This window comes from Neolamprologus brichardi, chromosome 7 (assembly GCF_056152115.1).
Source record: "Neolamprologus brichardi isolate AB-2024 chromosome 7, ASM5615211v1, whole genome shotgun sequence".
NCBI classification, from domain to species: domain Eukaryota; kingdom Metazoa; phylum Chordata; class Actinopteri; order Cichliformes; family Cichlidae; genus Neolamprologus; species Neolamprologus brichardi.
In genome coordinates this window covers 56,348,597-56,925,312 of record NC_142110.1, presented here as the reverse complement: position 1 = coordinate 56,925,312, position 576,716 = coordinate 56,348,597, and the positions used below count along the sequence as shown (strand labels likewise).

The following is a 576,716-nucleotide window of genomic DNA, read 5'->3' as shown; positions in this document are numbered from 1 at the left end:
GTGTAACCCCAACCTTTTCCTACATTGCACCCAGATTCTGAGCGAGTCATACAACAAAGGATTACGTTTATGGGTGTATAGTTCTAATGGGAGAGCTGAACTCAACAACGCTGATAGGCAAATTTTGCCACAATTGGATGACTCAATTTGGAGCCAAGCTGGAGTCTCTGTAGTAAAATTACTCATCCAGTACAGCATATTTCGAATATTTGCTGCCCAATAATAAGACTGAAAGTTCGGCAAGGCTAATCCACCCATTGGTCTAGTCCTCTGCATGAAATCTTTGCGAATTCGTGGACTTTTGCCATTCCAAATAAATGCAGAGATATGCTTATTCAGTGTTATAAAATACTTATTGGGTAAGTAGCATGGGATACATTGAAATAAATAAAGGAACTTGGGTAGTATGTTCATTTTGATAGAATTGATGCGGCCAATTAATGACAGTGGTAAATTGTTCCATCTCTGAAGATCTGTCTCAGTATTCTTAAGCAGCGGGACAAAGTTTCTTTCATAAAGACCTTTGTATGAGTGGGTAACCTTAACCCCCAGATAGGTCACATACCCTGATTTAACGTTAAATTGAAAATCTGAAAATGAAATCTTCCTGGCTATAGAGTTGACACAGAGAAGTTCACTTTTATGTAGGTTCAACTTGTAACCCGAAATATTACCAAAACATTCAAGAATGGCAAGAGCACGGGGAAGAGAGCATAAAGGCTCTGACATATACAGCAGGAGGTCGTCAGCATATAAGGATATTTTGTGCTCCTGGTCACCTCTGAAGATGCCCTTAATGCAACTGTTAGCCCGCAGTTTAATCGCCAATGGTTCAATTGATAATGCAAAAAGAAGAGGGGATAAGGGACAACCTTGTCTCGTACCACGGAGAAGTGGGAAATAAGAAGAGAATAACGAATTTGTTCTAACACGTGCCATAGGTGAGGAGTAAAGTAACCGAATCCATGAAATGAAATTAGGGCCGAATCCAAATTTATGTAGAGTATAAAACAGATAATCCCACTCCACCCGGTCAAATGCCTTCTCAGCATCGAGTAATAAGGCAATTTCAGGGGTCGTAGTTGACTTGGTGTGTAATATGTTTAAAAACCTGCGCAGGTTGAAAAAACCATGCCTACCCTTCACAAAACCTGTCTGATCTGGAGAAACTAACAATGGTAGATATTGCTCTAGCCTGAGAGCAAGTGATTTTGACAGAATTTTTAAATCTACATTTAAGAGTGATATAGGACGATATGATGAACACTCTGATGGATCCTTATTTGGCTTCAATAGGAGTGAGATGGTTGCTTGTCGAAGCGTTAGGGGAAGACATTTTGAAACCAATGACTCAATGAACATGTCCCGTAATAGAGGTGATAAACTGTCTTTAAAGGTCTTGAAAAATTCAACCGGATACCCATCCGGACCCGGGGATTTGCCATTCTGCATTGAGCTAATCGCCAATTTAATTTCTTCCACTGTAATTTGCTCTTCCAATTGGTCTCTGAATGCCGAGGTCAAAGTCGGAACTGTCATTCCATCAAAAAAAGCCTCAAACAATTCAGGCGCGTTTAAAGATTCAGAATCATAGAGACTGGAATAGAATATTCTGAAACTCTCATTTATTTTTTGTGGAGTAGTGGTGACATGTCCAGATTTAGTCCTAATTTCAGGGATTATACGAGTTGCTTCTGATTTACGAAGCTGATGTGCTAAAATTTTAGATGCTTTTTCTCCGTGCTCATACCATCTTCCTCTAGATTTAAGAATCATAGACTCTGACTGCCGGGTTGAGATTAAATTAAATTCAGTTTGTAACGTTAGTCTTTGTTTATACAGTTCTGGAGAGGGGGTTGTAGAGTGTTGCTCATCCAATTGCGAAATAAGGTGTATCAATTCAGAAAGACGTTTCTTTTTCTGTTTTCTAGTATATGAACAGTATGATATAATATGGCCCCGTAAGAATGCTTTTAAGCTTTCCCAAATCGTACTATAGGCCATGCCAGGCGTAATGTTTGTTCTTAAAAAGACATCAATTTGTTTGGAAAGATATTCCACAAACTCCTTATCTGACAAAGAAAGAGGATTGAGTCTCCAGGAGTACACAAAGGGTTCATCCGGGAAGCTGAGTTCCAAAACAAGTGGACTGTGATCAGATATTACTATGCTACTGTATTTACAAGTCTTGATATTGGGAAGCAATTTTTTGTCAACAAAAAAGTAGTCTATACGAGAATACGTTTGATGCACTGCAGAAAAAAAGGAATATTGTTTAGTGGAGGGGTAGAGAAATCGCCACGCATCAACAGCCCCATAGGTTTGTAAATATGACTGTAACACTAATGAGGATTTAGGGAGTGGAAGTCTTTTATCTGAGGAGCGATCTAGTACTGGATCCATAACAGTATTCATGTCCCCTCCAAGGATCAATTGGTGTGTATTGATCTGTGGAAGGGAATTAAGAAAGTCATTGAAAAAAGTTGAGTCATTCCAATTCGGAGCATATACGTTTGCTAAAATAAGTGAAGTATTAAACAGGGACCCTGTCACCACTACATAGCGACCATTTGGGTCAGCTATTGTGTGAGAGACTATAAATGGAGTATTCTTATTAATCAAAATTGCTGCACCTCTGGCTTTACCATTGAATTTGGAATGAAAAATTTGTCCAACCCAATTTCGTCTTAATCTGGCATGATCTGTATTCTTAAGGTGTGTTTCTTGAAGAAACGCTACATGTACTTTAAGATAAAGAAGATGAGAGAGTACCTTATTTCGTTTCACTGGGTGGTTCAATCCCTTCACATTCCAACTAATAAAGTTAACATGGCAGCCATTACTCACAGCAGTTGAAGTGTCATCAACAGAAGTCATCACCATATAAGTACATGATGAAAAAGGTGGTTCCAAACGCAAATACCAATTCTATCATGGGTGTACACTGAAATGTTGTTGTTAACAATAATCTGAGCAAATAATATACAACAAAAAAAAAAAAAAAAACAACAGAAGGAAAAAAGAATAGATAAGTCCCTCCCACCCACCTCCCCGTGTTCAGTGTTGTCCCCAAACGACACACACCAATTTCCCAAAGCTCCCCTGCTTCTATTAAGAGTCCCATTCACCTTATTCATAACCACAGCCCCACATAAGCAGAAACATCTGAACTATGAATCACACATGTAGTCCAAAATATATTCAAATTAGAAAGTCACAAAGTCCAACATAATAGAGTAAAATAATTAAGAGAAGGAAAGAGAAAAACTCCCACGTCAAATTTACCTGTAACCGAAAAACGGACCTGTTTCACTTCTCATCAAAGCTGACCCCGGAGTCCCTTTTAAGTAACAAGTACTGGAATATAGTTAACCTCCCAGGAAACAAGGGCAAGCTCACCAACATCTGAGATTTCTAAATGAACATCGAACATGAAACTAAGCTAAACCAGAGATCGTCCGTTTATTGATTGACAAAAATATAGTCACGATGGTATGAAAGTCCCGGTGGTTCTTATGAAATGTCATTCGGGAGACGACTCAAACTTGGAGTCAATGAAATCTTTCACTGCTTTAGGAGAGTCGAATACCTGTGTTTCTCCATTAAACGAGATCCGAAGCCGGGCAGGATAAAGAAGGCCGTAGCGAACTCCGTCTTTTTTCCGTAGTAGTCCCTTTACCTCGCTGAAAGCAGCCCGGCGTCTGGCCAGGTCGGCGCTGTAGTCAGGAAAGATGAATATCTGCTTCCCTTGAAACTCCAGCCGGCCTTTCTGTCTGGCTAAGCGCTGTATCCGCTCCTTCTCCTGGTAGTAATGAATGCGAACAATGAACGGCCGCGGTCGCCCTCCCTCCGTGGGCAGCGCAACCGCCGCCCGGTGAGCTCTGTCCAGGATCGGAGCCTGCTCCAAACCGCCGGGACCACCCAGTACAACGTGCAACAGATCAGCCACAAATTTAGTGGGATTCCCTTGTTCGGCTCCCTCCGGCACTCCTAATATACGCAAGTTGCATCGTCTTCCCCGATTCTCCAAGTCGTCCGTTTTCAGCAGCAACTTCTTGTATTGGTTACTCAGATCTGCGAAACATGTCTCCATAACTTCCAGCCGCTTGTCCAGATTATTCAAGCCTTCTTCGTGTTCGCCCAACTTCTCAGTACATTCGTCAAGAGCGGTTTGGATGGGCGAAATGGCTCGTTTAATTTCGTCCCGTAGGTTGTCATTTTCCTCTTGAATCACTTCTTTGACAATGTCGCGGAAAGCTAGCAGTGTCGCTGGATCAACGGTAGTTTTGCTAGCGGTCTCTGAGCAGCTAGCCTGCGCTCCTTTAGCAGAATGCTTGGGAGGCATTTCACTTCGAGACAAGCCAAAAAGACGGAAAGAAAAACAGCTAAAACAATGCTGACTTTCTTAATAGAGCTTAAGAAATCTCTGAATTGGGCCACAATAGGTGAACCATAAAGTAATTTAACAGATAAATGGGAGCTCGTGGTTTGCGCGTCTACTCCATAACACGCCCCCTAGCGGACCAACAAATTCACACTTTATGGTCATCTTCGCTCCATCTGAGCCTCCACCCTTTCTTCAAAGGATGGCAGTTATACCATAAAAGAAAACACAATATGAGATCATATACAGAAGTGAAACGGTTTTCGTTGTCCATCTGCAAAAGAAAACTTTAACCTTAGTTACATCAAGCTGCTCTTTCATAAGAACCTGTTGTTTAGATAAGGAAGTCTTTCAGTGTGTGATATATTTTCCACTTTATCATTAAATTCATCAACCCATGTTTCCAAAATTATTAACGGTTTCTGTAAAAGACCCTCAATGAAATGTGATGAACCCAAAATCCTACCTTCACGGTGTCAAACAATGTGTCAAAGTTGAGTACACATGTCAAAAGAACTCACAACTGTTGTTACTATGTTTACTCAGACAATGAAGGCCTAAGGAACTGATCAGGAAGTGACATGCTAGAAAATCAATCTACCTATCCTACAAAATGCACACAAGTTGCTATAAACTTGCATGCTATAATTACTCGAATCACTTTTACTCATGCTCAGGACTCTAACAGAGTTTGTGATGTTTGGAGAGTTTTGTAAATGCATATCATTTATAAAATGATTATTAACGTCACACCAACGACCTCCTTAACTTAAAAACATACTAAGCTTTCCAGGGAAACTGATTGGCTGTTTAAGCAGGTGTTATCTGCATTCATTCGCTGATCTCTCTTGGGTGGCACAGAGTCTGCCCTGCAGTCGTTGAGTTGGAGCTTGGCACGCCCTTGTTGGAGGAGGGCGCTCTTTTCACCCCTCACCCTCTCAGTCCAATGCAGCTTTATGGTTATTGCTGTGGTTCTGGAATCGTCTCATGATGACTAGTAGGGATGCCTGGGCTGTCAGCTCTGCTATGAATGGTCCCTGATTCTCGTTGGGTCTCTGAAGACTTCTGATCAGCACCCAGACTCAGTCAGGAGATTCCACCCTTGGGATGATTTCTTCCAGCAATACTCTGGCACCTGTATCTCTTTACTAGGAGGAAAAACTTCTAACCATTTGGAAAACATGTCAACCATCATAATAATAATAATAGTGGATTGCATTTATATAGCGCTTTGAGGGTCTCGAAAAGCGCTATATAAATACCACTATTCATTCCCTCTCACATTCACACACTGGTGGAGGCAGCTACAGTTGTAGCCATAGCTGCCCTGGGGCAGACTGACAGAAGCGAGGCTTCAAACCACATTTTCCTTTCAGTTCAGTGAAGTTTACTTATAGAACATCAAAACCTTATCTGAACATGGACTTAACCCCCCTGTAGAGGTTTTAATACCTGTACATGAACTGTTAATCCCATAAATCACAGTAAAAAGATCATGAAAAAACTCATGGAAAACATAGAAAGCATTGTTTCATGTTAAACCTAGAATCCCTCCTTTTGACACATGGTCCCTCCCATGAGTCAACTCATCAGAACTAGGAGAATAACAAAAAGGAAAAGGTTAGTTACACAAATTCTTAGACAACATCAGGGCTTCTCCTCCGGAGTAATTTCGCTTCAGCCCTGTAAACCCTGTGTTAAAGACTAAAATCAGCATTAATGTCATGTTAAGTGGGTCTAACTCTTGGCTCTGCCTGGAGCCTGCATCCACACCACAATTACCTAGAAACCAAAATCAGTGAGTAAATACAAACTTCACACTTGCAAACAACCGTAGGGTCATAGGAGCAATAAGGCATCCCACATCACAGACACAAGTGTGCCATGTGCAGTTTATGTCCCCAGATTATTAAAAACACTATTGTTGCCATAATTTACCCAAATCATGAATCACCCCATGTGTTTAATCAAAACTACCGTAACCAGTGACTTTTCTTAAGTAATGTCACTCACGTGCTTTCACACTATGAGCTCAACAGTAAGATGTTCTGCAATCACTGCACAACCTTTCACTTATGTCTGTCTGTGTCTGTGCCGAATCCTCCACAAGCAGTCTTTGAGAGAAAAAAACATTAGTAAAACATATGAAGCATCCTGGAGGTTGTTCCTGGATCAACAGATTCCAGAGGTGCTGCAAAAAGATCATAAAGTTAACACTCTGCTGTAAAAGAGGTAATACTGGTTTCAAACACAGTATGTTTGACACTGTATTCACATTTTCTCCAACATTTTCTCAACAACATAGTGTAATTGCATAACCAACATATAACCTGCAATCACAGTTGCCTTCACACATAAACCCAGTAATCCTGTGAGAAAAAAAAATAATCAGTTGTGTGTCCTACTATAAATCACAGAATCAGATCACATGATGAACTCTCTGCTGTAGAAAAGAGCATGTAAATGTTAGCGCCAAGCAGGTGTATACACACTTTCTCACAGTGACCTCTGCATTTGGCAATACTAGGTTATAATAACACTCCGCTGGTAAATTCACAGACACAGAAAGTGGCATTTAAAAGGTTAAATCAGCACACAACCTAGGATGTTGCTGTCATCTTTCGACTCCTTTAAAAACAGAGAAACACACATACATCCACCCTGTCGTCATGTAGAGGTGCAACCTCACTACTTTTAGCATTTATCCACCTCAAATAAATCTATGGTCAGAGCTTTGTGACTTCCTGCACATGGCGGGCCCAATTCATGCATTCAACGGACCCGTCTGTGTTTTGATTAAAATTTTGTTTCCTAATGAAGTCAGCACTGGGTGGGTGAAAGCCGTTAATCAGAGCATAGCTTAACTGCTGCTGATGTGGGCTGGCCTTCTCTGCACGCTCTTCAAGGCCGCTATGTTTTCTGCCAACTTCTAACATTTGACATTTTCCAACAATACAGTGTGTTACCATAACCAACAAGCAGCCAGCAAAAACAGTTTCTTTCACACGAAATCAGTAAAACAAAAAAGTAGCAGCGTAAGGGTTAAGTTTGCAAGGCCCACCCACACTCATGTAAACCTGCAGTCTCTCCTCCTCTGGTCTCTGTCATCCTTCTGCTTCTGCAAAAACAAGCAAACAAAAACACATACATCCACCCTTTTTCACTGTTTGGGTGGATTAGGCATCAGAAGTGACTAATCCTAAAATAGTTACTGTCTTCTCAATTTCAAGTCAGTCACATTTAGTCCACATCATCAGTCCAGCCACAGTCCTCTGCATTTGCATTTATACCAATCACATGCATTCATCTAGTCACATGCATTCATAACGATCATTGCTGATAGTGGAAAACCGCGCACAAATTTAAATATCCACTGACAGCAATATTTTGTCATTCCAAAAACAAAAACAATTCTCATTGCTTTGAAATGGATTGAATCGCTACAATCCTTTTAAACACAGGATTTACCATCTAATATGGTCAGCGTCCTATGTAGGTGAATTTTCTCAGAATCCAATTGTAATCTAGAGAAGCTCACCTTATATTTGCTCTCAATTAAAGTATTTTATAGTGCTTTTGCCCCCCATCTTGCAGGCCTGCTTTTAAATCATCAACACACAAAATATCACCCCCAGAGGGATGATACCTGGCAGGTTTTTTTTTTTCCTAAGTGCACTGTTACAAAAAAAAAACATATTAGGCCTGGTTCCAGACATGTCTAAGTGTAAAAAAAAAAACACAAAAAAAACCCCAGTCTTTCTCTTAGGTTTAGGTTGTTTTCCTTTTTTTTAACTGGCAGAATCAGCCTGGTACTAAAACAAAAACCCCAAAATCTACCGGAAAAATCACAGGAAAAGTTTTGCCTTCAGGTGAAATAACAGGCTGTAGGGGTTAGAACCTGCCATGCAGTGCTGCAGTCACTGCTTCTGGCTTTAATTAATAACTGATGCTTACACCTTTGTTCATTTTCCCCACATCATATTTACTGGTTGCCCACAAGTGCTCCAGAATATCACACAATTGTGGAAAGTCTGGGGCCAACCAACATAGTTCCACTTGCTAAACACAAACTTTTTTATTAGTAGCTGCACAGTTCAAACAACACTAATGTTCACCATTAAAAGCTTCCTAAACACTTCATATCAATGTTTTATCACTGGAATGTGGATTTCTTCCCCCCTTTTTTTCCCCAAACATAAAACGTGTAACATGCTGTCAGGTATTTCACAAAACAGGTTTGTTCTCATGTAATCAGATCTGGGTGCAAGCTTCACCCATACATCAGAAACAGGAAAACAATTTCAACCCTCTGCCACATCTTATTCACTTGTTTTATAATCCAGTCATCCTTCCCTGATCTAGTAACAATAAACTAATTTGCATATCAGCTAAAAACTCACTAAGCTGACAGGACAACAGAAATGCATGTTCAAAATATTATCATAAAAGAGAATTTCCTTCATACAGTAAATTACTTGTGCTACACCAATCAAGCAGAAAACATCACACAATTTACTATATTAACAACTAAATTTATTGTCTGATCACTGGTCGGTCAAACCAGAATCTTTTTTTTTTCCACAAACGTTAAACTGTTGTCCTGCAACCTAGAGGGTTAACTGTCAGCAGTGGATACACTCAGCATTTGATAACAAGTGTCTGTGAAATTTGCACAATTTTAACACTGACGACAGATAACAAACTGATCTTCATTGCATGTGTGTGTGTTAGTAGGCAGGTTTAATGGATGTGTGTGCAGTGGAGCTGCAGATTCAGCAGGGCATGTCCTTAAAGCTGCCTTTCCTTCACATTTCTCTGTTTATGTGTGTTTATGTGTGTTTATGTGCGTTTTATTTTTACCTTTGTTGCGATCCTACGGACTCTTTATCAACCTCCACAAGACAGCCGGCCACAGTTTTCCAACCCAATTTTCATGTGTTCTCACATTAGCAACAACAGACTTCATTTTTCCTCCATGCTCTCTTCTCCCCACTTCTCACAGCTTCTGTCTCTCTCCCACATCTGCAGCAGTTCACAGTTGTGGCGTGTCAGGGACCCAGTGGGCCGTTCTTCTTCAGCTTTGCCTTTTGTCTTTCACTCTTTTAAGTCTCTTCCTTTGCCATTTCAGCTCCCAGTATAGCAAACGTGAAACTCAGACAGTCTTCTCAAGTCCATTCACACACAGTGATGTCGCTGGTGTACCTCCGAGCTTGTGATTGGGAGCGCATACTTCCATCCATCCATGGTATTTGTACATGCTGCTGAACCCTTTAAGGTTTAGGGCAGTGTTGCTCTGTGTTCACATTGTTGAGTCTTGAAGTCGACGCAGTTGCTCTGGAACTGCATTTTCTCTTCAGGGAAAGATTGATTGTCCTCGAAGCTTGTTCTTCATCGTAAGATGTACATGGAGTGAAGCTGTGTAATATTCAGCCAAAACACAGGCTGGGTGTGGTTCCAATTATGTTAATCTATCATTTTGCTCCGGCCGCTGTGCTTGTGGAGGACATTGATCCAGTTCCGTAGCCACCTGTACAAACACACTAAAACGTTTATTTAATATAATTTTCATCACTGCTTATTAACACTTTCCCTCTCTTATTCTTCTATCCACATTTTAACACATCTCTTTCCATCACTCTCGGTTATACACACACCCACAGCACTTCTCTCACACACACACCCACAGCACTTCTCTCACACACACACACACCCACAGCACTTCTCTCACACACACACTTTACTGCATTCCTCAGTTTCTACACACTTCATACTGTACGTATTCTTTCCCATATTTCTGAAAGAGAAAACAAATCATGCAATCAAATCCTGGATTTGCCCGGACCACCCGGAGGTGGACGTACTGCTGACATCAGCTTTGTGGACAAGCGTGTTCACCGTCCAGCCTTTTCCTTATGGTGCAAAAGTGTCAAACACCATAAACTAAGGACAGAGTCCTTCCCACAACAGTCCTGAAATTAGGTGTCGTATTCCTGAGGTTTCCCTCCCAGTGGTCCATCCAAAACAAAAACAAAAAAAACAAAAGGAAAAAGAAAACAACAAAAGCAACAACAACTTAAAAAAAAAACTACAAACAAACAAAAAAAAAAAACTTATTCCTGTCAACATCTTTCTCTTACACAACACATACTTCACCCATTTGGAGTTTTCACCCAGACCACCTCCAGGGACACAACCTCCCCACGGCTCCTGTAGCCGCTTTGCTGAGCTCAGCACCCATTGCAGCCGGGCGTCCCCTCTGCAGCCTTTGCTTCGGTACAAAGTGCTAAAAACCATAAACCCAAGGACAGGAGAGTCCTTCCCAAGGACAGAAAAGTCCTTCCCACGACAATCCATAATTTAGGCGTCGTTTTTTTGAGGTTTTCCCTTTTTGTGGTCCGCTTGAAAACTCCCCCCAAATCAAAACAGCTCACCGTTGCAGATTCTTTTCCCATTTCTTTCCTCATAGTTCGTTAAATTCCTGCATGTGTGAGTCACTGAAGGCCTCTAGCGGTTCCCCCTTTTTTGAAAACAAAAGAACGGTGGGACTGGGAAAATTTTCCCCCAGGATGGCCAGTCAACGCATACCTGCGATTCAGCGAAACTCAAGTGAGGAATCCTGTTCGTGACGCCAAATTGTTATGGAAATGTTAACAATAACCTGCAACACACTCAGTGAGCTTGATTTGAAGTGAGTTTAATAAACACATTGCAATGTGGAGAGAGCATCCCAGTGAAACACCAGGACCATCTCTGAATTGTGGCCACCGCCCTTACATCTTATATACAGAGAAACAGACAAAGAACATTCCTCAAACTCTTACATGTTGGCTCATTGGGGGGGGGGGGGGGGGGGGGGGGCTATACCTCCTCCCTCACCGAGAGAATTATGGCCTTGTTTTCTGCTTAGCTACCTCCCTCACCTAAGTATTTACATCCCTGATAAGCAGAAGGAGCCTCACTATCTGTTTAACGTCTCTCATTACAATGGCCTCACTGTGTTAACTTTCCACATGCATGTAAAGTAGTGACAGGAGTGCTCTTACTATAGTAAAGTGAGAAAGTGATATTACTATAACTAATGTGATATGATTAAATATGCGATTAATACATGAGAAAAGAAATCTGCCACCACAACTTACAGCTATTTATATGAAGTTGTACAAAAACGCTTTATTTCGTCAAGACAGTGCGTTTCCTACGATTACATGCATTTGGATGGGGGAATTTGGCCGAAACAAAGTATAGGTTTTCATTATGTGAATAACTTGAAAATCTTAGCTCAAACAGCTTCAAAACATGTTTGCCCAGCACGGGGATCTTGAATTCTATAAGAGAATGCCACAAATATGTGTGTATGCTTCTTCTATCAAGACTTACAGCTATTTATATGAAGTTGTACAAAAAACGCTTTATTTCGTCAAGACAGTGCGTTTCCTACGATTACATGCATTTGAATGGGGGAATTCGGCCGAAACAAAGTATAGGTTTTCATTATGTGAATAACTTGAAAATCTTAGCTCAAACAGCTTCAAAACCTGTTTGCCCAGCACGGCGATGGATATTGAAATCTATAAGATAATGCCGTAAATATATATGTCTGAGTCGTCTATCAAAACTTACAGCTATTTATATGAAGTTGTAACAAAAACGCTTTATTTCATCAAGACAGTGCGTTTCCTACGATTACATAAATTTGAATGGGGGAATTCGCCCGAAACAAAGTATAGGTTTTCATTATGTGAATAACTTGAAAATCTTAGCTCAAACAGCTTGAAAACCTGTTTGCCCAGCACGGGGATGAATATTGAATTCTAAAAGATAACGCCGTAAATATGTGTGTCTGAGTCTTTTATCAAAACTTACAGCTATTTATATGAAGTTGTACAAAAACGCTTTATTTCGTCAAGACAGTGCGTTTCCTACGATTACATGCATTTGAATGGGGGAATTCGCCCGAAACAAAGTATAGGTTTTCATTATGTGAATAACTTGAAAATCTTAGCTCAAACAGCTTCAAAACCTGTTTGCCCAGCACGGGGATGGATATTGAATTCTAAAAGATAACGCCGTAAATATGTGTGTCTGAGTCGTCTATCAAGTCTTACAGCTATTTATATGAAGTTGTACAAAAACACTTTATTTCGTCAAGACAGTGCGTTTCCTACGATTACATGCATTTGAATGGGGGAATTTGGCCGAAACAAAGTATAGGTTTTCATTATGTGAATAACTTGAAAATCTTAGCTCAAACAGCTTCAAAACATGTTTGCCCAGCACGGGGATCTTGAATTCTATAAGAGAATGCCACAAATATGTGTGTCTGCTTCTTCTATCAAGACTTACAGCTATTTATATGAAGTTGTACAAAAAACGCTTTATTTCGTCAAGACAGTGCGTTTCCTACGATTACATGCATTTGAATGGGGGAATTCGCCAGAAACAAAGTATAGGTTTTCATTATGTGAATAACTTGAAAATCTTAGCTCAAACAGCTTCAAAACCTGTTTGCCCAGCACGGGGATGGATATTGAATTCTAAAAGATAATGCCGTAAATATGTGTGTCTGAGTCGTCTATCAAGTCTTACAGCTATTTATATGAAGTTGTACAAAAACGCTTTATTTCGTCAAGACAGTGCGTTTCCTACGATTACATGCATTTGAATGGGGGAATTCGGCCGAAACAAAGTATAGGTTTTCATTATGTGAATAACTTGAAAATCTTAGCTCAAACAGCTTCAAAACCTGTTTGCCCAGCACGGCGATGGATATTGAAATCTATAAGATAACGCCGTAAATATATGTGTCTGAGTCGTCTATCAAGACTTACAGCTATTTATATGAAGTTGTACAAAAACGCTTTATTTCGTCAAGACAGTGCGTTTCCTACGATTACATAAATTTGAATGCGTGAATTCGCCCGAAACAAAGTATAGGTTTTCATTATGTGAATAACTTGAAAATCTTAGCTCAAATAGCTTCAAAACCTGTTTGCCCAGCACGGGGATCTTGAATTGTATAAGATAACGCCGTAAATATGTGTGTATGCTTCTTCTATCAAGACTTACAGCTATTTATATGAAGCTGTACAAAAAACGCTTTATTTCGTCAAGACAGTGCGTTTCCTACGATTACATGCATTTGAATGGGGGAATTCGCCAGAAACAAAGTATAGGTTTTCATTATGTGATAACTTGAAAATCTTGGCTCAAACAGCTTCAAAACTTGTTTGCCCAGCACGGGGATCTTGAATTGTATAAGAGAAAGCCGTAAATATGTGTGTATGCTTCTTCTATCAAGACTTACAGCTATTTATATAAAGTTGTACAAAAACGCTTTATTTCGTCAAGACAGTGCGTTTCCTACGAGTACATGCATTTGAATGGGGGGATTCGGCCGAAACAAAGTATAGGTTTTCATTATGTGAATAACTTGAAAATCTTAGCTCAAACAGCTTCAAAACCTGTTTGCCCAGCACGGGGATCTTGAATTGTATAAGAGAAACCCACAAATATGTGTGTCTGAGTCTTCTATCAAAACTTACAGCTATTTATATGAAGTTGTACAAAAACGCTTTATTTCGTCAAGACAGTGCGTTTACATGCATTTGAATGGGGGAATTCGCCCGAAACAAAGTATAGGTTTTCATTATGTGAATAACTTGAAAATCTTAGCTCAAACAGCTTCAAAACCTGTTTGCCCAGCACGGGGATGGATAGTCAATTGTATAAGATAACGCCGTAAATATGTGTGTCTGAGTCGCCTATCAAAACTTACAGCTATTTATATGAAGTTGTACAAAAACGCTTTATTTCGTCAAGACAGTGCGTTTCCTACGATTACATGCATTTGAATGGGGGAATTCACCCGAAACAAAGTATAGGTTTTCATTATGTGAATAACTTGAAAATCTTAGCTCAAACAGCTTCAAAACCTGTTTGCCCGGCACGGGGATCTTGAATTGTATAAGAGAAAGCCACAAATATGTGTGTATGCTTCTTCTATCAAGTCTTACACTATTTATATGAAGTTGTACAAAAACGCTTTATTTCGTCAAGACAGTGCGTTTCCTACGATTACATGCATTTGAATGGGGCAATTCGGCCGAAACAAAGTATAGGTTTTCATTATGTGAATAACTTGAAAATCTTAGCTCAAACAGCTTCAAAACCTGTTTGCCCAGCACGGGGATCTTGAATTGTATAAGATAACGCCGTAAATATGTGTGTATGCTTCTTCTATCAAAACTTACAGCTATTTATATGAAGTTGTACAAAAACGCTTTATTTCGTCAAGACAGTGCGTTTCCTACGATTACATGCATTTGAATGGGGGAATTCGCACGAAACAAAGTATAGGTTTTCATTATGTGAATAACTTGAAAATCTTAGCGCAAACACCTTCAAAACCTGTTTGACCAGCACGGGGATCTTGAATTGTATAAGAGAAAGCCACAAATATGTGTGTATGCTTCTTCTATCAAGTCTTACACTATTTATATGAAGTTGTACACTGAAAAAAAGGGATTGGCCAGCTCTTGGATTTACGTAAGCATCTTGCGTGTATTTAACACAATTGCCTCATGCTTTAAAGTTAGGTGTAACTATATAGTGTAGAAACTACATGATATGCAGAGAGGGTAGATTAAATTGTTCATATCATGTTCAAGTGAAATAAGTCAATAATATAGCAATGTTAAATCCCGCGACACTGCACGGGATTTCAGTCTCGCACTCTTTTTTTGGTATACCAAAAAAAGTAAATTGGGTGGTTGTCACATTAAAAAAGTCTACCTTGTAATTTGAACACAATAATTTCATGTTTCTATGAACGTAATTAAATCATGTAGGATTTGCATGGAATTCAAAAACTTAATTTGTTCTTGCTGAGGTGACATGATACAATCTAGTAAGAGTGGTTAGTTGCTGAACTCATGAAATTCACAAGATCGCACAAGATTTCAAACTGCAGGAAAATCAGTGGAGTTATAAGAGGCAGAGAACTACACACACACACCACGTGCATGCTATTGCTATTTATTGTGGATTAACCTGTCAAGGATAAAAACAAAAAATTTCTGCATCAAACACAGGAAATCATAGTTTTCCTGTGTTTCCTAGATTTTTGGCATGGTGGTTGGTGCTGTTGCTCCACAGTAAGAAGGTCCTGGGTTCAAATCCACACTCTGGCTAGTTTGCAGTGGTTTCTCTCTGGGTATTCTGGTTTCCTCCCACAGTTAAAAGTCATGCAGCTATTAGAGCTAGGTTAATTGATGATTCTAAATTATCTGTGAATGTAAGTGTAAATGGTTGTTTGTTTCTATGTGATAGACTGGTGAGCTGTCCAGGGTGTACCCTGCCTCGTAACCTATCACTTCAGGGTTATTTCCCAGCCCTCCTGCAACCCGGAGGATGGTAGTCATTGTAAATCCATTCACTTTTTATGGTAACCAGGATCTAGACTTTGTTGAACATTATGTAATATGAAGACAACATGTAGTATTTAAGTGACCAAGTAGTATTGGGGTAAAAGTTATTGAATAGTGTTGAAATAAAAGGACAAAATTGTGAAGGATTAAAATATTCCAAGAGTTACACTTACTTCATCTGAACATGTTTCAATCGCGTTTTAGAAACACAAAATGCACAGGTTTATTGAATATGAAAAAGTTGTGTTGATTTAACTCAGTTGTTTAAGTTTCTGCCAAAGCAAAACATTTGTGTGCAACAAATGTCCACTATTGAATCAAGTAAATCCAACATGGCCTTTTTTCAGTGTACAAAAACGCTTTATTTCGTCAAGACAGTGCGTTTCCTAAGATTACATGCATTTGAATGGGGGAATTCGCCCGAAACAAAGTATAGGTTTTCATTATGTGAATAACTTGAAAATCTTAGCTCAAACAGCTTCAAAACCTGTTTGCCCAGCACGGGGATGAATATTGAATTGTATAAGAGAAAGCCGTAAATATGTGTGTCTGAGTCTTCTATCAAAACTTACAGCTATTTATATGAAGTTGTACAAAAACGCTTTATTTCGTCAAGACAGTGCGTTTCATACGATTACATGCATTTGAATGGGGGAATTCGCCCGAAACAAAGTATAGGTCTTTATTATGTGAATAACTTGAAAATCTTATCTCAAAAAGCTTCAAAACCTGTTTGCCCACCACGGGGATTGATATTGAATTCTAAAAGATAACGCCGTAAATATGTGTGTCTGAGACTTCTCTCAAAACTTACAGCTATTTATATGAAGTTGTACAAAAACGCTTTATTTCGTCAAGACAGTGCGTTTCCTACGATTACATGCATTTGAATGGGGGAATTCGGCCGAAACAAAGTATAGGTTTTCATTAAGTGAATAACTTGAAAATCTTAGCTCAAACAGCTTGAAAACCTGTTTGCCCAGCACGGGGATGAATATTGAATTGTATAAGAGAAAGCCGTAAATATGTGTGTCTGAGTCTTCTATCAAAACTTACAGCTATTTATATGAAGTTGTACAAAAACACTTTATTTCGTCAAGACAGTGCGTTTCCTACGATTACATTCATTTGAATGGGGGAATTCGCCAGAAACAAAGTATAGGTTTTCATTATGTGAATAACTTGAAAATCTTAGCTCAAACAGCTTCAAAACCTGTTTGCCCAGCACGGGGATGGATATTGAATTCTAAAAGATAATGCCGTAAATATGTGTGTCTGAGTCGTCTATCAAGTCTTACAGCTATTTATATGAAGTTGTACAAAAACGCTTTATTTCGTCAAGACAGTGCGTTTCCTACGATTACATGCATTTGAATGGGGGAATTCGGCCGAAACAAAGTATAGGTTTTCATTAAGTGAATAACTTGAAAATCTTAGCTCAAACAGCTTCAAAACCTGTTTGCCCAGCACGAGGATCTTGAATTGTATAAGAGAAAGCCACAAATATGTGGTGTATGCTTCTTCTATCAAGACTTACAGCTATTTATATGAAGTTGTACAAAAACGCTTTATTTCGTCAAGACAGTGGGTTTCGTACGATTACATGCATTTGAATGGGGCAATTCGGCCGAAACAAAGTATAGGTTTTCATTATGTGAATAACTTGAAAATCTTAGCTCAAACAGCTTCAAAACCTGTTTGCCCAGCACGGGGATGGATATTGAATTCTAAAAGATAACGCCGTGAATATGTGTGTCTGAGTCTTTTATCAAAACTTACAGCTATTTATATGAAGTTGTACAAAAACACTTTATTTCGTCAAGACAGTGCGTTTCCTACGATTACATGCATTTGAATGGGGGAATTCGCCCGAAACAAAGTATAGGTTTTCATTATGTGAATAACTTGAAAATCTTAGCGCAAACAGCTTCAAAACCTGTTTGCCCAGCACGGGGATCTTGAATTATATAAGAGAAAGCCACAAATATGTGTGTCTGAGTCTTCTATCAAAAGTTACAGCTATTTATATGAAGTTGTAAAAAAAAAGCTTTACTTCGTCAAGACAAGCTTTTCTTACGATTACATGCATTTGAATGCGCAACTCGACCGAAACAAAGTCTAGGTTTTCATTATGTGAATACCTTGACAATCTTAACTCAAGGAGCTGCAAAACATGTTTGCCCAGCACGGGGATATTGAATTCTAAAAAATAAAGCCATAAATATGTGTGTCTGAGTCTTCTATCAAAACTTACAGCTTTTTATATGACGTTGTACAAAAACGATTTATTTCGTTACGACAGTACGTTTCTTACATATACATGCATTTGAATGGGGAGTTCGCCCGAAACAAAGTATAGGTGTTCATTATGTGAATACCTTGACAATCTTAACTCAAAGAGCTGCAAAACCTGTTTGCCCAGCACGGGGATATTGAATTCTATAAGATAAAGCCATAAATATGTGTGTCTGAGTCTTCTATCAAAACTCGCACCTATTTATATGAAGTTGTACAAAAAAGGCTTATTTCGTCACGACAGTGCGTTTCTTACATATACATGCATTTGAATGGGACACTCGCCCGAAACAAAGTATAGGTTTTCATTATGTGAATACCTTGACAATCTTAACTCAAAGAGCTGCAAAACCTGTTTGCCCAGCACGGGGACATTGAATTCTAAAAAATAAAGCCATAAATATGTGTGTCTGAGTCTTCTATCAAAAGTTACAGCTATTTATATGAAGTTGTAAAAAAAAAAGCTTTACTTCGTCAAGACAAGCTTTTCTTACGATTACATGCATTTGAATGGGACACTCGCCCGAAACAAAGTATAGGTGTTCATTATGTGAATACCTTGACAATCTTAACTCAAAGAGCTGCAAAACCTGTTTGCCCAGCACGGGGATATTGAATTCTATAAGATAAAGATATGAATATGTGTGTCTGAGTCTTCTATCAAAACTTACAGCTTTTTATATGAAGTTGTAAAAAAAAGCTTTACTTCGTCAAGACAAGCTTTTCTTACGATTACATGCATTTGAATGGGACACTCGCCCGAAACAAAGTATAGGTGTTCATTATGTGAATACCTTGATAATCTTAACTCAAAGAGCTGCAAAACCTGTTTGCCCAGCACGGGGATATTGAATTCTATAAGATAAAGCCATGAATATGTGTGTCTGAGTCTTCTATCAAAACTTACAGCTTTTTATATGAAGTTGTACAAAAACGATTTATTTCGTCACGACAGTGCGTTTCTTACATATACATGCATTTGAATGGGACACTCGCCCGAAACAAAGTATAGGTTTTCATTATGTGAATAACTTGAAAATCTTCACTCAAAAAGCTGCAAAACCTATTTGCTCAGCACGGGGATATTGAATTGTATAAGATAAAGCCATAAATATGTGTGTCTGAGTCTTCTATCAAAACTTACAGCGTTTTATATGACGTTGCAAAAAAACGATTTATTTCGTCAAGACAGTGCGTTTCTAACATATACATGCATTTGAATGCGCAACTCGCCCGAAACAAAGTATAGGTTTTCATTATGTGAATACCTTGAAAATCTTCACTCAAAAAGCTGCAAAACCTGTTTGCCCAGCACGGGGATATATTCAATTCTTTAAGATAAAGCCATAAATATGTGTGTCTGAGTCTTCTATCAAAACTTACAGCTTTTTATATGATGTTGTACAAAAACGATTTATTTCGTCACGACTGTACGTTTCTTACATATACATGCATTTGAATGGGACACTCGCCCGAAACAAAGTATAGGTTTTCATTATGTGAATACCTTGATAATCCTAACTCAAAAAACTGCAAAACCTGTTTGCCCAGCACGGGGATATTGAATTCTATAAGATAAAGCCATAAATATGTGTGTCTGAGTCTTCTATCAAAACTTAAAGCGTTTTATATGACGTTGCAAAAAAACGATTTATTTCGTCAAGACAGTGCGTTTCTAACATATACATGCATTTGAATGCGCAACTCGCCCGAAACAAAGTATAGGTTTTCATTATGTGAATACCTTGAAAATCTTCACTCAAAAAGCTGCAAAACCTGTTTGCCCAGCACGGGGATATATTCAATTCTTTAAGATAAAGCCATAAATATGTGTGTCTGAGTCTTCTATCAAAACTTACAGCTTTTTATATGACGTTGTACAAAAACGATTTATTTCGTCACGACAGTGCGTTTCTTACATATACATGCATTTGAATGGGACACTCGCCCGAAACAAAGTATAGGTTTTCATTATGTGAATAACTTGAAAATCTTCACTCAAAAAGCTGCAAAACCTATTTGCTCAGCACGGGGATATTGAATTGTATAAGATAAAGCCATAAATATGTGTGTCTGAGTATTCTATCAAAACTTACAGCTTTTTATATGAAGTTGTACAAAAACGATTTATTTCGTCACGACTGTACGTTTCTTACATATACATGCATTTGAATGGGACACTCGCCCGAAACAAAGTATAGGTTTTCATTATGTGAATACCTTGAAAATCTTCACTCAAAAAGCTGCAAAACCTGTTTGCCCAGCACGGGGATATATTCAATTCTTTAAGATAAAGCCATAAATATGTGTGTCTGAGTCTCTATCAAAACTTAGAGCTTTTTAAATGACGTTGTACAAAAACGATTTATTTCGTCACGACAGTGCGTTTCTCACATATACATGCATTTGAATGGGGAATTCGCCCGAAACAAAGTATAGGTTTTCATTATGTGAATAACTTGACAATCTTAACTCAAAGAGCTGCAAAACCTGTTTGCCCAGCACGGGGATATTGAATTCTATAAGATAAAGCCATAAATATGTGTGTCTGAGTCTTCTATCAAAACTTGCAGCTATTTATATGAAGTTGTACAAAAAAGGCTTATTTCGTCACGACAGTGCGTTTCTTACATATACATGCATTTGAATGGGACACTCGCCCGAAACAAAGTATAGGTTTTCATTATGTGAATACCTTGAAAATCTTAACTCAAAGAGCTGCAAAACCTGTTTGCCCAGCACGGGGATATTGAATTCTATAAGATAAATCCATAAATATGTGTGTCTGAGTCTTCTATCAAAACTTACAGCTTTTTATATGAAGTTGTAAAAAAAAGCTTTACTTCGTCAAGACAAGCTTTTCTTACGATTACATGCATTTGAATGGGACACTCGCCCGAAACAAAGTATAGGTGTTCATTATGTGAATACCTTTACAATCTTAACTCAAAGAGCTGCAAAACCTGTTTGCCCAGCACGGGGATATTGAATTCTATAAGATAAAGCCATGAATATGTGTGTCTGAGTCTTCTATCAAAACTTACAGCTTTTTATATGAAGTTGTACAAAAACGATTTATTTCGTCACGACAGTGCGTTTCTTACATATACATGCATTTGAATGGGACACTCGCCCGAAACAAAGTATAGGTTTTCATTATGTGAATAACTTGAAAATCTTCACTCAAAAAGCTGCAAAACCTATTTGCTCAGCACGGGGATATTGAATTGTATAAGATAAAGCCATAAATATGTGTGTCTGAGTCTTCTATCAAAACTTACAGCTTTTTATATGACGTTGTACAAAAACGATTTATTTCGTCACGACTGTACGTTTCTTACATATACATGCATTTGAATGGGACACTCGCCCGAAACAAAGTATAGGTTTTCATTATGTGAATACCTTGATAATCCTAACTCAAAAAACTGCAAAACCTGTTTGCCCAGCACGGGGATATTGAATTCTATAAGATAAAGCCATAAATATGTGTGTCTGAATCTTCTATCAAAACTTACAGCGTTTTATATGACGTTGCAAAAAAACGATTTATTTCGTCAAGACAGTGCGTTTCTAACATATACATGCATTTGAATGCGCAACTCGCCCGAAACAAAGTATAGGTTTTCATTATGTGAATACCTTGAAAATCTTCACTCAAAAAGCTGCAAAACCTGTTTGCCCAGCACGGGGATATATTCAATTCTTTAAGATAAAGCCATAAATATGTGTGTCTGAGTCTCTATCAAAACTTAGAGCTTTTTAAATGACGTTGTACAAAAACGATTTATTTCGTCACGACAGTGCGTTTCTAACATATACATGCATTTGAATGGGGAATTCGCCCGAAACAAAGTATAGGTTTTCATTATGTGAATAACTTGACAATCTTAACTCAAAGAGTTGCAAAACCTGTTTGCCCAGCACGGGGATATTGAATTCTATAAGATAAAGCCATAAATATGTGTGTCTGAGTCTTCTATCAAAACTTACAGCTTTTTATATGAAGTTGTACAAAAAAGCTTTACTTCGTAATGACAAGCTTTTCTTACAATTACATGCATTTGAATGGGACACTCGCCCGAAACGAAGTATAGGTTTTCATTATGTGAATACCTTGACAATCTTAACTCAAAGAGCTGCAAAACCTGTTTGCCCAGCATAGGGATATTGAATTCTATAAGATAAAGCCATAAATATGTGTGTCTGAGTCTTCTATCAAAAGTTACAGCTTTTTATATGAAGTTGTACAAAAAAGCTTTATTTCGTCAAGACAGTGCGTTTCTTACGATTACATGCATTTGAATGGGCAATTCGCCCGAAACAAAGTATAGGTTTTCATTATGTGAATACCTTGACAATCTTAACTCAAAGAGCTGCAAAACCTGTTTGCCCAGCACGGGGATATTGAATTCTAAAAAATAAAGCCATAAATATGTGTGTCTGAGTCTTCTATCAAGACTTACAGCTATTTATATGAAGTTGTAAAAAAAAAGCTTTACTTCGTCAAGACAGTGCGTTTCTTACGATTACATCCATTTGAATGGGGGAATTCGCCCGAAACAAAGTATAGGTTTTCATTATGTGAATAACTTGAAAATCTTAACTCAAAAAGCTGCAAAACCTGTTTGCCCAGCACGGGGATATATTCAATTCTATAAGATAAAGCCATAAATATGTGTTTCTGACAGTGTTGGGTAAGTTACTTTAAAATAGTAACTTAGTTACATTACTAGTTACTTCTATCAAAAGTAATTCAGTTACTTCAAGTTACTCGTTACTTTCAAAGTAACTAGTTACTAGGGAAAGTAACTTTGGTTTTACTCAGAATTCTCTTGTTAATGTGTTGCTTCCACAACTTTGCCAGTCTTCTAGCTTGCTTACTTGCCACAAGTGCACTGTGCCACCTACCAATAGAAAGGAAAAGATAATGTGCATATTTCCACGAGAGAAATCCCACGCCTGGACCGTCATTGACTGCTGCCACGATTCTAGCCTACGTCACAGCGTCATGTGCGCCTTTTACATCCAACACAAAAACTGCAGTCGTGGTGCTTTGATTGTACTCAGAACTCGGAAATTCTGCCTTCTGAATAGGAAGATGTAGGCAACACCAGACTGCAGATGAGCTGCATACAGGGCTGGACTGGGACAAAAAATCGGCCCAGGCATTTTGACTAGAGACTGGCCCACCATTATAGGAAAAATCATAAAGCCTTTGAATGAAAACAAACGCTGTTGTGACAGTGATGTTCACTGTCTTGATGGTATATATGCATCAATCTATCAATCCTTTGTTGTAAGATTCAGATAATTATTTTTTAACAGCTAGACATTTTAAATGAGAATAAGAAAGAAAAGTATTTCCTTGTGCCCCCCTCTCCCTGTTAATGCCCTACCTGGCCCCCCTGGCAAAACTTTGCTAGATCCGCCCCTGCACAGTTACCAGCTGTCAGCTACCTAAAAAAGGATCCTGGGGTTATCTGTCTCTCAGAAACAGTTCATAACTTCCCTTCAAGTCATTTATGTCACCTAAAAGGTAAGCCTGTTTCTCCATCACCTGTTCAGCTCTGATGATTCAGTAAGGACATCTCCTGGTTTCATCTTCATGTTTCCCTCTCACCAGATAAACAAACCGACATCATGACCAGCAGCTTTTTTGCAGCTGTGGCTCCAGCAAACATCAGCTGATACTAGAAATTAATATTAAATAAATTCTAACAACAGCTGATCAAGCTTAAACGTGCTGCTGTTGTTTAACGCGACATCGGCTGGTTTCCTGTTTCTGGCGCAAAGTGGGCGATAAACAAACAAGAGAGCCGATCAGCTGATCATTGTTCAGTTTTCATGATTGAAGTAGAAACGGGAGAGGGAGGGGAAGAATGAGAGAAGAAGAGGCAGCTGTGCAGCAAAGACACAGAATAACTCCAGCTTTGTGTCTTTTTCATTGTAGCTGAAGTCCGGGACAAACTGTTCCTTTTCACCTCAATACGAAACGCGTAATATTTTCTCTGAATACCAGATCGGACGGTTGGCAACTCTAATAACTTATGAACAAAATAAAGTTCAACATCAGTAACATCATAGCACCCACCCAGCTGTATAGAAACTCCGTCATGCTAGCTAGTACGCAGTACGGAAAAAGTCAGAATAACGAAAATAAACTCCACCTAAACTTGGTTTATATCTGACCCAGATAGACTGCAGGTCATAACTTCTTACCTGAAGTTCAGTTCACACTTGGACCGGCGGCCGCCTCGGGTCTCTCTTTTCTTTCTGCGTCCCCTTTCCCTCATCCACCTGCTGGCCTCCACCACTTGCTAATGTTATTGAATCTGTGGAAGCTCCGCGATAGCCACCACACGAAGTAACGAGTAACGACCCTATCTAAATCCCAGTAGCGACTAACGCGTTCCTGATTTTGGCATAATAACTAGTTACCGTGCTCGTTACCACAATAATAACGTAGTTACTGTAACGCGTTACTTAATAACGCGTTAGTCCCAACACTGGTGTCTGAGTCTTCTATCAAAACTTACAGCTTTTTATACGACGTTGTACAAAAACGATTTATTTCGTCACGACAGTGCGTTTCTTACATATACATGCATTTGAATGGGCAACTCGCCCGAAACAAAGTATAGGTTTTCATTATGTGAATAACTTGAAAATCTTCACTCAAAAAGCTGCAAAACCTGTTTGCCCAGCACGGGGATATTAAATTGTATAAGATAAAGCAATAAATATGTGTGTCTGAGTCTTCTATCAAACCTTACAGCTATTTATATGAAGTTGTAAAAAAAAGCTTTACTTCGTCAAGACAAGCTTTTCTTACGATTACATGCATTTGAATGGGACAGTCGCCCGAAACAAAGTATAGGTTTTCATCCATCCATCCATCCATCCATCCATCTTCATCCGCTTTATCCGGGGCCGGGTCGCGGGGGCAGCAGCCTAAGCAAAGAGGCCCAGACCTCCCTCTCCCCAGCCACCTCCTCCAGCTCATCCGGGGGAACACCAAGGCGTTCCCAGGCCAGCCGAGAGATATAATCTCTCCAGCGTGTCCTGGGTCTGCCCCGGGGCCTCCTCCCGGTGGGACATACCTGGAACACCTCACCCAGGAGGCGCCCAGGGGGCATCCTTACCAGATGCCCAAACCACCTCAACTGGCTCCTTTCGATGTGGAGCAGCAGCGGCTCTACTCTGAGCCCCTCCCGGATGGCCGAACTTCTCACCCTATCTCTAAGGGAGATGCCAGCCACCCTTCGGAGGAAGCTCATTTCCGCCGCTTGTATCCGCGATCTCGTCCTTTCGGTCACTACCCACAGCTCGTGGCCATAGGTGAGGGTAGGGACGTAGATCGACCGGTAAATTGAGAGCTTCGCTTTTACACTCAGCTCCCTCTTCACCACGACGGACCGGTGTAGCGTCTGCATTACTGCAGCTGCAGCCCCAATCCGTCTGTCGATCTCCGGCTCCCTTCTCCCATCACTCGCGAACAAGACCCCGAGATACTTGAACTCCTCCACTTGGGGCAGGACCTCATCCCCGACCCGGAGTGGGCACTCCACCCTTTTCCGGCTGAGAACCATGGCCTCAGATTTGGAGGTGCTGATCCTCATTCCCGCTGCTTCACACTCGGCTGCGAACCGCTCCAGTGCGAGCTGGAGGCCCTCACCCGATGAAGCCAACAGAACCACATCATCCGCAAAAATCAGAGATGAGATCCTGAGGCCACCAAAGCGAAAGCCCTCCGCCACTTGGCTGCGCCTAGAAATCCTGTCCATAAAAATTATGAACAGAACCGGTGACAAAGGGCAGCCCTGGCGGAGCCCATCACCCACCGGGAACGAGTCCGACTTATTGCCGGCAATGCGAACCAAGCTCTTGCAACGGTTGTATAGGGATCGAATGGCCCGTAGCAATGGGCCAGACACCCCATACTCCCGCAACACCTCCCACAGGACACCCCGAGGGACACGGTCGAATGCCTTCTCCAAGTCCACAAAACACATGTAGACTGGTTGGGCAAACTCCCATGCACCCTCAAGTATCCTCGAGAGGATGAAGAGCTGGTCCAGTGTTCCGCGACCAGGACGAAAACCGCATTGTTCCTCCTGCATCAGAGGTTCGACTAGCGGACGAACTCTCCTTTCCAGCACCCTGGCATAGACTTTCCCGGGGAGGCTGAGGAGTGTGATCCCCCTGTAGTTGGAACACACCCTCCGGTCCCCCTTCTTAAAGATGGGGACCACCACCCCGGTCTGCCAATCCACGGGTACTGCCCCTGATCTCCACGCAACATTGCAGAGGCGTGTCAGCCAGGACAGCCCTACAACGTCCAGAGCCTTCAGGAACTCGGGGCGGACCTCATCAACACCAGGGGCTCTGCCACCAAGGAGTTGTTTAACTGCCTCAGTGACCTCGCCCCCAGAAATTGGCGGGTCATTCCCCTCATCCCCAGACTCTGCTTCCTCCTTGGAAGACACGTCAGTGGGATTAAGGAGGTCCTCGAAGTATTCCTTCCACCGCCTGACAATTTTCTCAGTCGACGTCAGCAGCGCTCCACCAGCACTATACACAGTGCAGGTAGAGCACCGCTTTCCCCTCCTGAGACGCCTGACGGTTTGCCAGAACCTCTTCGAGGCAGTCCGAAAGTCTTTTTCCATGGCCTCTCCGAACTCCTCCCACACCCGAGTTTTTGCTTCAGCCACTGCCCGAGCCGCATTCCGCTTGGCCTGTCGATACCTGTCGGCTGCCTCCGGAGTCCCACAGGCTAACCAAGCCCGATAGGACTCCTTCTTCAGCCTGGTGGCTCCCTTCACCTCTGGTGTCCACCATTTGGTTCGGGGATTACCACCACGACAGGCACCAACCACCCTGCGGCCGCAGCTCAATGCAGCAGCTTCGGCAATGGAGGCGCTGAACATGGTCCATTCGGACTCAATGTCCCCCGCCTCCCTCGGAATGCTGTTGAAGCTCTGCCGGAGGTGTGCGTTGAAGATCTCGCAGACTGGGGCCTCTGCTAGTCGTTCCCAGCACACCCTCACTACGCGTTTAGGTGCACCAGGTCTGTCCAGCGTCCTCCCCCGCCACCTGATCCAACTCACCACCAGGTGGTGATCAGTTGACAGCTCAGCCCCTCTCTTTACCCGAGTGTCCAGAACATATGGTCGCAGGTCTGGTGATACGATTACAAAATCGATCATCGACCTACGGCCTAGAGCGTCCTGGTGCCACGTGCACTTATGGACACTCTTATGTTCGAACAAGGTGTTCGTTATGGCCAAACTGTGATTAGCACAGAAGTCCAATAACAAAGCACCGCTCGGGTTCAGATCAGGGAGGCCGTTCCTCCCAATCACGCCCCTCCAGGTCTCGCTGTCGTTACCCACGTGAGCATTGAAGTCTCCCAGCAGGACAACAGAGTCTCCAGGTGGAGCACCTTCCAGCACCCCCCCCAGGGACTCTAAGAAGGCTGGGTACTCCGAACTGCCACTCGGCGCATAAGTGCAGATGACAGTCAGGACCCGTTCCCCGACCCTAAGGCGCAGGGAACAAACCCTCTCGTCCACCGGGAAAAACCCCAACGTACCGGCAGCAAGCCGAGGGGATATTAGAATACCCACCCCAGCCCGCCGCCTCTCACCAGGGGCAACTCCAGACTGAGACACAGTCCAGCCCCTCTCCAGGAGACTGGTTCCAGAGCCCAAGCCGTGCGTAGAGGTGAGCCCGACTATATCTAGCCGGTACCTCTCAACCTCACGCACTAACTCAGGCTCCTTCCCCACCAGAGAGGTGACATTCCATGTCCCTATTGCCAGTCTTGGCAGCCGGGGGTCAGTCCGCCAGGGCCTCCGCTCCTGGCCGCCACCCGGCACACAATGCACCCGACCCCTATGGCGCCTCCTGCGGGTGGTGGGCCTGCGGGAGGATGGGCCCATGTCTCCTCTTCGGGCTGTGCCCGGCCGGGCCCCATGGACTAAGGCCCGGCCACCAGACGCTCGCCCTCGGGCACCCTCCCCGGGCCTGGCTCCAGGGCGGGGCCCCGGTAACCCTATCCCGGGCAGGGTAAACTGTTCCCTCTGTGTTTTTTTCATAGGGGTCTTCTGAATCGCTCTTTGTCTGGTCCCTCACCCAGGACCAATTTGCCATGGGAGACCCTACCAGGGGGCAAAAGCCCCCAGACAACATAGCCCCTGGGATCCCTGGGACACACAAACCCCTCCACCACGATAAGGTTGCGATTCACGGAGGAGAGGTTTTCATTATGTGAATACCTTGACAATCTTCACTCAAAAAGCTGCAAAACATGTTTGCCCAGCACGGGGATATATTCAATTCTTTAAGATAAAGCCATAAATATGTGTGTCTGAGTCTTCTATCAAAACTTACAGCTTAATATATATGAAGTTGTAAAAAAAAGCTTTATTTCGTCAAGAAAGTTCGTTTCTTACGATTACATGCATTTGAATGGGACACTCGCTCGAAACAAAGTATAGGTTTTCATTATGTGAATACCTTGACAATCTTAACTGAAGGAGCTGCAAAACCTGTTTGCCCAGCACGGGGATATTGAATTCTATAAGATAAAGCCATAAATATGTGTGTCTGAGTCTTCTATCAAAACTTACAGCTATTTATATGAAGTTGTAAAAAAAAGCTTTACTTCGTCAAGACAAGCTTTTCGTACAATTACATGCATTTGAATGGGACACTCGCCCGAAACAAAGTATAGGTTTTCATTATGTGAATAACTTGAAAATCTTCACTCAAAAAGCTGCAAAACCTGTTTGCCCAGCACGGGGATATTGAATTCTAAAAAATAAAGCCATAAATATGTGTGTCTGAGTCTTCTATCAAAACTTACAGCTATTTATATGAAGTTGTAAAAAAAAGCTTTACTTCGTCAAGACAGTGCGTTTCTTACGATTACATGCAAATCACATTGTTTAAGTATAGAAAAAAAAATACTAAAATTAAACAATATCACTTTGTGCTTCTTATTATTCCAACTGTTGTAAGGAGTCTGCTTAAGTTTCTTCAGATAGGTCAAAGGTCAGTGCCGTTGGCTTTATGGTCTTCCAACTCTTCCTTCTTGCTTGTCTTCATTCAGTGGTTGCCAGGCTCACATAACCTATAAAACGAATGTTATCTGATGCCTTCAAACACTATTATTTTAAGGAAAGTTTGATTTTCCAAAATATGTTTGGTATTTATCCCTGACCACTTTTTTTTACTGTTTGTTTTGTCTGCTATGATTGTTTGTTTTTTATTTTTTTGGTTTTAAACTTTTCTTCTTTCTTTTTTTTTCACCTCAGAAAAAAATGAAAAAAGGAGTAGAGAAAATATAAAAGGCAAAAGGGGTAAAAGAAATAAACATTAACAATGAAAAGTGACAAAAAGTATGTAAAAGAATGAAATGAAAAAGAAAACAAGGATAAAAAAAAAGAAAGAAAACAAAACAAGGAATAGTTTAAAAAAAAAAAGAGCCAATCTAGGAGAAAGGAAACATGTCAATGAAATAAGACCTAGAGGAACACAAAAAATAATAATTAATGATACACTGACAGTCTGATTCTGGTGAAATGTTGACATTTATTCTGACAATAATAAGTTTCCACACATTAGCAGAAAAAAAACGGATGCTCATCTAAACAATGCACTAAACAACTGAACAACTAAATATATATTGCATAAAGTTATTTTTATGTCAAGTATTACTACAGTTGTGATTCTACCATGGGAAGGAGAAATGGCTTTTTAGGTATAATCATCATCTGCATCAGTAAGCCAAGAGGATTGTTTTGATACAAAGATTAATAATAATGTTAATATGAGGAATGCTTCCAAACAGGGTTTTGCAGACATGTTGCACACATGTATTCTGACACATGCTATCAGACAGACAGAATAGTAGTAACCAATGGGTCATGGTCCAGCCTGTGTGCTGTATTTAAGCATTTAATACTACAAGTGGGGGAAAAAAATGTAAAAACAAACAAATAGTGCAGGAAAAATAAAGACAAAGACAAGAAAAAGAAAACAAGAGATGGGGAAATAAAGAATTAAAGTAATAAGAAATGATAGAGTGGCGTAAAGCTAAGTAGGAAAGAAAAATGAAAGAAAAAGGGATCGGAATGAAAAATTAAAAATGGAGAGAAACATGGAAAAATTTGGAAGAAGGGTAAAGAGCAAAGTAAAAGGATGTAGTAAAAAGAAACTGAAAAAGTAGGAAAAATTTATTTCTTGGTTAAGTTTGTGGGCCTATTTTAGGTCTATTCACTACAACACTTGTGCTTTTATTTCCAGTGTTCTCTAACCTGGAACTCCTTTCTGGTGTAGCAGCTGATTCAAATTTGGCTCCTCTTGAGTAATAAAATAGGCCACAGATGTTAAGCACTGTGTTTCAGTGTACAGGGAATTTCACATTTGGACTACCTGGTTTTGCCACCTTTTTGGATCCATTCCAAGAGTTTATAAAAATTTCAGTGAAACCAAAGATACATTATTTGCTCTTTTCCTCTTGGAAAAATATTGCTGCCACCAAATTGTTCGGGCTCTATTCATTGCATTTAATGTACTAGCACCATGGTCCCTCAAGTAATGACAACCTATAACCACTATAAAGGAAAATCTTGTTTTTTTGCTCATTAACACTGTAAGTCAAGATAAGATAAGGTTCACTTTTCTTTTTTTTTTGTCTGAGTTGTGCCTCAAGCAAGCAAGAAAAGACGCACAGTCCTGCACAATAAACGCTGCATGAAAGTCTTTTAATATTGCTCATATTCGCGTATGTTAATGTAACTATTTTGCTCATACAAAATAAGTTTTGTATTTTGATTGTGAGTAACATATGCCATGCACATTCCAGCTGCAACACTTGCTCTCTTTATGTGTTATTTAACAGTAATTACTTGTACTAACGTGAGCTGTTTTGCAGATTAAGTAAGTGCTACTTGAATGTATAACCTCGCAGAACTTTCTACTGTGTGCATCTGCTCTAGACAAATAGAGATACAATGACAACTAGTGGTAAATTAGTGGAAACAAAAGGCTCAACCAGAACCAAAGTTTAGTGTAAAAATGCCTCCATACAATAGATATGACATATAAAGACTTGCATGAAAAGGTGTAACCATCAAAGTAGCACAGTTAAAAGTTTGTCACACATAACTCTACACATACATCACAGAAAACCGCCTGTGCTGATGTGATTCTACAGCAAATAATCTACAGTACAAGCTACAGCATAAGTATGTCTGATTCTCTAAACACCTTTACATTTCTAAAGACTACTGTTAGGTTAAATGTTGATTGACTGCTGCATTCATTTTGGATGAATTTAAAAACATCTACATTTTTCAGAGTATTTTAATGTCTTACATTTGAGCTTTAATCTCTTGACTGTAGGCAGGTGAAGCTGCAGAAATACTGTACTCAATAAAGTGCATCAAAATGGGTAACAGCATAGGAACAAAATGAAAACAGCTGCTTTTTACAAACACTGTAAAGATGGCTCCCTTTTAGGCCAAGTTTCTCTAATGTGACCCTTAAGTTAGTGTTTGCACAGTAACAAGTAACAGCATCAAGAAAATACTTAAAGGGCGTTTCAGATACCTGTTTAGTAAACGACACACATCATTTTTCAGTCTTGTGTAAGTAATTACATGAGAATGAGATGATTTAGCATTAAAGTGCATCATTTTTGCCAAACTCTGAGGAGCAGAGTAGTGTTCGAGACTGCCACCTCATTCAGTTTTATAAAAACACAGCATTGCTCGTTTGTTCTGGATGCACAGTGGAAGGCTGGCAGATAATCTTCAGTATGGAATCTGGTTTTGGTAATACTGCAGCATGTCGTATGTCTTGCTCCTGTTAAAATGAAGTTAACAAATATTTATTAGAAGGAACAATGTTAAGGGAAAAAGGTGTTTATATATTTTTATTATTAACTATGGGTGTGTTAATAAAGTTCTTTAATATCCCAAAATGACACTATACAATATTTGACCAATTTTGGCAATGGGCTTATACATTTGTCTTCTGTAACAACTGCAGCACAAATTAAGTAATGCAAGTATTTTGTCACCTGCTACTGAGGAAACAGCTTTGGATGACTTTGATGATGAATGCTGCCGCTTCTTTTTCACTCATTTGTGGATTAAAACGTCCTCTGACAAAAAACAAAAGAAAAAACAATCAATGTGAACACATTTTGGGTGGAAATAACAGTTTCACAGTCCAGTGGCACTGGAAGTGTGCCTTACATGCTGCACTCATTGTTTTTTTTAACTCCAGGTGGCTGCGCTTTGTTTGTCTTCCTTTTTTGACACCTACAGAATAGCTGTCAAAACACATATTACCAAATATTTATTTCTATACTAGTTTTTATAGTGCTCTAGTCTCAGATAAATTGGCAGGATTTTACTGCATGGGAGATTTTTGACATAATATTGACTACATACAATATAACTCACCATAGAAGCAAAAACACTCGGGTGTCACACTGTTGAACTTACTTGAGAAGTTTTATGGTTTGTCCTCTGAAACATGGGAGTCCAGTGTCCAGCATAAGGGTCACTAGAGAAACTACTGCATCCATGTATGGGCTGTTTGACCAGAGAAAACACAACATAAACTTACAATACCGACAACTTCTTCGCCACTACTTTCTTCACAGATGAATCCCATGTAGCACAAAAATTAATTGACAGAAACCTTTAAACAACCATGAAAGCCTTTTTGTTTTCTAAAAAAGTACTCGAGACACTTGTTTGTTTGTTTGTTTTTTTCAGCTTCATACCGTACAGCCAGATATCCTCTGACACACATCTCCATGAACCATTTAAAAGGTGTGGCCTCCATCTTGCCTCCCATGATCATCACCATCTCATCTGTCAGCTTGATGTCTGGCTCCCAGCCCAGGTTACCTCCAGGAGAGCTCTCAAACATGAAGCCAAAATCTGCAAACAAATTATGCCAAACCTTCACCATTACTCTGTAAAATTGATGAAACTACTCTCTGGTGTGTACAATCTTGTTTTAAAACATTGTGCCCAGATTTGAGTAATAATTAATAAAGGTTAATAATGATCATATTTACTGAAACAATAATAACTACTGTCCATATAGTGTGGACATTCAAGAAGCTTACAGTTGGAAAAAAAAAAAATCATAAAATAATAATAGTTAAAAAAGGAAACCCATATCAAACCCATACACCCCACCTATGTGAATGAGGTGGCCCTTGCTGTCCAGCATGATGTTGCCATTGTGTCTGTCTTTGATTTGCAGCAGGAACAGCAAAAGGCTGTAAGCGGCCATACTTCGGATGAAGTTGTAACGAGCCTGCAGAAAGAACATACACGTGATAATGAGGTATAATTATGCTCATTTCCCACCACATTCAAAAATCTCTCAGATGACAGTTCAGTCCATGTTCCCCAAAGCATTCACACAAGGATCATGGATATGCCTTTTTTTTCATGTCAGGAACTCATTATTAATTTTATACACATCTAATACATTCTCACAAGGAACATCATAAAGAGTAAAGAGTGGCAGGTGTCAGATTTTACTAGTGTTTCAGTACAGTTTTAGATAAGCAGGTTAAGTTTGTCTATTAAGAGAAGTGACTGTTAAGAAAGCTTCACAACAAAATTCTTTTTCAGTTAGGTCTTTTGTATGGCTGGTTACACTCAACTATAGCTTGATAAGTAGTTAGTTTAGTTTGTCTCATAAGATGGCTCCTGTGTCACGCTAAGAGATAAGAGAGTCTTATATCTCTGCTGTGACCACACAAACAATGTATGTGATTTCTCTCGCTTAAACCCCAATGTTGTGTGTTGAAAACTGCTTTGTGCTACTATTGGTCCACACATGCTGGTCACTGTTACTGAACTGATGTTTAGGAGTCTTAGCAGACTAAGCTAGCAATATACACCTTGCTTAAAATGGCAGACAGCAAACCACCAACCACAATGTGTCCCTGTGATTACTAAATTTCAGATTAAGACACTCATGATACATGTCTGTAGCCATATGGCTATTCCACTTTTACTTTGAAAAGACTTTTTGGCAGGCTATCCTACTAGGCTAGCCTGTCATACTAGAACCAACTATGAATCCTTCTGAACTATTAATAATTCCTCATTATGAAATATGCAAAACTGATTTGAACAGTCCCATAATTTAAGCTCCATACCTTCTGGAAGGCGAGGGTGGATTCATCACCATACTGATTCCGGAAGTAATCATACATCCCAAAGTCAGTCTGTCTACCAAGCTGGTCCCTGGATTTACAATCTGGGATGCACTCAATCACACCACACTGAGGAAGAGAAGATGTGATGATGTGTGACGTTTATCAGAATATCCTCCATTATTATCCCAAATCAGCTACAGAAGATTACAGGAAAAGTAACTTTGTGGCAGATGCACAAAATGTCAAGTCGACAATTTTCTCTGATGTACATTAGTTTGTAAAACATACACCATGTTAAGGGTCACTTTCCAACATGGTCTGTCTTTAGAATAACAACAACAACAACAAAACTGGATATGCTCATTTACAGTATTAAAAAAATAATGTGGAAGCTTACTGGCATTTGTTTTACATTTAAAGATGATATTTTATACAAAATTAATGTTTTCATTGTTTTAGAGTACAATTACAAAATATGTAATATGACGATACCATTGTTTTTTCTTTATGTGTATCTGAACACTGTACTGGTTTACAGTGATGTCAAACCAGGACAGGTATGCACAGCTGGAACAGCATTATATTTATTTTTACTGAGTAACTAGAAGAGTTGTTCTAGCATGTTTCAGTTTGTCAAGATGCTGCTGACCTGCACAAACACTGAAACAATAGGGGGATGTAGATGTGTCAGAATGAATTTTACATGGTATTTTAAGCTGTAAATAAAATAAAACATTTTGGGGACAATGCAATTTGAATTAGAGCTACATAGAGCTGTATTCCATTCCTATAGTGTCCTATTTAGATTGTTTTATTATTTTTATAAATAAAATGAAGAAAAATCTTTAAAAAAAAACATTAAATTTTTAATACTTAGTACTGAAGTAAATGGGGAAAGGAGATGAAAGCAGAAGAGATAATAGAGAAAAGAACCATACCCCTGGTGCAGTAGCCACCACTCTGTAAGGGAAGACGAACAGATCCAGGCCGACCAGCTGGAAGATATTCTTAAAAAGCCCTATGATCTGCAGTGCAAGCATATCCTGGAGAAAGGAGAAAAACACAAAGGGAAATTAGTCTGAGTATGAAGTATGAAGTGTCAGACATTGATCAGACAGTCACAGAAAAATGTTGTACCTGTCTGCAGTCATCTCCCACTTTGAAGATGGCTGCCTGCCAGCAAACCTTCTTTGACCCATCTGGATTCTCCTCTCCATCTTCCAGAGAGTCTGATGGGCAGCGGAGACCCTCCCTCTCTAGTTCACTCACTCCGCAGCGCTTCACCTTGAACTTGGCCAGATAGGGAGCCTTGGCAGCACTGCAAACATAGAAAACACACATACTCCCATAAGTTACAGTCATACTTATCATTGAAACTACTCTATGAAACACAAATAAAGACCCAACATTACCTCTGCATAGGTGTTCCAGACTTGTAATCAATGTCCAATACTATGGCTTCAGGATTACTAGGCAGGTAACAACCTAGAAAACAGCAAGACAAAATACAAACATAAGACTCAAACTCTGAAAGGACAGAAGGGCCTGAAGCACAATGATTAATTCACAGCTTCTGCCTTTGCAAGCAGACTAACATTTCAGCACTGCTGTGTGTTTGTCAGAGTAAACAGAGCAGTGTTGTAACCTTAAATCTGTTTGCAAAATTAAAGGGTGTAAATTAAACACTTTAATCTGTCCCTTCAAAGCTTGCTCTCCTAAGAAGCACACTATACAGGCAGGAAGAAATGCCTGACCTTATAAGAATACACCTTTATTTTACAACACAAAGGGCTTAAGCAATGTTTTAATATCACAACACAGGCATGTGTTTGTCTGTATGGACAAAAGGTATTATATATTGGCCAAGTGGTTGGAAACAAAACAAACTGATTCTGTGAAGTGAAGATACATTTGACATTTGACACAATGAAAGAACATTATGTCAGTCTTTAAGGGACAGTCTGTAAATAAATAGCTGCAGGATCCTTATTCAGACCGATACAATATGACTAAGAGCTAGCAAATACATTTATTCATCTTCATATTGATATATTTTCTTATTTTGTGCTCGGTACAAGCTCTGTGTACAGAGTTTCACGTTATAATGTATTATAATGAATGTAAAGTACTGGTGGATGCTCATAATAAACATGACCAAAGTCAGTTTTTCTACTCTCTATATGATGTCATTTTGAGCACCCCACCCTGTTTATACAATGTGATGTTAAAATATTTAGATTAAAACTGTTTTCACAGAAGATTTAACTGAAGTTTACAGTTTACAGAGTCAAATAGGCACCCATATTTACTCTCAGACAGTTCCTTACCTGGCTGCACTTTGATATCGGACAGAGCTTTGAGGCAAGCTCTCTTTCTCTCCTCGCCCTTTGGAACTGGCCTGGGGAAAAACGCAAGCAGCAAACACAGCAGAATTTAAACTTCTCTGTGGTTGTGGCACATACATGACCCTGACGAATAGCAGAATACTAGCTAACAGACTTACTTGATAATAGCAGAAACGTTGGTGATTTTGTTGAAGAAGTCAAACTCTCTCTGGTAGAAATCTTTGGCAGGACCTGACAGTGAACCTGTGATCTCCTCAACCATCTGCTCCAACAGCTCCCCAATGTCAGCTATGCAGAAACATTCAATTTTAATTTTAAGTTTTTCTACTCTACTTGAGAACGCTCTTTATACAGCGTGTCTTATTCACACACACACACACACACACACAGACACACACACACACACACACACACACTTTTTTCTATGTCTAAGCTCTCTCTCTCTATATATATATATTTCACACAGATTCACATTTTGAGAAACACAGTAGGGGCAACTCATGTATCATGCCCAAGTATACTTTAGTATGCAGACTGGAGCAACAATCAACTTTAATGGTAATTAATAGATTACCTGCTCTGCCTTCTGAGCTACAGCCACCCAAAGCTGGTATTTAGCATTGTGACCAATATCTAAAACAAGCTGGACATAACACAGTATTAGATTTGACTGGTTACATGGTTGATGTGGTTTGTCTCATGGGTTGTGGCCTTACAGAACACATGACTGGACTTTTCAATAGTGGGTATGGTGTACAGCACCTATGTCGATAGACATAACTGGTAAGAACTGCAGAGCTGATCTTGAATAGTGCGGTAAAGAATTAACTTGGTAGCTTGGTCTAGTAGCTTTGGTGTAGAACTCCTTTAATGTACTTTTAATAGGTGCGAACATTATTGTAGTTTGGTTCCCTATTTGGTAATGTCTTGGACATTATGGTTAGTGTGGCTTGTGATTCTAGTTCTTCAGATCTGGAGCAACCCTTTGATTTCTTTTTTCCCCCCGCTATTATGAGGTTTAAGAATTTTTCCTGATAAAACCTATTTGCAAGAACAGATTTGCAACCTGGGGGAGATACCACTTGCACTCTTCTATATGGCAGTTACACTATTAGAAATCTCCAGCTTGGCCATGCCATATTACTATATCTAGCATTTTTACTAGCGTTTTCTTTTTTCCTCCTTGAATTTGATTCAGGTTACTCATGTTGCTGGCTAGAGGAATTGGATTTGGTAAGGGTGTTGGTATCAGCTGGCTTGATGGGTCAGCTGGCCATTTTATTAAATGGGATATGTTTTAATGTTGCGTTATTGTTAATAAATTATGATTTTTTTTTTTTAGATTAATTTCCAATGTCAAGGTGGAACACTGATTTTTTAAGAATGGGGGTGTAAAGCCCCTCTCACTCTCAAGAAAGTCCTGGTCTGCTGTTACTGATGACTGGCATGGGAGGATCGCCAGCTAATGCAGCTCACCTCAGGCTATAAAAGTTGGCCCCGAAGAACTGTTAAGTCTGTCTCTTCCAATCCATCTTGCATCAATACATTGGTTATCTTTGTTTTCTTGGTTAGGTTATGTTGAATAGATTGTCCTTTATTTAAGTAAACTTTTTGTGTGAACTCTTTCTTGGTTACCCACTTTGAGTCAATTCATGATAATAGAATATGTCACTTATTTCTTATTAAACTTATTCTGCCTTTACTTTTTTTATGGCCACCTTTTATCTATTACTTATTTCTCAAAAAGCTTAAATTGGACTTAACTAGGTTAACTTTGTACGAGACAGTTGAAGGAGCTTGAAGAGCTGAATAGAAACAGTTTCATGTTTTACTCTGAAAAAGTATTTTTACTGAGTGTGTTCATGTAGGTTTTAATATAACCGGAAGTTAGGGTGAAACTAAATGTTTTTCATTCTTTTCTTTCTTTGTTACTCAGACTAACTAACGCAATTTGATAAGTCTCTACTCACGGTCTTTTTGGTGGCCCTCTTCATCCATAAAGATGTTGGTCTTCATGTTCCAGATGAACTGGTGGGCAAGAAGCTGAGACTTCTGGGCTGCCCACAGGATATATTCTCTCACGTAACCCATCTAAGCGAGACAGAGAATAGACAAAGCTTATATTGGTATTATTATTATAGTTAATTATATCTCTCTCCTTTGCACAAATATCTGTTGATAAACTCATAGTTTAAGCTCCCACAATTAATGATCTTTCTTTTTTTTTGGAAGGGAATATGATGAACTTCTTGTAGAAGGAAAAATAATCTCCCAAGTTATCACAGAGTAGAGCATGGAATTTTTAGTCATGAAATCAGTAAAGGTGGAATTGTTAATATTACCTTGTCATAACGCAGAGCCTGAACAATCTGAGGAATGTAGAATAAGATGGCATCCTAGAAGGAACAATGAAGAACTATTAAGAAAGATTTGTTTTTATGAAGTTGTATCCTCCATCTTGGTGCTGTGACATTGTTAAAGGAGGAACAAAGTCCTCTCTACTAAATATTCCACAGTCAACCGCTTGTGGTATCAAAACAAAGTGGAAGTGAGTGGGAATGACAACAAATTGGTCAGCCACGTAAAATCACAGATTAGGGTCAGCAGATGGTGAGGCCCATAGCGCGGAGAAGTCGGCTTTCTGCTGAGTCAATCGCTACAGACGCCCAAACTTCCCATGGCTTTCAGATTAGCTCAAGAACAGTGCACAGAGAGATTGGAAGAATGCGAGCCAATGCAAAGAATGCCACGACTGGAATCTAGAGGAGTGAGGATGTGTTTTCTGGAGTGACGAGTCATGCTTCTCTTTCTGGCAATATGATTGACGAGTCTGCCAAGAGAACAGTATCGGTATTTGTCTGACTGCACTGTGCCAAGTGTAAAGTTTGGTGGAAGCGGGATCATGGTCTGGGGCTGCTTTTAAGGAGCTGGGCTCGGCCCCTTAGTTAATATGAAAGGAATTGTTAATGCTTCAGCATGCCAAGACATTGTGGACAATTTCATGCTCCCAATTTTGTGGAAACAGTTTGGGGATGACCCCCTCCTGTTCCAACATGACCACTGCAAAAAGCAAGGTCCAGAAAGACTTTTATGAGCAAATTTGGTGTGGCAGAACTTGACTGGCCAGAACAGAGTCCTGACCTCAACCTGAACACCTTTGAGATGAATTAGAGCGGAGACTGTGAGCCAGGCCTTCTTGTCCAACATCAGTGTTTGACCTAACAAACGTGCTTCTGGAAGAATGGTCAAATATTCCCATAAACACACTGAAATCTTGTGGAAAGCCTTACCAAAATAGATGAATTTGTTATAGCTGCAGAGGGCCAACATCATATTAAAACCTATGGATTAAGAATGGGACATCACTAAAACTCCTATGAATGTGACAGCAGACGAGCAAATACTTTTGGCAATATAGTGTACCCGATAATTACTAAGCAATTCTTGGCGCAAATCCACATTGCTTTGTACAGGAGAGCTGGCAGTTTAAAGAAGACATTTTAATGTCTAATCCTTTCAAAAAGTTCAGCACATTAATGAAAGCAGCTTGAGTCAATGCCATGCTGAGCCCAAAAAACCAAAAACAAATCTTGACCTACTGGAGGAAAAGAGCGTAGCACTTTAACCCCATACTGAGCAGTAAGGGGATGAGGAGGGTACATGCTGCTGAAGTAGGACAGACCAGTGGGCGGGTCAGCCGGAGCCCAACACAAGATGTGGCTCAACTCAGGGGAGTCAGCATCAATAGTGTGCCATGTCACCAGGAACTAAAGAAGGATAATTATATAACATTCAGTCACATTAAACATATAAGATTTCCAAAATCAAGCTTTACAAGAACACCTGATCTCACCTTGACAGCCTCAGGCACATCACTGACTGCACCGGGGTCCAGTCTCACAAGTCTGGTCACTTCAGCAACAATGGCGTCATTCTTAAATCTGGAAAATAAGACATTTAAAATGAAAATCTACACTCTAGTACAAGAAGGATAGTCACACCTTTACATTAAGCACTGGTTTCTTCTTAGTCAGAATTTCGACTATTGTTTTTCCTACAAGCAGCAGACCACAAGGAGGGATGTTGTGTCTTGACCTTTTTTAGTGGCAACATTGTTTTCAAAGCTTATGTAGGGTGAGTCAAGTGATAGGCTGTTAGGTTTAATGTACGTGTTGTAGGTTGCCATTTAAAAAGCTACACAATGCCATTTAGAAAGCTAGAATGCTTCTGTTTGCTATCTAGGTAACCTACGCATATGACTACGTGCATGACATTGATGACGGGAACAAGCAGCCTTGAGAAGAACAGATTCTACCAACAACAATCTGGGAGAGCTGCACTTCCATCATATAACCACACACAATGTATAATCATGCTTGCACAGCACAATCACACTTTGTAACCAGTTATAGTCAAAGGAGCTTGCAAAGAAAAGCGTCTGGACTTCTTTAAGTTGCTTGAAGACGTTTCACCTCTCATCCGAGAAACTTCTTCAGTTCTAAGGTCAAATGGTGGGGAGTCCCAGATTTAAACCTAGTGGGAGTATCCCCCCAAAAGAGGGACAAAAGGACCCCCTGATGATCCTCTAATCGCCTGAGCCAAGGTGTGAGTGAAGCCAAGGAATTCGCATGATAAGGTGGGGCCAGGTTTCACAAAGAGCTCACCCGAAACCCTGGCTGATTGGGACCCACACCCAGTTTCACACCTTGGCTCAGGCGATTAGAGGATCATCAGGGGGTCCTTTTGTCCCTCTGTGGGACAAAAGGACCCACTAGGTTTAAATCTGGGACTCCCCACCATTTGACCTTAGAACTGAAGAAGCTTCTCGGATGAGAGGTGAAACGTCTTCAAGCAACTTAAAGAAGTCCAGACGCTTTTCTTTGCAAGCTCCTTTGACTACAATGACCTGGATGACTGAGAACCTTCACAGACAACCAGTTATAGTAATTTCTCATAGGTAATACAGCAACAAGCTTTATGAATATCCACGTGTGTAACCAATAAAAACAACCTGCAGGGGGAAAGCAAGTTGAAGGGGTTTGGAGACAACTGCTTCCTTCTCGCGAGTGAAAACTTGAGCTCTGTGTGACCTCGTTCCTGAGTGAGTTTCTGTTTATCCAGCAGTATCAGGGGTAAAACTCTGACATAGGCCTTTAAGATGATTTGATTTATCTTATGCACAAAATGGACAGTTGGCCCTGATGACCCAGAACAGTGCTCTCATGTATTTAGTTAATGGGAAATTAAATGGCAAAAGCGGTTTAATACTCATTTAAACAAAGAGGCATTTACGTCTGTTATTAGAGATCGTTCTTAGAGATTGGCCACCTTGTTGGTAATTGCATAGCCAGGTATGGAGCGATACTCCAGGCCAGGTTGACGTGGTCCTTCCACTGTTTCTCTGTCAGGCTGATGTATTTGGACCTCCAGTTGGCGATGCTCGTCTCCACTGACTGCTCTGTGGCAATGGCCAGCTCTTGTGTGGAGAGGGGGTTGTACCACGTTGTCAACCGTTCAATCTCACTAGCCTGGGTACACAAACCAGAGGTCAAGAGCATTAAGAAGGTTTTATCATGAACAGGCATCTTAAGTGCAGTCAAAACACTCATATTACTCACCAGTAATGCCAGCAACAGAGTCCTGCGTTTCATGTAGTATTTGTGAAGCTGCGTTCCTCTGTTACTTTTTTTGGATGTGCCTAGAAAAAGAAAAGGTACAAAAAGTCAGTCCATAAGTCCTTTATGGACTGACTTTTTGTACCTTAATGTCTCACAGACATTTCCCATCTGTGTTCGTCTCTTTGATTTGGAAAAGGTGATGGCTTGGATATTTCACCAGTTCAAAGTCTAGAGCAGTGCAGTCCAAATGACTGCAAGAGTTTTTGCTATATCAAAGATGCTTTTAATGTCCATATTTTCATTTTACATTTTATGATGCCACCCAGACCGAAAGGAAATGTCAGTCACACTCTTAAAACAAATGATATGACATTGTGATATGACACAATTTAGCAACATTTAAACTATATTTGATTATTGAAGGAAGTGCTATTATCAGTTTCGAAAGGCTCTTGTACTGTCTGAAACACTGAACCTAGGTTCTACCTGATTTTTTGGACGTGGTGGACATGCCACTCGACAGCGGGTACGTATTGATCCATCCCTGGCCAGTCTGTTGGGTGCGGGAGCTGGAATCCATGTTGCCCCTTAGATCAGCAGCATTCATCACTGACAGGCTGTTCAAAGATGCATCCTGATTATCTGTTCAAATGCAAACAGAATCAGTGTGGCCATGAACGCAGTGGGTTACTCTCAGCACATCTACATCTGTGCTTTATTAAACTTATACAAGAGCGTTCCTTACACATAAAACATTAAAAATTCTAAACAGTCACAAACAATATGAGGGAGTTGTTGAAGAACGAGATGAACCATGTCACTTAGCCCTCTGCTGATGTCATGATCATGTATTTGAAATCGAGGGACTCCGGAGTAAATGTAGGTAGCCGGTGCACTGATACTGGATCGGATGCAAGTAATCTGAGCCAGAATTTGCACTGAGGACCTGAAGAGGTATGCTCTGTATGAGTATGAGACAATGTCTTTTGTCAAGGTCTTTGGGTATGAAAAGGAAGGAAATTTCTTGGTTGGAAAAAAAAATTTCTTTTTCAATTTATGATTTCTTTAAAAGTGATCACTGGGGGGGGGGGCAGACTGGTGGGCTGATATGATGAGTAGTCATGCATGTTGACGCAGCTGACAAATTTGTGCTTTTCCTCACAGCTTCTAAATATTTAAGACAAAAACTGACTTAAATTTTATGGATCACAAAGTAGAGGAAATGAGTAAAGAAAAAGTAGAAAAACTGAGCATATGAGAGGAACCAAAATAAGAACGTTTAGGGAAAAGAGAAAAGAAAAGTAAATTAAATCAATATCAAAGATGCATATATCAGGAGGACTGTGAGGAAAAGCAATCTCAAATTTGACCCACGTAAAAGCATGCTCCTGCTGCAATGCAGTCGAAGCTCCACTGCTTTAGGCTTACTTAAGATAGATATTGGAGAAGTGCTGGACACGATAAGCGATCCAAATATCCCAGCAGAGAGCGTGCTCGGGGCTGGGGTAGTACCAAGCTCACCAGGTGGGACCAAATGAGATGCTGCCAGGTACTTCTTGTCAGACAGGATGCTGGCGTAGAAACGGATTATGATGCTGATGTCCTCACGGAGACGCTTGTCACCCTGGGTGGGGAACTTTGGAGCCACACTAGAAAGACAAAAACATTAAATGTCTCACTAGGGTTAGATTAGGGCTAATACTACCTAAATCCTGAGTTAGGGTTAGGGCTAACCCTAAGGCTATCTTGGCTCTAAAGGTTGGAATGCTGGTTAACTTACTTCTTTGGTCCTGATTAAAAGAGCTCAACAAGTTAAAGACAGCGAGAATGACAGAGACCTGACTTTCATTCCAAAATGGTTCAATTTTTTCCCCTTTTCATGCAGCACTTTTTTAAGTTTTACATTTTTTTGTGATTGATTAACTGCCTTGCCAGTTGTTGGATGAATTGTCACTAGTTTATAGTTTATTTATAAGTTTTTACTTTACAAAGTAATAATATATAGGATGGTTTAAAATTTTTCAATGTAAATGTAATTACAAACAATAACAGAATACAAATAAACAAAAGCTAGGAGGTTGGGTGAAAGATTGAAGACAGACATGCTAAAGTTAGCATGCTAATCAGCTAGCACTGAAAAATGTTAACTTGTTGTAAGCCTAGATTTGATTGAAGAAGAGCAAGCATCTGAGTCTGACTACCTGAAATAATCAAAGGCAGTAGAGTAGATCTTCTCCCGGAGCACATTTCTTACAGTTGCATTGGTGACGACGTCAGAGTGGAGCAAAGCCAGACCAAGAGTGAGCAGCCTAGAGCACAGAGAAAGATGGTTTTCATAGTGCAAAGAGATTTTGTATAAGCACACCATAAATACTATGTAAACACTGTGACTGGTATATACCTGAAGCGAGGTCCAATGGCAGCTACATGGCGGTTGAGGCTACTCTTAGCCCCACCAACATCTAGAGACAGAGAGCGCTGCATCAAACTGCCAAAGATTTCCACTTGATCTGCACTGGAGTATTTTGCGATCTCAAATCTCTGGACCAGAAACTAGTTGAACAGGGAGACACAGAACAAGGCGAGAATTTAAAAAGAATTGACTAACAAGATAACACATAAATAACTCAAGCAGATTGGCAGTTATCCAACCTCTATCCAGACATGGTGAGGGGTGACATTTGGAGGGCAGGGGATGGGCTGGCTTTCCTCTGAGGCAGCGAGAGGATCAGCCTCCACCTGAGCATCCGAGAACAAGCCCATCTTCAGCTCCACAGTCATCTGCCATGCTCCTGCCATCTCTCGCATGAACTAAGCAGGCATACAGGATATTGACACTATGTATGCAATTTAAGTATACCGACAAGAGAGAGAGGTTTTTGTTTGTTTGAGTATATGTACCGGTACTTCCACTCCTATACGTGCCGCCAGCAGCCACTCCCAACAAGCAATTGCTGTTTCCATACCATGTTCTGTAAACATCTTGAGTGGAGACCAGCACAGGTGGTGCAGGAGCTGAGGATCACAATCTACAGGCAATTCAGGAGAGAAAATGCCACCCCCCCCCCAAAAAAAAGAGAGAGACATGAATTTGATACCAACATCATCACTTGTGCCTGCAAAATACCAAAGTAAATCATAAAGGAAAATAACCTTTGGTGCTAATGAGCAAGGCAGTCAGTTTGAACATGGCCTCAGTGAAAGCCTCAGGCTGTGCAGAGTCTAATGCTTCTCCCAACTGTTTAATCATCAGTCGGCCCAAATCAGACTGTCCCCGGACTGCCTGGGCAAAGTGGATCATACCTGATACCTACAAATGAAAGAGAACATTTATGAGTATGAAAAATATATCTAATGAACAGATGTTATGTTTCCAAAATCTGCCTGCATCGTATTCTGGTTTCACTCTGGCACCGTTATAAGCCCTTCAAGATTTCAGCATTCACCAAACAAAATTTCAGAAGGATCTGGGTTTCTTTCAACCAAAATAATGTGGCCATGATCACTAACGCAATAGCTAACGCAGTCCAACTTTTCCTCCTTTGATTACATTACAGAGATTTCTGGACCATTAGATCAGGTACTGGTCCATTAGAAGTAGCCATTATCCACAGTGTGATCAACAATGGCCACCGACTACTCAACTAGATTTTGGAACCTCCAGGATCAAAAATTAAGCCAACACATAAATGCCAAAAAACAGCCTCCAGATCTGTCTAGTAGTATTGCTTGTGATGTTAATTATACTAACAACTTACCCAATGAATTAAACTCCAGTATTTTACTGGCACGTTACTTTGTTGTAGTTACTCTAAGTATATGTTCCTGTGTTGTGCACTCATAACTGAGGCTGTTAGCATTAGCTGATCATTTCTCAGGCCACCCTTTTCATGACAATATCACCCCTTCGCACTTGGGGGGGAAATCTACCACAGGTGGAGGATGGACTCAATCTGGGTGACTACTGTCTTATGTAGTTTGGGACTTTGCTGAATGTTGGAGTAGGTGTAGTTTTTCCTTTGCTGTGGAGTCAGGTGGGCCACCATGGGCTGCATGGAGCTTGGTGGTGCTGCTGCCATGGATGGGATCTGATGGGCCTAAACCTCCCTGTCCTTGGTAGATTTCGGGGAACAGGGGTGCCTATGGGAGTTAGCAGTTGGTACCCCAAAGTACCTCCTCTCTGGCTTCAGGGAGGGAGTACTTTGGCCACCCCGATCCTTTCCTCCCCATCCCTAATGGCTTCTCTCCTCCCACTTCATCACACCAACACACATGCAGGGCCTTGGGGAGCATCACTGAGGTTCAGGTTTCTCTCCCTCTCCCTCTGTTAACTTTCTCCCCAACTTCTCTTTCTTTTTTTTCTCCATCCCCCAGTCTTTTAGTGAACATGGGTTGTAATATTTATTGTGACTTTACCTCTCCAGCGTATCTGTTCCTGAGATTGAGGGAGGCCATGAAGTTTGAGTAGTCCTTTTTCACACAGGCTGGCCTCTCAGTTAGTTGAGTGGACTAAAGGAGAAAGTGACAAAGAAGTGCCTAATAAACCAAACTGTTACTATAAGCATAAACTGTTACTAATAAAAAACAGTCATAACTCATTTGTGCTCAACGTGACATGACAGTTACCAGAACAAAAGTTTATCTGTCAAGTGTGAATACCGTACTGAATAACTTGTTGCAGATTTGCTAACCCTATTGTGTAAACCAGAGCACTTTTATTTTTAGGTCATATTTTATGACCTACTGACATCTTAATGTAATAAAACAGATTTAACGATTCACATGCATAGTTGTTCAGTTAAAGACAAACAAAAGCAACAGAGTTATTACACACAGCAATGTTACCTTTACAATGACAGAAGAAGGTTTATTTGATGAAGGTTTTTAAATCACATTTCTGCACTAAGATCAGTCCATAAGGAAAACTTAAATGGCAAAACTGTCCCAAAATCACTAATAATGTACTCTGATAATTAATATATTAATATATCTAAGAAAACAAAGCTATTCAGAACCTTGTTGTGTTATCTGCAACAGATAACAAAAGCTGATATAAGGAGTCAAACTTGCAGTATTGCAGCCTTCATTTCTATCTGTACATGTTTCTGCAGAAAAATCATTGTAAATACATTTTAATATTAAAAGATAACCAGAATAAATAAAAACAATTGAGTTTTTAAATAATGACTTCATGAGTTCATAAAAACTATGTTCTGTATTTCTATCCAAAACTAAAATTTGTTTTATCTGTAACATGTTAGTATGAAAATGATGCACAAAGAAAATCAGGCTGGGGGAAAATATTTTTTGGAGCACTGTATGTATGCCCTCCTTATGATAGGATTATGTACTGGTGTGTGGGACTGTTATCTCAGGTTTACATGGCTGACTGATAGTTATTTATTTCAGGTGATGTTATGGAGTAACTCAAAGGTAATGTAACAAGTAGTGTAGAGTAGTGTAGTAGTAGTGTTGTAAAGGCTCACCTTTCAGAACACTCACTTCACCAGATGCACCTTGTTTCTTTTCCTCACCTTTGATTGGGTGTGGTGCTTTCCCTTAATTGCACTCACCTGTCACTCGTTATATAAGGACTGCACTCACCTACAGCTCACTCTTTCTTCACTCCCACATGGGGTGGCAGCTGAGGTGAGTTTCTGTTTGAGTTTCCTGAGTTTATGTATTATTTTGAGTTACTAAGTTACTTAAATCACACTTTATTTCCTTTCAGAGATAGCAGTCCGTGTGTCTTTCCTTCAATTCATTCAATAAAACGAAAAACCCTGCAAGTGATTACTGACTGTTCATTCTCATTCTGACCGGATGAGCCCATGATGGTAACAGTCTCCAACCTCCTCTGAACCTTCCTCCAAAACAAGTAGAGACATTACTACTAAAATAACAAAACATGTAACTTTTTTTTAGTAGCAACCCCAACACTTGAATTTGTAAAAATGATGAGTGTATGACCCACCCCGAGTGTGGTGCTCTGCCTGTTGTAACCAGCAAAGTGCAGGATGCTTTCTGTGGCCATGGCTAGGCCTGTGTGCTGGGAGAGGCCTGATACCCAGTTCTGATGTTTGTTTAGATACTCCTGAAAAGACCAGGTAAAGCACAGTGGTTTAAAGTATGTTTAAGGCAACATGTGGAGTTTTGCATGTTACAGATTAGAATGTTTAAAAATAAATGTTACCTGTAGGTGGGATTTGGTCACAGATGGAGCCCACTTCATAGCCTCTTTAAGAATTTCTCCACAGCGTGCTGCAAAATCCTTCACTATGCTCTAGAACCAAAGAGACAATAGGTATTTTATATATGAGGAAAAAAATCTACTACATAGACAATGCATTACAAAAATCTATTATCTAATAGTGCTTGCTCATAGGGGGTCATATGATTGTTGGGGTTTTCTGTATCTATTATTGTAGGATCTACTGTACAATATAAAGCGCCTTGAGGCGACTGTTGTTGTGATTTGGCGCTATATAAATAAAATTGAATTGAATTAATACATATATAGGGGAAAGAACTGAAAAACACAAAAATCATAAGTAAAGCAACATTACCTCTCTGGCTTCATACGTGTCTGGGACAGTGATTCTGTATGGTGTATCTGGGATGTCATAATAAGGCTGGTCTTTATGAATGTCCTGCAATAGATCCAAATTATACAGCATAAGTCATGGTATACAAATGCAGTATAACAGTCTTAATGATCATCACATACTGCACTGAGTGAGAGGGAAAGAGTCTGCAGAATGTCCAACATAGTCTTCAGCACACGGCCACTCCACAACAAGTGGGGGAAACTGAGTAGAGAGAAAATACAGTCAATTAAGAACCTGCTTTTGTACAGTTAATGTGACTCTGGGTGATATTTTAAGTAAATTAACATGTGCATCAAGTCATGCTCACGTTTCAGCCAAGCCAGACAAGTATTTGTCAGCCACTCTACGGATCCTTTTGTGGATGTGGTTGAAGTTCACCAGGAGGAACTGAGCGTGGCGTTCAAGCTCCTCCTCGTGGGCTTTGGTTTTTGGCTAAAAGTGTGACATTATGTAATTTTATTGTAGAATATTTTTAAGATTGTCATTAAAATAGTTTACAGTGATATACATGACATAAAACTGAGAAAAGCAGTAAATCCTCACATTTGAGAGCTGGAAATTCACTTTCACCGAATTGCTTCTGTAAATCATGTAAAGCAACTCTATTGGAGTCCAAAAATAAAATCTAAAACTAAAATTAGTATATCAGGATTTCTTTAAGACTACAATTGGGAACCTTTCTAAGTGTAGTTTATGTGTACAGTAGGTCATTTATTTTTGATTTGTTTCTCCCTGTAGAGCAAAGTCAGGAATATTGAAAAGAAAAACTGAATCAGTTTGACTGCAGTCTATACACAATCTGGTTGGGTGCTTGTCTATTAACTGCAGTGTTTTTCTATTAACTGTAGTGTTTTTCTATTAACTGTGTGTTCTATTTGAGATGAGTGACTAATATTGATTTAACTGGGTCCTGTCTACTTTTGTTCCACAACCAACATGTTTTTAAATGTTATATGATAATCTTCCAGTGCTCCTGCAGTAGTTTTTGGATCTGATGCTTATGACTTCAGCTTTGCTTAATGTTATCTAACTGTTACAAAACATTTGATTTACAACTGAGTCTCGTGATGGACCTTTAGTGTATGTATGGGGTTATGAATAGCACACCTAAAACACCCAAATTGTTAAATCTGTTCAGTTTATCTTCTGTTTTGGTTAAGGGTAAGAACCCTGTCTTATGGGGGAGAGTGTGACGGCTGCATGGCTGGTGTTGGCTTCCTGTGTCTATCTATTCCAGGTAATTGGTGGGTGGCGCTGACCCAGTTTAGGACGCAGCACACCTGAGCAGATGGTGCTGAGGAAAATCAGTCCTGTGGGCTGACTCTTCTCTACTCATATCCTATCCCCTTGTTTGCTGACTGGTAGAGCACTCTCTTTTGTTTTTGCATGCACAAACTCACTCATACATTTTCCCTGCAATCAGACACTGCATATATACTGAAAACCAGTATTTGCTTTTTTATTTAAATAAATCATTTAACAGCAACCTAATGCTATGTATGATTGCCCTTTTTTGACACATTCTCTTGAGTCAGGTCATGACAAATAATATGTATTTAACCAAAGAACACATTGAATAATAAAGTAAAGATATAAATCCACTTAAGATATACTTTGACTTCTATCATCTTACTTACTTTTTCAGCCATCATTTGCAGGAAGACCTCAAAAACCTTGTCGCTAACAGCAATCACACACTGCATCATACCTGAAAACATTTGAATGTGCAGAATAAATGATTACCAGTAAATTGGTATTTTTCAATGATTTTTTTTTTTTTAGTTGTTCTTACCAGATTTATCCTTCTGTATTGCTCTGTCCTCAAAGTATCGAAACATAACCTGAAAGCGGTCCAAGTCCAGAGAATGCAGCATCCTAACAGATGTGAGAAAAACAAACCAGAATAAAGGTTAGATATATATACTAGTCAAGGTAGTGAGTCTTATTTGTCTAGTACAAACTGGAGAAGAGTTATATAAAAAATAAATAAATCTCACGCTGGCTTACCTCATATACTCCAATCTGTAAACAGACAGCAAATATGTGGACATGGCAAAGTCCAGCTTGTTGATGAGAGCAGCCACCTCTGGAGGAGGATCCAGCAGGTTGATGATGGTACTGCGTAGATCATTCAGCTCTGCCTGGAATTCAACAATCAATCAAAAACTAGTGCCAGCAGGTAAACTACAAAATATCTGGGTGTTTGTCTGCATGTGGGCATTCTCATACCGGAGTGACAGTATCATTCTTCAGGGCAGAGTTGTACTGCAGCTCTGAGCGTAAAGGTTCTCCACTGGGAAACGTGAGCAATGGTGATTTGGTTGCTATCTCACAAACCCCTTCATACCACTCCTCTGGCCACAAACCTAAACATTTCAACAGCAGCAAATTTAGGATTTACATCTTTAAAATGAATGGTGTCATGTGAGTAAATGTCCAAATGGTTAATCTCATCCACATATTACTGTATTTTTCATAGCTTCCTTACTAACTCACTAACAAATATACCACCCAATGTCTGTTAGAAAAAAGAAAAAAAATTAGAAATATAAAAACTTTGACTCCTTGGAAACAAAATGTGGTTTGAATCATATCTAGCTAGCACGGTTAAATTTGTTCATGTAAATAGGGTGTCTTCTTCATTGTGGAGTTCCCCAGGGTGCTATGCTGGGACCCGTTCTATATACGTTATATATTCTTCCCTAAAGCTGTATTTTCAGAAGGCATAGCATATATTTTCATTACTATGCAGATGAAACTCAGCTTTATCCATCCATCCATTTTCTTCCACTTATCCGGGGCTGGGTCACGGGGGCAGCAGCCCAAGCAGAGAAGCCCAGACCTCCCTCTCCCCAGCCACCTCCTCCAGCTTATCCGGGGGAACACCAAGGCGTTCCCAGGCCAGCCGAGAGATATAATCTCTCCGGTGTGTCCTGGGTCTGCCCCGGGGCCTCCTCCCGGTGGGACATGCCCGGAAAACCTCACCCAGGAGGTGCCCTGGGGAAATCCTTGTCAAATGCCAGAACCACCTCAAATGGCTCCTTTCGATGTGGAGGAGCACCAGCTCTACTCTGAGCCCCTCCCGAATGGCCGAACGTCTCACCCCATCTCTAAGGGAGAGGCCAGCCACCCTTCGGAGGAAGCCCATTTCCACCGCTTGTATTCGCGATCTCGTTCTTTCGGTCACTACCCACAGCTCATGACCATAGGTGAGGGTAGGGGCGTAGATCGACCGGTAAATTGAGAGCTTCGCTTTTACACTCAGCTCTCTCTTCACCACAACAGACCGGTACAGCAGCCGCTGCACCAATCCGTCTGTCGATCTCCCGCTCCCTTCTCCCATCACTCGTGAACAAGACCCCGAGATACTTAAACTCCTCCACTTGGGGCAGGGTCTTGTCCCTGACCCGGAGTGGGCACTCCACCCTTTTCTGGCTTTATCCATCTAATAAATTCCATCTATCCAAAGCAAAAATGACACACACAAAATTAGTTTAACTGCAGAAATGTCTTAAAGACATAAACCTGAAATTCAGATGAAACAAAAAAGGTTGCTGTACTTGGCCCTAAAAACCTTTGAAAAATGGTGTCTCTCCAGATACTTACTTCGGATAATATTAACTTGGCCTCCAGTAACACTGTGAGGAATCTTCACGTAATTTTTGATTAGGATAATTCTTAATAAATAAATAATAAATATTTTGGACTGCTTCCTGGCATTTGCATTGTATCTCTAAAATTCAAAACATCCTGTCACAGAGTGATGGTGATTTACTAGTTTATGTATTTACTATTTCTAGGATGGACAATTGTAATTCATTATTATCAGTTTGTTTTAAAGGCTCCCTGAAAAGCATTTAATGGATCCAGACTGCTGCAGCGAGAGTAGTGAAAGGGACAAGAAAGAGAGAGCCTATTTATCCCATTTGTTATCTTTGCTGGCTCCTTGTTAATCCAGAATCAAATTAAAAATCCTCCTCCTCATATACAGGCCTTGATATACTACCTTTTCACTGCAATAGAGCACTAGGGTATCCTAGGGTATTTAAAAGTAAAATAAGAGGCAGAGACCTCAGCTCTCTATGGAACCAGCTTACAGTTTAGATATGGCAGACAGAAATCTTCTCTAGTTTTAAGTACTGTATATGCTTTAAAAATAAAAAGGGAACGTTTTAAGCTTATAGTTAGGGCTGGATCAGGTGAGTCTGAACATTCCCTTAGTTATGCTACAAAATGCCTAGGCTACTAGCGGGTTCCCATTATGCAACAAGTGTTTCTTCTTCACTCACAGCTTTTCATTGTCTATGTGTATATAAACCACTTTGTGGAAGACAGCCAGAGTTCAATAGTAACTAATGATTAAATCTAGTGTGTCCTTTGTCCTATTTCTTTCCCCTCATCCCCAACTGTTCACAGCAGATGGCTGCCAATCCCTGAGCCTGGTTCTGCTGGAGGTTTCTTCCTGTTAAAAGGGAGTTTTCCATCCCACTGTTACCAAGTGCTTGCTCATAGAGGGTTGTCCGATTGTTCCGGCTTTCTCTCCATTATTGCAGGCTCTTTCCTTTACAATATAAAGTGCCTTGAGATGGGACAATCACCGCACCACTAGCACTGTTGCTTCACAGCAAGAAGGTCCTGTTTGATTCCACCTATCCTGGCCGGGGCCTTTCTGTGTGGAGTGTGCATGTTCCCTGTATTTGTGTGAGTTCTCTCCGGGTACTTCGGCTTCCTCCCACAGTCCAAAGACATGCAGTTAGTGGGGTTAGGTTAATTGGTAATTCTAAATTTCCCATTGGTATGAATGTGAATGTCCCTGGCCCTGACAAGGATAAACGGAAGAAAATGGATGAATGGATAAATAAAAATGAAATTAAATATATAAAGAATAAGGGGTGGATTAAGACTTTTGCACAGTACTACATTTAATCCTAAAAAGAAGCTACAGATATATGAATTCATTAAGGCTTTTATAATAAATTAAAGATAATGGTGATTCCAGGAATAAAAAAATGTTTGCTTGAAAATTTTCCCACAAATTCCCACTGCATTTCCTAATTTAAAACAGACTGATATGATGAGACTACTAAAATAAATGGGAGACAAAATAGTAAAACTGACATTTTACGGGACAAAGGATGTAAAACAGAAATAGAGCTACAAAAATTTCAGTTTGCTTTACTGTGATAAGACAAACTAAATTTTGATATTTCTGATATTTTTGTACACAACACAACAGAAAACAGAAATAAACAACTCCTACCTGAACCCTCCACAGCAAATCCCATGACTACGGAGTAGAGCCAGAAGTCTCTAAAGAGCTTCTGCAGGCGTGGCTTTGCCTCCTTGATTGGTGGTAGCCTCTTTGTCAGCTAAAAACAGAAGAAGAGGATAACAGACCTTTTAAAAGTGCTAGGTTTACACTGACTCTGAATTATCAAAGATTATATGATGAAAATACACAAATCACTTACCACTGCAATGACTGGAATAAGGACTCCAAGATTTCCAGCACTGCTTGATGCCTGGAGGTACAGAGCTCAATTAGCCACTTGAAAATAGACTACCACTTTATTTAATTAATGAGTTAACTTAGGGCTGCTCAATGAATCTAATTTTAATCACGATTACGATCTGGGCTTTCAACGATCATTAAAAATGACTGAGCCGATTATTAGGACCTCCCTTATGCTTTACTCTCGCGCTGCTCCGTGTGATAAATCGAGCGCACCTCTCTGCATTTCGAACACACGTCACAACAATTAAGAGGACCAGAGGGAAGCTCGGAAAGCTAAGCAGAAGTTATTTGGAGAGGAGAGTGACTGCCGTTGGTTGAAAAGAGAGGTAAAAAAAAAAAAAAACTTCAGTGGTGTGGAAACATTATGGGTTCGCGGAGTCAGACGTGGATCAAGTAGACACAGTGTGTAAACTTTGCTACAGTGTCGTAGCTGCACCACAGAGCAACACTGCAAAGTTCACTAAACATAGATGTTTACATTTTTCATTTATTTCTTATATTGCAAACATTTGCACTGTTATCAGTATTTGAACACTATTTTATATTATTTTTTAAAGTCATTATTCAATACATTGTTATTGTTAACCCTTTAAAGCCGGTCAGAGCAGCATGCTCCTTTTTGTGTAACTATTTTTAAATCCCTGTAGAACCTGAACCATGTAAGCTAGCGCAATAATTTTTTTTGCATATGAAACCAGAGGAGTTGTACTTACATCTTATGCCATCAGCTTGATCTAGGTCACGGTTTCCTTCCACATAAAGCTTTGCAAAGATTGCATAAAAAGCGCTTGCAGGAACAAAAACATAATATTCCAGAAACACGCTTTGCCGATCCGATCAGCTGTTTCTAACACTTCCCACATTGAAACAGATGTCAGCGCGAACTATCGCATGTCTGCCATTTCCTGCCCGAAACCAGAAGTGACGTCATTTTCGCGGAAAATGTAGTTTTTTACTTGTAGGCCTTAAAAGCCCATACTGGTGTTTTTATAAGTCATGTTTGACTTTATGCTTTTCTGAATAGTTTCTGGGATGCTTAGAACTCGAATTGCACTGCTGGAAATAGTTTATTTTGATGCGCATGCTGTTTTCTTTACAAATTTGCATCATAGGATTGTTTTTTTGTTTTTCCTGCAGTATATAAAAATTGCTGTATCTCCAAAATAAAACTATGAAGACACTCAAAATAAATTTCCTGTTGTTGTAAACTATTTTTTGCAACTTTTTTGTATTTAAAGTTTTGAGGGATAAACCTCTTAAATTTCTCCAAGTAGAAATATATGTAAAAAACAAAAACGATTTTAAATTTTTTTGTAGTTTATTGCACTTTTTTGCAATTAATGTAGTTACTATGGATTTAACGCATACATATTAGTAAAATATGGGCTATAACAGTTGTATTGATGTATAGCAACTGGAAATGCTCCCACAAATGGCACTACAACATGTAAAAAAAATAATATAAGCTCTGGCGGACTTGGTTCTATAGTAGGTCTTAAAGGGTTAAATAAATATCGTCAAATAATCGAGATCTCAATTTCAGTGAAAATAATCGTGATGATCATTTTTGCCATAATCGAGCAGCCCTAAGTTAACTACATTAAATATTTTCTACACAAGCAAAAGTTTCAGTGTTTAACAAATTTATTAAACACCCTAGCATAAAAACAAACAAGAAACCTGTAAATTCCCATGCTAATAAAAATATTAAAATTTGAAAAATTTAATTTATGGAGCACTGTATAAACTATAAAGTCAGGGGGTTGGGATCTGAAGGAAACTAAATACAGTGTGACTTAACAGCTACTATATGCATCACCTATGTTTCCTGGCTCTAGCTACAGGAAAACTGTAAAAATCTGAATCATTTCCCAATTATAGTATGCTGTTATCTTATGAAAGCAGATTGCCAAGAAAATGAAGCAAAGCCATTTAAGGTAAAACTTCCTCTTGCATGTGTTGACTTCACTTGACTTGTTTGACCTTATACCTAACTACCCTATGTTGTTTTTAGTTCCACTTGTGTTGTTTTTCCTTCCCATTATACTGGAATGTGCAATGTGAGTGTGTGCCATACCTTCAGAGCTGGGCCCTTGTCTGAGGCCCTTTCACTGGCTCTCTTGCCCTCTAAACCCAGCTGAACAAAGAGTTCTAGCAGGTTGACTAGCAGCTCGTCAACCATATGCTCAGCCTGAAGGTTTGCTGCTATGTTACCCAGTGCATTTATAACAGCCAAGGAACAGTGTCTGCAGAAAGAGGAAGGAGCATTTATGTACGAGATAAGCAGTAGCACATGCGTTTCTGTAACAGCAGGGTATGGTTCACATTCAGGCTCCCATAAGAGAATTGATACAGTTTTTGCTTGCTGATGCTCAAGATGGAGAAAAAAACGAAAGAAAACTCAGCTGCATTGAAGCTTAAAATAAACATTTGAATGCTAACACAGGACTGTAGAGCAAGTGGCCAACACTTGCAGTGAAATGACAATAGTAAAGAAAAAAACATGACACCAATGTGAACAAGCAAAACCATAACACCAGGGGAAAAAAATGCCGTTTTAAGACTAAAATTCCTCATCTGCCCTATAAGGTGATTCTTACCTGTATCCGTGATCTTTGTAATCTTTGGTAGAGTAAACCATGGAGCTTGCCTTGACACTGATCTGCTGGAATAAATTCCAAACTTCCTGGTAGATGTATTGCTAAAGTGGAAGAAAAAGAGAAAAAAACCCACAAAGTTCCCCTTCAAAAATAAAGATTGCACTTTAAAAAGGTTAGATTTGGGTCTAATATCACTGCATATGTTGTCATATACTGTCCTTCCTCTGAAAAAGAAAGCATACCACAGAAGCTTGATTCCCTTGTATAACTCACAATTGTGCGTAAGTATTAAAAGGAACTGCACTGCAGTGGTTTAAATCATAGAGATTCCTATGATTCCAATTTCTTAATATAATTAGGAAGCCTTCTTCACATGCAAAAGTTAGTAATGGAGTTCCACAGGGTTCTGTGCTGGGAACCAAATCTGTTAACATCATACATGCTTCCCTTGGGCATTATTATTGTAAGACACTGCTATGCAGATGATACCCTAGTTTTGTTTAGCCATGTCTTACCCTACAATATAAAGTGCCTTGAAGCAACTGCTGTTATGAATTGGCACTTCATAAATAAAGTTGCATTCAATTGAATTACTCTAGAAGCTTGAAGTTCTAAGACACATGAAGTTTGAATATAAACACTCACATTCCCTGTGATGACCATACAGCCAAGTTGGTCTATGATGAGGACATCAAGCTGGGAGGGAGGCTGGCAGAACTTCTGCTGCAGAATCTGAAGGATGGGCTCCATTACTCGGGGGGTGTCCCGTAAGGCCACAGCAATGTGACCCAAAGCCCTGATTGTGTGGTCTGGAATCAAGTGAGCATCCCTGTGGGGCAATATCTTGGTTATTTTAACTTCACAAGTCAAGAGCAGAGTATAATTTCGGTGAGAGGCTTACTTGTCATTTTCCTGATAGATATAAAGACGATTAGACAGACTGGCGAGAAAAGCTTCAACAATGACATTATCCATAGTCAGGCCAGCTTTAAGGCACCTGAGAGCAGAAGGAAAGACTGGGAGTGAAGGCTTTGTTGACAATGACATGTACACGCAAGTGGGATGGGTTTCGTTCAGCAATGCCTTATATTAAGGGGAAGCACGTTGTACACCTGTGTGGATTCACAGTGGACATTTATCATTGTTGTGTTTTTTTTTTGTTTTTTTTTAACTCAATTTTTATTATAATTTACAACATTGTCAATGTTCACAAGTAGGACAGTTACAGGAACCGCAATACAGAAATGTAGATTAAAATAAGAACTGCAATTAGGAAGCACAAAACAAAACTGGAAAGCAAAACAAAACCCAAGCAAGCAAACAAACAAACAGACAAAAACAAGAAGAAAACAAAACAAAAACTTTATGTAATAGTAAATAACATGTAACAAATCTAGCCATTAATGAACAAAACGAAACAGACCTATGCTAAATTACTGAAATAGTAAAGCATGTATGGGTCGCCAACGCTCAGTAAACAATTCTCTCTGAATCCGCAGAGCATATGTTATTTCCTCCATCTGATAAATTTCTCTTACTTTATCAATCCACATATTATATGAAGGTGGGTCAAGATTCAGCCATTTAATAGTGATACACTTTAGTGCTGCTGTAAGCAAGATTCTTAAAATATACTTTTTATTGTTTCCCGCAAAACCATTTGGTATTACTCCTAAAATGGCTAGCTGTTGGTCTTTTGTTAATGGTTGCTGGAAAACTGTATTGAGAACTTTAAATATGTCATTCCAAAATGAGCAGAGTTTTGGGCATGACCAGAATATATGTGAGTGGGTTCCTAAATAAGTACCACAATTTCGCCAGCAGGTGTCAGGATTTGTAGGCTTCATTTTGGCCATTATCTCCGGGGTTCTAAAATATCTCATGACCACCTTCCATTTAAATTCTCTCCACAGCCCAGAATTAGTCACAAGATGGGCTTCACCGAACACCTCTTCCCAGGTGTCCTCCGAGATTTGAGTGCCAGTCTCAGCTTCCCACCTTGCCTTAATATCCAAAGTTGCATTTGTATTGAAACTCAGAAATGCGTTATAGAAATTACCGATTAATTTCGGGGAGGAATTACTTTGAAATATTTTTAGAAATATTTCCTCAATGGATGAGGGCTCCAAAACTTGCCTCCATTCTTTATGTTTTGTCAAAAAGCTTCTTAGCTGCAGAAATCTAAAAAAGTCAGAAGAAGGAAGCCAAAACTGACCTCTCAACTGTTCAAATGAGCTCAGGTGCCCATTCCTCACAACATGACACAGTTTATGAAGCCCACTATTTGACCATGCTTTGAAGCCAGAGTCTTCCACAATAGGAGAAAAACCCTGCAGGGAGGAGAGGCTTGATAAAATTGAAATTTCTTTTGGAAGACCAAATGATTGTTTGATTCTACGCCAAATCTTTAGTGTGACCCTCGTCCATTTCCCCATATGCAAATTTTTAATTGAAATGTTAGAAAAAAGCAGGGATTCCAATGATCTTTCAACACATTGTCTTCTCAATGTTTAGCCACTGAGTTTCAGACAAATCCCGCACCCATACAGTCAGGGGTCTCATCTGAGCTGCCCAGAAATAATATTTCAGATTTGGAACAGCCAATCCCCCCTGCAGTTTTGACAGTTTTAATGTTTGGAACTTGATCCTTGGGCGTTTGCCTTGCCATATAAATTTGGAAAAAAGTTTATCTAAATTATCAAATGTAGAGTTGGGAATATTAATAGGCAGCATTTGGAAAAGGTATAGAAGTCTTGGCAATACATTCATACGTATACTCTCGATCCGACCCAAGAAAGACAGAGGCAGGACTGTCCATCTCTCTAAATCTTTTTTTATTTTTGCAACTATAACTTCATAATTTACTTTAAACAAGTCTGATAATGAGTGAGGAATCTGAATTCCTAAATACTTGATACCTTCGTTTGGCCATTTAAAGCCACATCGCTCCTTGAATGTTTGTGAAATGTTTCCTCCTAAATCCATTGCCAATGTTTTGTCAATATTAACTTTGTAACCAGAGAGGTAACCGTATGTACCAATAATTTCTTTTAAATGAGGTACACTGACTGCAGGATTTGAAATATATAAAAGTACATCGTCTGCATAGATGGACAATTTATGCTGTTCTCCATTAATTGAAAGGCCCTGAATTCCATGTTCATCTCTAATCAACTGCGCCAGAGGCTCAATACTTATATCGAACAGCAGGGGCGATAGTGGGCATCCTTGTCTACACCCACGTTCCAGTGGAAATCTGGCTGATATTGTTCCATTTACCCGTACAGCCGCCATTGGGTTGGAATAAAGAATCTGTATCCACTTAATTAAGTTTGGCCCAAATTTGAATCTTTCGAGTGTATGGCCCAAGTACTGCCAGGAAACCCTGTCGAACGCTTTTTGCGCATCAAGAGACAGAATCATTGTTTCTTCTTGTTTGGTCTTGTACAAGGACATTAAGTTCAACAATCTACGAACATTGTCCCCATAGTGCCTTCCTGCAATGAACCCTGTTTGATCTGGATTTATAACCTGTGTAATAATTTTACTAACTCTTTTGGCTAAAATCGTGGTGAGAATGCGCAAATCAGTATTAAGTAATGAGATTGGCCTGTATGATTGACAATTTGTGGGGTCCTTGCCCTCTTTATGGATTACGACAATTGTAGCATCATTCCAGGACGGCGCCATAGTCCCAGTCTCCAGAGCGCAGTGGTAAGCTTTCAGTAATAAGGGTGCGACTTTGTCCTTAAGTTTTTTATAGAATTCATTAATAAAACCATCAGGGCCAGGACTTTTTTTAGTTTTAAGGTTTGAAATCACCTGTATAATTTCTTGTTCTCGAATTGGTTCATCTAACTCCTTTGCTACAGATTCTGGCAGTGTTTTTAAATTGATCTTTTCTAAGAAATCAGATAGTGTATTGTCATTTTTACATGTATCTGAATTTTTATATAATGACTCGAAAAAATTGGCAAAGCAACTTGCAATTTGATTTGGTTTAGTAATTAGGGTTTGATCTGACTTCAACTTTTGGACCATATTACAAGTTTGCTGTTTCCTGAGTCTTATTGCCAGCAATCTACTAGCCCTACTGCCCTGTTCATAGTACTTTTGTTTAATGAATCTTAAATTGCCCTCAATTTTCTCGTTTATTAAACTATCAAGCTCACTACGTAACATTTTAAGATCGGAAAGCAAATTGGCTGTCTGTGCTTTTTTGTGTTGTTGCTCTAGGTATTTTATTTTGGCCTCCAATTCACGCCGCCTAGCCTCTTTTCTTTTTTTCCTGGCACTTGCAAATGATATTATGCGACCTCTAATGTATGCCTTGGCACAATCCCAGAGAGTTAAAGGCGATATCTCCAGAGTTGTGTTCAACTCCAAGTAAGTATTTAGTTCAGTATGTATGAACTCACAAAACTGGCTATCATTTAGGAGTGAGGCATTTAATCGCCAAAGTTTTAGTTTTGGTGTCAATCCTAAGTCCCATGAGAGTGATAACGGTGCATGGTCAGACAGTGTAATTGGTAAGATTTCAATATTGTCAATTCTATGCTCTTCTGTTTTAGAAGTAAAAAAGAAATCTATCCTGGAATAGGATGCATGTCTATGCGAGTAAAAAGTATAATCTCTGACTCTAGGAAACCTATTTCTCCAAACATCAATTAGTCCCAGTTCAGTTGTTAAATGTTTTAGAGCTTTGCTCATTTGCGATGCATGGCTTTTAGAACTTGGTTGTTTATCCAAATAAGGTGACAAGACACAATTAAAATCCCCTCCTAGCAATAAAACACCAGAACACTTTTGAAGTACTAGATTAGAAATTGTATGTATGAAATTTGGCTCATCCTCATTAGGGGCATAGATATTAATGAGGGAAACCAGTACTCCATCAATAGAGCCGTTGACCATAATGTACCTTCCATGTGGGTCTCTATATGTAGTGAGTGGGGTGAAGTTTATCTGTCTGTGTACTAGGATAGCCACACCTCTTCTCCTGCCAGACTTGTGAGACGAATAAAACACTTGTTGTGCCCATGACCTTTTTTGCTTGTCATGCTCAATATCAGATAAATGTGTCTCCTGCAAAAAAGCTATATGACAATTGAAACTTTTTAACTGGCCTAGAATTTTTTTCCTTTTAATGGGGCTGTGGAGGCCATTGACATTATAGCTTATGACTTTAAGCAAATCTATCTTGACTGTTTAGGGTTAAGTTTGAACGATATCTGGGAGGTACAAATAATTTTAAACTCCATAATGACCCAAAGTTTTGCTTAGCATAGGGCAATACAAAAAGAACCATCAAACCAACAAACCAGAAACTAATATATAAACTACATTGTACAAGTTTTTTACCCATCAAAAGATCCCCGGGAGAACAAGGGACCTGAACAAGGGTAACAACAGCAGGACAGAAAGTCAAAGGGACCCCGAGTGCAGCTAACTCAAGTTTGGATGTCTTCATATGGAATGAGGAACTGAAGTTCGGGGAAAATTGCTGGGCGAGCAGTCTCAGTACCACTAATAAATCTCAGTACTGTCTGCTAAAACAATATTGGAACTCAGGCCCTGCACAACGTAGTAACGACCAGGCACAGTGATGTAGCTTACTGACATAGAAAACTCTGAGTTACCTTCCACCTTGGGACAGAAGATAAGACAGTTATAGATCACCATCTGCTGGAGAGAGTATATTTTCCTTGACATAATCCATGGCTTTGGCAGCATCCACAAACTCCTTTTCAACGTTGTTGTAAGAGACACGGAATCTGGCAGGGTAGAGGATGCCAAAGCGGACTCCCGGTCTATCGTGGAGTATCTTCCTCACGTCAGTGAAAGCCGCCCTGGCTTTCGCCACGCTGGCCGTGTAGTCGGGGAATATTGCGATTGGGTTTCCTTTGAAGTGTAGTTTTCCTCTGCGCGCTCTCCTGAGGATGTCCGCCGCGTCTCCTTCGCTGTTTAATTTAGCAATGATAGGGCGTGGAATATCCCCGGGTCTCCGTTGAGTCAGGCTACGATGAGATCTTTCCACACGGACTTCTCTGTCAAGCTGAAACACCTCTTTGAGGAGCGCAGAGACCGCCGCCGGAGAGCTGGAACCCTGAGTTTCAGTCACACCGATAATTCGGATGTTTCCCCTTCTCATACGTCCCTCGAGGTCTTCACATTTGTGTTTAAGGTCTTTCACCTCTTTTGTGAGGGACTCCATCGTGTCTTGTACGGCCACCATTTCGTCAGACCAATTCGACAGACCCGCTTCGACAGATTTTACGTTAGCTCTCACCTGGTCCAGCTCGGCTCGAATAGCGGTTGTGTTGCTATTGATTTCTGCCTTCACGTCTTGGATATCCCTTTTCAACGAGTCAAAGCTGTCAGCCAGAGCAGACCTGACTTCCTGCTGGATGATGGCGGCGATATCTTGTCGCAAGGAGGCAAGAATATCCGTCTTGAGGTCTGCCACATCCATTTTAGCTATCGGTGCCGACTTCGATGTTTGGCTAGCGGTGTTGTCACAACTTTTGCCCGCGGCTGCACTGGTCTTAGCTGTCGACGAAGCCTCGTATTTGTATTTCTGCAGATTTGCCGCCATAAAAGCGACTTTCTTGGATTTATATCCGTAGGAACTTTGTTTAAAAGTTTAAGATTGTCTTTACACTGCAAATTTCTTGTAGCTTAACAAGATTTATTGTCTTAAATTTAGCCAGATTATCTTGTCCATCTTGTTTTGAACATTACAAACTAGTTTCCAGTCTCATGTGTTAGATGATTAGACTTGTTTTAAGTATATATTCCTTTTTTTTCTTATTTAGTCTGTAAATCTAAAAATGAACCATTTCACCTTTATTTCAAGCAAAAATAGCTTTTAGATAGAGTGTAAAACAAAAAATTATCTTAAAATAAGAAACATTCACCTTTTTCCTTGAAATAAGAAAGTCAATCATTGGAAGGTATATTTAGACCTGAGACGTGTCACAGATGTATTTGTTACCATGTAAAATAAGCCACTTTACTCTAACAGCATAATGTATAGCATCTTCAATCACCAAAAACTCCATATTAGCAACCTCTGATACAGGACCTAGTCCTTTCTCATTTACAAATATTGGATGCTCAGTTCCTGCTTCACTTTGACAACACTCCAGCAGCTGATTGTGGTTTACAAGAGACTTGCACACATTCTTAAAGTTTAATTTGGCTGACCATTGTTTTTTAAAAAAAACTGCGTTTAGACTCTATTTCATACACGTATGACAAATTACAGGTCCCAGGGCAATAATCTGAGAGGGAAGATGCAGCATGTAATCTTCTATCATTTTTTTAGTTTGGACACAGTTTGTAAAGACACAACTGGGGCAAAAAGTATTTTAACAATTTCAATTAAATCCAAAATAAATTTGATAAAAGAATGGCAAAATCTTGATCAATATAAGCATTTGTCCAGGGGATTGTTTTAATCTGTTGTCACTTGAAGCTAAAGTAGCATTAAATTTTTTTTTTATGAATTATAGAACATTTTTTGAGACATTTTATTAAATTCGATGAATTTATATTCCAAAATCTCTTTTTCCCAAAGTCTGTTTTTGTTTCATAATGGGGTTTTTCATAATGGTGTATTTATTTGAGGTCATTTAACAACTGAATTTCTTATTCAGGCAATCAGGGTGGGACCTGAACGCTCATTGGCTGCTGCTTAAACAGGTGCTTAAAATTAAAGTGTCTCAAAATGTTTCTATTATTACAAAAAAGAATCGTAGTGAAATAAATATTTAATAAAATATTATAAAAATACACAATGTAAAATAAAAATTAAATGACACGTTTTAACACTTTGGTGTTCCATAGTCTAGTTCATATTAAAAAGTTAAATAATGTATTAGCACTAGATTAGGTTCCTGTATTCCTCCGTACAACCATCCCACATATCACACAAAAGTCTGGACTACTGCTATGAATTGTATTAATATGGCTCAAAAGAGACTTTACTGTTAAGGCAACAAAAACAAAACAAATCCCACACCTCCAACACGCCATCTTGTTTGGGGAAAAGACCTGAAAGAAGTTCTTGGCGGGCAGAGTAGTAGAGGTCAATACCAAGTTTGAAGGGGTGGTTTATACCAAGTCTGCATTTAACTTGTGTAGTAATGTAATTGTAAAGACGACTACAACAGTCATAGTAATTGATGGGTTATTTGTAGGGGTGGGTTTTTATAATCGATTTATCGATTAAAATCGATTCTGGCTTGGATTACGTAAAATCGATTCATTAAAATCCTGAATCGATTTTTTAATATAAATTTATTTTGCCCGAAATGCCAGAATCTCAGGTGAAATCTCACAAAATTTCAACAACCACCAAACAGCTAAAACAGTAAATGAGAGCAGGAACACGGATTCTGCACAAAGACTTAAACACACAGCGCAGCCCGCGGATCAGAATCAGTTAGATGTCGAATTTCTCACAGTTTGGGCTGAAAGCCGACAGCCCCCTGATTCTGATCTGTCGGCGGGTCCGCGCTTTGTGTTCACGCCCTTTATGCGCTGATTCTAAAGCTGTTAGTTTGATGTCTCTCCAAACAATATTGACCGAACCAGCAGCAAAAGAGGATCCAAACTATGCTTCACAAAAACATCGTCAAGTATTCACTCTTACTTTCTCTCTCTCTCTCTCTCTCTCTCTCTCTCTCTCTCTCTCTCTCTCTCATTCGCTTGCTTGTTACCTACTTCCGAAAAGAAAACCTAATTTCTGCCGTTCAATGCTGAACAAATTTAAACTTTTTAAAATTATGCAAAATGCAAAATGCTTAGCCGTGTCTCTAATAAAACCGCTGTAACTTCAGAGGTAATGTTCATGTGTTGATTAATGGTTTTCTTTCGTTTTTGATGTACTGCAGAATATTTTTATAAAATCCAGGCCAGGAAAAATCACCTTCATGTGTTTCTGTGTTTTATCTTCAGCTACTTTGACACAAAGGCATCTGCTGTGACCTCACACCTCTGTTAAAGTCTTGCGTGTGTCAGCTTCCTTTTTATAGATACAAAAATATGTAAACGTACTAATCAGAATTATAATATTTCTGACTGTCAAAATTTCCCATATTCAAATCGAAGTGAATCGAATCGAATCGAATTAAATCGAATCGTGGATCGAATCGATTCTGGACCTTGTGAATCGGAATTGAATCGATTCTAAAAATCAGTGACGATACCCAGCCCTAGTTATTTGTTAAAATTAGTTTTTCGAATGCAGGTTCATTATGCATGTTATGTTCACGTTTTACAAGCTTTACACAGACGAAAATGTGTAACACTACCTCCCCCCTGGCTGCCCTCAAGTGGCTCTGTCCATTATCTCACTGTTTGAATCGGAGGACACGAGGGAGCAGGTTCGGACTGGATTCTGTTGAGGTAATTAACTTTTGCTTACAAACATTTCGGGTTCTTTTAGCTTTGACTTACTGTAGTAACATCAGTCGTGGTCAAATATTAAGTTTTACCGAGGCAGTATTATCAGTTCACTACCAATGGGTAGTTAGCCAAAACTGCTAGCCAGCTAGCAAGCTTAGTTCATTCAGTATGCTGAATTGTTAGCATGCAGTGATAGTTTAAAATTATTAATGGTGCTAGTTAGGTAAATTTAGCTTCGTGTTCAATATACTTAACATAGCTATATGACAAAAGAACTACAGTTGATATCCGCCTTTGCAAAAGTCCGTTTTGTGTTTCCCACCCACGGAAAATAAAAAGCTGCGGTGTTTTTTTTTCCTTCTTAAGCCGCGTGCTCTCTGTCTGCACTGTGCTTGGTGTGTTTGTGTGTGCAACTTGGGAGGACCGATACTGGTTTGAGACAAATCTCGCAATCGGGCTCATAACTTTACAATGCTGTTTTTTGTTATGGAAAAAGACAGGGGTGTTGGACAGATCTATATTTAACTTAAATGAGGATTTACTTAAGTCATCAAGAGTTAACTGTTTTATGACCAAAATTACATTTAACCAACATGAGTTTATTCAAATTTTATTATTTTACTATTTTTTGCAAGTCCAGTTTGGGTAATGAAATTAAAGATAACACAAGGGAATAAAAATAATGCACATTTATGAAAGACATCTTTACCTATAGATTTACTTTAAGCCTCATTTCCGACAGATTATGATTAATCATATAAACTTGTAAGTTGGAGAAGATGTGAACTTGCTTCCAATTATTTATGTTGTAAACTATTAATATCAATCAGGTCACTTTAACCTTGCTGAACCGAGGTAACATTTTTTCTTATGGATGAAGTGGCCTAATCTGAGCTGTGGTCATTTGTTGAATGATTTGACAAGCAGTTGGGCACTATTAGTTTTAGTTTGAAAACTAGTTTGGAATAGCCTTGTCATAAATTTTAAGTAAGCAATTTTATAAGACTTAACCATTGAATTAACACAGGCTCTACTTGGTCTGTCTTTTGCACCTTATCCATGTGTCTGATTGCATAGACTTTGGATCCATGGCAGGTGGTGTCTTGACTCAGTTTTTCTTTTTGACCCAAACATATGTTTTTCTTTCCTCAGGGAAAAGTTCTGACAAAAGCTACACCAGTAAATCATGGAGGGTTTGGATGATTGCAGCCTTTCGGTTCTAAATGGTAGGCCAAGCATATGCATATTTATGCAAATTAATGTCTAAATGAATTTTGTGTTGCACACACTGACAGTGATCGTACATAGAATCAGTTTTATGTTGTCAGATCAATAAAATATTTAAATTACATTTAAATGTATTTGACAAAATGACAATTTGGAATTGTTGTACAACTTTTACATTTCTGAAAGTTACTGACTTTTATTTACAGCTGCAGACATAGATGAGGTCTTGCTCCACACCCTCAGTAGGGACGATTTAAGGGACCTGCTTCCAGGGCCTGAAAATTTTATGAGGAGGAAACAGTTGTGGGCAAGTTTTGCCGCTTTTGATTTAAAAACACTTAGCACGACACATTTTGTTTAGGACTCCTGTAATATAACTATTTTCGTTTTCTTATTTAGGATGAGACTAAAGAAAAGGCGTCTCATGGACATCTCACCATGTGACCAGGGAGAAGATTATGATGCAGATTCAAGTGGTGGATCAAACATGCTTTTGCCACCAAGGAGCAGTTCTGGTGACAACAGTTGTAAGTGAAAGATTACAATTATGGCAATAATATTGAATATTGAACTGAAATTTGATTTAGTTCTTTCTTTCCTGTTCTGTTCATAGCCCTGTTCAGGACACTACCAACTTTCTTCCCATCACAAGTTGCACCACCCAAGAAGATGGGACATGCCAGTGAAGCACTGATTGATGTCCTTCAGGTCTGTGTTTCTTCATATTTGTTATCAAATAATGCCCATAAAGCCTTCACTTTAACAGTTTATTTGGCATATGGCCTTTTTATCCATGCCAAGTCCTCCAACAATGTAGTTTATATTTGGAAAAGGTGTGCAGAAATCTGAAATGGCACAAACACTGAGATAAAAAAAATTTCAATAAAAATAATAAAGAAAATCATAAAGAAATTAAAAACAAAATGGAAATAATTACATATTTAACTATCACAGGTGCAGTATCTTTGTCATTTCCTAAAGTGTGTAAAGACATAATCCTAACGGTGATGAGGCAGAATTTATTACATTTTTCAATGGCATGAATAAATATATATATATATATATATATTTTTATTTTTTTTCTATACAGTATTTGTCAATCTAAAGAAAAATAACATTAATATGGTCTGTAGCACATCTGATCTATGGTTGTCATCATTCATGTATCACCCGAAGGGTGCACCCCAAAGGGATCAATAAAGTGAAGTCTAAGTCTAATACATACTTGAACTACCCTGATAGCTTTGGAGTTTCTCCGTACATTGTACAATTTTTGTCTTTGTTTTTCTTTTGCCAACAGAAGATCCAGCGTCAGCCCCGTTCTGCTCTTTGAAGGGTCCCGCTGTCTTATTGCAGTTGGAACCACTCTCATCACCACATTTGACCACAGATGACCTTGGAGAAGGTTTGCTGTATCTTATGGCATACTACTACACCCTGCATCTCACCTATCCTAAATGTGTGGCAACGCTTCTGTCTGTCATTTAGACTGAAGTGTTAAAGGACAAAATCCATGAGCAAGACACCACAGGCTCATACAAAAAAGTCATGGCAGGCTGTAGGAATGTTTATTGAAACGTAGAGCTGTTTGAGCAAGATGTAACTTAGGTCTGTGTTGGAAGGTTTGGGCCTGATAGCTTTGAAGTTGCAATTTACACTTGAATTCTTTTTTTTTTATTCTTATTAATGTAATACAAAGTACTTTTTTCTTTAAACACATCTGTTCTGCAAATTGTGTTTAAAATTGCAAATGCTCTTTTTATTACATTTTATATGTTGAGTAGCTAACTGGTTTAGCACTTCTAAAAGGAACACAAAATAACAATGTTACACTTACAATGTGTCTTTAAATTTTTGTGTACTATGATTCACTGAAATATTTGTTACTGTTTGGAGAGTTTGTTTCCAATAAAGGTCATGTACACAGTATACTTTGCCTGCTTTAATTTGGCTTTATCTTTCTTATTTTGAGAATTCTTATCAAGTGTAATTATCTTACTGCACTGGCAGATTATTTCACTGAATTTAAGAAGATTTAGACTACAATCTATTATTTTTTAACTTATTTTAAGATCTTTAAAATGATTTAATGTACTAGTTTTTAGATTATTTGCCTTGATTTGTTCCTTAGAATAAGTGTTTTATGCCTATTTTCAGATTTAATTTCTTCAACATTTTGCTTAGAACAAGTGGTTAAATCTTATTTTAGGTTTCAATTGCCATGATTGGTTGCTTGGAATAAGTGTGTAAGGCTTATTTTAAGATTTAACTATCTAATTGTTCCCTAGAATAAGTGGTTAAAGCTTATTTTAAGTTTCAATGTTCTGATTTGTTGCCTGGAATAAGTGTAAAATACTTATTTTTAGCTTTATTTAAATCTGGATATTGTTCTTATTTCAAGAAATCTTAATAAGAAAAAAACACTTACCCCACTGGCAGATAATTTCACTTGTTTTAAGCAAAACTTCACCAAAAATAAGTGTATTTATCTAGTATTAAGGAGGTGGGTTTTTGCAGTGTAAAAGCAGATTGGTAACTTAAGTGCCTATTTTTGATGCAAATTAAGCTGGAATGTGCAGAGGCTCTGAAGTAAGCGTGTTCACTCCATCGCGCTCGCTAGCGCCCCCCCCCCCCCCCCCCCTCCCCCCTTTATCATTGTTTTTAAACACACTTTCATCTCTTTGTATGTTATAACTTCAGAGTTTTCCACAGCTTGCTGACAGACCAACAACAGCACAAGCAAAAATAGCCCACATACTGGTCTTGATGCATGCTCAATCATCCAGAATCAACTTTTAGAGAGCACACATACTGGTTATAACACATATTTTTAGCACTACCCACATTTAACAAAAGAGATGCTCTCTGCAGATAGACAAGGAGTCTGCAGGTTCTGTGGTATGCCGATGCACTACAACTGCTGAACCATTATTTCTCCTTCATAAAAACTCTGTGGGAGTAAATTGGATCTTAAACGGTTCTTTTTATGAAGACTTCTGTGAACCTGTTATTTATACTGTTTTCTTGCAAACTGGAAAATGGAAAGCTCCAGTGCCTAATGTACCTGTGGGGGAACTCACCTGCAGATGTTATCAATGGAGATGTCCCGAAGCTGCTCATACATGGAGGGCTGGCTCTTCTTGTTCGAATGGGTGCTGAGTGTTGACTGGGAATGTTCATTGGTCACATGAATCTTTATTTCACTACCACCTTAAACAAAATCATAATCTTGTAAGAACACATTAAACTGGAAGGAACACGGTTGGCTGGCTGTTAGTGGTGGAGCATGAGTTACCTGGGGTGTACTGGCTGTGATATTTGTACAACTTCACCAAAACAGGAGAGGGCACCACCAAGAAGTCTCTCAGGGATGTGGTAACAGAATGGGCCACCACTGGAAAGCGTTCACACAGACGACCCAACCCCTGAACACAAAAAGTATTTCTAAATGTGCATTTGTAATAATAATATTTGCATTCCTCCTCATTCCTCCTTTACAGCTATTTACTGTGAAGAAAGCAGGAGAAACATTCCAACAGGACAGCCACACTAGATGTTACTTTAAAGCTTTTAATTTCTGATTTGATACAATCTGTGATTACCTAAAGCATCAGTGATAACCCAGAAAATCAAGTACCACTAGGTTTCAGAAATTTGTCATCAACACCAAACTACTGATCGTTATAGCTCTAATGTGAGCATCCTAGCCCGATTTCAGCATTGTCAAAATTCTCCTGCTATATCTCAGAAGTATAAACCATACTGATTGGCTTGAAAAAAAAGAAAAGAAAAGAAAGACAGCACTAATCTGTCAAAGAGAAACAAAATCTTAACAGGACACAACACTTTTCTACTCCTGCTCCCACATCATTTTCTTCCCTCTCTGGTAGTTCTTTACCTGTAAGCAGCAAATGAGTAGGGGCATGTGAGCAATGATGACTTTACTGGATGTCTTTGATTGCAGTTTCTCTGAGAGTTTGGTGCAAAGATTCTCAGCTCCTGGCAAACAAACAAAAAAAGGTTTACAATGAAGATTACCGAGACTGATTACTCACTGTTGGACTAAGATACAGGAAGCAAGACTTACCCTGCTCCTCAGTAACAGCCCACACCATGAGGTCCACACAGGCGGCATTAGCCTGACAGCGCAGTTTGAGTGGGCTCAGTTCACTCTGGAGGTACTCAACATCATGAAGAATCCTTTGCAGCTCTGACTGGCTGCTGCTAAACTGCTCCAGTACAAAGTCATGAACCTCCTTCACATAGTCTGTCTGAAGTTCTGACAGAAAACAAATTATGTTTGTATTATTATTATTATTATTATAGAGATATTAAGGAAGGAGAAATTGTGATTTTGTTATTGAATAATATAAAAAGCACTTATTGTAAAATCCAGTGTTAAAAAAATACTTAATTTTAACAACTCCAAAATCAGCTAAAGCTATCACCAGAACATAATGAAAAGTCTCCTATTTTCGAAAGCAGCAGTACTTTCATCTAACTCCATTTTGAACCATGTTACGGTCGCTGACCTTTAGTGGCTCTCCCTCTGTGAGAGAGTTTTCTTTTCTCCTTTTCCTGTGTTACAGGTCTGCCAGTGAGCAAATCATCCAGATTGTGCTGTGAGCTAGAGTGGTTTGGGCAGCAGGCTTTAGTGTGTGTGTGTGTGAGAGAGAGAGAGAACTTAAACTCTGTGTAACTTTGGTTTTCTTTCTTTTATTGTGAGCTAAGGTGTAAATGGTAAATGGTAAATGGACTGGTTCTTATATAGCGCTTTTCTACTCTTTCTGAGCACTCAAAGCGCTGTACACAACTTGTACATTCACCCATTCACACCCATTCGCACAAGCACATTTTTCTAAGTGCTTTCTAAGTAACATTCACACACATTCATACTCCGATGGATGCATCGGAGAGCAATTTGGGGTTAGTATCTTGCCCAAGGATATTTGGCATGCAGACTGGGGAAGCCAGGGATCGAACCACCAACCTTCCGATCAGTAGATGACCTGCTCTACCACCTGAGCTACAGCCACTCTGCCTTTACTGTGTTAATTGGTTCATCATACTTACTTCAGTAGTTTTCTGCAATAAATCATGTTTAATGACATCTATTTTCCAGTAATTTTTCTTTTTCACTTTGTGTTACCCCCCACCCCCACCCCAGTCAACAGTTTGTTTTTAAGTGGGGCGTAACATAAGTGGGGGCTCGTCCGGGATTAATTTTAAATATGGCAGTTTAGCCTGGGTGATTTTATAGCTCGTCCATTATAGCTAGACCAGCTTGATGCATGTAGGAAGGAGGATTTATGTGCTGTTGCCGCGCATTATGAAATCTCTGTGGCTAAGTCCATGAAGAAAAGCGAGTTAAAGGCTCTTGTTGTCAGTGGGTTGGTTGGTAAAGGTGTGTTCCCTTTAGACGTGGACTCTAAGGATGCCGTGACAGTCCTCGAAACCTCTGATCAGCCTGAGGTTTGTGCTGAGGAGGGGGCGGGGACACCTACTGTGGTCAAACCAGGTGGGATAAAGCCACCGGCCTCTCTTCCACGGTTTGAGCCCTTCTCTGTCGAATCCAGTAATCCCAGTGTTGGTGCACGCTTAAAGGTATGTTTGGCTCGTCTTGAACTTGAAGCCAAAGAAAGAGAATGTAAGGATGAGCTTGAGTTCAAGCTAAAGTGTTGGCAGCTAGAAGCTAAGATATCTGTTAGGTTGCGTCAGCTGGAGTTGCAAGCTAACAAATTGTCTCCTGAGCCTTCTGTTCCACCTTCAGTGAAGGATGAAGATAACATTAGTAATCCTTCCGATAATTCTCCCCCTGCTCCTGCACCTCCAACATTTGATGTAGGAAAAAATATTGCCCTGGTTCCACTATTCAGGGAGACTGAGGTGGAGGCCTATTTTAATGCATTTGAGCGCATTGCTGTGGCTTTACATTGGCCCAAGGAGGTTTGGTCCCTTTTGCTTCAGTGCAAATTAATTGGTAAAGCACAGGAAGTATGCGCAGCTCTCACTATTGAGGACAGTCTTGTGTATGACAATGTCAAAAGTGCTATACTCAAAGCCTATGAGTTGGTGCCTGAAGCTTACAGGCAGCGTTTCAGGACCCTGAGGAAATCCACTGCTCAAACATTTCTTGAGTTCGCAAGGGAAAAAGGGATACTATTTGATAGGTGGTGTCAAGTTTCAGAGTTTAACGCACTGTGTGAACTGCTATTGTTGGAGGAATTCAAAAACTGTGTTCCTGAGCGTACAGTGCTGTACCTGAATGAACAAAAAGTTGCCACTTTGCAAGAGGCAGCTGTCCTGGCAGAAGAATTCGCTTTGACGCACAAAAGCGTGTTTGTGGGTAAATCTGAATCACCCTATCATGAACAAATGAAAAAGGATACAAAGCCACACCCTCAACAACCTAGGGGTTCCTCGGGTTCCAAGTCTGATAGACAGTGTTTTTACTGTAACAAAGTGGGGCATATAGTTTCTGAGTGTCTGGCTCTTAAACGTAAACAGGTGCCCCATCAATTAAAACAAGCTAAAGGGGTTGGCCTAGTCAAGTCGCTAAACTCCCCTTCTCATGTGACCACGAGTGAACCTGATAAGTGTTTTAAACCCTTCATTTTTGATGGTTTTGTCTCCTTAACAGGGTTTTCTGGAGATCAGAAGCTTGTGAGAATACTGAGGGACACAGGTGGCTCACAATCATTTCTGTTGGCCGATGACTCATCACTGACTTACCAGTCAGTGATGAGTCATCCTGTAACACAAGTACAATAGTGCAAGGTATTGGGATAGCCTATATACCGGCACCGTTACATTGTGTTCATGTGCAGTCAAAGTAAGCCTCTGGTTTCTTCAAGGTTGCGATGAGAAACTCATTTCCTATTCAGGGTGTTGAGTTTATAATGGGAAATGATATTGCTGGGGACAAGGTACTCCCTGTTCCTGAAGTGGTGGATAAACCCAGATGTATCCCAGAAGAGGATGAGCTGTTGAAATCCCACCCTGATGTGTTTTCTATCAGTGTTCTTACCAGGTCGCAAGCTCGCAAGCTGGAGGAAGTGAACTTAAGTGAGACTGTTCTTGGATCTGTTCTAACTGAGGACAGAGAGCCGGCTGCTAGCCCTTCTAAATCAGAACTCGATGAACAGGGTCTGACTACGCTGTCTGAGGTTCTTCCTTTGCTAGTCTCACGTGAGTGTTTGAGCCATGCTCAGGAAAAGGACGAATCACTTGCTAAGTGTTTTAAAGAGGTAAGCGAGATAATAAACAATAAAAAGGCACACAGTCTCACTACTCACCAATGCACAGCCTCCTCCCTCCAACTCTTCCATAGACTCTAATGTTAAAATGGCTCAGAAAGCTCATTTGAAAATCAGAAGTACAGGCTGTCTTTACACTGTCACCACGTCCATATAATAAACTCCACAGGCATGAAAACTGAGAATTCAGTAGACTAGACATTGCTGCCGCTCACGGTGAAAGAATTTTGTCAATACGACATGTACTTTTCATTTGTTTCGGGTTGATGTTTCTGTTCATTTTAAGCAGCAGAAGTGAGGTACATGTCTGTGTGCGTGTGTATGGAGCTATTGGGTGCAGTCACTATAGCAACCAGGCTCACACCTGCCTGCTTAATGAGCTCTCTCTCACTCTGCCAAGATTCATCTTAAACACTATAATTTACATTTAAAACATTTTCAGCTATTTTCCAACTTCTTCTGTGTAAACGTCAGGTTTTAGCAGTTCAGCGCTTTTGTTTTCAGGTTAGAAATTCTGGTTTTTTCATCTCATTCAAAATTTTTAACTTAAATTCAGCAATTAATTCATTTCAGTGCATACATTCAAATTCAAGCATTCACACTGCAGTTTCTTCAGAAAATGCACTTTCTAGTGATTAATATAATATTGGCCATATTATATTTACATTACCAAAGTGAGATGACTTTAGTCTCATGAACAACATTAGCTAATTGTTATTTACTAGCTAATCTTAAATGACTGTTCAGTACAGAAATGAAGCCCAACAATCATGTTTTACAGTCCTGTGGTCTCAGCCTCAGATACTTATCAAATCACACAAAGCTCATGTAGAAACAAATGTACAAAATATGTTCTCCTTCATTTCTGTCAAACAAAGCTGTATGAAACGTTTCCAGCTGTTAGTATCATGATTGCTAGGCAACCTGGGCAGCGCGACGGAGACTAGACCATCCCATCTCACAAGCCTACAAGCCCCGCACTTCCGGCCGCAGCGATCTTTGAGTACGCGGCCCTTGAGGACCATTAAGGCTGCGTACTTTAAGGCTGCAGACCCTGAATTGGGAAACAGTCCCTGAATTGGGATACAGCCATACATACATGTTTTGGTTCGTTCCGTTGTCTTTTTTCCTATTTCCGTTGTGTTGTGTGTGCTTTTGCAGCATTTTTCTTTTTGCAGCGTTTTTCTTTTTGCAGCATTTTTCTTTTTGCAAGTGTTTTTCTTTTTGCAGCATTTTTCTTTTTGCAGCATTTTTCTTTTTGCAAGTGTTTTCTGAAGTTGCAGTCCGTTTGGCCTCTCAGGGCCACCGTAGAAATACTATGCCTTAGTAGTAATACTATAACACAACAGATATACTGAGATGTTGCAGACATGTTTTAGCACAAATAAAGTGATTCGGTATAAATACTATGGTTTGGCACATATACTATATTCTGCACATATAGTATAACATAACAGAACTTCTACGACTTAGTAGTAATACTATCACATAGCAGAAATATTATGATTTGGCACAAATACCATGATATGGCAGAAATACTATGACTTTGTACAAATACGATGCTTTGGTAAAAATACTATGTTTTGGTTCGAATACTATGATTTGCAACAAATACTACGATTTGACACAGGCACTATGATTTAGTACAAATACTACAAATTGGCAGAAATACTGTGACTTACTAGTAATACTGTAACATAACAGATATACTGTGATTTTGCAGACATAGTATGTTTTTGCAGATATATTACGAGTTCGCTCAAATACTATGAAATTGCAGTAATACTATGATTTTGAAGGAATACTATGATTTGGCAGAAATACTATGCCTTGGTAGTAATACTATAACATAACAGATATACTATGATTTTGCATACATTCTATGTTTTTGCACAAATACTACAATAAGGCAGAAATGCTATGTTTTAGTAGAAATACTATGATTTGATATAAATACTATGATTTGGCACATATACTATATTCAGCAGATATACTATAGCATAACAGAAATTCTATGACTTAGTAGTAATACTATAACATAACAGAAATATTAATTGAGCGTAAATACTCTAATTTGGCAGAAATACCATGATTTGGCACAAATACTATGATTTGTCAGAAATACTGCGTTTTACCACAACTTCTGAGATTTGATTGAAATACTATGATTTAGAAGAAATACTATGAATCCATACAAATACAATGCTTTGGCACAAATACTATGATTTGGCACAAATACTATGATTTAGTACAAATACTATGATTGGGCAGAAATACTATGTTTCAGTACAAATACTATGATTTGGCAGGAATACTCTGATTTAGCAGAAATACTATGTTTTAACATACATACTATCTTTTGGCAGAAATTTCTGGTAAAAGGTACTATTTCTGCTTTTTAGCAGAAATGCTGTAATTTGGCATAAATACTATGATTTGGCACATAATCTATATTCAGCACATATACTATAACATAACAGAAATTCCTTCACTTAGTAGTAATACTATAACATAACAGAAATATTATGATTTGGCCCCAAAACCATGATTTTGCACAAATACCATGATTTGGCAAAAATACTATGATTTAGCAGAAGTACTAAGATGTAGTAGAAGTACTTTGATTTAGCAGAAATAGTATGATTTAGCAGAAGTACTAAGATGTAGTAGAAGTACTTTGATTTAGCAGAAATACTATGATTGAGGAGTAATACTTTAACATAGGAGAAATATTGATACACACACACACATACACAGTGGGTAAAGTGAACAGAGGCTGTTAAGAGTGTGGGCTTGGTATATCTAGGTCAGTTAAATTAGCTGCACCTGCTGTAATCAGCCCTTACACACACAGACACAGAGAGAGATATGAGTTTTCTTCAGTGTATTTCTGACATTCAGGATTCCCCTCGAACAAATGGCTATAATTTCCTAACCGTAGGGACTAGAACGGTCATTCAGACACTGTTTTGTTCAGAAGAGATGGGGAAATCTTCAGATCTTCATAAATCAGAGATAAAATATAAATTATTAAAGATATATGACTTGTAATACACTGCAACTGAGTAGAGGAGAAGCAAAAACTGCCTTGACTTGCCCTCAAACAACGTTTTGTAACTCTAAATCTATATGGAGCATCAAAATCATTCTTTTACTGTAAGAAACAGCAGGCTTTGGTGAACACTCATGGAAATTTTCATGGCTCTGTTGAAATCCATCAAAAAGATATGACGAGAGAAAAAAAGTGCCTCATTTCCAGAGTTTGAAATCTGAAGAAATCTGAGCGAGAGGCAAATTTCCTACCCTCAAACAAGTGTAACTCATCTCAGAACGGTAATAGGTGATAAAAAACTTCTTGAATTGTGAGCATCAGGAGTGTCTGAAGATATATTGGCACAAGCCTCATGTCTTAACTTTGCTTTGTTAAGGAGATATGACAATTTGAAAATGCATGTCATTAGAGAAATCCAGCGGTAATTTTGAACAAACTCTCCATTGACTGTCTATGGAGAGTTTTGAGACTTTGTGTTGCTCTGAGGAGATCTGCAAAAAATCTGTAACTCCCACAACAATGATAGTAACATTTTCTGAAAGACAGCAAAGATACCTAAGTTTTGATGTATAATTTTTTGGGGATTGAGTGACAATTGAGAGAGTAGCAAGAAGTTGTTCGGACATGAAGAGAAAATTCACAAAGTTCCACTGTCCACTCTGAGTTAATTGCATAGCAACCATAACAACGCATGTATTTTCTGAAAAATCACAATTTTGCAACTGAAAACTTAAAGAGGGATAAGATTAAAACAGTAGAAGATCTGAAAAAGCTGAATCATACAGGAATAGTCCAATAAGTTGAGAACATTTTAAAGTTTGAATGGAGTTTCGAGGTGAAAGTATGAGGAAGTAGTTAAGTTTCAAAAACATGCAAGTTTTAGCAAAATTGTGGAAGTTTCCCATTAATTTCAATGGGACAAATTAAAGGAAAAAAGTGTAATATTTTAAAAAGTATAATAGTAATAAACACCAAAAGTCATAGCTGGAATTAGCAGAAAGAGCAGAACAGTTCAGAGTTTGAACTGAGAAAATCGGCTGAAAACTGAGGAAGTAGTTAAGTGCCGAAAAACGTACGGAAGCAACTTGAAGATGAAGAAAAGACTAGAAAAATTTGCATTTCCTGCGAAAATGCTGTGTGGATGCCTTAACACTGAAGATGTCTGCTGAAAAAAGATGAAAAAGTTGAAAAGTTGCAAAAAGTTGTATGGCGGTGAAGAAACTGAAAATACTGCTAAAAACAGGTGAAGAAGCAGAAATTTTTTGCTGAAAAGTGGTGAAAAGCAAAAAATTCTACTGAAAGGGGTAAAGACGGAGACATTTTTGCTGAAAAGTGGTGAAAAAAAAACATTGCCCTGAGCAGGATTTGAACCTGGCCTTCCTGGTCTCAAGGCAGCTATTCATCTCATTGAGCCAAAGTCATTCTCACTAAGAAGAAGTGGAGAGACTGACAATTCTGCTGAAATGGGCAGAAGCGGCTGAGAATTGTACTGATAAGAGGTGAAAAGGCTGAAAACTTTGCAGAAAAGAGGTGAATCAGCAGAATTTCTGCTGAAAAGCGGTAAAGACACAGAAAGTTGGACTGAAAAGAGATGAATCAGCAGAATTTCTGCTCAAAATAGCTTTTTCTGACAACAGCTGAGATTTGTGCTGATAAGAGGTGAAAAAGCTCAAAATTTTGCAGAAGAGGTGAATAAGCAGAATTTGTGCTGAAAAGAGGTGAAAATTCTGAAAATTCTGCTGAAAAGAGGTCAATCAGCAGAATTTCTGCTGAAAAGAGGTGAATGAGCAGAAATCTGCTGAAAAGAGGTCAATGAGCAGAATTTCTGCTGAAAATATTTTTTTCTGAAAACAGCAGAAAAAACTGAAAATTTTGCTGAAAAGTGGTGAAAAAGCTGAAATTTGTGTTGAAAAGAGTTAAAAAAAAAAGTTTAACTGTTAACTGAAAGAAATGTTGCCATAAGCGGGATTTGAACCCAGGCCTCCCAGTCTGAGAACGGCTGCTCATCTCACTGAGCTAAAACACAGCTCAACCCGGCAAGCAAAATCAGTGACCACCATTGATAATGTGTTCCATTCATTTCAATGGTCAAAAGTCATAACACACATTAGCAGAAATAGCAGAATTTTTTAAAGTTTGAACATAGTATTTATACAAAAACATAGTCTTTCTTCTAAATCATAATATTCGAACCAATTGATAGTATTTCTGCCAAATCACAGTATTTCTGGTAAATCACAGTTTTTGTGCCAAATCACAGTGTTTCTACCAAATCATAGCATTTGTGACAAATCATAGTATTTAGCTAAATCTGTGCTAAAACACAGTATTTGTGCTAAAACATAATATTTCTGCTAAAACTTAGTATTTATACTAAATAATATTTTTTCTGCCAAATCATAGCATTTGTGCTGAAACATAGAAAATTCTGCCAAATAATAGTATTTGAACTATATCATACAATTTGTGCTAAAACATTATTTATGATTGACGATTTAGCAGAAACACTGAGACTTGGTAGAAATACTTTGATTTACGTGAAATACTTTGACTTAGCAGAAGTACTACAATCTAGCAAAAAGTACTACAGCATAGTAGAAATTCTATCATTGAGCAGAATTACAAGGATTTAGAAAAAATACTATCATTTGGCACAAATACTATGTTTTAGCACAAACACTATGATTTGACTTAAGAACCTTTATTGTGCAGTTACAGTAGGATTTGGAAGAATTACTATGATTTGGCAGATATACTATGTTTTAGCACAAATACTATGATTTGGCTCAAATACTATGATTTAGCAGTAATACTATGTTTTGGTACAAATGCTATGCTTTGGCAGAAATACTAAACTTTGGCACAAATACTATAATTCAGTACAAGTACTATAGGATTACAAAAATACTATGATTTAGCAGAAATGCAATGTTTTTGCAGAAACACTGTAATTTTGCTCAAATACTATGAAATAGCAGTAATAGTATCATTTGGCAGAAATACTACGTTTTAGCACAAATACTCTAACAAAGCAGAAATACTATGACTTAGTAGTAATACTATAACATAACAGATATACTATGATTTTGCGGACACACTATGTTTTTGCACATATACTACGATTTCCTCCAAATACTATGAAATTGCAGGAATTCTATGATTTGGCAGAAATACTACGTTTTAGCACAAGTACTATAACAAAGCAGAAATACTATGACTTAGTAGTAATACTATAACATAACAGTTATACTATGATTTTGCAGACAAACTGTTTTTGCACAAATACTATGATATGGCAGAAATACTATGTTTTAGCACAAATACTGTGATTTGGTATAAATACTATGATTTGGCACATATATTATATTCCGCAGATACACTATAACATAACAGAAATTCTATGACTTAGTAGTAATACTATAACATAACAGAATTATTAATTGGGCACAAATACTATAATTTGGTACAAATACCATGATTTGGCAAAAATACCATGATTCGGCACAAAGACCATGATTCGGCACAAATACGATGATATGGCAGAAATGATATGATTGGGTACAAATACTATGATTTGGCAGAAATACTGCTTTTTAGCACAACTACTTAGATTTGATTAAAATACTATGATTTAGAAGAAATACTATGACTTTGTAGAAATATGATGCTTTGGGACAAATACTATGTTTTGGTTCAAATACTATGATTTGCAACAAATACTACAAATTGGCAGAAATACTGTGACTTAGTAGTAATACTATAACATAACAGATATACTGTGATTTTGCAGACATAGTATGTTTTTGCACATATACTACGATTTCGCTCAAATACTATAAAATTGCAGTAATACTATGATTTTGAAGGAATACTATTATTTGGCAGAAATACTATGCCTTAGTAGTAATACTATAACATAACAGATATACTATGGTTTTGCAGACATACTATGTTTTTGCACAAATACCATGATTTGGCATAAATACTATGATTTGGCAATAATACTGCGTTTTAACACAACTACTGAGATTTGATTGAAATACTATGATTTAGAAGAAATACTATGACTCCATACAAATACGATGCTTTGCCACAAATACTATGATTTGGCACAAGTACTATGTTCCAGTACAAATACTATGATTTGGCAGGAATACTCTGTTTTAGCAGAAATACTATGTTTTAACATAAATACTATTTTTTGGCAGAAATTTCTGCTAAAAGGTACTAATATCTGCTTTTTGGTAAAAATACTGTAATTTGGCATAAATACTATGATTTGGGATAAATACTATGATTTGGCATATATACTATATTCAGCACATATACTATAACATAACAGAAATATTATGATTTGGCCCCAAAACCATGATTTTGCACAAATACCATGATTTGGCAAAAATACTATGATTTAGCAGAAGTACTAAGATGTAGTAGAAGTACTTTGCTTTAGCAGAAATACTATGATTGAGGAGTAATACTTTAACATAGGAGAAATACTGATACACACACATACACAGAGGGTAAAGTGAACAGGGGCTGTTAAGAGTGTGGGCTTGGTATATCTAGGTCAGTTAAATTAGCTGCACCTGCTGTAATCAGCCCTTACACACACAGACACAGAGAGAGATATGAGTTTTCTTCAGTGTATTTCTGACATTCAGGATTCCCCTCAAACACATGGCCATAATTTCCTAACCGTAGGGGCTAGAACGGTCATTCAGACATCGTTTTGTTCAGAAGAGATGGGGGAATCTTCGGGTCTTCATAAATCAGAGATAAAATATAAATTATCAAAGATATATGACTTGTAATACACTGTAACTGAGTAGAGGCGAAGCAAAAACTGCCTTGACTTGCCCTAAAACAACGTTTTGTAACTCTAAATCTATATGGAGCATCAAAATCATTCTTTCACCGTAAGAAACAGCAGGCTTTGGTGAACAGTCATGGAAATTTTCAGGTCTCTCTGGAAATCCATTAAAAAGATATGACAAGAGAAAAAAGTGGTTCATTTCCAGAGTTTGAAAGCTGAAGAAATCTGAGCGAGGGAGGAATTTCCTACCCTCGAACAAGTGTAACTCATCTCAGAACGGTAATAGGTGATAAAAAACTTCTTGAATTATGAGCATCAGGAGTGTCTGAAGATATATTGGCACAAGCCTCAACTTTGCTTCGTTAGGAGATATGACAATTTGAAAATGCCTCTCATTAGAGAAATCCAGCGGTGATTTTGAACAAACTCTCCATTGAGTTTCTATGGAGAGTTTTCAGACTTTGTGTTACTCTGAGGAGATTTGCAAAAAATATATAAGTCCCACAATAATGATAGACATTTGATAGACATGACAGACATTTTCTGAAAGCCAGCAAAGATACCTACGTTTTGATGTATAATTTGTGGGGATTGAGTGGAAATTGAGCGAGTAGCAAGAAGTTGTTCAGACATGAAGAGAAAATTCAGAACAGACCAGTGCTCACTCTGAGTTAATTGCATGGCAACCATAACAACGCATGTGTTTTCTGAAAAATCACAATTTTGCAACTGAAAACTTAAAGAGGGATAAGATTAAAACGGTAGAAGATGTGAAAAAGCTGAATCATACATAAATAGTCCAATAAGTTGAGAACATTTTAAAGTTTGAATGGTTGTTCTACGTGAAAGTATGAGGAAGTCGTTAAGTTTCAAAAACAAGCAAGTTTTAGCAGAATTGTGGAAGTTTTCCATTCATTTCAATGGGACAAATTAAAGGAAAAAAGTGTAATATTTTAAAAAGTATAATAGTAATAAACACCAAAAGTCATAGCTGGAATTAGCAGAAAGAGCAGAACAGTTCAGAGTTTGAACTGAGAAAATCGGCTGAAAACTGAGGAAGTAGTTAAGTGCCGAAAAACGTACGGAAGCAACTTGAAGATGAAGAAAAGATAAAGAACTAGAAAAAATTTGCATTTCCTGCGAAAATGCTGTGTGGATGCCTTAATGCTGAAGATGTCTACTGAAAAAAGCTGAAAAAGTTGAAACGTTGCAAAAAGTTGTATGGCAGTGAAGAAAGTGAAAATTCAGCTGAAAACAGGTGAAGAAGCAGAAATTATTTGCTGAAAAGTGGTGAAAAGCAAAAATTTCTACTGAAAGGGGTAAAGACATGCCCTAAGCAGGATTCAAACCTGGCCCTTCTGGTCTCAAAGCTGCTACTCATCTCACTGAGCCAAACTCATTCTCACAAAGAAGAGGTGGAGAGACTGACAATTCTGTTGAAATGAGCAGAAGCTGCTGAGAATTGTGCTGAGAAGAGGTGAAAAGGCTGAAAATTTTGCTGAAAAGAGTTGAATTAGCAGAATTTCTGCAGAAAAGATGGAAAGAAGCAGAAAATTGCGCTGAAAAGAGGTGAATGAGCAGAATTCTGCTGACAAGAGGTTTTTGCTGAAAACAGCTGAAAAAGCTGGGATTTGTGCTGAAAAGTGGTGAAAAAATTTAAAATTCTGCTGAAAAGAGTTCAATCAGCAGAATTTCTGCTGAAAAGAGTTCAATCAGCAGAATTCTGCTGAAAAGAGGTTTTTGCTGAAAAGAGCTGAAAAAGCTGGGATTTGTGCTGAAAAGTGATTAAAAAATTTTAAATTCTGCTGAAAAAAGTTCAATCAGCAGAATTTCTGCTGAAAAGAGGTAAAGAAGCAAAAAGTTGCGCTGAAAAGAGATGAATCAGCAGAATTTCTGCTCAAAAGAGTTTTTTCTGAAAACAGATGAGATTTGTGCTGATAAGAGGTGAAAAGGCTGAAAATTTTGCTGAAAAGAGTTGAATGAGCAGAATTTCTGCTGAAAAGAGTTAAAAAAGTTTAACTGTTAACTGAAAGAAATGTTGCCATAAGCGGGATTTGAACCCCGGCCTCCCAGTCTGAGAACGGATGCTCATCTCACTGAGCTAAAACACAGCTCATCCCGGCAAGGAAAATCAGTGAGGCCACTGTTAATGTGGCAGAAATGGGCAAAAAATATTGCAAAAAAAAATTCAATATCTCAAAAAGTATAGAAGTTATGAGCACCAAAAGTCATAGCAGGAAAGAGCAGAAAGAGCAGAATTTTTTTAAATTTGAACGGTGAAAATAGCATGAAAACTGAGGGAGTAGTTAAGGTCCAAAAAACGGAAAAAACGGAAGCAACTTGAAGAATAACTAGAAAAATTTGCATTTCCTGCGAAAATGCTGTGTGGATGCCTTAACGCTGAAGATGTCTGCAGAAAAAAGCGAAAAAAAAGTGTTGCACTGAGTAGGATTCAAACCTGGCCCTTTCGGTCTCAAGGCGGCTAGTCATCTCACTGAGCCAAACTTATTCTCAGAAAGAAGAGGTGGTGAGACTGACAATTCTGTTGAAATGAGCAGAAGCTGCTGAGAATTGTGCTGAGAAGAGGTGAAAAGGCTGAAAACCTTGCAGAAAAGAGGTGAATGAGCAGAATTTCTGCTGAAAAGATGGAAAGAAGCAGAAAGTTGCACTGAAAAGAGGTGAATGAGCAGAACTTCTGCAGAAAAGATGGAAAGAAGCAGAAAGTTGCACTGAAAAGAGATGAATCAGCAGAATTTCTGCTAAAAAGAGATGAATCAACAGAATTTCTGCTCAAAAGAGTTTTTTCTGAAAACAGCTGAGATTTGTGCTGATAAGAGGTGAAAAGGCTGAAAATTTTGCTGAAAAGAGTTGAATGAGCAGAATTTCTGCTCAAAAGAGTTTTTTCTGAAAACAGCTGAGATTTGTGCTGAAAAGAGGTTAAAATTCTGCTGAAAAGAGTTTAATCAGCAGAATTTCTGCTGAAAAAAGCTGAATGAGCAGAATTCTGCTAAAAAGAGGTTTTTGCTGAAAACAGCTGAAAAAGCTGGGATTTGTGCTGATAAGAGGTGAAAAGTCTGAAAACTTTACAGAAAAGAGGTGAATCAGAAGAATTTCTGCTGAAAAGAGGTAAAGAAGCAGATTGTTGCGCTGAAAAGCGGTGAATCAGAAGAATTTCTGCTCAAAAGAGATGAATCAGCAGAATTTGTGCTCAAAAGAGTTTTTTCTGAAAACAGCTGAGATTTGTGCTGATAAGAGGTGAAAAGGCTGAAAATTTTGCTGAAAAGAGTTGAATGAGCAGAGTTTCTGCAGAAAAGATCGAAAGAAGCAGAAAATTGCGCTGAAAAGAGGTGAATGAGCAGAATTTCTGCTGAAAAGAGGTGAATGAGTAGAATTCTGCTGACAAGAGGTTTTTGCTGAAAACAGCTGAAAAAGCTGAGATTTGTGCTGATAAGAGGTGAAAAGGCTTAAAATTTTGCTGAAAAGAGGTGAATCAGAAGAATTTCTGCTCAAAAGAGTTTTTTCTGAAAACAGCTGAGATTTGTGCTGATAAGATCTGAAAAGGCTGAAAAATTTGCAGAAGAAGTGAATAAGCAGAATTTGGGCTGAAAAGATGGAAAGAAGCAGAACATTGCACTTAAAAGAGGTGAATGAGCAGAATTTCTTCTGAAAAGAGTTTTTTCTGAAAACAGCTGAGATTTGTGCTGATAAGAGGTGAAAAGGCTGAAAATTTTGCAGAAGAGGTGAATAAGCAGAATTTGGGCTGAAAAGATGGAGAGAAGCAGAACATTGCGCTTAAAAGAGGTGAATGAGCAGAATTTCTTCTGAAAAGAGTTTTTTCTGAAAACAGCTGAGATTTGTGCTGATAAGAGGTGAAAAGGCTGAAAATTTTGCTGAAAAGAGGTGAATCAGAAGAATTTCTGCTGAAAAGAGGTGAATTCTGCTGAAAAGAGGTGAATGAGCAGAATTTCTGCTGAAAAGAGGTGAATGAGCAGAATTCTGCTGAAAAAAGTTTTTTGCTGAAAACAGCGGAAAAAGGTGGAATTTGTGCTGAAAAGTGGTGAAAAAATTTAAAATTCTGCTGAAAAGAGTTCAATAAGCAGAATTTCTGCTCAAAAGAGTTGAATGAGCAGAATTTCTGCTCAAAAGAGTTGAATGAGCAGAATTTCTGCTCAAAAGAGTTTTTTCTGAAAACAGCTGAGATTTGTGCTGATAGGAGGTGAAAATGCTGAACCAATCAGAGGTACTTCTTCTGTCTGCTTTATCAGGCTGTGTACTTGTATGTATTTCTGCCATGGAGCGTTAACAAGAATCTGAGGTCCATATTAGGAAAGCTGCCAAAATCATAAAACTTTGCAGAATTGTAACAAATGATCAATATGAATTACTGGTCTGTGATAGTGTACTAATTTGAAGTGAAAAAAACATGTGGATAAGGTGGAATTGAACACACGACCTTTGGGCTTCAAACCCGTGTCATTACCAACTGCGCCACTGGCAAAGAGAGCGGGCGGCTGGAAAACAGGCTGATGAGCAGTCAGAATTAGATCGCGGTGAGAGGCGAAAAACGCCGTTCTTTGGAGTTACAAAACGTCGTGTAACTCAAAAACTAGGTGGACTAGAAACATAATTCTTGTACTGGGTGAATCAGCGGACTTTGGTGAACTTTGACTGCGATTTACATAGCTCTTTGTACTTCCGTCGCTGAGATATGACGAGAGAAGAAACGGCTTCATTTTTGGAGTTTGAAAACTGAGAGGAGGACAGATTTCCACTCCTCAAACAAACGTAATTCATGGCTCAACGGTAAGATGACTGTAACAACTGCTTCGACCGTGAGTGTCAGCAGTGTCTGAAGATGAATTGGCACAAGCCTAATGTTTTAACTTTGCATCGTTAAGGAGATATGACGATTTGAAAATGCCTTCAGTTTCAGTATTTTAGCTCTGAGTTTCACAACCTCCCCATAGACTTTGAATGGGGAGTTTTTAGACTTCGTGTCACTTCGAGGCAAATTGTGAAAAAACCGTAACTCGCACGATAATTATAGTGACACTGTCTTAAAGCCAGCAAAAATACCTACGTTTTGATGTATAATTTGTGGGGGATGAGTGGAAATTGAGCGAGTAGCAAGAAGTTGTTCAGACATGAAGAGAAAATTCAGAACGCACCAGCTCTCATTCTGAGTTAATTGCATAGCAACCATAACAACACATATATTTTCTGAAAAATCACAAAGCTGCAACTGAAAACTTAAAGAGGCATTAAATGAAAACGGTAACAGATATGAAAAAGCTGAATCACACACGAAAAGCCCAATCATTTGAGAACATTTTAAAGTTTGAATGGAGTTTCTAGGTGAAAGTATGAGGAAGTAGTTAAGTTTCAAAAACAAGCAAGCTTTAGCAGAATTGTGGAAGTTTTCCATTCATTTCAATGGGACAAAAAAAAGGAAAAAAGTGTAATATTTTAAAAAGTATAATAGTAATAAACACCAAAAGATATAGCTGGAATTAGCAGAAAGAGCAGAACAGTTTAGAGTTTGAACGGAGAAAATCGGCTGAAAACTGAGGGAGTAGTTAAGTGCCGAAAAACGTGGAGCAACTATAAGAATAAAGTTTAAAGAGAAACAGGAACTCAATAGTGTGGATTCCTTTGAGGGCATCCACACAATAATAAAGAATAAAGAGAAACAGGATTTATTTATTGTGTGGATGCCCTCATAGGGCATCCACACAATAAAGAGAAACAGGAACTCAATAGTGTGGATTCCTTTGAGGGCATCCACACAATAATAAAGAATAAAGAGAAACAGGATTTATTTATTGTGTGGATGCCCTCATAGGGCATCCACACAATAAAGAGAAACAGGAACTCAATAGTGTGAATGCCTACAGCATCTGTATTTTGTCTCCCTTCTATGTTTGGTGAAGAAAAAGCAAGTTGCATTGACTCACCGCATCATCTTGTGGTTTGTTACGCCCCACTTAAACACTCACTTGTGTGAATGCCTACAGCATTCACACAATAAATCCGAGAAATAGTAATAAGTGTGCCTCTTGGCATAGGCACACTTAATTATTGTTGAGGGGCCCAGACAGGACTCTGCACGCACACACACATTTAAAAAAAAAAAAAATTTAAAAGTTGCCTCAACAAAAGGGCACTTTGGGCACCCATCAGGAAAGGGGCGGGTCCTCAAGCCCCTCTAGACCCCCCCCCCCCCCCCCCCCCCCCCCCCCCCCCCCTCTGCACGTGCCTGGTGGCTGATGCACTGTCAACACTTCGTTTTTAAGTGGGGCGTAACAAACCACAAGATGATGCGGTGAGTCAATGCAACTTGCTTTTTCTTCACCAAACATAGAAGGGAGACAAAATACAGATACTAATGTGAAAGAATCAATGGGCATTCTTGAGAGCTTTACAAGGAAGCTAATGTGTAAGTTGTAATAACTGCAGTTCCTCTAGGTGGCACTTAAGGCTGTAGTTTATGAGGCCCACATTGGCCCTATGTACTAAGAGTGTTAAACTGGACCTCTTCACTTTGTGTGTATGATTCAGGCAGCTTTTAGAGTATTTTAATCAAAAACTCAAAAGTTAGCTTTGTAATACAAATTTCAGAAAAACAAAATCTATATATGCAACTGACCTAATTTTAGCTCAATTAGCTGTTTATTACTCTGTTATCTGGGGGATCTCAGATCCATCTACTTTTCTGCACATTTTCTGCAATTAATAGGTAGGGTTTTCATGACACTAAAATTTCAAACACTATACCAATAACCAGTAATATACTCAATACCATTTTCAAGATCACAGTAGATTTAAAAAAAAAATCACAAAATTAAAAGACAATTTTAAAAATAAAAGTTAGAATATTACTGGTTCTCATTCTTGTAATCAGTTACAGTCCTGTTTATCGCCTGTAATTCTGGCACCATATTTTTATTCCTGATCAAAGTGTGCAATTGAGAATGCAGACCACCACTGTTTCTGTAGTTTCTGGTTAACTTTTCTCTTCTTCAAATAAGGACACAGCACTTTTTAGATACAAATAGCAGAATCACCTTGTTAATTTACCACTGCCTGAAGGTGTTGAACGTATTAGTTAGATTTTGTTAAGGGTAATTATAAAAACTACCTTTAATGAAAGGATCTATTACAGATTACCTTACCTTTCATATTATAAAGAGTGTCTCTCAGCATTTTAAATATGGCTACATAAAGAGGATCACTGAAGGTTTTGTAGTAGAGATGAAGACCAGGATTCACCTGCAAAGAAAGCAACAGAAATTTACAAATAAAGCGTAACATGAAAAGTAAAGTCAAGAGAAATCTGAGTGGACTTGAGAGGCATACCACTTGAAGTTCTGCCAAGGTGTCATCCAGTGATTTTAAAAATGACTCGGAGACAAACTGTTGAACCTGTTCAAAAGAAGTAATACAATGTTCACCTTGCATGCATGTACAAAACCAAACTCTGAGTGTGGTTACTGCTGACCATGTGAAGGAGTTGTCTGAGCATATCTAGAGGGACATGAAACTCTCCAGTGCTGCTTCCAGTAAAAAGAGGGGACACAGAGAAGCTGGAGCTTATGGTGGAGAAGTAGTAGTCAGGGTCCACTGCACTGCCATCGGGGAGGTAAGAACCTTAACATAGAGGGAAGAATAAATTATGTACCGTAAAAATGTCTATTCTGTTTGCGGTAAAAAACAAAACAACTTCTGAAAGCATGAAATACTGCACCCAAAAAGAGGTGTCACCCTGATCTGAAATTACCTTCAAAGTACTGTGCAGAGGGATCAGCAGGCGAGTTGGGTGTCAGACCTGCTCTCTCTGGACTGGCCTGAAAACAAAATCAGGATTTCATTTTATTTTTTATTTATTTATTTATTTTTAATAAACACATGTTGTTAGTTTTGCCTTCTTGCCTGTTTCATTTTATTACCTGCTGTGACACACTGGACACAGAGGAGCCTTTGCGTTTCAGAGAGTCTCCCTGACAAACTGTGAGCAAGGAGCTTGGTAGGATTGAACGGAAGTCATTGAAGGACCGTCGCCGGACAGTATCGCTATCATCATTTGTGGACAGCAAGGGAGCAACTGGTCGAGGAAACAGCTTGGATAGTAACGGCTCGTCAGTGTTGCTGTATCGGCCAAATGCTCTTGCAACACCAAGCAAGGTGGGCACAGTGTACCTACATAGGTATTCTGTACAAGAAAAAGAATAATACAAGAATACGTACAAGAATATTGTGGATGTTATTTAGCACTGGAATGATCTATAGCAGCACTTAACGGAAGAACGAGGTCTCTGTTGGTACCTTTGTCATGAGCTTCTGGATTTTTGCAGATATCTTGCAGGACCTGCATGATGTCCATAACTACTTCCAGGATCTGATAACATAATCATTTAAATAATATTTATTAATATTTAAACCATTTTGATTTTTACTCTTCTGAAGCAACAAATAACTTCCAGGAATTGCCAGCACACGTGTTAACCAATTGGGGAATATTTGTTTTCTTCCCTAGTGACCGGTGGTTGTCAAATGGTTGCTGACCAGTCTCTAGGCCTGTGTGAATGAGAGCTTAATGTATTTAAAAATCTGAGTACACATGAGATAAACAGCATCTATACCCATGTATATATAGACTCATTACCACACACCTGCCCTCGTAAGGTTTCATCACATTGGGCGACATCCGACAACAATGTCACAAGACAAAAGCTGAAGTTCTCTGCCACAGGAAGGGTATCTGCAACAGAAATAAAAAATGACTAAACAGCACCTATAAAATGAAAAGAAATGACAGGATAAAGTACATGTAAGACTGTTACCCACCCCTTCCTTTGCGTTCCGAGCTTTCTTCAATCCACTGAACTTTAGGGAGTCCTTTAAGCAGCCCAAGAAGGTAGGGAACAATAGCATCTTTGTGCTGAAATACGTGTATTCCAGAGTATAAGAAAATTAACATCCTTAAATTAATACAAGTACAAAAGTACGACAATGAGGAGAGGAAACCAGGTACGATATTTACCTGCAGGTTTGACTCGACTAGAAAAATGCCAAGTGCAATCACAGCATCTCTCCTCCTTTCATCTAGCTGGAAGATTCCTCTGAAGTCCACTGGACACATGCATTGTAGCTTCTGAACCTGTGGGAGGACAATGTGGGTAGATGAAGAGGAGTTGTAAACATTTCTCAACTTTAGGAAGCTATTAAATATAACAATATTTTAAATATAGAGAAATTTCTTGCCTACCGGGTTTAAAACAGGCACTTTGTTGTCCCATTAATGATTTTGACTATCTAAATGGGCCTCAGGATTTGAATCCAATTAAAAGTCCAGTTGAAAACCTGCCTGTGGCATTAATTAGCCCCATGATTGAGAGTTCAGTGAGGGATTAACCACCATTTAAACAGAGAGCAGGGCCACTACTTCCTGTTTGTTTTCCATGAGAGGAGAGAGAGGATATTTTAAATGATTAAAGCCCACAAAGGGGATGTTGTGGAAACTTCACATAAAACATTCCACTAAAAACTATTTGATTTCAAAGCCAAAGACCAAATCAATCATCCAGGTAAGATGATTGATTTGCTTATTAAAACTAAATAATATCTCAATAAGCTTGAGACAAAACACTAATAAATGAAAGAGAGGGAAATGAGTATTCAGCAGGTTATTACAAACTGCCGCTGTCTTTTTGGCTTAGACACCATTGAAATGTTTCATTAAATGTGACTTTTGAAAAATGTCAAAGAAAAGATAAGCAGAAATTAGATTAATAGGACATTTCCATTTTACAAACTGATTCTGAAATTAAACAAAAAAACCACAGGCCATTCTAACATCCACTGAAAGTAACTCAGTAACTCAGACAACAAGCAAGAAGTATAATAATAATTTATTATTCATTAATATTTTTAATCTTCAGAAAGAGTTAAAAATCCCCACTCAAAGATGGCTTTTAAGTAGAGTCCCTCCTCTACAGACACGGTCTCCAATACCAGATGTAGTTCTTGGCTAAAATTCTTTCATCAGAACAATGACTAATAAATAAATTTTGTTTATCAGACAACCCCTTAAACATCCTACATCTCTAAAGATAATTAATACGATCACATACAGATTTATAGAGCAGGTTACTGCAGACAGAAAAACAGCAAAATAAAGTCCACAAACTGACACACACTTCTTACACAATGACACAATGGGCTGACGGGTCATTATATTACTGCAGCCACGGCTCTTTATCAAGGAGTGTACTTCCTGTTTAGCATTTCCCCCTTCTGATACTCAGTAAATGTATTTTCTAATCAGTTCAGCCTCTGCATTCTTGTAGAATTTTACAATACATTCAGCTGCTTAATCTCTGATCACAAATCCTAACGATTCAACTGAGTAACACTGGCTCATCCAGAAGAGAATTGGCTGTACAATTTAGGTTTCTCAACTACATTCAGTGTCACATTTTCAAGACTGATCCACTGTAATAAAACAATTTCAAATCAGTGTTTGTTAAAATCATGCCATTCAAACAAAACCACTTTTTGCTAGTTGGCATCTGCAGTAGGTTTTGGAACTAGATGGACTCGTGTGAAATTGACAACCTTAAGGTCATAATTTGTTCCCTCTTTGTGTACCTCTCGTCTTGTTCCTCTTAAATTGAGAGAACAGGGAAGTTGCCCCTCTTTCCTGTCATGAACAGATTAACCTGTTTGAGGATCTTGTTACCCATCAACTACACTAAAAATATCACCACAGATGACAGCTTTATCCTACTCCAAAAGGGGACTCAGAATCGAGCTAGTACTCCTATAGTGAAACTCCACCTTACCATATATTCTGTTACCTTCTTCCAGCAATATTAACACTATATTTCTCAGCTAAAACTTCTGCATGTGACTATGGATTAAAATATTACTTCAGCCCTCATCACTGAAATGTTTGGGAACAGGATCAGAATTTATTGGTCTCACAGTTTCTCTCCCTGACATAAGACCTGGACACACTGAATACAGCAGAAGTGAGACAAACTGAATACACTTGTTGTGTGAGCCATGTTGGATTTGGTAACATTACACAACATTGGACAATGAACTTAAAGTATGCTGACACTGTATTAGAGCAACTGATATGCCAAGTCAGAGTGTGTCTTGATTTTTTTGTCAACCATTCATTATCACTGTAGTGTACAACAACAAGGAGGTAAATACTACATCATTCAAAGCTGAAAATATGCAATAAAACTCTTTCTGAAAGTGCAATTGAAAAAATAACTCATGACACGTGAACAGTTATAAGCAGATATGAATACAACTGTCACTATAAATTTTGGCTTTCACAAAACTTTGAAAACCACAAGGCTAAAGCTATGACTACCAATTATGAACTTATTAACCTTTCCCATTAAATACAAGAAAACAAAAAGCTGATAATGATTTGAGCTAAAGTACAATTTTGTCTTGGTCTTAGTTTACTTAATTATTTACAATATGCTTACTGTACTAAACACACACACACACACTATACAACAGCAAATAAGATGTTGCTGACCAACAGTGGCTAATATATAATTCATATCTTGATCTGTGTGTCTATTTTGATGGTAAAGAGTTTAAAAGCAGTCATTTTTACATAACTGTCTTTGTGTTTTCCTGCCACAAATAAATAACAATACACACTACACAAACAAACAAATACATAAATACATTTAAAAACAAATTCATTTTGAAGTCAGCCAAATAAACAGCTCATTGTAACAGCTCCAAAATATTTAGGTGACTGGACAAATCTTGATTGCGCCATACATATTTTATTTCTTTATACATCGTATAAATTACAGATAAGTAACGCTTTTTAACATATTTTCATAACACTTGTATTTATCCCTCACCTTTCCTGACAACATTGACTACACATGTTGGTCCATTCAAAGAATGTTCGGACCACAATGATTAAAGATCTGGTGGCACCATATTTGGTAATGACCCTCAAACTAAAAGTTTAGAATACTGTATAAATGTATAACTGTACATACAGCGGGTGTTCGACTGAATCAGGACACAAAAAGGGTTTGCTTTCCTGTGCCAACATGTACGGATGAAAAGTAAGGATCTAATTGTTCACATGAGGGGAAAAGTTTGGTTTTTTAAAAAAAGGAAAACTACAAGCTAAAAACAGCTAACGTTAGCCGACATTAGCAAGGTACCAGTGATGCTATGTCGCGCCCCTTAATCCTGAAATAACTCTATAATTTATATATTGACAAAACAGTCATGTTTAGAGTCTATTCTGATTCATAACACAGACCACACTGGTAGAAAAGCGGTCTGTGACGGGCCTTACTGTCAAAGACTATTTAGGCTATTAGCTGGTCACCGGTAGGTCGCTAGTCTAACTGAAGCTTTACCTTGTCTATCGGTGCCTGCCGGTGAGCTGCCAGCGACCTTGCCAAAGACAGGACGGTGGTGAAATAAAATCCTCTGCTTCCGCCTCCATTGAGAGACATGTTAACTACCCTTGGAAGAACTACAAACACACAAGCATCTTCTTTCAAGCGTCTCTCAACGAGTAGCTAGTGAATACCAATGACTGTCATTGGGCTGTACTGACAGCTACGGCAGGCGTAAGGTCCAAGAAGGGCAAATCGACAATATGCCAAAAAATAATCCACCATGGGTTCCGTGGGATTTTGGATCTTATCTCAGCAGTCACAGGGCAAGTGGCAAGGTATGCCCACGACAGATTGCCATTCAGGCCTTGTAAGACACTCTAAAGCCCCATAATACCTAGGTTATACCTACTTGAATACAGGATTTTTAAGAGAGTTGATTATTTCTGATTGTTTGCATTTATTATGAAGCCACATCAGAAGTTTGATAGCCTTAACCTATGGTTCCCAAATGGTATGCCTAGGGACTTTGTGTCAGCCTTACATTTTTGCTGCAATATACATAATGAATATAAAAGCATTTTATCACATTCTGTCAATGATAGCTAATGTCTGTTTGGTGACTGTTAGCAAAGAAGAGAACATTTGTGCACAGAAAACCACAAATTACCACCAGTACTACACACAACAGTAAGTAATCACAAAAAATTAATATAGTACAACACAGATAGCACTATTATTATTAACCCTACACATTCAAAGAATACAATGCTTATTCTGACAAAAAGTTAGGAGAAATTTGGATGACGGATTGAAAGAAAAAAAGACCATACCAACAGTCTGATCCATGTTTATTTCTGAGCATTCATATTAGAATTAAGAAGATCGAAGGCACAATACCAGCTTTTAACTCCTGGGTAATTCATTCATTCATTTATATATATATATATATATATATATATATATATATATATATATATATATATATAAATATAAAAATGCATATAATATTCACCTGTTAACAAGAAAACTCCAGAAATATTTAAAAATTTCTGACAAAGTGTGACGCTCCTGCAGGTCTGGTTAAACAGGAGGCTGAAAAAGGCAACATGTGGTAAACATTGTGTCTCCTCCACAAAGACATAAGATAAGCCAACTAATTTAAAGGCATTGCATGTAAACAACCAGACTCCATGTCTAGAACTCCAGTTAATAGCATGGCATTATATTTTCAAGCAGCAGTTGGCACATTGGGTCATCAGTTGATTAAAAAAAGAAAAGGCAACTAATATTACACAGTTAAGAATAAAAAAAAAACTGCAATTAAAAGTTAATGACAAAGGAATGAGATGGAAGGCACTATTAACACCATTTCTCAATGCATGAAAAAAAAAACCTAACAGTTCGAAGGATAATAGAAGACATGAACTTATTAGACACTGACTGGAACAGAGCAGTATGTGTAAATTATTCTAGTCTTTAGTGACAAGATTAAATAATCATTCTTATTTGCAAAACACCACAAAATGAATTATACAGCACGTAGGCACTTTTAGTGACATTAGTGAGTTAACTGATTTAAAACATCTCTGCAACTTAATAGTGAACCCTCTTTACCCACAAACACTTTCTTTATGGAAATGTGCATTTCTAAACAATGTGAACATGTGTATTATCATTTAAAGAAATGCTGCATCTTCCACAACTGGCTACTCTGTAATCTTGACTTCAGCCATGCAGTTCTTAATGTACCTGCAGCTTTTGGAGCATTTCACATCCTCACAATGGTTTCTAACCTCTCTGACAACTTGCATATAAAAGGGGTTTACATTTTTGATTCAATAAATTTGAGTCAACTCCCCATAATTTTAACCTATAGTTTATATATTACATTAGGTAAGTAAGTGGTTTGTCTTTGATTCAGTACGTACAAACTTTAGTTCCTTGTTTGTGTTGAGAGCGCTCTCAGTTCTCTGATTGAGCAGGGTGAAATAATGTTCTGTGGAATTTTTAAAAAAGAGCATCTGTAAGCAGTGATTCTGCTAGATAATAGTTCCAACTACTGTTTGCTGGGCTATAAATAAATCAAGAACATACCAATCCCTTTCTTTCTTTCTTTCTGAAAAATCACTTGGAGGTAGATATTTGAACCTAGAAACAGGATTTAAGGAGATTGGCCTGTCATGACAGTCCTGCTTATTTAGCGCCACTTGATTTCAGTCCGTCTTCCAAACCAAGTTCAGGAGCTTCACAACTTCCTCGTAGATAATGAAGACTATTGCGACATCCATACACACCCGACCCAGCCGAGGCACAGTACCTTTGTAGAACCTAATGAAGTAACAGACAGTGAATGTTACATTAGGCAACCATGATATCAGAGTTTCACAATACTACAGGGTCAATAAAAATAATTTTAAAAAGTTAGTGGCAATAACGCTATAAGCCAAATTTAGTCATTTCTGACCAAAAATATCTATATGAAGCCGTAGATCATAGGTGACAGAGCCTATAAGTATAAATTCAACTTAACTAAAGTTTTAAATATTTAAATGTATAATATGTTGCTACTCTGCAGTAAATTATTTTTATTTTTGTATTCATTTATTCATTCCCTAGTTTTTGTTATATTTATGAAATTACAGAACTGTAATGAAGTAATGACAATGTAAGGCACTTGCAATTATACAGTGCTTTTCTAGTCCTACTAACCACTCAAAGCACGTCAGACTATAACTCACATTTAACCATACAACAGTTTATTCAATATACTTTGCACACTTCATCTACCTCACACCCAATGTCCAGTCACAAGTTGACCTAACATTAAACTGTGGGAGGAAGCCAGAGCTATATTTTTATTATTTTTTATTTTTATTTTTTACACCTGATGATGTGACCCTAAATGAATTAGTCTCTCCTGGGGATCTTTTGCTTGTTAGACAAATGTGTAAACTGCTACATTATTGAGCCACTACGGGGAAGACCGGAGTACAGAGGAGAAACCCCCGCAGGCACAACAGAGTGAACATGCAGACTCGACCCAGAAAGAGCCCAACCAGTGTTTGAACCGGTCCCGTGACGTTACAGTGCTAACAACTCCACTACTGTGCTGCTGACTACTTTTTTAAAGAACAGTTATGAAGTGGAGGATAAAATATCAATTAGCAGCTGTAGACCTAGTCTGAAACAGAGCACCTATAAAGCTATACAGACAAGCCATACAAAGTTTCCCTGTGAATCAAACTAAAGCAACTTTGACATTAACGATAACGCCTTGAAAAAATGGTCAAAATGAAGATAAACAGATGAGTTTTCAGTTTGTGTTCCTCTGGTTATCCAAATCTTACATCATTCTGATTCTGAATTGTCTGTAGATGTGCTGTGAGCTTAAATACACCTGTGTTTTTATTATTCCTCCAATGAACAGGCTTAATCTCAGTCTATAGTATAAAGTGGGTTAATGGATAGATGGATAAGTCACCACACACATAGGATTCCCTTCCTGAAACATCCCCCAAGGGATGTATGTGTCCTACCAGGCTTGAACCAGGTACGTTAGGCAGATGTGTAAACCACTACACTATGCAGTCATTAACTAAATGACATGATGTTCTCACCAATATAAATGTGGTAACTGACAGTTTAACAGTTCAAACAAGGCCAGATCCAACAGTGAGAATAAATAGATATACATTTAAAACCTTTAAATCATTTTTTTCTCAAAAACTATATCAACCAGGCACATGAACTTACGCCAGTGGTCCCTCATGCTTCAGGATCTTGACCGCACAGTCTACTGTGCTTTTGTACTTGTGCGCTTCAAGGCCCTGTTGGAAAATGTGCATATATACATGTTAGTTGGAAAGCTAAGGGATAAACTAGGAAAACTGGAAATATGTTAAGGTACTGACCTGCATTCTTGTCTTAATGACATCCAGGGGAGTGTTTCCGAAGACACTGGCAGCCCCGGCAATAGCTCCAAACAGTCCAGTTATCAAAGGGTTAATGGCTTTGTTGGGGTCATCACCTAGGCGTCAGAAAAAAAAAAAAAAGAAACAAAAAAAGTTTTTTGTTTTTTTTTTACTGCATTTTTATTTGCATCAAGTGGTTGCAAATGTATTGACTCCCTTACCTTTGTACCAGTTTCTTAGTGAAGTCATGACATAAAAGCGGATGGCCTGGTTTGAGCCTTGTTTTAGGACAGTGGCTGTTAACCCTTGATAAGTCCCCTTTAGCCCTAAAAGTGCAACAGTAAAATAATCACTTTTTCATGACAACCTTCATTACAGCTTTCATATTTATCACCTAAAATGAATTCATGAACTTCTCAGAAGTCATAAGGAGGATAATTATCTAAATAACACATGTGTATAAATGGTAGGAACAACAGGTGGCAGTATAATGCAACTGAAGCCCTTCTTACCTTGGGATCTAATAATCTCCCTCACCCCATGGAAAAATCCCCTGTACTTTGGATTTGCTGATGTCTGATCGTGGATGAATTTGACCTGCAAGGACAAAGCTGAATTAACTATTAAGTGACTGCAGTATCCCATAACTTTAATTTTCCAATTGTGTTCGCAGCAGGAATATTAGTTTTGTGTTTTTATTGTGTTTATATTTTTTATTTTGATGCTTGAAGTTTTTAACCGTATAAAAGGTTTATGTTTGATTCCATTTTAGTTTATTAGTTTCCATTTTAGTATATGATATCTTACTTCACCCTGACTCATTCTTACTGTATTTCGTTGCGCTGTACTTCAGATCAATATGAGAACCATGAAAAAAAAATGGTGTCATTCCAAAGATTTAACATATAACCTATAAAATCAAATTTACTGCATTTTATGTGTACTCTCTGGGGAGATGATTAAGTGTGAAAGCTTTCATTCTACCTGTTAATGCTTTCAGTGGAATCTTAACCAGAGGAAAATGATCCAATTTAGAGTTCAGCTGTGGGTTCGACAGCCTGTTTACTGAAAATTTAATACATGTAGCAAGTTATGGTACGAAATGGAAAATGCACCTATAATTAACATTACCATTATGCACCACTGTCAGTTTTGTCGATGTTTTTTGTGAATGCATCACTCTGATCCCTTGGTCAAGTGTATTTATTGCTAATAGAGCTAATTAAGGGAGCACTGAAGCACTTTTTCTCAGCATTTAGAGAAATCAGCTAGCCTTTCTTGTGGCTGCCACACAGGTATTTCTAGGTCATTTAACTTAGTTTGGAACCTGTCTAAAGAAACTTTATCAATGTTAGGCTGACAAATGTACCTACCCTGGCAAAGGCTAAAACTAAGAACATTTCCTCTATATTGTTATTTTATGTTACTGTAATACCATGCCAAGATTCATATACCACACAAGTAAGTTTACTTACTCCACTAAAAGCTACCTTTGGCTCCTCCCTTATTCACAAGGGACTGCACCAATGGGTTGTTCCATTTATTTGATTTGATTTGATTTGATTTGATTTGATTTGATAGAAACACCAGATATCCTTCCTGATGTAAGCCCAGAGAGATTTGTATCTCCACCACACGTAATAAAAAATATTTGAATTGAAAGACACAACATGATGTGTTTAATTTATTTTTTTTTTACCTTAATTGTTTCCATAGGACAGACTACAACCACAGCCTCTGCCACTCCAGCTCCAAGGCCACAGAAAAATCCTTGCTTGCTGTCTAGTTTGCCGCTCTCATCACGCATCTTATTACCGAGGAACTCAAACATCCCAAATCTGTAGAAGTGAGAGAATTTTTTTAAACAAACTCAGAGATACATTTCATCTCACTTAGAAGCCATTAATAGTAACAACTTTCGGGCTTTCCTATTGTGAATTGCACTAACTAATGAATTAACATTTGGCCTTTCTTACTACAACCATGGCATGTACTAGGAAACTCCTGAAGAAGCTTCAGAAGAATATAGATTAGGTCTGGATGAGAAAAAATCCTGGCAAATCATCAATCATTATTCACAAGTGACAATCAAAACTAAGAACAAATAAAAAAATAAGCAATTACCTTTATTTACTCATATGGCTATAAATTTTAAATCAACTGATCAAATATTCAGTTAATCATAAAGCAAATACAAATCAATGACAAATCTTTTGATAATATCGTGTGATATTATCAATAATAAACATTTTTATTTTGAGTTTTGATGGCATGATGTTATTTCTACACTGTAAAACAAAGTGAAAACCCCTGAAAAAAATACTGAAGTTAAGTTGGAAAAAAGTTGCTGTAAAGTTAATATGACTGTGCACATTCCAAAACATGTTTAGTGTGCTCATTTGCTTTTTGTTTGTGGCGCTGCAGTACCTGACAGCTGCTTTAGGTATAGAGCCATAGACCAGCGAGCTTAGACCTCTGTAAAGACCCCTCACACCATGACCTTTCACTGTCTGCTTCACACAGTCAACTGCAGAGGGAAGGAAACAGGATAAATGACAAGAGAAAAAGCAAAAGGAAGCAGCTTTTAAAAAGAAATTTACTTTGATCCACTGGTATCAAAGATCAGTTGTGCATATGCACAGTTATAAAAAAAAACTCTAACTGTTAACAGATAAGACTGAATTTGATGGAAACAACAAAGTCCTTTGTACCGAGGTTTGTACTGTGTACTGAGTTTCAGTACGCAAGCACGATTTGTGCCAAAGTTCATGAGCAAAGATCAATTTACTACACAAACACTATTTGCTAATGTCTGCGCACTCACAATGCTTGTTATTCCAGGTGTGTAAGTCAGGAGAGCTGTGCAAACAGCCGAAAAGATTGCGACAACTTCAAATCAACATAAATGATTAAACAATTAATGATTAACACCCAGTACAGCTGATCCTTAACTGTTTCAAGTAGCCATTAAACAAATACGTTTTTACATCATTGGAAATTCTGCATTGAGCTGAGTCGCGGTATCTTCATGCAAACAACTTTAAATGTGTTTATTACAGTGTTGGTGTTATTTGCTTGTTCTGGTTTTTCATTTTCAAACGCATTTTCTGTATTGTCTACTGTATGTGTCGAGCAATAATTTAAAGATGATGTTTTGTTGTGTTTTTTCTCACCCATCTGAGCCATTATAAGGCCCAGTCCAGAATGCCCATTATCACTGTTTTGTCAATGAGTTGAACTTTTATCTATTATTATTCCATGTTTAACATCCTTTTCAGCTATTTAGATCAGCATGTGCAGCTTTGATTCTCCCCCAGATCCAACAGGAGTCAACTGCCATAAGTACAAAGCCTGATTACTAGGGGGTCAACTGTCTTGTGAAACTGGCAGAGCAAAGTTCAAAGGACAGAAACGGTAACTTGGCCCACCTCCTCCACATTGTCTGCTTGTAAGGGTCGCCCACAGTCATTCAGATCTAGATTAGCCACCTAATGTCAATAACTGCGCATACACAGCTCCTAACCTGACCTGAGAATTGCAATTTTGTATTTTAATAAGTAAAGAAATCCTGAAAGTATTATTCATTCAGATTTTTTCCTTCAACAGTATCTATCATTTCTGTTTAAATAATTAATCTTTGAGAATAGATGGAGAGATTCAGAAAGATTTCTATGGTAGTTAGATAAGAATACTGATACCAGTTTTATCTCTGTGAAGTTACAGATACTCTGCTAAACTGATATCCATATTACCGATGCTCTGAAGCCACTATAACAACACATAAGTTCTATTAAAAATGTTAACTCTACATCAGCACTGTACTTTATGTAATATAAAGTACTGAAGCATCATAAGGTATGGTAAATATGTTTTTTTTAAAAAATTGTGATATCATCAAAAGTGCTAGAACTAAATAAAAAAAGAAAAAGACAACATTAAACAAGGACTCACCAATGCCTTTGTATTTAGGAGGATTGGCCTTTTCATCTAGCTGCAGTTGTGTTTTAACATATTCTGTTGGGAAGGTGATGCAGATCTCTATGCCTCCTGCAATCCCACCTAAAGAACGGGCAAGAAGGAGGGGGAAAAAAGAAAATGCTGGTTTCAAAAGAGTCAAAACGAGCTATTTAAAGGACTAAAATATTTATTTTTGCAGCTCACACAAAATAAAATGCAATAAATTTAAAAAAAAAATCAAATAAATAAAATACACACAAGATGCAAGCCATGTGACCATTTAAAAGAAGCTCAAAGGAATACAGATAAAAACCTTGGTGTGGTTAGGTGTGAAGGATATTTGATACGGTTTGTAGAATAAAAGCAAGTGTGAAAAAAGTTGCTTTTCAAAAATGTTAGTGAGGTGCACATTAGCATTCACCACATCTACACGGCACTGTTTCACAGATGCCTGCTATACAGTTATTCATGTACAACTGCAGACTAGCTCCACCTTAAAAGCCTGGTTGCTACAGATCTGCAGTTGAACAGCTAACAAGCATCTTGCAGCTGATTGGCTCAGCTGTTTTTTCAGTTGTTTTCTGACTACAGATACTCCCCTTGGCCCATCTCCAACTCAAGGGGGTGTGTAGTCTCCATACACATTAATGTGCAGCAGGATGGATTCAGCAAGGTGACAGCGGCCCAGTTCCTCGACTACCCAGAAGGGACAAGTTTAAATTACAAGTAGTAAACTGTCAAAGCATTAAGAACTGTAAAAAGTGGGGTAAAAAAGGGGAAAAGCTAGACAAAATATAGGTTTTTTTGGCCAGTGTGCTTCTGGGCTCAATGTGTTGAGAGTATCTGGCAATAACGGGGAAAACTAAGAACTCAGTGGATGAAAATAACGGCTTTAATGTGCTTTTTCACTCATGTTTACTTTTGGATTCATTCACAATACAAAGTTCAGTTCTGTGTTGTTGTGTAACATGCATTCTTTCAAACAAATGTCATGCAGAAAAATCCAACACAGCAATGGTTCTAGCTCACACGCAAACAAGCAAGCGGGGCTGTTTGTGAAAAAAACAACAACCCCTTAATTACAGTCTGACTAACCACTGTCTTCACAACAACATCAATCATGGTAGCATTTTGGCTACCAGCTCATTACATAAACGGCGCCATTTATGACACACCCAGGCATAATTCTGTCTAAATAGAAAAAACAAACAAACAAAAAAAAAAACAGTCCGCATCAAGACGCAGCTGAGTAGTACCTGCAGCTCGTTCCCCATATTGAAGCTGGAAAAAGATACAGAACTGGTTTATTAAGTCCAGCATGTACAGACATGCCGAGCAGGAATTCTGAAACTATTTTTTTCCTTTTTAAAATTACTTGCAACAATAACAAAAATGATTTCTATAAAGAGAAGGCACGTGGTTCCTTAGGAAACATTAAAACAGCAATATTTAGTAGTATCTTTTGAAAATGTTACAGTAGGAAGGAATGTAAAACAGACCCAAGATATAAAAGGTTATTAACAGTATGACCTGTACTTTTTCAGAAAAAAAAAATCATACATAAGTATTTAATTTACATTTACTTTTTTTTTTTTTACTTTATACTAGCAGGATAAGAGCGCATATTGTGCCAGTAAACTTATGAGGTAATAGCAGCATATAGTAATTCTAATATCTTTGAACAAGCCAGGCTAATTGCTTCATCTTAATGCTGTGTTAACCAGTGAGTGACATAAAAGTGGCCATGTACATCTTTTACATAGTCTGTGACATCACATGGTGTGTGGATAATCTCCCATTCACACTTGCTAAACACTATCAAAGTGAATAAGAACTTCAACTTTCCCATGAAAGCTATATGAAAGCTGTATGTTTGTAAAAATGCAGTGAGTCAAACTGTCAAACTACACCTTTAAAAAAAAGAAAAAAAAGTAGAAGATGGCATTTCAGTGCCAACAGAAAAATGGGATTTCTTGGCAAAAATGCCTCAACAATAAGCTCCATCTATGTACATCACATATATACTGGGTTATTAATAGTGTGTTTTACAGTACTTTTGATACAGCCAGATTATTCCCATTATACAAAGTTGGATATATAAAGTCCTCTTCTAGTGTGCTTCTAGTCAACAAGTGGTCATTTCTGCCAGGATTCAATGAGAGAGAGCAGGAGCAGGGGAACCATATTTGTGGGCCTCTGAGGACACCATACACAGCCAGCACATCAGCAGAAAACACCCACTGAACTGCTGACTGTGACACAGAGAAAAATCACATGGACATGTGCAGCTTTATCTTTGAACTTTTATAACAAGTTTCACAAAAATGGATTAAAGCTGGACCTAAAAGCAAAGTTCAACAGAAAGCTCCACTTGACATTTATAATCTAGGACCAAGCTTAATTGATATCTGGCATACAACCAGATCCTAATGTTAAAAAATAAGCTTAGTAAAACTGGAGCATGTGTGTGCATGCTAACAATGTTGCAATGTTGACTGTCCTGTACACACTGTGCCGTGCAAAATATGTGTATGTCACTGACTGACCAGTGAAACCTGCAGGACACCAGAGTTCATTTCACTCAGCTGTCTGAATGCTAGAGTCTACAAGTCCCAGATCATACCAGCTCCTCTGGCCCCAAGCTGAGGAGCTGGGTTTGTCACAGCAGGCTGCAGTGCTCTGTGCAGGCAGGTAAGTATTTTGTACCACAGCAGACTCACATAGACCTTCTGTTCATGTCTTAGAGGCCATAATTATCCCTCTTTTTAGAAATACTTTAAATTTTGTTCTTACCACATCAGAGTTTGCTTGCTGTAATTATTGCTCCTATTCAGACTGAATCCTGGTTTAATGTTGAACTCTGACATTTTTTAAGACACTTGAAAACTTAAGATATGTTTATCTACCCGCTATTTCCTGATTATGGTGTTCACAGATAAGCCTGCTGCAGTCGACTATAAAGGGTGGACTGCTAACGTCTCAAAATAACCATGCTGTACATGTACAACAGTATAATACTTAGCAAAATAGTAAGACGTGTGCGAAACCCCCTTTCCTGGACCCTGGGTCATAAAGAGGCAGACTTATTTTAAGTTTATCATTTACCAAATTGGTAAATGTTTTGGCTGAACAGACCAAATCTTCCAAATGTCAGGTTTTCTACAACAAAAAGAGAAACAAGCAAACACTTTAGCCTGAAAAGATATGAAAAAAGAAGATAATAATAGTGATAACACAGAGGCTGAGCAGCAGATGTTTGCCGGAGACACTAGGAAGTGATTACTGCCATGCTCTGATCCCACCTGCAATTAAAGGCTCACTGTTGAAACTTCGAAACAAGTTGCAGGGCGGCCTCTGCTCTGTCCCACATCAACTTTCTTACCTGCTAAAATGGCCTTGCCGGGATCGGTAAGTTTGGCTTTCCCCGCGGGAGCTGCAGCAGCCAAACACTGGGGTCTGTGAAACGGGCTGACAAATGTGTTTTGTCCAGACATGACTGTGGTACTCCGGCCTAACTTTCTTTTTGAAGTTAATCCGGACCTCCTCTATCGCCGCAAACCCAGCCAGCTGTGAGTCCTGGTGCAGTCTGGGTGTTCAGTGCAGCGGCGGCGGAAAAAATAAAAAGGCGAGCAGGCGGTGCTGAACATTGGACTTTTGATGCTGGCTAAGAGTGCATGTCTGTGTACTTTTTACAGGGAACTTCCCTCCGTGCCATACAGAGGTAGGCAGCGTCGACTCAGTATTTATTCAGGGCGGGGCAGGACGTGTCACTTTCCCCCCCAATACCTCAAAACGCCATATTTGTCACAAACATTTAAGGAGGACCGGCCTCATTAAGCGACCTACTTGACACGCCTCTAGAGGGCGCCGTTTCTCTTCTTTTCATTCTTCTGTGCGGCGATTAACCTCGTACAATTGGACTTATTTCCGCCACCTGCTGGGCTGGAGTGAGTGTACGGTACAGGACTTTATTCTGCAATATTGCAAAAACAGAGTTTGTACAAGTTCTAAAGTCAATATTTCATATGACTACCTTTATTCTTAACACGGGCTGAACTTTCTTATTCCTTGTTTCCCTTTGTCAAGACAGTCACCTTGCCACTGAGACCATTTCTGATGAGGAGTCAGGAACAGCATATGGATAAACTGTAGGGTTAAATTCACCTCTTAGTTCCTGTGTCCTGTGCAAATCTTTTTCCTTTTTCAGATTACTTTGAAAATCTGCTGTTGATTTTTTTTTAAATGGTTCCTAAGTCACTTAACAAACAAACAAACAAAACGTGTGTGAAAACGGTAAGGTACAAGGACTTGACTGAAAATGACAAGCAGCCAGTGTCCAGTGAAACACTCTAAATGATGGAGAACTATTTCACAGGACCACTTTAAAAATTACAATAAGGTAACTTCTTGAAAGTAAAATATGATGAAATATGCAGTGGCTCAAGACCTCCGCACAGAGCTCTAGCTTAACCATTAATTTTCCTGTAACTTATCTAACATCACATTAACTGAAGTTGGATAAAGTTAAACTTTGATTTGTATTAATGTTTAACCCTGTACCCATTTCTTCAAGAGGCTTTGCCTTTTCCCAGATGCCATTTGGGGACAGAGAGAGATTGAAGTCCTCCCAGTTTCTCATCACATCTGAGGGTAAAAGGTCTTAATATCCAGCCTTTTATGTTAAAAGTGATGCAGAGTGCTGCAAGAGACTTTTTCTATATGTGCTTTTGAAAAATATAGTAAATCATCTTTATTCTTAATCAAAGATATAATAAAAGCATAAGCCTGATTAATTTGCTGAATGAGAAATGCAGTTTGAGTAATTAAAACTGTTCTAATGTCTGGATTATGTAGACATGATCCAGTTTGGACTTTGGAAAATAATGGTTCTAATGACAGGCCTCTGTCACACTGAGAGTCTGACTTTGGTGTGAGTGAGTGAGTGAGGGAGGGAGGGAGCAAAGTTGAAGAGCCACTGATCTAAAAGAATATCTGATTTTAACATGACTGATTTGATAAAAGAAATTGTACTGAGTATAGTGTGATCAATAAACACTGAGTTTGAAGTGAGAGAAAGTATTCCTTTGTATTTGAATTAAAAAGGGATTTGCTAAAAATGGATGTACATATGAGATTAAGCTAATTGAAATAAAATTACATAAACCGAATGAAACATGAAGTGAAGTGTATTTATATTTGATTGAATGTTCATATGTAATAGAAATTTCAACACAAAGAATAACAAAGCAAAGAAGAAAATATAATTAAGTGATTTTAAAGTTTAAACTTTGCTTTAAATCATGCATGTGGAAAAGTCAGAGAGAGGATGATAAGGTGTGACTGGACACCGGGTGATTAGTAGTCAACAACAGTATATGGATGTCAGATTGGGTGAGGCCAGATGTCATCTCAGAAAATGTGATGTCCAGAAAGAGAAGGGATGACCGGGTATAAAAATCTTGTGCAGATGAGATGAAGATTTCTGCCCTTTGTAAGATGTTCACGGCCGAAAAGTGCTGCAGAGACGCCAGAGGATTTAACAGCTGCCCAAACTATTAACCTGCAAATTGGTCTTGTATTTTTTGCCTTTTCCTCTGCTCATTTTTGCGGTGTTATATTATAGAATCAAGAGGACTTCACAGAGCACAGGGATAAGCACAACTTCAGATCTGGATGTGCCTGTTCTCTCCAACTTTTCTCCTCACAAAGATCAGACAAAAGTTAGCATTAGCTCAGAGTAGGTTCATTAGATAAGTATAATTCAGATGATTTGATTCCCCTTTGATTTGTTCCTGCTAAATTGTTCTAATAAAAAAAAATCTAAGGAGTGGACATTCCCTTTTTAACCCTTTGTGAAACAGTAAAGGTTAAAACCTGAGTATTAATCTCCATTAGTATAAATAGCTCGTACAGGTTACTCCAGCCCTTTAAAAGTAACTGACCCCTGGAGCTTAGTTTTCCAACCTGTTATATTTAACACAGTTAGTTACCAAGTGCACTAATCTACAGGGCAGTTGTCGGAATTGGTGTGGCTGGTAAGATACTGACCGGGCATGTAAAACTACTCAGAGTCTGGTTTTTAAATTGTGGAGGCAGGGTAGACACCTGGATGACTTTTGAGGCAATTAGAACTGAGCGAGTCCCCTCAACCATCTGCCCCATTTAAGCTCTGTATTGCCGACTGGGTAATACTCATAGGATCAGAGATTAGGATTAGTTAGAGAGCGGATCCAGACTTCCTGTATTGGAGTGCTGGTCCCAGAGATAGACAAATGTTCTTTTGAGTGTTTAAATAAAAGTTGCATTGTCTCACTATACCAGTAGAATTGGTCATCTATCAAACTGAAGGTTGATGGGTCAGTTCCCCAGCTACTCCAGTCTATATGTCGAAATGTCCTTAAGGAAACCACTAAATCCCAAGTTGCCATCTATCGGAATGTGCATTGTCACGGATTCAAATATTGGGGATGGATACAAGAGGAAAACCAAAATAACAACACTGGTCCGGCCGGGTTGAGTCAAACGATGATTTAATGAATACACGCGTGGGAGATGGACACCATACAGCAGACAGCATCAGATCTCAAAATGGTGGAGCATTGATCAAACTCTTATAGCCTCTAGTGGCCCCCACCTAATCATAAAAGCCTAAACATTCACATTCTTTCTCTCACACAGCGCCTAAGCTACGACCTTGGCTCCCTGTTTATCTGCTCCTGCTGAGATGGGGCAGAAAACCTCTCCAGTATGTTCTGTTCTCTTCTAATCAGACAAATAAGGCGATGACTTTCTGCGAACAGTATTTCTTATAACTCAGCAGTATAATGCATCATAAAACAATATCATTCATTCACAATAAATCAGCAGTCTAATGTAATGCAAATCAGTTTAACAAATGTAATAGTTATCACCTTCTTCTAATTCAGGAGAATAATGCAAACTAAAACTACATAATAATTCACAATCTTTAATTAGGGGTCTAACATGGCATAAAATAATATTATAATCCCACAGCATGAAGATTAGACAAAGTGCTTAGGTATAGAGAAAAATCCTTGAATGAATGTCTGATGTCTGCTTGGGTGACTGAGGCTTATAGGAAAATATGCTTTGAGTGCTCAGTTTAAGCAGAAGGGTTCTATAGAAATAGCATTTAAAATCCATTAAAAAGTGGTATTACATGAGTTCAATTTCGACTGCCATTTCTTCAACACCAAAACTCCCAGTGGTTCTTTCCTCACAATCTCTTTACAAGCTGATATATCAGGGTAATTCAGTTTTATTTCAGATAACAGCACATAAAAGAAAATGATGAGAATATATGTCCAAAAGCACAAGAACTGTATGACGACTGATGTTTCCACATTCATTGTCTTCCATACTTAACAACAGGATATTGAAGATGGGGCTGCCAGTAAGGAAGAAATGATAAGTCATTTCTCCACTCTTATACCTCTTTGTGTTCACCACAGCTATTTTCATTCTTTTTCCAGAATCCACTACCATCTGCCCTGCATTTCTCTCTTTAACACCAGCCCTACCCAACCCATCCTCATCACATGTCTTCCGTTCACATACATTTCCATTCCATCCAAGTCTGTTCCAGTCACCAACCTATCTATCCTTGGGATACTCTGAACCATTTCGTCTAACTTACTAAATTCCTCTTTCTCTTCTTTCTCTTCCAACCTCTGGGATATATGGATTGACAACATTTTACATCACCCCTTTGATTTCGGGAGACAGACACTATCTCTACTTTTAAGATTAGGCTTAAAACTTTCCTTTTTGCTAAAGCATATAGTTAGGGCTGGACCAGGTGACCCTGAATCCTCCCTTAGTTATGCTGCAATAGATGTAGGCTGCCGGGGGATTCCCATGATGCATTGCGTTTTTCCTTTCCAGTCACCTTTCTCACTCACTATGTATTAATAGACTTCTCTGCATTGAATCATATCTGTTATTAATCTCTGTCTGTCTTCCACAGCATGTCTTTTATCCTGTCTTCCTTCTCTCACCCCAACCGGTCGCAGCAGATGGCCGCCCCTCCCTGAGCCTGGTTCTGCCGGAGGTTTCTTCCTGTTAAAAGGGAGTTTTTCCTTCCCACTGTCGCCAAAGTGCTTGCTCATAGGGGGTCATATGATTGTTGGGCTTTTCTCTGTATCTATGAAGCGCATTGAGGCGACTTTTGTTGTGATTTGGTGCTATATAAATAAAATTGAATTGAATTGAATTGAATTTCCAGCTTCAAACTCATGCCTCATGCCTTCTCTTCCTTCAAAACTACCTCTGCTCCATTTCTCTTCCCAGGTGGAAGGGAAGGCCTTGCTTCCTTTCTGCCACGTCTCCTGGACACACAGTGTATCTATCTACAGTAAGATACAGTAAATATGACTGACAGTCTGAAAGCTGCATTAATGTCCCAAGACTAAGCGTCCACGAATAAGGCACGTTGTTGATATATCCGCCTCTGTGTTCTAATAAACGTTTATTGCCTCCCATTAACAGTGTCTTTGATATATCTCTTGCTCTTATAATACCTCTTTGTTCGCTTCTAGTCGATAGCGCGCATGCGCCATGATAGATCTCCTTCATTGTGCCCTGTCCCCGTGGCATTTTCAAGCTAGGTTAGCTGTCAATTCACTCCACCGCATCACGGCAGGGACGCTCCGGGCTGTGCAGACTCCTTTTGCAAATACCTTTGCTGCATCGGTAACAGTGCTGATAAATGTTAAACACGTCGCTGATCTTTATAACCCCTGCGTAGCTATTTATATTTGCTGTTGCTTCTTTGAGAATTGTGCGTTTATCTCCAAGGTTAGATGTCCAGCTAGCATGTTGTAACGGTATAGCTAACGGTATCTGTTATGTAATGATGTTTAGCTTTGCAGTGCACAGTTAAATCCTTTGGTTCATTGGTTTCTAGAGCTCCATTGCAGCGACACAGAACGGTCAAGCTAGGCACGGATTTAGCAGCCGTACCAGTGGGGTTTCTGTTTAGCTGGATATAAAAGTGTGCGTACGTGTGTGTGTTTGGGAAAGGAGTAGGGTGTCACTAATATGCTCGCAACTATCATATTCTTTTGCTTGTTAGTGTGTCAGTGCAGCTTAGACAGCAACCAGCTAACTGACTGTCAAACCCCCTACACGCCTTCCTCCCGGCCATCTGCTATCCTTTGTCCCAACTAAGAGATGCAGCACTGAACGTTTGCGATGAGCAGAACGAGCTGTTGTTTAGCATTGGTCACTTGGGAACTTATCTATACCAGCTGCTTGTACACATAAAGTAATAGTCCGATTATAACGCCAGTATATTCAGTAGAGAAAGAAACACGGAGCCCCCGTTTTGTATGCTACCCCACATTGAGTTTTTTGTTCTTCATACAGCAATCGTAGCCGGTTCATGAGTTAGCGCGCGTGTACAAATATATGGAAATGTGGCTTTATCTTATTTACCAAATTATTTTGCACATGTCTCGTTTAGAGCTCCGTGTGAGTCTATTTAGAGTTACATCAGTCATCAGTACAGTAGCGCTAGTTTCTCATTTCCTTGCTCTTACTGTGAGTGCATATCTTGTCCCACACACACACACCCAAACGTGTGTGCAGTGGTTTCCTATAATATAATATAATATAATATAATATAATATAATAACAACATAGTAGGTAGGTAGGGTAGGTTAACATAAGTGCAGTAATAACAGCAGATGTTTCATCAAATATAATGAGAGTAAGAGAGAGCCAGAGGTAGAACCTGATAATTACAGTACTGCTGTCAGAACTAAAGTCAACTCGCTTTACCACAGTATATGATTTAGTAGAAGACCATTACAAATACGCAAGAAAGAGCTCTTGGCGTACAGTAGCTAGAGGGAATTGCCTACAAACTGCTGCCACTTTGCTGTTTGCACCCTGCATACTAATTATCAAAGGTTTACTCACTTTAACACTTTGTAATCATCAATGGCATGCATCTCACAACAACCAAAATGCAGCAGAACTTGATTCATGTTCACTGTGGCAACTGTTTAAATTCTTATTTTTCCTGGAAACTGGTTTGAATCCAAGTGGACATGTTAGTTGTGGTTTTAACATTGGCGTAGCTTCTATTAGGTTGACACTGTGTAAAACACAGCTTAGCTTTGTTATTTGGTCCTGTATTGCGCTGTAGATGTTCATGTACAAGTTATGGTTCATTCTTATATTGTCTGTCAAAGCTCTTGAGATCACGAGAAAAAAGAGATACAGAACAGAGCAGTTAACCCAGGTGTTAGTGCAGCTTGTGAATCCCATGTGAAATCACTGTAGCTCTCCAGGTCATAACCGCTGACTGGTGGTGTATTAAACACAGAACAGCATAGAGTTGAACCTAATGGATTAGGCATTGTAACAGTTTTCTGCTTGAGGTTTTTTGGACCTTCCTGACTCAGTGCATTGCTTGGTGGCTCTTCTTGCTTAACCAAAGTACACCAGTTTCTGCCTGAATACTGTTGTTTGCTTAAAAGGAGTCTATCAAAGAACAGCTTGTTCGCTTCTGCTGGATGTCAATAGGTAACCCGACTGTTTAATCAGGTACAGGCAGTTATTGCATTCAGTAGGTACACGGGAGTCCATCCTAACAAAATGGGGACTTCAGCAAAAAACCTCAAACGTCAGCAACTTTCAAAAAGGTTCTGGTGACTGTAGAGACAGTGAAGAATGAAGTACAATGAAAATCATTATCATGTTCAAGAACCCAGTTTGAGAATGGCTTGTGATCTTGATGGAACCTGTTTCCAGTCCTTGGCTGACAGGCAGTCTTCTGCTGCTGCAACTCATGTGCTTCATGGTTCAACATGCATACCTTAGTTGTGATGAGTGGTTATTTGAGTTACTGTTGCATTCCTGTCAGCTTTAAGCAGTCTGACCATTGTGCTCTGACTTCTTGCATCAAGGCATTTTCATGGAGAACTGCTGCTCACTGGATAGTTTCTCTGTTTCGGACATGCTCTGCAAACATTCTCTGTTCTCAGTTTAAACTTTAGCAGGTCATGACCACGTTTATACCCATGCCTTAATGCAGTAGCCTTGTTATTGGCTGATTAGATATTTTTGTTAAAAAGCAGCTGAATATGTATATCTAGTGAAGTAACCTGTGACTATATACAAAAACCACTGAGACTTTAACTTTTGTTAAGTGCTCATAAAGTATGAGCACTTAACTGAGCAGTATAACCAATTGATGAACAACATGGATGGTCATACCCTGTTTCTAAAGATGAGTTTTTACTGCTAAGCCTTTAAACACTTGTGTAGAATAAAGATATTGTGAAGTTTCAAATTTGACAAAAGAAACATCTGCCTTTATTTTCTCCAGCACAATGGCTGTCCCTCCAGCATACTCAGACCTGGGCAAGGCTGCCAAAGATATATTCAGCAAGGGATATGGTGAGCACTGTTTTAAGCTTAGGAGTAAATTATTAACTGTGGGGAATTCCTAAAGTACAACTTACTCTGTGTGCTTCTTATCCACACTACACATTTAATAAATACACTGATGTGAACAAAACTAAAAGTCTGGATATAATTTCAGACATTAGATACTCATTTTTTGAAAGTTGAAATTACAGTTTTGTACATATAAGGTACATGTTTGTTTTTTGAAGGAGATACCAGTATGTACAAAAAATATATAATTTATGTATGAATTCATGGAGTATATAAATCGTATAAATCTAACAACAGACAAGAGTCTCTAAAGAACTGTCAGAGCAGCACCTCGAATGTGGTGAAACACTTGAGAATGAGCAGATGTAACTGGTAAGCAGTGATTGAATTTTAAAAAACAAAAGAAATCAACTTGTCTTTTAGTAAATAAATTGGGTGCCCGCCAGCATACCTGGACAGCCTGTCCAAGTAAAGTCTGTGTAGGAAACCACAAAGGAAGGTTTACAAGCTCGTCTGTTGCTCGTTTAACATTTTAAAATGATGTTACAGCTAGTCTGACCACAACGTGGCTTAGTCTTTACAATTAATAAACCACCTTTGTGGAGGAAATCTATCTAAAAATGTTAAATTATGCCTTTTTAAACCTTCCTGTCTCTGATTTGTCTTGCACATAATAACTATTAACTCATATTTTGTAATCAATCAGGCTTTGGTGTTGTGAAGCTGGACCTCAAGACCAAATCACAAAGCGGAGTGGTGAGAACACTTTTTTCTTTTCATGTTCTTTCTTTATTCTTCACTTTTCCTTTGCCTTTTCATGCCAATCTCTAACCTCCAAATCCTGCTGCACAGGTACCCTCTTATGCTCAATGCCTTATTTAATTACAGTAACTGGACTCCTGCTGTGACTCGGAGCTGAAAGGGATTTAAAGCTGTTTTCACACATGAACTATACCTCTGAACTCTTTAGACATTACCCAGCAGAGCTGCCTGCACGAAGGCAGAAGTCCAGACAGACTGGTCATTAAATCTCTGTGTGGCAATTTGATAGGTGGTTGTTTAGAGAATTCATAACAAGTGACTGAATGTCATATACTGTCTGTGCTGCTTCCTTCAGGTGACCCTCACCTTAACCAAACAGAGTTATTTCCATTAGTGAGAACACGTCTGTTGAGTTCATGTGTAAAAACATCTCAGGTGGACGAATGGCGCTGATGTCGACCTGCTTGGCTTAATGTGCTCTCTGTTCTTGAGAAACATGACAGACCTGCAGGTGTGCATTTGTGGCTTGTCTGTCTCTCTGGTCACCTTTCCTAACCCCTGCTCTGTCTCCACGCTGCTGCCCTGGACTGCTCGCTCTCTAATGTAGATGGTAAGATCGGTGTCAGAGCTGACTGCTCTGTCTGTCTGTGTAACTCAGAACAAGTTTCCGTGGATTTCTGTTCTGTTAACTTACCTAAACCTTTGTTCAATTACAAGTCATTTTTTCAGTTGTTATTGTGGTTAAATTGTTTTTTGTCTTTATAATATTCATAAAGCATGAAAAAATGATTTTCTCTCTCTTCACACTCATTTATACTATTTCCATTTCTTTATGGAGATTGTCTTTACTTTGGGTTGTACTCCTTTACATTATTTTTGCAATATTATACCTGACCAAACAGTATGTTGTATGGTTGATAAAATGCCAGAAAATGGAGAAGAATATTATTAAGCTATTATATTAATTTCAGGCTCAATATTTAAATTTTTTGTGCTACCTTTACTGCTCAAAATAGTCCTGTATTTATGTTTTACTTGGTCTTTATTTCACTGGTGGAAATGAGACATTTTAGCTTCTCTCCTTTTTTAGCCACTGATTGGTTACATTTTGAACAGAAAAGGTTTGAACAGTGGGTGGGTGGGGCTTCGGTGCTCATCACTAGTGCTGTGTGCCTGAGAATACCATGTGAGGGACATCATGCTTAGCCAAGAGTTAAAAAAAACCTTCTGAAAACGAGTGTTTAGAGCAGTCAGGGTGCTGACTAATGAGGACTGGTAAACAACCAGTCCTCATTATTTGAAACTTTGAACATGTTCAGTGGTAAATGTCTTTTTACTCAAGCGTCATTCACACTTTTTTCTGTATCCAAGCCCTTTGTCTAACATTTGCGCATACACTCCCACTTCAGCGGATGCATCAGAGGCAACTCGGTGTTAAGTATATTTCCCAAGGATACTTTGAGAATAAATTGGGCGGGAATCAAGGCACCGATCTTCCTTTACCTCCTGAGTCACAGCCACCCCCAAACAGCCATCATTGTAATAAGATATGTATGAGAGAAAACATACAAGAAGAGACTTGGAGGAATTTAAAAACGGGAAGAAAGCAAAAAGATGCATTGGGTGGCAGGGCTGCACTACACTTTTATCTAGCTAGCTATTTAAAAAAAAAATCTGAATGGCATTGTTTCATTATTCTGTCAACAGACCCCTTTACTCTAGAGCAAAATAGCTCAGTAACTTTGATTGTCGTGTTCTGTATTATAGGATGAATCGAATGACTTGACACTGATCAGTTTGCAGTTACCCAGGTTACCCAGGGAAATGACTAGGGCTGTTCCTGGTCAGTTAATAGGTAATTGATGAGGCCCTTAGTCACACAATCTTTCTTAAATGCCATAAAATGTCACCTGAGTGTGTTAAAGATGGAAGCAGCGTCTGTGTTTGTTTGGTAGCTTCAGTAATGGTGACTAAGCTTTTAGAACATTTTAACTTGGACATTAGGGCTGTTCGATATAACGATATATATCGGATGACGATATAAAAACGTCTATCGTTTCATTTTACGCTATCGTTTGTTTCGTGGTGTCGCAAAATAAACTGTTTATGGCAATATTTTTTCATCGTTTTGATGGTCACTGTAGTGGCTATATTAATTTCTTAAAGTTCTTTCTTTCGCTTATATTTAATATAACCACACTACGGACGGACAAGCGCCTGTTTTTATGCGTTGTGGTTAGCAACAACGATGGTAACAGCATCGCGTGTCCGCTTGTTTATGTTCCACATAAACCTTTTACAATAAAGCTCAAGATCCTTTTGAGACTTTTCAAAATAAACTGAATCACGTGAAAGAGCAGATTATTTACGGATGAGAAGTTAAAAAAAAGACGCCAGGTGCTAAAAAATAAACCTTAGACTCAAACGTTAGAACAGGCTTTTCCCCGCAGCACGCCGTGTAGTAAATACTCACAAAGAAAACGGCGGCTGTTACAACTTATGTCTAAAAATGTATCGTTTCATGCATCGGTTAAAACACTCGACTCCAGGTACACGACGCCCAGCTGAAAACACTTCCCGCAAGTCGAGCTGCCTGAGAGTCACAGAATTTACAGAAAATGTTACATTTTTGTGATTTATATCGTTATCAGACGATAGAATTCTTATATCGGGATATGAGATTTTGGTCATATCGCACAGCCCTATTGGACATCATGTGCTATGAAGGCCTTTATGTCACAACATGATGCATGTATTAGTCAGTCTCTAATACAGCTGCATTGACTTTTCTTATATTTATGTCTGAATTGAGATTTGCTTAAGGACCATCTCTTTGGACTCACAGAAGTACAATCACAGAAACTGTGCTGCCGTTGTCTCAGTTCGTTGACAGATTTTCACACGGAGATATGTTGTTGATTCATATACATATGTTGTTTTGCGATGCATACATAGTGTGTGGTGATGGCTTATCTGATCATTACCTCAGGTTTTTTTTCTGCTTTGACATGTAAGATGAAATTAGTTATCGTTAGCACACACTGAAAGACTTGTCGATACAAAAATCATCAGCAGGGCACCACTTTAAATGTACTTTGTAATAAATAATTTATCTAGAGAAAAGCCCTGATTGTAATTTAAATCAAATACAATTTGCTTTGAAAATAAAATTTGAAATAAAAAACAAAACAAAAACAATGCCACATGTTGCATTACTTTTTAACAGATTACAGATTTCTGTACAATGCTACCTTAAGTACTTTGGAACACTATCTAACTCGTATTACCTTTCAGATATTATTTTACTGGCAATGATGTTGGCAAGCTAGATACCGTTAGCTAGCTAGCTGTAATTTGGTTGTCCTGTATAAATCTGTGATTGTTAGCTCAGAGGGTTAGCTTATAAAATACATTGAAAAGTGCCAGCTAAATTCAGGCTCAAGATATGGATTAATTAGCTGACCTTACCTACTGTTATAAAGTACTTTTTTTTTATTGGTGGTTCAATCTCTGCCTTCTCCAGTCTGCCAAAGTATCATTGGGCAAAGTACTGAATCCCAAGTTGGTTTGTGATGCATCCATCACATGAAAGAATTGGATCAATGTTACACAGAAAGCACTTAGGTATAGAAAAAAGTGCCTGTATGAATATAGGTTAAAGAGGCATGTTGTATAAGAGCCAGTCCATTTAATATTGTTTACATTTGCTACAGCATTCATGTGTGGTAGCTGTATATATATCTCTATTCTATACATATCCGGTAACATTTAGAGGGATCTTAAATGGAATCTAAAATCATCTTGGCATCCGGTAACATTTTTGACGATATTGTGATTTTAGTGACACAAGGCTAAAAGCCAATTCTGGGACATGTCTGAACCATGCTGTGTTGAATTTGGTGGAATCTTCATTGTTGACTTGAATGGGTGTGATCGGAACTAGAATACATTTCTGCCGGTAGGACTGATGTTGATATGCCAGTACAGAAAAATGTCTTATTAACATTGGGAGGTGGATTTGTGTTTTTCTAATGACTTGGCACTGTTCTTACTCATTTCACTATGCATAAAAGCAGTCTAATCTTATTTTAATAAATGCAAGTGAGGGCAACAGCTAGGGCTGGGTATCGTCACTGATTTCTAGGATCGATTCGATTCTGATTCACAAGGTCCCGAATCGATTCGATCCACGATTCGATTAAATTCAATTTGATTCAATTCGATTAGATTTGAATCTGGGAAATTTTGACAGTCAGAAATATTATAATTCAGATCAGTAAATTTACATATTTTTGTATCTATAAAAAGGAAGCTGACACACGCAAGACTTTATCAAAGGTGTGAGCGTCACAGCAGAGGCCTTTGTGTCAAAGTAGCTGAAGATAAAACACAGAAAAACATGAAGGTTTTCCTGGCCTGGATTTTATAAAAATATTCTGCAGTATATCAAAAACGAAAGAAAACCATTAATCAACACATGAACGTTCCTCTGACGTTACAGCGGTTTTATTAGAGACATGGCTAAGCGTTTTGCATTTTGCATAATTTTAAAAAGTTTAAATTTGTTCAGTATTGAACAGCAGAAATTAGGTTTTCTTTTCGGAAGTATGTAAACGGGAAAAAAACAGCGGCCGACAGCGCTGTAAACAACGGTAGACTTGTGCGTAACAAGCGAGCGAATAATGCAGAAAACAGTACAGAGAGAGAGAGAGGGAGAGAGAGAGCTGTGCATGAAGTGTGATTTTATTGTGGTGGAAGCAAAACAGAAAAAGTCAGAGGGAATACATGACGATGTTTATGTGAAGCGTAGTTTGGATCTTCTTTTGCTGCTGGTTCGTTCAATATTGTTTGGAGAGACATCAAACTAACAGCTTTGGAATCAGCGCAAAAATGGCGTAAACACAAAGTGCGGACCCGCCGACAGATCAGAATCAGCGAGCTGTCGGCTTTCAGCCCCGACCGTGTCCGTGCCGTCAGGTGAGAAAGTCACATCTCACTGATTCTGATCTGCGGGTCCCGCTGTGTGTTTACGTCTTTGTGCAGAATCCGTGTTCCTGCTCTCATTTACTGTCTTAGCTGTTTGGTGGTTGTTGAAATTTTGTGAGATTTCCCCTGAGATTCTGTCATTTCGGGCAAAATAAATTTATATTAAAAAATCGATTCAGGATTTTAATGAATTGATTTCACGTTATCCAAGCCAGAATCGATTTTAATCGATGAATCGATTATTAAAACCCACCCCTAGCAACAGCCACTGTCTGAAAATTACATTGCATTCTTACATATATTTTTCAAGGTTCTCTTTTTTCCTTTGTTTTTAACCATGCACTCTTGTTTAAAATACAGTGTTCTAGTGCTTATTATCAGTGGCAGTTTAGATAATCACTTTGTTGTAATCATCATGTTTATCATTGTTTTTGTGTTCACTTTCTGTTTGTCTTCTGCCTCATTAGTGTCTTGCATGCATTCATCTGTGAGACTGTCTTATTATGTCAGTGTATCTGTATTGTTTAATATGTAGAGTACATGCTGATGATTATCCCTGTATTTTTGACATGCCTAATTATATTTGGTCTCAGTTCCTTTTTCCATTTTGATATCCAACAATTCAACAATCTGCGCAACAATACTTTGCATTCCACACTCATGCTTTGTGCTGATTGGTCCTTCACCAGGAGTTCAACACATCTGGCTCCAGTAACACAGATACAGGGAAGGCCTCAGGGAGCCTTGAGACCAAGTACAAGATGAAGGAGCTAGGCCTGAGCGTCAACCAGAAGTGGAACACAGATAACACCCTGGGTACTGAAGTCACTGTGGAGGACCAGGTGTGTGTTTGTGGTTAAGAAACTGATTTAATTGTTTAAATGTTCCTAAAAAAAACTATTGACTCCAAGTTTTACTTTACCTATAGCTGGCTCAAGGACTGAAAGTTGGCTTGGATACATCTTTTGTACCAAACACAGGGTGAGACTCAATTTATTAGTTTGTGTGACTTATACTGTGTTATGTAATCAGTATTAACTTTGGGTCAATCCTGGATAAACAGAGTGCTGACTCTTTTTTCCACTCTTGCCTTGTTAATAATTAGCTGCAGGCTTTAAACTTCTTTTAGCCTCAAATTCAGTCCTCCTTTTTAAACCTTTAACTACCGATATAGTAAAAGCTGTACACTTAGTTTACTAATATTTTCCAAATCTGATAGAACAATTGAACAACAGATAAGAGAAGTTTTTATCCAGCTGACCTCACTCCCTCTTTACATGTTATTGTGTGCTGACAAAAGATGGACACACATAGAGGTTCCTATAATTATTAGTAACATCTAACAACTACACCTCGAATATATTCAAATTTGAAAGTTCTTCTGCGTACTTCAATGCCTCTAAAAATTAATGTTGTTATTCTTACTTATTGTATCCACGTTGATGTATAGTAATGAACCGCTACAGAGTCTCAAAGAATAAGCTGATTTCTCAGTGTCGTATATTTCCTTTAACTTATTGGCCACTCTGTTTCTCTTGGCATGTCCTTATCAAAGCATTCCCTCTCTACTAATATATTTTTGACTTTCCTGCTCAGTCTGTGTCAGAATCTAATTAGAATTGTGTTTACAGTAATAACAGAACATGTCAGCTTATGCAAAAGTGTGGCTCATTCATGTGGTTTAAATAGTGTTTTAACAGCAGTGGAGCTGTGTGATCTGAGAATTCAGTACATCATATTGTTTCCAGATAAATTGGAATTTATTGTTGTCATTGGTTTTGGTATTTTAATGGCTCATCACTGTGATTAACCAACTTTTCAGCAAGAAGAGTGGCAAGCTCAAGACTGGCTACAAGCGTGACTATATGAATATTGGCTGCGATGTTGACTTTGAGGGTCCCATTATCCACGCTTCTGCTGTGTTGGGCTATGAAGGCTGGCTGGCAGGCTATCAGATGGCCTTTGATATGGCCAAATCCAAACTGGCTCAGAACAACTTTGCACTCGGATACAGGGCCGGGGACTTCCAGCTTCACACCAATGTGTGAGTGATTTTACATACGTACATAAACAGTTTGTAAAGATGCTTTGTTGCTTTTCAAATTATGGGCATCACATATCTAACTTCTGTTGCTGTAGACAAAGCTCTGCACAAAAACCTGCTGGGTGGAAGCATATTGGGCTTGATTTGTTTCTACCCCTCTACCCTTCTACCCCAAAAGCAACTACCCCACAGGATTTGTGTCTCCTCCCATCTCGAACCAGACTTTTCTCATGGAAATGTTCACTTGGAACTGATTTGAATTTAGTGGCAAATTGTCCCAGTGACCTAAAACACATTTTTGGGCATCAGTAACTAATTTCATTATGGGTTGTCATAAGTTGAATACAAAGAGGGATGAATTTATAATGTGGAGACTGGTCTGCAGGATAGACTTCTGTTTGCTTAAGTAAATAAATGTCTGTTCTCTCTCAGTAATGACGGGACTGAGTTTGGCGGCTCCATCTACCAAAAGGTAAATGACGAGCTGGAGACAGCGGTTACTCTGGCCTGGACAGCTGGCAGCAACAACACTCGTTTCGGCATTGCTGCCAAATACAAGCTGGACAAAGATGCCTCTCTGTCTGTGAGGACTGACTCTTCACATTCACATGCACTGTTGCTGAAGCATATTCTCACAAACCGTTGTGCTGTTGTGTCTGACGCCCTGTCATGTTTCCCCTACAGGCCAAAGTGAACAATGCCAGTCTGATCGGAATAGGCTACACCCAGAGCCTTCGACCAGGTGGGTTACCTTCCTCAACTGTGCCATTGGCACCCAGCAAAATACTTTCCCAACCTACACAGGAAGATCTTGGTTGTTTAAAAATACAACCCCATTTCCAAAAAAATTGATATTTTTCAATTAAATTCAATTTTATTTATGTCGCACCATTTACAACAACAGTTGCCTCAAGGCGCTTTTATATTGTAAGGTAAAGACCATAAAATACAATGGTATATAATATGTAAATCCATGACTTGCAAATCTCACAAACTGAATTTTTATTCAGAATAGAAAGTAAAAAAAAATCACTTGTTTAAACTAAGTTTAAATAAAAATTCTAAGAAAAAAAAAAAGGTCATAATGAATTTGATGGCAGTAACACAGTAGTGCGTTAATATCTGGATAATGAGGAAACCAGTTGCTGGACATTTGCGAGGGGAATGTTTTCATATTCTTGTTGCATATATGATTCTAAGTAAACAACAGTTTGTGATGCACCAAATATTTTTAGTTGGTTTAAGGCAGGGGTGTCAAACTCAAATACACAGTGGGCCAAAATTCAAAACTGGAACAAAGTCGCGGGCTAACATTGATATTTATTGAAAAAAAATCTTCCTCTTGATATAAGAATGAATCTTTTCTTATGGACTCAAACACGTTTTGCTGAAAAACTGAATATGGAACAAGCAAAGCTTAGTACTAAACAATATATATATTAGCTGTATAATACCAGTAGGCCAGCTCTAATAGTAATTTGGTATGGCTTCTATGGTTTAAGGCCTAGACTGCAGACAGGCCAGTTAAGCAGCTGGAATCTTCAAATATGAAGCCATGTTCCTGTAACATATACAGTATAGAGTTTAGCACTGTCTCAACCATGAACGCTCTTCCCTGTAAAAGATCTTGTCTGTTTACTAAAACCATATAACTTTCCCTATTAATGGTGCATTTTAGATCCTGAGATATTCAAAGTCTTCACAATTATATATTACATCTTAACGTAAAATTAAAGTACATTATTCTAAAAATTTTCTGAATATCAACTTTTTTTTCCCGCAGACTCAAATATCTCCCTATCTTTACTTCTTAGAAACTCTAGCTCTCTGAAATGCTCTCTTTATACCCATACCCCCATACTCATGTTATTGACCTGTTGCTCTTGTCCCAGCTATTTTGAAATGTATGGCTGCCACCAAATTAAAAGCTAATAGTTTTCATGAAATAGTAAAATGTAAACATTTAAACATTTGAAATGTTTGTGTTTTTTTTAATGTTCTAGTGTGAATAAAATATGAGTTTATGATGTTTGAAAGTCATTGCACTTTGTTTTATTTACATGTTACACAGCAAAACAACTTTTTTGGTTGTACAAAATGTTTTTATTTTAACCCGTTTCAGTCGATCAAAAATTTGAAGCTTGTGAGGGCAACCTTGACTAAGAAATTCAGGAGTTAATATCTTGATCAGGCAAGAAGGGGCAAACCATGTGCTTTCAAATTTACACCACACACTTATACAGGATAGTTAGGATAGGATAGACGCACTGATACTCGTGCCCCCATGTCAACTTTTTTGAACAGGTCTAAAATTGAAAGTGTATCTACAACGTTATGACTGTGTCTGTGCAGGTGTTAAGGTCACCCTCTCAGCTCTCATTGATGGCAAGAACTTCAACGCCGGCGGACACAAAGTCGGCATGGGCTTCGAGGTTGAGGCGTAAACACAAAACCTACCAATAAAGAAGAAGAAGCCCACTTCAGCACTTAGTTTTCGGCACCCTCCTATCACGATAACTTGTCTCCTTCTCTTGTCTCTGGACTCTCCCTCACACACCCCTCCCTTGTTCATACTTCTGATGAGCATTTCTGACAGTAATAGTCAAGTCTTAGCATTATGCTTAAAAAGTTGTGAGGCTGATCCTGAAACTGGCGGTGCATAGTTGTGGAGAATTGTTTTTATGGCGTTTGAAATAACTATTTATTTCCCTGTAGGTCTTGAATGAAGTAGTTGTTGGTGTAGCTCATTTAAAGCTTCAGTACTGAGTTATTACTGCATTCCTAAAAGCATGTCAAATGAAGGGTTGGATGCAGAGCTTAAAGCTTATTTGCTTGGTTAAAAAAGGTGTAGAGTGTCTCTCGTCTCTTTATTTTTGTATCCATTTGAACGGTTTTGGCTTTTTTTGCTGCAATCCAAGGACTATTTAATCCATGTCATTGTTTTCATACAACACATATCATTAAATATTGAAGTAGTGGTGGAAGACCGATTTCTGGAATGACGACATGAAAGATGTTAGATCTATTCTTGCACATGTCTCAAAATGCTCTTTTAGCCCTTTGTGACTTCTGTTTTTGGTAGGTGAAATCAACATAATGGAATCTTCTGGTAGCTCTTTGGGTTTTTTTTTTTTTTTTTTTTTTTTTACATTTCTGCAGTGTTGTTTTCATCTATCTGTCTCAGCTCAGCGGTCACAATGAAAGTGAGGCTATTTTGCTTCTGTATCTCAGAGGCACCAGGCATCTTAACTTGACTGCCAGCTGTTTCCTCTTGTTGCTCGGGGACCTCACTCGTTGCTGTCAGTGATCGCGTCTTCAAAACTATCTCCACTCTTAAGCTCTGTATACTAAAGTACAGGTGCTTGTCCTCCAAGTAATTCCAGTTGAAACGCTTGAGGAGTGTTGTGTCCCCACATCTGTCCTGTTACTTTGGTTGGAAATCCTGCATCAGAATGTGTTTCTTTTTCATCTTATGTTGTCATTATTATTATTATTATTATGAGACTTTCTTTTTCTTTGTCACATAGACACAGTACCTCAAGAGAACTCTAATAATAAAAAAATGGGAAAACAGCACCTATTAATGAATTTAATTATTTGTCTCAATTAATGCCTTCAGTATTTAGTATTACATTGCTCTTACAGTGCAGTGGTGCCCAGGCTTCTGTAGCTGTAGCTGAGCATGTTGACTTTTACTATCTTGGGATTTTAAAGATCTAAATAACAAGTGAAGATTGGATCTAACTGAAATGTAGCAGTCATTTTCTTTGCCATTACATACCCAAATAGAGAAGCTTGTAACCTGACAGCCAGGCCTTATTGCTAAACTGAGCTAGCTAGTTTGTGCCACTAGCTTCATAACAAATGTTATGTGCTATCCTTTGTGCCATGTCTGTTGAGAAGAAAACAGATTTCTTAAAGTATAAAAACATTCTTTTAAAGTTGCACTTGCATCAAGAAGAATAGTGTTGGTGTTTAAAGTGGTGAATTCTGCACATAAAGTTGATATCAGTTGGACTGAACGATACCTTAAACAATATGGTCATTTCCACCCAGGTACTAGCAAGTTCTTGTACTTTAATAAAGTACCTTTACATGATTCACAGTTTACTTGTGCTGGGCTTTGGTGGAGCCCCTCAATTCTTCCACTGTCTGGAACAAGAGGTTTTTAGCTCCTTCCCATTCAAAGTTGTCTTCCTTCCTTAAAAAGGAACCCATACCAATTCTAATTAACATCAGAAGTAAGAAGAGCAGGAAAAAAACAGAAAGAGCATTTAGAGCACTACATTGATGTCATTTTATGCAAATACATTTAGTATGATCATCCTCCAATGTAACTGTGGGTGTGTATTATATATAGAGAATTTATATATAGTATAAGTAAAATAAAAATAATGAAAATAAATAAAATATTAATATATAAAAGAAAATAAGGAAAAATATAATGGGTCCAATTTAACATATATGGTGATGCCCATCTGTGCTGTCTTTGTTTGGATGACCCTACCAGAGACCAGACTTCAAATATATTGATTGCCTTCAAAGACACTTTGCTACCATGTGCTCTTGCACTGTCTTGCATTATCTGTCACACATCCTGTGAACATCCTGTAATAGGTATTAGTAACGTTTGCATTATGAACTTCCTCCTTCATAAATGAGTGAATATTAATTTTACACAGCTCCAGTGCATGTTATTATCCTTATCCAAGAGATTTCTCAATACCACAAAAGACCATTAGTAAGATGTATATCCTTCACTTGTTTTTCTTTATTAGCATTCATGACTAGATAGATAGAGCTGCTTTTATAATGCCCCACATATAAAAATCAATTAAAAGAATTCACCATGAGTGTAACAGACACTGACTGATACTCAATCTGTAGGCAAGGGACAGCACCTAGAGCCTGATTTAAAGCACAGTCCAATAACTGGGGGTTTCGACCACAGCCCAGGCCTGATTTATGTATACAGAAGAACAGTCAGTGGGATTTATCCTCCCAGATTCTTTTGTGTCTGCTCCAAATGTCAAGGTGGTCAAACCAGAAACTCTTAGCAGTGTCTGAATGTCTGAACATACCTTTGTGCCAGTTCATTAAGTGTTTGGATTGGTTTAATTAGACAGTTACATTTTACTTACTGGTAGTGCTAGGTGAACTGGAGTTACTGAAATATCCTCTGTGAACCAGCACTGTACTGATGTCTAGGTTTAAAAAAAATCAGTTTAGGTGTTCTCCTTTTTCTATGCAGCTATTCAGAGGTATTTGGGAGATACAACAACAGGGAACTTAAATAATCTTTTATTAATGTACACTGGGTGAACCCACCCTTCAGGGACTGCCTGCCGCATTTTTAGTGTTCACCAAATTTATTCCTTGTTTTCCCCAACAAAGTTTAATATCCCCACCTTTTTGTGTGTGAATTTTTTTTTTATTACATTCTTACAAAACCACTCTTAAAAGCGTTGGCTTTGAATTGTGTTATTCAAGTTTCATAATTGTAAATTCACTCCCTTTTCTTCATGTTTAAAAGAATGCAAACAAGAGCATGTCACAGCAGGTTGACTTTAGCCACCACTTGCTTGCAGCCTGTCTGGGAATATTCGTGCCCCCCTACTGCAGGGTAGTATTCAATCTCCCCCGCAAGCCGCTCTATGTTAGCATGATCCGGGTAGAATCCCTCTCGAGTAATTTCGTCCAGGAAGCACTCCATTACGTGACCTTTCTCCAAAAGACTGAGAGGTAAGATATCAGCCTCTGTCCAAAGCGGGTGAAGCTCTTCCAGCATGCTACGTAAAATGGGAGTCAGCTCTTTTACCAGATTGCTATGACGACCTGATGCTGTCATCGCCATGGAAATACTCGAAGAGTTGTGCAGCATATGTTTGGTGATGTGTGCATGACCCAGGTTGCTTAGAAACAGGTAAATAGCATTCAGGTATTCATTGGACTGGTTGGAGGACACGAGCTGCAACAGCGTGTCTAGGATCTCGTGGTGCATGTGCTCTGCTTCGTCGAAGATGAAGAGCGGAATTTTCTCCTCCTCCTCAGCTCGTTCCACCATCTCCGAGATCAGAGCTGAGAGGTCACTGGCACACTGCAGGGCGTTCGCCTCCTGGGGGCAGTGGTGGAGCACATAGTACTGCAGCACAAGCGTGTCACCCACCACGGAGCGGAAATGTCCGGCCAGTAGGCGTCCCAGGTGGCTCTTACCTACCCCGGTCGGGCCGTGCAGGGATACCACCAGAGGCTTGTTGTGGACGTAGGTAGACAGGTAGTCTTTCAGGTGGGACAGCAGGCTCTCCACAGCTCCCTGCTGCCCAAACACTTCCCTCCTCAGTGTCTTCTCTAATCCCTCCAGGTCATATCTAAGAACGTGGTCATCCAGGTTCTCTATGGCGTTGTAGACCTGAAAGAAACAAACCACAGCTATTAAGAATATAGCCGAGTGCAGGGGCATTTCCAGGATTCATTAAAAAGGGATGCACTCCTTGGACCAAGAACACTGAAAACAAAGAATTATTTTAGACTCATCTGCAGTCCTTGAACCTTTATATAGACAGTATTACATATAAAGTGAAACTTCAGAAGGTTTTAAAAAGAAGAACAATTCTGTACTTAAATAAATGTAGAATATAATGCTAATAAACTTGTTGAATTTCAATCATTAAACTTCCAGATATGTCAGAATATACAGTTTTTTTAAAAAAACATCTTCTTATTGAAAACAAAAGAAAAACCTCAATTTCCTGGTGTGTTACACAGTTTATTGTGCTAGATCAATTCATATATTAGCAATTCAAATTTTGCCAAAGATAGAACACATTCTCACTGCTTTGTTGGGGAAGAAATAACTGACACGTTTACAGACGCATGCGTTATGAAGTGTTATGAAGTGAAAGTAGGGGTGCCTGTTGCTCAGGAGGCAAAGCACATCATCTGCTTAACAGAAGACTATAGTTGTTCAAGATTGATTATCTTGCCCAAGGATACTGAATCCAAAGTTGCTCCTGATGTATTCATCAGTGTGAATCTTTAGATAGGAATGCATGTGTGAATGACAGTTGTTCTACTTTGAGTGTTCAAGCAGAAAAGTTCTGCGTAGCAGATGCTAACATCATAAATCCAATTTAATTAATAGTATACAGAATTATTTAATTTTGAAATTAAACTGTTAATAATAATATTTCTGCACTAAGTAAAGTATTAAATATGCAGGGTGATTAGATAGTGAGGTGTGTGGCTATGTCCTCGAAGCAGCATATAGTAGTCTTGCAGAGCAATGTTTGTGTAGCTGGTACACAAGAAGGGACCATATTTCTTACAGTTTTTAAACCTCAATTTCACTCCACCAAATATGTGTTTTTTATAGAGTATCCAAATTTCAGCAAGCATACTACTGTATAAATACTACATTCACAGGACTATATGGCGTCCTGTGAAAATGTTCTTTTTGGCATGACTGTATATATATATCTTTAGAAATATATAAATATACTGATATACAGATTATCTCCTTGGAGTTATATGGCAAACAGCTGAGAGTGATTTCCGCCCAGCTTCTCACTTTGGCAAACTAGAACAGGAAATACACTTGGACCAGTTTTAAATATTTACATTTGAAATGGCAAAATAAACCATAAACAAAGCTGCAAGATACACGTGACAATAAAGCAGCTCGGTGACGGCTGGATTAACCAATCTCTGCTGAACAGTGCCTCAAGGTTCCTCAAAGATGAACACACCTTAGACTGATTCATGGCATGTTGTATTTCTCGTCTGAATGAATTAGGACATGACTGAGCAAGTAGAAAGTCTATATTTAATCATACACATGAGCTGAAGATAGCACAAATTTCCCGCCCTCCCTATTTATACTGTAGCTGGCGACAAAAGAAGCAGACTAGCAAGAGATGAGTCATAATAATGGAAGCTATTCATTCATTCGTTCAATGTTTTTGTAAATCAAATTCTTAATGGCACCAGAAAAAAGTCAGAGGAGCACAATAGAGAAGCATTCCACCACTTGATAGCAGCTTAGTTGGAAAATGTGTTGTTATTCATTTACCTGGAGAAAGACGATGGCAAAGAGCAGATACAGGCAATATTTGGCTCGGCTGCGGTCCTGCTTTGGTGCAGCCCTTCGTCTCCCTCCTTCGGGAAACAACACCCGTTTCTTCTTTCTCCTCTTCTTCTTCTGTGGGATGCTGGATGATGGAGAGGAGAAGGCAGTGGGGGTGATTCCATCAAAGGTGAAGATTTTGGGGCTGGTTCGTCCTGGGGCGCCCATGAGGGGACACTGGCCCCCCAGGGCCATCTCTTGACGTCGTTTCTTCATCGCTTGGTACTTCTGTTTGATACGTATAACGGCGCGCAGAGTGGAGGAGATGTTGGAGAGACTGGGGGCCGGACTGCCTCTCCCATTCTCATTTTTCTCTTCTTCCATCTCCGTGTCTCCCTCAAGCTCTTCATCCATCTCTCCCTCGAATTCTCCCTCTGTTTGAGAGGCAGAGAGGCTGCTGTCTCGGTCACTCATCTGCAGAGAGGAAATAAAGGACTTTGAAGAAACTACACCAGTGCATCTTAAAAAGTTCACACATAAATGAAACTATTTCAAACCTTGTTATCTTTAAATGTTCATGATCGTGGCTTAAAGTTCATAAAAATCTGAAACCCAGTATCTTGAAGTAGTTTAGTACTTTAGACTTTCGTCATTTGAATGTATTACTATTCAAATGGTCTAATTTAATACATACAACCACAGTTGGAGAAGTCCGCTGGGTTGAAAGTTGTCCAAATGGCAATCATGGACACCCTGCACAAGGAGGATAAGCCCCAGATTGTTATTGCTAAAAGATTGGCTGTTTGCACAGTGCTGTACTGAAACATAATAATGGAAAGTCATCTGGAAGAGAAAGGTGTGGCAAATTTGCATAAGCAACAGGGATGACTACAGTTTTGAGAAAAGTGTCAAGAAAACTTGATTCAAGAACTTGGGAGAAGTTCACATGCACTGAGACTTGTGTAAGCGCATCAAGAGACACTGCACACAGTCAGCTTCAGCAAAGATGCCGGAGTTGTTGCATTCCTCATAACAAGCACTTCTGAACCAAAGACTACATCAAAAGTCTTAGCTGAGCTGAGGAGAGAAAGAACTGGACTGTTGAGCAGTAGTCCAAAGTCTTCCACGTAGGTCAAAGTAAACTTTGCATTTTGGGATAACTTAGATTCTGGAGGAAGAGTGGAAAAGCACAGATTCAAGGTGTTTGAAGTTTAGTGTGAAGTTTCCACAGTCTGTGATAATCTGAGGAACCATCCATTTGCTGGTGTTGCTGATGATTGGTCCACTGTGTTTTACCAAATACAAATGTAATGCAGCCATCTACCAGAAGACTTGAGAGCACTTTGTGCTGCTGAAAAGCTGTATGGAGTAACCGGTTTTACTTTTCTGACAGGACTCAGCACGTGCCCACGGTACCAAAACTACTACTAATGGTTTGCTGACCATGACCAGTAAAAGCTCTGCAGCAGAGGAGCCCACAACCAAGTGCTGAGTGTATAACTGAACATATTTTTCAGATATTCAACTTTGCTATGTTATAAATCTTTTCTTTGATTGCTTTTTGGCAATGTGTAACCTATGTATAGGATATGTGAACGTTTCAGCTTATTTTCTGTGGTTTGAACAAAAATAAAAACATGTTACATTTTTATGCACCAGTGCAATATGATAGAATCAGCATTGAGAAATCCAGTTTTGGGGAAAACTCATTTTCCCTAATCTTAATTTTGATTCCAGTCCCTATGATGCAAGACATCAACTTCCTCCAAAGTTTCCTTTAATAGTGGTTTTGAAGGCTTTAGTCTTCTTATTTACCTGAAAAGGGGGTTAATGTATCTTACTCATCATGGTCACATAGGAACAGGAAACGAAACGGATGATGTAAAAAAAAAAATCAATTTTTTTCCACCAACAAGGTGATTTTTATCAGCCAAAAACTTATATCTGTCAGATATTCTCGCATACGTTAGCATGGTTTGCAGTGTGTCGTGAAAAATTTGAGGAAACGGAACAAGCAGAGGACAAAAGAAGAAGTGGCAGGCCTTCAAAACTATCGATTGCAGATGAATGGTATCTGAAAGTCATGTCCTTACGAAATAGGAAAAACTCCAGCAAAGACCTGACACAAGACCTGAGAGATGCATCTGGCCTTTCAGTTGATCCATCTACTGTTTGCTGAAGCCTCATTAGAAATGCTCTCAGTGGTGGCTGTCACTTAGAAACTGGAAAAAAAATGGCTGAGATATAATAAAATTACACAAGAACTGGAAACTGGAAATTAATGGCAACACTGACTCTGTAGATATCGTCGATATGCGTGGAGGTGGAAGAGTGAGTATCTACGGGCATCTATAAAACTTGGTGGTGGCTCTGACATATTTTGGGGCTACATTTCACCCAGTGTGTTGGGGATCTTGTCACAATTTATGAAATTATAAATGCAGAAAAATACCATCAGATCTTGATCCACTATACAATACTATCTGGGAAGCATCTGACTGGCAACAGTTTTGTTTTTCAGCTGAATAATGATCTCAGACACACTGCTATTGCATTCAACGTATACCTTGATAGCTTGAATACCATTAGTATTAGTATTAGTCTTGGATTGGTCAAGAGCGCAATCCTTAATATTATTAAAGCAGACTACTTAACCTCCCTGGCGTCCACATATGTGGACATCACATTTTGGGTTATTTAGACCAAAATGCTTTTAAACAAATATCCTCATATGTGGCTCTTATTTTTCTTAAAAATAAAATTAAGGTAAAAAATAAATAAATCTGGTAATTCTTTGTTTTTACATTCATCGGGCCCCAATATGCCCAAATATCAAAGAGAAATTAAAAATGCATGCTGTGGAAGAGTTCGGGTCGTAGAAGGTTAAAGTAATTACGAGAAGGCTTGCTTAAGAGAATTCAAGCTGTGTTGAAGCATAAAGGTGGTCAATTAAAATACTGACTTCGACTTTCAAGCTCAATAGAATTGCACAACTTTTTTTCTCCTTATATACTGCATTTCCATGGATGTTTGCAAGTTTCAGTTTGCTTCTATTTCTCATTTTCATAAAGAAATGAAGACTTTTGCATTTATTGGGGAAATATCTGTCTTTAAGCAGCCATGCTCTATTATGTTACCCTGTCAAATAAGAACTGTGTACTGAAAATTTATTGAACAGCAATGCTAAATGTGCACTGTATTAATGTCAGCTTATTTACTAGATGAAATACACATTATTTGCTTCTTTGCTAAGTTAGTGTATTCTAACTTTATCGTCATTTTCGGTATCTCTATGGTTGTTTTGTATCCCTTGGTATAAGTTTTGCATGAGACATAGATGACAAAATTGATACCAGTATCATATGGGTTTGGAACTTTCCCCCCAAGAGCCAATTAGCATAAACTTAGCATGAAATGACTGGAAACAGGGGGAAGCTAGGCTGCTACATATACAGTAGACTATTTTATCTCACCTGACAGTAGAAGCAGTGGATTTTTAGACACAGCAAGATAATCTACTGGCACTCGCTAATCTATTGTAACTTTTGGAAATAACACACAAGTGTTGGAATATTGCCATGTTTTAATTATATATACAGTATATCTTTATTTTTAGTGTTCATGAAAAAGAAAGGACTTTCTTAGCATCCAAATAAGAAGAGCTCAACATATACACCCAGTCCTCCTTTCTCTTAAAAAAAAACTTTGCTCAGTTTAATTAAGATCCTCCCAAGCTTCTAACAGTAATCCAACGCTGATATTAGATACTGAAGTGGTGGACGTCAGAAGACATTAACAATACAGCTGCTCCTATGTTTTGAAGCATACTGGAACTCACAGCTGCATGAAATTTGCACGTGAGGAAATGAATTCTGAGAACAGCAGGGTGGCAAAAATGGCAAGGAAGAGAGTTCAAATGTGAGAGATAGCTGCAGATATAACAGTGAAGAAAAAAAAAAAAAAGGATGACACATGCAGCTTCAGTGGCTGTTAAAAATGTAGCCAGCATTTCCGGTAGGGTTAGAAGGTAAAGATCACTGTTCCTTTTGATGTTTAGTATGCTACATTTTTATTGAATTTAAATAATCTATTTAATATTTTAGGCTGATTTTTTGTATTTTATTCATTTATTTATGGGTTTGTTTTGGGGGTTTTTTCACAGAGCTGTTTTGTTTAAATAAATCACTTTGGAAATGTTGTTCCACAAAGAGTGAAGTGAACCCTCTACTAGAACTTTCTATGGCAAACCAAAACGCAAACAAGTGAGTGCAACCTTCACAGGAATCTTAAACTTCATAAGTTCTGCAAACTCATGCGCTTGAGGTTCTGAAGTAGGCTGTGGTTACAAGCTTGCATTTGTAACCGTTTTTGGTCATCAAAGGCTGTCAGGTTGACCCTCTGATCGTGTACTTATAGCGCACAGGCTATAGGAAAGGAGGAACTATAAGTGAGTTACACCCAGAAGAGCTCAAGACAGCAGACAAGTGCCACATATAAATTAACACAATCATACTACAGGACAGAAAATAACTTCTGCTAAAAGTTTTTGGTGCCAGCATTAATGTCAATGAGAACTGAGCAGAGCACATGAACAATGATTGGAATCTGAGTTGGCTCATTTCTGAAAAAGTTATAATACCCCTGTGTCCAAGCCTCTTTTACTTCAGCATAAAAGAATTCAGGACAGCATGTGAGGGTAGAAAGACTGTATCTGTGCTCTTTGATATCTCTTTCTAGTCTTCTCCACATGCAGATACCTGAAAGATACGGCATACCAGAGATTTTATTGCTCATGAAGTTGACTGTACAAAAATCTCTTTGTAGTGAGCAGTTCTTTCTTGTTTCGTGTGTGTTTTGGCCGTGGAAAGTTGAGCAAATATACACAAATGAGCCTCACGCAGAAAGTTAGTATCCTTCTAAAACCTTTTTCTTTGTCACTCATTTTACATACACAACAGTTGATTCACCAAGCTGCACACTCTGCTTGCAAAGCTGTTAGGCAAAACAAGGAGAGGGGATTTTAAGTGGCAGAAGAAGAAAACGTTTTTTTACTTACCTTTATACGTGTCTAAAGCATCTAAAAATAAAAAAAAGAATTTTAGTGCAAGTCTACTTCATAGCTCAGCACAGCGGTGAGAGCAGAGAAAACATCCATACAGTCAACAGCTCAACTCAGGAAGAGCGTTTCCCTTTGACTATCTTACCTCGAAATCCTGTTCTCGGCCATATGCTGGCTCCTCCTCTGGCTTCCTCTTTTATTCTCGCATTCTTCTGTCCAGCTGCAGCTCAGGCTTTTTCACAGTTAGCTATCAGCTTTCACACGTGGTTAGAAAACAGCTCAAATGTACCCCAAGTACTTTCATTCCCACGATTAAAATGATATCTTAGGTGACACACATATCTTTTTAACTGCTGGTAATCAAGTCAACAAACAATGCGTTCAGAATTTGTTGACGTGGTTTTGGTTTCTTCTTGGCTATGCCAGTAATGAGATACGGGAAATGTCAATCATCTCACGAGAACCCACAGGCTTTGTTTCTCATTAGCATTTCTCACGGTGCACTTATTTGTATATTCAGTGGTGCAAAAGATCTCATATACTTGATGTAAGGAAGATTTCAGGGGGCTTGTTTTCCTTAAATTTAGACCACACATTCAAGTCAATTCAATTTTATTTATATAGCGCTAAATCACAACAGCTGCCACAAGGTGTAAGGTAAAGACCCTATAATAACATAGAGAAAACCCCAATAATCGTTGCATTTATTTCCTCTCTATATGATTGTAAATGTTGTTTAGGGAAATATTTGGGGACATTTAGGGCTGCTGGAAACTGTGACCAGCTTGTTCCTGATTTGAAGATTTTTCCTCAAGGATTAATCAATAACTTGAAATGTGTGAACCTTGTAGTTCCACTGGCTGATGAAACATTAGAGGCCATACTTGGGGATATAAATAGAAAAATAAAAGGTGTGGAAAATGTTTGCATGCAGTATCATTTGCCTGTGACTACAGTTGTTACTAAACACAGGCACAGGATTGAATTGTCATCAGGAGGGAGGTATAGAGTGTGACAAATGACATGTTCCTAAAACTTGTCTTGGAGTGTAGAGAGAAATGCATGCCAATTACCAGGTAGATGGTGTGTCTACGAAGACCAAGCTTTTTAATCTGTCAGTTTGTCTGTGTTTTCCAACTATGTACACAGTTTACTTTCAACAGGCTGCTGGTAATAAACTGTGAATGTAGTAGACTGCAGAAGGATTAGTTAGATATGACTGCATCTTCCTTGTGGTAGATCTGACAGTCTGCACTTTAACATCACAGCTGCGTAGTATGTCATTTCAACAAAGATGCATCTGTTTCAGCTTCACACACTTTTTACCCCAAAACAAGAAAAACTTCAGAAAATGTTCTATTGAAAGTGGCGGCACAGTTTTAGTGTTAACAACAAAAAACTGAACACTTTCATGGCAAAAAAACAAACAAACAACAAAACCCCAGCATGAACTGATGTTTTCAGGAGCATGACTTGCCGTATTTTGTTTTTAAATGAAAGCTTCTATGGCTGAAAAAAACAGCTCTTTATCTCCTCTCTCAAAGCAGTCGCTACAGGTACATTCCAGCTTTTCTCTTGATGATCACTGTGGAAAAACATCTTTTCATTTAACTTTCGAGAGCGATACTATACTCATGTCTACAAACAACAGTAACCAGCAAGCTCGGTTCCTGTTGGCCGTCACTGGCTATATGTGTGAAATATCTTGTCAGACAACGGAGTCACAGTTAGCATCTCAAATAACTGACAGCAAGTCTCATATTTCTGAAATTATTAAACTGTTCCTTTTAGAGGGCTGTAAACAATATTTTGCATATGTCTGTGAAGGTTCTCAGTCATCCAGGTCATTGTAGTCAAAGGAGCTTGCAAAGAAAAGCGTCTGGACTTCTTTAAGTTACTTGAAGACGTTTCACCTCTCATCCGAGAAGCTTCTTCAGTTCTAAGGTCAAATGGTCAGACTCCCCACCATTTGACCTGAATATTTTGCATAGAAATGATCTTTTGAGTGGCTGTTTATATATATTAAAATAAAAAATAAAAAAAATCAATGTGTGCTTTCTGCACCAGTTTTTAATTAAGGCCTTAGGGATTCATCTAAAACTTTATTGTGAACATTTTGCAAGGGAAAAAAAATCTTAGTATTCAAGGAGGGAGCTGAGTCACTTATTTCATCATCTAGGTTATGACACCATGTTCAGGATTGTAACTGCAAAGGTCACAGTTGCTTCTGGCGTTTTTCTGGTATGGTATTGTATGTAACACATAACCAGGGTACAACTAATGTACCCTGGTTATTTTAATCATTTCTCGGAATATCTTAATGTTTATATGGCATAATAATACAGATATTATCATAATGTCTTAGAGCCAAATGTCAATGTCATCAAATGGCACAATATTTGCAATTTAATATCATCTTTCAATGGAGGAATAATAGAATAGCAGCCAGTAATATTAAGAGTTTTAAAGGGTAAATAAAAAAAATCGTATTAGAATGTAGTTTTAGAGTCAAAAACTACAGTCTTGGGAATATTATGGGAGAAATTCTGAGAAAGATTTCCAGGAAATTAGCTGGAAAATAAGGGATACTGGGATTGATGGAAGGAGCAGTAAATCATGATCCACATAGTTTCAATAAATCGTTAGCAAACATACACAATCCTTTGAACTACTTCCTGGTAATGCTGTAGAATCCTCTGAGGTACACAAGTTGTACTAGTGGTTGGGAATCACTAACCTAGATGGTGAAAACATGGCAAAACATGCTTCCTGCTCCTCATACAAAAATACTGTGCATTCTGTGAATACTGACTCCTGTCCCAATACAATGCACTGCTGAAAAAGGCATTTTCTCCTCCATGTTCTCTGACGAGTGTTTCTACTTAAAGTGGAGGAACAAAAAGAGAAACAAAAAAAACATTGGAACATAACAGATGAAACAGCAGAGTCTAAAGAAATGAAGGAAAAACTCAGAAAATGTGGACATAAATTTCCTTGATTCTATTCTCACTTGTAAAAGAACCATCTTTGCATTTTAAAATAATAAAAAGATCACGCAGTGTTTGAAAAGAAGTACTATAATACGGTACTACCTGGGCACAGATGAAATATTTCTGATCAAATAAATATAAATTGTGATCAAAATATATACTCTTAAGTTTTGGAAAGAGAAGAGGGCATTTAGATCACACTGAAGTTTTGAGTGACTGAGCGATCCTCTCTTATGCTCTTCTTGTAGGAGCCAGGAGTTATGCTAGGAAAATGTGCAGGTAAATATTATCAACATTTACTCCTTCTTCCTGCCTTTACCCTATTGAGAATTACAATAATGCAGATACACATTGAATAAAGGGCTGGTGCTCAGTCACAAACATGTCCACAGTGAGAAGCAGCAACACAGTTTCTAGCATGTTCCAGTTGAGTTTAGGCCATGCCTACTTCCTCTTCCTGCCTCGGCCTCTTCTGCCCCTGCCAGAGGAGGGGCCTGCTCCCGCCGAACCCAGAGCGCCGTCAGATGGGCTGGCTGGGATGTTGATCTGTCCCTCTTGAATTTCGCTGCGAGCCTCTGGTGGAAGATGTTCAATCTGCTGCTGGGTCTCCAGATAAAACATCACGTCTCTCAGCTGTTCCTGCAGTTCTGCTATTGTTCCATCTTTACGATCTTCTATAAAAGAAGCCAACGAGCAACAAACAGTGAACAGGAACTTCTGGTGTTTTCATACAGACAAGCTGGTTGGTATATTATTGATCCCATTCAGCTGTCCTAAGTCAACTCCACAGTCTTGGAAGTGATACTAATATTTGATTAGAATGCTGTCACACTTATGTCACTGTGGATTAAGTTTTTCTGTTCCTAACCCAGATTATTGATTTCTGCATATCAACTGCTAATAAATGAAGCTGCACCACAATTACTCTAAACAAAGAAAAGACTGCTATACGTCTGCCAAAAACAGATTACTGTGTTAACATAATAGTGGCTGCACTGTTTGCAAAAACCTGAAAGAGCAGTTCAGTTACTAAAGTTTACAGAAGATAAGAAGATGCCATTTCTGGGTCAGTTCTCTTTTTCTCTTATATTTAATATAACCACACTACGGACGGACAAGCGACTGTTTTTATGCGTTGTGGTTAGCAACAACGACGGTAACAGCATCGCGTGTACGCTTGTTTATGTTCCACATAAACCTTTCACAATAAAGCTCAAGATTCTGTTGAGACTTTTCAAAGTAAACTGAATCACGTGAAAGAGCAGATTATTTACGGATGAGAAGTAAAAAAGAGCCGCCAGGTGCTAAAAAATAAACCTTAGACTCAAACGTTAGAACAGGCTTTTCCCCGCAGCACGCCGTGTAATAAATACTCACAAAGAAAACTGCGGCTGTTACAACCTATGTCTAAAAATGTATAGTTTCATGCATCGGTTAAAACACTCGACTCCAGCTACATGATGCGCAGCTGGAAACACTTCCCGCAATACGAGCTGCCCGAGATTCACAGAATTTACAGAAAATGTTAAATTCTTATATCGGGATATCAGACTTTGGTCATATCACACAGCCTTTGCAGGAGGACTGTGATAATCTCAATTCGATCCCAGTCAGTTCTAACAGGAAAGAACATGTATGTCTGCGGTTCAGGAGGCAGAGCAGGTTATTAACTATAACTTTGTGGTTCACCCCCCAGTCAGCATTCCAAAGTATTTCATCAAGCATCCCCGGGCAAGAGGCTGAACCTTGAGCTTACCCCCAATACATCCTTTGGAGTCTGAGTGTCTATGAGTATGCTTAGGTGAATTGAAAAAAAAAAACCAACCAAACCAGACACACATGCACGCACGCACACACACAAATGGCTGTGTGACATTGGGTAAATGAAGCTTGTAGTAAAAAGTGCCTGAAGTAGCAAACTGCTATGCAAGTCCAGTCCATTTAGAATATAACATTCTGTTAAAGAGTCAAAACTCTGACATTTTTACTATATTTTTTTCTACATTAACACACAGCACATGCCCAGGAGGATATTTGTTTAAATAATCTTGATCCTCACAACTGTGTGTGCCAGGAAAAATACAGGTATGGTGAAACTGTAAACCTAAAATTTCCATTCAAACCTCTGACCTGATACTTAACTTGCCTCAGGCAAAGCAGTGATGAAAGCCGCCTTGTGTTGAGTCCAGAGCAAATGGTGCTCTGATAGTAATACACTACAAAGTAGGTGTCAATAAATGACTTACACTGCAGATTTTAATCATAAGTAAAGAAGATTTTAATAATCTGAAAATATAGACGGAAGCTGGTTTGAAAGCAGAGAGACTGCTTACAAAATTTATGAATAAGTGTTTGACTCTGTCCATCTGCATTAAAAACACTTCTTTGGTGTATGTGGTTCCTGTCTGCTTGCAGAATGACTGTACTCAGCCACAGGCTAAGCAATTTGTTAATGATTTGCAAATATTCCTGTGCAAAGAGGAACTAGTTTCTCACTACAGCCCTGAAATAAAAATAACCCATGCTGTTTCATGGTCAAAGGTCCTTTTTTCATTTTGAGTATTTACATATTCTAAGCAACCAGCAGCCAATCATTGGAAAAGGTCCTGTTACTCATTCTTCTCTAGCACCAACCCGTTGCTCTAGATTCTTGACTACTTTCATCAGTTTCTGTTTAAAGCAATAGGTGATGCAATAGTGAACTAGCAGGCTTGAAGTCAAAATATCTAAAAGAATCCTTTCTGTACTCTGGCCACCAGTGTTGTACCAATTGCCTTTACCTCATGCATTTGGAGCACATACACACTAAAAATAAAAATATACAAATGAAAACTAACAAGAAGTGTACAAAGAATTCAGGTTCACTTCATTTGTAGCCGGTGCTTTTTAATGCCAATTAAAGAAAACCTTGAAAAAGTCTAAATTAAATTCTTCTATCAGCATCTGTGCACATGCTGTGCCAAATTGAACATGCTACACTTTCCTGTTGGTATATGTTACTCTGAACATAGGGTATCACAATGGTTTTAAAACTAAAAAATACAAATCACACATTAATCATGGAAATATTGCACTGTATTGTTCACTCTGAGGCTTCTTTCATTTGTGAATTTGGCAGGCTGACAAAATAATACGTCCAGCACTTGAAGCGTTTGTGTTTTTTCCTCTCAGTTGAAGCATCAACATCCTCAGAAGTTCCATTTTTTGCTGTGCTTCGACAACTTGATATCACCACTGTGATAAAACTGTTTATACCAGCATGCTACAGTTTTCAACCCATTGAGTTAATACAGAACATCAATATTGAGTACTACTACATGACTTATTGGTCTCTCTTTACATACCGCTTTCTTTTGCTTTGCGTTCCTCCTCTGCCAGCTGTACCTGCAGCTGTGCCTGATTGGCTCTCAGACAGCGGTTCATCTCCTGCTCCTCCGTCAGCTCTTGGCTCAGCTTCACCACTCGACTGTTCAACTGAGTGCATCTGAAAGTAGAAATGCAGCAGTGCTGCATGTTGTCAGGTTCCATACAAAAACAAGCCCTATAGATCATTTGGTCTAAAGCAGCGGTCCCCAACCTTTTTTGCGCCACGGACCGGTTTATGCCCGACAATATTTTCATGGACCGGCCTTTAAGGTGTCGCAGATAAATACAACAAAATAAAACTAGTACCGGTACCGAAAAAAAGAAAATTTATTCATAACACACGTGAAAAGACCAAGGAAAACCGAGTAAACGATAAAAACGATAACAAAATAACGCTGAAAACCGATAAAAACCCTGAAAACTATACATTTCACACCTGAGCCTCAACTCTCCCGGCCCGGTACCAAACGACTCACGGACCGATACCGGTCCGAGGCCTGGGGGTTGGAGACCGCTGGTCTAAAGTCTGGGTGTCTGATTGGGTTTAACTAAACTAAGAAGTTGTAATGTAAATAAAGCTTTTAACAGCAGAAACTTTGGCTTGTTATAGCAGGAAAAGCAATGTCACTATCAATTTGAGCCTGCATCATAGAAGTGACACACACAATACCTGGTTGACCATGCAGCAACAAAGATTTACTGCTCCACTGCACATTTTGCAAGCCACAATGACAACTCTTCAAATAAGGCATTTAATCCTATTTCCTCTGTAGTTCCAGCTTTTTAAAAAAAAAAAAAAAAAAAAAAAAAAAAAAAGCACAAAAATGCTTTAGTAACCTGTTGTGCATCCTGCCATTTCCTGGAAACACCCACTTGAATCTCCTAGAGTTCTGGGAAAAGTAGCTGGGAGTTGTTGGGATCCTGAGTAAGTGCTTGTTAGGGCATTTTCTGCTTTCAAACAATCGTTTGCTAAGGAAATGAGGAATTTTCCCACCTCAAGACTACATATTGAGAGCCTTGGTTGAATTGTTTTATCTTCTTTGGGGATATAACTTTATCTCCTCCACTAAATAATTTTTAGAGTTTTAGTTTGCGTTATACACTCAAGTCTATAGTGCAACCACACTGTCCAATTGGTTCATAAAAAAGATCACAGATACCAACAACTACTGGGACCACTGAGCACACAATATAAAAAAGTAACCGAACACCTACTTTTTCTCTATGCTCTGTTTGTCTTTGGTCATTTCTCCTAACCGTCGCTCTAGGTTATCACAGCGCTCCAATGTCTCCTTAAATTTCGCTTTCATGTTGTTTATCTGAAATATGTACAAAAAGATAGAGGTTAGAAAAAGGCAGCTGGGACAAAGGACCTGTGTTTTGCATTTCCACAAGAGGGCGATAGATAAATCAAGATGGACAGGCACTAGTCAAGAGGACTAAGCCGGGACTGGGGTCCTATACTACTGCACATGTGCTGCTTAGCAAACCAATCCACTCTAAACTGCTAAGAAATGTACATTTTATAAGTGAATAAGTAATACGTTATATTAGTGTCTGTGGCAATTGTTCATTGTATTTGGGGCAGCTAGTGAGTCCTTTGCTCTCAGCAGTTCTCCTATGAGTAGATATAAGCCAATACTGTTCAAGATGTTGCCAGCAAGCTAACATGATGTAACACAGTCTAACTTACAAGTGTTTACCTTTGTGTTTGCTATGAATTGTTCATTTGTGATTATTAGTTCAGATGTTGTATAAAGCACTTTGAGTGCTCCAGGAGAGTAGAAAAGCGCTAAATAAGAATCAGTCCATTTACCATACCATCCATATGTATCAGTAAATTGAGTGGAATCTAGAGCACGACTTCTATGCCTCAGTTTGGTTCTTCTAAACTTTACAGCCTGATATAAGTCAATATTCATTAAGGGATTGCAAAACTTGTGTTGCATTTGTCCATAAGTACCTCTTCAGCTGTCTCCTTCTCCAGATGAACAATCTTATTCTCCCAGTAAATCCTTTGAGACTCGAGCTGACTTGTCAGCAGGTATGAGTACTGCAGACAGAGAGAACTCATTTAGAACATTTTGATGTCGATTGCCGTTACAAAACAACAACAGCAGATGCTCACCTCTAGCTGGAGTGCATCAATTTTCTCTGCCTGGCAGGTGTCTCCCTCACACTCATACTGCACCATCTTCCCGTCAGTCTTACTGGCCACAAGCCGATGTACATAGTTATCTACAATACCAGCAATAGCCTTAGTCAGGTATTATATTTTCCAAAACACATTTCAAAAGACATCAAATAAAATCATTACAGACTATTCTGTCATTTTTACACTTTGCCTTCCTGTTTTTGGCTTCACTGTCTCTCTAGTTACTACAGGGCAGAACTGTTTGCTATCAGGACTTCATAAAAGCTGATAATGGGTCTGGCTCCGACTTATTTAGGTATTCTTCTGCCCCCTATGGGGAGAAAACTGATTATAGCAGCAAATTATTCTGGTAATTTACAGCCACCCTCCTTAAAGAGAAACTATTCTGCTCATTTTCAGCTTCATACTTTTTGTTTTTGGAGTCTACCAACAACTTTGCCTGGTTTGCGGTTCAAAATAATCTTTGTATAACTTTGTATAAGGTGTTTTATCTCTTCTCCCTTAAAACCAGCTTTCTGGTGATAGGTTTGCCCTTGTAAACAGAAGTTTTGAAGATATAGCACATGAGGTTAGGCTTCTGTGATCGAGATGGCCATATTAGAGCTATTCTTTCTCTATAACATAGAGAGAAAGAACATACATTTAGCAACTGAAAAGCAGTCTAAAGGCTGAGCCCAATATTGAACTCCAGTACAGTATATGAGCATCAACTGCTGTAACAGTATAAGTACAACAGAAAATAAGAAAAAGCAGAACATGCATCATTTTAACAGCAGCATGCACAAAATCCAGTACCTCCTGCGTAGTCCCAGACTCGGTGATTGGTGAGCTGCATAGCGTAGGTATGCTGTGTTTCTTCAAAGTGCTTGTAGGCATGGCGGCTAACGTAGCGACCACATCCAATATGACCGCAGATCAAGCATATCCACAGATTCTATGAAGAAAGATTCAATGAGGGACAAAAAAAAAAAAGAAGGTTAAAAGCAAAAAGCAAGAAGATCAAGTGATTATCTTCTATTACACCACTGTGGGAGAGTGATACAGCTTACCTCCTGCACTCCACATTCAAAGCATTTGTTCTCTTCAACTGGTTCTGGTGTTTGACAGTACCTACATACAGGACACCTGAAAACAACACACATTCGGCTTTGTCACAAGCATGCAGTTGTCTTTTGTAAATCAGGAGAATGCATGTAAAGAGCAGGACAAAAACAACACATGGAACAAAACGACAAAGCCTGGAGAAATATCCAGTGGAGTGAATATCAGGTGAATGCATTTAAACTACATCAGAGAAACTATCACACATGATTGACTTAAAGCTGGCAGATAAGAACAGATCTTTTCACATACTTTGTTAAAGTAGGTCAGAAATAGGTTTTATTGTCTAATATCAAGTGTTTTAAATTGAGTAAGCAAAAATTAGCTAACTACCAAGTTGAAACTGATGTAGTAAATACAGGGGAACTTGTATGTGCATTCAACTCACGAGGCATCTTCCCAGCGCTGAAGACACTGGCTGTGGAAGCTGTGGTTGCACAGAGTGGTGAGGATGCCATTAACAGACTCGTCCATTCTCTCCAGGCACACGGTGCACTTGGGCAACTCAGTCAGCTCCATCACTGGAAGACTGGCTCCCTGAGGAGAGGGAGCAGGAAGGAAGGAGGTTGATGATAAGAGCCAAGAAATCACTTTAAAAAAATTCTGGGTTTTAATACTGAAACAACAGAGAAGGACTGATTTAAACTGACTTATATTCGTTCTGGCTGCACACGATGTAAAGGGTGTAAACAGCAAACACCAATAGGTGAGATGATATAATGTTATTTTTGTGCCTCTATTCTGAGTGCACGTAAAAAAAAAATTGCAAGCGCAAATGTTGCATTTTGAGGGAAGAAAAGTTTAATTTGAGCAAACATAATTCATTGCTGCATGCAAGAAATGTATTTCAGTGTTTGCTATTATCCATATACACACACACAATAACGGCCCCTCTCGCTCAGTTGTTGATATTTGCTCTTGCTCAGATCTCTGCTCTGTGTGCTGACAGACATCTGTGGACCTGCTCTCAGTGTGTCGTTCCCACTCTCAACATCCCTGCTCCCTGCACGCTCAATTCTTTCTGTAAACCATTACAAGTGTGCCACAAAACCAACCAATCACAGACTTGGATGCAAAAATTCTGATTGGAGACCAAAAGAGCCAATCAGCTCGCTAGCTACTGCATTCCGGACACACGGTCCAGAACGTAGCTAAATCCATTTTCGGTTAGTATGCTTAATTATTATATTTTAAAATATATAATTTTTTTTTTTTTTTTTTTTTTTTTTTGCTGGTTTTAATCTAGTTTAAACTAAATCACTCCACTGGATTTAGCTACATTCTGGACCGTGTTTCCGGAATGCAGTGGCTAGTGCACAGAGAGGAAAAGCGACCCACTGAGAGCAGGTCCACAGATGTCTGTCAGCACACAAAGCAGAGACCTGAGCAAGAGCAAATCCAACAACTGAGCAAGAGGGACTGTTATTGTGTGCGTGTATATGGATAAGAGCAAACACTGAAATACTTTTCTTCACTCAAAATTATTTTCTCCTCAAAATGCAACATTTGCGCTTGCAATTTTTTTTTTTTACATGTGCTCAGAATAGAGGCACAAAAATACCACCATAAGATGACAAAAGCACCTTTATTAAAGCAGAATGAGTAATATAAAATGCCAAAAAGGGGTTATATTTAAATGCAGTTCTTAAAAACTGTTGCAGTTTAGAGGGAAAAAAATCAGTATAAGTTATGGTCAATGTTATATTAAAACATTTTTGGCATACTGCCTGCTGTAAGCCAGCTGTTTCACTCCAGACACCACTGACAGAAAAAAGTAAGTAATTGTAAAGCAATTCTATCTCCCAAAACACAGGACCTAATTAAAAAACACAAAACAAACCAAACCAATACACAGTTTTTGTTAATTCAACATAGTCAACAGTCAACAGAGTCGTTGACTATAAAAAAAAAAAAAGAGTGACACCAAACTTTTTTTTTGTTTTTGTTCCCACCAATGCACTTGTAACATTAACTGATGTGTATTTCTAATATTCTCAGATAAATATCCTCTAATAACTTCACAAACACCACCCACCTGCTGCAGACTGAATAATGTGTAAAAGCTAAAAACCAAAAATCACTCACTTCTTCAGACTTGATGACCTCTGCTCGCTCCACATAGACCAGCTGGCACACTGCTTCCTCTATAGAGTTGAACTGGCGGCCATTGCATGCTGTGTAAAAACTGTCTGCGTCTGCCTACAAATAAGAGAGCAGGAAACGTATTGTATTTGGAACAGTTATATACAGTTAATTGTATTAAAGCAGCAGTTAATACTCTGTCATCTCTAAGCATGAAACTCTCAGAACTCTGAATTGATCAAAATCCCAAGGTCTATTGCCAAAAAACTGTGAGAATAAAATATAACTGTAAAAATCAATATTACTATAGTTGAGAAACAAAACTAAAACATTTTGCAATATGGCAGCATTTGTTTATGTTACAGAGAGGCTGAAAACCCTGAACTGCCTAAACCTCACATCAAGTACCAACAATTATCACTATTCATTGAATTTTTTGATGCAGGCTTACAAAAACATACACCAACATCCTTCAAACTTCACTTGCGGAGGGAAAAGTGAAGGAGATGATACCTGTGTGCAGAATTTAATGAGAACCATGTATTGGTTAGGGGTAGAGTCCCGTATGATCTTCATGTGCTCCATGACATCATTAAAAGGAGCCATGAGCTTCATAAGGTCATGGCTGGTCATGGTCGCTGGGACGGTGATGATGCACACCATAGCGCTGCGTCTGACATCTTCAGTCAGTGATGTCATTTTGCTGCAATAAAGAGCAGGGGGAGAAAAAGCAAACAACAATTGTGACTAAAACGTCAATGTTAGCTTGAAATGGTGGAAGTGAAATGACGAAATTGTATCATTACATGCAGTTTGAGGTGGACTCTGGAGTTCGATAAAGAAAGCATCAGACTTTTATCAGCTGCAATTTAGCCGACAATGATCTGGTAAAAACTGCCCAAATACAGATCCCTACTGTTCACCTCATCACAACTGTCATAAACACACCAGATGAGACTCACTTGGTCTTGTAGAGGTGCATGATACCGTGAATGATCTCCACTGACGGGTTCCCGCTGAAGAAAGAGATCTGGTCCGGGAGCTGCTTGGAGGGTGAGTCCGGAGCTGTGCCTGTCGTAAACCTCCTATCCTCTGCACCCTCCTGACTGTCTACACCAGTCTTTGCATCCTGAATTTCACTGTTCCGCTCCTCATGTCCACCTGTGTCTGGAAGAGAAATTCAGCAATTTAGATTATATATATTTTTAATGTGTATGAACAGACAAAACCAAACTTGAATTGGCTTACTTTCATTCCTGCTTACAAGAATTAAAAAACAGGTAGAATAGACATGCAGGTCTATTCTATGCCTAAATACGCCAAATGTTCTAATTATTTAAAATGGCTTTAAAATTCGTTGCTTCCTCAGCTCACATCTCTCGGAAGGAATGAAGTAAGATGTGAGTAGAGGCAAAAAGAGAAACTGAGGCTCTACAAACTAAGAAATGAGAGGACAAGAAAGAGGATGAATATGTATAAATGGCACATTTTATTTATGGAGGCCAAAGGTGACTTAAATTACTTTGAACATGGCATGGTTGTTGGTGCCAGAAGGACTGGTATGAGTATTTTAGAAACTGATAATCTACTGGGATTTTCCAGCACATCCATCTCCACAGGCTACAATTCAGACAGACTGACCAAAGCCAAACAGTTAGGTGGATGTGAAAAATGTTGTCTGCTCTGATGAGTCTAGTTTTCTTCTGCAAAATCTGCCTGGTAAGGTGAGAATTTCAGGTATAAAACATGAAAGTATGGATCCTGGCTTGCATCAATGGTTCAGACTGGTGGCAGAATAATACTGTGGGGGACAGTTTCTTGGGACATTTAGAGTCAAGAGCCTCTTAGTATCAACTGATCATCGTTTTAACACCACAGCTGCTGATCTGAGTATTGCTGCTGACTATTTTCAATCCTCTGATGGCTGCTTCCAGCAGGGAAAATGACCTTCACAGACACCACATCTCAATCCAATAAAACAGCGGTCCCCAACCACCAGTCCGTGAGTCATTTGGTACCGGGCCGCGAGAGTTGAGGTTCAGCTGTGAAATTTACGGTTTTCAGGGTTTTTAAATGGTAAATGGACTGATTCTTATATAGCGCTTTTCTACTCTCCCGGAGTACTCAAAGCGCTCTATACAACATGCCACATTCACCCAGTCACACCCATTCTCACAAGCACTTTATCTATACTTCGTGCTTTTTTCTAACTACATTCACACACATTCATACTCCGATGGACGCATCGGAGAGCAACTTGGGGTTAGTATCTTGCCCAAGGATACTTGGCATGCAGACTGGAGGAGCCTGGGATCGAACCTCCAACCTTCCGATCAGTAGGTGACCTGCTCTACCTCCTGAGCTACAGCCACCCCCAATTTTTATTTTTTTATTGTTACCTTGGTTTCCCTGGGTCTTTTCCCGTGTTGTAGTTGTGTCTTATTTTGAAAGAAATATTTCTGCATTACCATAGTGACCAAAGAGCATTAAGGGGCAGAGAGGAGGATGTTACTCTCAATGTTGTTGGCGCATTTCAGGAGGACACAGCTAATTAAGTTACACAATTACACAGTGAATTTGCATTTATTATTATTATTATATTTATAAAATACCACAGTTTGTCTTGGTCGTATCATTTTATTTTGTTGTATTTATCCGCAACGCCAAATGTTCTAATTATTTAAAATGGCTGTGAAACGTCTGTGAAAATATTTTCTGACATTAAACCGGTCCGTGGCGCAAAAAAGGACGGGGACCGCTGCAATACAATATATTTGGGATGTTGTGGAACGGGAGATATGTGTCACGAAAGCGTAGCTAGCAAATCAATAGATTATAGACCAAAAACTGAGTAACATTTCCAGCACCTAGTTAGCCCCGTGCAATGAAGAATTAAGGCATGTCTGGATGCAAAAGGGGCCTGACATAGTAGGTGTAAACCTAACAAAATAGACAGAAAGTATTGTGTTTTATACATGATACACAGTCACCTGATGACCACATATGGAAAAGAGAGTGTATTTTACACTTTCATTTTCTTCCCTGCTATTTCTTACCTGCCTGGCTTTTCAGAAAGATTATTTACTAACATTACAAACGTTGACATTAATAGTTATTAAGATGTTGAATTAGGTTCAGTGTGGTAAAAACACTGAACCTGTCCCCAAAGGACAGTAAAGTCTGGCACTCAGAGCTGACCTTTTATGCTTTTCATATTTTATGTCATATATAGGTACACTTAAACATCAGGAAAATTCTTACTTGGGCTGGGCTCAAAGGTCTCTATCACCATGTCCCCCATGGCTCTGCTGCCGATGTGCTGGTGCAGCACAGCTGATCTTTCCAGGTCGGTTTTTCCACTCAGACTGTGTTTGGCTAAACCCAGAGCTTTCTCCTGCAGCTCCTCCTCTGACATGCCTTCAACTGCACACGAGAGGAACACAGTCAGGCATTAGCTATAATGAAGCAATTCGTTAGTTTGAAATTACCTTGTGAAAACAGTAAAACGACTAACAGTGGACAAATGGGTCTTCACGCCTACTGTTGGTTAGCTGTTTAACTTTCAGCAGATATTTGAAAATTAAGAGAATAAAACTCACCAGCGCAGTACTGGAAACCTTGTGGAAAAGGTGACTGGTCGGCTAACTCCAGACGAATAACGACCAGCGACACACTCATGTGTTATAACTGGGGATGCCACTTAACACAGAACAAAACAAGCCGCTGACAGCTGAGCTAAAACAGCTAGCACGTAGGGCTAACTGGATGACTGGCAAGATATTCAGTTCGTGTCTAATTACAGTAAGCAGACAAATACAGCAGAAGCAAAGAGCTTTCAGTTTAGCTTTAAAACTTCCATTTTATGCACAGTTTTTTCTTTCTTTTCCGACATAAAAACACAAATCAGATTTGTTTTGAATGCTAATACAAGCTAGCTGTGTCGAACCACTTCCCCTTCTTCTTCGTCTTCTTCAGCTTTTTCTTCTTTAATTTGAGTAAGGCAGAGTAGACGCTACAGCGGTGCATTACTGCCCTCTGCTGTTTATTTTTTTTATTCTTGTTCCTTTTTCCGTGTGATGTGACAGAAAAAGATACTAAGAACAGATGGAGGCAGATTATTTTGCTGAGGCGACCCCTAAAGAGAGCAGCAAAAAGAAGAAAAAGATGATGACGACGACTTTAACAGGAAAAGGTGTTTTTCCTTGTATTGCAAGGCAAAATGTCCCACATTATTTCTCCCTTTGTCGTAGCACATTGACATTTTTACGACTGACTCACTCATGACTGAAGTGCATTCTCATTATAGAGCAGTCTTTTATTTCCTTACAAGAAACCTTTGACAAGTAAACACATATGCTGGTCTTCAGATAAAACCTGACTCAGAACCTCCTTAGTGACTTCTGAATAATATATATGCCCGCCAAAATAGAAATATTCAATTTTACCTTGAAATGTTCTTAATATCTTCCACCAACCAAAAGGCCCCCAAAATTTCCATCATCTTCATTTTAAATACTGATAGCTGATATGGAGTTCAAATGCCACGTTCTCTGTCTCCACACTCTCGGATGTTTATCATCATCTTATTTTGGCTGCTCCCTTTAAGGTGTCACCACAGTGGGTTTTCTACCTTCTCTCCAGTTTTGTTCACCATCTTGTGTCATACAAACTTTTCCATTACACTCTTCGTCCTGGGTTTGAGGTCCTTTGCATGAGTGGTTCTTATAATTTGTTTAAAAATTATTTTCTGTTCCCAGTGTTTCATCCAAGCTGACTGTTGCCTGTGTATAGGAGAACTTCATGATTTGGGTTTAATCACCATGGACTGACTGACTAACTAAATAACATCAATTTTCTGTACTTGTATTTTGAGCTTATTTCCAAAGTTTCAGTTCATTGTGTCTGAAATAAGCTGGTGTAGCTCCCCTCCTTTTAAAGCTAACTTCTTCTGGTTGGCTGGTCCTGTTAAACAGCATCTGTGGAGATATCTGTAGGACTACAATTTAGAAAAGTTGTCCAAATCTAAAGCAGACTTTTACTTTTCCTAGTGTTGATAATGACAAAAACATAAAATACAGCAAAATCCTCACATTTACCTTGTTTTATTTTAAAAAAGCTTTGACATTCCAGTGTTTCTGTTTTCCATTTTCTAACAAAAGAGGGTGGCAAGATGACACTCCAGATTGTCAACCATTATTCTCAACACATGTAATCAGATCACAGACACCTTCTGTCCAGTCACTCAAACAGATGGGCTCGACTCTTTAAAGAAAAAAAAAAGAAAGAAAAAAAAAAGGCATTTATTAGCAGATGTGTATGCCACTGAATGCATATTCAGGACTAACAGGAAGGGGAAGAGTTTGTCATTTACTCACATATTCACATTGCTGTGCCAAATTCTTACAACAGTATAAATAAAACTGCACACAACCTGCAGTGCCATCAGTGCCCCTTGGTATTTGTAAACTATGCCTCCATTTGCTTCTTTCCTCCACCTCCTGTTTACTGATGACAGCACAAGATGCTAATTTTGCACAAATTGGGAAGATGCAGCAGCTGATGACACCATTTTGGTTCACGAGTCTTTTAGTAGGGGGAGGAAGGAAGATGAGGGAATAAAGCGGGAATGACAAAACTGTTAACACAGGACAAATCTCATAGCATCTACTGCACCTGCTTTTAAAAACACACTAAAGTCCTGGCTCACACACAGTACTTCAAAAAAAGGCTGCCTCAGCTATTTACAATTAGGTCCAATGTCTGCCTGTGAAACACACCTGAGACAGAAGAGTTGTCCCAGGACAGTTACTATGAAGCTGCATATTGGCTGGACATATAATCTGGTCTAGTATGAACATGAGTGTCAGTATATCCAGTCTAGTCACAGCCTCCTTTGCATTTATCTTTATAACTGTCACTTTTTCTTTTTCCTTCAGCAACGCAAATTCAAGCAGTTGCATATTCGCAGCCTCAACAGAAAGCATGTTTTTGGTGAACATTCATGTTATGATAGTCATAGATGGTCTCTTAAATAATTCTAATCATTCCTGTCTCTAAAAGTTCTGAAGCCTGATTTCTTCTTTGTGCTGGAACAACCTGATTCCACAAGACCGTGTTTACAAGCACCGCTTCCACTAATGGTGCCACTAGTATTAAAAAAACAAACAAACAAACAAACAAACAAAAAAGAGCAGCAGACAATAACCTCCCCAAAAAAGAAAAAACCCCAACCCTGGTTATCTAACTCATTCCAACATTGCTCTTTGTAATACTGCAACTACAGAGGTGGTTCCACTTTTAGTGCTAAAGCCACATACACGCACACAGGGTACACGAAGCAAAGGAATTCTTTTTTTTTTTAAATGACGATGACAATAATTTGTGTATGGGGAAACATCAGTCTGAAGGCTTCCTGCAGGCGGTCAGGCGTCCAAAGAGTTACAAAGAGTTCATTGCAAAATTGTGCCCATTTGCTCTCCAATGTGCTGGAAAAGCAATCCTTCAACTGCGTTTTTATTTTTTTGGAAGTCACCAGAAAATAATAAAGTCAAAAATAATAAAAAAGGAAACATAACTGACCAACACACATAGTGGTTTATTGTGTCTTATATTCTCATTTAGTTACGGAGTTGTGGTTGTTGCTCTTTATTATGTACAATAATTTATTAGATTAGCTGTTGTAAAACTGCGTATTCAGTAATCTCATATATATATATATATATATATATATATATATATATATATATATATATATTATATAAAAATGAGGAATATATATATTCCTCATTTTTACTTAGAACTGTTGTATAAATTCATGAATTTAATTACAAGCTTATGTGCTATAACAGTTGCAAATGTTCCAGAGGTGTGTGTTGAAAGAAAAAGAAAAAAAACATCAAAAACTCACAAACGCCAAGTGAGAATTTCAAGGTCAGAAATGACTGAGAACATGGGAGGCCCAGGAACTTTCATCATCAGTGAAGAGGGAAGGATTTGTAGGATAGCTGGTGGGCTGACAGTAGATGGTGGTGTGGGGCATTTAGGGGTGATGGTTGAGGGCGAGTTATTCTGGACATGCGTGATGGCGTTCATATCTTGAGGTTCTTTATAGTTTCTGTTCTCTTCTTGAGCAGATCTCCCACCTCCTGTAGGGAGCGGAGGTAACTGCACTGCACCTTATCCGTAGCAGCTTTCGTAAACGACACTTCCTCCTGAAACACATGAAAGAGGAGGTGAAACCTCACAGCCGGGCGGGAGATACTACAGTTAAACTTTGGATTTGAGGCTTAAAAGATTTAAGATCTGTAATATCCAAACCCTGTTATGTCTTTCTGCAAATTAAGGTATAAATTCAATCCTAATAGAAAATATCTAATGATTAGTAGTTTCAGGCAAGAAGGTCCTGGGTTTGAATCCACCATATGGGCGGGGCCTTTCTGTGTGTGTCGTTTCTGTCCGGGTATTCCGGCTTCCACCCATGGTCTTCTAAATTGCCCATAGGTATGAATGTGAGTGAATGATTATCTGTGTTAGCCCTGTGACAAACTGACAAACTATCCTTCCTCTCGTCATATGGCAGCTGGGACAGGCTGGAGATTTTGTCAGCTACCAAACCTGTGTTTGTTTCTATTTAAAAAACAAAAACAGAACAAAAACATATTTTTCTCTGCACTAACCTGTGTGTATCCTTCCAAAGTTAAAGTGGACAATTTAAGTGATGTCATGGCAGTCTCTTGGCCCTTTATATGCTCCATGGCCTGTGTCAGCAGGTCTTGCAAATTCCCTGTCAGCTCCTGGAAGCCACACATCACCACTGGCTGGAAAAGAAAAGACACAACAACAGTGTTCAGGGCAAGTAGGTGGACAGCAGAGTATTGTTTATGAGTCCATATGCAGATACAGTACACCTAAAAATGGAAGGAGTGAAAGGGGCAACTGTACCAGAGCTGTGTTTGCATCCTTTTTCTTCTTTTTCTTTTTCTGTAAACTAGTCTTCAGTGGTCGAAGGATCTTGGCACAGTAACTAGCCATCCACAGAACTATGCACACGGTCTGAGCAAAATAAAGTGGTGTATATTATAGACAGCATGAGATTTGGTAGAAAACAAGTTGTAAACTGCGTGTGTAGAAACTCAGATGTTTCACCTCAACAAAGAAGACTAGGTTTTCTAATAAGGACGGCTGGGTTTTTAATTTGCCTTCTTTCATTTCCAATAAATCTCCTTTGCATTTATTCAGGATTTCTGTGGACAGAGGAGGAAAACATGAAGCATCCCAGATGTGCAATAATGTTTATTTTTGATAAAGAAAACCATCTAGTGACTCACCTTGAAGCTGAACTACTATTGATTTGAAACCGTTACAGATCTGTGTCTGAAGCTCGGATGACCCATCTAGGAGGGTAAATAAGGAGGAGTGGAGAGAAGAAAATCATCAGGCTAAATCCAATTAGTTTGTTAGTCTTCATGTTACCATTGTCTCTTCTTACCAAGTCCAGCCGTCTCGAGCTCATGTAGGTGGACAGACAACTGCAGGGCTGCAGCCTGACACTGACAGCTTCCACTGGACAAAGCTAGGACCAGACGGGTCGAGGGTGGTCCCAGGAATGGATACTGGAATAACAACATCACCATTACAGCAAAGCACTCCAGTCCGCGCAAATGTACAGCAAACGTCATGTGAAAATATGGATGACGTAGAGATTTGGTCGAAACTCTCATCTGACCACTTGGTGTTGGTGTAAATTAGGTTAATTCCAGTTACCCTGTGCAACATGGATCCAAAACATTTGGGGAGGATGTTAAAATTGATACATGACAATAATTAAAAGATCATAAGGTGTATTCCTGATCAAAGAGTTTCCGTTTAAGATCGTTTTACTGCTGACTGGGACACGGTGAGCACACCATCACCACACACACTAACCAGCTGGAGGAGATTTCTTGTTGAAATATTGTGCCTTTGTATTGTTTGATTCTTGAATCTAAAAATAAACTGTTAGTTGCCCAACAGTCACGATTTTAAAACTCAAATCGGACAACTCTAGACTAATGCACTGGCTCCTTTCTGGAGAACAGAATTCATTTTGTGCAATCAGTGATGCATTTTCTGGGCAAACGTGTGGACTAAGAAACAGACAGCTGAGATTCAGACTTTTATGTGTCTAAAAGAAAAATCCTTCAAATTCGTTAGAATGCATATGCCATCACCTTTCATGTTTAAAAACAATAAATAAATAAAATAATCACTCTTTGCCTTCTCTTTCATGTATTGCTGTGAAGTGAGCCTTTGTATATGGGACAAAGGAGTCAGTGAGGTTGACTTCAACTCAAATGTATTTGTGTAGTATAAAATAATACAGTCGCCTCAAGGCACTTTATACTAAACGGTAAAGACGCTACAATAACAGAGACTTGCTTGTTTGTGTGCACCTGTATGTGTTTTTCTGCCATCTGAGCTGCTGTCTGTAGAGTCTGGTTCAGCTGGGAGAGCAGGCTGCTGAGAATTGAGGTCTTGTCTCCCACTCCGTTCTCATTAGATATCTCAGAGTTTTGCTGTGAGGGCATATGTGCCAACGCAGCCAATGAGGCGAGGAGGCGAAGTGTTAGAGAACGTATTCTGAGCCACATGGACTCTTCCTCTAGAGACTGACGTCTGTGTTCATCTGTTAGCTGTCTGTAAACAAAAGAGTAGCACAGGGTTGGATTGGAGACTGTGAGTGAGTACCAGCATCTCTGTAACCAAACCCCCCCCCAAAAAAGGACTATACCTGTCTTTAGGATCCCAGCACGTAAAAACAGTTAGGTCTCTGTTGTCCCTCATACTATCCCAGGGGATGTCATCCTCTTCGGCAGACAAAGACATGGCCTTCACACTCTCTTCCAGACTCAAGACACTGCAAAACAGAAAAATACAACATCACAATCAACTATAGATAGAAATCCACAAGTTGATGTAAATTATTGTGAATATTCTTACATATCAGCCTCAAGGAAGAGGTCGAGCAGCATCCTCTCAGTGCGGACCTGGGCAAAGTGCAGCGACTGGTTTAACCTGTTTCTGAGAGCAATGAACTCTGGGATTTTCTCAAACGCTCCATACTTATATGCCTGGATGATATACTCTGAGGTCTGGTGGAAAGAAGACAGAGGCAAAGGAGAGATAAATAAGGAAGGTAACGTAAGAGCAGGAGATCCAGTAAAAGTCTCTGCAGTTAAATCACAAAGAGGGATAGACTTACATCTTTCTGGTTCGAGTGGAAAAACCTGAGGGAGAAATTACAGGACTGGGAGGCTGCAGCAAACTGACCCAGTGACTCAGCATAGCGCGTTAACAGAAAACTGCAAAAATTAAAAAGATGTTTTTAATTAAAGTATCTGAGTCAAAGCTCAGATCATTTCCTTGGGGATTAATAAGGTATTCTGATTCTGATGAGGGCAAGGACACATTCATCCAAAGTACAAAATTAGTCCGAACATTCTTTTAATAATGGATTGGATTTATATAGCGCTTTTCAAGGCACCCAAAGCGCTTTACAATTCCACTATTCATTCACTCTCACATTCGCACACTGGTGGAGGCAAGCTACGGTTGTAGCCACAGCTGCCCTGGGGCAGACTGACAGAAGCGAGGCTGCCATATCGCGCCATCGGCCCCTCTGGCCAACAGTAGGCGGTAGGGTAAAATGTCTTGCCCAAGGACACAACGACCAGGACAGAGAACCCGGGGATTGAACCAGCGACCTTCCGGTTACAGATACGCTTCCCAACCCCCTGAGCCACGGTCGCCCATTTTACTCCAAATTAGGGCTGCCACAAACGATTATTTTGATAGTCGACTAGTCACCGATTATTTTTGCAATTAGTCGACTAATCAGATCATGCATCCATTGGACGTAAAACGTACAACTTATTGCACCAGCATGTATCTGCTCTTATATAACCATCATTAGCTTACAGCTTTAAGTGTTTAAGGTATGTGCTAACTAAAAATAAAAACAAGATGATAGTTCATTAAAATTTAATGAAATTTGCAGATTGTTTCGGTGGAGTTTAATAAACTCAGCCGTCTGCTCCTTGCTATCTAAAATATAACAGGACACCGGATTATATTCTCGAGCATCTCACACTTCTGATAATCAGCCGTCTGCTTGACGTTTATTCAGCTGTCTAAAAACTATAACTTTAATCTCAGCCAAACAGATTTACTCAGGAACAAATAAAATACTGAAAAAAGCCAAACAATAACATTTTTAAGTTATCTAAGTGACTTATATATCATGTTTAACCTGAGTAGCGAAAGACGGGGGTGGGTTTGAAAACGATTTGCCGGGAGTCCGGTGTTCTCACCGGCTCTAGTGAGCCTTGAACCCCGGCTAGTTATCGAGCTGGTGGGTAACAGACGTCTCCGAAAACGTCGGCGCGCTTTTGAAAATATGTGGTGTCTTGATAAACTGAACAGATATTTGAGGTTTACACAGCTACATTCTCGCCTGAAAATATGTTAAACATTTATTTTGTGACCCAGAAAGAATAATAAGAGTGATATTAAAACGAACTAGATGCCACCATTGTTGGAAACTGAGCAGGAATTCCGGGATAGGTCGGGCCACGAAGTATACACCCGACCCATCCTTCAAATCTGGGGAAATGAAGGGTGCATTTGTCGGCCGCATTTGTCAGAGTCTTCGAATTTGGACAGTCTTTGTCGTGTCGCTGTAACGTAATCGGCCTACAAATGCGGGCACAGGGGGATACGGGTCCTGAATTTGGACACAGCTACGATACCGGACACAGCTTCTTCTTCTTTGGGGATTTAACGGCAGCTGGCATCCTTGTACATGCAGTGCTGTCATCTTCTGTTTCAGTCCGTTATTACACTCTTAAATCCTACTTATTCCTACGTCTTTTGGGATCTTACAAAGCTTCAAACGACGTGTCGACTATTAAATTAGTCGTCGACGATTTTGATAGTCAACGTAGTTGTGACTAGTCGACTAATCGTGGCAGCCCAACTCCAACTTTACATTTGATTCAATTGATTCATTTTTATTTTATATAAAATTGAATTGAAGTCAGTTTCCTAACTTAAGGAATACTATAGCTGTAATGTTGCAAACGATTGAAGCAACTACCAATTAAAGTGAAGTATGCTGCTGACCGACATATGACATGGTAGCAGACATGTTAGATAGATAGATAGAACCAGAGCCTAGAACACCAAGGAGCGACCAACCATCGGCAACAAAGTGTTGTGTGACGAGAAATCTGCTTTCTTTCCATGTTTCACCAAAGAAACATGTTCTGTACTGACCCTATGGTGTCATGCTGTACATGCTTGGCATCCAGGCTTGAGTAAAGGTCCACTACAGGCTCAAACGCTCCCAGTCGACAGTACAGGAGCAGTAACAGCAGCTTGAACTGGGCGTTGGAAGGACTGTGAGATAGTCCCTCCTGGAGGAGACCCAAACACTGCCACATCATGTCCTCATCTCCTACAGGCATACAGATACACACATTTAGACACATCACATTACTGAGAGACAGGAAGTTCTGCACTGAAAAAGAAAAACTCACCAGTCTCTGTCCATAAGTCAATGTATACATGAGCGACCATGAGACAATACATATCAGAAAACTGCAGCTCCGTCTTTAGAGTGTTCTTTCCTGTTGAACAGAGAGACCAAGAAGTCAGAACAAACAAAAACATGCACAAGGAACACAACAAAAATCTTTAAAAGTGTTCAGTTCTTGTACAGTAAAGTCACCCTACCCTACAATTCTTAGAATGTTGACTGCAAACGTCCAACAAAGTCTCCTTTATATCTTAAAAAACATGCCAAATATGACCAAGAAAAGTATGCTTGTCTGTAAAAATGAAAATGAAAAAATGAAGCCAATACCCAAGTGGTACACGTTGTATATGAAAGACAGACAAAGCCACCGTGATGTCACCTACCGGTTAGTGAAGACCTACTATCTGAAACTTCAAGCTGAGCATTTTTACCTTCACCTTATTAGCTAACCGTAAACTGAGGGACACTATCTGCTCATTGGCTAACAGCTTATCAATCATAGCAAAGCATACCCTGTGTTTATCGTCCCTTTTTATTCAAATTGGGACTATAACTTACAAAATGGCCTTTAGTTTGTACTCAATATTGGTCACTGAGACCACAAAGTCATTAGGCAATTGTTGCATACGTGTCTATATATTTGGATGTCTTATTGCAAACATCACAGGAGCTCCCTCTTGCTAATTAGAAAGAATACATGTTTGCTTTGGCTATTAGATGGACTGTTAGCAGTCCATCTAATAGCCACTTTGGGTTGGCTTAAAAAGAAAAAAACCAAACCAAAACAAAAAAACCCAACATCTTAAAATGTCTCATTTTAGTAAAGTAATACAGATAATTAGCAGATGCACCTGTGGTATCAATTTGAAACTCCTGAAGCTCGTTTCATTCTCAAGTTACTGCATTCATAAACTTAAATGTCCACATTGCCCGCCCACCTTGGCCTTTTACGGCTGTGGAGTAACAAAACATGACAGCAGCTTAAAAAAACAAACAAACAAAAAAACCCAAACATCTGACACTTAAAAATTTTAAGTCCGTAAACCAATAGATGACATAACGTTACCAATGTCTTTATATTTTACAGTCTATGTCATGCATAACTGCAGTTTTATAACTTTATTGAACACACAAAAATGTATGAAAGCACTTTTTTATTCCTGGGATTTCTGAGAAAGAAGCCCTATTAGTAATCAACTATCGGCATGTTCAACTGGACGCTGCTGTTATCAGAAGAAATGTGCCAGCAAACAAGGAAGGCATTCACACTTTGCTGTTGACAACATCACATATCTGTCTGGCTCCACGACAAGATTTCACACCTCTTGGCTGTGGAAAATCTGATGATCCTGAAGGAATGTCAATCTTATGGGTCTAAGAGTGAATAAAAATGTTGCTCTCACCAAACTTAAGCCCATGATGATAGTGAGCCTTAAGCTCTGTGATAAGATGAAGTTTGCCATCCACGTCGAGGGAATGATGCAGCCCTAGTGCGCGGCTCAGCTGACACACACACAAATGCCTCTGCAGCGCTTTGGTGTCCTCTGGAAAAGCAAATCCTTCCTCTTCCTGGTTGCCCAGTGGAACTGCCTCACTAAGATGATTAATGAACTAAAAAGAATTCAAAGACAGAAATGTGTTTCACGACCACGCTTTTCATTCTGCAAGAGGCAGTTCCACAGTTCTGCTTTAACTTTCTCTCACCTGAACGTGCTGCTCAGGAGACAGCAGGTGTAGGTATATTTTTAGGTCAGTGATGCAGCAGGGCTTGTCTCCAAACTTGTTGAAGAATTGCACCATTAACTCTAAAGGCTCACCTATTTATGGCCAACCAACAGACTGTCAGACTGAGGCAACAGGACATACATAAATACATGCTTATTCAGTATATGTGTGTGTATGTGTTTTACCTAGCAGGCTTTCCTCAGGACAGCCTCTTTCTCTCAGTCTGTGCATTAATTCAAGACGAGCCAAGTAAGGCCCTCTGAGTGAGCGGGACTCTTTGCTGTCCTCCCCCTTAATCCTCTCCTCCACGAACCTCACCACCTCAACCACAGTGTGATGTACTGAACCCTCTGAACAGCTACAGGATGGACAGAAAAAAACAACTTCAGAGTGGACAAGATATAATATTATGAGAAATAAGAGATAAATTGGACATATATAATATTATATAATGTGTAATTTGTAAAAAAATATCCTCTATGAAGTTTGGAGAACAGCACAGCAGACGGTCATAGACACAAGGGGTTCCACATCTTGTTTGTCTTGCTGAAGGATGTGTGTATTTTTTAAATTAATAATTCATTTAATAATTGGCTTGGCTTTCAGCAACTAGTAGGGATTTTTAAGGTTAAATAGGAGGAATACCTTAGTGAAGGGACTTTTAACCACAAGGTTGGGCGATTGGACGAATATATCGACGATAGGCTCAGCTTTCCGTTGATCGTTTTTACAAGAGTGATTTATTTATTTATTTATTTGCACATGGGTAAGTTTGCTGATAATGTTGGTTGAAGCTAAGAGAAGCAGCTGCGAACAGATGCACCCTCCTCAGAGTGCACTCAAATGCAGCGATTCATTTACTCCAGCTCACAACAGACAGAAAGAAAGGCAGTAGCCTATGTTCAGAAAAACACAAAAATATTTTATTTAAATAAAAAAAACACAATGGTGGGGAGGGGATCAAAGAGAAACTGGCTTCTTTTTTCCACGATAACAGTGTTTACAGGCTGTTCCAGTGTTTATCTGTCTTACACACTCGATCAAACAACAAAAATTAAAAAGTTAAAAATCAAAATGTCTCTTTCATAACATAAAAAAAACAAAAAACAACCTCCAACGTAATGTTAAGTCTTTTGTGCGATTTGGCGCATCTCAAATATATAAATGAACAATCCAAAAAGTAGCTATATTAATACTGAAACAAACAAGAAAAGAAAGTAAATTATTAAATATTAAATTAAATATTCCTTCCAAACCAGACTTACAAGTTCTAAACGCGCAAATCAGTCCGTGCATGATTATACTGCTCCTCCCATCAAAAAGTCAGCGCATGCGCAAATATATTCCGTCCAATAATCGTTGGTTATTGGACGGACGATTTTTGGTTGGAAAACCGAATTGCCCAACCTTATTTAACCATCATGTGTGGGTTTTGTTAAAGTAAGGGAACAGATGCAGAGTTCACACAGATGGAAATCTTTATGCATTCAAACTCAAACACCTGTGTACTCACTGTTCGCCTTCTTCTGGCGGGCTCCACGACTGATCCACCAAGTGAAAGAGAGAGTCAAAGTAAGCCGGGTAGAACTGCCAATCATCAGGACTGCAAAGAAACACATTTTTTTGGTTGTTGTTGTTGGCTGATATCTGTACTCCATCAGAAGTGATGTGCATCGACTGATGTCATGTTCTGATCAGTTATTGGTCTTGGACAGCTTGTGCACTGTTAAGATAAAAGCTCACTCACTTTTTAAGCAGCAGTTTGTGGGCCAAAGCGTTGCACTCTGGCCAGCGTTGCAGTCGCTTGTACAGCATCATACATTTGTTTTCTCTGCTCTGCAGCTCACTGGTCAGCTTCTCTGTGCAAAAATACAAGTATTAGCTGAAGAAGAATTTCAGAATGCACAGCATCAGATTTATAAGCCATGCGTGCCACATTACTTCAAACTATCCCTGTTATTTTATTGAGAATGCTGTTTAACACTTTATGTACTCACTACAGCTTACTTTAGATATAAATAACTTTTACTTCTTCCTGCCAAACATGACTGATACTATTTCAAAGTGTTAATGTCACATGGTCAATTTAAGAAAGTGTGTGTGTTTGTGAGTGTGTGTGGGGATCTACCTACCCCCAAGTGGGCCCCGGATCACTTCAAGGGCCTCTACACATTTCCCCAAGCGTTCTAGGATCATAAAATACAGTTGCACCTACAGAACACAAAAGTTAAAGTGAAAAAGTAAGGACTGTGCAATATTCTAACATTTGTATTTTCATCTTAAACATGTGTAATGAGCAGTTAACACTAAAGTGCAGAATTCAGGGGGTTTTTTTCTGGCAACTAATATGCCATGGGTTTCATTCACTAAAAGTCTTTTTAATGCCAACATGACTACTGTAACTTAAAATATAAGACTCTCTCAACTGTTAATGAAAATCCAAAGGAAATTCTGAATTTTAAAAAACAAGTTGAGTAACTGGGATTTTGCCAGAATCCTGCTGTCCATTTAAGTTGGTTTCCCATTGTCATAACACTGAAGTCATAAAGCCAACATACTCACCTCTGCTTCTGCTTCAATCTTTTCCTCCTTGACCATTTTTTCCACCATGCGTTCAGCCAGAGGCAGGAACATGGTCTGAGCCAACTTTTCATCTTGGGCTGAGATTGCCTTAGAAACAAGCACACAGTACTTATACTGTCTGTTACCAATCATTCTAATATTTCAGCACTCATGTTATAAAAGCTTTCCTGTACCTGCATCACAAGACTCATGACCGACCAAAAGTAATAGGGATTCTTCGGGACAATTTTATACAAGGCCATTCCTGCCTGTAAATAGGAGGATGTAGCCATTAATACATTAATTCTGCTTCTAAATCAATTGAATTCATTTTCAGGGGAGCCCATAAACCTGCTTGTTGCTCATATGTGCTCTTTTTGAGCTGTCTCACCTGCTGCATCTTTTTGTATTCTCCCACACGAGCGTACGCCATGAAGAGGTGAGAGTGATACTCCTCGCTTAGAGGAACCTTCTTCACTGCAGCCTCATACAGCTTGGTGACCAACTCAGCTGTGGACAACACACACATATTCAATATTCAGTCATCCAATGTTAATACCAGCTTTCATGTGTGCGCATATATACTCACGACGATGCATCTCTCTGTACAGTATAGTCAGAGCCTGAAGCGAGTTGTCATCAGTGGGCTCGAGAGTGGCCACTTCCTGGGCTAAAGTGAAAGCTTCATCCTGCTTTCCAGTCCTCTGAAGGCCAATCGCCTTCAGGACCTGGAGGAAGCAGAAAAGACTGAGTTATAAAACTGAATGAGAAGGAAAAGGCAAAAAAAAAGAAAAAGATAAACATTACAGATTTCATTGGCACGAATAAAATGGCAAGCCATTGCAGAGGTTTTCAGTTAGAGCTAGAAGCACAATGGCAACCCAAACAAAGGTTTTCAACAAGACAGTTCCAAAGACAAGGATGCACTAAGAACCGAAAACCTTCTGATGTCAAAAACATTTTAATAAACAAATTAAATTTCTGCTGTCTTGATCATTTTAGAGCTCCACCTGTAACACTGCAGCAGTGGCCCACCTGTAGTTCAGTGTACAGTGTGCCTTAAGCATGAATTTACAGTATTGCAATGATACTCTGCCACTTTGGCTGATGATTGGCTGATTGCTTGCAGTCGGGGAATGGCCCATCTGACTGCAGAGAGCTCTTTCATTGATGGAGGCAGGGTAATATAAGTGATTGTGATACAGCTTCAACTCCAGGATGAAACCTGGAAATTCTCCCAGCTTCTGGCTTCACTTGGGAATTGGATCAACCCAGAATGAGACTCTTCCTTTTCTTTTTTAAGAAACATCAGGACCTTCTCATGATTGCCTGATGCTGACTTCATTTTTTTTTTCCACGGTGAGTTTTCAACTAAAAAGCAAAGCGTTTAGTGTTTATATATGTTATCTGAATTTCCTGTTGTTTTTTTGCAGCGGTGTGAAATGGCTTTAACTGTTACATTGCTACAGGCTGCAAAAAAATAGCGAATGCCAACATCTTTATGCTTTTGTTGTTTTAGAAAATAATTTTGAGATGAGACTGTGATTATGACTTGATACCATTGTCACACCTTGGACATACAGAAGTCGTTTGATCATATAAAAACACACACACACACACACACACACACACACACACACACACACACACACACACACACACGAGCTCTGGAGAAAAACAATGCTGAGGGACAACAATGTGGAAACTTGATGGGCTGACCCAACACACAAATACTGGATGTGTGTTACTGTGTGTCCAAGCGGACTTCAAAAAGAATATAACAAGAATAAACGCTCGGCCGTCGGGTCTCCTGCCTTCTGTGTAACCAACAGAGTATTACTGAGGAGTTAGAACCAACAGAGTCTCGTGGACTAAGGATGTAGACTTGCTACATCCTTAGCAATCTTATTTTTATTGAATGAGCCACATTGCTCCTATTGGCTGCCTTTCTCTGTCACTCACAGACCTCTTGCTGAAAGGGGCGAGTGCAGTAGCATTTAAAGCTACAGAAAAATCAAAGGATTGATTTTAAGTGTGCCATATTTTCCAAACAACACGGTAATAACGACGGCCCGCTAGCATGCTCTACCAAAAATGGTGCTTTGTTGTGTATCTGACGGACGAAAGCTAAACCAGTTCCACACCACTGAAGTTGCAACATTTTTACAAACCAATTCTGGTTCATCCATTTCATTTAACGATCCGCTTTCGCTCTTCTCATTCTGCGTCACCGCCATGTGCGTATGTAAACATAGGCACTGCGCATGCGCGTTTTACCCATATTCTATCGCGATATTTCATTTTCCTATCGTTCACCGGTATTACCGTGAACGGTATGATATAGCCCAGCCCTAGTATTTAGTGCTGAAACTTGTAATATACATTCTGGGAACAGGGAATAACAATAACACATATCCCGAAGTGTTAAGATATGGGACCTTAACTTTAAAAACAAGATGGGAGAAAAAGTAACAAGAAACAATATAAATTTGGCCAACGGTAGAGATTTTGACTATACCGCTCTATCGCGAGTTGATGACGCATGGTGTTGATGACGTCATCAAGCTGCGCCTGTTTTGGTTGAAAGCATTGCAGCAGCTGCAAACAACATCATCTGCAAATTATGCCAGGCGACAGTAATGGCAAAGAGTCGAAGCACTTTTGGAATATGGGGAAAGCCAAAAACTGCGCTTCCTCCACTTCCGTACCATTAATTCATTAATGCTGAATTCTCTCGCAGCTGCAGCAGTTGTTGCAGTATATTAATGACTAACCTCATATTGTGGATGGATTATCTCAGTTGTTCTCCTAACTGAAGTTTGGTCCGTTTATAGCATCCTACCATGCAATTGCATTTGTCCCTAACCACCAGAAACCCTCACGTTAACTTTTATCGAGTAGAAAAAAGTTTGCGTTCATCCTTCAGCTTCACTGTGCTAATGTTATGCTAACGTAGCTGTTTTGCTAGCGATCAAGTAGCACATCATTATATACGAGCTAGTCCCTAGTAACCCTACAAATGTCACTGCTGTTTAGTTTTCTGTCTTCATTTATGTTGGAAGTGACAGCAGAGCTGTACGTTTTAAGTTTTTCAGAAAACTCAGTCAGAACATGCTATATCATGTTTAGGTGGAAACTAGCGAGCTAACTTCCTGCTAACTTCTAACTCCGTTGAATTTCATAAATTCTGTTTTCATGGATGTCTGGATGTTAAACTTAATTGTTACACCTGGTAAAGCAGCAACACTGATCATTTTATTAAAGATAAAAAAATTTAGACTGTTGTTAACTGTCAGTGATGCCGCAGTGTTCGTTTGACTTTGGGACCTGAAGCTGACAGAGTTTTGGACCCAGATTACTCCGCAAGGCCCTCGAGTACAGCAGCCGTAATGCTCCGACAATCCATCAAGCGGTGCGCCTTCATAGCTTACTAAAGTCGTACTAAAGACAGATTTCTGCGCACACTGTCGATTTTTGAGAAAATTAAAGGATTTTAAGTGTGCCTTATAGTGTGTAAAATACGTTCTACAGAAGAAAAGAAATATATCGCGATATATATCGTTACCGCACATGCTTCAAATTATACCGTGATATGGATAGTAGACCATATCGCCCAGCCCTAGATCAAACCAGTAAAACAGTTTATTTTGGTGATCTGCAGCGGAGATGAAAGTCAACTTCAAATTTTCAAACTGTTGGACATCTAAAGTGTTACCAGAGTGAGAGTTAGCCGAGTTAGCTGAGAGAGTTAGCTATCATTGTGGGACTGAAAATCCAGAGTGTCTATAAGCCCAAGATTAGTAAACTCAGTTTTTACTAACACCGGGATTATACTTTCTACATCCTTGAATTTCATTAGACGGCAAGTGTGAGTGTCCACATTAATGTTTTTTGTGACTGTGCAGACTGCTCCGAGAATTTACATTACAAATATACATTCACTCTAGACCGGGGGCTTCAAAAAAGCATAACAAGTATGACTACTCAGCTATCAGGTTTCCAGCAGGCTTTGTCTGCAAATAAGTATAATGGAGGCCCAAATCTGCCTTTTGGACCATGCCCACTTTATTAAGAAGAGAAAAAAAGGGGACAAACTGAACAGCGGTTTGGGAAAATGCCACAGCCCTACTCCTGAGACATGCTGAACTGACAAGGGTACCTCTGATCTGTTGTCCAGACGTTATTTTAATTCTGTGACTTTAAGACAGCTGTCCAGTCCTGCTGCAAATCTCTAATAGTGTGCATGAATATTCTGCTTTACAGGTGCTAGATGTGCATGAATCCACTGGATTATTGCAACACCTGTAACTAGCACTGAAATTCAAGCCTGAGCAAAACCTTGATGCGTCCCTCTTCATATTTTGGGACTTCAAATAATGTGATTATTAGAGCAGATGAGCACTGACACTAAAATTTTATAAAATGTACTGTTTTTTAATACATAAGCTCCACTGACCTACAGACCTGTACAGGTTCCTTGCAACAGTGGAGGAACCCTCACAGAACACCAACAGAGCTCAACACTTTCAGCATGAACAGTCATTTAGTCACCCACCTTGGCACAGTGCAGGTCCTTATGTTTCTTCAGCAGTTTATCTGCCTGCTGTATCGCCATTTTGTTATTGCCATTGTCAAGGTAATCTGGGAAGCACAAGAACAACATTGCTTTTATTTGATATTTATTTGGGGGATTGACAAAGTAATTCAGAAACTATTTTGGTTTTGGATTCATTTTTTTCCTGTTTTCTAAGCAAAAACATCAGAGTGGGCCCGGCTTATCAGGGTTCGTGTTGCAGAGCAGGATAGTATTTTCAAGGGTTTGGAACGCTGTTTAAACAAAATTTGAAATTTTACCATATTAATCTGGGCTACAGATGCTTTCACGTCTAACTGACCTGTAAAAATGATCCACAGATAATGAAAATAACTGCCAGTAAATCTTTCATTATAATTAAATACAGCTTATCTTAGTGAATGGTTAAAGTATGCGGCTTCAGACATAGATAAGAGATACCTCAGTACAGCTGAGTGCCAAAATTAACCGTTCCAGACAGCAGTGTGATTATGTCAAGTCTATTCTCTCGGTTTAAACTGTCATCACAGGAGGGAAAAGTTGCCAAATCCTACAGAAACCAGGGGAAACCTGAGGTGTACTTAAGACCCGGTATTGATCAAGTTTCAGCTCTAAGTTGCAGTGAAACTGTAATAACTGCATTACAGTTTAAGCTTCACTCCCAAAGTAACACGGGGGGGGCAAAAATCCCCCGCGCGCACACGCACGCAGACATGTATACACACATAAAACAACGCGTATTTTCGGTTTGTAGACTTGAAATACTGTTTTATTTTCCATCAGTGCAAAACTAGCAGTAAAAGAAATTAAAACAGCTTCAACTGGTGTGAACTGTTTTAATTTCCCCTCACGGAACAACACCAAATAGTCCATTATTTACGTTATTCATCAGCACTGTTACTGAAAGGTCCGCGAGCTGACAGCTAGCTAGCTAGCAAGCATTACATCTCAACCGCTAGAGTTAGCTTGAAGCATTGTCCTTAAACTACTATGAACCTAAATTTAGCTGGGAGTTAACAGTGGAACCTTCAGTCTGCTACAAAACAACTAAAGCGTCACAGTGGCATTAATCGCAAAGGAAATGTATGTCAGACAGAGGAAGCCAACTTGCATCAACGAACAACTTTTCTTTTTCTCAACCTGCAGCATGTGCAGGAGCTTATTGATTGACTGCAGCTTAGCTGACACACTAGCAAGCTAAGCTACGCTGTTAAATAGCGCCCATTAGCTAGAGGAGAAAGCACTTCGACTTTGAGAACGAGTCAAGCCGAACGACAAATAATGTCCACATGTTTCATTGCAACAACACCACCGAGAATCTCTATAGATTTAAAAGGGACAGGCTGTTTCATTCAGAGACCCGACACTGGAGATGTGTTCTACCCCGGCTTGGTTGAAAACCGGGTAAGGTGCACTGTCATTGGGCGCTGCGGGCAGCAGAGTCCGTGGCTGCAGCTGGAGGGGCCGCATTGCTGCCCCACGACTCCAGCAGCCTCTAGTTTAAACATATTCCCCAGGACAGGCCACAGCTGTGTTTACCGAACCTCCACACACAAAGAAATGTGTAACTTTTCATTGAAAACTTACCGTATATAGGTCTGAGCCTCCTGTCGTTTGGATCTTGCACATGGCCTCTCGCCGCCATGGTGTAGTTTACCTGCTGAGTAGATGTTCACGCATGCGTATTCGAAGCGACCTCAGGAAAGACTAAAGGATTTTATTTCTCGCTGAAAACGCAAAAGTATTGTACATTATTGTCAGGATGAAACCTGTCTCAAGTTTTGACTTTAAACCTATAATAATACAATATGCAAAACAGACAGCTTGCTAACGATTAAAAATTTATTTCATAACCAAGGAAAGTAGTTTTAGAATAGTTCGTGTATTTGTGGCAGATTAAATGTTTCGCTATCCAGATAGATAAAAAAGAATTGTAAATATTGTTTAGCTGTGTTTATCACCTAATAAGTAAAAAAACAACAACAACAGTTAGGCTGTGACTCAAAACAAAGCTAATTCGGGGCCACAAATTGTAGTAAGACTGGCTATTTTACTAATAATTCAGATTTAGTCAAAGCCCGGCTTTTAAGATTTTAGATCATAATTACAAGTTAAAAACTGAAACGTATTCAATCAAAGCTCAAAGTTAACAGATACAAAGCATAAAAGCAAAGCCAGCCTTTTTTACTATAGTTTTTGTAAGATTACAGGATGACCCTTGTCATTTTATATATTTTAAATTATTTAAAATATATAAAATATAAGCTGAATACTCAAGAACAGAGTAAAATAAAACCATATTCTTATTTCAGCCGCTAGGGGTCGCCCCCATAGATCATCTGTCTCTTTTTTTCCCTTTTTTTTTCTTTTTTTAAATTGAAATAAATTTTCATATACAAAACAAGTCAAGGAAACAGACCAGAATTGTAACAATTTGCATTATAAAGATGGTGAAGCAAGTCATAACTTTACAGGGAGAAAATAAAAGTTTCTAGGGTAAAGTAATAAGGAACATAGACCTTTTGACACAGGCAGGAAAATTAGAATAGCAAGTATTTTGTGATTTTACAGTATAGTACAGCAGTTTTTTATTCATATTTGAAATAAGCTTAAGTGACTTAAAATATTGACAAAAGTAATCCAAAAAGACGGTAAACATAGGAGAGGCATTCTTCCACTTTCATAAATGAATGAAAAACTTACATAGCACTATTACAAAATTGACAACATCTGAGATTTCAGAATCCAGCATGTCTAAGAACATCCTTAGATGTGAAGGAAGGTATATTGGAAATGGAGTGAAACCCAACAGTGTATTTCAAACCAAAAAGCATTAACATACTGACAAGTGAAAAATAGATGCTCTAGTGTTTCTGGATCGGAAGAACAGAAAGCACAAGAGTCGGCCTCAAAATTAAACCTTTTATACAGGAGTTCTCCAACTGGATAAATGCCGGATATGATTCTGAAGTGTGTTTCTTTCATTTTAGGCGCAAGTGGGTATTTTAGGTAAAAAGAAAATGACTTTTCTTTCAACATGCTATCAAGATCATGTCTGACATTGACATTGTAGTTGTAGAATACTATTTGCTTAAAGGTATTAGAGATTAACTTATTATTAAATTGTTTGTCCTTTATTGAGGTATTACCTATCGTCAGTGAAGGTAAGCACGTTCTTATTAGTGAATACTTTAAAGTATTTACGATAAGATTTAACAACAGTGTGGGTAGTGCTTTACAAACCTTATTATAATTATTAAATGAAATGTCTATTTTATACTTATCAATAAATTCTTCATAAGATAGCAAGTTTCCGTTTTTATCAAGCAGATCAACAACAAAACATACAGCGCTATCATACCAGTCTGATTTAAATAAGGACTTCTTATTGATGACTATAACCCTATTATTCCACAACACAGAATTGTGAGGTGAAAAATTGTGGGTTAAAATTAGTTTCCCAAAATTCAAAGCTTGCTTATAGAAACTAGACAACTTAAGAGGAATCTTAGATATTTCATAATCACATCTGAGCAGAAAATCGAACCCCCCGACCTTATTAAAGAGTTTGGAATATGGTACCACATAGATTGAGGATAGGAAATGATCATCTGTCTCTCTACTACCCTTTCATCACCTTCTGTCATACCAAACTTCCGCATTTCCTTCTTCACTACGTCATCTATGAATCTTCTCTGTTGTCTTCCTCTTTCCCTCCTTGGCAGCTTCATCTTTTTTGTTTGTATATTTAGTTTTTTCTTGTTTTTCCACCAAGCAGTCACATACTGTAACATTCGGGCATCAATTTAACACAATAACATAAACTCATCCCAAAAGGTTGATTCTGATCATCCGGACGTAGCGTTTTCAGTGGGAGAAACGTTTCGTCACTCATCCTACTGACTTCTTCAGTCTCCGCTGACTGCAGTTTTCCCCAACCTTATAAACAGTACATTTGCACAATAACTGAACCTAGCCGCATAAAAGAACAACGGACTGTCAGGTCAGTTCCTTGATCATTAATATGCAGATTGTCATGACCATTGATCAACCACCACTGATCAATGGCCATGAGTACCATTCACAGAGAGTTGGGGAATGGCTGCACTGTAAGATGGTGAAAGATGTACCCTTAGTCCCCTACTCGATTTGGAGATGGTCTTTCCCTTTTCACGTAAATGGCCTCCCTGAATCCCTGCTCAAACCAGTGTTCCTCCCTGTCCAGGATGTGTACATCCTCATCATTGAAAGTGTCCACTGGCCTGTAGGTGTAAATAGACTGCGGAGTCCTGGCCTGGCAAGTTAGCTCTTCTTCTCTTCTCTTGTTTGGTTTGGTATGAATTATGGCAATCCTCCTGGCACTTAAGAGCGTACACTACATTACTATGTTTGTGTCGGAGGACCCAATCCTTAGGGTGGACCAATTTTTGGCGCATCGTGTTTTGGGGTTTAAAAGCCACGGAGATGTGGTGTTTAGAAAAAATGTGTCTCAACTGTTCCAATACTCCTACCACATACAGGATCACTAAGGGTTTTCACTTAGGCAGCAGCTGTCATTCTCTCCTGGATAAGCTGGAGCTAGGTGTCTTCCTAGCTTTGACCAATGGCCATTTGGGATAACCACATTTACTCAGGGCCTTCTTGACGTGATGTTCTTCTGCTTCCCTGGCTGCAGTGTCTGTGGGGATGGTTTTCGCTGTATGTTATAGCATCATAGCATCCTGATGACACCCAGCTTTGTGTTCCAGTGGATGGATGAGAGTCAAACCTTAAATATGCGTAGGTTTACGGTACACATCAGCTTTTAAATGTCCCCCATTGCTGATGGAAATCTCACAGTCTAAGACGACTAACCTGCCACTTTTCATATCCTCCCTGGTGAATCTGATGTGTTGGTCGACTGAGTTAACTCTTTAGTGTTCCAGTCAACCATTTGGTAGAGCACATTTTCAGGCCCTGTATATAACTGAGGCTGTAGGAGCCATATGAGTTGTTCCTTTTTTGACTAAGTGGGTTGGTTTAAATGGACTCACTGTATTGGTGCACGGGTGTGGGGCGTGTCTCATGGGTGTGGTAGATGATAAATGTGGTTGCACTCACCTGTTCACAGCACCTGATGTTGATGAGCAGAAAGGTAGGGTGAGCATGAGGCAAAACTTTCTGTTGAGCGCAGCTTGAATTATTTTGATGTATTTTAACTGGAACTTGATGTTTTTTGTATATTTGTGCACTAATTGATGCCATAGGCCAAATTGTAAGTTGGCATTGTAATTAGTGCAGTTATTGGTGAGTTGCAGTTATTTGTTTGTGCAATCTGTGCATTTGTTTAATAGTTAATCCCATGTGCTGATTTATATATTGGACAGTTGCATGTGGAATAAAAGGAGCAAATGGTACAGAAGTGTATTTTATGCGTTTATTGTTGCGCGTCATCTGTGTCCTCATGTTTAGCCTGCCGCGGCCATAGGTTGGAGGAGCCGCAACAACTTGTCAACAGAAAAGTTTGTAGGTTTTATTGGATTATTTATATATAGATGAGTTTTATTAGTGAGAGTTTTATAGTTTGCTGTTGCCTTTGTCCACCCAGCTTTTAGATTAAGCCTTTGGCTACACAAAACAGATTTCTTTCAGGAGTCTTGTTCCCCTGTTAGGTTTCAGCAGTACAGCTGCGCTAGGCGTTGTACTGATTTACTTTCTAGTTATTGTGCATCAGGCGGCTGAAGCCATTGGCTTGGGAGTACCGCCGCAGTTTGTGTTTAAGACAGTTTGTCTTCCTCACAGCTGACGGTATGGAGGTACATAAATACCCACCGCTAGTATGTACGGAAGACTAGGTTGAGTTAGTTAGGTTTAATAGGCAGATAGTGGGGGATATTGCTCCTGTTAATTGTGTGTGTCCAAGGTTTATTGAAGGGAATGTCATCAAGTTGTGTTGGAATGAAGCTGTGTGGCATAGGTGCAGTTCAGCGTTTGGATTTTGTAACGTTTTGAAGAAAAATGGAGACACACCAATTAATACAATGTGGTGATGTGGATGGAAAGAAAAGACAGCCGAAACCGACTGCTAAGGCTTTGGAGAATCAGATTGAAAGGCTTCAAACAGAACGTCACACTAAGATTAATAAAATTAAAAATGTCATAAAGGTTATTAAAGAATTAAAGCAATCTGAAGATAATGTTTCCACTGTTCAGGCTCAGTTAGAGAATTTGTCTGTGTTGCTTAATGAGACAACTCATCTGCATGAAACCTTGCTTCCTTTGCTTCCTCAAGAAGAGCAAGAAAAACAAACTGCTTGGTTTATAAGTGTGCGGGCACATAATACTGAGTTTATGGAAGAGATAAAGAAATGGCTTCATGATGCAAAGGGAAACCCTCAGAGTAGAAATCTGGTGTCTGAGCTTGATTTGCCACATTTAAATCCACCTGGTGTTGATTCCTCTGATGTATTACCTGCTGGAAAGGGTTCTGGTGCTTCTAGGCACACCGGGAATGTTGGTAAAGGTGCTGCGATAGATGATGTTAATCCAAGTGATAGCATCTCTAATGTTGGAAACAAAAATTGTAGGAAAAGTAAATGATCACTCAGTAGCTCAATGGTTTCATCTGCCTTGTCAGCATGCATAATGGCAGAGGCTGACATGGCTGCCCTTCTTGTTCGACAGGTTGTTGAAAGAAAAGCATGCTTTGGAAGAACAAGAAATACAGCTTAAGAAAAGAAAGGAGCTGCTTGACTTAGAAACGGAAATAGCAGCTTCAGCAGCAAAGGTGAATGTTTTAAAAGCTTCTGAAATGTCCCGAGTCTCAAGTGCTGTTAATGGTGAATCTGATGGAATGAATTTGTATTTAGAACGAGAGCAGGGGCGTTTAGGCGTTTTAAATCCTAATGCTCCGACGTTCAAACCTGTGTTACCAGAGCGACCATATCAGGGTGTTAATGAAAGTGATCATCAAGCGCATGTATTGGATGTGAGGCCCAAGGTTAAAAATATTTCTCAGCCTAAGGTCGTTTCGTTGCAACAGTCAAAGACGAAGTTACATCAAGTATTTCCAGGTGCAGTTTCGACTCCTCGGATGATGTCGCAGTCTCACGCACAATCAAAACATCTTACACATACAGCGCAAGGTAGTGAGGGTCATGATCATCTAGTCAGTTTTGAAGAAACAAAATGAAATTACAACTTTATTGGCTGAGCAGCAGTCTCTGTTTTTGCTACCAAGGCGTGACATTCAGTTATTTGATGGTGATCCTTTCCAATATCAAACATTTATGAGAGCTTTTGAGCACATGGTGGAGAGTCAAGCTCACAGTGCTAAGGATTGTTTATATTTTCTCGAGCAATACACTAGAGGCCATCCAAGAGAAATGGTCAGAAGCTGTCAGTATATGCCTGCTGAGTATGGATATGCTAAAGCTAAATCTTTGCTCCAGGAGAACTTTGGCAATTCGCTGAAAATTGCTGCTGCCTACATTGAAAGGGTCAGTAAATGGCCACCTATAAAATCTGATGATGTGAAGGCTTTGCAGGAATATGGGTTTTTAGTAAGGCAATGTTGTAATGCAATGGGAGACGTTGAGTCCTTGCATGAGTTGGATGTCTCTGCTAATATGCAAGCAGTTATAAAAAAGTTGCCTTATAAGCTCAGGGATAAGTGGAGGAATGTTGTGTGCGATCTGCAGGAGAGGTTTCAACGTAAAGTGTTTTTTTGCAATGTTGAGTTTGTCAAAAGGCAAGTTAAGATCGCAAGTGACCCATTGTTTGGAGATATACAGGATCCTCCGACAGCCATCCGAAAAGAGGCGAGGAATGGTAAGTCTCAGTTTTACCCTAAGGCTAAGAGGAGTAGTGCATCAATCAGGGACATCAAGAAGGCCTACAGAAAGCTGGCTTTGCAGTTTCACCACGACAGAAACCAAGACGACCCGCAAGCCCTGGACAAGTTCGCAGACTTGGGGCAGCCTATGAGGTCCTCTCAGATAAGGAGAAAAGGAAACAGTATGACATGTATGGAGAGTGCGGGCTCAAAGAGGGTCACCACAGCTTTCACAGCGATATCTTCTCCAGCTTCTTTGGTGACTTTGGGTTCATATTTGGTGGCAACCGACAGCAACGGGACAGGAATATTACCAGAGGAAATGACATAATACTGGACCAGGAGGTTACACTGGAAGAAGTGTGCTCTGTGAACTTTGTGGGTGGTGAACGTGAGTTGAAAGAGGCAGTGGAAGGATGGAATCGGGCACAGATTCATGAGATGCTGTTGCAAACGGGCATAAAGTGGATTTTTAATCCTCCTGCTGGTTCCCATCATGGCGGTGTTTGGGAATGTCTCATAAGGTCTGTCAGGAAGGTGTTAAATTCCATTTTGAAAGTGCAGAATTTGGACGAAGAAGGCCTTTGTACAGTTCTTTGTGAGGCAGAGGCTATTGTGAACAGTAGACCAATAACCAAAGCCTCTACTGATCCTAATGATTTGGAGGCCTTGACTCCTAACCATCTGTTGCTGCTTAAGACCAAGCCATTGATACCACCAGGAGTGTTTCAGAAGGGGGACGTATGTGGACGATGTCGATGGAGGCAAGTACAGTACATGTCTGACCTGTTCTGGAAGCGCTGGGTTAAGGAGTACCTGCCCCAGCTTCAAGAGCGTCAGAAGTGGCAGAGAATCGGACGGAACTTCATTCCTGGGGATGGGGTTATCGTTGTCGATGATTCTGCACCTCGTAACTCTTGGGTGACTGGAAGGATTGTGGAAGCAATTTCTGACGATAAAGGACTTGTATGTCAGGTTCGTGTTAAAACACGACTGGTTGTTTGGACAGGCCGATCACTAAAGTGTGTCTTCTACAGGAAGCAGAAGAGTCATAAAGATTGACTTTTTCAAATGTCTATTTGTATTAATGTATATTTGTTTATTTTGAATTAAAATTGTATCTTTGAATGTTTGATAAAGGATAGATCATGTTTCTCAATATGTCTCCTACATGGTAAGTATGATGTAATTATTGCTCTAAAATAATTAGGGGCCGGTATGTAGGAGCCATATGAGTTGTTCCCTTTTTGACTAAGTGGGTTGGTTTAAATGGACTCACTGTATTGGTGCACGGGTGTGGGGCATGTCTCATGGGTGTGGTAGATGATAAATGTGGTTGCACTCACCTGTTCACAGCACCTGATGTTGATGAGCAGAAAGGTAGGGTGAGCATGAGGCAAAACTTTCTGTTGAGCGCAGCTTGAATTATTTTGATGTATTTTAACTGGAACTTGATGGTTTTTGTATATTTGTGCACTAATTGATGCCATAGGCCAAATTGTAAGTTGGCATTGTAATTAGTGCAGTTATTGGTGAGTTGCAGTTATTTGTTTGTGCAATCTGTGCATTTGTTTAATAGTTAATCCCATGTGCTGATTTATATATTAGACAGTTTCATGTGGAATAAAAGGAGCAAATGGTACAGAAGTGTATTTTATGCGTTTATTGTTGCGCGTCATCTGTGTCCTCATGTTTAGCCTGCCGCGGCCATAGGTTGGAGGAGCCACAACAGAGGCTTTCACTGAAATTGACCTACCTTGTTGAGTCTTTTCTACCAATTGGTTTACATCTGTAATGCCAAAAAAATCCACCAGAAGGCACTGTGAATGGACACTGTTGCCTCTTCTTATACCTCTCCCAACCAGGAAGTCAGAAACAAAAAACCATCCAACATATTTTGAGTGTTTTTGATTAAACTAAGGTAGGAAGATATAATTTTTTGATATATGATAGTGTTAGAGGACTTACTAAACAGATGTGTCAGTTGACTTGGTCAACCAAACGGCTGATTTGTCCCTTTATGGTGCTAATGCTAACATAACCCACATGTTATTAAAATTGATTATTTGCCATAAAAACAGACCACTAGACCCATTTTGTTTGTCCATTGCTATTGATAAATCACATTAAGTGTTAGCACAGCAAGAATGTGCTGAAATAATTTCCTCAGTAAGTCATTTTTGTAACTTTCTGAGTTAATATTAGTAAATATTGTAAAAATCAAGAATAACACGTGGAAATCACAAATATCGCAACTGATTACATTTTAACCAAATTATAGTAGCTGGTAAATTAATATTACTAAGCATATTGAACAAGTACTATATGGACGCTAAACAATTATATGGTTAAAAATCACATGGTCCTGTGGCATGATACTCATGATACCATCCACCTTCAACCACAGTGTGTTTGAGGTCATGGTTTCATATGAAGCCACAAGGGCTGGCACTAACCACCAATATATTGCCAACAAACCAGATGAGTGGGGCTTTAAATTGTTCTGCCAAGCAAGTTCATCTGGCATCATCCATGACTTGCTGCTGTATAAAGGGGGATCTACATTCTTCAATGCTCCCCTGAGTGAAAAGGAACAGAAGCTACCTCTAAGGGGCCAAAGTTGTAAAAAAACACTATGCAAACCCATAAAAGAACCTCAGCTCTTCACAAGTTTCTGCTTGCACACCTCCTTGGGTGTCAGATGCATTGGTACTGTATGACCAAACTGCACCGGTAGAGCTCCCCTGATGGCAGACAAAGACCTGATGAAGGAGGGCCATGGAGCCTGTTATTACAGGTCTGATGAAGGTCTGAGTGCAATGAAATGTGTCAACCTCCTAAAGAATGCCTGTGGGTTCATGCTTCTTTCATTGGTCAAACGGTGGAGCAAAGAGTCCAATGCAAAGATCACCATTCCATACCCATCACTCATCACTGTATATAATTAGCATATGGGAGGAATTAATCTTTCTGATATGCTATTACACCTGTATAAGACAAGTTAAGGAGATGGCATATTCCACTTTTCGGGTACATCTTTGACTTGAATACCTGGTCTACAAGAGGGTGTATAGGAATTTCTTTCACTTAGGTATTAATCACGTTATTGTAATGCCTTGGTGCCACTGGATTTTAACATGTCTGACACTCATACTTAAGACAGATGGTAGGGGGTGTAGTAAGGATGTTGGGGGAAACAGGAACTCCAGAGGACCAGTCTTTTGTCTCTCGAGGACTCTGGGAAGTAGCAAGGGAGTGTGAACCTTAAGGTGTGAAACAGCTGTGTACTGCCTTTGAACCTGGAGAAGGTATTTAACTGAGAGCCATGCTAGGCTCAGTGAGACTCTCCTGACCGTCTGTCCCGCGGTCATGCAGGGACTTCATCAAGCTTGGTTGTCTGTTCTTTGTGTGCGTTGATTAAAGAATGTTAGCTACCGCTCACCGCTCGTCTGCAGGCTTTATTTAAGTGGAAAACTTCCACAACAAAATGGCGACGAGGATGGGATGGTCTGTGTGGTCGCTGAACAATGGTTCCGTGGACGGGCTGATCACCCCTGAGGGAAAAGGTACCTTTGTCCTACCAGCTGTGGAAGCAAAGGAAATGGAGGAGTCACGGAGCCGTGTGTTTCAGTCACCACCGAGACCATTTTGAGGGGATCTCTGCAGATGGGTGAGTTGTAGCTAACTTGTATACAGTCATGGAGAGTTTTTCGTCTGGCCGAGGGGGGGAACGCTGGCTGACTCCGGAGTTTGTGTCTCCGGAGGAAAAATCCTGTTGGTTTGAGGCCCCAGGCTTGTGTTGGGTACGGTCCATCACAAGGACATTGGCTCGAGTGCGCTGTTGGGGAGAAGCTGGCCCAGACCTGTGTTCAGTCCAAGTACGTCACAGGGACAGCGACTCGGGTACACTGTCAGGGAAAATCCTGGCGGTTTGAGGCCCCAGGCTTGTGTTGGGTACGGTCCATCACAAGGACATTGGCTCGAGTGCGCTGTTGGGGAGAAGCCGACCCAGACCTGTGTTCAGTCCAAGTACGTCACAGGGACAGCGGTTCGGGTACACTGTCGGAGTCCATTTCTGCGTACTACAGTGCGCAGAGTGGCGGTGTTTGTTCCTTGGTCCGTAGAAGGCAAGGAACCTCATGGGGGACGCCTCGTGTAGTAATGAGAAGCTGGATCCAGTAAAGCGGCAGGCCTTCCACCAGGCGGCCAGAGACAAAACTCAATGCGTGACTGTATGGTAAGAATTGGGTAAATGTGTGGTGTGTAAGATTGCAGAGAATGGTTGTGTGGAAAAAGTTGAGGTGTGTGTGTGTGTGTGTGTTTATTTAAAAAACAAACAAACAAAAAAACAGTGAAAAATGGGGTTAAAAATGTTGAAAATGGGGAATAAAAACAAGGGGGAAAAAAAGAGAGGAGCTGCACCTTCACTGTGTGTGAATGGACTTTGAAAAGACTGCTTGAGTTGGACATTTGCCACTTGCCAAAAATGGCAAAATGAGACAGTGGAAAACACAGGACAAAGCTGAAAGACAACTGACTCTCACTGGACTACTGCAAGGGGGAGAGATGAGATGAGACCACAGTCGAAGAAGAAGGGGACAACATGGAGGAAGGCTGTTGTAGTGTGGGAATGAAATTTGGGTTTAGGAAACTGGGAAGGAAAAAACGACTGCCTTGCGTGGAGAATTGAAAAGTGTCTGGAGCACCGCAAAGAGGAGAGGTACACAAAAATTACACAAACAGAAAAATGCATTAATCCTACTAACACATACACACATGCAATGAAGCTCATGAAGACCAAATAGCATTTTAAGCATGCATTTCTGTTACCGTCACCTTGTCCGGTTCACTTAGTAGGTTAAGAAGTGATACATAGACTAGTGAACTGGTATTATTTTTGGGGAAGGATGATTGAATCATTGCAGGGGTGAGCAGAATGCTGCGGGGGGGGGGGGGTCAAATGAGTGGAGACTAATATATTCTTGAGTTTCTTGTTTCTGATGTGTGGGGGAGGTCTTATCATGACACACATCTGGGTACATGGGGGAAAACAAAACTCATTATCTGATAGAATATTGCTGTTGTGTGAGGTGTGTGACTGGTGGATGAAGGTTTTGGAGATTTACTGATGCATTTTCTTTTGGAACCACTTTGAACCTGCCAATTAGTTTTGTTTTTTCATCATTCTAAGAGAGTACGCTTAGACAACTTCTAAAAAGAGGCCTTCATATTTTTGGATTTTAACAATGCACTGAGATTTTTTTGTTTGGCAATTTTCTCTTTTTCAAGCAGGCCTGCAAGATTGGAATTGAAAGCGCTACACAACATGTTGAACAATCGCAAGTGAGTTTCTCCAAAATTAAAATGGGCTCGGGAGAAAGCCACTTATTTGGGACAATCAGAAAACAAGTCCCTGTCAAAAAGGATTCAGCGAGGTAATCCAGTCTAAATTCTTTTTTTTCCTTTTTTGAAATGACGTCATTGCTGGCAGTAGAAACTTATTGCGTCACGAGAGGTTCTACTGTCAGCAAATAAAAAATGGGGACTGACTGTGGGGACTGACTATGCAAGATTGCACCTCCACCCAGAGTGACAAAAGGGTGGATGTATGTATGTTTCTTTTTACAGGAGCAGAAAGATGACAGCAACATTCTGGGTTGCATGGGCTTTTGGGCCATGCTGACTTAACCTTTTAATTGCCACTTTCTGTGTCTTTGTGAATTTACCAGCGGTGTGTTATTCATGACCTTGTATTGTTTACAGTACAGAGGTCACATTGAGAAAGTGTTCATACAGATGTGCTGCGCTAACATCTATATCACTTTTTCCACAGCAAAGGGTTAATCATATGATCTAATCACATGATTTACAGCAGGACACACCACTGGCTAATGTTTTTTCTTACAACAGGGCCTGGAGTGAAGCTACTCTAGGGGAGAAGCCCTGGGAATTTTTAAGAGACAATGCATAACTTTATTGTGCATGTCCAATTGTGATAAGCTGACATGGGGCAAAAGAGGGTTTTCCGGGGAAATTTTCATTTTTAAATTGCAGGAACCGTGACATGAGGGATATGGAAGGATTGACTGAGGCGCAGATGCAGACCATGACTGGGAGAGAACGCTTCAAGAGGACCATTGAGGAGCAGGAACCATCTCCAGGACAACTGACAAACGACAGTGGGCTGCACCACTGGGCTTCCAAAGGATTATCACGAGGAGATTTTGAACAGCAAAATCTTAAAATAAAATGAAAGAGTTTTGCCGTTGACATTGAGGAAGACAACTAAGGTGTACGACGTGCTCTGCCTTAAATCTACAGCCGCAGAAATCGAGGGATGGAGAGAGCGTGCCAAGTTCCAAAAGTGACAGCGCAAGGAAGATCAGCGTTGGAATTATGACTCTGTAAACGGCACAGACACCAGGAGCCATAACTGTGACAGAGAATGACCACCTAATGCTGTTTCACTTTGTACTTTGACACTCTGGAGAAGACCTTTCCTCTGTATCATTGTTGTTTCCATTTGCATGTGAGAGCTTAGATTGTGGGGAAGATTAAAGATGAACAAAGGGTGGTGGGAGAACAGAACAGAACAGTGAAGTGAGGATACACAGTGTGAAACTCCTTTAAGTGTACAATAATGTTGATGTGATATACAGAATATCAGGAAAGAAATTCTGGTATTAATGTGATTCTTGATTTAAGAATCAAAGGGTGGGATTGTATAGGAATTTCTTTCACTTAATTAATCACGTTATTGTAATGCCTTGGTGCCACTGGATTTTAACATGTCTGACACTCATACTTAAGACAGATGGTAGGGGGTGTAGTAAGGATGTTGCGGGAAACAGGAACTCCAGAGGACCAGTCTTTTGTCTCTTCGAGGACTCTGGGAAGTAGCAAGGGAGTGTGAACCTTAAGGTGTGAAACAGCTGTGTACTGCCTTTGTTCCTGGAGAAGGTATTTAACTGAGAGCCATGCTAGGCTCAGTGAGACTCTCCTGACCGTCTGTCCCGCGGTCATGCAGGGACTTCATCAAGCTTGGTTGTCTGTTCTTTGTGTGCGTTGATTAAAGAATGTTAGCTACCGCTCACCGCTCGTCTGCAGGCTTTATTTAAGTGGAAAACTTCCACAACAAGGGACTGCGCCCTACTGGACCAGAAACCGATGGCTCTCAAAAGGTTTCCACCTGGCGGTGTCTGAACCAAGTTAACAAGCCAGCATCTAGAGTTGGACAACCATGATCCAGCTCTCCAAGACCACAGAATAAATGCTACACCCTAAGACCCCAATGACCAAAATCACAAGCAGATGTGCTGGATTTGCACTTATTTTATTTTATTTTTTTAAAAACAAAACTGATTTTGCACAGTACCATTAAATCAGAAGTGGCCTGTATGGCCAGTATTTTGTGCTGCAGCACATTTTTCACATTTGCAGATGAAAAAACTATGTATTTTGTTTTTTGATATATTATTATTGTCATTCCAACCATGTGCAGTGGTGTAGTACACAGTGAAACGAGATAACGTTCCTCTAATACCATGGTGCTACATATGACATATAACACACAATCAACATAGGACTACATAAAGTGAAATGTGCAAAGCTTGCAAAAATTGCAGACAAAACAAGACAATGCTACACCAGTGAGAACTACCTCCAACGCTTCAGTGACTGGAACACAAGTGAAGAGAGATGTAACATCATATGAGACTATTGTTCACCTGTCTCCACTTGACATCTCTAACCTTCTCAACAAAATCCAAGGTGTTCTGGATATGGTGTTCAAAGTTGCCTACCAACGGGTTGAGGATCGGAGCCAGAAACTTTGAGATGTTAGAGGTGACGGAGTCAATCATACAGACAATTGGTCTTAAAGGTACACCCTGTTTATGTATCTTTGGTTAACCATACAGACCATAGATTCCCCTGGGTATAGCCTGTAGTATTAGGTCCAGTCAGTAGCATTGTCTTCTTCTAACTGCTTCAGACAGTCTATCACCTTCTTCCTGTAACCAATTCCTGGGTCTCATTTCAGGGGCCCATAAGTATTTTGACATGACAGTAAGCATTTTTTAAAAATGATAAAACAGTTGACAGATTTGTACTTTTTTTTTTTTTTTTGCCTGTCTTGTTAGGATCTTTAGCCATCAGAATTGTTGTCTGAAGGCCAAGAAAGATGCTAAGTGGATTTACTTTACCAAGTGGATCATCATGGCCTTGCCATATTGGTCCATTTTATTGACCTTTATTATAATTATGTATTTATTTGATTTTCGATTGTTACAGACGGGACAGACATAACTGGGGGATAGGACAGGGAGAAAGAATGAAAGAGAGGGAGAGAAGAAAAATAGAGGGGAGAAGAGATGGTGAGAAAAGGGGGGGGGGGGGGGGGGAAGAAAAAAAAGAAAAACAAACAAAACACCTGGATCACCTGTATGGAGATAAATAAAAAAAAAAAACAGAAGAGAAAACAAACAAAAAAGAGCAACATAATAAATACAACACCATCACAATAGACTAGCTAACAGTAGATACTAAATATTAAATATTATTGTGCAGCAATAACAGCGCACAATGTGCTTTGAGGTAGCAGCCAAGTAAGGTGTAGTTTGTGTCTGTGAACACCCGTGTGTACACCTGTGTGGATCAGCACGATTATATTCAAAAGGTTTCTCCATGTAACGATCTGCTAGCGAGTGTGGGGAGCCATAGTCCCGTCCCCCAGAGCATGAAGCAGGACGAGATCCAGGCCCCAGACATCCAGAGGCCGCAGAGTACGAGGACCCAAGGAGGACCACCAAAGGGGCAACTGTGCCACCCTCCTGGGAAGAGAGGGCCAGAGGGGGTTGCAGTGACGTGCCCGCGGGCTCTGCCGGCAGCCAGCTGTGCCAGAGATTACGGAGCCTCAGACCCAGAGGCAAGAGGCCTGAGGGCACCCCACCCCCCCGGAAGGGGCCCAGACTCGAGCCACCAGGAGTGAGTTGGTACATACATGAGCAACCCAGACACCAAGAACCACCAACACACCAACGTTTGAGGGCATCAGCCACCGGCAGGGAGTGTGGTGAGATAGGCCTCCATACCTCGGAGAGCCTGAGATGTTCCCAGAGAGGTGGAGTCTAAGACCCAACCTGACACAGATGAACAGGCGCACGCAGACACAAACGTGCCTTCCCACCCCCATATACACAAACAAATACTCGGCACTCACCCGACGAGGAGACAGACACAAATATACACTGTACACACATTCACACTCCCCAAACATACTCTATATCCCAGGTCCTGCCCCCAGAGGGGTAAACCGTACTTAGACCCAGGAGATGTAACCCTTCTCTCTGGGGTGGAGGCAAGCAGACTGCCTTCTTATCTGCAGTAGCAGGGAGGCCCCACATCCCGGACCCCAATCTGATGGCCAGCACCTCCTCCCAGCCCCCAGCCCCGACGGTTAACAGAACGGGGGTGAGTGAAGACCCCAAACCTCCCTCCGCCCGCTCATATGTAGTGTTGCTGTGTGCTGTTCTAAAGTGCATTTAAAACACAGGAGGGCATGGTGCTTCATGCCAGAGAGCAGCACGGCTCCTCCCGAAAACCCTCAGTGTCTATATGCATTTAAAATTGAGGGTAGGGCACCAGCGCCAGAGGTGGGTTTGAATACACAGAGCATCCTCTGGACGCTGTATAACGTGCCCACCCCCAAGGTCTTATATGTATGTGTTATGAGAGTATGAGTAATGTGGATGTCTAGGTTGCGGAATAAAATTGAGGCACAGGTGGCCAGAAGGGGACAGAAGGGGAGTGCCTCCCATACACCCTGGTGACACACCTGCACCCCAAGCCCTGCGTGTGTGGGTGTGGTGGAGCAGGAAGAGGGAGGCAGCTGAGGATGGGGAAGGAAGAAAGGGAGGGGCAAGCAGCCCTCCCTGGGGACAGCTCCCCTGCTGACCCCAGTAGGCACCCCCACATTCTGGAACCCACCAGGGCAAGAGGGCCCAGGCCCATCCGGACCGGGGCCCACAGCAGCAGCACCGCCCAGCCCCACAGAGTCAGGGACAGCCCACCCGACCCATCATCCAATCATTTCCCAGACTACACAAGACAATAGACACCCAATTGAGTTCATTCTCCACCCAATTGAGTTCATTCTCCACCTCTCCTATATCTCTCCCCCACCTGCAGAGTGAGCTCCTGTAGAGAGGAGACCACCTGCAAAGATATAACAGCCTCCCCACCAGTTAGAGAGCCCTCCAGTTGGGCCGATGCACCAGAGGTCCCCCGCACTGGGGCTGAGCCACCATGCACCCACCCGCCCACAACCCCGGCGACACAACAACCAGGACCCAAGGCCCAGCCAGAGCCCCAGCTCTGGGGGGTTAAGTTAAAAAAATTGCACCACGTAATTCAGCTTCACTGGGATTAAATTTCTTTTTTACTATGGATTTCATTTGTTGATATTCCAAAAATCTTTTCTTGTCGATTCCATATTGTATAACTAGTCTGTCAAATGAAATAAAGTCTGTTCCTTCCAATATATATTCCAAGTATTTGATTCCTTTATAACTCCAATATGGCAAGTTGATCATATTATTGTTTTGTAATATGTCCGGATTGTTCCAGATAGGTGTACGTTTGCATGGGATTAATGAAGACTCTGTTATTTTTAGAAACTCCCACCATGCTGTCAGAGAAGAGCTGATGTTGATGCTTTTAAAGCATTCATGTCATTTGATGTTTGAGCTGATAAATGGTAGGTCTGAAATTTCTAGATTATATAGTGCCTGTTCTACAGCTATCCAGGATTCATCTAAGAAGGTGTGTTTTAACCAGTGTGGGGACTAACGCGTTATTAAGTAACGCGTTACAGTAACTACGTTATTATTGTGGAACGCGTTAGTCGTTACTGGGATTTAGATAGGGTCGTTACTCGTTACTTCGTGTGGTGGCTATCGCAGAGCTTCCACCGATTCAGTAACATTAGCAAGTGGTGGAGGCAGCAGGTGGATGAGAGAAAGGGGAGGCAGGAGGAGGAGCAGAGACCCGAGGCAGCCGCTGGTCCGAGTGTCAGGTGAACTGAACTTCAGGTAAGAAGTTATGACCTGCAGTCTATCTGAGTCAGATATAAACCAAGTTTAGGTGGAGTTTATTTTCGTTGTGCTGACTTTTTACTGTCAGTTACAATAACTCATACTGCGACTCGACTTTTTCATACTGCGTACTAGCTAGCATGACGGAGTTTCTATACAGCTGGATGGGTGCTATGAAGATGTTGAACTTTATTTTGTTCATAAGGTTAATTATTAGAGTTTCCAACCGTCCCGTAAAAAACAGAATCGTCTCGTATTCAGAGAAAATATTGCGCGTTTGGTATTGAGGTGAAAAGACACAGTTTGTCCCGGACTTCAGCTGCAATGAAAAAGACACAAAGCTGGAGTTATTCTGTGTCTTTGCTGCACAGCTGCCTCTTCTTCTCTCATTCTCTCCCCTCCCTGTCCTGTTTCTACTTCAATCATGAAACTGATCAACGATCAGCTGATCGGCTGTTCTCTCTTGTTTGTTTATCGCCCACTTTGCGCCAGAAGGAAACCAGCTGATGTCGCGTTAAACAACAGCAGCACGTTAAAGCTTGATCAGCTGTTGTTAGAATTTATTTAATATTAATTTCTAGTATCAGCTGATGTTTGCTGGAGCCACAGCTGCAAAAAAGCTGCTGGTCATGATGTTGGTTTGGTTATCTGGTGAGAGGGAAACATGAAGATGAAACCAGGGGATGTCCTTACTGAATCATCAGAGCTGAACCGGTGATGGAGAAACAGGTTTACCTTTTAGGTGACATGAATGAGTTGAAAGGAAGTTATGAACTGTTTCTAAGAGACAAATAACACCAGGATCCTTTTTCTATGTAGCTGACAGCTGGTAACTGTGCAGGGGCGGGTCTAGCAAAGTGTTGCCAGGGGGGCAGGTAGGGCATTAACAGGGAGAGGGGGGCACAAAGAAATACTTTTCTTTGTTATGTCATTTAAAATGTCTCGCTTTTAAAAAATAATTATCTGAATCTTACAACAAACGATTGATAGATTGATACATATATACCATCAAAACAGTGTAGGGGAGACCGGGGATAGTTGTAACGTGGGTCAGTTGTAACACTTCCAATTTCTCCAATCAGGGCTAAGTTTCAAATGATGTGACTCATCCTGTGCATGCCCAATTCAGTTCTTCTATCACATGTGAAAAATCAGCACATTTTGTCAAACACAGACAATTTAACACGAAAAAAAGTAATTTGTATGCCAAAAAGTAAGTTTTTCTACTTTATTTCAATTTCTAATAGCATTATCTGCTTTGCAGTTAAACTCATCAAACTTAAATTATGTTATTTGTATGTCTATGGGGATATATTCTGTGTAGGTCTTTAGTGCTAATGTTTTAGCCGTTGGCTGTAATGTTAGCTAGTTCATGGCTATAGGAGTCTGGGTCAGTTGTAACAATAATGCAGACGTTACAACTTACCACACTATTACTTTAACTTATATTAAACAAGTTGGGGCAACGACATCAGCAGAGAGAGGTTCACTGGTCACCTTTGTATATGCGGTTAATGCCATTGGCAACACAATTCCTCCACTGTTTGTGTTCCCACACATACATTATGCAGACCACTGTGTCAGAGATGGACCAGTAGGAAGTATTGGTAGTGGAAATAAGTCAGGATGCGTGCAAGAAACAGATTTCCTCATCTTTCTGAAGCACTTTGCAAACCACACCAAGGAAAGCCATGATAAAAAGTAATGGAATTGCGATGCTGGTGAACAACTACATTTTTTCAGCTTCATTGTTATGTTCAAAATTGGTGCAAAAGTTGTAGGTTATAATGCCCACTGAGCCAATGAGGCCAAACTCAAGGAAGACCAACCAAAATGAATGAAATATTCAGTTGCAGAAAATTCCATAATTTGCCTTTTTTGGGGGGTTGGAATATGTTCAAAAGCTAGATTTTTGCAGTCTGTCAAACACACACATAGCTACATAAATGGCTCTAAGTGCATTCATGTGTTGAATAAACAAAGATTACATGTTAATGTTTTGTTAGTACCCTTATTTCATTGTGTTACATTTCACCCCAGGATATGTTACAACTAACCCAGACTATGGGGTTAATTGTAACATTTCACTCTTTGTGTTTGAGGCCATATCATGCAATGGGTAATTGTGCTGCAGAGAAAATAGCTGCACTATTTAATAGCAGAGACATGTAAATACTTTGCATTACATTTTAAATCCACTACCTTAAAAGAGCTCTAATTTACAGACAGAAATGTCAAAAATGTTACAACTATCCCTGGTCTCCCCTACATCACTGTCACAACAGCGTTTGTTTTCATTCAAAGGCTTTATGATTTTTCCTATAGTGGCAGGCCAGTCTCTAGTCAAAATGCCCGGGACGATTTTTTGTCCCAGTCCAGCCCGGTATGCAGCTCATCTGCAGTCTGGTGTTGCCTACATCTTCCTACTCGGAAGTCAGAATTTCCAAGTTCCGAGTACAATCAAAAGCATCACACTGCAGTTTTTGTGTTGGATGTAAAAAGCGCATGTGATGCTGTGACGTAGGCTAGAATCATGGCCGCGGTCAACGACGGTCCAGGCGTGGGATTTCTCTTGTGGAAATATGCACATTATTATTATTTTTTCTATTGGTAGGTGGCACAGTGCACTTGTTGCAAGTAAGCAAGCTAGAAGACTGGCAAAGTTATGGAAGCAACACATTTACAAGAGAATTCTGAGTAAAACCAAAGTTACTTTCCCTAGTAACCAGAGATGGGCAGTAACGCGTTACTTGTAACGCGTTACTGTAATCCGATTACTTTTTTCAAGTAACGAGTAAAGTAAGGGATTACTATTGCAAAAACGGTAATTAGATTACCGTTACTTTCCGTAGGAACGCTGCGTTACTGCGTTACTAAAACCATGATTTTCTTGCGAGAATGTCTCATGACAGTGACGTAAGCGAGTGTGATGTTCGTGACAACAGCTGTGTGCAGATCAACAATGGATCATATATCGAGTGCGGGAGAGAGTATGAGCGTGCAGCGTTTAAAGCGTGGAAGTACTGACCTTATTTTGAGTTTGATTCCGTAAAAAGTGACAAAAACATTAGTGTCCGCTGTGCCTGGGAAGAAAACTTCTTTTTACAGTGGAAAAAAACCCCCCCTAAACTTCCAAGCAAGCACCAAGTAGCTATGTCGTAATGAGAAACTCACAGAGAAACTGCGGTATCCTTCCACTGACCGCTGCGGCACACCTGCACCAGGATAAACCTCCGCCTACTCTACTCCTGCTTTACAGGTGAAAATAGAGCAAAAGGACCGCTAGTCTTTGACTTTATTTATTTTCTGCTGTGTTTAAGAATGGTGCATATAATTAAAATTTTGCTTCATGCATAAAGTTAAAAGATTAAAACTAACAAAACAAGTTTTAAAAAAAGACTTTTCCATTTGATTACATTTTGTATGATGGATTATGTAGAAAAAGTAGAATTGGGCTGAAAGATCTATGCTTTATCACCTATTCAGGTTGTAAATCATGTTTTTAAAAAGTAACTAAGTAACTAAGTAATTAAGTAATTAATTACTTTTGAAAATAAGTAATCAGTAAAGTAACGGGATTACTTTTTTGGAGAAGTAATCAGTAATTAATTACTGATTACTTTTTTCAAGTAACTTGACCAACACTGCTAGTAACTAGTTACTTTGAAAGTAATGAGTAACTTGAAGTAACGGAGTTACTTTTGATAGAAGTAACTAGTAATGTAACTAAGTTACTAATTTAAAGTAACTTACCCAACACTGGTTTTAACCATCTAGAGATGAACTGAATCCTGTTGGCTAAAAAGTAGTGATTAAAGTTAGGCAGTGAAGGGGAAAGTGGGCATCCCTGCCTGGTGCCCCTTAGGAGACAGAAGCTGGAGGATGTTTGGTCATTTGTTTTGACACAAGCTGTTGGGGAGTTATATAATATTTTTAACCAGCTTACGAAAGAGTTTCCAAAACCAAATTTGTGTAAAGTTGCAAATAGAAATTTCCAGTTAACTCAAACGCCTTTTCTGCATCAAGAGACAATATTATGATTTCAATATTTTTACTGCATGAGTAGTCTATTAAATTAAGGAATCTACGTGTATTTGTTGATGAGTGCCTACCTTTTATGAAACCAGTTTGGTCAGGATGAATTAAAAGGGGGGTTATTTTCTCTAATCTCTTTGAGAGAGCTTTGCAGATTATTTTAAGCTCTACATTAATAAGGGATATTGGATGATAGCTTGCAGGAAATACAGTGTCTTTGCCTGGTTTTAGTAAGAGACTAATATTTGCAGAATTTATATTTGGTGGTAGTCTGCCATTTTCTTTGATTTCCAACAAAGTTCTGTAAAAAACTGGTGCTAGAATCGTCCAGAATTCTTTGTAAAATTCTGCTGGAAAGCCGTCTGGACCTGGAGCCTTATTATTGGGCATACTTATCAGGGCTTCCTGGAGTTCACCTGGCATCAGTGGTGAATCCAGTGCCATTGCTTGGGTGTGTAATTTTGGAAGAGTTACATTGTCGAGAATTTGATCAATTTTGTTTTTAGATGAGTTTATTTGTGGTGTATATAAAATTTCATAGAAATCCCTAAAAATTTTGTTTATTTTTTTAAGGTCATATATTGTATTCCCAGATAAACCTTTAACAGCACATATGGTTGTTTTTTCTTTAGTGATTATTGTCAGGATTTGTTACCGTGTTCAGAATTTTGCAGGAAGTCTTTGTACTAAGAATTTATTCTTTTTTATTAACATTTTCATTTAATTCTAGTTTTTTTTTGCGTATTTTGTTCATTTCATTTCTTGATCGTGGTGTGACACATAGGCTTTTTCTAAGGATTTGATGTTTTTTTTCTAGTTCCTGAACATTTGTTTTCTTCTTATGTGATGAGAAAGAAATAATTTTACCTCTCATCACAGCTTTCCCTGCTTCCCAGAGGACAGATGCTGATGTTCCAGGAATGCCATTATAGCCTAAATATAGAGTCCATTCTTTTTTAAAGTATATGTGTCAATGGAAAATTGTACTTAGTAGTCAGTATAATCTTTAATGATATAAGTTTGTATATGGTAGAATACTGCATGTAATCATTTGTGTTTAGAAGTATGTAGTTGGTCTCATCCTAGGAAGTCTGTAACATTCCAGGGTGTTCTGGCATTCACCCCCACATCCTAGGAGCATGGGAAAAGGTCGTACCTTGTTTTATTGTTTTACGGTAGGATTAACGTAGTTATATCTGTCTTAGTCTAAGTGCTTTTGGTTTGATGAACTGCTGGACTTTCCAGACCAGCAGTTTTAGGGAAGTCTTTATGGGGTCACACTCTCAGTGTCTGAGATGTCACTCAGCAGTGAGCTGCTGACTAGGAGATAATCCAGACGGGAGTAGGAGTGATCAACATGCGAGAAAAAAAGTATATTCCTGACTGTTGCGGTGAAGGGAGCGCCAAGCATCGCAAAGACCAAAGTCGCTCATATACTGTTTGATCATATTTGTGGACTGCCAATTGTGCTGAGTTCCTGCTGTATTGAGCCTATCCATTTCTTCATTTAGCCCCAGGTTGAGGTCACCCCCAAGAACAATTGTGCAATCTAGGTGTTCGGAGAGTGTACTAAAAAATCCGTGGAAGAATGAGGGGTCATCAACATTTGGACCATATATACTTGCAATACATAGCTTTTGGTTAAGTATAGATAGTTTAACGATTATGAATCTGCCCTCTGGATCTATAACTATGTTGAATATTGTGAAATTAATATTTTTATGTATTAAAATTGCTACTCCTCTTTGTCCAGAATTATAACAGGCTGAAAACACATTAGGAAACTCGGGTGTTTTAAGTTCATTCAAACCTGTCACAGGCCTGTGAGTCTCTTGTAATAACAGATTTGTAACAGATTTATACTTAACGCAATGGAAACTCTAGGCTCCTCACCACATGTGCTAAATAAAGAGGCAATTTTAAAGCAAGGCTTTGAATGGCTACTTGCAGCAAATAAAAGGAGACTTCCATTAAATAATAATAATTAAAAAAAAGCTTTTAACATAAGGTTGGTCATCTGTGCATTTACATTAAACATCTATGAGATGATACAGACAGAATGCTGAGGTTGTCGTCTCAGAAATCAGAAAGAGGCTATGACACTCACTGGTCCTTGGCCTCCTTCCTTCCGCTTAGCCTAGTCTCAGGGTGCTGGATTTGGGGTGAAACCCTCCATGCACGAATTGCACAAATCACTAGTGACTACTAGTAAATGGCAGTTATGTCAGGAACTCCCATTTACTATCCATTATCTATATTTACAATCCACATTTTGTGTTATAACTCTGCCAAATGATATATGCATGAAGCATATATATATATTAACGTCAAAGTTTATGTTGGCTTTTGGCCCACAGCAGCAAACACTAACTATTATTTAAGACTATGATCATGTTTAATATAAGCATTCATCATTGAATGGAGAAAGGATTCAGACGCCTTTTTCATTTTGTACAATTCTAAATTGGTGAACTTGCCAGTTTAGTCTAACAAAATGAAAAAAAAACAACCCTGAATTCTTTGCACTAAATCGTGGCAATACATCTTATTTAAGTATTTATAAGATGTCTTGATCATACACCATAGCAACTGTGACATCACCTTATTGTTAATGGCTGGAGGTGGATTCCATATGGTAGAAACTTGTAAATGACAAGTTAGCCCTGCCCTCAACCTTGCTTTATCATCCTTTTTGACTCTAATGGGAACCAGAATTTACAAAATAAACAGTAAAACTTTAAACCAGCAACTGAGATCATAAATTGATCAGAAAAGTTTTTAAGGAGGTGATACAATCCAGCACCAGAAAGGCTGTTTTCTGATAGATTTTATTCTACTGGACTGTTTTTTAATCAGTTACTCCCTGTAGGCCATTTCAGGTGTTTATGTTCTGGACTGGCTTACCCTTTTCAGCTCAACAATTTCCATCTTATCTTAAAGTCTATGATCTTGATTGGCCAACTGAATTGATTAGATATGCAAAATCTATTGTATGGCAAGCTTAAAAAAGCATAATAAAAGGGAATATCATCCCCACAAATAAACACACAAATGATTCATAAACAGGACTGATTTGCTTATTTTTTTTGAAATTTATTAGATATTTTGTTATGTTCCATTGTCTAGACCTTCTGTCACAGCTTGGACGCTGCGGGAAAAAAGAACTAATTTTTATTACATTCACTACTAATTCCCCTGAATTTTGCCTTATCAGAAAAGAAAAGACTGAATACACTGTGAATCTTTGTCTTTCAAAAACAAACAAAAAGAAAACATAGAGAAAAAAAAACCAGTAGATTTTGCAGATGCTTTTTCATGATTACAATAAAGAAAACAGTATTTTTGACTCCGTCTGTTCCCTAAGCTTCTATCCCTCCCCTCACAGTCATACCTGGCATCACTGGTAATGCTACAAAAGGCGACTCCCGTCATCAAACTCAGGCTTTTCACTCCTCGTCATATAATTCAGAGGTCAAGCTGAATGTAGCTGGATTTTGGGAGAGGCCACTTCCTTCTTGTGTGATGCAATTCAAGAGTCTCTTAAAAGCATCAAGAAATCAAACCGAGAGAAAAAATCTAAAGAAAAAAAAAAAGAGCATGCAAATTAGCTGTTTTGTTAAGCCTACCCTCGTACTGGTGATATAACAGGTCCATGTCATGCTTGTACAGGTGTGAAACATGTCAGTGCTCCTGGAGTTATTAACATCCTGTAAAATCTATCCCTTTATCTGTGTAGCTGTACATTCATAAGCATGGATGAGGTACAGTTCAACACGTGAACAGTTTGCTGTGCTTTAGCAGCATGCTATCCACAAAGCTGTTATGTGCTCCACTGACATTCCAACTTCCTTAGAGTTACTTGTAGCAGTACAGTATTAAATGATAAACCTGACAATGCTGATGAGCGCTTTATCTGTAAAATCGGGCCTTTTATAAAGTACACTTAAAGGCTCTCTTTTACCTGTTAAACAGAAACCCACAGAGATAGGTTCTATCAAAACCTACAAATTCTGAGACACACACACACACACACACACACACACACACACACACAACTGATCAAAAGCCTTAACCAAACTAGTCATTATCATAAAAAACATCCTAAATATTTTACATTGAGCCTGACCTGATCTGTGTTAACTTCAATATATATATAAAAAAACTCAGCTCGTGCTGTGATACACTGCTCTAACCTCAAGTCCATGCAGCCAGAAAAAAAGGTTTGTGACAGAGGAAAGTGACCAACCCATTTTCTAGATGAGGCTCTGACTAGCTCACTGCAAGAGTCAAATTTGCAGTGCGACCTCATACTATACTACTTTCTTGTAGTTAGTTAACTTAGGTGAAAAGCTTTAAAAAAAAAAAAGTAATTGTGTGTGTGGGTGGACAAACAAAAAAACTAAGCTAATCCACATCTGTAACAAACATGGCAGATCTGCCTGGACCCATTTGTTCTGTCAGTAGAGTGGAAACAGTAGTTTGAGAAAGATATTTAAAAAAAAAAAGAAAAAAAAAAAAGAAAAAGAAAACTAACTTGATTCATGCACGCAGCAGTGCAGACTCTCATCCTTATTTAAATCTAAAACAGAAAATTTTAAAAAAAGAAGCTTTTGGGGAGGTTTGACAGTCCTCCAGTTAAAGCCCTAGCCAAGGAGAAAGGCCATGCAGCGACAGCATGAGGCAAAGTTCAAGAGGCTGCTGGTGGTGTGAGAGCACTCAGAAGCCTTGATCTTATGCTGAATGTTAACCATCTCAGTCCCCAGACTGACAGTTTTAAGAGTGAAGGCAGTTAAAAACACAAACAAGCACACAGATGCGCACGCCAACACAGAGGTGTAAAGTACATACTCTCGTGGAGGGTACTGACTTGCCCTCTAAACAACACACACAACACGCACAGTGGCTGTAGACATGCAGCGACAGTTTAAAAGTGAGGAGTTGCTGTTGTCCACATGCACTTGTGTCGAAGAAAGGGGTGAGCAAAAATAAATTACCCATCATGCATGAGCATTATCTTTGCTTTTAAACCATAAAAAATAGGCATGGATCTGCCTGAGAATTCAAAATAAAGAAAAAAAGCCAGACATAGTGGGCCAGTGGAACAAGGGCAGAGAATCGAGAAAAACCTTTTACCAGGACAAGTATATTGACAATACTGAGGGGAGAGACGAGGTTTAAAGTAGAGACAGACAGTTATAATACAAGGAGAACGTCGGGAATTCAATTGTCTGATACCTGCTTCAATCATCTCATAGAAATTTGTGTGGGAACGTGTAGCTAAAAACATTCTAATGAATTTAAAAGGCTTGACTTTGTGAGTCACCATTTACACACCTGGATAAAAACAAAGCCCATTGGAATAATCAACTAACAATTACATATCAGGCAATTTACGATCTGTGCAAAGTTTTTTTTTTTCTTTTTATATGAATGCAAAACCTTTTTTTTTTTTTGTTCTTTTTTGATTTTTTTTGTTTTGTTTTGTTTTTTCTTCTCTGAGTGAACAGGAGGCTTGTGACTGGGGGTAGGATCTGTACAGTACTGTTAACCAATCATTTCAAACCCCCCAATGAATCATGTGAGACAGGAAGCGAAGAGGCGACAATCAGGGCCATTTCCTCAGCGTGGTGGACATGTCTCTGATGACATCATCGTGACAGGGTTTGGTTGATTTGCCTCATTGCTCATGAGCAGCACTGGTGCCTCGAATCTGACCTGTTTTACGCAGCTGAATGAAAAAGAAAAGGCAGTAGTCAGCTTGTGTGTTAAATGTGTGGAAAAAGTCAAGTGATGCTTAAACTGTTTTTTTTAAACAACTTTTTTTTTTTTTTTTAAACACAGATAACATTAAAAATGAACATTTTGCCCCACTTTAGTTCACATATTTTAGTTCAATGTACACAAACTGGACCTAAATGAGAGGCAGAAAACTGACATATGGCTAAGCCAAACACAAAAGAATTCTCTTTGCCAAACTGTTGATGTTTAAGTCTGTTAGTAAAGAGCAATGTGCATGCAGCCGACTTCCAAAAATCAAAGAAAACAAAAACAACAATAAGCATCACAAACACAAAACATGAGGAGGAAAAATGAAAGTGCCTGACGTGAAGGTGTGGGAGCTGAAAGAAAATCTTAAAATGTGAGCGAAAATGACAAACAGTAGCAGGCAGGAGGGGGAAAATGAAAATGATCACAATCCTATTCCTTATCTTATCATTGAAGGTTTTTACATACAATGTTTAAAATGTATTGGTCATATCACTTGGGCTGGTGAGAGAGCAGAGACGAGTGAGATATTGAGAAGAATCTCTGTCTTACATGAATTTGTTGTAAACCCTGTTTTACTTATAACTTTCACTTATTACCTTTCGTTATCCCCATCCACAGAGGTTCAAATTATATTGCATTACATTAAGAGACATAACTACTTGTATAGTAGGTGTGTCAATTTCAACAGAAATATGTCTTAAAAATACATCCCACCCACTAACACATTACAGAATATGCCAAATAATTAGATTAAAGTGTTTAAAATATGAATATTTGATTAAAAAAGATTAAATTCAATTCAATCTGAAAAATTGCCTAAGAGAGGACCGTAAATCTGTCTTTGTGGAGTTGGCTTGTGAACTCTGCCATCATTACCACGCGGTTGCTGTTAAATTATTTCAGACCTAAATAGACTCCCATTAGGTCTAAGCATTTGAGAGTTTTATTTTGAAGAAAAAACTACAACCATTAAGCTAGCTAATATGTAATTAGGCTGCTGTTATTAAGTGTCATAAAACATAAAATTACTGAATAGAAGAAAAACCCTCAAACATTATTAATATGTTTTGCCTTTTTTCAGCTGACAGCAGCCTACTTATATTCCACAATTACAACATGCTCTGTCTCTGCGAGGGACATATCCATGGTACCTGGTATAGCTGGCTTTACCAGGTAGGTGGATATGTCCCTCAGAGGTACCTACTGCCCCTGGTAGTGCTGCTGAATATAATTAAGAATCCTCATCGACAGCCTTAATGCTCATTCTAGTTTTGATTGGCATGAATACAAAAAAATAATAAAGCACTGAAATCCACACATTTAAAGAAATAAAAATAAAAATAGGAAATAAAGGAGATAAAGGGATAAAAGGAGAGGAAGGTCAGAATGAAAAAAATGACACTGGGATATAAAGTGTAAGAGACAAGAGAACACTGGATGGTTCCAGATATAGGTTAAAAACAGCAGGACGACAGCAGCCTGAAGCCATGGAGTGGAGACTGATCCATGCAGTGTAACCATCACTCATGATGAAACTTACTCAGCCTGCCTCTAGTGTCAGACCTACAGCAACGGGGTTCTACTCATCTGTGGCACAGGTGCCTCGAACATCTCCTTTCTGACGCATCTAATGTGAAATTCAGGAGCAAAAGGGTTAAATCGCGAACATGAATCATGTTGTGTCCTCTCCAACAGCCCGGTCAATTATTTCAAACCATTACCACAGATTTCCAAACATTTCTAAATATGAAGACAACTGTATGTAATTTCAACTTTAAACTACCCAGAGACAAGGACAGTTATTTCAGATTGGATTCTGTTTGAGTTGATTACCTCCTCAAGCTCTTTTTGAGTCTCCTCTTCCATCCGCCTGATGTCCTCCATGGTCAAACCCACCCATTTGTCAATCCAACAGAACAACTGGCGGTGGAAGTTGGTGAAAATACGCTTTTCTTGCTGTGGAAAACAGACAGAAATTTAAATGAAAAAAAGAATACCATAAAGGTTTTACAGCAGCTGAAATAAAGACAGATTTTCCAAAACACAGAAGTGCTTTAGTGACCAACAGCAAGAAAGATTTGTTTCCTTCATGTCTTTATGTCACATTCATCACACTTGTGTAAAACACAAGCCACACTCAACTCTAGCATGCAAAGACAGGACATAAATTGAAAAGCTTATCATGACAATAAAAACACTAAAAAAGTTAAATGTTTTTTTTTTAAATAAAAAAAAAAGAAAGTAGTGTACCTCAGTGACCTTAAAATACTTAAAGACTGTCTGTCCCGTTTGTAAAATAAAATAAATTCATAATTATAATAAAGGTCAATCAAATGGACCAATATGGCAAGGCCATGATGATCCACTTGGTAAAATAAATCCGCTTGTTGTCTTAAGGCCAAGAAAGATTTCTTGGCCTTAAGACAACAATTCTGATGGCTAAAGATCCAAACGGGACAAAAAAACAAAAAAACAACTTAAAGACTATATAAGACTTCTCCTTTATCTGATGAGAGAGGAGAGCATATGTTACCCTGTGGATGAAGTTTTCCACTTTGGTCTGCAGACCCCACCATTTGAACTTGACAGTGACCAGTTTGTATGCACACATGTAAGGACAATCTGCCTTCAGCTCACTCTGCAAAGAGCACACAGGAAAAGCATAAATAAAGACAGGATTAGGATTAAGAAAGCAAAGGACAAAAATGAGCAAGATTCTGTGTCCATGTCTGGTACCTTCCATTCAGGGCCTAAAGGTCCTCTGTCTGTTTTGGCTGAGTGAAAAAGCGCAGGGTCTTCTTCTGGCTTATAGTCCTGCAGGACAGTCAAAGAAAAAGAAATCTTTAAATGTTGCAGAACATCAACTTGTCTGCTGCAGGAGCACAGAGAAGTCAGTAACTTCCCTCGTGAGTTTGTAATTGTCAACACTAATTCAAGATCCCGGCACAATTCTTTGAAGACTGCAGATACTACACAGACTAGAGCCCAACGATTTTTCGGACCAATGTGATATTTGGCGATTAAAAATCTGATATCCCTGAAATGACTTCTTTACCCTCTACCAAACGTTGCTAGCTGGTTGTTCTGTTTGTGGTGTCCCAAATGTGTTGTCAACAAAGAAGATGCAGAGTCCCCTCTAGTGGATAAACTATGGAATATCAACACTGAGTATTAAAGGGTGCTGTTCCTGTCTCTTTTTTACATTTTTAATTTTCATTTCTTGGTCATAAATCCAGACACAAATATATCAGTTAAACTGCCAATATAGGCCGCTATATCACCCTGCCAATATATCAACACTGACGAAGAGCAACAATCTCTCTCTCTCTCTCTGTTACATGCCCTAAATCTTGCTGTCTCAGTCACACTGAATCCAGCCTACCCTTTCAGCAGAGTTCAGGATGGCCTGTAACACTGAAGAAGAGCAAGAACGTATCTCTGTTACATGCCCTAAATCCTGAGCTCAAGGTTTACTGTGCTGTTTTAATCCATCAGCTTTGTTGGGAAAGTGTGGCGAATAGCTGGAGCAGATGGACATTTAGATTAAGCCTTGACCTCCACACTGATCCACTTAAGTCATTACTTTACAGGAGTCAGTATAAGAAACACTGGGACAATCGAGACCCACCTCAATGACAATGCCTTAATACCACCTTTAAAATTTTAAGGAACATTTTAAGCTGGACATACACTGTGTGATTTTTTCAGTTCTACAAGTTGTGCCTCCATCGCTTGTGTCCAGATCACACGCTGCACTGCCGTGCTGCTCCGTCTTTTCACTTTCATTTCTGTGTTTGCGCGTGCGCAGTGTGAGAGGCTGCGGTGACACCCTCACGACAGCCAACAAGATTTCAAACAGGTTTGATTTTCTTACGACCAAGCGATTGATGATCGGGAGCTGGTCGTGAGGTGTTAATCGCTTCCTGTTACCTCACGTATACTACACGATGCACGACACACAATGAAGGAGAAACTCGGGCCGATCCCCAAAACGGTCGCACGACCGAAAAATCGGCTCATAATGAGCCAAAAAATAAAAATTAAATAAAATAAAAAATATTGCACAGTATATGCCCAGCATTACATTGACAGATCTTTCTGAATAAAATGCTCTGTGCTGCACTACAGAGTAAATGACTGCCTTAATAGATTTGGTAAAAATTAGCTGCTGACATCCCTTATTCCCTTATACAGTGACATTCACAGCAAACAGTGCTGACACAAAAGACATTTGGTCAGAGAGCAAGCAGGGTGACAGATACTCAAAAGGATGTGTGATTATAAAATTTGTCAATCAACTGCTTATTAAATTATCCATAAAAAAGGTATCTTTTGTAATTAGCCTATGCAAATTTATACTCAAACTGCCACCACCAGGGGGTCTATTTAACCAATGCGATACTTGAAATGTGTCCAGATCTGTAAAGCAGGTAGTAGAGTAGTAGTAGAGTAGAAAGGGCACGTTCACTGTCGCTCTACTCCAGGGACTACTCGTCTGCCTGTGGTGAGCTCTGCTGTCAGATGGAAGCAGCGTACAAAGTATCTTCTACAACCAGTTTGTGGGCCACTCTTGTTGTGTTGTGAGGCTCGTGTTGTTGTTGATCCATAAGCGAGCCGCAAAGGAGATCAAAGCTATAGCATACAAAGAGCTGAAGTGAAACAGTGTGTTAAAAATGATGAAAAGTGTTACTGCAACCTCTGTCCTTGCTTTTCATGCTTTATGTTTCTTTTCCTCCAGTTCTGCTGTTCCCAGAGAACTATCACTCCCTGCTCTATTGCAGTCCACTTGTCAGCCAATCAACATTTGTCTGTCGCATATGCCATCTGCTTCTAGTGATGCAGAGTCAGGATCTTGGAGCCCCTGTGTCCAACTGAAAAGTGTATGCAGAGGAACACATTTGCGGGACTATTAACTCCACTTTATGCTGTTCTTAGCACCAACTGTTTCCTGAGAGGCTTTGACTTTTGCCTTTCCGCCGTTGTATATAAGACTGTGCTCTTTTCTTCGTTAAATAAAGGACCATTATTTAATTAAAAACAGGTGTTACTGGTATTCAAAGTATAGCTAAGTATTCCAGCTAACCATAGTAATATTTACAAACAATAGAAAATATTCATATTTTTAAACACTTCACTAAATTCCAAAGTGAAAATCTGTAGCACATTAACAAATTCCTCACTGTATTTTCTTTAAATCACTCCTTTACATGTCTGACAAATGGCTGCGCCAGCACTGCTTACTCTGATTGTAGGCTTGGTGTAGGCTCAGACCGCATCACACTATGCTGTAACACGTAAAAGTGTCAAACAGCAGTAGAGCTTTATGTTTGTAGTGTGGTTGATAATATAGTATTCATTTAGCTATCATACAGCTGTCATAAATAATTATTATTGGTGTAACAAAATGTAATTTATACAAGTAAACTATCAGCAGAAAACAGATAGGCACAAAAAGAACAGCAATGTGTGAAAACAACCTGTGTATCTTTTCACGATGCTTTGAACATAATTTGACTCTTCTCCTGCACAAAATGAATCAAGCGAGCACAATTTACTCCAAATCAGACATGTTATCAGATAACAGATGACAGAGCAAAAACAAGATATTTTGGCACTTATTCTTTCAGTTGTTTTCAGTGCTAGTGACAGAGGTTAGTGTGTATGCGGGAATGAATATAAAACCATATGCTTGACTGTGTTTTTGCACTTTTGGACATATAAACTTGTCTTTAATGTGTGGTTTTATTCAATTAAATTCAAGTTATTTATAAAGTGCCAATTCACAACAGTGGTTGTCTCCAGGTGTTCAAACTGTAAAGCACTTTCTCAAATGTTATTACTATTGTTATTATTCAAGTTTATGAAAATATAATGGCAAAATGCAACAATCCTGTAAGTAGGGCTGGGCCATATTATATCGATCACGGTAATACCGGTATAATGTTTGGCAATGATAAGAAAATGAAATATCGCGATAGAATATGGATAAAACACGTATGCGCAGAGCCTTTGTTTTCGTACACACATGGTGGAAAAAGCATGATGGCGACGGAGACTGAGAAGTGCAAAAGCAAATCGTTGAATGAAACAGATGAAACAGAATTGGTTTGTAAAAATGGTGCAACTTCAGTGGTGTGGAACTGGTTTGGTTTTTGTCCGGTGCTCAAAAATCTGTTAAAAAAATGTTTTAGTGTGACTTTGGTAAGCTGTGAAGCTGCACTGCTTGATGGATTGTCGGAGCATTACGGCTACCGTAGTGAGGAGCCTCGCGGAGTGATACGAACTGTACTTCAAGATAATATTATCGTATTGTGTGTGTATAAGTAAATTGTGTGAGTAAAGTTGGACTTATCTGACTGTTTTTTACTGCAGTTTCATGTTCCAAACCACCTCTTTTTAACTTTTGTGGATATTATACATGGTTATGCTCAGGATATGTCAGCCCATTTCCACTGGAAATGCCTTTTGGTTAAACTGTCAGCAAGGAATTTGCATTTCCACTGTTAAATTTTTATATAGCTTTAATGCATATAAAAACAGCTTCTTGTTTAAGTGAAAATAAATTGATGGGGGTTTTTTTTGCACTAATAAAGTTGTGGAGTTGTAAAGTATTTTGTCTTGCATCAATTATATCGTCAAGTTATATCGTTATCGCAAATTTTCAAATATATATCTCGTCATAAACTTTTTTGGTCATATTGCCCTGCCCTACCTGTAAGTAAGGACATCCTGCACAAAGTCATTTATCTGGTGAGCTGATCATCACAACACAGAGCATTTGATAATCAAATTAATGTTATCATGGTGATCCAGCCAGGTAAAAAGAGAACCACCTTTGTGACACTAAAAAGTTTGGTACCTGGCAAACCAACTAATCTATCTTCATAGTACAGCCCTCAGGTAATATAGTCCTGTTTGTGCTCTTGGTGATCCTTACATTTGATTTTGTTGTAGACATAGACAGGCTAAAGAATTTATTTTTGCAGTGAAGTGAAACTGAGTATTGATGGACACCTAATGGACCTACTCTTCTGTGATGGGTCCCTTTCAGATATCCTTTGAAAGCAAGCAGCATTCAAACTATGCAGAGTCTATCACTCTGTTGCCTTCTCTCAAAGGTCCATACACGAAAGCATCTCATAGCCCCTGTGTAGGTTAAATTCCCACAGTTCTACTTTCTGTGGAGGTGGAGAGCACATGGACAATAATGTGAAAAAAAAAACAGCCTTAAGGCTGAAAACAAATTAATTCAAAGCTTTGTAAATTAGATATGGACTGGTACTGCTTTTATACTCAAAGATTTGTAAGAACACTCAAAGAGCTTTTTACAAGTCTCACTCACCCAATCACACACACATCCATATAAGTGATTTTTATTCTTTACTCAAGCACTCTTCTAACATGTACAAACAGTCACACTAAAATGGATACATACAGGCAAACTCTGAATTCAGCATCTTGCCCAAAGATACTTTGACATGCAGACTAGAGTAGCCAGGGATCAAGCCCCTAACCTTCTGACCCACTCAAACTCCTGAGGCACAGCTGCTTTACCTGCATAAGCAACTGTAAATACATAATTTTCTAGTTAAAAAAACAAAACAAAACAAAAAAAACCCATAAAGCCCTCACTTTTTTTTTTAGAAATGTGTTCCAGCAAAAATATTGTCCTGTATTCAGGTCTATTAAACTTTTTTTTTTTTAAACTTCTTAATGTGTGGCTTATAGGAGGTCTTCATTAAACATCATCCATAATCAAGACTCACCCCTGGGGCCACTTCTTCTTTGTTTGCAATATCTATGGGTACAACTTCGACAGTCCTCCACGTCTGCTCATCCAGTTCATGGACCTGCATAAAGAAAACAAAGTGGAAACATTTCAGTGCAAAACAGTGAGAAAAAGCATTTGTTTTTCATTCAAATTTGTTGAGTCTAAATCAAATCACATGCAAATTCAGAACTGCCGTCTAAACTCTAACTTGGACCCTTCTATCATGCAAGTGTATGACAGAAAGATTTATCAACATAAGGCTGCCCAGCCTGTGTTTTGTGGCTTTTAAATAGGAGCCTGTATCTCAACATAGGGACATAAAAAGCATGGACATTTCTCAGGTGTCTAAACATTTACTTCAACCCGCACTATCCAGCATTTCTCAATATTATATAGATTTTCCTTCCCCCTCTCATTTGACAGAGTTTCAATGCACTGCTGGGATACCCCCAGCATTCCTTTTCACTTACATTTTCTACTGTTCCCATGTCAGGTTTGTGCCAGGTCTCGATCTTAATCATGAAGTCATCCTTCATGTACTCATTCTGAAAAGTAGGAGACAAATAACATTCTTTATATGTTGAAGTGAAGCAATGACAAGCTGCCACTCAGAAGTCAGGCAGGTCCCCTACACTGACAGCTACAGCTGATCTTGGCTGGTACCAACAACACTATGAATGGAAGGTTGTGAGACGTAAAACCTGCAGCTAAATCCAATTAACCAATCAGACTAAAGCAACACTGGGGATGCTATACCACTCAGCTCTGGTCTATTTTTAATATTAGTAACACTAGTTAACTTGCCAGTAATGTAAAGCAATACTGGGCTCTGAACTTCAAACATCAAAAGGACAGAGAAACAAATATCAAGGAACAGAGAGTGGATCAAATATTTGTGGCATACGCTGATGAGCATCTGTTGCATACATAAAGTAATATCTGTTTACTTTATGCAAATGCAAACTGGCCTTATAAAAAATAAACAAATATGTCAATGAAAATTGTAGATTATGTTTTATGTTAAAGGATTTGAAGCAGGTAGTGGAAGATGTCACATCAAACTCAACTTTGTGGAAGTTTCCTGGCATAAAAATGAGCTGTGATCATCTAACTTGGTGTTAAACCCATCCTGTCCTAGAGGACATGGAATGGCTAATGGGTGGATTTTCTGGCGGGACTAGGCCTTTAACAACAACAAAAAAAAAACCCCAAAAAGAGGTAATGAGTAACTCACCGTCACAACTGCAGAGTAAAAAGGAAAAGAGGAAAAAAAAGAGCATCAGTATCAAATAATTAACAAAAAACTGTACATTTTTAGTATTATTTGAACAAATGCATTTATAAAATGCCTATTTCTGTAGTGGCTAAGTGCACTATCAAAACTATTAAATAATAACAAGTCTAAGTTTCTTCTGTGCAAACAATTTATTTGCCAAGTATTTTGTAGTAAATAATAGAGGAATACGAGGCTCTTGTTCTATGGATCTCTAAAATTTCCCTGTCTCGGACTGCAGCTGGTAGTCCTTCTTCCTCAGCCTCGATGAGTTGGTCATAGCAGCGCATGAATCAGCCTTCCACCTGCTGCAAGTTCTGGTTAGAGTGATTTTCCCACTTGCAGTGGATCTCTGAATCAAAAAGGTCTACTGTTGTCAGCTGCAGTCCAGGATGGTGGAAATACTGGGGAAAACATCTGAATCATACAGAGGACCGCCACAATTGCAGCCTGGCTGGCAAGCCAGCTGGTAGGGAAACATGAGATAGGAAGGGCTGTGGGTAACTGGTCACTAGCATCTACTAGTGAATCAATTGCATATTTCCTCACAGACAAATTACTCGCCATAATTTTATCATTAATGCAATCCAAATAACACAAGCACACTAACGAAAGCACACGGGTATGAACTGACTTCTGCGTGTACTTACTAGTGCGACAGTATGGGTAGGCATTCCAAGCCTTTTCGTGAAAAACTAATGCTCCTTCTGGTGCAATCATCTTCACGTAACCCGGGACTTTACTGTTATGAAAGAGAAAATTAGACAATCCTTATACTTTCCAACTTGTGTCTTTCAAAGGCCATAAAACATTGTAACAGGGAGCCGACTGCGCTCTTTAAAACTAATAATAACTCTGTAAATGGCTATTATCTGAAATATTTAATCAATTCTCATGCTGTACATGTCTAGAGCTCTTACCCAAACCCATTTCCCTTAATCACATAATCACAAAGACCATACAATATACAGACAGTGGACAAAATAAGTTTAAACACCTGACATAAAGCCTGAACCTTTATGCACATTTTATCTATTTTTAGTTGAGGGACTAGACTTTTCATTTAAACTAAGGGAAAAAAAACCAGTCCCCTAAATGCATCACTTGCAGCGCAAAAGTAATTAACACATATACATCTAGTCTTAGACTGTTATAGTGATATAAAATTGTAACTTTTTGACCAGCTCTCACGTTCCCTTTCAGTCGATTCACTTGGTACAACACATAAGTATTGGATATCACACCCTCACGTGTCCTGGCTGTAGAAGCCTTTATTCACGCCTTTAAGGCAGATGACGTGTGATGACACACGCACGGCCCCACCTGCACATATAGCCGCTGTCATCACAGTCATCCCTCAGTTCTTACGTTCTTACTTCACCTCGCTGAGAACACCTCTACTGAGTTGGGTTAGCTAGCTGCTGTTAGTTAGCGCCGTTGTCTGCCAACTTGAACTTAGCTTAACTGCCCCTGTTGGTGTTAGCCGCCAGTGCGCAGTTGGTGCGTAGGCTGTCCGCAGAGCGCTAATTTCGAGTTTTTCCTGTGCAGCGTTTGGCTTTGCGGTTTGGAATAGACGCCAAACCGAAGCGAGCAAAGCAGAAATCTTCTGTTCGCCCCTGTCCTCAGGGGTGTGGTTTCTCTTTGCACAAAAGCGACCAGCACGATGCCTGCCCTGTCTGCCTGGCGATTGTCAACGCTAGGAGACCGTTGATGGAGCCCGAAGCCTGTGGGTTTTGTTGACGCTCGACCCCGGAAAGACAGGTGACGTTTGTGGAAAAAGTGCTGGGAGGGACGGCTGTCGCACAGCATGACCTTTTCCTTTTCAAGTCTGGAGCCCTGGCTTCATCCGAATCCGAAGACGAGGATTATCCAGTCGATGTCCCCGCAATTAGCTGGGCTGACCACATGGAATACGGTGATGGGTTAGCTGATGACGAGCTGGAACCATGCAGGAGTGCTGATGGGCTTCAGCCTGGGTTGAAGCCCACCAGCGCTCCCCAGGAAGACGATGACGTGCTGGACATCGGCCTGGACATCCATGGTTTGTCGGAGGATGAGCAGGAGTGTTCACTGTCGTCCCAATGTGCCGCCGCTGCTGCGCCGCTCGGGCACGATGACACCTCTCTTTTTCCCCCTGTTTCGCCGTGCTTCTGAGAAAGGGCAATTGGACTGGCCCTCTCCTCCGACAGCTCAGAAGCCGTTCAATTGGCAGGCTTTTTCCTCCCCCCAGAGCCCGCAACGACCAAAACCCGCCTTCCCATGTTCCCAGACTTTGTCTGCCAGCTAACGGCATCATGGGACAAACCTCTGTCTACCTGCGTGTGATGACAGGTAGACAGAGGTTTGTCCCACTGTGCTCGGCTATGGACAGTGCATGGAGGGCGACGGCACCAAGGAGACTGGCTTAGCTAACCCACCCCCTATGGAGCTGTCACCATGCTCCAGACGTACCAGGCGATGTGCCTGGTTCCTGATGACAGCACCGCTGGCACCTCTTCTTAACGAGGTCAGAGTTGCCATGGATTACATCCTCCGCACTGTGCAGTGCTCTCCCTGGGCAGAGGGATGGCATCGACAGTAGTGGCGCAGAGGCACCTGTGGCTGACCCTCTCTGACGTCCCGGATAGGGACAGAGCTGTATATCTGGACGCACCAGTGTCTGCGGCTAGGTTATTTGGACATTCACTTGAAGCCATTCAGGCTAGACTCGACTGAAGCAGACAGAAGCTCTGCGCAACATCATCCCCAGACGTTAGGCGAAGTCCAAGCCCGCAGCTAGCTCTCACAGGCCTGCCGCTCCTCTGCCGACTGGCCAGAGACCGGCGCCCACTGCTGTAGTGGGTGTGCCGCCAGCGGGGGCACATCCTCCAGCCCAAGCTCCACGCCAGTTGGCCTGGAGCAAAGGCCCACCCTCGGATCCCCGGCGGGACCCGACGCCCAGGAGGAAGAAGCCTCAGCCCTCCTAGCTGTGGTTTCGAGGGGTCTAGCGGCAGGAAGACGCTGCTCTTACCCCTCTGTTGCCACCCAAGAGGTACCACTTAAGTTCTGTTCAGGTTGTCAGCCCCAGAAGGCGCTGCACTTTCCTAACACTGTCTCCCAAGCACAACCCCCTGCACACAAAATGCCTCAAGTTGTAAATGTTCAGGTGACCACATCAAGTGTTCCAGCTGTTTTTCATTGTTGTGCCCCAGGAAAGGTGCCTCCAACAAAATGTATGAATGTACATGTTCCCATATTACAATCAATAAAGAGTGTTGTTTATTCTCAAACAATCACAAATGCTCAGCCTGCAGGCAGAATGAGCCAGGTCAGCCAGCTGGCTGCTCACTTGCCTCAGTGGTGGGCTTGCGCCCCTCTCCATGAGTGCTGCGAACCGTTGCCATGGGTTACCGGTTGTAGTTCCGGGTCAAGCCGCCTCTTTCCCGGAGAGTCGTAAACACGACTGTCGGCACCGAAGCGGCCATGATACTTAGAGAGGAAATAAAGTTGTATTGCAGAAAAGAGCAAGACGAGTGGTCCCTACTTTGGAGACAGACAAAGGTTGGTACAGCCGTTATTTTGTTGTTCTGAAAAAAGGGGGAGGGCTTTGGCCCATCCTCAACCTGCAAGTCTTGAACACGTATCTACGAACGTACAAGTTCAAGATGCTAACACTCAGACAGCTCTTGAGTGCAGTTGGCCCAGGAAATTGGTTTGCAAGAATCGATCTAACAGATGCTTATTTTCATGTGGCTATACACCCAAAACACAGGCAGTTTCTGGGGTTTGCATTCGAGGACCTAGCCCTACAAATACCTGGTGCTGTCGTTCGGGCTGTCACTCGCTCCTCGCACCTTTGCGAAATGTGCCGAGGCAGCGCTAGCGCCCCTCAAAGAGACAGGCATCCGCATCTTAGCCTACCTAGACGACTTGAACCCATTGAGTCTGTGGATATGAAATTTCTTTCATATAAGACTGTATTACTTCTCGCTTTGGATTCGGCAAAGCGAGTGGGTGACCTTCATGCGCTGTCTGTGCATCCCTCCTGCACACAGTTCTCTCCTGATGGCCACCTGGTCGTATTGCGTCCAAATGCTGCCTATTTTCCCAAGATCATGCCTGCATCTTATAGCTCAATGGAGTTTGAGTTGCTGAGCTTTTGCTCCCCTCCTTTGGCATCTGAGGAGCAGAGGAGGATGCATTCTATTTGTCCAGTGCATGTGCTACGCACCTACATTGAGCGCACTCAGAATGTGCGTTTATGTGACCAGCTGTTTGTCTGCTTCGCTAATCCAACTTGAGGTAGAGCTCTGTCTAAACAGAGGCTGTCCCACTGGATGATAGAAGCTATCTTACTGGCGTTCAGCACCAAAGGTCTTGCTTTGCCCCATGAGTTGAGAACTCATTCCACCAGGGGGATAGCGACCTCATGGGCTCTTTTTAAAGGGGTGCCTGTAGCTGATATTTGTGCGGCAGCTAGTTGGGCATCACCGCACACTTTTGTGTGGTTTTATTGGTTGGACGTTACAGCCCCTTCGGTGGCTCGTCCTTTCTGCTGGGTCTACCACTCACTAAGGTGGTGGTGGTGGTGGTCCGATTCGGTAGCTGCTCTGCGGGGCGTGTATATATGTCCCATACTTATGTGTTGTACCGAGTGAATCAGCTAAAAGGGAACGAATAGTTATGTCTATAACTTCTGTTCCCTGAAGGAGAGGAACACCTGTTTGAGGGTTAAGAGTAGGTTTTAGGTTTTAAAATTAGAATTAGGTCAGGGGTACTGGTTTGGCACCTCTCTCTACACAGTGTAAAGCAGGCAGCAGTTAAACTGGATGAAACCAGGAACAGAGAAGAACTTTGCATATACAGAGCCTGTCAATCAAACAAATCATCCTTATTGAGTGTTTAAGTAATTAGGTCAGACTAATTGTCTCTTATAGAGGACCCTATAATTTCCCCTTCATTCCTCTACGAAAGAAAATTAATTTCAAAGCCTTGCCTTTTTAGATGATATATTTTATGTGTGTACTGTCCCTTCTCTCCATCCTTCTCATAGGGTTCATTCTTCAGCACTTCAATGCCTTCTCCTCCTCCTGTCTCATTTTTGCTGGCCTCAGCCACAGAGTACAGTTGCCCTACTTGATACTGCAAGAAATGGGAACACAAAGAAGACAGAGTGGAAATCAGCTTTGACTACAGTGAAAAATCCTTAGATTAACTGGAAGGATTGCGAAAGGCTTTGCGGGCCCTTGAAGCCTGTGAAGGCACATAAGTGCAAAGATTGAGTATCACTAACAGCAACTAGAACCAACATAGGAAGTAATTGTCTGTATTAATGTACATTAAAAAAAGCAATGTTGGGCTGCACGTTCGTTTACAAGAGTCTAGCCACATTTTAAACAGCATTTCAGTCACTGAGTTGTACACTTAAAGGTTTTAAACACATTTTTACAAGCCCATCAATAACATCTTTATATTTCTACATTTTATATTTAAAAAACAAAAACAAAAAAACTTTGTCCCTTTATTTGAACTTGCATGCCTAATGAAGTCCACCATCCTGATATTAATGGTTATTTGACACAATGTGCTTCACAACACGAGCAGTAACAAACTAATAAAAAAGACCCAAACAGACTCATATAGAAAATCCTTCACTGTGTTGAGAAAAAGATAACACAACAAAACAATTATTTCTTGTAGAATCCCAGTAATAACCTCCATTAGAAGTGAAGGTTATTAAAGACTAAACAGAAGTCTAGTTTTGAGATTACACACACAAAAAAAAGAGCATAAAAGCATCATTGCTGTTAAGTCAACAGCCAGAATGCAGTTCAAAAGGTTGAGTCTACACCCCAGTGTAGCTCTGCTCTCTGCAACACACAGCCTGTCCCAATAACATCAGTAGTCTCTAACAAAGGCTTTTTGTCTTAATATGAGGTTCAGACTAAAGCCAGCGTGGATGAACATTTTCTGTGTAGGACAAACACAATACTCCCTCTATTTTATCAAACAATAACACAGTGAATTTAAATAATATGCCCATATATATTTTAAGAGAACATGTAGGCAATAATACTCACCTCTTCCACAGAGACTGGCAACACTACACGGCTGCAAGGAGGATATGACAGGAAAAGAAGAGAAACAAATAGGTTAAAGACATAAAAGATATGAATAAAATATGAATAAAATTCCATTTTTAAAATAGAACCAAGCTGATCAAATGTTAAGGATTAAACACTCTTTTGGATGGTTGTAAGGAGACAGATGCCACTGCCTAGAAACTTTTATGAAATGGTTCAACATTCCTAAAATTTTGCTTCTTTAAAAACATTTTTTGCTATAAATGTTTACCAGTCTGAATGTTAACATGTCAGTGAGTAACTGAGTATAGTATATGGCTGTAGCTGAACTCCAATTATTAAGTAGCAATAGTTTTCTGATAAAATTATGAGCAAGCACTTGATAACAGTGTGAAGGAGGAACAGATACACCTAGCAGATGCAGCTATGGTCCGAATTTCAAAATCCTACGTTCACATATACAAGATTTTCAGAAAACGTGACAGAGAACTCTCAGTGACCTTAAGGTCGAGGTCACTGAGATTTTAACTTGTACAATATTTTTAGTAGATACACCTAGGGCTGTGCGATATGACCAAAATCTCATATCCCGATATAAGAATTCTATTGTCCCGATAACGATATCAATCACAAAAATTTAACATTTTCTGTAAATTCTGTGACTCTCGGGCAGCTCGACTTACGGAAAGTGTTTCCAGCTGCGCGTCATGTAGCTGGAGTCGAGTGTTTTAACAGATGCATGAAACTACACATTTTTAGACATAAGTTGTAACAGCCGCCGTTTTCTTTGTGAGTATTTATTACACAGGGTGCTGCGGGGAAAAGCCTGTTCTAACGTTTGAGTCTAAGGTTTATTTTTTAGCACCTGGCGGCTCTTTTTTACTTCTCATCCGTAAATAATCTGCTCTTTCACGTGATTCAGTTTATTTTGAAAAGTCTCAACAGGATCTTGAGCTTTATTGTGAAAGGTTTATGTGGAACATAAACAAGCGGACACGCAATGGTGTTACCGTCGTTGTTGCTAACCACAACGCATAAAAAAAGGCACTTGTCCGTCCGTAGTGTGGTAATATTAAATATAAGAGAAAGAGAGAACTTTAAGAAATTAATATAGCCACTACAGTGACCATCAAAACGATGAAGAAATATTGCCGTAAACAGTTTATTTTGCGACGCCACGAAACAAACGATAGCGTAAAATGAAACGATAGACGTTTTTATATCGTCATCCGATATATATCGTTATATCGAACAGCCCTAGATACACCTATGGTATCAATTTAAAACTCCTATGCCACTTTGTTCTCGAGTTATTGCATTCATAAACTTGGGTGTCTGTACTGACCGCCTGCCCAGCAGGTTGATGACAATAGATGGGGGTTAAAAGTGCAGCACAGAGAGACAATGATCAGGATAAAACACAAACTATTTCTAATGACTCAAGTTGGCTTCAAGTTACAGGCTGTCACTTGATGAAATCTGTTGTAGTAGGCATTAAAAAAACATCTCATATTTAATGACTTTTTCTATTGTTGTTGTTTTTTGGGGGGACTGGGGGTCATATGATTAATTTTGGGGTATGTGGGACCTAGAACCAATGAAAATGACATTTAACCCCATAGAAATAAATATCAAACAACAATGGCAGCATGCCAGGTTGCCTAGAAACTTGTACTAAAAAAGAAACAAGAATTGGTTCCACAAGTTTGAATTTATTTTTGCATTTTCTCTAACCCACCCAGGATCAAAGAATACATACAGGCTCAAGTGCATACATACACCCACACTAATACTTGATTAAATGTCCCTTAGCAAATTGGACCTTGGCCAAATGGTTTTGGTAGCCATCAACAAGTTTCTGGCTGGATATCTGGCCACTCTCAGAAATGGTTTAGTTTAAATTAGTTTGTTTCATCCAGCTTTTAGGCATAGTTCACAAGTTAGGCATGAGGTTGGAGCTTGGACAGTCCATTCCAGAATCCTAATGGGCCATTTCTAAACAACTGCACATCAGTTTAACCTTCCTGTTGTGTTTGGGTCAACTGTACATGAGTATAAATTATTCAGATGTGTATCCACTTTCCCAAGTGGTTCAATAAATCAAAACTTGTGATCAAATATTCAGCCAATTTCATGCTAGATGCTTGTTAACGCCTACCAAAAACATCTTTCAAGGTGCAGTTGGCTAAGGGACATTTAATAAAATATTGAATGCATTAGTAAAAATCCAAAATAATTTCAAACTTCTGCAACCAGTTCCTGTTTTTTAAAGCCAATAAAAGATACATTCTGTACAATCATTTCATCTTAGCTAAAGAAGAGTTGTAAGAAATCATTAAACCCCCCCAAATTACCATCAGATATTGTGTATCTATTAAGCTGTAATCCCCACTAAAATTGAAACTTAAATAGTTACCTTTTAAAAACTAGATTTGACAAACCTACTGTTTCAAGACAATTTAGTAGTAGTAGTTCTAGTGTTAACCTTAAACGTATTAAAATAAGAGCTACTAGACCTGAACTATTATATGCATATTGCAGCTTAATTACAAAATGAAGGAAATCACCAAACAGACAGTAACGAATTCTTTCTTGCTTAGATCTTGATGTCCCCATTAATAAAAAATGCTCCTAGACTGGCAGATTTAGCACCCCACCCTTTACCTAAACATCTACTGATTAATCAAGTGTGTGTTAACTCAATGTCTACTGTATATAAACACTACTGTGTGCTACACAATATTATACTTCAGAATACCTACATTATTTGCATAATGCATGCAATTTTCAAAGGTACAAAAAGTTGTGCAATAAAGGTGACTTATTTGCTCATTTTCACCTAGTTTTTGTCAGTACATCAATAATCAATACATTACAACATATATTTAAATCTCCAGCATTTAGTGTCAAAGAACAATCATAACCCCAAACTGTATTTACATTGGCTAATACTCACTATGTGTAAAAAATAATGGCAGCGAAAAGGTCTACACCAGCGGTGTCGAACTCCAGGCCTCAAGGGCCGGTGTCCTGCAGGTTTTAGATCTCACCCTGGGTCACCACACCTGAATCAAATGATTAGTTCATTACCAGGCCTCAGGAGAACTTCAAAACATGTTGAGGAGGTAATTTAGCGATTTAAATCAGCTGTGTTGGATCAAGGACACATCTAAAACCTGCAGGACACCGGCCCTCGAGGCCTGGAGTTCGACACCTGTGGTCTACACTGAAAATGACCTTCTTGGGTTAAAAAGGCCAAAGGCCAAACTGGCTTGTGAAGGCATGCTTGAATTTCAGACATCACAGACAAATGCAGTACAAGTACTCTGACGCTCAGACACAACCTTTATTAAAGTTTGAATTATAAGCAGCTTTATTTGTTTCTCTTGCTACAACAAATAACAGTGTAAATTTATAGCTAAAATAATGAGTAAATGAATTGATTAGTTATAGAACGAATTAGTAATAGTCAGTTAAATATTCATGTAGAATCCCTTAAAATGTCAGGATTCTTAAATGTAATAATATGACTAAAAAAATCAATTTCTACAGTGGTCCTACAGTGATACAACAGGCATCTTTTCATCCTAAGTGGAAATTCATTCTACCAGTTTTTCCCTCAGTCTGAAAGCTCTGTATTCATATGCACATGGCCAATCTCCTAACTATTGCTTTGAAATTTCAACAAATTGTATTTCCTAATCATCTATATATTTCAGCTGCTTCTCCAGTGCAACTGTCTGGGAATGTAGCTGCAGAAGGTAGTCCTTGCTCTGCTAAGGAATAGAGGGCCTAACCAGATTCTTGAGCAAAGGAAGAACTGCTACATGTGCCGTTAAATCCAACATTGCACATTTTTCACAAAGTCAATTGAAATAACAGCACCAAAGCTGCTTTATAAATAGTATTATTTAGTACCAAAAATCGGTTGTACTAAGATAGTAATTATGCCTGACATTAAAACATCATAATTAATGCTCATGTTCAATGTATACAATCACACACGTGGCAGTGGGCTAAACCAGCCCAGTGTAACATATCAAAATGTAAGGTCAGCCTTACAGCATTAATATTAGTCATCTGTGACTCAATTCTATCAAGTCTAACATCAAAAGTACCACACATTTACCAGTGGCAGTGGCTTACAGTTATTTGTTGCATCACACCAAGTTTGCATGGGCTAAATGTTCAGTGTCATGAAAGGCTGAAAGACATTAAAGCTGTAAGGTTGTTGTTTTTTTTAAACTAAAAATCTTAAATTATTTAAAATTGCATTATCCAGCAACAAAAAGAAAAGAAGATACATACTACAATCAGTTCAGAATTTTATAATACGTGATTAACCAGTAACAACACAAGCTTATGTTTAGGGATTTTTTTTTAAATATATTGAGATATAAGCCATTAATGAAAGATTAACTTCAGTAACCAGTATATTTGTTTCTCCCTCCGTGAGACTACGTTAGTTGCTTTTAACCAACAATTTTTATAGATATTACCAGTCCTGGCTCTGATACTGAAGTACTGTATGGAATCGAACCCATTCTGTGCTATCCCCTAACAACAGGTAGCCTCCCGTTATATGTAGGCTACACAGGTTAGCCACGCAGTGAATGCTAGATTTAATAAGAAAGAATGAAAACGTCCACTGTATAGTTTCAATCCACCCGATTGATGGGCAGAAATATTAAGAGTAATTGTTTTAACAATTACGCATCATTAATATAATGTTCGTGTTAGTTGCCCAGTTTTAGAGGGTTAACTTTATGCCACTAGCGCAACAAACTAACAGCAAAGTAGTTAGTCCTTCCATAACCCCATGCTAGCTTGTAGGCTATAGCTGACGTATGGTACGGGGGAGTACAGACAATAAACCCTGCATAACTATTTCCTAACAATAAGCTCTCTTCTGCTTTAACAATGAGTTGTACTAGCAGCTGATTGAGGACTTTTAAATAAACTCGGTTGTCAGAGAATTGTCATGCTAGCCGCTACAGCTAATTTAGCCAGCTAGCATAAATGGTAAATCCGACAGAAGGACCCTTAATCTCTCACTCACGGGACCAAAGCTTAACGTAACGGCATTTCAGAGATATAACACGCTGCTACATGGCTAGCTGCAGTCACGTTGGCAATACAGCAAACCGTCAAAGTAGTACTAACTCGCTGAATGTGCAAAAGGCTTATGTGTGAGCGGTGCAGCCGTTTTATGTAACTCGTTTTCATTAAGAAGCTAATTATCCCCTCTGCATCTACAACTCAGAAGCTAACTGTAGCTTGTACTAGCAACGCCTTAAAAAGACCGGTGGGTCCCGTTATCCACGTCCTGATCCAACCTGCTCAGAAGCTGGCTTTTTACAGACTACAGGAGCGTAAAATACAGCGAACGACAACACTAAATGAAACACACATGCGTACTTCTCAATAATCAAATGTGGGACCGATTTGAATACCCCACTAAACCCACTAAAAAAAAACATTTTTTAAAAACATTTTCACACTCACTATTCCTTGATGAGCACCATCTTCGTCACACGGGCTGCGGCTGCGCAGTGGTAATCGACACCCGATCAACAAGTCAGTTCCGCCCTCCGGGAAAAATCTGATTGGCTGAAACATCCACACCATTGTTCATGTAATACTGTAGCTCTGTATTCCATTGAACACTGTGTTAATGTATTTGTCATATACTATGATATGTTCAGTGATATTTATTATGGCAAAATATACATAAATACAACTCACTATTTGCCATGTTTTTGGAATAAAAAACTAACAGCAGAAACAAGTATAGTAATTAACAAACAACTGTTTGCTCTCGGGGTACTTAGTGGACAATTTGTTTTCCATGATCTAAACTTTAAAACCTAATTTTGGTAGGTTTATATCACAATTAGGTTTGGTAGCTTTTGGTCCAGATCTAGAAAAATACTAACTGGCTTGGCTTGCACAGCACTTGGACCGATTTCACTTGGAATTTCCATAATATATTTTAATATATACCTATATTTTAATACTCATACTTTTCTATAAATTCAAGACTTTTACTTCTAACAGTGTGATATAGCTAGTTTTTAAAAATAAGTAATTGATTGGGTGAACATCGACGCAAGAATATACATGCTGCCTGCTCTATGGCTTATCGTCAGACTAGAGGAACAGGGCGTTGTTTGGAACAGGGCGTTGTTTGGAACAGGGCGTTGTTTGGAACAGGGCGGATCGCTTGGAACGCCAGGCTAGCAGGTACTAAAAAAGTACCTGGTACCTATGAACTAATGGAAAAACCTGAAAACCATAGCGAACCATGCCGATTGGGTCCCAGTAGGTACTAATCGAAAAGGGGATCAAGGAAAAGGTTGCCTTGTCGTCACATGTTATGAAGGTGTTGGAGAGACTGATTCTTGCTCAGCTTAGCTTGCAGGTGAAACATGCTCTCAGGTGGGGGTGGATTATCCTGTTATCTACCTGCTGCAGCATGCTTACCTGGATAGTACTGGTTGAACTGTGAGAATCATATTCTTTGATTTTTCCAGTGACTTATACCATTAATACCATCAAGCCACTTCTGTGAAAAGCTGCTCAGGATGGGAGTCGCCACTTCTACATTCTCCTCGATTGGTAACTATCTGTCTCTCAGAAGACACTGCATTAGTTGAGTGTATTAAGGGTGGGCAGGACATTCAGACTCCTTCTGAATGTCAACAAGACAAAAGAGATGGTGGTTGACTTCTGGAGGAAATAAACTGCGACTAGGCCATTCAACCTTATGGGTGAGTAAGTGGGGACAGTGGACAGATACAGGTACTTGTGCGTAGTGGTAGTGAGTGCCATCTATTTTGCTGTCATCTGCTGGGGGGACCTGAGTGCCAAAGATGCCAGCAGGATCAACAAACTCATCCGCAAGGCTGTAAAAATCATTGGTCAGAATTTGGAGATGTTTGAGTCAGTGAGGGACAGGAGGTCACTAAACAAACTGCTACATCATGGACAGCCCATCACACCTGTTCCACTAATTTCTGAGGCAGCAGAGCTCCTTCTCCCTCAGACTGATTGAACCTCGCTGCCATAAGGAAATCATTCTGATATCTCATAGCACAAAGCCCTTAACAGGGTATATCCTGGATAGGTTGCAAATATATAATAGGGCCAATATGGAGAGACAGACAACCACTCAATCTAAAACTCACATCCATTGGCCAATTTAGAATCACCAATTAACCTAACCTGTGAATCAAAGGAGCTTGCAAAGATGGTTCTCTCCATGGAGAGAACCCATGGAGACATGGCGACAAAGTGCAAACTCCAGACAGACTGGATTTGAACCTAGGACCTTATTGCTGTGAGGCACTGACGACTGTGCCATTTTTTTCATATTTTGCAAAACTGCACTAAATTGAATCACTGTAAGAGCATTAACATGAACTCTAAATAACACTGGAAATTAAAACAACACTATGAACAATAAGACATTTGTTACTGTTAAGTATCATAAAAGCTCTATAAATATTTACTGTACCGTGTTAAGAGTAGAGCAATGGTGAAGAAACTATTAAGATAAGCTGCTGAAGTAAAAGTACTCAGACTATAAAAATACTTTAGTACAAACAAAAGCCCTGCATTAAAAAGTCCTAAGTAAAAGCAAATATCTATTAGTAACGAAAAGTACTGGAATACCTAAGAGCACATAAGACAATGATGAGGACATGTCTTGGCTAATTTAAAGTGTCTAATATACAATAATGTGGTTTAGAAAATATTAATTATTTTTATTACTAATTCAAGTACCGGTATTGCACCTGGTTAGCTTGTACTCTTTAAACACTTTTAATATCTGTATCTACAAATGGTTTCATAAATATCCAGTATATCCTTATAATACGTTAAGAATTACATTCACAATTCTTCCCTTTACCCACTTTTTTTTTTTACTAGATTTACTATTTTGCTTTTATTATAAGTAAAAAGAATGTGTGAAGATTTTTTTCATTCATTATAGAACATTGCTGTATGTGATCAAAGCAAGACAAAGAAAGGAGCAAAACTGCATGTTATAAAATCAATTAAATACTTGGGCACCATGCTGACAATCACACATGAAACCAAACTACCATAAAATATCAAAAAGTTGTCTTTACTTCTTCATTGTTTTAATTGTATTTATAAATTGTGTGACGATTATATTAATAATAATTAGAAAACACTCAAAATAAATGACATCAGTAACCGACAGTAATGACATTAAACAATAATTATTAAACAATAACTCAAGATTGAATCCAGGCCAGTACAAAGAAAGCAAGCATTTAGGCTGATGTAAAATGTTCATTCAGTAAGCAGACTGCAGGTTAAAAGCATTTCTGTTCAGTGTACATGGAGGCATTGAGACACATGCCCTCTAGTCAGTCATAAAAACAAAATTAAAGCTAGAGATTCAACACTTCTCTTAATTATTATGCCCTTCCATTTCTCTCCAGAAGAAGGCACAGTCATCACATTCAAAAACATTTACATCCCTTCACAAAAAAGTAACATGTAAAATCACCATCAGTATGAAATGAGTACTTTTTCATTCCTGCAACTCAGCAGGGATTGCTAAAAATGTAGTTGTATTTCCACTGAAAATGGGAAGATTTTATCATTGTACAAGCACAGATATTAACCAGAAGATTGATCTCCTAAATCTGTGTTCAGGACTTTAAATATTCAAATTCTCAACATTTAGAAGATGGAAAAAAGTGTCCAGGTGAGAGAAACTTGTAGCCGTTCCCAGAGGGAAGTCTGACACCTCCTTTAGAATGTGTGAGAAGGCCAGATGGAGATGGAGGTGGTTTAGCCTCCAGTTTTGGGTGAGCATTTGGTCTGTCATCAGTGTTGTGGTCCTCAGGTTCCGCTACATTTTTCCTGATAGACTCATGTCTAGGTGAGAGATTCAGCAAACCCAAAACATCTTTCTGAACTGTACTCATTTTTTTATTCTCACCTCGGAGTAAGCTGGCCGGACATGGCATGCTGGGTTTCTGGCTGGCGTTGGCCCAGTAGGTTTTTAAATTGTGGATTGCCTGGATTTTGCTATCCTGTTTGGATTGGTGCAGCTTAGGGGTGATTGCTGGGCTAGAAGAGGCTGAAACGGATCCTGCGGAGGAATAGGAAAGGGCTGGGGATGGAGCACTGTCAGCAGGAGAGCGTGAAGGTGAGATGTGGGCAGTGTAAGGCGAGCTGGGGTATTTCAGTTTGACCTGAGCCTGTATGTGCACATCTGGGGAGACTGTAGGGAGAGGTGAACCCTGATCTTTTACAGAGAGAGATAACAAAGGGGATGAATGAGCTTGGCTGCTGTAGCCTGAGCTGATTTTCTGCAGTGATGAGGAGCGGGATGGTGGTTTAGGCCGAGTTGGAGGAGGGATTGAGACAGAGGTAGAGAGTGGTGAAAGATGACTAGAGAGTGAGAGAGGAGACTTTAGACTTGCCCTACTTGTTGGTCGGCTAAATGCACTGGTCTCAGAGGGCTGAAACCCTCGGGCTCCATTTGTAGGAGTCAAAGTTGGGGTTGTTGGAGTGGACACAGATTTCTGTCTGCTGAGCGACTCATCTCTGCCCTCAGCTCCCTTCAGTGTCTTTCCTCTAAGGTTTGCCTTCTGCAGGCTCTCCACAGCTTGCATGTGGCTCTCAGTCTCCTCCAGGATCTTCTGGGCCAGCTCCTGGGGATCCAGTTGTCCTGCAGGTCCTGTTCTTTCCTCTTGGGATTTCACTGTGCTATCTGTCTCAGTGCTCGACTGGTCTGACTCAGAGCTGCTGACTTTTCCTTTCCGCTGAGGAGTTGAGCTGGAAAATGAAACATATAGATACATTTAAAAGAAGTTCAAGAGTAACTCTTTCTGACTTAACAAAAGGTATTGAACTTACATTTCCTTCTTGACTTTGGGGTTATTCTTAACTGTTAGTGGCAGCGTTGGAGCTTTTATTGGAGATGTAGGTGTGCTGATGCTTCCCTTTGAGGAAACTGTTAGAGGATACCCATGCCGCCCAGCAGATGCTCTCCCAGCACCAACTCTGCCAAATCTATGTCCTGCAGGTAGAGGCAGAGTGTCACACTCGCTTCCTCCTTGACCTAACGGCTCACTGCTTATAATGGAGTACCCCGCATACTCCTCGTCCTCTCCTTCTCCCGATAATACTCCTCCATTACTGGTCAATCGACCTCTTGATACACCACCTGAATGGGTGTAGAGGCCCGCGCCTTGACAAGGCTTCTCTGGCTGTTGATGTGAGCACTGGCTGATAATGTCACTTCCTGCAGGCTCAGGTCTAGACAGGAAACTGAGAGATGAGGCAAGGGAGCTGAGGCTGTACACTGAGATGGCATCGCAGGAAAGGCTGTCAGGGCACATGGGGGGCAAAATCGAGGGTTGAGGTGGGTAGCAACCTAAGGAAAGGGGTAAAGAGTGTGGCTGGGAGGCTGACTGGGAGGAGGACAAAGACTCCAGGGAGGATGAACTGTCTATGCTAAGTCTCTTGGGAAGCTCTGTTGAGTCTGATTAAAAAGAGAGAGAGAGATTTGAAAAATTTGTTGAAAATTGGGAAAGATTTAGTAAAAGAGAAAGTCCAAATTCATAACTTATTTTTACCAAACAGTGCTAGAAGAGACTGAAGAGCAAAATGCATGATGCGTCTGCTGGCCTGTTTTCCAGTCTTCAGCACCACTTCCTCCTGACCAACTTCACAAAGGTCAAAGCCTGACAAAGACAGAGCACATAATCCAGCCAAAAGCCAAATCTGAGTACTTCAGTGACAAATAGTAAGCTTTATATGTTCTTCACTGCTAAAGTAGTTAGTTACTTTATTAATTTATTTTAGATTACAAAATGAGAATGATGATTCTATATAACCACCAATTCCCAAAAAAGTTGGGATGCTGTGAAAATGTGAATAAAAACTGAATGCAAGGATTTACAAATCTCGTATACCCATAATTTATTCACAATAGAACACAAAAAATATCAATTGTTTAAATTGAGAAAATGTACAGTACCATCTAAAGAAACATATTAGCATGGGCATGAATTTGATGGTAGTAACACGTCTAAAAAAAAAAAAAAAATGTTGAAACAGGTCCATGTTTACCACTCTTTTCTTTTGACAACAGTCTGTAAACGTCTGGGAACTGAAGAGACCAGCTACTGGATTTTTGGAGTGGACTGTTGTTTTGTCTGATGTATGAATCTAGCTACTTAACAGCTGGTTGTTCAGTTGTTGTATTTTTCATTTGATACGCCAGATGTTTGCAGTTGATCAAAAATCTGGATTGCAAACAGGCCAGTTCATCACCTGGACTCTTTTACAACAAAGCCATATTGTACAACAGCAATGGTTCGTTGTACAGCATGGGTTCATTATAATTGCGGTATGCGTCTTAGCATTGTCTTGCTGAAATATTCAGAGGCTTGCCTGAAAAAGATATAATCTGGATTTGAGTATACACGGCTCTAAAATCTATATAAACAACACGTTCTCACTCTCGAGGCGTAATATTTTACGCTAGGTGTCAAATCGTCAACATGTTACGCTTCCGGGCACCCAACACATTCCTAAATGACGAGATCGGAAAAAATGAGGAAACATGAGAACCGTTTGGAATCAATCCACAGATGTTCGTTCATTTTCCTCAAATTGCTTTGGTAAGCACTATTTAACGTCATTAAAGTGTTGATGTTTTTGACACTGTGGGTATGAGTTTGCTGTCTATTGTCAATAACAGTCTTCAGTCCGGGTGTGTCCCTGCTGACTTTAAACATATTGCGGTGGAACCTATTCTTAAAAAACAAAACATGGATCCAGCAATTTTATCCAACTACAGACCAATTTCTAAATTGTCTTTTCTTTCTAAAGTCCTAGTCCTTCTTCAGCGCCACACCTTTCTATATAAAAATGGCATTAGTGAAGTATTTCAGTCTGGTTTTAAAGCACACCACAGCACTGAAACTGCTCTTTTAAAGGTTTTTAATGACCTTTTAACTTTTACTGACTCGGGAGATCCTGCCATTTCAATATTATGAGACCTCAGTGTTGCCTTTGACCGTAGATCATAGGATTCTTATCTCTCCGCTTGAACACTGTGTCAGAATCGAAGGGACTGCATTGGAGTGGTTTAAATCTTACCTGTCCAACCAATGCTTTTCTGTTAGATTGGGGGATACATCATCCTCAAAAAACCCACTTTCTTGTGGGGTCCCCCAGGGGTCCATTCTTGGCCCAGTTCTCTTTTCAATTTATATGCTCCCCATGGGTTTATTTTTAAAAAGGATGTTAAGGCATGGATGACTTTAAACTTTCTTAACCTAAATGAACAGAAAGCAGAGGTGATTGTGTTTAGTTCCTGTGACCACTGCGACTTTGGCCCCTTAGAAATTTATAAAAAACCTTCTGCGAGGAACCTAGGAGTTATCTTTGACTCCAATCTAACGTTTGACAAACAGATTAATGCTGTAATCAAATCAGTTTCTTTCATCTTCGGCTACTTGCTAAAGTGAAGCAATTTCTCTGTTTTAGAGACTTTGAGAGCCTTCATTTCATCTCACCTCGACTACTGTAATAGTCTTTACTCTGGTATTAGTCTGTCATCAGTTAGCTGTCTACAGCTGGTCCAAAACGCTGCAGCACAGTTACTAACTGGCACACGCAAGCGAGAACACATATCCCTCACACTGGCATCATTACACTGGCTGCCAGTTAGTTTTAGAATTAGGTTTAGGATTTTATTATTTGTTTTTAAGGTATTGCAGGGGTTAGCACCCTCATACCTTTCTGATCTTTTAAATTGGTACACTCCTGCAAGGTCTGAGGTCTGCGGATCAATTGCTCCTGGCTGTCCCGAGGTCCAGATTAAAGCACAGAGATCGGGCCTTTGCTGTGACTGCTCCTAAATTATGGAACAAACTGCCCCTTCACATCAGGACCTCCTCAACATTGGACACTTTTAAAACCTGTCTGAAAACCGACTTTTACTCCATGGCTTTTAAATCAAAATGAGTTTGTATTACTTTTATTTTTCTTATTCTTACTCAAATCTTCTAATTTTATTATTCTTTTTCTTAACTTTTATCATGTCTCCCGATGTTTTTATTTCTTTTGATTATCTTAATTGTACAGCACCTTGGTCAACATTTGTTGTTTTAAATGTGCTATATAAATAAATTTGACTTTGACTATTTGACAGATGGTGGTATGAGGCATTTGTGCTAATACGGTGTGTTCGGTTTTTGCTGAATGTGGTGCTTTTCTTAAATGCTAAACATCTCCACTTTGCTCTTGTCTGTGCAAAGGACATTGTTCCAGAATTTTTTTTTAATTTGTTCAGATGCAATAAAACAGCCATGCTGTCATGTTCTTTTTAGAGAGAGAAGGCTTTCTTCTGACAACCCTTCCAAACAAGCCATATGTGTTCAGTGTTTTTTCAATTCATTACAAAGAACTTTATCATTTAACATGCTAACTGTAGAGCTTGAGTCCTTTCTCACAAACATAATTCAGTAAAAGGCAAAAGTGTCTGATAAGGGGTGTTCAGTAGGTGATATGAAAGCTCACACAAAGACAAACAGGAAAATAAGTAGACATATAAGCATCAAAGACAGATGGAAAAGGATAAATAAAAGTATTTACAATGTAAACCAAGAAACAACACTATAAAAGAACCCTAATCAGAAGCCCAATGCATATACATGTGTTTCAATATGTTCTGAATATTATAACATAATTTTTTGCTCTGTGCTAGTTTTTACCGACATTTTCTTTACTTACAACTGACATGGGTGATGCAGTAGATCACTGACAAGGAGGTATAAAAAAAATGTGAAACTAAGTTTCTTTTAAGGATGACTCACCCAGTGCAGCCAGGAACTCGTGGCAGCCTGGCAGCCTCCAGAGCTGCACACTAATTGACACTTGAATGGGAGCCAGTGGAAAGTCTTGCTCTTTGTCGCCTGACTGCAACTGAACCAACACTTGGTGAAGCTATGGAGAGGAAAGAAGATATAATGACTGGACTGCTGGATGAGTGTTTATACTCACTAAAGCACGCACTTCACAAAGAATATTAAAATAAAACATGTGCAGCAACTTAGTGTCTGAATGTGTTTGTGCCTGCTTTGACGAGTGCTATACTTTTGAACTCAAGCCATTAGTTTCATCATGAAACACTTACCATTCCTGCCACGCTTTTAACTGCCTTTGTGAGGTGTGTATGACAGAAGAAGAAACAGAACTTTAGTGATTTATTTTTGTGTAATTGTTGTGTTTGAATTACTGTATTCTCAGCCATGCATGAATGATGATGTGCTTATGCAGGCAATTCTTGATGATACCCATATAGTATTTATGGAGGGCTACAACAAGCAAAGAGTGATGAAACCAAACAAATGACTGCAAAATGAAAAATTAGAGTGAAGAGTGGGGGTGCTCTGCACTTTACCAACTAGCTATACAAGCAACTGTTTTAGTTATGAGTGGTTAAAACACAAGTGTGCAGAATATCTCATGACCATGCTGACCAGATGCATGCTAGGGTTGGGAAACAACAATGCATGCAGTGTTGAGTGTGTTTGCAGAAAGCAGTCGTGCAAATGAACTAGATTACTAACCATATTCAGTAAATTTTACTTCCCTACAGTTATGGAAAAAAATGGAAATCTCTTTCTTTCTGTATACAGTGGGGCAAAAAAGTATTTAGTCAGCCACCGATTGTGCAAGTTTCCCCACTTAAAATGATGACAGAGGTCAGTAATTTGCACCAGAGGTACACTTCAACTGTGAGAGACAGAATGTGAAAAAAAAATCCATGAATTCACATGGTAGGATTTGTAAAGAATTTATTCGTAAATCTGGGTGGAAAATAAGTATTTGGTCACCTCAAACAAGGAAAATCCCTGGCTCTCACAGACCTGTAACGTCTTCTGTAAGAAGCTTTTCTGTCCCCCACTCGTTACCTGTATGAATGGCACCTGTTTGACCTCATCATCTGTATAAAAGACACCTGTCCACAGCCTCAACCAGTCAGACTCCAAACTCCGCCATGGCCAAGACCAAAGAGCTTTCGAAGGACACCAGGAAAAGAATTGTAGACCTGCACCAGACTGGGAAGAGTGAATCTACAATAGGCAAGCAGCTTGGTGTGAAAAAATCAACTGTGGGAGCAATCATCAGAAAATGGAAGACATACAAGACCACTGATAATCTCCCTCGATCTGGGGCTCCACGCAAGATCTCATCCCGTGGGGTAAAAATGATCATGAGAACGGTGAGCAAAGATCCCAGAACCACACGGGGGGACCTGGTGAATGACCTGCAGAGAGCTGGGACCAAAGTAACAAAGGTCACCATCAGTAACACACTACAACGGCAGGGAATCAAATCCCGCAGTGCCAGACGTGTTCCGCTGCTGAAGCCAGTGCATGTCCAGGCCCGTCTGAAGTTTGCCAGAGAGCACATGGATGATACAGCAGAGGATTGGGAGAATGTCATGTGGTCAGATGAAACCAAAGTAGAACTTTTTGGTATAAACTCAACTCGTCGTGTTTGGAGGAAGAAGAATACTGAGTTGCATCCCAAGAACACCATACCTACTGTGAAGCATGGGGGTGGAAACATCATGCTATGGGGCTGTTTTTCTGCCAAGGGGACAGGACGACTGATCCGTGTTAAGGACAGAATGAATGGGGCCAAGTATCGTGAGATTTTGAGCCAAAACCTCCTTCCATCAGTGAGAACTTTGAAGATGAAACGAGGCTGGGTCTTCCAACATGACAATGATCCAAAACACACCGCCGGGCAACAAAGGAGTGGCTCCGTAAGAAGCATTTGAAAGTCCTGGAGTGGCCTAGCCAGTCTCCAGACCTCAACCCCATAGAAAATCTGTGGCGGGAGTTGAAAGTCCGTGTTGCTCGGCGACAGCCCCAAAACATCACTGCTCTTGAGAAGATCTGCATGGAGGAATGGGCCAAAATACCAGCTACTGTGTGTGCAAACCTGGTAAAGACCTATAGTAAACGTTTGACCTCTGTTATTGCCAACAAAGGTTATGTTACAAAGTATTGAGTTGTATTTTTGTTATTGACCAAATACTTATTTTCCACCCTGATTTACGAATAAATTCTTTACAAATCCTACCATGTGAATTCATGGATTTTTTTTTTTCACATTCTGTCTCTCACAGTTGAAGTGTACCTCTGGTGCAAATTACTGACCTCTGTCATCATTTTAAGTGGGGGAACTTGCACAATCGGTGGCTGACTAAATACTTTTTTGCCCCACTGTATATGCAATGCATGTGGGAACTATGGATGAATAGAAATACAACATCCTCACCAGTGTTGGGTAAGTTACTTTAAATTAGTAACTTAGTTACATTACTAGTTACTTCTATCAAAAGTAACTCCGTTACTTCAAGTTACTCATTACTTTCAAAGTAACTAGTTACTAGGGAAAGTAACTTTGGTTTTACTCAGAATTCTCTTGTTAATGTGTTGCTTCCATAACTTTGCCAGTCTTCTAGCTTGCTTACTTGCAACAAGTGCACTGTGCCACCTACCAATAGAAAAAATAATAATAATGTGCATATTTCCACAAGAGAAATCCCACGCCTGGACCGTCGTTGACCGCGGCCATGATTCTAGCCTACGTCACAGCATCACATGCGCTTTTTACATCCAACACAAAAACTGCAGTGTGATGCTTTTGATTGTGCTCGGAACTTGGAAATTCTGACTTCCGAGTAGGAAGATGTAGGCAACACCAGACTGCAGATGAGCTGCATACCGGGCTGGACTAGGACAAAAAATCGTCCCGGGCATTTTGACTAGAGACCGGCCGCCACTATAGGAAAAATCATAAAGCCTTTGAATGAAAACAAACGCTGTTGTGACAGTGATGTACACTGTTTTGATGGTATATATGTATCAATCTATCAATCGTTTGTTGTAAGATTCAGATAATTATTTTTTAAAAGCGAGACATTTTAAATGACATAACAAAGAAAAGTATTTCTTTGTGCCCCCCTCTCCCTGTTAATGCCCTACCTGCCCCCCTGGCAACACTTTGCTAGACCCGCCCCTGCACAGTTACAAGCTGTCAGCTACATAGAAAAAGGATCCTGGTGTTATTTGTCTCTCAGAAACAGTTCATAACTTCCCTTCAACTCATTTATGTCACCTAAAAGGTAAACCTGTTTCTCCATCACCGGTTCAGCTCTGATGATTCAGTAAGGACATCCCCTGGTTTCATCTTCATGTTTCCCTCTCACCAGATAAACAAACCGACATCATGACCAGCAGCTTTTTTGCAGCTGTGGCTCCAGCAAACATCAGCTGATACTAGAAATTAATATTAAATAAATTCTAACAACAGCTGATCAAGCTTTAACGTGCTGCTGTTGTTTAACGCGACATCAGCTGGTTTCCTTCTGGCGCAAAGTGGCCGATAAATAAACAAGAGAGAACAGCCGATCAGCTGATCGTTGATCAGTTTCATGATTGAAGTAGAAACAGGACAGGGAGGGGAGAGAATGAGAGAAGAAGAGGCAGCTGTGCAGCAAAGACACAGAATAACTCCAGCTTTGTGTCTTTTTCATTGCAGCTGAAGTCCGGGACAAACTGTGTCTTTTCACCTCAATACCAAACGCGCAATATTTTCTCTGAATACGAGACGATTCTGTTTTTTACGGGACGGTTGGAAACTCTAATAATTAACCTTATGAACAAAATAAAGTTCAACATCTTCATAGCACCCATCCAGCTGTATAGAAACTCCGTCATGCTAGCTAGTACGCAGTATGAAAAAGTCGAGTCGCAGTATGAGTTATTGTAACTGACAGTAAAAAGTCAGCACAACGAAAATAAACTCCACCTAAACTTGGTTTATATCTGACTCAGATAGACTGCAGGTCATAACTTCTTACCTGAAGTTCAGTTCACCTGACACTCGGACCAGCGGCTGCCTCGGGTCTCTGCTCCTCCTCCTGCCTCCCCTTTCTCTCATCCACCTGCTGCCTCCACCACTTGCTAATGTTACTGAATCGGTGGAAGCTCTGCGATAGCCACCACACGAAGTAACGAGTAACGACCCTATCTAAATCCCAGTAACGACTAACGCGTTCCTGATTTTGGCATAATAACTAGTTACCGTGCTCGTTACCACAATAATAACGTAGTTACTGTAACGCGTTACTTAATAACGCGTTAGTCCCAACACTGATCCTCACTGACTAAGAAGAACCTAATAGCTCAAGGCATCAATTAATGGTGCAACATCAGTAGAACACAGTTACTATCAAAGCTGGAGATTGAGAGGCTACAACCCAGTGGGAATGAGTGAGCAGTGTGGACATAATGAGCCGACCCTGATAGAAGAAGCATTGGAAGTGAACTAGATGACGCTTAGCTACCTACAATGACAGAATTGCTGTTTTTACACCAGGACTCTAAGATCAGGCAAGCCACCCGGACCTCTGCCTGGATTGACCATAAGAAAGCCTATGACTCAGTGCCTTGAATAGTGTACAGGAACATCTGAGCTGCATATGGACTAAAAGTCCCCACTTTCAGAGGGGCGGGGGGGGGGGGGGGGGGGGGGGGCACCGCAAAGGTGGTTAAGAATAATAGGGGTATGGTCATGTCGGACTTTGAGTTCCAGACAGACAAGCAGCTACTGGCCAACCAACATGACATAGTGGTGGACAGCAACACTGGGAAGAAGGGCCACAAGAAAATAGAGAGTTACCAGGGCCAGGAGGAAAAACTGGAGTAGATGTGGAAGGTAAAGTCCAAAGTTGTCCCAATGGTAATAGAAACATTAGGAGCTGTAACCCCAAAACAGAGGTCTCTGTTCAGAAGAGTGCATCTGCGCCAGTTTGTCCTTCAGCCCCTGGTACAGCTAAAATAGAACACCCAAACTCCGAGGCCTCTGGTAGAGCACCCAAGTTTAAGCAACACAATAATACCATCCCCCAGCTTTTTGAGCTTGGAATTATCAACGTTACTTAGGTAAAGGCCAAAAATAAAAACAGGTGGTGGAGGGAGATCTTATTTTTTGATGTGCGTAGTTCTTCAACCACTGTCACGACCACCTTTCCAACATGATAGTACCTTATGAATGAGCTGTTCTCCAGCCTCAGATGCTGTGACCAGCTTACAGAGTGCCTGTAAGGCTGGAGGAGTAAGACCTGGGGATGCACAGAAAGTTAATCAGAAATTTCTATAGCAAGTCATATCTTGATCACTAGTGTAACATTTTACAAAAGAGCTATAAGTTGAAATAAAAATATAATCTGAATTATTCTCTTGCTAATATAGGGTATCTTGCAAAAGTGAGTACACCCCTCACATTTTTGTAAATATTTTGTTACATCTTTTCATGGGACAACACTGAAGATATGATAGTTTGATACAATGTAAAGGCAATAATGGCTGTGTGTTAAATTATTTAGAGGGGACAGCAAATTTACACTGTTGTACAAGCTGTACACTGAGTACTTTGCATTATATCAAAGTGTCATATCTTCAGTGTTGTCCCATGAAAAGATATAATAATTTTTTTTACAAAAATGTGAGGGTTGTACTCACTTTTGTGAGATACTGTACATTAAACAAATATGATTTTATCAGTATGACTGACATAGGAGATGTTTTGAATAATGGAAGAAATTCTGTTACCAAGCAGTGACTGTAGAGTGGTACTGCACTGCTGCAGTCGATCCCCAGGATCTGACATAGGAAAAAAAACTGCCGCAGGGAGTCCAGCACCACTACCAGAGAAGTCCAACCGAAAACCCACTGCAGAGAGAAGGGCCTGCCACCCAGGCACCCCGCCGACCTTACCCAGCACAGAGGAGACATGTGGACATGAACAGAGAATACACAAAGGTTGACATTTAAAGAGAAGGAGAAGGAAAGACCAACACACAGACCTTATTCTCCACACTTTGCTGCGATGTGTACATTGGGTTACACTGGCCACTCTGAATGCGCTGTAGTGATTTCTCAACCTGTGGACAGAAACGGGCACAAATTGTGTTATTTAATCAGACTGGAACGTTCAGATGTGGGAAAAATGTGTTTTGAGGTGCCATTCATAAACAATTTAACATTTTCTGGACAGGACAAAACTGAAAGAAAATTAAAAGAAAACATCTTGATTGATAATCATGCATTTCATTAGCAATCAAGATGTTTTCTTTGTGTTGAACACAATCATGGGTGCTTCCTTAAGAAGCATTTTAATTCCAGAATTCACCAGAAAATAGCTTTACCATTTCTCATTGATACCTCAGATCTCTGTGCGCGGATTGTGGAGTGATATTTATACAGCACTTTTCTAGTCTAAGCTACAAGCCTCATTCACACATTCATACTGCACTTTATTCCATAAAAGAGGACCGTAGCCACAATGGCAGCACTCACTGACATCATTCTGGACTCTGCATTTTTAAGGCTTTAATGTTAGCATTTTACCCCCCTGCCATGCTATTTAGAGCCAGACGTGACCATAATGTTCTAAGGTATCAGCTAATACCAGCATGCTGGAACCGCAATGACTCTGAAAGATCGGCAACATGCTCTGATGGAAGTCTGATGATGATAACTAAAGTCATCATTCACTGTATTAGATTTTTATTGATCTTCATGAGAGCTAAGTCTAGTTTCCCCAGTCTGTCTCGCTAACACATTTGAATTCTTTTTCCTTAGATGGAGGGAAAGTGATGTCCCCAAATCAAGAGGGGTAGAGATAAGAAGCATTGCAGAAAAAAGCAATTTGCAGTCAAAGTAGGTTAACACGTTCACACAGACCTAGCGCTGAATGTAATGACTTTCTTTATTGTTTAATACTTGTTTGATGCAAAGTCATAAAGTCATTAAAATAGCTCAGTATGAATTATCTAAACTTAATATAATGTTTTCATATGGCTTTTTAAATTTTTTTTTCAATCAACAGTCTTTAATTAAATGACATAAAATAACTGCTATAAAAAGCAGTTAAGCCAGTATTCACATTTGTGATCTTTACAATAGTTAATCTTTGGATGCTATGACAAAAAATAAAAACCACATTTCTAATTAAAGTGATTAAAGTCATGCTTATTTAAGATTTTCCAGTAGTATTTATGACAAATCGGCTGTCGTTTTATTGAACTGATATCTAAATTCATCTTTTGAATTTTAAACTTACTAATAGAGAACTAATAGAGAAAGTGACACTGCAAAGTTTGAAGAAGTCTTACCAAGTGTAACAACACTCTCAGGGCATCCCTGGCCCTCTCTGGGTACTGAAGGATCTCTACCAGGGCTTGGCCAACCAGTGACATGGGACTGTTCAGCTTTACATCATTGCCAATAAGCATGTAACCTAAAAAAAATACAACAAAACACATCTTTCAGTTTCTCGTGCATATTGAAACTGTGTTTTTTGGAGTTCTGGAATGTAAATGTAGCCGTCTCCAAAGCACTTTGGGTTAACTTCTGTTGTTTAAATGTGCTGTAAGTTATGAATAAAATAGGCATGACATGTTTAAGGTAAAGTTTTCATCGCCAGAGAATAACTTATGTAACACAGTGGGCTACATAATGAACTTGAAGAATAGAAACAAAGTGTTGATCCTGCTGTGCTAGTATTGACCCAAAATCAATACCAGCATTGGTATCAATGATATCGATAATTGGATTGATCCGCCCACTTCTAGTTCATGGTTTGCTCTTTCTCATACCTTGCTTGAACACACATATCACTGCTGACCAGTAACACCCCAACAGACTTGCCATATTGGATACAGTGGCCACAACAATTATTCTTTTTCTAAGTTTATAGCGTTTACGTATCATCTAACATATCTCAGACATTGACATTGCTAAGTTGTACAAACTAATTGGTTCCTTTTAGCTCATTTGAATGAAGAAATTGGTTAGCTAATAAATGCTCCACTATATTTTACAGCTACTCCTCTTGTGTCTGCGTGCTGTGGCTCAAAGCAACTGAGTCAAGCTTTAGTATTTTACATTAATGATTGTTTACTAACCAGCCCAGTTGGAGGGGTGTGAGAAGTGCTTGCTGCTCTGCAGTGTCTTCATGGCTTCCGTCAGAGCTGCACTGGCTTTGGTCCCATTGTGAAGAGCTGTGTAGAAGGTGTGTGTGAACAGTTTAGAGGCAGCTACTGGCACAGGCCACAAAGAGACACACACACACTGGACCCCTGCAGCCAAGAACGCTCGAGTCAACCCCACAACTCCATCTGCTGTTACCTTGCTGCCGGACTCTGGGTACAACCTGAGGTGGCAAAGGGTCAAAGAGTTACATGGGACAGTCAAAAGCTAAGAAAAGCCTGTGTAAAAGACCAAATCTGTGAATAGTTATACCTCAGGACCACCAGTTTGACAGTCAGGCAAAGGTCCAGTATATCAGCAGCAGTAAGAAGGAAATCTTGAAGTGGTGGACTATCACAGATACTCTCTACCTCACACACACTTTCACCATCCTCACTCCTTTCATCTGCTTCTCTGAGTCTCTCTGGGCTGCTCTTTGAAAACAAACCCTTCACTTTTCCACCCTGATCTGCTGCTTCGCCTGACACTGACGTCCTACGGGGTGATTTCTCCTTTAGTCGGCCACCTGCCCCATCTCCTCCAGCATGCTCTTGGCTAGGGGCAAGGACCAAAGCTGCAAGCTTCCAAGATATATGTGTGGCAAAGTGAACACACTCTGCCTGACTCAGAGCTGCTAAAACGCGATCCTTTGTGGCATTGGCTCCCGTTAGGGGATGACATCCCAGCTGCTCTCCCAGCCAAAGGGCTTCCTCTTGGGCTGAGGGTAAGGGCCCCCATAGCCAACGGTCCATGACACTCGGTGGCAAATGAGGTGCACCGACCACTGCAGCCATTGAGCCTCCATCTGGACAAAATAAGTGTCCACTGCGTCGAGCATGAGGCTGCAGTTTGAACACATTTGATAGAGAAATATTATAATAAGCAATGCTTTTTTAAATTATTAATTGAATAAACACATATGTCGGAATTGTTTGATTCAACAAATACAATATATGTTACTTTACATCTATTATCAGAAATCAAAGGGTACCAAAATGACTTACCTTTACTGTTGCTCCCAGGCTGGCTAAAGAAGGTACAGAAATTAGACTGAACCTTTCATACAGGTACTCATTAGAGGAACTGCCTTTGAGCAAGGCAAATGGAATTAGGTATAATTCTCCCTCCAGAACTAACACAAGTTGTCTGTGTCTACCCACGGGTCCACTACTGTGCATCAGGCCCTGTATAGAGAGAGGTGGAGGGCAATCGTGTGAAAAACCATAAAGAAGACAAATTCAAACCGTGAATTGAAATATAAATCTTTCCTTGGAGACACACATACATACCCCTTCCATTGGCGCTATGAGCAAGTCGTAAAGGGCCCGCAGAGGTGGTTTGCCAGTGTTACTTGGTCTGAAGAGGGGAGAAGATAAGCCGTCCTTTACTGGAGATACAGTGGTACTGTACAGACTCGTCATGCTCTGACAGCTTCTATTAGAGGCAGAAATACACAAGAAATGTAATACACTCCCACATATAGTTATCCTGTTTGAAAACAGCTATGAACCTGTAATCATGATGATGTTATAGTCATGCAGCTACTTAAGCACTGGTGATATTAATTGAACGGTAATGTTAGCTTGCTAACTTGCTCATCAGGATTTTGAGTAATGTGTTATAGTTTAACATTTATGAAACACCAATTTCCTTTTTTGTCACAATGAACAGAAGTTTTGCAAATTCAAGTAACTATAAAAACATATTTGCAATGTTTTTGTTTCCCTTCAAGTTCTTATGCATACAGCTGCTTACAAGTTAAATTGATCTAATCCTAGGAAGACCTTTGTATTATGACTGCAACTGCAATATTTTGTGCCCATATTTTGTATCATTATGATCTTTTTAGTTTCCAATTAGATCCGATTTTTCACTGCATGTTTCAAAATGTTTTAAATGTTTAAATTATTCGTTGTGTAGCAACACCTTGGTGAGTTTGTGTTATGTTTAAATGTAGTGGGAAAAAAAAAGTTGTGAAAAATGGACTTCTCTTAGTTGTAGATTTCTGTTTAAATACTGTATTATTGAGTTATTCTTGGTCATTTTGGACTTATGTCAGGTCCACTTCCTGTCATTATCATTTGTCCCTCCTTAGTAATCGTCTGGGGTACCTTCACTGACTTGATTCGAATTTGTCTTGCCTGTGTCCAGTTATCCAGCCAGCCTTCCCAATGTACAGTATACATGCACACCTCCTGTCCGTTAGTTCACACTTGATAGACTGTCCTGTTTTCTTTGGAGCCAAGTGATCCAGCAGTTTCTTGTGATCCTTGTTCATGACCTTTTGCTATGATTCATGAACTTGGTTGTTCTTTACCTGTTTTATTATCCCCATTGCTTGTCTATCATCTGTTTTGGAATTAAAATTAGAACTTTGGGCTTTTTCTTTTTCTTGTTTTGCATTTTTGGTTAGCCACTAGTTAGCTTTTAGTTTGGCTAAATCTCTCAATGTAAGATAAATTGAAAAAAGCTTGTTGCTAATAATGTAGTAGAGGAGATGCAACTAGTACCAACTCACTATGCAGTGAAGTCAAGTAAAGTCAGAGCAAAACCTAAAGTAGACTGTGCACCCTCTGGACATATAGCCAATATACCCTCGCAGTTTACAAGAACTCTGAGTCAAACCTGTTGAAGAGATTATTTCTGGACACCATGTGGAGATAGCCTGTAGGGTCTGTGGCAGAGATGAGTTTTTTGTTCAGCTCCTCAAACTGCTGCTCCAACAGATCTCCAGCTTCACTCTCTGTCTCACTAGTTGAGAAGACTCTGCAAAATGGCAATGGCAGTGATACATAATTGTTCTATGGTTAATGTCTAAAGATTGCAACCAAAATGCTAGGTGCATGCATATATCTCTAACAGTGTCAACTCAAAAGCAAGTATGGTCAAACATTCTGTTTACAAGCAGAAGCCAATCAAAAGAAGGCAGGCTTAAAAAGAGGGCGGTCTTAAAGGGAGAGAAGAAAGTAGTTTGATGAATGAACTGACAATCTTAGGAAAATGTACAAAAGGAAGAAATAAGTAGTAATTAATTACTCGAGCAGTATGTGTTAGAGCGATGACTTGGAATTAAAATAACTTTTTATGGAATCCTCTGGCTGTAGATTTTACACACTCAGGAAGGTAATAGCAGTTTCTGATACCTGGATACATGCTAAAGGGCAGTAAAGTGCTACTAGTGGTTTGGAAAACATTTTTATGCTGTGTATGTGCAAAAACTTGTCATGCTTAGATGAGTGGGACTCATAATAAACCACAAACAAACAGCATGAACACACACACACACACCAGAAGTAGTGAATCTGCTGGCTGCAGTGACTCCACTGCAGTGGTTTTCACAGTAAGTTGAGATGCAGTTTGTATGGGGGAACATTTGCTGACACAACACATGGTAGTGATTTACAAAGTCATAGTCATCCAGCTATGCCAACCAAGGCCTGAGAGTTGTGGGCAGTATAATTGAGAATAGAGAAAACTGTCAGGAGAGAGCAGGAAAAAAGGAAGACAGACACAAAGCATGCGTCTTCTCTATCATGTTTTGCTCAATTTTGTTTAAATGACAGAAGGTTCACCTACAATCTATTCCAAAAGTTTGTACAGAACTTCATGGAAATCTTGGTTTGCCCGATTAACTCTAAGCCTCAAATGTCAAACACATGGTAAGCCTACAAAAAAAGTCAATGTCTCCAAAGTCAGTCTGACTCTTTCTTTGTATAAAATGTAATTGGAGTCCATCAAACTAATGTCAAGACAAATCATCCAAAGCCTCAAATATTAACCATGCTAGCCCCAGACAGAAAAGTCTTATCTCTAAAATAACTGAGATTTATCTTCTGTAGACCATGACATGTACCACATTACCATAGGGTGACTTAATAATAATGATCCTAACAAAGAGTTCCACAGTTTAGCACACCAATGAAACAATTTTGACCAGATTAGAGGTTTTTCATTATTTTTTTTTATGCCTGTGTTTTCTGGGCTGACAGCCTTTCTCTTGGATACTGCTAGACTCTGCCTGGAAGCCTATCCTTTCTTCAGATATGTAAAATGTACTATACACAGAGGGAAATACAGATTGAAAATGCATCTATAGTGATTAATAACATATTTACCATAGTTGTTAAGCTCAACACAACTGGTCAACCACGTAATTTTTCCTTGTATGTGTGCTAGTAGTCAGACAGGGATTTAAGACATGTCACAAAACTTTGAACATCAGCCTTGTGGAAAGGCTTAAACATATGCTCATGAGACCATGAAATATCTGCATTAGGCTCCATTAACCTGTTTAACGGAATAAAGTTGTCACTGTCAGCTACAAAGTTATGTCAGCAGTATGAGGCATAAATGGTAAATGGCCTGCATTTGTATAGCGCTTTTCTAGTCCTTAAGGACCTTTACACTACATTCAGTCATTCACACACTGGGGATGGCAAGCTACATTGTAGCCACAGCTGCCCTGGGGCGCACTGACAGAGGCGAGGCTGCCGGACACAGGCGCCACCGGGCCCTCTGACCACCACCAGTAGGCAAATATGGGGTTAGTATCTTGCCCAAGGATATTTGGCATGCAGCCAGGAGGCAGCCTGGGATCGAACCACCGACCTTCTGATTAGTGGCTGACCTGCTCTGCCACCTGAGCTACAGCCACCCGAGAAAGAAAACACTTCATTGAGTTAAAAGGTGCTGGTAACAATCATTCACTGGCATCTATTAGGGGTGGGGGAAAAAATCTATGCTGTGTAGTATCGTGATATTTTGTTTGCTAATAATGTATCGATACATGGACAGCAGAAATCGATATTTTGTTACAAAAAACGTTTTTGTGGACTGGAACATGCTCTGACTTCAGAGCATGTTGATCAGCTCCTTTTTCTGAGCAAGAATCCTGACATTCCTTCACTTTTCAAATGTGTTTAACTTTTTTTTGGCAGCAATAAACATGTTTTATTTTAATTAAGTTTAAAACGTTTTTATTTAATGTAAAATTATACAGTGGGGCAAAAAAGTATTTAGTCAGCCACCGATTGTGCAAGTTCCCCCACTTAAAATGATGACAGAGGTCAGTAATTTGCACCAGAGGTACACTTCAACTGTGAGAGACAGAATGTGAAAAAAAAAATCCATGAATTCACATGGTAGGATTTGTAAAGAATTTATTCGTAAATCAGGGTGGAAAATAAGTATTTGGTCACCTCAAACAAGGAAAATCCCTGGCTCTCACAGACCTGTAACGTCTTCTGTAAGAAGCTTTTCTGTCCCCCACTCGTTACCTGTATGAATGGCACCTGTTTGACCTCATCATCTGTATAAAAGACACCTGTCCACAGCCTCAACCAGTCAGACTCCAAACTCCGCCATGGCCAAGACCAAAGAGCTTTCGAAGGACACCAGGAAAAGAATTGTAGACCTGCACCAGACTGGGAAGAGTGAATCTACAATAGGCAAGCAGCTTGGTGTGAAAAAATCAACTGTGGGAGCAATCATCAGAAAATGGAAGACATACAAGACCACTGATAATCTCCCTCGATCTGGGGCTCCACGCAAGATCTCATCCCGTGGGGTCAAAATGATCATGAGAACGGTGAGCAAAGATCCCAGAACCACACGGGGGGACCTGGTGAATGACCTGCAGAGAGCTGGGACCAAAGTAACAAAGGTCACCATCAGTAACACACTACAACGGCAGGGAATCAAATCCCGCAGTGCCAGACGTGTTCCGCTGCTGAAGCCAGTGCATGTCCAGGCCCGTCTGAAGTTTGCCAGAGAGCACATGGATGATACAGCAGAGGATTGGGAGAATGTCATGTGGTCAGATGAAACCAAAGTAGAACTTTTTGGTATAAACTCAACTCGTCGTGTTTGGAGGAAGAAGAATACTGAGTTGCATCCCAAGAACACCATACCTACTGTGAAGCATGGGGGTGGAAACATCATGCTATGGGGCTGTTTTTCTGCCAAGGGGACAGGACGACTGATCCGTGTTAAGGACAGAATGAATGGGGCCAAGTATCGTGAGATTTTGAGCCAAAACCTCCTTCCATCAGTGAGAACTTTGAAGATGAAACGAGGCTGGGTCTTCCAACATGACAATGATCCAAAACACACTGCCCGGGCAACAAAGGAGTGGCTCCGTAAGAAGCATTTGAAAGTCCTGGAGTGGCCTAGCCAGTCTCCAGACCTCAACCCCATAGAAAATCTGTGGCGGGAGTTGAAAGTCCGTGTTGCTCGGCGACAGCCCCAAAACATCACTGCTCTTGAGAAGATCTGCATGGAGGAATGGGCCAAAATACCAGCCACTGTGTGTGCAAACCTGGTAAAGACCTATAGTAAACGTTTGACCTCTGTTATTGCCAACAAAGGTTATGTTACAAAGTATTGAGTTGTATTTTTGTTATTGACCAAATACTTATTTTCCACCCTGATTTATGAATAAATTCTTTACAAATCCTACCATGTGAATTCATGGATTTTTTTTCACATTCTGTCTCTCACAGTTGAAGTGTACCTCTGGTGCAAATTACTGACCTCTGTCATCATTTTAAGTGGGGGAACTTGCACAATCGGTGGCTGACTAAATACTTTTTTGCCCCACTGTATTTTGTTTTAATTTACTTTCAAATTCTTCAGTTGCTGAAGGGGCTGCATAGTTTTCATAAATTGCATAGTTCAGAATAGCTATAATTGTACCAGATGGTTGCATTCAGTTAAGTTGGACTAGACAGTAATACAAACCGTTCAGTTTGTCAACAATAAAACTGACTGAAATGAGACAAAGACTGAGTGTGAGACTTTGATATTAGATAAAATTAATATTGATAAAGTTTACCTTTATGTACAGAATCTGAATATTGCAAAATATTTTAAAAAAATTGCAATAATACCGTATTGTGCGTTAAGTATTGTGATAATATCGTATCGAGGGATGTATGGTGATTCCCACCTCTAGCATCTATCAAAGGTGGCACTACCTCTTATAATGACTATCCACTTCCAGAGCCTCTCTAGCATTGTGGATGTATTGCTCCAGAGAAAGGGAACCTCCAACAGCTCCTCCTCCACTTTGTGGGCTCCCACTACCATCCTTGAACTCAGACACCTCCAGTCCTGCTTCTCCAAGATACACCTCATTAAACTTCACGATACCTGTAACATTTCAGGAAAAACATAAGCAGGTTACAGCACTATGTGTGTGCCCATTTGTCAGCATGTGTGTGTCTGTGTGGCAGTATGTAGTGCAGACACTAAATGGTGCTTCTGTCGTTTTTTCTTAAGGGTTCCCTTAGAGGAAAAGCCATGCAGCCAAAGAGTGACCATTCTCTTTGCAGTATAAATTTCCTCAAATGTCATATCTGATATATGTAGATATAAGTGACATTTCAGCCTGCAGGTAGCCCTGGAGGAAAGACTGCAATGAAAGTGTTCACCCTTTGAAGAGAATTAGTGGTAAATGTTACCCTAGCATTACAAAGACCTTAAGGATGATCATCTCAGCCAAGACCCTTTTTGGTTTTGTCTCACAGAACTTAAATGAATTCCCACTGAAGTCATGACAACATCACTACATCTCAGTATCCCATGCCACAGCAGTTATGACAATTCATAGTACAACATAGATAGTACAACTCTGTTTTTTTTTTATACCAAAGATATAATCCCTGCTTATTTTTTTTTAACATTTATACATGCTCTTATGCCTTCCCATCCCATTGGAATGGGTGTAGGACAGGTGGTAGAGTGTGCGATAATTATAAAATCTGCATGCATGCAGTGCTTTAAGTAATCAATAAGCCTTGAAAATTGCATATAGATCCAGTCCATTACAGACTACTGTAGTCATATTACTTAAATGTTATTGATGACTAAACTGAAAAGTTCTTCAGGCCCATGGAAACATGAATCCCTTTCTACAACAGCTGTGTTAAGACCAATTCCAAATGATTTTGCAAACCTGAATTTCATACTTGTCATTAAAGCATTACTTAATCATGATTATTGACTTAATTTGAAGTGGACACCAGTATCAATACATTTATAATTATGCACCTATTAATCCCTTTAAAAATATGGGACATTTTATACACAACTATTTTAGAAAAAAAGCACAGAAATATCTGAACGTCTTTTCTCATCTCCAAAATCTCAGTAACGGAGGGACGGAACATGGTCCACTCTGACTCAGTGTCTCCAGCCTCACTTAGTATGCTGTAAAAGTTCTGCTGGAGGTGGGAGTAGAAGATCTCACAGACCAGGGCCTCTGCCAGACACTCCCACTGCATCGTCACTACACATCTGGGGACATCAGGCCTGTCCAGCATCATCCCCATCACATGTGAGACCTGATCCAACTCAGTACCAAGTAGTGATCGCTTGAATGCTCTGATATTATCTTTACGCGAGTATCCAAGACATGTGGACAGAGATCTGATAATATAATTACGAAATCAATCATGAACCTGCATACTAGAGCGTCCTGTGTTAAGTGTACTAATGGACACCATTATACTCAAACCAGGTGTTCAGAACAGACCAGTCCTTGGGTTACATTGAGTAGGCCATTTCTTTCAATGTACTCCAGTATAATAGTGGAGTCCCCAGCAGATACAGGGACTCTAAGGAAGCCAGGCACACTGAACTGTTGGAAGGTGCAAGAAAGAAACAATCCTATCCCCTAAGGAAAACCTGAGCATACAGGCACCAAGCGACAAGTATGCAAATATACCCATTTCTTCTAACCATCTATCACTGAAGGTAGCGTCATGCATCAGCTTAGGCTACTTGAATCACAAAGTGCAGAGGATTAGTAAGGAGGAAGTGAGGGTAACTATGAAGAGGATGAAGAGTGGAAAGGGTTAGATGGTCCAGATCACATACTCGTGGAGGTGAGGAGATGACTAAAAGAGAGAGAGCCGGGGATTTTTTTTTTTTTTAAACCAGACACAAGATTATGAGGATTCCTGAAGAAGTGGCAAAGAAGTGTGCGATGTTGGTGCAGGACATACAGTGATGCAAAAAAGTGTTTGCCCCCTTCCTGATTTCTTATTTATTTTGTATGTTTATCACATTTAAATGTTTCAGATCATCAAACGTATTTAAATATTACACAAAGATAACACAAGTAAATACAAAATAGTTTGCTAATGGAGGTGTTTATTATTAAGGGGGGAAAAAAATCCAAACCTACATGGTCCTGTGTGAAAAAAGTGATTGCCTCTAATTTAATAACTGTTTGAGCCACCCTTAGCAGCAACAACTGCATTTGCAATAACTGTCTATAAGTCTTTTACATTTTTTTACACCACTGCATATAAGGAAAGTGAGATTCAAGGCAAGGGTGGGATTACATCAGGGACCGGCTCTCTGCCCTTTCTCCTTTGCGATGGTGATGGACACGCTGACAGATGATGTCAGGCAGGAGTCTCCATGGATTATGACGTTTGGATAACATTGTGGTCTGTAGTGAGACGAGGGAACAGGTGGAAGAGAGCCTGGAGAAGTCAAGATTTGCACTGGAAGAGAAGAGGGCTGAAAGTCAGTAGAAGCACGGCAGAATGTGTGTGTGAATTAGAGTTAGACAGGTGGAAAGGTGAACACACAAGAAGTAGAGATAATGAAAGTAAGTGAGTTTAAATACCTGGGCTAAACCATCCAAAGTAACAGACAGTGTACAATATTAGTGAAAAAGACAGGATGGAGGCAGGATGGAGTGGCTGGAGATGTGTGTCAGGCAGAAAGAAAAGGTTTATAGGAGGATAGTGAGGCCTACTATAATGTATGGCTTGCAGACAGTAGCACTTACAAAAAGACATGGGGCAGAGGTCAAGCTGACAGAATTTAAGATGTTAAGATTTTAACTGGTAGTGACCAGGATGGACAACATTACAAATGAGTACATCAGAGAGACAGCTCAGGTTGAGCAGTTTGGAGAGAGGGAAGGTTGGAATGGTTGGACATGTGAAGAGGAGGAATAGTGGATATATTGGATAAATGACTTTGAAGATGGAGCTGCCAGGAAGACCACAGAGGTAGATCACTGGAGAGGTTTAATATTGTCACGTAAGAGGTCTGAGTATAGAAGATGATGGTAGGAATAGGGTGAGATGGAGATAGCTAAAGGGAGCAGCCTCAGGCTCCTTCCCAACCAGAAAGGTGATGTTCCATGTTCCTAAAGGCAATTTTGTCAGCCTACGACTCTGAATCTGAATGAAAAAAGCATCTTCAGTAATTTTATAAAACCGATCAGCTTAAGTTTGTGTAAGCGTGGCAGTGAACCTGTGCCTGGAGATATTAGCCAGCTGTACAGAAAGCCTTCTGCCAGAGAATAGTAGAGAACCATGGCCCTCTGACTGTTGACTGTTTCCAGGATGTGTTCTATGGTGACTGGGATGTAAGGGTCAGTGCTCGCTGCTTGCTGACTTCCTTTCTGGCGTTCCACTAGGAGATCAGCAAAGGCACGTGTGCGCCCTCGCTCAGCTATAGCTAGTGCCTCATCGTGCCGGCCTGAAAGAATAGGAACATGTGGAGCTGTGAGTTAAAAAGGAGCAGATCTGAAAGAGCAGACTCTTTATCCTGGTAGCATTGATAAAGAAATACAACTATCAGACATTAGGTGATAATTTGTGCCTTATTAACAGAGACCAATGTATAAGGTGTAAAAATGAGAACAGCTAACATACAAAGTGATGTACAGTAATTTATGCCACAAAGAAACAACACAACAGGTCAAGAGGCCAGTTCTGTCACCTAAGCTGACGAGGACTCTCTGGAGAGCCTGGTACGAACTGGTTTGCAGATCAAACAGGGAGAGCTTGTAATCCATACTGTGCTGCATCTCATGACGAATTGCCTCAAATAGCATAGATGCTTTGTATAACTGGAACAAATAGCAAATAAACATACATTGCAATGAATTATCAAGAGTACCAATCCACAAATATACAAACCATCCATTGTTCAACTGGATTTAGACTGTGAAGACATTTTTATACTCTTCACACCTTTTAATGTGTCTCCATGGTTTGTTGTAAATCACCTGCATTTGTTATTTGTTAACAACTTTTGTATTTATTTTTTGTGTATTGTGTGATCTATGGCCAGGCTTTACTTCAAACCTGTTTGAGCATATAGGTACAGTGCTGGCCACTGGGTGGCAGTATATACACACAGCAAGAGTTGGGAGTGTTTTGGCTCACTTTTCACCATAAAGCGGAGAAGCAAAGCAGTGTTGGGAAGGTTACTTTTAAAATGTATTCCATTACAGAATACAGAATACATGCCCCCAAATGTATTCTGTAACGTATTCCGTTACGTTACTCAATGAGAGTAATGTATTCTGAATACTTTGGATTACTTAATATATTATCATGCTGTTTACAACTACATGAATGTACTATTGCTGTGATTTATTACTGTTACTGAAGGTCCGCGGCTCCGAACTGTAGTAAAGGGACCTCTGGCTAATACGTCGGGTTCTGTGTCGGGCTCGTAGCCGAAAAATAGCTTTACTTTGTTGTCTGGGTCAACTTTGCTAGCGAGAGACAGAGAGAGGCGTTGAAAGGCTGCTCCAACGGAACTTATTGTTTTTGGAGGAAAACACGAACACGGTGTACAGTCGAGTCTTAATAGCTTACTTACAACTGGGCTTGTCAGGCTCTCTTTTTGGCTGCAGTGGTTATTATTATATTTACATGCTTCCAGCTCCCGTTTTTGCTCGATGACAGCTCGTACTTTTCCTTTTTCTCCCTCCCTTGCTCACAGACACATAACGGGTATGGCAGCACGGACTACACTGCCTATGATGCTACATTCTTTAGAGCTATACCTGTAGCATTCTGCCTGTTAGCCTAGCACAACAACAACAAAAAGGCCTCTCTCACCCAGGAAACACGCAGAGAGAGAGCGTCACCCTGTAACCATGGCAACCGTAACGCTGCCACTTGGAACAACAGAACGTAGCTGTCAAACAAAACCCAAACAGTCCTGACCCGCCACAATATGAAACAGGGAAGTACCGCCGTGTAATCCATTTATTTCAACAAAGTAACTGTATTCTAAATACCACCTTTTTAAACGGTAACTGTAACAGAATACAGTTACTCATATTTTGTATTTTAAATACGTAACGGCGGTACATGTATTCCGTTACTCCCCAACACTGAAGCAAAGTTATTATAATTGTGCATTTTCTAATAGCTAAAAAAATATTTTCAGTTTTTGCTTTCATTTTATTCACAGCATAGTTTTTTAAAACAGTTTTAAATGAAGATTTTGTTATGATATGTTTAATGTTTGTCATTATGTTAGTTTTAATACATTCAGAAACTTACAATAACAATACAGCAAGAAAAACAAATGACACACAGTCACAGATTGTATTCATAGGTAGTCCTATATTCAAAACATCACACAGATATATTCCATTTTGATAGAATGCATTTAGTTATATTATATTTATCAATTTTTAATAATCAATTTTTTAACCTGTTACTGTGTCTACACAGACTGTAACTCTCTTCTCTTTTCCTTGTTGCTTAACTTGCAGTTCCAGTTATTCCCACCAAATGATAATAATTTACTTTGTTTTCCTGAAATAGAAAGAAACTAAGAAATAAACATTAAATTGTTTAAAAAATTGTCTTTAGTGTTAAATGACAAAATCTGATTTGGCACCATTACCATGAAGAACTGAAGGCGGTGTTAGTTTTAAATTGTATTAACTGTCATGGTTCCTGGTTGCTGGCCCAAGGTTTTTGCGTTTTCAGAATGTTTTGTGGTTTTCTTGTTTTGATTATCTTTCTATTATAGTTCAGTTCTCCTTCTCTTGGTCTTTAGGTTTATTTTGGGTTAAGATAAGACTTCTGTTTGAGTTCCATAAGCTTCTGTTTATGTTCTACTTTCCTAGTGCCTCTCAGTTTTATTTATTTTCCTAGTTAATGGTTTCTTGTTTAATTATGTTAATTCCCTTTCGTGTCCTAGTTTCATCTCTGTGTCTTGTTCTCAGCGTCTCCTGGAAGTCATTCTTATCTCCCTCTTTAACGCTCTGTCTCTACAGTCGTGTCCCTGACAGAATCCTAACAGTTCTGTCAAGTTCATATATTTTAGTCTGGGTCTCAGTGTTTGTTACTTCGTGTTTCATTTAGTAGTCCGTTGTCCCATGTGCATTATGTTTAGTTTTACCTCCCCTTTCTCATTAGTCAGATTCAGTTCAGCTGCGTTCCCATGTGTCTCCATTTCCCCTAATCAACTGCCTGTGTATTAATTGTATGTCTCCCCTTGTCTTTAGTCATGTTCTCCCTCAAGCTGTGTGCTCTGTGCGGTCCATGGTCTGGGTTGTCTGAGTGATGAAATAACCAAATTATAATCATAGGTAGTCCTATATTAAAAATGTCACTCACATATTCCATTTTGATAGAATGCATTTAGTTAGGTAGCATTCTGGGCTCTTACTTCTAGCTGAGTATTTATACATAGGGTCATTTATTTCTTTAACCTATTACTGTGTGTACTCAGACTGTAACTCACTCGCCCATTCTCCCTCTCTCCCTCAGATTTGTGTTATGTATTTTAAATTTCTTAAGTTCAGCAATAAAGCAGCCTTTTGAGTTTATGTTTCATCTTCAGAATCCCGTGTTTGTGTCCAAAACCTGCCTGCCGTACAGCAAACCTGACACTGACAGTCATTTAATATCTTTTAAAAGTTTATATAATAAAAACGATGCAAATTCGACAATAATACCAGATATCAATAAGACATAGTAATGCAGTAGAGAAAATTATTATCTGTCATAGATTAAAACAGTCTTAAGAAGTATTCTACACTTCTACACTGGATTTCTCACTTATGCAAACAAAGCTGGGAAACAAAGAATAATGAGGAAAAACCAAAGCTCTCTGTTAGCCTGTTAGTTACTGTTAGGCATTAGTAGAACTTTTCTTTGAAGTGGCTCTAACGCTGGACTCTAACACTTGGTGGATAAACTCTCATATGATGTGAGAATGTAACTCAACTGTTTGTCTGAGGGAAAGCATGACTTTAAAAACACTCGTGGCTAACATTAGCTGGCATAATTTGGAGGCATAATGGCATAAAGTGGAAGATATAATTGCACATTGTTCTATGTATATTTATGAGTACGACATCCCTTTTTCTATTAAATAATCTAAAAAAAAATCACTGGCTGTATCTTTAATTATTTATAGAACAAAAAGAGGGGTACACCCATTCACACTCACATTCACATATATGGCCAATTTAGAGTCACCAATCAATTTAATACATATGTCTTTGGGTTATGGAAGGAAGCAAGATCACCCAGAGAGAACCCACACGGGCACAAGGAAAACATGCAAACTCCACACAGAAAGGCACCAGCTACCTAGCAGGTTCAAACCAGTAACTTCATGCTGTGAGACAAGTAAGTTAATTTGTAAAATATGGTTCCTATTGCTCCCACAATGGTTTGAGTCTATAAAGACAGTATAGAAGGGTTTGCTTTATGGTTCATAAATTGTAATTGACAATTTGCTTTTTCAGTTGGATCTACCCTGTGCTCACGGTGCCTATTTTCAGATGGCAAGGTAGAAAATGGTTCCTTGAGGTTTCACAAGATTTAACAATGTTTCTCTTAAATCTTAAATGCACATGCACAAATTGTATCTTTGCACATGCATAAATGCATACACATACACACCTGGTGCTGTGATTCCTCCAGGTTTCCACTGGCCCAAAGAGACAGGCCCAGGCGATGGCGTATCTTTGCTTCATCTTCTCTCCGACCTAACTGCTCTGCCAGACGCAGACCTAGGGAAACAGACAGCAGAAGAGATCAGACGCTAGTTCCAAGAGGCTGATACGAAAATCATCTCTTCCAAAGTCCTGGCACTGACGCTTGTGACAACTGTTGCTGTACTGAAGTGAATTCTTACTGACTCAGCCAGCAGCACTCACATTTGCCATTCCTTTTCTCCCACTGTTTCTTTTGTCTTTCTTCACCCTTGTTTTTTTATGCAGCTGATTCAAATTCAATTCAAAAGTCTTGAAATCTTCTCCTTCATCTCAGATATGTTTCATCTACTCCTGCTGCGAAGGCGCAGGCAGTTATAGCAAGTTGTATTTAGTTCTCATTAGGCTCTCTGTGCAGAAGCTCATCAAATATCAAGTTTTCTTCACACTTCTCTGCCTGTTTGTCTCTTTCTGGGCCTGTGATGGTCTGTGTGAGTATTGGTTGGGAAAGTTAATTGGAGACACACAAGTGATTTTTTTTTTTTACTCTGTCCTAACCTCAACTCTGAGCTGAAATTCTTTTCGCTTGTCGAGCTAATGATCAATTAAAATCCAGAGGATCTGTGAGCCAAGTGACAAACCATGACTCTGTCTTAGAGGCTCGATGAAGCCTGGATGAGTTCATAAATTAACCCAGTCACTCATTTTAAGATCCATTACAATTAGACTGTATTTTAATTTTTGTCAGCCTTTTAATGTGCGCATGTCTTTTTAATAGGAAAGAGATCAAAATGGGATTATTTTTAACAAGGTTGATGAGACACAAATATGTGTTCCAAAGAGAAGTCTAGTTAGAGATGTAGTTAAATCAAACAGGATTATCGACAACAACCTGCCTGAAGGAAACCACACTCTAGGGTACACGGCTGAGCACTGATCCTGTATTAGCCTGTGTCAGACTCATAAATACCTTTCATGCTTCTTGAGGATTTCAAAAACACCTCGCAATGTTCTCAGTCTTAAGCAACTCTGACTTTAAAGAAGATACTCACACGTAGATCAAAGTATGTGCTAAGAGCCAGAGCCTCCCTACATGGTCTCTGTACGACTGCAGGGGGAAAATGGTGACTAAGTTTTTGCTCGCTTTTCATCACAAGTTTGTGGATACATGTCAAAAATGTATAGTGCTTTTGAACACAGTGGAAAAGTTTAGATCAAAAACTCCTATCCTGCTGCTTTTGATTCAGACGTTGGTATCAAACCGTATGCTATATAACTGTTTCTTGTTGTTCTCAAAGCTTTGAAATTTAGTCTAGTGAACATGTCTGTGAAGGTTCTCAGTCATCCAGGTCATCGTAGTCAAAGGAGCTTGCAAAGAAAAGCGTCTGGACTTCTTTAAGTTACTTGAAGACGTTTCACCTCTCATCCGAGAAGCTTCTTCAGTTCTAAGGTCAAATGGTGGAGAGTCCCAGATATAAACCTGGTGGGAGTGTCCCCCCACAGAGGGACAAAAGGACCCCCTGATGATCCTCTAATCGCCTGAGCCAAGGTGTGGAACTGGGTGTGGGTCCCAATCAGCCAGAGTTTCGGGTGAGTTCATTGTGAAACCTGGCCCCACCTTATCATGCGAATTCCTGAGGTCAGATGGCCCAGGGTGTGAGTGGGCGTTAAGGCGTCTGGGAGGGGATCTCAAAACTGGATTATAGATGGCAGAGAGTTGGTGTCGTAAACCACCGCCTCTGTTCAAAGATGGTCGCTCACAGTGGACATAGATGCTTCTTTCACTCCTCTTTCAAACCATCTGTCCTCTCTGTCCAAAATGTGAACATTGGCATCCTCGAAAGAGTGACCTTTGACCTTAAGATGCAGATGGACAGCTGAGTCTTGTCCTGTGGAGGTCGCTCTTCTGTGTTGTGCCATGCGCTTGTGAAGTGGCTGTTTGGTCTCTCCAATGTAGAGGTCTGGGCATTCCTCGCTGCACTGTACGGCATACACCACATTGTTAAGTCTGTGTTTTGGCGTTTTGTCTTTCGGGTGAACCAGTTTTTGTCTGAGTGTGTTGCTGGGTCTGAAGTACACCGGGATGTCATGCTTGGAGAAAACCCTCCTGAGTTTCTCTGATACACCGGCTACATAGGGGATGACAATGTTGTTGCGTCTGTCCTTCTTATCCTCCCTCGCTGGTGTCTGATCTTCTTTTCTGCGCCTCTTTGCTGACTTTAAGAACGCCCATTTAGGATAGCCGCACGTTTTGAGTGCTTCCTTTACATGTGTGTGTTCCTTCTTTTTCCCTTCAGGCTTAGAGGGAACATGTTCTGCCCGGTGGTGTAGGGTCCTAATTACTCCAAGTTTGTGTTCCAGAGGGTGATGGGAGTCAAAGAGGAGGTACTGGTCCGTGTGTGTGGGCTTCTGGTAAACTTCGATGTTGAGGTTGCCATTCTCTTCAATGTGCACAGCGCAGTCCAGGAAAGGCAAACAGTCGACCTTTGTGTCTTCCCTGGTGAACTTGATGTTTTTATCCACAGCGATGCTTGATGTTTTTATCCACTAAAGTGGAATCCTTCACTGCGCACTGTGAGCGACCATCTTTGAACAGAGGCGGTGGTTTACGACACCAACTCTCTGCCATCTATAATCCAGTTTTGAGATCCCTTCCCAGACGCCTTAACGCCCACTCACACCCTGGGCCATCTGACCTCAGGAATTCGCATGATAAGGTGGGGCCAGGTTTCACAATGAACTCACCCGAAACTCTGGCTGATTGGGACCCACACCCAGTTCCACACCTTGGCTCAGGCGATTAGAGGATCATCAGGGGGTCCTTTTGTCCCTCTGTGGGGGGACACTCCCACCAGGTTTATATCTGGGACTCTCCACCATTTGACCTTAGAACTGAAGAAGCCTCTCGGATGAGAGGTGAAACGTCTTCAAGTAACTTAAAGAAGTCCAGACGCTTTTCTTTGCAAGCTCCTTTGACAGTCTAGTGAACAGTGTTTCTGCACAAAAATTTCTCAATTGTTTTCTGTTCCTGGACACAAATGTTGAATGCTGGCATTATTTTGACTTTTGAGTTATGTTTTCTCTTGCTGCTGGTTAGGTTAGGAAGCAAAACTACATATTTTTTGCTTGGTGGTAGACAGACTTGGTTAGGTTTAAGTAAAATTATGTGGATTAGCGTTAGGCAAAAAAATTAATTGGTCAGGTTTAAACAATAGTTACACTTAGTTAAGGCCAGATAATAAAACTCCTGGCTTGGGCCTTTTTGTGTCCTGTTTATCAAACTATTAATAAGCACTTCAGCACTCACAATCATGTATTTATTTTTATTAAAATTTCTATCTTTCAGTTTGTGGCTTTCCTCGCAGTTTCTGGTTGTAACCCACAAAAAAGACAGACCTAGTCCCTAATGAACACAGACAGCAACAATCATTAATACCCACACATTAACAAAAGTAAGTACTTGTTCATAAACATACCTCATTCAAGCATAAAAAAAGAGATTAACCAGTGTTGTGTCTACATATATGAGAAAAAAAAGCTGTTGCTGCAAAAAACACACAGTTAGTTCCAGTTTCATTAGTTGAATATATGAAAAATAAAATATAGCACAGTTTGACAGACATAAAATATTAATTTTGCATCAACAAGGTGATTCCCAAAGAGCTAATAGCCAAAAACCTGGCATGTTTTAGCATAGTGTCCAGTGTGTGTTAAAAACTTTTGAGAAAACTGGACCTCGATGAACTATTGCTTTCGTAGGTCCTTCATTCTGGCAGCTGACTGTACAATGCTCACACAAGATAAATACCTGCTAAAATATATATGTGTATATTATCACTCTAACTGCAGTTTAATAGATAAAATAAAAAAATCTCTGTGACATCTCTTCTAGTGTATTTTACTGTATATGGCAACCAGTTGTACATGGCACAAATCACTCTTGTATAGTATCTTGGCGTTAAAAAAAAAAAGAATTCTCATTGATTTTTCTGTTCCACTTTTTTCATCTATTCTTCCCGACCCTTTGCTTAACACACCAAGGGAATTTCCCAAGTCTGGGATATAGGAAGTCTATCTTTGGTAGGATGCTAACTATCAAGAGGCAATTCTTAAGGAATGGGTTATGGAATATGGAAAAAACTATCTCAAATTAGACAAGAACTGGACTGAAAATCAGTGTCAATTGGTCTGATAATAATAATGATCCCAATAATTTTGTCTCCTTAAAATATACACCCAAGACCACAAAAGATGGGTACACAGACCAAACAAATTTACTTTAAATTAAAGTTTTACAACTCTGTACAGACTACTGTTAGTATTAATGGAATATGTTAAACCCTATGATTGTAACTAACTTTATCACTACCCTGTCAGTGTGTTGTTGAATCTAGCAAAGCAACAGAGCAATCAATTAAGATTTGTCATCCACCAGAAAAGTGGGTAACTTAATTGGACTGAGCATTGGGGGCTGTGTCCATAGGCAGCAATTTCCATGTTCCCAGGACCTATTTTCTTTATAAGTCCTATGACGTTTAGTAGTGACAACTCTCTAAGTGTCCTCAGTGCATCACGTTTCTCCCCGTCACACTAGACTATCAGTTAAAAAGTAGTTTTGGACAAATACCACCATATCAATGTTACTTCTATATATAACCAACCAATGAAAATCACACCATCAGCCATTGTGGGAACACTAGAGAGTTATTTCTGAAAATCATGACCACCATTTTTATGATCTCAAATGTACGAAGGAGTATTAGGGCCACATTAAGAAAAATAAAAAATTATTGATCATTTTGAGAATAAAGTTGAAATTTCCGGCTCGGGTTGACCAGGTCCTTCCCACGCGTTGACCTCTGGAACGGCATGGGGGACGCCTCCCTCCCCCATGTGGTCAAGGGACGCTGGTGGGGCCTGCTCCACCTGCTTATGGTGTTCACTTTATGCTTCAAAAATCAAATATAGAAACCAATGGCTTACTTCACACTGTCCAAGAGGTCTTACACGGTCTGTTATTTACATGCAGTGCTGTGATATTTCCCCCTTAATTTTAAGCAGTTGTGCTTATTTAATCTTATAGAAAAGAGCAACTTAGGGTTACTGAAGACTTATTTTAGGTTATGTTGAAATCAACTATCATTTGTTAATTTAAACCTATTTCTAGTGGCCTCTAAACATATACAAGAGTAAAAGCATGAGCATGAAAGTGAGTGGAAAAAAAAGTGGGAAGCATAGGCGTTTCTGACTGACTGTGAGGACTAGGCCCTTAGAGTTATTTACATACAGAGTTATCTCTGCTCGCTATTTTAATTCATTTTCGTTAATATTATTTTATATCTCTTAATAGAGGCAGTGCAACATCCAATAAAAGTAAAAATGTTAAACTATTTGAACATCAAACAAGCAATACTTGTCTGAAGTTATACTGTTATAAATAATACCTCTGGAAGCAAGAAAAATGGTATAATGGAGATATAATGACACTGATTGCTTGGGACGGACAGCTGTGAATCAAAGCTGCCATGCCTCTATACCCAGTATCTTTGGATCCCAGGGGTTTGTTCTTTTTAAACTTTCATACATAAACACAGCAACTGCAATATCATCATGCTCACTATTAATTGTTGTAGCTAATGTCTTACCCTCCTGTAGGTACATTACAGCCTGTGCGTAGTTTTGCAGTGCATGATGTGTCCTTCCCAGGCTTCCATAGGCCATAGTCTTTGCTATCAGGTCATTGGTCTGTGCTGCAACACTCAGGTGTTGCTCCTGGAAGACTACTGCCCGTTCGTACTTCCCTAGAGCTTCGTAGGTCAGTCCCAAGTTGCCATAGGCTCGACCCTGGCCCCTGACACATCCAGTCTGTTCTGCTATATCCAAAGCCCTTTGGTGCCACTACAGCAGGAAAAATTAGGTTGCTTAGAGGAGAGGCTTGACAACTAATAAATTCTGTTTTCCCTGTTAATCAGTATAATTAAAGACATTTCATAACAAGGGGGGCTATCCTCTGCACATACAATGATGAATGTGATACAGACCTGTAGAGCTGTCTCGTTGTCTGCCATCAACTGATAGACACCTCCAAGTGCATTGCTTGCCTCTGCCTCCAAGGATTTATCCTGATAGTTCAAACAGAGTTTAGCTCATTCTATGGGCATTATGTGTTTTTAATATACCCCCCCCCCCCCTCCCCATATTAATTATCATATTCAGCAGGGAAAAACAAAATATGAAATAAAAACATGAACATTTTGCTGGTGAAAACTTACCCCTGCTATGTGTGCAATGTTAAGCTGGTGCTCCAGACAAGAGAGGGCCTGCTCATAGTTGCCCAGCTGGCTATGTAAGGTGCCCAGCTCCCCATAAGCCTGAGCCTTACCTTCTCCTTCACCACCTAGCTCATGAGCTACTACCAACCTCTTCTCAAAACACACCAGTGCTTGCTGGAGACTACCCATGGACCTGAAGTAGGAGAGGGAGGAGAACAAAAAGGGGAGGGACAAAAACTGGTATGATAATGCATTTTTTCTGCACTTTGCTTGTTCTTGAAAGCATGCCTCCTGTTTTTGTTGTTTCTGCAACATTTAAAGAAAAGAAGGCAAGTTGGTCCATATTAACAGAACATTTTTCTCTTTATATCTACTCAGAGAAAAACTAGAGAATGAAAGTCTACGAAGGTTTGTTCTAAATCTGTACTCTACATTACCATTTCATTCACACTCCAGACAGCAGGAGCAACAGCTGGATAAAGTAAACCCAACGTAAGCCTTGTTCTTCTGTCAGTGAGCATTACTTATGTTGTATCATATGAGAGTTGCCCGCCATGGGATATGTGTATGAAAAAGGCTTTTTGCTTTTAATACGCTGCAGAGTTCTGACTGTATTTATTCTTATTATGACTCTAATTAAAATGTGTATAAAATGCTTGTGGCAAGAAATGCTCATTTAAAACTCTTGCATGAACGCTATTCTGTATTAGAAAGGTGTATCCTAACTAATAGGATAGAACATAAATAAACACAACATACATTTTTACGCTGATGTAAACAGAAGTCTGCAGCACTGTAGGTTTGAATTTATTTCTACATTTAGTGGGAAATCCAGGGAGACTTCAAAACCCTGAAAAATTTCCTAATTTTATTTGTCCTCTTACTAGAGTTAGAGCAGTTGGTCTATGGAGAATCATTTTAAAATTTGAATGCAAATTTTATTTCAGTAATAGAAACAAACAAACAAAAAAAAAACAAGACAGGAAATTATAAAATTAAGTTCTGAAATGAATTGATAGTGATATTTAAATTAAACGCTTAAACGCTTATAGATTATTTCAGCCTTGCTCATTTCAAATTTGGCCAGTTAGGATTTATGGGTCATGGCAGACTTAGACTCTCCACCTCCTCATGAGCCCCCTCATACAACACTGTGTATCAGGACAGCAAGTGCAATCTCCTTGTACGTTTCTAGAAACAGAATTTTTATTTAAATAACATATAATGCTTTTCTATTTCTGACTGGAACAGTGCAAGCATCAGTAACAGGAAGATACAGCAAGAAAAGAAGAGCTGGTTTGGAGGTGGTTTGCAAAGTGGCTTGCAGATGCACAGTACCCTAATAGTGTGCCCTGTATTAAATTTATCAAATGCATGTATAGAAGGGTATCGTCTGAGCCATAACCTGTTGTTGGAGTAACCTTGTGGTTTAACTTTGAACTAAAACTGTTCTCACTTTGATTTTAGTTTCACCTACCTGTGCGCATTGCCAAGTCCTCTGTAGGCTTTCTCTTGGTCCTGGACATGACTGAGACTCTGACCCACTGCTAGATACCTCTCATAATACTGTATAGCCTCCTCATAATCTCCCAAAACATCATAGCAGTCTGCCAGGTTCCCATAGGCCCTGCCTCTGTCTAGCATGCTCTCAGTTCCACTTAGCTGCTGCAGCATGGCCAGCTGCTGCTCAAAATAACCAATAGCTTCCTCAAACAATCCCATGTTTATCTTGGTGATGCCCATGTTTCCATGGACCTGTGCCTCCAAACGGGCATCCCTGAGCCCCTGTGCCAGGCCCAGCTGGGTCTCATAACACTGGAAAGTTGTAGCATAGTCTCCCAAGGCCATACGAACAGCTGCTAGGTGGCCAAGAGCACGGCACTCCCCCTGCTGATCACCTAGATCCTTTCGGATAGTCAACTCCTGGCTGTGGAACGACAAGGCCGTATCCAGCTGGCGGAGAAGCCTAGGTGGGAAAAAGTGCAAGAACACTGAATTAAGATGAGTCAAGGGAACTAGAGCAAGTCATACTTCAGTTACGACCATCATGAAACAAGCGTACGAAAGTCACACATTAGTTATAGCCAAAACCTGGTGTCCTTTGTATAGTATGGTATTTCATGTGGTTTATTATTTTTAGAGCCAGTCTGTTGCAAAGGATGGATGCTTATATGCTACTTCTCTTTGTTAATAACTTAACAATAAGTTAATACTAAAAGATATGCTTTATTGAAAGATACAGTTTAAATTAATAATTAGTTTTCCAGCTGTGCCCAGTATGCAAAAAGGTACAGTTTTTGGGAAGGACAGAGGAAACTATTGTGGATAAAAGATTTCTTGGAGTACCAAGCTTAAATGGACCAACTCTGGGAAAACTGAGGTTTTAATTAGTAAGCTGCGCCTTGAACTGTAAGTTTAAATTAACTACTATTCATAGGAATTTGTAGAAAGCACAGAACACGTCTATTAACTGCTGAGAATTGGCACAGAATCTCTTGTCAGTTGGCTGAGACTTTTTAAACTCACATGTTTTTGGAAACAGGCTTTTTCTTTGTAACTCCAAAGTAAATAGCAGACATTACAAAGAAAATGGTCTACAAGCAAGTGGCTTTATAAAGGTAAATAAATACATTCTCTAACCGTTGTCCCTTTTGCCTCTATAAACTCAGCTGAGCTTTCCCCAATATATTAATTATTCATATTTGATTATAGTTTAGCAGATAAAATGATCATAACAGAACAATATTTAACATCACTTGAAAAGTACATAGTAATAATATTGTGCAGATTTTTGTTTCTTTTATGTAAGCATCAATTAGCAGCTAAATTTCTGCTTTTGTGAAGCACAATCTCTGCAGCTTGATCTGGTACGTTAATATTTTAGCTCTACAAACTTTTGACGGCCTCCAATAAACAGGAATGGCTATATTACTAAACTTAGGTTTTAAAACAATACAACACATTCATTTGTTCATTTTTTACACGCACTGTTTGTGTGTGGTTGACACACTGGTTAACCAGTTTATCACCTGTGAACTGAACCAAGTGCTGAATAGGCGTCAGCCTCCATCTTCTGATCATTGACCTTCTGAGCCAAGGTTAATTGCTGCTGGTAGAACTTCACAGCTCCTGGAAAATCACCCCGGCACATGCACACATCACCGAGATTCCCAAAGGCCCTGAAAACTGCCTGCTGACAAATATAATCACACAGATACTGATTAACAACCTCTTTTTGTGCAAAAGACAGAATTTCAAGGTTTATGAAATGAAAACATAATTAACAGGTGACCTGTGTGTTGTCCAGGGCTTGTGCTAAAGAAAGCAAATATCTCTGACATTCCTCTGCTTTGTTGTACTCCCCCAGTGCTTTGTGGGCCAGACCAAGGTTGCAGTAGGCTTTTGCCTGTGCTAATTTGTCCTGGAGATCCTTAGCCAGGGCCAAATCCTGTTCATAATACCTGGAAAAATTTAAACTTTTGTTTTTTATCGTGCATCTTGTTTCAATGTAATATAAAAGCATAAATCCTTAAATTGAGAAATTAAAGTCTCATTAACATCCATCCATCCATCCGTCCATCCACTTTCTGCTGCTGGGCCTGGTTGCGGGGGTTGTAGCCTAAGAAGAGAAGCCCAGACCTCTCTCTCCCCAGCTACCTCCTCCAGCTCATCTGGGGAACATGGGAGCTTTCCAGGCTAGTCAAGAGATGTAATCTCTCCAGCATGTCATGGGACAGCCCCAGGGCCTTCTCCTGGTAAGACATGCCTGAAAACCTTGGCCAGGAAGCATCCTGAAGGCATTCAAGTCAGATGCCCAAACCTCCTCAGCTGGCTCCTTTCGATGTGGAGGAGTAGTGGATGAATGGATGAATGTATGTATGGAAAACACAACATATGGCCAACGGGCCAACGGGGTCATTTTCATTATATGAAGTTCAGTTTTGTAAGATTTATTTAGTCTCTGACCTGACAGCATCTCTGTACTGTCCAAGACAGTAGTGAGCATAACTCAGGTTATGGCAAACTTTGCCTTCTGCTTCCAGGTCCTGCAAACCTGGCGCCAAAACCAGGTACTGTTGGTAGTAGGGCAAGGCCTGAGCATATTCACCTCTCCAGCTGTGAAAGTTACCCAAGTTTGCTGCAAAAGAAAATAATGGTGAGCAATATTTTTCATGTTTCATTCAACTCAACTCAAGTGCATTTATCTCTTGACAGGTTTACCTAAGGCTCTTGCTTCACTTTGAGTGTCTCGCATCTCTCGTGCAATGGTCAGGTGGTGCAGGTAGTGCTGGAGAGCTCGGTCGTGAGCACCCAGCGCTTGGTAGGCCACAGCAAGGTTACCATGCGTGGATGCCTGAGATGGACGATCGTTCACCTGATAACACAAAGACACATCGTGATTCTGCTTTCCACACGATCGTCCGCATGTTTTTTGAAAAGGGTCATAAAATTTACCTCCAGAGAGATCTGCAGCTCTTGTCTGTGGTACTGGACTGCTTGGTCATACATGCCAAGCGCATGGTAGGCATTGCCCATGTTGCCATAGGCCCTCCCCTGGGCAGCGTAATCACAAAGTTCTTGGACGAAGGACAGGTGGGCTTTGTGAAACTTTAGCGCAGTGTCATACTCTCCCTTCATCTGGTGTATGATGCCTGTGATAGGAGATGAGAGGAGGAAAAAACACAAACTATTGAACTAACAAGGAAACCATTAAGATGCAGGTAAACTCCAAGTTTAATCTCTTTTAGCATACAAGATTTGAACGTTCTTGTTATTGGTCATGTTCTCAACTTTAGTCACAACACTAATCCTAACCATATGTTTTAGCAAGTGGCATGGACAAAAACATTTCAATAGGACAAACAAAGTCTATGCAAAGCGCCCAGGTAACATATCTAATCTATGAAGTCTTGTAGCATGACAACTACAAGCTGTATCAGGTAATGCTCTTATTAAAATAAAGCTAGCTCATTTCAGTTTCTGGCCTCTGGCTGGCAAGTCCATACTAATGATTGATTTTCCAAGAATGATCTTAATTTTATGTTTCTAACTTGTTTCATTTAAAACTGCACTATACCTAGCCCCATCATTTAAACTCCAAATGTCCATTTCAAGAGGAATGGACTTTGTATACAAAAATGGTCACCACGGCAAAAAGCTGTAATGTTGAAGTGGTCAGACAACTCTTCGATAATTCCAGTTCCAATAAAATCAATATTTAGGTGTGTTAGTTAAAATGATTATTTCCTTTGTCACCAAACCCCAAAGACTGGAGGCAACTTTTTTTTTAAAGAAGAATAAAAATTACATATTCAGAAAGCATACAGTTATTGTTGATCACCCACATCTCGGAGGATCAAGGTCATAAAACCCAGAAAAAACTTCCATGGACATAGGGAAATTTTAAAGTCCAAGCTCAAGGAAGTCAGACAAGTGAAGTTTAAGTCCTCAGTTTTGTGATTTTTTTGGTCTCCAAGCCTCAAGTCTCCACAGCTCTGTAGAATGGTTTATCCAGCGCTGTTTGGATTTGTAGGATTCATCAAACAGCAATTACTGCACATGTAGGGAGCATGATGAACAGAGTAAATTCCCAAAACGACATTAGGAGTTATAAATATGCAGCATCTGTATGGTGGTGAATATAAATGCCCACATGGTTTCTTGAACTGTAAAAAGGATATGAGCAGAGTGGTGAATAATTAAAAAGCTACAGTGGGAGACCAGATAAGAATCCGCTACACCCTTTCCCCACTCACACTAACTTGCATTAACATCTGTTTAACTTACCGGTATCAAATCGCATCTTAAGTGTGATTTCATAGCAGTATTAACACCGTCACTCTCCGTCAGTGATTTAATTGGAATGTTTACGTTTTCTTTTCTCTCTTCTCGTTTTTTTTTTCTCTCTTTTCCCCCTCTTGTTTTTATGCTGCTCACCCTCGTCCTTGGTTTCTTTCTTTATTTCTTTCACTGCTTCGATCACCTGCTTCCACACTCATCCACAAACAACATCATTTATTTCGACACTTACTCACCGCACGATCACGCACAGTCATGCGCTCAACGGCAGCACATTTACATCAGTCAGACAGTGCACACAGACCTACAGGATACACACACTTAAGCCAAGCATACTCATATTAGTAAATATGCAAACACATAGTCAGACTCAGGGAGCATCTCGCCACACATTTTTTCTCTCTCTCCCTCTCCTTATTTATGAACAAGTGATGTATTCTCTCCACCTGTCTAAGCGACACACACAGAGTACACCCCTAGTTATGTACAGACATCTATGGGTGCACTAAGATTCGTTACATGGAATGTAAATGGAGCTGGCTCCAGAGAAAAGAGGTTAAAAATATTTAACCAACTCAAAAAACTACAGGCAGATGTTGTCCTTTTACAAGAGACCCACAGACCTCTTAGAGGTTCGAATGAACTTAAAACACCTGAGTTTCCTAATGTGTTCTCAGCTTGTTATAATTCTAGACAAAGGGGAGTAGCAATTTTAATCCATAAAAAAATTAATTTCACAGTACTCGATACAGTTATAGATCCAGAGGGCAGATTCTTAATCATTAAACTATCTATACTTGATAAAAAGCTATGTATTGTAAGTGTATATGGTCCAAATGTTGATGATCCCTCATTCTTTCACGGTTTTTTCAGTGCACTCTCTGAACACTTAGATGGCACACTTGTGCTTGGAGGTGACCTCAACCTTGGACTGAATGAAGAAATGGATAGGCTCAATACAGCAGGAACTCGGCGTAATTGGCAGTCCACAAATATAATCAAACAGTATATGAGCGACTTTGGTCTTTGCGATGCATGGCGCTCCCTTCACCCCACCAGTAAGGAATATACTTTTTTTTCACATGTTTATCACTCCTACTCTCGTCTGGATTATTTTTTGGTCAGCAGCTCACTGCTGAGTGACGTTTCAGACACTGAGATTCACCCTATAGCTGTCAGCGATCATGCTCCTGTATCTTTAACACTAATGCACAAGAATAATACTATGCCAAGTAAAAACTGGAGATTTAATACATCACTGCTTAAAGATGAAGACTTTATTAAATATTTTAAAAAAGAGTGGACTTCATATTTAGACTTTAATGACACTCCCGGAACATCAGCTTCTGTTTTATGGGAAGCAGGGAAAGCTGTGATGAGAGGTAAAATAATTTCTTTCTCATCACATAAAAAGAAAAAAGAAAACAAAAATATTCAGGAATTAGAAAAAACCATCAAATCACTAGAAGAAGCCTACGCGTCCCACCAAGATCAGGAAACATTGAACAAAATACGCAAAACAAAACTAGAATTAAATGAGATAATTGATAAAAAAACAAAATTCTTAGTACAAAGACTACGCTTACAAAATTATGAACATAGTAATAAATCCGGTCAATTTCTAGCAAACCAGCTAAAAATAAATAAAGAAAAAACAACTATATGTGCTGTTCAAGATTCATCTGGGAACACAATATATGAATCGAAACAAATAAACAACATTTTCAGGGATTTCTATAAAACGTTGTATTCACCACAAATAAACCCATCTAAAAAGGAAATTGATCAATTTTTAGACAACATAACTCTCCCAAAATTATTAGACTCTCAAGCAATGGCACTGGATTCGCCACTGACATCAGGTGAACTCCAGGAAGCCCTGATAAGTATGTCCAATAATAAGGCTCCAGGTCCAGACGGCTTTCCTGCAGAATTCTACAAAGAATTCTGGACGATTCTAGCACCAGTTTTTTACAGAACGTTGTTAGAAATCAAAGAAATGGGCAGACTTCCATCAAATATGAATTCTGCAAACATTAATCTCCTGCTAAAACCAGGCAAAGACCCTGTATATCCCTCAAGCTATCGTCCAATATCCCTTATTAATGTAGACCTCAAAATAATCTGCAAAGCTCTCTCGAAGAGACTAGAGAAAATAACCCCCCTCTTAATTCATCCTGACCAAACTGGTTTCATAAAAGGTAGGCACTCATCAACAAATACACGTAGATTACTTAATTTGATAGATTACTCATACAGTAAAAACCTTGAAACTACAATATTTTCCTTAGATGCAGAAAAAGCGTTTGACAGAGTTAACTGGAAATTTCTATTTGCGACTTTACACAAATTTGGTTTTGGATCTTCTTTCATCAACTGGTTAAAAATATTATATAATTCCCCAACAGCTTGTGTCAGAACAAATGACCAGACATCCTCCAGCTTATGTCTCCTGAGGGGCACCAGGCAGGGATGCCCACTCTCCCCTTCACTGTTTGCAATTTTTATTGAACCACTAGCAGCAGCAATTAGACAGAATTCAGCAATTAAGGGCATAAAATGCAAGAACGTGGAACATAAAATCAGCCTTTATGCTGATGATGTGTTACTCTTTCTCCAAAATTCACAAACCAATATCTCTGGGGTGATTGAACTGATAAACTCTTTTGCAAGAATATCAGATTACTCAATTAACTGGTCAAAATCTACAGTCCTTCCTATTAATTGCTGCTTCCATAATTCCTCTTCTACTCCACTGCAATCGGGAAATATAAAATATTTAGGTATTAATATTTCTCCCAAGCTTGCAGATCTAACTAAATTAAACCATACCCCACTTTTAAAGAAAGTAGAAGGTGATCTGGCTAGATGGAAATGTCTACCCATATCACTCATGGGAAGGGTTGCTGCTATAAAAATGATGGTATTACCAAAAATAAATTATTTATTCTCAATGATCCCAACTAAACCGCCACAAGATTGGTTCAGATCTCTAGATTCATATATGTCCAAATTCCTTTGGAAAAATAAGCCCCCACGTATAAGCTTAAAAACACTACAAAAGACCAAGGATAAAGGAGGATTAGAACTACCTAACATTCAGCACTACTTCTTAGCCAACAGGCTTCAGTTTATCTCAGGATGGCTAAAACATACCCTCTTAGATGAACCTTGGCTAGATGCAGAACAAGCACTTTGCAATAATCTAGAGATTTCAGATCTACCATTTATCAGCTCAAACATCCAACGACATGAATGCTTCAAAAGCATCAACATCAGCTCTTCTCTGACAGCATGGTGGGAGTTTCTGAAATTGACAGAGTCTTCATTAATCCCATGCAAACGTACACCTATCTGGAACAACCCTGACCTATTACAAAACAATAATATGATAAACCTTTCAGATTGGAATGGTAAAGGAATCAAATATGTAGAACATATACTAGAAGGAACAGAATTTATTTCATTTGACAGACTAGTTACACAATACGGGATCAACAAGAAAAGATTTTTAGAATATCAACAAATTAAATCCATAATAAAAAAGAAATTTAAACTGGGTCAAGTTGAACTACAAACACCACCAAGTGTGGTTCAATTTCTTACTCTTAAAACCCCCAAATTACTATCCAAAATATACAGAATGCTTTCTAAAACAGATGAATCAATATCACTTCCTATTGCAAAATGGGAAGCGGATTTATCAGTTAACTTAGACCAAAACTTCTGGTCTCAGATTTGCTTAAAAACCTTTCATCTAATCAGAAATCCCAGTCTTCAATTAATTCAATACAAAATACTACATAGAGTGCACTATACAGGTCATCGGATGTTCAAGATGGGCTTTGCATCTACCAACAACTGCTCACACTGCCAAACCAATTCACCGGACAATTATATCCACACTCTTTGGTTCTGTCCACCAGTTCAGAAGTTTTGGCGTGAGATATGTGAAGACTTATCAAAGTGTCTGAAATGTAACATTCCAACTTCCCCCTTGGTGTGTTTGTTGGGCAGCTTAGATAATGTCACTTCAGAAAAGAATATAGCCCATATGGTTTTCACTGCCCTATGCATAGCCAAGAAAACAGTCCTCATGAACTGGAAAAATAAAAATAATCTTAATTCTAACCAATATAGAAATTATCTATTAGATTACATCAGTCTTGATACAGCCTCTGCCACCACATCAGATCAATCGCTCTGGGCTCCTCTGATCAGCTCCATCACCTAGTGGGGGTGGGGGGTCATATTTTGGTCTCGCCTTCACTGTTGTGATTGGTGTGGGGGTAGGGTCAGGCTTAGGGCGTCAGGGGGTTCCCCGGGAGCATCTTCCTTGGGGGGCTCAACCCGGGGTAGCGGCCATGGCCAATTGGGGGCTCTGTTGGCTCTTAGGTGGCGGTTTCCTCGTGGCTACGTGCAGCGGGGCTAGGGGAGGGTCTGTGCTGACGGACGGGGGTTACTGACCTGGTAGCCTGGCTGCCCCTGGGTGGGTCCGGGACGGGCGTGAGGTTCTGGGGGCGCTCCGGCTCTGGCCTGGGGCCCTGGCCGGGCCTCGGGGGCCTGGGTCCTGGTTGGTGTGTTGCCGGGGTTGTGGGCGGGTGGGTGTATGGGGGCCCGGCCCTGGCGCGGGGTGCCACCGGTGCATCGAGCCACCTGGGGGGCTCTTCAACTGGTGGGGGAGGGGGGTTGTCACATCTTGCAGGAGCTTTCCTCTCTCAGGAACTCTCTCTGCAAGAGGGGGAGATACAGGAGAGGTGGAGGAAGATCTCAGCCTGGGCGTCTATTGTCTTATGTAGTCTGGAAGATGAGTGGATGATGGGGTGGGCGCAGTTTTCTCTGTGGTGGGGTTGGGTGGACTGCCCCGGGCTCTGTGGGGCCGGGCGGCGCCGCTGCACTGGGCCCCGGTTCGGATGGGCCTGGGCCCCCCTTCCCTGGCGGACCGCGGGGTATGGGGGTGTCTACTGGGGTCAGCGGGGGAGCTGGCCCCAGGGAGGGGTCACTTGCCCCTCCCTTCCTTCCCTCCCCATCTCCAGCTGCCTCCCTCTTCCCGCTCCACCACAACCACACACACATGCAGGGCCTTGGAGTAGGGGTGTGTCACCAGGGTGCAGAGGAGGTAACCCCCCCCCTCTGTCCCCTTCTGGCTGCCTCTGCCTCAATTTTATCCCACAACTTAGACATTCACATTACTCACACTCTCATTACACATACATATAGGATCTTGGGGGTGGGCACGTTACACGGAATCCCAATTACCATCAGGGTGTACACTTCACCCCTGGCGTTGTTGCCCACCTCTCAATTTTAAATACACGTAGACATTGAGGGCTAGCAGGAGGGACTATGCGCTTACCTGCTGCTCTCTGGCAGGTAGCTCCATGCCCTCCTGGGTTTTAAAGGCACCTTAGAACACACATACATCAACACTACAATGAGCGGGTGGAGGGAGGTTAGGAGTCTTCTCTCACCCTCGTTCTCTGCGGCCTGCTGGAGCAGGGGGGCTAGGAGGAGGAGTTGGCCGTCCGACTGGGGTCCGGAATGTGGGGCCTCCCTGCTGCTGCGGAGTCGGGGCGGTCTGCTTCTCCCCACTGCAGGGAAAAGGGTAACACAACCTGGGTCTGGGTGCAGTTCCCCCCTCCAGGGGCAAGGGTACCTAGACCCAGTTCGTAGAGTACGCTTAGGGAGTGTGATTGTGTGTACAGCGTCTCTTTATGTCTGTCTCCACGTTGGTTGAGTGTGGAGTAAGTGCATATGAGAGCATGAGGGTGGGAATGGATGTTTGTATCTGTGTGTGCCTGTATGTCTGTGTATATATGTCAGGTTGAGTATCAGACGCCATCTCTCTGAGGACATCTCAGGCCCTCCAAGGTTTAGAGGCCTATCTCCCCCCACCACTTCCCCTGCCGGGGGCGGACTCCCTCAGGCATCGGTGCGTTGGTGGTTCTTTGTGTCCGGGGGTGGGCGTCCAGGTACACACCGGCTCACTCCTTGGCGGCTGCTTATCGGGGCCTGGAGCCTGGGGCTCGCTTGGGCCTCTTCGGAGGTGGGGTGCCCCCGGCCTCTCGGCCTGGGGCTCGGTCACTCAGGCACAGCTGGCTGCCGGCGGGGCTCACGGGCACGTCACTGCAACCCCCCCTGGCTTCTGCTCCGTGGCTGCTGGGTGACCCCTCATCTGGGACTCTCCTCAGCTCTTTCTGGGACAGTGGCACGGCTGCCCCTCTGTTGGTCTTCCTTGGTCTCTTGTGTTCTGGGGGCCTCTGGATGTCTGGTGTTTTGATTTCCTCCATACCTGCTTCATGCCCTGGAGGACGGGGCAGTGGCCCCCCACACCCTCTAGCAGATCATTACATGAAGGAACCTTTTAAGAAAACAAGCGCGTCCATGCTCACAGGTGTACACACGGGTGATCACACACACAAACTACACCCTTTTTGGCTCCTACCTCAAAGCACACTGTGCTGTCGATCTTACGTGCTGCACAATAATGTTTAATATTTAGTATTTACTGTCATATTCCCATATATCATTGTGATGTTGTTTATTCTATTACTCTCGTTTTCTTCTGCTTGTTTTCTTTTTTCTTTCTCAACAGGTGATCCAGGTGATCGATATATGTATTTTTTTTTTCTTTTTTCTGCTTATTCTGTTGGTTTTTGTTTTATGCCCTTCTCCCCCGTCCCTCTTCTCAACTGTTTTTCTTTCCCTCTTTCTTTCTCCCTTTTCTTTCCCCCAGTCAAGTCTGTCCCGTATTCAGCAAGTGAAAATAAAATAAAGAATAAAAGGTGAATCAAATGGACCATTACGGCAAAGCTGGGATGGTCAATTTGGGAAAGACAATCCGTTGGGCATCTTTCTTCGCCTTTAGACAATAATTCTGATGGCAAAAGAGCCAAACGGGACAGGTTAAAAAAAAAAAAAAAAAAAAAAAGCTACAGTGGGAAATTCAACAAATCTAATAATATCTGCTGCTGTGTCTCTTCAAACTTTAGTATAACATATGCAGAAATCAGTCTCTCTGTCCAGGGAAAAAGAATTGGGAAAACTTAAGTCCCAGTCGCCTTCCCAACTTCTTCTGTCATGATGTGTCTTTGCTGTCAACAACCCAGTTTATGGAGCCAGAACAGACAAAAGTTGGGAGAGAGAATAGTTAAGGAAGAAACTTGGGGCACAAGAGAGGAGAATGAAAATTTACATTTTATGCTAGTTATTTCCTGTACTCCAAAATATGGTACTTGTCACCCTCCTGCATTTAACTGACAACTGTGCACACTGGTTATTTGCAATTTAAAATGTACCTACTTTGCTTTTTTCTTCATTTTCTGTGATACACTCTGCTACAGTGCTGGATACTCAAACTGTGGATATGGCCACATATTGCAAATAATGAGATCAGTGTATCTATAACTAATTCTTTTGAGCCATGTTTTGAACAGTTTTTTTTCTATTCTGCATGATATAAGAGTGAAAATCCAGGCTCTCTGGTTGGAATCACAGCCAAAGAGCCTGGATCATACAGAATCCCTGCCCACTTGCTGTTCATGTTTTTATTTATGAGGAGCAGCCAGTCAAAAGAACGTTGGCTAAAAAGGAGGTGCAAGGGAACTGAAATGGCTTGTTTTACACAACGGGTGAACTTGGGGTTGCACTAAAGCCCAGTATAAGATTAATAATGGTAATTTTGTAAACATGGAACACTACTTTAGAGTCCAATAATAAAAATAAACGAGCAGAGTAGAAAATGAGCACATGAGTTCCTCTGTAAGACTTTATTCCAAACTTTGCACAAATCTAAATCTTACCATATTTCATTGGCATATTTTTGCTTTGGCATATAAAAACCATGCATATTATACATTGAGCTCTACCTTCATCAGCAAAGTCCTGCTTAAAGTTGAAGGCAGATGTGAAACCTACAATTGCTCACAATGAAAGTCAATGCAATGACTTTTCCTTGAATGATTTATGTTATTCTTTCCATCACAGCAAGCACATTTCAATCAAGATTCAACACAAAAGACACACACACATAGAACAGCTGTAATCTTCCCTCTTACTGCTATATAGTGTGATTTATATGCAGGGGTGCGCATTTGCTGTCAAAATAAAAGACGCGCACCATAAAAGAAGTTGCAACACACATTTGCGTACATATAAAAGGCACTGTTTTTGTCCACTAGAGTGGGATGTTCACGGCATATTCTGCACCACATCTCTGTGTGTTCATCATTTGTTTGAAGCCAGCTCACCTCCTGCAACCACTTTTCTGAGAATACGCGCTTCTTTTGTGGTTACGACTCCTTCTGACATTTCTTTGGAGGTGGAGAAACACCAAAGTAATTGCTTAAAGGAGCTTCTTCGACATCTTTAAGAGTTCTAAACAAATGTCTGTCCTCCTCCAGAAAATCTTATGTACGCAAACATGCGTTGCAACTTCTTACCTGGTGCGCGTCTTTTATTTTGACAGCAAATGTGCACCTGCGGGCCACTTATATGCACCCCTGTTTATATGTATGCCAAAAGCCTGATTGTAAGGAGATTGAAAGAAAAAAATTATAATTATGCCTGCCCTATAGTGGCATATTAGTACAAAGTAGAATGAAAAAAAAACCCCCCAAGGTTAAGGTAAGATTAGAAGTAAGGTTACATTCAAAGTGAAACCTGGCTGTTAACATTTCCATTACAGCCCAAATCTGACAATTTTTCTTCTTCTTTTTTTAAACAATTGGTCTTTGAAGAGGTCCACAAGTAAACTACCAATGTTCTTATAATGTATGTTGTGTTATAGTCTCTATTTTGACTTACAGATATTGTTTCTTGTATTCATTGTATTCTTGTGTTTCTTTTAATTTGTGTTTCTGTGTTTTGTATGTGTGTAGGTGCCCTTCCTTGCTTCTACTTTATTTCATTTTGGTAAATGCTCTTCTGTGTGTGTCACCTGGGCCTTAACTTCCTGTCTTTGTTCTCATATCTCAATAACCCATTACTGTCATGGTCTGTGTGCGGCAGGCAGGAAAGTAGGACCTAAATGCAGACTCGTGGAGGTGAAAAGACCTCAGCTTTATTGCTGACATAAGTCAAAACAGAAACTAAACTGGGAAGGCTAGAAACTGAGCCTGAAACAGAACACACAGGCAAGTATGAGGGTCGATCCAACAACATACAGGAACACATGCAGACACTAAATACAGAAGGAACAGGGCAAAGGGCAAACACCTGGGAGACACAGCTGACACTAATTACGAAGACGAGATTGGGAGGAAGCAAAACAGAATACATTGTCCTTCAAAGTAAAACAGGAAACAGACTGGGCACAGAACTAAACCTATACTAAACACGAGGACACCGGAACAAAGCGTAAGAACTAGAATACAAAAACATAAATCAGAACACTAGAAGTCATATACAACGAAGAAATCATAGAATAACAATAATAATACACAAAACACTGGGTCACTGACCAAGGACCTTGACAATTACTTTGATAATGCCTCAGATTGGTGTAGGCGATCTATTTTGTGTGGAAAAATAGTCAGATCTTTATCTCAGATCCTGAAGCAGAAAGGCTTAGTTAACAAAGTTAAAAACCACCACCATGATACCTGTCACTGTATCTATGGCATTTTATTTTTATCACACCAGCTCACGCAAAGAAAGCCTAACAGTGTCAAACTTGCTTAGTAGTAGCATTTGCATATCAAACCACAATATAGGGAAATACAGATTCCATATTCTAGTGAATTTGGTCAACTAAAACAATAACTTTTGTTAACAGATTTTCTGCCATTATACTAGTTGAAGAAGGTAAAGTCATGGTTGCAAGTGTTCAAATGCAAGCTAGAGTGAGAATAAAGGTGTGGAGTTTTGGGGTGGAGATTCTTGGGCCAAAGTCAAGTTCTGTTTCAAGACTTACATTTATTAATTTTATTAATATAAACTTATTAAACAACACAAACCATGTAATATTCTAAAAGACAGAGGCTACAGCTAGCACAATTCTAGAAAATGGGCAATAAACATTGTAAAATGAATTAAACTGTTCAAACATGACCCTGTTTTATTATACATGATGCATGTTAATGCATTAATACAATAATGCAAAACTTTTTACCTACATTCTTCCTGTGATTCCCTTCATTAAACTGTTTGAGTAACCTGAATTCCACAGAAATCCTAATAATGCCATCCATAGGAAGTCTTCTATTTCCAAAGACAATAATTACACTGCGCCAGAATAATTTATAACTGCTCTGAGAAATGTTGAAATGAGACCTTATATAAAATCTGCTTTTTCTACAATAAAGTCACAGAGGGAAAACAGATGAGAAGGGGTTATAAGTGGGGAGGAAGGGATACGGAGGGGTATCCAGACACCAGATGGAGGAAGTCACATGTGGTCTTCATGTCAGACTGTGTAATGAGAGAGATGACTGGGGTCTGATCCACCGAGTGTAAACTGTGAGCCATCCTTCCCAACTCCTTGGCTCATGTCCACCTCTATCTCTACATTTCTTACTGTAAACACTTTTCAAATGTGTGACTTTAACAGTCCAAAATCAAGATTTACAGATTGTGTTAAAATATTGACTGACTAAATCATCATTTAAAAAAAAAGATTTACATCCTTGATAGGGGTGCAGGCAGGGTTCCTAAAAACAACAACAACAACAACAACAAAAAACCCACCTTTTAAAATAGCTCTCTCCTCCTCTATTCTAAGCCTCTTGAGTTTTAGCTGCTAATATGGAACCCCCACTTTTCCGTGTGGAAGTCCACAGCCTAACTTGCATCCTTGCAGTTAATTTCAATCTTAAATACAACAAAAGCAGCAGATCACCTGTAAGTAGGATTTATTTCTGAATCTAGACTTGAGATTGTTGATTTTTCTTGCTTGCTTTGTAGGAGCTGTGGTAAACTTGCATGAATTTTATGGCCAGTGCTTCATCAAGCTTTATCAATTAAACATGTTAAAAAAATGGTTAAAAAAAAAGGTCTGGTTATGACTTGGAGAACTTGCTGATGCCACAATTTTAAATGACATACAGTGCATTGTTAGTAAAGGTCACGTCTTGGCATTTGGTCGTAAAGAATAGTGTTTAAACCAATCCAAAGACTAGAAATGTCATAAGTGGGTTTAGATTCTGAAGCTCAAATCCATACATTGACTTAACCATTGATGTGACGCATTTGAGTTTACTCCGTTTGCTTCTACAGTCTCTACACAATACAATGAGAAGAACTGCAACTATTAAAAAAAGCATTTGAAATATAAATTCAATACTTCATCGGCACCTCATCTTCATCTATGATATCTCATCAGCACCATCATCATGACTCAGAAAGGTAATCAGTGGTGATTTAGCTTATAGCACTCAAATCTAACGATGCAAAGGATTTCACAATAAAGGTTGAAGGAAATGCAAATAGCACATGATTTACTTTTAAAACAATGAAAGCTAAGAGAAAACAAAATAAACATTTGGTGAAAAAAACACTTCCTCTAAACAGAGTTTGGATATTTAATTTACTAATTACTTTCAGTGTGAACTGCATAAAAAATAATTCTGTCAAACTAGCAAACAACCTTAAATGTTTTAAACAAACATGAAGTCACATTGTTAATGTAAATGTACATGAATTTAAAAAGGTCTCATAAACGCTGCTGGCAACAATATGTAGAAACCGGGTTATGTGAGGAAGAGGAGGAGGTTGGTGATATAGAAAGGAAGACCTTGTTCATCGGGGTCTTGCATTAAGAGGATTACGGAGAAGCCTGCGGAGCTGGCTAGAATCACTGGTTACAGTTACACACATCCTCCTAAACTCTACAAACACAGGTGTGCACATTAGCACATGCACAATCTTCCTCTAAGCTAAAGCCATACTTCTCTGAGGTGTAAGGGTGCCTGTAGATATCCTGCAGATTCTGTGGGATTCCCCAGCGTGGAGGGGACACAGTGTGAAGACAGCAGTGCTGCGAGGATTAGAGGTGTGGAAAATTAGCTGAGATCTGATGACAGGTATTCAGCTGAGACAGCATAGAGAGATTAGAAAGGAGAAGAGTGGTGATCCACAGTCCCCTTTCTCCATAATAGGACAAAAATTGCTCCGTCATCAGTGAATGAAATTGGGTGTGGCAACTTGTGGGTCAGGAGCTACATATCACGGACTATATGCAGTTATTTTTGTACGACCATCATAAAGAAGAATACATGTTTATTAGCTAAAGTTAGCAAATAACTTGAGACGAGAGAGCGACACACATATATTTTGGAATATCGTAGAGAGCAAGTTAAATATAAAGAATTTATTATTCAGGTAGGCAAAGACATTACTTCACACATGTCTTCTGGGTCGTTTTTTTTTTCTTGCTTTCTGGTTTGGAGCATTTATTGACATCTGCAGCAGCCTTACAGCACATGGGTCACCTACTTAACCGATTGAGGTATACTGGAAACCATCTTCTGGATCCTTAAATGAGCGCTGTACTCTTACAGTAATGGACCATATCTTCAGGCCCATAGTAGCAAAGAATCAGTAAGTATCTTTCATTTGAAATTAAAATATAATTTCCATATATGTCTTGTTCTAGTTCAGTACACGGAATCAGTCATGGGAAAAACTGCTTGACTTAACAGTTGACCAGATGTAGAGACATTGACACTCTCCACAAGAAAGGCTGTCTGCAGAGTGCTGTATTAAAGCTGGGAAGGGAAGGCTCACTGGAAGGGAAAAGCATAGCAAGAAAAAGCGCACAAACAACAGGAAACAGCTTGAGAGCATTGTCAGTAAAAGTTGATTCAGTAACATGGGAGAGCTTCACAAGCAGTGGACACAGACTGGTGTCAGTAGTAGCCTTCAGGAAAGGGGCTACAACTATCATACCCCTACTATCAAGTCACTCTAAACCAAGCCTAGCCAGGATGAGCCACAAGAGTCCGTTCTTCTATGGGACCACCCTGAGAGGAGCGACAAGATTTGTGGACTGGGTCACAGTCAAAGGCAGACATACAATAACACAAGATACTGCATGGTGTGCTACCAACACAAGAAAAAGGGTAATTAAGATTTAAACGGTACCATCACAGATCACTAAGGAGTTCCACTGGGCAGCCAGACACTGCCCTAGTTTAGATATTTTTGGACTTTAAAGGTATGTAAAATACAATACAAGTATTATATGGTCTAATTTAGGTTGAGATAATCTCCAAATTTCATGTTTCATACAGAAAGAAAGAGGTGAAGGAAGGAGATATAGGAAGAAAACAAAAAGGTGAGGAAAGAAGAAAATAAGAGGGAAAGGTCAGACTGGAAAAGAGGGGACTAAGAGAATTAAACCCAAGAAAACAGGAGAAAAAAAACACAGCAAGGAGAAAAAAGGAGACACAGGAAGAAGAAAAAAGAATGGCAAGGAGATAAGGAACGAACAGAAAGAAAGGGAGGAAGGAGTAAAATCAGGAAGAAAAGAAAGAGGAAGAATGAAGGAATGAAAACATGGGAAATGTAGTGAGTGTAAAGACAAAATAAGGTAAAAGATAATAGGGGACGAAATCATTATGAAACAAAAGATGAAATGAGAGGAAGAAATTAGGGTTGGAAATTGAAGAACAGAAGAAGAGGAAAGGAGGAGAGAAAATATCAGAGGAGAGCAGAGTGAAAGGTTGTCAAGTCAGCATTCAGAGTCAAAGAACCGTAATCATCCATAAATGATGATGTGAATCATTGATCTGAAACACAGACTGAAGCTCATCTGTCAGGAGAGTGTCAGCGACTTCAGCAGTAGCCTATAGTCACACATCAAAGTATCTATTGAACCACTGCAGTGTGCATGTTTTCCTTTTACTTACTTCAGATAGAAAATAAAGCAATTTTCACTCATTTGCCTACAAAAAAGCTCTGCAGTGACATAAAGTGAGAAGAGTGGTGGAAATCGCACAATATTACCTGAGCAGAGTTTAATAGACTGTATATAAAAGATAGATAAAGAAAATATATAGTTATCCTCTGATTTCTGGGCTTTACGTTATAAGGCCTCATTTCTTTTCCTGCTGCCATGTTGGTTTTTGGAGCAAGAAGGTCTCATATTTGGAAGAGATCATAGTGTTTGTTAATATTGTGAAGTTTGGCATTTTAACATGGGAGTGATTTGCTTTTTGGAACCAGCTTCATGTAGGACTGCAGTTTTTTTGGCATTTCAAAGTCTGATCAGAGGAGATATTTGCAGAGGGTTAATTTATTTTCCACCATTTATTAAATTAAAAAACTACTTTTGGAACACTTCATGTTGGCATAAACTGTTCAGTGAATGCTTAATGTGCTCATTTTTGAGATTTACATAAAAACTGTTCTTTAATGCCCCTCAGAGTAACCATTTAGCCTATAATTTGTTCTAATATCAGTCTTCACTCATGGCTCTCTTACAACCATAGAAGAGATTTTTTTCTTATTGAGTTAACGTTGATAGTGATAGTAACTGTTTCGCATTTAACTTCCTGACATTTGTGAACACTGCGATGATGCTATGATTATTATTCCTCAGAAGATGATTGTTATTCTGTCACTGATACCTTAAAAAATGCATGGCAAAAAAGTAGCTGGAAATCACAATATTTGCAGGCGATTTTAATGAGAGGTGTAGTTATATTTCTAGGGAGGTGCACATCAGGTTACATCGTAGGGTTTTCAGCTGGGTTTGCAGTTGGAGTGTAGCTATGGCGTAAATTTCCCACTGTCAACTCTTTTTCCTGGAATATGGCCCTAGTAAGGAGCAAGTACATTTTTTGTGTCCTGACATGCAAAAACTTTAAATTGTCAAATGCCGTCTGTTCTTTTTGCCATGACTGTATTTCCATTCTTTGAACAAATTTAGGAATTGGAGAAGGGTGCTGCAGTTCAGAACACCAGAAAGAAAAATTCTAGCTTCCCTTTTATTTTAAGTTGCAAAACAATAAAAAATAAAAAATCAACAAAAAATAAAAAACATTGAGACAGTCTAAATCCCCAGAAATCTAAGATGGCATCCTCACTTTACTTTTAGTGCACAGTGCCGTATACATGCACAACGTGGCAAGTTGTCCATTCAGCGATGGATTCAGGTTCACAGCATCTCAGATATCACTATGGCCGCAGAAACCAGAAACCACTTAATAAAACATGAGTGTTGATTGTCCAGAGAGACGCTACTGCAGTCAAATGATAGGCCCTTAAGAAGCAGGACCGTCGCATGATATAAAGCTCCCATCCTTGAATTTGATTTAACAAGATGTCAAAACTGCAGCATCTACGTGTTGTACTAGGCTACTACAGCTAGTGCAAACTCACACAGGTCTGCAATATAACAAACAAATAGTGCTTTGTGTGTACTTAATGTTACAGATCGATATAGACCGAGTCAGTCTCTCCCAGGGATCAAGCTTCTTAAATATCTTCTGAATAAAACACAGGATGCAGTTTTGTATTTTTTTTATATCACTTGAAGGGTTTTTCATACCAAACTGAGGGCCTGTGAAGACTTTCAAATTTGAGGATGATGTCACATAAAACCAAACATTTAATCAAGGATGAAAACACAAGCACAGATAAGACCAGATAATGAGGTAAACTGTCCTATGAGGACACCTCATCTCTCATCGAAATCACCCGAATTACCAGAGTTCAAATATCCAAACAAAGAGAGAATCCACATGCACCTAGAAAACCCAGGTGGTCGCAATCAATAGCAAAGGCCAAGAAGCCAAAACACCAGCATGAAGTGTGGGAAAAAACCCAGCAGACCCATAGATGCGTCAGGGGCACCCAGAGAGAAGGGCCACAGCACAGGGAAGTGAACAGACCCGAAGCCCAAAAGGGACACCAGCCAGCAAAGACCCAGGCACCACAGCACACCCCCGATGGCACATGACGACCAGTTCCAGGAGGCACCCACCCGAGCCCCCCATTCCCAGTACCCCCACCAATCTTGGAAACGGGAGGTACCCACCCCATCCCAGAGTCATCATCTTTCATTCAATCATTCTTTCCTGAATGAGTGTATACTTTGTGAATAAACTTTTAGCACTCTCCCGTCAGTGTCTCGCTTGCTGTTGACTATAATGCGAGATCATGGAATGAACTGAATATGAACTAGTGATTTAAAGGCATACTGTAGAATTTCAAAAGCCTTTTCTTCTTTTGTTCATCTGAGGCAGTGGCCCTCTGTTTTTTTCTTTTCTTTCTAAGGTACAAAGCATAGAAGTAGCAATTTTACACCGTCCCTCTTGTCGTCTATGTACCTTCTAGGGCAGGGGTCGGCAACCTGCGGCTCTTTAGTCCTTATAGTGCGGCTCTGCATGGTTTGGGAAAATAAATTAGAAGTATTTAGCTGAAGTGTATTTTATTTATGTTAGTTCTTTTTTAACTTGTAGTTCTAAATTGGAAGATTATTGTAATATTGAAATATAAAAATAAAATTATATTCTATTATTTTTTCATCGCTCAAAATAAGCATCACACTCGCGGAAGCCGGTGTACCCGCCGAAACGCCGTGCATTTATCGAGACTTTCAACCGAGGCCAATTATGGATCTTCAGCTCCACCGTGAACTATGTTAAAAACAAACACAGCTCACGCCTCACAGATGACAGCTTACAGTCCTGCGTAAAGATGAAAGTGACTAAGTACAGCCCCGATTTGCAGACGCAGTGCGCGGAGGTTCAGGAGCAGAAGTCCCATTGCTGAAAAGCATGTTCACGGCAGACCCGACGATGTTTCCATGAACATGCTTTTCAGCATCTCTTTATAGACCACTTTTCACACACGGTTGCTGTACAGCCGGCTGCAGCTTTTCAGCTCACAGCCCGACATATACCAACAACAACACAAAAGCATAGATAGCACAGACGTTAAGGTGGCGAGGCGTGATTGCGGGTGCCGCTCAGGTGGGTCCACCTCCCCTGCAGCGGCGCTGCAGACCACGCCCCGCCACACACATTAACCAGGTAAAATACATATTTAGGCAGAATTTTGTAAATATCTATTTTTCATTTTTCAGCAGCATAGTGCTTTTTTCCCAATTAGTTTTTAAAAGCCAGGCCAAGGCTCCAAAAGCCCAAAGGCGATATAAGGGTAGCGGCTCACAACAGTTTTTGTTTGCTACATGGATCATTTTAGTTCAGCTGGGTGTCTTTCCTTTTGTTATATTTCTTTAAGAGTTCAAAATGTGTTAATTACATAAGGTAAAAAAATAAAGCTAAAAAAACAATATATACAGTGTTATCTTCATTTTAGATGTCAAAAAGTATTTGCGGCTCCCAGTGTTTTCTTTTGCGTGGAAACTGGGTCCAAATGGCTCTTCGGGTCTTAAAGGTTGCGGACCCCTGCTCTAGGGTAACAGTGCAAATTGATTACATTTCCCACATTTGTCTATTTCATCTTATCGTTGTTAATTTCATTGCTGTTGTTTAGCCCTGCGACAGACTGGCGACCTGTCAAGGGTGTACCCCGCCTCTCTTCCTATGACAGCTGGGATAGGCTCCAGCACCCCCCACAACCCTGAAAAGGATAAGTGGAAGTGATTGGATGGATGGATGCTGTTGAGAATTATGCCTGTGAATTATTAATATTAAAAAAGTAAATAAAATATCTAACTTCCTTTTGTGGTGCACCAGCACACTGTTCTATTTTGCACTCTGGTCCAGCCTTTGGCCAATTTCAAATTTCCGTCTATTCAATTTTTTGTCTGTACTGTAAGCCCACTCTTTGTCTTGTATGGTATGTGTTTTATTTTACATGTCTTTCTGTCTTTCAGTTATGCCCACATATATCTGTTTGTTTGGTTTTGTTGATTCATTTGATATGCCACCTACCTGCTATGGACTGCAGCTGAAAATTAGCTCTGCTGAATCTGTTGTTTGCCAAAAGGGGAAGAATGGCAATGATGCAGTCTTATTATTTGAAAAAAAAAAATGTTGACAGGAACCAAAGGTGTACATGTCTGTTTTAGTTGATCAAATGCTTGCATCTGCATAGGATACACAGGTGCACATCCAAGTGAGAGTAGTGATAGTACTATTGTGCTATTCCTGGCACAGAGAGTGAGCCACTCAAGACCTAAAGTAAATAACGGTTTACTTTTTTATTAATTTTGTTACACAGTAGCTTTCAACAGGTTCTGGAGTACCACAGTGTGTCAAACCTGCCATACTTTAATTTTACTGTTAGTAAAAGATAGATTTGCCATTTAAAATGACCAAAGCTAAAAAAGGCATACCATTTTAGTTTCCCACAACAAAATCCCAGATTCAGACGCCAAATTAAAAAACCTATTACCTCCAGCCAGGTGACCCCTCTATGACCCTCCATCAAACCTACCCAAGTTGGATGAGGCTCTGCCCTGTGCTGCTCTGTCTTGCAGTTCCTGAGCAATTTCTAGCTGGTTTTGGTGGTGCTGACGAGCCCTCTCCAAGTCCTGAACCGAACAAAAATAATGCATTTTTATCAGACTGTGATTCATTATTTCGTAGTTATTTGTTTTTCAGTTAACTACACCTTTATAGTTATATACCAACCTGCATGCATCGGGCAGCGTGCCCCAGACCAGCATATGCCCTCATCTCAATTGCTCTGTCGACCAGCTCTTGGGCCAACTCCAGCACTCTTGTATGGTACGATATGGCCTTGTCAAAGTCCCGCTGGGAGTGGTAAGCGCTCCCCAGGTTGCTGTACGCTCGTGCCTCCTCACGTCGGTTCTCCAGACTCTGCCAAACAAACCACCATTTCACCGTCACTAAGAAATTACCTTTGTGGTTATTTATTGGCATGCAATGGAATTTCCACAGAGATCACAACATTTATATTTTCTTTTGCTATCCCAGACAGTTAAAGATGAACATATTGCTAAAATGATCCTTTAGTTTATTTAAGCTAGGTTCTCAGGAAATCATTATCCTGATATAAACTGTGTAAATCTATGTGTTGTGTGAATGTCTAAGAAAGAAGAAGAAGAAATCAAAACCATTGTTGTATTAGTGAGTGAGTTAGGCATTCATAATTCTGGCCACTAACTTTTAGTTAATGTTAGTCAACTAGGGGGACTAGCAGTGGATTAATCTGAATTTGGTGCTGTGATGAGTATTTGTGGCAGCTGCACAGTGGTTATTCAACTGAGTCAAAACAAACCACTATATCTTCTAGGCATGACCTTTTTGAGATAAACTCCAAAATTCACTATGGTCAGTCAAGAGTTGCTTTTTGTGAATTAATTAAGTAGTTACAATAAAATAAATCTATTAAGAGAATGTGAATGAACAACTTATATATCCCAAACAAATGTAATGCTAAAAAGATATCAGCTAAAGCTTTAGCTGGGCTATACTTTTGTGTAATATATCCTTTTACCGGAAAATGGTGCAGATTTAGTCAAATCTTTTGTGGAAATGTGGGCAGGACTAAGAAAAAATATCAAAAGTTTACAAAATAGCAGCACAGATCTCAAAACACCAAAGGTTAAATAGAAATACTGTTGCCTTGTCATGGTTAAAATATGCAGAGCTTAAATTAAAACTGCACCTTTTAAGAGATGAAAACCAAAGAAAAACATATTGGTAATGTGATATGAATATATTACATTACCACTATACCTTTGCAATGTCCAGATGCTGCTCATGGCATTGGACAGCATTGGTGAAGTCTCCCAGCGCAGTGTACACAGCACCCATGTTGCCTAGCTGGCGAGCCTCGGAAAGCTTGCACTGACTTTGCCGTGCCAGCAGCACGCACTGTTTATGACTGGCAAGTGAATTAGGGTAGTCACCAATAGCTGTGTACACATGACCCAGACTGCTTAGAGCACTAGATGCAGCCTGAAATCACACATGCACAACATACATACATTGATCAGTGTTCAGTAAAAACAAACAACAACAAAAAGGTACACAATAATTCACATGCTTATAATAAACAGGAACACAATCATGTAGACCAGAGGTGGCAAAATAAATGTACTTCATGGACCATACACAGACCAATTTAATCTTAAGTAGGTTTGCCAGTAAAATAAGTGAAAAAATTCTTTTACATTTTTGCATTCTTAAAATGTTCACACTTTCAGTTTTAATTGTCCATCCATTTACATAAAAGATAATGAGCAGCCAGAAATGTATTCAGAAAAATAAGATCAGTTTCAATTGATATCAGTTATAATTTTTGAAAAAAAAAAAAAAAAGCATTGTCTAACATGCCAAATAACTAATCACTTCCTTGTTATGTTGATAGAAACTATAATCCTGTCTGTGCAATTAGCTTTCCTTCAAAATGTAATTTGTGTTTACATTTTATAAAGACAAATTACATTCTGTTTTTATTTTCTGTTTCTGCTGCAAATCAGCTGTATAAAGGTGTTATTTCTGGGTAAGAAAGGGATAGTTCAGGGAGAATGGAAAAGGAGGCAGGATAAACAAGTGAGGAAAACAAGCATCACCTCCTCCCCCCTCAAATAAAGTCTTGCCAATGGAGGACACGCACATCTTGGTGGCGCCACGAGTGAAAGCTCATCTTTCACATCTTATTTAGACCCTGCTGTGAGAGTCTGACCCTCTGCCACCACCACCTCAGCTTTGTATCAGGTTCTAGCAACCCTATTATTACTCTGTTTTAGTTAACACATGAGACCCTTTTATAGCTCCTTGAGCTGCCTAATGATTTCTAGCACCCCTCATCCTGCTAATTACAGAGCTTCTTCAGGCATAATACCATGCAAATCAAGATGAGGGTTTCATCTTAAGCTCGCTCATTGCTGTCTTCATGCCTGCATGTGCATGAAAATAAGAACTCATGTCCACACACACACACTAGTACTGCCAAAACGATTATTTTGATAGTCGACTAGTCACCGATTATTTTTGCGATTACTCGACTAATCAGATTATGCATCCATTGGATGTAAAACCTACAGGTTATTGCACCAGCATGCATCTGCTCTTATATAACTATCATTAGCTTACGGCTTTAAATGTTTAAGGTATGTGCTAACTAAAAATAAAGACAAGATGATAGTTTATTAAATTTTAATGAAATTTGCAGATTGTTTCAGTGAAGTTTAATAAACTCAGCCGTCTGCTCCTTGCTATCTAAAATATAACAGGACACCGAAGTATAATTTTGAGCCTCTCACACTTCTGATAATCAGTTGTCTGCTTGACGTTTATTCAGTCGTGTAAAAACAATGACTTTAATCTCAGCCAAACCGATTTATTCAGGAACAAATAAAATACTGAAAAAAACCAAACAATAACATTTTTAAGTTATCTAAGTGACTTATATATCATGTTTAACCTGAGTAGCAAAAGACAGCGGTGGGTTTGAAAATGATTTTCCGGGTGTCCGGTGTTCTCACGGCTCTAGTGAGCCTAGCCCCCGGCTAGCTATCGAGCTGGTGGGTAACAGATGTCTCCGAAAACATCAGAGTGCTTTTGAAAATATGTGGTGTCTTGATAAACTGAGCAGATATTTGAGGTTTACACAGCTACATTCTCGCCTGAAAATATGTTAAACGTTTATTTTGTGACCCAGAAAGAATAATAAGAGTAATATTAAAGCTAACTAGCTGCCGCCATTGTTGGAAACTGAGCAGGGCCGCGCTATGAATTCTGGGATAGGTCGGGCCACGAAGTATACACCTGACCCATCCTTCAAATCTGGGGAAACAAAGGGTGCATTTGTTGGCCGCATTTGTCAGTCTTCGTCGTGTCGCTGTAACGTAATCGGCCTACAACAGCTACAATACCGGACACTGCTTCTCATTCTTCAGGGTTTAATGGCAGCTGCCATCCTTGTCCATGCAGTGCTGCCATCCTCTGTTTCAGTCCATTATTACACTCTTAAATCTTACTATTATTTCCTGCGTCTTTTGGGATCTTACAAAGCTTCAAACAACGCGTCGACTATTAAATTAGACGATTTTAATAGTCAACGTAATCGTGAATAGTTGACTAATCGTGGCAGCCCTAACACACACACACAGACACGGATTGTCAGATCCATGTCAGATAGTCTTGTCTGCTTCTCAGATTTGACAGAAAAAAACTGAGAAGAAATGTGACCCACTCACTACATTTTTGCCTTCGTAATTTAAAAGCGGCCTACTGATTCATAACTAATCTAGAGATTATTGGGATTGATCTGTTTGCTATCAATGGAGGCATATGAAAAAGATGTGAGGTGTGAGCAATGGTTTGTTTCAAATTAAACAAGAGAATGAGACAAGAGCAGCAGTGTGTACTGACATATCTCTTATTAATTAATGTATCTATACATGACATTTGCTTGTTAATAGATTGTATATACAGTTGGACCACATGACAGATCCCAGAAGTAAGGGAAATATATACCAGATATGGGTGCACCTATCTTGGTAAGTCCTCAGTCATGCAGGCCAAGAGGCCTCGATGAACCCCTGGCAACCTATAGTCACTAGCAAAAAAATATGTATTCCCCACTTGGGTGGCAAGTGGTTGGTGGAGATCGCTGTCTACTGCTGGGTGAAACTGATCGCAAAGGGTGCCATAACAAAAACCTCTTTGATTGCTTGATTTAGTAGCAGACTCACAGACTAGTGGAATTGCAATTTGCATGGAAGATACCAAATTTTCTACAAACACTAATTGTAGACACCGAACAGCACAAATGCAAGCCAGAAACGGAGAACACCATGTTAGACAATAAGAAACCAAAAGATTTCAAATTGTATATAATTTGAAGACAAACAGTTGACATTTCCAGTTTGTGTGACATTCTTCAGTTTCAGTAATTTAATGAATAGTTGATGATTACCTGTAGACTACTTAGCGTCTTTCATACAAACTATGGCTGATTATGGCAATCTGCTAGCAACCAAAGCAATCACAACAAGGTTTTCAGTGTGCCAGCATATATCTTGTTGGGATCAATTTTACTGATGGCAAGCATTCTCCAGCAAACACTTGGAACTGGTTGGGGAACACAGGCGATTGCCAAGCAGTTTCTATGCCTGTGTGACTGGGACCTAACTTTATTTAAACTAGAGAGTATTCTGTGGTGAAAGCAAGGAGTGACATTAGTCCTGGGTCTGAAAAGTAAAGATAACACTGAAGTCCCTAAATCCATTTGTATTTGTCCCAATGACCAGCCGGGGGTGACTCCTCTAATTGAAATATGCTATATAAAAGTCTATGAAAGAAAAATCCCTCTAATTTTCACCGGGTTTATGAACACAGTCAACACTTTCCTGGTCAGTCTAAGATCTTAACAATAAGATATTTATCTAATTGAATAAGCACAAAATTCATTTTGTAAATTATGATCCTAAATAGAGTCCAACAGCCATTAAAGCATGGCAACCTTGAGGATTGATCAACTTTCCTCAAGTGCTTACTAACTGTGCTATATCAAAGTGGCTACTTTACTCTTTTACACACAGTCTGATTATGTTGTGTACCATGACTTACACAATGTTATATTATTCTGAATTTATGCCACAATTGAATTACATTGAAAAAAAAAAAGGTTTTAGTTTTTATTTATGTGATGTATATTTTTATGTTCATTTACTGGCTTCTTCAGCAGTTTGCACACAAAATAATTTTTGCTCTCAATACACTGAGCATCATAATTAAATACTATCTTATATGATTTGGCCAATAAATTAATTGAAGAATTTCTATCAGGCTTTATCGCTCTCTCCTCAGTGTTTAGCGTAAAGGCCTGCAGAGTCTCAGCTTGTTACAGCAACACTGAGAGAGTGTGCTGCAGTCTAAAACAACACCTCAAATGACTCACACAAACAGTGTTATTTCCTTGGCACTATGATAATGACTTCAATCTGTTGAAGTCCAACAATGTGCATATCTGTGAACACACAGTGAGAAGTAATAATCAATAAACCCTGTCCGAAGGTAAAACCTCACACAGTAAGAACCATTTCTTTGGTGCATTCACAGTGAAAGTAATTAGCTTTAGAGGCCATCTGAGCACAAACAGCAGCCTATCTTTGATTCAGATACACACACACACGCACACACAAACTTAAAAAGTAAAATGTGAATTTTACATTTCAAAGAAAATCACAAGGGACAGACAAAGCTTAGTCAAAAGTTATGTTTAGAAGTTTACAGAATTTGTAAAGAAGTAAAAATTAAAATAACTTTTTAAAGAGGGGTTATTAGCATGATTATAACCAATATAATAGCACTTGAGGCTGCCTTTAAATGCAGCTCAGTCCCTCTATAGATGGCCATGTTAAAATGTTCAACTTCAATGGTGACTGTTACTGTACATGTTGCATGTTTACAGAGGTCCCCAATTCCAGTCCACGAGAGCCAGTGTCCCTGCAGGTTTTAGATGTGTCCTTGATCCATCACAGCTGATTTAAATGGATAAATTACCTTCTCAACATGTCTTGAAGTTCTCCAGAGGCCTGGTAATGAACTAATCATGTGATTCAGGTGTGTTGACCCAGGGTGAGATCTAAAACCTGCAGGGACACCGGCCCTCGTGGACTGGGATTGGAGACCCCTGGGCTAGACTATAGTTATTTTTTTAAATTGTATAACAACTGTGAGGTGGATAACTTTTGTAGAGGTCATCCATTTAGATTGTGTTAGGTGTGCAGTGTGCAGTCAATTATTGATTAATTAATAAATGGCTTCAATTTTTTTAAACCAGAAATGCAACAGTCTGTTTTAAAAAATATTTGCTACTTTTTGTTGTCAAGTTTGATAGGAAAATGGATGTGTAAGTATATGTATAAGTAAACTAAAGCAGGTTATTTTTCTTTTTGATCTGTGTTCAATTCTAAGCAGCAGTTTTTAAAATTGTTTTCTGACATATATAGATTAAAGTAGTTGATACCGCAATAAAAATGCAGTATTAGTTTGAGCCCCAGAGGAATTTGACAGAAAAATCTATTCCTTCATTTCAATTGCAGCCCATATGGACAGATAATACACATGCATGTCCTTTTAAATCAGGTTTCATCAGTGCTAAAAACTGTCACTGAAAACAGCCAAACTGACCTTTAGTGGAATTTACCACTTGTAATTAACGTCAGAATACCCTGTTCTTTTCTTTCTACTCATGTGTGTTCACAAGTGAGCACATGTTTGTGAAAAATACGACAGCACACATCTACAGAAATCTATGTCCCCACCCAAGTGATGAGGGTAAACACATAAAATCCAGTTGACACATCTGCGCTGGAGCTCCAGGCAGGAAACAGAGATTTAATAAATGACGACACGTCTGTGTGTACAGTCAACTGGCCAGACAAGTCTTTGATTTCCCTTAAGAACATCTTACTTTAAGAGAAAAAACACAGGTGCACGCACGCACGCACGCACGCACGCACACACACACACAAATACAGTCATATGTCTGGACCAGTCCATGTACACAGACATACATGGATTGGTCTAGACATATATTTTTTTACATCTCCCTCTCTCTCTTTCCTATATATTTATATATAAGATAAAAAAAAATTCCCCACTCGCCCCTGTGGGCGGTTAATCCTTCAAGCTCGGGTCCTCTACCAGAGGCCTGGGAGCTTGAGGGTCCTGCACAGTATCTTAGCTGTTCCTAGGACTGCGCTCTTCTGGACAGAGATCTCTGATGTTGTTCCTGGGATCTGCTGGAGCCACTCGCCTAGCTTGGGAGTCACTGCACCTAGTGCTCCGATTACCACTGGGACCACCGTCACCTTCACCCTCCACATCTTCTCGAGCTCTTCTCTGAGCCCTTGGTATTTCTCAAGCTTCTCGTGTTCCTTCTTCCTGATGTTGCTGTCATTCGGAACCGCTACATCTATCACTACGGCCGTCTTCTTCTGTTTGTCTACCACCACTATGTCCGGTTGGTTAGCCACCACCATTTTGTCCGTCTGTATCTGGAAGTCCCACAGGATCTTAGCTCGGTCATTCTCCATCACCCTTGGGGGCATTTCCCATTTTGACCTCGGGACTTCCAGGTTATACTCGGCACAGATGTTCCTGTACACTATGCCGGCCACTTGGTTATGGCGTTCCATGTATGCCTTGCCTGCTAGCATCTTGCACCCTGCTGTTATGTGCTGGATTGTCTCATCTTTACACAGCCTGCACCTGGGGTCTTGCCTGGTGTGATAGACCCCAGCCTCTATGGATCTTGTACTCAGAGCTTGTTCTTGTGCTGCCATGATTAGTGCCTCTGTGCTATCTTTCAGTCCAGCTTTGTCCAGCCACTGGTAGGATTTCTGGATATCAGCCACCTCCTCTATCTGCCGGTGGTACATACCGTGCAGGGGCCTGTCCTTCCATGATGGTTCCTCGCCTTCCTCCACTTTCTTGGGTTTCTGCTGCCTGAGGTATTCACTGAGCACGCTGTCAGTTGGGGCCGTCTTCGTGATGTATTCGTGGATGTTCGTTGTCTCATCCTGGACTGTGGTGCTGACACTCACCAGTCCCCGGCCTCCTTCCTTCCGCTTAGCGTACAGCCTCAGGATGCTGGACTTGGGGTGAAACCCTCCATGCATGGTAAGGAGCTTTCTTGTCTTTATGTCAGTGGCTTCTATCTCCTCCTTTGGCCAGCCTATTACCCCAGCAGGGTACCTGATCACGGGCAGGGCGTACGTGTTGATGGCCCGGATCTTGTTCTTACCGTTCAGCTGACTCCTCAGGACTTGCCTGACCCTCTGCAGGTACTTGGTGGTTGCAGCTCTCCTAGCGGCCTCTTCATGGTTCCCATTCGCCTGCGGGATCCCCAGGTACTTGTAACTGTCCTCTATGTCTGCAATGTTGCCTTCTGGTAGTTCAATCCCTTCAGTTCTGACTACCTTCCCTCTCTTTGTTACCATCCGACTACACTTCTCCAGTCCGAACGACATTCCAATGTCATTGCTGTATATCCTGGTGGTGTGGATCAGTGAATCGATGTCTCGTCCACTCTTGGCATACAGCTTGATGTCATCCATGTACAGGAGGTGACTGACAACTGCTCCATTCCGTAGTCGGTATCCGTAGCCAGTCTTGTCAATGATCGCACTGAGGGGGTTAAGGCCTATATATATATATATATATATATATATATATATATATATATATATATATATATATATATGTAAGAATAAGAAACAATATTATCCTCTCATTAGATTAGATTTATATTGTGGACAACAAATCTTATTAGAAAAGCTTGGATAGGTGGAAATCGGGAAAAAAAACAATGTAAGTAGAAAGGTGTAGGAAGATGGGCGCCTAACTCTTTTGCATAGAAATAGAATAAGACAGATGAATAAAAACAGAGAAAGATTACTGCTGACACTGCTGACACTGCTGACACTGCTTCCCCTGCGTGCTTGATAACAAGATGTATGAGGTTTGGGAAGGTGATGTCTTCTGAGGTCTGCTGATCTGCAGGGACTGCAACTGAACCTTTTTGTGGACTTCTTGAACTAATGCCATACTTGATTTGATGGAAATGTCTTTATTTGTCCCTTGTCAAGATCTTTTCCTTTTTTAACTATTTTTTAGACTGATTTTGATTATTGTTCAGAGCACAAATGCAAATACCTATCATTGTTGTTGTTATTATTATTAATGTCATAACTGTAACAGTAACTGTACCAAAGTTCCTGCCAGTGTTCTGCAGTCGAGCACTTTGTTTGGAAGCAGGCAGTATTGAAGGCTTCTCACACCACACAGATAAACACAAATAACACAGTTGAGCAAACACACAGTGGGAGATATGGATTTCTGTTGATGACCGTGTTCGAGTCGCCTTAAGCTGCACACCTGTGGAGGAGAAGGTCGATAACCGTCTGTCAACAATACACGTGCAGGAGTCTATGGTGCATTTGCAGCTTCCAGACAGACACACACACACACACAAGCAACAAAAAAAAAAAGAGAAACAAGAGCGTTTGGTTTTGATCCAAGCTTTCCTGAGCTCTGAGCTCTTCAGAAAAGTTGGTAACTGTTCCTCATTTGTTTTACTGACAGGGGTTCAATCAGGCTCTTTAGATTTACCTAGAGACCAATCACATCAGATAAATATAGGATGCAATCACACGCTATTAAGTGACTGCATGTGCGTGTTCAAGTGTGTGTTCAACTGCAAGGCAGAACTTCAGAGACCATTCGAGAGGTCGAAACTCAGATATAATAAAACTTTGCAGTAGAATATCCTGTTGACTTTTACACATTAAAGATAGTGTAATTCCATATTTCTGAGGAGTTGTGTCAAATTGCAAAAACACACAGAGAGTACCTTTAATGTCATGTAAATTTTAATTAAAACACAAATTAGTGAGAGATATTGTCTATTGAGCATGCAGACATGTGACCATGTAACCACGTTACATAAAGTTGTTTGCCATTTTGGAGGTTTGGCAATCATGGTGACAATGTAGGATCAAATGAATAAGGCTCCCCTCACACAGACCCAAAAATCTACTTCTGATAGCTTTGGTCATTAGCATATTGCTGTGGCCTTAGTTTAAATTTGTTAGCATCTTATTCAGTTGCTCACCTGTAAGTAACTGTACTTCCTTCACCAGCAGTTACACTCCCCACAGTTGCTGGTCCACACATCACTTTCAGTGTGTATGCAGTTTAACACACAACATAGAGGACTGCAGTGGAGGGTACATCCATCTAAAACATCAAATATCAAACTACAAGACTGCTTAACCCATAATTACCAGAAAACCCAGAACTTAGAATGCTAGAATAATCACTGAAAGAAAGCTATAATGAAACTCTTCCAAATAGTAATCAAAATGAGAGCTGAAGAATAAGAGTGAAAAGCAAACTAAAAAGTCAACAAATAACAATAAGTAGAAGTCCTCATTGGCCTAACAAAACCTACAGACCATGACGTTAACAAATTATATTATTTTCTAAAAATCTTCCTGAGTACACAAAAGAAAAAAAAGATATGAATAAACTGGAAGAAAACAGTGAAAGGAAAAACAGCATAATGACAGAAATGTAAATCAAATCAGACAAAAGCTCAAATATTTATTAATCTAGTTGCTACCAGAACTGTCTTCTATACAGTGTAAAGAAACCAGTGATCAGTATGGTTGTTTAGATTTATCCCACAATATTAAAACACCAATAAAATATTCCTTAAAATGAGCCACAAGCACAACTCATAATATTCAACTACATATGAAATCCAGTGAGCCATAAATACATCTGCCATGACTCCATGTTGCACACTCACCAGCACACATATACACATTTGTATGTACACACTCTCACAAACATATGAAAGTTAAACGTAGGGAAACACACACCAACAACCTGACAGCTTTACTTTGTGCTTTTAGACGTAATGTGGTCCGAAATTTAATCTGTAAAAACAATTTAATTAACTACGGTTTTCACAACTGTCCAAAGTGTTTCAGGAGAAATGTGAGGTGTTTAGCTTTGGACTGGCATAATGAAAAACTGCTTTCCAGGAAAAGTGAAAGTTACAGAAGATAAGAGAAAGGTCAAAACAAGTGAATGTATATGAGCAAATTTGAAGTTTGTTCTTTGGTTTCAATACATTTTTATGACAATGTAATTTCTCGCAAAATGAATATATATAATTAAAGTTGCTATTATTGTACATTATATACTTGATCAGCCATCACTCTAAAATATGAAATATATTTAAAATATTTTAAGTTAAGCTCCCAAAGAACAAATCAACAAATCATTGCATTACATAACATGCAGTCACTGCACAGATGCGTCATCACTGTGACAAATTAATTGATTAGACAGAATCGCTTATGTCAGGGAGAAAGTTGAACAGAGATAATTATCTGCATGCCTTTTCTTTATTAAATATTTGATTTTAGGTTGGTGACAGTACCAAATCACAACAACAGTTGCCTTGAGGTGCTTTATACTGTAAGGTAAAGCCCTACAATAATACAGATATCAAATGACCCGTATGAGCAAGCACTTGGTGACACCAGGAAGGAAAAACTCCCTTTTAACAGGAAGAAACCTTAAAACCTTAGGCAAAACCAGGCTCAGGCTCATCCTGTCATGGCGGTGCTGTGGCAGGCAGGATGTGGGACCCAGGTGCAGGACTCGAACACGAAAAGGTAACTTAAAGTGGCAGCTTTATTCACTAGGAAAACTTAGAAACAAAACATAATAACTGGGAGCTAGGAAACTAGGAACTCAGGAGACCAGAAACTAGAAAACAAAGAAACTGAAAAAGTAGGAGCTGACGAGAAAACAAACACGGAGACCAGGAGCATGAAGGAAACAAACAGCACAGAGAGGGTATGACGCGACAATGGGCAGAGGAAAACACAGGGAGTAATGAGGGAATGGGAAACAGAAAGGAAACACAACACTGGGACTAATCTGACGTAACGAGATGGGGAGGAAGCAAAACTGACTACACTGAACACAGGACAAGGAACTATCATTATAAAACAGGAAACACACGAACCGAAATGCAAGCTTAACACAGTGACTGGGGACACATAGAGAACACAGAAACAAGGGAGACTAGACATGAAACGTGGGACACAGCACAGAGTAGACATGGGAACAGAGATTAAACACAGGCTGAGATAGATACTAAGGGAGGAAGGACTACAGTCACTAAGAACATAAGAAATAAAGATAACCAAAACCAGCAACAACAATAATCAAAAAATATAATTCCAGAGTCTAAAACTAAATACTGGGTTGCAGACTCAGTGCCGTGACACATCCAGTGTCTCCCTGGATGAATTGGAAGCAATGACTGAGTCATTGGTTGGAAGAGGTGGTTGACATGAATGAAGTTTGAGACTTTATGCCTATACTGCTGCCTCCGAGATCCAAAACCAGAAAAGCGGTAGAAAATGGATAGTAGGAAAATTTCTTTTTATTGTCATCATTAGAGTTTTACCTAGAGCTGAACAATAGACTGTGAAACTAAACTCCCTATATGAATGTGAACAGTCATTCTGTAGACAAGGGATACGTCTTTTTGGTACCAGACGTTTGGCTGATTTCTGCTTATAATCTGCTTTTGGTCTGAATTGCGTTGTCAAATCATGTTTTTGTTGAATACAGGTAAATGGTACATATGAGGAGCACTTTAGGGGAGCAAAAGTACATATCCACAGGTTCTGTCGTATGACATTTCAGCTTTTTATTTGTTTTTCTTAATTTATCACCTGTCTTTAAAAAAAGATTTACACCAGCTGGTTGTTTCATTTAGAGACAAGGTCATCAAATAGTATTAGATGTCAATATACATCTTATATTCTTTTCTCACTTTAAAAAATAATTACTTTCATCAATGTCTTTTTTTTCCAATGAGCAGCATACTAAATGTTCTCCTTAAGAATGAAGCTCTTTAGACAAATAACCTGTTGTTAATGTAGTGTCAAGAACCATGTTAATATCCACTTTGCTACACAGCAATTGAACAGTTCTTTCTAACCTGCTTCCTTCAGAAGCAAAACACATTTAAACCAAGATGATGTGGATGTAGGTCTAATGTGTCTTATGAATACATGCATGCAAACTTACTTCTCTGTCCTTGAGCTTCATGGCCAGTACTAACTGGTTTCTGTGATTGGCCAGTGCTTCTCTGTAATTGCTTTTGGAGAAAAGGGCAGAGCCGAGGTTCCCATGAGCTCGACATTCCCCTGACTGGTCACCTGTGGAAGACGAATTTTACCTACACTGTAGCCGTTTTCCCACACACCATAAACTACTACTTTCAAGTTTTCCATACCTAGAGTCTTGGTCACCTCCAGGTCCTGTTGCATGTAGGCCATACTCTTCTCTATATTACCTAAAGACCAGTATGCAGAACTAAGGGCAGAGTAGACAGATCCACGCAGCTTTAGTGAGCACGTGCCAATCTTCAGTCCCGCCTCCAGAACTACAGCTGAGGCTCCATGGAAACCATGTGTCAGTAGCTCCTGGCCGATGACGGAGACAACCACAAATGGACTCTTGTCTAGCTTCATCTTCTGCAGCTGCTGGTAGGTGGGCTCAAGTGTGTCTGTGAAGATGTGACAGATAGACAAAAACACACAGGTGATTTAAGAAAATTCAATTATTTATCATTTTATGTGTTACAAACATTAATATGACCATTCTTAAGCGCCATTGGACAAGATACTGAGTGTGTGGCCTGAAAACTTCCTTGACCCTGTGGCATTCGGCTGTGGGACTGTAGCATCCTGCTGATACAGAAAGAACACTACACCTGCTCTGGCTCTTTTTCCACAGAGAAAGTAAAATAAAAGCAGAAGCCCTGGAACTTCTGTGTTTGTGCTCGTGTACACTTTCAAAGCAACACTATGCACTTTTTAAGAAGTAATATCACACTTACTCTTACAAGTAGAGACTTACATTAATAAGCGATAAAATGCACCCACACTTAGAAGCAATGCTGGTAAAGCCTCATTAGGTCTGGCATGACCCATTTTAAGCTTATGTAAGCACACTTTAAAGTCTATATTGCTCTGTAAGTGCTGTGTAACTTCAGAAAAGTCTGAAGTTAAACAGCACAGAATCTTATATCCTTTTGCTACTATGTTATAGTCTCAGAGCAAACACAAAAATATGCATCTGCTATCTGATAACAACTACATCTACAAAATTCTGCTTCACAGATGACATTTTCATATAATTTAAGCTAAATGTATGTAGCCTCAAACAACAGTTTTCTATTTAAAGACATAAAGGACTTAAGTTCCATGTTCCATGTTTTGGAAAGATTGCAGCACATCTCAGCTTTGTGGTCAACTCTGTGTGCAAGCGGGCGCGCGTGTGTCTCCTTCACTATGTGAATATCATAATGAAGCAGACACACAGAGCAGACATGAAGTAAAGCTATTGTTATTCAAGTTGATCGCAACTCTTTGGGGTTCTATGCAATTAAACAATCCCTAAATTGGATTAAAAAACAACAACAACAAAAAAAATGATTGCTTGTGGAACATCTAGGAGGAAAAAAAAATCCACATTCACCCATAACAAAGTATGTAATTGAAATTGCTGCTGCCGAACTGAAATATTTTTACAAAAACAAATACATCTATTCCAAGTTCAATACCCCCTCCCAACCCCCCCAAAAAATTCAAAACAAAACAAAACAAAACAAAACAAAATAAAACGGTTCTCTTGTGTCAAAAGGCACACAAGTCATATTTTGTAGTATTTGAGATGAACTGTAGCCGTTTTCATTTGCAGAGGAGCCTCCTACTCTTTCATGCTGATAACAATGCAGCTCCTTAGTGTGTGTGTACTACACACTATACTGACATTCGGTCCAACATGTTGCCCTGCCTACTGCTTACTCAAGCATTGCAACTCAATTTTACTTGGAGGCTTGCTTTGAAGATTATAAGAGATCAAGTTTTGAAGGGTGCTGCCCTTGGGTGGGAGAACAACCTCCTGCAGTGCAACAGACCTGCGGGAGAGCTTTGCTGTAGTCCAGGCTGGACTCAGTTATGATATACTGTTTGCTGCTGCCACTGATTCAAACATACTGTCATCATTTTCAAAATGTGCATTTTTTGTTTTCCATCTACTCCATTCTTCTGGCAGTGCTACTGCTTAAACTTTGAAACAATGTCTTTTGTTTTCTGTTGTAAATTTCTAATTTGAAACATGATAAAGTCCATTATCAATAGCCTTGTGCTCAACCCCACTGGATACACAATTTGGACCTCAAAGGGAAATAAGATGAAGGGAGGTTGGCTGGTGCAAGAACACATGCAAATGCCCAGCTCTAATTCAGATACAGCTGAAGGGCAAAACAACATAATCCAGTGCAAATTCTAGCCTGCAAACCATTCTTGATTGTTTGTACTTTTCCTTCATCTTTGTGTGCTGTTGAGACCTACACATAAAAGTACACTGTGAACTGTGGGGTGGTTAGATCAATGACACATGAGAATCTACCTTGTAAATATTTCATCATGAACCCTGCGAGAAGCAAATTCATGTGAATAAACATAATGATAAAACTAACCTAGACCCTTCAGTGTCCATAGCTCTTTAATTTAAGGATATTTGTGAACTTCCTAAATCTGGAAGAGAACATAATCAGGAATTAATCAGAACACATAATGAGTTTTCTGTGCTTCAGAAGTGTGTACACCCACTGAAATCTTTCAAATGTCAGTTATTACTTCTAGAAATTAGTATTTGGCCTTAAAATCAGCATTCCACCTCTGTGGCCCGCTTCAGCCGCTGGCAATGTGCTGTCTCCATTTAATGAAGCTGCAGTTTACGATCTGTCTAAAATGTAATCTCGGCATTGAAGTGTACCTTTGACTTAATCAAAAACCCACAAAATTCAACACCAATAGAGATGGAATGTAACAAAGTACATATACATTATAATTCTGCTCTACTACATTTCTCAGAGGCTAATGTGCTCATTTATCCCACAGCTCTAGTTGTGTATCAGATTACATTTTTTCATAACCATCTTGCTCAGTGAAAAGCATGTATCTACAGTTTGGGGTTTAATAGTAAATATGATGCATCCCTTTATGGCAGAGAATTCTTTTTCTATTTTACTGGCTTCAATTAAAAAAAAAAAATTCTCCCCTATAGCCTTTTTTAATTGCAGTTTGGTCCATATAAAGCTATCGAGTGATAAAGCCACCAAGTTTCCTATTTATGACATTCTGTGTTACTGTATTTTGCCTGCTACAAGTCTGTTTAAACACGACACTGTTGTTTATTTGTATGCATGCTGGACATGTGGAGGTCTATAGTGCAACTACAACTGGACAGGTCCAAATCTTTTGTGGGCCGACACAGCGGTACAGTGGGTAGCAATGCTTGTTCACAGGAAGAAGGTCCTAGTTCAATTCAACTCAATTTTCAACTCAATTTTATTCATATAGCACCAAATAACAACAAAAGTCGCCTCAAGGCGCTTTATATTGTACAGTAGATACAGAGAAAAAGTTGCCTGGGGTCTGTCTGTGTAGACTTTGCATGTTTTTTGCCATAGTCCAAAAACATGTTGGCTAAGTCAGCTGGGGCTACAGCTTCCAAACAGTAAGGATAATGGATGGATATTTGGACAGATGGTTGGTTTTCCTGCTTTGGCACAGATTTTATACCAGATGCTCTTTCTGACACAATTTAGGAGTACTCTACCTTACAATCACTGTAATCACATTACATTTTTTCATAGTGCATTATTGTACTAAATTCAATAATCACTTTACAGTAACAATTATGTAATTCTTTGTGTTACAAAGATTATGCCTAATAAAGCTATATTTCTTGAGGGTTCAAGAACTGAAGGAAAGTTCAGCTTCAACAATCAAATCATGTTTATTCATATACACCAGTGCTGCTGCCTGTCAATCAAATTATGTTATGACATGTAAACATAACTTGTATCTAGTTGTTGGTCACTTCAGAGAATCATCACCCTGTTATGCTGTTGTTGTATAAGCAAATTTATAAAAGGCAGCTAGATTGGCTAATCCTTACTCCTTTAATCTGTTAGGTTGTGTTGGGCTCCAGCCTAAATATAAGGCACACCCACAGTCAAGAGCTGAAACAGCATGTGAATCCTGCCTATGTCTCAGAAAAATCCTACCATGTCATATATACGTATTCATTTTTTACCTTCCTTAACTTAGATGGCTTCAATAATGTTATGTTGACAGCATTAATACTGTAACTTGCTTCGGAGAGTCCTTGTGTATAACACATCCACTCACTCGCTGTACCTGAATGTAAATAAATATGACTGTGGGAGACACCAGACAACAACAGTCTTTATAATGGGCAGTAGATGTGACACCTGTCACCTCATTGTCAAGAAGATTCATCTGAAGCAGGAATGGATGAGAGTCATTCCTTTACTTCCACAAGTGGATGCTGGCGATGACTACCTTTTATCTCCACGTTTCTCTTTCCGTTCTATCTAAGATGCTTGTTTTATGAATTTCTGAATCTCTCTTTTCTCGATGTATCTCTCTTCTCTCGTATCAAACATGCATCCCTTTCTTTGTGCGGCCTGAATCATCAGAGGGATCTTTTTATTTTTTTCACATCCTAGTCCCGGAGGAGGGCTACTGAATAAAAGAATAAAAGAAAAGTAATAACTTGGCAGTTTCCCTAGTGCATACATCTAACTTTCCTTGCCCACAAGTTTTCCAGCACAAAATTGTAGTTTTCTGCTTATAATGTTCTTTTGTTTGTCTCTCCCCTTGTAAATGTGAGTCATGTTGTTTCAGATGTGTTGGCACAGTGAGAGAAAGGCGGAATGAAGTCCGGTGTTAGACATGCCCACCTCTTAGAGGCGACTTCATGGCAGCCTCCACCATACCAACAAGCAGCTGGAGACTCTTGGGGTCTTGGGCGAGGCCGGAAGCGAACGCTGCCAGGGCATCGGCATGACGACCCAGGTACTGTAGGGCAACACCCTGACGAAAGTAAGCCTGAAAAGAAAAAACACAATTATAATTTTTTTTTTTAATTTTTTACATTTTGTATTTTTTGACATTTTGAAACACTTGTTTATTCCTCTTCTGAGGTTTGTTGAAGTACTGCAAAAATATATAACTGCAGTTTTATGCAAAATAGCAATAAAGCTACACGTATACATAAAAGGGCATAGCGGGGATTAATTTAGCAAAATGGTAAATGGACAGGTACTTATATAGCACCTTACTATTCACTTTCAGCACTTTATATTACAGTCTATATATTAGTCTTATTCATCAAAGGAGACACGCATTCATACTGCGCTCTTTTTTCTTCTTCTATGCCTAAGTGCTTCTTATCTAACATTCACACACACACTCGCACTCTGGTGTATCCAAAAATATGGTGACACATGGAGTGGAGGAGCTGGGGATCAATACACTAACATTAGACCATGTTTAATACAAACATTCACCATATTAACACTACATAACAGAACTTTCACTTTAAATGGTCTGTTTGGTTCTTTGTTCACACCATGAAAAGTTAAGTTTAAAAAATGTAATATCCTTATTTATCATATTTATCTCTAAATTTGGATTGTTGCTTTGAAGTCTGACTGTTGAACAAAGACATTATAAATATTACAAGTTTTGTTTCTTCATTTATGTCCTTAACACTTGGGATTCGACTGTACTGTTAGCTCCACTGTTAGGGAATAGCCTCCTGTTCAGCAAGCCAGAAGTCTTTCCATTTTAGATTTTTACATGACTGTAAGAAGGCTCTGAAACAGATCCAATAGTTTAAACATTTACAGAACCCATTCTGAATAAGGAGAACAGTTACACTTGATAGTTAACAGAGTTTGGCACAGCTGTTTTTGTTCTATGGTTCCAGCAGCTGCATTTGAATTGTTTAAAAGCACACAGAAAACTGTGCTCTTCTCTAAAACATTTTTACTTTAGTCTAATCTACTTGATAGTCCACACACTACTGTACTGTTTGATTTATTTGCACATATGTGTTAGCCATGCATCAATTATTCTTTGTTTTTAATGTGGGGTATCCTAAATGTTCCCAAATGAAACCTGTTCTATTTATAGATTTTTTTAATTTGCTTTGATATTTGGTCATCAAACACAGCAAGACATCATTATTCAGTGTCTGAAAAATTCAGGTACATTAGCTGTAGTTGTTGGGTCTGCGCTTCCACAGGCCCCGCTGGTTTAGAGACTTATTCCCGATAAAGAAGCAACAGCTCAACCAGTTTTTCGCATGCTAGCAAGGGAAGGATCTCAGAGCAGCCCTTCTGCCCTCGGTGTAAGACCACTTCGAAGAACAATCACCCCACAGCAGCCTTTTATTTCTGTGACACACAGTTTCACAAACACTCATTGTAAAATCCCCCTATGGTGTTAGGCACTAGGTGTGTATGCATGTGCGTGTGCATGTGTATGGATGTGCATGTGAAAGAGTGTGTTTGTGTCTGGGGGTGCGTTTGTGTGACCTCCTGCCCACAATAGGGTCATAATGGCAGGAAGTTTACTAAACAAGAAAACAGAACCCTCACATAGGATGTGCCCCTATAAAACACTATAGCCTCCTCCACCAACAGGCTGGGGAGGGAGTCAGAAACAAAGGAATGTCTTTGACCATATAGTTTGAACCAAGCCTTACAAATTTGAGTACAATAATTGCAACATTTAACAATTTGACTCCAACAGCAGTAAAAACAACCTTTGGATTAAAATTAACCTTTTAAGATCAGCGACAGCCCAGAAGTGCTCAGTGATTTTCACATAACCTTAAATAATGAAAAGGTCGAGCACCGATGTGGCATTTACACATTGGTTACACACTCTTTCCATATAACACACAGCAACATGCATTTCATTAGGACCCCTTGTGCATTTCACAGCTGGATTAGAGACAATGCATCATGACGTCAGATTCATGAAGACAACTCAAGAGACGGCACGTGCAACACAAACATATCATCTTCTTCTCTCACTGCTGACCTTACTGTAACCTAATTGTCTTACCCCTTCTCTCTTCGCCTTCATTCCTCTTCTTTTTACTTCTCATTTATCATCCAACCCTCCCTCCCCCCATTTAAGCACAAGCTCTCATGACAGTGAGTGAATTAAGACAAAGAGGAGATCAATTAGATTACATGCTAGCTGCTGTCCCGCCTGCCACTTTCTACAGCCATGCTGTCTTTGTCCCATCCTCATCTTCAGACAGCTTCATTGAAACAAATGGAGTCTGAGGTCAAGTCTCAGTGCAGAATGTGAACAGGCCACGGTGTCATTTCACTGATGATTAACACGAAAGTGATTTAAATGGTTGGTAATTACAGCTGAGGCCATATGCCTTAACACATTATGAAAATGCCTCAGTCAGTCACAGCAGGCTAATATTATAATATTCTCAAAAGTTAAATTGCTATAAAATATGAAATACTTAAGATGTCCAATTAAAGTGAGTTTTAAGAACCTGGTTTAAGGTTTTAATGTTGTGGATCGTTGAGCTATCTGAGTTCATATTGCCGGCAAAATCCTAGAGTTTGTTCTCAAGTCTCCGTCCACTAGTGTTCCTAACCTGATCTCTCTTTGTACATAGATTTCCTGGACCTATCCCTTAACCAGTTTGGAGTGTCTGTTTGTGGCATAGAGCGTGGAGAACTGTCAGTGTGAGTGGCAGAAGAGGAGTGAGTGTGTGAGCAAGAAGAGGAGAACAGAGACTGTGTGGATTCCCCACTTTCCCCCCTGGAGCCCTGTGCCCCCTTTCCCTGCGCCTGTAAATATACTGCACCATGCAGTTAATCGCCTTCCCCATCTACCCATCCCTGGATGGGTAGATTTTTGCCCCTTCACCTTGTGTATATATATATATATATATATATATATATATATATATATTCTGCACATTGCTTTTTATAAATAAACTGTTGAACTCTTCCTCAGTGAAGCTTTAGTCTGCACCTGAATTCGTTCCGTCCGCTTTGACAGTTTTCCAACAGTCTTCAAGGTGTTCTCATCGATGCTGAGCACTTGTTGGCCCTTTTGCCTTCACTCTGCAGTCCATCTCATCCCAGACCATCAGAACTGGGTTTAGGTCACGTGACTATGGAGGCCAGGCCATCTGGTGCAGCCCTCAATCACTCTCCTTTTTGGTCAAATAGCCCTTATACACTCTGGAGGTCATCGTCCTGCTGAAAAATAAATGATGGTCCAACTAAATGCAAACTGGATGGGATGGCATGTCGCTGCATGCTGTGGCAGCCATGCTGGTTGAGTATGCCTTCAGTTTTGAATAAATCCCCAACAGTGTCACCAGCAAAGCACCCCCACACCTCCTCCTCCATGCTTCACAGTGGGAACCATACATGTAGAGACCATCCATTCACCTTTTCTGTGTTGCACAAAGACATGGCAGGGGGAACTCAAATTTGGACTCATCAGACCAGAGCACAGATTTCCACTGGTCTTTCATTCCTTATGTCTCTTGGCCCAAACAAATCTCTTCTGCTTGTTGCTTTTCCTTAGTAGTGGTTTCTTAGCAGCTAATTGACAATAAAGGCTGATTTTCGGCTGATTCCTCAGAACAGTTGATGTAGAGATTTGTCTGCTACTGGAACTCTGTGTGGCATTTATCTGGGCTCTAATCTGAGATGTCAACTTGCAATTTCTGAGGCTGGTGACTCAGATGAATTTATCCTCAGTAGCAGACTTGACTGTTGGTCTTCCTTTCCTGGGGCGGTCCTCATGTGAGCCAGTTTTAGTCGTACAGTAGATGGTTTTTGTGACTGCCCTTGGTGTTAGCAATTTTCCGAATTGAGTGACCTTCAGTTCTGAAAGTAATGATGGACTGTTGTTTCTCTTTATTTAGAATTTATATTATGGTGAGAACCAATCAGCTAACAGTTGTCAGGGCTGTGAGCTGTGTACCAACCTGAATTCTGCACAACACAACTGATGAAATAATGAAATATAGATATTAAGAAAGCAAGAAATTCCACAAATAAACTCTGACAAGGCACACCTGTGAAGTGAAAACAATTTCAGGTGACTACATCATGATGCTCCCTGACAGAAGACCAAGGGTTTGCAACGCTGTCAACAAAGCATGTTAAAGTGTAGGTATTTTCAGGAATCTAAAATATAAGACATATCTAGAGTTATTTATCATTTTTTCTTTGCTACATAATTCCACATATCTTGTATCATATATTTGATGTCTTCAGTATGTATCTACTATAAAGACAAACCATTAAATGAGAAGGTGTGTCCAAACCTTTGACTGGTAGTGTATATTTTAAAAATACATTTAGAAATTATAAGAACTCTTTCATTAGGAATATCATAAATGTACTCCAAAATGATTGTCAAATGATGGGTATATAAATACTGAATAAATACTTTAAAGAGGCAGGATTAATTCCAACAGCTCTAAGTCATTACTGATGACAACCACAACTTAAACCATAACACCAGGCAATCAACATCTGTTGATTAAATTAACAAATTTTCTGGTTCTCTTGGTTGTCAGTCATAACTGGATCACATCTTGGAGAAGCTCACTGCGGTCGTGAGTTCTCAGAATCGGCTCTTTGAGCACAAGAATGACAACATCACGGAACGTAAGCTCACGGCTCTCCAACGGGAGATTGAGAGACCAGTGTCGGACTGTTAGAACAACTTTGAAATTCCCATGAGTTGTTCGCACTAAAGTAAAAACCACCATCACTTCATGCGGATACCCCTTCAGCGCCAGCTGCGGTCTCAAGGCTGGAGCTGAACAACAACACCCTGATACGGACTGTGCTTAGACTGTTCTTCCCATTCTATGCAAGGCCACCCGGGTTGGCTGGAAGACTGTTTACTTAGCCTGGCAGGGCTAAGGACACTGTCTCAGCTGAACTCTGGACATACACACACACACAGACATATATATACACATGCAGATGTACACTCATACCCCCTCCCCCTCCAAACGCCTTCGACACTTATTCCCTTCCGATGCTGACGGTGGATCAAGGAGACCAGCGCATTGGCTGCAGGCCCGGATGTACTGTCTACATTGGCTGTCTCTCGCCCTTTACCCAACCCTGTTGCTTGTCATGTGTTTCTTTGGTGTATTAATTGTTTTTTCATGTGCTATGTGCAGAGGTGTTTTTCTTTCTGTTCTAAAACTGATCTCCCTATTGGAGCTCAGTCTGGGGGGAGTTATTTTTTTCTCCTTATCTTTCCTCATGTGGTGCTTTTCCATTGTTATACCTCTCTGACCTGTCTTCCCCATGTCATGTTTTTGTGTAATGTATGTATGGTCGGAGGGAAAGATGGTGCCGCCATTGCCTGCAATAGGTCGGCAGCCTTAACATGAAATTTCCCCTTGTGGGACTAATAAAGGTATCTTATCTTATCTTATCTTATCTTAATAAACTGTGTGTGTCTGGGTCATGCACTAGACTGGGAAAAAATTAAATTTCCATTTGATAATTGTATCTATTGTAAAGTAGTATCTACTACCAGCAATGATGCCAAGTGTCCGTGCTGGTGATAGAGATATAGCAACCTGCCCTCTGACCCTCATGCAGGCTGGAGAGGATAGAAGAGGAGCTAGACTGGGATGTAGTGCTGGGGTGACATATGGACACCCCACCTGTCTGCCTACCTCTACTTAGCACTGCCCCTCAAAACCGTTGCCTTCATGCTGATCTGGCTAGTGTATGGAGGATGCAGTGTTTCTCATTTAGGCATTCATGTTCTATTCTGGACCTTCTAGGAGGAAAATCCAGTCAAAAAGGATAATTATATCAGAGGAGGAAAGTTATAATCACAGTGATGATCATTATCTCTGCATGAGCAGACAAGCAGCATAATGGGTAAGGTTGAGTAGCATGTGTGCGTATGGGAGTGAGAGAGTGAGGGAGAGAGGTGAAATCTATATAGGTGTGTGTGTAAGAACGTTCTACCCCTATCAGTGGCGTAAACATGCCAGATCCAGACAGAAAATGACAGCAGGAAGAGTCTGCCTCCACCACCACCTCCAGTCTCCTGCTCACACACATCCTGCCTATTAGCTCAGTCTGGCTACGCTGCCCACTAAGCACATGCAGGGGGTGCAGACAGCCTTACAGAGACACACACACAACACCACCACCTCGTGAACACAGAAACACACTCTTGGTATCGTTTATTCATTCTTTCTCTCAGCGGTGTTCTGGAACATCTCTGAAAAGTCCTGTCAGATTACAGAGTCTCTTCCCAAGCTGCTGCGGTTATGTCTGGTTTGCAGGTATTTCACACTGATTCCCAGTTGAGCACTTAGACGGGCCCTTTAACATCAGCTGACAGGTGAGCTGACATGTTTTCTTTGTTCATACTTACGTAGAACTCAATCATTGTTATTAATTTAAATATTTTTATAATACCAAATGATAACCAACAAAGATTTAAGTGAATCTACAGGTCCCCTACCTTTCTGTGAGTTTTTAGAGATTTTCAGCATAGCGATAAACTGTTTGTTCCATTGATTTACTGTGTGGTTCAATCTTGCTGCTGTCATAGAAAAAAAAGAAGAAAATTCTATACACAGACAGAATCAGTGAACACAGTGGGGTATTTAGTAGCTAAAAAGATATTTCTTAAGAGAGTAGATGGGGACAACCAAAAGTGCTAAAAGACACTCAGGACTGAACTTTGACCAGTGACCAGAAAAGTGGTCCTAAATGAATCCCTGTGTTCCTCCCATAGACTTTATAAAAAGATGAACATAGCCACCATAACATCACTCGCTGGATTTAAATTCTGCATTTTGAAGCCTCAATGTTATAGTGAATCCAGAAGTGACCATATGCACCTAAATTTGACTGTATCATGGTAGATGAATAAAAATGGACAAATTTGTTAGGAACTATTTTACGGTAACAAAATTACTTTATATCGTACTTTAAATGTTTAAAAGGTAGCCTGTTGAAAAACAAATGAATTTGATATGGCTGTCATATATTATATCTGTGAACACAAAGAGAGATCCCCAGTTTTTTACTGAATTTGTCATTGACTAAAATAACAGCAAGTCAGTAAAGACCTGTTAACAGACGCCTTTAAAATTACAATTACTGTTTACCTAAACCTAGTGCTGTACTGTACTGCATCAAATAAAAACTGCACTACCACAAAAGCCACAAATACAAAAGAAAAAGTTGGCTGGTTGAAATGTCGTTTGCACCAGAGAACTAGATTATTCAGGTTTTTTTATATTTAATATTTAGAGCAGATTGTTTTTCAGTGGTTTCTTGTTTTTTGATTCATTTCGTCGTTACTGTTTAAAATAAATACGATGTGATAGTGCTACTCATATTCTGGCAGAGTATTTCAGTTAAGTAAAAGTCTAAATGTTTGAGGTGTTGCTGTATTGTGACTTGGGACTTAATATTGCTTTAGGAAGGTGAGATATTTTTTCTATTCTTTACTTTCATTGCTTTTTAAAAAGTCGTATCCAAGTTTCTGAAAGACCTGTGAAGTACACAAATAAAATGAAACAAAAGTGGAGATGTTGGTGATATCTTTTATCTTTATTTCTCTGAAATTTCACCAATACAGTGAAAATCAATGGGGCTTAGTTTGTAATGAAAGTTTTTATAAATGACATTAGACCAACTTTACGCTTTGATTTACACTTAAATCCCTATTCAAGATAAGTAAAGATATTAATTAGTTAATAATTAAAAAGAAAAATAAAGCAGTTAGAAATAAAGGTAAGGACTCACTAAATATGTGAAATTAGTATAAAATACTGCAATGGACTCTTTTAGTGCTAATCTTGTCTTACTCACACACAAAATCCTACACCCACATTACCTACTACATACACAAATGCTTTGTTCCATCCATTTTAAAAAACAACCAATGACCAAGTTAGAATCACCAACTGACCGAACATGTGTGTTTTTGTAATATATTTATCTGTCTGGCAACTGCTGAGACATTTTGTCTGAAGCAAAGTGTCAAACCAGCAAAAAATGATAGTAGATCGAATCAAAGAAACAAAGAAAATGAAGGTGAGAGATGGTGAGTGAGAGAGGTGTTGTGTGTCAGAGCAAAGGATGCTCACCAGATGAACAGCTGCTTCAATTACTGCTCCTAACTCACATTAATCGAGAACAGATGGCAGCACAAGTGGCGGGAGAGAGAGAGAAGACTGTGAGCAAGAGCAAGAGAGGATCCCATAAACGAGACATGATAGAGATTGATGTCTTTGGAAATCACAAAATCTCCCTCCAAACACACAACAAGACCTTCATTCTCATTTTATCTCGAGCCAACATGGAGTAAAAAAACTCTTTTTTTTACCACTTTGTTGCTGACTGAACTGATTTATGTTTTAGAAGCTACAGAACGACAGGGATCAAAAAGGGGCTAGGGGATAATAGCCACTAAACTTTTAAAATATAGCCAACAAAAGAATATTAGTATGTTCAAAATGAAGTATCATAATTAGTTGATCAGTCCTCCAGTGCCAGCTTAGTGAAAGATGCTATATTATAAACATAACTTAAGTTACAACAAGAACAACATCTGACCTGAGGGAAATTATTCTCTTTGTTGAAAGTTGCTGATGTCACCTGGCCATTGCTAAACAACAGCAGCTTCATTTTGCTAAGCCAATACCCCACTTATTCCACAGTGGGTGATAAAATGACATGCTGTTTGAGTTGTGAGCTGTGTGCTATGTGCTGTGAGACCTACAGAGTGAGATCATTATTTAGGAGCATGAGAGGTTCTGAGGGAGTCATTAAAAACAGCAATCTGTATTGTAAGGATGTCTCTTTGCAGGGTTTAATGCACCTTATTACCAGGCTGAAGTATGATTAAACCCTGTGAATCCAAAAGAGCAGATTTCTACAGCAGTGTACAGTTACTCACAGGCTGGGAATTAGCAGCCCTCCCATCTTGCACAGCAGTCTGATTCAAACAGCTTCTCCTAAAAAGCTAGTCTGCCTGTAAAGTATTATGGTAGATGAAAATGGTGCTGAGTATACATCTTCACAGAAAACTGGAAACACATAATCCAGTATGGATAAGACACAAAGAGACTAAAGCTGTTTGACAAAAACTGCTTTAGAAAAAAAAAAATTTGAATCTTTAAATCTGACTTTGTAAGTAGGAAACGCACAAACATTGGGTGGTGAAAATTAGGAGGTAATTGATCCTACTAGACAGACATCTTCAGTGACAGAAATAAAAGTACAATGCCATAGGAAAATAAAACTTTTTGTTGTGAGTCATTCTGCTATTGTTAAACAACTGTGTAGCATCATACTGCAGAATCATTTATTTGTTTGGGTTGGATGTTGCCATGCTATATAAAGAAAGATACAGTAGGCCACAAAGTAGAAAAAGATTAAAACCCCAATTATCTTATCTTCTTTCTGATCATAACTTACTAAATGGACATTATTTGGGTTATAACATAAAACTAGTGAGACCAAAGATCAAGTCAGCAGAATGGTTGTTTTTTTACATAGACCTCATGCAATTTGAGTTTGTCTAAAAAAAAAAAGAAGAAAAGGATTCACCTACTGGCAGTCATTAGAAAGGCAGATCAAAAGCACTTCTGCATTGGGTCAAGCGACTCCAGTGGTGAAAATTAAAGTCGATGTGCAACTGCCACAAACAGAAGATCTTCAAATCAGTTTGAGGCTGGCTCCAAATGTGAGCTAGTCCCTATGCACTCTCAAAATCCCTATGAATCTCACACACACACACACACACACACACACACACACACACACACACACACAGTGTTCCCTGGTTAGTCTGCATGAATATTAATCATTGTTTCACTGGGACACTAGCTAAGATGCAATAATTGAGTTAGAGTGGCCATAACTACCATTTCCACTGGGACCAATAAAGATGTTACACGGCCAGCTGTGGGCTCTTCCACACAGGCCAGCAGAGGCAGTCTAATGGCTTTACAAGTCTGTGCAGTAGAGTGTTTGAGTCAAAAGCCAACCACCAAAAAAACAAAACATTTTTGAGATGGAGATACAGATCCAGAGACTTAAAAAATTGAAATTGAAAAAAGGATTTTTAAAAGCACAAAAGTCAAGGTCAAGGATGATTTCATCTCTCTTTTGTGCATGTGTTCCTGAGTTTGCACTGATGTTAACATGTCTGAGTGTGGGTAACACATGCAGGGTCAACACAGACACCTCTGGCATCATATGTTGAGGGACCACAGAATTTATCCGGATTCAACGGTTGAGGCGTCGCTGTCTGTCTGATGTAATCAGTCCAAGGGTAGCCACAGGTCATTAACTATGTTTGGCATGGAAAAGACACAACTGGGCTGCAACGTAGAGTTATTAGTAGACACAGAAGTGTCATTGGTGTTTCCTGGTTCATTTCACTCATTATACACACACCAGTGAATCAAAACATTATGACAAGTCACACATGAAGACAACAAAAATGACATTGTAACAATGGAACCTGAAAAGCTAAGCAACATTATTAGACCATAAAGAGTTAGTTTTCATACTGAGTGTGATAGTTACAGGAGAAAAGATCTGAGCAACTTGATGAGGGTCAGATTGTATTCTCTAAAACAGTAAGGCTTATCTGGTGTTCCAAGTCAACCAAATGACAGTGGCCCAATAGAAACTATGAGCCATCAACAAATCTGATCCAGACTTAAAGAAACTATATTTCAACTTGTTTATACTATAAATGTCTGCTCCCACTAAAACATGCTGTTAAAACAAAAATATTGTCAGTTTCAAAAATCCTAACTGTTTAAGACATATCAGGGCATATGATACCACAGCTATAAATGCATAGATTTCATGAAGACAGACCAACACAACATATTACACAGGACACATTTCTTTAAAATAATCCAGTACTTTACTCAATTACTCCCAGGAGAAAATAATTTGTTACGGTACTTTTCATATTACTTATGCATTTCTCTGTAAAATGACTTGAAACACACTGCCTCATAATTACCATTTATCAATATAAACCTATAGGCTACAGTCCCACACACTGATATGGAGGTGGCTATCTTCGGCTGTATCCCAATTCAGGTTCTGCAGCCTTAAAGTACGTAGCCTTAACAGTACACACGGGCCGCATACTCAAAGACCGTAAGGCCGGAAGTGCGAGGCTTGTGAAATGGGACAGTCTAGCCTCCGTTGCGCTGCCCAGGTTGCCAAGCAACCATGATACTAACAGCTGGAAATGTTTCATACAGCTTTGTTTGACAAAAATGAAGGAGAAAATCTTTTGTTCATTTGTTTCTACATGAGCTTTGATTTGATAAGTATCTGAGGCTGAGAACACGGGACTGTGAAATCATGATTATTGGGCCTCATTTCTGTACTGAACAGTCATTTTAAGATTAGCTAGTAAATAACAATTAGCTGATGTTGTTCATGAGACTAAAGTCATCTCACTTTGGTAATGTAAATATAATATGGCCAATATTAAAGTTATTATTTCAATCATTATTAGTTATTACAGCAGTGAATGAACTCTGTTTCAAATACTGAGCTTCAGTAAAGATTCAAGCTGCATTTATTTATATTTCCTGTCACCTTAAATCTTCACTCAAAGACAGGTTCCTTTTACACTGCATATATAAATGCATTATATATAAAAGACAGATATTGTTGTTTTAATATGTTGGCATTACTAAATTTCTCTCACTACTTACTTTAAATATCCATGAAATCATCATATTCTCTGTAAGATTAAGGTCAACTATTGAACAGCGTATATTTTAAAATAAAGGCTGTAAAACCAAGTTAGTACAAACATCACTAATGTCACATAACTTTCCCGACATGTGGCCAACAGTAATGTAATGTAATGTAATATTAATGTTCTTCGTTATTAAACATTTCCACATAAATAAGTGACATAATATTCAGTACTTACCTACTTACTACAAGTTTACTCTTTGGCCGCTCCGCTTCCGCCTTTTTTTTTTTTTTGGCAAAATTATCCACACCTAACGCCGCGCTATGCATTCTGGGGTATGTTGGGCCACGAAGTCTACACCGCCACATCCTTGAAATTCGGTCCCCTTGAACTTTTCCACATTTTGTCACATTACAGCCACAAACATGAATCAATTTTATTGGAATTCCACGTGAAAGACCAAAACAAAGTGGTGTACACGTGAGAAGTGGAACGAAAATCATACATGATTCCAAACATTTTTTACAAATAAATAACTGAAAAGTGGGGTGTGCGTAATTATTCAGTCCCCTGAGTCAATACTTTGTAGAACCACCTTTTGCTGCAGTTACAGCTGCCAGTCTTTTAGGGTATGTCTCTACCAGCTTTGCACATCTAGAGACTGAAATCCTTGCCCATTCTTCTTTGCAAAATAGCTCCAGCTCAGTCAGATTAGATGGACAACGTCTGTGAACAGCAGTTTTCAGATCTTGCCACAGATTCTCAATTGGATTTAGATCTGGACTTTGACTGGGCCATTCTAACACATGGATATGTTTTGTTTTAAACCATTCCATTGTTGCCCTGGCTTTATGTTTAGGGTCGTTGTCCTGCTGGAAGGTGATCCTGCGCCCCAGTCTCAAGTCTTTTGCAGACTCCAAGAGGTTTTCTTCCAAGATTGCCCTGTATTTGGCTCCATCCATCTTCCCATCAACTCTGACCAGCTTCCCTGTCCCTGCTGAAGAGAAGCACCCCCAGAGCATGATGCTGCCACCACCATATTTGACAGTGGGGATGGTGTGTTCAGAGTGATGTGCAGTGTTAGTTTTCCACCACACATAGCGTTTTGCATTTTATCCACAGAGTTCCATTTTGGTCTCATCTGACCAGAGCGCCTTCTTCCACATGTTTGCTGTGTCCCCCACATGGCGTGTGGCAAACTGCAAACGGGACTTCTTATGGTTTTCTGTTCTGCCAACTTTGTGCAGTGCACGACTAATAGTTGTCCTATGGACAGATTCCCCCACCTGAGATGTAGATCTCTGCTCATCCAGAGTCAACATGGGCCGCATTGGCTGCATTTCTGATCAGCGCTCTCCTTGTTCGGCCTGTGAGTTTAGGTGGACGGCCTTGTCTTGGTAGGTTTACAGTTGTGCCATACTCCTTCCATTTCTGAATGATCACTTGAACAGTGCTCCGTGGGATGTTCAAGGCTTGGGAAATATTTTTGTAGCCTAAGCCTGCTTTAAATTTCTCAATAGCTTTATCCCTGACCTGTCTGGTGTCTAAATCCAATCGAGAATCTGTGGCAAGATCTGAAAACTGCTGTTCACAAACGCTGTCCATCTAATCTGACTGAGCTGGAGCTGTTTTGCAAAGAAATGTAAAAAATGTTTGGAATCATGTATGATTTTCGTTCCACTTCCCACGTGTACGCCACTTTGTATTTGTCTTTCACGTGGAATTCCAATAACATTGATTCATGTTTGTGGCTGTAATGTGACAAAATGTGGAAAAGTTCAAGGGGGCTGAATACTTTTGCAAGCCACTGTATGTGGTGTCTTGATAAACTGAGCAGATATTTGAGGTTTACACAGCTACATTCTCACCTGAAAATATGTTAAACGTTTATTTTGTGACCCAGAAAGAATAATAACAGTAATATTAAAACTAACTAGCTGCCACCATTGTTGGAAACTGAGCAGGGCCGCGATGGGCCGCACTATGAATTCTGGGACACCGCTTCTACTTCTGGGTTTAACGGCAGCTGGCATCCTTGTACATGCAGTGCTGCCATCTTCTGTTTCAGTCCGTTATTACACTCTTAAATCCTACTATTTATTCCTGCGTCTTTTGGGATCTTACAAAGCTTCAAACGATGTGTTGACTATTAAATTAGTCGTCGACGATTTGGATAGTCGTCGTAATCGTGACTAGTCGACTAATCGTGGCAGCCCTATTTGGCACTGTATAAATTAAACTGAATTGAACTGAGGAGAGTATTGCTGCAAATTCTTGCGCCCTAAGCACTACGATATGAATTTGTGGCAACATCATTCATTCACAATTTCAGTCATACATATCCAGTGTTGGGAAGGTTACTTTTAAAATGTATTCCATTACAGAATACAGAATACATGCCCCAAAATGTATTCTGTAACGTATTCCGTTACGTTACTCAATGAGAGTAACGTATTCTGAATACTTTGGATTATTACAGGTTACAAATGATCTTCTTATGGCCTCTGACAGTGGACTCATCTCTGTGCTTGTCCTTCTTGACCTTAGTGCAGCATTCGATACTGTTGACCATAATATCCTGTTAGAGCGATTAGAACATGCTGTAGGTATTACAGGTATTGCACTGCAGTGGTTTGTATCATATCTATCTAATAGACTCCAATTTGTGCATGTAAATGGAGAGTCCTCTTCACACACTGAGGTTAATTATGGAGTTCCACAGGGTTCAGTGCTAGGACCAATTCTGTTTACATTATACATGCTTCCCCTAGGCAGCATCATTAGAAGACATAGCATACATTTTCACTGCTATGCAGATGACACCCAGCTCTATCTGTCCATGAAGCCAGATAACACACACCAATTAGTTAAACTGCAGGAATGTCTTAAAGACATAAAGACTTGGATGGCCACTAACTTTCTGCTTCTCAACTCAGATAAAACTGAGGTCATTGTACTCGGCGCTGAAAAGCTTAGAAATTTGGTATCTAACCAGATTCTTACTCTGGATGGCATTACCTTGGCCTCCAGTAACACTGTGAGGAACCTTGGAGTCATTTTTGACCAGGATATGTCCTTCAACGCACATATTAAACAAATATGTAAGACTGCGTTCTTCCATTTGCGCAACATCTCTAAAATTAGAAATATCCTGTCTCAGAGTGACGCTGAAAAACTAGTTCATGCATTTATTACTTCCAGGCTGGACTACTGCAATTCATTATTATCAGGATGTCCAAAAAACTCACTGAAAAGCCTTCAGTTAATCCAAAATGCTGCAGCAAGAGTACTGACAGGGACTAGAAAGAGAGAGCATATTTCTCCTGTTTTGGCTTCCCTTCATTGGCTTCCTGTTAAATCCAGAATTGAATTCAAAATCCTGCTCCTCACATACAAGGTCTTAAATAATCAGGCCCCATCTTATCTTAATGACCTTGTAGTACCATATCACCCTATTAGAGCACTTCGCTCTCGCTCTGCAGGCCTACTTGTTGTTCCTAGAGTATTTAAAAGTAGAATGGGAGGGAGAGCCTTCAGTTTTCAGGCCCCTCTTCTGTGGAACCAGCTTCCAGTTTGGATTCGGGAGACAGACACTATCTCTACTTTTAAGATTAGGCTTAAAACTTTCCTTTTTGCTAAAGCATATAGTTAGGGCTGGACCAGGTGACCCTGAATCCTCCCTTAGTTATGCTGCAATAGATGTAGGCTGCCGGGGGATTCCCATGATGCATTGAGTTTTTCCTTTCCAGTCACCTTTCTCACTCACTATGTGTTAATAGACCTCTCTGTATTGAATCGTATCTGTTATTAATCTCTGTCTCTCTTCCACAGCATGTCTTTATCCTGTCTTCCTTCTCTCACCCCAACCGGTCGCAGCAGATGGCCGCCCCTCCCTGAGCCTGGTTCTGCCGGAGGTTTCTTCCTGTTAAAAGGGAGTTTTTCCTTCCCACTGTCGCCAAAGTGCTTGCTCATAGGGGGTCATATGATTGTTGGGCTTTTCTCTGTATCTATGAAGCGCCTTGAGGCGACATTTGTTGTGATTTGGCGCTATATAAATAAAATTGAATTGAATTGAATTGAATTGAATTGAATACTTAATATATTATCATGCTGTTTACAACTACATGAATGTACTATTGCTGTGATTTATTACTGTTACTGAAGGTCCGCGGCTCTGAACCGTAGTAAAGGGACCTCTGGCTAATACGGTGGGTTCTGTGTCGGGCTCGTAGCCGAAAACTAGCTTTACTTTGTTGTCTGGGTCAACTTTGCTAGCAGAGACAGAGAGAGGCGTTAAAAGGCTGCTCCAACAGAACTTATTGTTTCAGAGGAAAACAGGAACACGGTGTACAGTCGAGTCTTAATAGCTTACTTACAACTGGGCTCGTCAGGCACTCTTCTTGGCTGCAGTGGTTATTATTATATTTACATGCTTCCAGCTCCCGTTTTTGCTCGATGACAGCTCGTACTTTTCCTTTTTCTCCCTCCCTCGCTCACAGACACATAACGGGTATGGCAGTCCATTCTCCCTGCAGCACGGACTACACTGCCTATGATGCTACATTCTTTAGAGCTATACCTGTAGCATTCTGCCTGTTAGCCTAGCACAACAACAACAAAAAGGCCTCTCTCACCCAGGAAACACGCAGAGAGAGAGCGTCACCCTGTAACCATGGCAACCGTAACGCTGCCTGGAACAACAGAACGTAGCTGTCAAACAAAACCCAAACAGTCCTGACCCGCCACAATATAAAACAGGGAAGTACCGCCGTGTAATCCATTTATTTCAACAAAGTAACTGTATTCTAAATACCACCTTTTTAAACGGTAACTATAACGGAATACAGTTACTCATATTTTGTATTTTAAATACGTAACGGCGGTACATGTATTCCGTTACTCCCCAACACTGTACATATCTAAATGTGGGAAGTCACACTGCATTTTAGTTTGGCGTCTTGAGCATCCATTATCATTTATAATTTCTCCTTCTAGGTTGAAGCTGTTAATTTAGGACTTTTTTTCCCCTACAAACATGTTTGTATTTTATTGTGTGTATTATGTTATAGTAAATCTTTCGTAACATTTGTTTTGTAAGTGCTATACATATAATGTTTAATATTATCAGAAGTAGCAACTATGAGAACTCCTGGACATAAAAAAGTATTATCAGATCATGTAGTTTTTATTACATATTTTGGAAAACAAACATATGGGGGATCTTTTTCTATTTTAGTCAAGACTGTGGGATCAAAATACATTCAGTTAAGTGGGCTGCTGATGACATGTGGTTGCTTAAATCTAAATCAACACATAAGGAATTAACAGAAGACGCCATTTTTCAATCTGCCTTTGAAATGTGATGTCTGGAGGTCAATATAAAGAAGCAGCTGACGCATTCTTTCTGTTTTTATCTCCTTCTGAAGAGCTCAGGACCTCTTCACCGCAGCTGTTCAAACACCTGATCCCCACTTTAAATTTTCACTCCACACTAGCTTCTAGTAACACCAGCTCCATCTTCAACACCATCATATGTCATCACGGCAAAAGTCTGTGAGGATAACCTGGGATGGATGTCAACTCAGACATTTAACCTTGCTGTACAGAATGAGTCACTCTGAACTGAGCTCTCTGAATTAAAGAAAGCATTTTCTCTGTCACACACAAGTAATTTAAGTTGACCTGAACACACCAGCTTTAGTCCCTTGGTGACCAGAACCAATCCCTTTTTCCCTTCTCCTTCTACTTTATCTGTAGAGCCAGACCCTGAGTCATTCCCTTGACCCATTCATGTATGTAAATATTACTATCCGTCACCATCTTTAGAACAGCCTCTCTCAGCACCACATGCAGACACACACACAGACAAACACATATATACACTCAAGTCGCTGCAAAAAATATGCATAAATGGGGAAGTGGGGAGGGGAGAAAGACAAGTAACCTTTGATCTGGTTAACTGCAGCGCAGCAGAGGGGTTTGGTTCTCTTACACCGGGTAATTAGGCTGTCACTCAGTAGACTGCTGCTGCATTTGTGTTTGCGAATGAGCTCGTGCAGCAAGGCGGGTGACCAGTTGATTGCCTTGGTGACCTTCAGCCCTAAAGAAAGCAGGTATTCCAGAGCTGATCTACAGAGAACCATCCCTGTTCCTATTAATCCCATTGCACTGAAATTTGCTGCAATTCAAATCAGAGCCTAAACAGAGGGTGCTCGCAAGATCCTCAATGAATAGGAGGTAATAGAGCTAATGAACTAAAATAATTATTCAAACCCATTTCTAGACATAAAAAGCCCACAAGTATTATTTTAGCTTTCACAAATATAGTATTGACGACCCATAAAACATAGAACATAGAACACTGTAAAAGATATACATACATTAAACATTAAAGTAAAATACAAACTTGTGCTCATCTAATGAATATACTTCAGTGCTTAGCACATAGCACTAAGAACAATAACAAATAGGGCTGCCACGATTAGTCGACTAGTCACGATTACGTCGACTATTCAAATCGTCGATGACTAATTTAATACTCGATGCGTCGTTGGAAGCTTTGTAAGATCCCAAAAGATGCAGTAATAATATTATCATAAAGGTCAATCAAATGGACCAATATGGCAAGGCCATGATGATCCACTTGGTAATCTTTCTTGGCCTTCAGACAACAATTCTGATGGCTAAAGATCCAAACGGGACAGGCAGAAAAGAAAAAAAAAGAAAAAAAAGAAACTGCAATAAATATTTGTGTTTTTAATATGTTTGTTTTTGTTCCCCTACTTTACACCTCTTGCATCTAATAGCGAGTCGAGTTAATGCCCCCTCCTTCTTTCTCGGTGGTAAACTGTCTTAATTAGCGCCAAATCGTGCAGGGAAAAATGAGGAGCAGTGCAGGAGTGCAGGAGAGACAGACAGAGCCGCACTGAGACCAGCAATTACTCAAGGGAAGGAACCAAGCATACGGTTCCCACTCAGTGAATCAGGGCGAGCAGAGAACACGCTCCTAATGATTCCATACAAAACTAATTAAAAACCTCTCTCTGTTTCAAATACAGCCTAATCCCACTCACAGGTTCTGATCATTCATACAGAAGCGGCTACTTAGAAAAGATCATGTTGTTCATACCAAAACTCTTTTTCCCCCCTCAAACACTTGTGTTCCTCAGACTCAGTCTTTACAGTGGTCCTAGAATGTGTATAAGAGTTGAGGGTTCATACATTATCTTTTTTTCTATTGTAACTGATTTGTGGACAGCTCTTTTATGCAGCCAGACTAACCTCATTAATGGATTATCAGTTTTCAGCACAGTGGTTGTTAGTAAAATGAACAAAATATACAGGGCATTCCAATTAATTCTTTCCTAAACTCCTCCCTCAAATGCTAATTTTTTAACCACAGTTTAGCAGCTGTAAGTACACGCAGTGAACCTGTTGGATTTGAATTTGTCCACATGTTTTGTTGACAGATTTTCTGTGTAAAGACAAAAATAGGTTCAATAAACACAAAAATGAGCAAAGCTGGAATGGTTATGGTAAGAAGAAGCTATCTTTTATATTTCTTTTTCTTTTCTTTTTTTTTTTTTTTTTACAGCAAATTAGCTTACTACAGTGATCACATTATACACCCAAGGCTAAGGATATCATTAATGGTGGATAAAGGAAAAAAAGCTTTGAATACTTACCTCTATTTTGATCCGGGGAAACCATGCATGTGTGTCAACTACAAAAAGAAGCCTGTCCCCAAGTAAGTGGCTTGAATACTGTGTTAATTTTTGAGCCATCTAATTGTTTTTATTGTTAGTTGTTCAATCTTGGCGATCCAGGCTTTAGACATGTTGGGGCTCTTTGAAAACATAGTGGAACAAATAGCAGCAGTGTTGCTCAAAACAGTCTTGTTGTTATTATTATTGTGTGTGTGCACGCGCGCATTTGGGGGGGCTGTTGTCATTTTACCTGCATTTGAAAAGGTGGCAAAATCTTCACAGGCCTGTCAGCACAACAATCCCTGAACTCCAGTCAGATTCTTGACAGATATTCTATTTCTCTTGACATTTAACTCTCTTTTATTTTTGACATACTTTTTTCTCTATTCCTCCCTTCCATCCATTGTCTCCAACCAGGGCTCCGCAAATCTTTGGATGACGGGAAGGGAATGGGTCAGCATTCACTCTGGGTTCTTGACTAGCTTAGTATTAGCATGCTGTCTATGCAGCCAAAATTCTGTTAGCAGCATAATACAGCTGTTTATATCCACACTGTACAGTGTGCTGCTATTGTCCTCCTCTGACCCATAAACTGAAATCAGCAAATTGGAACAGGAACCAATCAGCGGGTTCGATAGACAAGCAGACTAACAATTCTGAGGAACTGGACTACTGGGAACTGATTCTCTACAAGAATCACAACCGGTTCTTGATTCCGATCCCTGCTTGCCAAGATCTAGATATGCTCACCACTCAGTTTGGTTCAGTTCAATGTTAATTATCTAGCGCCAAATCACAACAGCAACAGCATGAAGGTTCTTTATATTTTAAGGTAGAGACCCTATAACAATACAGAGAAAACCCCGACAGTCAAGTGACCCCCTTTAAACAAGTACTTGGCGACAGTGGGAAGGATACACTTGGTTTTAACAGGAAACCTGAAACAGAACCAGGCTCAGGGAGGGAAGAAAAACATGGTGGAGAATTCCGAGATTTATAATTACTGATTAAATGCAGAGTGGCTTATAAACAGATAATTACTGAAAAAAATGTGAGTAAAGAAGAAATAGTTTTGACCCTTATCTTAAAAGTAGAGAGGGTGTCTGTCTCCCCAATCCAATCTGGGAGCTGGTTCAACAGAAGAGGGACCTATGGTACTTAAATAATGCTAATAATGAGGGGCCAAATAAAAGTGTGCAAAAAATATCAGCCTGACACCACTACCTGCTTGAATCTTTGATACAAGGTGAGATAGATCTATGCACTCAAGATTTTGTTTTGTTTTGTGTTTTGGGGGGCAGAATCCCACCCTGCCATCCAAATATTGTATCAGAAAGATGTTGTCCATCTGCTTAAAGGTTTGACATGTATGTTCAGAGATACCCTCCTACATATCTTGCCTATATTGAGTGGTTATTTGAGTTACTGGGTTCTTTTATCAGCTTGAAGCAGTCTGGCCATTCTCCTCTGACCTCTGACATCAACATGGCATTTTCACCCAGAGAACTGCCGGATATTTTCTGTTTTTTTTGAGACCAGATGGATGAGCAGAAAAATATTCAAACCAGCCTGTGTAGCACTTACAAATATGCTACATTCAAAGTCTCTTAAATTAACTTCATTCTGATGCTTGGTCTGAACTTCAGCTGGTCATCCTGACTGTGTATATGTATAAATACATTGATTTACTGACATGTGATTGGCTGATTAGCCATTTGCTTTAGCAAATAGATCAATAGGTGTGCCTAATGAAGTGACCGGTGGGTGGAAACTAATTCATCGTACAGATGTTTTGAAGTAGAAAACAGTACATACAAAACTGATTTTTAAGCCAGGCTGTCAACATTCTTTTCAGTGCCATTTAGTTGGGTATTGAAACGTCAGAGTTTATCGGGATTCATTTGCTTTATTTAAAAAAAATCTTATTTGTGTTTTTTCACAGAATTAAGATCAACTCGTTACTCTTTTCTATGACAGATTGAACTCTAGAATGGATCATTTTGGTTCCCAGACAGACTAGCTTTGATGAACCCCTGCCTTACCACTGGGAGGCTGACATTTATGGTTGAAATTGAAATGTCTCAACAGCAACAAAATGGATTGCTATGAGACTTGGCGCAGACATTCACATCCTCTCTGACATTAACATTTAGCTCAAAACACCACCGTAACCTCAGAGCCACTATTCAAACTGATTTATTAATAGGGCATTATTAAAAACATCAAACCAAAGTCACTTACTTAGAGATTATACATTATTGATGATCACAGATAAAAATACAATAGGAAAATAAATAGTAAGATTACACTAAAAATACCACAACAACACTGCATAGAGAACAAATAGAAACAAATAAAAGAGAGTGGTTAATAATTTATTCATGATTTTCTTCATGACTAAGATTAAGTGACAAACTACAAACTGCAGCAGAGTTTGGAACCAACAATGGAAAATGAATAATCACAATGAATTTTAACAGGGACTGTTGAAATGACTTTTAGCATGGCTGTTTTAAGTAAAACAGAGTAAAATCAGCAAATATTAATGATATTAATTAATTCAAGCAGTAACCACCAATACTAACAAATGAAGCCATGAAGCAGAAGTACCAAAAAGTGTCACTCGTGTTGGGCCCCAGTTTAAAATGTGCCAAGAAATAGCATGTTTACAACCTAGTACAAGAAATTGACCTGTTCTCTATGGACATTTCCCCCCTTCCTAACATCCAGGGAGGCTAATTCAAGTTACTGACCTGGACCTCTTGACTGTGTTTATGCATCTAATGCCTTTTAAAGCTTTTTTTAATGAAACTACTTGGCAAATGAAATAGCTTGCACAGTCAATGTGGTACTGGTCGTCTAAGAAATTAGTGGTTCACCTTTTGTAACTAAATCTCTGTATATGATTATACTGTTACTTAGCACTAATTAACAGGTACAGTATGTGTATCTGTATGATCCATCTGTGCAATTTTTGAGCGCAGCTTGTTTACCAAGCCTGTTAGTATTACCTGATATCTTAGAAGTCCATCGTCTCTTACAAACATAACTTCTTGGTTCAAAACGGCAACATGGTGGTGGCTCAAACATTATCCTTGAGGCTTCAAAAATGCTGTTGTCTCTGTATCTAGGTTCATGTTTTATATACAGTGTATGGTTTTACTTCCAACTTGCAGTGGTTCTTTGTCCCCCAGTTTAAGAACCACAGCTCCAGTCACTACTATTTGCTATTGCACTGCAAGGCTTATATCAACATATTAGGAACATATCACAAACTTCTTATATTAAGGTCATTTCCTCGATAGGGTGATAGAAAATGTCATCTTGCCAGAAAATATGTTCCCTTCAAAACCTATTTGCTATTGTAAATTACTTAAATATAATTTCTAAGAGACAGCACTGCTCTGATCATTCAAACACTTACACTGTTTTCTTCTAATAAAATCTCCATTACTGCACAGGAGATAACTCAGGTATGGCTGTGTATACAATGAGAAAGTAAACATTCTGCTCCTGCTGCTCCTGTCAGATGCAATAATTATTAATAGCGCCGGTCCCAAAGGGCAATTAATTTTCAGAGTTAGCACACCTCCCTTTCCCTCTGTCTCTGCCCGTCTGGGCTCATCAGTAAGCATAACCCTCTTATGGCTCAATTCTGACGAGCTGCTTCTATATGAGCCAGCTAGCGAATTGTGATGTCACGCCCATTGTCTGCCAATTACAATTCAATTTAGTATTCTGAATGCTCTGGAATGTGATTATGGGCAATAGATTGAGTGTGTGTGTGTGTGTGTGTATGTGTGTGTGTGTGTGTGTGTGTGTGAATGAGAGCGACAGAGGCAGAAAGTCTGACCAAGCAATCACTGTATGTAGAGATTTGTGCATTTTTCCACCGTTCACTTAGTACTTTTATATTCTGAAGTGGCCTCCAGTTTGTGTTCCTCCTCCCAGTCCTCTTGAGACTTTCCATAGTCAACTGGCTTAGCTTTTTCAGAGAGCGTGACATTTGCACCTCCCCACTGCCTTGCTAAGCCCAAACATTGAATACAACAGGCAACAACACACACAACACAGTGTTAACCAATAATACAAACACGCACATGTGCTTTAGCTGCAGGGACAGATGAACAGTCGGATAACATGGCTGCCTTTTATATGAATATGTCATATTGTCAGTAGCTTTTTAGCAGCTAAAATGTATGCTCCAGTGCCTTTAGTGCCTTAGGTACCAGTTAAGCATGTCTCAGATTGTAAAAAATAAAGACTTGAGGCAAATAACAAGGATCTCAAGCCCCCTAAGGGGAAAGTTCCATTTATTATTACTAGCATTGGTAGCGTTGATTCAGATCATTCATAGTGCATGCACAAAACTCCATGCCCATTCCAGTAATAATTACACCTAATTTCACTTTAATCTTGTCCAGACCGAAATACATACAACAACAAATCTTTGAACTCTGAATCACTATTGGTTGACTGTTTTTTCCATGACAACTACTTTCGGATGCAACATATTCTAAAAAAAAAAATCTGCTTGTGGTGTGATCCAATCTGCTTGTCTTCCTTCTTAAATGTCATTGGACATGCTTCTTGAACTTTCTAGAAAAGGCAAATGCGCATACAAGAACAATATTTTAGAAAAGAATTTCAGAATATTAAAGAATATTTTATCAATTAAACAAAAAAAAGAAAGACAACTTTGTTGTGAGACACATAGGATATGCATGAACACAAAGACCTCCTGCTATATAGACCATTTCTTCTCACACTAGGCTAACTAAGGCTACAGTTACACAAAGGAAAACAGTGGTTGGAGACCATGTGCAAAGAACTTGGATTTTCCTTGCCTCTGAAATGGTCACTTTGAAAATGTGGACAGGGAAGTCTGACAGCACTTGCGCAAACTAACTTTGGTTTGTCAAAATGATGATAAAAAACGGATAACATGGCTGTATGACTTGAATGGGGTCAAGTTGGCACTTACATGCAATCTGTTCACAATATTATCACAAATAACTCTGATAAATCGCAAATCTATTGCACAACATCAGAGGTATAGTGTTGTGTCAGAGACAGGGGTAGACTCACCACCAACAGACAGCAAGTCTCTCAGCCACAGCCTGGCTAGATCTAAATTTATAAATTAAAAAAAACAAAAAACAAAGATGCAGCTAGTTCACAAAGAGCAGCATAAAATTCCAGTTTAAAAATAAGGGAGAATATTGTACTATAGAAAATAATATAGGGTTGGTGCAGGTGCCTCTATAAAACAGTGTGGCAGTTTAAATAAATGAGAATTTGGTGAAGACGAATCAATATATTTAAGATAGGCCACATAATTTCCTCGGGGAATAATGAAGTATTCTGATTGTGATATAAGGGTGAAGTCTTCAGATAGAAATTGACTGAGACTCAGGCGCAGTGCAGGATTTATCCAGAGAAGAGCTTCTTTATTACAAACTATTCCTCCATATAAACCTGAAATTTATGTGTAATAGCTGAATGTACAATGTGTAAGACACAAAACACAGTTTACTGTCAGATGCTGAGCTTCGGCGTATTAATGAAGATACTGTTACTGTGCCAGGTGCATAAATGCATGCATCGCTCTGGGTTTTTCTGTACTGTGTCAAATTGACGGTAGCCTACTTATTTCGGTCAATATTACATACTATCATGGTGCGATTTGCTGGGAAGGATGGGATGTATTTCCCCCCTCTGGTGCACATGTCCCTGCCTCTCCTAAATTATCTTTTTTTATCCCCAGTAAGGATAAAAATATATCACCCCTTTGATTTTTCATGTAACAGTTTACAATGCAAACAAACTTTCACTTTCAGTGCTCACCATCCTGTCACAGTATAGACTGTTTTGACTTCTCATTTTACTACCAAGCACCTCTGTGTGAGAGTGTCAGACAGGGGTTTTTAATTTTAGCATGTTATACAATTTGTATTGCTGCATTTTAGAACAGTGTCTGAAGTAACAGTGCACACTACACTACCCCGAAACATACAGAGTCCTAAGTCTTGATAAAATGTAAGCACAAGCAAAGGGACACTCTTCAGTCAGTGCCATTATTCTGTTTGTCATAACCAGATCAGCTGTTTAAAAGAAACTATGAGTCATGCAATTGGTTTCTTTGCTGCAATAATGTGATCAAGATTTTTTGTTTTATAGGACAAGTTTTGACTAGAACACTGCTGTTTCAACCATGTTTGCTCTGTATCTTTCCTTTTTTCTTGTCATTTCCCAGAAGGATATTTCAATATTTCAAAGATATTAGGTTAGTTACTTTCTAGAGAACATTAAGCCAATGTGTGTTTACTGGGCAGCATAAAGAAAATCAGCAACTCTAAAGATAAAAAAAAACTGGTAGAAAAAAAAATAGCTAATGCCTAAAACCCCATGTGTTTTCAAAAATGTGTACAGAGGCTTAAAATGTATGGCCGCAAGACCAAAAACCAAAAATATGCTTCAGAAATATGTGTGCATGCAAACACACACTGTATACACAGAGTGAAATAGTGGAGTCCCAGCACTGTTGGGTCAGTTCCACTGAGACTTCGAAAAGTCTCAGCATGTCTAGTAATCAGGTATGATACTAAAAATAGGTTCTGCTACCTATTACACACACACGCACACACCCACACACTTTCTATTCTTTCTGTAATTCCCATCATAGCATAGGGCAGCCTTCATGTTTCCCTCTCACCAGATAACCAAACCGACATCATGACCAGCAGCTTTACAGCTGTGGCTCCAGCAAACATCAGCTGATACTAGAAATTAATATTAAATAAATTCTAACAACAGCTGATCAAGCTTTAACGTGCTGCTGTTGTTTAACGCGACATCAGCTGGTTTCCTTCTGGCGCAAAGTGGGCGATAAATAAACAAGAGAGAACAGCCGATCAGCTGATCGTTGATCAGTTTCATGATTGAAGTAGAAACAGGACAGGGAGGGGAGAGAATGAGAGAAGAAGAGGCAGCTGTGCAGCAAAGACACCCCAGATAGCAAGGAAACATTGAACAGATGTTGATTTTCCATCTGAACCATCAGAATCGTCAGGCTTGAAATGTCAACACAAAACCAATGTTGAAACAACATTGAAATACTGATGAAACCTGACACTGACATTGAAATAACATTGATTCACTGTTGTTCTGTCATCGTTGATTGTTGATCTATTTATAGTTGAGAAGGTGACAACAATCACGTTGAAAAACCATTGATTTATGGTTGAGCAAGAAATTACAGCTGCTACCACTTGGACTATTCCATAGCCCCCCCTCTCACAGTGGTACATCCCTTCAGGTAACCATTGTCTTGTACAGTAGAGCGGGACATTAGATTTACTCTCAGCGGAATTGACCGGAGAAGGCATCAGTTCATGCACTGCACTGGCCTGCACCACGATTAATATAAGGTAAGAATGAATGACTTTTGTTCTATTCGTTATTTCCATGGTTGCATTTGAATAACAGTAAAAAACAAACAAACTTGTTAATGTAAAGTTTCGGACAAAATGTGGGAGCCCGAAATTGTGTCTACTTTCATCTTACAATCCGGCAACAAATAAATTGCACTGCGAACAAAGTCAACAAAGAAAACATTTTCGTTTCATACTTTTCCGTTATATTCCCTTACAAAGCTAGCTTTAACGCTTCGGGGTTCCTTTGTTCTTGCCGTCGCCTCGGCGCTTGACCCAGACTTTCGCTCTGTAGTTGCTTTTTAGCATAGTACTACAAAAAATTGTAAATCTGTGATATATGATTGATAAACGTAAAGGTAACTGTATAAATGTGTTCAATGACTTTGTTACTTTTAATGATTGGAGAGCACCCGCTTTGATTCGCACTCAATTCAAACTTTACGTTGCACGCTCACCTAACTTTACGTTGCACGCTCACCTAACTTTACGATGCACGCTCACCTACCTTGCGTTTGCACCTTTTGTCCACACGTAAACTGCGTTTTATTATTTATTTATTAGTTTTTCGCCTCTCACTGCTTAAGCCATTAATCTTTCTGGAATTGTTTTTTTAAACAGATGCGACCTCACAAAAGATATTAGCTATGCTGTCAGACCTGACGACAGCTGTTAACGAACTCCGTGAGGAGGTCAGAGCCATCCGCCATCCCTGCTGCAATGAATCGGTAGATGCTGGGGTACTGCCTCTGGATTTGCCCTTGCACAACATTGAGGAGCTAAACAATGCAGAGGCAGCTCTTCAATCATAAGAGGCAAATAAGGCAATGGTAAGTATATAAAGGTTATGTACACTTTGTAACTATAAAGTGTAATAGCTGTCAGATGTGATTTAAATACATAACAACGGCCTGTTGATTAAACACACAAGCCCTTGCATACACATTTAAGACATGAGACACGCTAATTCCATCTCTTAAAATGTGTCTATAGGTGAGACGCTTTGCCTTGATTGGAGGGACCACACTGGAGGTGCGAGTCCGCCGTGTAATGGCTTATGCCATTACAAACGAGCTGGCCTCGGCACTCAACTGGGCAGGAAAAAAACCAAGGACCAGACAAAGCAAAAAATGGCATTTAAAGATACAGCGCTCTGCAAATGCATATATGGTGGTAAGTTTTACAGTTTTTTTGCTATATTACTTTGTCTTTCTTAATAACAAGACTTTCATGTCCGGTTAATCTGGAGATGGAGTCTTTGGTCTTTGGCTTGTTTAGTCCTCGGGTTGTAGTTGTACAGCCCGAGGACCCCATGTTTATTTTGTTTTAAAGGATACACAGCACACCATGCTAAGACTTATCACTTATCACAGCTCATAGCTCTTTGGGAATCAAATGCGGCAGTTTGCAGATTTACGCCTGGTGACTTTCATGTTTATCAGCCTAGGAGTTTACATACTTTCTCCCCACTGAAGACAGTTAACAAGAGCTTATTCATGTGCTCTAATTCACTTTTTTTGTTTGTGTGTGTGTATTTTTTTCCTAGATGGCCTGACGCAGCAGTTAGGGGCAAACTCTATGTCCAAGTTTGTCTTTGCACAAGCAGTGCAGAAATGGCTCCGATACGCCCCAGATCGTATGGGTATGGGTGGTGCAGGACACACATCATGCATCCCCATCCCAGAGTAAAAAATTACAAACTTCTGTGAAACATATAAATGTAAATAGGAAACTGTCTTTTAATAAAGTATTTAGCAAACGAAACATGCCTATTGACCCTTTTTTGTTTATTTTTTTTCTCTGTTACATCACATGCAATGCTTTCTTATTTTAGGATATTAATATTGACATGATACATTGTGAGACATTTGTTGTTGTTTTTTTTATAAAGGGTGTCCAATTTGAGGAATAAGTACAATTATGTGTTTAGGTGGTTTAAGTATTGATGGAAACATGCAGTAGTTTAGTATTGGTTAAAATACCTATAAAGAAAGGTAGATTTCCAGTCATGATTTAACTGTTGTTTTAATAAAAAGCAACTGTGCGAAAGAGGTGGAAAATCAACACCATAGCTCAACAGTGTTTCAATATCAGAATCTGACATTGTTTCAATGTCAGGTTTCAACATTGATTCAACATCAAAACCTGACGTTGTTTCAACATTAAAAAAGGGTGCAAGAGTGACGTTAGGTCAACGTTACACTTCAACGTTGATTCAATGACGTCGCCTGATATTGACTCAACGTTGTTTCAATGTTTCCTTGCTATCTGGGACAGAATAACTCCAGCTTTGTGTCTTTTTCATTGCAGCTGAAGTCCGGGACAAACTGTGTCTTTTCACCTCAATACCAAACGCGCAATATTTTCTCTGAATACGAGACGATTCTGTTTTTTATGGGATGGTTGGAAACTCTAATAATTAACCTTATGAACAAAATAAAGCTCAACATCTTCATAGCACCCACCCAGCTGTATAGAAACTCCGTCATGCTAGCTAGTACGCAGTATGAAAAAGTCGAGTCGCAGTATGAGTTATTGTAACTGACAGTAAAAAGTCAGCACAACGAAAATAAACTCCACCTAAACTTGGTTTATATCTGACTCAGATAGACTGCAGGTCATAACTTCTTACCTGAAGTTCAGTTCACCTGACACTCGGACCAGCGGCTGCCTCGGGTCTCTGCTCCTCCTCCTGCCTCCCCTTTCCCTCATCCACCTGCTGCCTCCACCACTTGCTAATGTTACTGAATCGGTGGAAGCTCTGCGATAGCCACCACACGAAGTAACGAGTAACGACCCTATCTAAATCCCAGTAACGACTAACGCGTTCCTGATTTTGGCATAATAACTAGTTACCGTGCTCGTTACCACAATAATAACGTAGTTACTGTAACTGTAACGCGTTACTTAATAACGCGTTAGTCCCAACACTGATTACAACTCACTGCGAACATTTGGAAAGCAGTGCTCCTTACCTTAAATAACACGGACTTCATCAGAGTAGCACCGAGGTGTTTCCTACACATGCACTGTACTTTGTGATTTATTTGTATTTTTTTATGACAGCACGAATGATTTACCTTTGGACAGTTGCTCACTCTTATTACAAATGTTCAGTTAGGGCTGGTTCTTCAGGTCAGGTTATGTTTCCTATACTATATACTATCCTGTTCCTCCTCTTTCAGGCCTTAGTGTTGCTCAGCTGACCATTCATTCTTTTTAAGATTTTACCAGGCTTTCTATTTGGTCACACCTTAAGTTTTTTGGTATCTCTGTAGAATAAGTTTTGGTTTTTCAGCTAATGATGGTCTCCCTATTCATACTCAGAATCATATTCCGTTTTATTTATATAGTGTCAAATCACAACAGTCACCTCAAGATGCTTTATATTTTAAGACCTTACAATAATACAGAGAAAACACCAACAATCAAATGACCTACTATGAACAAGCACTTGGCGACAGTGGGAAGAAAAAACTTCCTTTTAACAGAAACCTGTAGCAGAACCAGGCTCAGAGAGAAGGCAGCCATCTTTTGCTACTGGCTTGGGGTGAGGAGAGAAAGACAGGACAAAAGACATAATGCGAAAGAGAGCCAGAGAATAATAATAACTAACAATTAAATGCGGCAATTGCAGCATAACTAAGGGAGGACCCAGAATCACCTGATTCGGCCCTAACTATATGCTTTATCAAAAAGGAACGTTTTAAGTCTAATCTTGTCTGTCTCCTGTTCCACAGAAAGCTGGCACACTGAAATCTGAAGGCTCTGCCTCCTATTCTACATTTACATACTCTAGGAACCACAAGTAAGCCAGCAGTCTGAGAGTGCTCTATGGGAGTGATATAGTACTATGAAGTCTTTAACATAAGATATAGCCTGATTATTCAAGACCTTGTTTATAAGGAGATGGAAGCCAGTGAAGAGAAGCCAAAATGTCCAAAGAGATGCCACTTGCACTGACATGCTTTTGGACCTCATATGTAAAATGATAGTGAAAAGCTATAAAATACAAATTCAACTTTTTGAATCAATTTCAGATATTATGGCTGCTTCATTTGTCATGGAACAACGAGGGGACCAATCTCATATGACCATGAAAGTGTTTGTCAGTCATTACATTTGAGGTTCTGAAAGTGGGGGGACTATGTATAAAAAATGTTTAATTCTGAAACATTTTTTATGTGTTATGTGTTGGATTTAAAATCCACTGTGGTGGCGTACAGCGGCAAAAATACAAAAATCTGTACTGATCCTATAACTGTAGGTTATGGAAGGTGCAGAAAAGAACAATAACCATTGCCGAATAATAACTTCATTAGCTGCAGTGCATGACAGTTGAACTTATTTCCTATTTCTCTTTGACCCATTCATCCAAACCAACCTCCTCAATACACCAACTTTCTGCCTGTATAACAGTGTACCCTGACCACTGGAAGGTGAAGTTACAGTGACAAGTAACAATGGTTTCTGGGAAGGAGGCTTTAGGAGTATTGCACCAACAAAATAATGACTGCAGCCTATCTTTCATTCATGTGCCACAGAGTACGTTCTAATGAATAACCCATTTAAAAGGAGTTTGTGACTCTCCCCGCATACTCCAGCTACTTAAATCCCATTTGTTTGCTATAATGAGCAAAAGTGCACAGACTGTCTACGCACACATATGAGAGCATATAGAAGCGTCTGTCCTTTAGGGACACAAGGCTTGCTCTGCCAACAGTAAAACAAAGGTAAAGAGAGACTCTTTTTTCCCTGTGGCACACACACTGAGGATATGGCAATTTGTGAGCTTTCGCCAGAAGGAAAAGAGAGGGAAAATCACAAGTAACTACAACACTTTTTGAAAATAAAAAATAATCTCTACTTGAGGCAGGCTGAACTGTGGCACATAAAACTCTAAGAGCCATGAATAAGTGTTTTTCTGTTAGTGAAAGGAAGCATAACCACTTTAGCACACTTGAAGAGATTTCAGAAAAAAGAAATAGCCCAGTTGACACACATTTTAAACACATTAACAGATAAAGTGAGTTATTACAGGCAGACGAAGTGAGACCAGGCTGATGTTACTGCACAGCTGTTCTGGTTCAGTAAGTGTAAAGTACAGCAAAAGACCTATACAGTGACTGTGTGGTGGCGTGTCATGACAACACTCTTTTAAATGGGGTTACAAACAAAAGGAGGGAAAACACAACACGGGAGAAACAAGAATAGTGGTGATAGAGTGGTCCTCCTCTTGTCCATATTCTGCTTTTGTGAAAGAAAAACTGCTTTATCCTTGCTCCTTCTCTCTGGAGAGCAGTAAAGGAAGGAGCAGCTGAAATGGGGAGAGTGGTGTGGGAGAGAAAGACAGGGAATAACGTTATCCTTGGGATGGATTAGGGATCAGTAAAAGACAGTATCTCTGAGAACAGACATGGTGATAGGCGTGAAATAAACGAACAGATAAATCAAGAGGGGGAAGACAGTGGAAAAAAAAAACATGTCCTGAGGATATTGGAGGCGAGCAGCTCTATCAACATGACAAGCTCCTGGGGAAATGTTGTCCTCTCAGCCTGGAGATGCACTGCATCTCTGAGGGAAGCAGAGAGAGAGGAAGTCAAGCTTTGCTCAGCACTGAGGGAATTCCTTTATGCATCACCATTTTCTGCTTCTATCACTCAAAGGAGGAAGCGTAAGCAGCAGACACAAGGACATTTTAAATGTAACTCTGTTCATCCCAAAATTTAACAATTTAGTTACACGCTGTACATGCATCCATTAAGACTGAGTGAAGATTCAAGCGAACATTATATATCTCTGGCAAGCTGTGAATAATAGCAGTCAAGGACCAAATCACTCCTCATGCACTTGTTTAAATGATCAGAAGGACAAACCTTTTTGAAAATAATACTCATGTCTCCTATTACAGCTGTGATTTGGCGCTATATAGAATAAAACTGAATTAAAGAAACAAAGCATATCAGGTGGTTTTCACCCCCTTTCTATGCAGGATCACTGTTTAGACTGGCATATTAATGCACTGTTCATTTCAGGACAATTTGGGCCATCTTTAAAAGTTTTCATTGCTCTTACATACTACGGTTGAGCACCAAACTCTACTTACTATTTTTTAGGGTACTAAAAGACAGCTTTCAGTACCACGGTGCATATGGATTAGAGGGAGAGAAAGTGAAACCATGGATTGTCGCTTAGTCACAATTATTAATAATGAGAAAAGAATGTTTAGTCACAGATGTTTTTAGTTCAGCTGTACAACTTAAAAAATAGTAGGTAACAGTCCACAGTCAAAATGTGCAGCTGCGAACACTTGTAAGAAGAAGATTCCTGATCTGAACTTTGTGGACACTGGTTTGACAGAGGAGAAAAGGTGAGTTCTAACACAACTATATTTTGCATATAAAAGAAGAAGCTGTAAAAAACAAACAAACCCCAAAACTAAACAAAAACTACTGCTCTGCTATTCTTTGTACAACTGTTTCCTCTGGGCTTTCATCATTAGGCTCCGCAGAAGAAAATGGCACTCTATGTAGATTCAGTAGCCTTGCAGTGGTGATTATTTGGTGGACATTATCAAAGAGTATGTTTGGGATAGTCTGAGTGAGCCCTTATACAAAGACTGAGGCCTAAGTGTTAAATCAGAGGCAGGAGAGTAGCTTTAAACAGCTTAGCAGCATTCTAAGTAAACGCATAACACCCAGAGTCCTGCAAGTCTGACCAAGCAGAGTAGAATTTGAAATGTTTTATGAACTCCTGTTGCGTAAATAGCAGTGTCTCAGAGAGATTGAGAGAGAGATAAAGCAAGACAGAGAAACCACTCATTTTATATTCCAAAAAAAATAAAACATGTATGTCAGCCTACGGTAGAGCTCCTGAAATTAACCTGCATTTATTGTTTCACTTAGTTATGCTGATTGGCAAATAAACTAAACTGACACTAATATTTAATACACCTCTGACTACTCTAAATACACAAGTATAAATCACAAGTCACATATGGTACTGGGTAAAACATTGAATCTACAGTGTATTTTATTGTGATGTACTTAATTCTTAGTACAGTCCATTAGTTATGTTTATTTCAGAATGCTTTTTACTCTGAAGTTCCTTACTCTGAGACATCTCTAACTTTTCCCATGAATTCCAATCTTTCAACTCTCATTCAAGACTTTTGTATAGGTCTAATACCACTGTTTAGGCCTGATCAGTTTGAAAGATATATTCACTTCCAGGTTAGTCTCATAGAGAAACATGAAATTCTTGCAAAAAGTTAGTTGTTTTGGTACATGAACACAACTGACCCATGACAATCAGCACAATTAGTTAATTTCATTAGAAAGAATATTTCCTGTTCACAGCACGTTTTCAAAGAGGACATGCCATCCTGAAAACCACAAAAACAAAGATTTGGAAAAAGTGGCAATGGTGGTGCTTTAATCTAAGACAGAATTTTTTTAGCTTTATTTAAGCTCTTATTTTGGCTCCTATTTTGGATTCAGGTCAAGGTCACTGAGATTTGCGTCACTGACAACTCATCCAAGATTTTCAGTAGATGCATCAATTGTATGAATTTCAGTATCCTACATCACCTAGTTCTTGAGTTATCGCATTCACAACATGTGTCCACAACCACTGTCCGCCTGCCAGCCCGGTGGGGTGATGACAATACCCTGGGTATCGCTTGGGGTATTACCTCAGGGGTAATTGCAAAAGCAATGGCATAGCACAATAAAGTCATTTTGGTTTAACAAAGTATAAAACTCTAGGTATTTTTTACAACAACATCATCTGCTAAAAGCAGAGACAACATCTTGAAGCCACTGAAATAAAAACCCTCTTAATAAACACTTGGCTAGGCTTAGTAATAAAGTTATGAATAGTTATGAACATAATAAAGCATTACAAGCATTAATGAAATTACGTATGTGTCAAATTTACAAACTAAAGTTCAAAATTCTCTCTCCTTTTAATTTGTTCAAAACCAGATCCTGAAGCCAAAAAACATTGCCTTGTTAGCTTCTTAATGTGCCACTACGTTCTCCAGCTTGCTTCTAACATTGGCACTTTGCTATTGGTATTGAGCATTTAGTATGTCTTCCTTCATCTTTCCGGCCCTTCTGTGAAACCAGCTTGCATTCAGGAGACAGACAGCCATGCTAAAAGTGGGCTTAAAATGCTGCCTTTAATGACTAGTTATTCTTAATCCCCTACCTGAGACTGTTTCCTTCCAGGGTTTCTTCCTTTTAAAAAGGAGTTTCTTCTTTCCTGTCGCAAAGTGCTTGCTCATAGGGGGTTGTCTGATTGTTGACGTTTTCTCAGTATTATTGTAGAGTCTTTAATTTAAAACACCTTGAGGTGACTGCTGTTGTGATTTAGCGCTATATAAATAAAATGTCATTTAATATCTGCTGGAAATAAAGTGGCAAGAATTGATCAAAACAGTTAATGCATTCTGCAAAAAACAAAAACAAGCAGCTTGAAGAGCAGAGGGGAACTCCAGAGTAGGTAATAAGTCTCTGTGAACTTTAAAAAAAAAAAAAAAACAACCCTCATTTAGACAATAAATGATTCCCTTATTGATTAATAAAGTATTCTGATTCTGACATAGCTGTGCTTTAAGCATCTATTATGAAACATTCACAGTGGATTCAAAATATATAGGTCAAGGAGGGATACAGTAAATGGTCATAAATCAGACACTAATGAGGACAAATATGAATGTGTGTATGTGGTGTATACACCTGCTCATTAAAGTAAAACTCCAGAGTATATGACAATTGAGGCCAAGTAATTGCATATTTCAGAGAATATTCAAACACAAACCTAAAGACAGATATATGAATAGATCCAGCTGAAAGCATTATTATTCATTATTCTTCCTTTGCCTCCTTCAACCCCCTTTTAATTCCCCCTCTTCCCACATGATTCCAGCAGTGACAGATTTCAGTCCAGATTCAACTTGGCTACTGATTTTGCATAATTTTGTATCGCCTACATTTTATTTCTCTGTTTTGAACTCCATTTTGCTTTTCCCTTTCTTTCCTTCCAGCCTGATTTTAATTCATTTTCTTAGATAAGATGACCCAGAAGTCCAAGATGGCACAAGCAAACTGTGCATTAAAAGGAATTTGCAAAAGCGTGTACTTTTGCATAAGTCTGCATGTTTGTGCTCATGAGTTGGCTCTAATTTGTGGTATGTGGTGTTGAACAAAAAGGGAATATTGATTTTATGGCATATTACATCATTAAACACCAGTCTGATCCAATTTATTACACTGCAGCTCATCTCACAGTGACTGCCCTAATTCACTATATCTTTTTCTGAGAAATAAGAACATTTGTCTCTTCAAAATAAAAGCACCTAATCACAACAACTACTGTTTTATTGTAACCCTTAATATTCATCCTTGAAACAAGTAAAGCATTTTAAGGACCATCAAACTAAGAATACAGCTGTACAGTAAAACTAGAGCAGTGCCAGCATGCACTACAAGTGGTCGACTTGGCATCTTACAGAGGTTTTCATCAGCCTGTTAGGATGGCTACTCAAGATGGGAACCACAGCGAGATGTCAGGTCAGTATGGAACTATCACAGAGCAAACCATGCAACTCTTGTTCAAAGTTGACACTAGTTAAAAGTACAGTTTTCAAAAAACAGCCATTCTGTGACACCAGTCAGAAAATTCAGAAAATGAAAACAGTGTCCTATGCCCATGATGGAAATATCTTTAAAATCTATGACTAATCTATAGATATGACTCCTTACTGTTATAGTTCCACTCTTTTTGGATATGGGTTAGGCGGTATGTCCCATTTGGGGGAATTTTTTATTTCATGACGAACAATATTTTGTCAATTGCTTATCAGTAGATTAGCTGTTTTGACGCACTGGTCTACAGGCACACCAGTTCAGCCCCAGGACTTTTCTACTACAAAGCCATGCAGTGTGTGGTTTTAGCATTGTCTTGCTCAAATATGAAATGCCTCACTTTTTGAACTGAGCACTAATAACAAGCTGTGTGATCCCTCTCCTCTTTAGTGTGGAGGAAGTGGTGTCCATATTTTCCATAAACAATTTCAAATTTACATTTTTCTGACTACAAAATAGTTTTCCACTTGCCAGTCTATTTTAAATTAGCTCTGGCCCAGAGAAGAGAGTAGGATTTCTGGATCATGTTTGCATGATCCAGAAATCATTGTCTGTGTTTGCAGACAATGATTTCTAGAGATGTTCCTGTGCCCATGCCAGAATGCCTGCATTTTATACATGGCCGCCTCAGGGCCCAAACATCATAGTCATCCAATATTGAATTTCAGCCTTGTCCCTTGTGCACGGAGATTTCTCCAGGCTGTCTGAATCTTTTACTGATAGCATGTATTCTAGATAATGAGATATTCAAAGTATTTACAGTTGTGCATTGAGAAACATTATCCTGAAATTGTTCCACAATTTCTTTCTGTTTTTTTGCAGATTGAACCACTTTCGAAACTCTGCCTCTCATAGATGCACTTCCTCAATAATCTAATTAGTTACAAAATTCTCCTTCAGTTGTTTCTTTTTAGTGCCACTTACTCTTCCGGCTGCCCCATCCCAACTTTTTGTGAGCTAAAATTCATGAAATACTAAAATTCCTCACTTTAAACATTTGATATGTTTTCTTTGTTCAGTTGTTGTGAATAAAATATAAGTTTTTGATATTTGCAAATCATTGAATTCTTTTCCATTTTACACATACTCAGCTTCTTTGAAATTAGGGTTACATTTTCTTTTGACAAACTGTCAAAACTCATTGTTCCATAAGCAGCTGAGCTAATAATCTTATTATAACAAACATGCTAATTAGCAAATACATTATTTTTTATTGAATAAAATTATCCACTTAAACAATGTGCATGTGAATCAGTGTGATTTTGATTAGCCCACCTTTGACTCACATACTTAAACTGATTTAATTAAAAAGAAGATATTAGACAAGCTCATTAGAGCAAGAACATGTTGTGTTCCTTGCTTTCTTTACCAAGCAGTATGTAAACTCCTTCCCTGATTTAAATATACATGTGTAAATATACATATTTTTTACATTTTATTTTTATTTTTTTAACATTACTAGTGATTCACTTTTTAATCACATTGTGGACTTTGACTCTAAAACACAGATGGTGAAGAGGATTTTAAAAATAGTCTTTTTAAATACAATTTAAAAAACCACATACAACAAGTGGATACACTGAATTATACAGAATAACTCTCTGGTTCCTTGTCTCCTCTCATCATGACCATTCAAACAGCAGTCACTTTCTAAAACATCAGATATGTATCGGATTCAGTACCACATACGAAAGTGACACAGATCGGATTTGAAAATATTGGATTTGTGCTGTTCACACTGTCATACCATAATCGAATATGGGTTGCATATAGGATCAAAAAAGTCGGATTTGATGCGCTTTCACGTGCAGTGTGAACGTAGTCTAACAACTGACTGTCTGGCCTTTATTCCCACAGGGAGTTTTCTAGTCTTTATAGCTGGATCAACCACCTCGAGATCAGGGCTAACACTCTCTCCAGAAGAACTGCCGCTCCCTGTGATCTCTGAGCCAAAAACAAATTTGGTGAGGCATCGAATCCCTTGCCAGTTCACACTACCCACTCAGTAGATTGAGGTTTTAAAATATCAGCAGCTGCCTTATCTTGAACATTTTTTCCATAGGGGTTGCTTATTTTATCCAAAAACTAATACTTAAAGGTAGCACTTAAATATTCTGAGGATTTCCATCATCTGGTAGCTCTGTTTTATTGCAATCCACAAGGAAAAACTTGGTGCACTGGTTTGCTGATATTAAAATAAGCAACCTAAATAATGTTCATTTTAAAATAATTTGCCACACTTAATATGCATTTCAAGTAGAAAAGCCAATGATGATACTAGTTATGCACACCAGTAGATGAGCAGGCAACCACATGCTGTATGGCCAGAGATCAGGAGCCCAGATTTGAGTCCTACCTGTGGTCCTTTGGGGCGTGTCTTCCCCTCTCTCTTTCTCCCTGTCCGACTTCACTGACAATCCAATAAAGGCAAAAAGTATTATGCCACTAAAACGAGTTGATTAGTGATTAGGTTTCATCCTGCACGCTCAAAAACAGAGAAGGTAAATGCCAGTACCCTTGATGTACCATCCAGAACTAATGAGGTGATCTCCAGGTGACAATGTTTAATGTTTAAAAGGTAAAAGGTCACATATTCTCATAAATTTCATTCTGTATTTGCCTTGTATACTGGCAGCAGTGATGTGCTGATGGTAGCACTAATGTTAGTGCCATCACCTCAGTGCACTGGTTAAAGGTTCCTTGAACTTTCCTTCTTCTCATTCTTGGTATATTTAAGGGAAATGGGTAACAGAGGCCATGGTTAGTTACGTGGTGACTGTAAGATGTCCGTCAATGTGAATTCAAGACAGAAAAAGCTGTAAGTGGTCAACAAGATTAGAAAAGTGCCATATAAATGCCACAAAAGTATAAATATATATCCCCTTTCAAGGACACAAGAGTAGTACCTTAGAAGGTATGTTTTGATGACAACTGCTTTGTATAAAACAATTAAGATAATTATTGCAACATAACTGTTCTTCCATAGAGATGTGAGATGTGGTCAATATATATTTGACAGAATTTCATATATGGAATAACATGAATAATAAGAAAGGCTAATAACAATGAGACCAATCATTTGGCTGAAATAGAGTTAGAGGCAACAAGCAAGAGGTGTTTGTTTGTTTTTTTGCTTTAGTCATACATAGTAATTTTCTCAAGCAGAGGATGAATGCAAAGTGCAAGACAAAGTGCATGGATATTTACTTGTGCATGATGTTTACGCTGACTTAATGGTATTTTTTTCTATTTAAGTAAAAGTAAGAAATATATATGCCTCGTGTACTTCTGCAGCTGTCCACTATGAGCCCGTTTTGTATGGTTTACCTAAAGAGAATCGTAGTGTTTCTGGTAGTGGATGGTAAGCTTACTGGGACTTCATTCAGCTTTCTGGAATTTTTTAATCTTGTGCATAATCTTCCAATAATCCTACACAGACACATTGCTGCAGCGCCTCTCTGAAATGCGGGCTATTAATGGATTATCCTTAATAAAGTGTCCGTGACTGCGTTTTCTTTCTCGGTGTTTAAATAGTCCCGTTGATCCCAAAGTCAGTGCCAGTCAGTCATCCGCCACATTCCGCTACAACTTTTGGAGTAGAGTCAACTTACAAGCCACAGTTTACTCACCTTCTTCCTGGGCTGCCATTTCATCATATTTGTAAGACAGATACGCGCAGCAAGTGTCACAGCAGCCGATGTGGCATCTCAAAAACGCGCGTTAAAAGACTGACACCGCCGGCTCGCACCGGACCCGCCGGATGGAGAAGCGCAGACGCGACCGATGCAGAAGTGAGGTACTTATAATCCCTTTTATAATGTTACTGGAAACCACGGAGTAACACCTGGTGCAGCGTGTCCTGTCATCGTACACAGCATCATCTGTGCGCTCTAGCAGCTCCAGCAGCTTCGAGAACGCAACTGAGCCAAGAACCGAAAGAGCCGAGAGGGTAATCCAATCCCGCCTCTCTCTCTCTCTCTCTCTCTCTCTCTCTCTCTCACACACACACACACACGCACACGGTAACCACTGTATTACGTACGATTTCATTTAAAAGAAACTGATGCGTTTTCACTTAACAAGCTTTATATATGACTACAAAAGCCTACATCCAGAATTGCACAGTGAAGCATTCATTCAGTAAATATGGGAAGGTTCGAATTGACAGATCTTTTATTTGTGTCTCAAGCAGCCACTTTGCATTTAGGGGAAAAACACATACTGAACTAAACATCTGTTAATATATTGCGAAAATAATGGTAACTATAAGTTAAAATAAATTCCTTGTTACATGTTAAACTTTGCAATGTCTGTTAGTTCACAGCCTGTTTAGAGGTTATATTTTCTTCTCAACTTATAAGCTGAAAGAGTTTTGTTCTCTCACTTCCATATGAGTAACACCAAACCTTCACTAGTAGGTCAAAATACCCAGCAGAATGAATAACATATCTGTGCCAAGGGGGTGTTTGGTATATCATCTGAATGGAAAGTATACAAAAAGGCTAGCAAAGAAAAAAAATGGGATATGTATATATAGATGGAGTAAAGAAAAAGAAAAGTACTTGTATTGAGGGGCTAGTCAGAGAGATATGAAGCTGGATAGGACGTACAGCAAGTTAGGGTGATTAAGGAGAGAAATGGAAATGTGCTAACCAGTGAACAGAGGAGATGAGAAGCTGAAATGTGGTTTGCTCTAGCTGTAACTCAGGAGGGAGAGTAGCTCATTAACTAATTGGAAGGTTGGTGGTTCGATCCCTGACTGGATACCCAGTATCCTTGAGCAAGATACTTAGCCTTAAGTTGCTCTGTTATGCATTCATAGGCGTACAAATGTGTGTGAATGTTAAATAGAAAGCAGGTAAGTATAAAAACGAGTGTGTGTCCATTGGAGAGTGAGTTGTACTTCGAATGCTCTGTTAGAGTAGAAAAGTCCATTTACCATGGAAGGAGTATTTTCAGGAGGTGATGAATACAGAAAATGAGAGAGTAGGATAAATAGAGGGAAGTAAGTGAATCAGGAAAAGTAGAGGATTACTAAGGAGGAAGTGAGGGAAGCTATGAAAAGGATAAAGAGTGAAAATGCAGTTTTTCCAGATAAACACATACATATGGAGGTATGGAGATGTGTCGGAGAGAGGGCAGAGGACTTTTGAAACAGACTGTTTAACACTACCCCAGAGAGTGATAGGATTCTTCTGGTACCATGGTGTACTGGTACCATTTTTAAAGAACAAGGATGACATGTAGCACTGTAGTAACAATAACAGGGGGACATAGCTGAGAAGCCATAGCTTCTATGGCTGTAGCTAGCTATGAATGTAGTGAGGACATGGTTGGTGCAAAAGAAGAGGATGATAGAGATAGGGTGGTAACCTGTAAAGGGAGCAGCTTAAAGAAGAATGATCTGAATTTTGAACATGTGCAAATTAAAAGGCATACAGTTTTAACTAACTTCCACAGTCACTTTACTTTACAGACACAAAAGTTACATCTATCTTTTATACTGTCTAAGGTCAAATATTAAAAGTCAAGCTGTGGCTCCAAGCACCATTGCTTTTTCTTTGAGGTGGTTTGGAGCCATTTTTGTGGTAATGTCTGCCTATTTGAGGTAATTTAGAGTCACCTTTGAAATGGTTTTTTGCATCTCTTTGTGGCTTTGCAACATCACTTTGGTGTGCTTTTGAGCAATATTTCATTTTGAAACCTCTACAGCGGGGGTTTGCATCTTCTTGTGGCTTGTGATTTTTTTGGTCAATTCCAGTTAGAGCTTGTAGAGTTTTTGTATATTTGAGGTGGTTATGAGTCACCTTTCTGATAGTATTAAGTCAGCAGTGATGGTCACTTTGAGTCAATTTGGTCATAATTTGCTCTCATTAACAGCAGTAGTTTTGAGTCATTTTTCTAATGTTTTGAATTTTTTTGTCTGTTTTGCATCTGTGAAGCTTTTTGAGTCACTCTTGTGTATTCATCTCTTTGAGCTCATTTTGACTAAATCTTTTAAAAATTGTTCCACTTTTTAAAAGTGTTTTCAACTAACTTTGGTTTAAAAAAATCAACTGTCTCTGGCCCTCTCCTTAAAAGTCTTAACCACCATCTGATATTTGACATTCATACCTAAGGGCTAGGTTGGAGAAAATATTACATTACTTTATATTCTAATTCAAGGACTTGAAAATGAGACTGGTGACTGATATAAGCTCTGACAAGTTTCTGTGTCTGCGTGTGTGTCTGTGTGTGCATGTGTATTTTATTAAAGACACTGAAGATTGAACGAGGCAAGAGGCTCGAAACAATACTTTATTTCATTATACGCCTTCATCCCCTTTCCTTGTCAAACAACATGACTGTCATCTGCATTCTGCTCACAGAAAAAGGACTTGTAGAGGCAAACACATGGTCTTCCAGAAGACATATTGGCATAACCACATTAGCAATGCACATGTCCATGCAACACCGAGCTCTAACTCACACGCAAAAGAGAAGTCAGAACCTCATCAAAGTAGATAAGTTACGCAAATATGTATTAAAAAAATAGTTACAGTTTGTTTGTTATAGTATAAAACAAAAACAACAGTCAATATGAAAAAGGCAATAACTATGTCAGTGACATGTCCTGGTATGAATTCGCTCTTTGGTGCCCTGTTTGAGGTAAAACCCTTGAGGGAGAAGAAGGACTCCTGCTGTGATGATGTGAACATCAAAGACAAACTGACTCTTATATAATACTGAAAGCCTTCTTATCTATTAAAGAAACCAAGCTTTAAACTTTACAAGTGCTCCTGACATACCAGCTTTTCTGTTGCTATTTAATAGAGCTACTACTACTAGTGCTTTTATGGCCTCTTCGAATGTCTGTCATACTGTTTAGGTAGCTCACACATTAAAGGAAAGCTTTATTTTTAGCATTTCTGGTAATATAGCATTCATATATATTTCCTTCCTGAGAGTTAGGCAAGAAATGTCTGATCTTTGTATAATAAATGCAGTGATGTGTCTTTTTATTTTGTGAGGGAAATGAAAATGGGTGCAGTAATTGATTGAAATGTGTACACATACATAGAAATACAGTATATGAAGCAAAAACAGAGTTTGTGCATCCTAATGAGGTTGAAAGTCATTATTTGGTATGGCCAGCTTTATCCTTCAGCATGGTCTGCACTCTCTTTAAATTTTTTTAAAGTAGTCTGCAGGAATAGTTCTCCAGGCTTCTTGAAGGACATTCCAAAACTCTTTTTGGATGCTGGTTGCCTTTGGTTCTGTTCTCTCTCAAGATGATCATTGGTTTAATAATGTTCAACAATGATCCTGTTTCTGGGGAGGCCAGTCCATGACTGATAGTTTTCCACTATTCTAGGTTTGTTTTAACTGCATTGTACTATGCGGGTGATCTTGAGCTATTTTTGAAGACCACTTTAAAAATTACAAGGCTTTATATTAACTGGTCCTTGGAAAAGAAGAAATGAGGGGTGGCTTGACACTTTTGCGCAGTACTATATACAGCTGCAGTCAAGTGATAGTTAGTTTAGCTTAGAATAAATTGACCAAAGACAAAAGTGTATGTGGCACTTTAGCTAACAAGCTAAAAGGTGTTGGAAGATTGAATTTTGCACTCTAGAAGTAAACAGACTTTGCTTTACCTGTTCTTTCAGGTGCCAGAAATACTACTTACAGTTGGCAAACTTCCATTATAAATCAATTTAGATGTTTTTAAAAGTTAATGCGGCATTAAAAATACTACAGACTGTATGTAATACAGTAATACTACCAATGTTATGTCACATATGTCACGTTTTTTTAAGGTTCCATTTGTACCTTAAAAGCCCGGAGGTGGTTATTTTCGATCATCTTACGTTTTTTTTTTTTTACTAAACATGATGAGGACTACAAACACTCACATTAGCAACTATTACCAGTCGTTAGACCTATCCAAAATCATGCCCTGCTTTGTTGTGCTTCTGTACACCAATGGAGAACATAATTTACAAACAAAACATTATTCTATACTGAATTAGACTTGAGTGATCAAGAAGATAACCTCATAAGGAATTTTTTTAATGAGGTCAAGGGAGCCAAGTGCGATTTTTACATAAACATATTCCTTTTAATAACAGGAACCCTTTGTGGGCCATTAGGAAGGATGCAGGTTTACATAAATAGACATCTTTTATTTAAAGTTATACAGTTACAGTGTCCATGCTGTTAGTGTTGTACAAAAATATTTTATAGAGAAAGCAGTGGCTTGGAGATCCATTTTTAGGTGTCAAATGAGGATTAAGTACAGTTAATATAAAGCCTGACAATATGTGCCTTATGCTTGCACCCAAAATGTTGTTGCATGGATGCAACAATCTATCTTTCTTAAAGCAGCAATACTTTACATGGAATGAATGTGCCAAGCTGCGGGAAAGGGACTGTCCATTCTGAGGATATCTGTGTCACTGTTGTGCTGCATGCTGGTTTAGTGATCACACCAGGATCTGTAACAACTGGCAGTGGTTTAACTGAAAGAAGATTTTGTCATGTTGCTATAGTTTCATCATCACCAAAAAGAGAAGTAGGAGAAATACTATCTCCCTTTTTTTCAACCAATCCAGTGTTGAACAGTAGTATATTTGGTTTCTTAAAAAAATATTTCAATTCACTACATTTCAAAAAGAGAGATTAGTTCTTTTATTTTTCAGGTCCACTTTATTTTTAGGATTAGGCAGTGTCTTTCTCTGCACACTGCAAACTGGTGTCTCTGGCATTCTGCTGTTCAGTGTCATCCTTTTTCATATGTTTTTTCTGTTTGCATGGAGATGGATTGTCCTTTGAATATACAGCTGATTTCAGGTTTACTTAAATTTTTTTTACCTGTTATTGCAAAGACTTCTGAAAACAAAAGCCAAAATTCTCAATTTCTGATAGTTTAGGTTTAGGAGTTAGGGCTGATTAGACAATTTCTTTAAACTCAGGTTAGAATAGTTTGATCTGGAATGTGTTGCATGTATATATGTAGACACATGTATGTTCTGCTTGTACATGACGCCTTTCCATTGAATTAGGCAATCACGATTCTCTTAAATCACACCACGCCTCAGATGGTATCAATAATTTAGTAGCTATTTTTCAGTGTGTTTGTGTGTGTTTGTGTGTGCGCGCGTGTCTGGAGGGGGGTTGTTTATGCTCATGGCTGGTGCCAACCTCATTGTTTTTTTATGAAAACTGTAAAGCCGTATATCTGTATATTTACAACCAGTTACAAGCACCAAACAAAGGAGACAAAAAGGCACATACAAAAAACCAAACGTATGCAAGTAGCATTGCATTTGAAGGATGAATTCATTAACATAAACTGCAGCTCCACATTGTTGTTGTTACAAAAATGTAATGAAATGATATTTAAGTCATGTATTTCATTTACTGTTTCACAACAATGTAACCTACAACAAACTCCCCCAAACTGACTCCTTGGCTTGCCTGGCAGTATTTCAGTCATGAGATAATAGTGTGACCTCTGACATTTGAACCTTGACCTTTTCTTCAGACACAGAAAGAAATGTTTGTCAGAGGAGCTGAGAGACGAGGAAAACTGCATATCTTTATCAAATCTCCATCTTATTAATCTCTCTCAGAGGCATTATCACTTTGCCATTACACACTCACACACCTATCACCTCGCTAATAGATACATGGAATATGAACACACACCTACACACTCCATATGTCAGGAAAGTCATTTTGATGAAGCACTTTCTACAGTCAACATGGCTACTAAACTCACACCTTGGCAGCGATGAATGTAGTGGTTTGATGTGTGTGTGCTGGTGTGTACTGGACTAGCAGACACAGATTTAGGATGTGTCTCTTGATCATCTCTGTTCTGCTTGTACTAACCCTTAATCACAAAGACCTGTAGAGCAGCGAAGGAAACATGGGCACAGGTTAATGTCCAAAAAAAAAGGGATTATTTTTATTTAACACAAAAAAAATAATTGGTTAACTCATGCAAAAAGAATTAAAATCTTGGGCCCATAAAAGAGGTCAAAATAACAGAACTCTACTCAAAATTGACAACAATACTGATAACACAAACAAACTGACCTCCTTAACGAGACAAAGGGGAAACTTAAATACTGGCTGATCCATCCACAAAAAGGGGGAAAAACACATAGAACCTAACTAAACCTAACATAATGATCTCCAATTCCCCCCAATGGTCCCGAGTTATGGAATTAACCAATTCGCAGTCTTCCTTTAAAGCTTGCTCTGCCCCTTTTCCACCTCTTGGCATCTCAATCAAGGGACTGGAGCAGCTACAACAAAGGTAACTCAGAAAACAAAGATTAAATCATACATAACAATGTAAACTAAAATGTGCGCACTTATTTTAGAATGCAGTGTTATGTATGTCAATTAATTCTAAACCAAAACCAGTTATTTATTGTCCTGTAAATTAATTCCTATATTTAAAAAAAGACAAATGTGAATGCAATGTTATGTATAAGCCTCTACACTAACAGGGTGGATATTACCACTGTGTGGCTGTAAGTGCAGCCATCACACAATCCACAACTCAAATGAAAGAGAGAGAACTCATTACTGCTACAGTCTTCCTGCCTGTCCTGAATCAAGGAACTATGAATTATCGAACAAAAAATTATAATTACGTGACTACTGTGGTAAGACTAGACTGAATGTATTCCACAGTTACAGTATATATATCTAAATCCTAACCTTTCCTGAATAACTTTAGCATAACAATAGTTGCACAATAGTCTTTGTGTAACTATTGCCTACCGAGGGCTGAATTAGCTTAGCTCCTGCCGTCCTAGCTCGCTCTCAAGCTTTAACGAATGATTCAGTAACTTAGCAAACTAGCCAAAATATTCAAAACTTGAAATAAACTCAATCTCACCACAACTGGGTGCTCGAAAATGCTTCACACATATAAGAATCTCAGCTTCCTGGAGACTCAGAGCCTGCTCAGCTCCATTTTGTGCATAGCTTGGGTTGGTCTTCTAGTTCAGCCTGTTGTTGATGTAGATGCCCTGGTACTTGTACTCCTCTACCTCATCAACATCCGATCCTGGAAAGGCACAAGTTGTGTAGTGATCTTCCTTCTGAAGTTTGAAAAATATGATTCCTCCCAGAGTGGGCCATAAAATCATCCACTAATGCTCTGTACACTTCCTACCTATCACTAATAGGTAGGACATCCAATCAGTGCAATAACTATCAGAGTAGCTGATATGGCAGAAAATTTGAATGAAATTGGGAGGAATAAGAGGTGAACAGATGTCCTAATATTGGATAAGGCTGTAACAATTCTAAAACTGAGACTGTGAAATACAAACAGCCACTGTGTCGTAATACTGCCCTACCCCTGACTCAACTATGCTAATTAGGAAAATGTTCGTTAAAAAAAGTCACAAAGCTGTTAGTGCATCTTGCAAATTTGCACTTGCTATGTTGAGTTTATAAATTCATTCATACTTTCAAGTAGAGCTGGGCGATATATCAAGTTTTTTAAAAATATCAATATATTTTTATACGAGATATAAGATGTGACAATATCTTTTATATCGATATAGTATAAGTTACGTTATAATCATAGTTGTGGAGCCACAAGTTTGCCTCTCTTTCGTCCACTTTTGTCTTTACGCAACGTTACTCGGCCTCGCCTCTCCTTCACTGAACACAACTCCCCCTCCTCCCCCATCGCTTCACCTGCAGGCAGCGACAAGATGGACACGGCAAATCTCCGTTAACGGGTTACTGCGCATCGCCCCATGCGTGGGGCTGGACGGTGTCAACTTGTTAACGAGCTAACCATGCTAACGAGCTAACCACGCTAACGGCATGCACGGCCTGAAATCCTTTCATTTTCTCAAAAATCGACAGTGCGCCTTATGTATGAATTCTGGTTGTGCTTGATGACCGCGAACCGATTTTATGTGGAACACGGCGCTCAGCAATCTGTCAAAAAATGTTTTAGTACAACTTTGGTGAGCTGCTATATTGGGACACACACCCAGTTTCACACCTTGACTCAGGCAATTAGAGGATCATCAGGGGGTCCTTTTGTCCCTCTGTGGGGGGATACTCCCACTAGGTTTATATCTGGGACTCTCCACCATTTGAGAACTGAAGAAGCTTCTCGGATGAGAGGTGAAACGTCTTCAAGTAACTTAAAGAAGTCCAGACGCTTTTCTTTGCAAGCTCCTTTGACTTCAAAAAAAAAAAAAAAAAACTAAACTAAACTAGCAAACAATTGGTAAAAACTAATTAAAACTGATATAAAATTGAAAATCTGAAGTCAAAACTAAATAAAAATAAAAACTAATGAAAATTGCAAAACTATTAAAACTTTGGTATAATAACTTCAAAGTTTGTTTTATTCATAATTTTGACACTGACGTTTTTATCTTTTACTGCAAATGTATACCAGTGTCAGAGTAAATCTGTAATTTTAACATGTAGGACATATAACAAAAACACAACAAAACTGATGAAAGAGAGAAAGAATGCTGCTTTTTATGGTTCTGAGATTTTACAGCAAATTCTGAAAACACTCTTGTGGACAGAGCCCTGTTTGACACACAAAGGTGTTTAAATTTGTCAGCATTTAGTGTGGACATAGTCTGAGTGTGAGATAAAGTCTGCTGCAGAGTGGCTACATCAGTCTGTGTGGCCTCCAGGCCCCCACCACAAATGAGACAATTCATCTTTGCTCCCATACATGGCCACAAACACTGCCTTTCTTTGTGCACACACACACACACACACACGCACACACACACACACACACACACACACACACACACAGCTGTCTAATCTGCTTCTTCTCTGCAACAACAGCAGGTATTTCACCTGCTGTTGTTTCTCTTTTATCCACGTCCACTGCACAGACAGCGTCCACTCTCGCATCTTAGAGCTGCCTTTTGTTATCGGTGCTGCCCTGGTTTAGAAAATTCAAGATGATGTTGTTTTTGAGGCAAGTCTTTGTCCTCAAAATTATGTTTATATAAAACACAACTGTTTGCCTAATAGCCTATGCTGGGAAAACAACAAATGATCAAAATTAAGTCTTGAAAGCATTGGTCATATGTTTGTCACTACTACATAATACCAGTAAGATTAGATGTCCTGTAGATATAAAGAGAATATTATTAGCAATAACACAAAAATTTAGACACCTTAATTTATGTTGTTGTACAATTATTGTTTTTTTTTCCCATTTCAGTTTCTCTGTACAGACTGGTAGATTTAATGTTTATTTTGACCACTGCTAGTCAGAGAGTACACAGTCATGCTCAGACTCTGTGTTTTTCACAGATATATACATATAGATGTAGCATCCAGGCTTATGAGATGCGTGTCTAGTAAAAAATGTTTGCTCAGGGGTTAAAGGTACACAAAATATCCAGCTTTTGTGTTGCTCTTTAACAGTCCACTGAAAAAAATTCCAAGACAAAAAAACAAGGAAATGACACTTTAGGTGACACGTAGCTGTACACTATTTTACTGTTGCAAATATGTTTATTTTACATATATCTCATTTAGTAATCCTTTTGTAAATTTGATTTAACACTGAGTGGACTGACACTGGCTTAAGTTACGCACACCAGAGTCCCCATCTCAGCATTGTAACGTCAAGTGCCAACCAATTTACTGACCAGTTGATTAAAAAGAAATCAAACTGACACTGACTTAAGCTAAAGTTGGCTTATGTCAATTATGTTATTTAAATGGTTATTTAAATGATCTGAGTGTTATATCAGTTGAATGGCACTGACATAGGAACAATTAAATTACATGGGTAGAGTACCAGAACTGTCGCTACATCAGCATAAAAGACAGTCCTAAAAGATAACGTTTAAATAAATCCATGCACTGCTGAACCGAGGAAAATTGATTAAATCCCTCATCTGCAGCTCTCAGGACAGTAAACTAATAATGGATTGGATTTATATAGCGCTTTTCAAGGCACCCAAAGCGCTTTACAATGCCACTATTCATTCACTCTCACATTCACAAACTAGTTTAAATGGTAGAGTAATTCTGCCAGTCTCTTAGATTTTACAGCAGAACATCACAAAAACAACTGCACAATTTAACATTATATTATATAAACAGTACAGTTAACATAGGAAGAATATTTTTGCATAAGAAACCCCAATTTTTATACTAACAAAGTGTCCCATGTCAAAAGTGTCAATATTAAGCAAGTTATGATGTTTTTGTTACTTGAGTATATCTACTGCCCTAATACAGAGAAAAAACATACAATTTTTCAGCTGAGGTCATGGTGATGGTGATGGTGCATAATGTCTAAAAGGCCCTTAAAATGTTAAAAGATTTATATGACTGTTGAAGAATAAAATTGTTTTACCTACGTCACTAGGGCTGGGCCATAACATATCATTCACGGTAATACCGGTATAATGTTGGGCAACGATAAGAAAATGAAATATTGCGATAGAATATGGGTAAAACGCGCATGCGCATTGCCTTTGTTTTCATACGCACATGGCGGGGAAAAAAAAAAAGCATGGCGACGACAGAGAATGAGAAGTGGAAAAGCGGATCATTAAATGAAACGTCCGTCAGATACACAACAAAGCACTATTTTTGGTAGAGCATGCTAGCGGGCCGTCGTTTTTACCGTGTTTTTTGGAAAATACGGCACACTTAAAATCAATCCTTTGATTTTTCTGAAAATTGACAGTGCCCCTTATAATCCCGTGTGCCTTATGTATGAATTCTGGTTGTGTTTACTGACCTCGAAATGATGTTATGTGGTACACGGCGCTCGAAAATCTGTCAAATGTTTTAGTACGACTTTGCTAAGCTACGAAGCTGCACCGCTTGATGGATTGTCGGAGCATTACGGCTATCGTAGGCAGGAGCCTCGCGGAGTGATACGTACTGTGCTTCAACATAATATTACCGTATTGTGTGTGTATAACCTCTTTTGAAGTTTTATAGATATTATACATGGTTATGGTGAGGATATGTCGGCCAATTTCCACTGGAAATGCCTTTTGGTTAAACTGTCAGCAAGGAATTTGCATTTGCACTGTAAAATTTTTATATAACTTTAATGCACATAAAAACAGCTGTTTGTTTAAGTGAAAATACATTGATGGGGTTTTTTGCACTAATAAAGTTGTGGAGTTGTAAAGTATTTTGTCTAGTGTCATTTATATCGTCAGTTATATCGTTATTGCAAATTTTCAGATGTATATCGTGATAAATATTTTTGGTCATATCGCCCTGCTCTATACATCACATTAGAGCCCCGTCTCACTGCCAACCTGTCACTTAGTGACGCTATGTCACATTTTAATCCGTTGGGTATCTTGCAGTGTTATTTTCAAGCAAGAAAGTTTTAACTCGCTAGCAGGTGTTAATTTGAACCATGACAATGATCTTTTTACTAAACTTAGCAGTTTTGGAATCTAATTCTAACCAAACAACAAAAACAAGCAGGAGAAAAATGTGAAGGAAACTAAACAGAATGAAAACAAAGTCAAAGTCAGCACAAAAACAGAGCTCCTACACAAGAGACAAACTGTGGTCTCGTAGCTGACAGTTTTGTGAATGCCACCACTACCTCTCCTGCTCTCTTGATACAGAATTTGTCACTCTTGTTCATACAGGAGCACTAGCTCTTGGCGACATATGGCAGCTGGTATACCACAGTACTAACAAATCTGGACGCCTTGAGAGCTGCCAGCAGCTTCAACAATATGACCCTGAAAATGTAATGGGTTGGAAAACAATAGGATTAAGCCATGGTTAGGTTTAGATACAAAAAGAACTTTTCATTTACAGATTTTGTTTCCTTCCATTTCCCAGCTTGACACTCTTAGGCTACAAATCTCTTCTTGTGGAATAATGGGATGTTTTTTTCTGAAGATGGTGGTAAAGTTACTGACCAGAAATATTTCCTCCTTCTGCACTGTCAAGTGAAGGTGGAGCAAAAACCAAAAAAAATTGAAATGCACCAGTGCTTCGCACCCACTTCCAGCACATGCTGAGGAAGCTATATTTAAAATCTTTGATGGATTATATATCTCCTGCTAACAGTGAAAGCTGCAAAAAGAACCTTGATTAAGACCTTTTCTTAATCAGAAATGATCTCAATCAGCTGGATGGGGAAAATACTGCATTTATACCAAGGCTCATCATTGTGTGGCTGCGCAAAAAAAATCCTTTAATCCTGTTACTTCTTATTGACACTTTTTCTTCTAATGTTTTTCCTGACTCTGTTGCTGCATGTTGATTAAATTTGTTTTATATGTTTGTTTGTTAGTGTTTTTAAAGACATGATTACACATTGGGTTTGGGTAGTTTCTGCACAGATCATTTTAAGATGCAGCGCACACCGCTGCTCTGTCGGGCTACAAATTGAACCTCAATACCAGACAACTAACCTAAATGTGTCAGACATTACTAACAAATCATACTAACTACCAAAGGCTGGCATAAAATATTTCACCGTCTGTCACCTCATAGTTACAACTTCACTTTCTATTAAGTTTGCTCTCACTGCCACATTTCCTGTCCAGAAGCACTCGAGTGGTAGAATTAGGGTTACGTTAATTTCTGCTTTGTCACTTAAATGGAATTTTCATCACAGAAAACCTTAAAGCCTACATTCACATAAGCAGAACTGGCAAAAGCACAGACAGATATGTGTGTTAAAAATACTCAGTTAAAATACAGATTTTCTTTATTTAAGTAAAGTAAGTGAAAAAGTACCGGCTCTGAAATATATAAGAGTACAAAGGCAAAAAGTAACTCTTTTATCTACCAGCTACTGTACAAAGTAAACTGTATTTCAGCCCATATTAATATAATAATAACATAACATTAATACGCAGGCATACAAACTTATTTCAACCTAAATTCTAATTCTAAGAAATGCACTCAGCTTGAATTTGAAATGCAACTTACCCTTAACCTTATCCAAGTTGTTGGACGTTAAGAGTTTAAAGGCCAAAGCAATCAAGATTTTCTATAAATATTTTCTATTGTTTACAACAGCCTACATGTATACACATGGGGATAGAAAATACCAGCACCAAATCAGCCATCTTTAGCAGAAAACCTGACTTACTGACTGAGCTACAGGAATCCATTATGAGCCACTTGAACTAGTTCACTAAATATAAAATAGGTCAAACTTCAACAGGTCGACCTCAAGCAGCTTAAATATATGTACACAATACATGCATCAATATTAATAATCTTGAAAAATCATGCATATTATAATAGACAGAAGTGATATTTTATTGCAGAATATTTATTTTAAAGACACCATTCCTTGAGCCAGTGTCCTCAAACCACAAATTTCAAAAGCATGTTGGTTTGTGATTCTTTGCGAAAGTAGAAAAAAAACTATTAGAGCATGTTTAGACTCACAAGGATTTTATTCGCTAAAATCATTATATGAACCTTTGGCCATATTTAATACGGCCATCCATTACTGTATCAGAATATGTATGACAGAAAAAAAACATGAGATACTGCATTTTAGATGCCATTAACAATTAAATACATTATGCTGTTTAACCGTTTGAGTGCAGACCTTCACAGGGTACTGTGAAAAAATGATATTTAGTTTAGTAAAGGATCTGACCACTTCTTCTACAGCTGACTATTTGTGATCACGGTCATCTGACCATAAAACAGCTGTTATATCCCCTCTCTAACCTTCAGCACCTCTGTCTCTGTCTTTCAAACACAAAATAAATCAATGTGACCACAACACAAACCCATCCTCAGCTGTGAAGGAAAGGGCTGGTCAGAGGTCAGATGCTGGGGTGTTGCTTTTGGAGAACATGATCACATGGGGGTGAGCAAGGGTCAAAGTCTAGGTGCAGCAAATGAAACCAAATAACGCGGAGAGGGAGGTTGTTTGCTTATCAGATCTGTCCAGTTGTGCATGCGTCTGTGTTGCACTTATCTGTGTATACGTTTGTGCAGTTTAAGGAAAAAGGTATTGATTTAGTAAAAGAGCTGAAAGCTTTCGACATTGATTTCTTCCTCTGGAGAACTGGATGAGAGCAGGAAGGATCTGGAGGAGTGAGGGGTCAACACCTCTGCACTGCTGGCAGTACTGAACAGTAATAGGCTAATAAAACCATACTCTCCACCCCCCCACCCCCACCCCCACCCCCCAAGCCATAAGTTCAAGGTTTAATGTGTTCAGCAACACACCAGCTCTTACTGCAATGACTAAAGAAACAAAGTCATAGGATATTCACATATTATAATGATAATATTTTAAACAATTTTCAGGCATTTGCAAATCACATTCAAAGTCAATTAATGCACTTGTAAATATTCTTACAGAATAGATCATTAAATGATAATATTCAAATGATTGCTTTCCCCAAAAAATATTTAGCAATTTACACCATATATTAGCATGAATTTAAGTTAATTATTCTAAATTAATAATGCATAAATGAATTGATTAGCATTATTATTTGAATTCTAAATTGTATGTATGTTTTTTGTCTTCAAAAGAGGTATAAAAACCTCTTCAAACCGTTTTTACAGGATAAACTAATGGATAATCACAGGGTAGTATAAGTTCCACCTAATCAGCTGCCTGCTGTTAATAGTGCTCATGCAAACAACAAGAAAAAAACAAATCAAAATATGAAATCTGAGTGGGGAAAATTATGTTGATAAATTTGGATTCTTTTGTCATTAAAATAGCGATCGTTGTTGCTCTAATGCAATTTCACAAGTAGAAAATTGAGAAAAATGTTTACATAAATATATTCCTGAGTGTAGGAGATTTACACCGATTGTAGTGACTGCATGCACCACTGGGCAAGCTAACGCTCAGCCTTGTATGTGTCCATGAGAAAATAAATTACACTATGTAGTCAACAGAAAAGATATGAAAGGTGTGTGTGTGTGTGTGTGTGTGTGTGTGTGTGTGTGTGTGTGTGTGTGTGTGTGTGTGTTCTATTTATGTTTCTATGTTATGTTATGTGCTAGTGCTAACTAATAGCTAATTTGATTTGTTCATGCCTTATGGCAAGGTTGTATTAAATTGTGCTATTATGCTCTTTCACACACACACACACACACACACACACACACGCACACACACACACACACACACACACACACAACAACAGGTAACCTCAGCTCGTCTGATATTTGACTATATTAGCAGCTTGTGCCTGACAGGCGTGTCACTGGAGTGGTGCACACTGAGCCTGCTCTCGTCCCTCAGGACACTTGTGAAGGTCATATTTAGCCAACTGACAAAACACTCCTCTATCGCCTCTGAATATTACAGAAGCAAACGCTTCAGTGAGGAGTAAGTACTGATAGCTTTGGCTCGAACACTGTTATTCGGCAATTAATGCTGGATGATGGAGTGAACAAAGCATCTCTGCATTTTCAACACTCCAGTGCTGGAACAGTTTCATTTATTATCGGCTGGACGACTCCACATTTCCACAGTCAGGTAACATGTCTCCAGGCTTCCTGTGTAAAATAAAGGCACATGCAGCTTTTCAAGAGTTTCATTAATATACAATTTCATTTTTTTTGAGTTGAAGATAAGCTAGAACATACAAAAGAGAATTAACCCTGTCTGGCTATGAAACTGTTGAGCTCCACATTTATTAATCCTTTGATGCCTGCACATTGTGTCATGCAAGACTTCGACATTCTCCTCCTAAGAAAGATCATACAGTCTACATGATCATGTAATAAACATGATCATGTAGACTGTATGATCTTTCTGTTTTTATTGATACGCTAAGCAGGAACTGCAGCAACACTTGAGGAAGAAGAACAACTTTAATAATACACCAACGCGTTTCAGCTTGTGGCCTTCATCAGGGTCATAGTAAAACATTGTAAAAATTGCTTAAATACAAGACAAGAAACAGAAAAAAAAATCAAATTAACCAGTCAAAACTTCATAGATAGGTCAGCTGACATATAATAGGTAGGTATTGGTTAATTGGCTAAGTCACGCCCAAGTAAATACCGGACTAGATCATTACTGATGAGGAGAGGGGGGGGTGACATAACCCCCATATGTCTGAAAATAACACATGCATGAAATGCATAAGGAGGAAGCTATAAATATACACACAAGTTAAAAAAAAAAAAGAAAAAAAAAAGGGGGGGGGGGGGTCTTTAATGGTAAAAGCACATTTGAATTAGAAAACAAGATTACATCATCACATGGGAACACATTTGTTAAAAGATCCTTATTTATGTCTCTAAAGTGTAAAATATCTAAAATTTAGACTTGAATTGTAGACTTAAGATGAGATGTCTAAAGCGCTACTTCTTCTTTGGCTAAAATAATAAGATTAATTAAATAAATATTACTCATGTGAGAGTAATTTAACTGGTAAAAAAAAAGGAAAAAAAAGGTGTAGTTCATAAAAACTCATTGATAGAAAAATCCTCATTCATACCTCTGGGGTGCAGACTCTTAAAACGGAATATCCAAGATGCTTCTCTTTTTTCCGGATAAAATTTATATTGCCACCTCTTTGGATTAGTTTAATGGCTTCTATGCCTAGGAAAAATAATGGTGAATTTGGATGTTTATCATTGAAGTGTCTTGCAACAGGGCTGGTTAGATTATTCCTCTTGATTGAACTTCTGTGTTCATTAATTCGATCTTTAAGAGGGCAAGATGTTTCTCCTATATAACATGTCTCCAGGCTTCCTGTGTAAAATAAAGGCACATGCAGCTTTTCAAGAGTTTCATTAATATACAATTTCATTTTTTTGAGTTGAAGATAAGCTGGAACATACAAAAGAGAATTAACCCTGTCTGGCTATGAAACTGTTGAGCTCCACATTTATTAATCCTTTGATGCCTGCACATTGTGTCATGGAAGACTTCGACATTCTCCTCCTAAGAAAGATCATACAGTCTACATGATCATGTAATAAACATGATCATGTAGACTGTATGATCTTTCTGTTTTTATTGATACGCTACACAGGAGCCAGCTCAGACAGACAGTTGGTGGTACATATGTCCAGTGAAGCTCCCATGCTTGGCAGCCTGGCAGTGTCACTGGGGCCCTGCCAAACAGATGAGCTTATAATTGTATTTGATTTAATGCGAGGAAAGTATGCATAAGGTTTTACACATTGACTGACAGATTGATCATCCATCAGCATGCATTAGTGGAATGCAGGTGTTTTGTGGCCAGAAATATGATAGCCTGTGAACAAAAGGACATTGTTTTGTTTCAATTCGGACATATTTCTGGTACCCTACTTGCAAAAACTACAATAATATGAAGGGTTTTTTTGTCTAGAAAATCTGTAGGTAATTATTTTAGTGTTTAGTTCCTCTAGCTCTTGCAGCTGAACTGCTGTTAACAAAGACCCAAAATGCTAATTGCATCAACCTCATTAACCTCAGCTGCACAATACAATTAGCATTATTATTATTTATTATTATTTTTATTCATGTAGTATTTTTTGTTGTAAGCATTATTTGCATTTTGATCTGCAGGATTCATCCTCATATGTCGCTTTCCCCGTGGTGTCGTCCAGAGTGAGAGAACGATAACTAACATTTTCACACATGAAGAGATGAAGAGTCCGAGACTGACTAATTGAGCAGTTTTGAACCGTATTATGTGTACTATATTAAAAAAAAGGAGGCTGCCTGCCAGGATACGAATGTTGCTTATATTGTACACATTCCTATCACATTTACAAGAAGTGCTCTCTTTGAAGCTCAAACCCGGTTGCCTCCAGAGACTCCCACACAGACATCACAGGAGTCCCAAAGATCTGATTGTTCATTAACCTCAGCCTCTGCCTGGAAATAGCAACATACAACCTGTCATTAGTGAGTCATTCACTCTTGCTGTTTATCTCTCTTCTCTTTTCTCTCAGGTTTTCTTTTTTTCTGCTCCATTACTCCGAGGCTGCTCAATTCCAAATGTTCAGAATGTAAGAAGAAAATCGCAACATCTGTGGCAAGGATGACAAATCCCGAAGCAAAGCTGTACTTCAGTGAAACACAGTTAAGCATTTTTTGAGAGAGAGAAAGAGAGAGAGAATGAACAACAATAAGATACACTAGGTGGACTGTTGTTACATTTTACACACAAAAAAGTGATTTATCAGTTTATCACAGTGATTTATCCCCGGAGAATAATCACTGTGGTAATCTCGTAACTTTAGCGTCTTTACTTCAATCAGGTTGGCAAAGAGCTTTGGGTTAGGAATAAGGTTAAGTTACATTTTAGCCACATGCTAAACAAGCATAGCTTAGCATAGGCCAACACTGCAACAGGTAGAACACTGTTGTTTATTTCAAAATAGCCAAAAGCTAATAATATTTCCATCAGTTTCTATTCATTTTTACATTGTGTATAATGCTAATTAGCGATCATCAGCATGCTAGAAAGAATTGGCTTCTCCTCATTGGCACTCTGTTAAATGCAGAATTGAATTTACAAATCCTTCTCCTCACATACCATATCTTGAATAATCAGGCCCATCTTATCTTAAAGACCTCATAACACCATACTGCTCAAATAGAGGACTTCGGTCAGACTGCTGGCTGATTTTTATTTTTATTTTTTTAGCTCCAAGAGTATTTAAAGTAGAATGGGAGGCAGAGGAACGAGCTCCCAGTTTGGATTCGGGTGATCTTTCCTCTTCTTTTTTTTCCCCCAATCATTAAATAATTGCAGTTTGTCTTTGTTTTGTTTTTTTCTTTGAAGACCCAGATGTGCCTCATGGGCATTTTTCTGCCTTTGCAAATAAAGAAAGCAAACTAGATCCATTTTTTCAGCTGTCTTAATGTCCTTCCCAAAAATTAACTCGAAGAATATTATCATAATCAATAGAAATGATCTACAGAAATAAGACCCCTGTTGCTTAAAAACAGCTAAGACCAAACTCTTGATCCTGAGATGTTCATTTTTACTTGCTCACAGTCTGATAGCAGTCACACCATGCTGTGTTCAAGTCCAACTGAGTCACTCTTTCATTATCTCCCACTGCTCTTATCTTTTTCTTTCACTGAAATTCTCTTTGCACAGACAGCCGAGGCACCCAACTGTGTGCAAGGGAGATGTACACAGAGAGGATAAAGGACGTGTTAACAAACTACAGTAGCTAAGCAGGATTGCTGAGACAGCAAGCTATGGTCAAGTCTAGAATGTATAAACCAATGCTGCAAGTAGAGAAGTAGAAGCATATCTCCCAATTAATGCCAGGCAATTAGGCCCACTGCTCTTCTAGGCAAAATTAAAAGTCATTACAGTCTGCAGGATATGTATAAGTATGGGTAAGCAGAGTAATCAGCAGGTGATATAGTACTGCTGGTGTGTGCTTTTTCTCCAAATATGTTATCACATTTGCTTTTCATGAAAAGCTGCAAAGTAGCTCCATCTGCCCTTTATCTGCTGATAACAATAAGGGGGTGGAGGGGGGGGGGGGGGGGGGGAGCTAGTATGATTATTTAAATAGAGACATAGGCAGACAGTCCTTTACTGTTGTCCAAGAGGTTGTGAGTGGGGAGTTTCCTGACATGTCATTGCTGCTCTCTAGTGGTTGCTGCAAAAACTTGAAATGTAAGAATGATCTCAGTCCCTTTGTCTGTATCTTTCTTATACTACTGAAATGTACTGTTTGTTCTAAGAATTTATGTGAAATAAATCATTTTTTAAATGACGTACTGATTTATTTCTTAGCAAAAGAAACAAATAATGAATTTTAAAAAAAGTATAATGAGCTGTTCTTATTTACTTAACTTGTAATAAATATTGACATAATGAAAATTTAATTTAGAGACTAAAACTGCTGAAAAATTAAAGCAAAATGAATAGAAATACAACAAAAATCAAAAGGTTTGTTTATTTTTCTGACAGTTATTTTCATTATCAATTATTTACATTACACTCTTGATTGCTTTTCCAATTAATTGTTTTGTATATTAAATGTCAAAAATAGTGAAAAACATTTTTACACTGCTTCGCTTTGATTAATTGAATCAGAATTTCAGATCTAGATGACTTTTTGAAACTGGTCTGAAAAACTATATGCTTGAATACAATGGACAATACCACCAGTGTCTTTGGTGGATGAAAATGATCAAATTGATACACAAAGAAAACAACAGTGTGGTTCAATGTACAGTGGGGCATACACAATGAAATGTTTCCCTGCTGTAGACTGACTCCTCCTTCACCTCACATGCTCTGCAGTAAGTCCTGGATTACCCTACTGACCTACGCTGAGTTCTCTGTGACACAGATTCACTTATAGCACAAAACCAGCAGAGGACATTAAAATCACATCAACACAACGTCGGTCATAGGACCTTAAACTCACCCAACCAGGGAGGAACCCAAACATGCGGAAATTGAATGTTTTGCCTTGTTTAGATCACATTATAATATAGCCTCTGTCATGTGGGGAAGCTTCCTAAACACGACATTTTAAGCCCCAAGACCTACTTAAAGAAACAGGGCTGTGCTTTCTCTGCACGTATGCTGGTAATATTTTTGCCCCATGTGGTTGCAGAGTAGTTTCTTAATGACAGGGGAAGCCTGAGCAGTGCGGGGCCAGCTCCACGGCCCTCTGCATAAACAGCCATAGCTGGCTGCCATCTGGTTGGCTCCTACTTCAGAGCAGAGAACCCACTGAATCCTTACTGATCATCTCCACTGATTCCTACATTGAACTGCTGGAGTATGTAGGAACAGTTACGGATTGTAACATCAAACTTATACCCAAATAATTAAAGGCCTGGTATAACCAAACTAACAAAAATCAAAATTATTGCTTACTTTAGAGTATTTTTAGGGACACAGAAAGCATTGGTTCAATTTGACATATTCTTCATTTCAGATTTCTGCCACAAATCCAGTGGATAAAGTGTATTCAGTGTATAGTGTAATAAAGAGAGGGACTATTACAAGCAGTACATGTAATATTGATTATTAGTATTATATTTATAACATTAATAGTGCAATCATTGATTAATTATATCATCAGATAGATCTGATTACTAGTTTTTCACTAATCTATTATTTTCAAGGCCTATGTAGTGTCTCACACGCACTCCAATGGCCTTCAAAGTCATTGCATTTTAAATGACTTCGCAGTTCCCAGTAACTACACTACAGTGGTATTTAAAAATCTTCAAAAAAATTATTTTTTTATGATATTTAAAGTTCAGATTTCTGAGCTGATTTCTTAAGCAAACCAAAACTAGGTAACTTGTATTTTCCACATTTCTGGGTTTTGTACAATCACTATCAATTCTTACTGTTAATGTAAAGCTTAAAATGTCTCACAAACACCTGTACTGACATTTTTCAAATGCAAGGAAAGAGAACATTTGTTTGGGACTACATTTAGAGACAGATTGATCTGCAATGAATATATGCTATATTTACAAGCAAAGAATGCTTTACCCTACAATAATTAGCCATGATAACTGGACGGACAGCAGTTCAACAGTCACTGATATTTTGGAGGGCACGTGCTCAAGCACAAAAAGGGCACATACTGTAAGTAGTATTTTAAAAAGTGCATTGTGAACAATAACAAATGTATTAGCTACTTGCTTACTTTTCACAGTCTGACCTTTGGGTGAATTTATCAGAATATTCACTCCTGGAAAGATTGGCAACTGTCTTGAATATTTTAAACTGAATAATCGTTCTCACTAGAAGGATGGACAAGACTGATGGGAAGGTTTATATTCACCATGTTTTCTCTTGCTGGCTCTCTGCGTTTTGAGATTTATATTTTCTGCCTATTTAAAACCCTTTTCCTGCCATCATTGTGCAGTGTTCTGTGTTCTTTGAGCTACAGTAGTAAGTCACTCACTCTTTTGACCCCCTACAATACATCTAGAGATGAATTTAGAGTTTTGGTTTTGGCTCAACAAACTCATCATCAGCATCATAATCTCAGCTGATCCATAAACGATACCTCATCCAAGACCAGTTATCTAGCATTTTATCTGTTACAATGCCAAGCTGACATCTTTACTTGTGGGATCCAAAAGTACGGCAGTCTGTGTGCTGAAGCAAAACTTTCCCATACTGCTATAAGCTTAGATATTTGAATAAGTAATGCACCTGTTTTCAGGGAAAAAAGAAAGAAAAAGCTTCTGTGAAAGCACTTAACAACTTCTCAAAAACACACAAAGCCCATGTGGGCATGACAGAAAACATTCATACGCAAAAGAGCCAGATCTACAAAAGAGAGACATTTTCACAAGAAAGGCTTTCGCTCCTGCAGCAATTTTACGTCAGTGATGTAACTTCATTTGAATCACAAAGACACAAAAAGCTTTCTCAAATCTTTGCACTGAATGCAGGAGAGAGAGAAAAGGACGAAAACAAAATCAAAAATGCAAAGAAGTCCTCCTTTTCTGTACGGTGTTGTTATCCAGATAAGCACACAAATATAAGCGACTTTTGACCAGCTACACCCCTCAGTTCCCATGACGGAGTCGACTCATTTTGTGTTTGTGATACAGAGACTGTGTGTTTGAGCCTGTTGTGCCAACAGAAAAGTCGACAGGGGCAGCACTAGGGCAAGCTGTGGGAGGCTCACAGAAAAGAAGAAAAGAAAAAAAGCAGACACAGAGGCCGGGTAGATGAAGAGCCGAAAGAAGGAACTCAAGCAGAAATAAATTCCCCCCCCTTCAGAAAGACCTCCTCTTATTGGTAGTTCATTAGTCTTGATCTTGCCTTTGACCCACAGCAAATGCTGCAGCAAGCACACTGCTATGACACCACCACTATACAAGCACAGACACAGGAATGCTGCTTCTGTTATTGTCTTTAAGTGCCAAACTCAGGCCAAGGCCTAGCCAGGGTTTCAAAAACAAACTAACAACCGTGCAAGGTTTTCACTCACTCACACACACACACACACACACACACACACACACACACACACACACACACACACACACACACACACACACACACACACTTCCGTCCATTCTCTCTCACAGAGAAAGGAAGTGGAGTCGAACTGGCCGAGCCCCAGCTGTCCAGACAGAGGTAGCCTGGCAAACCCAGTCTCCTGCCTGCCTACTTCCTCCTCTGAATGGCTGTAAAAGACTCACAGAGCATTTGCTGTCCTTCAGTGCTCACTGTTTTGTAAGATGTAGAGAGCCACTTCAAGTGTAAAGAAGTACTTAAATGTACTTTCTGCGATGCACAAGAGTGATAGTCTCAACCCTAATTTTTACGTGATCACATTTTGTCCCCCGCCTCTGTTTTGTTTTTAGGGCAAACCCAATAGAAGTTTTGCTCTCTGGGACTCAGAAGTTACATTGTGGGCCCCTCTTTGCTTAGTGAACATCTGCCTACATTTTCCATCAGTATTTATCCCCACAGTGGGCTGCCCACTGTGGGTCATGTGGTTTTGGTCATAGTGCCCCCACATGAGACCATAAGAAGCATGTTGCTGGGTGTTAGCACCATTGTTTCCTTCACTAACAATGCTGGGATTGTGATATAGTAAAAAAAAATGTGTAATAGCTGAGAGACCTACTTGTTACATACTTGTTCAATATCCAAAATATGATCTTTGTACAACAGGAAAAAAATAGTACTGATACATTAGCAGTGAACGTAAATAGTCCATCTCTCTATCATCACTGTCATCACAATGTTTCTCCTAATCCTTGCATATTTACAGGGACATCTCTGAGATCTATGCGTGTGCTGTCCTTTTTAAACAGCTGCCAAACAAAGAAAGACTATAGGACAAACTTAACAACATGTTATAAAAAGCACAACAAGCAGGCTGCAGCATCTAAATAGTAGACCTCTGTTCAGCTGCGACACACTGTTAAAAGTTCAAACTCTAGAAAAACACACCATCTGACGAGATTTTGAAAGGAAAGAGAGAAAATAAGGGTTTGCTTCGTTCTGAGCTGCACGCAGATCATTAAAGTCCAAGTTCAAAAATGAACTTGATCAAAGATCACCATCACATGACAACCTGTGCATAAACTCCTCCAAAATGAGGCTGAGCTTTCACAGAGGATAGAATATTGATTCTAAGTGTTTATAGTTAGCAGTTTTTTTGCTTTTCAGTATACACACAAGCTATACATCCTTGTCACATCCATTTAAGAAAGTCTCAGGAACAGCAACTTTACCACAATCTCATTTGAAATGTGTGATTGGCCAAGGGTCCAACCTCTTACCTTGGGCCATTTGGGGTTGATGAGTCGTGCTTTGATTGCATCATCCAACGCGGTGCTGTACTCGCCCAGTCTCAGATATGCTGCAGAGCGGTTACTGTACAAAATGCAGTTTTGGGGATCGGCAGTCAGGACTTCACTGTAAAGGCGAACAGCCAGTTCAAATTCCCCCTGCTGGCAGGCCTGATTACTGCGACGCACCCGCTCGAGAAATTCAGCTTTGCTAAGGGCTGGGGGTCCAGTGCCAGACAGTCGATCAGCTCTTTTTACCATCTGGGCTGAAAGGATTACAGGTGCAGGAGAAGAGGTCGACGACGAAGAAGTGTCGGTGGTCCTGCTGGTGGAGCGAGAACCAAAAAGAGAGAACTGGGGAGAGAAGAAGCAAAAGGGAGGAGAAAAGGGGAGAAAGGGGAAGAGCAGGGTTAAATGTCTTGCAACTAGAGAAGAAATCTTTATTTTACTCACTGTTTGACATATTTATATAGTGCCAACTTATTATTTGAAGGTAGAGACCCTGCATAGAAAAAAACTGATCATGTGCCAATAACCATGAAACAGCAGGTCTTCCTGTCTTAATGGGCAGAAACTCTTTTAGTAGCATTTGTAGGACCAATAGCAATGATGATTATCATGAAAGCATATCGTCAATCAAATAGATGAGTTATAAAATCGATTCACCTAGCATGTAGTGTTGTGAAAGGAGAAGTATACAAACTGTCAAAACAGTTTTCCATATCAGGATGTAAGCATGTTTTTAATGCATGTTCAGCATTTTAACAAGACACCCTGTGGGGATTGATTACCTTATGGAGCCAGCCTCAAGTGGCCATTAGAGGAACTGAGATTTGTGACATTTGGTTTTGGGTTCAAATTTTATTTCCAAAGGTAGCTGCTTTGGGTTTCCCCATCTCCCACTGATGAATATCATTGCTCCTCAGACATCACGTCTACAAAACAACTGTGATGCTGTTCATTTTAATAGTCTAAATGCTTCATTTAATTATTGCTTAACTGGTGAGCTTGTACTAATTATTCATATTATTATATTGCAGTGGTATTGCAGTGGTTTGCACACATTCCTGGTTTAATCCCTGGAGGAGCCTGACCCTGAACTGCATAGGTGGAATTAAATTGATGGATGTTACCATGGTAAACATAGATGTTAATATTAGGAAGTTTAGTATTTTCATTGCATAGCCCTTTTAGTGGAAAAAAGGGTGGAGTGCTAACTCCTTGTCAGGGACAAGACCCTGCCCCAAGTGGAGGAGTTTAAGTATCTCGGGGTCTTGTTCAAGAGTGATGGGAGAAGGGAGCGGGAGATCGACAGACGGATTGGTGCAGCAGCTGCAGTGATGCGGACGCTGTACCGGTCTGTTGTGGTGAAGAGAGAGCTGCGTGTAAAAGCGAAGCTCTCAATTTACCGGTCGATCTACGCCCCTACCCTCACCTATGGTCATGAGCTGTGGGTAGTGACCGAAAGAACGAGATCACGAATACAAGCGGCGGAAATGGGCTTCCTCCGAAGGGTGGCTGGCCTCTCCCTTAGAGATGGGGTGAGAAGTCCCGCCATTCGGGAGGATGACTACAGCATGTGACCAAAAGCACCAGAAAAAACTATTTCATATAGTATTTTTGGATGCTAGTATTTGTGTGTTTTATAAAGGCATGGGGTGATTTGTTTAGAATTTGGGTGCACTATTATTGAGTGTAGCAGATATTTCAAAACTCACTGAACTGAGGTACATAGGAGCAAAGGGTGACATGTACAAAAGTTGAGCCCAGCTATCACATATTTTTAGCTGTTTCAATAAAAAAGCTGTTCACAGTGTTGTTTCAAAAGAAAATGTTCTTTCCAGTGCTATTACAAAAGTTATTTAAAAAAAAAAAACCTTCCTGCATGCAGATTTCTATCCAACACAACACCAAACTGAAGCTGTTTCATTTGCATGATATGATCCAGTAGTTATTAGCAAATGGGATACCAAACTAGTGCCAGCACTTTTTCTTTCTGCACACTGGTACCAGCTTGAATTCCTCCGAGAGTTACAGAGACAGAAAGGAGGAAAGTCAGAGACTTAGTAAGATACGGGCTCTGTTCTTCTTGTTAGTTTCCGTCTCTGAAACTTTGTGTAAAATGTGCACACTGAAGTTCCCTTTCTGTAGCTTTAACATTGAAATGCTGCCTCCCTCTCTGATCTGGTGTTTCCAAATTTGTCCTTTCACCAGTGCTTACACGAAGGCTTTCATTATCTCTCTCTATTTCCCTTCACACACACACACACACACACACACGCACACACGCACACACGCGCACACACTGAATTGTTTGGATACGCATTTAAAATATGCAGACTGGAAGGATTCCTAAAACTTGCAAATGCATCACCCAACAGTGGATTGAGAGGAGTAAAGGAAATGAAGGTTTTTGGAAATGCACTGATTATTCACCTCATAGACTTGAAGAGGGCAGAAATGTATGCATATATCACATGAGTGACATAAGAACTAACACTGATTTATTTCTTGAAGAATATTGTCTCATTAATTAATATCTGCTGATAAAGTAAAACATGAAATAAATATATGTATTTATAACTAAGCTGACTCAGTAAACAAATGGAATTAGATGAATTATAAAAACTTTTTACAGATCAAATATTCATGATAAACTTTAAAAAATAACATAAAAACAGTTGAGGATAACATTACATTCACAAATATACTGACTTGAACTTATATTTACGTGTATTCATGTCAATTATCCTTTTTTATTTTAGTATCCTTTGCTTTTAACTCCAAACTACGTTAGCCACTTCAGTCAGCTGTGTTTCTTGTTCCTGCTGCTTATAAAAAATAAGGTAAAAACTTGTGTCCAAGTTTCAATCATCTAACTGCTGATTTAAGGTGAAACTCAGTCCTTTTTTATTATTTCATCCACTTTGTGCAATGTATCAGTACCACTGGCAACAAAACAGCCCCAGATCATGATGAATTTAGATTCACTACCACCATGATGCTTGAAAGCTGGTACAGTGCAAGTACAGTACAAGTTTGAAAGCCTAACCTTTACTCTGTGGCTTGTCCACACGAGCAGCTACAAATTTCAATCAAGTTTGAGGGTGTCGAGTTTTGTTCAGGGGCTTCTCCATCACTGTCAATCTACCACTCCCATCATTCATGACCCTGAGATACTTAAACTCCACTTTGGTTCATGGATAACTCAACTCATCTGTGAACCAGAGTGGGGACTTCACCCTTTTCCTGCTGAGAACCATAGCCTTGGACTTGGACGTGCTAATTGTCATTCTCGCCACTTCATCCTCACAAGAGCATCACCTGATGATGCCAAAATGGATGCCTTATGCCACGTGGCTCTGCCTAAAAGTTCTGTGTGAAAAATTCTGAAGAGAATCGGTCACAAAATAAATTCAAATGTGTGCATCCAATTCTTGTTTTTTAAAGTAATTAAAGAGGTATGCTGTGATACCATTCCACTATATAAAATGCAGTGTTTGAAGAAATCACTAAAAGCTCCAAGTTCCCATGAGATTCATGCCCATGATTAATGTATGCAAACCTTTGACCACAGCTACATATATATTGGGACCTGTTTGAAAACAAGATGCTGCTGCTGTGTGCCCATGTGATGTAAAGATTAAAGTCTGATTAAAGTCTCAGTGTAAGCCACAGTTTAGAAGAGCACTGCTATACACAAGTTTCCATATAACAACGTGTGAAAATGCTAATTTTCATTGTTTTTCTCTTTTATTACATTATTTTCATTAATGTGCCAGGTTGTTATGAGGTTCTAGTTCTGATATGACGAATGTTACATAAAACACAGCTTGTTTTATTTACAGGTAAATAAAGAATATCCCATACAGTATTGTCTGTACTGAACTAAAACTGTTCCTGAACTTGAATGCAACTAGTAGAGTGCAAGAAGAAAAACTACTCTAAGTGGACTTCTGCGTTCATACACATTCCACTGATAGCTGTGTTATACACATTGTTGTGTTACACTGTTCTTAAACAGAGCTTTGGCTTAACTGAAACTTCTCTGTAATGTTGTGTGGCTGCACCTGTGTGTAAAATATTTTGTTTCCAAATGGAGAGGATATGTTTGTGTATGAGTGAAAACTAGAAAATAGAAACCTGGAGTCTAATGTATCAAATGGTTAAGTGCTTATTTGGCTAATCACTCAATACAAAAACAATCCTGCCAGTTCATCTAAAGGATCAGTTATGATCACCTTGTTTTTATGTCTGTTTTTAAATCTATCTGTGATATTTTAGTCACCAGAGCTTACTTACATTTCCCTGAATGCAGATTGTTTTTTCTAGCCCAATTTCTCCTCTATCTTTCTATAGCTATTTACATATAAACTACCGTATAAATGAAAATCTACTCGAGTTGGCTGGAGGTTTGACCATGTAGGTTCACCTCAGTCTTGCATTACAGACTTGTGTGTCTACATGTTTAAAAGCAGAGGTTTGTTGGTCTGGAGTATTCAGGTGTGTTAACACAATGACACAATTTTTGCAGGAATAGATGTCCCAACAAATTCACACCAATGTGAGACAATGGGGTGGCTGTAGCTCAGGTGGCAGAGCAGGTCAGCCACTAATCAGAAGATCGGTGGTTCGATCCCAGGCTGCCTCCTGGCTGCATGGCAAATATCCTAACCTACTGGTGGTGGTCAGAGGGCCCGGTGGCGCCAGTGCCCGGCAGCCTCGCCTCTGTCAGTGCGCCCCAGGGCAGCTGTGGCTACAACGTAGCTTGCCATTGCCAGTGTGTGAATGTGTGTGTGTGAATGGGTGAATGACTGAATGTAGTGTAAAGTGCTTTGGGGTCCTTAGGGACTGAGTAAAGTGCTATACAAATGCAGGCCATTTACCATTTACCATGCAAAGAAACTGCAACAAAACAAAATGTTGAAGTTCTTGACAGTAGAATCATAAAAATCATAAAATCATATCATAAAAAAGAAAGAACAAACATGGAGCATGGCTAATGCTGCTGAATGCTGTGTTCTACAATAATAATAATAATAATAATTATTATTATTATTATTATTATTATTGTTGTTGTTGTTGTTGTTGTTGTTGTTGTTGTTGTTGTTGTTGTTGTTGGCCATACTTTTTTTCACATGACTTGCATTAGCATTTCTGGTTTGTAGAGAAGCAGAGTTGAGTCATCTGTTTGTTTCATGTTCCTGTAGCAGCTTATTAATAATGTTGCTGGTTACACACAGACACACACACACACACAGCTGTCCCAGTGTGTAGACAGTAGCACCAACTCACTCAGGAGACAGGTTATCAGAAGTGTCACTGCTGATATGTACTTTCTGCATTCGACTGTAGAGCAAAAACTACAACACACACACACATCACAGAAGAAAGTGTCAGGTTGCATTCCAGAAGTTTACAAAGAATTTATTTTTGAGGAACAACACTGCCAAACGACAGGAACACAACATGAATATCCTGTGGCAGTCCTTCCAAGATTACACACAAACACACACTTCCCCTTTGTTCTGTCTTACTACTCCCAGCCCCGTTTTCAGCCCAGGTCACAGGGAGTACATTCCTGGTAAAAATATAGAGACAGAAAGAGACTGATGGGACGAGTACCTGAAAGAGAGGAAACTGTTTGCCTAAAACTGGCCGTTAGATCTTTAATGTGTCATATCGTCGATGGGCGTCAATGAAACAAGCTGTAGCTGTATGCAGCTGTATGTATAAATGGGTGACATAATGCTAAGGGCAACAAAGATGGAATAGTTCAGATTATGTTTGAAAGGTACTGGAAATCTGACTAATCTGAATATTAGCAGTTAGTTGCAACTGTGATACTATAATGTACCTGCATGCATAGTTTCAGTTTCTCCAGTGTAATGTAATTTTTTTTTTTTTTTGTCAGTCAGTTGTAATATCAAAAATATATTTGAGCTTTTGGACTGTTCAGAAAGATTATTTAAAAGATATGAAATGTGTCACATATTTCTGACACTTTATAGAATAAAACAAATAATCAGTTATTTAAGATTTTCACATAAACATGCTTTTGATAAGATATCGCATTTAATAAATACACATTTTATTGTGAATGTTATTTGACAAATATGTATACAGTAAAAAGAAAGGAAAAAAAGAAAGAAAAATGGTCTTGACCAGTCACACCTGGTGATTATTATCAATCATCAATCATCTAATAGTTTAGACTCTTGCCAGTGGTTGATCTAGAAAAGTTTACATGGTGGGGCAAAGGAGGGGCAAGAGGTCTAGACAGAGTGGCACATGCCTCTTTAGTAGTGAAAATCTCCTATGTAACTAAAGTCAACAAAATATCCACAAAAACACTTTAAAACTCTTTATGGCATCATTATTGCTTCTATCTCTTTTCTTCTCCTTTAGATGGGTAGGCTTAGAGAATTAGTTTTTACAAGTATTTTAAAGACATAAAAGTTGGGGGGGGAGCAAGAATCTACTCACTTTTTAAAGATGGCATTGCTTATTTCAGCAAGACAGTTCCACGCAGCAGAAAACCATCTGTCGCATTATGAAACCAATGCAAGGACACAGGAGTCCTTAACCTGTATAGCCAAAGAAATCATACTACAAGAATAGGAAAACCTTAGACAAAGTTTCTTGAGTTTAACATTTAATATGCTATTCTTGTAATTTCTTCAGTTAAGGTTACATTTTTTTTTTTTTTTTGCAAATTATTGTTCTTTAAATGTATCTCTTGCATATCATCCCAGGTTTTTGTGTCACTTCTATAGAAGTGACAATTTTTACATTTTAAAGCTAAGAATAATTCCACTTACCAAAACCAATAAAAATTAAAATAACTCATAAGCTCTCAGATATTTATTTTAGTCTGTATAACAAAGTATATCCTGCCAATTTCGCAGTGTAGCTCTGAAAAAAATAATCCCTGTCACTTTGTAAATGAAACTTCTGAAACTCGTGTCTGCGCCTTGACGCTTTCATTTTGCTTTTTGTACTGACTTTACTGTAACTTTAATTTGCTTTCTACATTCTGATATATTGCACGCTGTAAAAACAACTTACAGTAAAATTAAAGTTGGCAACTTAATGAGCTCCTTTGTTTATGTCTTTTGTATTCCATGGTGTTCCTATAATGTCGTTTCCATTTTAGTCTTCCTTGTATGCATTTAGGGAATATATGCAGTAAAGATGCACTTCTATTATGTTCTGTTTTTAGTTGTATTAGTAAAAAAAAATCAGTTTCACAACATCCACAGGTATAAATTAGCCTGTCAGAGCTCAGATGGAGCTGTCTATGAACTCCATGTTTCAAAATATGCCCTGCACGATGGCAGCTCATCGTGAGATGTCTGTGTGTAAGCGACTTTTCTTTCTCTTCCCAGCCTCTTACCGATGGCGCTGAGCAGCCGCGGTTTGTGTCCTCTGTGAAACCACAAGATAAAGCGACTGTTTCCACTAGCCTTACCTTCTCTTTCCTCGTTCTTGGCTTTTCCATCTCTGCTAAATCCGGCGACCGGAGCTCTAAACTTTCATCCCGCAGCAGCAGCAGAGAGACAGAGAAAAACAGTCATCCAAAGCCAGGGTACAAGTCCACTGTAGGTTATCCAGCGGTATATGTTACCAGTAAACTTGAGAGTGAGAGGCTTGTGTGCTATGCAGCGGTGCTCCAAAGTTTCTCTGAGTGAAAGTTAATCCAGACTGCGTGCGCCATGTTCCCACAGGCGAACTTCTCCCCATAGCGGAATTTTTGTCCGGTGAGAGGCGGGGATCCGGTCGGCTCACCAGCTCACAGCAAGGTTTCAATTACTCTTCATGACATCAGAGAGGAGTTGAGTTACCTGACAGATATTCATTTCAGCAGACTTTTACACTGTGTTGGTGTAGTATGTTAACAGGAAGCCATACTTTGTGTAGGAATGAGGACTTGTTTAAAAATATATCATTTTATAGCATTTGGAGTCTATTGTAGAATATAGCCACCTACTCCGAGTGCTAGTGCCCTTTAAGGTTAAAAATAACGTTTATTTAAAAAGACTATCTAAATTCTAAATTCTAAATTCTATGGACATGTAGACAAAGGGAACAGAGGTATTTAGTAGGTAAGGTGTTAGAGAAATGCAGAGGGATAGATAATAGTACATTCTGCAAAAAGGACAGAAATGTCTGTACTAAACATGTACTTTAAGAAGAGGGAAGAACACAGGGTGACATATAAGAGATGAGTAAGGTGCACACAGAGAGACCACATCTTATGCAAAATGTGCAATCTGAAAGATATAGGAGCCTGCAAGGTGGTGTCAGAGGAGAATGTCGCCTTTGTACATTAAGAAGCGGAAGCAAGTGAAGGCAGAGGCAAGGAGTAAGTGAAATAAGTTGAAGAAAGAAGAATGTTGCACAGAGTTCAGAAAGAAGTTGAGGCATGCTCTGGGTGGAAGGAAAGAGTTACCCGATGTTACCTGTATATTAAAGATGGCCCACTAACAAAACAAATTAGCCTCTTTGACTGTGGTAATACAAACTTAAATGTCAAGAAGGTAGGTAAGGCTCTTTGTTGATACTGATTTTTGAATATTTTATGGAATTATTCATAAACTACTAACTTTTAACTACTAATACTGTACACTTCACTGTGGTGTGAAAACTACTTTAGATCAAAGCATTTATTGACCAGACATTAACAAAAAACTGAGCACTGTCTCCTAAAGGAACCTTGTGACAATCCCACATTCTGAATCATCCAGAAGAAGCCCCATTTGCATATACAGTGGTCCCTGTAATAATATTTTACAATTATTACAGATGTTTTAGGGCTGTAAAGCCCCTCACTACACACTTTATACACTTTTCTCAGACAGGCATTAACATTTTCACACTTTTCTCTCTTTTTTAAACACTCTCAAAGTTCCAACCTTCGTAGAAAAAAAAAGTCCAGTATTATACAATGAAACCAAAGATCAAACCCTGTATTCCGGTCAGGTCAGGACGCAGAACACAATGCACTGTAAAAAAAAAAAAAAAAAGCATGCAAAATTGCACAAAAAAAAATCCAGCAAGGTCGCAAAAGGTGACCCGTGTTATCATCATCACCTTTATTTATAAAGCACTTTAAAACAACCACAGCTGACACAAAGTGCTGTACGTTGGAACTATATAATAAAATCACATAAGATATAAATAAAAGCCAAATAAAAGAAAAAGTAAAATACTTAATTAAATAACTAATTTAGTTACAAGAGAAACTAAGTCTCACTGAGGCCGTCATTTTTATAAATGCATTTTGTTTCTTATTTGTATAGTTAAATATTACGCTCATGCTTGTGATCTGGACATATGCAGTTTATGTGAAGAGATGCCTAAATTAAAGAGTAGAAGCAGGATAATAGCCAGTCTGATTCTGTTTTTATGGCAGTAATGATGCCTACTGACAAACACCTCTGAAGCTCAACATGTGACATTTAAGATCTGGAAATCTCAAGATGTTAAATAGGTTTCATTTTATGTTTTACACTGCGCAAATAAATCTTGAAAGTTTGGCTAAACTTAAAATTAGCTAGCAGGTCTATGCAAAACAGGGAGAAACTATTTGTTTGCTTGAAGTAACTCTGACATAACTCTAACATTTACATTTTTCTTATAGATTAAGCAAACTTGTTAGTGAATACTACTCTGGGTATTGCTAGTAACTGCTTTCAGTCTTTAGCCTAAGCTGCATTCATCACTGCAGTCCTTAGCCTCACATTTACAGTTTTGAGAATGATATTGATTGTCTCGTTTAACTGTTAACAAAAGAAATAACAATAATAATAATATATAATAATAATCTCAATTATTTTGAGAACATTAAACAAAATCTACATTGCAATCCTTCACAGCGTAGCAAAAATATAGCATTCAAGTCATAAAATTAATAGGTACAAAGAAGACAATGATAACAATATATCTTAACATTTAACAATATATCTTAACAAACTACCGTTTTTAAATCGAATTAGTTATTTTTTCTTTTTACATCTTACAACATAAAGTACATTTCAACATTTATTTCATATGTACAGCTATTTAAGTAATTTTTTCTCTTTCATGGCTTTACTTACAACATAATTTGCAGCATTTTGCAACTCATACAGTACAGTGCAAATACTTACAAATAGGCTACACATGTGCTGAAATATGAATATAAAACGCATCTACAGTATAGGGTACAGAACTGCAACCATGATTTTATTCTGTGAATACTGAGGTCAACAGTAACCTTTCTTCCAGGACAGCCAAAGCTCCTCCTTTTTAATGAGATGTGTTTTCATGGCAGATATCTCCATCTGTCATCTCAGGAAAAGCACATGTGTTACTAATCATTTTAACAATGGGTCAGCTGAATTGAGTTACTGCAGTGAGTCATTATAGTTTGCCAGTATGGATTATTACAGCTGGCTCTTGAACTTGCACACCTCAATAAAATGCTCTTCTTATTGAATGTTAGTTAGTAAAAACTATGGTGTCCTGCTAAGACCTACCAACATTTCTGTTACACTTTAGGAATAAGTTTATCTTGTCCTCAACAAGGCCATTTTGTTCCTTAGGTACAACCTCCACAACATCCCATACAGTAGACGCCATAAATACACAGTACAATATTTCATAGTAATCCAAAGTTTTCAGTATTGGATAATAAATAAAGAATTGTAACAAAAAAAAGATGTGTATAATATTACATATATTATACACACACACACATACATTTAACATTTCCTTCTCTGTAGGTTTTGCCTAAATAGTATAAAGTCAGTGGAAATAAATCTTCTAAGCTTGTATTGCTGATCTAAAAATTAATTAAATTAAATTAACATGATCTGTGCAGGCCTTAGAACATCAAACGAGAGTTGACGTTGTCCTGTTAGTCATTATTGACAGAAAGACTTGAGTGTAAAGAAAAATAAAGCTTTCCATAAGAGAGACTGACTGTGAAGAAGATTCATCAGGAAATGAACAGAAAAAAATTTTGCTAATCCATATGAAAACAGATTTCATAGTGTCTTACGTATATAATATATATAATATTGAACATTAGGACAAGGTTTTTTCCCTTTAGACATTTTTTCTCTTCTTCTTTATTTGTCTGCGTCGGGTCAATCTCAGACACAGTTTGTGGAGCCTCACTTCTCTGTCTTTTCTCTTAGCTCTCCTTGGGTTTGGCCTCCTGAGGTTCAGTTGTACTGCCTGTAGATGGTGTTGCTCCTCCACTGCTACGTTGGTCCACTGATCCTGCTGAGGAAGCTCGGCTTTTACCACGACTAGTGTACAGCTGTTGAATGAAGCAGAAGAACAAATGTTTTGTGATGCTACTCAGTATTTAGTTTTAGTGTTAGAGTTGACATACCTTTACTTTACTTAAAAATGTATATTTCATGCATTTTACTAATCATCCACTACATGGGATTATTTACATACAGAACAAGTATAAAGCTTAAGAGAATACACGGCTGAACATGAATTTTAAATCACTGTATGCAATGGAAATGTGTGTAGCATCATCTCATGATCCCTTAGATCTATCCAGAGACTATTTGGAGGACCAGTATTTCCAATTTAGGCACCAAACTAAAATATGTAGCTGTATATAAAAGATTTTGAATTATAGCTCCATGTCCACAGACTGATGCATGGCCATTTTGACCATGACCATTAATGCTATGTCATAATATATCAGTCATAGTGACTGTGTACTTGATCTGACTTCTTCTGTTATACACAGTGATATAACTGTATTATATTCTTTAAAGCTAGGCCAGCTAAATACATCTACTGTATATGTTTGTATACTTACTTGCTGTCTGCCGTGCATTCCTCAAGCAGGAAGCAGGACTGAGACACATGTCCCAGAAGATGAGCTTGCATTTTGGTCAGTTGTCTCTGTTTAGCCAAAGTCTGGAATATTCTAGAAGTACAAAAAGCCCAGTCAAATGAAATGTCCGAGCACATGACAAAGGCAGAGAGCATATGAAAAGGCCACTAGAACAAAAAGAGAACTGGAGAGAGTATCTATGTTAATGGATGTTCCCTATTTTGTGTTACACTATGTATGCCTTGTTGGGAATACACAGAACAAAGCCGAGTGCGCTGTTATGTCAGTGTTTGCACATGCCCTGTAATTACTAAGTAAATTTGTGTATTTTAGATATGGTGTGACACATGCTGAAAATTACCCCCTCTGATTATTCTAGAAAAAAAAGCAAGCAAAATTCTCCGTATGACTTCCCTTTACTGGCAATAATACAGAGAATTTACACAGTGTGTTGCCTTACCTGACAGTACAGTTGCAGTGGTAAAGTGTCTTTGGCTCCTGGTTGTAGAAGCCATATTTCTCATGCTGGGATGGGATCTTGTCCCTACACTCATCGATATCCTTATAGATACCACATGACATTGCTGTAGAGAAGCATCGGCAGAAGTGGTCAGTTACTCTGTTGTAGGAAAATCAGTGAATATACTGAGACGTGGTTAGTATCAAATACCTGTGATATCACGGCCTACTTCAGTCACAGTATGATTTTTGGTTGGTACAATGTTCTCCAGATTTTCTCTTCTGTCAGAAACAGATCCCAAAGGTGTCTCTGTTGCATTACTGCCTGTGTATGTTGTAGCGTTAGTAAGAGGAATGATGGGGGCAAAGGGTGTAGGGACTGTGAATGCAGCAGCAGTATTGGAGGAAAGCTGTAAATCTGAAGTGCTATTCTCTAGGAGTTCTGCAGGTGTGGTAGAGTTGATCACAGAGCTGTTCATGCTTTCATCTGTTGGCTTAGATTTGTACAATATGGGTGAATGAACCTCAGCATACAGAGCCATTTTAGTCTCCTTACACCTGCAAGTGAACCCAAAGGACAAAAAAATTACAGAAATATTTAGTTTTCTTATTGTTCCCAAGTGTTGACTTGGAAGATGGATGCTTTCTCTCAGATTAAAATTAAGTTACAAATACCAGCCTGAAACCAGTCTGCACCAAAAGAGAAAAGATGGACTTAATTCAATTCAATTTTATTTATATAGCACCAAATCACAACAACAGTCACCTCAAGGCACTTTATATTGTAAGGTAGACCCTACAATAATACATACAGAGAAAAACCCAACAATCAAATGACCCCCTATGAACAAGCACTTTGTCAACAGTGGGAAGGAAAAACTCCCTTTTAACAGGAAGAATATCCTCTGGCAGAACCAGGCTCAGGGAGGGGCGGCCATCTGCTGCGACCGGTTGGGGGGAAAGAAGGAAGACAGGATAGAAGACACTTAGCTACAGTGACTTCGCCTATTACTTAGTGAGGTATTCACTAAGTCTGAAGACTAGTGATTGAGGCCATGAACTTATCAACTAATCGTTTAAAGAGGTCATAGAGAATGAGAGACTTCACTACAAGCAGACTTCTATCTATCTATCTATCTATCTATCTATCTATCTATCTATCTATCTATCTATCTATCTATCTATCTATCTATCTATCTATCTATCTATCTGTTGCTGAAAACAAGGAGTAATGGCAAGCTTATCTAGTTTTAGTAATAATCAACACTTCATGCTTTATGTATTGATTAGCTGTATATGTAAACTATAATATTCACTAGATAATTAGTTTGGATTTAGCTACACACTCAAAAACGCTCAATTTGGCTATAGCTAAACCTATGATTAAGTTGCCTGACTAAATTGTTTGAACTAATCCATTTTTGTCATATGAAAAATTGTCTTAAAACTTGGTCTTGCATGGGAAAAAAAAGAAAATGTAGCTGGGTGTTTTGACATTGCAGGTGAGGTAAATAAGTATGGAGTTAATTTAAGTTAGCTGGTTAGTTGGCTGATAGAGTCAGGCTAGCTTTTTTTTCTTTCTGACGCAGTAAAACTGGGTCAAAAAGGTGACACCTTATCAAAGAGATTACCTTTAGTCCAGGTATATGTTTTTTTTTCTAGATGTAAAAAGAGGCGAAAGTCTCCACTGTTTCCTGTAATTAGCTTGAGATCCAATTAGCTTTATCTCAACCAAAGTAGTGAACTACCAAAGCAATTTGTAAACCTGCTAGCAATCTAAGGGACAGATGCCTCAAACCCAGAACAAATAAAACTATAATGGCTGGATACCATGAGAGGTCAGGGAGAAATAACAATACTGGATGAATCCTAGACCTTCACAATTACAGAACACACAAAAATCATTTTATTTCCATCACAGCTTTACTTACATTCCAAACCAGTTTCTCTGTGTACACTGAAGCCGATGGGAGAATGTAAAGCAGTGCATCTTCAGCAGGTTAAAGAAGGTATATCCCACTACATCAGCTATGCCGTCATTCGCCTCCACCAAACAACTTCGAAACCTTTAACATATTTGATGCCATCATTTTAAGAAAGAATCAACATCATGCAACAAACCAGCTGAAAAATAATCAGGAAAGGATAGGATAATTACTTGTTGTCACAGTCACAATGAGACATGGTGAAGATGTTGCTGTTGAAAATGCCAAACTCTGAGTGAAAGGACAGAATGGTGTGTCTGCACTGATCGTGCTCCCGGCAGCAACGGTCGGTCTCTGAAAACACTCCTGCAACAGGTCAAAACATATATAGAAGATGTGGATTAAAAGACTGTAACATGATTGAAACTCTCCAAAATGTAAATGTCAGTTTACTTGTTGTGATCTTTGTTTTTTTTCCTTTCTGTCAGTAATGTTCTTGGGTTTGTTCCCATTCCTTAAGTGTGCCACAAGTGTGTGTATATATATATATATATATATATATATATAGATAGATAGATAGATAGATAGATAGAAATAAAATATAACATTTACATATATTATTTACCCAAAAACCTGAATAAGGTTTATTGCATTGTTAAGGAAGTGCGGATTTATCTTTTTGTTTGCTGAGAAAAACTGAAACTTCAAACAGGTAAAAATATATGTATAATAAAATCAACTTTTTAAATGCTTCTTCAGAAAATTATTGAACTTCATTCAAATTAAAGACAGTCTAAATGGTCATTTTAGTGACTAAAATTAGCAGACAAAAGGGCTAGCAGAGGTGAACTTTGGCAGAAAGCTATTAGCAATGACATACCTGTCAAAGCAGCCATATCCTGGAATATCAAGGGGAGAATTATTCCCCCATAGAAATTTTTGTAACGGGCTGTAAACATACTTTTTAATGCAGGGATGTTTTTGCTTTTTTAGTATGGGAATCTACTCTCTATTTAAAGAAGAGGGCTTTTGAAGAAGGAGCAACTGTACACTGTTCCAAAAAATAGTAATGTCAAAGTATCTTACTGTATATTTTACAGTTTTGTACTGTCTTTCTAGGATATCATTAAATTTACATAAGTAGACTGTGATCTTACATGTCAAAGGTAAAATAACGTAACAGCTCTGTAAATATAGTAAAACACAATTTACTTGTTTTTTAAATATATTTTTTTGTACATATGCATATTTAGATTGTAAAAATACATCCAGAAATGTATCATAATTTCACAAATATTTGTCTGTTATGTGAGAGAATGATCTGTTAAATTCAAATGTAATACTATGGAAAAATATATAAAATGATCGAAAATTAATGAGAATAATCAATAATTAAAGGAGTATTTGAATTATAATTTTGCTGAAAATTTCACGTCACCTAGGTCGAACACCTAGGTGACGTGTTGGGGGAACAGCTAGTTCTCTCCCATCATGCCTTGGGACATGTGCTGCTTAGATGTTCTTGTTTTATTGTTTATGGTTACGTTACTTTTAACTGTTGTCTTGAATGTTGTGTTTATGCCGTGGTGCAGAGTCACTGACAGTTGTTGTTTTGTAGAGGGAGTGCTGCACCATGAGTGACTTCTGTTGTGCTGTTGTTGAACATTGAGGCACATCGTAGCACCAACAAGTGTTTTAATAAAGAGCTCCCCTACCAGTTTTGGGGTTGGTTGACAAGCTCAATCTCTCTCTGTGAACTTCTTTGTTAAGATTCCTTAGCATGCCGCAATGTAAAACATTGCACAGCCACGGTGTGCTAATTATAAATTTTGAACAAGAAATGTAGAGTAAGGAATTGCAATTAATATAAATCTCAGAACAGAAATAGGCCTCTGCACCTAGGGTGAGGGTGTGGCCATGAAAACAATGTGACATGCCATTGGATGTTGGGACACATAATAACATGATGCTAAGCATCGGCCAATGAATGTAAACTAACAACAACCAGGTCGCGGGTATGGCTGTGACCGTAGGAAAAAATCCTAATATGAAGGTATTTTACTGCATTTTACAGTAGTGTTCTGTTCTTCTAGAATATCATTAAAGTTACGTAAATAGACTTTGACTTCACATTTCAAATGTAAATTAACGTTAAATCACTGTAATGTAATGAAACATAATTTTCATGATTATTAAATGTATCTGTCTGTACATATGCATATTTAGATTGTTAAAATACATTCACAAATGTATCATGATTTCACAAATATCTGTCCGTTATTTGAAAGATCAAACTGTTGAATTCAAATGTAATGCTATGGAAAAGTATATAACATGATCCCTATAAGCTTGTGTTACATCACATAAGTATTGTTATCATTGCTAGTTAGGGCCATCGTGGCTCAAGAGTTGGCAGTTCGCCTTGTGATCAGAAGGTTGCCGGTGTTGTGCCAAAAAGTGATTTCCAGTGTTTCTGTGTATTTTTTATGTGTAATATCTTTACATATGTTCGTAAATAGACTTCGGTGAACAGGGGATACAAAGGGGTTACATAAAGAATTAAAAAAATTATCTGTTTTTTAAGTATCTTTACAACTTGTACTTACATTATAACCAATCCGGTCCTTTATCCCCACTTAAAATATTTTTACAGAACTATTGTAATATTTGCTGCCATTTCTGCTGTCCTGTTGGGCAACTTACTCTTACAAAATACATTTTTAATGTTAATTAGATTTTTTTTTACTGCATAAATAAAGGTTATATAAAAGTCACTGCCAAAAACTGATTGCGGCTTCTATCTTGTTACACAAATGTTGTTTGTGGCTCAAGATGACTTTATGTCATCCATAAGGGATGCATTTGACATATGTTTAACATATTATAGCCCAACAAGTTACTTATAGCACTTTAAATATGAGCAATCGCTTTTTGGCAAATACCGGAAATCAGTTTTTGGCAGACAATCACTTTTTGGCACAACACCGGTTCGAGGCCCGTCGTTGTGTCCGTGGTCAAGACATTTCACCTACTGGCGATGGCCAGAGGGTGCGATATGGCAGCCTCGCCTCTGTCAGTCTGTCCCAGGGCGTGCAATCCATTATTATTTAAACCAACTGTTAACTGTATATTTCTGTACATTTACGTATTATGGTTCATATTGCCACATTCATTGACCTTGTTTATAGGTAATTTCATTGTTTGATCACGTTAAAATGTTCCTAATAAAATGTCTTAAAGCACTTGGAAAAGGCAGAATCCCATGTAAAATTAGCGCAACAAACTCTATTTTCATTACTGAAAATGACCGTATTTTTATGGGACAGTTATTTTCTGTTATTTTACGGTCGTATTTTGGCGCCCCAGCTGCCGGAATATTACCGTTTTTTTTAAGATGTTTTTTTTTTTTTTTCCTATTTAGATGATTTCATTGTTTAATCACATTAACGTGTTCCTAATTTAATGTTTAGCGGCACTTGAAAAAGGCGAGATCCCATGTCAAATTAGCGCAACTACTTGTATTTTCATTACTGGAAATAACCGTATTTTTATGGGGAGTTATTTTCTGTCATTTCACGGTTGTATTTTGGCGCCCCAGCTGCCGGAATATTACCGTTGTTTTAGGATGTTTTTTTTAACAGTGTAGTTTTTGGCACTTGTGCATAAGCCTCACCTTTCAGCTCCAGAGAGTACAGCTGTGATATTACACAGAAGAGAGAACACCCACTACTTTTTCTGTCTATATCTATATGTACTGCATGCCATCCATCTATTTCAGTTTTTCCTTATCTGCTTCATGGATAAAATATCTACCCTAGACCCATTGTGAGACAAATTTTTAATTTTGGCATTTATAAATGAAATTAGCTACACTTTATGTAGAGACACAGTTTAAAAGATGAACACTAAACACAAGGATTTAGCAAGCAAGAAAGGCAGAGGTCAGTTAGTTGAATTATGGGAAATATATGTCCCTATAGGCTGTTTCTGGAGTTTGGGAGAGAAGGGGCTAACATAGTTCACTGTCTGCGGCTTTCATTTTGCTCATTGTAAGTCTTTCTCTTGCATGTGTAATAACTTTGTGGAATTGCTAACCTTGTTTCATCTACTATTTTTAACCCCATATCACTGGTTTCCAACTTTTGAAAGAAATGAAAAATATGTACTTATGCACCATAGCAAGTTGTGCCCAACAGATCAATCAGAATTGAAAGAAAAAATTCAGAAGAAAAATTAAACATAGTTTTTTTTTTTTTTTTATCCTTTAAATGTTAGAGCAAACTTTAGTATTAAGGCTCCAAAGGTGGGAAGCACTCCCTGTACATAAGTTCAAAAACGGAGTTCATGGATCCACATACCCAGATTTGAATATGAGGGTGCCTTGTTGCCAGAGCCGCACCAGAGAGTCCCGGGTACAATAAAACCGCGCTTTACACGCTTATGTATGCTGACCTCTGACCTCTCATCTTGACCTTGAACAAGAACACTCCTCACCGACCTCTTTCCTGTGGGTTCCCCGAGAGACGCCAGGGAGACGCACAGCCCTTCTGTCTCTAACACGGAGTCCAAATGGACATTTTCATTCGGATGCTCTGAAAAGCCCCGCGCGCGCTCCCGGCACAGAGACAAATAGTTCTGGGTCACCGCTGTGTCGTCGCTCCAAGTGCAGCCAAGCAGAGCGCGCTCTCCGGACCAGGCGGTGTGGTACAGCCGCAGAGATGGAGGGGTCTGCTGCGGGTCGCTACGGAGAAAACTGTAGTGCATTTCTCCGTTAGCAGAAACTTTAGTCCACGTGCAGAGAACCGAGGCTGCTGCTGCGGTGCAGCTCAGGAGTGATGATATGCAGATGAGAGTAACAAGTGGAGCGATGCGCATCATGGTGGCGGCGGGTCGAGGAGGAAAGCAGCTGAAGGAAACAGGCTGGGAGACGGTTTCACTTCAGTATTGTTGTTTCACGCTCTGAGGACTTACGGACAGATCGACAGACTCCGGGTCGATTTTAAATGAGAAGAGGAGGAGGAGGGTGGTAGAGGAGGAGGAGGGTGCTCGGGTGATCCGGTGGTACTAAAATAAACACAATATCCAAACCACCCATGTGACCTGTTAGCATAGCCAAACACTTTACTCCCGCCCCCACACAGCCACGCAAGGACACACACACACACACTCTATCTGTCCCACATCACAGACAGTGACCATGATACACACTATTGACAACACCCACCAAACCCACCCAGACACATACCCACAGGCAGCACGCTGCTACCAATCTACAAATGTATCTTTAAAAGTGATAGACACTCCCCAAATACACATTCTGACAACCTTATCAGTGTTTACTGACTGACAGATGGAAATCTCTTGGAACTCCTGGGAGATTTGCTTTTATATTCAGTCCTTTCTCACTTTCTCCAACCTATGTCAAGACAGAAACTTTTAAACCATAATCCAAAAGCAAGCAGGCTTTTGGATTATGGACCTTTTACTACTATTTCTCAATCTTTTTTTTTTAATTGACCTAAAGTGAAGCACTGCCCTCTTATGATCTCTAATCACAGGTTATGTCATTAGTGTTAGGTACACTAGGCTGGTGCCAGATTCTGTTGTGCTTTTAATCCTTTATGGGATAAATTCAACAAGCTGTTAGAAATATTCCTCAAAGATTTTGCTCCATGTTGACAGGAGCTGTCAATTACACATCCATGATGTAACTCTAGTTCAACCACATCCCAAAGGGGCTCTGTTGGTTTGAGATGTAGTAACAGTGGGGACCATCTGAATACAGTGAACTCATTGTCAAGAAACCAGTGTCAGAAGATTTGAGCTTTGTAATGCAGAGCGTTATCTGGCTGGAAGCAACTATCAGAAGATGTATGGTTATGAAGGTCCCCAACAACACTGAGTAGTTAGGCTGAGAAGTTTAAATGGTACTCAGTTTATACTAAGGGGTCCAAAGCATGACAAGAAAAAAACTCTTTTGATAATTTGATGCAAACTGTAGCCTCGGATTCCTGTTCTTAGTTGGCAGAAGCGTCACCTAGTGTGGTCTTCTGCTGCTGTAGCCCTTCTGATTCAAGGTTGAATGTGCTACGCATTCAGAGATACTCTTCTATATACTTTGGCTGTAATGACTGGTTATTTCAGTTACTGCTGCCTCTCTCTCAGCTTGAAGCAGCCCGTCCATTCTTCTCTGTCCGCTGGCATCAACAAGGTGAGAACTGCTGTTCAGTGGATATTTTGGGAGAGATGGTTGAATAGGAAAACCCCAATAGAACAGGATCTGAAATATTCAGAGCTGCCTGTTTGGCACAGACCAACAAGCATGCTTTGTTCAAAATCACTGAAATCACCTATTCTGATGCTCAGTTATAACTTCAGCAGTCTTGACCATGTCTACATGCAAAATGCACTGAGTTTCTTCCATGGGATCTGCAGGTTACATATTTGTGTTAATGAGGAGTTAAGCAGCTGTACCTAATGATGTGGCCAGTAACTGTATTGCAGTGAGCAGCTCAACCAGGCAGACTGTTCTCTTCAAGTGTGCCTAAAATAGTATTTGAGTGTTGACATATAATCTGTAATCTTATATAATCCGTGGACCCAGAAACATCCTCACCTACAGAAGAGACTTGAACTAAAAAAAATGAAAGACCACAGATGGTGTTTTGTGTCCATTTGACCTTTTTTTTCCACTCCGCTTGTCTCGTTCCAGGGTCATTTTGTCTTTTTTAGCAGCTTTTATTTTATTTTTCAATGACTGCCACTCTCTGTAGTCCTTTTGCATCTTGTTTTTGCAAGCTTGCATACTTATGCTACATTGCTCTCTTTCTTATGATTTTTTTTGTTCTTTTTTGTGGTTGTTTTGTTTGTAGTCATTGAGTCTCCCCTTGGGATTTGTGTCTTTTTAACCTCTCATTATAGTAGGTTTCCTCTATTTTATTGTAATTTCACCTCTCTTTTGGTGATTTTGTTTACTGTTGTGGTCATCTTTTTTCCCTTTTCTCTTTTTCTGTTCTCTGTTTGCTTCTTTTATTACCAGGTCATTTGTCTTTATCCCTTCTTGTGATTTTTGTGTCATTTTGTGTCACTTAGTAGCCATTTTGCATTTTTATAGCCATTTTATTACATCATTATTGTCTCTCGTGTGTTTCTCCTGTGGTTGTTTTGCTTATCTTTATATATTCATTTAGTCTCCTTATCTTTTTGTTGTAATGGTCTGTAATGTTTTTGTGTGTTGACATTTTTTGCTCTTGGTTTTTGTGTTTGCATTTTTTTTTTCTAGAGTCAGTAAAGTGTTCATTGCCATTATATAGTTTGATGCAGACCTTTGCAGAGTTTCACGGCTTAATTCTACACAGCCTTTTGCTCTGTCTGAAGGTCTTGGAGTTGAAATGTAAATATTGGAGTTCTTGCCAGGCCTATCTTTTCAGCAGTGGTAGAACCTTTCTGATAACATCAAAAGTGAGATCATAGCTCGTAGATCATTCAAGATCAGACTTTTTTAGAGTGTAATGAGTCTATAAACTTTCCCCCAGTTGGACAGAAGAAGTTTTATCAGGAGAAGTCAAAGTTCACAAATTTTTCAGCTGCGTGTCTGTCTGAGCTGATTGGTTTGAACCTCACCTGATTCAGACAAAGTTTATGCCATGTCATACACAACAAATGCCGAGCAAGTTTCATCAGGTCTTTATTTATTAGCCATGTGTTGCTACAGACATGCACCAATATCAGTACAGACAGGACAATGTTGAATACGTAACTGAAAACAACCTGCAAATGTATATAAGATATACCTGTGGAGCAATATTTCATCATGTTCCAAAAACAGAACTTCCGGTGACCAGATATTCCACTTCATGTGAGACTGGACATAAAGTGGAACCCTTACTTAAATCCCTTAACTCCCTCCTCCTATATATTCATATATTTAGACAATGTCACACATTTTAATTAGTTCTATTAGTTCTTGTTTACCAAACTCATCTCCTAAAAGTCTCACAAAAAATAAAACAAGAAAAATGATCAATAATAGATTTGCCAGTATATATGGATGAACACCTTTTCAACTCCAAAGATGAATACCAGACAGAACAGTGTTGTCCGTTTAAATATTCTGAACAACTGAACATGTGGTATAACCCTTAGTAATTCTTTGGGTTCAGATTCACACAGGCCACATTGTGCCTTTTCCCCACATTTAGTTTCCTAAGATCTGGTCAACCTAACAGCCACTGCATAATTAAACTTGTTTTTGAAATAATCATTATTATAATTTCATGCAGAAACATTTTAGGTTGTTGAATACTCCCCACATGCATGGAAGAAGGTGATGTAGCGACCATGAAGATATGGAAAACAGTATGTTATCTGCATGTCACATTAACAGCAAAACAAATGATTGTTCACTGCAGTGCCTAACGTAATATTTAACAGATGCATAAAGCAGAATAAATAAGTACTACAACACATGAAAATAAAAACATAACACCCATACCCAAACAATATGGAAAATCAGATGATAACACATGACCTTAGGTGACATGGATACATATCAATATCAGTACGTGTAAGTTCTGTAGATACTCTTTTTGGTCATTTGTAGACCAAAATAAAATCAATCAATCAGTCAAAACACAGAGAAAATGGGTGAGAGATAGAAAACTGGAAATACCCCTTTCTAGGTCTGAGTAGAGGCGCACTTCATTACAACATGCCGACTTGATGACGAAAATCGAATGTTATCTTGTCCATAAAACACGATAATCAGTTCAAACCTTAATGCATGTCAGAAGATTTGTTTATAGTCTTATACAGTTTATGATATGACAAACTCCTTTTGACAAAAAGCATAAAGGTCAACATCCATGTTGGTCACAAAAAACAATAGTGCTTAAAATGAAGCTTTCATATAGCATTTTGCAGCAAACTACATTGAAAGCAAGAGTACATTATTTGTCTACCTGCACTCATGGAAGACAATATTTTACAGAGAGATATGGAGAAAAAAATACAGAGAAGAGTTGAAGGTTTCAACTTTCAATCCTCAAACTGAGTGGTGTTGTCATTTAGAAGAACATGCCAACGCTCAATCTTCTTGTCTTTATTCTTGAGGCATTCATACCAGTGCTTCAAACACTCTCCTTTAGCCTGGATGCCTAACTGACAGCCACCTAAAAGTAGAAAGGAAACCATTATAAAAGGTGAATATTTGTCTATTTCATTATGTACAAGCTTATTTCTAAATTTATAATACTTGCAGTGGCAGCATGTTCACATCTGAGGGTTCCTAAAACAAGGCTACGCTTTAGAATTGTGTAGTGGTCAAACTGTGCTAAGATCAGTCAATGGTTTTCTGATAATTGGCCAACTTCTATATAAATTGCCTGGACAGAAAAATGAAAATCTTTGTGACACTAATAAGTCTAATAATGCACAACATTAGGAGCTTACAGAATTGACTGCATGTAAAAGACAGACACAGATACGTGGTCTTATAAGTGAAACCTATGCAAGAAGGGCTTCAAATCTTTGTCTTTGAACTCGCCAGCAAGGGGGTTCTCTGGTAGGAATAAAAGTGATGGTTATATATGTCTGTGGGCAAACAATTCTCAGCAGTTCCAAGTGAGTTCATGGCTTTTAATACTGGTTTCAAGTCATACTAACTACAACATTAAGTTCTTTTTATAGTTTATGGTACTTATTAGAGTCAGAAAAGAGGATAAACCAGAGCATTTTTATTAGCTAACATCCTGCGATTGACTAGTCATTAGAACACTCAGATCCACCCCTCACTTTCAACATCCAAAACACCATGGTGATGGCAGTTACAACAGCCAGATTGTGGCTTCATGACTGGACTTAACTAACAAATACATGATACAACAGTGGCTACATCAATACAGTAGTGTAACAAGTGTGTGCCCCCTTCCTGATGTTTTTCATATTTGTTGCACTAACATGTTTTATATCATCAAACAAATTTTAATATTAGCCAATGATGTCCCGAGTAAATACAAAATGCAGTTTTTAAATGATGATTTCATTGATTAAGGGAGAAAGGATATCAGAATCTCCCTGGTCCTGTGTGAAAAAAGTAATTGCCCTTCTTCTTAAATCATGAATTAATGTAATTAACTACATGTTTTAGAAAGTTGAGCTCAATTTCACTATTCACTGCTGTCTACCAAAACATCCTGAAGGAGAATGTCCAGCCATCTGTTCAAGCTGAAGGGCACTTGGGTTCTGCAGCAGGACAAATGATCCGAGACACAATAGTAAGTCCACCTCTGAATGGCTTAAGACAAACTAAATTAAGACTTTGGAGTGGCCTAGGCAAAGTCCTGATCTGAACCCGATTGAGATGCTGTGGCATGACCTTAAAAAGCTCGTTTATGCTTGAAAACTCTCCAGTGCGACTGAATTACAACAAGTCTGCAAAGATGAGTGGCCCAAAATTTCTCTGATTGGTAGTTATTGCTAACGCTTGATTGCAGTTGTTGCTGCTAAGGGTGGCCCAAGCAGTTATTAGGTTTAGGGCACAATCACTTTTTTATTCAGGGCCATGTAAGTTTGGATTTTTTCCCTCTCAATAATAAACACCTTCATTTAGAGACTGCCTTTTGTGTCTAAATTTGTTTGATGATCTTAAACATTTAAGTGTGACAAACATACAAAAAATCAGGAAGTGGACAAACATCAATAAGGATATGTGATCAAAGTTATTAACTTACCAATAAAATCATTGGATTTCCCCATGTCATAGTCCCAGACTGAGATGTCAAGTGTTTTCTTGGCTAGCTCACCATGCTTAATTTCATAACTGAACTCCTATAACATAGTGACAGAAGAAAGTTTATTACAAAACTGTGAGTGAAATCTGGATGGGCAGAAAATGGCAAAATCCGCAGAAAACAACAGAAAAGACTCACCTCATTAAACTCTGGGTTAAGTGTCTTCTTTTTGATCTGTGTCTTGTTTTTAGCTTTCTTTCCCATGTCTGGCTTGAGACATCTATCAAAGAGGACAGAACAACAAAGGTAAAATGCCATCCCTTGGGAATGAAGTTCAAGATTTCTGGGAATGTTTATTTGCTTTGTTGAGCTCACTGACTTTGCTTGAAAATTTAACATCTATTTAAATGTTAACAAAGCACATTTCAACAGTTAAGTCAGATTAGCAGTGATAATCATAATCAGAAGTCTATTTTGAGTTTATTGCATATTTTTAACTTTGACGGGTCTAGGCTAGTTAACTTAAGAAACTGTCACTCCAGCTTCATATTTACTGAGGAGGCAAGATGTGTTACTGATACTTTTGTCCAATTCTTAGCAAAGCTAAGCAAAAAAACAAACAAATGAAAAAAGGATTTCCCCACTGTCATAGAGAGTTTATCTATGTAGTGACATTAGTGCAGATACAGCTGGAAAAAACACATACACTTTGACAAACGGGTCAGAGTATCCATTGGAGTCCATGGCAGCCAGGTGAGCACACCGGACCACACCTACTATCAAATGACTGTGCTGGCTGCTGTACATCAATGATATCAAGATACGGCCCCTCTCCTCTGAGTTTTCAACTTCTTTCAGCTGTGAACACATATGCGTAAGTGACATGTACCAAATAACTTTAACATAAATAAATGAAAACTATTTCAACAAATTTGTCTTTGTAGTAAACACACTAACATATGTCACTGGGATAAATCTCTACCCAAAAGTTCACCATGGAGTTCCACAGGGTTCTGTCCTAGGACCTATGTTTTACTCCGTGATGGCTAGAGAATTTGCATCTGTCTGAGATGTAACTAGAAGTACAAATGAGGATAAAACTATGAACCCCCTTATGAAATTTTCTTTTTAAAGTAAGTTCTGTTAAATAAGTTCCTCCACATTTGATGGTCTTCAGCATAGATCTTGGTCTTCGGGCACCCCACAGATTTTACACAAATCTTCACATATTATTTTTTCCTCATGATTCCTTCCACCTTGACAAGATTCTCTGTTCCAGACGCATTGAAGCATCCCCACAGTATAATACTCTTAGTGTACTCCTAGTGTGTTTCACAATGTGGATAGTTGTCTTTGGGTTGTGTGCCACTTCCTTGTTTCATTAAACATAAGCAGTGCCACTGTGATCAAAGAGCTCTATTTTCAGCTCATCTCACAAAAGGATGCATGCAGTATCCAGCATCCATAATGTTTCTTGCTTTGTTTATTTTTTTATATAGTGCCAATATGCATTGAAGTTTTTCTCTTACTGAACTTTTTTTTTCTTCCTCATAGTTTTTGCCTGGATAGTGATGCAACCACTTTCATGCCTTATTTGAAAGACAATAAACCACAATTTGAGTATCTACTGAGGCAAAGTGTCCTGTTCCTAAAATCACATAGTAAGATATCTGTATAACTTACTGAAACTCATCAGACCAGTTTTATGTAAGATAACATGAGACGAAAGGATTACTGGGACAGATAAAAGTGAGATCTACCATGGCTGTTAAATGAATATAACTGATGACAGAAAAAGTAAAAAAAAAAAAAAAAAAAAAAAAAAAAGATCAGTAACATCTGTCTGATATAATTAACATAGTATGTGATCAGGTCATTGTCTGGCACAAAGGCAGTGCACAGCAGTGGTTAGTAAGCAGTGGTAATACTGGGCTTCACCATAAGAGCTGAAGCCTGGGAATCTGAAGAAACTACTTTAGGCTACAGTGCATATATACATACATCCTTCAGAAAAACCTGAAACCTGAAAATAAGCAAATGCAAGATACATCAAATAAAAGAACATAAGTAACATCAGTATAAAAGGAACAGTGGCCTTAAGTATATTACCTGATTTTTTATTTGAAATTGTGTAATGTTATATATTTTACATTTACACAAATGTAGCTTATATGTTTTAATTTCTATTTTTTTAAATACGTATATTAACTAATGCACAGTGGTGAGATCTATGTGAAGGTCTTACATCATCCTCATAAAGAGCCATGCCACGGATGGATCCTCCTACAGCCTTCTTCACCTGTACAGAGAGCAAACCATCATCATTGTCATCATCATCCTCGTCATGACTGAAGCTAGAGCCTTTATCATTAGTTTGTGTGTATAGAAGTAAAATAGGAAATGTCACTGTTCAAGGACTACTTCAGCATTTCTTAGTATAAAAACGAAAACCCAGGTAAACAGCTATTTAAGCACGGTTAAAGATCAGTAAGTAACATGTTGCATCCCATTTCCAAAGACCATACAAAACTTAAGGTGTCAAGCAGAATCCAGTCATACTGTAGAAAATGCTTTCCTGTTTCCAGTATTTATGAGAAGTTTTTTCCCGGCTCTAACTTTTCAAACAATTCGTCAAAGACTTTCACTTCTACAATGTATGGCCTGCAAACTATATGGACAAAGTATTGGGGTACCTCGTAATCTTTAAATTCAGGTTTTGTCAGTGTGCATGCCACAGGGTAATAAAACTGGACACCAAGCTATGTATACTTTTTTCCATATACACTATTAAGTGTATATGTATGCATAAAGTACAAAATAATACATTTTATCTCTTCAAGTGTCTAGCCATTTGTGATTAAAACATTCACTTTTAGATCCATTTAAGGTCCACCTAAAGTTGTTCAGTTTTCAAGGAATAAAATGTTATTATATGAGCACTATAAATAATAACTGTTAAACAGCTGCTCTGGTGGTTAATCCTACTAGAGGATCAGCAGACAGACCTATCACGAAATTGTACATACCGAGAATTCCATTTATGCTAGTGTTTTTAAAAGGGAACTAATACATTAGATGTATTCTTGGCCACCAAAGTCATTTTTGTCAGGGTTCCTGGGTGGTTCACCAGCTGTATTCAGTTCATGTTCAGTTTATGTTCCACATTCATATTTCCCACTTTTCCCACATCGTGCCAGCCCTGTTCTCACCGGACCCTAATCATCATCATTAGCCAGTGTACTTAAGTCCTCAGTTTCATCCTGGTCTTTGTCGTCTCATTGATGTTAATGTTGTCTACTCTGTACGTGTGTTCAGTTCAGCCAGTCATTTCAGTTCAGCCAGCCATCTTATGTTCAGCTCACCTGCTCGTCATAATAAGCACCAGCCTTCACCTACCTGTGAGTCCAGCGTTTGGGTCCTCATTTCCTAGCATCCACACACCCTGACAGTTTTGGGTGATTTGTGGTTTTAAAAGATTCTCATTTGTTTTATACTGAGCCTTGGTGCAAGCTCTCAGTTCATTCACTATCTGAAACAAGCTGTTTTAACTCGCTCACCCCTTAAATTAGATTTCTTTTCATTTGTTGTCCCTTAAGCAAGTTTAAACCGAAGCAAAATGGGACTTATGCAGCTATAGCCAGAGCTGTGTCCCCGTGGTGTCCCTGAGGTAACCACTTACACTGTAATGAGTAATCTTGTGGCCCAGACTGACCACGTACCTACACCAAGTGGAAAATGTGAAGATTTCACTCGATTGCAAAAGTACTTAATGCCTTTGGAAGCAGCAAGTTACTAGTGCTTTACTAAAATGTCTAAGGAAAGAACATGATAAGATGTTCTGAACTGCTTTGTCATCCTCTAAGATACTGTTTTGCACGAAAATACAAAACAATGTGTAACCTTCATTTCAGATAATGTGTGACTCACAGTTTAAAAACACTGGCATCTCCTGTGATCTGTACTCATTTTTGCATCTCATGTACTTGAGCTGTGCTGTGAGTTCATCTGCCAGTGCTGAGTTAAACTTACAGAAAAACAGTAGCTAACTGTGTGACTTATTAAGCAAATATTTAGAGCAGGTTAAACCCTTAGCTTTTGGCTCACATGTCATTTCAGCATCATCATATTGTCGGTTTTGCCCTCAGACTTACTGGGATCACTCTCTCCAAACAAACACTGAAGTTCTTCTTCTCATTAAATTTCAGTTTCTTGAGGGCCACTCGTGTCTCTCCTATGAATTCATTGTGTCCAAACTTGTCCTCGTCACTCACCGAAAGCCTGCAAACAACAAACGATGCACTCCATGAAAGCCTTTATTTTGATATAAGTAGCAAATCAGTGTTAAAGTATGTAAAAGTCGTTCATACCGCAGGGTTTTGCGTGACATTTCTTCATCTGTGATGCCATGGTAGACCAGGGTTTCATTCCAAACAGGATTCAAGGTGTTTTTAAGTGTCTTGGTACGAAGCTTATTAGACTAAAGATAAGAAATTTAGATGAATTTCTCAAGTAATAAAAGAAACTGAGGAATGACTGAGAACCAATGCTCATCAGAACATCAAACACTTAGCTCCAAGCAAACTGATTATTCTATTTCACTCAAAATGACACAGTACTCCTATCAGCGATGTACCAGCCAACCTAAATTTAAGGCTATGAGCATTAGTCAATTTGTTATTGCAATATTATATAATTGTAGCCCTGGCTATTTAAGTAGCTCATTATTTAAATTTGTTCATTAATATTGATAGTTAATTGCAAATGTTTAATGTGTTCAAGAATGTATACAAATGCCTGCAAAGTATGTGATGTGTGTCAGTTAAATGCACAACCTTTTTATTTGTATTTTGAGGTTTATGTTATTATTTTTGATATGGTATTGATATGTACTACAGCTCCAGTGAACCCTGAAGTAGTCTCAGGTAGATGGGTGGGAGTAAGTGGGGAGCCGTGTGCACTCTGCAGGAAGCGAGAGAGAGGAGAGCTGAACAGTGTCGAGTGAACGCAGAGTTCATAGAAGGCGACAGACGTATTTTCGGGTTGACGGCTAGTTAACTGGAGTCGAGAACTGTTGTACCCTACTGTGAGGTAAATGTGAATTTTGTCTGACACTTGTACCCAATGTTATTGTGTAAAACGGGCTAACTGCTAACCGCGATTAGCCGCTAGCATAACTTCTAACATAGCCGCTGGCGTAGCCTAGCATATTCGCTAAGCTCTTGTTCTGCTCTGTTTTATTTATTAAGCTAATGCTAAGATTGAATATTATCGCATGTGAACTGGCATTTAGCGGGGTTGTGTGATTCAGTAGGAGGAGATGGACGTCTTGCTGGCGTGTCAGAGAGGTCCCTTCTGCTGGTGTGCTGAAGTTATGTGTTCACGTGGGAGCACGTGGAAAGGACGACTGTGAGTGCTGCTGCCGCGGCCTGCTGGTAGCCGTGACCCAGTTTCCCCGCTATCCCCTTGAACTGCCTGGAGGTGTGAGTACTGTTGTTTGCACGTGCTTTTAGTTTACTGCTTGGCAACAAGTGAAGCGACCATATTGATTTAGGTCCCAACGCACCCGAGCCACGACTCAGGCCTGCAACGAGGGGTTTGCTAGCAGAAAGACTGTAGCACTTGAGGTGTGTGTGTGTTTGGTGAGTGTGTGTGGGCCCACAATATTATTTGATTATTTTGTTTCTGTTGAGGTAGATACCTTACCATTGTTTAACAAACTTTATTGATTTTACTTATTTTCTTTTGTGTTGTTAATTAAGCATTCACTAAAGTGGAGTTAACTTTATAATTGACCTGCTTGTGTGTGATTTATTTCCATATAGTGTAGTTTTATTGCATATTTTATACCATAAGCATTAAAAAGGGAGTATCAATAGGAAAGTAACAACAGGAACCCAGGGCCCCTCTCAATAGAACGTGGGACGGGTGTTACATAATATAAGAGCAATTCAAATCAAATAAATTCACCAATACACCATCTTCTCAAACAGGATTGTCATTAGGAGCTTTCTAACACTGTATTTACATTTATTGGGTCACATTGCATACATCCCATCCTCCAATTTCATGCTAATGTCAATCTCTGTTAAATTAATACAGTTGGTGAAACAGTTAATCAATCTTTTGCTGAATTTATAAATTTTCTTAATCATAAAGAAATGAACAGTCTTAACATTTCCATGGTAGCTGAATTTTAATGGAGAGAAAAATCCAGAAAAAATTCACACATTTTTTCTGTTTGCACATATTTACAAAACTCTCTGAATCTTTACGGTTTTTCAACTGCTCCTCGGCAATTTGAAGCTATGATCTCTCCATAGATTTTTTTTTAAATAATTGAAGTCTGGTGACTGGTGTGGTCACTCCATGATCTTAATGTGCTTCTTCTTTAGCAACTCCTTTGTTGTGATATGCTTTGGGTCATTGTTATGCTAGAAGATCCATCCATGTGTTTTGGCTGAGGGAAGGAGGTTGTCGTCCAAAATCTTATGGTACCCAATGGACAGGTAATCCGTGTGTCTTGTGGGTGCTGCATTATTTCAATTACAATCTAGTGTCTTGCCAATGGTGTTCTTGGTGACTGTGGTGTCAAATGTCTTCCGATCATTAACAAGGTCCTCCCATGTAGCTTTGGGCTGATTCAGCACCTTTGTCATTATCATTCTCACCAGGCAAGATCTTGCATTGAGCTTGAGGGTGACCGATGGTCATTTTATAGTCTTCCATTTCCAAATAATTGCATCAGCAGTTGTCACCTTTTCACCAAGCTTCTTGCTGATGGTCTTGTGACCCACTGTAGCCTTAGCGCAGGTCTACAGTCTTCTCACTGATTTCCTTTGACAGCTCTTTGTTGTTGCCCATGATAGTGGGAAGGTTGGAATGGAAGAAACTGATTTTGTGGACACGCGTGCTTTATATACATAACAAATTGCAGGGCTCGCAAAATTTCAAAATCCCTGGTAGCCCTTCGGGCAGGGACTCTTCAGTTTTTGGTAGCCGAAAATAAATTTAAGTAGCCCGAATAAAAAAGAGAGCAATTTTTTTCATTGATGCTTTGTTTCCTGTTTTGTTTCCTTTACAATATTATACATTAAAGTATAATATTGTAACGGAAACAAAACAATCAAAAAAACACAAATTAAAACATTGTATAAAAATTACAATCATCAACTCAAATACTTGGTTCTAATTGAACAGAAATTTCTATGAACTTGTAAGAACTGTGTAGAACATGAATCAGTCTGTGTCAGATCCTGAATTTGAAATTTCCACTGAAGTCACAGGTAAGAGGCAGGTGGAACCAAGATCTAGGCCATTAGCTTTTTAAAGTTTGCAAAGACTGCTAAATTGTGCCAGTGGTAGTTCACTCTTTGCAACATAGTACGCTGATCTAAACAGATGTCTCAGGTTTATTTTTAGTATGTTATTTGCAATTGGTGTTTGTTCTGGGAAAGATATTGCAGACTGAGCAATAATGCATTTCTCATGGGTTCTAATGGGGGCCTTTCTTAAAATTACTGGTCCCAGTAACAAAGGCGCTTGTCGACTCAGAAATCGAGGGAAAACCAACAACACACCCGGCAGAACATTATGTTATTTACACGGGTGCACATAAGTGGTCCGCATGTGCGCATTCGCTGTCAAAATAAAAGACGCGCACCAGATAAGAAGTTGCAACACGCGTTTGCGTCCATATAAAAGGCTGTTTTTGTCCGCTAGAGTGGGATTTTCACGGCACATTCTGCACCACATCTCTGTGCGTTCATCATTTGTTTGAAGCCAGCTCACCTCCTGCAACCACTTTTCCGAGAATACGCGCTTCTTTTGTGGTTCGGACTCCTTCTGACATTTCTTTGGAGGTGGAGGAACACCAAAGTAATTGCTTAAAGGAGCTTCTTCGACATCTTTAAGAGTTCTAAACAAATGTCTGTCCTCCTCCAGAAAATCTTATGTACGCAAACACGCGTTGCAACTTCTTATCTTGTGCGCGTTTTTTATTTTGACAGCGAATGCGCACCTGCGGACCACTTATTTATGGTTATTTAGCTCGTCATATTGCAGCCACAGAAATTCTTTTGTCCATGAAACCATAAAGCTGCACTTTCTTTTTGCCTTATAGTCTGATTTGTCATAACTTTTCCGTTTTGTGGTAAGCTTTTCTTTGGCTGTCACTTCTTCACCCTGACCTGTCTTATTTGGCTCAGCAGAACTAAAATATATATCCTGCTGCTTTTACACACGCACTCACTTAATGCTCAGCGATTCTCTGCGCGATCAACCCCTCACATGTTTAAGCTTGCTGCGGGAGATTTCACTTGTCATGTTTGCATAGTAAGCTAACGATTGATAAGACGATGTCAGAGGAATTGGTGCGCAAATTATCATCACTCACCAATCAGTACTGTCGCTCTCTATACACAGTTCACGCGATTGCAAAGTGAAAGCAAAAAACAAGCGCAAATTCTGGCTCACCGATGCCAATGACATAATTACCCGGATACATTTCCGAAAGAATGCAAAAGCATTGACATATCTTTTTCCTTCCTATTGCCGGGCTCACACTGTGCGATTTTTGGCCCATTTTGAGCCGATTTTTGAGTCGTGCGACCGTTTTGGCGATCGGCCCGATTTTGGCCTTCATCGTGCGTCGTGCATCGTGTAGTATACGTGGGGTAACGAGAAGCGATTAACACCTCACGACCAGCTCCCGATCATCAATCGCTTGGTCGTGAGGGTGTCGCCGCAGTTTCTCACACTGCGCACGCGCAAACACAAATGTCAGCGAAAAAGACGGCGCATCACGGCAGTGCAGCGTGTGATCTGGACACAAGCGATGGAGGCACTTGTAGAACTTTGGAAAGCTCATCCGAGCCTTTTCGATGTGGCCTCACAAAATTATCACGACCACAACAACCGTGAAAATAGTTGGATGGACATTGCTGCTCAATCACAGCTGCCTGATCAATGTTTTTCATTAGCAATTTAGCAAAGTTGATGGCGGTGGTGTGCGTGTCTGTGTGAGTGAAAGACAGAGAGGGAGAGTGAGCGACAGAATTTCTGTTATAACCTTCATTTTATGGACGCACAGTGTGAGCACTCAGGTCGCATCAGAGCATCGGGCCGTATAGTGTGAGACCTGCATCGTGACCTACGAACTTTTAACCCCTGCGAGTCAATCGTGCAGTTTGAGCAGGAGCTGAATCGCGCGACTGACAAAATCGCACAGTGTGAGCCCGGCATAAGATAGCCCAACGGGCAGGGCAGAGATAGATTTTGGTAGCCCGACTGGAGAAATCGCTAGCCCCGGGACGTCGGGCTAGCGATTTTGCGAGCCCTGAATTGAGATCAGGAATATCTAAAAAATGATTAACTGATTGACTGTAATCTGAGAGCCACACAGGTACACAGCAAATCTGTGGGAGCCAGAATTATTGGGGTGGGGTGGGGTGGGGGGTTGAATTCTGCAAAACGTACAAATTCAGCAGGGAATCAAATAATTACTTCCTACCCTGTATATAGGCAACATTTTCCTGGCAATTCTGCCATATTTATTTGTACATAAAGATTAGCTTGTTGTTTTTAAAATCCTACTTCTTAAATGAGTAAAATAAATAAGTAAGCATGTAAATACCTTACTGGCTCCAGGTAACAGGTGCAGCTTAACATATGGGTCTGCAAGTCCATTTGAGTCCATTGCTTTTAAACCCTGAAAAAAAAAAAGAAACACAATGCTTGGATTCGAGATGAAAATATTATTATTATATTATTATTTTTGTTTGTTTTTATTGTTAACGTCTCTCTTATATCCCATTTTACCTTGTTCTGTCTTGTGTATACATTGTATTTAAATACGGATGTTAGTTCTAGGTTTGAAAATGTAGCCTGCCAGAAGTGTTTTAAACCTCCCAGTCACCAAAAAGAAGGCTTTGTGAAAACAGCCTTCAGCTTCTTTGTCTCAGTAAACATTTTTCTATAGATTTTATGGCCTTAATCAATAGTTTCAAATAACTTCAAATCTTCTTGAATACAACATCATGTTTAGTTTCTAAATTATGGCCCCCATTAGTGTCTACAGTGATGACAAAGCATTGCATGCTCTGTGACCCACTTTGAGATTGACAAGTCTCAAAGTAGACTCAGTCTCTGTGCTTGTGACATCGGGTTTCAAAATGCTCAATGAAAACATTAAGCTCCTTATTTCTTCTTGTCTATTCTCATTTCTTCTTGACATGGCATGTCTTGTCCCAATTGTCCCTTCTTGTTCTTCTGGTCTGATTTTATCCTGTCCCTTATTAGTTTGGTTGGACCTGAGGTGTTTTGTTTTGGCACATATTTTCCTGTGTTGTATTGTGTCCTTTTGTCTTCTCCTTTCAAGTACTCGTTTACCTTGTCCCACTTTATCATTTTTATGTTGTCGCTTTTCCAGCCATCACCTTAAATGTTTTGTTATGTCTTATCTTCCATATGGTCTGTTTTTATGAGATGAGAAAGCCTTTATTTGTTAGTTGCAGGTCTTTTGCCCACAACCGAGATGACAGACCTTGCCGACCGTACATATAATACAAAAACATCACATTGGGGAGATGTCAGGCTAGGTAGCGAGGAAAAAGAACATCGAAATGTGTAACACAAAAGGATAATACAGGAATGCACAGATATCAACACACCATAGCACAATAAACACAGACAAGCAACATGGGAAAGTGTTCCAGTGTGTACATCTGATCTGGGACCGCTGCAATCTTCGACTGCGCCTCCAGCTGACCCGATGTCCACATCAGAGGGGAGGTAAGTGTTGGAGGTGGCGTTGGATCCAGAATAGGGAGGGTGATGCGTCGGTGAGTGCTTATCAGTGTATGTGTGTGTGTGTGTGTGTCCATAGTTCAGCTGAGACAGTGTCCTTCGCCCTGCCAGGCTAAGTAAACAGTCTTCCAGCCAACCCAGGTGGCCTTGTAGGGAATGGGAAGGAACAGTCTCAACACAGTCGTCATCAGGGAGTTTTTGTTCGGCTCCAGCCTTGAGCCCACAGCTGCCGCCGAAGGGGTAGCCAGATTATGATGGTAATTTTTCTTTTGCAACAACTCATGAGAATTTCAAAGCTGTTCTTTAACACTCCGACACTGGTCTCTCAATCTCCCGTTGGAGAACCGTGAGCTTCCCCATGATGGTATCAAACTTGCGTTCTGTGCTGTTGTCATTCTTTTGCTCAGAGAGCCGATTCTGAGAACTCACGACTGCAGTCAGCTGTTCCACGATGTAATCCAACTTTCGCTCAAACGTGTTATTCTGAGCAGGCCTCTCCTTGATGTAACCCAATATATACTCAGAGGTGTTATTCTGAGTATTCAATCCCAGCGGGCAGCCTTGGGGGGATTTGAACAGCTGGTTCCGCTTTCTTAATTCTCCGATAAGCCAGGGCCAAGCCAGCTCCGATCTGCAAGAACCCTGTTATCATGGTTCCGAATAGGTAGATATCTTCAGCGTCCTCGATCGACAGTCCCGCCAGGCTCACGACCCTCCATTTCTGCCACCCGTCCATCGTGTATCCGGCAGGGAAAGTCCCTCCAGGGCACTCGGGGTCTCAAGAGCCCAGATTTCTCGTTGAGAAAAGGGTGTCAATAGCATTCAGAGACCAGTTGATCAAATCCATAATTCTCTTTAGGTTTTAGAAACAGACTGTGAGAGAGTGTTCCAGGGAAAGTAATACAAAAAACACAAGACTAGTCAAGGACATAAGAACTAAGCAGGGAAGATAAGGGAGAGGAGAAAAAGCGCGTCCGCCTCCTCCGAGAGCCAAAACACAGATTTTATCTTGTCTAATCTGTCTGTATAATATTATTATTACTATATCATTTCCAATCTTCATTAATAATGGATTGCATTTATATAGCTCTTTTCGAGACCCTCAAAGCGCTTTACAATTCCACTATTCATTCACTCTCACATTCACACACTGGTGGAGGCAGCTACAGTTGTAGCCACAGCTGCCCTGGGGCAGACTGGCAGAAGCGAGGCTGCCATATCGCGCCATTGGCCCCTCTGGCCATCACCAGTAGGCGGTAGGTGAAGTGTCTTGTCCAAGGATACAACGACCAAGACAGACAGAGCTGGGGATCAAACCGGAAACCTTCCAGTTACAAGATGAGCTTCCCAACCTCCTGAACCACATCGCCCGAATTACTTATCTTGTCCTATTTTAACTGATCTTTTATTTTGTGGTGTTATCTCATTTCTACTCATACATGTGTATGAGCGTTCACCTTAGCTTTAACAATACCGCAGTGTAGTGCATGGTTCTCCTGTTCATAGAGTAGACTGAACTCCAGAGATCCCAGAGTGGCTGTAAGAAACACACACACATACACGTTGCAAAAAATAAAAGTAATAATACATTTGTCTTCAACAAATAAAGGTTTTAAATTTTGAGGAATAATCTTACTGGCATCATCTGAGTCATAGTCATTGTTGTCTTCCTCTGTTCGATCTGGTGAGGGTCTGGGAGGAGCAGGGTTGTTGGCAGGTGGGTTAACAGGTGGACCAACTCTGGAGACAGGCTTATGAGATGAAACAGAGCCAGAGATAACAGGTGGTCTTTTTTCCTCCACAGCTGGAGGGGGCAATGTTTCTTGTCTTTCCGCGTGATGGTTCTCCATACCTGCAGCAGGTACTTGAGATTTTTATAAAACATAATCAGCAGTTAACACAATCTGAAGTGTCTTTTTATGTATCAGTGTTCATTTGGAACATTTAGAAATTAGCCTTGTAGTGCTGGGCTTATTCTTAGAAGGATCAGTGTGACTTTACCTGAGTTAGGAGTTGTGTGCTCTGTGTTTGCCTGAGGTGGTTTGGAGGCTGACACATGTCTCTCTGTCTTCATTACAGCGGCTGGATGGGAATGACCCTCATTACAACTGTCAGCTGTTGTTTTTGCTGTCTGTTCCCATTGTTCTGATCCAAAAGACTTGTGCTGCTGTGACTCTGCAATGCGCTCTGGGAGTCAAAGTAAGGTTATCATCACTGTTAGAATAACAACGACATGTTTCACTTCAATAGATGCATTACCGAATGGGACTGCCAGGTCCCCCTGGGTCCACTAATATTTCATGATGGAAAGTTACAACTCAAAAAGACAGAAAATGACCACAAAGAGACCAAAATCCCCCCAAAAATTAGTAAAGTGGTCACAAAGACCTTAAGTACCTCTACCTTTGACACATTGCACCATACTGCTTCAGCTCCTCATGTGGGTGGTGGGTGCAGGACCAACCAGAGCCAAGCTGGGCCCTGTGGGTTAGGGCCTAGTCACCAGCACTCTCCCCCAGGTCTGATTCCAGGGGACTCCCAGTAACCCTGATCCAAGCAAACTGCCATTGCCATGCCATTGATATCTTCTGAATTGTACTTAGTTTGGCCCTCACCTCAGGTGAGAAATCAGGTTGCTTTGGGAAACCCAACCAGAGACAAATTGCTCTGGTATCATTAGGGATAAACCTCTACCACAATAAGGTGGCAATTTTTCAGTGTTTTTTTTTTTTTTTTTTTTTTTTTTTTGTGTCTGACAACACCTTCAAAAACAAGGAGATGCATCCCAAGATGTTTATACGCTAATTCAGCTTTTAAATAAAAATAAAATAAAAGAAGCATATCTCTGGCATAAGATCAAAAGACAACTCGTATTTAGCTCTTATAGTCTTTATCAGTTCTTAAGAGGCATATCTGAAAACCCATGCACAAATGTGAGAAACATTCACTTCCAAGAAAATACCGTATCCCTGATGTGATCCACTGTAGCCTGCTGGAGTAGAGCAGTTTTCTGTGCTCGACTGTCCAGGTCTGGACAGAGGAAGGGGGGCAGGCAGACCCAGTTGCTCTCTTCCTTTAAAGAACCAAGCTCCTGAACGCTTCTGTACCTGCAGTAACACAAAAATTTGCATCACTGGAATATTTTGCAAGAATGGAAACGGCTCACACGATTCAAACATGTGTAACATGTGTTACAGGGACAGTGCTTTGGCAGATATTATATAGACATACTGTGTTTTTTAGCATAGCTGAAGTCAGTTTCTAGTGGCCAAAATTTTAACTCCAATTTATTTATTTAATTTGAATTCTTTTATTTGATGCAAAAACATGACCTCTTTGTATCTGCAGTATTACTGAGTACTTATTCTATATGAATGATAGGAATGAGCATTTGTTTAAAGAGTTTGGGCTCCCCAGGGCAGCGACCTCAGCAAACACAACATCGTCATAAAAACAGTATTGTGTAACAGTAGTATCGTGACAAAAGACTAATGGCAGACTAATGTGGCATAACATGGTTGGTGAATCTGTTCTTCATCATTCCTTTTCCTTCACCTCTATCTGTTCATTGCAGATCTGGCACAGCCACACAGGGCATGTCCTGCTGTTGCTTGAAATTCCACACTTGGTACACATATGCTGCAGGAAAGGAAAAATAGACATTAAGACATACTCGTGCACAGAGTTGCAGTGTCACACAGATTTAGTCCTCAACAGCAGGTGCGCATGAAACATATATTTGTACAATTCAGGTAACATTAGTTAGATAATGAATGCAGCAAGAAAAAGAATGTGATGTATAAGACCCTGAAATGCACCATGTATGTCCAGATTTGTTTGCACATGGCCCGGCAGTTTTAAGAGCTGTAGAACAATATAGAAAACACCGCAAACAGCCAATGTGTCAGCTGTAAGAGAACATAGGAAAAATGTACAGAAAGTATTAAACTAATATCCCCTGTGATTTCTGATTCTATTTGACATTATTGGATCATGTGAACTGATGCATCAGTTTGTAAGCTTTCCAACCGAGTTGTGTCACAGTGCCGGGATTTTTGATTTTTACTTAATGTTTATTTGATTAATTGTGCTTTTACATTTCTGCTCTAGGTACAGCTGTTTTACAGGATGGGCCATTTATATGGATACACCGTAATAACATGGGAATGGTTGGTGATATTGAAGTCCTGTTTGTGGCACATTAGTATATGTGAGGGGGCAAACTCCTCAAGATGGGTGGTGACCATGGTGGCCATTTAGAAGGCGGCCATCTTGGATACAACTTTTGTTTTTTCAATAGGAAAAGGGCCATGTGACACATCAAACTTATTGGTAATGTCACAAGAAAAACAATGGTGTGCTTGGTTTCAACGTAACTTTATTCTTTCATGAGTTATTTACAAGTTCCTGACCACTTATAAAATGTGTTCAATGCTGCCCATTGTGTTGGATTGTCAATGCAACCCTCTTCTCCCACTCTTCACACACTGATAGCAACACCGCAGGAGAAATGCCAGCACAGGCATCCAGTATCCGTAGTTTCTGGTGCTGCACATCTCGTATCTTCACACCATAGACAATTGCCTTCAGATGACCCCAAAGATAAAAGTCTTAGGGGGTCAGATTGGGAGACCTTGGGGGCCATTCAACTGGCCCACGACGACCAATCCACTTTCCAGGAAACTGTTCATCTAGGAATGCTCGGACCTGGCACCCGTAATGTGGTGGTGCACCATCTTGCTGGAAAAACTCAGGGAACGTGCCAGCTTTTGTTGTTCCAACCGTCTTGGAGGGATCCATCCAATGTGGGTTAGTGTCAGACCAATAGCGGTGGTTTTGTTTGTTAACTTCACCATTCACATAAAAGTTTGCCTCATCACTGAACAAAATCTTCTGCGTAAACTGAGGGTCCTGTTCCAATTTTTGTTTTGCCCATTCTGCAAATTCTGTGCGCTGATCTGGGTCATCCTCGTTGAGATGCTGCAGTAGCTGGAGTTTGTAAGGGTGCCATTTGTAAGTAGCTAATATCCGCCAAAGGGATGTTTGACTAATGCCACTCTCCAGTGACATGCGCTGAGTGTTACGCTGTGGGCTCTTGCTGAATGAAGCTAGGACAGCCACTGATGTTTCTTCATTAGTGACAGTTTTCTTGCGTCCACATTTTGGCAAATCCAACACTGAACCAGTTTCACAAAACTTAGCAAGCAGTTTGCTAACTGTAGCATGGGAGATGGGTGGTCTCATAGGGTGTCTTGCATTGAAATCTGCTGCAATGACCCGGTTACTGCGTTCACCAGATATCAACACAATTTCGATCCGCTCCTCACGTGTTAACCTCTTCGACATGTCAATGGCTGTGAACACAGAGAAACTTGTAAATAACTCATGGAATAATAAAGTTACGTTGAAACCAAGCACACCATTGTTTTTCTTGTGACATTGCCAATAAGTTTGATGTGTCACATGGCCCTCTTCCTATTGAAAAAACAAAAGTTGTATCAAAGATGGCCGACTTCTAAATGGCCACCATGGTCACCACCCATCTTGAGGAGTTTGCCCCCTCACATATACTAATCTGCCGCAAACAGGACTTTAATATCACTAACCATTCCCATTTTATCCATATAAATGGCCCACCCTGTACTTTGGTAAATGCTTTTCCTTATGTGTATTTTGTTGTTTTCCTTTCTGTCTTTTCCTTTCTGTCTTTGTCCAATCCCCCCCCTGTGAGTCCGTAATTGTTTCCACCTATATCTCATTTTTTGTTTCCACCTATATCTCATTTTCCACTCAGCCTTGAGTGTGAAGACATGAGTTTCCCTCTATACTTGCACTCCCAGGTTTCCATCTCTGCCTTTTTCAGTTTAAGGACTTTGTATCCTGTCAGTATTTTGCAGCACATTTTGCTCACATCACTTGTGAGTTTGTTAAATTAATTTTGTGCTGCATTTGGGTCCTCTTTTGAACTCTTAGGCCCAATGTCCACTGTCACAAATTTACAAACATTGAGTCATGTTTCCGTTAAAACCCAGGAGGATTCAGGACTGTCCCACTGTCAAATCATCAAGTGCATGAGGGCTCCCTGCAGTGTTGGCAATATGGGTGGGGCTTGGGGGACCGGGCTGTCCAAAAAGGTCGCTCTGCACCCTCAGCTAAATTCTACTGACACACTTTTACAGACATAAGTAAAATTTGTTCATATATTTTGGTAAAGAAAGAGTTGAATGAGCAGATCAATAGTGAGTCATTGCAGTAACAACCAAGCTTAGGTTAGAGATGCTGTATTAGAAGCTTAGTGCAGCTGCAGCGACAGTAAACTAGTACAAAGAAGTCACTGACCCCACCAGGGTGAGGCAGCTTTTATGTTTTTCAGTGTGATTTCTAGCATGACCTCACTTAAAAATGTGCGCAAGTGCATTGAGGACCTGTCCTAGTGTAATGACTTCATCATTCCAGTGGTGCACTTTGACAAATTTCTCTGCACTTTTGTATTTCTGCCAACATTTCTATATGGGGGCACCACATGCCTGTTTATACTGTTCTTTATCCTTCAATTTGTTTTGCCTCTTTAGCCCATAAAGGTGGTCCGACGTTTAGTTTGCAGTACTGTTTTAAGTAAAAATGTAGCTGGTTTCATATGACATATGAGTGCAGACTCAGATGTACAAGTAGCATGTACACCTCTGTTTATTTCTTATATGACAAAGTAAAGTGACAGAAAAGCCAGCAAACCAACATGCCCCTCGACTTTGCCAAATGAAATTACCGACAATGCATTGCACTAAATAGGAGGTTTGAAATGCACATAGGAGGGGCAACCAACCTGAAAGTTGCAAGAAAACAGAAATGTATCTGACACTACAAGTATGTAGCAGATAATGAAGTGATTTAGCTTGCCAAATAATTTCAACTCTAAATATGATCCATGATACTAACTTATTGACAATGTCAAACAGTGTTGTTTAACTGTCAGTTAAATCATTTTAAACCATAAAGCAAATATGTGTAACACTGCTATCTACAATAGCTTGAATTGTGGCTTTTAGCCAGTTAGCTGTAACTTAGCTGTGGTGCCTAATGTGTGTTTTTGGGAATGACTTTTTCATCATCTCTAAATCAACTTCATTATACTCAAATATAAAGTAGAAACTGGTCTCCCGTTGTTACACAAGAAACATGACATACACTACATAAGTGCAAGGTGGCTGAGCTAGCTACTTTTGTGTGTGAACTGCACACAAATAGGAATAACACCTAAAGGCCATGTGATATCTTGTACTGTATATCATTAATCACAAAAAAGCACCAATGGTTTCCCATATATATATATATATATCATACAATATATATCATAAGAAAATTAGTATAGAACACAGGAAACAAGAATTCTGTTTAGGGGGTCCTGAATAAGCTTTATTTTTGTTTTTCATCTTTTGTGACGTGTCAGCTGTCCAAATGGTTGGTTATCACTCATTTAATTAATGTTTAATATCAGATTGTATTTTAGTATACATGTTCAATTATATAATTGACCAGAACTTAATATTAAACCCTAATCGTTTTCTTTACATTTGTTTCAAACTGGCGTCGCCCTTTTGTGGCTTTATGGGTCATAGTGACTTACAGTAATCATCACCTGAACTCTTCAACAACTTAAATGAATCAAGAAATTGCACTGGTTACTAAAAATGTCACAAATCTCTGGAATACCGTGAGGTAGAAGGATGAAGTGGAGCAGAATGTTAAAGGAAAGGTAACGAACCTGAAAGTTGTGCTTAAGTATAGTATTTGAGTAAATGTTACTTTCCAAGCAGTGGTAAAGAAAATTCCAGTGCAGGCACAGTCCCTTCAACCCCTATGAACAAAAAAAGTAACAAAATCCACCTACTTTTTTGCACTGCACACAGAGGACAGCTGTGACCCCCTGTGGTCCAAACGACGCACCACACAGCAGACAGTGCATCTCTCCATCACCACACGCTGTCTTCTTGATATTATCCAGACGACTGGAAAGACGCCTGAGAGCACATGCAAATTATTATCAGCACAGGGACACAAACTTAGCACAGGTTTGACACCAAAAAGTTGTTTATCTCAGTGAGCATCTGTGCATGGTTGGTGATGTGATTCAGTGCAACAGAGACAACGGTTTTCCATCTCACTCAATCCTCTCTTGCTCGATGGCCTCCATCATAGCTGCCCGAGCTAGCACACTGTTGATGATCTCCTTCTCCTCATCTGTGAGCTCCGCCCCTGGGGTGCCGCCAGGCATGTTCATCGTCCACCTAATTCTGCTGAACCCAAAGCGCACACACACAAACACACAGAACAGACACAGAGTACAAGTGACAAGCAAAGTGAAAATAAGACTCAGACAAATGGCCAAAACATCCAAAAAGTGCCTAAGTAAGGAGTGCTAACACTAACATCAAAGCACAGCTGGAAACATGTTGGACTTGAAATAATACTGAGCAGCTGCAGTTGTTTTCATACACACTAACACAAATGATGTCTAATTTTTATTGTGCATCTTGTGACCAAAACCCACATAATATAAGCCTCTTAATTAAGAGTGATCTGTGATCTGAAATCCGTTCAAGTCTAAATGGTTCACAGATTCAGTGACAAGCCAGTGGGGATCAGTCACTTTTCTTGCAGGTCATACTCTAAGCTTGCTTCACATGACCTGGTCATTTTTTAAACTAAAGCTACAGAGAAAAGGCCAACAGAATATGCTTAATAAATGTAGTCAATTAATTAATCAGTTAGAACATTTTGGGACTGTTCTATCATCACATTTAATCCTACAAGATAGGATTGAATAATTTTTTGTTTTATTCCTTATTTATTTTTTCAACTCGGCCATGAGCTGCCAAAAAAGATCATTTCCCCCACTAAGGGGTAAATAAACTGGTAATCTAAGAGGTTCAGCAGACATACAGGGGCATTTCCAGGATTTCTTGTTAATGTTGTAGCTCAGTGAAGACCAAGAACAAAAAAGGGGGGATGCCCAAATATTATGTGACACAGCACCAGTGTTAACAATAACACATTACAAAATAACACATTATACCCATTACTGTCATTACAGTATTGTGTTACAAAGTAACGTTACATTACATTTCTACAGTACTACAGTAATTTTTGTCGTTACTTGTGCCACAAGGGTCCCTCAGTTTTCTGCACCCTAGACTGAGAGCAAAAAAAAAGAACAAAAGATCAAACGTATTTCTTCCTGCACACTATAATCAGCTGATTTGTGTGTGGGAGGAGGAAAATGGTGAAGCTGGATGGATCGATGGATGCTTTTATAAGCAAGCTTATCCTAACATATTATGTAACAAATAAAAACATTTATTCAAACAAAGGTCTCTGTACCAGGATCAGGAAATATTACAGAATATCATCTTCCACCAATTTGGTCACAGAGTACATAAGTCCACTCAGTGCCAATGTGGAAGCTTCATATTAGTGTTGTCAAATTAAGACTAGCTGCAACCAAGAATCTTGCTGGTTTCTAAACATGTGTCTTTGGCATATGGCTGATAAGAACTCTTAAAATTTCATTACAGAAAGTAAATATCTGGATTTTTAAACAGCTGTACTGAGACAAAGACAGACCAATAATTTAGTTTGTCACAAGATGACTGTCTAAGAAATTTTACTGGCAAAAAAAAGATACCACTTGTGCAAATGCTGCTGGATGGTTGGAAAACCTCTGGCATATTCACTCGGAGAGCAGCAAAAATAATTTGGCCAATGAAAATCAAACTCATCAGTCTGTGAACTAAAGTGTTGGATTTTCCTGGGAAAGTGTCTATGGTGGTAATTTCAGTGACGGTGGGATTGTTTCGTGCAACCCACACTTGCTCTGAAAAATGTAACCCTGGTTAACATAACTGCCAATAAATAAAAGCCTGTTAGTAAAAACAGTCAAATATATTACAGGTGATAAATAGTCAATAAATAGATCATAATGGTTAGAAAAATTCATTAAAAACATCAGCAATGATATAATTCATGGTATAGGATTTCATTTGTGTTTAAAAACATGTTAAAAGGGTAAAAAAAAAACCTTCCTAATTCATGGTTTTTTATGTTAATTCAGGTAAAATGGCTAAAATATGTGTTGAGACTCTTATTGTGAAAGGGCACGCTGCAGCGTGACTCCTGTGATAGCCACACCCAATCGAGTTGTTCCTTTTTTTTGATGCTGGAGAGGGAGAAATGCAGACAGTCCTTGCAGAGCTGCTGCCTAAATGAGTGAAAAAATAGTAAAAACAAGCCAGAAGTCTACATAAAGCCATTTTTGTACTCTGGAGAATATATTTTTGTTTTTCCGACCTGTCCTTGCCTCGGTGACGTTGTGAACATAACCAAACGGGACTTGGTGAGTTCAGAAATTGTATTTTATGTCATGCAAGAAATGTTTTGTTGTATTATATTGCTCATTTCATGCAAACGGAGAACCAAGGTAGCAGATTTATGTTGTTTTATGTTAAAAACGGTGGATTCGTGCTTAACCGACACACAGGCTGTACTTCAAAGGCCTTTGACGGTGTTTCAGCGCGCCATATTGGCGTCACCTCATTTACGGCTAAATAAGCTGGAAAAACTGACTTTTACTGTTATTTAAGGGCTACCCTTGTGTTATTTTCGAATGTTTATGCACTTTATTTTGTTGTTATGGTAGGCCATTAAGGTTTGGATCGGGAAATGCTGAGCTAGAATCGGAGTTTGATCCGCTGAGCGAGAAACAAGATGGCGAGCCACCCACGGACCCATTGAACTGTACCGAGCAGGAAAAGGGAAAACGCCCCCTGCTGGACGTTGAGCTCTTTCGCTAAAAAAAACTGGTAGGATTAATCCATACACCTCTGCAAAAGAACAGCGGACTTTCAAAGCACTGGATAATCATTTGGAGTAATTCCAGGATTAATAGTTAAGTGACACAGAGACAACTTTCTTTTCTTTGTTTGTTTGTTTAAGGGGATTATTCAGCCTTTTGCTGAATTGTTTTCAGTTTTTACATGTTTTTGTAAATTATTTTGGTCAACCTTACATTTTAATGCTGTAATGGTGTTAATGGAAATGTAAATAAGTTTGTTGGGTTAAAACAAAATAAGAACTGGTTGAAATTGAAAGGTGAACCTAGACAAAGATTAAATTAAATCTTGGGCCTAAAGAACTGAACTTGATTTAAAATAACACAGTGTTAATGCAAATAGATCAAAGGATAAACTTGAACTTAGAACTTGAAATAAATAAAACAATAACCTAGGTTGAAAATAACATCCTTCTAAAGCCAAATAAAAGGTTTTGAGATAAATAGGATAAACTAACAGAACATACTGAACAAAAAGGGGAAAGAAAATGTCTTGTCTTCCTTAAATGTGTGATGTTGAATGTTTTATGTAATGTGTGTTAACTGTCTATTCTCTGTCTTTGCAAAATAACAAGCCGGCAATTTAAATTTATTTCCTGGTCTGTGGTCTTTATCACACGCTACACTCATTACTACTCTAGTAGTCGAACCTAACTGGTCCTAGTATACTGTAATGACTCCAGAAGTGCAACCCATACTTGCTCTGAAAAATGCATGTCTCTTAGATTTCTGACAGCAACAGTGTCAGTAATGATATCTTCACAAGATCGAGGCAGCAGCAGTTTTTGAAACCAGGCTGCACAGTTGGCCCTCCACAATTACCAGACCACGGGGCATAATGGGACATGGCTGGCTCCATAGCTGGACTGGCCATCGGTGGGCCGATGGTGATTTTTCGTTTTTATGGGCCGATGTTTTTTTGGGGGGGGTTTTGTAACGGTATAAACAATGAAAGGTGGTGGATTGGCCAGATGCTGGCCGATGTGTAAAAATAACTCCGTTGTTTGGTGGTGGCTATGGCGGAGCTTCCACAGAGGCCAGCAGGTGGATGAGGGAAAGGGGAGGCAGGAGGAGGAGAGACCCGAGGCGGCCGGAGGTCCGAGTGTCAGGTGAACTGAACTTCAGGTAAGAAGTTATGACCTGCAGTCTATCTGGGTCAGATATAAACCAAGTTTAGGTGGAGTTTATTTTTGTTGTGCTGACTTTTTACTGTCAATTACAATAACTCGTACTGCATACTAGCTAGCATGACAGAGTTTCTATACAGCTGGGTGGGTGCTATGATGTTACCGATAGTGAACTTTATTTTATTCATAAGGTTAGTTAGTAGAGTTGCCAACCGTCCCGTAAAAAAACGGAATCGTCCCGCATTCAGAGAAAATATTACGAGTTTTGTATTGAGCTGAAAGGAAACACAGTATGTCCGATACTTCAGCCAGAATGGAAAAAGACACAAAGCTGGAGTTATTCTGTCTTTACGCTGCACAGCTGCTGCTTCTTCTCTCATTCTCTCCCCCTCCCTCTCCTGTTGCTACTTCAGTCATGAAACTGATCAGTGATCAGCTGATCAGCCTTTCTCTCTTGTTTGTTTATCTCCTACTTTGCACCAGAAAGAGGAAACCAACGGATGTTGCGCTAAACAACAGCAACATGTTTAAGCTTGATCAGCTGCTGTTAGAATTTATTTAATATTATTTTCTAGTATCCGCTGATGTTTGCTGGAGCCACAGCTGTAAAGCTGCTGGTCATGATGTCGGTTTGGATATGTGGTGAGAGGGAAACATGAAGATGAAACCAGGAGACGTCCTCACTGAATCATCAGAGCTGAACAGGTGATGGAGAAACAGGTTTACCTTTTAGGTGACATGAATGATTTGAAGGGAAGTTATGAACTGTTTCTGAGAGACAAATAACACCAGGATCCTTTTTCTATGTAGCTGACAGCTGGTAACTGTGCAGGGGCGGGTCTAGCAAAGTTTTGCCAGGGGGGCAGGTAGGGCATTAACAGGGAGAGGGGGGCACAAAGAAATACTTTTCTTTCTTATTCTTATTTAAAATGTCTCGCTTTTAATAAATAATTATCTGAATCTTACAACCAAAGTTTTTATCTGAAATAAAATGTATAGAAATCATACATATACCAACAAGACAGTGTACATCACTGTCACAACAGCGTTTGCTTTCATTCAAAGGCTCTATGGCTTTAATACCTGGTGGGCCGGTCTCTAGTCAAAATGCCCGGGCCAATTTTTTGTCCCAGTCCAGCCCTGACTGGCTTTCTCTCACCTGAGTTAACATCTAATTGGATCTGATAAACAACCGTGGAAAAATGAAAAGAAAAACCTCAACATGTGGTCAGCAGGTCCCTCCATAATGATCATGTTTACGTCACTTAATGTATTATTCTAATTACCTGTGGGCATTTTCCTTCCAACAAAATGAATGTTTGTAGTTTCAGTGGATTTAACAAGGATTCATTATTCATTCAATCACCACAACATTTCCTTAGTTATAATTCTGCTCTGTCCAAGCTGTAAAGAAAGCTTTTCACCAATTTATAAAGATATTTAAGTTTTGCAAGGTTTGATCAAGGTTATAGATGCTGCATGTATAATTGTCAAACACATCCCTTTGGGCTACATGGAACTCAAATGGCTGCTTTGCTAAACCTGGGATAATTATAAGATCAATTATAATCTACTTGCATCCTGCAGAGTGTTTTTGTATGCATATTATAGAGTGAGGCAAACCTCAGCAATATGACCTTTTTTTTTCTTCTCTTTTGTTAGACTTCTCTATTAACCACGGATGGGAATATGTGCCTTCTTGTCTTAAATGTCTCTTCATTGTTGTATGTTTGCTCTTTTACTTTACTGAAATTAAGGTAGCAACACTGCATTCAGCAAATTAGTTTTTTTATCAGGTAAAAAACATTATCCAATATATGGCAATCATTTTTGACTGAAAGAAGTTAAATCTTGTCTGAATTTTACACCAAACGCCTTTCCTGATGCAACCCCTGGTTGTGTCTCTGGTTGAAATTAATCAAGTGGCCATTCACTTGCCAAGCAAATATGTAAAACACTACACTATGTCCAACAGATGCAAAGGAGCTCAAGACTCAACAGCCAACTCAAACAGTGTTACCATTAAGTTAATATGGTTGTGCCACATTCATAAACATTCACAACTCTGTATTTGGGGATGTACACATGGATCATGTGGAAAACTATGATGATGCAAATATTTAATAAATTCATGCAGCTTAAAGCAACAATATACAACTACACCACCTGTTAACATCTTGTCTAATTCACTTGAGATTTTACTGATTTTGATTAATATCATCTTACAATCTGATGAATTTGATGCTGAAATAAGGAGAATTTATTGTTTTAATGAAAAACTGCTCGTTTTTCAACATGCATATTACATCTTATATTTTATTTTATTTTTTTCCTTCTGGAAGTGCACTTTAAAAGTGATTCACAGAATAACTAAATGGCAAGAATGAATAGAACAAGCTGACATCAATTCATATGAAGAAATTCAGAGTAATATATGTGACTGAGTGATATTTCCACTGAAAGCAGCTCACATTATTCTGCTTGTAAAGACATGACTGCAGGGTTTTTGCTGTCCATTCAACTTTCAGTGTGCCACGGTTGAAAAGGTACGCCTTTAAAAAGGTCTGAGAGGAGTTAATTTGGTTACCCATGATTTATGTGAGCTCGACCACACCTACTGCTATATTAGTGCTTCAGGCCATTAAAACCTGACTGTCTGCTGCTCCACAGGCACATAAATTCTGTACTTGTGCTTGAAAAAGTGAGGCATTTATTGAAGCTGACTGCTGACTATAGTAAGTGAACTGTTAGCAGTAATGTGTTGTTCAAGTCTGGACTGCAATGTGCATGCCTGAAGTCATTTTCACTGTAGAGTAGCACACTCATTATCTTTTGACAAGAACATTGTTAAGCGAAAAGAATGACCTCAACCTCTTGCTTCTGGACCAACCAGCCATTTTCCTGATCCTGCACACTGCATCTCAATTCCAAGTAAGTACAGAAGGAAAATAGTTTTGCTCCACAGTTAGCACATTTTATTGTCCAAATTCCAACTATATCTGCTACCTGCCTCATTAATGTCCAAGCATCAGACATTAAATCAGGCAGTGGCTGCTGAGTAATGCCTCACTTACTTCACAGCTGACTGCTTTTCTTTATTCTCATCCCTTTCCTCTTCAAAAGAATATCCTGTCCCCAATGCATGTAAATGTCAGAGGCTGCTGTCATTGCAGACAATGTGGCAACCTGACAGATTGATATCTGCGACTTGGTGTGTGGGTGTGTGTGGGTGTGTGTGTGTTTTTATGCGCCTTGAAGGGTTTGAGTGAAAAACAAAGGTGGAGGGGGTCAGGGAGAAAGGAAATGTTCAGAAATGGCAGACACTTTCAGCCCATGAGTCACTACACTCAGCGGGTAGCACACACACATGCTGTCATCATGAGTCAAATCACTGCAGTTACAGCCTGGACCATCTGCAAATAAACAATTTTTAGGGCATGAAAAAAATTCCGTTATAGCAGAAAATTAATTTGTACTTGGATTTTGCTGTAAAAAAAAAATCAAATGATCTGTATGAGTAAAGTTAGTAAAATATCTCTATCAAAATATTTTGAACTGTAAGGAAATTAATTTGGGATATTGAATTTTGATATGTGTTTGCTAGTCACAAAACTACAGTCAGCAGGTTGCAAGCTTAGTTAAGCATATAGAAAACAGCTTGCCTTTGAGCAAAACTACAAAAAAAATGAAAAATCTACTTTGTTAAATCTGTTTCACAAAGAAATAACTAAAATGTCAGAATTTGGTTTTATGCTTCACATTAATTGTAATCAGGCTTGTTGATGCTAATGTAATGTGCTACTGGCTTCATATTTGCCATGCAAAGGCACCAACTATTCCATAGTTAGCAGTCAGTCAGACTACAGATAGTTATAGCAGAGAATATTGTTAATTTATACTGCACATCATAGATCACATAAATCATTAGAGTTCCAATTGGTTGTTTCTCATCATCTCTGCATCATCACTCTGCACACACACACATGCACGTGCATTATAAATTGACCATTGAGAGGAGAGCTCACTGCATTAGAGAAGATCAATGTGCACTTGGGCTCTGCAGCAGGGCATGACACTCCTATCTGATTCTCAATGTCACATGCTAAAAAGGCCAAACCGCTTACACATGACAGCATGTCAGCATTATCCCTATTTTCACCCCATGCCCTTTTGGTGTGTCTCATATACTGATCTTGTAGCAGTGATATCATTACAACGGAGCTGCTCTACTCATAATTAAGCTCCACTGGTGGGTCTCCATGAGCCACCAGCATTCAACTATGTGAATGTAGTTGTAAAACTTTATGTAAATTATATTTCTTTAGTCATATATTGTATGTATGTATCGACCTTGAAAATAACACTATGGAATTTCTTTTCATGCAGAGTAAAATTAGACTTATGAAACTCCTCATTAATACTAATTACATTTAAAGTTATATTTCGTTGGTATTTTTATCTTAGTAGTGTCTGCAGTTAGTGTCTGCTGCCATCCTCTTGGGGCACATAGAACCAAACCATGAATGAAAATATAAAACTTTATCAAATCTTTTTTTTTAACCAAGTGAAAACAATACGGAGGTTGGGGTGATGGATGGGTCAACAAAATGCTGGAAAAACATTGTCCTCTACTCTTAACCAAGAAAAATTTAAAAACCCATAGTATCATCTTTCCAATCCTCATAGCTGTTATTTATAATTGTCGATATTAATTCAACCTTAATTAACAGAGTGCAAACTAGTTACATAAATTACAAACTAGTATGTGCATTCAAAGCAGTTGTGGGATACTTTGTGTGTGTGGGCCCTGCACTTTGTTTTCTACACTCACTGAAACTGAAGCTCCTTGTCATTGTAATCTCAATTAGCTGGGAGTAAATGGGTTCTAATTTTTTTATTTTAAGGTTATTTTTGTTATATCATGGGTAGTAGTGTTTACTAATTGGAAGGTTTGTGGATTGATGACTGGCTTGTCCTGTTCATGTACCAACTTACTCTTGGCCAAATTGAAGCTGAACTCCAAGTTGCCCCTGATGCATATATACACCATGTAAATAGCACTCCTTTGCTGTAATGCTACAATATTTTACTGTTTTAAGATTCCACCATGATCCATCAGACCAGCAGGTGCCTTGGGAATATGGTGGGAACACATAAAGTTCTCATGGCAGCCTGAAAGTACCCATATAACTCTATATAATGTATGTAATCTATAATCTATATAATCTATCTATATAATAAGAACAGACATGACATCTGTAGACTGACAATTTCAATATTCCTAAAACTACTATTTAGCTAATTTGACTCATCTCAATATTAAAATCATTCTAAATAGTACAATCAATATGCAAGAATTTGCATGCAATTTTATGCAATGCTATACAATTTTAAATAATTTTCATTTTTGTGCATTTATGTATAGTTTCCACAAAAAAAAATCCTCCAATTCAAGAAAAGAATGACATTTTGTTATTTTTATGACTAAATATCAAAATGGATTCAATTTGAACCAAACACAATGTGAGGTTTAAAGTATAGTGAGCAAAGAGCTAAGGGAGCTGACTCTGAGCAATGACCAAACAGATGACATCAAAGATACAATCAGTTAAGATGACCTTTCCCTGACAGATGGCAGGTTACAGTCCACATCAATGTGTCAAGAGCTCAGTGACTCGAAAAGACCTCAGTGGCAAACTGCTGCTCATTTGAACTGAAAGGGACCTGCAGAGGTGTGTTGGTCACCTACAAGTGATGCTTCTGGACACATAGGAGGGAGTGTATTTATAGAACCACAAGAAACAAAGCTTCTGGTCCACAAGCAGAATCGCAAAAAGTTAGGGAAGAAAACCCTACAAACGCATATCAGGTTTTTTGTTTTTTGTTTTTTAAGCCACAATCTGTTCCATGTTTATGATGAGAGAGATGATGTGCTTTCCTGAGAAAACCACATAAGAAGACCACACATCTTGAACTCCTGCCCTACACCAAGGACACATGTCACCACATTAAGCCTGGCTTGATTTAGAACTTTTTTATAGTGTAAAAAAAGAGGTGAAATTGGCTCCAGGGATCACTGGCACTTACATGTACGTGTGTGTACATTTGAGATTAGAGGTCATAACTTGTGAGGTGAAGCCAGGGTTAATGACTCTATAATGAGTAAGAGAGAAATTTAAATCTACTGTGCTGGAATAAAATATAAATAGTAGACAATAGGAATAAATAAAAAAACAGGAGAAATATATAAAGTCAAGAGGGATATACAAAATAAGAAAAATATATACAAACAACTATTGCTTTGGTTTAATAAATGCACAAAAATATGTGTTCATGTGCTTGTTCATTCAATTAGCCTGCAAGTGTTACTTAAAATGCTTATAGGTCTTCTACAATCACAACTCTCCCCAGTTTCTTATTAACATTACAAGTACTGCATTACGTACTATAATAAACATGCATACACCTTCCCCCTGTGAGTTTCCCACATACGCGTGCCACAGACTTTACATTCAAAGTGAGTGGCCCAAAATAAAACCATTGCAAACTGACGCAAAGGAAAAGGAAACCCAGACAGTATTTGTGCTGGGGCCATAAAGGTCTTAGTCTGTTCTTGCAGACCCCCTTAGTTTTTGCTTCAGTATTTACTCATTATCCAAAAAGTACCTTTCATAAGAGTTTTTAAACTACACATTAAATCACAAATTAGTAAATCCATCACAAAACATGAAGATGCAAGCTCCTTTGGTTGTGTACAAACTGACACTTCTGTTTACTGCCATCTTTACTGTGTTAGAAATGCACAGTAATTGGAGTTATCACTTGTACCTGACTTAGCAGCATTCATTATCTTTCAGAGGGATGTTTTTAGTTACTCCAATGATTAGGATTTCACATCCCACAGATGTTCAATTGGATTGCCATCCAAGAAAATTGGAGGCCAAGTCAGCACCTCAAATGTGTTGTTGTGCTCCTCAAACCATTCCTGAACCATTGTTGCTTTGTGGCAGGGGGCATTGTTCTGCTAAGACGCCACAGTCATCAGGGAATATCATTTACATGAAAGTGTGTGGTCTGCAACAATTCTTATATCCACATGGATGGCAGGATCCAAGGTTTCTTGTTAGAACACTGCACACAAGTTAAGTGAAGCACACACATCCAGCTATCTAGATGATGTAAAAGAAAACGTGACGCATCAGACCATCAGGTCACCGTCTGGCATTGCTCCATGGTCCAGTTCTGGTGCTCACATGTTCATTGTTGGCACTTTCAGGAGTGGACAAGGGTGTGCATGGGCAATATGATTAGTCTGTAGCCCATATCCAGCTTGAGCTACAGTAGCCCATCTGTTGGATTGAACCATATGGACCAGCCTTCACTTCCCATGTGCATCAGTGAGGTTTGGCAATCCATGACCCTGTCGCTGGTTCACCAGTGTTCCTTCCTTGGACTACTTTAGATCGATACTGACTACTGCAGATTGGAAACACCCAACAAGAGCTACAGTTTTGGTGATGCTCTGACCCAGTTATCTAACGATTAATTTTGCCATTGTCAAATCTGCAAAAAAAACTTACAATAATCCTTATTTCCTGCTTCTAACACATCAAATTTGTGGACAGAATGATGCTTCCTAATATATTCCACCCACTAACAGCTGCTATGATGAAGAGATAATCAGTGATTGTTGTATATAATACTTTTCTTGTCTTACTTACCACTCAAAGTTTTTATGACTAGAAGTCACATTTAACCACGTGTTCATTCAGTGCTCCCTACACATTTTATCTGCTTCACAACCAAAGCCAGTGTAGACTCACCATGTAGCTTAACATGCTTCATTTAACTCTTGGACATCTCAGTCAGCATCAACCCCAACCCTGGGCAATCCCACTTTGCATTTTTCATTTTTATTGCATTGTTGTCTCTGAGTCCTGGCAACCAGGGAAAAAAGAAAAATATAATTCTAACTGACACACAACAAGAACTTTTTACTCAAAAAGAGAAGTCTGTTTTGCTTTTCTCCAATAGAGGTTTAAGGTTAGGGTTGCCAATACCACCTATGATGACTTGAATCAATTTAAAATATTTGTCAGTACTGTCAAATAAAACCAGAAGGCTTTAAGATAGTAATGGAGTTAAATAAGATTAAGACTAAATGAGTTTCAAAGATGCAATGAGTCGAGTAAGACAAAATTTTAAGTTGTGGGTTGTGCCATATATTAGATCCGTTGTTAGACCTTAAATGAGGTTAGCCAGCTCAGGAAGCTCAGGCACCCTCATCTACTACAACAGCAAAATCCCAGTTATTTATGGTACACAGAACATTCCCCAAGGAGTTCAAACACTCCCATCTGAATTAGACTGGAACATTTCAGCACTCCTATGTGCACGCACCCTCTTCTATTCAACACTTTCATCATCCCACTCCACGGCATCCCTCTGTTTATTATCCCTTTCCTCACACTGCCCCCACAGCTGTCATTTCTGTAATCATCACAGATCACGTTGACTTCTTTACCAGCGCCCTCTGCAAAAGCTTCATCCTTTCACCCATTCATCATCATTTGTCCATCTATTTAGGCGGCTGTGCCATATGTCTCTCTTTTCCTCTGCTGAGGCTTGTCAGACTTGTGAAGTAGCAGCTTACAGAGCTTAGTTTTACAAAGACCCATCACCACCTACTTTATCCCCTGCCTGATGATTCTTCTTAAACCTTAACCTACATGCACCCCAGCCCTGTGTCTGACGACTCTTGGTAAAAAGCACAGTAATCTAGTCTCCAAATACCAACATTAGTGATTCAAAGCTTTGACACAGCTGAAATGACTGTATTTAGTCTGTGTAGAAGAGGAATCGGCAGGACAAAAAACATATTCCTGTCAGAACATATTGTTTACAAGTAAACTAGGGGATGAAAGCAGGACGAGAACAGTTTAGTTGCTCATGAGGATGCATTTCATTTATTTATTTATTTAGCCCTAGACTCTGGAATAACTTGCCACTTGATCTTTGTTCTGCAGAGTCTATACAGTCTTTTAAATCCTGTCTTAAAAATCACTTTTTTTACTTTGGCTTCTAATTTGAGTTCAGTTCAAGTCCCACGACGTTTTTTACATTGCGCTGTCATGTGTTAGTTTGTTTTTATTCAAATGTATTCTATTTGTTTGATTTTGTTTGTTGTATTTATTTTTTATTGATGCATGGTTTTATCTTGTTTGTTTAAACTAATGTAAAAAGCAAGTCAACCTCGGTAAACCTGTTTTTTTTTTTTTAATGTGCAACAGAAATAAAATTTGCGCTGACCTATTTTTGCCAGTGGAATATTCACTATTGTATGGAGTAGAATTACAGTTGTTTTTTTTTACAGTTTTTCATGTTCCCCAGAGGATAAACCCACATACTTGTGTTGATTCCCTTAGTTTTCATTTAGTCCCACAATGGGGTTGACATGTTTTGTTTCAAGTGAAATGAGAACTGTATACATTTCAATTTAAGTTTGTTCATGGTACAAAAAGGATACATTTATCTAAACTTCAGTACAGCACTAACTTTAGTACTTTTAATTTATCAACCAAAGTAATGCAATAAGTACTGGATGAAATTACATTTAACATTACATTTACACAGACATTCATGATCTCAGTATGATGAGTCTCCTGACTTTAGTGAGCCCCTTACTTCTCCTCTGACTGACATTGACATATTTAGTTTTTAGTGAAATATTTTAATACTTGGGAAAAAAAGCAGCTAAAAATTTTTTAAATGTAGCTGTTCATTTGTCAAGTCAAGTCAGCTTTATTTATATAGCACATTTAAAAGACATCAAGTATCGGCCAAAGTGCATTTGTGATTCAAATATCAACTACTACTACAATGATCACATTTTGAGCAGATGTTCAGATTACCAAAACATATTTTGGTAATCAGGGGTGGCTGTAGCTCAGGTGGCAGAGCGGATCAGCCACTAACCAGAAGGTCGGTGGTTCAATCCCAGGCTGCTCCAGTCTGCATGCCAAATATCCTTGGGCAAGATAATAACCCCATGTTGCTCTCCGATGCGTCCATCGGAGTATGAATGTTAGATGCTTAGAAGTGCTTGTGTGAATGGGTGTGATTGGGTGAATGAATTAGCTGTATAAAGTGCTTTGAGTGCTCGGACAGAGTAGAAAAGCGCTATATAAGAACCAGTCCATTTATCATATTTCACCAGAGTTTGGTGGATTAGCACAATCAGTTCCTGAACTAAATTCAGACTGTGTCCGTATCCCAACATTTACATAAGGCTAGATCTATGCATAGATTCAGTGTCCTCAAACTTAAATTTGATTATTACTTCTGGAAATAATGTGTACAAATATGTAGTGGTACATTACAACAACACAAGCAAAAATTTTTGTTCACATTAGTACATTTCTTTAATTTAATGGGTCTCACAGTGCCTCAGAATGTTTTTGGGTAATGTACTGAACCCCAGTGAGGCATCTAATATTCCATTTGTCTGACAGAGTGCTGTATGCATGGCAGTTATATAGCACAGTCTTACTCACTACTTAAAGCACTTGTAGCCACACATTTCACTGATAATTTACATGGCACTTTTATATGTACTATACCTTGTACCTTGTGTTAATGCAACCAACCAACAGAATAGCTGTTTACACTCATGTCTTAGGACTATTGGAGGGAGCCAGCAGAAACTCACAGAGCCACACAAAAATACCCCAGCTGGCAAGGAGATTCAAACCTAGAACCATTTTTCTGTGAGATGACAGTTGTAACTACTGTGCCACCGTGCTGCCCAAATCTGTTTCGATTTATTGTCTATTTGGATTTAGAGCATTCTGATAGCTTTAAGCATAAGACCCCTACCATTCATTAAAAAGGGTCATTTGTTGCATGTGTTCTTACTTCCTGTTTTCTCTTAGGTTATATAATTAGACACTAATAAGAAAAATACATTTTAATGCAACTGCAGCATATATCTAAAAAATATGTTGTCATTGGCAGGACTTTTTATTAAATTAAAAGCAGATACATGGAACAGGAAAAAATATTGTATCGGCAGCAGTGTGTATACACTGTGTTCACTTCACTGTGGCTGCCGTGTGTGTGTGTGTGTGTGTAAGAGCACATGCCCATATGGTGAGCGAAGAGTGGAAATCACAGATTCTGTCTGTGTGTAAACACCAGGGGCAGCACTGAAACCATTACACTGAGCAAACCAGAACTAACTAACTATCTCTCTCTCTCGCTCTCTCTCTCTCTCTCTCTCTCTCTCTCTGTGTGTGTGTGAAAGAATGCAGACAGAGGCAATTTCCACACTGCTTACATTAATGCAAAAGAGGTTGGTTTAAAAAGGGTGGCAAAGTTATAAATACTTTTAATCTTCAAGCCAAGATTGTTTAGAAATCCATTAAGTTCTCAGAAAAGAAGAGCATGATCTTCTAATGAAGCTGTTTTTCTTTGCGTCATCAGATGCAAACTTTCTTCCCCCACGCCCACCAATTAAGGATTAATTTTTTAATTTTTCAATGCATTTGAGAGAAACACTTGAAAAGCAGGAGGTAACATTTATAGAAATGAATTGCTGCAACAATTTTCAGATAATGTGCAGTTTATTTTAAATCCAATTGATTTGTCTTTTGGATCTTACCGTTATCTCGAGAACTGGTGATTTCAGACAAAAAGATTGCAGAGAGAGAACAAAGTGAGCTTTTCAAAGTTGGCTATTTCTCAAGAGCTGAATTTACTAATTCAGCTGAATGACAAAGAGATTGACTGTCTGACAAGAGAAGAGGTGCTACAGTAAAACTGTGAATCCAGAGAGAAACTATTGTCTAGGCTAAGAATGCTATTTGTTCTTCACATATTCTGTTCTAGTCTATTCTTAGCAACAGTGGGAAGGAATAACCTATAAACCTATATTAATATTTATTCACAGAAAGAGAACTCTGATAAAACCAGGCTTAGGGAGATGCAGCACAGTTGAATTGTGAGAAGAAAGAGAAGCAGGAAAAAATAAGAGTGAGAATTAAGAGAAAAGTGCAAAACACAAATTACAAGAGAGAAAAGTTAATGATATGCAGTAGCAGGTATACATAAATGCATCTGACTAAAAAGGGGTAGGTGGAGAAGAAAGGAAGGAACAGCTCATCCTGCTTTCACACCTCAGTCTAGGAAGGCCCACAGCAACTTATAGTAACATATTGCTCAGGGTCACCTGCACTATAAAGCTTTATTTTAGGCCATCTGTTTCTTGAACCCAAATGGGAAGCTATTTCCATGGGGGAGTAGCCTGATAGCTAAAGATTGTGCCTTCTTTCTTGCAAACTCTGGGAACCAGATGTAAGCCTGCAATCGGAGATAAAATACTCTACTTGGATTATATGATATTTAGAGGTTTTTAAGATATGATGATCATTCAGGGTTAGGTATTCTATTGACTAGCTTAGGAATGGTAGCTGCATCCAGTAACAACTCATAGACAAGAAATGAACTTGGTGCACTAGTGTACCCATAGAGTATGAAGACATCTAAAGTCCTTTCAGTTTCAACTGCATCTTTTAGTGGTGAATGCTAATTTTTAGTAGCTAAATTAGTCACTTTTCTACCAAGGCTCTTCTTGCCTCTTGTCTTTGTGTTAGCTTGTTTCTAGTGCAATGATATGGAGGTCGACTGACGTCTTCTAGTAATTACAAAACAAGGAAAATTCCTTGCAAAAGCATATGAAGTATTTAACTCAATGCATCTGTTTTTCTGGAATCCATTGACAGTAGGACCCCTGTATGTAGGGTTTTTTTTTTTTTTAACCAAATAAGCAACCCAAATAACAGTTTGTTGTTAGTTGATGCACAGATCGCTGGTGGCATATTGTGTGTTGGACATTTTTGCCCTGAGGCTCCTGAAATAATATTTGGGTCATGCAAGGGACAGATTCACACAACAGCAGCACATAAAAGTGTCGTATCAGTTTTCTGTTTACAGCTGTGCTTCTGTTAGATAATCACATCTGCCCACCTATTCTTCCTGTCTGTGAACAATTTAAGTGTGCTCACAGTACACAGCTAATCAAACAATCCTAGCCACAGCGGATTTGTGCAGCACATCTGCTGTTCCTGCTGTGTTGAGACAATTCCCACTGAAAACAATAATGCCTCAGCTGCAGAAATGAGGAAGAGTATAACCAATTCAATGGTCAGTATTACTACATGCTCCAGTGAATGAGCTCATGTGGAAACAGCCTCCACTGGAAGTAATGGGAAATCTGAAATTCATCAGTTTCAATTGATTGTTGTAATGGATTAGGGCAAAATGGACACGACCCCTACCGCGACACCAATTTATCATCAAAAAGGCGATTTCACTCACTTAACTGGAATGGTGCAAAACATATGGCAGCTGTTTATTTTTTACCCTAAAACATACAAAAGATTTGTGCCCTATGAATGCATTTGATATTTATTAGATGAGGTCCTAAGTTGGAGAATGAAGATGTCTTAGATACTCTACCATAAGCTAATGCTGCAGCATTTCTCTTGTAATCAGTTTTAGAGTAAAACTGCAACATTATCTCTTAGACTTTGTTTGCAATAAAATGTCTGCATGTAGAAATCATAAGTCAGGTTGCAACAAACTCTAAGGGAACTCTACTAATGGTAGGTTAATTTACAATTATTTTATCATTAAAGGCTGGAACTATAACAAAAACATATCTTTCAATTAATTTCAGCTGGTACTATCAATATTCAACAGTTTTGTTTTATTTACCATCTCTGTACTAGGATTTTATTTTTGTAGTTTGTTTATTTTTCTGTGTTCATAGGCAGGTTGACATATACTTATGCTCTCAAGGCATTGGATTTTAGGAAATACAAGCTTCTGAGGGTGGAAGTTTTTATTTAGTTAGTCAGTATTATTGTTTAATATTTAAATTACCAACTATAATATCTCCAGATATCCGCAAAAGCATCTTTATTCTCTGACCCACAAGGCAACCTCTGGGGCCTTTGTGCCAAAAACTGCAGTTCTTCTAATGGGCATTTGATGTCAGTTCCAAGAGCAAGTCAGTCCCCATAGATGCCCATGTTAAACTGCACAACTAAAATAGCATTAAAAAGCATGTATACAGCCTGGTAAAAGAAACCATTTTGGTAAATGGAATGATTCTTATATAGCGCTTCTCTAAATGGTAAATGGCCTGTATTTGTATAGCGCTTTATTTAGTCCCTGTGGACCCCAAAGCACTTTACACTACATTCAGTCATCCACCCATTCACACACATTGTAACCACAGTTGCCCTGGGGCGCACTGACAGAGGTGAGGCTGCCAGACACTGGCGCCACTGGGCTCTCTGACCACCACCAGTAGGCAACAGGTCAAGTGTCTTGCCCAAGGACATAACGACCAAGACTGTTGGAGCTGAAGCTCGAACCGGCAACCTTCCGATTACAAGACGAACTGCCAACTCTTGAGCCATGATCGCCTGTACTCTCCTAGAGCACTCAAAAGCTTTTATGCAACATACCGCATTCACATTTTTTATGCTTAAGTTTTATACTTAACTCTATTATCTATCTTAACTTTATTAGGAAATAATACTTTGACTAATACTTTGGCTTGCTGTGAAAAAATTGTGCACTTATTAGCATTACATTTTTTGTCTCTGTGTTGCACCTGTATAGTTTATGGATTGCTTACTAACCAAGCTAGCTAGTTTTAGCTCAAGTCCACCCTGTCATCCAAATATTGTCACTTCTTGTTCCTGAAAACCAATAAACACAACTGCAAGTCCATCATTGTTATCAGCCCGTACTCTGAGCCAGTGTCAGAATATGCACTGTATATGAGTCCATAACAACACAGAGACCAGAACTCTAGAGTTGTCTAGTCTCTGTGCTGTAATGTGATCTGAAACATGACTGAAACTTTTCCTACATACCATGCAAGTTAAACAAAAAATGTCTGAAGCTGGTGAAAAAGGACTTTTTCAAGAATCTTAGTAAACACAAAATACACACAATTCTAAGTGAAAGTGTTTATTATTGAAGGGGGGGGGAATCCAAACCTACATGACCCTATGTGAAGAAGTGTTTGCCCCCTAAACCTAATAACTGGTTGGGACCGTCAGGACTTAAAAAGCCAGTCCAAAGTCTTCATTTTGTTTTTATTAACCCATTCAGAGGTGGACTTGCTGGTGTGTTTTGAATCATTGTCCTGCTGCAGAACTAGGTCATGAACAGATGGCCGGACATTCTTCTTCAAGATGTTTTGGTAGACAGCACAATCCATAGTTCGATTTACCACAGCAAGTCTTCCAGGTCCTGAGGCAGCAAAAGAGCCTCAAATCTCACTACCATCACCATATTTTACTATTGGTATGATGTTCCTTTTCTGAAATGCTGTGTTAGGTTTATTCCAGATGTAACGGGAGTCAAATCTTTTTGGCTCTTGTTTTTGGGGGGGTGGCTAATGTGAGATGAGTGCATGTTGTTTCTGGTCAGGACTGGTTTTCTCCTTGAACCCATGGATGACATTTTTGCCCAGACTCTTTCTTATTGTTAAATCATGAACTCTGACATTAACTGAGACATCTGAAGCCTGCAGTCCTTTATTGTTGTTCTGGGTTCTTTTGTGACCTCCTGGTTGAGTGCCATTGGAGTAATTTTGGTAGGCCGGTCACTCATCGGAAGCTTCACTGCTGTTCTTTTTTCCTGTTTTGTGTATAATGACTCTCACTGTGGTTCAATAGAGTCCCAAAGCCTTAGAAACATCTTTGTAACCCTTTTCAGACTGACAGATGTCGGTGACTTTGTTTCTCAGGTATTCTTTAAAGCGTGATATGAAGTGTTGCTTTTTGACGTCTTTTAGCCTGTTTTACTTTGTCTGACAGGTTCTATTTAAGTGATTTCTTGACTCAGCAGGTCAGGCCTGAGTGTGTTTAATGAAACTGAGCTCAGCTTTCCAAAGCATGTGGTTAATGGTAAATGGTAAATGGCCTGCATTTGTATAGCGCTTTTCTAGTCCTTAAGGACCCCAAAGCGCTTTACACTACATTCAGTCATTCACCCATTCACACACACATTCACACACTGGCGATGGCAAGCTACATTGTAGCCACAGCTGCCCTGGGGCGCACTGACAGAGGCGAGGCTGCCGGACACAGGCACCACCGGGCCCTCTGACCACCACCAGTAGGCAAACATGGGGTTAGTATCTTGCCCAAGGATATTTGGCATGCAGCCAGGAGGCAGCCTGGGATCGAACCACCGACCTTCTGATTCACAGTTAATTCATGATTTAATAAGAGGGGCAATTACTTTTTCACACAAGAGCAGTAGGCTTGGATAACTTTTCTGAATTCATCAATGAATTCATCATTTAAAAAATGCATTTTGTGTTTACTCAGGTTATCTTTGTCTAATAATAAGAATTTGTTTGATGATCTGAAACATATAAGTGTGAAAAATATGCAAAACACTATGAGGAGGCAAACACTTTTTCACACCACTGTATATACATATACATATGCGATGATCATTAACAGAAGATAATATTCACCTCCTTTTCTTTTTTTTCTTTTTTAAGACAGTATGAGATGTATTTGGTAATATTAAGTTATAAGTTATTTTGTACTTCTGTCCAGCGCTTTGGTCAATGTTGCTGTTGTAAATAAATGTGCTATATAAATAAAACGAACTTGAACTTTGAACTTTTTCCCCCTCCTCACTGCATTCATCCCAGACGGAACAGAAATGAGCATCCTCACATTAACCACACCCACTCACATTTACACCTCCCCTATTTTCTTCACCAGCTCTGTGTTGTCTTGTTGTTTGTCTTTAAGTATTTAAATCCTGTGATGTACCACTCTAAATGTTGTATTCCTTAAAATACTGCTCACAAAAAAGAGAAACAAAACTGCTGTCAGATCCCTCAGTAGATGGTGGAGACCAAAAAGTGAAACAAAGTTTAGAATGTCTGACTTACATTATGTTTGTAGATACAAAAAAACAAGTGAATGAAAATGTTTCCACTGCATTAAAGGTGCAAGCATTAAAAAGCAGGTATTGCTGGTTAAGATAGCTGTAACAGACCTTATATTGACAACTCTTTTATCACCAAACTGCTTTACTGCAAAAAGCAGCTTTCAGGACAATTAGGTATCGAAAGGAAATGTCCCAAAAAACACAGACGCAAGAAAAAAAGCCAAGCAGTAAGATGGTTTTCCCCTGACTTCAGCAATCAGGGTGTATAGAGCTAACGTTGACCATTTCTCCTCAAGCACATTAGCCACATCAATCAGGACCTGAGAGATCAGCACCCTGTAATCCACAGGCATCCATCTTGTTCAAATTGCAGCCAATGCACCTGATTTCAAGGCTTTTCAAGGGATTTTTAGCAGGGATTATAGGCTGCATGGGAAAGAAGAGGGGGCTCAATGAACCCAACTGTTGAGACGATAGAACGAAGATTAAAGTTATAGTATTGCTTATCAATTTTACATAAATTTTCCTCCTCTCCCTTCATCTCTGTGTCCTCAGTGTTGACTTCTTCAGTGTCACTGCATGTTACACACTAAGTTGTGGGTTCATTCCCTCTGCAAATAGATGACAGAACCAGCCCAGTTCTCAACTGCTCTGACATTATTGCAAACTCTAGATTGATTTCTCAAGCTTATCATTACAGTATCAAGAATATTAAAAGATAAGAAAACTAGAAAAATTACTCAAAGAAAATTCTGAAGTGAAGTACAGACTGAAGAGAAAGCCCCTACCACCTAAAAAACATACCAAATATAATAATATAATTATATATTATATATATTATTATATTATATATCATATATAATAATTCATTAAAAATGGTGGAACATTTATGCCGGCTCTGTCCAACACTAAACTAAAATAATAAATAACTGATAAAAACAGTATCGCCCTTAAAGCAAAATTTTTAAAGCAGTTTCCATCCTCTAATGTAAACCATGACTGGAAAGGCTTGTCATGAGTAGTTAGTGTGAAAGAGGATAAAACACACTTGACTGCTTGTCTACTAAGCTTTTACATATTACAGAGCCCGACTGACTGGTTTTAGCTTATCACAGCTACACCATTGTCAAGTCAAATGTCAGCCAGCAAAGAACAAGAATTTGTAGTACAGGCATTAGGTAATTTGTTCAGTCAAATGCAAAATACAAAAAATAAAGAAATATTTTTGAAATATTTATCATGTCTATATTAATGTAATGTCATATAATTGTATTAAAATGAATCCAAAATATGCTAATATGGATAAAGAATTTTCTAAACTTATAAACTGGTGTCAGAGCTTTTACATTCTTTTATTATTTAAAAGAGGAAAAGGAAAATATCTCAATTTAAGTGTTTTGAGTTAGCACTCATTTTTTAAAGACTGCTTGAATAACATTTAAAGTAAACCAGAGACTACGCAAAATTCAGAGGTAGCAGTGAAGCAAGGAAGAAGTAAAAGAAACAAAAATGGAAAAAAAAAAAAAGTCTAAACTAAAAGCTTTCCAAGGTCATTTTCTTTTTCTCATTAAAATAAATGAAAGAGGGTGTGAGGACTTACCTGAGGTGTTCAGACAGATGTTGTGTTGTTCTTTTTTTCTGCCAGGAGCAGGCTGCTTCAGTGTGACACAAGGTATAATGCCAACAGCACAGCTTCAGCATTCAGCATCCTTTATATCACTATCCTCACTGACAGCCTCCTCAGCACACACACTGTAGTAAGAGCATCGCTCCTCCTCCCTTCTCTCTTCATTTCTCTCTCTCTCTCTCTCTCTCTCTCTCTGTTCAACTAAATCCGTCCACTCTCATTTCATCAGCAGAAGATGAAATGGTGAGGTCACAAGTGCTGCCAAAGTGAGCTATTTAAGTCAACCTAAATACAATTCACCATGCAAAGTATTTGTACTCCATTGTATCTCAGATACAAATGTTGCCTTTTTTCCCTACTACATTTACATCTCAGTTAATGTATTGATGGATACATCTTATATGTAATCAAATGATACGATTTTGCATAGTTATATAGACTACATTAGATTTTTCTTGCCACAACCTTATTTGGGAATTGCCATTCCAAATTGTTTATTCTGTTTTTAAAGCACTATAGAACTATATGAAATAGTTACTGAATAAAATGCATATTTATTGACACATAACTATTAACAATACAATCATGTCACGTGACATCACATACAAGCAAATTCCATGTTGTCATTTCTTTCATTTATTTGCTTTTAGTCCTTTTAGTCTTTCACTGGTATTTATTATCTTTTTCCATTTTTTGCTTGTTGGCGTGGTTAAAATTAGTCTGTAACTTAATTGTATTGGTCTTACTTGCTTTATAAAGAAAGCTTAACATATAATAGTAGTAGTAAAATATATTTTATATTGTACTGCTACTTCTACATAAGTAAAGGAACTGAATGTTTTTCCTTTTTGTTTTATGGATTTTAAAACCACTCCCATCCATTAAAATTTTCTTCTTATTCATGCACTGCAAAAAGCTTACATTAATGTACCATATGGGAATATTTTCTAATAGGTCTATTTTTAGTGCTTTCTTATCCCTCAAGCAAAACAGCTGCACTTATTATGTGCAATACAATCCAAATGCAATAGGCTTCCTGCACTGTGCAATTAGGACCCATAATGATTATGTAATTCTATTATTCAACAAAGGTAGCCCAGAGATAACCTTAAGCAATTTTCTAGGCTAGTCCCTGGAGCAACAAAGCCAAACGCTGTTATTGTAATTCACCCTAATATGTGAAATGCACCTTGGGGTCGTAGTAGTGAAAAAAGGCCTCATTGTGAGTGAAGCCACTTTGATTTACTGAATTATGGTTGGTAAATCCCACAGATCTGCTTTCTGTCATCTAAAAGTTCAGCTTAATCTAAACAGCTGCCAGTCATTCAAACTGTGCAAAAGGCTGACCCGCCATTGCCCTCTTGTGGCTCTTTCATTGTACAGTGAGTTATCTGCCAATGGCGTTCCCCTCTCTGATGCCCTGTAATAACACTATATTACAGACTTAATTGACCATAAATTTCCCTGGTTTAGAAAATTGCTCAAAATTATAACTTAATTCAAGCTTGAAAAAAAGTGCCACAACAGGGTTTTTGTAAACCACAAGATTTGAGCAAAGTGTCATGCAACAAAAAATGGGCATTTGAGTTATGCTTACATTTGTTAAAGAATAAAAAGTCTTTCCTTAGTCTTCACATTTCAGATTTTTGCATCCTCATACAAACACACAGGAAGTGAAACAGACTTTAAAAATTAATGAATTACTTAATTAAATGGTGCAGTTTTATTTACAGAATACTTAGGGGTTGTTGTTTTTTTTTGTTACAAGCGAAACTTCAGAATAAATTAAATAAATCAATTATTTAATTAAACTAGATCACTGTGTAAAACTATATGTAAACACAGAGAAAATATATATTTTAAAAATATATTATATTTTCTGATCCCCTGTTTGTTTGTTTGTTTGGTGGGTGATTGGTTTTGTGTATTAAGTGTTGTTAAAAGCTAAATCAACTTTAAGCGTTTTTATATGCAACAGATGTGAGAACTATTGATGAATAGAAGACCAACATCCACCCTGATTAAGAAGTGCCTGGAAGCTCAGTGCAATAACATCAACACAAGACCTATGGCCTATGGGGTTAGGGTTGGCCTGTGCCTCAGAGCCCTTGGTGGCCTGATTGTGCTGGCTGGTGTCCTTCCTGGGCTTTAGTTCTGTGCACTGTCCTTTGACTCCTGCAGTGCTGTGGGCTCCTCTTCCTGTCTGTCCATGCTGCCTGGGTTACAGCTGGTTGTTGTAGATTGTGTAAAGGTGACCCACAGACTAAACATAGTAGCAGGAGGTAAAATGCAAGCTGGGACAGTATACACTCAGAGAATAAGTGGTTGTACAGAAATCAATGGTGGTTGAGAACAACAGGACTAAGGTCCTGTGGAATGTCACGTTTCACCGACCAGTAAAGCACTTTTGGACCAGGACCAAGCACAAGGAGCTGTGTCATGGGTTGTCATTGAGTGGTTGTCAGTTGAGGCCAACCACACATGATCGAAATCGGGATTCACCTGCTGACAATGAGCCTTGTCAACAGTCAGCTATTTAACAGTGTGGCTGGCCTTCGATCAATGCTGGATTGTTCAGTGTATCTATTAGTACAATTCCAGCTCATAAAAACTGAAGTGTGTCACAGTCCGTCATGTTCCAAAGATCTCTTGTAAAATCATTACGTCTTGTTTTGTTAGGTTACCACGGGAGGAGAAACGGAAGGAGTGAGCACTGCTGTTTGGATTACTCTTACACAGAGCACCACACGGGAGTCAGGAATTTTGCCATGGAGGAAATTGCTGTTTGGGACACTGTTTGCTTCAAGTTGTTTATTCTTACACTGTAACTAAATTCACTGTGGTTCGCCAGGAAAGTCCTGCGTTTGGGTCCTGTCCTTAACAAAGCATGTCAAACTGAAGGGTACAGTTGTGATAGATGTGGCAATCCGAATGGAGACAAACATCAGAAAGAAGAGGAATGAGAATATAAGTACAAAGTGCTGAAGGAATAACTAGAGCAGATGCAGAAGGTAAAATCTAAAGTAGTCAGGTTTGGTTGTAAGGAGGTGGTAAAGTAGGTCATCTACCAACTGGAAGGTTGGTGGAAGATATTATAAACATACATGTCAACAAGAAAAAAAAATTGCTCTGGTAGCATGTGTGTCCTTCTCAAGCTCAAATCCTCTACATAATGGACGGGAGTTTTGAAATTCTACTCAGTATATTAATTGTTCCTAGAACTCTGATCTTCTGGATAGAGACCTCAGATGTTTTGCCTGGAGTCTAATTCAACCTGAACTAAGGATAAAAGACAGTCACGGGTTTTGGTTTTTGTTTTCTTTCCATTTTGTTTGGGGGTTTCGTGATTTTTGGCAATCGTGGAAGAAAAAATAAAAGTGTGTTGAGAAGATGGAAGAATTGTGACGGGTAGCACAGGAATGAACACAGAAGCAGACACAAAGTGATTCGATGCAAAGGTGAATTTATTTAGAAGTGCGCAGTGAATGTAAACTTGGAGAATGTCATGGAATGGCTGGCCTGGAATGAAAGAGGGAGAGAGAGACAGGAGTTACTGAATGGACTGGTTTGCCCTGCGAGACGTGGAAGGTAGGATAGATGGGAAGAGTGGAGGGCAGCATGAGTTTCAATGCTGTGGAACTGAGCACAGAGTCAATTTCATACGGTCCAATATACCGAGGAGACAGTTTTCTGTTAAGGGATTTGAGGGTTATATCGTGGGCGGCCAGCCAGACCTTCTGTCCTGAAGCGTGCTGTGGTGCTGGGGCACAGCATTGGTCCGCATACCTTTTGTTACGCACTGCTGTCTTAAGTAGCACGTTGTGGGTCTGATTCCAGGCCTGCCAACAGTGCTCCAGGTGATGTTGGACTGATGGCACAGCTAGGCCAGCTTCAGTGGAGGGAAACAGCAGGGGTTGGTAACCCAGAAACACCTCAAACCGAGATTGACCTGTGGCAGAGGTGGTAAGCGAGTTATGTGCGTACTCAAACCAGGGTAAGTGCTGTGAGGAGGCGGGATTCTGGGTTGTCACACAGCTAGGGATGGGTATTGATAAGATTTTCACGATTCCGATTCCATTTTCGATTCTTTATCGATTCTTTTTTTTTTTTTTTTTTAAAGGAGAACACTAAGGTCGATTAGCTTAGAACTTTGTTTTATATCTTCTCTTTGAACAAGATAGAAATTTAGGAGTAACATGGCCTTACAAACCCAGCAGTGTGATCTTAAGAGATCCACAGCCTACGGCTCTTCAATGGGGTGTCACAGGGTCCCCAGGAAAAAAATTGTAAATGTAAAGTAATAAAATAAATATTCTTCTGTAGCAATAACAAAGTATAACATAAATTATTCTGTAGCAATTACACAAGAATATCCAGTAATGTCCCTGCCTACAATTAAACACATTCACTTACCGAAAATCGGGGGCATCTGCTGTGGCAAACAGGTGCAAGCCTTTTACCACAAACTTAGTCACTGCTCGGTGACATTCGTCTATCCTGGCCTGAAAGGAGACGCTACCGGTAGACTGTAGCAAGAACTGCCAGCATCTGAGCCAGCCAGGCTCTGTCTCTCTCATCATGGTCACCTAAACGCACAGTAATGGCAGGTTTTGTAATAAGGCAGATCGCGCTAACATAATCTGCACTGTTAGTTGATTATTTACCTGCCGCATTAACGGGAGAGGACGTGCAAACGTTACCACTGCTGCTGGGTTAAGATTCACGAGTCCGGAGCAGAATTAAAAACACGACATTCATTTAAGGTTATCGCGTGTTTTGTGAGCAAATGCTTTTGCATATTCGTAGTGTTTCCTCCCTTAAATGAAATATCTACTTAGCAAGTATTGCAAGTTGCCCTGTTGTCATCCGTTCTCGTACTGATGAGCAGCCTTTGAGCAGCGACAGGGCTGACTAGGTGAGTATTGAGAAGGCGTGGAAGGTGAACCAGGAAGCCACTACTGTGAACTGTTACTGTGAACATAACATACAACTACTCAGAAAACAACTCAAGGAAAACACAAGAGAGCCAGAGCCAATTTTACCACCATAGTAAGGCAGACAATGTGGCAAAGAGTGGAGGTCCAGGCTGCTCCTTAAAACTGCTGCCTTACTGCCAGTAATGAGTTACAGGTGGGCTCGAAAGTTGCCACCCCTGGGTGCACAGCTCTCTCAGCAGGGAAGAGTAGTAGATCCCTGAAAGCTGACACTTAAGCCATGTCAGTAATTAAGAAATAAAAGGCTGTTGGTCCTGATAATATACCTTTCAAGGCACGTAGTGTGTGATGTGTAGGAGAGAAGGCAGTGGACCAAATTGTTTGATATGAATGTCTTGGACGTCAATGTCAAATGTTTTTGGACTGAAGGTACCTGCATTGCAACCACACATTACTCACCAAATTTATGGGATTTCAATTATTGCTTACTTTCTTCAAATTCCCCCAAAAATACAGGAAAAGTTAAGTGGATTGACTTATTATTATTTTTCTTGCTTGTAATTTTTTGTAACTAGTCACAGTTGAGCTAGTCAGTTTTATGGTGGGGTTTGAAATAAACCAGCCTCTCTTTACTAGAAGATGTGTCTTTTGATATTCAGGCTGTATTTTGATATTAGAAATATTATACGCTTTTGTTGAATGCAGAAACATCACTTGACAGCATTCTTTGCCTTCATGTGGCTCACAAATGGGAACACTCACATTGGCTCCGAGAGCACAGTGACTGACTAATAAAGCCTGGGACTATTATGGTCTTCCACCAAGCTGATATTTACTTCAGGAGATTCTGAAAATATCCTTTCATCTACAGAAGCCTCTGAGGCAGAGGTTCCAACATGATTCTGTGTCACTTACGTGTGTTATTGCCACAACCTCATTTTTCAGGATTTAGAGCTGGGGGGTTAAGTAAAACGTTAATCATAGTTTATCAGATAAATTCAAATACAATGCAGTTATCCTTAGTCAAAGTTAAATTTTAGGAATGTAGAGGAAAATTCAGAGGAATGAAAAACCTATGTGATTTAAAAAAAAGAGAAAGGAAAAGACAGAGAGCCATGGTTAATTACAAGTGACAGATAAATGCCAAATTCATGACCGGGCATGCTGAGAGCTTAAGGTCAATGACGTGTGGACTCTGTGTGTTTGTGTGTCTGCGTGTGCGCTTATAACTGCCTGCCTACCCAGAATAAAACTGCATGTCTCTGTCTAGTAATGTCATTAATCACCTTTGGTAATAAACGCAGTTGATGCCAGGCCCAGAAACTGTACAGTTTCTTGGCGGTTTGCTCTATATGCCAGAATCCCTGTAAGTGTGTGTGTGTGTGTCTGCAGTACAGATGTCATAACCGATTAACAACTTAGTAGCAACATAAAATACCCCTAGTGAATTGTATCTGGTAATGCACTGAATCCTGTGAGTGAGTGGTTGCGATCTGAAAGGGTGTCTTGTAGCAGAACTCAAATTGTCCCGAAAGAGTAACATTATTTTTCATTAGGAATCAGGCAGTATGTCTCCCTCCATCACTGAGTGTTACACTGAAATACCTAGCGAGAAAGAGGGAGGGCAAAGAGGCAATTCATATAAAGAGAGATACAACTATAAAAATTAAAACTGCAATAAGTGTTATTTTCTGTTTTTTGTTTGCCACTTTGAAGAAGCAGAATATATTGTGACATCACAAATGCAGTGCATTACTGGACCATTGTTCATGCATGTCTGATTTGTGTACGAATATACCATGTTGTGGCAGAGGTGTGATCTCTGGCTCTGCTGCAGGGGAGGGGTGGCATGGCAGGCTCAAAAAGCAGCGCTGTGCAGGCTGCCAGGGCAGCTGTGGACAATCCAGTAATCAAGATCTCCCATATTTAAATGATGCTGGGACCAGAGTAGGAGAGAGCTGGAGAGCTGTCCAACTGGAGCTGAAAAGTACCAGTAAAGTTGTACATTTACAATAAAAATTGCTTCACAAGCACATTCTGTCTAGTGCGTGGTGACTGGGGTTCACACATGTGTTTGAAAGTTATATTGTGGACGCTGGCCAGCCACTGAATGGTAAGCTCGTGTGTTGTAAAATGACACAGCCATACATATGAGTGAAATGAAAACCGTTCACTGAATGAAATAAAACTTTCCAAATTGGTAGCAGCAACAAGGGGTCATTGTGTCAATAATGCATGGCTAGAAGAAGGAAAAAATCATCTTGAAGAACATATATTAGATCATATATTTGTGTGATCACAGCACTGTCTTACTGGCTGGAAGAAGGAAAAACATTTGCTTAAACAACATTGGTACTCCTGTCTACTTTATTACAACACCTTTAATTGCTGTAGTTGCACATAATGCGGTGCTACGTTTTGCACCTTACATGTGACAGTTATCTTGGCTGGAGCTACATGGTAGCATTGCTAGAATCAATGAAAATCATTGTGCTTTCATTTTTTTTAAATAGCTTTTATGTTCCTCAGCTAACAATGTAAAGTATTTTAATATATAACAGCATTTCATTATATACGACTTTTACATTAAGACTTTCTGTCAAGGCAATGGCTAAATGTAAAAATGCTGTAGGGGCAGAAATAAGTAGAAGTATTTTTGGCTGCTCAGCTGTATGAAATGAAGAAAATAACATGTCTAGCATGTCTCATCTGGTCACAACAGCATGCTCTGAAGCTGTCATCCTGGCCTGGGGTCAGTGAGATGTCAGAGACGCGTCTGGGTGAGCAAAGACACCCAGGAGCAAGGAGACAAGGAACCCTTTAAACAGATTAGGAACTAGGTGATTTATTATTTAGACTGTGTTTAATGAAGCACTTTTTAATTGTGTGTAATTTTACGCTAGACACTGCACTTCTTCTGATTCATCTGCAACACTGTGGAAACAAAGGGCAGCCTCTGGAGATGAAAAATGAAGCCTTACTGCAGTTCGTCTAGGTACCAGTTGAGGCTGGGTGCAAATGAGATCCCCTCTAAACTTTCATGTTGAAATGTCTATCATTACAGGATTTAAAAAGCATTTTTACAACATGGCATCAAACAAAATCTTAGCCTCTATGGATAGTTTCCTTTATAACAACTCCAGGGCCAACACGTTGGATCAACTTTTTTATAACTCATCCACCTGGATAATTGAGTTATGGGCATTACCATATTGATTGACAGATGTTCCAATCCTAGTCATCATCTCTGAGGTCTCATCCAGTACCAGGGGCAGATCTAAAGAAATTTTCTTAGGGTGGCATGGAAATCAGTGGGGTGGCAAAATTACACAAATGCAGGAGTTACATTCCGCATGGTTAAAATACATCAAATGCAGTAAGTATAGACATGTTTAATATAAATATACTTTGTAACTGTAATATTTTCTTTAACCTACATAATTAAACATTTCAGTTACATAAAACATGCAAATTTTGATTTTATGTACTATATAGTCTATATAATAAATAAGTATGTAGTCCAGTAATTATAAAATCCAGAAAGCTATACAACATGAGCTACACTCATTTCCACAAATGATGAAGGTCTGGCTGTTTTAAAAATGTAGATAATCAGTAATCATATAACTCTTAGTACCATTAATGTTATTATTATTATTATTATTATTATTATTATTATTGCTGTTGTAGTTATCTTTTGCTCATTAATTACATTTCCAAAACACCATGTGCCAAACAATTCTTAGAATTACAATTAAATTTTAATAAAGTTCTGGAAATGGCCATAAGGCTCTTGTTCTTTCCTGGTTGGCACATCTCTGCAACATAGTTTGGAAGTCTGGTGGTGGAACACGGCACCAGCACTTTATCCTCTGAAGAACATTGTCGACAAGTTTGCCCAATTGGTCGATATGTGTGTGTGTTTTCGGACTTGGAGACAGCATTTAACTGCATCTCTTAGAGTTGTTTTGTAGCATGAGGCATCATGTCTGTTGTTACAAACTGGGCATTAGTAGAGTTGCAGTGACAGCTTCAGGTTCACATTGTTGGAACGACTCTGTTGATGGTTTTTGAACAGAACTTCTACGTACATACATTGGTGTAAAAAAGTGTTTCAGATCATTGAACAAATTTAAATATTAGACAATGATAACACAACTAAAGACAAAATGCTGTTTCTAAACCAAAGTGTTTATTATTTATGTCAAGGTGCGTGGCGAGAACGGGACCCAAATGCAGGACTTTCCAATCAAAGACAGTGCGTTTGATTTACAGTGAGACATGTAAACAATCGTGAAACAGCTTTCAAAGAAGTGGTTTCCGTGAACGTGCTCCCAACTCCCGCTCCGTGCTCCGTGGTGTGACAGGCAAACAACTCCAACACTTGATATTTACAAATGCTCCAACCCCATGACACACTCCTCTCCAAGTTCCTAACAAGACAAGGTGTAGAGATCAGTTTGGTGAACTCACAAAAACACACACACAGACTATTTCCACTCAGAACTGGGACTTCACTAACTCAGTAACTTAACGATCCAGCGTTGACTCAAGCTCAGTCAAACAGTTTAGTAACCACTTTGCAAAAGTGATCAGCAGCACCTGGAATCGAGATGGAAGACAGGTGTGGCTGGCTTCAGCGTGGGAAAGACCTTCTGGCCTGATGACGCCCATAAACTGGCACACTGGAATACACACATACACATAAAGGAGGAGCCAGGGGACTGGGAGGGGAGCCAAAAAAAAAGAAACACAAAGAAAAACACACACACAAGCAGATCGACTGGCGGAGACTGCCAGACGATCACAATTTAGGAGGGAAAATCTAAACCTACATCGTATAGTGAAAATAAAAATGAATATTTAGGGAAAGAGATTGAGAGATATGTCACTGTAAGACACTATATAAAAGTTACTAGACCAGTTCTAGGTTGCAGGAGTGGTGGAGCACAGCACAGACCAGAACCGGAAACCTTTAAATGAAAAGCTGGCATCTTTAATAAAACAAAAAACATAAACTAAACAAAATCAGTGGGAGCTAAGTAGGTCACACTTAACTTTTCATAGTTCAAGATAGTTTTAGTTAACCCAACTTTGTTCCAGATTTTGCTGTCAAAAAATATTTGGCATGATGTCTTCATTCAGACTGAATTCAAGTATTATTTCCTCCCTGTCTATTAGTGCCATCACATTGGATGAACTGGTGCGACTGATCCCAAAACTCAAACAAGTACGAGAGGGACTAAAGCTCTGTGGTTTAGATGACGTGTGGGCACACCCTCATCAGATTTGCCAGTAGCTCTTAGATTTAAAGCATTTTAAACAAAAGGCAGAAAAGCAACAATAAAGGTTAAAACCTCAAGATGTTTTCCAACATTTTCGGACATCATTTTAGAGACAACCTTAAACATTACTTATTACTTACCACTTTGTTAATTCTTGTTGATGGCTAACATGCAGCAGAGGATAATTTGCACTTGGCACAGTCTTTATGGATCCTTAGTCCATTTTGCACCGATTTACAGATGGCTCTACAATAGATGTACCTGGTTCAACTTCCAGTCACAGCCGTGACAAATGTCCAACGCAGTTCACAGAAGCAGTGCCAAAGTCTTAAAACTATTAAAGTCTTGAGAAAATAAGTTCTCCAGAAAAAGCTTCACAGTTTAAAGTGTTTCTTTGGTAGAGTGGGGCTCCTGCTGCTGCTCTCTTCCTCTGCAGCCTCTCTCTTCACACCCTGTACAAACATCTTTAGAAACTGACAGAGCTCCGACATGATACCTCTGCCCTCTGAGCTGCAGTCCGTGACTCTCCAGAGGTTTGTCATTTCACTTCTCTGTTCTGTGCGATAAATATATATATCTTTTGCTGCTTTTTATTAACCAATCTTTTTTCACACAGTAAATTAAATAATTTGTGCATTACCATCTGTGCATGTTTCCAGCTGTGTGTTATGAGCATAAATCATGAAAACATGGACAAACTCTCTCTCACACACTGCAACAGATTACACCACATAACCAACCGTTTGTAACAGTGCCATTACAGCGATAACAAAAACTATTCAGCTTTATTAACTTTGATACTTTATCCATCAGTTATCAGCCGACACATTATTCTCATAATTCTCACATTCGGCTTGTTTCTTACGTTTCTTGTATTTTTGCACACCACTGTTGCTTGTGAAGCTTGCACAAAAGAATCTCACTTACATGTGCTGTACCAGTGTACCAGTAATGTGACGTGACAATAAAAGTGATTTGATTTAACTTTAATAACTTACATACTTCACTCATTCTTTGCAAACTAACACTTTGATGAACACTTGAAAATGGTTTGTTTTGTTTTTTTTTTGCTCATCTGCTGACATTCGAGCTCCAGTTAGTTGCCGCTCTGCAACTTTTACTCTTCATCCATTATGTTTTCATAATTGACGGTTTTATGGCTTTTATGACTAAGGTACAATTTAAATTGTTTCCTCATGCTTAATTTGCATTGCAGTTGGTTTCATAATACCAACCCTGGAGTTATCAGCAGCAAATTTGATGCTTCAACTGGAGTATGGAGCTGGCATTGATGTTCATGCTTGATTACATAATTTCAACACATTTGGTAAACAGTGCAGTTATGTATACTAATTTTATATGTTAAAAAATAGCAGTAAACTCTGGAGCAGAAAGTCTAGACAAAATACTGCAGTTTCTCTAATGACTCCAAAATTGTCTCTCGCCACATCTTAGCCCAGCAACAGATTAGCAACCTATCCAGAGTGTTGATGAGGTGATGAGAGCTCACAAGCCCAGAATCCCAGTTGGTCACAACCAATAGCAAAGACCAGGAAGCTGAGAACAACAGCATGCTGTGTGAGAAACATGCAGGAAAGTCTGCACCAGCGTCCAGAGCCCCCACGTTGATCCAGAAAAAGTCAAGCAGCATGTATGTATGGAAGAATCCTAGATGAATGCAGCATGAAGTCAATTTGAAATAATTTAACATGTTTATGCAGATTCACCTGTATTAGTGTTGTTAGCATAAATTTGCAACAGTTTGTGTCATCCTCAAGGCTAAAACCATTATGGTTCCAGCATGTGATATTTTAATTTCCAGCTGACGATTAAGTAACCATTTATGCAGGCACTGCACTATTCTTGTGAACAAGCACCAAGACAAAACCTCTACATCAACATTAGTATACGATTAAATGTCCAAACAGGAAACAAAACAAACTTTAACTTTTAAAGCAGCTTCCCCTTTTTGCTTCTTACTTGGCCAACTCAAGTTTATCACACTTTTCAGTGCTTAAAGCATATCAATTTGGACTATCAGTATAATTTTAGATTAATATTTCTCGCTTAAAAAAAAAAAAAAAGAAAAAGAAAAAAAAAAAGACAGACAATGACTTAATGAGGCATTTACCAGCCATTTATTGTTAATTAAGGAAGTTAACATGGTTAACTGCATTGAAAGTCATACAATAAACCTTTAAGCATTGTGAGAGGTTCCTCCCCATGCCAGAGGAGGAAAGCTGTAGGAATATACATACTGTATATTTTATTGGCAAGTAGATATGTTTAAGTACATTCTCCTCTACCTGGAACTCATGTACAATTTAAAAAATAGATTTTGTTTGCATTGCGATCACCTTTTTTTTTTTTTTTTTTTTACTTTTTTTTTTTTTGTTCAGGATGTTAAGGATGAAAGTATTCACATTTAAGTGTTATGGGTTCTTGAACGGCGGTGGAACTAAAGAGCACTGTTAAGTTGTTTTGTTTCTTTTTAATAGCTATCACATACACATAGGCATACGCATAGAAGGCGAGTCTATGCATCTAAATTGCTTACATGATAAATGGAAAGCAGTTTTATCATCTCAGGGAGAAAAAAAAACAAAAAAACAAAGCCAAGAATGTAACTTGGAACAAGTATGGCCGTCAGCAGCCACAATGTCACAGCACACGCGCACGCGCACACACAACACAAAAACACTGTAAGCACACATTCCACAAAACATTAGGCAGGTACAAAGTCAACCATTCAACGATAAAAACTGCATACAGTACACCACACTACAGAAGATCTCAGTCAGATGATGGCGTTTACACAGGAGATGTTCCAAAGAACACTTGCTGTGGAGCAGCCACATATTAGCAGAGTCCTCCAATGAGAGGAAGCAGCTCCCGGAAACACTGATGTCATGATTTATTTTTTTTTTTTTTAAATCACAGAAAGAAGCTGTTCAGTCCAAAATCAGTGGTTACGGAGAACTATTCACAAGGCAAGCCGCTTCTTCCTTTTTCTCAAAAGGAGAGATTCTGAGTCAGCACTGTTACAGCAAGTTCAATCGCAAGACTGCAGTTTCTCAAGGCGTAGTGATGGTAAGCAAATGTGCAGAAACTGACAATGCTTGACAAAATACTGAGGCCACATGTTTGAAAAGAGTGACTATCCTAATATTGAAGCTGATCGTGAAGATAAAGAAACAGTGACATTTAAGAAAATACATTTTCAATTCTTACTGTTAGCTGATAAGATTCCACTCTCATATCTGCACTTTGAATATAAAGCTGGTGATTAGCCTAGCTTAGCATAAGGCTAGTCTGTATAAGCACAGTCAAGAATCGCTTCCACCACACGCTTCCTCATAAAACCACGGTGATGTTAGTCATCCTTCGAGCACTGCACTATAGATGGCAATTTCAATCAGTCAGTCCACTGCCTTAGTCCAGACTTAAATCATCTCAGTAACTAACAGATGAACAGCCATTAAATCTGGTGCAAATCTTGAATGTAAGGTACATTCAAGTTTCCCTGAGGATACTCATGTAGTGCCATTATGAGATCAAATTGGTGAATATCTACAAAAGTGATGACATCTTTAAAAACGCTTTTTTTATTCTGCATGTGATGCCAAATAGTAAATATCAGCAAGTTACATGATAACAATACAATTTTCATATACCAGGCTGGGCCTAAGGAGGACCTGATAGCTGCTTCATGCAGACTCTAGAATAAACATCACAAGTTACATAAAAGTGAACAAACCAAAAAGAATACGGGTCAATTTGAACCAGGTGTCTATTACTATTATCTGAGAATACAGAGCACCCAGACATTAGCAGATATAGAAAAAGTAACACAAGTACTTTTCATAAGTCCAATGTGTAACTTAAAATCAGCATGGTTTTATGGATTTGATAGAAGTACGTTTCTTTACAGATAATTTAGAATAGTGATGTCATTAAACATGTATACAAATACTATTAATCCAAATATTTGTTTTTATTGATTTACCTTTAAGTAGACTTAACATAGCTGTTCCCTCGTTTTCAGTCTCTAAGCAAAACTAAGCTAAACATATAGCTACTAGCTATAGCTTCATAGTTTACAGATGTGAGAGTGGGATCCATCGTATTATCTGGAGTAAATGATTGTTTTTCTCCAAAATGTCAAAGTATTCCAATAAAACTGTTCACTTTGATTGACACACAAAAGAAACACCAGAAAATACTCTCCTATAAAATGTGTGAATGTGTGTTTGTGTGTATAAACTCCTGAATCCAACTGACCACAACCATAACAATTAATCTACTACCAAAACTGATGTGTGATTACTTCCTAGAACAAACTTTTAAACTTAAGTACATGTGGTGTTCAAAATAGGCAATGGTATATAAAGGCATTTATCCTTAACAAGAAAAGAATAATAAAAAAAGGGAAAATGCACTTACAAAAAAAAAAAAAAGGAAAAAAAAAAAGAGAGACATCTTTTTTGGCAGCCATCAGCATATGGCAATGCCTGCAACTGACATACAGAGACTCCCCGGAAGTCCTAATATGTCAACATCCTGACTTTGCAACATAAGTGCATACCTTCAGGAAACTCCTCCCAAAAATCCAGATTCATAAATCCACCAGATGAATCAAGGCTTAACTGAAACTAATGCTGCCAATTCAAAGTGCAGCATTAAGGACATTCGGCTTGAGCTCTGGAATGATTAACCAACACTGTTAATCCTAATGAAAGCGTACTAAACTCGTGAACTAGGAGACAAAGAAGTTAATTACACTCCCAAGAACCTGAATTTTTGTTTCTCTTTGAGGTGTTTTTGCCACAGAAAAATTCATTTGTGTAGTTACAAATCAACAGTAAACCACTGGAAGTTTTTCCCCACTTTTGTTGAGCCCAAAGACTGTATAACTAGGTGCAAAATGTGAATAAAATTATGTGTGGGTTTGGCACAGGCCTTTTTCAGTAAACTCTTCACTTCCATCTACAAATGATCAATTTCACTTTCCTTTGGTTAATTAAAAAAAAAAAATTACACAGAAGAATGAGAGATGAGCAAAGATTAGTTAGGTTCTTTTCCCTCTGAGGAGGGTGCTTGCTGTTGGCAGCCCTTTTTGCAGTGAGATTTACAAAGCCTAAACCCAAACTGTGGTTTAGTAGTAGATTTAGCATGTTAGGCTTCTCAAAGGCTCTTCTGACGATCACAGTGGTTTAGAATTCAACTAGAGGGAAATTGTTCACGTAAGAATAGGCAAGAACAGGAGAGGAACCCCAGTTTCTGGTCTCCCTCGTGTCTTTGTGTGTGTGTGAGTGTATGTTCTTGTTTTCTTTCCCCCATTGTTCCATATCATTACGGTCAAGTCTCAGGCGTCAAGGTGTGGCTGGCGAAAAAACTGTCAGGTATCAAGATCCTAAAAAGAAAAAAAAAACAAACTTGATTTAATTTGATTGTCTGGATTTAATAGTGGTCTGTGTTAGATAGGGGTGGGGTGGAGGATGGGGGGTGGAAGATGTTATTTATGCACTGAGGATTATTTACATGCATTGTGACAAACTGGCAATTTTTAGTTGTAGCATTTTCATATCAGCACAATCCTGAGGTGAAACATTGGATGGCACTGCTTAAACATGGCTTCTTTTCACTAGTCAGCTTTATCAGTCAGTTAAACTAATTATTTGCATTTTAACTCTTAAATGACTGAAAGGGAACACTTAAACATTGAAAATGTACAACTTGTTATTGTTTCATAGGAAATGTGTAGGATCATTTATGCTTCAAGGAAATATTTATGTTTTGAACATTACATACTACATTACATTACATTCTATTGCAATTTTCCACTAATCACTGCATTGTAATCCTACTGACAAAAGTCACTTGAATGAATGATGAACTATTTCTCCTACTGAAAACACTCCTTCCAGGTAAAGTGAATGAATTTTCTGGGATTTTCTTACCTGGATTATTAAACCTGCATCAAGATTAAATTGTAATGTCGTAGTTTTGATGCAGTAGTGATTGGTTAACAGACTAGAACACAATTCAGAGATATCCTGAATTACATGTGGTTTAACAACTGAAAAAACAGAGCAGGACTGATCTCTGTGAGGACGAACAAGTTGTTAAGTTTTCAGAGGAAGGTGCAGGTTTCTAAAAATGGAATAAAGATCTTGTGGGATGTCTTTGTGCTTAAAATGATTTAAAAACATAGTTAAGAGCATTAGAACATTTACGTACAGATAACAGAAACGGTGTAGGTATGAGAAAGATAAATGACCCCACTTAATAACTTGATTGCTTGAGATTTAATGTACTAACAGTAGGTATGAAAAAATGCAGGAAAGAAAAGAAAGGGAAAAAAAGTCTTTAGCAGAAATGGTCAGAGATGTTGCATGGATATTTGAGGTGTGCTTACTTAATCACAATGTCAGCTCATGCATTAAGTGACAATAATAATAATAATAATAATAATAATAATAATTAAAAAATGTTTTCCATTATTATAATTAAAATTTCCCTTCAGTAAATTTAACCTTCTTCTCAGGTATATATAAACTACAAAAGATTAGAAAGCAATATTTAATTTTTTTTAGATAAGGTAAAAAGGTAAAAGTTAATCAAAGCTAGTTTTGTTGTTTTCTCCTTAATTAACAATAACTCTGTATTTAATGCTATAAAGACTGACCTTTATTGTTCTAACTACTGTAGACAACTGTCTTTTTCTAATTCCTTCTCTTTGACAAGCAGAACTGGTTGTATTTTTGTTCTTTAGATCAGCTTCCTCTCATTTAAAGCTACTGTATGTTGACAGTTCTCTCTGTATGTTCTTCATGGATTTACCTGGAGCTGATAGAGCATTGGTATCAAAAGGTGAATCTCATCTGAAGCTCTTCTGTTGCTGCATCAGCCCCACATTTTCATACACCCTGGAGCTGTCCTCCCTCATCCTGACAACAAATACAAATCAACAAGAAACTGTCAATGCTTTCTTTACAAGGGTTTAAATGCCATAGGTCATTTAAGAGGCACTTACTCTGTGCAGGTAGGAGTAGGAATAGGAGTGCAAGGAGGCAGAGGGCTCTGCTCTCCTCCAGTCAGGTCAGACAAAGAGTACTTAATGTTTGTGTACTCACGTCCCTTAATCTTACTTTTCTGTGGAGGAGAAAGCAGATGAATGGTATAAGTGTGAGTAGAAGTGAGGTGAAAAATAAAAAACAAACTGCTGCGTACCTGCTCTTCTTCTATGCGCCTCTGCAATGTTTCTATGTAGTGCTGTACAGCCATGTAGATGAATCTGTATTGTGCCTCAGTCTGCACCATCCCAGAACGCTGAGAACGAACCATCTGTATGGTCTTCGGCACATCAATGTCACAGTCCACTCCTGCACCAGGAAAAATAAATAATTCAACAAATTTAGCCTTCATGCATTTTGCATAGTCAAAAATAGACTCCAGACTGCAGTCCAGATCTTGTGCCAAACACCATTCTTTATAGAGTTTATAAGTCAAGGAAACCAAATACGCACATTTTTGTTGATGACAATGTAATAGCGTAATCTTCAAACAGCTGGTCACTTTTTCAAGAGAACCTGGATGAGCGCTTCAACATATTTGAAGATATGAGACATTACAGTCCCCTCACCTCTCAAGGTATCAGCTGACCAGGCACTCATGACATCCAGGCACACTGGTTTCAAAAACTCTGCCTTCAACTCTCAGTGAATGATAGTCACATATATCAGCTGAGTGTTTTATTTGTTTTCAAGCAAAGCAGTTTAATTGCAATTATACTCAGGCTTCATAGCTGGATAGTCTTAGTGAAAATCAATTTTTCACTGCAGCGCTGTCAGTATATTTTGAACTGAATCGTTTACTCGTCTTTATATGCTGATGTTCAGATGTGTTGTACTTGTTTATAACGGTCCATTTTCGATAAAAACTAACATTAGTGAGAGCATTTTAACCCAGAGCACAAACATTTGGACTACATTCTCCAGAAATGATCAATTATACATTTTTAATGGAACAACTCTGCAAGCAAAAGGGAAGATACAAGTACCCTGTGGGATTGCATCAGGAAGGTTCATCTTGCATAAAACTCTGCTAATATCAAATATGAGGAGCTACCTGCTGTGGCAACCCCTTGTGACAAGGGAGCAACAAAGCTTAGATTATTTATTCTAAACATCAGTTGTCTCTTATAAGTTTTTGAAGTCTAGTAGAATTTTAAAAACAAAACAAAAAAAAACATGTAATCTGTGTTTTTTTTTCTTGGATAAGCAGTGAGTTATGTAGACGTGTATAAGACATCATCCTCACACGTCTGGACTCCTGAGTGTTTGTTTCAAGTACTGGCAAGGAACTGGCAAGTATGCAAGTACAAACTGTGTAGTTGCTATTAAGAAGCAACCAATGAAAGAATTGGCCCCAGGCCAAAGTAAGTTTTGACTAGATCAGTGTTAGCCCTAGCCCCTGACTGTGACAGAGGTTGACAGATAAAATAAATTCATGATACAGTGCAGGACAGCTACCATTAAATTAAATACAAAGTTATTTAATTATGTTTGTAAATATATATCTGTCCTCACACTTAAAATGCTCAGACTCAAAGCAGACATTAATATGTATGCAGCCTGGGACATAAATCGAAAGAAAGAAAGAAAGAAAGAAAGAAAGAAAGAAAGAGAAATGCATTTACAGACTAAGAAAATATGCAGAAGAAAATATGGAGAATTGTGAGCTTGGTGCTACAGTGGCCACAGAGTGCATGTGTACTCACCTTTTTCTCTGATCACATCTATTAGGATGTCAATCACTATAAAGGTTCCTGTCCGCCCAATCCCTGCACTGAAAAACAAGACTTTGAATAAACATATCTCTTTCATTATCAATGATAAAGTGTTCTGACTGTGGAATTTGAGGTACCTGCAATGTACCGTTATTGGCCCAGCATCCAATATGCTCTCCTGTTTCAGGTTGACCTCTTCTAAGAAGTCAAGTACACCACCTGGGTCAGTGGGGACTCCATGATCTGGCCAGGCTCTAAAGTGGTACTGCCAAACTGTACGTTCTGTGTTGCCCTGAAAAAAAAGAAGAAAAAAAAAACAAAAAACACAAAGAGTCCACAATCAAAGGGGTTCATGGGATTTGAACAGATTTTAAATCTGTCATCTTTAGTAATTTTTGGCATTTATTGCAGTGAACTTCAATGATGGATAACTACAATTTTTTTCAAAGAATCCTCATGTTAGATTTGCACAGTATATTTTCATACAAACAAACAACTTACCTGTCCAACTTTGGAAAGTTTCAGTTCTCTTAAGATGTAGTCATGTGCAGACGTCTCTCTGACATTGCGAACACGCATAGCCCCGTACTCCTTCAGCGCTGACACGTCTGGCCAGTATTTCACACACTTACTCTGTTGAAACACAATCACATAGTTACACATTACATATTCATCAGTAGTAGTAGTAGTACCTACAGTTTAAAATATTTAGACACAATGTGTTTGTATAAAAAAAAAAAAGTGACATAGCATGAACAATTTGTATTACATTACACAACTTTATCATTTCTAAACCCCAATTATTTTATCCATCTACTACCATTGTTTCCTTCACTAAATATAAAAGTTACCTTCTCATACCTTCCTGTATTGGGACAAAGTATATCTAGAGATTTCCGACTTATACATGAGGCTAGTCCAAGCTGTCTTAAACATAAAAAGATATACACAGTAAATTTGGGTATTTGAGTCAAAATATTTTTGAGGAAAGCCGACAGAATCCTTATCACATTTTCATTTTGCCGTTGTAGACTGATTAATTAATAGCTAACAATAGGTTAATCACGAACTAAAGGAATCAAGTGTTTTGATGTCCCAGTGGATTTCTGCACTAATGCTATAATATATTAACTGAAATTTTACAACACGCATATGCATGGCATTCTATTCTGTTGTTCCCTTTGGTGCATCTTTATTTTTTTTGTTTACTGTGCTCTATATTCTAATTTTATATTTAACTTATTGAGTCGTTTTACTGTCAAGATATTTTCTTGTGGGTTGTGTATGACATTTTGGCTGCTGTAAAAGGATTTTCCAACTTTTGGGATGGCATCTATCTTGTTTTATCTTAAACACGTCAATTTAGGAGCGTTGATAGTGTCTCACAGAAGTTCTTTACCTTGTTTTTTTTTTTTTTTGGGGGGGGGGGGGGGGGCGTTGTTTGTTTTTTTAAAGACACTGGGAACTTTTAAGTATATTTTCTAAACATGCAGGGTTAAAGTTGTGATCAGTGCATTTCAGCTTGAACCATGATAAACCTGTCATGCAGTTTTGGTGCTTTAACTTTAAAGGTAGTTTCAAACTGTTAACAAATTAATAAACATTACTAACTTATTTTTATTTAATAAAATACTAACTCAAGCTTAATGACCTAACAGTTTAGAATTTGTTAACAATGGTGTTTATCCCTGACAATCAACCATATTGTCTGCTTAGATTAATTATTTTAAGAATTTGAGCAGCACACAAAAACTGCACATCTTGAAATAGTATCTTAACCTTTAAGGTAGAATTGCAGTTCCGTGCTCAGTCGCTTTGCTTACCTTCCCTCTTTCTACCTCTTTGGTGGTCATGACGATGACTCGAGAGTCCTCCTGAAAAACCATCCTCCAGAAGTCACTGATGGTGTTATGTAGACAGCCCTGAGTGGCAATGTAGCTCTTCTTCACCTTGGTGCCTTGATTACACTTTGAGTCCAAATCCGGCTGCGTAAACACACATAAGCATGACACAGTCAGCAACTGAGAAATACAGCAAACAAGAACACAAACTGACTGATCACACAGGCTGATGAATAGCGGAGTGAGTGAAAGTTGACATATGAAGCCATCTACATACTATCACATACATACGCAGTGTGTGCAATGTGTGTCCCAAAGATGACATGAGTTTACCATGACAGTGGATACTACCATGATGATATTGGCGTTGATATAGTCAGAGCCTGGCTCATCTGGGTCCCCGTCTTTCAGCACCACGCGTGTGTGGTCGACTGGAAATGGAAATAAAATCAGTAGTTAGTTGCCTCAAAAATCCCTTCAGGAGGTCCCTGAGCAGTTAAACTGGAGGGTTTTTATAGACAAAAATGAGTGATTTTCTTACAAGGCAGAATGTTCTTGTATCGGTTCTTGTTTTTGTTCTCTGGTCTCTGGCCCTCTTTGCGACTGTAGAGCAACTTGCACTCTTGTTGCTGTAAGGTCTGAATAGGAAAAAAAGAGTCACATCTTAAAATGCCATTTCCAACCAAGATTTCTAACATTTTTAATCACACTTTATCCGGAGATAGTTTTCTGGGGAAAATAACCCAGTAAATGAGCAATTTCTGAAATACTCTGACATCAACAATCATGCCACATTATGTTAGGTGTCGAGTTATTTGTTAGCCTTAGCAGGCAAGCTGAAGTTAGCTGACACTAGGCATTTTTGTCGAACAAAGCCTTACGAACACAGGATTTGGCCTTCAGGAGAAAATTATTGTCAACATTAACAGGAAATTCAATACATAGCAAGACTCAAACCCTTAACCTATCGCTCTTCTGTTTAATGTTAGTGAATACAACTTGAGTAGAAAAGGTCAGCTAATTCCAAAGTCTGCCATTTTCAAATTACTTTATTAGCTTACATTACTGTATGTTGCCAGTACAGGCATGAGGTTGCAACTAACTGCAATTTGCTTGCTAACATTATTCCTCCTGAAATCATGTACGGTAGGTAGAAAAGCTAATTCGCTAGCTTGCCAAATTATTTCACTGGCTACTGTGATCCATGACACTAATTTACAGTTAATGTCCAACACTATTAATTTTAGCCAGCTGTCAATTTTATAATTAGGGCTCCACGGTGATCCTTATCACAATTATTTGGTTAAATATTAAGATCACAATTACTTATGATTATTCATTGATTATAGTGACACCAAAAAAAATTTATCATGTAAACAGAACCCGGTTTTCACTAACTTCACCTAATTTATGGTTATAAATTTATCTTTGCAGACAAATAATGAAGTCTTTCACTTCATTCACTATAACTCCATGTCTATGTAAGTATGAGGCTTCACAATGGCATAAAAATGCTACAGAAGCTATGTCCATATTTTAAACTGTATGCACATAAAATAGATATGCATGAAAGCATGAGCAACAGGAGGCAGTTCACTTCACATCCATGTGTTGTTTTTCTTGTGTAATAAAGTTATGACTCTTTACTTTCATTTTTAAAGATGTCGATAATACAAAAGTACATGAATAATAAAAATTAACACAAACGCAGGACCACTCACCTCAAATTCTTCCCAGAATCCCTGTTTGACCTTGTCTGTTGCCTCCGCTAGTTTGCTAAGCTCCCTAACTCGACTCTCAATCTCTGCTGCGTTAATACGGGTAGTGTTCAGAGGCTGCAAAGACCAAGAGTCAGAAGAGAAACAAATCAGGGAATGTTTCCAATGTTTCTCTTCCTTTGCAACTGAACAGATTCTGAGGCAGGTTATATAGGCACAAATGCTTGGGAACACATGGCTACAGGAGATGGGTCAAACCTGTTTAAGCTGAAGCACAGTGCCCAGAGTTTCAACCATAGGGTTCTTCTTGTAGTGCTCTACCAAGTCTGTGAGGGAGTCAAACTTCTCCCCTCCACCCACATCATACTTCAGGTCATGCTGAGCAAAAGGACACAGGTACATCAGCAATATAATTAAAAACAGACTGGCCTTATGTTACCAGAATCAAGATACAGATGTCTTTTGTATACAACCAATTCATATCTATGTATACAGTCCTCAAGACTTAGGTGAAATTTTACAAGGTATGTTAATTGACTGAATATCTTGTCTTAAAATACTGAGATGTTGTTGCTTTCAGTAATGTGCAAAAACTCTATATTATAGAAAATGAGTGACTGCAACACAACTTCTAGCTTATCCACCTTGGGTAGCAGCAGCTATACCACTGGGTATTATTAAAAAGTGTTTTCTAAGACAGCACTCTGCTTCTGAACTTGAAATTTTCATTAAAAAAAGAAAAAATCTAAGTAATCCATGTCATGATTTTGAAGAGGTAACTAAGTAATACTGAGTAATGCCACAACACCAGTCTGGCCTGTTAACCAGTTAAGTTAAGAATAATTAAGGGCCAGGGCTAGCTGGTTAGCAAGGCTTTTTTAAATAAAATTAAAAAAAAAAAAAGGTCAACTAATAAATCTGCTACCCTTGGAAAGATGGAAAAGGTTAAACTAAATCTCTAAATATACTTGGGTGGCTGCTGGTATACCTGCACGCTACATGGTGCACAGAATTCAGACAAACTAAGAGGCAGAGTTTAGGTGTGGAAAACACATGGAGTGTGTACAAAATCTGGATCTTACCTGGCAGCGGATCATGACATGAGTGACTTTAGGTTTACTGTCACTGCTGTCTGTTTTGTCATCTCCAGTACGGACCGATAGAACAAAATCTCCCGGATGGCTCTGGCTCTCCCTTACTAGGAAACTGCCATTCTTGCCTTTCTCAGTGAGCAACTTCTCAGCCTCCCTGCCCGACAGGTGTCCGTGGAACCATCTGAAATGGGAAAATATGAAGCTAGTAGAATATATCACGTAACAGAAATGTGCTCTCATATTATGTAAACTGCGAGATCTGCCTTAGTTCACTTGAAGCAAGCACAGCTTATCAAAGATAAAAGACATAACATTAAAATCTGAAGCTTATAGTTCTTACTTACTGTTTAAGTGTGAACTGGCAACTATAGTGTTATCAAATAGTTTAGAAAAACAACACCTGTGTCCAAAATGGTCTTATGTAAATTTAATATACAAAATATACAAGGTGTTCAGAAATTATCGACAACTCATTTGGATTTTTTTTTTTTTTTAGAACTTTTCTGCCACAAAAAATATTACATAAACATTAACACTTACCTCTCTGAGGTGGGATCTGCACAGTTGAGTGGATACTTCAGCTCAATAACGTCACCGTTTTTCTCTTTCAGTTGTCCATGATGTTCCATGTAATACTGCACCAGCTCTGCAAGTGTGGCAAACTTCTCCCCGCCATAAAGGTCGTAGTAATCTCCTGTGTTCTGGATCTTAATATGGGTGACTGCTCCATTTCGCCTGCAGAACAGCACAAACATTTATGTTACTATCACATGAAAGATCATCAGGTTACAAATGTAGGAACATCTGGCCTATGATCCATTTTTTCCTCATATTTTGAGCTCAGATACAAGCTAAACAGCCAAGATATTATGTTACATATTATAAGTTATATTATAAGTCATAAAATTTGCAGAATTTCTCAGCGTGTTTTTCTCTAATTAATTATTTTAGTTCTGTCCATTTTTGTACACACAAAACTGGTCTGTTTTTCACTCTTCACTGCCCTCTTCTGTCTTCAATTATATGACTGAATATTTTATTTTAAAAAATAGCTAAAAAATAGCTTTAACAGTTTTGGGGAAAGGGTTTAGGGAGGGTTAAAAAATAAAATAAAAATTAGCACCATTAGCTCCAGTTATGTGAAAAGAAAACATAACTGGACCTAATGGTGAGTTATGCCGCAACAAGCTGCTGGAGGACTTCCATGAGACTTCCACATATTTAATATCCTCTTCATTTGAATTTGCTTATTGCAAGTCTAGCCCATGAGATATCTCAGCACCTTACTCATCACTCACCACTACTGCATTCAAATCATTACTAATTATTAAACTCTTAATCTTTCTCCCATATGTGTCTTTTGTCCCGTCTCCCTCTGCACTCTCTTTCCCCTCACTCACAAATGATCGTGGCAGGTGGATGTTTTCACCCTACAATATAAAATGCCATGAGGTACGTGTTCTTGTGAATTGGCACTAGATAAATGAAATTGAATTCATTTAATTTAATTTTAATTAATTTAATTTTAAAAAATAATGTATAAACAGAAGATGATTACTTTGCAAAAAGTTGCAGACAGGATATAAACTGCCTCTTAGCTCTTGAATCACAGAAGTTACATTAAGCTGTAACTTGATAACAAACAGGATGAACCTACAAATGACAGTGTTGTGAGTGTCAGCTTTAAGAGGAGATGGCGTCATGAAAGTACAGAAAGCTATAGGCAATCAATCTGACCATGATTAATCCCCAAGATTAAGATGTTCACAGTATTTCTCACTTGTGAAAATTAGTTCTTTTGATCTGACAAAACAAGATGTCATTTTATGACATTTTTCAGATGAAGTAATTCATTGGATCTCAATCAATCAGGACATTAGGTGATAATGAAAACTACTCTATGGAGGTACTCTGTGCCTCCAGCTTTCGTCTTTCAAACAGAACACAAAATTTTATACTGTCACCAACTTTAGGAAACTGTTACAGGCACGACATTATATTAACTGAACTGAAACAACCCTTAGGTTTGTTTCTGTTCCAGCCCTTCTGATGCAGAGCGAGAAATGATACAAAATTAACAAAGTGATAATCAGTTTAACACTGTGTAACATGCACCACTAACACCATGGGTATCATTTCTATTTGCATGTGTTTTTTGGTGATACAAACCAGACTAACTGTTGAGTAATTATAGGTGACTGCCATCAACACAGAAAATAGAAAAAAGGAGAACTTGTGTCAGATATGCGGCTCAATAACTGTCAGTGACTTAGTTTAAAAAATAAAAAATACATTTTAAAATTTTTAAAAAAATTTAAAAAAGGACAAGACACGCCGATTTAAACTAGCGTCCTTGTGGAAATGTCAGTTTCCACACGAGAAGCATGATTGGTTTTGTTTCCATAGGAAGTAAATATGGTGCAAGATGAGAGACCGTACAGATGAAATATGTGGCTGTTTCAAAAATAACACTGGCTACATCAGCCAAACTGACTTAATGATACTTTATCTTGAAATAGAATTTATGACTTGACAGGCCTCAAGAGAAAAATACAAAGTTGTTTGGGTTTTTTGCATCAGCAAACACTGGTCTTGCCTTCTTCAGATAATACTGGATTTCTCACTATCGTCCAAAATTGTAAAGGAAAGACAACAATTTAATAGTCCAATTATGCTGCAAGGGACAGAACATAAAGAACTAATACAGACATATTGTGTCATGTTATTACTTAAACAATTCCCTCTTCACACACCAAGCAAAGCTATTACTCTTTTCCAATCATGTTTGTGTCCACCTGATAAATATAAGTCTAATATTTACTCCCAGGCTTGTTCTGCACCAGCTCCTAAGTGAACCATCTGGCCATTAAGCTGCTAGATGTAGATGTGCTAGTTTCCAACTTTGACTGCTTGTTAGTTTAGTGCTGGGTAGCTAATGTGCTGCAGGGGTTTATCTGTGCTTGTTCGCTCAAACACCTGCCTGCTGCTCCTGGAAACGAATGTGATGTGGGCAGAGCGTGGAAAACAGACAATTATACTGAATAGACTAAAACATCCTGCAGAACTGAGGGATAATTCTCTGTGGATTTATCAAAACCTAATTCAAGTTCCACAGTCTTTTGACTCACTGTTACTGCTGAAATACTGATTAGTCCAACTTAACGAATGTGGTTCTATTTGAAAGCAAAGTAGGTAGGATAATTTTGCTGTGACACTACACTGTCCTACAAAAAGTGTGTCTTAAATCTTGCTTTATGCAGATCATAAAACAGAAGAATCCAGTAAATTATTTCACTCTTGCAAAATTTTAGTTAAAAAAAAAAGATAATAAAGAGAAAGAGATAATAAAAAGAGATAATATATGTAAAGTGAAAATTAAACGATTTTTTGCTCATTCAATCCATTTATATTTTCTCTTCCAGTTGAAGGGATAATGCTGTATAACTCCTGTCTTTTGAAAGTCCTTCAGCATCTGTGACCAAGCCACAAAAAAAAAAAAAGAAAAAAAAAAAGAAAATCAGGAAAAACCTAGAGGCTGGCAATACTGAAATGTCCAACCATTCAAAATTTACTTTGATCACCTTAACAGAGCTCATAGTCTTTCTCAAGTTGATTTGTAAAAATTATTTATAAAGTGCAAAAGCACATTTTATTAAAACAGCAGAACAATCACAGTTCATCCATTGCTTCCTGTATTGTAATGGCTTTTAAAACACACCACAGGGATAGCCAAAATATCAAAGCAAACCTCTGTAAAGTTGACTCTGACAGTCAACTTTGTATGTTCCTTGTTTCCTTACTTGTTTCACAAGCAAGAATGTTTTGTTTTATTTTTATTTTAATCTAACTTGTAAAAGGGTAATGCAAAACAATTCTTCTGTTATAAAGTCAAAGAAAGGCATCCAGATCATTGAAAAAAGAAAAAAAAAAAAACATTGAATAATCTGTCTGCTGATCCAATGTCCAAATGTTTGCTCCAGTAACACTGTTTAGTTTTCACAATACCACAGTACACTAGGGATGCACCTCTGGAGTATGGTGCTTTGTACAAACATGTGTGACGTCACTTACCGTACTGAGAGCGTGAAGTCTCCTGGATTGCTTTTACTGGGTCTGGCTAAAAAGCTCCCGTCCACTCCACGAGTCAGCAGGAGGTTTTCAGCCTCCACACCTGTGATGTTGGGGTGAAACCACCTGAAAGAGGACAAGTAAAATAACAATTTAGGCTTACTGTTAAGTACATGCATTTCATTTTTACTCATTATATAGTGCATTGTGTGAACTTTTTGACAAAAATCCATACATTGCACAACAACAACATGACATAACTAAGTACCAAGAGGTGTTCAAAATTATGAATTAACTGCTTAAAACTTGATTATTTGCAATTTTCAATCCACTATTCAGAGACAGTATTATCAAAGTTCTTCTAAAAGCGTGTAGTTTCATCTCCACTCACTTATCTGAGCATTTTGAAGTATCACTCAAGTTTATTTTTAATGGTCAACTGGACATGAAAGTTAAATCTGATTAAAACAGCTTAAATGTGTCAATGACTTGCACAATAATGAGGATTTCAAAAGGCCACTGGGGAAGTTATACTCCCATCACCATCCTTGCTGTTAAAGATTTCTTGCCTAGATTTCAATAAAGGATTCCTTTGAGTGTCTTGTCTCTCTCTTATAATGTTTCCGGTATTATTGCACAGGATGCTTGCTGACATCGACTCATTTGGAACCAAAGGTATAAAAGAGCCACACTGTCTCTGTCTTTCTTCACTTCCTTTCTATCCAACTCTGTATATTCCAGTAAAGACATTCAGAGGCTGACTGCGCTCTTTCTACAAGTTGCCACCCTGCACTCCCCCGAAAAGACTGCCTGCCTGTTTCACTCATGCGTCCATTGTGGTCATCTCCTGCCTCTGCCTCCCTGTGAATATTATTTTCATCTTTTGCCTCTCGTCTGTACAAGAAGTCTGTGTTCTGTGCACCATCTATGTGAAATATATTTATTCCACTCGCTAACGATGACTTTTTAACGAGTTACATTTATTACCTAAGGAATTTAATTTACTTAAAATGTTGAAACTGCTATGACTTCTGCCTACTCTGCACATATCTACAACGTCAAAGTACTTCATTTCCGTTTTTCTGATGCACTCCTGCTGTTTTCCCGTTTTCTCGTTAAAATGACTCGTTAATTTTTGTATCAATATGGGGTGTCTTATGTTCAGTTATTTGTAAATACAGCTGGTTTGACTTGGACAGCAGCTCAAAGCCTAACAAATCAATCCAGTAAGATGCATCTGTTAACAGCAGCTGTAGCAGAGTTGATTAACTTTAACTTTACCTATTAGTAACTACAGTTTGTGGACAGCTTAGCTTTGTATGTTCTGTACAAATGTTACAGTGCTGTTTACTTAACAAGTTGAGACTGCCTTAAGTTGCCGGTGTAACGCTAAATGAAGCAGCCCTACACCACCTATTTCTGTCTATTTCCAGAAACGTCGGAACTTTCATTGACTGTCTACCGACATACCAAGATCCAAACAGCTGAGTTCACTTAAAGTTAGCAGACTCAGCTAGCATTATCAGCAGACATTGTTTTCCAGACAGCCCCCGCTTACCTCCGAGATGTCATTTTTTTCGTTCCTCACTTCCTCGCTGGCAGTTAGCAGTAGCTTTAATTAGCTGGCTAACGTTTCCCACCGTTAAAGCTTCAGTTACAGTATAAAGTGCTTCATTGGTTCACATCCGGTCAAAACGGGCACCTTAAATGTAGTTAAGCATCGACACCAATTATTTTTATAGCGCCCGTTACAAAAAAAATGTCTCTAGGCCTCGGCCCCGGAGACTTCACAGCAAGTCGATTATTGGACGTCACCAAACCTGCGACAAAACAGAGGGTGTAATGGATTTTTTCACCCTGGGCGTCCGTTTCTCGTAGTCGCTTTAACCCGCTTAAATAAAAGCTACAGATCTCAGTCCGTCCGGTAAACGGCGTCAGATAAATTAAAGAGCCAGATCACTTTCACTCAGCGCATGCTCGTTAAAAGCTTTTTTTACGATACAGCGGCGAAAGCGGTAAACGACGAAGAACGTCTGCGAAGGCTTCTCGAACAGTTCGTTGACTGTCTGTACTCACGGCAAAGCGAAACTTAATCGAAGCTCTAAGTCCTAACGGGAGATAAATTACATTTCATATGTTATTTGTGACGTAATTAGATGCGCTACCATTTTAAAAATGATATTATTAAACTTTCGTAATGTTTTGTTGTGGCGTCTAGGGTTATTAGAAACGCGTAGAAATAAATACAGATAAAATTAGTATAACAATTTATTTTCTATTTGAACATTTACTTGCAATCTTTGAGCTATCCAATATTTGTCATTTGCTCTGTAAGCAGAATCATATAAAATATTTCACATAAAACAGACTAACTTGCAAGTGAAAGTCAAATGGTGATGTAAGTAACTTTATCACTGAAGCATTTTTTCCCCCAAAATAGTACATCCATAAGACTGGTGAAAATTCATCTTGCTTTTAAATCCTTTTATTTATATTTGATCCAACAAATACAAATATTTGGACAAACCCATTAAAACCTTGGCCAACATTCAAGTCATGATGGATGAGATTTCAACCTTTCAAACAGGGTGCTGGTGTAAACTGCTAATATTGGCCAAAGACAAAGGAAAAGAAGAGGAGGAGGGTGTGTTATGAGGCAATGAGAGCGTAGGAAAGACAGAAGTCCGGGGGTTAAAGTTGGCAGTATAAATATATTGTGGTAGATATATTGTTTATGCAGGAGACCAGATGGAAGGAAAGCAAGGCCAGGAGTATTGGAGGTGGATTCAAGCTGCTCTACCATAGTGTAGATAGAAAGAGGAGTGGAGTAGGGGTAAGGAAGAGTATGTGAACAATGTTGTGGAGGTGAAAAGTGTCAGGCAGGAACATGAGTCCGAAGCTGGAAATCGAATGGTCAATGTTGGATGTTGTCAGTGCGCATGCCACACAGGCTGGATGTCAATTAGAAAAGAAAGACAAATTCTGGGGTAAGTTGGGTAAGTTAGATGAAGCAATAATGTCACCGGGGGGGCATTATTGTGATTGGTGCAAAATTCTATGGACATGTAGACAAAGGGAACAGAGGTATTTAGTAGGTAAGGTGTTAGAGAAATGCAGAGGGACAGATAATAGTACATTCTGCAAAAAGGACAGAAATGTCTGTACTAAACATGTACTTTAAGAAGAGGGAAGAACACAGGGTGACATATAAGAGATGAGTAAGGTGCACACAGAGAGACCACATCCTATGCAAAATGTGCAATCTGAAAGATATAGGAGACTGCAAGGTGGTGTCAGAGGAAAATGTCACTAAGCAGCATCAGATGGTTGTCTGTAGGATGCCTTTGTACATTAAGACGAGGAAGCGAGTGAAGGCAGAGGCAAGGAGTAAGTGAAAGAAGTTGAAGAAAGAAGAATGTTGCACAGAGTTCAGGAAGAAGTTGAGGCATGCTCTGGGTGGAAGGAAAGAGTTACCCAATGACTGGGAAAGTACAGCTTTAGTGCTGACGCTGGTGTTTGGTGTATCCTCTGGACACAACCGGGTAAAGCAGACCTGGTGGTGAAATGATGAAGTACAAGAAACTATTGAAATGAAGAGGTTAGTAAAGAAGGAGTGACATATTTAGGAGATGAAGAAAATAGACAGGAAGGCTAGGAATACAGCAACAAGAGAGGTGGCAAAGAAAAAGGATTGTAGTGTGTTGTAAGTGACGCTAGAAATTAAGGAAGGAGAAAAGTACTTTTGCTGATTGGCTAAACAGAGAAATTGAAATGGAAAGTATATGCTGCAGGTTAGAGTGGTTAACCATAGAAATGAAAATGTGCTAACAATAGAAGAGAGTGTGTTAAGATGATGGAAGAAGCACTTTGAGGTGCTGATAATGCCAGAAAATGAGGGAGATAGGAAAACAGATGGAGAAAAGTTAGTGAATCACAAAGAGTGGAGGATTAATAAGGAAGAAGTGAGGGCAGCAATGAAGAGGATGAAGAGTGCAAACCCAGTTTATCCAGATGACACACCTGTGAAGACATGGAGATGTCTAGGAGAGACGTATTCCAGGAGGTTGTGTTAAACAGTCTTTTGGTTCAAAATGTTTAATGTAATGTTGTAGAGTGACAGGAAACCTGAGGAATGGAGAAGAATCAAAATACTTTATTAAGCTGAGGGGAAATTATTTGGTCACTGTCACTCCAAGACAGTAAGAACAGTAACTTACTAAACTGAATTAAATAATACAAAATATTACAAAGTTACAAATCTAACAAAAAAAGTATTAAAGTCTGTCACTCATGCCACACTACAAAAAAGTCTTACAGCGATGCACTGTGTCTTCAAGTAGTATTATCTTCAAGTAGAGTTTTGAACTGCTATGCAACATTAATAAATTACTATTATCATTATTATTGTTGTTATTGCAAAATGCTATCAACTGATATCAATTGTTTTCATAATCGTGTACTATTACTTAGATGACTTGGTGCTGTTGTTTTGGATATTTTGTTATTATATTCTTATTATATATTTGTATAAACATATGTATTTTACTCATTAAATTAGTGCATTTTCATTTATGTTCGTTTGATTTGATTTTTTTATAAATCAATAAATAAAAGTATTTACATTCAGAGTAAAAACATAAATTATAGTAAACTAAAGAACATGACTCTTTAAGTATTCGCGTTGCACATGTCTTTACGGGGTTGACTTTGGCAAGCTTACATAGACTTAAGGGACTTCTTCCAATAACAAATGAGAAAACGAAAAGTTGTCTTTCACTTCCTTTTCAGTGTGTGTCACGTATCCTCGGAGGTTTGGCCCTCGCAGGTACCCGTGCAGTAAGCCCGTACGTGGCAGTCTGAGAGCAGCACAGAGTAGCCGAGCTTGTTGCGGCTCCTCTCCTGCAACAGTCCACTCACACAAACTGGATATACAGTAGCGAGGAAATTTTTTATACCGTCAGATTTATTTTTACGCTTTCCACACAACCACTGAAACATGTTTACCTTGTCGGAGCTAGTTGTCTTGCTGGCCGTCCTGTCTGCCACTGCTTCTGGCTACTTCGTTAGCATAGACGCCCATGCCGAGGAGTGCTTCTACGAGCGGGTCAACTCCGGCACCAAGATGGGCCTCATGTTTGAAGTGGCCGAAGGAGGCTTCCTGGACATCGACGTCGAGGTGAGATGTTTCATTCGGATAGCAAAAGAGTCACCTAACGCGAGGCAGGATGTACTTGTAAATCATAAAATGCAATGCAACACAAGGCCTGTGCTAATGCTAGCTATTAGCCGGTACCGTCAGGTAAAACTAGTTGGATGCAAAGCAGGTGTAAAGGATTTAACATACAGTTGAATGGAAAACGTTATAATTTACATCTTACAGAGTTGCTTTTTTTTAGTTTCCCGCTAAGAACTGCTCCATAATGATGATTAAATTACCCATTATGATATAGGAAGTGCAGCATTAGCATTGTTTCTAAGTTGCTAATTATGTAGCTAATACGATTATTGATTATTGAATAGTTAATGCGCTGTAGACGTTGTAGGATTTGTTTATTTTCGCTAGTTTTAAGCAGAAAATCTAGCTATTTCTGCAGACAGCCTGACTTCGTTTCTGCCATATGTTTCCTAAAGCACATCATGCCCGTCATGTTATTCTCCAGTCATGCAGCAATGTCAGTTATTCAGAAATTCTTCTATCTTCAGATAACAGGACCTGACGGTAAGCAAATTTACAAAGGGGACAGAGAGTCCAGTGGGAAATACTCTGTGGCAGCGCACATGGATGGAACCTACAAGTTCTGCTTCAGCAACAAGATGTCAACCATGACACCCAAGATTGTCATGTTCACCATTGATATCGGAGAGGCTCCCAAAGGCCAGGATATGGAGACAGAAGGTACACAGTGGGTATTTATGTAGTTTAACCGCAACTCTTTTTATTCCCGTTGCTTTTAAAATGATTATTCCTTTTATTCATTTCTTATTTTTTGACTTTATTATGTGGATTCACTGTTTCCCTCTTTGTAGGTGGTGACAGCTGGGATGGTAGGGCACAGCAGGCTTTGACTAAACTACTATTGTGAAATAAATTTTTGAGCTTGTGATGCACTGCAGTCTTCTCTAACCAGAGTTGCTTCTGTAGTAAAAACTAATTAAGCATACATAAGACAGATACGGTGATGTTTGCGAATGATTTGACTTGTTGCACATGTTGAGAACATGTATGAAGTATAAATGTCTCTGATAATGGGACAGCACTGGCAGATACATGCATCACAGGTGTGAAAAGGATGTGCACATCTTGCATGTTTTTGTTGTTGTTTGTTTGGGGGTTTTCTTTTTCAAATGGGGGTAGCAGGGTTCTTTACCACTGTGTTGTGACTCATCACTGACAAGTCACTTTTCTCTTGTTTCAGCCCACCAAAACAAGCTGGAGGAGATGATCAACGAGCTGGCAGTTGCCATGACAGCCGTGAAGCACGAGCAGGAGTACATGGAGGTCCGTGAGAGGATACACAGAGCAAGTAAGAGCCTTTACATTAAGTCCAATAACCATTGTAATCATAAGTGTAAATAAGTCTTTATAATTGTTCTCCTCTTCTTCTCCATCCAGTCAATGACAACACAAACAGCAGAGTGGTCCTGTGGTCATTCTTTGAAGCTCTGGTTCTGGTGGCAATGACACTCGGACAGATTTACTACCTGAAGCGATTTTTCGAAGTGCGGCGAGTGGTGTAGTGCTATTCAAATGATACTCCTCTGTGTCCTCCACTGTACTGTTTTGTTTTGTTTTGTTTTTCCCCTCCAACACCAAGACAGTTATTTACGCTGTGGAAATGAGAGTGGCAGTTTTGAGTAAAGCCTACATGTGATTGGATCTCAGAGGTTTTGTTCTCTTGTTACCTGTTTGGTTTCTTCTTTATAAATATAATTTATGTTTGGAACGAATGGCCAAAAGATTGTGGGATAAATTTCAGTTTATTAGTTTTTCTTTTTAACAGATCTGTTTAATTACAGTTAGTACAGTTGTTTCCTGTGCAAATGACTGTAAGGCTCAGTGTCCGCAGTCAAATGAAAGACTTAAAATTGCACATGAATGGACAGGTATGTGTGACGTCAGAGTGGAATGTTGCCTCTTTTAAGTTTGAAATGGGAACCGTTTTGAAATGATAAAAATGGCACATCTGAAAACATCATTGCATTAGTTTAGTGTCTGAGATAGGAAAAGTTTGATTTCAGGTGTCAAAGCCAAGTCAGACTGGCAGATACTGCCAATGTGTTAATTCTCAAAAACCACAAATTGCACTCCCGATGAACTTGTCTAGCTATCTGAAAAAATTTACATTGCAGCTGGTCTTTAAGGGAAACTATACAGCTTCTAACACTGTCTATTGATTCATAGCGATTTGTGGCACAGGTGGGTGGACATCTTTTCCAGGGGAAATTGTGTGGCTCACTCCTCACATAGTTCAGAAATAGAATTCAACAGGGAAGTCTTTTGTTTGCCATAAACTAACATTTATGATTTTCAAACTCTTGGATTTTAAAAAGTTTGGCCTGGCTGTAAGATCATAAAAAGCAGAGGCAGGGTTGAATTTTAACTGAACTATTTGGGGTGCCTCTCAAAGTATAGAGGAATACTGAAATCCATGTTACATGTTGATTTGGGTGGGCTGGGTAGGTAGGGGTTTAAACACTTGACTGCTGTGTTCTTTAGTTGCTTCTATAGTTATTTTTGTTAGGGTTGGGGATTTTAAATTATATGTATAAAATTTGAACTGTTAATTTTTCCCCCCCTCTTGAGCATTGCTTGTGACAGCTGTTTGGATGAGGTCTTTCTTCCAAGTATATACGTCCAAGGCAGTAGATGTTTCCATTTAGCCACACCATAAATGGTGCATGCACCAGATATGCTCCAGATTTGTATTTCAAAGAATTTATGGTGAGCTCAGGCAGGAAAGTTGCTCTGTACACAATCTCTCCCTTTTGCAACGAAATCAGCTAAATGGATCTTTACAAATGTAGAAGTGTGGTCTGTAAAAAAAAAAAAAAAAATGCCCCAGGTTTCATAATAAAGCCAAAATTCTATACAATTATTTTTGATGTCTTTATAAATGGGTGTGACGTTTCATTATGATTAGAGAGAAGGGACTTGTCAACAGGTGTAATTGCACCATTACATTAAAATATTCCTTGGAACACAGCTGCTCCTATATTTTTTCAAGATTTTAAGAGGTTTATTATCCCAGAACATAAGGACCAGTGAGGCAACACTGTATCAACTTATCTTAAAATGAGTAATACAAATTAGGCAATCCAATCTAAATTTAGAGGGAAAAATGCATATAAATAATTCACATTAATATGCAATGGGTTTTACATGAGAATTATACTTACGTGTAAGCTCTACATCATAACTTGCACCATAACCAGAGCCTCATTATAACAGTATGTCCTAGCCTTCTACATAACTTGATATGCACTTCCTGAGAAATGTAACCACACATCGGGTGGACACATACCACAGGGACTTGGAATGGCATGGAAGGTTGCAGTGTAGGCATTAAAGGAATTTCCTGTTAGGATGTAAATTTCCTGCAAAAGTCAAAAATCAAGCTTTAGAGTGCAAGAGAAGGCTGGTATGAATATAAATATAAACTTTAGGAATTACAGCATATAAGAAATTGTCATGTGTAATGTATTATGTCATCTGCTAGCATTGATGTCTTTAGTGAATAGAAGGCTGCTGCCAATGACCTTCTGTGTGGTACTTGGTCAGTGCATTGCCTTTCTGTCTGCACCTGAGCCGTGATGGAAATGCTACAATACAGAGGTCAGCCTGCTTAATTATCCTAGGTAAGTAAAGATAGTTTTTCAGATGACAACGTATTTTATTTGAATCCCCATTTACTTGAAACTGGTGATAACCTCTACAGCAGCTCCTCCAAAGTAGAGGGGCAGGAACTCAGTCCTGTTTATTTTGTCCATGACAATCCACTCAAAGCACTTCATAACTATAGGAGTTATTAGGTAAATGGTCATTCAGGCATGAATGCTGCTGAGGTCTTTGGAACAGGAGTGATGGTAGCAGATTTTAATTGTGTTACCTTAGCTTGAAAGAATAAGATGTCAGTCTGTGGCTCAGAGAGCACCTCTGCGGCCAGAAAACGGGAGAATCTCTGGCAGAAGAAACTACAGCAATTGTGTCCAAAGAGGAAGCCAGAAAAGCTTTAGTTTTCTAAAGTGTTTCCACATGAACTGTTTAGAGAAAAAAGTACTTTAACAAAAGTACCAATAATATAATATGAAAACACCTGACTGCTGCTAAGCTGCTGCTGCAGATGTTTAAGATTAAACTCAATTTAAATACTTTATTGTCTGTTCAATCTCTACTAATGGATTATACGCAGATGTCTGTGGTGGCTGTCCTGTGAGGAACACAACAGCTTTCCCATCAGAAACACTACATATTGATTTTTTTAAAAGTATATTTAAAAGCAGATGAATTAAAAAGATTGAGGACTGTGACATAGTTAACTGTATGCATCTACGGGAGGATAAAAATGAATGAAAAATGTATGTAATGTAAAAATGTACATTTGGTGAACCAGGTGATTTTCCAGAGATGTTAAAAGTGCTGGTGGAGTATGCATCTTGCCTATGTTATTAAACCAGACATGGCGGGAATTTCACCCTGTTTTTAAAGCTTTCATTACTCATGTGCTAAACGAGTTACTAATAGTAATTTACATCACACATGTTGGCTGAGTTGGTTTACAAGATAAGCTCACCTGTTGCAAAACGTTTGTATAGCATAACAGAATCCTGCTTGAGATAAAAGGAGAGAGATCGCTTTCACTTTGGTACGTTTTTATTGATATCTGTTTTTAGATTTTGTTAGCTCTCGCTTGCCATGGCGAAACATCACTATTGCAGGGTGCCCAGAATCTGTGGCAAAACCATCCTAAATCATAATAACAATTACATCGTTCAGGACAACGACCAGCAACTGCAGGAAGGTTTTATTTATCATGTGTACAGTCACTGGGAACCATGCAGTTTGGAGAGCTTCTGTCCCCACCCGGCGTGTAAACAGCAGCGGACCCGGAAACAGGAGCATCGTGGAGTGCGACTGTTGCAGACCCACTGTGAACGACTTTAGTTTCGAGCTCTGCTGAATGTTTGGTTTCCAGCATGGATAATACAACAGACGGGACGTGGGACAGATTACCAGTTAAACTCAACGAGAAGATTTTGCAAACGCTCGATGAACTGAAATTCACACACATGACACCTGTACAGGTCAGTGAACACTTTCAGCCCGTGGCTCACACCTCTCCTCAGTAAACACTAAATCTGATCTGTTGGAATTTTCCCTTCTAGTCTGCCTGTATCCCGCTGTTCATGAGTAACAAGGATGTGGCTGCCGAGGCGGTAAGTGCGCCATTTAACCATTAAAAATAAAGATCACTGAATTTTATTATTGCAGATGTTTCAGAGTTATGGTAAACATCCTCCCATCCACCCACACATCCAGCCAGCCAGCCAGCCAGCCATTCAGTGTCACGGGTGTCTCGGGTGCCTCTCTCAGCTGTCCCAGGGCTGCAGACAGGGTACACACTGGACAGGACACCAGTGTGTTCCAGGGCTGACAAGCGTGATGACCATCCATGTGCACAGTATACATTATACCGATTAACCACCACTGCAAGTACTGACATTTGAATTTAACTGGACAGGAAAAATTGTCTTGACAGGGTCATTCCATATAAAATCCACCCAATCTGGAAAAGTGGACCCCCAGACATATCCGCTGGTTGTTGTATTTTCAATGTATGTTATAATAAATCATGCTATTTTACCTTAAAAATGTGAACTTTTTAAAAAACCTAATTTATCATTAACAATTTTAAATATGGGTTTTTGATGCTGCCTGAAAGTAAACGCAGAAATAAGCTTCCGTAATCTCAGAGCTGATGTAACCACCTCAACCTGACACCCCAGTCTGCCGCAAGGTTATCTGCTCAGCACACGTGTAGAGAGTGGTTGTCCTGTGAGTTATCGCAGCAGCTTCTTGTAGCTCACTGAATGTCATTTGATTGCAGGTGACTGGGAGTGGAAAGACGCTGGCTTTTGTCATTCCTATTATAGAACTCCTCCTGAAGCGGGAAGAGAAGCTAAAGAAGATGCAGGTAAGATTGAAAGTGAAGCAAAGATGGCATTTAATCCCAGTTTAAAAATAAATAGGATGACTAGCAGTGTATGAAGTAATTAAAATTAGCTTTTGTTCTTTTTTTGTGATATTGTTATAGAGTTTAATACCTCCTTGATCCTAAACAGCTGAACTCTGAGTTATGATAATTCTTGATATTTTACAAATAATCTGTGAAATATACAAAGCCTCAACAATATGATTTGGACACTTTGTTAAGCCCCAAATAATCTCTTTTGCAGGTTGGTGCCCTTGTGATCACTCCCACAAGAGAACTGGCCGTACAGATCAGTGAAGTGATGGAGCAGTTTATTGAGAAGTTTCCACAGTTCAAGTAAGTAGAAGACACAGTCTGAAAGGTGGTTGTATATAATACAAACCCCTTAGTTAATGAGATGAAAAATTCTTAAAACCTATTTAAATGAAGTGTAATGGTTAAAAAGTGTGAAAGTGAACATGTCTGGTTGCACTCCATATGTCAGAAAGAGCAAATAGTGGATGGAAATTTGTGATGTGCTCGTATGGTGAAAAAGTCTGCCTTTAAGAGTGTGGTTAGAAAAGTCCAAAGTTAGTGAGGGTGGCCTCTGCCTCTACAGCTATCCTTGGATAAAACTGGAAACTATTCTAATGGCCGTTAATTCATTATTGATATATACTGAGGTGTCAGAGGTTGTCAAATGTCATCATCATCATAATCTAAGAATGTTTTAGATTAATGTAGAAATTATCCTAGTATATAATACTGGCTTTAATAAATACCTGGCATTATATAGCAGACAGGAAAAGACCATGGCGATGTGCACATTTACATATGTGACACAGTTACTGTGGTACTGTCACAGTTACTGAAAGAAATATAAAACTGATGAATGTGTGCAGACAGAGTATATACAATGTGTAATAGTCGAATGAGGTAAAGTTGCCACTCTGCTCCTTAAACAAATAGCAGTGCATCACTGATCATGTTATTAATGTGAGCCTATGTCACCCACAAAATACAAGTAAAGCCCCTTGAAAAACATAATTATTATTTTAACGGAACTGTGACTGAAATAGTAACCAGTTGTATAAACCTCTACTTCATTAATGATCAGAGAAGTCTTTCATGTTTTCCCACTTGGTGTTTTTCAGGCAGATTTTACTTATCGGTGGCAGTAACCCAGCAGAGGATGTGGAGAAGTTCAAGGATAAAGGGTATGCGATGATCTGAGGGCCTTTCCACCAACACACAACTAGCACAGTTTTTCAGCTGGACTGAAATATATCCATTATAAGCATATAACTTGTTCTGTTAAGAAGTAAAAATTGGGCTGTGTTAATGAAATTAGTTTTTCTGAATGGTTCTTCATATCAATGGACCCAGGAGTATTATATCAAAAACTCCTGTGCTATCCATCACATAATCCTATTAAAAACATCCAAACCTCTTGAATTTGTGCATCTGTGTCTCAGAGCAAACATTGTGATTGCGACACCGGGACGCCTCGAAGATATGTTCAGGAGAAAGTCTGATGGTCTGGACTTGGCCAGCTCAGTTAAAAGCCTGGATGTGCTGGTTCTAGATGAGGCCGACAGACTGCTTGACATGGGATTTGAGGCTAGGTATGGAAAAACTCTTAACATTTATTGTTTTCAACGCCAGAAGAAATTATCCTGAGGCCTATAGCATCTCTTCAGAAAGCTACACAAATGCATATGAAACATGGAGCCCACAAAATGAATAGAATTTCACTTGATGGATAGAATTTCACTTGCCAAAATAGTCAAAAGGACTTGTCTTTTTAATGCTTTAAAGTTGGACATTTTAACATGTGAGTCTATGGGAATTGACTCAGTTTTGAAAAAAGGTTTAGTGACTGTTAGAGGAACTGCAGTTTTTTGTGCGTCACTGCTGGTGAAGTCTAATGTTAAAGCACAGAGCACGACAATAAGAACTATCCAAATACTTTGTGTGTTTGAATTTTGTAGTGCGTTTTAACTCGTTATAGGTAATAGTCTGTATTTGTGTATCCAGTCTAAACACCATCTTAGGTTACCTGCCTAAGCAGAGACGTACAGGCTTGTTTTCAGCCACTCAGACCCAGGAGCTGGAGAAGCTAGTGAGGGCTGGCCTCCGCAACCCCGTACGGATCACCGTCAAAGAGAAAGGCCTGGCCCCTGCTGCCACCGCCCAGAAAACTCCTTCCAGGCTGTCCAACTACTACACTGTGAGACAATTATTTATTCAATAATGTAGAAAAGTGTAGCAATGACACAAAAAAAATCTCATGCTTTTATTTCAGATTTGTAGAGCAGAGGACAAGTTCAACAACCTGGTGGCTTTCCTGAGGCAGCACAAGCATGAGAAGCTTCTGGTCTTCTTTAGGTAAGTTAAAGTGGTACACAAAAAAACTTGGTAGCTTTCAACTTTGCCTGTGTGTTGTGCGAACCACTGGACTGCAAACTCATTGTCATGACAACAGTTTCTTTTATTGGAAAATGTTTTTCTCCGTGACATGTCCGATTAGGTCTGTTATGACATGATTCCTTGTCATCTCGTCTTCAGTACCTGTGCTTGTGTGGAGTATTACGGTCGAGCTCTAGAGACGTTGGTCAAGAAGGTCACCATCCACTGCATCCACGGCAAGATGAAACATAAACGCAACAGTATCTTTGCTGACTTTCGGAAACTAAAAAGGTAAAATTCAGTTTGTGTGTACAGGTACAGAAAATATGGCTGTTTTGGGGGGGATTTGTACATCATTTTTTGCTTGTGTGTCATGCAGTGGGATCTTAGTGTGCACAGACGTGATGGCCAGAGGCATCGATATCCCTGATGTTAACTGGGTGCTGCAGTATGATCCTCCCAGCAGTGCCAGGTGACTCAGTACTAACTACATAACTGGATCTTTTACTCACTGTATGCACCTCTTGCTTTTGCATTTTATTAATTTAATTATTTATTTGGTCTGACTCAGTGCCTTTGTACATCGATGTGGGCGAACAGCAAGAATCGGTAATTATGGCAATGCTCTCGTCTTCCTGCTTCCGATGGAGGAAACCTATGTTAACTTCCTGTCCATCAATCAGAAGGTGAGTTCAGCAGAAGTGATCAGTAACTTTTCACACCACCTCTCTGCTCTGGTTGCTCCTAACCGAGAGTCTGTGCTATGAAGCAAGTTCAGCATACTTGAGACCTCTTTAATTGTATGGTTCACTTACTCAGAACATCAGCAGTCAGGTTAGGTGATCACATGATCATGAGGACTATGGAAGTAAACAACCTCAGTATCACAGCTCCTTCATTGGATTACTGTTGCATATTTGTAATTTGTTCAGTTGTAAAAAGCAATGTGTTTTTTAAATGAAGGTCTTTAACCAACATTTAAGAAAATGTAAGCCCCCTTTCACCTGCATTCTCAGTAGTGTTAAATGATCTGTAGGCAAGTAATGTCCCACACCAGTAAAATCCAACACAAGTACAAGGTTTAAGTGTACTAGGATTATATTTATATGAAAGCTCAGAATTATTTTTAAAATTGCTTGCAACCAAAAGGGGGGAAAACAGAAATAAATTTGCTGTTGATAATATTTACCACATGATTTCTAAAAGTACACATTTTTGCATGTTTTGGTTTCTGTCAGCTGGTCCCTCACGATATTGTCCCCCAAAAACACTTCCATTGTGTTTTGTGATTTCTTTTTTTCTGCTTCCATTGTGTTTTATTCAACTTCTATTGTTTTGTGTTTTTGAAGAGTGTGTTTTATATATCATGGTCACTGTACAACATAGATATGAGTTCGAGAAGTTTTGACTTTTAATATCCAATTTTTATTTTTCTTATAAACTCAAATTCAACTGTAGTCAAGCTTACTTTTTTTAATTTCAAGTAATAATTTCCATCAAATTGCAAAGGAAATTCTTGGAAATATTTTTTTCCATTCACAGCTAAATTCTTCCGAAAATTATAATGTGCACAATATGGAACCTGCAAAATCTCATCTTGTTCATCTACTCCCCAGTGTCCACTCCAGAAGATGTCCCCAATAAAAGACGTGGTGGATGTTCTGCCAAAAGTGAAGGCCATGGCTCTGGAGGACCGGGCCATGTTCGAAAGAGGGATGAAAGCATTTGTCTCATACGTCCAGGCCTACGCCAAACATGAATGTAGCCTCATCTTCAGGACCAAAGGTTAAAAAAAAAAACAAAAAACAAAACAGCAAGCACACATGTAGAGCATCCTAAATATTATTCAAATACAAATTTGTTGGATCCACAAACAGATAAATGTAATGTGTCGCATTTCCGATGTCTAGATCTGGATTTTGGCTGCTTGGCACGTGGCTTTGCACTTCTTCGCCTGCCCAGGATGCCTGAACTGAGGGACAAAACATTTCCTGATTTCATTGAGACGACAGTGGACACAGACACCATCCGTTACAAAGACAAGAACAGGGAGAAGCAGAGACAGAAAGCACTGGCTGAGCTCAAAGATAAGACTCCCTTTCCTAAAAAGAACTTTATAAAGAATAAGGCCTGGTCTAAACAGAAGGGCAAGAAGGAACGCAGGCAAAAGATGGCAGCCAAGAGAAAGCACAATGAGGTATTTCCGTTCATTCATCATTAATGGTTAATTAAAAACATCTGATGACTACAGTTTTAACTTTTGTGTTTTTGCAGGATTCTGATGTGGATGATGAAGACCTGAAAGAGCTTTTAGATGACACTCGTCTCCTCAAGAAACTAAAGAAAGGCCAAATCAGTGAGGAGGACTTTGAGCAACAGATAACAAGTGGAGCAAAGTCGAAACACAAAACAGAAGAACCGTAACAGTTTGGAAGAAGACAATGGACAATATAACAGCTTTTCAGATGTATCCACCAGAGTTGAATTAAATCTCTGACACACATTTCGTTTTTGTTGGTAGTTTTTATTGGAGAATTGTGAAGCAGTTATAAATAAAGTTTGATGAGTTCATCGCTGACTGCAGATGGGGTAAGGACTCCCAGGTCAGTGAAGAGGAGGGTGATGAGGGAGGGAGGTGTGTAATCAATAATTGGATGTTCTTCTGACAGGTTCTTTGCAGTCTTCAAGGTGTCTGCTTTGTACTGTTGAGCCCCAAAATAGATATGTAAGGAAAGCTTCTGAATATAAAATAAGGGGGGGAGAAAAAAAAATCTGTACAGTTTTACCTTAAATTTATCTGGCACGTCCTGCTGGTTGAGCGGGTACAGACGTACGAATTTGAAACTCTCTGCCACGACGTAGAAGGGTTTGTTGTGTGCTTTGGAGCACAAAGCCATCTGATAAGTGCCAATCTGCAAAACAAAACACGAAAGTCTATTATTGTATCACAAGCTGTGTCACATTTATCACTTTTAGGGTGAACAGAGCACAAAATTTTAAAATGTCCCATAAAGACAACACATGCAAGCAAACATTAAGTTACGGTTTTAAACAGACTGTATATCGCGGTCTCAAACTCATATATTGAGGTGAATAATTATAAGTCAATTTGGCACTTGAAGTTACTTTTTGTTAGAGAGGATTTGTTTGTTGTTGAGTGCAATGTTAAGTTCTTTAAAAAGCAAAAAAGTGATTTAATACAAAGGCAATATGAGCAGGAAGCACAAACTGTTAGTCCAGTGAGAGAGTTATTTGTAAAGAAAACTATTTTCACTAGCAGTCAAAAACTAATGTGTACACTTATGTCTGCATTTTTTTGTTTAATACGAACAAAATTATAGCAGAACTGCTACCACATGTGGTCAGAAAAAGAGTACCAATTTGTTTTTTGGTAGTTCACTGAAAGGCTTCAGTTAAGAGTGAGAAAAACTTTTTTTTTTGTCTTGTTATTCAATATTTGAAATTTTAAAAAACAAACAAACAAAACACTACATTTTCAGAAATATCTGTGGGTGTTTTCTTGCTTGTTTTGGGGGTTTTTTTTGTACTACTCAAACACTAAAGTGGCCCTCCAATGAGATGACAATGCCAGCAGTGGCCCACTGCTCATTTCAGTTTGATACCCCTGCTCTATATTAAAGATGTAGCTGCCATGATATCACTGAGGCATCATTGGTTAGCGAAGCCCTGTTATGAAGCTGCAAACTAAACATTTCCATTGTCTCCATGTTGGTGTCTTAAAACAAGATATGAAAAGTGAGCAGAGCCACACAGTAAAGCATACCCTGCTTTATCGGGACATTGATGGAGACAATAATTTATAATGATCAGAATACAACACAGAGAACCCTGTGCTGTAACCTGACATGCACCACGTTACAAATGTAACTACAGATCACCTTCAACACACTTGGTTTATCATAAAGCGTCATTTATGGCTTGCCTAGACTACAAAATGTTGTGACGTATGGTTTGGAGTTGACGGCACTAATAAAAAAAACAAGTAAACAAAAACAGGAGGCCAAGAGAGGCCCAAAGAAGAAGCAATAACCAGCATTTTAACACTGATTTGAATTTGATTCAATTGAAGCGCATCTGAGTTTTTACTGGAACACACCTTATTGATGATCCCACCACTCTCCACAACTCCCTCAGCACCAACGATGACTAGATCCACTTTTTCCAAGACGTATCTGTAAAGAATGACAAAAAATACAAAATTAATGCAAATGACATTGACAAGAGACATGACATTAAAATCAGATATTATTAACATCTGTATCCACCCCACAGCTGCGTCCAGCACCACCGTTACTGGAACATTGAGTTTCCTCAGGGCTTCTGCCATGTGTTGCCTGAATAAAAAAAAAAGGACATTCTTGAGCCTGTGTCCTTTCAGAGTAAGACTACAGTACAGTATATAGACTGCTCCCTCACCCAGCTGCATCAGGCTGTGATTCAGTCACATAGACAGAGAATCGTTTCTTCTCAGCTGCAGCTTTTTCCAGCACCCTGAGGACAACTCTGGAGTAGGAGTGAGTCAGGATTTTCTGAGAGAGACAAGGAGAGGCCAGGGAGAAAAACAAAAAAATCAAAAAAACCGCATCACTGAACCTTTTCCCTGTACAGAGGAAGAATTAGGTTGTGTTCCATACTTACAGCGCCATCTTTGATAAAGGTGTGACAGAGCTTGGCAACCTTGGTCCTTGACATGGAGATCTTCTCTAAAAATAGTTCTCCTCTCTCCTCCATCACCTTCTTACAGCGAGACAGGTCCTGAAAAGAATAAATGTTAGCATCTGCCTTGGATTAAGATAACGGGTCTGATCATGCAAACATACAGTGCAACCTCTTTAAATCTGGCCAATCTCCATAGCAGTTCCAGCAGGACTGCTATTTCTAAGTTCCTTCTAATGGTCTTTTTTTCTAAAATCTTGCATTTGTGCATCTACAATGTGTGCTAGAACTTCTTTGATTTGGATTCCTTTCTGGGAAGGAGAATGACATTTCAAAACTGCCAAGGACGGTAGGTGGTTGCTTTCAAGTGTGACAATGTGTGTAACAGTGTGTGTAACATTTGGAAGCCATTTCTGTGAACTCGGAATATAGAGTCAGAGAAGATCTCAAAGCAACTTACACAGGCCATACCTAGTCAGCAAAAAACAAGCACATCACAAAAGATAGCTAGAAAGTTGCAAACTGCTGAAAGTTCGGTCAAATGAAACTAAGAACAACCTGCAGTAGAGAGGAGAGAAGAAAGCACAGCTTTGGAATGTCTTATAATCTGAGACAAATAAAAGGCTCAATAAAACATGGTGGAAGCAGCATAACAGGAGGGGTCCCTAGTGAGCTTGGCTTCCAGTGTCCCTAGGTCACTAATTTTTATTAGTGATGTGAAAAACAGAGCTGAATGTATACTGAGGTATGCACAGCTATAATTTCTGCTTACAGCAAAAAACAGCCACATCCAGCCACAGTGACCCAAAACACACTCTAAAAGTAGCGCTGGAGTTTTTGATGGTCAGGAAATGGAATATCCGGAAGCTGTTGGTTCAATCACGTTATCTTAACCCGATCACACTGTGTTTCACTCACTGAAGACAAAACAAAATACAGACCCATAAACAAACAGTAACTAAAGACAGATGCAGTAATGGCCTGGCAAATATCATGAAGGAGGAAACACATTCTTTGGTGATGTCTGTAAGTTCCAGGCTTAAACCAGTCATCGACTGCAAAAAAGTATGAAAAATAGTCACAACTACTTTCATTTGTCAAATTGTGACACCTCCAAACCTAACAGTTTTCTCTTTACTTTGATTATATTTGTTCTCCTGTATGGACCATAATTTTGCTGTAGAATTGCAGTGTCTCTTTTAATAAAGTTCTTTCGAGAACAGTAGCACTTGCACAGCATCCATAAGATGCTGTGCATCTGACTTAATAACGTACAACAGATCTGGTAGCGCTCTGTTGATTTCACTTAAGTTATTCACGCTTAATCTTGTTCAATGTTTGAATGTCCAACGCCAAACTGTCTTCACTCACCTGGTGCTCCAGAGATGTGAGGCTTATGAAGCGCAAGAAGAGCTCCCCTCCCGAGGAGACAGCCACAGAGGAGTCCACTCCTGTAAGGCAGTCTGTGGCTGACGTCAGGCTCTCCCTCAGGCCCAGGATTGTTTCACCTGAAGGGGGAGAGACAGCTTTGTCATCCTAGTAGTTCCTTACAGTGCTCTTTCAAATCTGTGAAATCTTTATTTCATTTATGGTAGAAAAATAATAATTCTTATTAAACCTGGACTTGACATGTGGGCTTCAGTAACTTTTTAAAGCACTCTAGATGCTGTTTTCAGATCTTGGCCCACATGATTATCGCAGAGAAACGACAAAAAAACACTATTTACAAATTGAGAAAACACAAAAAGGCTAAATTTCACGTCTTCCTCTCCATATTCAAGCGAGAATAAGAAAAGCCGAGACGTGTCTATATTAACACCAAGGGCTTAACACTAACCTTTATCTCTCTTGAGGAATTCAAGCAAAGTACGGATAGCAGCAACAGCAGAGGCCATGTCCGGGTCTTTCCTCATCTGATCCCTGAAATACTCCACCAGCTCTGTCCCAGAGATAGAGGCACGGAGATATCCAGTTAATATTTCTAACACAAAAAGCAGAAAATTATTTTTAAAATTAAGTAATTTACCTTCGTTGTTCATCCTGAAAGCAACAACAGTGCCTGGATAATCACAGAAGATTTCTACAGGTTTCAGTCAGTGCGCTCTTTCTGACACATGCCAGAGCGGCTGACTCCGCTCACTGTCTCCTTCTTTCAAACGAAAATATTCACAGCGCTTGAAATATTGTTTTAAGTCAGCCCCACTCTGAATGTCAGCAAAACCCCGCTGAACTCTGTCTAAAAGTTGCTGCTGTCACTATTTCCAACTTACACACCATTAGCTAATCCTGCAAAAGGCAGGTGGACGTGTCGCAGAGTAATGACGTAGGACAAAAACGTCTCCCAGACGCCGTGCCGTTCACGTGAAGTTGGAAATGTGATTTTTTTTTTAGGGTGTTGGGTGGGATGGATTCTTTAATTCGTTTATGTGTTTGTTTGGTTTCTGTTTTCGTTTGTTTGTTTTTATAAACCACAAAATAACAGCAAAGACTGTAAAATAGTAACATAGTAATGCAGAATCTCCATAAAGTGCACAGAGAGTGAAATAACCATAAATCAACAACAGAGAGATAGAAATGTCTATTAAAACCTCAAAGATATTCACTTACCTATAACGAGAGACAATCGGACCATACGAGAGTCAGAGACAAAACAGCTGGTGAGGAACCATTTGAACTTTTTATTGGTGTCAGATCCATCCATGTTAATGAACAGTATAGCACAGACATCTAATAAGTTGCTTATTCCATTCTGTAATGTAACTTAAAGGAAATATAAGTGTTTCTTATTCTAGTGTCCTCTGGGCACAGTGGGTATGAAGAGGTACAAGGGCATAAAACAACGTTTATTATGAAATTATTATGAAATATGTCTTCATACCAGCAGTTATGATATAATGACATTTATAATAATTATGTACCTTAATTAAACTACAAAGCAATATCACGGGCCATTTATGAAATTGAGTACACTGCTTACACAGGGTAAAGTGTCAACACATACTTTATTGTTCCATAATCCAGCTTCCAGTTAATCTCGATACCTTTCACAGCAACAAATATAGCTAAACTGGTCCCAATCCTTTAACCTGTACCACAGTATATGAACTAAAAATGTAAACACCAACACACATAGCAACAAAATACATATTTTAAAATGTTAATGAATTAAATCAAACTTGCTAATTAATGTCAATAATGATTTTTCTGTGGGCTAACTTGACTCCAATAGCTTGTAAGCACATGAAGGAAAAGCCAAAGATTAAATGCTAAAAGTTAAAGAAGGAAGAATGTTATACAGAGTTCGTGGAGGAGCTGAAGTATGTGAAGGAAGAGACTATTAAAGAAAAAGTGGAATAGTCAGGGAAATGAAGAACACAGACAGGAGTACTGGGAGGCTGGACACTAACAGCCTCACAATGAGCTAAGGATAAGGGAACTTGTGAGGATAAGGGAACTTGTGAGGATAAGGGAACTTGTGAGAGAGACTGAGCTGGAAAGGATGTGCAGCAGTGATTTGTCACATAGTAGGAGAGATGTGTTAACAGGTGATGAGAGTATGGTGAGAAGATAAAAAGGAGTACTTTGAGGAGCTGATGAATGAAAAAAAAAATAGAGATGGATGGGAAAATGATATCAGGAAGTCCAGAGGATTAGTAAGGAGGAAATGAGGACAGCGAGGACAGTGAAAAGGGAGTTTGTCCAGATTTAATTCCAGAAAAAAAACAATGCACATTTACTGACAGTGGGTATAACAGACAGTTTGCTGGGAAACATACAAAACATTTTTATACAAAATCTGAACAAGTTTAAAGTGTTTTAATTCCAGAAAATCTCAGGTTTTAAACATCTATCACAATGGGCAGTGCACAAGAGAGGTGACGAAAAGAGTGGCGACATAGTTGAAGATTCAGCCTTGTTGGGTGTGATTAGGAGGGGCTAGATTAGAAATGACAACATCAGAGGGACAGCTCAGGAGTTTGGAGACAAAGTTCAAGAGGAAAGCCTGGGGTGGTTTGGAAGTGTGTAAATAGGGCATAATGGATATATTAGACAAAGAACGTTAAATATGGAGCTGCCAGGCAGGAGTAATAGAGAAAGATTGCACAGAGTCACACAGAAAGAAGACATGCTGAGGCCTGGTGTGACAGGATGTGATAGAGGTAGCCCAATACACTTTAATGACTTCTAAAATGAAAATAGAAGAAGACTTGTTTTTGCTGTTATTATTATTATATATTTTTTATTTTTGATCATTATAAAACTTAAAACTGAAAAAAAAGTTTGATAGTAAGTCTTTGTCCATTTCTTCAGGCCAAGCCCATTCTGCAGTTTTGAATTACACCTGCAGAGGGCCACATGGTTCTTTTCTAACAACCACTAACTTTATCATTAATTATGGTTTTTCTCCATTTGCTTTGGCACAAACCTCACACCAGAAACATCATTCTCACTTCTTAGTGCAGTTTTAAAATCAGTAACATATTTCCCCTACCACACTAGCCTGTCTGAGTGTTTTTATACACACTGCTATTATTTCTACACATACTAAACTACATACACTTCTAGAGATATTTGTTATGGTGTTGATGCACTTCTTACAATGACATTTTACAACTCATGAAAACAGTTTATATGTTTCTTAGTCAGAACCTTAGGTCTGTCACTTTCCTGAATACTGTCCAGCACTGCATTAGTGTTTACAATCAAGTTATTTCAAATTGTTTTCAAATATGTAAAAATGAGCAAATACAGTCACACACTCTTGGTGTTAGCAGTGAAATTGTCCTTCAGGTGAAAACACGTTCTAAGTTTAGTTGAAACAGACAGAAATACATACAGTCCTTTGTCCTTTTGGCACGGGTAATTACATGTATGCATATACTATACATATAGATCCAACGGCCACTTTATTAGTTGCATTTTACTAATCTCAGCTTGGACTGCCTTTTGCTTCAGAACAGGCTTTAATTCTGTGTGTTATAGACTCAACAAAGTGCTGAAACATTCATCAGCAATTTGAGTTTCCTGTTCTTAGCTGACAGGAGTTGCACCTGGTGTGGTCTTCTGCTGTTGTAGCCCATCTGCATCAAGATCTGATGTGCTGTGCATTCATAGATTCTGTTCTGCATGTCTTGTTTGTGACAAGTCCTCGATTGAGTTATTGTTGCCTTCAGTTCAAAATATTCAGGCCATTCTCCTCTGGCAATAAGGTATTTTCACACAAAGAAATGTCAATCACTGGATAGTTTCTCTTAGTCAGACCACTTTCTGTAAACCTCGGGGATGGTTATGTTAGGAAAACCCAGTAGGTAGTAGGTTCTCAAATACTTTCCAAAGTGTATAAGGTTTTAATGAAAGTAAAAAGCCATTTAAATGTTACAAAAAGTGGTGAAAGTGTTTTTATTCATTAACCATAGAGTTGAAGTGGTTGTCTGACTTTGCATGTTCTGACAAATGTGAAAAAGGTTTGGATTGTTTTTGTGTCTTTTGCACTGGTGAGTCTGTGATATGGTAAATGTCTTGTTTTGAGAACTGCATGAAAAGTGGCGAGGACAGTGGAGGAAAGTATTCAAAATGGCAACAAACAGCTGAAACTAAGAAAAAAAAAGAGTCAGAATGACCCCAAAGAAATAAAGTGAGGGCAAGCAGTTTGAAAGACATGCAAAATGAGCACCAAGAGGCACTGAAGTGCCACGCAATAAACAAAATAACAAGAAAGAAGCAAAAATTGAGAAAAAAAGACAGTGAAAAGGGTGACAAAGGAGCAAAATTACAAGAAAAAGCTTAAATAAAGATACCTAAAGGGAAACAACGAAACAAGAAGTGAGGAAAAAAGATTTTAAATGACAATAAAATGACAAAACACGAACCAAAACTGAACCAAAGTGAAAACAAAGAAAGACTGAATAAAAAGATTCAAAATTATGACAAAGGAGAGTCAAAAAATATCAAAGTAAAAAATAAATAATGTAAAGGCAGAAGGGGACACTGAAAAGTAAAAAAGGGGACATAATATGCACAAAAGACACAATACAGCAATACAATACACATTATATACATTATGAGGGCATCCAAAACAAGGCCAAGGAGGCACTAAATCATGATTAAGGGACATCAAAGACATGCAAAACAAATCCAAATAGACTCCACAGAGACACAATATAACTATAAAGAGATTTAAAATCTGTGACAGAAAGAGATGAAGCCAAGGACAGAACAGAAGACACAAAATGACAACATGAGGCAAGAAGAAAAGAACACAAAGCTCCTGAGACATGCTCAAAATGACTGACGGATGCAAAACAAGGCCAAAAGACACATAATGACTCTAAAGAAATGTCAGATGTTTGAAGGAGATGCACAGTGACAAATAGAGACATGGGACAGAACCTGCCAGAATGAAAGTGGTGTAATTTTGCTGTTGTTTTTCAGTCTTGTGTGAAGACGTGGGGGACATTTATACTCTTACTAGAGGCCAGTCTATGCAAAGTACTAAAAAACAATAATGAATTAAACAGAGTAAAAATATGAACAATCTTCTTCGTCCTTTCCTCGCACACTCTCTAGTTTTAGCGTCAAGTTTTCTGCCTGGAGTGAAGTAGAGAACATCAGGCAGCTTACAGGCTCTTTGTTCTCCTCCTGGCTCAGCAGGGAGACGGCTCTTCTGAGTGCAGCTGCAGCCTTCCGCCCCCCCTCCTCTCGCTGCTCTATCCACCCGCGCAGGCGCAATTGGCTCCTCTGTGCGCTCTACTGTTTGCATTGTGTCTGAGCTGCCGGCGAGCTTTAAAAATATTATACCCACCGCGGCAATGTCGGGCAGGTCGGTCCGAGCTGAAACCCGGAGCAGGGCGAAAGATGACATCAAGAGGGTTATGGCCGCTATTGAGAAAGTACGAAAATGGTAAGAGGAAAAGTAGAAAAAAAGCAGGGTTCGTTATCTAACACGAGAAAGGCTTGCTTGTTGGGGGAGGAGAGGGAAGGAGCGAGACAGAGCGAGGGATGAAATTGAAAGAAAAGGACATTTTCTGAAGTGGATTTCACGGCAGATGTACTTGCAGCTCAGGTGCACCGGGGCGCACTAGTGCGGTGCACCACCCCGTCCATCGTCGGGCTAGCACGTTTAGACTACATGTAGCCGGCGTATTTTTCCACTGATTTTAACGGCAAGGGTTGAACCCAGAAGCCATATTTCGATGCAGTCACATGAAGCCATTGCTGCCCGCTGTTGAGCTCGTAGCACAGGCGGCGGTTTTTAGGATCGAAACGTCTAATAAGTCCGGACTTGGAAACAATTTGACGACGGCGCTCTTGAGTCGGAGCAGTTTAGTCCGTCTGGAGTTTTAAATTAAGCGCTTTGAGTCGCCCTTTAGGTCTGATAGAGACTGAGGCACGGTGGGGGTTGGGAGAGGGAAGTAGGCTACTGTAGTGCATGGCTGAACACGTAGTGACTCAGTCTTAACGTTTAACACAAGAAAAATGCCTTTTATACACATTTGAAGGCTCCGATACGCCGATGTTTGTTATGATAGTATACACAATTTAGGTGTGAAAGCTTACTTGGTGGCCAAATTTATTTATTTATTTTAAAAATAATTTCTATACATACATATAATTCCCAGATCGGCGTAGAGTTTTCGTGGTTTAATAATGTCCCTGATGTAACTAATATTGTGAAATTAAACTTAAATATGATTTAGGGCAGGGAAACTCATTTTACTTCATACAGACCGGTTTGATATATATATATATATATATATATATATATATATATATATATATATACCTGTGTGTGTGTGTGTGTGTGTGTGTGTGTGTGTTCATTTGTGAAAAAAGACAAATTGTGTCCCTCGCGTGTTTGTAGCGCTTCACTTTAGCATAATCACTTTGGTATAATTTTACAACTTTTAAATTGACCAGAATTTAAGTTTCAGTACCTAAAATCACAACAAGATGTTAGAAATCAGAAGGTAAAAGAACTGAAGAATCAGAATTGAAGTATTTTTAAGTAATTGGCATTGAGTTATTTTTGAAAGAGTCAATAAAAACATCTTACTGGTTGGTAGTTTAGAGGAAAAGAAGAGCCAGTAAGATGTTTACTCCTCTCACTTTATAATTACCCAAGATTATTGGGTTACTGGCTGGATTACAGAGAACACTGACCTCTCCTTCGATTGATTAATCAGTAATGGATCCATAGAAAATGATTCAACAGACCACATTTCTCCCATATTAGCTTATTGCTAATATGAGTTCCCTGTTAAATTCATAATTGAATTGAACTGAAAATCGTTCTCCCCACACAGAAGATATTCAGGCTCGGTCATTTCTGAAAGACCTCACTGAACCTTATTATCCTACCAGAGCACTTCACTCTCAGGCTGCTGGCTTATTTGTGGTTCCTAGAATTTTAGACAGTAGAATTCAGAGGCTTCAGTTTCCGTAAATTCTCTCTCCTTTTAAGATTTTAAAGTTCAAAACCTTTCTTTTTTCTTTAAAGTTTCTATTTAGGACTGGATCAGGTGACCCTGAACCATCCCTTAGTTATGCTGCAGTTGGCTTAGGCTGCTGGGGGCTTCCCGTGATGCACTGAGTGTTTCTTCAACATTCGTCTCTTTTTACTTTCTGTGTTTATACAGCCCGACTGTATTCAGTCATTACGGAATATTCAACTCTGGTTCTTTCTCCCATAGTATGTCTTTTGTCATATCTCTCTCTCTCTCTCTCTCTCTCTGCTCTTCACTTTCAACCCCAAGCAGTCAAGGCGGACGGCTGTCCCTCCCTGAGCCTGGCACTGCTGGAGGTTTCTTACCATTAAGAGAGTTTTTCCTTCTACTGTAACCAAGTGTTTGTTCATAAGCGATTGTCTGATTGTTGGGGTTTCTAATATTGTAGCATCTTTACTATACAGTACAAAGTGCCTTAGGTGACTGATGTTGTGAATTGGTGTTACATCTCTTAGTATCCCACAGAGTTTTTTCTTTCTTTTCACCCCCCCCCCCCCAAAACTACAACTAAAGTGTAAAGTTTCTCAGCATTAATTAAAATAATAATGAACTAATTTACTGTTTCATTAATTTTCAAAGCCATTTTTAAAAGGCACCAATAATCCTGGTATCAACTTCACAACTCTTATTTATAGTACTTTTTTGTGCCTATTTTTGGAGCCTAACTTAGTTCTTCGTTGCTTGTTTTGTCAGATCAACAATCCCAAAGTATTAATTTCAATAGTATGAGGAGGAGAATACTGGCAAAGTATCTGAGCCGAGAGGCTGAAAGTTACAGCGAGTAATGTGAGCTGATAAAAGGCAGTAAAAAAACGAGGTCGTGATTATTATTTATTTCTTTTTTACCATTTTGCATTTTAAAGACCAGAGAAATGAGTAACTGAGAATACGAGTGTTCAGCATACGAGTGACTAAGCAAACCAATCGCAAGCTTTAACTTTTAATGTTCAAAATGTCAGGTAACATAGGATTTCTTATTTTGTAGCTTCAGGTTACTATCAGAAATGTTTAAGACATTCAAATTTTCACTTGAGAAGGATCATTTTTTACTTAATTGAAACAGTGGTACCTTACCAACAACAGTTGGTACACTCTGTACTCTCAGAACATAACTGATATACTACTATCCAATACTTTTTTTTTTAAATTGTATTTTACATTCCTATAGCATCATTTATAGAGTGGTGACAGTTATATCGACACTGCTTTCACATTGGCCCAGAGCCCTTGAGTCAGCTTGGTTTTTCTGTGCCTTACAGGGAGAAGAAATGGGTGACTGTTGGAGACACGTCCCTTCGCATCTACAAGTGGGTGCCAGTTACAGAGCCCAAATCAGATGATGTGAGTTCATTATCATCACCACCATCACCACCATCATCATCAAAAGCTGTATACTGATTTATCCAAGGGCTGTGTTCGTTCATCTTCCTGTCACTTTATTGCATGTTGGAACCAGTTTTACTAACTAACATTGTGCATATTCTTCTGCTTCAGAAGAACAAGAACAAGAAGAAGGGCAAAGACGAGAAATATGGCTCAGAGGTGACGACTCCAGAGAACAGCTCTTCTCCAGGGATGATGGACATGCATGGTGGGTGTTAAAAGCTATCATGTGCTTTTATTTAATCAAACATTGCCAACCTTAGAAATTGTTTAGATTCAATGAAACTCAGAACCAAACTCAGTTTGGTTGATTTCAGTTTTTTTTTTTTTTTTTTGCCCTTGTCTTTTTGACTTTGTCAGTGTTTCCACATGACTTAAAAATCTTCAATCTTTAGCAAAACATTTGTTTATGCCATGCTCCGAAAGCCTATCATCTGATATTCTGTCATAAACTGTGGAGTCTTCCAACAGCCACTACAATCCAAAATATAAAATGTATTTATAGTTGTATGATACAGCTTCACTTTACAGAAAACGGCAAAAAAAAGGAGAAAAGTAAGTGAAGCTGTAGAACTTCTAGGCAAGCTTGGGAAAGTGAGATAATGTATCCAATGCATTTTTGGAAGGAAGTAGTTCTTCCATTGGCTGAAACACTCCAGTAACCATACTTGCGTGAGTAACAAGAGGCAAAACTTTATCCAGTCTTTGGTCTGAACACGCCACCTATCATCTCAAGTCAAAAGAACAGAAAACAAAAAGAAAACCAGGCGGGCCCTGTGCTTTTTTTTTAATCAAAGGTTTCTAAACTGGAGGAAATGGTGGATTTGTTAGCGACTACTTTTGAGTAACACATTAAGTTGATTTGTTTTTGCAGTGAGCATTCCCTGCAAAACCTACAGTGTGTGTGTTCATGCTAATGAAGAAGCATGTCACCCAGTGTGTCTGTGTGGCTCATTGATGTGTTTTTAATAGTTTTTTGTTTTTTTTCAAAGACAGCAGTGGTGCTATGACACAATAATTTGCTAGATTTTAACACAGAGATTACACCCTGATAATGATAAGCGGAAGAGAATGGATGAATTTTTTTTCTTGCCTTTTTAAAGTTCCCTGATTTTCCTTTGCATATTGTTTTTTCTTCTGTTGCATTATCATGGCGTGAAAATTGACAGCGTAGACCCTTGAATACTCTTTGGAGTCATTCATTTGTTTTTTTTTGATTATGAATCAAGTATTTATTAAAAAAAAATGAGCATGACACTTAATGCTGCAAACCAAAATCTGTTTGCCTATAAACTGACTGTGCAATACTTTCAATCTGTGTCTTTGCTAGATGACAACAGCAACCAGAGCTCCATCGCTGACTCCTCCCCAGTGAAACAGGAAAACAGTTGTAGCACCAGCCCTGCCCCAGAGCCCACCTCCACATCACACCGTGACAATGGTGAAGCCAAGACTGACCAGAGCCCAGACAGCAAGAGGGGTTAGGCACTTGCAAACACACTTCCAAATAAACAGACAGACACACATACTTTAAATGACAGTCTTATCCAAAGCTCCTCTAGCAGGTGGTGGAGTTGCATTGTCAGATGGGTGAGGAGCCCCTTCCTGTTTTTGTTTTTATCCTCAGAACAAATAGCATCACACTGTGAGAAGATTAAAATGACTGCTTCTACATAGTCAAACACTCATACGGGGACCACAGACACAGTGCAGCTGCCGTGCTGTTCCCCCCGGGACTTTAACCGTCAACCATCTTTTACTGCCACCCTCAATTCATCTTAATGCCAAAACCCCCTCTCATACATTCACATTCTAACTTACATATTATATTTTTGAATATCTCAATGTACTCCTCACAGCAGCAGTCTTGTGGGGATTGAACCTGGAAATGTTGCACCATGAATTTGAACTGAGTGCACAATAAGCAAAGATTAAACATGTTATACTTCTTTTTAAAGAATAGTTCATTCATCATCCAATTCATCATTCAATTATGGACCACAGAAGTAAAAACATCACAAGAAATAAATCCTAGAATGCGATAAACAGGCCAATGAGTGTGTCAGTGTGTGTCTATAGTCTTGCAACCATAACATTAATCAAACCAATTGTTTCTGAATTGATCATAAATAAGCTTCAAGAAAAAATGCCAAACACACACTTATTCAGACTTCTTATTCCAATTGTCTTTAATAAACAAGTTAAAAGCAGAATCTATTTACTCATGAAAATAATTCAGAGCATATGTGGTTAAATGTGGAGTCTAGTTTGGCTTTGTTGTGATTTTAAAGAAAACCCCACAAGCATTTTTTTTAAATGCTTCGGAAATTTGTTGAACACCAGTATTTAGGATGGTAAATAATCAACTTTAAAAATCAGTAAGTGTTGTATCTTGTCAGTAGAAGAACCTTTTTTCTTCCTGATACGATTGAACAAGTCTAAACCAGTGTCCTGGAAGCAAAATGCCATCATTTTAACAGAACAAGAACATCTGAAAAGAATTGGTGTAACTCAGTGACCAAAAGTGAAAACTGTAGATAAATTTGAGGGTGTTTTTGGCAGTTCATCTCTGTGACCATGTCTTAACAATCTCCAGGTAAGAGCATCCCTTCATCAGAGACCTCAGAGAGAGCACAAAGTGCCAAGAGAGACAGCCTGTCCTCAGGGGAGAAGGACTCTTTAGACAGCAAAGCCACTCAGGTATGAACACATCTGTCAATAAAATTTGAATCGGTGTCGTATGATCTGCTGTTGTAACCCCTAGAGGGAGCAGCTGAAAGAAGAAGAAAGTACATCCACGTTAGCTTCGCTTCTCAGACCCAGAAGATATCCTTTATATACAGTCTATCATATTACTATTTATTAGTCCAGAACAATCCTCAATATTTTCTTTTTTTTTTCTTGCCTGTAGGACCTAGAGGATGAAGCCCCGCCCAGCAAGAAAAACAAACTGGAGTCCTCATCTCAGGACTTTGAGGAGAGTTAAATGTTTGGGGCTGAGTCATTACTCTTCTTCAGCCTCCTGTCTCTTTCCCTTTGTCCTTCCTCCATTAACTCTAGATAATTTAGGGCTAATGGACATACTGGCTCTCCTCTCACTCCTATTTTTCTTCCCTCACCTTCTTCTTTCTACCTAAACTAAAAGGGATAATGGACGTCTCCCACCCTTCCTCTCTCACTTTCACCCTAATGGCTGCTTCCCCTCCAGTTTGTCATCTTTGCCCCTGACACTCCCCTGTCACAGAGGGAGAATGGATATTACCTCTGTTCACTGGTCCCCCTCCGTGCTTCCTTCCAGTCCTCCACACTTTTCACTAATGCCAAGAGACACGCCGAACCTGGGCTGCAACCCCCTCTGTGAACAGGGGCAGCGCTGTCAGCCAAGCCACCACCAGGCCAGATGACAAACACTGACCTGCTTCTGTGACTAAAAGAGTTAACACTGGGATTAGGATGAGGTCAATCGCAGACACTGCTCTGAGACCATTTTTTAAACGTTTCACTGCTAAGGGTTTAGCTCAGGATAACTGAAGAGGTTAGCCTGGTCTCAGATCAGCGGCTGCGGGGGGAACCTCCACCCTAGGACCACGTCACTTCAATCCTCCCGATGCGCCTCCTGTTAGACTAATGTTCTATATTTGTTTAGGAAGTGTTTAGGGTTTTTTTCTCAGGAGGGTCAATGCACTGTTATGGTATGTCACAATCGATCACAGATAGATTTGCTGCTGTAGTGGATGTCTTTTTTCTCTATCCATGAAAAGTTCACCATTGACATATGTTTTTGTTTTTTTTGCTTTCAAAGAGAGTTTGTTTATGGTTCGTAGAGGAAGAATATGACAACGGTACTGGTTGAGATACACTCTTGGTTAAGTAGTAAAAACAGGCATAGCTAGCGTAGGTCCTGGAGGTGTGCCTTGAGTTGCTACGATTAAATACACGTTTTAGGTCAAGCAGGTTTTGAATTACAATTTTGGTGCCATGTTTTGTTTTGTTTTTTGCCTTACAATTATCACTAAATAGTTTTAGCCGATATTTATTTTTTACCTACAACTGTTTTTCATTTAAAGGAATAGATGAACATTTTGGGAAATATTTGCTTTCTTGCAGAGAGTCAAACAAAAAATATGGCATTGTCACAGCCAGGCATTAGTTAGCTTAGCTTGGTATAAAAGCTGGAAAGAAAGGGAAACGGCTGGCCTGGGTTGGTCTAAAATCAGTCAAATAAGAACTAGGAACACCTGTAATGTTGCAGCAACACACAAATCCACTAGGTTAAATTTCCTTGATGGGTGTTGCCCAAAGTAGGACGGGACAGGAAGTGGCAGAGGGAGAAGCTAGCCTAGCAGAAATAATATTTGATTTTGGTTAGTTTACTTTTGTGAATTTTTCTCTAGGGGGTCACAGCTTCTGTCAAAGACAGTCTGGCACATAACTCCCTGTGAATGACACGACTTAAGTTTTAGATTTGTTTTTTGTTGTTTTTTTTGTCCAAAAGCTTTGGAGATATTAGTAGGTGAAACTAGCTTACATGTTAACATGCTATTTATTATTTATTTACAATTATTATTTTTACTTTTATACTAGAATGAGATGAAGAAAGAGACGAAGTCCCTCATTACTTCTTGGCACATAAGAAAGTGTCTAACTGTCTCCTGCCATGTAATAGCGTTATATCGCATTATCATAAAACTCTCTGCAAGGAAGCAAATTGACGTGTTATTCCTTTAAACAGTTGGAGACTGGAATTTGAACACTACCCAGAAGTTAATTTAGTTTTGTCTTGTGAAAATGTTACAATTTGTAAACTTCAGTCAGATCACCAGTTGTTGGTCTTTGTCTACTTCAGGTGTTTGTTTGTTTTTCTTTTAGCACCTGTAAGTAGAAATTGACCAATTTCCGGGACCGGTTTTCCCACCTGCTCCACCATTTAATCACTTCTCCTCTGTGTAAGTCTTCTGTGTATCACTACTTCTCTATGACCTACTAAAGTCTTTTAGCTCAAACATTGGTTCTAATCCTCCTTCAAGGTGCTGTCTGTTGGCTGAATCCATACACACGTGGCATCAAGCTCTTGGTTTTGTGCAAAGTTGTGCAATTTACTTGAACTTTGTTGTGTGGATTCAGGCCTGTGACCTCTAATGTACAACCTCACACATCTAAGATTTACTTTCATTAATTGAGATTTCCTTGTCAATTTGGATTGAAATGAATTGACTCACCACAAATCAATGATTTCATAACATAACAGGGGCTTTATGATGCAGAATTACTTGATCAGATTTCAGCAAATCAGCATTCACATGGATGGAGAGAAAAGAAACTTAAAAAAAAAAGTCTTGGTATAGAGGACGGATTAGCATATACCTCATTCCCAGTCCAGCAGCGCTGGAACTTAAAATGCTATTGTATTGACATTAACAGTTATAAACAGCATTATGTACACTCAGTTTAAGAAAAAAAAATCTCACTTATGTTGTAGCTTTCATCTGATCGAGCCAATTGCTTATAGTTTGCTCATAACTGTAAAAAAAAAGAAAAATGGAAAAAAAGAGCTGTGAGATATAAGATCTTGTATGTTTTGGGTTTTTTTTTTCTTTTCTTGGGACCATATTGTTTTTCTTTAGATCTTGTACAGATTTATGGTTTGGTTTGACTTATTTATTCCATCAGTAGTGCTTGGTTTTTATCATGTCCAATGGTTTTGTTTTCTTAATAAAAGTCACAAAATTTTCTGGGTGTTGATGTTCAGTGTTTGTTGAGAAGAAAAAGGGCACGAATCTGAAATAGCAGCCTTATCAAAGTATGCTTTTTGCTTTTAAGTGGCTTGTTTCAGCTTGCTTTCTAGCTGATTTTTGCCACTATGTGAGAGCTACATATTCAGACACACTTTTTTTTTTTCATACCTTTGTTACAGTGGAACAAAGACATGAAAATATTAATAGTAGGACTGACTGCCCAAGGCCCCAATACCAGGAGGGGCCCTTGGAGGCCTCAAATTAACAGTTTTCCGTTCACAATTTTTACTTCTACTTAATGTAATCATTAAATTACCTGAATAATTAAAAAAAAATAGTGGAGGCTTAGATGCCACTTTGACAAATGCTTTAGTCCACTCAGTTCTTACAGAACAGTGCTCAACTATTACAGTACAGCTAATTAATTTTATTAAGTTGACTGCTAATGAAGACTGAGTCATATCTATAATCAAGAAAGCAAAACTGGGTTATCAAACAAGAAAGAGAAAAACCAAACTTCAGCTGTAAGCAAAACATTTATGCAACCACAACTACCACCATCTGGTGGTCTTCAGATAGAATGTAGGTTTAATGCACGTACGCACTGCCTGAATTTCTTTTACCCAAAAGTTACATGCACGTTTTAGAGTGGTTTCAGCTGTTTTACTTTACATGATTGCCACGTCTTTTTCATGTGTGAATTACACTGCCAAGTTCCAAATTTCTCCTTTTTTCATGCACTCCCACAATATCTGAGGTACTGAAGCCCTGGTTGATTTTTTATTTCTACTAATGTAACCAAAACAACAGGAAAATAAGTATATCAATTTCACAATAGAGATGTTTTTATGTATATACTTTCCTTATTTTTCTTGTCAAACAACTATTGAAATGTGAAAAAAGTGCATCTGGGACGAGCAGTGGCTGACCGGTAAAGAGGAAAAAAAGGACAAGAGAGCAGCTTCTCTTTTCTTAGCATTTGTATTGTTCTGTTCAGGAGTATACAGCACATAGAAAACAGTGACATTTTCCACCACATTAACATCTGTAAAACGGTTTGAAACCATTTATAGATGGTGCCTGAAATTGTTACATATAAAACATTACACTAATAATTAGACTCATCACTTATAACAATGTTTTAAAGTCTATACAAATAATTTTCCCCTTGAGTGAAAACCTCCTTATAGAATGTCAGCCTTGTCAACAGGGCAAAAAAAATAAGATGTACACATAAAAGCTATCTTTTTGTTCCATGGCACTGTGTACACATTTAGCAGAAGGAAACTTCTGATTAGTATTTACAAAAACTAGGGTCAGTGGTTAGTCATGTATTATACACTGTTACACTGGAAGATTCAATATGATCCAAAATTGTGCTTTAGTATAAGATATATCAAATAAAAACTGCTATACAGGGTTAATTTAAAGAAATAGTTTGGCAATTTAGGTAATTCACTTAGTCGCTTTCTGCCAGCTAGCATTCTTGTAGTAGCACCTCTAAAGCTCACAAACAGTTATGATCATGTTGCTTTAAATAGTACAAAAATGTAAAAAAGAAAAAAGAAAAGAAAAAAAAAGGCAATTTGTTTTATGTTCAACACATGATTTATAATGCTTCCCAATATTTCTTCAATATGTGCTAAGCTAACCTGGTGTAGCTTTAAGCTGACCGCACTTTAGAAATCCATTGAAATCCATTCAGTACCTACCATATCACTGCTGTTTCTTTGTTTATTGTGCTTATAATTACAAAATCCACCAGATATTAGGATTACCTTTAATTTCTATATATGTGCCAACGTGTGCTTTAATGATGTATTTTGAGGCTATCATTATTTTGTAAGAAACCAGGTTATACAGGAGTTACACAAGCTCTGTGGTAACTATGTTCACAGTAAATGTTTTTAGTGTATAATAAGGTGGCTTTCATAAGGTAACTTTAAATAATGATGTATGTTCATTTGACAAAGTAAAGTCCAGTTGTATTGTGACTTTTAACAGTCACAATACAACTGGAATAGACTTTAGTAGTCAGTGTCATTAAACTCTCGAAGCGAAAAAGCAGAATTACTAAAATGTCAAACTTTTGCTTTAAAGGTACTTGTTGCAAATTCCTTTTTTGAAATCATTCTTCACGAAATAGAGAAAAAGAGAGAACTAAAGTTTAAGCAGGGCTGGACTACACTATGTGTAATACCAACTTCCACAACAAGGTGGTGTAGCAAGTCAGTGTAACGTACAACTCTATTTTGGGCATTTTCAGCCTATTAGTACAGTATAGAGAATAGACAGGAAAGCAGACTCAAACCCCTGGTCCTCTGCTTAAAAATGCTATTTGTAGGGGTACCCAGTGTAACCTACATTTAACCAAGTTTTCCTTAAATGCCAGAGAAGGAGATTGCAAAAAGTACCTTTAAAGAGGTCGGCATGAAAGTTAGTGCTCAATGATCAGCACCGTCCTCCTTGAAAAAATAGCTTTTAAATACTTTGAGAAGAAGACGTACATTTACTGAATCTTTAAAGTGGATAGTGCAAAGCTGTCAAAGTTAGTAGAGGCTTCTGGAGTTTCATTTGGGCAGTTTCCTGTAACATTAGGCAGATGCATTTCAAAAGCCCACCTATACTACAGTAGTCCTAGTACTGACTATACACCTTCAATCAGTGCTAGCTTATTTTCCCTTAAGGGTGTCACTGGCTAATAAAAGATCATACAATAAATAACAAAATGCAACTTCATTACTAACCTTCAGTAACTTTCTACTGCATCGTTTGAAACATATCAACCTGTGGGAGACTAAACAGGAAAATGGGTTTATTCCTGATGTTGGAAAAAGCTGAGATCTGTTTAGTAGCTTTTGATTAAGTTCCCCATTCGTCACAATATTGCAGGCAACTTTTAAATTGTAAACTTTTAGGCATCTCAGGAAATGGTCCTTAAAAATCTCTTAGAAATAAGAACAATGTGAGATTATAATGAAAAGCTCAGCAGTTACTAAACAGACAGAATTGTGTTATTTAGTTAAGCAATGAAACTTTATACTGAAAAAAGTACGTGTGAAGGTAAACCCATGCTTTGAAAAAAGGGCCTGAAATTATTATTTTTTGGAAAGTACCATTTCCAAGGTCAAGATTGAACTATATCCATATCAGAAAATATTTACATTTTCAGCATTTAGGTTATTACTAGAACTTGTTTAAACAAATGAAGTCAAAATTATTTTAAATATTAAACTGAACAATTTTAATTGAAAATCTGTGACAAATTTAAGAAAAAATATGAAATATTACAAGAAATAATATTATTTTATGATCACTTTTATCATAATATTTTATGATAAAAGTGATCATGTTTTGAGAATAAGGGGTCGTGTGAGAATATGAGAATAAAGTTAAGAAAAAATATCTTACTATTATAATATAATATTAATTTGCTAAAGTAAATGAAACAGTCTAAGAAAACAACGTGCCATAAGATTTTGAAAATACACGCAATATTATGAAAATAAATTATTTAAGAAAAAAGAAATCCCCTCATTAAAAATGTCTGTTTAACATTTTAAATAATAAAGTCAAATGATTTATTGAAAAAGTTGTAATATTCTGAGAGCAAACAAATAAATTTTTACAGTGATGCAGTATTTTTAGAATACTAACTATGATAATTACCATTATAAGAATTTAGTAATAATATTCCAAATGTCTATTTTAATATATGCACTTGAAACAAAGTGTTGAGTAAAATTTGTCTGCTTTTCCTTGTCAAAGTAGGAATGTGGATTTCACTGATATGCAACTTAACGGCAAAGATTTAATATTGAAAAAAAAAATGAATCCAGCTCATACACACTTCAGAAATGGACATTCTTACTTTTTCACAATTCCTTGCATAACCATGTTAGATCATTTTGAAATCTCTGTGTTTTCTTCAAGGATTCATGTGTTGTTGTGCTTTGAGCTTTGGGCCATTTAATATTAATTATATTTATTGCATCTAATTATGAAGAGAGCCCCGTTAAAAGTTTGCTTATACTTGCTGATGGCAAAGTAACCTGATGGCGGTATAATCACAGGTGATTTAAGATGGCACTGAACTGTTTCACTGTGTGATGAAGAGCATGTATGCTACACACTATTAATATGCAATAAATAAATAAAGCTGGCGTTCTGCAGTACGCCAGCTGTTAATTCGTTTTTTGTATTTATGCATTTCTTCAGCACCTGCCCCATATAGTGGTGAGGATGTGCATGGATTTTTTTTTCTTGTTTTACCTATATGTCCACCAAAACATTACAACTTTTTCAGTTTTATTATTATAATTAGTTTTTCCCAAAAATATTTTTCCCTTTTTTATTAAAAGGGCTTTACAAAATATTGCATTAAAACATAAAAAAAAAGTTATGGCAGCATCAGTGTGATTGGTTTCTAGCTTCACACTGAGCTATGTGAAACAGAGTGGAGGGGTGCTTCATCTTCCCTTCATTCAACTGTGCTTCCCTTTGCTGACCATCAACAAATTCAGCCTAAGTTATTTTAGAGAAACTGAAATGCAAAACAAACATTAAAAATGACAAGGACGGATTCATTTTGTTATTAACATCAATATTGCACCAAAGCAGCATACAGTATTTGGACGAGCATTCTTCATGACACAGAATGGAGCTGCAGAGTAAAGAATTCAGACCAGGACAGTGGCTACTTGTGATATGCATAAATACGGTATAAAAATACATTATGGAAAAATTTGCAGCGGCTATATTCAGACATGTTGGGTTGGACTGTGGGAAAAAAGAGCAGGAGAGGAAATGGTGGTAACTGAAGTTTTTATGGGGAGGAAGCAAAAGGAAGGGGAAGGAGAATAAAACACCTGGAGCCTCTAGAAGGTCTGATCATCATTGCAGGTCTCTGTGGCATGTCCGAAGGCCTCGCAGATATCACAGTAGGGCCTTTCAACGGCAGGGTTGCCATGGTAGGTGGTGTGAGGTACAGAGTCGGGGCTCTGAGCCTGAGTGGGGCAGTCCTCTGTGTCGTGGAGGTCAAAGCAGTCACAGATGTCACAGAAGAGACGCGGGGTCGCCTTTTTCTCTCGCTTTGATATGCCTTCATCAAACCTACGTTACAGAGAAAAGTGAAAACACGCAAGCTGTGGCCATGGGTTTTTATCTGAATATGTTGTATCATTGTATACTTCACTAGTGTTTTCCTAGTCTTTTTCCTTGAAAGTGATAGACAATGTGATGAATCAAGTGCGCTGGTGGTCCAGGAGCAGTTTTAATTGTTATGATCAGGGGTGCACATAAGTGCGTTGCAACTTCTTGTCTGGTGCGCGTCTTTTATTTTGACAGCGAATGCGCACCTGCGGACCACTTATGTGCACCCCTGGTTATGACGCAGAAACAACACTAACACAGAGATATTTGATTGTGCACTTAACTCTGTGGTCTGCCATGAATGGAGTGAAGCCTGCAAGCTGATTCAGGGAGCCAACACAAACTACATTCATTCTTCTCACCTCTTATGCCAAACACACCTTCATATTTAGTGGTTTAGTTAAGAAGAAAAATTCCCATCTCCAGGGGATTTTTTTAAACATTCTCCAGTCTTCTTACATAAAACATCTGCAAGGAGTGATGAGCTTAGATGCCCAAATTCTAACTTTTTTATTCTGCACTAATGAATCATTTCAAATGTCAGTTGTCTGTCTGAACTAAAAGCTTTGCTCAATTATAATAAGCGAGAACAGCAGAAAACTGACTACACAAGCAAGAGAGATTGATTGGCACTTTTGATTGAAAAACTAGTTAATTAGTCTAGCTGATCAATTCTAGACGATTTGTTTGTGCTCATTAGTTACATTTTTTTAACAGTATATTTCTTACCCATCAGTCCCGTCGTTACCATTGAACTCAGACAAAGCAAGCTTCTTCAATTTGATCTTCAGCTCCTCGTTCTTCCGCTGCAGGTCCACAATCACACTATTCAGGAAGTTGATCTGATGGAGAAAATCACACATATCTCCTCTTAAACGACGCTGGGGTCATGTGTGCAAACATTAACTGGAAACCAAGAATGAGATCAGTTCTGTTAGCGGCAAGTCTTACCTGTCCCTCTGCAAACTCCTTCTCTTCCCTCAGCTGCTCCAGAGCTGCATCACCTGCAAAAGTATGTCAAAGACAAGAAAAAGAGTCAACAAACTATGTTTTTGTATCTCTTGTCAGATACAAGGCTGAGGTATTTTCTCACCAGAGGGTGGGAGTTCCTTGTCTCCTTCCTCCGAGGCTTGTGCTCCCATAAGCCTTTGCTCTAGACTGTGAACGCGGCTCTGCAGCTGAGCTTTGTCTCTCTCTAGCGTTTCCACGGCCGACTGCAGGGTCTTGGCCATGGCGTTTTCTCCTCGCAGCACCGCAATCTGCCGATAGAGACAGACAAATACCTTACATATTTGGCATTACACAGGACAAATGTAGCGTGTCCAAGATACTGTAAGTTGAGCGTGAGTACCTCTTTCCTCAGAGTTTCTAATTCCCGGTCTTTGTCTGAGATTAAGGCTCCAGTGGATTTCTGGAAGTTTGTGTCCCCCTCTGATTCCACATTTGAGACAATTTCTCTGCAGAAAAATGTGTACAAGGAGTAAAGAGTGAGATGATTTTTTATTTCCAGTTTCTTGCTATTCTTTATTTGCACGCATTGTTTTCTATCTGATAGATAAGACTGTATCCATTTAACGGTGTGATTACTAATGTTAAATGTTGACAGTCTAGACAAGAGCTTAAGATGATTCACAGTGTCAAACGCACGCTTGAAATCAAGAAAAACAGCTGTAACATAACTGCTCTTGTCTAAGTAAGATTTCACTCTCTCAACAAAAACAGCCGTTTCAGTTGAATGAAGAGTGCGAAATCCAAATTGCATAGGGTGTAAACCCGGATTGGAGTTAGTGGTGCAACGGATCACGGTTGATCCGTAATCCGAACCAATCCCACTCCACGGTTCGGCACGCACGTGATCCGAAGATTCAAAAAAGAAGAAAAGAAAATATGTGTGTGGTGGTCAGTCTGTCAAGCGGTAGTTATGGCCACCGCTAGCGGTCCAAGTGGAGGAGCAGAGGAGTTTGCGGAATTTAAGCAGCTTTTGCTGCCCAATCCGACCGGCTACTACAGCTATTACAAAAACTATTGGGGTGTTTAGCTGCAGTTGCGGCTGAACTATCCCAGGCATCTTCTGTTGCCCTAACTACAAATGGGTGGACCTCCAGGGCAACGGAAAGCCACGTGGCGGTGACCGCTCATTATATCACAGCGGAGTGGTAGATACAAAGCCCTGTACTGCCCTATAGATTAGATTAGATGAAACTTTATTAATCCCATGGGTTCCTCCGGGAAATTCAGTTTCCAGTAGCACAGCACCGACAGAAGTTGGAGAATGTGAGCAGAAATGTACCACATATACACATATATAAATACAGAGAATACAAAAGGGATAAATAGAATAAATAGGAATAAGAATGCAAGGGAACGGAACATTTCAAGTATTGTGCGTCTATTACACCGTTGGATATTAACAAAAACTATTGCACAGGGAAAAGGCACTACAGCTTACTTGTTCCCCCCTCCTTTGTCCTCGTTTCCCCTCCCTCTCCCCTCCAGCGAGGAGTTAAACAGTTTGATGGCGTGTGGGACAAAGGAGTTTTTAAGTCTGCTCGTCCTTGACTTTGGGAGAAGCAACCTCTCACTGAACAGACTCCTCTGGCTGTTTATGGCCGTGTGCAGAGGATGCAGAGGATACCCAGCACTGTCCATAATGTCCATATTGCATCCTAATTTATTTTTATATAAGTGCGTGGAATGAGTCTTGAGTTGAATGTTTTTTAATAGGCAAAAAATACTTAAATAAGTAAATGGCGAGTCAAATTTTTGTCTTTTTTTTCTATTTTTGCTGATCCGAAAATTGATCCGATCCGTGACTTAAAACTGTAATCCGATCCAAACCGTGAGATATTTGATCCGTTGCACAACTAATTGGAGTCATTAAGATGCTCGATGATAGAATTAGCAACCCACTTTTCTGCTATCTTTGAAAAGATAGGGAGTATGCTAATAGATCGATAATTAGCAGGGTCTGATTTATCACCCGATTTCTAAATTGGTGTAACTTTTGCCACCTTCTAACTCAGAGGAACAACTGCCTGTGTGATTGATAAATTAATAAGATGGGTCACAGGCACCAAAAGACAAGATTTATAATGCTTCAAGAAACTGGTATCAAATCCAAACTCATCCCTTGCTTTAGAACTTCTTAATTTAGAGATTATATTTTCTACTTCATTTTCTGAATATTGAACTTTGAATCTTGAGAAGAAACATCCTCTTTGGTGTCGGTATTCCCAATATTTTGTTGAAGGTCACAAGAATTAGAAAACAATTGTGCAATTTCATTAATGGTACTTGGTAATGGAAAGGAAAAAATCATTTAATTTAGTAGCGAGGCTGAGAGGCTCTGATACTAGTTCACTGGCAAATTTAAGTTCAAGGTCTTTATCAGCATTATGCTTACTGTTACCAAGGAGTTTGTTAATATTTTCCCAGATTAGCTTACAATTTCCTTTGGCACTATTAATTAGTCATGAAAAAAAATTGCTTTTGCAATTCTCAAAGTTTGTGTGACTTTAATCCTTGCAGATATAAAATTTAATCGATCGGTATTTAATCCAGATTGTAACGATTTTTTAAGTAACTGGTCTTTGATTCTCATAAGCTGTTTACACTCAGTATTTATCCAAGGCAAGGAATAAACTCATTTCTTTAAATGGCTCTCTTTCTGAAACTGTGACAAGACCCCTTTTATAGTAGAATATTTATTAGTGTCATCACATGATAGTATGCTAGTCCAATCAAAATTATTTAGAGCTACCATTAAATGTTGTTCTTGACTATTTGGAATAAATGTTTTTTTTATATTCAAGCTTTTACTGACACATCTCAGTCGCTTGACGGAGGCGGTCGCACTTTCTCCTTCTCCCTTATCTTTCCTGCTTGGCTTCTCATGTCTTTCGTATAGTCTTGCTTATTCTCTAACCCTAAGAGAGTCTCCCAGACTTGTTCTCTAAAAACATAAAGAAGAATTATGGATTTGATCAACTGGTCCCTTAACGGAATTGACACCCTCCTGGGCTTGGGAGAGCCCGATTGTCCTGCAGAGACGTTTGCTGCCGGATACTCGATGGTTGGTTGTGTCGTGTGTCTGGCAACACTCTCGATGGAGGACTTTGAATGACATCTACCAATTTGGAACTACGGTAACAGAGTTCTAGCTGATTGGAGCTGGCTTGGACCTGGCTTATCGAAGAATAAGAAGCGGCTACAGCTGTTCAAAATACCACAAGGGTTGCCGACATGATAGACGATGGGCAGGGCTGTGAGTACTCAGACTGTGTGTTTTTTTTTTTTTTTAAACGCAATATGGATAACATCTTGAAGAAGAACAACGGGAATTGAGAGACCTGGTGACCAGTGACGGACATTAGACCAACTGTAAAATTGGAAGCAGTTTGTTCGCACTAACCAAAACAACTACCATCTTCATCTCATGTGGCCCCCCTGGCGCCAGCTGGATGCTCATAACAATTCTCCCTAGATAATAAGACTGTTTGTTATGACTCTCTCCCTCCTCATTCAAGGTCACCCGCGTCGACCGAAGATTGTTGACTTTTGCTTAACCAGGTGAAGGGACACTTTCTCTCGGTTGAACACGGAACACAAACACACCGATGCACATATACGCATGTACACCGACACAGACCTACACTCACCCCCCCACCCCACCCCCTCCATACGCCTTAAAAGCTTATGTCTTCCATGTTGTGAGATGTGATGATTCATGTGCTGAGGTGTTTTTTTCTGTTCTCAAACTGATCTCCCTGTTGGAGCTCAGTCTGGGGGAAGTTCTTTTTTTCTCCTCGTCTTTCCTCATGTTGTGCATTTTCCATTGTTGTTCGGTTCCGGGTCGCTGCTTGTGCGGCTAACCGGCCAGCTACCTAGCCTGACCTGTCTCCCCAATGTGATGTTTGTGTATTGTATGTACGGTCGGCAAGGTCAGTCTCTTAATTGCCCCTTGGGGATAAATAAAGTCTTCTGAATCCTGAATCATTTTTTTTACCATTGTTGGGAATGAGTTATTATCCTTGTCATGTTGCCATGTGAGGTCTGTGTTTTGTAATTGTTTTTACCAGTTTTAGAACTTAGTACTTGGAGACCTGGCGAATAAGTGTTTCAGTAAAGCACTGGTTCAACTTCTGTTGTTTGAAAAATGTGATATATAGATAAAAATGACTTGACTTGGCTTGACTATGCTCACATTTGTCCAAAGGACATTGTTCCAGAAGTTTTGCAGTTTGTTCATATGCAACTTTGGAAAGCTCTCTTTATAGAGAGAAGCTTTCTTCTGGCAACCCCTCCGAACAAGTGCAGTAATCGTGCTGTCATGAACTTTAATATTTCCCATGTAAACTGGGGCTTTCAGAGTCTTAAAAATGTAGCACCTGAATAACCATCTTAGCTGTATTTTAGCAGATTTTATCGCCGATTGCCAAAAAACACTTACAACAGAATAGTGGCAACCAGCTGACACTCCAGCAACATATCCATTCCAGCAGTCTTGACAAACCAAAGAGAAGGAGAGCAGTTTGTTTCACTGAATCATCTCTCATGTCTCATAATGTTTACTTGAAAACACTCTCTCCCGCCACATCTATTATTTCTGCTCTAATTGTATGCAACCTTGCCATTCCCCTCGAGCCAAAACTGCAGAGCTGCCAGTTCATCTTTACATCTTACATCTTTTTGACTTCACTTCACTCTGATCCTCACTCTGATCTTACACCACATATTTGTCTTTGATGTTAGACTGTGCCTTTCACTCGGAACTTAAGTCACTGGTTTCCATAAGTGGTGGGATGTTTTAATATCCTGATCACTAAAAACACAGTGTTTATGTTTATGACTGGCACAGGGCCACAGAAGTGATATTCACAGCTTCTTTTGTTTCAAGACTTAGACAAGGCTTAAAATAAGACCAAACAGCGTCACAGTGAATAGATGAAGGAACTAAAATTACATTTTAAAAAAAATCAAATGTTATCCAACTAAGAGCAAATCTGGGAAGACTAAAAGAAAAAACACAGTACTAATGCAACGTGGCCTGGAACTAAATCCCAAAGTGACATATTCATATTGCTTGGTTTACCTGACTGTCTAATATCCAAAGATATTCAGTTGAGTTTCTTTTTTTATTTAAACAAATAGTGCCCTTATGCCTTATGATCTGAAAGATTCAGAGGTTGCTCTTCTGCTTTTGTAATAGTCATATCTTTGTCCATTTATTTATTTTTTATACTCTATGCTGTACAATCCTTCCATTTTCTTAACGGTTTATCCACTTCAGGGTTGGTTGGAGCCTATCCTAGTTTTCATGGGACCAAAGGGATGTTACACCCTGGACAGATCACCAGGTTCCTCACAGGACTAATGCAGATACATAGACAACCTTTCACACCTAGGACCGTTTATGACAAGTTCATGTGCATGTTTTTGTACTGAGCACCTGGAAAGAACCCATGCAGTCACATGTAGATCGTGCATACACCACTGGACAGCCAAACTGGGCGGTTATTTCAAACCCAGGGCATTTTTGCTGTGAGGCACAGTGCCAAGGATCCCAGCATTATGCTGCCCCTGGTCGTTTGACCAGAACATTAATATGAAAGATAATGACTGGAGGAGGACTTTGTTCATAGTGAGTCTCTCAAATAGATAGCAATCAAGTCTTTCTAGATGCAAGTCTGTCTCCTCAGGAGTGATCTTAAAACCTCTCCTCTCAGTTATGTGGGGAGTTATTTGAAGCACTTTTTTAAAACTAATCTCTAATAATCTCAATTTTAAGTGATGAACAGGACATAAAAACGGCAAGTATAAAATTACCAGTTGACTCTGATAAAAACTTCTTAAAGTTAGTTGTTTTCTGAAGAAAACATCCAGATGTGCAAAAATGACATTGGTCACACAGCCTCTTATATCCTGATGATCAGAGATCAATCCTGCACTCATAGCTGTTGACCGAGTATGAAGCTGGAGCCAACAATCAGTCAGCAAGTTACTTGGTTACAATCTCTTAATATAGTTCTTTTTTCCCAGTCTTTAATTAAACCTTCAGCAACAAACCAGCAAATTACAACCAGGGAGATTAGGATTTTTATCTACAGACTTTCACACCAAGTTTCACACTTTAGCTCTTCATCAGCTCTGTTACCAGGACTACAATACAGATGTAACACTGGCTCATCTCTGATAAGAAAAAAACAGTCCAGCAGTCAACAGAGGGATGTGTGTAAGTACAGAAGGGGGTCCCATTAGAGGAACCACGTCACATTAAAGCTACCCTCCAAATCTCCAAAGGAATCAATCTCCTAATGTCAATACTGGAATAATCAACCAGCACTTAAGGAATGAAAACATTACTGTGGTTTTATTTCTGGTCATTCCTGATAATGACTTCAGAAGCTGTTTAGTGTTGTTTTGATGGCTTTGTGTGCATCTTTGTTTAGCTGCTTGTTGTTATAGCTACTGTGTTGTGCTAGTTTATAGTTGAAGAGTTAAAGGGGACCAAGTGTGTTCATTTTCACATTGAGTTCATTGTATTCTTGAACTCTACTAAACTAGGGTTGCATGAGTCATACTTTCATACATATTCATATCAATTAATGATTATTTATGTTATAGAGGAATTTGGTGCTGCCTCTCATCTTTGGGAAACAACTAATTTTTCACTTTTTAAAAATGAGTTAAATGGTTATTTGCTAAAAAATGAAAGATATGACATCATTATTGATGTTGGCTGTAGTCTTTTATAGGTTGTTACATCAGTTTTAGATGCATCAGCAGAGGAATTACTGAGAGATACAGTGACAAACACTATAACATTCTATGTTCGATGTTTAAAAACTAAACAGGAAAATATATTAAAAAGTCAGAAAATCAACATTCAAAATTTGAAGCACATATTTCATAGTATCTAACCTGGTCTTCATGTCTGGCTGCTGACTGCTGCGATCCTCGTTGTGCTGAGGCGTAAACACACACACAGACAAAATATAGAAGTATTTAAATAGAATCTAAACCCGTCTTAGCTTCAACAATTTAGTCACAGCAGGAGATAAAACCTCATTAGGCCAAAACCCTGATCTCTAACAGGATAAAGGAAAAGCATTTACATAATAAGAAAGTTAAAAAGGTCAATACCTCATCAGGATGCTGAGACTTGTGGGATGCCAGCTTCAGCTCCTCACTAGGGAAAGAAAAGACAATTCACACGTTTGAGGGCTGCACTAAAGGCAGTGTAGTCGGGTCCCAGTGATGTCTGTGTCACCAACACTGCTATATGCTTAAATCTGGTGATTCCCAGATATTCGCATCTGTTAACATCTAACCTATACAAACCCAAGTAAGCATATCCAATACACATCTGGCTAAATATTCTAATGCTTAATGACTTTGTACTGCTACAAGAATCATTACTGATATACACAACAAATATATTAGAGGCTATTTTTGTAAATGATGAAATGATGAATACATTTCAATTAGGGGTGCAACGATACTCGTATCGATATTGAACCGTTCGATACAGTGCTTTCGGTTCGGTACGCATATGTATTGAACAATACAAAATTTTTAATTTATTTTATCAACTTTTCTTCTGACGATGCTGTCTGTGTTGAGAGCTCAGTGGATCGGCGTTCGACTACTTCGCCTAGGCTGCACTGTCGAGCGCAGATCCACTGAGCGCAGCGCAAGCTAGCAAGGCAGAAGCTAAGCTCGTTGCAACATGGCAAATTGAACCTCCCCCACCCTCATTCAGATCTGGCGTTTGGAACTATTTTGGTCTTCATGTGAAGTATGACCCTAAAGGTAAGCGCGTCATGGACAAAAGTAAAACAGTATGTCGGATGTGCCACGCAATGCTCAATTACATTGGTGGGAACTACTGCGTTAGCGCAGTTAGCTCGTTAACGTGTTGACGCCGTCAAGCCCCACGCACGGGGCGATCTGCGGTAGCTCGTTAACGGAGATTTGCCGTGTTGTGGCGTTAACGTCATTTCAGATTAACACTGACAGCACTAGTGGGAACAAAATGAATATGAGTGCACATTTACGCCGACATCATCCTAGTGCAAAGACAAGTGGAAGCAGACAAAAACAACAAGCACACATGCTACAAACTTTACCCGAGTCATTTAGACAGCCGTTAGCACATGATCCTCCTTATGGGGACCTGATATGTTTAATATGCTGCTGAGAATATAGCCCAGAAGAAGCGTATAGTATAGCTTTTATTTTGGAAAGAGCTATTTCTCTGTAATAAACTCTTTTCCAAAGATGAGTGATTTCTCGATCAGATAGATTTATTTTTTTTATTACTTTGTTGTTTCAGCAACATTAAATATAAAAACTGTACTTTTGAGTTAAATATATATATTTATAATTTTAATAAATGACAAATTAAAAAAGCATGAACATTTTTGTATCGAAAAAATATCGAACCGTGACACCAAAGTATCGAACCGAACCGTGAATTTTGTGTATCGTTTCACCCCTACTTTCAATGATGAAATGTTCATGTTGAGCACCCATTAGTTCCCTTCAACTCTCAAAAGACACAGATGTCCTTGCCAGCTGACACTCCCTAATCTAAAGACTATAATATGATCACACAACATCTAAAGTAAATAAAGGCACACAGGGGTTATTAGGAGACATTCATATTGCTGTTTGTTTTATAAGCTGTACATGTTCTCCCATTAAATCGCATCTCTCTACAGGAGATTCACTGCCCAAGCAGCCAACCCAAATGGTGATTGAGAGCTACATATGGCATCAACCAGAGGCAACAGGCTTGATTCTGAGGCTAATGTGATAGTACATTAAAGTGCAAAGCCGCTGATGGATCTTGACCTGAAAATAATAAAGCCAATGTGAAACTGCTAAAAGCTGATTATATGCTAGCAGTCAAAAATCAACACCTTCCATCATAACAACTGTATGACTCACCAGTTTGGATTGTTAACAATTAACAACACAGACAGTTGTAGCTGATTACTATTTGAAATTTCCAGATACTGAGTGAGCCAAAACTTTGAGAAGATAACCCATTTTTTTTAGAGAATAGTTTTCAACTTAGTCTAATTTGAATGTGGCTGACATTTACATTTGCACACATCTCTGTGTGGTAAACCATAGAAAAGTTCAGGGCTGGAGTTAATGTGTAGAAACAGCTACAAAGAGCTTAAGTATTACATCATATTCAGGCCATCTTCTTTTCTACAAATTTCAGTGCAGTCTTTCATACAGCGTTCTTTCATTGGTCTTGCTGAGAAACCAAAAAAGTATGTCCCTAAGAACACGCTGGCCTCCACTACAGGAACTGCGGTCATGTGCAGTTTGTGTAAACACCTCACTAACTTCTTTCTTCTATTCTTTACTGATTACAAAAATCTCTACAGCAGTGTCCAGCTGTTATTCAGACATGTCTGAGCCAACTATGAAAACTCAACTTGCTCATGGACTCAGCTTTTCTACCCAGATGTGATATTCGGACAATTGTTATTTTCCTATTTCTGAATTAAAATTCTGAACTTTCAGTTCATGTCTATAACTGTCACTAAATAAGAGATATCTGTAAAAATGCTCAGTGGACTTTAAAAAAAAGTTAATCATTACTTCAAATGGATTGTTTCAAAACACGATGGATTTATATTTGGAAACCATTCTCAGACTTTAGAAAAGCTATTTCTATGTCTGTGATGTCTGAGCAGGGACGATCAGAGAGTGCTGTTTGACCCTCCCACAAAAGCAGCACAGAAAATTTTCAGAAGCTCTTTCATGAACCTAGCTCTCTGGGCCTGGGTGAGGCTTTCCCCCAGGGATAATTTCCCCCAGGGATCAATAAAGTATTCTGATTCTGATTCTGATTTACCATATTAATGGTCATGAAGTTAGCAGTACAAATATAGGGAGGTAGAGGGCCACCACAGTTTAAGATGTTTTGATGTATGCTCAATCATCCAGGTAAGTAAATCCCAAAAGGTTGATTCTGTTCATCTAGATGTACGATTTTCAGTGAGAGAAACGTTTCGTCACTCATCCAAGTGACTTCTTCGGTCTCTGAAATCTCTTTTGGGAGGCACAGTTCAAGATATTGACAGTATAAAGGATGATCCACCACCGTGGTATCATTTTCTAAAATGTACATAATCTATGTTAAGATATTCTCTGATATAAAGAGATCAGGCTTAGTTTAGTTTAGCTCAGTAGATTTAGCTTACATACAAAATACAACTAAAATGAACAACCCTCTGTGCCAAGAGCAATGGCCACTGGCCACTGACCTGACTTCAGTGTAAACTGAATGTGAGATTGTCAGTGTACATTATATGCTGTATATACAGACCATTTTTATACAGCCATAATTGTGATGAAACTGATCTTTGACATTTATTAGTTTAGTAGTTTCTTAAAAAATAACCAAAAAAGTCAAACATTTTGCACAACAATCCTAAATCTTAAAGTAGTGAAACGTGATGAGCTAATCTACATATTAGCTCTCATCACTTAGAAAGACACGTGTTGTTCTGTGTCTGCTGCCTACATTCACTCATGACACAGTCCTATTTTAAAGAAGTAGTTTATATACTGCAGTGCTATACAACTAACCTACCTACACTACACTATTTGACTATATAAAAAAGACAGCAGCATAGACAGTGTTGTCAGGGAATTTATGAATCTGGATATTTTTGGATGCTGGAACTAAATGATTCGTTCAGGAAAATGAGTTTAGCCCCATGTGGGTCATTCTTAGGATTTGTGTCAAAGTTAAAACTCTGAAGCTATGTGTGACTAATAGCCCAATCACAGCACCGTCTGGGTGAAATATTTAGCTGTCTGCAGTATAATTACATTCCCCATGCCTCTATAGCATCCTGCACTCTAACACAACAGTGCGCTCCACTGTGCAGTTCTTTTTGCATATTCTGTGTTCAGAGGACATCACAAACCTCTCGTCTCAGTTCCAGTTGTGCTTTGTGTTAGGTACTAATTATTCATTTTAACATGCTAAAATAATTAAATGAGATGAGGAAAATGTCAACATTTCACCTGCTAAATATCAGCAGGTTAGCACTGTCACTGTATGTTGGTATGCTCACACTGGGATCTATCCTTAGCCACAGCTGCCCAACAAGGTGCAATGACTTGGATTTTACTTGCTACACAGTGAGACCTGGGTTGTACACTTACGCGGGCAAAATTGTGGGCAAATGTAATCAGTTGAATAACAGCAAACTATTTTTTTGTCATTGTTAACAATAGAATATCTATTCTAAATTATATTTCTAAATTCTAATTCTACAATACATTTTTTTAGATAGTAAAAAATAGGGCATGATGTAAAATGAGTTTTCCACTCCTGCTTTAGATAAAAGACAGACAGACCCTGCTTACAGATCTAAATATCTTTTGCTACCTTCACACTGCAGGAAATCAATGATTATTTAAATGCATGATCACTTTAATTCATATTCCACATAAAGCACAATTTGATCTCAACTGGACTGGATCATTAAAACGGCTGCATACTTGCCTAAAACCTGAAAAAAATGCCCCCATAAATGTATTCTTTCTCTTAGTGTAAAGACATACAGAAGTACACTCTGAAGACATACATATTCTCACATAATGAGCCATCTATTTACAAGAAAGAACAGCCTGAAAAATAAGTGACATGTCTCATGTAGTGTGTCTGCTGTCAAGAGTGTTATTTCAAACAAGACTATGACTGAATTCTTTCTTCGCAAAGCTAATTTTGATTCTGATTTCAGACAATCATCTCTCGCTTTCATGAATCCCACAGCTGTGACAAATATAAACATCATCTGAACTGTTTATTTATACTGCAAATTAAATTTTCTGCACTCTTCCATAACGCAGGTGGCCTACAGCTGAGTTCTCTACCTTAACACCCCCTGTGTGACCGTTTTAACAGTAAAAGAAAAAGTGAAAGAAACGAAAGCATAAAAAAATATGTAAACCAAATGAAGTTAATGAACAATATTTTTGGCCTTCAAAGATAAAATTACAGCAGCACCAAAATAACACAATCATGACACGTATGTGAGCTACAATGTTTACAGCTGTTCTTTCATAGCACAAAGCCACCTTGTTTCTGTACAAGCCTGAAAACCCTCTCTCTCGCTGTCTCTCTCTCTCTCTCACACACACACACACACAGAACACACACGCACATGCTGATGTCACAACAAGAGAAATAGCCATGTCGGAGCCAGGCGGTCCTAGGAGGAGAGGAGGGATTACATAACAGGAGCAGAGTGAGGAAGGACGTGCCTCAAAAAGGATGGCAGAAAACATTGTTGGGACAAGGCGGGGTGGAGGTGGAGGGAAAGAAAATGTAAAACAACAATATAAGACTGTAACATGAATCATCCATTTAGAGAGCTTTTATTTTCAATTATTTAGGCAAAGGCAGAAAAAAAAAGACAAAATTGTGCTTGAGGAGACTGGAACCGTTACACTGTAACTGATGTCATTTGTTGACATTTTTCATCTCCATTTGCTGCCTCTACATGCTACATATTGATGACTATAATCCAGCCAGTTAAATCCATCTGGAGCTCTGACATTGCAATTTAAGGGTTCTGATGACTCAACATGTAAGGGCTCCAAAAACACACGCATGGACACACTACATATTTACACATGTACACAGAGGTACTTGACAGCTTGAGAGAAACGCAAGCTCTATAAATAGAGCTCAGCGGCAGACTGGAACTTCACCAGAAACAAAAAAAAGAAAAGAAAAGAAAAGAAGAAAAAATAGGCCATAAGAAGAGAGAATACTTTTATCCTGAATCAAAAGCACCATGTTTCAGCTTACAATCAAAGATATACTGCTGAGTCAGTGCAAATGAAAGACTTTCCACATCTACATGTCAACACCGAACACATAGAAGGAATTAATAATGTAGATAACACGCTGTAAAAAAATGTCCAATTTTAATTCAGATAATGTTTTAAATGAGCCGAGAAAAGTCAAGATATAAGGATCATGTGGCTAAGGTTCATGATGCTGCATGACAGTGCCATTTTCACTATTTTCACACACACAGCTTCTCTACTATTTTTGGAAGAAGGGGTTGATTATTATTTCCACGTTCAATCAGTTCAATCGAACGAATCAAACGATGTAAATCCCATCAGAAAAGCCAGCTGTCATAAAACATCTGCCGAATCAAACATGTGGAGCTACCTGCTGTGAAGACCCGATGTAAATGAGCAAGCAGCCAATAGTTGCTTGAAACATGTGAGATTACTGTGTCGACAAAACTGCAGATTCAATCAAGATATTTCAGGATCACATTTTGTGACATTTTTAAGTATAGTTAAGGCCTTAATTTTACATAAATGGCTCTCAGACTTTTTAAGCATCTGTGAAGACACACCGTCAAAAACATTGCAAACATATACATCCAGAAATGTAAAAACCAGAACATGGATTGTACAGTTAAGGATCTTAAACCTGGATAATGAATGCACACTCAATCTAAATTTCCAGTCAGGTGTCATGATTCAGGAATGTTTAATAGAAGGAGTACTACGCAAATGGGCTTTCTTTGCTGTGTTTATAAAAAGTATTGTACATTGTCCTCCACATCCATTATCACACAACAGCATGCTCTGACTAATTGTACTTTCCACAACAATTTAGAGCATATTTACAAGTGGAAGCATCTCTCTAGAGAGTTACACATGTTGCCAATTCAACAACACATTTGACATTTCAGCTATAAAAATAAAAGTATTTTGACCCATTAAGGTAACAACTAACAACTGTCGAGCCACATTCTCACACAGTCCTTACTGAGCGGAATTAGAGCTTGAAAATGCAGACTGGATTTTTAATGAACATTTGGCCCCCAGGACAAATTTAGCAGCTCCAAACTAATGAACTGGCTGGCTGGGGGTCACCTTTACGGGAGGCAAGAGGCAGGAAAAAACACATTAGTTATCATGAGTACTCACATTTCCTTGCAGAGGACGCCAATGCGCTGGTTTTCTGAGCTGCTCCGCTCTTTTGACAGACTTAGCTCTTCCTGATATTTGGAGTTCTGCTGTTTCAAAGCATCAAGCTGAAGAGGAGCAAGATGGAAGAAAGGAAAGAGGGTGAGAAAGATACAGGGACTACAGGTATACAAGATTACACCTAACCCTTATTATTATTTCTCTAGAGGAAACGAACAAATATTGCAATTGTGTGCTGGTCAGTGATTTTTGGATCCCGTCTGGAGTATTTATGCTTATTTCATCTTGGCTGTAATTACAGCTGCAATTACTGAAAGGAGTTTTTGTTCCAACAATGATGCTCTGCAATTTTAAAGAGTTTGGTTTTGTTCTTCTACCTCATTACTTCAGTGTGGAATATCTCGTTTCAGGCTTTTTATCACTAGTGAGGGATATGAGTGTTTGGCCTACCTGTGTAAATGCTATGCATAAATAGCTCAAACAAAGAAGTTAGCTTAAACAGGAAAAGGAAAGTCAGAATTCAACACCAAGAGAATGAAGCAAGAAAAAACAACAAAAAACCCTTAATTTTGGATAATTAATTTTGGATTTCTTCATAACATTGCATATGTAACAGTCAGTTAACAATATAAATAAATATAATAAAACTCCACTTCTCATTCGTCCATATATCAACAGAAATCCCTGTCCTATTAAAGACATGTTTATGATCTTTCTTTCACAAAAAAACTGAAAGCAAAGGTGAAAAACAGTCCATAAAGCACAGAAGCTGAAAGTAGTGACTGTCAATTTATCTGAATCCCCATCTAATCAATTATCAAGGTATTTACTGGCTGGGATAATCCCCAAAGCTGGGGTTAAGACAGTGACCACACACGAGTGTCTATGGTTTGATTCTCTCCTTCTCTCCCTTATTTAAATTCCAGCAACATTTTTGAGCTCTACAAAACACACAGATATATTCAACATCTTGTTCCAAATGATCGTTGCATTCCTTGGTTTGCATTCAAGAAAACTGCAGTAAGAAAAAAAGAATATCTGGGTCATTAAGAGTGAGACCAGAGGTAATACCTAAAATACACCAGCAGACCAAAGAGGCAAGCAGACAGCAGCATGAGCTGGAACTAAAAATAAAAGCCCCAGAAAGATCTATTCCTTCAACTTCACTGCAAGCAAACTTTTTTTGTTTCCCATTTGAGTCACATAGCAGAGATTCCAAACACATCTGAAATCACTCCTGAAGCTTCAAAGCGCTTCTCGGACACATACAGCGCTGTGATATCAGCTGCTTTAGAACAGCGCCAGTCAATAATTAATTAACGAGTATGACTTTGAAGTCTATGTTTTTGCTGAAACAAAAAAGAAAATAAATACATTATAAAAACCTCATGCTAGCCTTTTAGAGCATGTTTCCATTTGCACATTTACACATTGTGATATTAACTGCAGCTGGGTTTCAGAGTTTTTTAATTCTATTATGATAATGTCCAAATTGAATGCATAAACACAGGAAGACACACAAACAAGCACAAAATACAAAATTATCCAATAGGTTACAGGCACAGGCAAGGATCATTCACCTGCTTACAATGTCCAAGAGATACTACTGTATTAGAAAATGACTGCAGCACTGAAGGTTTTCCTCTCAGTTTGATGTGCTGAAAAAAAAAAATAAATCTAACGAATGATCCTACCTGGTAGTGAGGCGAATAGAGGTTGTTGGAATAACCCTGATGCAGAGCAGCTATGTCCATACCTACACAGCTCACCACTGCTGGATTTCAGATCGCTAAACGACAGCAGTGTTGTGACAATGCCTCCCCTCTCACTCTGTCTATAAAATGCATACACCAACACAAGCCGCTAGGCATCAATAAACCATCAGCTCTCATCCCCTGCTGTGCACGACTGAGAGAGAGAAATGGAGAGCGTGTCGCCTGTACAACTCTCTCTCACACACAGAGTCAGGTTAGGTTAGCACTTCCATTATGTAAGCCTAAATAAGCTCCTCCTCAGACTCTCCCCCACCTTTCTGCAGCTCACAATCTGGTTTGTGCACACCACATGCACACACACTCATGAGAATGTTGACCATTCATTCATGGTGAATTTCAGCATCTCAGATTGAACCCTCAGTTGGCGACTGCAACAACATGTAATGCACATTCTACCAGACATGCCTTCCTACTTTAGGCTCCTGCACTTGTTTAGTGACGTGTTATAGCATAGATACTCTGGAAATCTAACTAGGGCTGCAGCTAATCATTATCTACATGACCAGTTAATGTCTATACAGCAATGCCTGATTCCAAATCAATCAGTCCATAGTTTTAGTTGTCAGCTTTAGGAACCAGCTAATAGAAAAGAAATGCATCTACATGTAGAATTATTTTTATTATTAGAAATATTTATGTTAGGTTATTACATGTTACGGTTTAAATGGTAAAACAGCATTTATTTGAAATGAAGATGTTCTTTCCATGTACTAAGTTAGGAAATTACTGCACTTTACTTAAATGTGGTGTATTTGTCTTTATGGCCGGACCTAAATATTACCCACATAGCAAAATTGGTATGGCCTGGATTTGGCCCACACAATGTGCTTACACATTGCCCACATACCGCAAAGAATGACGGCCCTTTGGTGGCCCACATCTGGTTTGCCAGATGTGGGCCATACATGGGCCAGCACAAGGCCAGTTGCAGACACACTGCTGGTCCTTTGCTGGCCCAGAACAGTTTCAGCTCTGGCCCCAGATGTCAGTCTAATGTGTACCTCAATCAAGCCATGTAATAACAACAATGTGCAGGAACATAATAACGCAAAAGTAACATGACGAAACTCTGTTCAGACAGTGAAAGGACTGATTCTTATGTAGCGCTTTTCTACTCTCCCGGATTACTCCAGGTGCTCTATACAACATGCCACATTCACCCAATCACACACTTTCTCTAAACCGAGTGCTTCCTAACTACATTCATACACATTCACACTCTTGACATGCAGACTGGAGGAACCAGGGATCGAACCACTAGCATTCTGATCAGTAGGTGACCTGCTTTACCTCCTGAGCTACAGCCACCAAGTGGTAAACATGAGTAAACCCTCACTAGGTTTTGGATAAAGTGTACACTCACAAACCTGTCAAACCTGCATTTGAAACACTGGCTACCATAGCAGTATAGTATTGCAACATGGCATTTGGGTCTTCTAACTAAAACAGGAAAACAGGAATATAAATAGTGCCATCACTGCCAGACCTGGCCCACATCTGGTTGACATACACCCTACCATGACACCAGTCAGTCAGAAGTGCCAATTTGATGCTGTATCCAGGGAAGACCTGTTTTCTATGAGCCTGGGCCACATAAACCACACCACAATTGGGCCAGATATGGCATGCCATTACATAAACAGTGCCATCTACGCCAGGCCTGGCCCACTTACCATGCCAGACGTCAGCCAGCAGTGCCGGCTTGACACCAGATCCGGGCCAGACCTGTCTGCTATGTGGGTATTTGTCTATAATGGTACACAGCAAAAATATCAGAATTATTGTTTCATGTTGTCTATAATGTGCCAGTATGAATCTATATTTTACAGGACACGATGCAGACAAAGAGGCCAGGGTAATTTAGAAATGGAGTCATGCTGTTTAAAAAGCAGATCTGCTCCAACCCTGTTATTTACAGTACTCTTTAATCTTTACAGGACCGTGTGCCACACAGTTTTCCTTTCAAATGTAACAATGTATGCTATGTACAGTCATGTGGAAAAGAAAGTATGCCCTATTTCAAGTTTTTCAGGTTGTAATAAAAACAGCATCTGCTCCTTAGAAGGTCTTAAAACAAAGCTGAAGTAGATCCTTACTGTTTCCATAGGAATTAAAAGGGTAAGTAACAATCAGGTGCTGCTAATCAAATGAACTAACTGATCATCAGCAAGAGCGGGGTGAGTATGAGCTTTGGTAGTTTGCTGGACTGAAGCACTTAGTCCATGTGTTAACACAATGCCAAGAAGGAAAGACATCACCCGTGATCTTGATCTTTCTAAGAGTGGACATCCCAAAAAATGTATTCAAAGGTCAGACTGTAATATTCAGAGAAACTGCAACATCTCAGACTCTACAGGTCTAATAAAGCATGTTAAATGTTAAAACTGATAACAAAAGGTTAGTATGTATTTTTTCCCGAAGTGTTCCCAGGAAAAAGGCTCTTCTCTCACACATGGCAGCACAGATTAGGTTTTCAAAGCTGCAACTGAACAAACCCCAAGACGTCTGCAACACAGACAAGTCTAAAATGAAGATGTCCATGAAGTTGGCCATAATGCACAGTAACATACTCAGTGAAGACCAAACACAGCATATCAGCACAAACACAAAAACAGGTAATGCTACTCTTTCAGAATATTTGGGACTCTTTCATAAGTAATCTAAAGTGATACAACCTCTGTGTTGTGTTCCTGAGGATCTGTCTATAAAAAGCCTCTTGTGATTTCAATTTGGTGCTTTTAAATTTGTTAGGCAGCTGAACAAAAAATAACATGCTTAATTAGAGAACTGCACATTAAGATGATCTGCAGTCAGCCCCTTTTTTCTTTTTCCTTACTTTTCATCTCTGTATACATATTAGAATGCTCAGAGTAGGAATTAATTCAATGAAGATATTAATGAAAAAAAAAAACTATAATAACTTGGACACAACACAAAACACAAAAGAGACTGATCTCAAGTCAGTTGTTTATACTGAAGTAACACACACACACACACACACACACACACACACACACACACACACACACACACACACACACACACACACACAGCAGCTCACTCTGACATGTGCAGTGTTACATCACTACCTACAGCATCATGGGTGAGTGGAGAAGGGAGCTAGACGTAAGAGCATCTCTGCTGAATAATTGCTTGATCACATGAGTGTTAGTTGTAGTGCACAAAGTCAGATTTCTCCCTCCTGCAGCTACCAAAAAATTTGGAATTAAAATATACACACGTGAATTTGATACATGCTACAATTCAGCAGTGGTGGCAAACAGAAAGAAAGCATCCAAAATGTAACGTTTATGCTGAATTAAAACGTCATCGATAAAAGCTTAAATAATTTACACAAAGAGGAGTTGAACTGTGCAGGAGGTGCTTATTTTAAGTGCTCACAGTTCTAATTATGTAACTTCAAAATGACTAACATTTGCTACATAAATAACCAACAAGGTAAAATTCGATTTTAACCTTTAGAATGACTAACAAAAAATATTTTCTGAAAACTGCATAAAATATTATGTACAACATATTAAAATAGAAAATATTACATAGTTAAATCTATGTAGAAATTTAACTTGTATATTTATTAAATTATTAGGGATCCTTCGTCCTCTCAGAGACAACTGACACCAAATGGACCTTAGCTAAAAATATGTATCCATTTCCAAAGCTCAACATGTCTCAATGGTAGAATAACACACTGAATTGTCAATTTAAACTTGCTGATGAATGATTAGCAGAAACATTGTAGTTTTATGTTTAAGTCTTAGTTTTAGCTTTTCAATTATTATAATGTGGGTGGTATTTTTACAACACTTAAGAAGTCTAGAATATGTATTATAATACAAACATAACACTTCATGTAGTGCCGATATTTCAGTCACAATAATTATCTGCAGCAACCTGCTATCTTCACATTTAAGCACACTGACAAAAACTAAAACTACGGATATTTCATAAGCACACGATATTTCGGTTATTTTTTGTCTTTTTCAAGTGTTTTTTCATATCTAGTGTTGCTGTTTAGCTTAGCTGTAGTTAAATATAGCTAAGCGGAGAGCAAACATGCTACCTCTCCTGGACCATAAAACCCTCTTTAGAGAATCAGAGAGAAAGTGAAAGCAGACTTCCCATAGAGAAAGAGTGGGAGAGAGGAGTGAAAAAAATGGAGATTAGGCAGGGGTCATAGAGGACTTAAATCATGCCAAGCTGGTGTTATATTATATTCTCAGTTTAAGTTGACTTAAGTATATAAACTTGGCACTGGAGTAACAGGGGTTTAGAAACAAGCCATAACTTGCTTGTCATCAGTATGCACATACAACTTTGATTATATATGTAATCATGTTCTTATAATGTTAATTTAAGTGTCTCTTTTTCTGCTTACACCAATAGGATGGTATTTTAATTATCCATGAATTCATCAAGTAACAAACGGTATAGAAAGGAAGTTGTGTTCAAATTCATTCAGTATTTCTCTGTAAAACAGTGGGAGAGTACAGTTGCAGTGCTGATCAAAGTGTGTAGGAAAAATGCTGGGCCAATAAATTATATAGTTTATGTCAAACATAAAGCATGTTTATGTTCATTTTTCATTTCCTACTCTAATCTCCTGTGTATTTCTTTTGTAGTGAGGAGATTCACCATCTGGAGCCCACAGGCAAGCTGACAAATAGCAAAGATGAACGTGCATTATTTGCGCAAGAGCCATGCAGTGAATGATCCTTTGCATGTGGAGTGCAAACGGAGGAGAGCTGCTGAGTATAAGATGACAAAAATATAATGGTTACAGCTGAAAGTGCAAGTCGCAAACACAGGAAAGCAAAGAAGGAGGAAATACAACAAGAGGGATGGACTGTAGTATTTCATGGGTGGCTGATTAAATGTGATGACTGGCCCAATCACATGCGGTCGGTGTGGGAATGTTGATGTGAATATGTAACAAAAACCCTGCAGGCTACAGAAGCTGAACTGATGTGCATGTGCGGGTTCTTTCACGGGGTTGTGGCGACATGAAGTAGAACACAAGCATGTGACACTGAAACTGTACAATACCAACAGCAAAGGGTCAGAGATGGATTAAAGAGTGTTTGCTGCTCTAATGCATAATTTAAGAATTAAAGGAATTCCTGTTTACAACTAACACATCCACTGTGTCATAGTTGATAGTTTTTGCTATTTTAATTTCATGCAACAAACAGCAACCACAAAGAACCAATGCTTAGATGCTGGTGTAGCTTTGACTGTTCGTTACTGGTTATAAATCTGCCAGAGACTACAGATTAAAATTAATTAAATTCTTAGATTCATGAAGAATTACTGGCATTTCATTTCAATTTGGACATATAATTAATTATTATGAAAACTAAAATAAAGGGTAAATAATTTTTTAAAAAGTGTAAATAATAATAATAAAAAAAAATAGATCTGGAGGGCACACTGTTTAACACAGTTTTGCTCATGTTTACATGAACTACTCCTATGTTACAAAGTTGGGGTTGGTGAGGCTTCTCCTACTTTTTAAGTGAGAAGCACAATTCAAGGGGACATTCCAGTTGATTTAAACTAAAAGGTAGGATTTCTGACTTCCTACTTCAAATGGAACGCAGCACAAGATATAGTTAAGCAGCTCTGATCTGCCCTACAAAAGGCTTATGCTCAAGCAATTGCAGTTGCTGGAGCATAAAGGCTAATGTGAGATATTGTTTCAACAGCCAAACGGTGTTAGTCTTCATTCCAAAAGTCTATTAATAGAGGAATCCGTTAAATGTTGAAGATGAAATACATTATTTTAAAATATATTTGGCAATGCTTTTACAAGCTATTTTGGGAAACGTTGTCGCCTCGATCTTGTCACCATCAAGCCTATATGCAACATTTTTGCATTTTCATAAAAAATAAAAACAATAACATAAAGACAGCTATAGAAAATATTTTCAACTGATTGATTAGCTGCAGCCAAGAACATCTGTTAGAGACAGTCATCATGTCGGGTGACACAATCAATGGCTCAAAATAAGAAACTGCTTTGGTTTGAAACAGCTTGAACGTATTGGAATTTCTATGGTAATTTTGCCACCATTCTGTAAACTCTGATCAGTGCACACAAAGTAGCATAGCAAGTGCAGTAACTATCAGGGAGGCAGGGCTCAGCTAACAGCTAACACTGGTGAAAGAGAAGATAACAAGAACAAGGGATAGAATAGAACTTGTAAAACCATTGTGTTGACCTCAGTCACAGCAGTGTGTATCCACAGTATCCACAGGTGATAAACATCATCCCACATATTTCCAATGAAAGCCCACCTGTGTCTCCAGTGTCCTATTGTCAAGGGTCAACTGCTCCAGCGAAAAGGCCAACCTCTCTGACTTTTCAGTGGCCTGGAAAATATAATGCAGCCAGCATGAGATGTACAGTGGGGCAAAAAAGTATTTAGTCAGCCACCGATTGTGGAAGTTCCCCCACTTAAAATGATGACAGGGGTCAGTAATTTGCACCAGAGGTACACTTCAACTGTGAGAGACAGAATGTGAAAAAAAAATCCATGAATTCACATGGTAGGATTTGTAAAGAATTTATTTGTAAATCAGGGTGGAAAATAAGTATTTGGTCAATAACAAAAATACAACTCAATACTTTGTAACATAACCTTTGTTGGCAATAACAGAGGTCAAACGTTTACTATAGGTCTTTACCAGGTTTGCACACACAGTAGCTGGTATTTTGGCCCATTCCTCCATGCAGATCTTCTCAAGAGCAGTGATGTTTTGGGGCTGTCGCCGAGCAACACGGACTTTCAACTCCCGCCACAGATTTTCTATGGGGTTGAGGTCTGGAGACTGGCTAGGCCACTCCAGGACTTTCAAATGCTTCTTACGGAGCCACTCCTTTGTTGCCCGGGCGGTGTGTTTTGGATCATTGTCATGTTGGAAGACCCAGCCTCGTTTCATCTTCAAAGTTCTCACTGATGGAAGGAGGTTTTGGCTCAAAATCTCACGATACTTGGCCCCATTCATTCTGTCCTTAACACGGATCAGTCGTCCTGTCCCCTTGGCAGAAAAACAGCCCCATAGCATGATGTTTCCACCCCCATGCTTCACAGTAGGTATGGTGTTCTTGGGATGCAACTCAGTATTCTTCTTCCTCCAAACACGACGAGTTGAGTTTATACCAAAAAGTTCTACTTTGGTTTCATCTGACCACATGACATTCTCCCAATCCTCTGCTGTATCATCCATGTGCTCTCTGGCAAACTTCAGACGGGCCTGGACATGCACTGGCTTCAGCAGCGGAACACGTCTGGCACTGCGGGATTTGATTCCCTGCCGTTGTAGTGTGTTACTGATGGTGACCTTTGTTACTTTGGTCCCAGCTCTCTGCAGGTCATTCACCAGGTCCCCCCGTGTGGTTCTGGGATCTTTGCTCACCGTTCTCATGATCATTTTGACCCCACGGGATGAGATCTTGCGTGGAGCCTCAGATCGAGGGAGATTATCAGTGGTCTTGTATGTCTTCCATTTTCTGATGATTGCTCCCACAGTTGATTTTTTCACACCAAGCTGCTTGCCTATTGTAGATTCACTCTTCCCAGTCTGGTGCAGGTCTACAATTCTTTTCCTGGTGTCCTTCGAAAGCTCTTTGGTCTTGGCCATGGCGGAGTTTGGAGTCTGACTGGTTGAGGCTGTGGACAGGTGTCTTTTATACAGATGATGAGGTCAAACAGGTGCCATTCATACAGGTAACGAGTGGGGGACAGAAAAGCTTCTTACAGAAGACGTTACAGGTCTGTGAGAGCCAGGGATTTTCCTTGTTTGAGGTGACCAAATACTTATTTTCCACCCTGATTTACGAATAAATTCTTTACAAATCCTACCATGTGAATTCATGGATTTTTTTTTCACATTCTGTCTCTCACAGTTGAAGTGTACCTCTGGTGCAAATTACTGACCTCTGTCATCATTTTAAGTGGGGGAACTTGCACAATCGGTGGCTGACTAAATACTTTTTTGCCCCACTGTATGTTATAGTACAGAAAGAAATGCACATGTTTAACAACAAGCCTATTTTCCCTCTGGATGTATAAAAAAGTTCACATACAAAATTTTTCATTAATTATTCACTAAATGACACTTTGAGTTAAAAAAGCTACCAGGCAGAGTGCACCTCACACACTGTGGTAGATTTAGTCACTGTAGAGTTAATGCATACACCTTCCCTGAGTCTTGTTTCTGTTTTGGATAACTAAACAAACCACTTTAAAAAAAAAACTAAGTACAGAGTCAAACAGAGTCATATTAGCACTCTAAAACAGTACTCTATTAATAGAACAGAGCGATTAGAACTCATTAAGGATGTTGGCTAAAAAAGGAAAGTCAGCCTCAAGACTCTCATGCTGTTTCACCCTTACATTAATCTCTAATGGGTTTCTTGAAGCATGAACAGAAGTCTGAAAGCTGTGGCTTTAGGGAAAAAAGAACTGCAAACTGTCCGGTCTACTTTCAAAAACAAAAGCAGTAGAAAAAAAGACTACATGCATTCAGCAGATATTCATTAGCAGGAAAAACAGTCTAGTTTTTCATTTTTCATTTTCTCCCACCATGTTTGATGTTTAAAAAAAAAACCCAAAAAATCTAAAAAAGAGACCACTGGGAATGTAAAAGTAGTAAAGGAACAAAAGTCTTCTATAGGAATTGTTGTAGCACTGTTTCATAATCTGGAGCAGGTGCCACGTTGCGGAAGCCGCCATGTTGCCCCATCATCTTGAAAATTGTTGCCTATATGGGCGTGGTTATTCCACCTAATTGCGTTTTATACAGTATATATGGCTAGAGATCGCCCACATACGTAGTGTGCCTTACTTTAACGATAACAGATAGCTCTTTAAAACTATCTCTCTAAAAAAAGCAACAACTGTAATTCCTCTCAAAATTTATGGAAATAATACTGTGAATAGTCAATGGTAACTTTATTGTCCCCAAACACAACAAACACACCAGACACACACACACAAAAAAAATTTCATGGCAATAAAATTATAAGAAATTACAAGATGTACAATTTCACTCATAAATTCAATTAAAATGCCCAAATTACCAAGATAAGAAGTCACAATAAATTGCTAAATGAACCGTTTTACTTATCAGAAATTTGTATCGAATTAGGGTTAATATCTTGCCAACTTTTCTTTCTAGAGAATTACTATGAAATTACTCTAAATATTTCTTTTTGTTTGTATGGTGTTAGGACAAATGTTTGGATTGTGGGTATGGGCTTTTATAGTCAAATGAACAGATGGTTTAAAAATACAACATGCAATCTAAATTCTGTATATACTCTGTATATCCAATGGTAGTGTATGGAAGATGAATAGGGCCACAGAAAGGAGGAGTGAGATGATACATAAAAAAGAAAAAGAAAATGAAGACAAAAGAAAAGAAAAATTGTGGAACCAGTGCCATTTGTGGTGTGACGCAAAACACACAAAAACCAAAATACGATGCTTTATTTAAACTCTGGTATACTGTAAATGTAATACAGTAAAAAAACAACAACAAAAGAAAATATTAATGAAAATCAAAAGTGAGTAACGTCAAACTGAACCTCTTGAATAAGTGTATTTTTGTACATGTGCACACCTACCTGTGTCAGCTGGGCTCTCAGCTCTTTCTCCCTGGACTGATTCTCCTCCTTCAGGGTCTGGTAGTCTTTCGTTGAACGCTCCACAATCTGCTCCAATCCTAACAGAAAAGAGATAGCAGCTTTAACAAATCACACACTGAAATGAGAATAAAGGTAGCAGATATACAGCAGATATGTTTACCTTGCATTGTCTTTGCTGCCTTCTTGTTCTCCTCCTCAGCTGTCTCAAGCTTTTCTCTCTGAAATGGAGAGGCATCAGCTTGACCACGAGCTAATCACTCAAACAGCAGCATTCTTGAACCTTGAGCTAACCAGGGGATAATGACTGGCTCCAGAAAGCAAACAAGGTTTTTGGATGAAATTCTGCTCTCAACGATCCTCACAAACAAAAACACAGAGTGATTAAATAAGACGAAGCTACAGCTCCACGAGACACCCGCACAAACATGCACTTCATTTGGAAAATGTGCTGAAGAGTTTAAGCACAACTCATGTTCTTGCTTTTCTGTCAGTGATAATAGCAAAATGACTGACTCTGTAACATTATTGTGACAATTCAGACCAAAACATTACTATAATAACTGTAACTTTTATTTTTGTGATTGATTCATGTTTCTTGATTTTTGGCACAATTGCCAAAATATCCACTTGCATATTTACTTAGAGTAAATAGCCCTGTACATCAATACAGCAACAGTTACTGAGGATTTCTTTCTTTTATTATACAGCACAATTATTTCCATGTGTTCCTCATGCTTGCTCCATATGGAACATATTAATTTTTTTGTCTTTGAATCTTTAGAGATGTTTCCCAATAGGTCTGGCATTTTCATTTACTATATATGCACACTTGTGAGCAATGACAATATAATATTCACTTACTAAACAGTCACAATCTATTCATCCTGTGTACCAGCTAGATGATCACCTTTTAAATGTCTACACCAATACTTCCTCCAGCTATTTTGATGAGACAGGCCTTATGTCAAAGTAGTAATTGCTGTTCAAAGTTAAAAGATCAAATTTAGGAGTTAAATGTGCTCTATATCCTGACACCACACTCAGACCTTTTGCACTGCTTCCAAGCACTTTCTTCTGCAATGTCTGCCTCTCTATTGTTTTGTATACATTCCTCTTGTATAGCGTATATATTGTATTGTATATATTTCTCCTGTCTGTTATTTATTCCTGCATTCCTGTACAGTTGGGGTGGAGCACCCATAATTTCATTGTACATGTGCAATGACAATAAAAGGGCTATTCTATTCTATTCTTTTCTATTCTATTCTATTGTCAGTAGGCGAACTGAATAAGTCAGTAAGTCAGTAAGTAGTGTTTGTTGAGTTCATACAGTACGCCAGAGGTAGCTGAAGAAGTAGTTTTTTAACAATGAACAACTAAAAGCAGTTCATTTGTCACAAGATTTAATAAACAGTTTATCTTAAAAAAAATCAATAAAATTAATAAAATTATTTTATGGGTCAGGCTTTGAAGGGTTAAAATAATCACAATAATTGCATTAAGAAAAAAAATAATATACAATCAAGATTTTAAAAATAATTTTAATCCTGATCTATATATAGATCAGGATGACAAGATATGTGCAAATATATATATATATATATATATATATATATATAAAAACGCAACACTCTGCTTTTATGTCAGCCAACCTGTACATTTTAAATAATTTTCTATTAATGTTTTTAGGCCTTTTATATTTTTATACTTGCTTGAAAAGTTCACAATAAGTTAGATATTAATAATTGAGACCAATGTAAAAAATTATGTAAATGTGATTTATCATAACAAAGAGCTATGTTCGTCTACGTTCTCTTAGATGTATCACTTTAAAAGCCATTATTATTGACAGACAGGTAAAGTATACAAGTTCAAAGATGCGCTACAGTACATTGTCATTTCTCTGAACATGTGTATTGTATTTATTTATGTCCAGAGTCTCTTTCCTTCTTACCAGACTGGTTAGCTGTTGTTCCAAAGACATCTTATCCTGCTGTACAGACTGAAGCTCTTTCTGTTTGCTCTCCAGGTCAACACTCAGCTCACTGATCTGTTCGAAGCACACAGTATAGACCATAAAACATACACATGTATATCTGTATAGAGCCATAAATTATGCATCATCACAGTAACTTCAACAGACCACACAGAGTATCACATTTTACTAGACGGTGGGTTGAATGAAGAGTGTTATACCAGTTCTTCTGATTTTACCATCATGTAACAATTTCAATAATAATGATAAATGATGACTAACACATTCAACAAGCAATTATGTTTCTTATAAAGTTGTGGCACAGGAATCGCTGAACAAAACACCATAGTCAAGAATTCTCTGGTGCTTTCTACAAACCTTCTTCTCCTGAGACTGAACCTGTGCCTTGAGGCTGCTGATTTGTTGCTGTGACAGAGACACAGCATCCTCCTTCTGCTGGGACGCCCGGAGCCTGAGCTGGAGATCTGCCACCTCCCTCTCTAGCTCCATTATCCTGGAGCGCTCAGAAACTGTGGCCACCTAGAGCAGAAAGCAGAGTCATGAGGAGGTTACGGGGCAAAGAGGAGACAGGGGGCATGAGAGAGGAGATTAGTAGTGCCTGCTCATATGTAATCATTTGCTTGGTTTGTCCAAAATGCAAAGACATTTACTTTACAGTCACATAAGTAAGGGAAACATATTAATTCAATTATTAGTTTACAGCCTCATTTTCCTTTTTCATACTTACCTAATTAATTAGGGAGCCTACGGTTATCTACTTGGGTCAGAAATCAATTAGACAGAATCTGTAAGATATGTCACCATGACATGACATGAACCTAAAACAAGCAGCTAGCTTAGCTTAGCATAAAGACTGAAAAAAGTGATGGAACAGCCACAGTCAAACAGCGAAAAGCTGCTGTTTATGACGGTTTCTGCAACTTTATCATCTTGTTAAATACGGTGTCGAAATGTATGAAATCTTCATATTCAAGATATGGCGCTTTAAAGGGAACCGCTGAGTTTTCTTCCTGTCATAGACACTACAGAATGGTTATTACAACTACAGCTATTGCAATTTACCCCTGTAAATTTTTTTTTTCTTTTGGCAAATGTATTTATTTTCATGACTGAATAAATGTTAAGTATATTATGGACATTATCTTGGGGGTAATGGAAAATATAGTCATGCTGAACATCAAATGGGTTATTTTATTGGCTTTAAGAAGTAAAGGTTTACTGAATATCAGTTTATTTGTACTTTTAAAAGAATGTATTTTTAAATATGACATATAATTGAGTAAAACATATCACAATGTTTCTCCCTTACATTAATGTGTTAGACATAAGCCCTATAATGAATGACATTTACTGTTATGAACACTACAGCCCGTAACAATCTGCACTTTTGCTATTTAATTGTGGCTGACCCAAGTAGGTATTAAATAGCCTGTTGCGGTACAAAGAAATAGCAAAATGCACCAAGGAGTAGAAATGAATACATATTCAATTATTTGAATCTTTGTGTCATCTGACAGCTTACATTCTTTATGTTAAGCTAAACTAAGTAGCCTCTCTACATTTTCATTTCACAGGTACAAAAATCTTGAGCCAACCCTCATTTCCAAACCTTCCAAAGCTTAGATTTTAGCTTAGATCTTTTTAAGGTGGTCTTAAGCAATATTTCTCCAGGCATTCTGGAGATCTTTCAAAGTTCTTCTTTGAACTCTGCCTACTTTTGCCCACATTTTCAGTCAACTCTTTGTACCTCACCATTTTCAAAGGAAATCCCAAGCAATCTTTCACAAAAACACAATTTATTCAATTTCTTTACCTGAACCCATAAAATAATGCCAACAATAACAGTTTGATAGGCATAAAATTGTATTACTGAAACAACGTGATTCCCAAAAAGCTATTAGTTTAAACCTTAGCATATGACATATATCTACATCTTGGCATATGGATGTGTGCATAGTCTCGTTAAAAAAATGTTCTGGGGATGGGGGGGGGGGGGGGGGGGGGGGGGGGGGGGCACACGACTGTTTGTTACTATTGCCGTAATTGTTGTTGGAAGCAATTCCTTGTTCAATAAAAAGACCTTGATCAAAAAAAAAATGTCCTGGGGAAAATGGACACGTAAAGAAGAAAAGACGAAGTGGCAGCCCCAAAAACTACAGTAGAAGTAACGCATCTGAATGTCATGTCAATAAGAAGCAGGAAAAAAATCCAGCAAAGACTGAAAGATTTTTATTTTTTTTTCTATGTGTTAGTCCCCATAGGGAAATTGCTCCTCTGCATTTAACCCATTCACCCAGTGAAGCAGTGGGCAGCCACCAATGCAGGGTGTAGGGACGGTACCTTGCTCAGGGGTACCTCAGGGTAGCCATTCAGTGGAGTCGAACCCCAGACCTTCCGATCATGGGGCCACCACTCTACCTACTGAGCTATCCCTGCCCCATATGCATATGCCCCTTCAGTTAATTCATCTACTGTTCACTAAATCCTCATCAGAAATGGTCTCAATGGAAGGGTGACTGTCAAGAAGCCATTCTTAAAGAAGGAAAAGGTTTAAGTATGGTAAATTACACAATAGCTGGACTTATGGATGGTGATCAATCCAAATTTTAAAATCTTGATATTACATACAGAAGAGGTCAGGAGAAAGCAACACTCACTGTTGTACCCATCTGTAAAACATGGTGGAGGTTCTGTCACGGTGTGGGGTGCATTTCAGCCAGTGATGTTGGAGATCTTGTCAAAGTTAATGTAATTATAAATGGATTTTGATCCACCACATAATACTACTTTGAAACCATCTGATTGGCAATGCAATATTTTTCAGCATGGCAAACACACTGTCAATGCAATACACACACACTGGAACACTATGAGTCCCGGCTTGGCCTCCCCATAGCTCAGAACTCAACATTACAATATTGAAGCAGTGTGATCATCTTAAAATGTAAAAAAAATTTTTTTAGAGCTTTAGAATGTCCCTCAGGAAGCCTAGAGAAATATTCCTGAAGACTTCAGTTCAGGTTGTGTTGAAGAATAAAGGTGGTCATACCAAATATTGGCTTTAAAGCTTGTAAGAATGGTCTAAACTCTGTTTTTGCCTTATATACTGAATTTCCATGTGTGTTTGCACTTGTTTTAATAATAAAGAGTTGAGGGATGGCTTAAGACCTTTGCACAGAGAGAGAGAGATTACATCAGGAACTTTGGCTATACAACTGGCTAAAACAAACCAAACATTCATTCATAAGAAAAAATACCACTCCCACTGGACAGAGAGGTGGCAGATCTGCAGCAAAGTTCCAACAACCAGCACAAGACCTGGTCCAAATGGGAATTTATTGCTTTACTACAGAAGCGTTTGACTCATCAAAAATATGTCAAAGCTTCAGGTTAAAAGACATAGGATGGGAGTCTTCTACATTTATCTTAAGGTCAGCAAGTCCCATGAAAAGGTCAGGTAGTGAAATAACCAACAAAGGCTCAAACACATACTATTTGTTTGCTCTCCAGGGCTCTGATGGTTTCAGACATCAGATATCTGAAATATGATCACCTCAGGGCCTTCAGGTACAGACCCCCAGTCTAAAACAGAAGGTTTGTGAGGAGCACAAAAGCTGGGTTTAAAGAGAAGGACACCAAAACAGTTGTTAACATTGTTTCAAACAGTGACCAGTTGCAACAGGACCCAGCATAAAATAAATATAAATTATTTTCAACTTTGAATCATGCAAAACTACTCTAGTAGAGTCCCGGAATAATTACATGACATTGACAATAAGCATAATAGGTATACTTTGGAGTTTTTTTGTTTCCTGTTCTCATGCTGTCCTACCATGGAAGCACAGCATGAGTAGAGGTCTCTTTTTTTCCTCTTGTACTTTCCCATTGTATATATATATTTCAGTGTTTTTCTGTAATGCTACCGATCTCCGACTTGTATCCCCATGTAATGTCTGTGTTGTGTGTGTAAGGTCGGGGGGGTTGGGGGGGGGGGGGTCCCATTTCACTGCAGGGCAACCTGCATGTGGCAAATAAAGCTTTGATTGATTGATTGATTGATTGATTGATCTGTCAGCCCCCTACATTGATAATGTTTGTTTACACCTCCTGCATACTCTATCACATAGTCCAAACATAACAGTTCATGTCATAAGAGCACATCTGAAGTGGACTATCTCCTGTTGTGTGCTACATATGGGAAAGGACAACGTCACCGATTTAATGAGCTAACTGTCTTGAAATTGTTGCGAAATCATGCCCACACACCTTTATTTACAGAATAAAAATGATAGGGCACGGAACTGGTTTCAATATACGGAATTAAAATGTATATGAAGCAAAGCAACATATTTTTGACATCTCTACATTGTTAGTTTGTAAAGTTTGTAAAGAAACAATATGATTAAAGGCAAATCTGTGCAAACAACAAGACTGATCCTTTGTTTCTTTGATGCTATGCATCAGTGAGTTATTGTGAAGGATGACATCTACAGGAGTAATAATGTTACTGGTAAAGACAAGGCAGTATTCTCAAACGGACTGCATTTTACACCACTTTTTTAGCTACCAAGCACTCACACAGCTGTGACACACTGTTTTGTGACTCAGTACTTTGCTCAAGGACACTCCGAGATATAGAGTGGAGGATGTTGATGGCTTACTTTCAGAGACAAAATCATGCAAAAATGCTTGATTTTGCTCTTTTCATGGGATTTGTTGATAGGAGTAAAATGTTGAAGGATTCCACCCTTATTGTTTAAAGCCAACTAAGTCTAAAGAACCATAATCTCCAAAAAATATCCTTTAATAAAGCTTTATGCACATATGTATATTGTTTAGTATAAACAATAAACATGGGTTATCTGGAAAGCTCAAAGCAGATGAAATGTTAATGTCCCTATTGCAGGGCTGTGGACAATTTGCATGGTGTTTGCATGCTGCAGTTCCTTCAGTATATGCCAGTTGTGATTATTAAGTCTAGTGGGGGGAAAAGGCTGTGGCACTACAACTGCCAGAATTACCCTAGTGTCCTCTAAATCCCTCTGGAGTTTTTCAGCTTTGGTCTTTTCAAAGAGCAGGCTCTGCTCAAGCTCCTTTATGTGGGCATGCTCCAGCCTGGTCTGCGTCTGTTAGTAAAAGAGAGCAGGAAGAGAGGAAAAACAAACACCAATGCGAACACTGAGCTGCCAGCTTTGTGCCACAGACAGAAAGAAGGCAAGACTTTAAAGAGAAGACCAGGAAGTACAAAAGCACTGATGGTTTGCAGCATTTCAGCTTTTTTGTTTGGAGTATCCAGAGTTAGTTACTGTGATCATCTCTTTCTTTCAGATACTTTTGTTTCCCTTTCATGAAGCAATTGAACAAGACTAATCCAGGAGTGAGAAAGATGCAGAAAAGACATGCACAATGAAGGCATAAAAAAAAGTGAAGACAAAAGCGGCATTCAAACACAGACATGTGGACAAACAGATGATGAGAGTAATGGTAATTTAAGTGCTGCAGATGGGTAGAAAAATCTGAGATGAATAAATGAAAAGAGCAGGAATAGAACACAAGTCTGAACAAAAAAAAGTAAATGATTGATAGAGTGCAGGAAAGGCAAAAACATTATGCAGCAAGTCTGATTTAATCAACTTCTCATTTTTTGGAAGAAAATGATCATCAGCTTTATGGTGTCATCCTAAGTTGTGAATTAAAAAGAGTCAGGAATCACAGTGAAAATCAAACTAACATGTCACTCAGTGGAACGCCGAGTTGACAGTAATGATAAACTATTCATCTTGGTTGGAGTCAATAAATCATACCAGACTTCCATTAAAGAAGTATCAGCCTGATCAGTGAGAGGCAGACAGCTCGGGTGAATAGGACAAGTGAGAGAACATGTTTAATTGAGAATCGGATTATGTAACCACATTTACCTCGAGGTCTCCCTTGGTGATGCATGCCTCTTCTACTCGAAACTGTAGGTCCTCCACTTTCCTGTCAAACAGGGACAATAATAAAATCGTCTAAAATCACAACACACAAGTGGCTCAGTCATTAAAACCCTACAGATTTTCTGAAGAGCTGGAACAAGCCGATACTGCCAGTCATTTTGGCAGCCTTCTTATTTCAAAGAGAGAACCTTCTCTGTGAAAACAGGATGCTGCTCTTTATCTCCCTCTTGTATTAAATGAGGCATTTCCAAAGTATGCATTTCAGGTCAGACGGTATCGTTGTCATGTGGATGACAATCAGAATGATCTACCTGCTACAACTGACAGTGCTCATCCGGAAAAAAAACTGACCATTTAGAAGACAGCAAATCCTAAATGGCAAAATAATTATCTTAACTAAATGATACAACAAAATGAAAGTTATTTTGCTAATATCTTTGCTCTGTTAAAAGCTTAATGGGTGCTTGATTCTCTGTTGACATATGCACAAACTACAGCTAAAAAGCTTTTACTATGTAAAAGAAATTGCTAAATTAAAGCAAGTTTAATTTCCTAAGGACTTAGGAAAAGATTCCCATGCTTGGTAAATGGTAAATGGCCTGTATTTATATAGCGCTTTTCTAGTCCCTAAGGATCCCAAAGCGCTTTACACATCCTGTCATCCACCCATTCACACACACATTCACACACTGGTGATGGCAGCTACATTGTAGCCACAGCCACCCTGGGGCGCACTGACAGAGGCGAGGCTGCCGGACACTGGCGCCACCGGGCCCTCTGACCACCACCAGTAGGCAACGGGTGAAGTGTCTTGCCCAAGGACACAACGACCGAGACTGTCCAAGCCGGGGCTCGAACCGGCAACCTTCCGATTACAAGGCGAGGGTGCTTGTCTCACCTCTCAGCTGGACTAAGATGTAACTCTCTGTGTATATTTGTACAGGTTCAGGCTGTGGCTCAGGTGAGGTCGCAGGTCACCAACCAGGTGATAGATCAGTCTTTGATTTCTGCTGTCTTGGGCAAGATACTGCACCCAAAGCTGCCCCCAGTGGATCAAATGGATGAAGTCTGCTTATGTGAATGGGAGAAAGCGCTTAGGTGTAGATAAAAGCGCTGTAAAAATTAATTTGTGTGTGACTGGGTGAATGAGACTTGCAGCAGAAAGAGCTTTGAGTGTTTAAAAAGGTACTATATAGGTATTAGTCAGTTTATTATACTTTTTCCTGATTAAAATTTATTCAAAACAAAGCTGCTAGAAGTTAAAAGGGTACAATGAAGAGGCAACACATCACTACTGTTTTGGCCCAGCTGCCCTGGGTACCAGTGTACTATAAAACCAAGCTTTTTATAGATCTAGTAATTCCATATTTTGTCCCCAGTCATCCTCGAAAGAACTCCTTCCCACTCTTGCCTAAAGCTTTTCTTAAGTCTCAGAATAAAGATATGGAGCTGGTTATAGGTAAAGTCAAGTCAGCCACCTCTTCTCCTCCTCCAGCTGGTTGAGCAGCTCCACTTTGTCTCTATCTGCTGCTTCTACCATCGACCGCAGCTGATCCATCTTGGCCTCCATCTCCACTGCGTACTGCGGCATACAGAATTAACATGAGTGCACACATCACAAGTAAGTTACACTAAGCTGTCAGATGTTGGTGACAGTTAGACCACACTTTGTTTGACCTACTGATGCCATTTTCAAAATGTGATATTGTTTTATTTTCTTATTTATTTATTCTGACATTCTGAACTGTTCATGTGTCTCACCTGATCCCGGCATTTCCTCAGCAGAGTCAGCTCCTGCTGCACCTCTCCTGCATGGCTGGTTGCTTTTGCCACCTCGCACCTCTCCAGGTCCCTCTCTGCCAGCAGCTGCTCGATGTGCTGCTGCTTCTCCTTCAGAGCCTCCTGCAGGGCTGTGGTGCCTGAAATCTTACGAGCGTACCGAGCTGACGTTTCTGTCAGCTGTAAAAATGACACAAGCACTCGTGAATCACACTGCAGATGTTAAATCATGCACCACGCAGATTAACCAGATATCTCACCAGTCCTGCTCGGCTGGGTTTCCCACTGATTGAGGAGGTGGCGGAGCTGATGGAGCTGATGGAGGAAGCGCTGGGGCTTCTTTTGAGAATGGACCTCCTCCGTGAGCTCTTTGCCTTGGTAGGGGTGGTACAGGGGAAGCCAATTCGGGTCACCTTGTGAACTGGAGCAAACAGGCCATACCTGGGCATGCACTGGAAGTACCTGAGGAGGAGACAGGTTGTATTATGCAATTATCCTCTGTCATATGTACTACAGACAGAGCTGAGAGTATTGTAAATTTGCTATGCAAATAAAACTAAAAATCTGTCTGTGCTCTTTACCTGGTTCCAGCTACAGCGCCGTCATTCTTGCCTAGAGGTTCATCTAGTTCGACTCCACACCAGTCTCCCTTAGCAAAGTCTGTCTCTCCAAGAAACCTCACCACTCCTGCCTTGGTGCCACCAACCTACACACAAAACAATTCATGCAAATTCATTTTTATCTAAAAATGTTATCTTTTTTCTATTTACAATAAGGGCTTCAATCTGGTGGAATTATTCAAGGTGAAGCAAGCAATTTATCGAACCTGAAACATTTATACAAGCAGCCCTAGGAAAAAAAAGCACTGAGTAGTGTAGCAATAAACTTTTCTGTGAGGCTCCATGTCTACATCACTGATATTCTGCCCTAACGCCAGCCGTCACAGTGGATTCAGTCACTCTTACCAGCACTCGGTCTCCCAGCCTTAGCTCCCTTCTGTTCTTCTTCGTGGAATCTGGGTCGGAGAGGTTGGACACTGACTCACTGGATGTCAGGATCCGGTTAAGTGCTCCGCCTGTCTTAATGCCGGTGCTTGGAGCTGAAGGAAGAAGAAGAAAAAAATAAATACAAGAACGATCACAGGGTCCACATTTGTCAGTCACTTTGTAAGAACATCTTAACTGAAGCTAAACTGTGAGATATCCCAAATTCTATTTTTTTTCTTCCAGTCTCTGGCTGTGATCAACAGCCTTTATTTAAAGCTGTTAAAGCTGGAGGTGGGGTGATGTGACCAAAGTCTGATTTTAAAACTGCAAATTTGTTTGACAAATTCATTGTAAACATAAGGTAAAGAAAATGGCTGTGCTGTGAAATCAACTGTGTGTCCACCTAAAATAACAAGGCAGAGAAAAAGCTATAGGTAGCAGAAGGTTTGTTACTTTTTTTTTTGTATCTTTAGAGACCAAGATCCTTGTTGCAGAGCAGTAGTCTACCGCCTATATACTTTTAGCTAGGTGCTTAAAAAGTTTTATGGCAAAGTTTCTAAGTCAGCAACAGTGAGTTGAATTGAAGCAGGACGATGACTGTGAGAGAGGTACTCAAGGTAAGAGGGCCAAGAGACACTTGGCATTAAGAAGTTTATCTTCTCTTCTACTATCTAACTAATTTTTATTTTACTTTAGTTGAACTTTAGTTAGTGTTGAACAGGACAGAAAGGAGAGAAAGAGAGAGAGAAAGCAGGGAGAACAGCACACAGGAAATGGCCTGGGATGGAATCTAGCCTCTGTGGTGGCCTTGAGGCATGTGTGTCGCCCACGTAACCCTGAGTGATCAAACTAACATTCAAATTTCAAACTACATCCAAAGGTAACCCTGACAACATGGAAAAAAATCTCTTAAATATAGCACCACTATAAGGGAATTTTAAGAATAAGCAAATGGCTAAAGTGGATGTTAACCATCTGCTGTTAAACCCATTAGTCAGAAACACACACACACACACACACACACACACTTTTCTCTTTATGCTGCAAGTAGGAAATAAACTCCCTGGTGCCTCTCTCAGTCTCTCTACTCTGTCCTCCTGTGTCCTCTGCCTGAGCTGGATACACAATTAGCAATCCATGTTAAAGGACAGAGGATAGTGGAGCATGGCTCTTGTGCAACATTAAGGCTAAGATACAAGCCTTTCCCTAAGTTTAACAAAGCTGATAAGGGCATCTCTGAAAATATTTGGTCTGTAAAGCACAGTTATCCACCCTGTTATGTTTTCACAAATAAACGTACTAGATGAAGTAGTGCCAGCAGGTGCTGCCTCGCTTGTTGCGGAGACTCCTTGTGCTGGACTGGCCCGGCCTCCATTCGTCTCCTTCTCTGGCAGTGCTGTTCTGGACAGCTTTGAAGGCCGCGTGAATATCCCCCGTCCGTCCTCACACTGGAAGTACCGGACCCCTGCCACAGAGCCATCGTTTTTCCCGATCGACTCGTCCAGCACAATGCCCGCCCACTGGCCGGGAGCAAACTGCGTCCCTCCAACAAAGTGCACATAGCCAGGCTTGTTGCCGTTGACCCAGACTCTCTCTCCAATTTTAAAGTCTGTGTTTCCATCTTGGACTGGTGAGGTCACACTGCCAGGGGACTTTTCAGGAGGAACTGGCTTCGAGATACCTGCAGTTGGAATCATGTTTTAATAAACCATAGTTAATCATCTTAAATATTACTTTTTTATAGTTAGATTTAAAAGGTGCATTTTTTGCCAAAAAGAATTAGGTTAATTAGGTTAAAACCAAGGAAAATCAAATTTATTTATTGGATTTTCCTTGGTTTTGTTATTATTTATTAAATTATTAATAAACACCAAGTCAGAATCCAAAGAAATATATTGTAATTAGTTGGAAAAGTTGATGGACTGGTGCACCCATAGTAGTACGAGGAACAGATTAAGTTCTAGGGAGATTTAACCCCCAAAAATGCTTCTGTTTGGGGATTAGTACCTGGTGAGAAATGTCAGTATGATCTGTTTAATACAGTCTGTATTCTAAAAAAAATCTGCAGCTGTAAACATGTTGTGTTTCTTGTAGTCTTTCTCTATTTTCGCTTCATAAATAATGCTGAATCCAAATAACAATCATCCAAAGACTGATTTAAGGATATAGATGATTAAAAAGAAAAGCACCTTTAGTGATACTATATACAGAAATACACATGGAGGTCCATGTTTTGCTAAAGCACACTTTGAGAAAACTCACTGATAAGTTCTGTAGTTAAGAACGGCCCAAACGATAGCATGACACTTCTTGTTGACAGAATTAGACATTTTAATAAACAGACACAATCTTGAGGGTTTTTTTTTTCTTCAACAGCTTCTTACCAGATGACGGTGATGTCCGTGATGGAACGCCGGAGGGACGGACTATTTTACTGGGGGGTTTTAGCCCACTGGCTTTGCCTGATGTACTCATGGCTCCTTGTTTGTCCATGGCTGGGGGGGGCCTATTGAAGATGAGGGATTAGGCCTTCCCCACCACCTGACACGGTCACAATATGATAGACAGGAGCTGGCAAAAAGAAAAGAAGAATGTATCCTCAACAAAAACAAATATAAAAAGAAGACAGTGACAATAAAGATGACACTGAAAATGCTACATCCAGATTAAGATAATCAACTTTTGGTTATTTCCTTACCTGGATGACTGAGCATGCATTAAGACATAAAAAAATGACATGTCAATATCAAGGCAATTTTATGTGTTTTCATTTTTTTAAATTGTAAAAATCTAAACTGGTTATAAACTATTATACAAAAAGATAGATTTTAAATATAAATTCTAAATAGTTCTGGTTATTTTGAATGTGTTTTGTTAATCAGCATCAAAAATGCCTTATTAAATATTTTGTGTTCTTTCTTGTCTTAGGACTTTTCATGTGTAACTGTAGCCCATTCACAGAGGCCTACAACCCCCACAATTACATCAGTGTCTCAGTGAGAGCTGTCGCTCTGCTCAGTGAGGCCTCAGTTTGTCTCAACACCTCCTACTGTATGTCACTAAGTCACAGCCCAGTGTTTATTACAGAGCTGTTCATTATCATCTGTGAAATCACTGTCATATTCAGCTGACCACATGGTATGTCTCCAGTTTCAGCTCACGTGCCCATTGGTAGAAACATCTCTGCTACCATTTAATTCATAAGGTATATGATTCACACTGACTACAACAAGAACGTCTTTGGACATTAAAGCTAAGAGACTAAAGCCACCAAGCACTAGATGTTCATGGATGGAAGTTAAAGGTAAAAACTCATTTCAGGATGTTGGAAGACAAAATGTGTTGATTTATTTGGTTGTAAAATGGTTTATTTCAGACAGCCATACATCTACCCCAGGTTTACTGACTAGTGTTTCTGGACAACAACGTTTTAAATATTAAAAAACATGTTTTACACCATTTATTTATATGTCAAATTCAGATGTGTGTTTCCACATGCTATAATGACCCAACCTAAAAAGACAGATTTTCACCTTTCACTAACCAAAACTCAACATTTTTACAAAATGTTACGATTTTGTAAAAGGTTTCAACAAAGCGTTCACAAAATCTTCTTATCAAAGAGATGGGCAGGGTGAGATGAGTTGTATTAGCTTAGACGCCAGTCACTAAATAACAAAATTAGCGTTTGACATCAAACATAGACTATATTGTGCTTCCAAGGAGCCAGACTTTGTTGTAATTTTTGAAGTGCTCTTGGGCAATAGTTGTCTAGGCTTTCTGCAGGTCTTTCAATGCTTTCAATGACATTGGCTGCTTTTTCACTCATTTCCAGTCCAGTCTTTGTACCTGACCATTTTCAGAGGAGTGTTTTTTATTTGGTTCTATCAGCTACTTAACACTGACGTATGAATCATTCAAGTATGTAAAAGACACCTGAGTCAAGGGATGAACCAACTTAGCAAAAGAGCTATTTTAAATAGTTTGTCATGACACTTTGTTACTAACACCCAGTTGCAAAAACACATAATTTTTTCACATTTCTTTAGCTAAATCTATGAAAAATACCAAAGATAACACAGTTTGACAGGCATAAAATAGTATTTTTTCCCAATAACAAGGTTATTCCCAATGAACTATAGCCAAAAAACATGGCATATCTCAGCATGCTGTGCAGTGTCCTTAAAAAAAAAAAACAGCTCCTAACATAGGACCTGAGACCCATTTGGGCCTTCCATTGATCTATTTTGCTGAAGCCTCAAGGAAAGGAAAACGTTGGCATAAAAAATGTACACAAGAACTCGGCTGAAAAATCAATGGTCCACAGTCACAGTGTTCAATTGCCTTAAAGCAGGATTATGAATCAAGAAACCTCCTTTAAATAATTATAATTAAATTAAGTGCAGAACAGAACAGACAGAAAACAGAGGCCAGTGGGAGATTTCCCCTCAAGTCACAGTCAAATATCAGCACCAGCACGCACCATCTGTACAGACATGAAAATACAGGTGAAAAGTTTTTATGAATAATCTTCGCTGAAAAATCCAGACAGCTTTTTGATTATGTGTTAATTTGATCCAGTATCTTAAAAACTTCCAAAGATGATGTTTGGGTTATAAAGAAAAATCTAATTAAAGAAGATGTGTCTTTCATGAAAGACACATCTACTTTATTGTTTGTAAGATGCTGGAGAATATGTTCTTTTTATATGAAATGACAACATCACAATGGACATATTTACATGGAGAAATATAACTGATAAGAAATCTTTAAGAACTCGAAAAATACCTTCATAATGGAGGCAAATGTTGTTAAATTATTCTCAAAAACAGATGTTTAACTCTAACTCAAATCAAATGGGACTCCGGGGCACCAGTTTTCCTCCTGGGCCACCAAAGACTTAACGCAGCCTTGTCTCCGTAGCAACCGGCACAGTGAGCAGTACCTGCTCTGTCCATGGTAATAAAAGTATATCATAGGTGCACTCATTTAGGTCGACCTTTTTAGTTGGAGCACTAAATCGTTTCTCACAACACTGAAGAGAAATCCTGTGCAGGTAACATTACTTCAGAGGTCTTCCCCCGCCCGGCAGGTGTTGCCAGACCAACACAACAAGCACACCTACAGCTGTCATGCATCAGCCTGCTCTCCATTCTCTGCTGCCAGCTCACTAACGACCATTCAATTATCTCCGGTTTTGCATGATCACACAAGAGCAATTAATGAAGGGAGAAATCGTTAGTGTACATAACAGACACATAAGAAGACTGGTGTGTGTTGTTTGTGTGGGCTGGGCTCTCTGTATCTATGGAGCTAGTGAGATAACTTAGATTTTTACCCGCCACACTTTCCCACTAGGCATCCTGCACATTTAACCAATACCGGCGGACTGACTGGCATGTCATTCAGCAGCAGATCATAGTGATTTACGTGAGGTAACAGGCACTTGTTTTTTTTAAATCATATTTTGCATCCTGTTAGCCAGAGCCACGGTGGTTGCTGGTATGCCAAAGCTAGCTAGCTTCAAAACAGCAATAACGCACAAACTGTGGTTAATATAAGACAACTAACACTCTAACGAGGCGATATTAAAGCAGACTAAACACAGACAGCAGTGGGGGGAAAAAGCTGCTTTGAGAGCTTACTTTGTCTCGTTAGATGAACTGGGTCTCAGTAAGGAATGTCGTGAGAAGGTGCAGCGTACCTTGCACCGTTACATGTTTTTTTCCAACAGCTACTGTTTCCCAGCCCAGCCCCGACTCACACAATCTGACGTCACTCTTGGAAATGATGCTGCCTTCACAGCCCCAACATAAGCTCGTGAACTGTGAAGCCTAGTTGTAAATTTGGGGATCCAAGGTTACTATCGTTGCCAAAAATTAATTCTGGAAATGAACTTAATATTTTCGTTAGCGTAAAATAAAACTAGAGTTCAGAAAAATACAAAATGTGAATTAAACAATAATATTTACTTAGGTAAAATAACATTTCAAATATCAGGAAAATATTTTTTATCCGTTTTATCAAATTTTTCACAACCAAAAGGAGGAAGATACAATGTTGCGTGAGTTAATATGGGCTGGGATATCTGCATTACTGTCAAAGTGTTGTTTTGTTTCTTTGTTTTTAATGATATTCTGAACTTCAGTCTAGCCCCTTAAAAATATCACATATCAAGGAGTAATAAAACAAAAACTGAAAGTAAATAGGGAAACTCACAATGGAAATTATCTGAATCTACATTAACTAAAAAATGCTAACTAAAAATACATAAAATACTAATAATAAAATGTCATCAGCAGTTATTGAAATGTAATTTCTTAAACTGGGAAAAGAAAAAAGAAATAAAATTCTTAACATCTCACAGTAAAAATAAAGGCAAGTACTGACATAAAAATGTACTTTTGTAGATGTACGCTATTGTCACTGACGCATAATGCGAGAGCTTCATTTTGCTGCTTTAGCTCTCTGAATCATAGCTTTGTTTTCTACACTTTGCGCAAAGCTGAAAAAGAATAGCTCACTGGATTCGTTTTCAATCGATTGTTTTTGTAAAAACTGAGGAAAAAACAAGAAATATTATCAGTCCCTGAACCCCAAAGAGACATATCTAAATAACTTGGATATCTAATTTACTGTCAACAACTAAATGACTTTTATTAGATTTTTTTCAAACAAAGCAAAATATTTTTGAAACTTTTCAAAGGCTAATTTTACCACCCACCTAACTATGGGACAGCCATTGTTTAAAATAAATAAACCCACGACCTTAGTGAAAGTACATTATACTATAGTAAGTAGAAAACATTCAAAAGTGCGCAAAATGTGCTTGGTTCCATTCAGACACTGAAAAGTGGAACAGAAGAACTATGTAGTGTTTAGGCGTAATCTTAATTTTTTCTTTATTGAAAACAAAATGTGACAGGGTACACAGGCTGAAATGTTATACAAGCAGAAATACACTTGCAAAGGCATTTACATACACAGTGCTTTATTCAAACTAGCTGAAATTATCTTCTTTTTGCCCTGATAGTTTAATGTTAGCACTAACGTGAGCTAAACTTTCCTGTGGCTGTACAACCATTTCATTCAATAAATATTATTTCAGTGGGCAGCCAAAAGATCAATGTTACACTTGAACTGCCAAATAAAAACATTAAAACCAGCCTTATCAAGTATCGTGGATACATGAGCTGATGGCATCTATGTGAGATGTTGCCTTGACAAGCTTTTAAGTTCATTCTTTACTCACCTGCCCAGCTACTAGGGAAATGTAATTGTAAGCTACTAACGACGGGTAAGTGGCTTATAATCACAAAGTACATCCAAAGTCACAACAGGTGCATTATTGCAATAAAAGCACTACACCACTAAGATGTATAGTGAGTCATTTTGTTCATAATTACAGCAAAAACTATTTGACATTTAATTTCAACTACAATAATATAAATGTTTTCAATAGCCAGGAGTTTACCATGCATTTGTGTATTCAGGTGGATCTTAGTTTCCCTACAGAATTAGAACAGGGACAAGCAGCTGTCTTTACAGGCTTCTATCATCTATTGTGGAAATGTCATTCTCTGATGACATTTTCTCATCTTTGTCGCTGCTTCTTCTCAACAGTTTGTTAAGGACCTTGTTGAAGGCTCCACTGAAGGCAGGGCTCGAGAAATAATACAAAACAGGGTTGAGGACACTGTTGAAGTAAGTCAAACACACTGACGTGTAGAATGCCAGGTTGGCTTCTTCAAAGTATTTGCATTCATTGTACCATACCTTGAGGACCCACACTGCAATACGCGATATGGTGCTGGGGAAAAAGCAGATGATAAAGATTAAAGCCACAGCCAGGATGAACTGAACGGCCCGTTTGATTTTCCCCTTCTTGTCCACAGTCCGGATTCTCAGCTGCCATGTAATTCTGATGGTGCAGAAGGCCACGATGGCAGTGGGCAGGAAAAACTGGACAACATAGAAAGTGTTATGCCAGGTGGAAAGGGGACTAAAGCCCATGCAGATGATGAAACTTTCACACTGCGTACGGTTGTTGTTGTAGTAAAAGTGCCGATCAGCAAGAAGGTACCCCGTAGCAAGGAAGATCAAGCACCAGAGGCCAAACGAGACCCAGAAAGCATAGCCCAGCCCCATTTGGTTGAGCCGATTCGACGGGTGGACGATCTTGAAGTAACGATCTACAGCCACGGCCGTGAGGAAAAAGATCCCAGCTGCGCGGTTGGCTGCCAGCAAAAAGAGCAAGATGCGACACGGGATGTCACCGTAGAGCCAGTTTTTCCCACGCCTGTAGTAATCTGCTCGGAAAGGCAGGCAGAAGAGCACGATGGAGTCTGCAACTGCCAGGTGAGTGAGGTACACAGCGTTGGGTTTCCATGTGTCCATGTGAAAGATGAACATCCACAGGGCGACAAAGTTCCCCGTTAGACCAAACATGAACTCCAGGATGAGAACTGGAGGCAAAACTTGGTCCAGGATGGGAGATTCGAAGGCACAACAGAGATCTGTGACTGTGAGATTCATCTTCTGACCCATCAGAGGAAACGGCTGCTGTAACATACAGTGTCGGTAAAGAAAGGCTTCACCAGGTGATTTCTTTGGAAACTGAATCGTGTTTGTGCATATGCAAAAGGTGCTCAGCCAAACATACTAATCTTTATGTGGAGTGAACATCTGTGCACTCTGTTATCTATGGGGAAGCGGTATTGACCCAAAGGAGCATGGAAACAACTGTAAATGTTATCTGTCTGGGGAGTGCACCTTCATTATAAAACTATTATGCAGGGGAATAGGTTTACTCACGAGTATTGAGTGGGATGCATGAAAAACAAGTAACCTGCGGCCATTTAAGTAACTAAGATAAAGCAGCATATCAGAGCCCTGAAAAAGACCTCATTTTGAATGCTTTAAAAATAACAGACACACAACCATTAGAAGAAAAAAAGTCAAATGTGGAAAGAGTGTAAGGGTGAAGGAGACTGAAATTTATTAGCCTACAGTTTTGCTTGAGTGAAGAACATTTGGGAAGGATTCATGTCATACCACACCTTTGGCAAACGAGAGAAAGCAGCTATTAACTAAAAAAATGCCAAGTGAGTGGCTGAGTCCACAGCTTTTTATGTACAGTAAATAAAACAGGTATAAAATGACTTAATGTGTACATTTGGCCAGGTCGTCGCTGTTACAGGTCACATCCTTTCAGCAAAAGTGCATATTTGGTCTTCACTTCTTGACTTCACCCAGATCATCAATGCTGTCATCATCCACCTACAACGCACAGAGAGACATGGAGACTGAACTGTGTGTCATGTTTGAGATTATAGAGGACATTTTCAAAAGCAGTTCAGAAAATCCGCTGTTCACACCGTCCACAGACCCACGACACTGTCCTGTGCTATTATTTTGGATTGAATGAGTTCTATCCAATTTATATTGACACTATCATATGCTGCTGTTGAGAACAATATAGTTATTATGGCATTTATTGTTTTACTGCCCAGCCCTAGATGGCACTTTAAGATGTGCATAAACAAATGACTCAAAACTGAGCGAACGTTATAAATAAGAGAGTGCCAAAATTCCTCCACAACACAGCAACATACTGAGGGGGGTGGGGGCACTTATTTTTTTATTGAATTTTTTAAAAACACATTACTGTAGGGACACAGTATATACACCAGTCCCTCACATACATACTATACAATGTATAGTACTCTTATGCATGTCTCCCCTCTTCTTGCAAATGTTTGCTGGAGCATGCAGTGTTGCACATGCAAGCAACAGGAAGCTAACTGCAGTTCACTTAAAGGCAGCCAGTGTCACCGATAACAACTTGAACTTTGTTACGTTTTTACAAATTGCCAGTGAGAGAGTAAGTTAAGAATGAACCTTTTCAGCACACCCTGGTTTTCTCCAGAGATGGACAGCTTACCTCAGGCCACTTCTCTTGAATGACGTCAATTATATCGTCTGTAAAATCTCCCTGAATGATTATTTCATCCTCTGCTGTAACCGAGGCACCACAAGAGAATTTCTGGGCAAAGAATCGCTGAGCCTCTTTAAGGTCGATGTCTGCAAGAGTCAAACCAGAGATCCATGTTAAGAATAAAACACGAAGGGAATACGATTTAGGCAGCCTAGAGGATAAGGACAGCACAAGAGCTCTCACCAAATGTCGCCAGGCCACACACCCGTGTGACGTATTTCTTCTTGGCTCTTGGGATCTTTGCTATTGTAACTTTCTGAGGCACAGTCTTCTTTTTCTGTTTGATCTGGCCTCTTCCACCTTAAAAGGTCAATTATAATGAACCGGATTTAAACTCATGCAGTGTTAAGTCGCACACAATTAAAGCACTGATAAAAAGTGAAATGCAGACAACATGAAGCAATCAATCCTTAGCTATCATTTGAATCCTAAAGACTTACTGGAATCAGTAGACTCAAGTTTATCAGACCCGTGTCTTAAAATGAACCTATGAGGTCTCAGAGTGTAAATAAACCTTAAACAAGGCAGGTCTCATACTTATTCCATTACTTTATATGTAGGAAATTTGATGCACTATAGCAGTGAATCATGAACCAGTAGATTCTGATTCATTTTCCCTCTGACATTTACGCACCTCTCTTCTGTTTCTTCTTTTCCTCCTCCTCGCCTGCAGGAGGAGCATCTCCAGTGCCTGGTTCCTGCTTAGGCGCATTCGCTGCTGGGCCAGTGGGACAAATGGAAAATGGAACAACATTAAACCCACTCCCTCAACAACATGTTTAGCTTTCAAGGGATTATTATGCAGCTTGAAAACCTGGCATCATTACAGATCTTTACAGCAAATCGTTTCACCTTTCAGGCCTTGAAAGTCTGTTTTAAACAATTAAAAGCCAGTTCTGTTCACACTGTGGTGAACCTTGCACAGACAGGACCTCTAGAACTCCAAAACTATATTTTTAAAGTACACATGACAATCAAAAGCATGTCATGTAGCATGAAGGTGACCAAAAATTCATCACACTAAATGTTATCAATCCAAAGAGCAGCGTGAGAAAAACTTTAATGTCAGCATGACCTAAATGAGCCATTCGAGAGATCAGTTTATTCACAACACCTGGCTAAGTACCAGTTTGGTATTATAACATATATGATTTAGCTTCCTCAGAACAAAGTCAGCCTGAACAACGTCAGAGCCTGCTCAGAGCAGCAACGTAAGGGAACTCTGAGCTGACTCTAAGCTTTTTCAAATAAAGCATTACTGTTAGAGAAAAAATAATCCTGACTGACTGTGCGGGACCCAGCAACTGCAGCTAATATTAGAAGATTGTGGCTTTTGTTGGAGTCAAAATGTTAAGTCTATAATTATCACCTCATCTAATCTTTTTAGAGGAAGGCTATTCTGTTAACGTCCACAACTGTATTTTTATTCTGTGAATGACCCACGATTTCAAAATAATGTTCATGGCTGTTTTAGTGCAGCCCCTCAGGCCATCTGTCCCTCTTTAAGACAGTCTTTTCTGACGTACCTGAGATGACCATATTAGAGACAGTCCCTCTCTATGACATCATACACATCCAAGAGTAGAATAACCTGCCTGAAACATGAGCTTTTAGAGCAGTCTGAAACCTGAAATTTTGGCTCATTACTTGCACCTACACTGACATTTAAAACTATGACCATGATCAATAAGAGCATCCAACTTGCGAAAATGGTTACATTCATTCATTATTATCTATCTAAAATCTGAAACGCCACTCACCTACAGTCATCCTGGCAAACACATCTGGAAAGTTCTTCTCCAGCCATTGCCTACATTTAGCTGGCTCAGGCATGTACTCACAGTACTGCAGACACAACACTGCAGTTATTTACGTTGCAGCAGAAAAAATACCCCCAACTGAATATTTATAGAAAAGTGGGTCACACAACTAAATACGGAAACTGATAGTCAAACTCACCTCTGTAGGCAGAGAGCACACTGCAGAGAGAGAAAAACAAATCAAAAATTCATGTCACATTTTGAAAAGGGGCCACCGCAAAACAATTGAAGATGAAGTGATTTTATATACTGCACCTCCACAATAAAGAACTTTCATTGGGTACTTTGAATCAGGGTCAGCTGTCCCTTGCTCTGATCTGCTTTCCAAGGACCCAGATTCCATCTCAGTAGTAGCCATCAGAAATTAACTAGAAAAAAAAAAGGGACAATGAACACAGGGCACACACAACATTTACCCAACTCATGTTAAATACCAGTAGTTTGTGAGTTGTGTTGTAGGATTACAATTAAAAAATACCACAGAAAGATGTGCTTTCTTTTGTTTTTAAAATGGGTGCAAAGTTTTTGTTCTTTAAACTGACAGTAAATGGCAAAAAAAATGCCTTTTAGAATTTACAATATCACAACATTCCCAAAGATATTCAGTTTACCAACATTTCACAAAGTAAATGCACATATTCGAAAAAAAAAAAAGGTAACTTTATATCTATATTTACCACACACAGACACTTTGATGAGATGCCAAGTATATTAAGGCAACGCAAAAATATTCAGCAAGTTCTTGTTTGTTTTTCTAGGTTAGAGAACAACACCATCCACATCAATTCATGTGTGAAAAATACTTATTTCTCCTATATTGAAAGTTCAATCAGTGCCCTGGTCCATATAAAAGATGGACAGAGCTACAGTGATGTCACCTATTCCTGAAGTCCCATTTTGAAGTCTCCAAAGCTGTCATTTTGGTTTTAAAAGAACAGAACAAAAAAACCCAACCCCGGATGTGGTAAGGAGTGACTAGTGGACATCAACAACAAGCCAATGCAGACACCACAGATAATCCACTGTGAAACATGTTATGCCCAAGATTTACGGGACAAATGTAATTTTTTTTAAATGAAGTATGATCCATAACAAGTGACAGAGGTTGTAAACGCAACAGGAAAGTGTTTATGATCGTCAATACAGAAATCCATCTTCCCATAGTCTTCTGTAGGACCTGAAATCTTGTTGCAACCCCAGCTATCACCATCTGGCAGCCTTTCGATAGAATGCTTGGTTAAGGCACTTCCACATTCTGGGCCACTTTTCAGACCCAAAAGCTACATCCATATTTTATACTGTCTATGGTTACTGCTAATTGCCTAACGCTAACACGTCTCATCTCTGTTTGAACTTATATCGCTAAGTTATTTGGCAAATAAAAAGGAAGAAACTTGCAGACAGCATTCTTTAATAATTAATTTACAGAGGAATCCATGCTTTCCTTTGCTGGCACCAAATGTCAATATATAGAAGCTAAATTAGTTTGAAACACTGCATGTATTTCCATTGCTTGCAGATATATGTGAAATATCAGCAGGCAGATATTTTTTGCCTGATACTGGCCTATTGCCGATATATTAGTGTTTACATTTTCCAAAAGTGTGAACATGCAAAAACGTGCAAACCATTTATTCTGTACAGGAATTATTGGAGAAAAGGGTGACTTTTCTGAAAGGGATTGAACACAGCTTGTCCACCAGAGTGAATCTGACTCTAGGTACTGTGCGTATTAAATGCAGCAAGTACCATTATAACTGGGTGGAGTTTTTAACTTTTCACTTTAACCAACACGTTTGTGAGAAAACAATGCTTCAACCTCAACATATTTTATGTATATATGTAAATAAAGGCTAAGAATCAATATCAGATGTTTTATCCCATGAAAAAATGGATTGGATGGATTGGGTTCGGAATGAACCAGAGGTCCGAATGGTGAGCTAATATTTGAATGGGAGAGAATTTACTTACAAGTTGTGAAAACTGCGCTTACATAGACTACACTGCAACATGAAAAGGTTTAAATACTACTCATGATTAAAGTTTACATTACAACTTATAAACCGACGGACTAAATTCTCTTTAGATTTATTATCAGACAATAATACATGGATGAGCACGGCTCCTGGCAGTATTTCAACATGCTAGCCTGCCTTGCCAACACTCTTCCCTTAGTTTCACGACATATCGGGCATAAGGGTACCAGCTAGATAACAGCATCAAACAGATGTGACTGAACTGAAATTGATCACCAGCCGATCGCAGACTGTAATATAGCGCCTGGCTCCAAAACATAAGTGGAAAGAACCACAGAAAAAATAAAACATATAAGGCAGTATGAATTTGATATTGCCTGTGGAAAGAACAGGCTTTAGCTTGCTAACACATGCGGCTTCTTTGCATTAGCTGAGCTATTAAATAGAATAGTTAGCTACAATGCTTGTAGTAAAGTCTACAATTAAACCGTAGTAATTATTCTGCAAACACCCATCCCGTGGACACGATGCATCGAGCTGATATCTCTAAAAAAATATCGACTTTAGTTTTACTGCTTCGTTCATCAGGTAACATTCATTCGCCCAGCTGTCACCGTAAGCGTCTAGGAATTAGCTTAGCCGGCTAACTGAGCTAACGCACGGCTAAAGTGGACACGCTCTGCTGCTGAATAAATACAGAATAAATGTCAAATTACGTACCCCGCACGATATACTCTAAAACTGTTGTCTTTCCAATGAAACCGATCGCATTATTCAAGCTCGTAAGACTTTTAGAAAAGCATTCTCATGAAATATGGTTCACTTGGCGTACTTGGAGCACGCCATGTAACGCGTCTTGTTTTCTTCTTCTGCATAGGGTTTATTGGCGGTTGGCAAACAGCAAAATGGTGCATTACCACCACCAACTGGTGTGGAGTGTGGACCGAAATGACAATAAATAAATAAAATATTCTAATTCTCCCGAACAAATGGGTCTGCCTTAAAAACCAAAATACAGCCTGATAACTTTCACTTACAGAGCTCACGCGAAATAAAATTAAACAAGTCCAACTTCACTTTCATATCGTCCAGCTTTTTGATCAGTTGTCTCCTTTCCATATCATACTTCTCACAATGCAATAAAACATGTTCTATTGTTTCCTGTTCCCTACTGCAGTCACACTCCCCTGTACAGTGTTTACCATTGACTGTAGTGTTTTCTACAGTCAATGGTGTTTGACCTATTCACTTCTTGTTTTAGTTATAGGGGTAGATTATATGCTTCAGCGCCCCCTGTGCTTCGGAGTAAAAACACACATCACAGATTTATTTTACATCTAGTTTTGTTTTCATTGCTGTCTAAGAACCTTCATAGACGTCTAAGGAAGGAAGCTCAAAACAAGAGTGAATAGCAGAACAAGATGTTTGGCATTGGCAGAGAAAATCTATCAATTTTCAGGGGCATACCCATTTAGGGGAAATAAATTTAATAAATTACTGCTACTCCTCCTCCTCCTACTACTACTAATAATAATAATGATAACAATTATTATTATTATTACTATTTAAAAAATAATTTCCCAAATATGGCATTAACGAGGTGTTTGTCAGTCTTGTTATTCTTGTTCTTTTATTTTGGAGTTGTATTACATTATTTTGAAAAGTTCTGCAGGAGTTCCGCCACTGACGTCACAACATTCAAAAGTTGGTTGAAGTTTCTACGAGCTAACGTGTAAACTTTTGGGGGAACATTTGTAGCATGTTTCTAAATTAGAGCAGATTTGAAGCTTTTGGATAGTTGATATGGTAAGTTAATCTCAGTATCTTAATAAGCTAGCTAGCTACCGACTTGCCCTCGAGATATGCCCCAGAAAAAGCTCGGCACAACAATAACAACAGTGACTGATGATAGAGATTGAACAGATTTTAGTAAAAAGCTGGAATGATGTGATGGAGAAAGGGAAAAGACTGTGCACAAATAAAAGTCCTCTTGGAAAAGCCTCAGCCTGTTCCCTCTGGTCAAATGGTAAACAGATGTTTTCAACTACATTTCCACCATCCTTCTTTAAAAAAAAAAAAATTTTTTAAAAGAGGTGTAGTTTCATCCATCCAACATCCACTTCTGCTTTGTTTCAGATGCTTCAGGTGAGCGGTGGCATAGCACTCCAGTTAAAACGGTGAGTAATATTGACATGTCGAAATAGTATTGTAGCAGAGTGATTGTAATTTGATTTGTATTATATGACACTTTTAAGAAAAATGAAGGTGCTTCACTTGATGTGCACCAAATACCCGGTCGAAACAGCTTTAAGATGGACAGCAGACCAAAACAGGGCACCACAGGCACCCCTCCCATCTTAGCAGATACCTTCTGTACTCCCAGCATGCAGGAAACTAAGGTAAGAGAGGATGGATTGCTAGGTGGATCAAGCAGGATGTTGCTGGTAAATCTTTCACATTTGTGCTTATGTTGTTTTGGGGGTTTTTGCATTCAAAACCCAGTTATTGAAATATTTTTAAAAGTTTTATATTCTTTGACCAACACAATAACTGATTGATTCCTTCAGTTGTTATTTGAGGTTTTCTGTCATTTGTGTGTTTGGCAAAAGTTTACTGCAACTGACCTGAGCAGCACCATCATCCAGAGACAAAGGAAGGAACTGCACCTGCTGATGGCTGAGTTAAAGGACCGGGAAACAGAGTTAAATGCCATGGCTGCTTCCCATCTTAAGCAGCATCATGCCTGGGAACAGTACCGCCAGAGGGTGTTGACCTTGGAGCAGAAGTGTGCCCATTTAGATGGTGAGGAAAGCTAAGGATATGTTGGTCAGTTCAATGCAGCTGTAACTCACAGGGGAAAGCTGGGTTGCAAAGCAGCTTGCAGATGTCCTGCAACTGTAGGCAGGATACAGCAGCTTCAATAGCGCACTGTACATAAGATTTACCAATCCAATGTAGAAGGAAGTTAAGCATAATCAGTTATGGTAATCTAAGGAGCTTGGAAAGAAAAGTGACCGGACTTCCTTTTTTTAGGCCTTCACAATAAGGCTTAAAAATCTGTGACTCTCCACCAATTGCTCTTAGAACTGAAAAAGCTTGTTGAATGAGAGGTGAAAAGTCTTCAAGAAACTTAATAAAGTCCAGATGCTTTTCTTTCCAAGCTCCTTAGATTCAAAAGTGAAATATCAATATGTTTATGATAAACCATGATAATATTGTAAATAGCTCTTTTCTCTTGTTGCTGACAGTGTAATTAATTTGTATAGATATGGTAATAACATGGTTGTTATGAAGCCATAATAAAAGTAGGAACCCCGGCTGAGTTGTAAAGAGATCAAAAATGCATTATATTAATAAGTAATCATTTTTTCTTTGTCTTTGTTTCTATAGTTTGCACATCATCTGCAGACTGAGTCTGTTGATGAAGGTGCGTACACATGCCACTTTGTTAAACGGCCATATGGCGGGACTTTGTTCGTTTTTGTGTGTGCAGAGGAGGTGCAGATGCGTAACGAGGTGATCAGAGTCTTGACTAAACATGTGCGGGTGGTGGAAACCAGGGAGAAGGAGGCCCAGAAGGAACTAGACGAAGCCCGACAGCAGATCTGTGAGCTTGAAAAGAAGCAGAAGCACATTAGTGAAGAATGCCAAGACTTTCAGGTACTTTCAGGTACCGCCATAACATCAGCACACAGTTGGATACACTTAGTACTGCTGGGTGTGGTCGTTCATGTGATGAAACATAAAGATAAATCTTAAAAATGATTGAGGAATGAATTGGGTTTCTTTTTTTGATTTGTTTTTTAAAATTCCCTGATACACAATTACTTTTTTCAGCTAATCCCTTTTGGGATCGCCAGAATAGATCATCTGCCTCCATTTCACCCTGTGCCTTTCATCCTTCTCTGTCACACCAAATCTCTGCATGTGCTTGTTCAGTACCCTCAATACTGCAGTCAATATTCCAGAAGCTTCTATGTGATCTTCCCCTTTTCCTCTTCCCTCAGCTCCATCTTGAACATCCTTTGTCTAATATGGGCCTGGGCAATATGGGAAAAACAACAATTTATAACCATAATGTTTTAGTACCGTTTCATTAAATCTATTATTTTTTAGCTGTCCTCACAACATCATGCATTGATGATATCACTTTGTCCATTTGGGTTTTTTTTTTCTGTCTTCAAGTATGGTACAGGATAAAGTGCAGTATGAGTATAAAGTATGCATTGCATTGTGCAGGTAAAAGGTCAACAGTGCACTATGCAAGAATGTCACTTCTTCAAATGGTAAAAAGTAATTGTGGTATTACCCGTCTTTGTAATACATGTTTAGCCAAAAGGTCTTCACACTACCAAATTCCTTGGATCCTTATTTCTAGCATTTCCTCATCTTTTGAGACTTTTTTGGGAGCATCACTTTTGGTAATTCTTGAGTCTTCTTTTTCCATTCTCACTTTGCCTTTTATATCATTTACACTCCTGATGTACTGGTGTGTACAGCTACAGTACCTCAAAGCACATGTGCTGCTACCAGCTGCTCCTCTTGCACTGTCTATCAGTCTAACCTGATGTTGCTCTAATCCTATTCTTATCACTTGCACTCTGAGATTTTATCATGGATTTCAAACAGGTCCATAATAAACAGATGGGCTGTATTTGTATAGCGCTTTACTTAGTCCCTAAGGACCCCAAAGTGCTTTACACTACATTCAGTCATCCACACATTCACACACTGGTGATGGCAGCTACATTGTAGCCACAGCTGCCCTGAGGCGCACCGACAGAGGCGAGGCTGCTGGACACTGACACCACCGGGCCCTCTGACCACCACCAGTAGGCAACGGGTGAAGTGTCTTGCCCAAGGACACAACGGCCGAGACTGTCCGAGCAAGGGCTCAAACCGGCAACCTTCCGATTACAAGACGAACTGCCAACTCTTGAGCCACGATTCACATCAACTTTGCTTTCAAATTTCATTTGAATTGTTAGTAATGAGAACAATCTCTGTGGTTATAACTGAGTATTTTTCAGTGGAAGTCTCCAAACCCAAAGGCATTCAGGTGATGAAGGAGACCAAGACCCCCATCAAAGGAGCCCCACCCAGCAGCTGTTGAAACCTTGTGTTTTTGTGTTCTTAAATGAAGAGCCAATAAAACAGCTTGTTATAACACAAACAAGGAATATTTTGAACTGGAAGTCATGCAAAACTATTTTAGCACATTAATACAACTGTGTGTCCATGCTGTTTTTCAGGAGAAGAACCAGAGTCTCAACTCCACAGTCACGGCTCTGTCCACACAAGTCGGCTCTCTGCAGGTCAGGGAGGAGGAGCTCAGTTCCATGCTCAAACTCAAGGTACACATGTTAATCTTTGCTCTCTATATAATCTGCTGGTCTTGCATCAATTTATGATGTCCCATCATTTTATCTAATTATTCTAACCCTTTAGGACCAAGATATGGCAAAAGCCTCGAGTTATATACTCGATCTCTCAGGGCGCCTGCAAGACCTTGAGACATCTCTGAAGAAGAGTCGCTCACAGGAAAGCAAGCTCCTGAAAGACCTGGAGGAGAATAAAGTGTCTTACAAGGAAGCCAGACATGAAGTCACACAGCTCAAAGGTACATTATTAAAACTTTGTGTCATTTTGTTGCCTATTTACTCTCATTCTTTAGAGGGCAGATGATCAGAGGACACTGATATTGTTTAAAAAAAAAAAATAAGGATAATGGAACAGTAGTCTGCAACTCTGCTCATAAAAAGGAATTGAAAGCCTTTTGGGAATCAGATTTAGAAGATCTGCCCTTATGCGTTATCTCCATGTGCTCCATGTGACATTTTTAGTCTGGATGTATGGCTGTATATTTTTTTCCAGCATTCACAGAGTTGTGCACAATAAATTCTGTTAACACAGACTACAAGACACATACTATTTAGTGCTGACACATAAAGCATTGAAAACACAGGAGCTTTTTATGAAGGATCGTTATTACATAAACTGTAATGGTATCTGAACTTTCAAGATGCAGGTTGGGCAGTATTTTTCAAACAGAGAACTTGTCCAACCATCAAATGGCACACTCCAAAAAACAAAGATCTTCAACAGAAAATCTGGAAGAAAAAAAAAGTTTGGCCTTTCTGTTAAAAATGATTTAAAAATGAGTTATCTGTTTATTTGCATGATCAGTCGTTTATCGTGTTCTTCTTCTTCTATGTCGTGCTGTGCTCACAGAGGAGCTACAACAGCAGGTAACACAGAGCAGCACCCAGAGAGAGGAGATCATCCGCCTCAAGCAAGAACTCCATCTGCTTCATGGGGACACCCTGACAGGTACATCGCAAACACACTGTCTTTTCCTGCTATTTCATTGGTGGAAACCTCATGATGTATTTCTTGATATGTTTTTGACGTATAAGTCTCTTTGAACCTTGAAGGCTTGCTGGATAGATTTAGGACTGGCTAGTGTTACGTAGAGTTCTGTGTGCTTTATCCTGGTATATGGTCCTCATCTTTGATATCATATAATGAGTGAATATCTGTATGATAGCTATTTAGTGTGAATGCTTGAAAAGGATTCACACTTGGGACATGACTGCTTCTATTTTTCTCATTCTTAACATTTATATTTTTAAAATTATTCAACTTTATTCAACAAAAATTTCCCATGTATTTCAATGGAGAGACCCTTCAAATTCTCATTCAACTTACTCCTCTTTAAACTGTATCTACTTCCACATACATTGACGTAGAGCCTCCATTCAAACTTTAAAACGAAGACAAGACATTCAACTATTCAATTTGTATTTATCTGTTCAATATCTGTTATACTTTTTCTTCAGTTCCAGTTTAAGTTTCATCCTTTTTTTTCAGGCGTTTCAGAGTTTATAATGGGTGTGTATGGGACGGAATGTTGGGGCTAGAGTGAGACAGCTCAACTGCTAGAGTGAGAGGAGCAAAAAAATTAATCTTAAAATCTTTTTTAAAACTGCTGCTGTGTCCGCAGCGTTTGCTCTACAGGTATGATTTTACCCTCAAAACGTAGCCATAGCTGTCCTCTTTCATCCAATGTGTTTATTATAGTAATAAATGTCACCGATGCACAGCCTCCTCCCTCCAACTCTTCCATAGACTCTAATGTTAAAATGGCTCAGAAAGTTTGTCTGAAAATCAGAAGTACAGGTTGTCTTTACACTGTCACCACGTCCATATAATAAACTCCACAGGCATGAAAACTGAGAATTTGGTAGACTGGACATTGCTGGTGCTCACAGTGAAAGAATTTTGTCAATATGACCTGTACTTTTCATTTGGGAAGGATTTGTTTTGGCCTGACTTTTCTGTTCATTTTAAGCAGCAAAAGTGAGGCGCATGTCTGTGTCCGTGTGTAGGGAGCCATTGGGTGCAGTCACTATAGCAACCAGGCTCACATCTGCCTGCTTAACGAGCTCTCTCTCACTCTGCCATGATTGGCATGGATGATGTTTTCTGACTCTAAATTTCCTTTTCTCATTTCTTAGGTTTTTCTAATTTACAATTAAAACATTTTCAGCTGTTTTCCAACTTCTTCTGTGTGAATGTCAGCTTTTAGCAGTTCAGCACTTTTGTTTTCAGGCGAAAATTTCTGTATTTTTCATCTCATTCAAAATGTTTAACTTAAATTCAGAAATTAATTCATTTCAGTGAATACATTCAGATTCAAGCATTCACACTGCAGTTTCTTCAGAAAATGCACTTTCTAGTTTAAATAACTGTTTTCATTTTAATTTATCTGATGAACCTCTTCATCATTTTTTCTAATGTAAAAAAGACCAAACATATTGGTGTGACAGTTATATGAACAGAGAAAAATGAAAGTGGTTCTAGAAATGGAGAATAATCGGCATTTCATTCTCAGTGAATGACTTGCAGTAGATGGCGTCAGTGAACAGTGACAGTGTTAGATTCAGTAGCAGGAGTATGTAGAGATAATGAGGTATGCAGTCCTGTCTTATCTCAGCAGTCTGCTTTTCTCGATAGAAATCTGTAGGGTAGATTGTTTCAGATACCTCTCAGCCTGAGAAAGACACTCTCCTGCAGAGATAAGCACAGCATTTGATCTCTTTGACCAGGGGAGGGAAACAGCTGGAAAGATGAGCTGCTAGAACTGGCCCACTCCAAACAGGAACGCCTCATGTCTGAGCTCCGCTGCCTACGACAGGTATAGTTTCTAACATGTAGTATTTCCCTGAGAGTACTGAACAAAACGTCATAAGCGTGAACCCATAAAATATACTGTGGTAACTGGAGCTCAGCTCTGGAAGTACAGCTTTCCTCATTCCTCCAGCATAAGGTGACTTACCGGTTGGACAACATACCTCAGTGTTTCTGCAGTTTCACAACGCAGATGTTTGACTCTGGGATACTGTCATTGTCCAGTGCTTCTTGAAGTAGTAACAGGCTATAAAGGGTAAATAAAGAGAGACAGTGGAACCTCGGGCACAGGCACATGAAGGTCTCCTGCTTCTCCTGTAGCTTAGTAAAACCCCTGAACTGAATTTGGCTGATGTTTCTTTTCAGCCATTCCCATGATTTTCTCCAGTTCTTTTGAAACTTTTTTGTGTCTGAATGTGCTTCATGTTTTCATGTAATTGCAGTCATTTTGTGTCTGTAATTCAGGGGGAGCGCAGTAATTTGAAATCTATTTCCAAGTGTCCAGAGTCTCTTTTTTTGTTACATCTCTGTCTCATTGTCATCTAGGTATTTGATATAGTCTGCTTCTAAATGATCATTAAACATATTTTTATATTAAGTTACAATTTTTAGGTAGTTTTCATCTGTTTGTAGGTGAGAATCTTTAAATCCACTTTTACTACTAGAATTTTTCTTTCAGCATCTCTCTCTTTTCAACATAAATGCAGACAATTTACTCTGGTTTGAACCCCACCTGTCATGTGGGGTCATGTTTTTAATAATTGAAAATTTAAAAAAAAAATGCATTCAAGTGATCATGTTTGTGTGTGTGCAGGTTTGTGAGAATCAGCAGAATGACTTGCAGCTGATGCAGCTGAGTTGTGAAACCCTGAAGGGGAAGACCAGTCAGGGATTACTGGGCAGGTGAATAATGTCCTAGGATAACAAACAAAACAGCAAAAAAAGTGCAAACTATGTAACAAAAATATGTGAAGGAACTACTTTCTGGTAGTCCTGACCCCAGTATAGTAGCTTTTCCACATATTGTTGTTCAATGGTTTGCACTAATTTTGCTGCTTTTGGACTGCTCCTGTTAGGGGTGGCCACAACAGATCATCTGCCTCCATCTCACCCTCCCCTCCATAGAGTCTTCTTCTGTCTTCTTCACTATATCCATCCATACTGCCTCCTGTCTTTTTGGCAGTGCCACTGTTTTGTGCAGCCAGAAATACATTTTAGAGCCCACAGTTATTAAAACCACAGAGGCTGCACAGCTGGCAGCAGGTGGTTTAAACCAACATGGTTACAGACCCTTTGCAGGCATATCATGTCACAAACCCATTCCAGCAAACTAAGCTTTCACTGAGTAAATATGTGTGGATTATATTGTTGGCAGTAGGTATACTGTGGGGTTTTTAGAGACACTGATAGCAGCACACATACCCACAGCTGGCTTGTTGACTGGACAACATACTAAAAAAACCCCATAAACATTCAGTGTGTGTGTCCAGTACAGTCCAGTGCAGGAATGAATTAATTGTTTCATAAGACTCAGATAAATGTCTAATTCTTAAATCTCAAATTTAGTAAGTGTCTGTGTTTTGTATATTAAATTGAATGTGGTAAAGTTGTGAAAAATCCTTCTAGATTTTAAACAGGAACAAAAGATTAATGAATGCGTCTCTCTCTGTGTTTCAGCCAGGATGAGTTAACATGTAACTATCCGAAGGATGAGTCACCTTCTTCACTCAGAGGGAAGAACTTAAAACCTGTGTATGATGATCTGCCTGCAGATGCTCTTCAAAGCTCAAACAACTGTAGCCAGGGAGTCTTCTCAGCTTACTTGATGGATGTAAGACAACTTTATAAAGTCTCTCTACAAACCTCTTGTTTGTCAGGGACAGCATATAAGAAGAAAGTTTGTTTAAAGGGAGGGTGGAAACGGGGCTAAAATAGGTTGTTTAAGACAAGATGGCGCGATGTCAAGGGGCGATCGTGGCTCAAGAGTTGGGAGACTGACAACCTTCCTTGTAAGGTTGCCGGTTCGAGCCCCGGCTTGGACAGTCTCGGTCATTGTGTCCTTGGGCAAGACACTTCACCTACCACCTACTGGTGATGGCCAGAGGGGCCGATGGCGCGATATGGCAGCCTCGCTTCTGTTAGTGCGCCCCAGGGCAGCTGTGGCTACAATGTAGCTTGCCATCACCAGTGTGTGAATGTGTGTGTGAATGGGTGGATGACTGGTTGTGTAAAGCGCTTTGGGGCCCTTAGGGACTAGTAAAGCGGTATACAAATACAGGCCATTTACCATTTTACAAGTTAAACTATGGGGGTACCTGTATATGTTAAATTCAACTGTCAGTCACCCAAAGCTACTCTGATAGAGTCCAAAAGAAGTAAGTCTGTGTTTGTTTGTTTTTTATATGGAAACCGGAATAAAATACTTTTGACCACACAATTTATGCTGTTGACAGTTCTGAAACATGCGTTGGCAAAGAATGATGACACAATGGAGTTGTCTTTTAATGCTGCTCAGGTTGGAAAAATTAAGATATTTCTTTTTCTAGTTGTTATTTTAAGCTAAACTAGCAAGATTTTAAGTAACTCCTAATATAAGCACAGACAAAAGTGACTTAAGGTTTTTCAGGCATTGCAAAACAAATTCGTCACCATATTGAAGTATTCCATTAATAGCTGAAGACAAAGACCAAGAGTTCTTTCCTTCTCTCATCAGGACGGCCCTCTTTCCAGATGCTCTCTGCAGCAGCTGTTAGATGAGTCCAGGCTGGTTGTGGCTGGTTCAGGGAACAGCATCCTGAGACTCCACAGTTCTTTACAGAATAGCAGCCAAATGGTGAGTTGCCGCCCACTGACCCTTTCTATTTCCAGGAGTCCCAGACACCCCAACATCACCCAAGTACCTCCATCCTCAAGTACCTTGACTTTCGGCCTCTTTTCATCTCTCTCTCCTTATTTGTGTTCATGGGGTGTGACATGAAGAGGATAAAAATATTCAGTTCCTCCTGTTTGGGTGTGTTAATCATACCAGCTTTATCGTATTTCTTTTTCTCTAACAGACCAGTCCAGCTCCACCCAAAGTTCGTCCTCAACATAACACCAACCAGCCAGTAAATCACATGGACTTGATGACTCAGCTGAAGAATTGATTTTCCTCATGTATGTTTCAGTATTTACCAAAGTGACACACAACTGTTGAGCACTAACTTTGAACTGAAAAATCAGTGTTACCATATTAAGTACTGCATGCACCACTTGTTGAACCTTAAGGCCTCCCAGGAAAAGGTGAAGTATAAATACAGACTGTGAAATGTTTTTATATCACTGATATTGTTTTAAATTGTGAGATGTGAATATGTCCTATGTTAGTATTTAAACATATAAAGACACACAAATGTCATTGATTAACAAAGCCAAAGAGTGTATTTTTAAAATCTTATTTGTGGCTTTTAAAGGCTGAAACGTGTGGAGTGAGTGAGATGGGAAACCAGTCCTACAGGGCTGATGAGTGGTGTGTCCTTGTACCGTTTTTCCAGTTTCACGGGCTACAGATCAGCCTGGTGACTCAGCCGAAATGTCTGCGTCTTTTAATAGCTTTTACGTTTTTTTGTTTGTTTTTTAAATAAAAATATCTGTATATAACCTACATGTGTGGTACTTTATTACCTGACAGTCCCACACTTTTTTTTTCATTTCCGTTGTGTTATTTATGGGTTTGGATGGAAGCTGCGTTTTCGGACAGCTTTTTTTAAAGCGTCCTGTGGTAATTTGAAGGAGCTAGCCAAACCAGCAGGATTGTGGTGACGTGCGCGCGCCGCACCTGACTCACCTTTGTGGTTTAACGAGGCGCGAGCGCACGGACAAGGAGCCTGAACCTGTGTGTGGGACCACTTTGGATTTATGTGTCTCTATTTTTCGGTGAAAACATGAGTAAAACGAAGAATAAGAGTGATAATAAGACGGAAAAGGCTTTGGCTGCGGAGAAAGAACAGTTCGGAAAACAACAGGTTAGTCACTTTGTTCCTGTGACGGATAACTTTTTGATGTCTTCCCCCCCATCTCTGTGGTTTTAAACAGTCTTCCTTATTGTTTACACCGTGTGCTTGATGATAACTAGCTTTAACTGTCAAATGGGTACTACCAGACAGTATCGAAATGTCAAATTCTTCACTCCTTCTGACATATTAGTGGAAAATATTGTTAAATCTATCACGTGTCAAGGAAATTCACTGGTGTTATTTCTGTCATGTCTTAATCTTGAAGTTCAATCTGATGTGGCTGTGTTAACTACTTCCTCGTGTCCTGATTGCTCTTCTTTCATTTCTTTTAGCTCCACAGCATCAGCAAAGCTGTCACCACAGCTGAAACACCACCAAAAGACAAACATGTACGCAGTATCCTTTTAACTTTTAACAGCATGTTTCCTGCTAACCAGGCTTACTATAAAATAAATAAACTAAATAAAAGTCCCTGTAAGGTATTTGGGTAGGCTTCACAGGTATCAAATTAAAGAAAAGCAACTGAGATTCGGCTTTTGGGGATCCTCAGTGTATGTTCTAAATGTCACGACATTCTGAAGAGCATGTTGAGACATTTAGACATTTGAATGCATGAGTGAAAAGTTGTTGGCAATACCGGAGGGGGGGGGAAAAATCAGGACCTCTCCTTTTTAAAAAAAAAAAAAAAAATGGATTATTAATTGCAAAAAGCCTTTGATCAACTTTGCTGAATGTCTTTGTAAAGTTGTCAGTTAACATATTTTAAAGTTAACATAACATTTTCTTTAAAAAAAATTATCTGATGGAGTCCCTCGACACCTTTTTTTAGTTATCAACTTTAGTTATCACCCACCTCTGGCAAATAACAGCCTGAGAAATGTATCAGTCAGTCAGTTTAGATACGTGATTTCTTGAGTTTTCAACTGTCCAACACTCTTCAACTTTTACTATACATGCAGTAATGTTTGGAATATTTCAGCATGGGGTAAAGTGGTGAACTGACCAGCAGTTGTCCCTAGATCAAAGCCATAGCGTGTGTAAAATATCTTGACTGTATATAAACCATTGCTTTCTCTCTCCCTTTGTCTTAAGCTTATCCACTGTCACCATCTCTTTTAAAAAAAAACAAAAAACCAAAACATAATTGTGATGTTGATCTAATTGAGGAACTGAGGGATTCTACCTCTTCATATGATCCAAGCAGTGTCAGTCTCTCCTTTTATGATGAAACTGCTCAGTTATGGCAATCAATGTTATGCTTGTGTTTATTGTCACTTAGAAAACCTCATGCAGTTGTTGAACTGTATTAAACTCTGTTACAGGGATTTATTAAGCTGTCAGTATAATTCAAACAAAACAAAAAGAGGTGAGAGGACCAAGTGGTCGTCATGGATCCAGGAGAGTTAAGTCCTGATTGTGGTGGTGTTTTTGAACCAATTTCACACGGGCACCACCGGGCATCTACAGTGAGCAAAGGGAGCCCCAGGGCCAGTGGACTCTCAGAAGACCTGTACAGTAGCCAGAGTGACTGAAACTGATAACCACAGAGGGGTGGAAGCACACCACTCTGATGTGCAGGGGGTTTGTTTGAATTACAATTAAGCTTTCATTCTGGAATTACAATTCAGAATGAAGGCTTAATAGAAAAAGTGAATGAAAACGACTAATTCCCCCCAGGATTTTTTCATAACTTTTGAAAGCCCAAATCATAAATTATATTAAAATGCAATAAATCACACAGTAAGTGGGGCCTTAATTTACAAAATGAACATATTGTAGTTAGTACAATTTCAAACTAGGGACTGAGTAAATGAATGTATCAGAAGAACATTTACTGAAGTCATAATTTAAATCTTCTCAGATCAACCAGATCTTCTCAGATTTTTTATTTCAACCAGAGCAGTCACCACCCTGCCAACCAGTTAAAAAGGTTGCCTGTTGAAGGCTTTGCCACCCTGCATTCATTTTTCAGACAGTTTGACAGTCGACTGCGATAGTGTGTCCGTACTTTCTTTGAACCGTTTGTGCATCGGTACTTGGTAGTCTCCTTGACAGCTGTACAGATATCATCATGGGAACTCATAAAGAGGGTGGAGCTACGACCTTCTGGTCGTATGTCTTGAACCTACCTCTATCCAGCAACTCTATTGTGAGCTGGAAGTTTTGCTATCTGGTTCACAAAATCCTCAGGGATGGACACAGAAATGTGAGTTCAGTTTTTTGCATTTCCTTCACCTTATACTCTTCCTCTCCCTCGCTCCGGTTGGCGATATGTAATCTCTTGTCTCTGTTTGATGTACAGGTGGTGACGGATTCTTACAGATACTGTCGTAATGTGAAAGATATGGGCACCCTCTGGGTGGGTATCTGCCATATTGAAGCTGCAGCTTATTTAAACTAGAGAATACAGTTTGGAGGTTTATCTATTAAAAAGCTTTATTTTTTATATTGAGAGTTTGTAAAAAGATCTGCAGTTACATGCATCTTTGTTTCACCTTTACAAGATGTTGATTTCTAAAATATTGTCCTTTTTTTTTGTTTTTTTTTTGTTTATTTTTTTTAAATTGGTGGTTTTCTTTGTCCATATTTGGAAACATCTGTATGACTCACATTAATATTTATTAAAATATTTGTTTTGACTGAGTTGGTTGGTGGGTTAGTAAGGTGATTCAGTTTAAATATGACTGTTTTCTAAGCAACCAACTCTTTTTTTTTTTTTTTTCCTGTTTTGTTCTGTTTTTTTCTTTCCTGTCCAGGGAAACCTGCATGATCGATATGGGCACATTGTCGCCTTGTCTTCCAAATACCTCTGCCAAAAAATGGAATTTCATAAAAAGGTAATATTACTCATAATTTTAGTGTTACGTTGGAACAAAGGTACATTTTTACAGCATAATCGGTGTTTTGCTGCTTTCTTGTTTCATCAAGAACTAGACACATAATGCTCTGTATTGCTGTTCCTACCCACATGCAGACTTACACAATCTCCTGTGTACTTAAACTGTACTTACTACTGTACTTAAATTGAACTACTCATATACCTTACCATATACGGACCATACCATATACCTTTAACATTTCAAAAAAGATAAAAAGTGGCTAATCCAAATGGCAGTCAGTTAAGCATGAAAAAAGGAGGAAAAACACAAGCTTGTACTGTATCAGTCAAAAGTTTGGACACACTTTGCCTTCACTGCTTCTATTAGCCTTAGTTAAAGGCCTCAGATCCTAACCAAACAGAGCTTTCTTTGTGTGTCCATCATAATCCTGGAAACACTTCCAAAAGAAGTGTATTAACAGTTTTACTCTCTCATAAATAAAGGTTAAACATTTCTGGCAATTAAAGACAATTGTACATAATTTTTAGAAAACCTTTAATTAGTACAATACAGGCTTTCTTTTCTGTAGTCAGCTAACATCCATGTGCTAAAGGAAAGGGTTCCTTAATCGGTTGTTTTATTTAAGTAGCAGACCATAATATGACTTTTTTTTTCTTTTTCTTTTTTTTTACAGCACAAGGTTATCCCAGGTAACCTGGAGGCCAGTGATGAGACGTTGGAGAAGGAAGCAGGAAGTGACATGAACAAAGTGTAAGTCGTCCACTTTTTTTTTTTTTTTTTAAGCACAGGTAATGTGTTTCAGTTCTGCTTGAATATTTCTTGTTAAATGTTTTATATTGTAGGCTGGATATGACACAGGAGCTGTTGGATTACCTGGATGCTGGACTCAAGATGGCTGACACAGGTTAGTCCGTTAGGAGGGTCATTATATATATGCTATGATGACCCTATAATTTATATGATACAATACTAGTAACTAGTTTAGAATAAGTTGCTACTTAAACCGGGAATATTTTTGATCAGTCTCTCAATACTTTCTGACATTATTTTCATTTCATTTATTTATTTATAAAGCACATTTAATAACAACAGAGTTGACCAAAGTGCTGTACAAAGTAATAATTAAGCATTGACATTAACATCAACAACAGGTAAGAAAATTAAAAGGAAATTACGATTAAAAAGAATTGGTAACTCTCATGCTCAACTCAAACGCCTGATCCCCTCTATGAACCATCCTAGACTTGTGTAAGATAAGGAGTATATGATCACTTGATCGAAGGGCTCTAGAGGGTGTATAAAGCTGCAAAAGGTCAGACAAATAGTCTGGTGCCTGGCCATTTAGCGCTTTATAAGTCAAAAGCAAGATTTTAAATTTAGTTCTAAAACTCGCTGGAAGCCAATGAAGGGAAGCAAGCACCGGAGTAATATGTTGGTGTCTCTTCACACGAGTCAAAAGGAGGGCTGCAGCATTTTGTACAAGTTGTACTGCAAATGTTGTACATTACTGTAGTGTGTCGTGTTTTTTGCACCACGCCTACTGAAGATTCCTTGAAATAATACGCCGTAGTTTACCTAAAAAATAAATGGTTTGAACCAACACATTAGTGTTCATTCTGTTCTTCAGCAAGTTAAAAACCCCTAATCAAATTCCCTAATTTGGCTTTAATGCCAAATAGTATTTCGCCAGGTGGAGGCCAACCAGGCCAAATCTACAACTCCAGCTGGGCAGTGCAGACTGATGCCACTCATACCTCTCATACAGGACTGCAGCTTTCTCTATCACTTCTGTGTGCGATTGTTGTTTAAGCTTCACAGCCGTGAGTGAAAAACAAATATTTATTTATTAAAATAAATCATGAGATGGTCAGCATTATTTAAAAAATGCCTTAAATCAATCATATCCTTTTCATCACAGGCTTTTCTCCAGATGTTCTTCTTGGACACAGAGACCGGTTCCGTGATCTGTTTATGAGGTGAATTATTTATTAGAGAAACTCACTAATCTATTTAACAGGAACAAAGTAAAATACATTTGCTGTTTAAGTGGTAGCTAAAACCTAATTTCCATTACAATGAAAAACATGTAAATAAAAATCTGAAAACGACAAAGAACAACAGTGACCTCAAAGGAAGAGGTCTGACACTGACTGTTATTTTTTTTCTGTAGCCTCACACAGTTCTTTGACAAAGCCAGAGAAATGGAGTTCTTTAAAACTTTCATCCAGATCCCAGATCTCCCAGATGTAAGTGCCACAGATTTCTTTTTTTAACAATTACGTGCTTTGCTCCTTCTATTTTTGTGCCTTTTGTGTATGTTAATTGTATCATTACCCCTCAGGCTCCTCCAAACTTCCTCCGAGCCGCTGCCTTGGCTGAGTACAAAAAACCAGTAGTAGTGACGCCAAACGAGGAGCATCATGAGGAGGAAGAGGATGTGGAGCCACAACCAGAGTTTAGAGAAGCTTCTCAAATGCCACAGGTATGGTACATAGTTGTCAGAGTATATGGTACTTTGAAATTCCACCAGCTTTGTGTGGTGTCAGTGCTGATATGTAGCTTTTTATCAAACCAGTACTATCTGCTCAACCAAATGAGAACACCTGATTCTTCAGTGGAGCACAGAGAAATGGAAAATGACAATCTGAAGAGAGAGCTAGATGTACTGAAACCAGAATTACAGATCTTCAAGAATGAGGTAAATGGGACAAGATGACAGTGTTGGAGTGGCTGGTCACATAAAAATCTGAAAACCCTTCCTCTATGCAGTCAGCCATGGTCCTTCCATATGATGGCTAAGAGGATGCTAACTGTAGCATCCTCTGCTTTGTGATTGGTGATATTGGTACATTGTAATCATTGTGGATTCATTAGGACTTGTATATTGAAAGTCATATTGAAACATTACCAAGTTTATGTTCAAATGTCTCATTTACAGTTTGTAATTGTAAAATATGTTTGTTTCTGTGTTGTTCACAAATTAACCAAAACAGCAAGACAAGAAGTCCTTGTCAATAATTGTAAGTTTCTTCTTCCTTCCCCAGGCTCAGAGGTGTGTAACAGAGTTAAAGGGTCAAGTGAACCGACTGGAGGCTGAGGTCGAGGAGCAGCGCACCCACAAGCAGATGGCAATGGTTGAAAACGAACACCTGCGCATGGAAGTGGAGGCTTTACGAAGCACTAATGTGGCTAACATCGGGGCACAGATTGGATTCAAGGAGGCAGATGGTGAGAGTTCAGATGTGAGCATGCAGCTGAATTAGCAATACAAAAAGAGCTAAAACTGAGTAAAAAGGTGCATCTTCTTCCTAACTACACAGGCAGAGCTCAAGCAGCAGAGCTTCGTTTCACTCAACTTAAAGAGAGACATGCAGAGCTGGTTAGCAGCCATGCTGACCTAATGAAGAAGGTAAATTGGAGTTTCTTTTATGTTTATTTTTAACTTCCTTAGCCGTCGCCTTTTAAAAATTTAAATTAGAACGTTGAACCACATTGTTCAACTCAATTAATGATAGAGATAATTGGAGATGGTGATATGTGAATTTTGTTACCTTCTTACAGACCCCATCCTGCTGTTTTCCTGTGTTTCTCATTTTTGTAGCAAGCTGAGGTACCTTTACCTTCTTAGTTATTATGGAATGTATTTTAATCTTGTGCAGAATACAGAAACGGTGAAGATTATGTCAAGCACCAAACAAGAGCATGATGATTTGCAGAGGGCTAAATATCAGCTAGAAACTGAACTGGAAAATCTACAACGGGAGAAAAGCAATGTGGTAAGACCTCCATCAGACATAGTTTTGTGTTGATGAACAAAAGCTGTTGTCACTATTGATCTTTTCTTTCTTTCTTTTTCTTTTTTTTTCCATCCTGATCAGATGAATCAGCAGCAGATGGAGGTGGACCGCCTGAACCAAGAACTGCTGGAGCAAAGAGCAGAGCTTGCCACCTTGCGCAGTACTCTGGAGAGTAAAGAGAAGGTAAGACTGTAATATGACCACAGATTTCATGGCAGAACACATCTATTTTTAGACTTTCGGGAAAACCCTTTGTTTTTTCAGCTGCTCCTTTCAGGGGTTGCCAGAGCTGGCCTTCTGCCTCCATCTCAACCTGTTCCAAGCATCCTTCTCTGACACACCAACCCTCTGCATGTCCTCCTTCACTACATCCACGAATCCTTTGCAGTGGTCCTTCCTCTTTTCCTCCTGCCTGGCAGCTCTAAATTTAACAACCTTTCTCCAATATAGCTTCTAGCCGTCCTTTGCATATATCTTCGCATATATCCCATCCTCACATATTTCTCAGACTCACCCTATAGTACCTGGAATAGGCTCTAGAGTGTTGAAAGCATCTTGGTGCCTGATAACCAATGCCAACAACACATTGGGCATTGAGTTCTCATATGAGTATGAGTTCTCAAGATGTCTTTGTGTTTCTTTAGGAGGGATCTCAGGTGAGCAGCAGTTTGACAGCTCTGCAGGCTGAGCGGGAAGTGCTGCTACGCTCTGCAAGAGAAAAAGATGCAGAGCTTACCACTCTGAGACAACAGGCACAACTACAGCAGAGCTCCCTGGACTTAGAGAGAGACAGGACCAACCGAGAGCTGGAGGATCTGAGAGCTCAGCTACAGCAGCAGGTCTGAAACACGCATCACTACAAGGTCCAGAGTGAAATACAACATTGTCTTTCACAGGGCTAATGATATTAATATATCAATAATGTATTAGATCAGGAATAGACTGCCAACCTATACAGGGTTTATCTCTCCTCTTGCCCTGTGACAGCTATGTTAGGTACCCAACCACAACACTGAATTGAATAAGTAGCAGAGGATGAATGGAAAGATTTCATCTTCATTGCAAAAAATGTCCAAACTTTGGTATTTTGATATCTGTAACGCTTTGCTTATGTGTTTTCTCTGTATTATTGTAGGGTCTTTACATTACAGTTCAAATCACTATGCAACTTTTATTGTGATTTGGCGATATATAAATACAATAAAATTGAATTGGCTCAGTAGCTTTGTTTAAGACATGTTCAAATATCAATTCAGTTTTAACCTCTTTATGTTAAACTACATTATAAAATAATACTTACTCTTTAGAGCTATAAATATCCAGGTATCAAGCCATGTTAGTGATCTTTAAATGAACTTTCCAAACTGGTTGAGTGCTCCATTAACTTGGCATGACAGTCCTGTAACACTGTCAGACTTTTAAAGCTAAGATTAAAAGCCTCAGAACCAGATTTCTATTCCACATATTGTCTCTCTCTTAAAGCCTCTGTACAACATCTGTAACACTGCGTGTAAAAGGACTGCCTGACCTTTGTCATGATATTGGTTGTTCAGCCTTGAACCACTTAGGCCCATCTTTCTTTTTACTTCCTTATCAAACACAGCTCTGTCTTGTGTTTACTTTTACTTTATTTACCTGATTGATGATTGTGTTTTTCAATTCAATTCAATTTTATTTATATAGCGCCAAATCACAACAAAAGTCGCCTCAAGGCGCTTCATAGATACAGAGAAAAACCCAACAATCATATGACCCCCTATGAGCAAGCACTTTGGCGACAGTGGGAAGGAAAAACTCCCTTTTAACAGGAAGAAACCTCCAGCAGAACCAGGCTCAGGGAGGGGCGGGGCCATCTGCTGCGACCGGTTGGGGTGAGAGAAGGAAGACAGGATAAAGACATGCTGTGTTTCTTTGCTGTACTGAAAGCATTTATAATTGCCACAAAAGTGCCCCTAAACTTGTTGTCAAATAATTCTGTCTGCTTTTGTGTGTCTTCTGTGTTTCCTGTAGCTTGCCATAAATGCAGCACAGAAGTTGGAAATTGACAGGCTGAAGCGAGATTTGGAATCCACACGAGCAGAACTGACACAAGCAAACAACATCCTGCAAAGCAAAGAAATGGTCAGAACATTTAGATCAAAACTTGTGGATGCTGTAAACGTATTTTCTAGCATCTACAAGCCTTGAAGATTATAAGATAAGACTTATTTGTAAATGAAAAACCTTTTTAAAATCTGTTTCTCAGAGTGGTACCCAGCTAAACAACACACTGGCAGGGCTGCAGGTGGAAAAGGAGGGGTTGCTGCGTATGATGCGGGAACAGGAGGCTGAGCTGAAAACCCTCAGACAACAAACTCATCTTCAACAGTCCTCCCTAGAGCAGGAGAGGCAGAGGAGCAGCATGGAACTGGGAGGCTTACATGCCCAGTTACAGCAACAGGTCCAGTTTTCTGTTTGTCACTCTATTTTAAGACTTTATAACTGACTAATTATTAACTTCGTATGTATGTGTGTGTGATAAATCAGGCTTCTCGTGAAAGTCAGCTAGCCCAGAAGCTGCAGGAGGAGCAGTTTTGTCTGCTACAGTGTGCAGTGGTGGAAGCTGAGGGCATCATACTGGACGCTGTGGCCAAACTGGATGACCCTATACATGTCCGCTGCATCAGCTCTCCTGGTAAAATCACTATTATTTTCCCTCCTCAAAGAAAATCCCTTTAAACAGAGTTTTTAAAAAATATTTTAAGGACAGAAGCTTTTATTTATTTGCATTCAGTTGCCCATGTGTTTGAAAAGTGTACAGTACTTTATGTAACCAAAGAAAAGCCATAGAATAGGCATTTTAATACAAAAACAAAAAACTGAATAAAATCAGCAAACCTCTTTTCTAAGACGTTAATAAATATTGACATTGGTTCATCTGTTTGAGGAAACACACAAAGAAAGTAAACACATGGCTGATGCATTTTAAATTTCAGAGATGACTGAAGTTCTTCATATAACTCATAGCATTCAATAGCAACAGCAATCTTCAACACAGATTTTAATGGAGGCAAAAGCAGATGTGCACATTATGATATGGAAAGACATGGCAAAAAACAACTCTCCACTGAAAATAAAGATTCAGTCTACACACACATTTAAGGATTCATCATTATGGAAAACTATAAGTTGTTACTTCAGCACTGCTACACAAAACTTTATACAATAAATTAACATGGTAACCAAAAATCTTTAATCCTCAGACCTTAACTTGCCATTTTGCTTTTCCATACTGTTTGTTTTTGATCAGTTCTTTGTGTTTGACAGATTATTTGGTGAACCGAGCAGAAATCACTCTGAATTCTATTGACAAAATGCAGCAGAGCCACTTGACCTATCTGGGAAACAGTAATGGTATGTTGGGAATTGTGGGTGTGTTCAGTTCAAGTCAGGTACATCAACTGATTAGTTTGTTTAATCCTTCCCTGTTCTGTCTAGATGCCAGTGGTTTGCTAAGAGCAGTGACACAGTTTTCCCACCTTGCTGCTGACACAATTGTTAACGGATCGGCAACATCTCACTCAGCCCCTGTCGACCAGGCGAACTGTAAGAAACGTACATAGTTGTTGTAACTGTCGTAACACTTGCTAAATATTTTCTACACAGAAAGTTGAATGCTGTGTGTTGGACTCATACAGATCTGACTGACAGCTGTCGGGACTGTGCCAATCACTGCCTTCAGTTCTTGAAGGATTTGAAGATTCAGGCGAGTTTACAGCGAGCAGACCCATCTGCAATACGCTATACTGTTCAACGCATCCTCGCTGTAGGACAGGTGGGACTGAATTTATATTTAACCAATTAACAAGACAGTATTGTGTGTATGTATGAGTGTGAGAGAGAGAAATTGTCAAGTGTGTATGTGTAAAATTGAAAATGAGGGTGGGTGAGCAGTGAACCGCTCCCTCCATGACCATGTTTCCATGTTATTGAGATAACGGCAAGAAAAGTGCCAACTTTTTTGCAGGTTTCCAAAGATCCTGAACTTGACCTCTCAATAACCGCTACTGAGACTCATGTTTGCTGTAACTGTGTGACTCTTGTTTAGGATTTGCGTCCAAAAGGGCATGATGTGCTAAAAGGAGAACTAGGAAGCATGGTGGACAAAGAGATGCTCGCCACATCTACTGCCATTGAAGAGGCTGTCTTGCGAATGGATGTAAGGACAACCATCAGATAATTTATAAAATATATATAAGACGATCTTTTTGATATATCAAAAATAAGCATTCTCTGCTATGACCTGTCTACGCAAAGCTACTATTCTCTGAATTATATTTCTATCATTTATCTCACATAGACATCTGTTCTTTTTTTTTTCATAGGAAATACTGAGTCAGGCAAAGAAAGACAATACTGGTGTCAAACTGGAGGTCAATCAGAAGTAAGAAAAATCTTAAAGAATCATCATAAAATTATTTATTTCTGTGGTGGTTATTTTCCTCCTCTCTTACTTACAATATGTGTGTTTGCTTCATCACAGTATTCTGGGATCCTGCTCAGACCTGATGAAGGTAAGAAAGTGGGCAATATTCAAATAATTTTGTGAACTCTTGTTTCCTGTATTTACTGTGGTGCCCTCTCTTCTCTCCAGGCTGTTCACATGCTGGTGACTGCTGCTACTGACCTACAGAAAGACATTGTGGAAGGAGGAAGGGTAAGTTGATGTCACTCTAAAGATGAAATTGCAGGACAAGCTCAGATATTCTGTCTTTTTATTCATCAAACACGATGCAGAATGGAAAAAATGTGGGAAAAATCATGATTATCAAGAACCTTATTCTTCTTCACATTAACATGTAAAAGTGTGTGTGAGAGAGAGAGAGAGGGGCTTACAAGGGGCTTAGTGACATGTATGAAGGTGTGTGTGTGTGTGTGTCAGTCCAGTCACTGAGTGTTCAACAGTCTGATGGCTTGGGGGAAGAAACTTTTTCGCAGTCTGGCAGTGAATGAATGTTCTGGTACCACTTGCCAAAAGGCAACAGAGTGTGTGTGTGAGGGGTGCGTGGGGTCTTCCACAATGCTGAGTGGGTGCAAATAGTGTCTGTGATGGAGGGAAGAGAGGCTCCAATTATCTTCAGTGTGATACCATTGGAACAAATCTTTGAACAACTAACAGTCTTACCTATAAATTTCAATATATCCAGTGTTTTAGCATTTTGCTAAATTTTGGCAATGAGCAAGAAGCAGAATCTGCAGTTGGTGTTTTATCGAGTGACCCATTTGTTCCATTTGTGCTGTTAGGGTGCAGCAACTGTTACTGAATTCTATGCCAAAAACTCTCGCTGGACCGAAGGACTCATCTCTGCTTCCAAAGCTGTGGGCTGGGGGGCCACACAGCTGCTGTAAGTTCAGAAATTTATCAAAACCCACTTACTGATTGATATTCTGAACAATACAATTTGTAAATAATAAAAAAAAAACTGTAAATGGATGGTTTACTTTCATGTTTAGGGACTCAGCTGACCGGGTTGTGGGTGAAAAAGGCACATATGAGGAGCTCATCGCCTGTTCACATGAGATTGCTGCAAGCACTGCTCAGCTCGTTGCTGCTTCCAAGGTACAAACTCATGTCAAACATATTTGTGTTGGTTTGTTAGGTATCAACATACAAAGTCATGTTCAGGCTCTCGAATCTTGAAGAAATGTGGAATAAAAAAAAAGTACCAGCACTCCTCTGTTAAATTAACAATACTGTGAAAACGTATTTGCCCTCTGCCTGATTTTTTGTGTTTTTGCATATTTTCACAATTACATGTTTCAGTTTATCAAACAAATGTTAATATTGGGTAAAGATAAACCAAGTAAATACAAAATCCAGTTTTAAATAATGATTTTATTTATTAAGGGGGAAAAAACTACCAAAATCTAGCTGGAAAAAGTCATTTAAGCCTAATGTGTGTGAAGGTCATCCAGGAGGAGTATATGCTGCAGAACTTATAAGGCTGGTATCAGAGGCATTCCCTAACACTGGTGAGCCAGCAATGTAACTCCTTGTTGCTGGTTTCTATCTACAGCTTCAAGCTCTGGAAGTTGCATGTAAGTGGGAATGTGCACAGGAAGCTTTAACACTTAATCCCTCACCTGCAACCACATCTTATGCTTGTACTCCTACCACAGAAATTAAACATTCTCAGCTATGGTGTGTATCAAACATGACCAGTCTCACTCATATTCATCTGTTGGACCAATTTATGCTATAAAGCATCTAGTCACATAAACCCAGATGTCTGCTAACACCAGGCCATCGTACTCCAAGAAAAGCATCTGGACTTCTTAAAGTTTCCTTGAAGACGTTTCACCTCCTGTCCGAGAAGCTTCATAAGTTCCAAGAGCAGTTGGTGGAGTCCCTGATTTTAAGCCCTATGGGAGTGTCCCCAAGAGGGTCATGGACCCCCTGTTGATCCTCTACCTAATCACATGAGCCAGTGAGTGAAAATGGGTGTGGGTCACAATCAGCCAAGGTTTTAGGTGAATTGGAGCGATCATGGCTCAAGAGTTGGCAGTTGGACCTTTAATTGGAAGGTTGTCGGTTCGAGCCCCGGGTCGGACAGTCTCGGTCGTTGTGTCCTTGGGCAAGACACTTCACCTACCACCTACTGGTGTTGGCCAGAGGGGCCGATGGCGCGATATGGCAGCCTCGCTTCTGTCAGTCTGCCCCAGGGCAGCTGTGGCTACAACTGTAGCTTGCTTCTCCCAGTGTGTGAACGTGAGAGTGAATGAATAGTGGAATTATAAAGCGCTTTGAGGGTCTCGAAAAGCACTTTATAAATGCAATCCATTATTAATCCACTGTGAAACCTAGTCCCAACCAACTATTGATTTACTGAGATCAAATGGATCAAAGGAGCTGGTTCCACAGAAGAGGGGCCTGAAAGCTGAAGGATTTACCTCCCCTTCTACTTTTAAATATCCAAGGAACCACAGGAATACCAGCAGTCTGAGAGTGAAGCTCTCAATCTGGATTTAACAGGGAGCCAATGAAGAGAAGCCAAAATGGCAGAAATGTTTCCTCTTTCTAGACCCTGTCAGTTTTCTCTTTTCTGGGTCAACTGAAGGCTTTTCTGGGAGTTTGTGGAACAACCTGATAATAATGAATTACAGTAGTCCAACCTGGAAGTAATAAATGGATAAACTCCTTCTACATATTTGTTTAATATGCATTTTGAAGGATATATCCAGGTCAAAAATGACTCCAAGAAGAATCTAGATAGACACCCTGTTTCTAAGATGTTTTTATAGAGCAGAGTACAATTACTTCAGTTATATATGAATTAGCCTCTTCAATATTAGAAAAACTTCTCAGTATTTTCAACTTGAATTGTTGCATACATGTCATGTCAAAGTAGGTATTGATACTGATATAATAACATATTTGTGGACTATAAGTTACTAGCTGTTACTATCAAACTTAATAGAATTAATTAAGGATTTTTTCTTTTGTCTGAATTTTGGCGCCACCTGCATCACAGTCAAAGTACTGATAACCTATATTTGGTCTGTACCTGGACAAGAGTGAGGCTATCCAGTTTTGTTTTTCGTTTTTTTAACAAACAACAAAAGTGAGCTGGATCATATGATCCACTGAAGGAGAAACATGGATTATCAGAATTTAAATACAACCAAGTTCCTTTGGCATGATTGTAAACATGATGTTCACGCACAAAAACTCTCCAGTGTGGCTAAAACAAGAGGAGTGGGCTAAAATGCCTCCATGGAAATGTGGTTTAAACTACCAGGTGAACAAACACTTGACAACAAACAAACACGTCACTATATTTATCAAAGGGCAAAAAGAATTGGACATGTATCAGCAATAAACTGTTGTCAGTGCAAGTTAAAGCAGCTGATAGTGGCATACATATATGCCAAATGGGCTCCAAATGCCAATCGACAACACAGTGTCATTAAGCACAATGTTAGAAACATAGAACATAAAGGTGATAAAAGAATGTGTGCAATGCTCTACATTCAAGGGAAAGAATACCAAGCATGAAAAGAAACGAAAAAAGTATCTGCTGATCCACAGCATTCCTTGGTGTTCCACCCTTCATTCATATATCTCTCTGGTTTTAGCAAATTTCTTAACAAAAGAGGTCTATTAAAGGCTATTTTAAGTTACTAGGTTAAATATGCCAATGTTTAGTAACAGTTCTTTTTACACCTTCAGATGAATGTTTGGGGGTCAATAGGTCACTCTTCACTACATCTTTAACTCTGTCCAAACCATCCTCAAGTACCTTATAGCTACAGGTTTTCTCTGAAATTATTATACACACAGATGCGTTCCTCAAAATTGTCATTACTGAGTGTTCTTCTCAATCTTTATAGCTGAATGAACAGAAAGTTGTTTTTGCATTATGGTGAAGCTACTAAAATGTAGAATTGCCTTTCTATCTGTTTTCTATAAATACAAATATGAAGTGGTTTGTTTGATGTTTTGTTTATTTCTTTTTTTTTTTTCTTTTTTCTTTTTTCTTTTTTCAAGCAAGTACACCAAGGAATGAAACAGATTCACTACTGTCCTGTGAAAATTGCACAGTTGCGCATTGATGATTGTTGCTTTGCTACATTTTGGAAGGAATTTAATTCTTCTTAGCCTTTTTGCTTTTATGTGACAGTGGAAGTTGCCAGTTACTTTCCAAATTTGATTTCTCAATAAAACCAAAAGACATGTTTTTTATGAAGTGAAGTTTCCCTTTTAAGCCTTTCAGGTTTAAAGGGAAACTTCACTTCAGTGAATGAGTCTCAAAGAGGTAGAAATAGCCATTATTACATTAAAACCTAGAACAAAGACAAAACATGCATACAGCTCTGTGACTTTGTGTAAGTACTTAGAACCACCTCAGCCAGCATGGTCACCCAGTTACATCCTTTGAAATGTGCCTGCTCTGTGCCCATACATGCACCACATAACTGTCCTTATGGAAAACAAACTTAAGTACTGCTACTCATTCCAGGTAAAAGCTGACCGCAACAACAAGAAGCTGAATACGCTGCAGCAGGCCTCAAGGCATGTAAATGACATGGCTGCTGTGGTCGTCACCTCCACCAAACACGGGCAGCATCAGATCTCTGACCATGGTGAGAGGAGAAGCTCATATTGCAAGCAAATAGTTGATGCTTAACATTTTTAGTAACCCTTTATAATAACAGCATAGTTTTGGCTAAAAATGGCAGCATACATGTAAGCAAACAATAAATCTATACAACTTGGTGAGTGTAAGTTTAACACTTACTTTAGCCCTTTTTTTTGGCCTCTTATTTCTGACACTTTCTGCTGCTTAATACTTAACTGTGTTAAACAGCAAGCCAACCTGTCTACCACTGAGCATAGCTGAGCTAGCCTACAGCTTTAAGGCTTGTGAGGGTTTTTTGTTCATCTATCTCATTAGTCAGTTTGTTTGATTTTATGCTCAACTGCTGCTGATCAGACTAATCAAAATGTTTAAATGCTTAAAGTAACCATGAAATTGGCTGATTATTCTGTGATTCACCTCTTGCATGATGCAGCTTTGACACTCCAACTGATATTGTTGCCTTTACAGGCTTGATGGACTTCTCTGGCATGTCTCTGATCAAGCTTAAAAAAGAAGAAATGGAAGCTCAGGTCAGACTAACATGTCTCTGAATGGATTGTTTAATTGTTTGTCCTTGTGTGCAACTTGCTTGTTGTTCTGGATCATATATAAGACAAGTTGAGCCACCTTTTAAAGAAACAGTATTGTGACTATGTGAAATCAATGTAGTTAAAAACATGCGATGACAGTTTTGGATCTTAACTGACTGGGTCATTGGGTTTTTAGACGTCTGGAAGCCATTGCCAGATCTTGTGCTCTTTTAATCTTTCAGGTTAAGGTGCTGCAGCTGGAGAGCCAGCTGGAACAGGAGCGAGTACGCTTGGGGGAACTGAGGAAGAGGCACTACAAGCTTGGTGTGTCAGGGGATGAAGGGGATGGAGTTGATAGCTTCCCACCACCGCCACCACCACCTACTCTGCTTGACTCCACTGCAGTGCCCCAGTCCTTTGCACAGACACAACCTTATTCAAACACCCCAGGTTTTTCACAGTCAAATCCATTTGCACCGAATCAAACACAGTCCTCCTCTCTGCCACAGTCTTACACACCTTCTCAAACCTACACACCTTCTCAAACCTACACACCTTCTCAAACCTACACACCTTCTCAAACCTACACACCTTCTCAAACCTACACACCTTACCAACCCTATATCCCACCTCAGCCTTTCACACCATCTCAGCCCTACACTCCAAACCAAAGTAACTTAAATCCTCATTCTTATTCATTGTCACAACCCTCACAACCCACATCCAGTCCTGCTCAGCCTAAACACACCCAGGCTGCCTCACATAACAGCACAGAGCAACACACCAAACTAAGCCTAAAAAAACCAAATATCTTTACCAAATCTGGGAACTTGCTGAAGAATGCGGTGAGTGCTTCTTTTGCTAGTTTTATAATCATCTTATCCCAAGGATATTTGGAGAAGGTGGTGTTTACATGAGTCCTGTTTTTCTTCTATTGGCAGTTCAAACGGGGTGAACATGGAACAGGAGAATCTTGAAGCTGACTGAAGAAGAATCTGACTTAAAGATTTAAGCTAATCACTCACTAGAGGAAAAAAATATATACATACATACTTTGGAAACACTGACTTTTACCTCTACATGTATCACTTGTTAAGGCTCCTGAAAATGTTGTGTTAGAGGAATTTCAAATCAACATTTCTTTGTGCTCTAAATTTGGAAATTAAATGGTAATATTTGAATTATAGCACTGATGGCTATATTAAAGATGAGATAATTGTCTGAAATAAAGTTGTATTGTTCAGTTTTCTTTAGGTTTTCTATTCACAATATTTTAATCATTTTGTGATTGGATCACATTAACGACAACAGCACTGGATGAGTGTCAGACATTAACAACCTTCAAAAATGTTTGGTGGCAAAACAGCTTCCACCACGAAGGCTCCGTTATCCAGGCATATCCTACCAGGAGGAGTATATGCTGCAGAACTTATAAGGCTGGTATCAGACGCATTCCCTAACACTGGTGAGCCAGCAATGTAACTCCTTGTTGCTGGTTTCTATCTACAGCTTCAAGCTCTGGAAGTTGCATGTACAGTGGGGCAAAAAAGTATTTAGTCAGCCACCGATTGTGCAAGTTCCCCCACTTAAAATGATGACAGAGGTCAGTAATTTGCACCAGAGGTACACTTCAACTGTGAGAGACAGAATGTGAAAAAAAAAATCCATGAATTCACATGGTAGGATTTGTAAAGAATTTATTCGTAAATCAGGGTGGAAAATAAGTATTTGGTCAATAACAAAAATACAACTCAATACTTTGTAACATAACCTTTGTTG

At 39.1% G+C, this 576,716-nt stretch overlaps 20 protein-coding genes and 2 long non-coding RNA genes across 42 annotated transcripts; 8 read left to right on the top strand and 14 right to left on the bottom strand.

Annotated features, from left to right (window-relative positions):
• Positions 1-29,689: 29,689 nt before the first annotated feature.
• On the bottom strand, positions 29,690-95,380 carry pi4kaa (phosphatidylinositol 4-kinase, catalytic, alpha a). 3 transcript variants are annotated; one of them, XM_035913849.2, is made up of 54 exons: positions 95,177-95,380; positions 91,801-91,917; positions 91,605-91,698; positions 91,430-91,518; positions 91,083-91,155; positions 90,707-90,969; positions 90,538-90,604; positions 90,259-90,407; positions 90,117-90,182; positions 89,933-90,029; positions 71,724-71,915; positions 71,535-71,635; positions 70,932-71,061; positions 70,717-70,846; positions 57,900-57,995; positions 57,644-57,827; positions 56,999-57,099; positions 56,476-56,644; positions 54,355-54,405; positions 54,144-54,252; positions 51,113-51,249; positions 50,891-51,024; positions 50,676-50,758; positions 50,521-50,591; positions 49,191-49,315; positions 49,003-49,084; positions 48,842-48,925; positions 48,469-48,558; positions 48,250-48,369; positions 46,692-46,784; positions 45,429-45,585; positions 45,177-45,304; positions 44,928-45,086; positions 44,677-44,828; positions 44,477-44,584; positions 43,704-43,924; positions 42,762-42,917; positions 42,276-42,355; positions 41,986-42,185; positions 40,511-40,598; positions 40,257-40,424; positions 39,000-39,053; positions 38,628-38,748; positions 36,816-36,945; positions 36,640-36,710; positions 35,725-35,797; positions 35,450-35,630; positions 35,251-35,355; positions 34,313-34,438; positions 33,336-33,456; positions 32,912-33,071; positions 32,628-32,717; positions 32,198-32,281; positions 29,690-31,980 (listed from the first exon to the last, which is right to left on the bottom strand). In XM_035913849.2, exons 1-54 carry the CDS (start codon positions 95,273-95,275, stop codon positions 31,929-31,931), a joined length of 6,381 nt encoding a protein of 2,126 aa, XP_035769742.1. In that variant the 5' UTR covers positions 95,276-95,380; the 3' UTR covers positions 29,690-31,928. The 3 variants fall into 3 exon arrangements, with proteins under 3 accessions (XP_035769742.1, XP_006804747.1, XP_087700056.1); XM_006804684.3 differs by having other exon boundaries at positions 43,797-43,924; XM_087843930.1 differs by having other exon boundaries at positions 89,933-90,182.
• A 601-nt stretch (positions 95,381-95,981) lies between these two features.
• On the bottom strand, positions 95,982-106,765 carry slc25a1b (slc25a1 solute carrier family 25 member 1b). The gene is made up of 9 exons (XM_006804685.2): positions 106,412-106,765; positions 103,024-103,131; positions 101,500-101,599; positions 100,772-100,910; positions 99,585-99,669; positions 99,294-99,398; positions 99,073-99,188; positions 98,915-98,988; positions 95,982-97,489 (listed from the first exon to the last, which is right to left on the bottom strand). The coding sequence occupies exons 1-9, from the start codon at positions 106,521-106,523 to the stop codon at positions 97,375-97,377; spliced, it is 954 nt and encodes a 317-aa protein (XP_006804748.1). The 5' UTR covers positions 106,524-106,765; the 3' UTR covers positions 95,982-97,374.
• A 4,856-nt stretch (positions 106,766-111,621) lies between these two features.
• Positions 111,622-125,824, top strand: zgc:56235 (Voltage-dependent anion-selective channel protein 2-like). The gene is made up of 9 exons (XM_006804687.2): positions 111,622-111,741; positions 114,386-114,456; positions 115,163-115,212; positions 120,894-121,046; positions 121,133-121,185; positions 122,027-122,248; positions 122,681-122,831; positions 122,933-122,990; positions 124,601-125,824. Exons 2-9 carry the CDS (start codon positions 114,390-114,392, stop codon positions 124,690-124,692), a joined length of 846 nt encoding a protein of 281 aa, XP_006804750.1. The 5' UTR covers positions 111,622-111,741; positions 114,386-114,389; the 3' UTR covers positions 124,693-125,824.
• A 260-nt stretch (positions 125,825-126,084) lies between these two features.
• Positions 126,085-135,577, bottom strand: tor4aa (torsin family 4, member Aa). The gene is made up of 4 exons (XM_006804688.3): positions 135,515-135,577; positions 135,367-135,387; positions 130,317-130,784; positions 126,085-128,657 (listed from the first exon to the last, which is right to left on the bottom strand). Exons 3-4 carry the CDS (start codon positions 130,782-130,784, stop codon positions 127,800-127,802), a joined length of 1,326 nt encoding a protein of 441 aa, XP_006804751.1. The 5' UTR covers positions 135,367-135,387; positions 135,515-135,577; the 3' UTR covers positions 126,085-127,799.
• Positions 135,578-136,049: 472 nt separating this feature from the next.
• Positions 136,050-151,028, bottom strand: brap (BRCA1 associated protein). Of its 2 annotated transcripts, none has more exons than XM_087843928.1 (13): positions 150,663-151,028; positions 150,325-150,486; positions 148,026-148,230; positions 147,577-147,766; positions 147,067-147,180; positions 145,370-145,518; positions 144,930-145,005; positions 144,676-144,814; positions 143,854-143,963; positions 143,689-143,778; positions 142,941-143,044; positions 141,704-141,843; positions 136,050-139,033 (listed from the first exon to the last, which is right to left on the bottom strand). In XM_087843928.1, the coding sequence occupies exons 1-13, from the start codon at positions 150,739-150,741 to the stop codon at positions 138,804-138,806; spliced, it is 1,788 nt and encodes a 595-aa protein (XP_087700054.1). In that variant the 5' UTR covers positions 150,742-151,028; the 3' UTR covers positions 136,050-138,803. The 2 variants fall into 2 exon arrangements, with proteins under 2 accessions (XP_087700054.1, XP_087700055.1); XM_087843929.1 differs by having other exon boundaries at positions 136,050-139,030.
• A 2,820-nt stretch (positions 151,029-153,848) lies between these two features.
• Positions 153,849-170,176, bottom strand: naa25 (N-alpha-acetyltransferase 25, NatB auxiliary subunit). Its single transcript, XM_006804690.3, has 24 exons — positions 170,085-170,176; positions 168,480-168,565; positions 164,514-164,652; positions 164,316-164,434; positions 164,119-164,193; positions 163,925-164,032; positions 163,495-163,573; positions 163,110-163,221; positions 162,876-162,965; positions 161,548-161,720; positions 161,342-161,454; positions 161,041-161,248; positions 159,639-159,728; positions 159,376-159,556; positions 157,304-157,403; positions 157,042-157,193; positions 156,833-156,958; positions 156,495-156,738; positions 155,552-155,675; positions 155,391-155,456; positions 155,209-155,306; positions 155,005-155,115; positions 154,740-154,880; positions 153,849-154,274 (listed from the first exon to the last, which is right to left on the bottom strand). The coding sequence occupies exons 1-24, from the start codon at positions 170,140-170,142 to the stop codon at positions 154,152-154,154; spliced, it is 2,916 nt and encodes a 971-aa protein (XP_006804753.1). The 5' UTR covers positions 170,143-170,176; the 3' UTR covers positions 153,849-154,151.
• Positions 170,177-194,510: 24,334 nt separating this feature from the next.
• On the bottom strand, positions 194,511-217,856 carry pitpnb (phosphatidylinositol transfer protein, beta). Of its 2 annotated transcripts, XM_006804692.3 has the most exons (12): positions 217,819-217,856; positions 212,311-212,341; positions 211,227-211,372; positions 206,902-206,993; positions 206,213-206,220; positions 205,449-205,523; positions 204,974-205,057; positions 199,944-200,021; positions 199,741-199,845; positions 199,041-199,163; positions 198,748-198,834; positions 194,511-197,166 (listed from the first exon to the last, which is right to left on the bottom strand). In XM_006804692.3, exons 1-11 carry the CDS (start codon positions 217,836-217,838, stop codon positions 198,787-198,789), a joined length of 810 nt encoding a protein of 269 aa, XP_006804755.1. In that variant the 5' UTR covers positions 217,839-217,856; the 3' UTR covers positions 194,511-197,166; positions 198,748-198,786. The 2 variants fall into 2 exon arrangements, with proteins under 2 accessions (XP_006804755.1, XP_006804754.1); XM_006804691.3 differs by lacking the exon at positions 198,748-198,834.
• A 2,590-nt stretch (positions 217,857-220,446) lies between these two features.
• ttc28 (tetratricopeptide repeat domain 28) lies at positions 220,447-370,106 on the bottom strand. 3 transcript variants are annotated; one of them, XM_087843926.1, is made up of 35 exons: positions 369,831-370,106; positions 362,351-362,713; positions 297,504-297,651; positions 292,956-293,228; positions 292,748-292,878; positions 280,844-281,065; positions 279,773-279,961; positions 279,576-279,672; positions 259,884-260,080; positions 259,650-259,803; positions 259,395-259,566; positions 258,721-258,889; positions 258,458-258,621; positions 256,906-257,394; positions 255,429-255,621; positions 255,198-255,278; positions 254,802-255,054; positions 249,125-249,234; positions 245,178-245,307; positions 244,707-244,934; positions 241,406-241,580; positions 237,057-237,197; positions 235,721-235,865; positions 235,436-235,615; positions 234,705-235,273; positions 234,368-234,615; positions 233,576-233,700; positions 232,265-232,342; positions 232,011-232,170; positions 231,444-231,520; positions 226,511-226,534; positions 226,191-226,320; positions 222,939-223,046; positions 222,217-222,844; positions 220,447-222,135 (listed from the first exon to the last, which is right to left on the bottom strand). In XM_087843926.1, exons 1-35 carry the CDS (start codon positions 369,858-369,860, stop codon positions 221,025-221,027), a joined length of 7,692 nt encoding a protein of 2,563 aa, XP_087700052.1. In that variant the 5' UTR covers positions 369,861-370,106; the 3' UTR covers positions 220,447-221,024. The 3 variants fall into 3 exon arrangements, with proteins under 3 accessions (XP_087700052.1, XP_035769750.2, XP_087700053.1); XM_035913857.2 differs by having other exon boundaries at positions 258,458-258,618; XM_087843927.1 differs by lacking the exon at positions 226,511-226,534 and having other exon boundaries at positions 258,458-258,618.
• Positions 324,327-325,569, top strand: LOC148102237 (uncharacterized). The gene is made up of 3 exons (XR_015719368.1): positions 324,327-324,490; positions 325,115-325,323; positions 325,487-325,569. It is a non-coding gene; the product is annotated as an uncharacterized LOC148102237 (long non-coding RNA).
• A 1,266-nt stretch (positions 370,107-371,372) lies between the features above and the next one.
• pla2g3 (phospholipase A2 group III) lies at positions 371,373-381,552 on the bottom strand. Its single transcript, XM_006804694.3, has 7 exons — positions 380,950-381,552; positions 376,825-376,957; positions 376,598-376,732; positions 374,878-375,224; positions 374,668-374,791; positions 374,190-374,300; positions 371,373-373,667 (listed from the first exon to the last, which is right to left on the bottom strand). The coding sequence occupies exons 1-7, from the start codon at positions 381,467-381,469 to the stop codon at positions 373,451-373,453; spliced, it is 1,587 nt and encodes a 528-aa protein (XP_006804757.1). The 5' UTR covers positions 381,470-381,552; the 3' UTR covers positions 371,373-373,450.
• A 2,713-nt stretch (positions 381,553-384,265) lies between these two features.
• rph3aa (rabphilin 3A homolog (mouse), a) lies at positions 384,266-428,838 on the bottom strand. Of its 2 annotated transcripts, none has more exons than XM_035913862.2 (16): positions 428,729-428,838; positions 406,287-406,418; positions 406,013-406,142; positions 401,680-401,763; positions 401,087-401,231; positions 400,126-400,311; positions 399,761-399,988; positions 399,582-399,661; positions 396,953-397,027; positions 391,689-391,798; positions 391,473-391,599; positions 389,567-389,620; positions 388,028-388,179; positions 387,520-387,601; positions 387,322-387,418; positions 384,266-385,761 (listed from the first exon to the last, which is right to left on the bottom strand). In XM_035913862.2, exons 1-16 carry the CDS (start codon positions 428,827-428,829, stop codon positions 385,628-385,630), a joined length of 1,917 nt encoding a protein of 638 aa, XP_035769755.2. In that variant the 5' UTR covers positions 428,830-428,838; the 3' UTR covers positions 384,266-385,627. The 2 variants fall into 2 exon arrangements, with proteins under 2 accessions (XP_035769755.2, XP_006804758.2); XM_006804695.2 differs by having other exon boundaries at positions 406,287-406,415; positions 428,729-428,832.
• Positions 396,776-400,866, top strand: LOC102797591 (uncharacterized). Its single transcript, XR_437451.3, has 4 exons — positions 396,776-398,109; positions 398,204-398,381; positions 399,929-399,985; positions 400,204-400,866. It is a non-coding gene; the product is annotated as an uncharacterized LOC102797591 (long non-coding RNA).
• Positions 428,839-441,090: 12,252 nt separating the features above from the next.
• On the bottom strand, positions 441,091-458,456 carry ptpn11a (protein tyrosine phosphatase non-receptor type 11a). 2 transcript variants are annotated; one of them, XM_006804696.3, is made up of 16 exons: positions 458,045-458,456; positions 456,490-456,612; positions 452,959-453,153; positions 452,407-452,599; positions 451,583-451,702; positions 451,328-451,441; positions 450,148-450,244; positions 449,940-450,037; positions 449,589-449,750; positions 448,267-448,398; positions 447,903-448,057; positions 447,757-447,824; positions 446,208-446,359; positions 446,011-446,129; positions 445,818-445,924; positions 441,091-444,387 (listed from the first exon to the last, which is right to left on the bottom strand). In XM_006804696.3, exons 1-15 carry the CDS (start codon positions 458,056-458,058, stop codon positions 445,855-445,857), a joined length of 1,812 nt encoding a protein of 603 aa, XP_006804759.1. In that variant the 5' UTR covers positions 458,059-458,456; the 3' UTR covers positions 441,091-444,387; positions 445,818-445,854. The 2 variants fall into 2 exon arrangements, with proteins under 2 accessions (XP_006804759.1, XP_006804760.1); XM_006804697.3 differs by having other exon boundaries at positions 449,958-450,037.
• A 2,849-nt stretch (positions 458,457-461,305) lies between these two features.
• On the top strand, positions 461,306-464,582 carry tmed2 (transmembrane p24 trafficking protein 2). Of its 2 annotated transcripts, XM_006804699.3 has the most exons (5): positions 461,306-461,662; positions 462,190-462,382; positions 462,514-462,531; positions 462,903-463,010; positions 463,100-464,582. In XM_006804699.3, exons 1-5 carry the CDS (start codon positions 461,483-461,485, stop codon positions 463,222-463,224), a joined length of 624 nt encoding a protein of 207 aa, XP_006804762.1. In that variant the 5' UTR covers positions 461,306-461,482; the 3' UTR covers positions 463,225-464,582. The 2 variants fall into 2 exon arrangements, with proteins under 2 accessions (XP_006804762.1, XP_006804763.1); XM_006804700.3 differs by lacking the exon at positions 462,514-462,531 and having other exon boundaries at positions 461,307-461,662.
• A 1,951-nt stretch (positions 464,583-466,533) lies between these two features.
• On the top strand, positions 466,534-472,587 carry ddx55 (DEAD (Asp-Glu-Ala-Asp) box polypeptide 55). The gene is made up of 14 exons (XM_006804701.3): positions 466,534-466,788; positions 466,870-466,920; positions 467,592-467,678; positions 467,941-468,032; positions 468,830-468,892; positions 469,151-469,300; positions 469,713-469,905; positions 469,981-470,063; positions 470,244-470,375; positions 470,464-470,556; positions 470,656-470,770; positions 471,701-471,869; positions 471,995-472,281; positions 472,359-472,587. Exons 1-14 carry the CDS (start codon positions 466,681-466,683, stop codon positions 472,506-472,508), a joined length of 1,773 nt encoding a protein of 590 aa, XP_006804764.2. The 5' UTR covers positions 466,534-466,680; the 3' UTR covers positions 472,509-472,587.
• Positions 472,588-477,076, bottom strand: eif2b1 (eukaryotic translation initiation factor 2B, subunit 1 alpha). Of its 2 annotated transcripts, XM_087843924.1 has the most exons (9): positions 476,788-477,076; positions 476,599-476,700; positions 476,133-476,269; positions 474,744-474,860; positions 474,522-474,634; positions 474,371-474,439; positions 474,202-474,277; positions 472,871-472,996; positions 472,588-472,786 (listed from the first exon to the last, which is right to left on the bottom strand). In XM_087843924.1, exons 1-9 carry the CDS (start codon positions 476,798-476,800, stop codon positions 472,631-472,633), a joined length of 909 nt encoding a protein of 302 aa, XP_087700050.1. In that variant the 5' UTR covers positions 476,801-477,076; the 3' UTR covers positions 472,588-472,630. The 2 variants fall into 2 exon arrangements, with proteins under 2 accessions (XP_087700050.1, XP_087700049.1); XM_087843923.1 differs by having other exon boundaries at positions 474,202-474,439.
• Positions 477,077-481,490: 4,414 nt separating this feature from the next.
• On the top strand, positions 481,491-490,378 carry bcl7a (BAF chromatin remodeling complex subunit BCL7A). 2 transcript variants are annotated; one of them, XM_035913873.2, is made up of 6 exons: positions 481,491-481,662; positions 484,525-484,606; positions 484,763-484,856; positions 485,979-486,128; positions 487,245-487,348; positions 487,560-490,378. In XM_035913873.2, exons 1-6 carry the CDS (start codon positions 481,571-481,573, stop codon positions 487,632-487,634), a joined length of 597 nt encoding a protein of 198 aa, XP_035769766.1. In that variant the 5' UTR covers positions 481,491-481,570; the 3' UTR covers positions 487,635-490,378. The 2 variants fall into 2 exon arrangements, with proteins under 2 accessions (XP_035769766.1, XP_006804765.1); XM_006804702.3 differs by having other exon boundaries at positions 484,760-484,856.
• Positions 490,379-491,345: 967 nt separating this feature from the next.
• On the bottom strand, positions 491,346-538,445 carry clip1b (CAP-GLY domain containing linker protein 1b). Of its 4 annotated transcripts, XM_087843920.1 has the most exons (24): positions 538,319-538,445; positions 535,058-535,244; positions 533,974-534,354; positions 532,653-532,786; positions 532,269-532,393; positions 531,948-532,149; positions 531,670-531,867; positions 531,387-531,490; positions 529,891-529,951; positions 528,994-529,098; positions 524,330-524,491; positions 523,931-524,026; positions 522,137-522,194; positions 521,956-522,053; positions 518,622-518,696; positions 513,980-514,054; positions 510,532-510,638; positions 503,677-503,722; positions 503,455-503,498; positions 496,886-496,991; positions 496,628-496,793; positions 496,486-496,538; positions 496,264-496,376; positions 491,346-495,495 (listed from the first exon to the last, which is right to left on the bottom strand). In XM_087843920.1, exons 2-24 carry the CDS (start codon positions 535,164-535,166, stop codon positions 495,261-495,263), a joined length of 2,853 nt encoding a protein of 950 aa, XP_087700046.1. In that variant the 5' UTR covers positions 535,167-535,244; positions 538,319-538,445; the 3' UTR covers positions 491,346-495,260. The 4 variants fall into 4 exon arrangements, with proteins under 4 accessions (XP_087700046.1, XP_006804767.2, XP_006804770.2 ...); XM_006804704.3 differs by lacking the exon at positions 513,980-514,054; XM_006804707.3 differs by lacking the exons at positions 513,980-514,054; positions 528,994-529,098.
• Positions 538,446-539,562: 1,117 nt separating this feature from the next.
• LOC102800030 (hydroxycarboxylic acid receptor 2-like) lies at positions 539,563-541,492 on the bottom strand. The gene has a single exon (XM_006804703.3). It carries the CDS (start codon positions 541,242-541,244, stop codon positions 540,216-540,218), a length of 1,029 nt encoding a protein of 342 aa, XP_006804766.1. The 5' UTR covers positions 541,245-541,492; the 3' UTR covers positions 539,563-540,215.
• A 156-nt stretch (positions 541,493-541,648) lies between these two features.
• Positions 541,649-547,690, bottom strand: denr (density-regulated protein). Of its 4 annotated transcripts, none has more exons than XM_087843922.1 (8): positions 547,504-547,690; positions 544,746-544,858; positions 544,630-544,649; positions 544,432-544,515; positions 543,305-543,395; positions 542,854-542,970; positions 542,617-542,756; positions 541,649-541,952 (listed from the first exon to the last, which is right to left on the bottom strand). In XM_087843922.1, exons 2-8 carry the CDS (start codon positions 544,846-544,848, stop codon positions 541,908-541,910), a joined length of 600 nt encoding a protein of 199 aa, XP_087700048.1. In that variant the 5' UTR covers positions 544,849-544,858; positions 547,504-547,690; the 3' UTR covers positions 541,649-541,907. The 4 variants fall into 4 exon arrangements, with proteins under 4 accessions (XP_087700048.1, XP_006804773.1, XP_006804774.1 ...); XM_006804710.3 differs by lacking the exon at positions 547,504-547,690 and adding an exon at positions 547,187-547,359 and having other exon boundaries at positions 543,305-543,388; positions 544,431-544,515; XM_006804711.3 differs by lacking the exon at positions 547,504-547,690 and adding an exon at positions 547,187-547,359 and having other exon boundaries at positions 543,305-543,385; positions 544,431-544,515.
• Positions 547,691-548,164: 474 nt separating this feature from the next.
• Positions 548,165-558,285, top strand: ccdc62 (coiled-coil domain containing 62). 2 transcript variants are annotated; one of them, XM_035913870.2, is made up of 13 exons: positions 548,165-548,272; positions 548,603-548,643; positions 548,722-548,865; positions 549,076-549,268; positions 549,960-550,126; positions 551,719-551,820; positions 551,915-552,086; positions 552,698-552,796; positions 554,575-554,663; positions 555,471-555,559; positions 556,334-556,487; positions 557,370-557,489; positions 557,713-558,285. In XM_035913870.2, the coding sequence occupies exons 3-13, from the start codon at positions 548,779-548,781 to the stop codon at positions 557,800-557,802; spliced, it is 1,362 nt and encodes a 453-aa protein (XP_035769763.1). In that variant the 5' UTR covers positions 548,165-548,272; positions 548,603-548,643; positions 548,722-548,778; the 3' UTR covers positions 557,803-558,285. The 2 variants fall into 2 exon arrangements, with proteins under 2 accessions (XP_035769763.1, XP_006804775.2); XM_006804712.3 differs by having other exon boundaries at positions 548,165-548,492.
• A 216-nt stretch (positions 558,286-558,501) lies between these two features.
• On the top strand, positions 558,502-576,130 carry hip1ra (huntingtin interacting protein 1 related a). 3 transcript variants are annotated; one of them, XM_035913859.2, is made up of 33 exons: positions 558,502-558,660; positions 558,984-559,047; positions 560,715-560,857; positions 560,954-561,010; positions 561,408-561,488; positions 562,165-562,241; positions 562,334-562,395; positions 563,171-563,311; positions 563,410-563,467; positions 563,662-563,737; positions 563,833-563,973; positions 564,067-564,189; positions 564,536-564,719; positions 564,812-564,900; positions 565,151-565,267; positions 565,370-565,471; positions 565,933-566,127; positions 567,299-567,409; positions 567,534-567,728; positions 567,815-567,962; positions 568,595-568,681; positions 568,766-568,873; positions 568,966-569,102; positions 569,376-569,486; positions 569,653-569,711; positions 569,811-569,841; positions 569,922-569,984; positions 570,572-570,672; positions 570,782-570,887; positions 574,288-574,411; positions 574,876-574,937; positions 575,180-575,782; positions 575,879-576,130. In XM_035913859.2, the coding sequence occupies exons 1-33, from the start codon at positions 558,580-558,582 to the stop codon at positions 575,912-575,914; spliced, it is 3,873 nt and encodes a 1,290-aa protein (XP_035769752.1). In that variant the 5' UTR covers positions 558,502-558,579; the 3' UTR covers positions 575,915-576,130. The 3 variants fall into 3 exon arrangements, with proteins under 3 accessions (XP_035769752.1, XP_035769751.1, XP_035769753.1); XM_035913858.2 differs by having other exon boundaries at positions 575,180-576,130; XM_035913860.2 differs by lacking the exon at positions 561,408-561,488 and having other exon boundaries at positions 575,180-576,130.
• The last annotated feature ends 586 nt before the right edge of the window (positions 576,131-576,716 follow it).

Coding starts and splice junctions, on each gene's coding strand:
- pi4kaa (XM_087843930.1), bottom strand. CDS start 95,275: ATGTCTCTCAATGGAGGCGGAAGCAGAGGATTTTATTTCACCACCGTC. Junction 33,072..33,335: donor GGGCCACCTCATTCACATAG/GTGGGGTGTATG, acceptor ATTTGTTTGCAG/ATTTTGGCTTCATGTTTGAG. Junction 32,282..32,627: donor CAAACCATAAAACTTCTCAA/GTAAGTTCAACA, acceptor GTTTTTTGTCAG/AGGACGTTTTAATCCACAAA.
- slc25a1b (XM_006804685.2), bottom strand. CDS start 106,523: ATGTCTGGACAAAACACATTTGTCAGCCCGTTTCACAGACCCCAGTGT. Junction 101,600..103,023: donor TCCTAAATACAAAGGCATTG/GTGAGTCCTTGT, acceptor TTCCCTCTGCAG/TTGACTGTGTGAAGCAGACA. Junction 97,490..98,914: donor AAGCATGAGGGACCACTGGC/GTAAGTTCATGT, acceptor TTACTTCATTAG/GTTCTACAAAGGTACTGTGC.
- zgc:56235 (XM_006804687.2), top strand. CDS start 114,390: ATGGCTGTCCCTCCAGCATACTCAGACCTGGGCAAGGCTGCCAAAGAT. Junction 115,213..120,893: donor CCAAATCACAAAGCGGAGTG/GTGAGAACACTT, acceptor GTCCTTCACCAG/GAGTTCAACACATCTGGCTC. Junction 122,832..122,932: donor ACAAAGATGCCTCTCTGTCT/GTGAGGACTGAC, acceptor TTTCCCCTACAG/GCCAAAGTGAACAATGCCAG.
- tor4aa (XM_006804688.3), bottom strand. CDS start 130,784: ATGAGTGACCGAGACAGCAGCCTCTCTGCCTCTCAAACAGAGGGAGAA. Junction 128,658..130,316: donor TTGCCATCGTCTTTCTCCAG/GTAAATGAATAA, acceptor TGTTTCTTTCAG/GTCTACAACGCCATAGAGAA.
- brap (XM_087843928.1), bottom strand. CDS start 150,741: ATGAGTGTGTCGCTGGTCGTTATTCGTCTGGAGTTAGCCGACCAGTCA. Junction 150,487..150,662: donor AGGTTTCCAGTACTGCGCTG/GTGAGTTTTATT, acceptor TCTCGTGTGCAG/TTGAAGGCATGTCAGAGGAG. Junction 141,844..142,940: donor AAACAGAGCATAGAGAAAAA/GTAGGTGTTCGG, acceptor TTCTACTTTCAG/ATGCACTCAGTTGAACAGTC.
- naa25 (XM_006804690.3), bottom strand. CDS start 170,142: ATGGCGGCGAGAGGCCATGTGCAAGATCCAAACGACAGGAGGCTCAGA. Junction 164,653..168,479: donor AGGACCTGCACTGTGCCAAG/GTGGGTGACTAA, acceptor TGCTTCCTCCAG/GTCCTGAAGGCGATTGGCCT. Junction 155,307..155,390: donor AATAGTAGTTCAGCTTCAAG/GTGAGTCACTAG, acceptor CTCTGTCCACAG/AAATCCTGAATAAATGCAAA.
- pitpnb (XM_006804691.3), bottom strand. CDS start 217,838: ATGGTGCTCATCAAGGAATA. Junction 200,022..204,973: donor AAGAAGAAGTGGCCCCAGGG/GTGAGTCTTGAT, acceptor ACTGTCCTGCAG/GACTATAAGCCAGAAGAAGA. Junction 197,167..199,040: donor CTCAAAAAGAGCTTGAGGAG/GTAATCAACTCA, acceptor TTTTTCATTCAG/CTGCGTAAAACAGGTCAGAT.
- ttc28 (XM_087843926.1), bottom strand. CDS start 369,860: ATGGAAAAGCCAAGAACGAGGAAAGAGAAG. Junction 293,229..297,503: donor CATGAAGTCGCCTCTAAGAG/GTGGGCATGTCT, acceptor ACATCTTCACAG/ACACACTTGAGCCCACCTAC. Junction 233,701..234,367: donor ACACCCCTCCAACTGGGCTG/GTTAGTAAACAA, acceptor TATTTTTTTTAG/GTTACATGCTTATTGGCAAT.
- pla2g3 (XM_006804694.3), bottom strand. CDS start 381,469: ATGATGCGCATCGCTCCACTTGTTACTCTCATCTGCATATCATCACTC. Junction 376,733..376,824: donor CATTGTGACTGTGACAACAA/GTAATTATCCTA, acceptor AATATGTTAAAG/GTTTCGAAGTTGTTTGGTGG. Junction 375,225..376,597: donor CAGAGAAACTGGTTTGGAAT/GTAAGTAAAGCT, acceptor GTTCACTTGCAG/GTGTAAGGAGACTAAAATGG.
- rph3aa (XM_035913862.2), bottom strand. CDS start 428,829: ATGCTGAAGCTGTGCTGTTGGCATTATACCTTGTGTCACACTGAAGCA. Junction 397,028..399,581: donor GCGGTATTGTTAAAGCTAAG/GTGAACGCTCAT, acceptor TTTTTTTTTCAG/GGTTTAAAAGCAATGGACTC. Junction 389,621..391,472: donor GTTTGGAGAGAGTGATCCCA/GTAAGTCTGAGG, acceptor CTCTCTGTACAG/GTGAAGAAGGCTGTAGGAGG.
- ptpn11a (XM_006804696.3), bottom strand. Junction 451,703..452,406: donor ATGTCATGATCCGCTGCCAG/GTAAGATCCAGA, acceptor CCTTTTGCTCAG/CATGACCTGAAGTATGATGT. Junction 446,360..447,756: donor AGATGTGATCAGAGAAAAAG/GTGAGTACACAT, acceptor TTCCTGGTGCAG/GAGTGGACTGTGACATTGAT.
- tmed2 (XM_006804699.3), top strand. CDS start 461,483: ATGTTTACCTTGTCGGAGCTAGTTGTCTTGCTGGCCGTCCTGTCTGCC. Junction 461,663..462,189: donor TCCTGGACATCGACGTCGAG/GTGAGATGTTTC, acceptor TTCTATCTTCAG/ATAACAGGACCTGACGGTAA. Junction 463,011..463,099: donor TGAGAGGATACACAGAGCAA/GTAAGAGCCTTT, acceptor TTCTCCATCCAG/TCAATGACAACACAAACAGC.
- ddx55 (XM_006804701.3), top strand. CDS start 466,681: ATGGATAATACAACAGACGGGACGTGGGACAGATTACCAGTTAAACTC. Junction 466,921..467,591: donor AGGATGTGGCTGCCGAGGCG/GTAAGTGCGCCA, acceptor ATTTGATTGCAG/GTGACTGGGAGTGGAAAGAC. Junction 469,301..469,712: donor GACATGGGATTTGAGGCTAG/GTATGGAAAAAC, acceptor TTGTGTATCCAG/TCTAAACACCATCTTAGGTT.
- eif2b1 (XM_087843923.1), bottom strand. Junction 474,440..474,521: donor TCACAGCCTGATGCAGCTGG/GTGAGGGAGCAG, acceptor TTTTTTATTCAG/GCAACACATGGCAGAAGCCC. Junction 472,787..472,870: donor ACGTGCCAGATAAATTTAAG/GTAAAACTGTAC, acceptor GGGGCTCAACAG/TACAAAGCAGACACCTTGAA.
- bcl7a (XM_006804702.3), top strand. CDS start 481,571: ATGTCGGGCAGGTCGGTCCGAGCTGAAACCCGGAGCAGGGCGAAAGAT. Junction 484,607..484,759: donor CAGAGCCCAAATCAGATGAT/GTGAGTTCATTA, acceptor CTTCTGCTTCAG/AAGAACAAGAACAAGAAGAA. Junction 486,129..487,244: donor GAGCCCAGACAGCAAGAGGG/GTTAGGCACTTG, acceptor AACAATCTCCAG/GTAAGAGCATCCCTTCATCA.
- clip1b (XM_087843920.1), bottom strand. CDS start 535,166: ATGGACAAACAAGGAGCCATGAGTACATCAGGCAAAGCCAGTGGGCTA. Junction 529,099..529,890: donor TCACCAAGGGAGACCTCGAG/GTAAATGTGGTT, acceptor TTTTACTAACAG/ACGCAGACCAGGCTGGAGCA. Junction 496,377..496,485: donor AGGAGTTTGCAGAGGGACAG/GTAAGACTTGCC, acceptor TTTCTCCATCAG/ATCAACTTCCTGAATAGTGT.
- LOC102800030 (XM_006804703.3), bottom strand. CDS start 541,244: ATGTTACAGCAGCCGTTTCCTCTGATGGGTCAGAAGATGAATCTCACA.
- denr (XM_087843922.1), bottom strand. CDS start 544,848: ATGGCTACTACTGAGATGGAATCTGGGTCCTTGGAAAGCAGATCAGAG. Junction 544,516..544,629: donor TGTGCTCTCTGCCTACAGAG/GTGAGTTTGACT, acceptor TTGTGTCTGCAG/TACTGTGAGTACATGCCTGA. Junction 543,396..544,431: donor TGTTTGCCAGGATGACTGTA/GGTGAGTGGCGT, acceptor ATTTGTCCCACT/GGCCCAGCAGCGAATGCGCC.
- ccdc62 (XM_006804712.3), top strand. CDS start 548,372: ATGATAGAGATTGAACAGATTTTAGTAAAAAGCTGGAATGATGTGATG. Junction 548,493..548,602: donor CTGTTCCCTCTGGTCAAATG/GTAAACAGATGT, acceptor GCTTTGTTTCAG/ATGCTTCAGGTGAGCGGTGG. Junction 552,087..552,697: donor TGAAGTCACACAGCTCAAAG/GTACATTATTAA, acceptor CTGTGCTCACAG/AGGAGCTACAACAGCAGGTA.
- hip1ra (XM_035913858.2), top strand. CDS start 558,580: ATGAGTAAAACGAAGAATAAGAGTGATAATAAGACGGAAAAGGCTTTG. Junction 561,011..561,407: donor AAGATATGGGCACCCTCTGG/GTGGGTATCTGC, acceptor TTTCCTGTCCAG/GGAAACCTGCATGATCGATA. Junction 564,190..564,535: donor TACAGATCTTCAAGAATGAG/GTAAATGGGACA, acceptor TTCCTTCCCCAG/GCTCAGAGGTGTGTAACAGA.